The 576,716-nt window shown below is 39.6% G+C and overlaps 3 protein-coding genes across 9 annotated transcripts; all 3 read left to right on the top strand.

The window, feature by feature from the left end:
* The first annotated feature begins 114,270 nt into the window (after positions 1-114,270).
* On the top strand, positions 114,271-238,289 carry SLC4A7 (solute carrier family 4 member 7). Of its 7 annotated transcripts, none has more exons than XM_082664851.1 (26): positions 114,271-114,382; positions 156,118-156,199; positions 160,235-160,381; positions 180,379-180,517; positions 181,065-181,225; positions 183,505-183,693; positions 186,154-186,522; positions 191,428-191,543; positions 193,418-193,575; positions 195,164-195,251; positions 196,890-197,036; positions 201,451-201,557; positions 203,674-203,848; positions 207,505-207,638; positions 208,797-209,042; positions 210,891-210,996; positions 213,658-213,819; positions 214,223-214,336; positions 217,022-217,183; positions 217,330-217,581; positions 221,714-221,782; positions 223,172-223,345; positions 226,874-227,005; positions 229,137-229,234; positions 232,205-232,312; positions 234,215-238,289. In XM_082664851.1, exons 1-26 carry the CDS (start codon positions 114,335-114,337, stop codon positions 234,294-234,296), a joined length of 3,765 nt encoding a protein of 1,254 aa, XP_082520977.1. In that variant the 5' UTR covers positions 114,271-114,334; the 3' UTR covers positions 234,297-238,289. The 7 variants fall into 7 exon arrangements, with proteins under 7 accessions (XP_082520977.1, XP_082520981.1, XP_082520979.1 ...); XM_082664852.1 differs by lacking the exon at positions 114,271-114,382 and adding an exon at positions 147,979-148,135; XM_082664855.1 differs by lacking the exon at positions 186,154-186,522.
* A 17,274-nt stretch (positions 238,290-255,563) lies between these two features.
* On the top strand, positions 255,564-532,735 carry NEK10 (NIMA related kinase 10; the record flags this gene model as incomplete). The annotated part of the gene is made up of 37 exons (XM_082664201.1): positions 255,564-255,606; positions 255,943-256,066; positions 256,481-256,541; positions 270,625-270,755; positions 273,413-273,511; positions 287,287-287,371; positions 296,248-296,289; positions 297,700-297,778; positions 298,735-298,802; positions 300,424-300,503; positions 301,885-301,971; positions 304,631-304,855; positions 307,663-307,802; positions 308,443-308,504; positions 310,892-310,969; positions 313,300-313,364; positions 314,682-314,784; positions 314,877-315,005; positions 315,529-315,666; positions 319,815-319,860; positions 322,049-322,170; positions 322,314-322,416; positions 346,438-346,513; positions 399,350-399,479; positions 400,021-400,091; positions 417,980-418,193; positions 436,635-436,818; positions 436,913-436,999; positions 438,488-438,542; positions 472,235-472,272; positions 472,372-472,496; positions 486,903-487,019; positions 502,238-502,348; positions 525,756-525,864; positions 528,326-528,378; positions 528,459-528,514; positions 532,687-532,735. Exons 2-37 carry the CDS (start codon positions 255,993-255,995, stop codon positions 532,733-532,735), a joined length of 3,492 nt encoding a protein of 1,163 aa, XP_082520327.1. The 5' UTR covers positions 255,564-255,606; positions 255,943-255,992.
* LOC309828731 (metallothionein-1E-like) lies at positions 374,724-375,095 on the top strand. The gene has a single exon (XM_082664256.1). It carries the CDS (start codon positions 374,789-374,791, stop codon positions 374,999-375,001), a length of 213 nt encoding a protein of 70 aa, XP_082520382.1. The 5' UTR covers positions 374,724-374,788; the 3' UTR covers positions 375,002-375,095.
* Positions 532,736-576,716: the final 43,981 nt, after the last annotated feature.

Here is a 576,716-nt window from a genome sequence, read left to right as displayed (position 1 = left end):
TGTAAATAATACATTTAAAATTCTATTTTCCAACTTTTTGTTGCTAGCATATAGAAATTCAATTGACCTTCTATTGTAAAACGTTGATAAACTCACTTATTACTTCTACTTTTTTGTTTAATAGCTTGCTTAAGATTTTCTATGTAGACAGTCATGTTGCCTGTGAATAGAAAATTTTATTTCTTCTTTTCCAAGTCCATATCTCTAATTTTTTACTTCTTGCCTTATTTTTCTAGCTAGAACCTCCTATTCTATGTTGACTAGAAATGGTAAGAATGCACAGCCTTGCCTTGTTTCCAGTCTTAATGGGAAAACATTTACTCTTTCATCATTAAGTACATTGTTAGCTATAGGCTTTTAAAATATGCTGTTTATTAGATTTAGGAAGTTGTCCCTAATTTCTAATTTGCTGAGAGATTTTATAATAAATGGATATTTTTTTCAAATATTTTTTATGTCAACTCAACCTTGAATTCTTAGAATAAATCCCACTTTGTCATAATACATTATCATTTTTAAATACCGCTGGATTTGACTTGCTAATTTTTTGGTGATTTTTGTATATGTATTCATTAGGGTGTCAGTAATTTTCTTATAATATCTTTGTCAGATTTATTTATTTATTTTTATTTATTTATTTTTGGCTGCACTGGGTCTTCTTTGCTGTGCAAGGGCTTTCTCTAGTTGCGGTGAGCAGGGGCTATTCTTTGTTGCGATGCATGCGGGTTTCTCATTGCAGTGGCTTCCCTTGTTCTGGAGCACAGGCTGTAGTCACATGCGCTTCAGTAGTTGCAGCACGTGGGCTCAGTAGTTGTGCCTCACAGGCTCTAGAGTGCAGGCTCAGTAGTTGTGGCACACGGGCTTAGTTGCTCCACGGCATGTGGGATCTCCCTGGACCAGGGATCGAACCTGTGTCCCCTGCATTGGCAGGCGGATTCTTAACCACTGTGCCACCAGGGAAATCCTCTTTGTCAGATTTTGATATGAGTTATATTGGTCTAAAAATGAGATGGATGCGTTCACTTCTCTTCCACCTTCTAAAAGAGTTTGTATATGTTGGCATTATTTCTCCCTTCAATGTTTGATAGAATTCACCCATGGAATCATTTGGTCTTGGAGATTCTTTGTGGGAAGATTTTAAAATTTTATGTTCAATTGACAACACATATAAGGCTGTTTAAATTTTCTTTTTTCTTCTTGTTCAGTTTTGGTAAGTTGAACTTTTCAAGAACCTTGTCTATTTCCATTAAGTTATTAAATTTCTTGGCATAGGTTTTTGCTAATATTTCCTCATTATCCTTTTGATATTTGTAGGATATATAAAGATAATTCCCTCCTTCATTCCTGATATTGATCATTTTTGTTTTCTCTTACTTTTTCTCACTAGAGGCTGGCTTATCAATTGTGTTAATCTGTCCAAATAACCAACTTTAAGGTTTTACATTTTCTGGGTTGGTTTATTTCTAGCACATTGATTTCTGTTCTTTGTGCATAATCTTTATACTGAAAATTACTAAACATTGGTGAGAAAAAAATAAGAAAAATCCAATGTAGTAGATTTATAAAGAGTACCTTCATTTTTTCTTTTTCTAATGCTTAATGAATTTTTGTCTTAACTTTCTAAAATGGAAATTTAGATAATTGATTTAAAATTTTCTTCTTAATATTGGCATTTAAAGCTTTATATGTCTCCCTCTCAACACTGCTTTAGCTGCCCCCTACAAATTTTGACTTATTGTTTTTCAATTATCATTCAGTTGAAAATATTTTCTAATATCCCTTTGTGAATTTTCTTTGATTCAAAATTATTTACAAATCTCATTTAATTGACACACATTGGGGGATTTTTCTACAGACCTTGTTATTTATTTCTAGTTTAATTCTATTGCTTACAGGAGATATACACTATAATATTTCAGTCTTTTGAAATCTAGTACACTTGTTTGTTAATCCAGCATATAATCTCGCCTCATACCCCAAGTATGACCTCTGCTCAGTGAGGTGGGGTCCATCCATCCTTCTCAGACTGTGATAGGCTGTGCCTCCATCAGGACATTTGCAGGGCAGAGGTGGACAAACACAGGGCTGCCTCCTGAGACTTTCTTGTCCTCCTCAGGACTCTCAAGTCTGACATAGCATGCTGTCTGAGACCAGAAAACATCCCCTCATATGTCTGGTCCAGTTTTATGACTGTTCCTGGTGGAAGGGTTAGCACAGTTCAAGTTACTCCATCAGAGTCAGACATGGAAGTCTCTTCCTTTGTTTTTATTTACTTTGTTTCTGTCTCCTTTTCATTTCTTTCTTTTCAGGTGTTATCCATTCTCTCTACTTACTCTGTGTTACTTTTAGTTTAGTCTTTATTTATGGAATAATTTTTTGTTTTATTTCTAATTTTTTCCTTTCTCATGTCACCTTTGTTTTTAAATAGTCTTTTTCTCTAATTACCTCATATCTGAATTTTTTTCAATTCCAATTTATTCTCTTCTTTCATAGTTTCTGTTGTTTTCTTTATTTTAGCTCATGTTTTAAAAATACCTTTATTGGAGTATAATTGCTTTACAATGGTGTGTTAGTTTCTGCTTTATAACAAAGTGAATCCGCTATACACATACATATATCCCCATATCTCCTTCCTCTTGCGTCTCTCTCCCATCCTCCCTATCCCACCCCTCTAGGTGGTCACAAAGCACAAAGCTGATCTCCCTGTTCTATATGGATGCTTTCCACTAGCTATCTATTTTACATTTGGTAGTGTATATATGTCCATGCCACTCTCTCACTTCATCCCAGCTTACCCTTCCCCCTCCCCTGTCCTCAAGTCCATTCTCTACATCTGCATCTTTATTCCTGTCCTGCCCCTAGGTTCTTCAGAATCTTTTTTTTTTTTTTAAGATTCCATATATATGTGTTAGCATACGGTATTTGTTTTTCTCTTTCTGACTTACTTCACTCTGTATGACAGACTCTAGGTCCATCCACCTCACTACAAATAACTCAGTTTCACTTCTTTTTATGGCTGAGTAATATTCCATTATATATATGTACCACATCTTCTTTATCCATTCATCTGTCGATGGACACTTAGGTTGCTCCCATGTCCTGGCTGTTGTAAATAGAGCTGCAGTGAACATTGTGGTACATGACTCTTTTTGAATTATGGTTTTCTCAGGGTATGTGCCCAGTAGTGGGATGGCTGGGTCATATGGTAGTTTTATTTTTAGATTTTTAAGGAACCTCCATACTGTTCTCCATAATGGCTGTATCAATTTACATTCCCTCCAACAGTGCAAGAGGGTTCCCTTTTCTCCACACCCTCTCCAGCATTTATTGTTTCTAGATTTTTTGATGATGGCCATTCTGACTGGTGTGAGGTGATACCTCATTGTAGTTTTGATTTGCATTTCTCTAATTATTAGTGATGTTGAGCATTCTTTCATGTGTTTGTTGGCAATCTGTATATCTTCTTTGGAGAAATGTCTATAGCTCATTTTTAAATATTAGTTTTTATCTGATTTGTAGGCATGTTTTCCTGGCATGATATCTTCGTACTTAAGGACATTATTCTGCTCCTTATTCTCTTTTATCTTTAATAACTTTCTAAAAGATTCTAGCATGATTTTCTGTTTGTAAGTTTTTAAGTAAAATAAATTTTTCTTTCTGTTTAAAAAGGAAGGATGGCCAGGATAGCCTTTCTAGTTTCAGGCCTCTAGAACTCATCTGTTGTTTTTACAAAGTGATAAGAAACTCTATGTGTATGTGTGTGTGTGTGTGTCTGTGTGTATGTGTCTGTGTGCGTCCTCAAACGTTCTGAGACCACTCATGTCTGAACTGCTTCCTTCCCCCTTCTCCTCTAACATCTGGTCCTTACTTTTGCTTTTGTCTCCCCATCCTAGTTCTGCTCGGTTTGGATTCTCTGTCCAGCAGTTTCTTCTCACTGCAGGGCTTTGCCTTGGAAGGGAGATCCTGTCTGTAGTTTCAAGGGTTTTCAGGGTTCTGGTGGCTCCACCACTGCCATAACCTATTGCTTTGCCGTCTTCTTTTGGGGGGGAGGGTGTCTTTTATTTTTAGTTATTTATTTATTTAATTTTATTTTAAGTACAGTTGATGTACAATATTATACAAGTTTCAGGTGTACAACATAGTGATTCAAAAATTTTAAAGGTTATACTCCATTTATAGTCATTATAAAATATTGGCTATATTCTCTGTGCTGTATAATATATCCTTGTAGCTTATTTAATTTATACAGAGTAGTTTGTACCTCTTAATCCTCTGCACTGTCTTACCCCTCCCCGTTTTCCTCTCCTCACTGGTAACCTCTCGTTTGTTCTCTATATCTGTGAGTCTGTTTCTTTTTCTTTTTAATATTCACTGGTTTGTTTTATTTTTTATATTCCACATATAAGTGATATCATACTATATTTGTCTTTCTCTGTACTTATTACACTAAGTGTAATACCCTCCAAGTCTGTCCATGTTGTTCCAACTGGAAAATTTCATTGTTTTGTATGGCTGAGTAGTATTCCATTGTACATATATACCACATCTTCCTTATCTATTCATCTGCTGATGGACACTTAGGTTGCTTCCATATCTTGGCTATTGTAAATAATGCTGCTATGAACATTGGGGTGCATGTATCTTTTTAAATTAATATTTTCATTTTTTTCAGATATATATCCAGGAGTGGAATTGCTGGGTTGTATCATAGTTCTATTTTTAGTTTTTTGAGGAACCTCCATACTGCTTTCCTCAGAGACTGCACCAATTTACATTCCCACCACCAGAGTACTAGGGTACCCTTTTCTCCACATCCTTGCCAACATTTGTTATTTGTGTTCTTGTTGATAGGCATTTGACAGGTATGAGGTGATACTTATTGTGGTTTAAATTTGCATTTCTCTGATGATTAACAATACTGAGCATCTTTTCACATGCCTGTTGGCCATCTGTACATCTTCTTTGGAAAAATGTCTATTCAGGTCTTCTGCCCATTTTTCAATCAGGTTGTTTTGTTTTTTGCTATTGAGATTTATGAGCTGTTTATATATTTTGGATATTAACCCCTTATTCGTCATATAAGTTGCAAATATTCTCTCCCATTCAGTAGGTTGTCTTTTTGGGGTTTTGATGGTTTCCTTTGCTGTACAAAAGCTTTTAAGTCTAATTAGGTCCCATTGGTTTATTTTTGCCTTTATTCCTTTGCTTTAGGAGACAGATCCAAAGAAATATTGCTACAATTTATGTCAAAGAGTGTTCTGCCTGCCTATGTTTTCTTCTGGGAGTTCTATGGTTTTAAGTCTTACATTTAGGTCCTTAATCAATTTTGAGGTTTTTTTGCATATGGTGTGATAAATTGTTTTAATTTCATTCTCTTACATGTAGTTGTCCAGTTTTCCTGGCATTAGAGACTTTTCTCTATTGTATATTCTTGCCTCTTTTGTTGAAGATTAATTGACCATAAATTCATGGGTTTATTTCTGGGCTCTTTATTCTGTTCCATTGATATATGTGTCTGTTTTTGTGCCACTATCATATTGTTTTGATGACTGTAGCTTTTTAGTATAGTCTGAAGTCAGGAAACGTGTCTCCTCCAGTTCTGTTTTTCTTTCTCTAGATTGTTTTGGCTATTCCAGGCCTTTTGTGTTTCCATACAAATTTCAAAATTATTTGTTCTAGTCCTGTGAAAAATGCCATTGGTATTTTGATAGGAATTGCATTGAATCTGTAGATTGCCTTGGGTAGAATGGTCATTTTACAATATTAATTCTTCCAAACCATGAGCACATTAATTCTTTCCATCTGTTTGTGTTGTCTTCAACTTTTTTCATCAGTGTCTTACAGTTTTCCAAGTACAGGTCTTTTACCTCCTTAGGTAGGTTTATTCCTAGGTATTTTATTCTTTTTGATGCATTGGTAAATAGGAATGTTTCCTTAATTTCTCTTTTTGATAGTTCATTGTTGGTGTATAGAAAAGCAATAGATTTCTATATATTAATTTTGTGTACTGCAACTTTAATGAATTCATTGATGTGCTCTAGTAGTCTTCTAGTGGTATCTTTAGGATTTTCTACATATAATATCTTGTCATCTGCAAACAGTGACAGTTTTACTTCTTCCTTTCCAATTTGGATTTCTTTTAAGCACTAAATATTCCCTTTTTTTATTGGAGTATAGTTGCTTTACAATATTGTGTTAGTTTATACTGTACAGCAAAGTGAATCAGCTATATGTATACATATATCCCTTCTTTTTTCGATTTCCTTCTCATTTAAGTCACCACAGAGCACTAAGTAGTGTTCCCTGTGCTATACAGTAGGTTCTCATTAGTTACCTATTTTATACATAGTATCAGTAGTGTACATATGTCAATCCCAATCTCCCAATACATCCCACACCCCCTCCCTATCCCCCTGGGTATCTATACGTTTGTTCTCTACATCTGTGTCTCTACTTCTGCTTTGTAAACAAGATCGTCTATACCAATGTTTTCAGATTCCTCATGTGCACGTTAATATACAATATTTGTTTTTCCCTTTCTGACTTACTTCACTCTGTATGACAGTCTCTAGGTCCATCCATATCTCTACAGATGACCCAATTTCATCCCTTTTTATGGCTGAGTAATATTCCATTGTATATATGTACCACATATTCTTTACCCATTCCTCTGTTGGTGAACATTTAGGGTGCTTCCATGTCCTGGGTAATGTAAATAGTGCTGCAATGAATATTGGGGTGCATGTGTCTTTTTAAATTATTGTTTTCTCTGGGTATATGCCCAGTAGTGGGATTGGTGGGTCATATGGTAGTACTATTTTTGGTTTTTAAAGAAATCTCCATACTGCTCTCCATAGTGGCTGTATCAGCTTACATTTTCACCAGAAAAGCATGAGGGTTCCCTTTTCTCCACACCCTCTCCAGCATTTATTGTTTGTAGATTTTTTGATGATGGCCATTCTGACCAGTGTGAGGTGATACCTCGTTGTAGTTTTGATTTGCATTTCTCTAATAATTAGTGATGTTGAGCATATTTTCATGTGTTTGTTGGCCATCTGAATGTCTTTCAAGAAATGTCTATTTATGTCTTCTGCCCTTTTTTTTTTTTTTTTTTTTTTGCGGTATGCAGACCTCTTACTGTTGTGGCCTCTCCCATTGCGGAGCACAGGCTCCAGGCACACAGGCTCAGCAGCCATGGCTCACGGGCCCAGCTGCTCCGCGGCATGTGGGATCTTCCTGGACGGGGACACGAACCCGTGTCCCCTGCATCAGCAGGTGGACTCTCAACCACTGCACCAGGGAAGCCCTGCCCATTTTTTGATTGAGTTGTTTGTTTTTTTGATATTGAGCTCCATGAGCTGCTCGTATATTTTGGAGTTTAATCCTTTGTCAGTTGCTTCGTTTGCAAATATTTTCTCCCATTCTGAGGGTTGTCTTTTCATCTTGTTTATGGTTTCCTTTGCTGTGCAAAACATTTTAAGTTTAATTAGGTCCCACTTGCTTATTTTTGTTTTTACTTCCATTACTCTAGGAAGTGGGTCAAAAAGGATCTTGCTGTGATTTATATCATAGAGTGTTCTGCCTATGTTTTCCTCTAAGAGTTTTATAGTGTCTGGCTTTACATTTAGATCTTTAATCCATTTTAAGGTTTTTTGTGTGTATGGTGTTAGGGAGTGTTCTAATTTCATTCTCTTACATGAAGCTGCCCAGTTTTCCCAGCACCACTTATTGAAGAGGGTGCCTTTCTCCATTGTATATTCTGCCCTCCTTTGTCATAGATTAGGTTACCATATGTGTGTGGTTTTATCTCTGGGCTTTCTATCCTGTTTCATTGATGTATATTTCTGTTTTTGTGCCAGTACCATAGTGCCTTGATTACTGTAGCTTTGTAGTATAGTCTGAAGTCAAGGAGCCTGATTCCTCCACCTCTATTTATGTTTCTCAAGATTGTTTTGGCTATTCAAGGTCTTTTGTGTTTCCATACAAATTGTAAAGTTTTTTGTTCTAGTTCTGTGAAAAATGCCATGGGTAATTCAATAGGGATTACACTGAATCTGTAGATTGCTTTGGGTAGTATAATCATTTTCACAATATTGATTCTTCCAATCCAAGAACATGGTATATCTCTCCATCTTTTTGTGTCATCTTTGATTTCTTTCATCAGTATCTTATAGTTTTCCATGTACAGGTCTTTTGTCTCTTTAGGTAGGTTTTTTTCCTAGGTGTTTTATTCTTTTTATTGCAATGGTGAATGGTGCTGTTTCCTGAATTTCTCCTTCTGGTCTTTCATTGTTAGTGTATAGGAATGCAAGAGATTTCTGTGTATTAATTTTGTATCTTGCAATTTTACTAAATTCATTTATTAGCTCTATTAGTTTTCTGGTGGCATCCTTAGGATTTTCTTTTAATTATTTATTTTTATTTCTTAAAATTTATTTATTTATTTATTTCATTCATTGTGTCAAGTCTTAGTTACAGCAGGCGGCCTACTTAGTTGTGGCTCGCAGCCTCCTTGGTTGTGTCACTTGGGCTCTTTAGTTGTGGTATGCAAACTCTTGGTTGCAGCATGCACGTGGGATCTAGTTCCCTGACCAGGGATTGAACCCAAGCACCCTGCATTGGGGTTATGGAGTCTTAACTACTGTGCCACCAGGGAAGTCCCTAGGATTTTCTATGTATAGTATCATGTCATCTGCAGTGACAATTTTACTTCTTCTTTGCTAATTTGGATTCCTTTTATTTCTTTTTCTTCTCTGATTGCCATTACTAGGCCTTCCAAAACTATTTTGATAGTAGTGGTGAGAGTGAGCACTCTTGTCTTGTTCCTGATTTTAGAGGAAAGGCTTTCAGTTTTTCACCACTGAGAATAATGTTTGCTGTGGGTTTGTCGTATATGGCCTTTATTATGTTGAGGTAGGTTCCCTCTATGCCCACTTTCAGGAGAGTTTTTGAATTTTCTCAAAGGCTTTTTCTGCATCTATTGAGATGATCATGTGATTTTTATTCTTCAATTGGTCAATATGGTTTATCACACTGATTGATTTGTGTATACTGAAGAATTCTTCCATCCCTGGGATAAATCCCACTTGATTATGGTGTATAATCTTTTTAATATGTTGTTGAATTCGGGTTGTTAGTATTTTGTTGAGGATTTTTGAGTCTATGTTCATCAGTGTTATTGGCCTATAATTTTCTTTTTCTGTGATATCTTTGTCTGGTTTTGGTATCAGGGTGATGGCAGCCTCATAGAATGAGTTTGGAAGTGTTCCTCCCTCTGTAATTTTTTGGAAGAGTTTGAGAAGGATAGGTGTTATCTCTTCTCTAAATGATTGATGGAATTCACCTGTGAAGCCATCTGGTCCTGGACTTTTGTTTGCTGGACGGTTTTTAATCACAGTTTCAATTTCCTTACTTGCGATTTGTCTGTTCATATTTTCTGTTTCTTCCTGGTTCAGTCTTGGAGAGTTGTACTTTTCTAGGGATTTGTCCATTTCTTCCAGGTTGTCCATTTTATTGGCATATAGCTGCTTGTAGTAGTCTCTTATGATCCTTTGTATTTCTGCAGTGTCTGCTGTAACTTCTCCTTTTTCATTTCTAATTTTATTGATTTGAGTCCTCTCCCTCTTTTCTTGATGAGTCTGGCTAAAGTTTTATCAATTTTGTTTATCTTCTCAAAGAACCAGCTTTTAGTTTTATTGCTCTCTGCTATTGTTTTCTTTGTTTCTATTTCATTTATTTCTATTCTGATATTTATGATTTATTTCCTTCTACTAAGTTTGGGTTTTGTTTGTCCTTCTTTCTCTAGTTGCTTTAGGTCTAAGGTTAGGTCTTTTATTTGAGATTTTTCTTGTTTTGGAGGTAGGATTGTACTGCTATAAACTTCCCTCTTAGAGCAGCTTTTGCTGCATCCTATAGGTTTTGGGTCATCGTGCTTTCGTTGTCATTTGTCTCTAGGTATTTTTTTGATTTCCTCTTTGATTTCTTCAGTGATCTTTTGGTTATTTAGTAGCATATTGTTTAGCCTCCATGTGTTTATGCTTTTTACAGTATCTTTTTTCCTGTAATTGATTTCTAATCTCATAGCGTTATGGTAGGAAAAGATGCTTGACAGGTTTTCAATTTTCTTAAGTTTACAGAGGCTTGATTTGTGACCCAAGATGTGATCTATCCTGAAGAATGTTCCATGTGCACTTGAGAAGAAAGTGTATTCTGCTACTTTTGGATGGAATGTCCTATAAATATGAATTAAATCTACCTGGCCTATTGTGTCATTTAAGGATTGTGTTTCTTTATTTATTTTCCATTTGGATGATCTGTCCATTGGTGTAAGTGGGGTGTTAAATTCCCCTACTATTACTGTGCTACCGTCGATTTCTCCTTTCATGGTTGTTAACATTTGCCTTATGTATTAGCGTGCTCCTATGTTGGGTGCACAAAGATTTATAATTGTTATATCTTCTTCTTGGATTGATCGTTTGATCATTATGTAGTGTCCCTCCTTATCTCTTTTACCAGTCTTTATTTTAAAGTCTACTTTTTCAAATACGAGTATTGCTACTCCAGCTTTCTTTTGATTTCCATTTGCTTGGAATAGCTTTTTCCGTCCCCTCCCTTTCAGTTTGTATGTGCCCCTGGGTCTGAAGTGGGTGTCTTGTAGACAACATATATACAGGTCTTGTTTTTGTATCCATTCAGCCAGTCTGTGTCTTTTGATTGGAGCATTTAATCTATTTACACGTAAGGTAATTATTGATATGTATGTTCCTATTACCATTTTCTTAATTGTTTTGGGTTTGTTTTTATAGGTCTTTTTCTTCCTTGTGTCTCCTGCCTAGAGAAGTTCTTTTAGCATTTGTTGTAAAGCTGGTCTGGTGGTGCTGAATTCTCTTAATTTTTGCTTGTATAAAGCTTTTGATTTCTCCATCAAATCTGAATGAGAGTCTTGCTGGGTAGAGTAATCTTGTTTGTAGGTTTTTCCTTTTCATCACTTTAAATATATCCTGCCCCTTCTTTCTGGCCTGCAGTGTTTCTGGTGAAAGATGAGCTAATAACCTTATGGGGATTCCCTTGTATGTTATTTGTTGTTTTTACCTTGCTGCCTTTAATATTTTTTCTTTGTATTTAATTTTTGTTAGTTTGATTACTATGTGTCTCAGCATGTTTCTCATTGGGTTTACCCTGTATTGGACTCTCTGCACTTCCTAGACTTGATTGACTATGTCCTTTCCCATGTTAAGGAAGTTTTCGACTATAATCTCTTCAAATATTTTCTCAGACCCTTTCTCTTTTTCTTCTTCTTCTGGGACCCCTATAATTTGGATGTTGGTGCATTAAATGTTATCCCAGAGGTCTCTGGTACTGTCCTCAAGTCTTTTCATTCTTTTTTCTTTATTCTGCTCTATGGCAGTTATTTCCACCATTCTATCTTTCAGCTCACTTATGCATTCTTCTGCCTCAGTTATTCTGCTATTGATTCCTTCTAGCGTATTTTTAATTTCAGTTATTGCATTGTTCATCACTGTTTGTTTGTTCTTTAGTTCTCTAGGTCCTTGTTAAACATTTCTTGCATTTTGTCCATTCTATTTCCAAGATTTTGGATCATCTTTACTATCATTACTCTCAATTCTTTTTCAGACAGATTGTCTATTTCGTCTTCAATTATTTGATCTTGTGGGTTTTTATCTTGCTCCTTTTTCTGCAACATATTTCTCTGTCTTCACATTTTGTCTCACTTACTGTTTTTGAGGTTTCCTTTCTGCAGGCTGCAGAGTCATAGTTTCTCTTGCCTCTGGAGTCTACCCCCAGTGGGTGAGGTTGTTTCCAGTGGCTTGTGTATGTTTCCTGGTGGGAGGGACTGGTTCCTGAGTTCTGGTGGGTGGAGCTGAATCTTGTCTCTCTGATGGGCAGGGCTGTGTCAGGTGGTGTGTTTGGGGGTCTCTGTATGTTTAGTATGACTTTAGGCAGCCTGTCTGCTGATGGGTAGGTTTGTGTTCCTCTCTTGCTTATTGTTTGGCATGGGGTATTCAGCACTGTAGCCTGCAGGTAGTTAGGTGGAGCAGGGTCTTGGAGTTGAGATGCAGCCCTCTTGGAGAGCTCTTTCAATTTAATATTCCCTGGGACTGGAAATTCTCTGGCATCCCAGCATCCTGGACTCAGTGCTCCAACCCCAGAGTCTCAGACCCAACTCTTGGCCTGGGAACCAAGACCCTGCAAGCCACACGTCTTGGCAATTAAAGGAAAAAAGAAAAAAAAAGGGGGCAGGAAGCAAACAAATGAAAACAAGCAGATTAAAAAACCCAAGACAAATCTCCAAGACAAAAACAAACAACATCAACAAAAATTAGGACAAACAAACACACACACACATACAAAAAAAGCACAAAAACAAAAACAGAAAACAAAAAGCAAGAGAACAACCAGACAAACAGAAAATCCCAAAATGAAATCACACATAAAATACACGACAAATACAAAAAAAAAGGAACAAAAAAGAAAACAAGGAAAAAACACAGAAAAACAGAAAAAGTAACAAAGAGATAGAAATATTTTAAAAAACTGTATTAAAATTTTTTAACTAAATGAAAATAAAAACAAATGATAACAAAACAACAACAGAACAAAACATTAAAAAAATAGTAGTAATTATATTTTCCTGAGGTCTCAGCTGTCAATGTCCTTGCCCCCACCATGAGTTACAGCCAATGTTCACCTCCCCAGCAGGCCCTCCAAAACCTCGTTAGGTCTCTGGTCCCTCTGTGGGCACTGTGGTGGCAGATCAGACTCTGACCTGGCCCAACTTCTGCATGTACTAGTCCCCAAAGCCCACAGCTCTTAGAGCTAGACCAGTTTCATTTCTGGGAACACACATTGTCCATTCAGCTATTCCACAGATGCAACGTTTACCAAGCTGATCATGGGGATTTAATTTGTGGCTTGTGCAGCTGCACAGGAAGACTTTTGTTCCTCTTCCTTAGTCGCCTTGCCCCTGGGGCTCAGCTGTGAGGCTCACCTCTGTGTGTGGACCACCCACAGAAGTCTGCTCCCGAGGCTGCCCTGGAGGAAGTGGGTCTGCCCCAGTGAGGGCAGGGCAGAGAGGTGGCATGATTGCCTGTGTCGCGGGGGCCCTGGTGGTAACAGGTGCACAGGAAAGACAGAGGACAAGGACATTATAGATCCGACCCTAGCACCTGATGGCCAGTGTAAGAAGGTCAGCCCCGGCTGGGGCTTTTCTTAGCCCTGGTTGCAGGTGTGAAAAGGTCAGCTCTGGTTATGTGGGGATCTTTCTTGTCCTTTCCAGTGTCCAAGGTCTTCTGCCAGTGTTCAGGCAGTGTTCTGTGAGAATTCTTCCATCTGTAGATGTATTCCTGATGCACTTGTGAAGAGAGATGAACTCCACATCCTCCTACTCCTCTGCCATCTTGGTCCGCCCCTCCTAATTTGGATTTCTTTTTCTTGTCTGATTGCTGTGGCTAGGACTTCCAATACTTTGTTGAATAAAGTGGTGAGAGTGGCTTTGCCATCTTCTTGCATGCACACCCAAATTGGATCTTGCAGAACCCTTTCAGTTCTAGTGGCTATTCTGAGATTGAGCCACTATGCTTTCTGGTGAGTGCTTTTTGTTGACTTAGGGACTGTCAGAAACCCAGTTGCTTTACATTTGTTTCATCCTATACAGTTCCCACATGGATCTTGAAGCTTTGGGTAGTTTGTCCCCATCCACTCACATTTGGGGTGTGTGTGGATGCCTTGCCATGCAGTTTTATTGTAGATGTTACCTACTGGTGTTTGATTTGGTAGCCTAACTGCTCTGTCTGTTTATCTGAGAGACTTAGGAAAACTCATAACTATGCTACCTCTCCATCAACCTGGTATTTTCTGTCTCCAGCTAGATTCTGAGCAGGAACCAGGTCATATATTTCTTTCATAACCACCATGCCATTTTGCCAGTGTTAGGTAAAGAGATCATTTGATACCTGCTGACTGATGTAAGTTTATGTATTAAGTTTCCCATTGGATATGTAACAAGTTACCATAATCTTAGTGGCTCAGAAGTTTGGTCACAGCTTATCTGGGTTCTCTTTTTCAGGGTCTTTACCACCTTGCAATCTAGAGTTGGCCAGGCCTGATTGGGAAAAGGTCCATATCCAAGCTCCCTCAGGTTGTTCGCAGAATTTGTTTGCAGGACTGAGGTCCCCGTTATTCGCTGGCTGTCATCCAGGGGCTGCTCTCAGCCCCTCAGTTCCACCCACAGTACCTTGCCACATAGCCTTCCCCATGGGCCCTCTCAGATAATGGCAGCTTACTACAGCCAGCAGTAGAGAAAGTCTCTGATGCATGCTGGCAAAATTAGCCATATACATATCATAACATAATAACAGGGGTGATATTACATCAGCTTTGTCATATTCTACTGGTTAGAAGCAAGTAATATGTTTCTCTCACACTCAAGGGGAGAAAATTATGCAGGACATGAACATGGAGCCACACTAGAATCGGTCTACCACAGTTTACGTCTGCCTTGGAACCTGGTTTACCCTCTTTATTTGTTAAGACAAACAACTTTATATTCATAGACTTCCAATTGTGACTTTTTGCTCAATTCCTGGGCACATGATAAAAAATTCAAATACAATAATGAATTATCCAGTTTGAATATAAATATCTGACTTTGGGAATTTGAAAATCCTACTACAACTAGGTTATTTTAATACTCTGATTCCCTGCCCTTCTCTGTGAAATGGGATGGGTATCTCTACTACTCCCAACCACACAAAGTACAAAATGATGCTTTTTGGTATGTTTAGGGAAAAGAAGTTTTCATACATATACATCTGATGCATGTTTAACCTATTTTGTTTCATCTGTGCTTGTGTATATTTTTGGAGTTATTCGGAGAACTCATCTTCAAGAATGCAATTGTTTCAGTACTCCAATGAATCAGACTATCCATGTAACCATTTGGGGGAGAATCAAAAGACATATATATTTTGGAAAACACATTTTTTTGGTACAAATAAGGAATGAAATAGTATTCCCCATGCCAGGCCATTGTAAGACTTTAATGAACAAATTCATTGTTTGAATACAAGGTGGCATTGTTTATTATTTCTGCTTTTGTTCTAATAGATTAGGGTATCCATCACTTTCATCTCTGCCTCCTCATATGCTCATTCTGTCTTCTCTCTTCTTGATCTCATCATTTTTCCACTGAGCATGAAACAGGTAGGAAAAAGTGCCTCTCTCTGGTGAAGATACACAATCATCTTTTAGTAATGATGTTCTGTAGCTTGGAAGCATTCAGCTGTGAGAGTGAGGGCTCTTCTTATCTGCTTCACTGTAGGTGAGACAGTGAACAGTTCCTCCTTTGATGGATGACACCTAGATGCTGTTTGTTATGGCAAAGCTGTCTTCTCCTGGCAACAAGGAGGAGGTGGGGATGGGGGACTCAAGATACAACCCACAATGTATGGGTACACATTGTGCAGGACACCCTGCCCTGGTAATTCCTAATTCCCTTCCTTGTGAGAACGGCAAGAATAACAATCAGAGTTAACATTTATTGAATGATTAATACCCAGGAGTGATATGCAAAAGCAGCATAGGCATCAACCAATCAGAATGATTGCTTCTTGTAACAACATCCATTCTGACCAGCCCATGCTCTCCCCATACCAGTCAAATATCTTATCAAATAGCTATTTGGACATTTGAGGACTGCCAATGTGAACCCCACCTTACTACCTGCCGGGCACTGGACACCTCAAGGACCTTTGCTCTTTGGATCTTTTCAGCCACCCTGCGAGATGTATGCTCTTATTATTACAACTTGACATCTGGGGAGACTGAGGCTTAAAGAGACAGACTTGTCCCATGTCACACAGCTGAGGGGAAGTGGGACTGGATTCATACCCTGGTCTGCTGACCCAGGAGTCTAGGCTGTTAAGTTCTACATTCTCATAACTCTTGAGGAAGCCATGCGTTATGGCTCTTCCTGCCCTTATGAGACATGTACACTTTAGGGACATGAAGGCTGGACTTTATCATCCTGGCCTTAGTGACAAGGAAAGTTGCCCTTGGCCAATCCACAGAGGAAAGCAATGCAAACAGCTGAGTGAAGTGACAGAATTAGGAATAAGCCCTGGGGCCAGACCTCTGCCCCAGAGATCACCCTGGAGTTGATCCAAGGTCCTTGGAGGATGACGGAAGCCCAAAGTCCAGACTGAGCTTCCAGCCAAAGGGGGCATTTTTCAGATAATTGCCCTGGATCCTAACTCCACATTCCTCTAGCTGTCAAGAGAATTCTATCTGGTTGTGGCTTTTGAAGCTGGGTTTATTTAGAGCAAAGTAAACAACTGGGTTCCAGAGATGAACCACACTGATCTTACATCAGTGTCTTTTCTGATTGGTTGAATTTTTTGTTCTTCAGCCAGCAGCGACACCACATCGTCACTGTCTGTGAGCCATTTTGATGGTGACATGTTACATTCCCAGGAACCTTATTTTTCAGCTGTGACACACAGGACCATTGACACCCACGTGCCCACACACTGCCATAAGCTGTCTTCATGTTCTGTGCATTCCCAGCTGTCACCCTCACCTCTTTCCTTCAAGAACATGTGTGGGAATAAAAAGAATGAGTGTGATGTTACTAGAGGTATCCACTTGGATGAGTTCCTTAACCTCTCTGAGCCTCAGTTTCCACATTTGTAAACTGTAATTGAAATACACATGCTCTGGGTTGGGGAGGGGTTGGGGAGGGGTCTTCCAGGGTGTGGAAGAAGGAAGGCACGATTTGTCAGAGCAAATTTTTATCCCAACTTCTCCACAACATTCACATCCATAGACTAGATGACATTCTTGAGTTGTAAAGAATGAGATACTCACAATAAAATACCAAAATTTGCATTATCATTGCCATTACTATTACAAATATTACTATTATCAACAACAACAGTGATGCTATTAACAGTTGCTATGTATCAGATATTTACTACATGGCAAGCAGACTGCAAAATGAGATACATCTCATATTTCATTCATTCCTTAAAACCACCCTCTGAAATTAGACTTCATGTAGGTAGGTTTTACCATTGCTCTGGCTTAGAGGACTAGACGAGTGGGTCCCAGAGTGGAGGAACAGATCTAGGTGGTCTGCATAGAGACCCAGAGTCCTCCAGTGCCCACCAGCCAACACGAGCATCGTCTGCTGCTGCCATCAGGAAGCCATGTGGGTTCTTACTGCCTCGGAGCCTCCAGCTTCCATCCCAGTGAGAAGCATTGCCCATGCTGAGGGGCTGCACTAGTCATCCTGCCTCTGGGTGCCCAGGGAAGACATCCCATCCTCAGCAGCCAACAAAGTTGTTACTGCCTAAAATCACACAGCAGAAGTGATGTCTATCTGGCTTCAACATGTGCAGTGCTCCTGTGACATTTTCCACATGACCCGTAACACTAGTAAGCTCCCCTGATCACAACGAACACTGGAGTCAAAAGCACCAGGAAGACTGGAGAGGCATGGAGCCCTTCTGATGGGCCTGTGCATCTTCCTTGTAGCCAGGGCAGTGGTAAAACACATCCACATTAGTGTTGTTTTGAGGGATGAAGGAGTATGAGATATATGATATTAAGCACAGTCCCTGGGACATTATAAATAATAGTGATTGTTATTATTAGTAAATAATACCATACCAATAAAGTAAAGAGTGTGCAAGCATTGGTACAGGCAAGCCTTGGAGATACTGCAGGCTTGGTTCCAGACCACTGCACTAAAGTGAATATCACAATAAAGCAAGTCACACAAATATTTTTGTTTCCTGGTACATAGTTCACACCATATTATAGTCTATTAAGTGTGCAATAGCATTGTGCCTAAAAAAAACAATGCACATGCCTTAATTTAAAAGTACTTTATTATTTAAAAAAATGCTAACCATCATCTGAGCCTTCAGCGAGTCATAATCTTTTTGCAGGTGGAGGGTCTTGCCTCCATGTTGGTGGTTGCTGAAGGTTGGGGTGGCTGCAGCAATTTCTTAAAACAAAAGAACAATGAATTTGCAACTTTGATTGACCCTTCCTTTCATGAATGATCTCTTTGTAGCCTGCAAGGCTGTGTGATAGCATTTCACCCATAGTAGAATGTCTTTCAAAATTGGAGTCAATCCTCTCAAACCCTGCTAATGTTTTATAAAATAAGTTGATGTAATATTCTAAATTTTTTGTTGTCATTTCAACAATCTGCACAGCAGCTTCACTGGAGAAGCTTTCATCCAAAGAAACCACTTTCTTTGCTCACCAGTAAGAAGCAGCTCCTCATCCATCAAGTTTTATGAAGAGATACAGTAATTCAGTCCCATCTTTAGGCTCCACTTCTAATTCTAGCTCTTTTGCTGTTCCATCGCATCTGCAGTGACTTCCTCCACTGAAGTCTTGAATGCCTCAAAGTCATCCAGGAGGGTTGGAATCAACTTCTTCCAAACTCCAGTTAATGTTGATATGTTGACCTCTTCCCATGAATCATGAATGTTCTTCATGGCATCTAGAATGGTGAATACTTTCCAGAAGGTTTTCAATTGACTTTGCCCAGATCCATCAGAGAAATCACTACCTATGGCAGCTATAGCCTTACAAAATATATTTCTTAAATAATAAGACCTGAAATTTGAAATGACTCCCTGATCCATGAGCTGCAGAATGGATGTTGCATTACCAGGCCTGAAAACATCATTAATCTCTTTGTACATCTCCATCAGAGCTCTTGGGTAACTAGGTGCCTTGTCAATGAGCCGTAATATTTTGAAAGGAATATTTTTTTCTGAGCAGTAGGTCTCAACAGTGGGCTTAAGATGTTCAGTCAGCCCTGTTGTAAACAGATGTGCTGTCATCCAGGCTTTGTTGTTCCTTTTACAGAGCACAGGCAGAGTAGATTTAGCATAATTCTTAAGAGCCCTAGAATTTTGAAATGCTAAATGAGCACTGGCTTCAATTTCAAGTCACCAGCTGCATTAGCCCCTAACAAAAGTGTCAGCCTGTCCTTTGAAACTTTGAAGTAAGGCATTGACTTCTCCTCTATGAAAGTCCTAGATGGCATCTTCTTCCAATATAGGCTGTTTTGTTTACACTGAAAATCTGTTGCTTAGTGTAGCCATCTTCATGAATATCTTAGCTAGACTTTGTGGAGAAATTGCTGCAGCTTCTACATCAGCACTTGCTGCTTCACCTTACTCTTTGATGTTATGGAGATGTTCCTGTCTCTAGAAATGGCCACTGATGAACTGGCCACAGGGTGTGGATATAAACACTGGAAAAAGTAACCTGAAACAACCTGATGCAGACATGAAACATCGTATCTCACTGGCATCCGGCCAGGATATTGACAGTGTCATGTTAGATCTAAGTGTTCTTGCTTTCAAGGTCATTCTAGCCAGAATAAAACTCTTCAAATCACTAGTACCTCATGGTTTTTGTCTTGTGTTTTTAGTGTGTCTAGAGCTCTTACTAATAAGTGCCCATTTCACTCTCTTTCCATAGTTATGTTAAGTCATGCTGAGATTGAATTCCTTTGCTCATCTTTCAGCCTAAGATAAACCTCATTTTCTTACCTTAGATGTAGAGTCTTTGAGTCTTGGAGCCAAAAAAGCCCTCAAGCCCATTAATCTGGTGCTATCTCACAGAACAGTCTGCCAGGATGGAATATTCCAGATCTGCACTGTCTTGTGTGGTCACCACAAGACACAGGTGCCTACTGAGCCCTTCAAGTGTGGCTCATGTGACTGAGCAACTGAATTTTTAATATTATCTAATTTTAATGAATTCAAATTTAAATAGCCTTTTGTGGCTAGTGCTGTTTCCTGGATGATGAAGATCTACTTCAATCCCTTCATTTCACCCATGAGTCCCACCATCAGTGACCCAGACACAAGCACACACCAGTTACAGGTACAGAGAAGCACAGAAAGCACTGAGTGCTGTCTTCATCCATGTGAGCTCCTACAGCAAAGTGCCATGGACTGGGTGGCCTACAAACAATAGAAATGTGTTTCTCACAGTCTGGAAGCTGGAAGGGTCAGGTACCAGCATGGTCGAGTTCTGGCAAGAGCCTGCTTCCTGGTTCAGAGACAGTGGGCTTTTCACTGTGTCCTCACATGGAGGAAGGGGGACAGAGGTCTCTGGGGTCTCTTTTATAAGGGCACTAATCCCATTCGGGAGGGTTCCTCCCCACCTCCAAATACCATCATATTAGGGATTAGGTGTCAACAAATGAATTTGGGGGAAGGGTTGCAAACATTCAGTCAAAAGCAATTGCCAGGCTTCCCTGGTGGCACAGTGGTTGAGAGTCCACCTGCTGATGCAGGGGACACTGGTTCGTGCCCCGGTCCAGGAGGATCCCACATGCCACGGAGTGGCTGGGCCCGTGAGCCATGGGCGCTGAGCCTGCACGTCTGGAGCCTGTGCTCCACAGCAGGAGAGGCCACAACAGTGAGAGGCCTGCGTACAGCAAAAAAAAAAAAAAAAAAAGCAATTGCCAACTCTGTTTTTTCTATCATATCATGCTCGCACTCATTTGTCCCCAGGCAGAAACAGCTTGCCACATGCCCACTCAGGGTATTGGGAGGGAGGGTGGGTGGGGAGATGGGCAGATGCAAGCTGCTTTGGTTGTCTTGGTACATCAACTATGCAAACACTCTGAGGAGACAGGAAAAATATAAAACATCTTGTTTGAAATACTAAAAGTTAAGGAAAAGCAGAAGATTGTAGTGATGTGGGGCCATGTTTGCCTCATCTAAAGGTAAAGGTCACTGTTAATGAGAACTAAATAGACACTATTCTTCTCTTGCCCAAGGTTGTAAAATGTGTGGAGAAAGGAAACTGACTGCTTAGGGGACAAAGATAAAGCTGTTTTCCTTGCTCATGAGACAGGTGCCCTTTTGATTGCCTGAGTTTTGTGTGGCTTTAGGATTGTGAAGGATGGGAAATAATAAAGTGCTGCTTTCTCCATCTGGAAGCACTGTGACTTCATCTGTATGTTCTATAGCTAAATCTAGAAAGAGTGACATTACTAAATATTGGCAAGGATGTGGAGCAACTGGAACCTTCCCATGGTGCTGGGGATAGTGGAAAGATGGTACGAGCACTTGAGAAATATGTTGGAACTTTCTCAGAAAGTTAAGGCTAACACCTATTCTATGGTGTAAAATTCTTCTTCTAGATATTACCCAAAAGAAATAAAAATGTTTCCATAAAAAACCTGTATAAGCATGCTCATAGCAGCCTTATTCATAATAACTAAGTACTGCAAACAACCCAATGTCCATTAACAAGTGAATAGATAAATTGTACAATTGACTATTACTACTGAGCAATAAATATGAACATAATAACATTACACCCAGTCATGTGGATGAATCTCAACAACATTATGCTGAGAAAAAGAAGACAGACATAAAAGAGTATATATTTGTTGAGATCATTTATATGAAGACTGGAAATATGTGATGGATATCGAGAGGGGTTGACTCTGGCAGGAGAATGAGGAAACTTGCTGGGCACAGAGAATGTTCTTATCATGATGCTTGCGATGGTACGTGGATGCATACCTTTGTCAAAACTTATCAAACTGCAAACTTAATATCTATGTATTTTACTGGATGCAATTTAGACTTCAATTAAAAAATTAAAAGTAAAGTGATCTATTATAGCCATAAAAATCAACTTTTGACCTTGTTCTACTTGTTTTATTTCCCTAATGTGGTCTACTTTAAAATTAATTCATCTTGTGGACTAATCACAAACTGTCATCATTTGGACTATAAGTACATTTGATAAAACCCTGCAGAAAGGTCCATAGTTCATTTCTCTTCTGTTAAACCATTCCACTTGTCTTTTTAAATTTTAATTGTAAATGTGTTTCCTGTTTTAGTAATGGGAATAGCATTGAATTTGGGGGGATGTCTGTTGAATTCAGGTGATACCTATCTGATCAGTTAGCACTTTGAGTTACCAGAAGTGTTATTGCTCACTTTGGGGTTAAAATTTTCTGGAAGTTGTTCATTTTTCTCAAGAAAGCAGAATATTTTCCTTCTAGAGTAGTGAATTAAGAATGACCCTATTAGGCACATCGATATCCACGTTGTACATAATGGCTTCCTTTTTTTTCTTGCCCTGTTGGTTCTCAGATTCTTCGTTTAATTAAAAATGAAAAAAAAAAAAAAAGCAGTTTCAGTCTTTACCCCAAACCCAATCTTCCCAGAGCCTCAGAGACTGATCCTTTGGTTGTTTGACGTAAGCAAGTTGGCTCCATGGTGACTGATCTGGTATTTGCTGAAATTACCCAGCACGTAGTAAGCAAGGGTCAGTCATTAAGACGCATGAACCACAGGTCATCTGAGCCCTAGTCTGGTTTTCTTGTTGTTATGAGAATGGAGCCCGAGGTCACTAGAGACTAGATCCTTAAAAAGAAAGATTAGAAACTGCTCTTTTTTTTTTTTTTTTTTTTAACATCTTTATTGGGGTATAATTGCTTTACAATGGTGTGTTAGTTTCTGCTTTATAACAAAGTGAATCAGTTATACATATACATATGTTCCCATATCTCTTCCCTCTTGCGTCTCCCTCCCTCCCACCCTCCCTATCCCACCCCTCCAGGCTGTCACAAAGCACCGAGCCAATATCCCTGTGCCATGCGGCTGCTTCCCACTAGCTATCTACCTTACTACGTTTGTTAGTCTGTATATGTCCATGACTCTCTCTCGCCCCGTCACAGCTCACCCTTCCCCCTCCCCATAACCTCAAGTCCGTTCTCTAGGAGATCTGCGTCTTTATTCCTGCCTTACCCCTAGGTTCTTCATGACATTTTTTTTTCTTAAATTCCATATATATGTGTTAGCATACGGTATTTGTCTTTTTCTTTCTGACTTACTTCACTGTGTATGACAGAAACTGCTCTTTAACACAACCTTGCAGCTAGTCAGCCACCTGGGATGGGAAAATTCATGAGTAGATAAAGAGAGCTCTGCGTTTTCTCTCTTTGTCTCCCTAAAAGGAAGAGGCCATTCCAGGCTTGGGAACACTTGCCAGCTGTGCTGTAGTGATAATTCTGCTCTCCCTTCTGTGTTGATTCCCCTAACTAACTATAAGCAATATTAGGTTTGGTATTGAAATGACGAACGGCTTGATGTTTAGCAGGACATCAAATTTATTTTGTGGAAAATACTGCTGCTTTACTCTATAGCAACATTCAGGCGAGAATGGGCAGCCCAAGGAATTATTGTTCATATTTTTGGCTTTTGGCAAACCTCATTTTCCTTTTGATTCACTGTCTGCTTAACTTCTTTTGGCTTTCTGTTCTGCTGGCCTTGGGTGAGCAATTTTATTTATAACCCAGAGAAAACGAGTTTTAGGTGGGGTTCACCAGAGCCCAAGATTTATGTTAAAATACTTTATTGGGAAGAATTCCCAGGAAGAAAAAAAATAAGATAGTGGGGGGGCGCGGGGCGGGGGAGATTTGATGAGGAACAGAAGGAAACTGATCAGGAGGGCAGGTCCAAACAGCTCACCAAGGCCAGTTCCAAACCTGCGGGGGGTGGGGGGCCTGCAGAAGGGCGCTATCTCAAACAGGTGAGAGAGTTGGGGTATTTATACTTGCATGTCCGTCAACAGTAGGTAAAGGCTGTCCCAGGAGGGCACAAAGGTCCAGGCCCTCCCAGCTTTCTGCACATGAAACAAAGGGAACGCTGGTCCCCAGGACAGTCCTCTGGCAAAGAGACCCCTGTTCCAGCTGTCTGTCTAGCTGCAGGCTTCTCCTTTGGGGCCTGTAGTGGGACAAAGCCGACCCCTTCCTTCTGTATTCTATTCTTCCCTCCTTATTGCTTTCTTTTCCCTTTTCCTCCTATTCTCCTAAAAGCAACCTTCTGAATAGTGGGCTGATGAGGCTGGGTTTTGGTTTTGCTTTTTTTATTTGAAAAAATGAATATTCATTGAAGATACTTAGACCATAATTTAGTTTGATACATGCCCACCTGCAAGTCCATCCAAGGAAGAAAGAGGCTCCAGAGGAAAAAATGTAACATGATGTTACCTGCAAGAGATAGTGTGGCACAGACCCATGAGCAGCAACAAAGGGAGAATATAGTGCTTGTCTTACCTTTATGTCTTTGTGTGAGTTACACACAGACACAGACATAAACACCTCAGTTTTCATCCAAAAACATCAATATTAAACACAAATTTGAATTTTTTTAGTTTCTCCTCATTCACTGCTAGCCAACTTCCTCATTCATCCAGTTTCCACTTTGGCACTGACTCTTGATCTTTCTCTCTCTCTCTCTTTTTTTTTAAATCAGTTTTTATTGGAGCATAGTTACTTTACAATGTTGTGTTAGTTTGGTTTTGCTTTTAAACCCCTTGGCTAATTTCTCAGATTGTTCCCACTGTCCGGGTACAGTACTTTGAAGATTTTTTTTCCCAGTTTTATTTTACTCTTAAAAGAACATCAAATCAACGTTCTGTGAGGCTCCCTCAGGCTCTTTTGAGTTCCTGTCATACCAGGCAAGTCAGACAATGGTTCACTCTGTTTCCTTCCTCTTAATCTCTCTCTTTCTATCCTGCCATGACTGTATCCACTTTGGGGATCTTGAGTTTATAGTATGTTTCAGTGTATGTCTAGAACATATAGACTTCATATCAGTTAGGGTTGCTTCAAGAAATATAATAGCAACAACCACAAAACAACAATGAAGACCACAGAGGCTTAAACAAATAAGGTTCATTTGTCTTGCTGGGAAGCTTGGAAGGAAGCAGTTGGTAGAATGGCTGGATAACATCTAGGACCCAGATCTTCTTTCTTCCTTTATGCTCTGCCATCTTTAGCACATTGCCTTTCACACTCATGTTAATCATTGTACAGGGACAGGATGGCTGCTGTATTTCAAGGCATCACATCCACATTCAAAGAAGAAAGAAAATGGAGGGATCACGCTAATACCATCTGCTCCTTTTGTTGGAAAAGCAAAAGCTTTTCTATGATCTCCCCAACAGATGTTTCATGATGCCTTTTTGGCTAGAATGTGACCAAGTTGCCTCTCCAACAGAAAGGGAAGCTGAGGAGCAAATATGTCAGACAAGAAGGTGAAAAGGAGAAGGCATGAGAAAGAGTGTTGTGTTAGCCAATGAGCTGTAGTGGCCAGAGGTACCGTGGAAATACTTGAATTGGTAGAAATGTTTATATTTTCCTCCAATAGCTTTTGTGGCTTAAAATGAATAGGCTTTTCACTTGGTCAGGACAATCTTTCTCTCTCTCTCTCTCTCTCTCTCTCTCTCTCTCGCTCTCTCTCTCTCTCTCTCTCTCTCTCTATATATATATATATATAATGTATAGTATATTATGTATTATACATTAAGAAAATATATCTACAGTTTTTGCTGGAGAACTTCAGGTTATTAATTGGACATATTAGCTTTTGTCTAACATTTCACTAGGCACATGATCAATATATATTTGAAATCTGAATGAATAGCAAATAATTCTGCTGAAGAAAAATGTAAACCACATTTTTTCAGCATTGTTATACTTATTAGCAAGAAAATCACATAATATTTAGTAGCTGTTCCCAAAAGTAAGCTAGCTTTCCAATGAAGAGATTTGTCCTCACTATTATTTTTAAATTGTGAAGGAACCACATTTAAATGATAATCCTATCAAAATAATCTCACACAATTATCCTTTCAAGTGCGATATTCATTTTTAATAGTGCCATCTTTTTGTCATTTGAGATTTCCACTTCTCAGGGGTTTCCTTACACGTTCTTATCTCTGACGGATGCCTCAGGGAAGAAAAACAGCTCAGGCAGTTGGTAGAAGAATGAGGAAGGATATGGTTTTGAAAAATTGCAAAACCTACTGGAGTCCAATATCACTCATTATGTGAATTAATATAATTAAATGCAATTTAATTTGTAGTGTAATTAAAAAGGGTGTAAATGGCTCTATTCTTCCAATTCTGACATTCCACCCAGAAGCTCTTTCTTCTGACATCATCAGTCAATGATTTATGGGCTTGCTCACTTTGCCTGGCATCACCAATGAGTTTCTACAATCTGAGTGGGCTGTCTGGGGAGTGATGATTCAAAGTCCACGGCTACTGGGCTTTTCTTTATGTCTAAGGTACTAGGCCAGATTCTACTCCAGGAGGAGATAAAATGAGAAGTTGCTGGAACACTTTGCAAGAGGCATCCAGCTGCACATTGTTCTTCAACTCCTAAGGGCATCCCTGCTAAAACGATAGCTGCTTAGTTTCCAGAGTCAAAGTTACTGATAAAGCCCAAAGGCTTTCTCCCAGTACACAGTGTTTGTGTGTGTGTGTGTGTGTGTGTGTGTGTGTGTGTGTGTGTGTGTGTGTGCGGGCATGCGTGTGTGTATGAGAAAGAGAAAGAACACCTTGATTGGAATGGTGAAGGAGGCCCCATTGCCTGTTTATTCTCAAGACTTGATGGAGGTTATTGTTCTTCCTTCAAAAGCCCACCTCTGCGTAGGTAAAAGCTTTTCCTAGTAGACCATGAATCATTAACATCCTGTCCTTCTGAAGAGCTGAAAACAAGACAGCTTAATGCAAAATTCCAGGCTGTAAAGAACTGTTGTTAAGACTGAGTTTTGGTGGAAGGTGAGCACAGGCCTGGAACCATATATGTCACAGTGTATCTTTTACAACTCAACCTTAAGCTATAATATAAACTTAAAGCCTCATCAGAGCATTCTCTGTTAGTTTGGGGTTTGGTGGGACAGGAAAGAGGAAAGGTATGGAAGGAATAAAGAACAAAGAGAGAGTGCAGAAACCATTTTGGGACTTCCCCGGTGATGCAGTGGTTAAGAATCTGCCTGCCAACACAGGGGACACAGGTTTGATCCTTGGTCTGGGAAGATCCCACATGCCACAGAGCAACTAAGCCCATGAGCCACAACTACTGAGCCCATGCACCACAGCTACTGAAGACCGTGTACCCTAGAGCCCGCGTGCTGCAACTACTGAGCCCACGCTCTGCAACCACTGAAGCCCGTGTGCCTAAAGCCCATGCTCTGAAACAAGAGAAGCCACCACAATGAGAAGCCCATGCACCACAAGAAGAGTAACCCCCGCTCACTGCAACTAGAGAAAGCCTGCGTGCAGTTACGAAGACCCAACACAGCCAAAAAAGAAAATGAATTGAAGAAAGAAAATATTTTGAAAGCAATAGAAACTTGGCAATGTTGGATTTGCTCTGGGTTTTGTTTTGTTTTTTTCATTTATTGAAGCAATTTTCATACATAGTTGCATGTTCACAACAGAGAACTGGTTCCATTATACAAAATGTCCCAGTTGGAACTTTGCAAGTTCTGAATGGAAAATCATCTTTTTCAGCTTAATTCCTTCTGGCAAAATTTCATATACACAGACTGCTGTGTGCTTCTTGGAAACTGTTGATTATACCAAGCTGTAAGGGAATTGAAAGTATCTTTGGTCACTGTGTAAGCACTTTATTTCTTCCTTTTGCCATTTACCAATTCAATGCATCTGTGTTGACAGCTAAAGACTGAAGATTAAATTAGAGGAAGGTTCTTATGGCATTTTAAGATTATGTTAAACACTTGAACACTAGCAATTCTCCAAGACGGATATGGCTCCTGTGATCTTTCATCAAGATTTATGACCAGTGTTTCCGTCACTGACAGTATCAAAAAGCTACAGCGGCCAGGGAGCGTTCTCAGCCCCACAGCAAAGGGATATGATTATATTCTCCAGTGGAAGTTAAGACTTCCTGTTGCTTTTTTTCCTCTAGTGAAAACAATGGTTTCTGGTTATCCCAAGGGTATTGTGACTTCACGAAACACCACTTCATAAAACCAGCTCTGCAGTTGTTGAAGGGGACCTAGGAGAGGTGGTGAATTTCTCTTCTGGAAGATGGCTGGGAAAATAAGATTCTAGGCCAGCACCTATTACTGTCCAGGGAGAGCTTGGGCTTTATCAGAAACGATGATTGCTTGACAGAAGATTTATTTCTCCTGCTTCAGCCTGGCGTTATGCACATGGTCATTGCAAGCAGAACACTTATCAGTGTTTCCCAAGAAGGCTTTTGCTAGAGGAAATCAACCTCTCTTACTTTTATGTTATCAACAGAGAAGGAAAGAGATGAGAAAGCTAGAAGAATGGAGAGCATTTTCTTTCTCTTTCTTGCTTTTTTTCTCTTGTTGGTGTTCATTTCTTTCCTCTTCTATTTTTATTCTTCTGTTGCGTTTTTATCTTCTTTTTGTTGTCTTACTCATGTCCAATCATGTTTTCTGTCTCTTTACTTTGCTTTCTTCCCCCTCTCTTCATTCAAGAGGAAATCTTCTCTCCTGAGTGGAGGAAAGGGATAGGTTAGGGGAAGAGCATGGAGTAAAAACAGAGGCATTGGTGATGTCCTGGTCCTTCAGTTGGGCTGGTTGGCTCTACCTTCAACATACATCTAGCAACAGACCACTTGCCCCCACTGCTGCTGCCATAGTTTAATCCACCCCCGTCTCTTACCTACATTATTATGTTAGCGTTCCAACCCATCATTCTCATCCTACTTTTCCCCCTCGATGCTTAAAACATCAACCATAGGGACCCTGCTAAAAGTTAAATCACTACTGTTCTCAACCCTTCAATGGTTTCAGAATAAATCTGGGTTCCTTAGAGTGGTCCATTAACCTCCATTAACAGACTGCTTGCAACCCCTGCTGCTTCCTGCCACCCTCTTCCTTGTTCACCACACCCCAACTGATATTAAGCAGGACCCTGTGGGCCTCCTGGGAACAAAAGCCTTTCTGTGTCCCCAATTTCTTGATTACAGGATGTAGTCTTCCTTCAGTCTCCATGACCTTCCCTGAGTTCCAACTGGCAGATTCAAGCAGTTGTTAATTAGGGAAGGGAGGGGATTCAGAGACAAGGGAGGAGTGGCAGAGAAACAATAGTGCAGCCTTGGGGCAGGGTCCTGGTTCCCCATCAAGGGATACACATAACAATATCTTTGAGCTGTTTTGCAGATACTGAAACCCCCACCAGGTGGGAGAAGTTAACTATGCTGCCCACAAGCACAAGTAGACCCCAGACCAGTTGGAACCAGAAGGTTGATGGTACTGACTCCTGCTTACCTCACCACCAACCAATCAGAAGAATGTTCATGAGCTGATCACACCCTCTTTGAGCCATTACTGTAAAACTTCTCACTACTCTCTCCAAGGGGGGACACACCATTTTGAGGGCATTAGCCCACAGTGGCCCCCTTTGCCTGGCAAAGCAATAAAGCTATTCTTTCCTACTTCACCCAGAACTCTGTCTCTGAGATTTAATTTATGGGTTACAGAGGCCAGATTCGGCTTCATAACTGCTCTGTGCCCATCATCGTTCTGCCCTCAGGGCTCCACAGTCACTCACCTCTCTGCCTGGACAGCTCTTCCCCGAGAGAGAGAGGCTCCCCACCTCCCTGACTTCCTTCATGTTTCTGTTCTAATACCAACCTCTCATCAAAACTTTCCCAGAGGAATCTCTCTAAAATAGCACCCCTTTATCTCTGTCCCCTTTATTTAGCAGTTCTTACCACCTGACTTGTATAATTATTTGCTTATTAATTTCTGTTGTCTCCTTACACTAGAATGTATAATACAGGGATTAGTCTTTATCCCTAAAAGATTGTCCAGAACATTAAGCATAAATGTTTGTGGACTGAGTAAATATAAAGTTATCATACAGCATTTGGCCAACCTCCCTTTCTGTGACACTTGTGTGTTATAAGGCCAGATGTCTTCTTAAAGCCATGTAGGAATGCTGAGACCCTGACCAGAAGCCAGCTGCTTTCTTCTTGATGGCAGCTCTGTGAGCCCATGAGCCTGCCTGCTTCCTAATCCACAGCTCGTGGTCAGAAAGGGTGTGACTTGTCTTGTACTTGATTTAAGCATTTTCTAGCCAGAAGAGTGTGCACCCACCCTCCCCTAGGTCCCAGCTCCAGGAACTGTACCTGTGAGCTGCATTTTTAGCTCTTATTCATGATTCTGCCCCACCTGAGTACCTTTATGCCTGGGCAGTCTGGGGAATTGTAGGTCACCCTTGGGTTCTCGAAAACTAGTCAAAGTGGGAGAGGAAAGTCAAACCCTCTTCCGAGGTGACTTGGTGGACTAAGCCACCACCACCCAGACTCTCACAGGACCCTGGAGTATTAGAGCAGGGAAGGATTTGGAAGCCCTTGGAGTACAGTGATATTTAGTTTGTTTACAAGAGCAGTGATGTTTTTTCTTCAAACTAACTCTCCTCTGGAAGCCCAGCATGTCCAACAAACCAAACTGGACCTAAGGCAGAGGCTAGGGTCTGCTGGGCTCTATCCAGCCCCTCCCAGATGGGGTCCTGAGGAATTTTGCAAAGCCAAGAGTTTCTACAGGAAAGAGTGTGGAAACCCCAGGTGTCATCCTATGCCATTGCTTTATAGACAAACAAAGGTTCAGAGGGGTGGAGGGATTTCCCTAAGGTTGCACAGGGAGCAGTCTCCTAATTTCTAGTTTACACCTCTTCCCACCATATACACCATACTCTGCCCATACTCTACCATCTATAAAGTATCTACTATATGCCAATCATCTTACTAGGTGTTTTGCATTTATCATTTCATTTAATCCTTCCAACTACCTTTTGTGATAGATATTATTAATCTCATTTTATTGAACAGAGACTACAAAAGGGCTCCCAGGAAATAAGTAGTGGAGTGTGGATTTGAACTCAAGCCTGTCTCATTCTAAAGACTGTGTTCATTCTGTACCTCAGTTAGAATAAACAGAGAAACAAGCTAAATAAATGTAACAAATGGACCTAACCATATATAATGACCCAAAAGCCCAAACAAAAATCATTTCTTGTTCTTGTAAAATCACTGTGCAGGTGAACACGTTAGCTAGCGAACTTCACCTTGTAGTCATTTAGGGGCCAAGTGTCAGAGGCTCTGTTTTGTGTAACACAATAGCTTCCAAAGTCACTTTGGATATCATTTTCATTCCAAACAACCAGAGAGGGAAATGGCATGGACAATCACTAAATGGAAAAATGTTATAAGCTCAGTGTGGAAGTGGCATGCTTTCCTTGCACATGGCACTCACTATACACTGGCCACCTGGGGCACCTCAGTGCAAAGAGCTGGGAGCACTGGGCCGTGTAGTTCCCAGACCTGAAGGCACTGCTCTTCGAGAAGTCTACGCTAAGCCTCACCAACCAGGAGCTGGGGCACATGCAAAGTTCCGGATTCAATGTTCTTATGAATGACACAGGTTTCAAATGTCCATGGCTATGATCATAGCTGTCGTGAACATTTATTGATTTTTTTTTAATTTCCTACATTCAATCTCCCTTCTTATTTCGGAAGAATCTACCCATATGCCTATTCTTATGGGACACAGTTCCCCTCAACTTCCCTTGCCTCCAGCAGTGAGGACTCAAGCAAGATTTCACCAGTGGATCAGATGGTCCCTCTTGGCCCTTTGGATCTTCTGAGTACGATGCAAAAGCCTGGTGATGCCCGGGTTCACTTGCACCATTTCAGCAGTGCCTGTGGGTGGCCACTTTTTGTGGTTGTGTCCAGCTGTGGGCTGGCATTAAGCCAGAGAATGAGAACCTGTCAAACTGTTCCTGTGATGACTTCTGAAGTCCTTCCGTTCCTACCTGTTTTCCAAGATGTCCCTAACTAGCCACCCCAGCCCCTGCCGTTGGTCAATTCTGTGAACCACCTCCTGATAGCTTTCAAGGATATTTTCTTTTTGCTTGTTACCCAGAGCTGGTTTCTCTCTCCTGGACCCACAACCTTGATTGATACAAAGCTTTTTCAGAGTATGTTGTCTAAATCTGCCTCCACCTGGTCTGCAGCTTGGTTAATTCTGATTAGTCTGGTAACAGCTGGAAACACCATGGTTATTGACAAATCTGGACCCCTGCCTCCTTAAGAGCTGCTGGCACGAGCTGTGCTCTTTTCTTTCTTTCTTTTTTTAAAGATGGGGAGAGTCTACTAGCGACAAAGGTCCCCTGCTTCCTGTGAGAAGAAGGGGGCATGGAGTAAAGAGGCTAGCAGCCTGGCTTCTGCCTGCTCTTTCCAGCCACTGCTCTAAGCAGAATGCAGGGCATAAAACAATTTCTGAAGAATCCAGCATGGTATTTTGTGCGGCAAGATATCTGGCTGGATGAATGTGTGTTGAGGGTGTGAGAGAAAACCTGTGTGTGTGTGTGTGTGTGTGTGTGTGTGTGTGTGTGCGTGTGTGTGACAGGGAGTGTACACACACATGTGTCAGAGAAGGGAGCCAGGTAACCTGTGCCAGACTCTCCTGAGAAGGGCATGGGAGAAGGAAATGAACAACCAATTTGTTCTCCAGTGAACTTTTAAAAACTGAACATTGTGTGCTTTCTTTCAGACACCCAAATCTGTTGATTGTATTTTTCCCTGCAAGATAGGAATGAACTTTTGGGGTCAAAGAGAGGACCCCAGGCTTAGTATTTTCAGGCCATTAACTGTTAATACAAGGAAATGTGATTGCTGTGCTCTTTAAAGAGAACTTGAGCCCCTGGGGTTGTGGGCATTGCCTTTTGGTATTGATGGAATCCTGATTCAATATTGAAAATAATACTCAATATTTATTGTCAGTCTTTCCCAGGAACAGCTACCTCTGTACTCAAAATTTGTTAAGGCCCCAAAGCATACAGACCTATTTACGTCCTACCTGAATCACACTGGTTCATGGCCCTCCCCCATCTCCTGTCCTTCCTCTTGCGTGATACTCAGGTGTCTGCTCACGGTGGTCCTCTGATATTCTCAGCTCCAGCAATCCCATGGCTGCTTCAGCAATGTTTCATGGACTGAATTTTTGAATCCTCCAAATTCATATGTTGAATCCCTAAACCCAGTACCTCAGAATGTAACAATATTTGGAGAGAGGGCCTTTAAAGAGGTAATTAATTTAAAATTGGGGTCCCAATCCAATCTGACTGATGTCCTTATAAGAAGAGGACATTTGGACACATAAAGAGACACCAGGGATGCAAGTGCACAGAGAAAAGACCCTGTGAGGACACAGTGAGAAGGCGGCCATCTGTAAGCCAAGGAGAGAGGCCTCAGAATGACTTCAACCCTGCTGACAACTTGATCTTGGACTTCTAACCCCCAGAACTATGAGACAATAAATTTCTGTTAGTTTAGCCACCCAGTCTGTGGTGTTTTGTTACAACAGCCCTAGCCAGCTAATGCAGGCCTTTACTATGACCACAATTGTTGAGACTTGCATTAACCTGTGTTTCTAGTTCCTTGACATCCTGGGGATGGCACCTCCTAGGGTAGCCAATTCCTAGAGATGGTAAAGGCCTCACCTATAAGCACACATAGGCAAATCAACCTCTCCCCAGCCCATGCCCTGCTCCTTTATGGGGCTCTTACAGGGCTCTCACACTCAATACCATGGTCCCCATGCCCTAACTGCCATGGCCAGGTGCCTGACAACTAGAGACAGTCCATCGCCCCAAGACTGACTAAAACTATTTAAACTAACCACGCCTGCTTACCCTGCCTCAACTGTTCCTTCTCAAGGAAGCCCAATGAAGGCCCTTGCCTTCCTCTTCTCCCTCCCTCTGCCTCTCAACCAACCCTCATGCCTCCCCATGTGGCCCTGCATGACCTGCCATGACCCTGCTCTTGGGGCCAATGAGTAACAAACTATCTTTCCAGTGGGAATTGTCTCCTGATCTGTTGGCCTGATCATATCCAAATAGTAATAAAATCTATATTTTAAAACAAGGCTTTTTGTGAAAACCTGAGCCCCACGCAAGAGTGCTGTCCACTAGCTCCCCCATAGCTGAAAACCCTGGAGGTGGCAAAACAATGGTGGTCCTCCTTAGTAAGAACCATGAAGAATTCATACAGAAATGGGGAGAAGGACCCCAACTCTAAGACACACCCTCACCTGGCCCTGAAGCAGTACTGCTAATACCCTACAAGCTACAAATCCCCTCAAGAATCTGCACCTTCTGCTATTGCAACAGCTCCTTCCCTCCCTGGAGTCCAAATGAATCCCCAGGACCCAGCTTTGGTAGCTAACCTCAGGCTCCCCTCTCCAGCTTCAAGCACTAAACTTCCTCTTGGAATGTCCCTCCCCCTCATGCAAAGCAGCAACATGCAAATGGATTCTTGTATGTATTGCCCTTCCATGAGCAAATAAGGCTACATTTGTATTGGGGTTAGCCTGGACCTGTCCACATCCACAGCCACCTCTACTAAGAACTCAGCTAATTAAAGTTGTGCGACAGACAGCACCACGAGACACAGTGCCTGCCTCCAGGCTTGGACCACTTGTCCGGGGAGACTAACAGCTAAAGAATGGAGCTGTCTCTGTGCTATTCAGGAAACACAGGCAAATCCCCTGACAGGGTTCAGTGTGGGAGAGATGTCTTCTGACTGGAGCATCAGGATGATGTTGTGAGAGATCAGGGACTTGAGACAAAAAGTCAGCACCATTTTGATGAGGAGGTTAACCAGGAGTTAAGTCCTCTCCCTCTGGCAAAGGTCAGAAGAGTGACTGGCTTACTTAGCCTGGAAAATAAGAAAGTACAGGAAAGTGAAGAGGTTTAAGGCTGCAGAGCAGTTGGTGCCTGACTGAGGAGGCGTCACAGAGAGTACAAATGACATGGGTGACTGGGCTTTGCCCTCAAGATTAGATTTCTTGTAACAGAGATAAATAGTGAAATGTAAGAGAACATATCATTTATAAATTGACATTTAGGGGTCTTGCATATATGATATAGAGCAGGACCGACAAGCATTTTCCAAGGTTCACATAGTAAATGTCTTATGCTTTGCAGGCCATTTGTTCTCTGTCAGAACTACTCAACTCTGCCATTATATTGAGGAAGCAACCACAGACAATGCATACATGAGCGTCATGGCTGTAATTCTAAGAAAACTTTACTTACGAAAAGTTGTTAGCGAGCTAGATTTGGCCCATAGGCCTCAGTTTGCTGACCACTAGTGCAGGACACAATTTTTAAGTAGTTTGGGTCACAAAGTCAGGCGCTCTCTTCAAATCTCAGGGAAAAACTAGATTTTGAAGGATGATTACACAAGATGACATGTCCCAGGGTTCAGGAACAAATAACATCTGGAAAATTTGGACCTCACCTTAGATGCATCCTTAGATACATCTAGAAGCTAGGCCTTTCCAGCCAAATACAATGAAACCATCTTCCCCTCTGAAAATCTGAATCCTAACCCTAACACTTAACCTTGGAAAATCTATAAAGTAAGTGTAAGCAAGTGCTCTTTGCTGCAGACCTGAAAGGATTGGTGATCCATCTGTTTGTTCTCAATCCTCTATATTTTTTTAAGCTTATATTTATTGAGTGTCTGCTGTGTGCCAGGTGGTGTGCCCAGAGCTCTCTGAGGATTCTTCACCATTCACACACACACACACACACACACACACACACACACACACACACACACTCCATTCTGGGACCAGGTAGAAGAGATTGTACTAGTGTAAAAAGCTTTAGTTAATATCTCAGAGTTCCACCCTACCACTCATGCAATCCTGTGAAGTCGGCACTATTGTTGCTATTCCTATTTAACTGGGAATGAGGAGACTGAGGCTCAAAGAGGCTTGTTACTTACCCAAGATCATATAGTAAGTAAATGAGTCAATTGCAAGCTGGAATTATAACTCAGGTGACTTGACCCAAAGCCGACTGAGTATAGGCTTGGCCTTGTCCATGGCTGTGCTTGACTTCAGCAGATTACTGACCCCCTGGGGAAGACATTTAGTCATAAGGAAAAAGACCATTCCTTGTAGGGTTGTCCAGTTTCCTTTGGACAGGACCAAAAACTAGCTGACCATAACGGTCAGCACTGGGGTAGGTCCCAGGCCCTGAAATGAGTCATGGAACACACCCAGATCTCCCATCAGCAGACCAAACCCAAAAGGCAAGTAGCAATGCTGGAGCCAAAGAAGGGAACTCTGGGCCATGGTCATTTCCAGAGAAGCCAAACTGGTCTTGGGTCCAAGGGGCAAGTGTGAGGCTGGATACAGGAGATGAGACACAAGAACCAGAGCCCCAGAGATCAGAAACAAGTCAGGAGGAAGAGGAAGAGACAGGAAGAGCCAAAAACTTCAAAGTATAGACCAAGAGCAAGGCTGGGGCGTGGGGAGTTTGGATTGGATTCTGGTTACGAAGGAAGCAGCAGCACAGCTTAAAACTACAGGCTATGGACAGACAGAAATCATAGAGAATGTCATCATGGAACAGGTGATAATGGGATTTGAGCTGGTCCTTAAGGGGTTGATGGGGTTGGATTAGACCAGGGAGACCTAAGTCTATGCCTCATCAAGGAACAGCAAGCAGGTATTATAGTTACATGGAATTTAGCAGGAGGTACTGCTTTGGATCCAACTATTCCATGAGTACCCTTGATCTTTACCTCTCCATTTGTCCAAGAATGAAGCATCTCATGTTCATGTAAAGGGATTACCCTGAATCTAACCAGAGGATCTGAGCTTAAGATTCAGGGCAGGGCTTCTGCCAGTGAACACCGAGACAGTGGTATTCTTCTTACAGAACATACACCCCAGGGTTTTATGGCTATATCTTATGAACTCTTGGAGACTTTTCTCAGTTGTACAGCAGGGAATCTATCTTAAAGAACTCTTTGCTCTAGATGTATTAAAATGTGCATATTGCTCAAAATATAGAGCTGTCACTAAGATTCTGAAGCAAGTTGGACATCAATAATAGGTCAATCTGGAAACCTCTGATTCCTCAGAAAGTAAGAATTACACCAAGTGTCTTTCTTCCTTTGCAGAGGACCGTATCCGAGCTTATTATAAATTAAACAATGAATTGAGGCTTTGCTGCTGCTTTGCTGCTGCTTTGCTGCTTCTCCACCCCTCTGGACTCACCTCAGCAAAGGTTCAAGGTCACACTGGCTAAAACTAATTCTGAATTCAGGAATGAAAACTGGGAAGCTAAAGGGTGATCACATGACTGTGTAATGTTAACTTTCCGAAGAACAGACAGAGTAAGGACATGAGCTGACTTGTCAGGACAAAACATCCCTTTCAGATGAAGATCCTGGAACAAGGGTTGTGAGGAAAGACCCGCATGGGAGCAGGCAGGTGCCCTTAGACCATCCTCGAGGGTCATTGGGAAAGATTATGTTGGGGTTCAGTAAAATATAGGAAAGCAAACAGCCTTTGTGCCCCTATTCATTGTAGAAATCTTTAGTACTGTACCCAGGAAAAAAAGTCCAAGAATGATTCAGAAAATCTGCAAAGCAAATGAAGGCCATGGAGGTGCCCACAGCAAATGGGCACCCTGAGTGGATTTAAAATTCTCATCAATCCATCAGTGTGTGGCCACAGTGTTCCCCAAATCTGAGGTCCTGAGAAGCCCCAGGCCCAGCTGGGAGCACACATGAACGGCCCAGGGGCTGTGCCTGAGTCTTAAATCCACACTTAAGAGGGGAGGCAGGCTTTTCAGCTCCCCCACCCCCCCCTCCCAACCCAAAGCCACATGAGTGACTCAGGGCCTGTGCAGAGCTTGCTTCCTGATTGTCAGGGGGATGTAGTGGCACGAAGTCTGCTTTATTTCATTTTGTCTGAGGACTGAAAGACAAAAAGATTCTAGCACATGGCACTTTTTCTAAGCAGGAAAAGAGCAGATGGGGTACAGGGCTTCTACACAATTATTTTATTACTCTTGGGTTGTTGCTAATGTTTGCTCCATCTCAGAACAGAATTATGGGAAACTTTAATGTCATTAGACAGTTGTGTGCACAAGTGTATATGTGCTGAGTAAGTCTCTGACTGATGGGACGCTGTCCCAGTAGGGTTTTGATTTTGAGCTAATCCAGCCAGTTCCGAGCACAGTTATGAAGCAAAATCAGACCACCAGAATGCAAGTTTTGGGGGGGCCCTTAGAAATCATAGTTGCCAAGCCCCTCATATTACAGATGGAAAATTGAAGCCCAGGGAGGTGACCTTATTTGGAAGATCACACAGCTTGCTGATCACCAAGATGGGTCAAGAACCCAGGACTCCAGCAAGATACAGTGGAAAGAACATTAAGCTATGACCCAGCAGATCTGGGTCCTTACATCAGGTCTGCCACTCACTGGCTAGCTATGTGATCTCAGATAAGTCACTTAACCTCTCTGAGTTTGTTTCCTTATTTATAAAAATGTCTGTAGCAATTTAATACCAGTCTTTTCTCAGAGGGTGTGAAGGTGCTTTACAAAGTGCTCTACAAAAATGATTGTGTGTACATATGGGTGTGTGTGTGTGTATGTCTATACCAAAATGTAGCCTATACAGTATCATGGGAAACCCTTGGGGAGAAGAGTCCAACTTTGTTAGGATTCTTTTGCTTGTTCCACTGCAAATAATAAATCCCAACTCAAACTTGCTTAGAATGGAAGAAGGGAGGAAGAGAGGGAAGGACAGAGGGAGAGGATGAATGTAATGGAGTTACTGAGATTGGCTTATTGATCCTATAACTGAAAAGTCCAGAGACAATAGACATCAGATTCAGCTGGATCCAGGGGCTCAAGTGGTGCTGGGTGGCTCCTCCTCTCTCCTCCGTGTCTGTTCTCTTTGATGCCTCTGTTATCAGGCTCTTCACAGTGGCTCCTGGTGGATTCAGGTTCATACACCCTTACACTTCCTAGTCCCAGTGGAAAGAGGAGCTTCTTACTTTCTTTCATCTCATTGAAATATAGGCCTGACTTGTGTCCATCTTTGGACCAATAATGGCCAAAAGGAGAACACACAGTGATTGGTTGAGCCTGGATCAAGTGAGCTCCTTGGAAACCGGTGGTGGAGACATCTTCCCCTAAACAACAAAGAGTGAGGGAAGAGGAATGGCTTCCAAAAAAATGGGGTATCATTACCAGAAGGAGGAGAATGAATCCTGTACAGAGAAAAGACGATGGGAGTAGCTCAGAGTCAGGTGGGCTTAGGCTCCATCCCCTGCCTGTGGAGGCTTGGATGCACGTCTTCACTTCCCTCACTTCACTTCACTGAGAAGGAGCCTCAGTTCTCCTTCTGTGAAGTAGGGAGAATGCTCCTTTCCCCATGGGGAGCAGTGAGGGATACACAGGATACCCTGAACATGGACAGGAAAGTTAAGCAACTGCTGGGAAGAGTAATCAGCTCTTGGGGTACCAATGAGACGATGCCAGAACTGTAACAAGAAAAAGAAAACTGCCTTCTCCCCAGCCAATCAGGAAAGTACTGTATGTGGCTAGAAGCAAGAGGCTCATAAACAATCTGGTGGAGTAAGGAATGGGAACCCAAACCCCTCATCTGCCTCTGGGAGAAGGTGCAACTATTACCTACAGGGCTTGCACTTTGTTTGGGGCACTTTAGACTGTGGAAACAGAGCTGGATCCTGTGGGACAGAGGAGGGAGTGGGGTGCTGCCCACCCCCCTCCACCCCCAGCCCCCCCACCCCCGTCTTCACCCCATCACCCTCGGGAAGCCCTTGCCTCTCTCCTGCTATGTGGTTATGACATATTTTTAACACGTGGGTTGACAGGGTGTCACATTTAAAAGTAACTTTGCACATAGTCTTTAGTAGATAATTTATGTTCCTTTTTTTTTTTTTTAATTTTACTTAAGCGGCTGTGTGAGGGATGCCTAGGAACTAAAAGCCACATCACATGAGGAATAGGATGAAAGAATTGGAGATGCTTAAAAGAGAGGTAACGATGGCTGGGCAGAGGGACTGTTGTGACTCTTTCCAGGTATTTGAAGGGCTGACAAGGGGAATAGGCAGTAGATGTTCTGAGTCACTCATGGGGCTCAACCAGCAGCCCAGGAGGAATTTAGAGATGAGGAACTTTAGAATAAATGGGGAAGCACTTCTAACTCCTGGGTTTGCCAACAATGAAGTCACTTGCTCTGGAATGTGCTAAGTTTCCCGTCACTTCTCTGTGGGGGTGGGCGTGGGGGACCACCACTTGTGGCTATACCTACAGAGGCTGTCCAGGCCTCCTGTGAATATTTTCCCTGGAGGGTGTGGTAGTAAACGCTCCCCTCACCCTCAGACTTTGCTACCTTAAGTCTTATGCTCTGGCTGACTCCCACATTCCAGCATCTGCCCCACGGAGCCTGAAGGAATTTTCTGGAACTGTAGAAGGTCACCTTGTCCTCCTGTGTATGGCTGGCTTGAAGGGCTGGGGAATTATTATTATACCCCCAGGAGCAGCCCTCCACCAGTCTCTCAGCAATTGAGGTATAAATATCTCAGCCCCAGGCAGGATGATTCCCAGGACAAGTTTGCACCTTTCCCAGAGCTTCCCTGGGAGCCTGGGCTGCAGTTGCCCATAGAGATGACTTGATAATCATATACCTTCTCTTCTCCACCTCACTTCTCCCTCCCTTGTGGGTGTCCCTAGGGTCACTTGCCAAATAAACTACTTTCACTGGAAGCTTTGTTTTAGGCTATGCGCTGGGGGAGCCCAGATTAGGAGAGGGAGCTTCCAACACTGTTTGTTCATGGAGTCATTTAGCGACCAATACTAGGGGTGACTCTGGCTGGGAGGGACTCCTGGAGGAACTAAGGTGGCTACGAGGAGGCTCCCGTGGGCGGAGAGCACTGATGCACCAGGACACATTCTGTACATGAGGTGGTAAGAAACTTTATGAGATGCAGCCCCAGCAGCAGTCAGGCAATCACCCTGGGAGTCCTTTGGCATCTACTCGGTTTCTACAAGCAAAGAATATTTTTGGAACAAGAGCTCCTAGAGTCTGGGCCTCCTTGCCTTTTTTGGCCAGGCCCTGCATGGGAGTCATCCCATGCACACCCATCCGTGTTCTTAGGAAGCTCTATTTACCAGTAATTCGGTCTTTCTTTCTTATGCTGAAGCCAGGCAGGTGGGAAGCTCACAGCAGGCAAGTGGGCAGGTGTCTAGGCCCTGGACTGCTGAGGAGTAGCAGGCCGAGGCTGCTGCTTTATTTTAGAAATAGAAGGACCAAATCCCCTGATCATCCTACTCATCCTCCCCCAGTTTCAGTCCCAGCTCCTGTCAAGGTTTTGTTAGGTATGTGTTGACCCATCCCTCCCCCACCCCCCAATCCTCTGCCATCACTTTGGGACTCTTCCCTTTTCATCTTTGTTTTTTTTTTTTAAAAAACAAAACAGATATATTTCTATTGGACTACCTGATACAGAGGATAGTGTGGTATAGATGGGTAGCCTGAATGGCAAACAATACGTATATATTTTATTTGAAATAAACAAAAATGCTTACACAGCTCAATGCCTCACTTGGAAACAAACTCTTGCTTGACTGTATTACTGAGCAAAATCAAAGCTGAAACACAAACAACTTCCTTTTTTGACAGGCATTGGGAGGAAGACACTACTTCGTTTTTAAAAAACTGACCCTCCCTTAAGGCTTGGTCATAGAAATGTAAACAATGTAAATGAATCCACCTTTACCAGTTGTCCTATCATATCTATGTCACCTGTGTATTCTGAGATCACACCTATACCTGCCAATAAACCTGGGAAGTGGAACACTTCCCTCTTCTTGCTTTGAGCTACCACCACCCTTTTCTTGTGTATGTAGTTCTTCTTTGTGGACAGAAGAAAGGCTTTTTACTGACACCAAGTTTTATTTGTAAGGAGTACAAAGTTTAGTGGGAGACAAAGATATGTAAATAGACAATTAGAAAACAGGAAAAAAGTTATGTGTCCGCCAGGAAGGAAACAGATAAAGAATCTCGTGCAATCACATTATGAAAGACTTATGTAGCTATTAAAGAGTAAAGGTAGATCTACACACATAAAGACGTGGGAAAACATTGATGTCAGGTTTTTTTCAATTAATTATAAAAAAATTTTTTTTAATTAATTACAGCCATGAAAAGACATGGAGGAGCCATAAGTGTGCATTGTTAAGTAAAAGAGGCCAGCCTGAAAAGGAAACATACTGTATGATTCCAACCATGTGACATTCTGGAAAAGGTAAAAGTACAAAGACAGTGAAAAGAGCAGTGGTTGCCAGGAGCTGAGGTGGGGGAGGGGTGATAGGTAGAGCACAGGGGGTTTCAGGGAGGTGACACTATTCTGTGTGACACTGTAGTGGTGGATATGTGACATTGTGTATCTGGCAAACGCACAGAACTGGAACCGTACAACAGAGTGAACCTAATGTAAACTGTGGACTTTAGTTAATAATAATGTATTCATGTTGGCTTATTATTATAACAAATGTACCACACAGAGGAAGGAACCAAGATGTTAGTAATAGGGGAAACCGTGGGGAAGGGGAGTAAATGGGAACCCTCTCTACTATCTGCTCAATTTTCTCTAAACCTAAAACTTCTCTCAGAAATAAAGTCTATGAATTTTTTAAAATTATGAAACTATAGATATAGTGTGATTCCATTTGAATAAAAAATAATTGCATGTGTATGTGTGTATTTCCATGGTTGGACACAGCACTATGTCTAGAAAAATGAATACACAAAAAACTGTTAACAGTTTTTTCTTGCAAAGAGGATCAGTAGCAAAGAAAAGGAAAGCGTCACTTTTTTTGTGGGCCTCTCACTGCTGTGGCCTCTCCCGTTGCGGAGCACAGGCTCCGGACGTGCAGGCTCAGTGGCCATGGCTCACGGGCCCAGCCGCTCCGCAGCATGTGGAATCTTCCCGGACCGGGGCACGAACCCGTGTCCCCTGCATCGGCAGGTGGACTCTCAACCACTGAGCCACCAGGGAAGCCCGAAAGCGTCACTTTTTAATGAAATAGTTCAGATATAAAAAAGTACACTGAATGATATATTGAACACCTGATTGTGTTCTTCCCCTGCTCCCGTCAACCAACTTCTTTTTTTGTTTTCTATTTTTGTTTTATTATTATTATTACTATTATTGAAGTATAGTTGATTTACAATGTTGTGTTAATTACTGCTATACAGCAAACTGATTCAGTTATACATATATATATATTCTTTTTCATATTCTTTTCCATTGTGGTTTATCTCAGGTTATTGAATATAGTTCCCTGTGCTATACAGGAGGACCTTGTTGTTTATCCGTTCTCTATATAATAGTTTGCATCTGCTAACTCCAACCTCCCACTCCATTCTTCCCCCCAACTCCCTCGCCCTTGGCAACCACAAGTGTGTTCTCTATGTCTGTGAGTCCGTTTCTGTTCCATAGATAAGTTCATTTGTGCCATATTTTAGATTCCACATATAAGTGATATAATATGGTATTTGTCTTTCTCTTTCTGACTTACTTCACTTAGTATGATCATCTCTAGTTGCATCTACCATCAACCAGCTTCTGAATCAAAGTATGGGTGAAGGGATCCATACTTGCCACTCTAAGTACTTTTACATTTTACAGTATTAATACATAAGCATGCTTATGTATTAATACTATAATTTTTTTAAATAAAGAAAAAAGCTAGAAAAGTGATAGAACAAGGTGCTGCATGAGAACAAAGGTGAAAATAATGAATCATGCCTCGGGTTGAGGAGAGGTGAAGCTGGGCAGAATTAGAAGAAGAGGGAAAGGGGAGTTAGCAAATGCCAAAACAAAAAGCTGGGATGGGTTGAGCTTCTTTAAGGAACTGGAAGTGATTCTGAAAGATGGGGGGCAGGGAGGAGAGAATGTTCCAAGAATTAATATGGAACCTGGACTGTTTGGTTGTGGTTGGATTGTGAATGGCATTCGACAGTGTGGTAAGGAGTTTGGTCTTTATATTATCAGCAAAAAGCATGAGAAGCAGCTTTTAAGGTGGTTCAAGACATGCTGGGGTTTGTCTTGCAGGGAAGAAGCAGCAGGTGGCAAGGACAGGAGCAGGGATCATCAGGAGCCGTCAGTGGCGGCTCCTGCATCCACTTCTTAAGAAGGCATGCATTTTATGTTTTAGTCTCTAAATATTCTGTTCACTTGTATTGGAAAAATAAACCTAAACATTTTCTCCTGATATGTTGAAACAACACAGAGACATGCATAAAAGCCTGTGACGGCCCCCTTCACCCTTCCCTAGCCCAGTTAGACCCCACTGACCCTCACTGTTCTTGGATGTCAAGGTTCAGAGAAGACCACACATTCCCAGCAACCTCAAAAAGGGACATGAACTATCTTCAGGAGGTCTCAGTTAAAAGCAGATATGTTACCTGCGCTGACACTAAATTCCCAAATTCCCAGTGATAACATCCTCTTTCTTTAGAGTTGCTTGGATACATTTTATATTTCCTCCTTAATGACATGCCATTAATTTTGTGAGTTCAGAGGTGACTAACCTCTCAGCCGGTATGAATCCAATTGTCTTTTCTAGGAGACAGTCTGATTTTGCCTGTAATGACAAAGGGTCACTATTTGTGAGTATCAATATCAGAAACAGAGATGCATCTTGCTTTGAGGGGTGTTACAGATGGGTTCCTTGAAAGCACAGTCTGCGATGGAGCTTGTGTTCACGAGCATCCACACTGGGGAAGGGAAGGACATGAAGCATATTCAGGCAGAGGGACAGGTCGAACAGCCACGCTGGCCCAGTGATGGCCTCAGCCAACCCCAAAGGGAGTTCCAAAGACAGGAGAGTCCAGAGCTGCTCTGGACCGGGGCAGGAGGGCAGGGTCTTTATATCCCACATCAGTCAGTCGCTGGGTTTGGGCAGCTGGTAGGGGGTGTGATGTTGGGGGAGGCCCCTGTCTTTGGCTCAGGGGATCCCCAAAGGGGCTGCACTGAGAAGATAAGACTTTCATTCCTGAAGGGTTGGCTGAAATAAGTGTCACAATGTCCATCCCAAAGAGGGTATATCTCAGTGTTTCACTGTCTGCCATCCAAGGATGACACAGGGCCTGACCTCCTCTCTTCCCCAGCTTGAGCTTATGCAATGGCCAAGTGCCTTGCAGAACAAGCCCTCAACATTTTTAAGTTAATTTATTTAACAACTGTTTAATGAGTTTCTACCATGAGGCAGATACTGTTTTCAGTGCTAAAGTATCACAGCATCACGACAAGGAATAAGAACAATAGTGCTTACATTCTAGAGGTGGTGGATACAGATGACAGACAAAAGAACTGACTAGGAGACACAGTGTGAGAAGGTAAGAGTTACTGTGGAACAGGAAGGGAGGACAGGAGGTGTGAGTTAAGGTGGGAGCAGGGTGAGGATTTCCAGGCAGATGGAACAGCAAGTGCAAAGGCCCTGCAGTAAGGTGAGTCAGGGAGGTTTAAGAAATAGCAAGCAGGCCAGTGCGGCTGGAGGAGAATAAAAGAGGCAGAGAATAGCTGCAGGAGAGGCTCAAGAAGTGAGCAGAGAAATTGGGGAAGGACCCTGTGTCTCAAAGAGCCTTGTGGATCATTGTGAGGCCTTAGATCTTCCTCTGAATGAGACAGGCAGCTGGTGGAGGGTTCCGAGCAGAGAGGTGACATGATGTGACATATCTCAACAAGGTCACTGTTGAGAAAAGACTGTGGGAACAAGAGTGAAAGCAGGGAGGCCACCCAATAGCCCCTCGAGGGGATGGTGGCTTGGAGCAGGTGGTAGCAAGGGCGATGCTGAGCAGTGATGGGACACCACATGTTGTCAGGGCAAAGGCAGCAGCATCTGCTGAGGAATCCACCCAAGTAATGAGAAAAAGAGAGGCGTCAAGAAGAGTACAGTGTTTGGCCTGAGACAACTGGGAAGATGTTGTTTCCATTAACTAAGATGGGAGATTCAATGGTAGGGAAGGAACCAGAGCTTAGTTACAGACTTGCTACGTTTCAAAAGATATTAGAACATGCTAGGTTTCCACTGGTTGCCCAGTTTTCATTGGCTACCTGGATTCTCAGTAGAGGGACTACTTTCTTTTTTTAATTTTAATTTTTTTTATTGAATTATAGTTGATTTTCAATGTTTCAGGTGTACTGCAAAGTGATTCAGTTATACATATATGTACATATATTCTTTTTTAGATTATTTTCCATTATAGGTTATCACAAGGTACTGAATATAATTCCCTGTGCTATACAGTAGGTCCTTGTTGTTTATCTATGTTATTTATAGTAATGTGTATCTGTTAGTCCCAAATTCTAAATTTATCCCTCCCCTACCCCTCCCCTTTGGTAACCATAAGTTTGTTTTCTATGTCTGTGAGGGGTTACTTTCTGAAGTAGGATCCACGTCTGCCAAAGTATATTATTTTCATGGAATATGCATTCTTCACACCCTGTGCTTTTCCGTCAGAGCACATGGCAGTTTTCAATGATATATACATAATTCTTTGATTAATTTCTGTCTCCCCCACTCACCTGCAAGTTCTGTGAGGAGAGGGAAGTCTGTTTCACTGCCTGATCCCCAGCTTTCAGATCAGTTCCTGCCATGCTCCAACAATTATCTTGAATGAATAAATTGAAACAAATTTTTGTGGAGAAGGAAACTTCTTCCCTTTTCTTTTTTTGTAAAAGCTAACAAAATCCTCAACTAAGAGCGGCCCTACTTCTAATATTTTTAGCCACCAATCAGCCCTCCACACTTCCTCCAGAGTTATGTTTCTAAACCCAGCTCTGGTGGCAAAAAAGCATGGAATTTGGGGGTTCAAAATCTGTGTAACTTAAGCAAGTATATTAACCTTTCTAAACCTTAGGGAGTAGTAACAGTACCCTTTTCATAGGTTATTTTTAGGATTAAATAAAATAATTTATGAAAGATGCTTTGTGCAAAGTTTAGCATATAATAAGTGCTTAATAAACATTAGTTATTACTACCACTACTACTCATTATTATTATTATCATCATCATTATTATCATTATTATTTTATCCATCCAACCTCAGAAAGTTCTCATGGCTTACATCAGTGCCTACAGAATGATGTCTAAACTCTACAGCAGGCATCCAGGTCCATCATGCTTTGTCACACCTTAATTTCATTGCATTTTTGTCTTTAAAGAGCTTACGATTCATGAGGGCAAAGACAAATTCATAGATGAAAAGTTAAAAGAAAAGAAGAAAATAGATCTCAAAACAACCTCCAAGAAAGGACTAGGAATGGGGATAGAAAGAAATTCTGGGAGTTTAAAGGAGGGAAAAGATACTGGAAGGGAAGAAAACTAATATCTCCCCAGCTGAAGGGACTTCATGGAGCCTTGATGCCAAAGTACTACTTGATGCCAAAGTACTTTAGCCAAAGTACTAAAGACAAAGCTCTCAAATCCACTGTCCCAAAGCTTGTGAATCTGGGAAAACAGCTGAATTACATCTTGGCCTCCCTTGCTGAGATGATAGTCTGGTGGAAAGAACCTGGGTGGAAGTACTGTGCTCCACCACCAGCCTGGACAATAAATCTCTCCCGTGTGTGATCTCCCATTCTCTCCCATCCTCCAAGGGCTTTGGAAACCACATGTGGAGGACACTGATGCACAGGTGGAACGAACATGAATCCCTGTGTGACTATATGGGGCAGAATCCCCAGCGCCACCAACCACATTGCTCTGACAAGAACAAGAAAAAACTTTACTGAAACATGAAGGCTCTTAGTTACAGCAGCTGCCATTAACTACCCTGTCTTGTGCACAGTTAAAACCAAAGCCTGGATTCAGAAGACCTGTGTTTATATCCTAGCTCTGCCACTTAGTTACAGATGAGCCAGGGCAAGTTACTTCATCTGGGAACTGCTGTGAGAATTAAATGGAAAAAGGATTTGTAAACTGTGAATGTGCTGTAAACATTGGATATTATTAGTATTAGTCCATTCTTTCTAAATTGGCCAAATAACAGAGCCTAAGAATAGTATATAGGGATTAGTCATTCTTTCCAAACTAACAAAAAGAAGAACACAGTCTGGGATCTCATGATACTGGTATTAACTCAAGTGTTGGAAAAAGAGTTTGGGTAGATCTGTAGAAGGCTAACGATTCACTTCAGAACTCCTGGAGTTACTTTTCTGCTTTGCTGTTATGGGGTAAAATTTTTGTGAATATTTCAATATTTGCAGGTAACCACAACATTTGCATCTCTTAATAATTCAACTTTTGTTGGGGGAAGGCAACAAGAAGGAAAGAGAGGAGAATTATTTCTAGGTGGAGTTTACCAATTCTTTTCCTCAGAGTCAAATGTATTCTAAGTATTCTTTTTGACAACACGTTGGAGTTGGCTTTTATTTTTTTATTTCTCACAAATATTAACAATTATTTCTTTAACCAGACAATCCAGAAATCATATTCCAATATGGTTTACATTTTTAAGTAAATGATGGAAAGGATCAAAAGAGACTTCCAAGGCTGAGAATTATTCATCTTATAAATCCTACCACATTTCTGAACACTGGGCATGTCTGGGAATGGGTGAGCAGGCTTCCTAGTGTAAGGCTTCGGGTGTGAGGTTTGGGACCCAGGCTCAGTGAAGAATGTCTGAGGCACCAGTGGGAACCTGGGAGGCAGATCACTGATGAGATAAGGCCCTTCCCTTCTGACAGTTCCTGCTGCAGCCAGAGGAAAGGTGAAAGGAAAAGTCTGGTCATTAAAACCATCTGGGCCCTTTATTCCTGGCCCTGGACCCACCCCATTCAGAGGAGATAATTTCTTAAACTAGCCATGCTCCTTTCTTCTTCTTTATGCCTCCACTTCCTGTGTGAATGCCAGGCCCCTCTTCTCCCCATTCTTCTTAAGCTTTTCTTGTTTATTCTTACATTTTGGGGTGAAGGATAATTCTGGAAAATGAAGACACATCCTCCTCCTTTTCTGGATCTTTTCTCCCTGTAGCTGTATTCCCTTCCTTCCTTGTTGACTCTTCTTATAACCATAAGAACTGTTTTCACTTCTTACTGGATTGGGGGCATTGGAATGGGAGTCAGAAGACTGGGCTCCTGCTCATCAGCACATAGATAAAGTGAATTTATTCTCCTTGGACTCAGTATCTCAGCTGTAAAAAGAAAGGAAGGGTAAACTAGTGTGTCTCTCCATCTATTTCTCTCTCAGTTTCTGTGTAAAATCAGGTCCCTATCAACAGCTGAAGAAGAAGGTCTTCAGAATTATCTTGCTAACTTCTAAAGCTCTGCAGTTAAGCAAATGTTCCTTGTATTTGCTGGGTAAGCCATCTGGGTGAATTTCCAAAAGAAGCAAGTTGAAACACTGGAATATGAATAAATTAGGAATCAGTGGAGATGCACCTGGAGAAGTGATCTCAAGCTTCGTTAGGAGGGACATTGCCTTCTATGTTAGATTTGGAACTTTATTCTCTGGATGATGGAGAATCTTGAAAGTATGATCAGATTTGTGTTTTAGAAAGTTCATTCTGATGGTTACATGAGGGATGGTGAAGACAGAAGTCAGCGCCACCAGGTAAAACTACCACTAATTTTTCAGGCAAGAAATGGGGAGGATCTGTATTTAAAAAGTAGACTATATTTGGAAAAAATGGGAGGGGGCCAATTTGATACATTTGGGGATTTTCTGACTGAGGGAGCTGATGTGAGTGGGTGGATGATCACAGTGGACACCTATGGCTTTGTTTACCTAGAATTCTCTGTTTTTACTGAAAAAAAAATACACTTTTTCTTCCGAAAACTGCTTAACTATTTACTTCAAGGGAGATGCCATTGTTTTTCCCATAATTTTGCCCCCGTAGACTTAACTGATTGGTCCAAAAAGACACCTCACCTGTGACGATCATGGAACCTCAACCCCTGGAAGCAGGTAATGGATGCAGAGAAGGGCAACTGACTCAAGCCAAGCCAATCAGAGTTCTTGTCCAGATGTTTAACTTGGAACCAAAGCAAGCTTCAGTCAGTCCCTTTTCATGGATAGAAATTTACTAAGGACTGAATTTTGTGACCGCCCCCCACCCCCCAAATTCACATGTTGAAACCCAATCATCAGTGCGATGGTGTTTGGGGTTGAGGATCATGAATGGGATTCATACCCTTATCAGAAATGACACGAGAATGATGCTCTCTCTCCACCATGTGAAGATACGGTGAGAAGGCAGCGGTCTACAAGCCAGGACATGCATGCGTATCAGACACGAGATCTTCCAGAGTCTTGATGGTAGACTTCCCAGCTTCCAGAACTGTGAAATATTTTTCACTGTTTGTTATTTAAGTCACCCAGTCTATGGTTTGGTTTTTTTTTTTTTTTTTTTTTTTTGTGGTACACGGGCCTCCCACTGCCGTGGCCTCCCCCACTGCGGAGCACAGGCTCCGGACGCGCAGGCCCAGCAGCCACGGCCCACGGGCCCAGCAGCTCTGCGGCATGTGGGATCCTCCCGGACTGGGGCACGAACCCGTATCCCCTGCATCGGCAGGCGGACTCTCAACCACTGCGCCACCAGGGAAGCCCTATGGTATTTTTATTAAAGTTGCAAGATAAAAGATGATGGAGAGGAGTGGGAAGATGGCGGAAGAGTAAGACGCGGAGATCACCTTCCTCCCCACAGATACATCAGAAATACATCTATACATGGAACAACTCCTACATAACACCTACTGAACGCTGGCAGAAGACCTCAGACCTCCCAAAAGGCAAGAAACTCCCCACGTACCTGGGTGGGACAAAAAAAAAAAAAAAAAACAGAGACAAAATGATAGGGACGGGACCTGCACCAGTGGGAGGGAGCCGTGAAGGAAGAAAGCTTTCCACACAATAGGAAGCCCCTTCGCAAGCGGAGACTGCGGGTGGCGGAGGGGGAAAGCTTCGGAGCCACGGAAGAGAGCACAGCAACAGGGGTGGGGAGGGCAAAGCTGAGAGATTCCCGCACAGAGGATCGGTGCCGAACGGCACGCACCAGCCCGAGAGGCTTGTCTGCTCACCTGCCGGGGCGGGCGGGGCTGGGAGCTGAGGCTTGGGCTTCGGTCAGAGCGCAGGGAGAGGACTGGGGTTGGATGCGTGAACACAGCCTGCAGGGGGTTAGTGCACCACGGCTAGCCGGGAGGGAGTCCGGGGAATAGTCTGGACCTACCGAAGAGGCAACAGACTTTTTCTTCCCTCTTTGTTTCCTGGTGCACGAGGAGAGGGGATTAAGAGCGCTGCTTAAAGGACCTCCAGAGATGGCCGCGAGCTGCAGCTATCAGCGCAGACCCCAGAGACGGGCATGAGACGCTAAGGCTGCTGCCACCAAGAAGCCTGTGTGCGAGCACAGGTCATTATCCACACCCCGCTTCGGGGAGCCTGTGCAGCCCGCCACTGCCAGGGTCCCGGGATCCAGGGACAGCTTCCCCGAGAGAACGCACGGCGAGTCTCAGGCTGATGCAACGTCACGCTAGCCTCTGCTGCCGCAGGCTGGCCCTGCACTCCGTACCCCTCCCTCCCCCACGGCCTGAGTGAGCAAGAGCCCCCGACTCAGCTGCTCCTTTAACCCCGTCCTGTCTGAGCAAACAACAGATGCCCTCAGGCAACCTACAGGCAGAGGAGGGGCCAAATCCAAAGCTGAAGCCCGGGAGCTGTGCGAACAGAGAAGAGGAAGGGAAATCTCTCCCAGCAGCCTCAGGAGCAGCGGATTAAAGCTCCACTATCAACTTGATGTACCCTGCATCTATGGAACACATGAATAGACAAGGAATCATCCCAAATTGAGGAGGTGGACTTTGAGAGCAAGATTTATTATTTTTTCCCCTTTTCCTCTTTTTGTGAGTGTGTATGTGTATGCTTCTGTGTGAGATTTTGTCTATATAGCTTTGCTTTCACCATTTGTCCTAGGGTTCTATCTGTCAGTTTTTGCTTTCTTTTGTTTCACTTTAAAAAAATTTTTTTGTCTTAAAAATTATTTTTTATTTTAATAACTTTATTTTATTTTATTTTGTCCTCTTTCTTCCTTCCTTCCTTCCTTCCTTTCTTTCTTTCTTTCTTTCTTTCTTTCTTTCTTGCTTGCTTGCTTGCTTGCTTGCTTTTTCTCCCTTTTATTCTGAGCCGTGTGGATGAAAGGCTCTTCGCGCTACAGCCAGGAGTCAGTGCTGTGCCTCTGATGTGGGAGAGCCAACTTCAGGAGACTGGTCCACAAGAGATCTCCCACCACCACGTAATATCAAATGGCGAAAATATCCCAGAGATCTCCATCTCAACACCAACACCCAGCTTCACTCAACAACCAGCAAGCTACAGTGCGGGACACCCTATGCCAAACAACTAGCAAGACAGGAACACAACACCACCCATTAGCAGAGAGGCTGCCTGAAATCATAATAAGTCCACAGACACCTCAAAACACACCACCAGACATGGACCTGCCCAACAGAAACACAAGATCCAGCCTACACAGGCACTAGTCCCCTCCACCAGGAAGCCTACACAACCCACTGAACCAACTTTAGCCACTGGGGACAGACACCAAAAACAACAGAAACTACGAACATGCAGCCTGCAAAAAGGAGACTCCAAATACAGTAAGATAACCAAATTGAGAAGACAGAAAAATACACAGCAGATGAAGGAACAAGATAAAAACCCACCAGACCTAACAAATGAAGAGGAAATAGGCAGTCTACCTGAAAAAGAATTCAGAATAATTATAGTAAAGATGATCCAAAATCTTGGAAATAGAATAGACAAAATGCAAGAAACATTAAACAAGGACCTAGAAGAACTGAAGATGAAACAAGAAATGATGAACAACACAATAAATTAAAAATACTCTAGAAGGGATCAATAGCAGAATAACTCAGGCAGAAGAACAGATAATTGACATGGAAGATAAAATAATGGAAATAACTACTGCAGAGCAGAATAAAGAAAAAAGAATGAAAAGAACTGAGGACAGTCTCAGAGACTTCTGGGACAACATTAAACACAACAACATTTGAATTATAGGGGTCCCAGAAGAAGAAGAGAAAAGGAAAGGGGCGGAGAAAATATTTCAAGAGATTATAGTTGAAAACTTCCATAATATGGGAGAGGAAATAGATAGTCAAGTCCAGGAAGCACAGAGAGTCCCATACAGAATAAATCCATGGAGAAACATGCCAAGACACATATTAAACAAACTGTCAAAAATTAAATACAAAGAAAACATATTAAAAGCATCAAGGGAAAAACAACAAATAACACACAAGGGAATCCCCATAAGGTTAACAGCTGGTCTTTCAGCAGAAACTCTGCAAGCCAGAATGGAGTGGCATACATATTTAAAGTGATGAAGGAGAAAAACCTACAACCAAGATTACTCTACCCAGCAAGGATCTCATTCAGATTTGATGGAGAAATTAAAAGCTTTACAGACAAGCAAAAGCTGAGAGAGTTCAGCACCACCAAACCAGCTTTACAACAAATGCTAAAGGAACTTCTCTAGGCAAGAAACACAAGAGAAGGAAAAGACCTACAATAACAAAACCAAGACAATTAAGAAAATGGGAATAGGAACATACATATCGATAATCACCTTAAATGTAAATGGATTAAATGCTCCCACCAAAAGACACAGACTGGCTGAATGGATACAAAAACAAGACCCATATATATGCTGTCTACAAGAGACACACTTCAGACCTAGAGATACATACAGACTGAAAGTGAGGGGATGGAAAAAGATATTCCATGCAAATGGAAATGAAAAGAAAGCTGGAGTAGCAATTCTTATATCAGACAAAATAGACTTTAAAATAAACAGTGTTACATGAGACAAAGAAGGACACTACATAATGATCAAGGGATCGATCCAAGAAGAAGATATAACAATTGTAAATATTTATGCACCCAACATAGGAGCACCTCAATACATAAGGCAAATGCCAACAGCCATAAAAGGGGAAATCGACAGTAACACATTCATAGTAGGGGACTTAAACACCCCACTTTCACCAATGGACAGACCATCAAAATGAAAATCAATAAAGAAACACAAGCTTTAAGTGATACATTAAACAAGATGGACTTAAGTGATATTTATAGGACATTCCATCCAATAACAACAGAATACACATTTTTCTCAAGTGCTCATGGAACATTCTCCAGGAGAGATCATATTTTGGTTCACAAATCAAGCCTTGGTAAATTTAAGAAAATTGAAATTGTATCAAGTATCTTTTCCGACCACAATGCTATGAGACTAGATATCAATTACAGGAAACGATCTGTATAAAATACAAACACATGGAGGCTAAACAATACACTACTTAATAATGAAGTGATCATGAAGAAATCAAAGAGGAAATCAAAAAATACCTAGAAACAAATGACAATGGAGACACGACGACCCAAAACCTATGGGATGCAGCAAAGGCACTTCTAAGAGGGAAGTTTATAGCAATACAATCCTAACTTAAGAAACAGTAAACATCTCAAATAAACAACCTAACGTTGCATCTAAAGCAATTAGAGAAAGAAGAACTAAAAAAACCCAAAGTTAGCAGAAGGAAAGAAATCATAAATATCAGATCAGATATAAATGAAAAAGAAATGAAGGAAACGATAGCAAAGATCAATAAAACTAAAAGCTGGTTCTTTAAGGAGACAAACAAAATTGATAAACCATTAGCAAGTCTCATCAAGAAAAAAAGGGAGAAGACTCAAATCAATAAAATTAGAAATGAAAAAGGAGAAGTGACAACTGACACTGTAGAAATACAAAAGATCATGAGAGATTACTACAAGCAACTCTATGCCAATAAAATGGACAACCTGGAAGAAATAGACAAATTCTTAGAAATGCACAACCTGCCAAGACTGAGTCAAGAAGAAATAGAAAATATGAACAGACCAATCACAAGCACTGAAATTGAAACTGTGATTAAAAATCTTCCAACAAACAAAAGCCCAGGACCAGATGGCTTCACAGGTGAATTCTATCAAATATTTAGAGAAGAGCTAACACCTATCCTTCTCAAACTCTTCCAAAATATAGCAGAGGGAGGAGCACTCCCAAACTCATTCTATGAGGCCACCATCACCCTGATACCAAAACCAGACAAAGATGTCACAAAGAAAGAAAACTACAGGCCAATATCACTGATGAACATAGATGCAAAAATCCTCAACAAATAGTAACAAACAGAATCCAACAGCACATTCAAAGGATCATACACCATGATCAAGTGGGGTTTATTCCTGGAATGCAAGGATTCTTCAATATACGCAAATCAATCAAGGTGATACACCATATTAAATTCAAGGAAAAAAACCAAATAATCATCTCAATAGATGCAGAGAAAGCTTTTGACAAAATTCAACACCCATTTATGATAAAAACCCTGCAGAAAGTAGGCATAGAGGGAACTTTCCTCAACATAATAAAGGCCATATATGACAAACTCATGGCCAACATCATCCTCAATGGTGAAAAACTGAAGCAATATCCACTAAGAACAGGAACAAGACAAGGTTAACCATCCTCACCACTCTTATTCAACATAGTTTTGGAAGTTTTAGCCACAGCAAGCAGAGAATAAAAGGAAATAAAAGGAATCCAGATTGGAAAAGAAGAAGTAAAGCTGTCACTGCTTGCAGATGACATGATACTATACATAGAGAATCCTAAAGATGCTACCAGAAAACTACTAGAGCTAATCAATGAATTTGGTAAAGTAGCAGGATACAAAATTAATGCACAGAAATCTCTGGCATTCCTATACACTAATGATGAAAAATCTGAAAGTGAAATCAAGAAAACACTCCCATTTACCATTGCAACAAAAAGAATAAAATATCTAAGAATAAATCTACCTAAGGATTCAAAAGACCTGTATGCAGAAAATTATAAGACACTCATGAAAGAAATCAAAGATGATACAAATAGATGGAGAGATATACCATGTTCTTGGATTGGAAAAATCAACATTGTGAAAATGACTATACTACCCAAAGCAATCTACAAATTCAATGCAATCCCTATTAAACTACCACTGGCATTTTTCACAGAACTAGAACAAAAATTTTCACAATTTGTATGGAAATACAAAAGACGCTAAATAGCCGAAGCAATCTTGAGAAGGAAAAATGGAGCTGGAGGAATCAGGCTCCCGGACTTCAGACTATACTACAAAGCTACAGTAATCAAGACAGTATGATACTGGCACAAAAACAGAAATAGAGTTCAATGGAACAGGAGAGAAAGCCCAGAGATAAACCCACACACATATGGTCACCTTATCTTTGATAAAGGAGGCAGGAATGTACAGTGGAGAAAGGACAGCCTCTTCAATAAGTGGTGCTGGGAAAACTGGACAGGTTCATGTAAAAGTATGAGATTAGATCACTCCCTAACACCATACACAAAAATAAGCTCAAAATGGATTAAAGACCTAAATGTAATGCCAGAAACTATCAAACTCTTAGAGGAAAACATAGGTGGAACACTCTATGACATAAATCACAGCAAGATCCTTTTTGACCCACCTCCTAGAGAAATGGAAATAAAAACAAAAATAAACAAATGGGACCTAATGAAACTTAAAAGCTTTTGCACATCAAAGGAAACCATAAACAAGACCAAAAGACAACCCTCAGAATGGGAGAAAATATTTGCAAATGAAGCAACTGACAAAGGATTAATCTCCAAAATTTACAAGCAGCTCATGTTGCTCAATAACAACAACAAAAAAACCCAAACAACCCAATCCAAAAATGGGCAGGAGACCTAAATAGACATTTCTCCAAAGAAGGTATACAAATTGCCAACAAACACATGAAAGAATGCTCAACATCATTAATCATTAGAGAAATGCAAATCAAAACTACAATGAGATATCATCTCACACCAGTCAGAATGGCCATCATCAAAAAATCTAGAAACAATAAATGCTGGAGAGGGTGTGGAGAAAAAGGAACCCTCTTGCACTGCTAGTGAGAATGTGAATTGGTACAGCCACTATGCAGAACAGTATGGAGGTTCCTTAAAAAACTACAAATAGAACTACCATATGACCCAGCAATCCCACTACTGGGCATATACCCTGAGAAAACCATAATTCAAAAAGAGTCATGTACCAAAATGTTCATTGCACTTCTATTTTTGATAGCCAGGAGATGGAAGCAACCTAAGTGTCCATCATCGGATGAATGGATAAAGAAGATGTGGCCCATATATACAATGGAATATTACTCAGCCATAAAAAGAAACGAAATTGAGTTATTTGTAATGAGGTGGATGGACCTAGAGTATGTCATACAGAGTGAAATGAGTCAGAAAGAGAAAGACAAATACTGTATGCTTACACATATATATGGAATCTAAGAAAAAAAATGTCATGAAGAACCTAGGGAATAAAGACACCTACCTACTAGAGAATAAGATGGGAATAAAGACACAGACCCACTAGAAAATGGACTTGAGGATATGGGGAGGGGGAAGGGTAAGCTGTGACAAAGTGAGAGAGTGGCATGGACATATATACACTACCAAATGTAAAGTAGATAGCTAATGGGAAGCAGCCGCATAGCACAGGGAGATCAGCTCAGTGCTTTGTGACCACCTAGAGGGGTGGGATAGGGAGGGTGGTAGGGAGGGAGATGCAAGAGGGAAGAAATATGGGGATATATGTATAACTGATTCACTTTGTTATAAAGCAGAAACTAACACACCATTGTAAAGCAATTATACTCCAATAAAGATATTAAAAAAATATAAAAGGGTCTTGACTAATTTCGCAGTCCATTAATTGAGCTGGGAAGAAATAGAGAGAGGCAAGTCTGAGAGAGAGGAGAATGAGGTCAGTTTTGGACACTTTAGGTTGAGTTGCTTTGGACATCCACATGAAGATTTCCAGATGAAGTGTCCATGATTAAGCTGAAGATCAGAAGATAGATCACATTCTCCAAGTCATCAAAAATATATTGAAAAAGACAAGTCTAAGTCTGATGTCCTATAGTGCATCACTAGATACACCCAAGTCAACACTGATCCTTTTAGGATGACATTGTTTAAGTCAACACCTCTGTTCAGTTGAACTAGCGTTCAATTTACCATTCTCACACTGGTTCAACAATATATCATAAAGTGTTTTCCTAGGAAGCTTGATGAAATCAGGATTGAGTATCTCTCTGGCATCCCCCTAATCTATTTCAGGAGGATCACATAGACATAAGGTAAGCATGGCATTAGCCTGACATGACTTGATCTCGGTGAACATAGCTCCCAGCACTGGCTCCAAATCAATGTTGCTGTTTCTAAATATTCATAAATCAATTATCAATAACTTATTTTTTTGGCTAAATCATTTGTCATCATCTAAATCAATAGAACTAAGAAGTAGTAGGTGGGTATAATGAATCTTAAATAAATTCTTCACAAATTATAAGACATTTCTCTTTCAGATCTATTCATGGATGCTTGTGGGCCTCCCAGCAGGGAGGTCCCAGCATTCCATGAACTTAATGGTGCCTATTAATTGTCCTTGTTGTTCTGTTCAGCATGGAAGGGTGCTGCTTCAGAAATGCCAAGTTGACCCCCATAGGAAAAGTATCTTTTTCTTTATGCCACACCAGAGGCTGTGGGCGGCATGCTTGTCCTTTCGAGGCAGAGAAACCTGGGGTGCAAATATTGGTTCCAGCCCTTACATGCTGTGTGATCTTGGGAGAGTTGCTTAAACACGCTGAGCCACAATTTTCCTCATCTGGAAAATAGGAACAATGATTAATTCTTTAGTACATGTGTGAGAATTAAATGTGATAATGTGCTTACTATACTAAAATAGTTCCTTGCACATAATCAGCTTTCGATAAAGAGTAGATGTGACTGTGTTTGCTTATTTGTTTTATTTGATGATGTTGTTTGCTTCTTCCTGTTCCCATTTACCCATGCGTATCAGTGGTCTCGATTCCTTTGCATATCCTTTCTTTCTGGCTTCCTACTTGAATTATTTCTTTCATTTTGGCTGGGCATAGTTCATCTTCATGAAAAAGCTACAACACATTCCTCTACTGATAAGAGTCATCCATATGGATAGTTTGTATAATTGGTGACCTTCTTAAGCAGCTAGTCAAGAGATGCCCATGGTCATTTCTGTCCACAGACCTGGCATAGTGTTCATTTCTGGGCTGATTCTCCAGTAAGTCCAGGTCAATTAAAACCACACTGTGTAAATTACGTACACTGTACTAAATATGTTCATGTAAGAAATTACACACATGTCATTTCCTATCCCTTTATGAGGTATTCATTTCTTGCTAGTGGAGTTGGCATGACAGCAATGGCTGAGACAAAACTGCCCTGCAAAGTTCAGACAGCAGGGCCTTGCCATGTAATATGCAACATCAAAGCACAGGCAGAGAATAGGCTCAAAGATTTTGTGTCCACAAAAGCACAAGACCATTGTGGAGTAACCTCCTGAGTAGCTGTCGCATCAATCTACTCCCCCCATACCCACTACATTCCCGCAGTAACACTGTGCTCACTGCCAGCCCTGTTTCTCCTCTAATGCCAGAGAGAGTTTTCTAACTTACAAATATGATTATGTCGCTTTGCTGCGTGGGCCATTCGATGGGCTTGAACAAGGCCCCCGGTGACCCGGACATGGCGTACATACCCGGTCGTGTTTCTCACCACATACAGCCTTCTTTCTGGTCTGTGGTTCGACTGCACTAGAAAGTGGAGTTTTCAGTTTCTCCAGTGCACCACTGACATCTCTCCTCGCAAGCTTTGCCCTGATTAGAACCTCCCTCCACTTCCCCAACTTTTTTGCTTTTTGGCCTAATCTAGATATCGCTTCCTCTGGGAGTCTTTTTCTGATCTGGGTTAATTGCCCCTCTATGAATAAAGACACTGTGAATCATGGAATTTACCACATTATATGGGAATTGCCTTTTTACTTGTCTAGATCAACCTATTAAACTGTAGGGACCATGGGGAAAGATCATGTCCGATTTGCTCATCACTGTGTTGTCAGGACAACACACAGCTCAGCCCAGAGCAGGCCTTTAGTAAGTCCATGTTGAATCAGTGAATGAATGAATGAATGAATGATGACATTAGAAGGTGGCAGGAATCAGAGCTGAGATACCAATCCCAACTATATGAAATGTTTGAGACACATTTATACTAAAAAATTATTTGTTGTTTATCTGAAATTCAAATTTAACTTGGCATCTTACTTGTTAATGAAATGCCTCTTTCTGTATGTCTCAGAAATAAATGTATTAATTTCAACAAAGCCAAATCTTAGACTACTGACTACCTTAGCAGTCAATGTAGAGAATAATCATGTTGCTGGTGATGAATAAATTGCTTCTCTTTCTCTTTCTTAAACCATGGGGATTGTGTAGGGTTTTTTTTGCTTGAATTTCAGCATTTCAGTGCCCTGGCTGAATGTGGACCAATATAACATGCATTCCTTTACATACTCTATTGTTCTGAACACCATGGTTGGTTAAATTCCTAGGAAGAGCTGTGACCCTTTAAAATTGCTAAATTCTAATTCTTTTACACATTCCATTGACAGTCTAATTTGCTGACTCTTTTTGGACTCTCCCACTTTTAAATTTTACTTTCATTATTGCACAATCTGTAGTTACTGCTGTTGAGTAACTAATGAGTAATCTGATTTCCTTTTTTAATAAATACAATATATCTCTCTAATTCAGTTTCACCAAAAACTTATCAGACATCCTTTTTAAGATAGAATTTATTTTTTCAGTGAATTAATAAGGGAACAAACACTGATAAGGTTAAGGGCACAAATATTTATAACACAAACTATATCATAAAAAGATATAGGTAACAAAGAAGGGAAAAATCTGTAATATGCAATTGGTTACACAGTTTAATATATTTGTTGAGCATCTAATGGAAAATACAAAAATTACTAGATCACTAGGAATCTTTAACCTAAAATGCCATAAAGAAAATCAATTTAATTCCAAAATTATTCATTTATTAAGAACATAATTATTTATTTCCATTTAAGGTTTTAGCCTAGGAGAATTGCAAATAGAAAAATGAGTGCCTTTCAGAAAGAACAGTCTTATTTAGGGGTATGACATAATTTGGCAAGATAAAAGAAATTGACACTACATAAGAGGTACAGAAAAAATTCAGTAAGAAATAAAATGATGTGAGCGAGTTCCCTTCCAACTGGAGGACCCAGGTAAGAAAGGCTTTGTTCCTGGTTTTTACAGACATGGTGGCATCGGTCCTGGGCCTTCATGGGTAGGTAAGATTTCAAGATGGGTGAGAAGGCCCTGCCTTGCAGAAGGGTCCCTGTGGCAAAGCCCTCCTCCACAACTTTGAATTGCTTGAAAACTACATCCTCTAAAGAAGGCCCAGAACAATGATCATACAGTGGCCACAAGTCTGAGAATTTCCAAGATGGCATCATAATTGCTAATAGGGCCTCTAGAGATACTTAAGACACCAACTGAACTGAGAGCATTACTAGAGGTACGCTGAGAAAACATGGGGTGGGGAGCTCTCTGTGTCTGTGACAGTTACGTATAACTAGATTTAGGAACTAACGTGTATTTGAAGATGATGTTTCCAAATAGTGTACCTGTGACTGGATGGTGCAGTCTCTTGAAGCTCTTTCCCTAAGTTTAAATACAACCAGCCCCTCAGTCGACAGACACAAATACTCCTTAAAGAGGTGGCTGCCTTTTCTCAGCTCAGGGGCCCAAGTGCTAGCAGCCTCCATCGGGATGCTTTAGAGGAAGTTTCCATGGGTGTGCTACGGTGTGTAAGGAGACAAGTCCAGGAGAGGTTGTGGGGACTTTCGGTTCTGATTCATTTTCTAGGATCATGTAGCTCTCAGTTATCTGGGCCAAAGGGTGTGGAAGGCAACTGCAAAGCACAACCCTAAGCTTTCCCCGTAGCCTCACCTCTGTATCCCAGGATGCTCTCCCAGCAAGCTCTCCTCTCTCGCTTAGTTCTCCTGAGGTCACTGCAGCTGGAGTGTGAGTGTGAGTGGCTGGGGAGGCCAACCATGGAAACAGGAACTACAAAGCTACTTGCCCCAACCTGCATCTCCAAAATCCAGGAAGCTCCACAAACTGAGTTTTTGTAACTCATTTGGCAGCAAAATCTGACCTCACCTGAATTCATTTGAAAACAAAATCTCACCTGGACTGACATGAGGCTATTTAAAGTCTTCAGCCGCCTGGCACAGATACTCACATGCTTTATTGCAGAAATGTAATTTAGTACAGAGTGCTGTCCTGGAGTCTGTTGGGAGTGTAAATAACATACAGTACTTACACTGTACTACTTTTTTAAAAATCCAAGATAATTCTGAACTCTGACATCTGGCCCCAGGATTTTGGATAAGTCCTTGTGGTCCCACAGTACAAAGTGTACCATTGATCAGGCACAGGATAAAGAGCTGAACTCACTGTACAAAAGATAGACCTTGGTTCATTTATTTCTAAATTCTCACCCTTTAGCAAATGAAATTAATATTTTTCTAGATCAATAGGTTTCAATAAGTGATCTTGGGACCCTGGAAATTTGTAAGCTGCTTTATGGGGTCTATACTTTCATTGTTATATAGTAAAAAATATTATCTGTACTTTATAATGACAGCAAAGACATTACTGATAGCTCATTAAAACCAAGTCAATTTCTTCTTCCTACTAGTCTCCCTCTCTCTCCCTCTTTCTCTCTCTCTCTCCCCCCCAACTCCTGTGTGTGTGGAGGGGGCAAGTGAAGAAACTGGCTTCATTGATACTACCAATGTAGTACAAGGCTTTGTACTCAGGAAGTGATTAGGGAAGCATTTACCAGAGAAACAGAATCAACAGGACACAGAGAGAGAGAGAATTTATTATAAGAAATTGGTTCATGTGATTATGGAGGCTGGAAAATCCGAAGATTTTCAGGGCGAGCTGGAAAGCTGAAGACCCAGGAAAGCTGATTCAGTCTGAGTCCAAAGGCCTGAGAATCACAAGAGCCCAAGGTGCAATTCCAGGCCGGCAGCCAGTAGGATCGAGATCCACGAGGAGCTAATGTTTTAGTTTGAGTCTGAAGGCAGGAAAAACTCTCTCTTACTCAGAAGAGGATCAATGTTTCTGTTTTACTCAACTTATTGAATGAGGCCCATCCACATTAGGGAAGGAAATCTGCTTTACTCATTCTATTGATTTAAATGTTAGCTTCATCTAAAAACACCCTCACAGAAACTTATAGAAGAATGTTTGACTAAATATCTGGACACTCCATGGCCTGGTCAACTTGACGCAGAAAATTAACCATCACAGACGGAGAACACATGCTTAGAGTTTAATACTCTGTGGTCACCATCTGGAAATTTTCAATACTCTTCTTTTGAATTTATATTTTCTAATTGAAGCCCACCCAATCAACATTAAGAACTTACCAGGGTCTTGGATCCTCAATTCACCCAAAGTCCCACCTGCACCACCTTGCAGCCTCCAGGGACCAGTTCTTATCTGCCAGTTCCTGCATCCCTGCCTGGTGACAGCTGCAGCCGCGGTTCCTGCACAGGACCTGGGCCTGGGGGGAAGGACCAGGGTCAGGCACCCGGAGGGTCTGCCTTGGTTCTGCGAGTGTCCCTGTGCCTGAGGTCATGTGACATTAAATAGCAGAAACAAATGAAACAACAGCAAAAACACCAAGACACATCAAGAGAAAGACTATGGAAGAAAGGAAAAAACTGTTTTCCTGATTTTTTGAACAGAGGCCTGAATGTCCCTTTTACACAGGAACCTGCGAAGCTCACAGTTGGCGCTGGATGGGAAGACACTCCAGGAGGCCAGTAGCTGCCTCTTCGGCCTGCACAAACACAAACACATACAGGGTGTTTTTCACTGTTGTGGGGTTTTCTATTTTTGGTGGTATGGATGCGAAAGAAGGAAAAGTTCCAGAATTGGTTAATTCAATGGATATTTTTACCTTGGATTATAACTGACTTTCCTTTCCCTCCTTTCCCGTTGGCAGGCAGCGCAGTCTTGCAGATGCTGGCCAGGGGCTCCCATGACTGTCCTTCTTACTCACTTCCGCCCTGCCAACCTGGTCCAGGAAGAGTCCTCCCCTTCTCCTCCTTCATCCTCTTCTGTCACCATGACTGCCACCCCTGCTACTCTGAAGAGCTGTGGCGGAGTGGGGGAAGATGGCGGAAGAGTAAAAAGCGGAGATTGCCTTCCTCCCCACAAATACATCAGAAATACATCTACATGTGGAACAACTCCTACAGAGCACCCACTGAACGCTGGCAGAAGATCTCAGACCTCCCAAAAGGCAAGAAACTCCCCACGTACCTGGGTAGGACAAAAGAAAAAGGAATAAACAGAGACAAAAGAATAGGGACGGGACCTGCACCAGTGGGAGGGAGCAGTGAAGGAGGAAAGGTTTCCACACACTAGGAAGCCCCTTCGCGGGCGGAGACTGCGGGTGGCGGAGCAGGAAAGCTTCGAGGCAGCGGAGGATAGCGCAGCAACAGGGGTGCGGAGGGCAAAGCTGAGAGATTCCCGCACAGAGGATCGGTGCCGAACGGCACGCACCAGCCCGAGAGGCTTGTCTGCTCACCCGCTGGGTTGGGCGGGGGCTGGGAGCTGAGGCTTGGGCTTCGGTCAGAGCTCAGGGAGAGGACTGAGGTTGGCGGCGTGAACACAGCCTGCAGGGGGTTAGTGCACCAGGGCTAGCCGGGAGGGAGTCAGGGAAAAAGTCTGGACCTGCCGAAGAGGCAAGAGACTTTTTCTTCCCTATTTGTTTCCTGGTGTGCGAGGAGACAGGATTAAGAGCGCTGCTTAAAGGAATTCCAGAGACCGGCGCGAGCCGCGGCTCTCAGTGCAGACCCCAGAGACGGGCATGAGGCGCTAAGGCCGCTGCTGCCGCCACCAAGAAGCCTGTGTGCGAGCACAGATCACTATCCACACCTCCCTTCCCAGGAGGCTGTGCAGCCTGCCACTGCCAGGGTCCCGGGATCCAGGGACAACTTCCCTGGGAGAACGCACAGCGAGCCTCAGGCTGGTGCAACGTCACGCTGGCCTCTGCCGCCGCGGGCTTGCCCTGCGTCCGTACCCCTCCCTCACCCCCACCCCGGCCTGAGTGAGCCAGAGCCCCCGACTCAGCTGCTCCTTTAACCCCGTCCTGTCTGAGCAAACAACAGACGCCCTCAGGCAACCTACAGGCAGAGGCGGGGCCAAATCCAAAGCTGAAACCCCGGAACTGTGCGAACAAAGAGAAAGGGAAATTTCTCCCAGCAGCCTCAGGAGCAGCAGAATAAATCTCCACAATCAACTTGATGCACCCTGCATCGGTGGAATACATGAATAGACAACAAATCATCCCAAAATGAGGAGGTTGACTTTGAAAGCAAGATATATTATTTTTTCCCCTTTTCCTCTTTTTGTGAGTGTGTATGTGTATGCTTCTTTGTGAGATTTTGTCTATATAGCTTTGCTTTCACCATTTGTCCTAGGGTTCTGTCCGTCCATTTTTGGTTGTGTTTTTTTACTTAAAAAAATTATTTTTCTTAATAATTATTTTTTATTTAAATAACTATTTTATATTATTTTATTTTATCCCCTTTTTTCCCTTCCTTCCTTCCTTCCTTCCTTCCTTCCTTTCTTTCTTTCTTTCTTTCTTTCTTTCTTTCTTTCTACTTTTTCTCCCTTTTATTCTGAGCCATGTGGATGAAAGGCTCTTGGTGCTACAGCCAGGAGTCAGTGCTGTGCCTCTGACGTGGGAGAGCCAACTTCAGGACACTGGTCCACAAGAGATCTCCCACCTCCATGTAATATCAAATGGCGAAAATATCCCAGAGATCTCCATCTCAACACCAACACCCAGCTTCACTCAACAACCAGCAAGCTACAGTGGGGGACACCCTATGCCAAACAACTAGCAAGACAGGAACACAACACCACCCATTAGCAGAGAGGCTGCCTGAAATCATAATAAGTCCACAGACACCTCAAAACACACCACCAGATATGGACCTGCCCAACAGAAAGAAAAGATTCAGCCTCATCCACCAGAATACAGGCATTAGTCCCCTCCACCAGGAAGCCTACACAACCCAGTGAATCAACTTTAGCCACTGGGGACAGACACCAAAAACAACGGGAACTATGAACGTGCAGCCTGCAAAAAGGAGACCCCAAACACAGTAAGACAAGCAAAATGAGAAGACAGAAAAACACACAGCAGACAAAGGAACAAGATAAAAACCCACCAGACCTAACAAATGAAGAGGAAATAGGCAGTCTACCTGAAAAAGAATTCAGAATAATGATAGTAAGGATGATCCAAAATCTTGGAAATACAATAGAGAAAGTGCAAGAAACATTAAACAAGGACCTAGAAGAACTGAAGATGAAACAAGCAATAATGAACAACACAATAAATGAAATTAAAAATACTCTAGAAGGGATCAATAGCAGAATAACTGAGGCAGAAGAATGGATAAGTGACCTGGAAGATAAAATAATGGAAATAACTACTGCAGAGCAGAATAAAGAAAAAAGAATGAAAAGAACTGAGGACAGTCTCAGAGACTTCTGGGACAACATTAAACGCACCAACATTTGAATTATAGAGGTCCCAGAAGAAGAAGAGAAAAAGAAAGGGACTGAGAAAATATTTCAAGAGATTATAGTTGAAAACTTCCATAATATGGGAAAGGAAACAGTTAATCAAGTCCAGGAAGCACACAGAGTCCCATACAGGATAAATCCAAGGAGAAACATGCCAAGACACATATTAATCAAACTGTCAAAAATTAAATACAAAGAAAACATATTAAAAGCATCAAGGGAAAGACAACAAATAACACACAAGGGAATCCCCATAAGGTTAACAGCTGATCTTTCAGCAGAAACTCTGCAAGCCAGAATGGAGTGGCATACATATTTAAAGTGATGAAGGAGAAAAACCTACAACCAAGATTACTCTACCCAGCAAGCATCTCATTCAGATTTGATGGAGAAATTAAAACCTTTACAGACAAAGAAAAGCTGAGAGAGTTCAGCACCACCAAACCAGCTCTACAACAAATGCTAAAGGAACTTCTCTAGGCAAGAAACACAAGAGAAGGAAAAGACCTACAATAACAAAACCAAGACAATTAAGAAAATGGGAATAGGAACATACATATCGATAATCACCTTAAATGTAAATGGATTAAATGCTCCCACCAAAAGACACAGACTGGCTGAATGGATACAAAAACAAGACCCATATATATGCTGTCTACAAGAGACCCACATCAGACCTAGGGACACATACAGACTGAAAGTGAGGGGATGGAAAAAGATATTCCATGCAAAGAGAAATTGAAAGAAAGCTGGAGTAGCAATTCTTATATCAGACAAAATAGACTTTAAAATAAACAGTGTTACATGAGACAAAGAAGGACACTACATAATGATCAAGGGATCGATCCAAGAAGAAGATATAACAATTGTAAATATTTATGCACCCAACATAGGAGCACCTCAATACATAAGGCAAATGCCAACAGCCATAAAAGGGGAAATCGACAGTAACACATTCATAGTAGGGGACTTAAACACCCCACTTTCACCAATGGACAGACCATCAAAATGAAAATCAATAAAGAAACACAAGCTTTAAGTGATACATTAAACAAGATGCACTTAATTGATATTTATAGGACATTCCATCCAATAACAACAGAATACACATTTTTCTCAAGTGCTCATGGAACATCCTCCAGGATAGATCATATCTTGGGTCACAAATCAAGCCTTGGTAAATTTAAGAAAATTGAAATTGTATCAAGTATCTTTTCCGACCACAATGCTATGAGACTAGATATCAATTACAGGAAAAGATCTGTATAAAATACAAACACATGGAGGCTAAACAATACACTATGTAATAACGAAGTGATCACTGAAGAAATCAAAGAGGAAATCAAAAAATACCTAGAAACAAATGACAATGGAGACACGACGACCCAAAACCTACGGGATGCAGCAAAAGCAGTTCTAAGAGGGAAGTTTATAGCAATACAATCCTAACTTAAGAAACAGTAAACATCTCGAATTAACAATCTAACCTTGCATCTAAAGCAATTAGAGAAAGAAGAACAAAAAAACCCCAAAGTTAGCAGAAGGAAAGAAATCATAAATATCAGATCAGAAATAAATGAAAAAGAAATGAAGGAAGTGATAACAAAGATCAATAAAACTAAAAGCTGGTTCTTTGAGAAGATAAACAAAATTGATAAACCATTAGCCAGACTCATCAAGAAAAAAAGGGAGAAGACTCAAATCAATAGAATTAGAAATGCAAAAGGAGAAGTATCAACTGACACTGTAGAAATGCAAAAGATCATGAAAGATTACTATAAGCAACTCTATGCCAATAAAATGGACAACCTGGAAGAAATAGACAAATTCTTAGAAATGCACAACCTGCCAAGACTGAGTCAAGAAGAAATAGAAAATATAAACAGACCAATCACAAGCACTGAAATTGAAACTGTGATTAAAAATCTTCCAACAAACAAAAGCCCAGGACCAGATGGCTTCACAGGTGAATTCTATCAAACATTTAGAGAAGAGCTAACACCTATCCTTCTCAAACTCTTCCAAAATATAGCAGAGGGAGGAACACTCACAAACTCATTCTACTAGGCCACCATCACCTTGATACCAAAACCAGACAAAGATGTCTCAAAGAAAGAAAACTACAGGCCAATATCACTGATGAACATAGATGCAAAAATCCTCAACAAATAGTAGCAAACAGAATCCAACAGCACATTCAAACGATCTTACACCATGATCAAGTGGGGTTTATTCCAGGAATGCAAGGATTCTTCAATATACGCAAATCAATCAAGGAGATACACCATATTAAATTCAAGGAAAAAAACCAAATAATCATCTCAATAGATGCAGAGAAAGCTTTTGACAAAATTCAACACCCATTTATGATAAAAACCCTGCAGAAAGTAGGCATAGAGGGAACTTTCCTCAACATAATGAAGGCCATATATGACAATCCCACAGCCAACATCATCCTCAATGGTAAAAAACTGAAAGCATTTCCACTAAGATCAGGAACAAGACAAGGTTGCCCACTCTCACCACTCTTATTCAACATAGTTTTGGAAGTTTTAGCCACAGCAAGCAGAGAATGAAAGGAAATAAAAGGAATCCAAATCGGAAAAGAAGTAAAGCTGTCACTATTTGCAGGTGACATGATATTATACATAGAGAATCCTAAAGATGCTACCAGAAAACTACTAGAGCTAATCAATGAATTTGGTAAAGTAGCAGATTACAAAATTAATACACAGATATCTCTGGTATTCCTATACACTAATGATGAAAAATCTGAAAGTGAAATCAAGAAAACACTCCCATTTACCACTGCAACAAAAAGAATAAAATATCTAAGAATAAACCTACCTAAGGATTCAAAAGACCTGTATGCAGAAAATTATAAGACACTCATGAAAGAAATCAAAGATGATACAAATAGATGGAGAGATATACCATGTTCTTGGATTGGAAAAATCAACATTGTGAAAATGACTGTACTACCCAAAGCAATCTACAAATTCAATGCAATCCCTATCAAACTACCACTGGCATTTTTCACAGAACTAGAACAAAAATTTCACAATTTGTATGGAAACACAAAAGACCCCAAATAGTCAAAGCAATCTTGAGAACGAAAAACGGAGCTGGAGGAATCAGGATCCCGGACTTCAGACTATACTACAAAGCTACAGTAATCAAGACATTATGGTACTGGCACAAAAACAGAAATAGAGTTCAATGGAACACGAGAGAAAGCCCAGAGATAAACCCACGCACATATGGTCACCTTATCTTTGATAAAGGAGGCAGGAATGTACAGTGGAGAAAGGACAGCCTCTTCAATAAGTGGTGCTGGGAAAACTGGACAGGTTCATGTAAAAGTATGAGATTAGATCACTCCCTAACACCATACACAAAAATAAGCTCAAAATGGATTAAAGACCTAAATGTAATGCCAGAAACTATCAAACTCTTAGAGGAAAACATAGGTGGAACACTCTATGACATAAATCACAGCAAGATCCTTTTTGACCCACCTCCTAGAGAAATGGAAATAAAAACAAAAATAAACAAATGGGACCTAATGAAACTTAAAAGCTTTTGCACATCAAAGGAAACCATAAACAAGACCAAAAGACAACCCTCAGAATGGGAGAAAATATTTGCAAATGAAGCAACTGACAAAGGATTAATCTCCAAAATTTACAAGCAGTTCATGCTGCTCAATAACAGTAACAAAAAAATCCCAAACAACCCAATCCAAAAATGAGCAGAAGACCTAAATAGATATTTCTCCAAAGAAGATATACAGATTGCCAACAAATACACGAATGAGTGCTCAACATCATTAATCATTAGAGAAATGCAAATCAAAACTACAATGAGGGCTTCCCTGGTGGCACAGTGATTGAGAGTCCACCTGCCAATGCAGGGGACATGTGTTCTTACCCCAGTCCGGGAAGATCCCACATGCTGCGGAGCAGCTAGGCCCGTGAGCCATGGCCACTGAGCCTGCGCATCCAGAGCCTGTGCTCCGCAACAGGAGAGGCCACAACAGTGAGAGGCCCATGTACCACACACACACACACACACACAAAAACTACAATGAGATATCATCTCACACTGGTCAGAATGGCCATCATCAAAAAATCTAGAAACAATAAATGCTGGAGAGGGTGTGGAGAAAAGGGAACACTCTTGCACTGCTGGTGAGAATGTGAATTGGTACAGCCACTATGCAGAACAGTATGGAAGTTCCTTAAAAAACTACAAATAGAACTACCATATGACCCAGCAATCCCACTACTGGACATATACCCTGAGAAAACCGTAATACAAAAAGAGTCATGTACCAAAATGTTCATTGCAGCTCTATTTACAATAGCCGGGAGATGGAAGCAACCTATCCATCAAAAGATGAATGGATAAAGAAGATGTGGCACATATATACAATGGAATATTACACAGCCATAAAAAGAAATGAAATTGAGCTATTTGTAATGAGGTGAATAGACCTAGAGTCTGTCATATAGAGTGAAGTAAGTCAGAAAGAGAAAGACAAATACCGTACGCTAACACATATATATAGAATTTAAGAAAAAAAAATGTCATGAAGAACCTAGGGGTAAGACAGGAATAAAGACACAGACCTACTAGAGAATGGACTTGAGGATATGGGGAGGGGGAAGGGTAAGCTGTGACAAAACGAGAGAGTGGCATGGAGATATATACATTACGAAACGTAAAATGTATAGCTAGTGGGAAGCAGCTGCATAGCACAGGGAGATCAGCTTGGTGCTTTGTGACCACCTAGAGGGGTGGGATAAGGAGGGTGGGAGGGAGGGAGACTCAAGAGGGAAGAGATATGGGAACATATGTATATGTATAACTGATTCACTTTTTTATAAAGCAGAAACTAACACACCATTGTAAAACAATTATACTCCAATAAAGATGTTAAAAAAAAGCTGTCGTGCCTTTATCAGGTGCTGACTGTTATTGAACGTCTTCCTCACCGCCATTCAGTGGGGTACATGGAGTCACACCCCACTCTGCAGAAGGGGACACAGTGGCTCGGGATCTGAATGGGATCTGTCACCCGGAGGTGATGAGGCTGGAAGCCGCTCCTGGCTGAGCTATTTCTACAGAGCCACCACGTACGCGGTAACAGCCTCCCAACTTAAATTGCTCATCTTGTCATACTCAAAAACAAGTCCAAACCTTTTTTCTAGGACTCAGGGCCTCCGTAATACAGCTGTATCTACTTTGTAACCCTATCCCCACTTACTCCCACATTAGTCAGGTCTCTTTCAGTTGCAAGGACAGAAACCCAACGTGGCAGAAACACAAGAAGAATTGATTGCTTCCTGTAACTGGAGAGTCCAAGGTGGCACAGGAGTTTTGCTCCAGGCACAGCTGGCTCTGAGATTCAGACTCTGTCCTTAGGATCTCCTTTCTTCCCTTGTGGCTCTTCATCTTCCAAATGGGCTTAATTCTTAGGCAACCTTCTCCGTAACAGCAGCGTTGCCAGTGGCAGAGCTAAATTTACATGGTCTTCATAGCTAGCAATCACATAAAAGAGAAAAGAATCCCTTCTCTTCTTGTATCCTTATTAATCTACCCAAAGGACTCTGCTTGGCTCTGCTTGGGTCATGTGCCTGCTCCAGAGAAGTTCCACGTTCCAGCCCAGGGGCGTACAGCATCCTGATGGCTCAGGCTGAGTCCCACATCCATTCCCTTTAGGTGGCAGGCAGGGCCCTGTGATTGGCAAGAGTAGTGAAGAAGCAATTCCTGAAAGCAAGGGAAGTCAAACACACAAACTAAAATATGTCCATTAGACCTCCTATGTGAGCTGTCAGCTCTGACTGAGCACAGTATACTTTTTCCTGACTCTAGATTACTGTTCATGCTGCCATCTTCCCTCCACAACTTCAGGTTCCAGAATACTCTCTGTTTCTAATGTTTATCCTTAATTTAGGATCTGAATTAAGCCCCCTCTTCTATGAAGCCATATCCACTGTTCCTTCCCAAGGGCATCGTAACTTTCTTACTACCTGGGCTTTATTTGTTTATAGGTGCTCCCCATGCTTCAAAGATCTGGGCATGAACCAAGCGAAAGGTCAATGCAGCTTCAGCCTCCCTCTCTGATGAGGTTTAAGTTCTGTGGCCAGTTCAACCCACCTCTGTTTTGCCAGAAACAAGCTTACCTGTTGCCCGAAGCATTGAGTACGATGTTCTGTCCTTCCATCTGTCCTGCATTCCCTTGGTGGCACCAGCTTAGGGATTTGGGGTAGTGTTTTTAGCCCCACAAAATAGTATCTCATTCCTCTTTCCTTTCTGTGAGAATTTGCTGTCTGGCATGAAGACAGGAGGTTACCTCCCACTGAGCCATTCCTCTCCCTCCCGTGACCTTCTTGATGCCCTCTCCTCTGTCATCCATCTGGCACTTAGCATAGACCAGCTTGTCCTGTTGGGTATCTTTGCATATTAATATTGACCAATGATTATGATAGACTGTACCACCAAAATAATAACTAGCAATCTGTGGTAGAAAGTCCCAGGTAAACTGTGCAAATAATAATAGAGGTTTTAGTGTATTTATGGAGCCCTTAATAATTGCTCCACTCTATACTAAGCACTGGCTGGGTGGCATTTGGAAATATGGAAGACAGAGCCTCTTTCCTTAAGGCAGTGCCATCTTGCTGCAGAGACTAAACTCTTTGAAAATAATGAGAGAACAAGTTCATGCTGCACTACAAACTGTTGACTCTGAGAATGACTGAGCAGCAGGTTTACGGGACTCAAGCAACCAGTTCTGGTCAGTCCAACTTTATTTCAAAACCTGGTGCTCATTAGGAATCTACAACAGGAATGAGAACCAAGAATTCCTAACATAGGCTGCAAATATGGATGGAAACAATGATTGAGTACATAAGACAAATTTGTCAAGAACCTGAAGGACAGAAGCTTAATGAAAGTCAATTGAAGATAGGAAAAGTTCCAGGCCAGATTAATTTTGATTGTGTCAATGTATTAGTTACTACATAGCTTCAGCTATAATAACAAAGACCCAAACATAGCAGTGTCTGAAATAAAACAGACAATTCTTTTTCCTTCATGTTAACTGTCCAAATGTGAGCTGTCCAATTTTAATGTGGCAGCTGCATGGTATCACAAACTCCTATCACAAAAACTCCTTCTATGTTCCTGTTCCGTCATCCTTGGCATGCAGCTTCCATTTGGAAATCTAAGATGGCTAGTCCAGGTTCTGTCATCAAATTTGAATCACAGTAAATGGGAAGAAAAAAAGGGACTAAGAGTGAGTATGCTCATACCATTTAAAGGCATGATTCATAAGTGAAACACATCATTTCTACTAACATTCTATTGGTCAAAACTTAATCTTATGGTCTTACTTAGATGCAAGGGAGGCTGGAAAACATGGTTCTTTGTTGGGCTGCCATTTGCTTAGCTAAAACTGAAAGGGTCCTCTGACTGAAGGAATAATGGTATAACCAGTAGTAAGTAAATTAGAGCTTAAATAGAAGTGGGATGGAGAGATATATGCTTCATCTATTGATCAGTTGCTGAAACAGAAGTGCTTCTAAATTGTTAAATTTAAAAATACTTCTCTTTTGACCTTTAAGCTTCTTTATGTCTCCAGTATTTTAGTGTCCATCTTCTGTTCTTTTAATTTCATTGTTCCATCTATCTCTGAGCCTAGCATTCTTGAGGAGCTAACACACCTAACAGGATTAGGACATGGACAAAAGTTAGTTCATTTATTTAGTACATTTTTGTTCAGTGCCTACCATATGCAAAGCACTGTTCTAGGTGCTTGGACACATCAATGAACAAAACCAATACCCCACCTTGTGTAGCTCCTGTTCTGATAGGGGTGGGGAATACACAGAAAAGAAGAAACTTTGGTTTCCACAGAAACAAAGCTAATTGTATCTCTGACAAGACTACAAACTAGAAGGGTGGAGATGACATCCCCTGGTCTATAGCCTTATAAAGGTGGAATACCCTATGTGTGTGCTGTCTAGATGTTTGTTGAAAGATAAATGTAAATAAATGTAAATAAATATCTCTCTATATGTAAATAACAATGTGAATAAATATCTCTTAACAATGTAAATAAATATCTCTATAGTCCCTTGGATCAAATTTTCTTTGAGAAAAAACGTTTGGCAACCTTGACTCATTTTTTCATAATCAACTGCATCCATATATACAATAAGACTCTTTTTTTGGTGTATTAGAAACTTAAGTAGGTTAGGCAAGAAAAAGGGTGGCAGTGACAATTTTTTAAAGGATTCTGGGATGTCTTATGTCTTAAAGACAAGCTGCATGATCTTAGGGACAAATGGAACTAAAAATTCAAATGCAGCCAGTACTTTTTCTGTCTCACCTCTCTAGTTGTGAGCTCATTTTTTTCTCTGAATATTGGCTTCCTCCATGGGGTAAGGAACACTGCACGTGCAAATTTCACACCCCATGCTCTCAGACAAGAGAATATGGGATTCTTTGCCACACTCCAGTGTGAAAAACCCCAAGGCAGAACTCCAACTGGCCTGGCTTGGGTCAGGTGTCTAACCCTATATCAATAATCTATGGCTAAAGAGTTGGGGTAACAGAAAAGACATGATCCTAGGGAAAGAGATCAGATGTGTGGTTACCAGAGGTAGGGGTAGGGAAAGGAGGAACTGGATGCAGGCAGTCAAAAGGCACGAACTTCCAGTTATAAGATAATGTTGTTAAAAGAGCAAATCCTAAGTGTTCTCATCACAAGGTTTTGTTTCTGTATGAGATGATGGCTATTCACTAAATTTACTGTGGTCATCATTTCATGATGTACGTAAGCCAAACCATTATTCTGTACACCCTAAATTTATGCAATGCTGTATGTCAATTATATCTCAATAAAACTGGAAAAAATAAATACAGAAGAGCAAAGACATGCTTCCTGGGTGCCCACTTCCTGGCTATGCCAACTCAGTTTGGGCATGGAAGCCGTTTGATGGGTTGTCATAAACTATGAGAGTATCTCATCAGTCACTTATCCAAAGAATGATCCCCAAGACTGAGCAGGTTAAGAGCAGAATTATTTTGAGAAAGTGGAATGACTCCATCTGCCATTCAAATTCCAACTCCTCACTTTTTTGAGAGAATAGCAGGTTAGTTAAGCAAAAACTCACAATCAGGAGTATGTGTTAATTGGTTTTGATTTGTTTTGGAATAGGCCTCAGTGTATACATCTTTCGAGTGTATAAGCCTACAGCAAATGGGTGTTCAGGAAGCTCTGCAATATCCACAGATAATTATCTTTAAAACAAAAAACTGAGATATTAATGTAAAAAGTATTCTGCAAACATTTTATTTTAAAATGTCGGGTCCCAGGAAAACAGCTCCAAGTTTATAATCTTTGCATTACGTTTGGTGCTGATGTGCATTATAATTTTTTCTCCTCAAATGAAAATGTTTTGAAGCAAAACTTCTTCCTTCCTTTATGACTCGTCATTGATTGACATCAGAGTTAGTTTTTATTATCTTTTCCTGCCAAGGATTTGTGTAGTTTGACTAACATTGGAATGAGAGGGCAGGGCCTCTGTTTTCTGAGCTTTGTAAAGTCCTTAGTAGCGACAGTGTGTGGGCATCCAGAAATCTTTTAATTATATATACGAGAAATAGAACATAGTATCCAGCCTCCAATGACATATAAAAGGTCCAGCTTTGACTTTCACATTCAAACCAGTTGAAAAGTTGAAGCTCTTTTCACTAGTGATCCCTCTGCTTTCTTCCTGGGTCAAATCCAGGAAGATTTGAGCTGTCCACAGCTCAAAACCTGTTTCTTTGGTGATCACCTTATGTTTTTCAGCCACCTTAAGTGGCTTGATTTGTTGGTCAATATTACTGAAATAAAAACTAGCTGTTGGTGTAGCCCAAACTGTCAGATCACTGTTTTTCAAGCTGGTATAGTTGGCACTGGTCCCCGTGTGACACTGGGACTTTGTAGATCGTTCCTGCTGTAGAATTCTGGGTGGTCTTGAAGTGCTTTCCAGGAATAAATGGTGCCAAGCCCAGCATTGAGGTGAGGGACATCAGGAAGATGTCCTTTCAAAGCCAAGATGGTCTTTCAGGTTCCAGAATTGTTGGATGGCATTGGCAACCCCCCTTCTCCCACCCACACTGCCGGGTCAGTGAGGAGCAGCACACAGGGCTCCTGGGCCATACCAGCCGCCAAAGCCCCCCTGCAGCTGACAAACAGGCAGTTGTCTATTTTTACTTTGACTACACTCTGCTTCCGTTTACTGCAATCACATCCTCTAAAGACTTATGTCCCCTCCTTCTTCCTCCTTCCTCTTTCTCACCGTTATTTATAAATGCTGTATACTTGTTTATGGAGAAAAGAGCTGCGATGCAACTGCCAACTGAACTTCCAGGTGCCTTTTTTTTTATTTATTTATTGGAGTATAGTTGTTGTACAATGTTATGTTAGTTTCAGGTGCACAGCAAAGTAATTTAGTTATACATATACATATATCCATTCTTTTTCAGATTCTTTTCTCATATAGGTTATCACAGAATATTGAGTAGAGTTCCCTGTGCTATACAGTAGGTCCTTGTTGGTTACCTATCTTATACGTAGTAGTGTGTGTATGTTCATCCCAAGCTCCTGATTTATCCGTCCCTACCACGTGCCTTTTAAGCATCAGAGACATTTCTATGCGTCTCTTTTTAGTTGTTACCCCTGAATTGAGAAGACCAACAGCAGGATGGCGGTGACTCACACCCAGAACCCAGAAAACAAACACCCACTACTGACTCACATGCTGGAACCGGGGAGATTCTGAGACATTCCTTTGCTGAAAAATGCATATGTGAACAACACTCCACATTCCCGTCTACAGGAGGCCAAGCTGGCCCTTCCTGTTGAGGTGGGAGGAAGTCAAGGCTGTGTCACTGACTCCAACAGGGAGTTTACTGGGTCAGTAGAGGGAGGGCGGTCGGGACTCATATTTCTTTTCTTTTTTTCCAGATGCCCGTTGGAGAAAATCTCATGTATCCTGTGTGAGTCAGTCGTGAGTGTTTCTGCTTCTGGGTAAGGGTGCTGAGTCACCACTCTCCCTCTCCCCTGCTAGTTTTAATTGTGATTTTAATTAGCAGGCTGGTCCTCTGATCAGAGATGTGGGTTTTCATCAGGAGGAGTTTTCTGGCTATGCGGTCCTTGGTTGGCCACTTGGATCTTATAATGATAAAATATTCTTTAGTACTTTTCAAAAGTTCAAAGGGCTTTACCAAAATTTAACCCTGAGGGTTCTCAGTTTATATTTAGATTTAAAAGTGAGTGAAGATGGGGATTTTTTTGTGGCAAAGTAATCTGAGGCAACTTGAATTAAGAGCTTCTTCTTCACTCTGCTTGTGACCCTACCTGACTCCAGCTAAAGGACCTCTTTTTCTTTTCACTTCTCTGTTTCCCAAGCCAAGGCCTCTCTGAAAGGGAAGACTGGTTCAGACTTATAATTAACTCTGGTCCCTGACTCTGGGCCTGGACCCCTGTGTGTCTAGGCCTCCCCAGGTGGAGGAATCCAAATACAGCACAGGAAGTGTTACCGAGTCCAAGCTCACTCTGCTTGCCACACAACAGGCCAATAAACTGGAGATGACGTGTTGAGGCAAGGAATACGGAAAGCCTGCAGACCGAGATGGCAGACTGATGTCTCAAAATAACGCTTTTTGGGGTTTGGATGCCAGTTTCTTCTATAGAACTGGAGATGAGGAAGTAAAGTAAATAGGCCATAAGATTTGCAAATGTCCCCTGGAATGGCCAGCCTTGGGGAGGGTATGTGTTAATTTCTTCTTTCTTGCAGCCATTCACAGGTGGGCAGGGTCAGGATGTTTCCCTGAACAAAGGCACTTTGGTTTAACATTCAGGCAGAGGGGCAGGGTTCCCCTAGGCAGGCCATTATGTATAGACAGTATCCTTTCAGTGAACAAAAGCAACAGGAAGCTAAGGTTAAAGTAAAAGAAACAGATCCAACATGTAGACAGATTTGGCTCTTCCCTGCTACAGAAGGGGCATTCGGTGGAGGCCCCAGCTTGGTTTTGCTTCTGTATCTGTTCTGGGAAGGGGGACTCCCTCCAGGGCCCGAGAGTGGGCTCTTGTCTGACACTCAGAAATGAATTGTCCAAGGAGACACACGTGCTGACAAAGCAAGAGACTTAATTAGGAAAGGGTGCCTGGCTGGAGAGCAACAGGATAAGGGAAACCAGCAGAACTGCTCTGTCACGTGGCTGGCAGCCTCAGGTTTTATGGTGATGGGGTTAGTTTCCGGGTTGTCTCAGGCCTATCATTCTGACTCAGGGTCCTTCCTAGTGGCTAGCACATCACTCAGCCAAGATGGATTACAGCGAGAAGGATTCTGGGAGGTTGGTAGGACATATGGACTGGTCTCTCCTTTCTCCTTTTGGCCCCTCCTAAATTCTCCCAGTTAGTTTTCAGCGGCAGCACTATGTTCCTAATTGGGACCTCTCGTTGGGAGACAACTCATGCAAGTGGTTATCATCGTGCCTGGCCAAGGTGGGCGGTTTCGGTCAGCGATTCCCTAACATATCGCTTGCATTCTTCATTGCATTCCTGAGTCCCAGTGCACACCTGGCAGAGCACTCCTAAACTCTTTGGGGCAAGGCTAATGGTATTACCATTCATATTACTAATATAGTGCAATACTCCTATATTGATTTGTATTTAAATACAGTTGGCCCTTGAACAATACTGCACTGGTCCACTTCTACACGGATTTTTTTCACCAGTAAATACTGCAGTGCTACACAGTCCATGGTTGATTAAAACCAAGGATGCGAAACTGCAGATCTGGAAGGCCAATTGTAAACTTATACATGGATTTTTGACTGTTGGGAGGGTTAGGGCCCCTTACCTCCATGTTGTTCAAGGTCAACTGTAGTTATTGCCTACAGCTCCCATTGTTAAATATTTTGAATTTTACTCTGCTTTGTGACCTAGGAGAGTGTCTTCCTTCTTAGTTTCATACAGTGCTCAGCATAACATCCTGCTTTATATGTGAAATGCATATACTAATTGATTGGGGAGGAGAATGGAAAACTCCAGCTTCTTGTTTAGGCCATCAGAGTAGTGGAGGGCCAGCTTGGAGTTTCCCTACAAACTGTATTTGGGTGTTTCTAGAAGAAAATTTAGAACTCAAATTCTCCCATTCACTCCCTTGGGGGTTCTGAACTGAGAGAGGGCACACAGAAAATCAATGACTGGATAGGAAACAGAATGCCCTCTGGTTATAGAGAGCTGACCAAAAGGCTGATAGCCTCAGGAAGTCTCTGCTGGAGGCAAAACCCAGAGCTGAGGCCTAAGGTATCTGTTAAGGACTGAATGTTTGCATCTGCCACCCCCATAATTCGTATGTTAAAGACCTAACTCACAATTATGGGGCCTTTGGAAGATAATTAGGTTTATATGAGGTCATAAGGGGAGGGACCTTCATGATGGGATTAGTGCCCTTATAAGAGATACCAGACAGATATCTCTCTCTCTCCCGCTCCCCACTTTCTGTCTCTACCTCTCTGTCTTACCCTCTTGTTCCCCTTTCTCCCTCCCTACTTGCACAAAAAGAAGAGGTCTTGTGAGGACACAGCAGGAAGGTGGCATTCTGTAAGCCAAGAAGAGAGCTCTCACCAGAATCCAACTACATTGACACCCTCATCTCAGACTACCAACCACTAGAACTGTGAGAAAATTAATTTCTGTTGTTTAAGCCACCAGGCTATGGTATGTTTGTTATAACAGCCTGAGCTGATGAAGACAGTGTCCTACTCCCCACTCACTGGATTTTCATGAGAGACCCCAGTCCCACATGCAGAGATTTTGAAATGGAGGGGACCAGTGTGCCTGAGTCCACCCCAAGAAGGCCAGTGGCCTAGAAACAGAAAAATGGTCTATTTCCCCAGATACTAAGAATAGAGGGGAAAGGATGGAGCCTGGTCTCTGCCTTCAAGACACTGCCCATCAGTGTCTCAGGTTTTGACTAATCAGAACTCCTGTTCTGGTGAGTGAGGATGATGGAGGGAAGACAGGACCCTGTTGTGTGCCTTAGGATTACCCAGAAGACACATTCCTACAACTGTACCAAAAGAGGTGGGGTTGGGCTAGAAGTGCAGTTTGCCCCTGGCATGGTGGGGGTGTGGGAGGGAATACCCATCTTCTCTCCCCATTGGCTCTGCATCTCCCTACCTCTCCCTGGGCTCTGATGAGATTTGGGAAATGGCAGCTGCAAGCCCAGTCTCATGAACTTACCCATTAGGGCTATGCTTCTCCACCTCACTACACATTGGAATCACTTGAGGTACTTGGGAGACGATTCTGATTTAATTTAATTCTAGGATGTGGTGGGTATCAGGATTTTTTAAAGCTCCCCAAATGAATCTAGTGTGCAATCAAGGTTGAGAACAGCTCCAGATGAGCTCTGAGTGAGCACCTGACACAGATCTATCTCACTAACTTGTCTCATGATTCTGACCTGTCTCACACTCCTGTCTGGGCCAAGTGAATGGATTCACTACACATGCAGACACATAAGGTCTTTGCTCAAATTGCTTCATTGTTTTGTGTTTCAACAGACTTGCTGGACCAATAAGGATGAATTGTTCCCTTGCTGTGCCTGAGTTACTACCCAATGAAGTCCACATAATTTCAAAAGATGTGATACTGTCATACATTCTTGGACAATGTGCTCCTAGATTCCATTTTCTGGATCACTTCCTTCCTCCTGTGTGAAAGGACTACAGCAAACATCTAATTTTCCTATCTTTTTTAAAAACAAATAAATTTATTAGCTGTTTATTACAAACCAGGTACTCTGATAGATGATTTTGAGGCACAGTGTGTCATTTAATCTTTTTTTATGTTTTAATTTTTATCAAAGTTGTATACGTACCTTGTTTTAAAAGTTAAATGAAGCTTCCTATGGAAGTAGGAAGGGCACTTTTATCCCTTCCCCAGTCCCCACTCCCCAAAGGCAACCATGTTTACCCTCAGCTGTTCTAATATTATCCACTATATGTCCACATAACAGGCCTACCCTGCTATTCTTTGATTTTCCCCTTTGAGAGATAATCTGTTGATTTCCTAAAGTGAAAGATGAGGAGTTAATTCTCACTCTGCCTCTACTACACTCACAAATACTTCCTCTCTGATATCCTAATTAAGGCATAGACTTTGGTAAATTTGATCAATACTCAGTTAATTATGTAATATTACCCACAGCTGAGCCATGTAATATGCTGATTAGATTTTCTTGCTTGAATAACTTCTTGCTTTCTCTGGATTTAAGAATTATCTCACTTTTTTATTTTCTTAATTTTCTGTGTAAATTATAGTAATTTATCTTCAAACTCTCTTCCAGAAGAATACATCTGTGACTATGTTCAAGTTTATCAGGTAATCCATCAAATTCAAGGTCATCTTTCTTTTTAGAATGATTGCTGGTGGTGTCCTCTTTGTGTTGCTCCAATCTGGACTTGCTGTGCACTGGACATGAGAGCTGGTGTTTGAGGACTTCCCTCATCAGCATCTCAGGTATTACCTTCACCTCTCTCCTGGGTTGGATCTCTGGTTTCTAGAAACTCATGTACTCCTCTTTCTTGGTTTACTCCCTCAACTTATTGCAGTATGTCCTCTAGTAGCTTCTTAGCAAAGTTGTATGGGAGGAAAATCATTTGAGGCTTTGCATATTCTAGCTTCACAATTGATTGATAGTTTGCCTGAGTATAGAATTCTTGATTGGAAATAATTATCTTTCAGAATTTTGAAGACATTGGTCCATTATCTTCTAGGTTCTAGGATTCTATTGAAAAATCCACTGCCATTCTGAAAACCATCCCTTTGTATATTATGTACTTTTACATTCTGAAAGATTTTAGGATTTTTTTTGTTCTCACTATTATGAAATTTCACAACAATATGCCTTGGCAGGAAGTTTGTTTTTATTTATTGTCCTGACTCTTGTCAGGATCTCTCAGTCTGGAAATTAGTGTTCCTTAGTTCTGGGATATATTCTTGAATTATTTCTTTGACAATTTCTTCTCTATTTTCCATGTTGTCTCTTTCTGGAACTCCTATTAATTAGTTGTTGGATGTTCATGACTTATCCTCTCTTTATTATGTTTTATTTTCTATTTTCCTTCTCTGTATTTTAGTTCTACTTTCTGGGTGTTTTCCTTAATTTTATCTTTTAACTCTTCTATTGAGGTTTTCATTTCTGCTATAATATTACTATTTTTTTCAAAACCACTTTTTATTCTGTTTGTTTTCTCTCTTAAATAGCATTTCATTTGTTTCATGGATATAATATGTTCTTATCTGTCTAAGGATATTTATAGTATTAACTTGAAGTTTGATCCTTCCTGTACAGCTCTGGTTCCTCTAAGTGGCTTTTCCCCCTGTGTGTTGTTGTTTTCTGTATTCTTCATATTAGAGATTTTCCTTGAATGTTGGTATCATTAATTTTTCCACTTATGTTTAATAATGGGACTCTAAAGTTGATGGAAGCTCTGAATGTGTGTAATGACCAGCGTAGGCTCTGGGTTACAGAATCCCTGAGGTCAGTAGATTTGGATATTTTCTGTTAAGTTGGTCAGAGTTCTCCAATACAGGCTCTTTCAATCTCCTGTCCAGAGGCAGGTATAGATCTGATTGCCAATGTTCCCAGGGTAGAGGGCTGGACACGTAGGTGGAGAGCATCTTAGAATACTGTGAATTCCTTCATTTAATCTTTTTTTTTTTTTTTTTTTTTTGTCATGGATCCTCTCTGCTGAACTGTGCCTAATACTCAGATAAAGAGACCCTGCATTTTACCTTTTCCAGAGAATAAACTTCCAGACTTCTGCCAGGATGGGAGAAGGGCATCTTGCCCAAGTACATGGCGTGGGAGAGGGGATATAGGAACCCAACCACTTTTCACACATCCTTCAACCAGTCTCCTTGTATCAGCATTCTCTTCACCTCCCACTTTCAAAGGGTTTCATCAATTCTTGGACATTTTGATGAATCTTAAGCTAGCTTTCTCCACTGTTGGCTTAAGATTCAGCTTTCTTGAGTTTTCCAATTTGATTGCCACTTGACTATTTGTCTTCGTGTCTCCAAAATTCTGTTTTTTAATTTCCTTTTCTGCTCCATCATTATAATTTTACTTTTATTGATGCTGCAGTCAGATTTTAAGAGGACTGTGTTCAATCCACCATCTTTATATAGAAGTCATTAAATTCTCACTATATATTAGTGAGAATATATATATAATCTATTATATATGTATACTATACATATTAGATTCTTCACCATGTCTTGGTAAGAAGATAATCCCCATTTTACAGCTGAGAAAACAAAGGCATGACATCACCCAGTTAGTGCAAGATTCAAACCTAGATCTTCTGAGTTCAAATCCATTGTTCTTTCCATCACCCCATTCTGCTTATCTTAAACTTAAAATGTGAAGAAAAAAAAGTTGGTCATGATATTTCAGTGACACTAGAACAAAGGATGGAGTAGCAAGCTGAGTATAAAACAAAGTAGAATTAATGAAGTAACTAAAGAAATAAAACTTTGTTTTACTCTGAAGATGTAAAACTATGTATCTCTAAAGAATTTCCCTAAGTAAAATGGAATCTAGGTTACCCAGCCAAAAGAATACATGACCGAACTCCTGCCAAAACGTTGCATCCTTTAACCCCAGAGTTACTAAAGTTAAATAGTTATTTCATTCTAAGTAACATAAATCCACTTAAGTTGGCTCTCACACAGGCAACAAGAAATCATCTCATGAACACTCAAGGACAGGAAACTTCAAATCTTATGTCTAAAAATTATTAAATCTGGAAAAAGACTAAGTTAGAAAATTGGTTTGCTGGGAAATTTAAAAACATAATAATTTTAAGTTTAATGGTTATTAAATGCAAACAAAGTGTTAGGGCCATATAGGTTTGGTTTCCTGTCTAGAAGATCAACATGAAAATAATTTCCAAAATATTTTCTTTCTGTGTATGAACATCATGGAAACTTCTGTGCAGAATTTAGCATAGTTCACTTGCTTGAACCATGTTGTGTTACTAATTTACATTGCTGGATATTTTGTTGTTGTTTTTTAATTTTTAAACTTTCATCTGGAAATTACACAATTTTCTCCAAAAGAAAATTCTTAGGCATATTTCCTGGCTCTGAAATATGGTTTTGTAACCACAGAACAAATATTTCTTTACCTATTGATTTTTTTCCCCATTTCACAAGCATGTGCATTTTAAATGGCATTCTGCATGGCTCTGAATGGTACCCTCCCTTAGCAGAGTCACTGATAGAGCCGTGAGGGGCTTAGTGAATATACTAAATATGCTTTCCAAAAATAGATTCCAATTCTTATACATTTTCAGCAATGACTGTTGTTTGAATGTTTACAAGGTAACATAGATCAAATTTTGAGACTGACCATTTGGTGGTGTCTCCTGGATAGCTTCAACCCATACTGGTAAAAGTATATCTATCATTATCAATTGATATTCCATCCTTGTCTGAGAACTAAGTTAGGATTAAGTAATATTTTGAACAGCCAAATTTGTTCTGTTTCTTGATTTTGTCTATGGAAAATCCTTTCAGTTGTGTTCAGATCTGGCTTTCTTCTGAGCTTGGGATTTCTGCTTTGGTTCCAAACTGTGAATTACTCTAACCGAAGTAATGGGTTGCTTTGAGCATCATTTTTTTTAAATTGAGGTAACCCTGTTTTATAGCATTATATTGATTTCACTTGTACAACATTGTATTTCAACTTCTGAATATACTATAGTGTTGAACATCATTTTTAATTGGAGAGACAGAAATTCCAGCATAGCTCCAGATCATAAGTCTTGTTGCCAAAAATTTTCCCGAGTGACAGCAAGTGTGTATTTGTGATTTATTGGAGAGTTTGGGTGTCCCAGAATGATGAGTAGGAAAATGAACACTTTAAGGCAAATGGTGAACTGACTCAGAGAGGCTCCTCCAATCCTTTGAGGTCACTTGCCCTCTTAGGAAGGGTGTGTGTGCATGTGTACGTGTGTGTGTGTGTGTGTGTGTGTGTGTGTGTGTGTGTTTTCTGGAATTACAGAAACTATGATCACTGGCCTATCAGGTTCCATATTGAACCTCTGGTCCCAAAATGAAATGGCCAACATTTCTGTGCTCAGAACAGTTAAAGTCCCTAAACAATTTTCAAAGTCTTTTATCCGAGACATTTCTATGAGTAGGCACAGAGATTCTGAATGCATCATACAATTGGACTGAAGCCTGGAAATTTACCCCAGTGTGTTTGAACAAACCATAGCCCACAAATACCATATTTTTTATATTGGAACATTCCTTTCCTTTTTTAAAGAGACTTAGCATCTATCTTATCCCTTTTGCACATTCTTGAATAGTTGAAGTATCAGTCTCAAAAGTCTTTTCAAAATTTCACTTTTATCCTTTTACAAGACTAGGAAACAATAGATCAAGAAGGTAAATGCTGGATCCGCAATTTAAACTGTATTAAACATGTTTTTTCAGCTTATAAGAATCCTTTATCTCTCTGTCTGTCTCTCTCTCTCACACACACAAAACACATGTAAACAAGCACATGCACACATACACACAGTATATATAACATGAGTAATAATGTTATTTATGGAGTTAACAATGTCAAATGATTACAGTACAGTCTATTTATTATATACACTCACATATACAGATAATATATGAGTACACATCTTTTCTGCTTTAGTTGATCATATAGTGAGATGAACTATGTTGATATGGGAGGACAGAATCAGGTAAAATACAGTTGAATCTGATGATTTCAGATATTTTCTGAATAACTGCAATTATTCATTCACCAAACTTTTGAATATTTTCTAGATGTCCCAGACTCTGTTCTAGGCTTTTGGAATATAAAGATGAAAACCATCTGCCTTGGGCTTCCCTGGTGGCGCAGTGGTTGAGAGTCCGCCTGCCGATGCAGGGGACACGGGATCGTGCCCCGGCCCGGGAAGATCCCACATGCCGCGGAGCGGCTGGGCCCGTGAGCCATGGCCGCTGATCCTGCGCGTCCGGAGCCTGTGCTCCGCAACGGGAGAGGCCACAACAGTGAGAGGCCCACGTACCGCAAAAAAAAAAAAACATCTGCCTTGTGTAGGAGACAGAGGCACAAACATAAGTTACAGTTCATGAGACAAATATTGTAAAGAAATTTCTGAGCAATGTGCTAGGGGAGTGCTGTAGACTGAATGTTTGTGTCCCCAGAATTCATAGGTAGAAACTGAATCCCCAATGTGGTGGTGTTTTGGGGGTGGGGTGTTTGGGAAGTGATTAGGTCATGAAGACAGAGTCCTCGTGAACAGGATTAGTGCCCTCATAAAAAAGACCCCACAGAGCTCTTTTGCCCCTCCTGCCATGAGAGGACACAGCAAGAAGACAGCTATATGTGAACCAGACACTGAATCTGCCAGTGCCTTGGAGTTCCCAGCCTCTAGACTGTGAGAAATAGATTTCTGTTGTTTATAAGACACCATGCCATGGGATTCGATTATAGCAGCCCAAACTGACTAAGACAGGGAGCAAAAATTTAAGCTACTATCCTACATGATGGAGCTTTCACAGAAGGGACACATTTCACTTGAAACGTGAAGCATGAGCAAAACTAGCCTGGCTTAGAAAAGGGTCAAATGCATTCCTGGAAGAAGTGCTACATCATGCCAATGGGGGTTGAGCAGATTTTATTTATAAGATGCCCAAAATATAAATCAATTGATTTTTGTAAGTGGGATATTTTTATTTATGGAGCCATCCTTGGAGTCATCTTGGGCTCCTCCATTCTCACATATACCATATCCAAGCTGCTGGCAAATGTTATTGGCAAAATCTCTATGTTCAAAACACATCCCAAATCCCAAAGACCACTTCTCCCCATCTCCATTTCTACTAGCTATCATCTCTTGCCTGGACTACTACAAAAACATTTGAGTTGGTTGTGTTGTTTTTCTGTTGCTGTGTAACAAATTACCACAAACCATGCACATGTATTATCTCACAATTTAAAACCATGCACATTAATTATCTCACAGTTTCCATGGATCCGGAAGGAGTCTGGAAATAGCTTAACTGACCCTGCTCAGCATCTGACAGTCTGTAATCAAGATGTTGGCAGGCTGCATTCTCATCTGGAGGTTCAACTAAGGAAGGATCCACCTCCTAGTTAACTCAAATAGTTGGCAAAATTCAGTGTCTTGTGGTTATAGAACTTAGGGCTCAGCTTCTTACCAGCTCTTGGCTGGGGACTGCCTTGCCCATAGGTCCTAGAGGTCTCTGACACATGGCCCACTCCTAGGCCATAGATGGTTTGCTTCTTCAACAGAATCAAGAGAATGTCTCACATTCCAGTCTGCTAAGATGAAGTCTTATGTAATGCAACATAACCGTGACATTGAATCCCATCACCTTTGCAATATTCTGTTCTTTAGAAGTAAGTCATAGGTTCTGCCTGAATTCAGGGAGAGTACCAATACGAGGGTATAGCTTATTAGAAATCAACTTAAAGAGTGTCCACTACATTGGTCTTTCAACTTCACTCATGTCCTCCAACAGTTTATTCTCCATGCAGTAGCCAGAGTGATCCTTTAAAAATGAAAACTAACAATACCATTCTTTTGCTCACAACCCTCTACTGGCTTAGAATAAGGCCTATGAGATCATACATATATGAACACTGGCTACCTAACTTGCTTCATTTTTCACCAGTCTTTCTCCTGCTTATTTCTCTTCAGCCACATGGGAATCTTTGTTGCTCCTCAACCGTGCCAAGCACGCTTCTGCTTGAGGGTCTTTGCAGCTATTTTCTCTACCTCAAACACTACCCCAGCAGAACTTTGTGATTTGAACCCTCTCTTCATTTAGGTGTTTGTTCAAAAGTCACTTTCTCAGAGAGCACTTCTCAGAATCCTCCAATCTAAAATATCCCCTCCACTATGCATCTCTACATCTTTCCCATACCGTATTTTATTCCTAGCTCTTATCTTGCTGTGTATTTTAGAATATACTTGTTCATCTATTCATTGACTGTCTCTTCCACTAGAACTTAAGCTTCATGAGGACAGGGACCTTGTCTATCTTATTCACTGTTGTTTTCCCCGTGTCTACGTCATTGCCTAGAATTAAGTTGGCACCTAGCATCTTGTGTGTGAATGAATATTGAAAGGAGTTAAGACACAAAATAAAACTTTTCAAAATATTTTATATTGTCATTGATAATATGTTGAATTCTTCTAGCAAGTGGTGACTAAACCCTAAACTATATCATGAAATCTTTCTCATGATTTGGTTTTATTGGAATAGTGAAGAACAATCAATATCTCAAGTGAGATTTAAAGTCACCTGGGCAACCTCAGAGTGGTTGATATTTCTTAGTTGTCAAATGATCAGAATTAACATTACTAATAGTGGAGAACTGGACTTTAACACAAAAGGAGGCAATAATGGAAAAAGAAGAGATAAAGACATAAGACATGTAGAAAACAAATAGCAAAATGTAAATAGCAAAGGAAATTCTACTTTATCAGTAATTACATTAAATATAAGTGATTAAACACTCCAATTAATAGGCAAAGATTTGTAGAATGGATTTTTTAAATGATTCAAATATATGCTGTCTACAAGCAACATACTTTAGATTCAAGACAAATAGGTTAAAAGTAAAATGATAGAAAAACATATACCATTCAAACGGCAATCAAAAGAGAGCTGGACTGGCTATATTAATATCAGACCAAATAAACTTTAAGATAAAATTTTTACTAGACAAAAAAAACAACACATTTTGTAATGATAAATTGGTCAATGCATCTGGAAGATATAACAATTATAAACTTATATGTACCTGACAACAGAGCCCTCAAATTCATGAAGCAAAAATGTCAGAATTTAAGGGAGAAGTAGAAAATTCAAGAGTAATAACTGGACACACCAATACTCTACTTTAATAATGAATAGAACAGCTGGACAGAAGATTACCATGGAGAAAGAAGATTTGAACAACACTACAAACCAACCTGACATAACAAACATCTATAGAACACCCAACAAATGCTAAATACACATTCTTCTCAAGTGAACTTGGAGTATTCTTCAGAATGGACCATATATTAAGCCTTATAAAAGAAGTCTTAAAAAATTTAAAAAGATTGAAGTCATACAAAGTATGTTTTCTGACCATAAAAAAAAATGAAGTTAGAAATCAATAACAGAAGAAACTCGGGGAAATTCATAAATACTGGAAATTACATGACACACTCATAAACAACTAATGGGTCAAAGAAGAAATCACATGACCTTAGGAATACTTTTAGATGAATGAAAACAAAAGCACAACATATAGCATAACTTATGGGATACAATGAAAGCAATGCTCACTTTATAGTTCTAAATGCCTATATAAAAAGAAAAAAGCTCTCAAATCAATAACCTACCCTTTCACCTTAAGAAACTAGGGAAAGAAAGAACAAACTTAACCCAAAGCAAGCAGAAGGAAGGAAATAATGAAGATTACAGCAGAAACAAATGAAATAGGGAATAGAAGAACAATAGAGAAAATAAAAACACCCAAACTGTGGTTCTTTGAAAGCACCAAAATAATTGACAATATTTAGCTAGGTTGACAAAGAAAGGAAGAGGACTCAGAGTACTAAAACCAAGAATGAAAGAGGTGATACTATTACCAACCCAACAGAAATAAAAAGGACTATAAGGGATTATTATAAACAATTGTATACTAACAAATAAGATAACCTAGATGAAATGGACAAATATCTAGAGTGCCAGGAAAAATCAATGTGGAAAGAATAGTCCAGCAAATAGTGCTAGGTCAACTGGTATTCACATGCAAAATAATGAAGTTGGTCACCTACCTCATAACATATACAAAATTTAACCCAAAAAATGGATCAAAGACCTAAATATGTAAGAGTTAAATCTATAAAACCCTTATTAGAGTAAGCCTATGTGTATATCTTCATGACCTTGGATTAGGCAATGGTTTCTTAGATATGACACCTAAAGCATAATCCGCCAGAGAAAACATAAACTGGACTTTATAAAAATTTAAAACTTTTATGCATCAAGAAAGTGAAAAGAAACCCACCAAATGGGAGAAAATATTTGCAAATCATATATCTGATAAGGGTCTGGTATCCAGAATATATGAAGCGTATTTATAGCTCAATAATAAAATGCAGCCCAATTAAAAATTGGGCAAAGGTTTTGATTAGATAATTCTCCAAAGAAGATAAACAAATGACCAATAGGCACATGAAAGGATGCTCACCATCATTAGTCATTAGAGAAATGCAAATCAAAATCACAGTGAGAGCAATTTCTCACCCACTAGGATCACTTTAATCAAAAAGGTGGACAATAACAAGTGTTGGGAAGGTTGTGAAGAATTTGGAACACTCCAAGATTGCTGGTGTGAATAAAATGGTGATCTTTATTCTGTTAAAAATTCTTGTAATTCTTCAAAATTTTAAACACAGAGTTACCATAACGTCTGGCAATTCCATTGTAGGCATATAGTCAAGAAAATTGAAAACATATATTCACACAAAAACTTGTACAGGAACGTTCAGAACAATATTATTCATAATAGCTAAGAACTAGAAACAATTAGAATGTCCATCAACTAATAAATGGATAAAGAAAATGTGATATATCCATACAGTGAAATATTTTTCAACTATGAAAAGGAGTGAAGAATACTGCTATGACATGGATGAACCTTAAAAACATGCTAAGTAAAAGAAGGCACACACAAAAGGCCACATATGATGTGATTCCCTTTATACGAAATTTCTAGGATATGCCAATTGCTAGAGACATAAAGGAGATTTTTGGTTTCCAGAGGTTGGTAGGAGGAGGGAATGAGGACCTACTGTTAGTTTTCATGCAGTTTCTTTTAGGAGTGATGAATATTTTTGAATTAAGTAGTGGTGATGAATGTATAACCTTGTGAATTTACCAAAAACCCTGAAATATATACTTTTAAAAAGTGAATTTGATGGTATTTAAATTATATGTCAATTTTAAAAAAAGAATCTAAGAACCTAGGAAATTCATAAAGAAGGAATCATTGTGAGGAATCATTTAAGTGACTAAAGAGACATGGCTCTTCGTAGAGTCCACAGCAAGTGTGGGAAACCTCATCCTGCTGCTAGACCTACCTTGGACCTGATCTCATTCAATCTTAGCATTGCTCTGATCATAATGGCTGTGATAGGAGAGAAAACCTTTCCCCCCATTCTCTTCCCTGATGGTGGATGCTGTTCTTCACTTTTTCCAAATGTCCCCCACTCCGCTCAAGAAAGCAATCTGCTACTCCTTTTTTCCTCCATTTTTCTTTCTCATCCTTTCCCCTGCTCTTTTTTTCTCATGCTCCTCCTCTGTCATTCATGCTTTTCTTTCTCTTTTTCCATCTACTCACCTCTCTGTCTCTATTTCCCATCCTTTGTTCCCATCTATTCTTTCTTCTCATCCTCTTTGTTTCCTCTCTTAACTGGCCACAATGTGGAAATAAAACATATTTTAAAGTATTTTTGTAAGACATGTACTTTTTGGCTGTCTTTGCATAGGTAAAAAAAGAAGTGATTTTGATGTTTAATAATTCTTTAAGAAAAAACAGCTCTAAATTAATTACAAGGTTGGTTTTGCTTTGGGAGATGTAACCAGCAATTAAAAAAACCATTATCCACCCATGCTATATGACTAGTTACAAATAAATAATTGAGGTAAGATACTTTCATGAACATTATAAAGTGATTTGTAAATATGAGCAGATACTGCGGGTAAACACTGATAATATCTAGTGTGGTGGTACTCACTGACAGTTCTTAATTATCATTCAGCTGTTTTATGTGTAGACATGCCTGAGTTAACCATTTAGGCTACAAAGCAAAAGCCTCCCACACAGACAGTTTTGTTTGACGCATAAACCTGATCACATTTACCCTCAGGAATGTCCTTTTTGAATTAAAAAAACACAGTACGGGTTGCAAGCTCGCCTGTTGTGAACCCATCTTCAGAATACCGATTATTCTCTGTCGTTCATCTGGAAGAGCGAGTAAGTACAAAAAGAATACCATTAACCACCAGTTGTCATCTTCAAATAAAATTCTCATCTCTGGCTTGAATGTTGCAATGAAAGAGTCACTGTTTTCTTGTGCGAATAGGTCAAGAGAAATGCTTATTTTTTTCTTAACTGTCATTTTATGAAAAGAGCCTATCCATTTGTTGACAAAACATTAAGAAAACGAACTGGTTAAGTTTCACAGGACTTCAAGATTGAAATTCTAGTGCCCAAAGTAGCAGTGTCAGAGTGATGAGGCATCCAGATAATGATCTCAGAAACCTTCCCAAACAATGTGACTATTTCAGTAGAAGGAGGGAGGGGGGAAAAGACTGACTTAATTCTTTGGTCTGTCCCTAAGAGGCCATCTATCCTGTCTTGGAGAGACAAAGTGCTTTACTGTGAGGATCACTTTGGTGGTGTATTGGTACAACTCTTACTGAAAGATTAGAATTATTTTAAAATGTTAAGTTTTAGGCACTCTGAGGAGGGCTGAAGAACATGGACTCCCATTGACTGGTTCCAGTAGTCAGCCCACTGGCACCTTTAAGATTCCCCCAGCGTCGTTTGAGAAGCTTCGTATTCACTTGTCTTCCTTAAGCCTCACAAAGGCTCTGTGTCTGGGTCTGCTGGCTGTTCAGCAAGAATGTTTCCTCTTCTTCCTGCACACAACGCTAGACCACATTTCCCAGGCTCCCTTGCGGTTAGTTGTGGCTGTGAGTCTGAATACCAACCAATGGAACACGTGCAGAAATGATTTGTGCCATTTCTGAGCCAAGCCTTTTAAGAGATGGCTATGTCTCCTCCTCGCTCTATTTCTTCCTTTACTGACAGGATGCTGATGAAAGTGAGTCCTCAGGGAAGCGAGGGCTACATGGCACCCAGGACGCAGTACAAAGGGGCCTGAGGTGCAGGAGAGCCTCCCATCACCCAGAAACAACTTACCTGAGCAAGAAATAAACTTGTATTAGGCTTGCATATTTTATATTTTGAGGTCTATTTATTACAACTGCTAGGATGACCCTAACTAATAAGGCACTTGAGTAGCTAGCAATTAAAGGAGGCAGCGCCAATGGATGTACCTTCTTGAAACTCATGGGAAACATTTCAGAAACATAATCCTTTCACCTTTTCTTTCTTTTGTTTCTCATTTTTAGTCTACCATTGGCTCACTTTGTATTTTCATGTTTTAACTGATTAATTTGTTGGTAGTGATAGCTCTTCTATAAATCTTGTCACCTCCACCCCCACCCCCCAAACACACATCAAATAAGACTGAGTTTGGAAAAAGTCACCAGGAAAGATTTTCATAAATTCTCCAAGGATGAAAATGAGAGTGATGGGAGCTTAGTGAGTGAGAGGCTGAGTGGTGATTAATGGGAGGCCTCAGGGAGCATACAGGGGCCTTGTTTCCCCGCAATGATGGTGAGAAGACACAACGGCTCATTAAGGATGATGGTGGATTATTTTCAGGTATGTTAAGTTTTTAAATTCTCATTCAACAAAATGCACATTGTTTACATTCCATCTACCTATTCAACTGTCAAAAAGTAGATGTAGGCGTAGCATGAACAGCCTGCTGGATAGCATGAACCATCTAATTTATAGTCTTTTTTTCTTGCTTCTTGGGGATTTTGATTTTATTAAATATGGTAATGGATAGTAACTTAGGGAGCGTTCAGGTAAAGAAACTGATCCAGAGTGCCTACTCAATGAAATTGATCCGATAATTTCTGCAGTTTAAGAAATAATTTATTTTAAATTGTTTTATTTACCTGGATATAGATTAAAATGTGAACATTTTTATTAAAAACACTGTCTTCAATTTAAAATACACAATCTTTGAAGCATTGAGTTATGAGACAAGTGTATATCACATTTTATTGTAAGAAAGCTGAATGAAAAATTCTGGAAATATTTGTTGAACCCTTCTGTATATCAGGTGCTGTTACACTTGTCTCCCATGGGTCAACCAAATCTACATGCTTTATTTTTCCATACATTTTAGTAGTAGAATACACAAATATATACTAACACCTTCCAAGGTTTTGTGACACCATCTTATATATAAATCTTATATATACTAGGCAGAGTGCACAGATGATAGTAAATCTAAATGAATGAATTTTTATCCCTCTTGATCTTATTTTATTTGTGTCGTAGGTCAGGTTCCTGAGAAACAGACTCTGAGATTCTAAGAGAGTCATTCAGAAGTTTAATTTGAGGGTGCTGTCAGGAATAGTACTTGTGAAGAGTAAGGAAAGCAGAACAGGCAAAGGGAGAAGGTAAACCATGATGCAATTGCAAAAGAAGCCTCAGCTGATCCCATGAGGAGCTTAGGAACTGGGATGGTCCTTCAGAGTTGTTCCAAACTGAGACAAAGTGTCTGGGTCTTTTTGGATGCAGGCTATCCCCAGGGTGGAGCATAATCTTGGGCAAGGTAGCTTCCTTCAGCTGAGGACAATTTTGGAAAAGGAACTGAGTTGTGAGCCATCAGCTGCCAATATCCCTCAGCAGGAGGGGTGAGTTCCTTGATCCAAGAGGGATGTGTTGGGCACACAGCATCCACTGTCAGCACACTATGTGAGATTGTATCATTTTGTCATAAAAAGAGAAACGACAGGATAGAAATAAGCAAAGGGAGAAATGTGGGTAAAAAGGGAAGAGAAGGAAAATAATACATCAGTATTTTGGGAAAAAAGGAAAGTATAGTTTTCACCGAAAGTCCTCATCCAGGTCCTCTTCTTCTGTGAAGTATCAGTATTTGGGAAAAAGTATCAGTATTTGGGAAAAAGGGAAAGTAAATAAATCTAAAAATAAAAATGTGTGTGTACCAGCCACTGTGATTTCACGCACAGCACATTCCTGGGGAAGGTAGTTGCTAAAATGGCCAAGGTCACAGAATGAGAGTTTTGGAAAACACCTGTGAATCAGAGGATTGTGCCATAACCTTCAAAGCACATGAAAATGAATGGAAATGCATCCTGTTAAACTATTTCCTAACAGAGGTCATTCAGTCATAAGAACACTTTCAGAGCACTAAGAAGCAGGTTTGTTGAATATTGATGCTGTAAGTGAAAGAACTTAAATTTAGCAAATTTGAATCTTGGCTTATCTATGAATTGTCAACTTTTAATCATCCTATGGATGATTTGTTTTTGTTTTTTGGGTTTTTTTTTGCGGTACGTGGGCCTCTCAGCATTTTGGCCTCTCCCGTTGCGGAGCACAGGCTCTGGACACGCAGGCCTAGTGGCCATGGCTCACGGGCCCAGCCGCTCCGCGGCATGTGGGATCTTCCTGGACTGGGGCACGAACCAGTGTCCCCTGCATCGGCAGGTGGACTCTCAACCACTGCGCCACCAGGGAAGCCCTATGGATGATTTTTAAATGATGTCCATTTGACTTTGGAATTTCTTACAAGAATTTTGGGAGGAGCCCACTGATCATCTTGGTTTGGGTTTCCCCAGAAACGGACCTGAGACAAAAATTCAAGGGCTAGTAGTTTCCTGGGGAAACTATGTGGTTTTATTTGTTTGTTTGTTTGTTTGTTTTTTTGATCTTTCAAAAAGCTGTATTTGGCATAAGCTAATGCCACTGCTAGTGCTGCCAGTGGCCAGGCACAGACACAGAAGGTCCTGAGGAGCTGGGCAGAAAGGAGAATGTACGGGCAGAGCAGGAAATAGCCAGCTCACGTCCCTGTCCCAGGAGCCCAGAAGGATAAAGGCCGTGCAGTAAAGGGTAACATACAGTCCTCCTCTTTGGTCACACAAAGGCCCTATCATGGGCCTGGGAGGTGAGATAGCTGAGGGGTGCAGGCTCTGCCCTCGGACTCCAAGCTTTAGGCTCATCACATTGAGGTGGTAATGCAGTGAGAGGCGAGGCAAGGAGACAGAGCAGTCAGGCTGGTAATCTCTGGCTCCTAGGAGCTGCCCTTGTCCTTGTCATCCATGAGGTCATACCACTGGACTGCACCCTGGGAAAGGTCTATCTCAGCGAGGTCCAACTGCACCTTCCTCAGCAGCTCACGCTCTCTTGACATGAAGGAGGAACTAGACTTCACAGAGACATCCAGCTTTCGCCGAAAGGCCTCATCCAGGGGCAATTTCCACTCAAACTGTTCATTGAATTCAGGATTTAGGGTCCTCTTCTTCTGTGAGGACTTCCTCTTGGTGCCCCAGTTCTTGTCTGGCAGTAGCAACAGTGACACGTAGGGGTCGGGGGGATACCGTCCATTTTGTCGAAGGGCCCAGCAACTGTGAATGATGCTGACCAGCTTGCGTTCTTCACTGTAGTACCAAACAGTCAGTTTCACCTGGCCCAGAGTCCAGGCTGGAGCCTCAAGGGGACTGTCACTGTGTGTTAGGCGCTGCCGGAGCTCTGGGGCTGAGGAAGTGTTGTGAGGGAGTCCCCCCCCACCCCGAGCTCTGGTTCTTCGCTCAGAGAAGAGGAGCTGTGGCTGTAGCTGTGGCTGTGAACTTTCACCCCTGAGTGCTGGGACACCAGGATCCCTAGCTGTGCTTGCAGTAGCTTCTGCCCTGGACCATTGCTGAGCACAAACCAGTTGTCCAAGCAGAGCTGGTCAGCCATGAGGAGCTCAGAGAGAGGCAAGGATAACAAGCCCAGTGTGCCAGTCCCCTCACCCGGAACCTGCAACTCCAGGCTCTCAGAGTTTGGTTTCCTGATGAGAGAGGAGGCACTCCTGACATTTGGAAAACAGTCTTAGTTTTATGAGAAGTATTTCCCAAAGCAAGAGTAGCATAAGGGCTGGGAGGCTTGGTACCTTTTCGGAGCTGCAGGTCCTCAGCTCGCTCCAGGTAGACAGAGAGCAGGGCTGCGCCAGTTCTGCACTCTTCTCAGTCTGGATCAGACAGTTCATCTGCAGCACCGCCTCTAACTCAGCAGCAGTGGGACGGGGGGGTCAGACGCAAGTGTAGGCAGCCAGATGAGACATCCTCCAGGGTCAGCCACTCATCAGGGAAGCCATTGTTTAGGACTGTGGTGAGACTCACTTTACACCTGCCCAGAAAGTCATCCTTGTCCAGGTCCTTGTCAAAAACCTCAACCTCTAGCTCTTGGCCTGGAATTGATGTGACGATCACCTCAAAGACCTCGTTCCAATGGGGATTGAGATCTTCCTCAACAACGCGGCTCTGGAAGCTTCGTCCTCCCAGATTTAGGAAATATTAGATGGTAGCAGGTGATGATATAGGGATGGAGAATGCAGCCTATCAAAGGTAGTCAGGAGCTTAACCCTACTGTGAAAAACAAAACACACTGGAGAATTATCTTGACGGAAGGGCAAGGAAGCAGGGGTTCTAGTCACCAGGGCTTATTGTTCTCTCAACTTCAGGTCTGCTTTGTGCCCAGGGGGAGCAGTCTCCCTGGGCTTAAGGAAGTGGCCGGGAGGGACAGAGAGGCAGAAACTGACGGTTGGAAGCCTGCAAATCAAGCCTGAGGGGTGCATGCAGGGAACTGTCAAGGCAGCCTCTGCTACATTGATGGTCTGAATGTATTTTTCTTGTTATGATATTAAAGTTGGTTTCCATCCCTGAGAATGTGCCAAGTTGTGGCCAAGGGAGAGAGAGCTGGCTGTGTACCAAGAACCAGGAGGAAACCCTTGTGAGATTAGACATTTGAGCATGGGCTGGGCACAGGGCCATGGAGGGTTGACAGCAGCCTGAGCAGGCACTCACGCCATAGGAAACGTCCTGTAGATGAGAGCTCATTATGGTCACCAAAGGTGAAAGGTGGGGGAAGAGATAAATTGGGAGACTGGGATTGACATATACACACTACTATACATAGAATAGATAACCAACAAGGACCTACTGTATAGCACAGGGAACTCTGCTCAATATTCTGTGATAACTTACATGGGAAAAGAATTTGAAAATGAATGGATATATGTATATGTATACATATACATGAATCACTTTGCCATACACCTAAAACTAACACAACATTGTAAATCAACTATAGTCCAATAGAAAATAAATTTTAAAATAAATAAATGAGAGCTCACACGAGTAGTTTCCTCCAGTCGTCCATTTGGACCATAAGACTCCTGAGCTGGAGAATAATGGCAGAGTGGAAAGTTTTCAGGTGGCAGTTACCTTGGTCCTGTGCCAGGTGTATTACTCACTGCTCACAAAACTCCAGCTGGTATTTACCACCCAGCAAAAGGGGAAAGAAAAGAGAAGTTCTTCTGCTGATTTTCATGTCATAGAAGGCATGAAAGAGGAGACAATGCATTGGGGAAGAATGAGAAAATTTTTCCATGGTCTTCATTTATTTTTATCACAGGATATCAGTTATTTGTACCACTTTAGGGAAAATAAGAATCTAAAGAGTTTTGATTCTTTAACTAAATTTTGTTTATTAGCCTCATATCTAAGGAAATCACATTTAATCGGCTCACTTCCTGAAGAGCTAGTTTGATATCCTTGACTTAGATTACTGCTGTACAGTTAGGGTCAGCTTCCCCCTCTCCTCCCATGCAGAGCTGAAGGGCAATGTTGGGGCTACCAGGACATGCAGTAAAGGATGAACAAGAGACGTCCTGACCCTGCACATTCTCTTATGTCTTCACTAAGAAAATCCCCCTAAAAATTTAATCTGTTAAAAACCAGCCAGGATCATATTACCAAAGAGGAAGGTGTTTAATTCATTCATTTATCTAACAAATATTTATGTACTTTATGGAAAATGTACAGAGAGCTGAGAGGGAGGCAAAAATGAGTGGGCCATGTCTCTAGTCCTTAGGGAACTTATTGGTATTCAACACGGAAGGCATGAAAGCAATTAATTATAACCCAACACGAAGTGAAATGGTACTCTGATATCCTGTGAGAACATTAGTGGTGATAGCCCTTCTCTCATTAAGTCTTATTACCCTTTTATTTCATGCCACATTATTTAGCAGTTTTTAAAATTTCTGCCCTCAATGGTTGCCTATGGCTTTCCCAGCTCAAATGATAACCTTCTTATGGTCGGAAAGGAGACAGTAAAAGCTGTGTTTCCTGATCTTTAAGTGTGTACAAATGCCCACAGTTCTGCACATCCAACAAGCTCCTTGGACCAGCTCTGCTATCCCTTACAGCACTCGCCACACCGTTCAGCAAATCAGATTCAGATTCCAAATTACTTTTGAAACTATCAGTCACTTTTATTGCACCTGACAGGAAAGCTAGGGATTGCTAAAATACAGTAGATACTTCATGTGCTCAGAAAGTTGTAGGGCAAATTGAATGTGTTAGGATACCATCTCCCCAACATTTACCCCATGATGCTATTCTATGTGCACAGGCCTAAAGATTAAACAGAGACACATATCCCATGCTTTTTAAAGGGAACGAAATGTGTCTTCATATTTTACCTGTGGTCCATTTATGGAATTGCTGAGATAACATTCCCCCAGCGTTGTTATATTTGCTTTGCAGAGTAAGTTCTTTTGTAAGGAAGGGTGTGGAACTGAGCGCTGTTAACAGGCCCCAGAACAGCGCTCAGGTTTCAATGCTGTGTCACAATTTTAGAACAACGGGTGGCCAGAGCCTATAGCTAATCTTGTCCAGGCCTCCAAAGAAGCATGCTCAATGCAGGTTTCAGCCTGCTCTGTCTTGATACTTCTGCTCCCCACCTACCAGATTAATATTGAAGGGAATTCTACATGCCTCAATCTTCTGTATCCAAGCTCTTCCTTATACCGTGCAAGTCCCCTTTAGTTACCTAGTGCCTCCCATACCTCCCCAAACTGCCCTCTACTGCCTCTCCTTTGACCCTGACTGCTCTCTCTGCCAAATTTCCCACTCTTTGGAACTTTTCTTCTTCGCACTGCAACTTGAATGATTTTATACAACATAGGTCTGATCAAGTCATTCACTGTCTTAAATTCCTCTAAATGTCTCCCATTGCCCTCAGAAAATGTTGGAATTCCCTAACATAATGGAGAAAGCCCCCTCTTCCCACTTGCCAGCCCTGAAATGTGTATTCCTGATCTAGCCAACCTCTTCAGGTCCTGCAATGTCCCATGCTCTCCACCCCTAGTTCATCCAGGGCTATTTCCTCTGTCTACAATCTTCCTCTGGTTTTATTCCTCCTCTACTTTAGGTTTCACTGAGCAGTCTCTGTACTGGGGACTCCTTCCTTGACACCAGGACACAAGCTACCATGGTCTGCTTGTGTTTGTATCAATTCTCTTAAACGCTGCAGGATCATTTCCTCTTTTCTTATCTGCTCTCCCTGTTAAGACATAGAGGTTCCTGGACAGGCCTTGTCTTTGTCTTGTTTGCATGCTACACATGTGGCCTAGCACACAGTGGGTTCTCACTAGGGCCATCTTCAGGAGCACTTGGAAGGGAGATGAACATTTGGGGTTTAACGCTCATCAGTGCAGTCTTGAAATTCTGAATCATTTGTCTTTGGATTTAATGTTTTATAAGTGAAGTCGATGGAATGATGGAGCATGTAACAGGGGCGTGGAGCCTAGGCTCCCACCTGGTCCCACCTAGTTCCACCTGGTCCCTGGGAGGCTCCTCCACCTCCAACCCGTGATCACTGTCTCCCTCGCCCATTCCCCTCCAGCACCCCACTTTGGTGCAGGAACAATGAGGGATTGGGCAGGTTCTTGTGCTCACATGTGGAGTCCTGCACAGAGTCTGCAGCATCTGTGAGGATATGCACTCTCTTTGCAAGTACCCATGTGTCCAAGGGGACATGATGCTGAGCAGCAAATAAAAAACGAAAGGACAGGTTGAGAAGGAGACTCAGAAGAAAAAAACAAACAAACACTTTTCTTCTCCTTTTTGAACAAGGTACCCTGCATTTTTATTTTGCACTGGGCCCCACAAATTATGTAACTATCTCTGGCTCTCCATGAGTGTTCGTTGAATAGATGAATCAGAGGAATTTGATGAGCCAAATGCATGTTTCTTCAAAGCAACCACCCTGATGGATTTTCCAGTAGTTGTAATTTCCTGTAACATTTTTGGAACTTCTTTTTGAGAAGGTCACCATTTGGTCACAAATATTTTTTGAACATTTATTACACCAGGTTCTGGTGTACAGCAGTGAACTATTCAGATAAGGCTATGGAAAATCTTCATCCTTAAAATTGCTTTGGGGTGGATTTACTTCTCTAAAGAAGTCAGAAGTCTCTGAGGGGTCATATCTGGTGAATAAAGCGGGCTATAAAACTAAGTAATATCAATAATACCACTTGGGACTAAAATAAACTTTTTAACTATGGAACCATAAATTAAAAACACTGGGTTTCTTATGTGAGTAAACTGGTTCTGAAGATAATTTTCAAATATAAGTTTCAAAAACATTTTGAATTACTTTTAGTAAATGAAGGGTATCTCAAGGGGACTACCTTGAAGCATAAATTATACTTTAAATATAGAAACTCTGGAGTAAATAATTTTTGAAGAAAGCTTTTTTGGGTAATTTCTGTGTTTTTAATTTTCTTAAACATTACTTTTTCCATCTAATTCCATACACAAGAGAAATCTGCAGCTGATCAAAATGTGGTTATTAGTAATAACCTGCTTCCATGATCGCATTGTTCTTACAATGTCCATCATGATTTGTTTGCTTCTCTACTAGAGCTTCCAAATTATGATCTTGTTCATCATTTTTGGAGCCCTGTGATAACCTACTTATTCTGCAGTACATCTCCTATCTAGGCTGGTCCCTGTTAGCTGTGTTATTTTAACCTCTTAGCGCCTTAGTTTCCTCATAGGATTGTGAGGAATATTAACACATGAAAAGACTTTAGACTACTACCTGGCGAACAGTAAATGCCACATAAGAATTTCATTACAATAATTGCTATGATCTGGCCCCATGCATCCAGGCAAGGTGTAGGCAAAATTGTTCTCTAATGGGACAGACAGTAGATAATTGAGGCTTTGTGGGTCAGATGATCTCTGTCACAACTACTCAAGTCTATTGTTGTAATGCTGAAATCACCCTTAGACCATACTTTTATGAATGGGCATGACTAAGTTTTAATAAAACTTTATTTGCAGAAACAGGTGGCCGGTCAGTTGTGCCCATGGGCAATTCATCTGCTGACCATCCCTGCCCCCCACCCACAGACACACCTTTTTGACAGGTGAGTGTGAAAGCTTACCCAGGAGTCAAGAGTAAGTAGCAATGGTGACCTCAGTCCTCTGAAGTCCAGGTCACAGTAGTAACAGGCTTCTCTAGGTGTGATGGCCCATAGTGAGGGCAGAGGTGCCATCTCTGTGGACAGTGCCATGGGGGCTGGTGGAGGTAGTAGAGTAGATAGGCTACAGCTGGAGAACTCCATGTAGCTCACTCTCCAGAATTAATTCTGTCCTGACAAGTTGATTCAATGAGCATTTTATAAACATCTGCTCAGTGGCTACGTATGCAATCGTTTACTGTATTTTCATGGTAGCCTACTGTATAATTTATTTAACTATACAAGGGCCATACTTCAACCAATTAATATTCAATACTCATCTCTAATTTAATCTTTCAAAAACTAGAGAAAAATTTTTTCTATAATATTCTTTGCCTGTATAGTTCTTGGTGAGTCTAAATATTAGAAGAAAGTGGAACCCTATTCAATTGTACTGGCCCTTCACCTGCTTGGCAATCTCTTCCCCTCAGAGTGGCCTCAAAGGAGCCAGGAAGTTATGTCTTGTATTTTTTTTTCATATCAGATCAGCATGCAATATGCTTGCCTAAGTAATAAGTATTATCTAGATAGATAGGTAGATATGGACAGGATATTTGTTTTCTCTATGAATGTGATGTCTTAATGTGTCTGGCAGTCAGCGTCTCCTCTTTTGCAATACTCTTCCCGTTTTGCTCGGGTACTCTCCTTAAGGTAACAAAAGGTCACTCCCTCCCAGAGTATAACATATTCTACGTTCCATTGTGCTTTCCAGAGGCAGGGTTTTACCTACAAGCTTGAGGATGATTCAGACTTAAAGTGGTCTCTTATTAGATACAACAAAAGAAATTTTGATTCACTGATTGATTGATTCAAGAAATGTCTGCTCAGCTGCTCATCATATGTACCACACAGGTCCTTGGAGGGGCAGGAATGAATAGATACCATTTCTGCTCTCATGGAACTTGCTGTTTGCTGGTAGAGGCACATGTTAAACAGTTATCAAACAGATAAGATAGCATGTAATTAGAACTAGCAAGAACTGATAGAAAGGAAATGAAAGTTTATAATATATCTCAAATATTGCTGGTCATAGTAATCATCTAGGGCCCTTGCTAAAATAATGGATTTCTTTTGGCCCCATCACAGATATGCTGAATCATGATCTCTAGGGAACTCCATGTATTTCACAAGTAGCCCAGACAATCCTTATGAACAAGCACACTTGGAAAACGCTGGTCGAACAGAATTTAAAGCAAAGACGACTCTAACTTCCAACCAGGCTTTCATTCTAAAGAAGGCTTATTTGGCACATCTTTGAAGATTGGTTATAATAAGTGGCAGAAAACTTCCAATTCAAATTTGTGTTTGCTGATGCTGATGACCTATGGACTTGAATGCCACCTTTATGAAACCTTCATTAGGTTGCTAGGCAATGGGCTACTCTACCAGCTGGATTTAGTTTCCTAGATACAAGACTTTCTGAAACTCCTGCAGTTTTCTTTCTCTTCACTAAAAAAAAAAAAATTCTTATCCAGAAAATATGCCATTGAGAATATTTATTTAATAACTTAACAATCTTCTCCCTTCGGAACCCCCAGCATACTCAACAGACTTCATGGCAGGCTTTAGTTTAACCCATTCAGGTTTTGACTTGGCCTCAATGAGAGAAGTGGTCCCTCTTAACAGGTTATGAATATCTTTATACTGTATTTACACTGTTTAGCTTTAATGTGTTTGGCTTTTTAAAAGTGGTATTTAAGTTTGGAATATTCCTATTGTAAAACATTGTAAAATTTCCACTAGTATTTTAGACTATTTTGTATTAAAAATAATGTTTACAGCTTTTTTCTCAATTAAATATAATTTATTCATAGTAGATATTTGTAGAACCTACAAGGAATGAAATTTTAAATTTAGAAATCACCCATAATCCTACAACTCAGCAACATCTGTTAGCATTTTAGTCTATTGTTAATTTTTAATATTTTAATTAAATTTTAATATTACTTTCAATTGATCACTCATTGATAGATAGTTATAACTGGGATTATACTCTATATCAAGTTTGTATCCAGATCTTTTAACAAAACTTGATACCATGAGCATTTTTCCATTAAAGTTTAGAATGTCTTTTTGATGAGTACATTATATTCTATCATACTGGTATGCAAACATTTATTTAATAATTTTTTCATTGCTTCAGTTTTATATGGTTTTAAACTTTTCACTTTCACACATAACATCGGCATAAACCCCTTTGTATGTAAATCCATATCTGTAGCTATGACATCTTACAAGACAGTCCTAGTCATGAAATTGCTGGATTGAAGTATATGCTTTTTTTTGAGATTAATACATGCTGCCAAATTGCTTTTCAGGAATTGAAAGGATTCTATCCTTGAGTAGATGGATCCACAGGGACCAATAAACACTAGGAAATAGATGTGATTTATGGATGCACCAATTAGCCTCCATGTGTTCTGTGATCCCAGACTTGTATTCCTAACTCTGACAATATATTTTCACAAATGCATACCATTGGTAGCACATGGAAAGAGCCATATCAACTTATCTCTGCTATTGCACCAAAGTCTTGAAGAACATGTCTTACTGATGATAAGTACCAGGCTATCTTTATATACAAAGGGCAGCTAATGACTGGAACCGTGGTCTGTATCTCTGCTTATATTATAAGCACTATTGTTAATTGTTGTTTAAAGGGGTGATACAGCTAGTGAATAATAATACTAATCACTGGTGAATAATAATACTAAGATTCCTATTCGTGGGGGATATATTCTCAGTCCTCAAACGGAAACAAATTCTCAGTGCTTTTTCTTGTTAATTGTCTCTAAGAAAAGATGAAATGCTCGTGCTCATTACTTCATACCTTGTAAAATATCTTTTTCAGCTTTCTCTCCCCACTCAACTTTCAATTGTGTATAATGTCTCCATGAACCTTAGTTATGAAAAACAAGTAAAAGGAAAGCTTACCTTTTCAGTAACTTTTCAGTCCTAGTTACCCCAAGTTACAAGGACACAATTATATTTAAGAGAAGTTGTTGTGTGGGTGGGTGTGCCCAGTGATGTGTGATGAACTGCTATTCCCACCAAATGAATCAATTGGTATAAGAAAGGTACCATAATTTATTTGAATAGACTGGGGCTTGGGTTGCGTGTGTGTGTGTGTGTGTGTGTGTGTGTGTGTGTGTGTGTGTGTGTGTGTAAGACAGAGAGAGAGAGAGAGAGAGAGAGAGAGAGAAAGGGAAAAGTATGTGTCCTGTTTCACATACAAGTGCAGGTCGTACCCTATATTTGGCTTCTGGCCTCAAACAGTGAAGATTGCAGAAATCTCCAGAATGATGAGAACATTCAGAAGCACCTCAAAGGCTTATGTTCCCACTTAATCTGATTTCTTTCCACTCTCTGTTGGCAATTCCTTACCAGCCTGAGTTTAGCAAAGCTACAGAACAATGAGAGATACTCAAACTGGCCGGGTGGGGATGAACCCCTAACCATAGGTAGCTGTCTTTAAGAGAAATCTTAAGGGAGAGGGACAGTGTGGGTGTGCGACAGGAAAGGAGGCTGGAAGAAGACACGTAGAAGTGGAAGCTGCTCCTACCACAGGAGGAGAGAGTCTCCACACCAGAGTTCTAAAAAGTAGCATCCCCAGGGCTCTCTGTAGTTAAAGTAGGTACAGCACCATTCTGTCAAATATTTTCTTATGTATTATCTTATTTGGCTTTTGCAACATCTTTGAAATAAACAGAACAAGTATTACAGGTCTGCAATCCTTTATTTGAAACCCTTAAGGCCAGATATTTTAGATTTCAGAATTTATCAGAATTTAGACAAGTGATATAATGCCAGTTATGTATGTTATGAAACACCCCTAGTAGAGTCTGGGACAACATCCTGTTTTCAGACACATTAATATTTCAGTAATGAGGAATATGGGCATCTACAGTAAGGAGATAAAGACTATAAATAGCCTCATCTCAGTCTAGGTTAGGTTTTTGTAGCCAAATGAGTTATGAAAAGCCATAAGTTTTTCAGAGATTTATGAAGGTTGCAACTGAAGATAAGGAATTATGGCCTCAATTATCCCCATTTTATAGATGAGGAAACAGAAGTCCAGAGGCATTAAGTGATATATTCAATGTTAGTTTTAGATTATTTTAAAATGGGATTATTATGAATATCCCAAGATTATCTAAAACAATATAAGTACTTACTTTAACATTCACTCATGGAAAGTTTTGTTCTGAGCATTTTGATTCCTTGGCAAAAAATGTTTTTTCTATCTCTGCCTCCCTGAAGTCTATTACGTTTTTGTATTATGTTTCTCAAAATGGGACCTTGAGATTTTAGATTCCCCTTTGGTTCAGATGAGTGCTTCTCCAAAATTCATTGTAGTCTCAGTCATGGACATGGTTGAAGGGAGCACTTTCGTAAAAGGGGTAAACATTTATCGAAACTTAACTATATATAAAGAGTGGTTCTGAGAAGAAAAAAAATAAGCCACAAGGGTCTTTCAGTGCTTCCCTAGCCCAAGCACTAAGAGGAATAGTCTTTGGAAAGCAACAAAAATATAAACCACACTCAGATGTGCCTAGGTGTGACCAATATAGACTCTGACTTTGAAAGAACACTGCCTACATCAAAACATACAACACTCTTTAAAAGGAGTTTGCTGGCACATCTCGGAGTGCCAATCCTGTACTCACTTGCCGTTTGTTCCTCAACAGTAGATGACACTATTCCAATGCCTGAGCAAACTAGATGGTGACCAGTGACTATGAACTGACTCAGAAAACCTCAACATTATTGAAGAAACAATGAGCTGAGAGTCAGCTAGTCTAGTCCAGTCGGTCCCAGGCCCCTTCCTAACTTGCTATGTTATTTGGCCTTGATAGTGCTTACAATCTTTAGTTTCAGTAATTATAGTTACTTTTGAATATATGTGCATAAAAGAATTCAGAAACAGACACACAAAAGGTTTTGTATGTATTAGTAAGAAACCAAAATCGTTGAAAAGGGTCCATTGTACAGAGAGTTCCCCTACGTGACCTGCCCCCACACAGGCACAGCCTCCCCCATTATCAACATCCCCCACGAGATGGTGCATTTGTTACAACTGATGAATCTACATTGACACATCATAATCACCCAAAGTCCATAGTTTACCTTAGGGTTCACTCTTGGTGGTGTATATTCTATGGGTTTAGACAAATGTGTAATGACATGTATCCGTCATTATGGTATCATACAGAGTAAAAATACTCTGTGCTCTCCCTATTCATCCACATTCACCACTCCCCCACCAATCCCTGGCAACAAGTGATCTTTTCCTGTCTTCATAGTTTTGCCTTTTCCAGAATGTCATACAGTTGTAATCATATAGTATGTAGCCTTTTCAGATTGGCTTCTTTTACTTAGTAATATGTATTTAAGTGTTTTCAGTGTCTTTTCACAGCTTGATAGCTCATTTCTTTTTAGTGCTGAATAATATTTCATTGTATATTCAGTTTATTTTTTCTATTAACCTACTGAAAGACATCTTAATTATTTCCAAGTTTTGGCAATTATGAAGAAAGCTACTGTAAAACATTGGTTTATGTGTGTACATAAGTTTTCAGCTCCTTTGGGTAAATACCTAGAAGCACAATTGCTGAATCATATGGTTAGAGTATGTTTATTTTTGTAAGAAACCACCAAACTGTCTTCTAAAGTGGCTGTTCCATTTTGCATTCCCACCAGCAATGAATGAGAGTTCCTGTTGCTCCATATCCTTACCAGTATTTGGAGCTGTCAGTGTTATGGATTTTGGCCATTCAAACAGGCGTGCAGTGTTATCTCATGGTTGTTTTAATTTGCATTTCCCTAATAACATATGATGTTGAGCATATTTTCATATGCTTAACTGCCATCTCTATATCTTCTTTGGTAAGCTGTCTGTTAAAGTCTTTGGCCTATTTTTTAATTGGGTGTGTATTATTTTATTGTTGAGTTTTAAGAGCTCTTTACATATTTCAGATAATAGTCCATTACCAGATGTATCATTTGCAAATAATTTCTCTCTTAAAATGCTTTTTTAAGTCTTGAAGGGGAAGTGTCCCTATCAAGGAAGAGGAATGATGGTGATCGGGGTGTTACATTGTAGGTGAACTGTATGTGTACGCATAGATTTCCTGTCACATTTACCTTGATCTTAGTGATCTGTATCCTTCTCTCTCTCTCTCTCTCTGCTTAACTCTTCAAGTAATAATATGCTCCAGAGTGTCTGGGAGGATACTGGCCTAGGGATTTACTGCTTCAGTGGAGACAGGTAAGTTTCACAGACTATATACATCCAGATCAGTTTTCAGTTCCAGACATGTTTATCCTGAGGACATCAAATTTAACCTGTTCATGGACATGGATCATCTTTGGTTGTTCCTCCTGCAGCTTCTAGACCTAAGGAGTCACTATGTTCTATCAATTTTACTTCCAAACTATCTCTTATATCAGACTTACATTTTCTATTTCCTTTGTCATTGCCTTAGCCCATGCTTTGTAACCCAGGGCCATCCAATAGAAATATAATGTGAGCCACATATGTAATTTAAAATTTTCTAGTAGCCACATTTAAAAATGTCAAAAGACATAGGGGAAATTAATTTTAATGTTTATTTAACCCAACATATCTAAAATATTTTCATTTCAACATGTAATCAATATGAATAACAAGATTCCACTCTTCTTGTGTGTGTCAAATCTTTTAAGCTTGCAGCATATCTCATTTAACATGTGCCATATTTCAAGGGCTCAATAACCACCATGTTGAGCAGTGCAGTTTGCACCAATCTTGTTCTTAGCATCTCTCCTTTCCATCCTTTTATATGGTCTGTAATATATCATTTCCCTCCTTAATGCCCTCTGATGATGTGTCTGTAACTGCATGTAGCAAAAAGTCCAATTTCCTTAGTGCTGTTCACTCATTCATTCCATATTTTTTATGTACCCACCATGTGCCAGGTACTCCATGGTGTCCCCAGTGACAAGACAGGTGTGGTCTCTGCCCCTGAGAAGTGTAATGGGAATTACACTCTAATGGGAATGTAAGCTCCTCAGGGGCCTGGTGAATAAGGCTCTTCCTTTTGTATGAGCTTAAGCCCACCTTTTTCCCACCTCATGGTTTCCCAAACAGATAATCATAACGAATGTGTAATGAGTGTTTCTTGTCTGTTATGTGCTGTGCCTTATGCTCTCACGGAACACCCATGACAGTGCCACTATTACCCCAATTACAGTGTCCAGAGGGGTTCTAAAAAGAAGACTGGCAAGGTGGGTGACTTGCCTACAGACACAACCACTAGCACAAAGGGAATCAGCCCCATGCAGTTTGCCTCCAGAGAGGAGGATGCTTCGCCATTGGACTACCCTGCCTTTTCAGGTGATGCCATTGATTTTGTTGTTGCTTCTGCTTGTAATGCCCTTCTTCTCCCCATGCTTATTTGATGAAGTTATGCCTTTATCATTCATGACTCAGTTTAAATCTACTGTATCTCTGTAGCTTTTTCAGACACCTTCATATGCATCCTTTTCTCACAGTTGACAGTCCCCTGCCCCTTCTACCTCTAGCAAAAGTCATCCCACTCTCCTTCATTGAGATTCCCACGTTAGAGTGTACATATTGCATTGCTGGCATTTGTTTCTATATCAGTCTCCACTCAGAACTCCATGAGATCAGGTCTGTTTTTTTGTCTTGTTTCAGCTTATCTGTAGGCCTAGCCTGCAGAAATAAGAGGAACAATTTTTTCAACTATTTTCCTTTTGTCTTTTCCCCACTGAGGCTGCTCTGATGCTCTTGTAAACACTATTCCAAGGATTTTAGTTTTCCTTATAGAATCAGATGATTGGGAATATTTAAGTTTCAGCTAGCACCAAGAAGAGGCAATGAAGAGATAAAGAATTGTCAAAGGATCCTCTGCTAAAGGATGGTTCCAAGCTGTTCAAAATGACAGAGAAACTGCTATTTTTCTTTAAAAAATATGTTCTGGCTCATAGAGAGTTGTTGGTGGGAAGATTATTCACGCCTCAGGATGAAGATCTTGCCAAGGGGTTGTATCCAAGTCCCTGCTAGTATTACCTACTGTTCCAGAAACCCAGGAAGTGTACTGAATCTGGGATATAGCTAAATGTCATTAATTTTAGGTGCTACAAGTTCATCATGAGTGATGAATTTAGGTTCAGATTCACCTTTGGTTAGCAAATGTTTCCCTGTGCTACATTTTGGATGAGTATTTAAAATACTAAGAGAACAATTTGCCTTTCAGAACCTTTGAACATTTTATAGCCATCACCATTTGCATGAAAGCAATTTTAATACATTATCTTCTTTACTTACTGCAACCATTGCCTCGGGATGAACTCTGGCTGAATATGAATTAAGTGGGCAATTGAGAGTAATCAGTTCTATAATTCAGACCTTTACTACACTATTTCTCCAGCAGGTGGGATGAACTGAGGAGTGGAAAAAGTGCATGGCAACAGAGAGGTCACTCAAAAAATAATTGTGGATTAAATAAACCAAGGGCTTATTATTTTCTTTTCACAAGTTGGATTAAGAGAAACTCATTTTCTAGCATGGTCTCCTGAACATATATTTTTAAGCCCTTCTTGAAGTTGCCTACTTAGCTCTTTCAACTCTGGCACCAAGGGTATAGGTTCCTATTTTGCTCCTGTCACTACTTTGGCCACATCCTCAGATTTCTCCCAGCATGCTCCTAGGTCTTAAAGGAAGTTTGCCTCCCCCCTTCCCCACCTCCCAAATTCATTCAATTAACACAGGTACTGAAAGCTTACAAAGGCCAACCACTCTTCTAGGTATGCTGGGAATATAACAGGAAAATGAAACAGGCAAAAAAATTACTGTTTGCATGAAGCTTACATGGAGCAAACATTTTTTAAAAAATTAATTAATTAATTTATTTATTTTTGGCTGTGTTGGGTCTTTGTTGCTGCGTGCGGGATTTTCTCTAGCTGCGGTGAGCAGGGGCTACTCTTCGTTGCAGTGCGGCGGGCTTCTCGTTGGGTGGCTTCTCTTGTTGCAGAGCACGGGCTCTAGGCATGCGGGCCTCAGTAGTTGTGGCACTCGGGCTTAGTAGTTGTGGCTCGCAGGCTCTGGAGCACAGGCTCAGTAGTTGTGGTGCACGGGCCCAGCTGCTCCGTGGCATGTGGGATCTTCCCGGACTAGGGCTCAAACCCGTGTCCCCTGCACTGGCAGGTGGATTCTTAACCACTGTGCCACCAGGGAAGCCTGGAGCACACATTAATCTGTGTTTGATGTTAAAATTAATCGATAATTTAAAAATTAATTGATAGTCAACCTAAGAAAGAAGTGGACAATTTTATTCGAGCCAATCTGAGGGTTATAACCCAGAAGATAGTCTTTCAGAAGGCTCTGAGGACTGATCTGCCCATTAGAGGTCAAAGCACAGCTATGTAAGTTTTTGAGACAAACAGTTATATATCAAAGTATATTGACAGTTTACATAGTCCAACAAGGTGATAGTGGGTCATTGTGACCCCTTACAGGATTGAGAAAGGAATGTTATCTCCTAAGGAATTACCTTGCTGGTGCCAGGAGGATATTGCCTTTTTTTTTTTTTTTTTTTTTTTGGCTAGTAGGCATTCCTGTGTCTTCTAAGGGGATCTAATTAATGTGTAATGCAGATGCACAATACACATGAAAGGGGAGAGGGTAGTGGCTCAGATGGCAGAAAAAAGTGCATGTTAAATTTTTCTTGTCTTGCCTTTAAAATAATTTTGTTACATCAGTGTGTGTGTGTGTGTGTGTATGTGTGTGTGTGTGTGTGTGTATACAGATGATAAACATAATGAGGCATAAATATATAGAATGTTATAAAAGAATAACTGCTGTATAGAAAAATAAAGCAGAGAAAGGGAATAGAAGATGTTCTGTATACACTAATTAGTTTTTTGGTAGGGAGGCTGCATTTTAAGAGACCCCAGAACTAATTCTTCAATATAAATCATATTTACCTTGTGATGGTATGGGTAAAAGTGATTGAAGCCTTAAACAACTTTAGGAGGCTCTTTTATTTTTTTTTGATTCCAGTTCCTCTCTTTCTCCATATTCTTTCCTTTTCATTCTTGTTTCATCTTTTCATCCCTTTTCCTTGTTGCTGTACAACTTTCTTTAATGAATCATTAGAATGGTGCAATACAACACTTCCACTAACTAGGATTTAAAACCAGTTACCTCTCTGAAGCTCAGCTTCTTCATCTGTAAAATGGGGATAACAGAAAACATACTGTGGTGTTGTGAGGATTAGAGATGCAGCATGTTTGCCTTAATGTAACAGTGTCTAATTGTAGGCTTCTTTATACAGTAAGTGAATAATGGGTGCCCACCTAGAAGTAACTCTCTGGGAAATTTAGAAAAAAAGGGGACTAAGACCCAAACCAGGAAGGAGTCATCCAGCATACTTAACTATTTCTGACAAAGGGCTTTACTAATATCTATTTTGAGATGGATAGGGTAAGCGCTCCAGACTTGCTGGAATATAAAGTTTCCTTCCATAGCACTGATTTAGCTCTTCCCAGCTAATCTTTTTGTTCTCTTTTTTAAACACGCAAGACAACCTAGTAAACAATAATGCCTCTAATAAGCATGCTATGTTTCGGGTACGTTTAAGGATAGAAATTCACTTGATCCTTCAATGACCCTGTGTAGCAGGCACCGTCACCATGCGCAGTTAGAGCTGTGGATATTGGGGGGGGGGTGCCCCAGAGGGTGGACTTGGGTGTGGGTGCCGCAGTGGTGCCCGGTCAGGGGCGCAAGCACACAAGGACACCTGGCCAGGAATGCTCCCTGTTTCACTGGCCCCAAGTTGGAGTTCGTCACAACAGAACAGAGAAAAAAACCTTGCAGCACTCCTAACGACCCGTTAGTTCCTTTGGGGTTCCCGTGAGCGCCCCTGTAATGGGCAGCGACCTTCTTCCCTCCTGCCACGAGGAACGTGGTTAGGAGGTAGGCGCCATGGTGACCCCCAGCCCCCCTCGGACTAGGAAAACGAGCTACACGCTAGTCTTGGTCACTTAAGATTTTACAGAGGGGCGGGCCTCCTGAGGAGGTGGCGTGGCGCCGGGATGAGTGTGGAAACCCGAAGGCCTCCGAGTGGCTGGAACGCCCGCCTTCCTCCCACCCTCCCGCTCCACCTCTGGGCTGCCTGGCCGCCGGGCCAGGACTCGCCTGGGAGGACCCCGGCCAGCCGGGGGCGTGGCGCCAGGGGGCGGGCGTGTGGGCGGGGCCCACATGCGTCACGGCCTGGCCCCGCCCCCGGGCCTCTGCGGCGCCCTCCTCCCCGCCTCGGCCTCCCTCCAGCTCAGTGCTTGCTCCACGTTCCACGCTGCGGCCTCGAGAGCCCGCGAGAGGCAGCTTCGCGGTCTCCGCGCACGCGCCTCAGTCTCTGTCTCACGGCTTTCCCCACGCGAGCGCCTCGCTCACGAGCGCACGTTCGTTTCCCCTCGCGCGTCCGGCTCTCGGCCGCGGCGGCGGCGGCAGCGGGCGGACCGCGCCGGCTGGACGGCCGACCATGGAGGCGGACGGGGCCGGAGAGCAGATGAGACCGCTTCTCACCCGGGTAACGAGAAGGGTGCGGGCGGCGGGGCTCCTTGGCAGGCGGGCGCGGGGCGCGGCGGACAAAGGCTGGGGCGCGGCGGGCCGGCCGCAGGTCCCGGGTCGGGCCCCCCCACCGCCGGCGGCCGGCGCGCCGGGGCAGCCCCTTTGTGTGACCGCCCGGAGCTGGGGGCGGGCGGCGCGGCGCCAAGGAGGCCGGCGTGGGGGGCCGGCAGCGCGCCGCCGGCATCCCGGCTGCCGCGTCCCGGGGTCTCGGCATCCGGGGGGCCCGGCAGCCCGCGAGCTCGGCCGGTCAACAGCCGGACAGGCGCCTCCTCCTCTCCGCGGGGTTCGCCTCTCCTTGCCGGCGTTCTCCCCGTCAGGTCTCGGTTCCAGTGGCCTTGGCGCTGGACTTGAGGTCAGACCGTCGATAAACCCATCCTCTCCCCGCGAGGAGGAGCGCGGCCCCACCTGGCTAAGCCACAGGCCGTGGTGAGGAGCTGGTTAAATCTTCTCCGTCTTCCCTGTTTCCCCACCCGCCTGCCGCACGCTTTGTTCCGGGACTTCTCCGGCCGCGTGGACGAGCCGCCTGCGTTGGCGGCCAAGGCTCAGTGCCGACTCTGCCCGGCCAGCCTCCTCCTCTCCTGGCGAGAACCCGAGTGTCTTCCTGCCGCAGGCCAAGTGCAAAGTGGAAGGTGTTCTGACCCTGCGCGCTGCTCTTTACAGCAGCCTAGCAAAAGCGCGTTTTCCGCTGAAGCTGGGGGTGGCTTCAGGGTGAGATGGGAGTGGGGGTGGGCTTTCAAAAGGTCGGCATTCGCATTTGGGATGCCGGACGGGTGGCCCACGCTCAAGAAACTGACTTCCTGCTTTCATATAGGATGCATAGGTACCCACGGTTGTGATTCTTTCCTCCCTTCATAGTTCGTGACTCAAAGGGCATAGAGGTGTTAGAAATTTTCCTGCTTCTAGCTCTTACTTGGTGACCAGGAAAGGAGGGAAGGTTGCAGTGAAAAACGTCCAGTCTTTCACAACTAACAGGAAAATTGCTTTTCACATATTTTTATTAAAGAATTTCACTTATCCCCCCCCCCCACTCCCCCCGTCCTTTTAAAGGTTATTGCAAGGGCCTGGAGAGTAGCCATTCATCATTTCAACATGTTCAACTATAAATTCTCAAAACGTGGAGAAAAACTTAGTCTCCAGACAGTGAAGTCATTTAGCAGTGGTTTTTGGGAAGATCACTCATATTGATGGTAATGGAATCCTGGAAGCTCGTTTGTCCTAAGGATCTTCTGTAATTCTTTGTGTGGCCTTTGAATAAACTGTTTTAGATGTATTTCTTAGCACCTTCCCTGATACTATGTATCAGATACACTTGACTGTTCTTAAATTTATTATTTGCAAACTTTCAATTCAGAACAGTAAAGAGCCTCAGCGTTTACATAAACAAAGCTGGAGAGAAACTGATGTGTTCTCAAATATTGGCTCCTTAGCTAGCAAAGGAGGCCTCTGATAATGCCATTGCCTTCCAAATCATTCATTCATTCATTGTGATAACACTACTTAGAACCCATTCTGTAGTACCCAACAAGACAGAACCAGCTCTGCTCAAATGAGGGAGACAAATGACAAAGGGATTATCAAACACCGTTATTAATGGCATGGCAGGGGAGCACTTTGGAAGGGTATACCTCCTAAATCTTGGGAAGATAAGACTTGGCTACAGTAACCATGTACAAATTGATAATATAAATCAAATATGATAAGCTATCATACAGTCTAAAAATAGAATGAGAGAACAGGAGAACTGTTGGTTTAAGTAGTAGAGACTATTACTTGAAAACTGGGAAGAGGAACTATTTGTATTGACAAAATTAACTCTTTCCTCACTGATTTTCCAATGGTAAATGCATGTCATAAAAGTGGAAGATTACGGTATTCATCAGTCATAACTTCTCTAACACCTAGCCAACTGCTTAGCATAGTAAAAAAAAGAATAAAATTATTACTCCTAAAATTCTATCTTAGATAAGTAATTATGCAAAAATTTTTGAATAAATTGGTGGCAGTTTATATTACTCTGAAACTGGAGCCCATCTGTTTCATAAATCAGGCTCTAAGGTTTCTTCTGCTCTTAAAATTCTGTAATTTTCATTGATTATGGTTTTGAGGAAAGGCATTTATCTTATAGAAAAAAATGCAACTTTTGTTTGCTTTGTACAAAAACTCATTATCCTAGGCCTCCCTGAGAATTGATTTGAACTGTCATTCTTATTTTCTGGTATAGATTAAATCCTGTTACAACAAATAGCACTGTTTAGAAGGTTCCCAGGTTTTAGCAAATGTTCTACTTTTAAGCACTATATGATTTAACAGGATTCTGTTAATAATTGTTACATAATTTCATTCATTTTACCACTACCTATTAAGTATCTCCTAGGTGGCAGGCACTGGGGATATAAGCAGAAAAGGTAGGCAGAAACCTAACCTCACTGAGTTTATTTTGGCATGTGTAGTGAATACAGTGATAGCATTTGCATTCCTGCTAATTCCACTTGTGAGTGCCAGTTAAAACATTTTCATGAGTTAGAAATACTTTTAGAAAAGTAGTTGTTAGTAGAAATGAAAGAATTTAACAACCTGGTATGAATTCAGTGGTGATTGGCAGTAGAAGGTGTTTTGGTAGGTCTTTAAGTATGCATTCTCTTTGGGGAGCTCTCTGACTAGGTATGGTTAGCTCTAGAGATATTAAGCACCCCAGGCACATTATAAGGATTTTAGTTCCCTTTTGGCCTTATAGTTGGTACCTCTGGGCCACGATCTGTGGATATGTAATAAAGGGAACAATAGCAAATCTGTCATCAGTCCAACTGAAACTGTGGGACAGTTGAGTTGGATTGAAGAATTGGTTTATTTGGTAACTGAGCTGGGGAAGTACACAGGTTTTCTTCTAAGAGAACTTAAGATATGAAAATAGAGTGTTTTTTTACACTAAACTCCTGTTAATTGAGTAGGTTAAAATCGAAAGCCAAAGTAACCTGGTGTTGGAGGAACCTGGTATGTTATTTTAGTGGTATGTGGTGTGCTAAAACCTTGGCACTTATACTTGTCAACATCCTGTAATGGGTTTTTCTTCCTCTTTCCTTCCCTTTCTTTCTTACTGTATTTTGCTGCAAATGTGATCTTAAAGTAGATAGTATCTGCAACTCACAAAATGGGCCATTTATATCAAGGAGCATACAGGTGATTCATAGGGTTAATATTATAGATTATTCATTGTGGCTTTTGATTTATATTATAGCTTTCTCTTATTGATTAAGGATTCTTCTATAGTTACTACTTTTTTGCATACATTATTTCCAATTTTGCAATAAGCATGTATCAGTAATAAAGGTGTTTATCTATGTGAAGGTTCAGTTAGCTACCTCCCCCTCTTTTTTAGCCTCCTTTTGAACAAGAGAATTTTTGATTCCTGTACAAAGCGGGTATATTCCAAGGTTCTAACTTAAAATGAAGTTTGCCTCTGTTTTTGTTAGCAGACAACTTGATGTATTTTGTTGAGTAGTACTCATTGAATTTTACAACTTGGGGAGACTTTTAGGATTATTTGTAATTGTAGTTGACCCTTGAACAGCACAGAAGTTAGGGGTTCTGACTCTCCATGCAGTGGAAAATCCTCTGTATCTGTAGTTCCACATCCACAGATTCAACCACCTGTGGATCGTGTAGAGATGTGGTATGTGTTTGTTGAAAAAATATCCACATATAAGTGGACCTGCGTTGTTAAAGGGTCAGCTGTATAATGATAATAAACCATGAAGGGGTCTGTGGTTGGCATAGTGTTACGATGGTGTTTGGTGATGCTGCTGCTGACAGTCTTCCTGAGGGCAGAGGGCCAGCAGACTGGAGTAGTCCTGGATTCCTAAAGTACTGACTCTTTGCTTCCATGGGCTGAATGCTTTTCAGTGACTGCTGTAAGATGAGAGTGGCCAAACACTATTTCAGTGCTTGATTTAGGAAGATAATGAGATTATGCTATAGATTTGCATATTTATCTGGAGCTGATATACCAGTATAGAAAGGTTCTAGTTTGGCTATTTTAAGCATATTTTCAGATTTCCTCCAATGAGGTTATTTTTAAGTATTTTAATTTTTCTTTAGCCATAGTTTGAATTTTTTTTTTCTTTCTTTTTTTTTTTTTTTTTTGCGGTACGAGGGCCTCTCACTGTTGTGGCCTTTCCCGCTGCGGAGCACAGGCTCCGAACGCGCAGGCTCAGTGGCCATGGCTCACGGGCCCAGCCGCTCCACAGCATGTGGGATCTTCCCGTAACCAGGGCACGAAGCCGTGTCCCCTGCATCGGCAGGCGGACTCTCAACCACTGCGCCACCAGGGAAGCCCCATAGTTTGAATTTTGATAAGTTTATTTAGAGCAGTTTTTTGGGGGGGCACAGTATCACAGTGAAGGGTAAAACACAATATACCTTTCATAACAAAATAGAAAAGATGCACTAATATTTTTAATAGTCTTTCTTTTTCTTTGTAGAGAGTGTTATGTTGACTGGTATCATTTGGTTCTCATTCTTTTCGCATGTCAGGCAGTATAGTATCGCCTTCTCTCCGGATTCTAGGACTGCATTGCTTCTTTTTGTCAGATTGCTCGATTTGGAGAGCTGTTGAGTTGTATATCATCTCTCATGAGACATTTGGGAAATGGATATATCTTTGAAAATGGATTCACATGTGCAAGATGCCTGTACTCATATAGAGCATGAGAAGGGACAAGATGATACTCAAAATCTTTTTTTCTCATAATTTCCCATAACATAATTAACACTTGGTGCTTTTGTGCTTGGTGCCTGTTCTTTTATATACAGAATATTTTCAGCCTAATACTACTCTTTATTCTGGAAAAAATACTGACAATACTTACACAGAACTCCTCTCACTTTAGGAATTGATACATTCAACAACAACAAAAAAGGAATAAAGCAAATTTATGTATAGTAGACTCTTCCCATTGAGTTCATTGGAGATGTTTCTGTTAAAATAAGTCCTTAAGGAACAAATTTTTGTTGAGAATTCAAATTAGAAGTTCCCATTGTACTATACTTTGGCTACTGGGATATTATCTTGATCTAGAAAACATCTTTCCTTTTCAAAATTTTAGCACTTTTTAATATTTGCCATGGGTGGGTGGGGTTCTGGGGGGACGAAGTGTCAGGGAAGGGAGGGAAGAGGGTATTACAGGGCTGTGTTTGTCTGAATTATGACAGATGAAACTTTAGCATCAGGCTTGATGAGAGGAGCCTGGACTGGGCTTCAGCCCCTACTGGTTCTGTCTTACAAATGCTCTTCGGTATCACCCTCAAAACCAAATGTGGTGGCCCTGCATGTATCACCTTTTCAATTTAATACCTCTTCTCTCCTAATCATTATAGCATGACTATAATCATGCTTGGGGATTCTTTGATCTGCATTTAAAGCACACAGAATTTTTTTTGTTTCTCCTGGGCATCTACACAGTCATGTTCAAATTTGCTGCAGTTATATTTCTAGTAGATACTACTGTCTAATGTAAAATGTATTGCGTTTTTAAAATCCCAGATAAGATTACACATTGTATAAGATGAATTAAAGGCCAACTTTCTTAATCCTGTAAGAACCTAATTTATTTATTTAAAATAAGAGACAACTGTGTAAAAATCAGACCACAACCCCTTGTAAAAGTTCCCACAGTAATTTAATAGAATTTACTTTGCCTGATATCATTAATTGTTAAATATGATCCCTTTGAGTATGCTTTATTCACTTTGCACCAAGGAACACCTCATGGCGAATTTTCTGCTGGTTTTTCATTAGCTTTGCATGAAAAGTACTCTGAGTTCTGTCCTAGAGTTGGGTATTGATGGTGCCATAGATAATATAGCACTGTCTATTTAAAATTGCTTCTAAAATAGATATGCCCATGGGGACTGTGGAAGGGCCTCAGGGGTCCGTGAATCCCCAGAAGCTGAAAAATTTTAAGTTTATATGCATTATCTAGGAGAGGGTCAAATAGTTTTACATTCAGATCTCAAAGGGGTTTATAATTCAGAAAATAGCCAAGACCTAGTCTAAAAATTAGCTCAGTTTGGTTTTGTGCCTTCATTGAAAGTTCATAGTCTTATATTTTGCTTAACTAGATGACAGTAGTTATTATTATTATTTTTTTGGCAGTCATTGATAAGAACTTTTTTTATTAGAAAGTAATACAAAAATATAAATAAAATTATATTATTAGGTTGTATTTGGCTATAAGTTACATAACTTCAACTCCAAGTGATTTATCAAAAGGAAATTTACCATCTTGTTATCTCACATGATGAGAATACAGACTTGGTAACAATTCAGCGACTCATTGCTTTCATTAAGAACTCATATTCCATCCAGTACTCTACCGTGCCATTTAGTGGGGAGGCTTTGGTCTTAGACTGGCTCTCATGTTCACAAGGTGGCTGTAGCATTTCGATCACATTCTAAAGCAACGTTATCCAAAGACAGCAGAGACCCTCTGTTGTGCAACATTTTTTAGGAATAAGGAAACCTTTCCCAAAAGCCACTTGACAGACTTCCCCATATGTTTTACTGACCAGAATTCTGTTACATGCCCTTTTTTTTTTTAACATCTTTATTGGAGTATAATTGCTTTACAACGGTGTGTTAGTTTCTTCTGTATAACAAAGTGAATCAGCTATACGTATACATATATCCCCATGTCTCCTCCGTCTTGCATCTCCCTCCCACCCTCCCTGTCCCACCGCTCTAGGTGGACACAAGTACCGAGCTGATCTCCCTGTGCTATGCGACTGCTTCCCACTAGCTATCTATTTTACATTTGGTAGTGTATATATGTCCATGCCACTCTCTCACTTCGTAGATGACAGTAATTATTAAATTCACCCCAGTATTTGCTAAAGTTTGTTTTGCAAAATACTATACACCTGTAGAAGGTTTTGCAAAAGAACCATCCTGTAACCAAATTAAGTTCAGCAAATGTCATGTGCTATACTTTTGGGAGATTCACAGTGCACAATTAAAGGCTCTGAGAAAGACATTCAGCTTTGATGGGGAGAGAATGCAGCCATGTGGGGTAGAAATTTCTGATGGTTCTTACAAAATATGAACAATAGGTCACTGGGAATTCCCTGGCAGTCTAGTAGTTAGGGCTCTGTGCTTCCACGGCAGGGGACACAGGTTCAATCCCTGGTCTGGGAACTAAAACCCCGCATGCTACGCGGCACCCCCTCCCCGCCCTCCTGAAAAAAAGTAGGTCACTAATATGTTCTGTTATTATAGGTCTAAGAAAGCAAATCCTATGGTATTTATAATTCACTTTGTTACAGTAACAGGAGAGATTTGAAAAATGTATCACTTAAGAAGATACTTTGGAAGCAACATGATAGGGCACTGTATGAATAAATTATGGTATATCCACACCGTAGGTTGCTACAGCTATGAAAAAGGAATGAGGAAGATCTCTGTACTGATGTGGAGAGATCTCTAGGATAAATTGATTTAAAAAAATCAAGGTGTGGGTCAGAAGATACTATTTCATGCCTTTTCTCTAAGGGGAGTAATAAGAATGTATATTTGTACTTACTAGTATTTGTATAAATACCCTGGAAATATTATCAAAAAACTAATAAAAACGATTGCCATTGAGGGTATGAGGGAACAGGACTTGAGACAAGAGTGGGAACAAAACTTCAGTGTACGGTAAGTCCCCTACGTAGGAACTTTCAAAGATGTGAACATGCATGTCCAATCGTGTAAGTTAGTTCATGTGTCTGGCGTACATTGTCACATGCGTGCATCCTCTACAAGTGATTGTACTTTTGTGTACTTTACAGTACTGTAATAGAGTACAGTAGTACAGTATCTTTATTTCAAGCCCAGGATGTCTGGAAGCAAGTGTAAAAGCAGCAGTGATGTAGCTGGTACTGCTAAGAAGTGCCTGGAATTGGAGGCCCAGAGAAAGGATAGAGAGAGACAAGAGGAAGAAGTAACTGAAGAACCGAAGAGATTCACGATGCAGGAAATGGCAAGGGGATTTTCTTTATTTGAGGAGGCATTGTTAGTTTTTGAGGCACAGAACCCGAAAGTGGAACGGTACACAAAGGTTGCAGCAGCCATTCAGAAGGCAGTCCAGTGCTACCGTGTCATCTGTGGTGAAAAAAAAGAGCTACTACCCAGACATCACTGGATCGTTTTTTCAAGAGGGTAGATAGAATTGAATCCAGCAAGGAACCAGAACCTGTGCCATCAATGTCAGGCATGAGTGAAATTGCAGCTTGCCCTCCGTCTCCTATTGCTGACGATCCTTCAGCTCTACCACCTCCCACCTCCTTTCCCTCCTCCAGTCAGTAACTCTTCTTGCCTGTTCACTTGATGCCAGTCCCTGTATGCCAGCTGTTGTACTGTACCATTGTACTTTTCAAGGTACTGGACTGTAAAATTAAAAATGTTTTTATTTTTTGTGTTCGTTTGTTTTTTATAGAATATTTGTGTGAAAAGTATGATAAACTTATTACAGTACAGTACTATACAGCTGATTGTATTAGGTGGGTACCTAGGCTAACTTTGTTGGACTTACGAACAAATTGGACTTATGAATGTGCTCTCAGAACGGAACTCGTTCATATGCAGGGGACACACACTGTATACCTTTCAATATAGTTTTGATTTTTGAACCATGCAAACATATTCAGTAAAATAGGATGATTTCTTATATTGTTTTATGTCATGGGTTGACATATTTATCTAGCTATTTCATGAAAGAGAATTGTATAGCTGTCAATATAGTGTAATATATTATGAACTACGTAATTTTTCATGTTCTAAAGGTGCCATATAACAATACATGTCTATCAGTAAAATCAGATACTACAGCCTAATTATGATAATGAATGCTCGATTCCTTTGGAAATTTTAAGTTTGCATGTTATTGATGTCCTGATCCTTCTCTCCCTTTTAACTTCTTTCTATCAAGGGATTTAGATTAGTGAGGAGTCAGTGGAAGGTAGGATGTGGGAAGAGACTGAGGGTGATGCTGTTATAAATGAAAGTGCCTTAGGTGTAAGGAAGTAACTGCCTGGTTATATATATGTCTTTAAACTTTGTTTTCCTTTATGATGTTTATACTTCCCTTCGATTGAGGATCATATACATTAAAAAAATTATCCAGGTTAATTACATTTGTTGAGAGTACCGTGGCACAGTTGCAGGGGCCCCACTCGCATTGCTGTCCTGTGTCTGCTCCGGAAGGCAGCATCTGCCTTGCTGACTGGCTTCTCTGGGCTGTGCAGCATGGCATTGCTCTGGGAAGATGCCCCTGTAACTGCAGGTTCCTCCTGTTCTGTGTAATCCATGTGAAACGTCTAGCCCTACACTTTAAAAAATTAGTTACACGTAAAACTAAAGAAATGATTTCCACTTAGCCAGTTTTTAGAAGCCAGTAATTTGGAAAAGAGCGATGATCATTTTTTTCCCTCTCCTGAAGGTGTTTTTATATTTCCATTTGAGTGTAAACCTCAGTGATATTCTGAGACTACAGTACCTCAGATGAAACAGTGAAACCCCACTGAAGACTGCTAACTCTTCCTTCAATCGCAGCACTGGCGGTGAAGAATGTCATTTTTCTCACATTGATGTGCGTCACTTATCTAGGATTTTTGGTTTTAACCTTGCTGTGGCTAAGTTGGTGAAGAACTGGAAACTGACTTTTTAGAGAAAGCCTGCTTTGAGCCATGCATTTTTTTTGGCATCTTTAAATCACTTACTATTCCTGTTGCAGATGTGAACTCATAGGCAGAGAGGGTTTCTGAAATTTCCCAGGCCATACGGTTAGTAAGAGGCTAACCTGAGGTTTGAACTCATGGTTGTTGCCAGACCACTGCTTATTCCTCGTCTTCCATCTCTCATTAGTCTGGAGTAATGAGAGATCCCTGTTTGTCAGTACCTTAACATTAAGCATACTAGGTGATTTTATTGTTGTGATAGTTGAAAGCTCTATTTGCCTCAGATAACTGTGGTTTTCTTCTATATTTAAAAGCTTTATTACTATAACTTTTGTGAATTAGTTGCTAATATTACAGAAGTTAAATATTTTAATGAAATTTGCCCCTTTGCCTCCAGCTTCTCTGAGGGCTGGGATAGAACTTTTCTGGATCATTACTCAGTTCTCAACTAAGTCTGTTCTAGGTTTTCAAACATAGAAGGTATTCAGTGAATATTTGTTCAGTGAATGAATGCTAGGATAATGCCATGAACTCAGATTTGAAGTTGAATATATTTCTAGTTAATTGTTTAATCAGTAACTTAATAAATTTTATAACTTTTATTTGTGGTTAAGAGAAAGGCTTCTACTTTGCTTGATATAACTGACAGTAGAAGAGAATAGAATGTTCCTTTCCTTGGTTCTGTTGAGGGGGAATATTGAATAAATGGTTTGGATTGATCCCAAAGTAAGAGTACTTAACATTTTTTTTTAACCTGAGCTAGGATTTTAGGCAAGTGAGCATTAAGCATCATTAAAATGAAAATTTTATGACTCTTAAGATATTTTCACAAGTTTGAAATACATATCTATTGATTGTTGGAAAACAGTAGGTATTTTACTTATATATTAATACTTCTATAATAGTTTCTTCATGAAAATTAGTGACTTTCAAAATATATGATTATAGCCAATGGCAAGAAAAGGGATCTCAAATCCCAGATATGATGTCAGCTGTTATATATATTGGTTTAAAATTGTGCTGTTTTTATTAATTCTTTAGAATTATTACTTACATAATAGAACTTTTTTGTTCATCTGCTTTTAATTTTGTACCTTTGAGGTTTGTGGACCCTCTTCCTTCCTGGACTCTGCCTCCCTAACTTTGCAGTCCACGCATCACTGCCTGTGCAGGTGCTGTAAGTAACCAGTGCACTGACTCAGCATCCTTCAGTATTCTGTGCTTATTTCTGTTTTCCTTTAATTGTTCCCAGATGACCTCATAATATGTTCAGGAGGAACTTCCTTTTCGATTTTTGCATGTGCCATTAGCAGTATCCTCAGGATAAGGTTCTGTTAGGAGCCTGTTTATGTCTGGCCAACTTGTAATAACGGATTCATTCAGACTAAAATTGGCCTTCGTTTGGTCTTTCATTTTATTTTATTGAACTATTTTTATTCAGTAATAGGAAATTTACTAAATAACCACAAGCCCAAAACCTCTTTTTCAAAACAAGGTAAAATTTGGAAGTAGCTTAACTTTAGTCCCTGGTGTAACAACTACATGCTTGGGTTTCAGACACACCTGGGTTCCGTATCCCTAATCTGCCACCAGGTGGCCTTGGGCAGCTACCATCTTTGAATCTCATTTTTCTCATCTGTATAATTGATATTATAATACTTACAGGGCTTTTTCATGATTAAGGAAAGGAATATACTGTATAAAATGCTAACTGTGACCTTGGAAACTTGTTATGAATATTCATCCTGTGTTCTTATAAATTAGAGTTAGTGTACATATTGATTGAAGAAATAGGTAGAAAATAGAAAGCCTTAACTCCCCTTAAACCCTGGCATTGAGAGATTCTGATTAGCTCTGTGCGGAGGGACTATGTATTAGGAAACACTTGGTTTTCCTCCTGTGCTTCTCGTCTATGCTCATGCAACTACTACCCTTGCAGCAGTTCTGACATCAGATGTGTGCGGGTTGTTCCCACACCAAGCAGTTCTGTGACAGTGGCTGAGTGTTCTGTAATCTTACTCAGTTCTGACACTCCATCTGGAGATGGTGTCAGGTGTCATGGGCTCAGTCTCACAAGGCTGCCTGCCCCCCGCCCCCACCCCTTCAGATGCCACTTGCAAGTCCTGATGGCCCCCTGGGCATCTGAGTCATTAGCTATAAATCAGAGGTTTCCGTGACTCCCTCCTTGGAGCTGATTAATTTGGTAGAGTGGCTCACGGAACTCAGGAAAAGTTTACTTACCATTTGCCAACTTACTATAAAAGGGTGTGATAAAGGATACAGATGAACATCCAGATGAAAGAGATACACAGGGCCAGGTATATGGGAGGTGCCGTCTCTGGGAAGCCACTCTCCCACTTACTCCATGTGTTCAGGAACCCAGAAGCTCTCCGAATGCCTCACTTGTGGGATTTTTATGGAGGCTTCATCATGTAGGCATGACAGTCATTAAATCCTTCTCCAGTCCCCTCCCCTCTCTGGAGAACGGGGGCTGGGGCTGAAAGTTCCAAGCTTCTTGTCATGGCTTAGTCTTTCTGGTGACCACCCCCATCCAGGAGCCCACCCAGTCACCTCATTAGAACAAGACACTGCTGTCACCCAGGAAACTCCAAGGGATTTAGGAGCCCTGTGTCAGGAACTGGGGTCAAAGACCAAATACTAGAACAAAAGATGTTCTTAGTGCTGTATTACTTAGGAAATTACAAGGGCTTTAGGAGTTCTGTGCCAGGAACTGGGGACAGAGACCAATATATATATTTATTGGTCTCTTATCTCACAGGTTAGATAATGGGTTATTGCCTTACACCTCAGATTTAAAAGAATATAATTATATTTTGACAAAGTGTTCAGAAGTTTAAAGCATAATATAGTTATTTTTCTTTAAATAATTTTAACCATTTGACAAAACATTTAAAATGTGATATATGTCTCTCCTTTTAAAAATAGACTACGATCATTAACTAGCTTTAGGCTTGTGGGTATTTTTAATCTTATCTTGTTTTAATTATTTTCTTTTGTCATTGAATTTCTTATCTACTATAGATTTGTTATAGATAACAAATGAAATCTTGTAGTTATTAAATGGGATGGGGGAAGGGTTTTCTGCTATGTCACTGGCACAAATTTTACCACCTACTATGGATGGTCTTCTAATTCTTGGCTTGTAGATTGCTGGGGTTGCTAGATAGCTTAATACTGTCTTGATGAGATTTTACGGTATTTTCTTGTTAGGATATCAGAATTTAGTCTGCAGGGTATTACAATGCAAAAGAGTTTCACACACTGCTTGGCAGAGTAGGTATAAGATAGTTCCTAGTTATTCTGCTGAGGCATGATAATAAGAAATCATACTTTATAAAGAGTTCATAGTTTCTTCTTAAATTTAATTGTCATTTATATTATTTTTTCTGTAATCTGAAGTAACAAGAATGTATTTTATTGGATAAAGTGAATGTTCTGAGTTTTGTTTTGCATATACATACATACATACATATAAATGTATACACAGTCATTTTATATACATGATTATGTGTTTATTTGGCTAATTAAATCATTGGCTAATTAAACAACATAGAGACACTTAGGAATTTTCAGATTAACTGTAACATTGAATTTTATTGAGTTCAAATAGTCAAGTTTTCATTCTGTTTTACAAACATGTGATTTCTCATGGGAGTTTTAAAGTAAGGCAGTTTGTTTTAAGGATGGCAGTACGGACTTAATTAAGTTAACTGTACTTTTCTGAGGTTGATGTTTTCTTACCTACATTTTTCAAGCTACTTCAAATCATTTTTAAAGACAGTTTTGATAGAATAAGATATAAATAAATAAAAGTAATTTTATTGATTAGAAATCAAAACATAGTATCTTAACATAATGATCTCACAGCAAGGTATGACCTCCCCCAAATTTAGAATTCACATTGGAGGTGTGAGGAGGGGTGGGCGATAAGGTGGTAAAGGGGGATGAGGGAAAGGATTTTAGATTAAATTTCATCATTTCAGATTACAGTTGAAAATTACCAGTTGCCTGTTTTGCATAATTGCATCTACTCAGTTTTTATATGTTAACTTATTTTGCTATCATCTGCTAATTGCATTGATTTAGCAATAAATGGGTTTAAAAGGTTAAGTGCTGAATATTGAGTGGATTAGCCATGAGGGATTGTTTTACACTTGCAGTGCTGGTGCTTCTCCCCTTATGGTTGTGAACTTCAGATAGTTAGGGGCAGTCTGAGATGACAGTTTGGTGGCAGTGAATTTCAGATCATTGGGAATTGCTTCATCTCCCTGTGTCTAGAATAGGCAGAGAGAGGTATCTGATGGAGGAGTAAATCGTGTTCATTGAGAAAATTTGTGTAGAAAGCCAAAATGATAACATTTTCCAAGCAGCCTCAAGAGAATGGTCTAGATACCTTAATAAAGGAGCATTGGTAGACTAACTTTGGTTGGGCCTGTGGGTAGGGGCCAATTACTGTTTAAATGCCTTGAATCACTGTAGTGTCACAGCTTTTATCTTAGTTTGTTGTCTGAAGTAAATAAACTTGACCTGTGGTTTACAGAGTGCAGGTCTAGGGTCTTTAGTGAGAATGTTTTACTTACTGTGTGGGTTGTGAAATACAGCTTTAACTTGCTCCTCTTCACCTTGTCCTCCACTTTTCAAAGTAACCATGGAGTTAAAACCCTGACGAGCCTGTGCTTGTCCAACTTTTAAAGTACAGATCTTCCTCAACTTACGGTGGGGTTATGTTTCGATAAACCCTTCGTTAGTTCAGAATATCCTAAGTTGAAATTGCTTTTAACACACTTAACCTACAGGACAGCAGAGCTTAGCCTATCTGAGATGTGCTCAGGACACTTAACCTTAGTCTATAGCTGGGCACAGTTATCTATCTCAAAGCCTAATTTATGATAAAGCATTGAAAAATATCTCATGTAATTTATTGAATACTGTACTGAAGGTGAAAAGTGGAATGGTTGTCTGGGTACAGAATGGTTGTAAGTGTGTTGGTTTGGTTGTTTACACTCAGGATTGTGTGGCTGAGTGGGAGCTGTGGCCGCCCAGCCTCAGCAGAGAGGGTCATCCTATGTATTGCTAGCCTGGGAAAAGATCAAAATTCAAAAATGGAAGTACGGTTTCTACCAGATGTGTATTGGTTTAGTACCATGGTAAAGTGGAAAAATTGTTAAGTTGAACCATTTGAAGTTGGGGACCATCTAAAATTTAGGGCGGGTTATCCCACGTATTCATTGTCTCTGAATTGTCTCACTGTTTTCCAAACTGCAGGTTGTGACTTGTTAGTGGTTGCAGAAACAAGTAGTGGATTATCACAAGCATTAAAAAAGAAAAGAAGGGCTTCCCTGGTGGCACAGTGGTTGGGAGTCCGCCTGCCGATGCAGGGGACACGGGTTCGTGCCCCGGTCTGGGAAGATCCCACATGCCGCGGAGCGGCTGGGCCCGTGAGCCATGGCTGCTGGGCCTGCGCGTCCGGAGCCTGTGCTCCGCAGCGGGAGAGGCCACAACAGTGAGCGGCCCACGTACCGCAAAAAAAAAAAAAAAAAAAAAAAAAAGAAAAGAAACAGGAGTAGAAAATAACAATACATTGCAATAGTAAGGGCAAATATTGTTTTGTGGAACTTTTGTTTTATATATACATACGCAGACATGTAAACAGATATATGCATACTGGTTGTGATGTAAAATGTATTCCCAGGGGTTGCTATTAAAAAAAATTTTTTTAAATCCCTTTCTATAAATTAATATTTGATTGCATTCATTTAGGAATAATATTTACACTTTTTTCATTTAAAAGTTTAACATATGCAAGTAAGTATGTAGATGAGACGCTGTTACTTGACTTATAAATTAATGCTACATCAGCAGTTTTTATATTGGAGAATTGAACTTCATATTTCATTAATAGTAGCTTACTGGGTCCATGTATAATAAATGAAGTGTAATGAAAAGGAAGAACTGTCAACAGATTTCTATTCATTTTCAAACTCTCATCAACTAATTCTTTAGGCTTGTGAGCAAAAAAAAATTTATATTATTTGCAATTAGTCTGTTTAGTCTGTTTGACCCAGAAGTACCTGAAATACTGCAATATTTTTAATGAGACTATCCTTTGGAAAGGACCTATATGGAAGATGCTGTAGAGATCTTGCCTTTACTGTTGAATCAGTACTCTATTAGTACAGTTTAAGTGCTTTGAGATTTTTTTAAGAGGCAAGATGAGAAGCGTGGAATGCTTAGTGACATTGAATTAGAAGAGGCTTGAAAGAAGACAGGTATTGTTTATTGTATTGGATAATCCTTAGAGACTGAACTATAAGACTCAGTATATTTGCAGATTAAGTATCTGAAAGTGAAAAAAGCAGAGTATGTTCCTGTATGATTTAACTTTTTGTGCGTATATTCAATAATTATTATTAATATTGAATACTGAAGTAGGTCAAAAGTAAATATTGACTATCTCTTGGAGGTGGAATTTGAAGGTAGACAGATTATTATGTGTTAGTTTTCAAAATTTTTAGAGTGTGTAATATTTTTGTAAAATAATGTATTTTTAAGTATCTGAAGTTATCCCCTTATAGCCATTTCCCACACAGATCAGTCAAATGATTATCTCTAGAAGAGTTAAATTATTTTTTGGGGATTGGATAAAATGGTCAGTCATGTTTTTCGGAGACTGCCAACTGTATCATCATTTTTGGCACCATAGCAATGGCTTTTAATTGCTATGCGTTTTCAATACCTGTGTGTTTGTTTTTAATGTGAAGATGGTTGTAGTGAAAACCATTTTCACATAATTGAAGTTTAGGCTTTTGAAGAGTTTAAGTGTGTTTAGGCATGCCTCTCATCTTACCAGAAGCCCTCTAAATTACGTAGGCCATTCTAGAAATGAGTCCCTTTAAGAAGTTTTCAAGGCTAATCAATGTGTAAGTTTTTGATGACTGTTACAGAAGTTGACAATGAAACTATGATAAGAATTTATGCCCATTTCTAATTTACAGGGTCATTAACGTGATTTGGTAACCAGTATATTCCCATCATTCTTATCCTTTGAACTTTGAGGATTCTTTGTTGCTTATTCTCCCCCCACCCTTTTTTTCCCCTCTTTCCACTGTTTGCACTTTCTTTCATATCTAGTTAGAATCTGTGGCCCATATATATTTCATTTAAACACCTAAGCTGTTACCTAGTTTTTTCTTCCAGAATCTTTTTTTGAAGGGCATTCATTCGATACTTGCCAAGGCTTTTAAAAATAAAATTGTTAAGTTGATGGTTTTCCTTACTTTTCCTTTCTGTGCTCTTAACTGCATGTTTCCAGTCCCTCACCCAGACTTGCCCCACTGTGAACAGTAGTCATTACATTTCTTATTCTTTACATGGAAGCAGTCACTGCTGCCAAATGCTGCATGAGAAACTGTTTGAGACAGACATTTCATAAAGATGTACTTTATGAAAGTTCATTTACTTCGCAGGATATATATTTGTAAAGTATAAAAATTTAAAAATAGCATCAGGACTTACTTGGTGGCACAGTGGTTAAGAGTCCGCCTGCCAATGCAGGGGACACGGGTTCGAGCCCTGGTCTGGGAAGATCCCACATGCTGCGGAGCAACTAAGCCCGTGAGCCACAACTACTGAGCCTGAGTGCCACAACTAATGAAGCCTTCGCGACTAGAGCCCGTGCTCTGCCAACAAGAGAAGGCACTGCAGTGAGAAGCCTGCACACCTCAATGAAGAGTAGCCTCCGCTTGCTGCAACTAGAGAAAGCCCACGCACAGCAACAAAGACCCAACGCAGCCAAAAATAAATATTAAAAATAATAATAAATAAATTTATAAAAAAAAAAGAAAACATACTTATGGTTAAAAAAATAGCATTTGTATAGAGATATCTAATAGTATGAGTCACTTTGTAAAGTAATTGATTTTATATAATTTTCAGTTTTTATTATAAATTAGGTTGATATTTCTGATATTGCTAATAGTTTGTTTTTTAAATTTTTTTATTTATTGATAATAGTTTAACTGAATATTTACTCATGTGCTGTGAGTAGTGTTAGAACATAACCCTGTCAGTCACATGTGATAGTGTAATGTTCCTATTGTACAAATGAGGAAAATGAGTCTCAGGAAGATGAGGCCTTTGTGCACGTTCACTCAGCTGGTAAATCGAGGAATCAGAGTTCACACCCAGGCTGTCTGGCCCTCAAGCTGGTACAGTAAGTGCCCTTAATATCCATCTTAATATTGTGGAAAATGCTCACAAAGCAAACATAAAATACCTTTTGTGCTCAATCCTGTCTTTTTCTTAATATGAATGGGAATGTTTGTAGTGGATATATGTAGTGGATATAGCCTATGTCTTTCTAAAAGTTAAAAGGTAATGGTTTTCGTTGATGGTATTTAGCCAGTTTTTTCCCCTCTTCCTGCTGAGAGAACTGATTGAAAGTATGTTATTACCTTGGCATATCTGTTGAACTTTTGAGGCTTATGCTGTGTAGCCGTAGCACCCTGTATCTTTCTTCCCTGTTACCTACTAAAGTGTAGTCAGCTATTGTAAATGTTGACACCTGACTCACAGTCTTCCCGTAGGTCCCCTAGGCTGAGTCCTGTTATTGTCTTAGGTTATTTGAGAGTGCCAGTGGGGTGACCCATATCAGTTTGTTGATTTTTCTCATCTGCCAGGGCCCTTACTTCCATTCTGCAATGCTCATGGCCTTATGGCCTTAACTTCTGGAGCTCCTCCTGTATAAGTGAATTTTTTTGTGTGTGGTACGCGGGCCTCTCACTGTTGTGGCCTCTCCCGTTGCGGAGCACAGGCTCCGAACGTGCAGGCTTGGTGGCCATGGCTCACGGGCCTAGCTGCTCCGCGGCATGTGGGATCTTCCCGGACCGGGGCACGAACCCGTGTCCCCTGCATTGGCAGGCGGACTCTCAACCACTGCGCCACCAGGGAAGCCCGTGAATTCTTAAATTTAGATATTTGAGTCTAACCACAAGCTCCTTTTTTTTTTTTTTTAAAGCTTTCTTCTCTTACTCTACTAATCCCATAATTCTTATTCTTTGAACTTTGAGGCTCTTGAGTCACATACTACCCCCATCCCCCGCTTTTTTTTGGTCCACTGCCTCCACGGCCCTATCCAGTTTAGAATGCACGGCCCATATCCAGCCTCTGTCTTGTTTGAGAGAGAATACCATCATGTCTATTAGTATTAAATATGTTGGTAAATCCCTAATTCTTAATCAATCTAACTGCTGAGATTGCTCAACACAAGTGGAAAATTGTTACGCAGCCTTATAGGTTGGTACCCCTCTCCATTCAGGTTTCTCTCTGGTTCCTCAGAGATAGAAAATACTCCCCTGTCTTTCTAATTCTCTCCTATTCTCTGCAGTGGGTACATTGAACATTCCCTGCTCTCTTCAGACTGTATCCTCTCACCCCTCAATCCTAGGAAATGCTGCTACTTTCTTCACAGAGTCAGTAGAAGATGCCAGAAGGGAGCTCCCATCCACTGCTATTTCCACTTGGATAACTCAGCTGAGACTTAACATGTTTTACAACTTATCAAACCTTCCCTTCTTTCTGCATTTCTTATCTCAGTGAATGGGTACCACTCTCTGTTTGGTTACTCAGATTTGAAAATGTGAGCATTATCTATGACTTTTCTCTCCCTCTACCCAAACACCAAATCCAGTGGACTCAGCATCCTAACTGTCTCTAGTTAAGTTCTGTTTCTTTCCATATTTCCTTTGACCATCATATTTGCCATTGTCTGGAATAATGCAGCACCCTTCTAGTTGGCTTCCAGTGTTAAAGAAAAAATATTCTGTTAAGGAAAAAATTATTCAGTGACCCTTGTTAAAGAATGGTAAAGCAGACTTTTTAAGGGAGGCTGTCATGGTGGGTGTAGGGACTACTGCAGTGGGGGAGAGATATGGGACTCAACTCTTAACAAGGACAAGTGGCCATTTATATCCAAGAAGCAGGGGTAGGGGGCAGTGGGTGGAAAATTGCTAAGAGGAAACATCAGAGGGAGGCGGGTTCTTGTTAGAACAACTCAGCCGAGTTGCTGAAGTCAGGACAGGGTGATAAGATACTGATGATGAAGGATTTTCGCCAAACTGACTTAGCAAGATTCTTGCTCATGCTGGATTCTACAGGGACAGAGAGGGAAGCTGGAGATTGGCTCAGAGGATCCTAGTTAAAGTTTGGCCAAAGGAGAGAGTCTTTATTATAATTCTCTACACTGTTACCTTGCTAGAGAGACCTCCCCTGTTTAAAGCCCATTGCTCTCAGAATGAGTCTGAAACTTACCTAGGTCCTGAAAGGTCCTGCCCATTTTGTCTGCTCCATCTTTTTCTGACCATAGTCGGTGTATTTTAGTTATTTGAACACAGTAGACTTTTCTCATCTCTGGACCTGGGCATGGTGTATCCCTATTCCTAGTACAGTGCCTGGCACATAGTAGGCACTTGATAAATATCTGTTAGATGATTACGTGAATAAAGGAGCAAATGAAGAGTGTATTGTAGTAGAAGGATAGGTATAACAATCTCTGAAATATATAGATGTCCAAATGATTCAGGTAGTTTAAAAATACACTTAAAATCTTTTATTCAACTGCAGAATTAGTTGATAATGCAGGGACGACTTGGCTGTTCAGAATAGTGTATACTGTAATTTCAATTAGATGTAAATTTTGTATAAAATGAATGGAGAACCATTTGCATTGAGGAAGCCTTTGATATAAAAGTTGGTGCTCACTTTCCTTACATTCAGGTTTGCATGCAGTGTCATGGCTTATAGTTCTTGGTTGTTTCTTCATCTGTCTCTTAGACTCATGAGGAGGTGACTTAAATTAATATGAAACCATTATCACAACTGGAAAGGCAGTGAAGCATTTGTCTTCCCTCTGCTAGGAGATTTTTTTTAACCTTTCTAAATGTCAGTGCTTTCTAATTAAAACAGATAAAAGCTCTATATGACTTGCTTCCAACCTATCTAGTATAGAACATTGTATTTTGTTTTTATCACTAAGAATCTATTGCATACATAGAGTCAATACAATTCTGCATAAAGAAAATTATATCTTCAAGGAGCTTGAAATAAGTTGGGAAATGGTGGAGAATATGTAGAAAATAAATTCAGTTTTACTTAAATATAAAATCTAAAAGTAACATAGTAGGGCCAGTAAAGATGATCATGTAGTAGGATGGTACTAATAGTAAATATTTAATTGAGGGCTTATTTTGTGCCAGGAACTTTTCTCAGCACATTATATTCATTATCTTGTTTAATTTTTATCAGCTATTAGTTGAAAGTACTGTTATTATCCACATTCTACAAATGAGGACACTGAGGTCCAGTGAGGTTATAGCTTGCCTACCTAGTCAGTAGAAGAGCTAGGATTTGAATTTAGGCTATCTGGATCTAGAACCTATACTCATTAATGTTTTATCTTCAGCCAAAATAAACTAGTTGACAAATTGCATTATGTGTATATTGGTACAGTTTTCAGTAAATTTCATGGTAACAAAATTTGTGGAGATAGTTTTCTGGATTAGGTCATTAATTAAAAGCTGTTTTTCAAACATATGTAAATCAATAACTTAATGAAATTTTATGCAATGTTTCATTAATTAAACATGATTTTGCTTTCTGTGTCGTACTTTATTTCTTCCATAGACACCTATTTTAAGGTTGCTGTCTATTTTCCAAATGATGTAACCATTCCTACATCCACCTTCCATCTTCCAAAAATTCTGTGAAATCTCTGATTTGTTGTAGCTTTTTCTATTGTCTTTATCCTTGTCAGTTTATCCTTTTAAAAATTAATTTACTATCATGTTAGTAATATGGGAAGAAGAGATAAACCCAAACCCCAATCTTTGATTTCTCATGTTATCTTGATGACCTCCAAGTTGTTTTTCTTTACTCCTCTTCCTTCTGTAAGCATAGAATGAGTTACTATTGTAAGGAAGTTTTATTTTTATTCACATAAAATGTTTCTCTTGTTAGAGAACAAATATGGAACAATATTGGGAGAATATGAAATAAAATGTCTGACCATAGTGTTTGTTTGAATTGAACTGAATTACTAAAAGTGCTTAAAGTTAGATTATATTCTATTGAGCATGAGGCTAATTGCCTGTGAATGAATTTTCATTCAGATTTGGGTAATTTGAAAGGTAAATATTATCTTGACTCTTTAAAATTAATTTATTTATTTTTGGCTGCATTGGGTCTTCATTGTTACGCATGTGGGCTTTGTCTAGTTGCAGTGAGCAGGGGCTACTCTTTGTTGCAGTGCACGGGCTTCTCATTGCAGTGGCTTCTCTTGTTGCAGAGCATGGGCTCTAGGCACGCAGGCTTCGGTAGTTACGGCACGCGGACTCAGTAGTTGTGGCTCGCAGGCTCAGCAGTTATGGCGCACGGTCTTAGTTGCTCTGCAGCATATGGGATCTTCCCGGACCAGGGCTTGAACCCATGTCCCCTGCATTGGCAGGCGGATTCTTAACCACTGTGCCACCAGGGAAGTCCCTATCTTGATTCTTTAAAAGTAACTAATATCAAGGAGTAAATGGCAACAGCCATTTGTAATTGGTAAAGACCTGCCAGTTTGCTTGCATAACAATTAAATTTGGCAATATTTTAATCTTAAATTCTTAAATTACTGCTGTTTCAGAAATGACAGCTTTTATCTCAGTAAGTAAAAAACAAATGGAAGGAATTGTGTGAGTGTTCCAGGCAGGGTTCTTTTGGTTGCCCGGTGTCAGAAGTATATTTAAACTGTAGTCTTTAACTACAAGTTTAAATAAGCGTTAGATACTTGTTCTAAGTTTGTAGAGTTTTTGCTGAACAAAAACTTCAGAAAGAGGAAGGAGAACAGAAAACAGCTACCTCTAATCTTTATCTTTCTCATCTCTGATGTATGGCTTCTTTGTCAGGTACCACTTAAAGTCGCTTATTTCTTATATCTGCATCTACTTCAATCCCCCCCCCCTCTTTTTTTCTGTCAAGCTGACTGAGTCTCTAGTCTGCATCCTTCTAAGCAGGGTAGGACTATGAATTTTAATTTAGCAGATTAACCAGAAAACTGTGTTGTGGTGAAATGCACACAGGAACAAGTTACAGTGATTTTCTAGTGTAGTTAGTTGGTCTGGATGAGTCAGTGTAGAGGTGCTCTGCATTTCAAAAACCTGAGTGTTCGACCTGTAAAGTTTTAAAAGTATGCATTTAAAAAACATTTCTATCTCGCCTTTAGCTGAAAGTGTTATATTGAAACTACAGTAGGCATATTTTTTAGAATACAATTATCCACATGACATCATTTATATGTCTATACACTGAGATCAGGTAGCTTTCAGTGAAACTCTAAATGCAAGTTCAAGATGCATTTCTTAAAAAAAAAAAAGATGCATTTCTTCCTGTAGAGTTCATTTGCTAAATGTAGTTTTTATTAAAGGATAGAGGCTTTAGGTTATGTTTGCGTTCATGGTGACTTATGAGGAAGAATCTGGTAAATTTTTTTTTCTTCACAGCATTTTAAAGTGCTGGAAGTGAGTAGCAGCTCCCAGTTATCTCTAAAGCAGTGGTTCTCAAATGGGTGTGAGTGTCGGGGTGTGTTTTTACTTCTTAAGGGGCATTTGACAATTCCTGGATATATTTTGTTTATCACAACTGGGGAGAGAAGTGTTATGTGTGCTACTTGTGTGGAGTAGGTAGAGGCCAGATACTCTACTGACTATGCTGCAATGCACAGGACCACCCCACAGCAGAGAAGTATCCAGCCCGAAAGCCAACAGTGCTAGAGCTGAGCAACCCTGTCCGTAGACTCAAGGATTATAGAGCAAAAAGGTCACAAGTTTCAAAATAGAGAAGATAGAGGATTTTTTGGACTTAGAAAAATCACCCCTCACTGGTTTTGAATGTCTTAGAGGGAGTGAGAGAGGAGTTCACTTCTGCTGAAAGCTTGAGTTTAAATATATCTGAATTCACTTATTAAGCCATATTTTGACTTTGGTAATTGTGTATTAAACCAGTTTCAGTTGTATTTAAATTCTTACCAATCAGATTATTTTTTAATATCTTAGATTAATTTTCCTAGCTAATGGTAGCCCAAGATGAGACCTACAAGAACGAAAAATAATTAATATTTAGGAACACTATAACTAAATTAATATTTTCTCAATGTAAATATAAATTGAACTACATATTCTTTCTTCCTAACATTTAAATGTGGAGTATTATTAACAAAAATACAGATACACTTTGCCAAGTACACTTGTCATTTTCTGTCATGATGTGTATGTTTCTGGAAAGTTTTTGATAAAACAGACAATTTTTATCCTGTGTTAACTATACTTTATCTGTGAATTAGATTCTTCAACTGTTTAATTCTCATGAAATTACAGATATACTTCTAAGTATGTTTAAAAACAAAATTCCAAAATGCTGCGGGTATTTGAAACAGCGTTAAAAACATGACTGGAATTCTATTTCACTGTAACACGTTGAGTATTCAGTGGTAAGTATAAATGCCCATATGAAGAATTTGACTCCACTATATCCTGAATATCCTAATATATAAACGGAATATTTATTCAATAGTTTTTTACCTTCTTAGTATTTAAGTGTTTGTTGAATGAAATTAAATGTCCAGGTTTTTTAAAAAAAACTGTCAGGGAAGTTTTTTCAAACTCAGTTTCTTTGCTCTTCATCATAAACACAGCGTGAGAGAAAAAATCCACATGTCTAATGATGGCCACCAGATGGAGAGCTTATACTACACTGGTGAAGGCTAGTGATAGGTGGTGAAAACTGAATTGGTGTGAGTGGTGATATTTAGCAACGGTGAAAGGTGTGGACTGGCAGTGCTACTCTTTGAAACGTGTTTTAAAATTAGACAGGTTTCCATTTGTTTTACAGGAGCTTTTCTTCTTTTCTTGGCTGCTTGCTTCAAATATCTCTGTGGAAACCAAATTAAAACAATATCTTCACGTATTTATTATAATATTGATGCTGATTTTATTTTGTTAAAGTTTTTGCTTTTTATGGTAGTTACTAGCTGTTACTGAATTTCTAATACATTTAAAGCATTCAAAAATAATTAGGTGAATGTTTTTGTGACTGAATACTTTATATTTTACTTATAATTCCCTAAAATAAGGCAGATGAGCAAATAAAATTACATGTAATATAACTTAGGGGAAGGTATGTGGCCTAGCGGAAAGAGCTTAGGCTGTGAAGTCAGATGGACCTGGGTTGGAAAATGATCAGCCAGTTTACCTTACAGAGTTTCTTACAGTGAGAATTAAAAATAATGTTTGTAAGTGGCCTGCTGAAAAGTGCATGTCCCTGCAGGCGACGACATGATTTTAAATTCTAGCTTCTCCACGTACAGCTGTGGGGCCTTGGGAAAATTACTTAATTTTAGAGCCTAAATTTATTCTTTTATATGTTTAAGATAGTAATACCTTATCCTAGAATAGTTTTATCCTTTGTAAAACATAAAAATGTGATCATAGTAAGCATATAACTCTACAACTTGCTTGTTCCTTACCAATATATTCCTGACTGCTTGACTGGGAGCTTGTAGTTCTGTCTCATCTTTATACTTCATAATATTCCACGGTAACAAGCCATTCCCATATTTATTTACTTTCAGGTTGTTTTCTGTTTTTGCCAGTTTGAACAGTAAACATTCTTGACCGCATCTTTATGTGGAGTAGGTACCCAAAAGTGATACTGCTACACAAAGGATATTCTCAAAATTTTAAATGAATTCTTGCTAGCTTACTCTCCAGAAAGTTTTGAGCAACTTACATTCCCACTAGAAAGTATGAGAGTGTCTCTGTGTCTCCCTGCCTTTGTGAGCTTTAGATGTTAGACTTTTTTTTGTTTTTTTTGCTAATCTGATGGATAAAATTTGTTGAACCACCAGTGAGAGTATCCATCTTAATATGTGGTTATTTATTGGCCATTTGTATTTTCTCTTAATAGAATTACTTGGTTCACATTCTTTGTCCATTTTTGTATTCCTTTCACTTCCCTGTAAAATCAAGAATTTTCTTGATTACAAATATTTAATGCCATGTCTGTTATACTGTGTATATTTCCTCTTGTTCTACCTTGTCTCTTTATTGTCTTCTTTGCTTTAGACGAATGTTGGATTTTTTATTTTTTTGTAGATACTATCTATCTGTCTTTCTAGATATCTATCTATTTTATTGCAACATTGGGTCTTCATTGCTGCGGATGGGCTTTTCTCTAGTTGCGGCGAGTGGGGGCTATTCTTCGTTGCAGTGCACAGGCTTCTCATTGCACTGGCTTCTTTTGTTGTGAAGCACGGGCTCTAGGCACACGGGCTTCCGTAGTTGTGTCATGTGGGCTCAGTAGTTGTGGCTTGCAGCCTCTAGAGCGCAGGCTCAGTAGTTGTGGTGCACGGGCTTAGTTGCTCCGCAGCATGTGGGATCTGCCTGGACCAGGGCTCGAACCCGTGTCTCCTGAATTGGCAGGTGGATTCGTAAGCACTGCGCCACCAGGGAAGTCCGAATTTTTTTTTTTTAATACAGTAAAAAAATCTATATCAGTCTTTTTCTTTATGACTTCTAGGTTTCTCATCTTGCCGAAGAATACATCCCCACTCCAGCAATATAAAGTACTATTCTAAATTTTAAATACTACCCTTCAAATTATCTTTAATCCATTATAATTTATTTTTACCTGTGGTTTGATGTAGACAGCTTCATCAAATTGGAGAGCCAAGTGGTCCTTCCTGCAATATATATTTAATCTGTTTCTTCATTCTGTTTTGTCTTGAAAATATTTACTATATTGAATTGTTTCCATTTTGGTACCATACTGTTTAGCTTACCATAGTTTTTTGGTATATTGGAATATTTATTAGGCATAGTGCTCCCTTATTTTTTTCATGATTTTATTGAGAATTCTAGTTTTTATGGAAACTTCAAAATCATTTAAAAAAGATAAACATAACCCTTTGGGATTCCGATTCACTTTATAATTTCTATATTAGTATAGAAAGCTTTATTATTTTTTTCTTGGTATATTTAAAGTCTACCCACCCAGGAGAATAGAGTATCTTTAGATTATTTAGTGTCCTTCAATAAAATTTTATAGTTTTTTTAGATTAAATTTATTCCTATGTAGTTTATCATTTTGTCCTTATAGGACAAAAATCCTTATAGGATCTTTTTCTACCTCTATCTCTAGTTTGCTATCTGTAGTTTAAAGAAAAGCTATTGGTGTTTATTTATCTTGTAACTGGCTGCCATCAAATGAATCTTTTCATTTGTGCTAATTGGTGGAATCTATTGTATTTTAGGTACACAATGATATCATCTGCAAATAAAGATAATTTTGGGTTTTTAAAATTCTGTTTCTTTGTTACATTAGCTACAGCATACAAATTGATGGATTATCCTAGAGATAGTGGAGACTTATGACTCATATAAAGAGTGAACTCTTTAGTATTTTGCACTTTAATATGTTTGCTTTCGGTAACTGGTCAATAATCTCATCATTTTTAGGCAGGTTCTTTTTATTCCCATTATACTTAAGTCACAAGGAAAGGGACCTACTTGACTTTAATGTTTGAGAGGGTCTCTTTTTCTGTTGGTCCAGTCATTAATCTTGATTCTGAATCAGATAGTATTTAAGTAAACCTAATATTCCCAATTATTATTATTATTGTTATTTTTAGTTAGGACTTCAATATAATAAATTTTTAGGGGAAACAATTCAGTCCATAACAGGCAGGGAATGTAAAACAAACAAAAGCAATTATAAAAGCTCCTGGAAATATGAGAGGCTGAGCAAGAGAATGTGTTCACAACTCCAACTTGATAATAGTCTCTGTCCTCTTCCTCCACTTCCTTCTATAACATTCATTTTTAAACCCACATTTCCCTGAGAGTCTACAGTTATTACCTAAGATAATGCACTTGTCACTCAGGGCCTGCTCAGTTTAAAGGCTCATATCTCTTTTTCATTCTAGCAAATTCTCATAGTTTATTTTAGGTAATAATTTCCTTTAATCCATTTTCTGTTTACCCTTTTTAGCTCTCATACTATTTGGAAGTTGAACCTTGTGAATTGGTTGATTGTTTATCTCTCTTATCTTTAATGTTTTCCAACTCTTCTTTTTATTACACTGTTTGAGATATTTTATCTTCGAAGTCTTAGCCCTTTTATACATTGAAAATCTTATTTTTAATTTTCCAAAGTTCTTTCTTGTTCTGTTTCTTGGTGATAATGTAGTTATTTATTTTAGTTATTTTTAATTCAAGTAAAACGTACATAAACATGTACAAATAGTAAATGTGGCCAATTATCAGAAAGTAAACAAATCCATGTAACTATCACTTTAGAAAAGAAATAGTAGAACATTGCTAGCGTTCCAGAAAGACCCCCTTAAGCATCTTCCGCATCATTGCTTCCTCCCTCCTGCTGTAACACTATCCTGACTAAAAACATAAGAATAGTTTTATATGTTTGGCTTTTTTCTCTCAAGATTATGTGAGATTTATCCATGTTCTTGCCTGTAGCAGTGGTTTGTTTAGTTTCACTGTTTCATGGAATTACATTGTATGAATATACCACAATCTATTTGTATTCTTGTTTTTGGATATGTGGATCATTTCCAGTTTCATATTACTATGAATAATGCTGCTATGAACATTCTTTTACATGTCTTTTTGGTGCATGTATGTATACATTTTTGTTGGATGTGTTAGCATGGGTTTTTCCAGAAGTAGAGTCTGAGACAAGGGCTCTGCAGGTAATTTATTTGTGAAGTGAGATCAAGAAGCAAGAGTGAGGGACAGGGAATTAAAGAGATGCGAGGAAGCCTCTACGAGCATAAGTGAGAGACTGGCCATTGCAGTGAGTGGCTGGCCCTCAGTCCCGCAGGCCCTCAGAGGACCCTTGTGTACTGTGTCTCAGACCTGTCTGCCTGAAGGATGGAGGAGGCATGCAAAGCATTTATCAGCTTCCCAAACCCCACTGGTTAGGGGTGGCCACCAGGGCATTACCTCCATGTACTTCTGGGTAGTGCATGCACATGTGCCTTCAAATGCTTTTGAGCACAGGTTTTAAAATTTTAGAATTAGCTAGAGGACACAGCTTAGAAGACTTCATTATAAATATGGAGAATGTAAGTGTTATCAATCTTGATATAAAAATGAAAATCTAATTAAAACCGAGATGTGGAAGGGAGATTGTAAGTGAAAAAGGTATATGTGGGTGAAAAAAAATCTAATTTTTCTTTTTGTAGAATAAACAGATATTGTCTCAAATGGTACATTATTTAAAATTATGATGTCAACCAAGAACAATTATAAGGCAGAAACAGAAAGTAGTTATATTTGGTCAGTGGAAGTGGGATGGGAGGAATGCTTATTTGGGAACACTTCTGTAAGACTTGAATTTTTCTACTATACACAGGTTAATTTAATAAATAAAAATTAAAATGTAGTTTCCGTATACTGATGCAGAAAAAACAAGGATTTTTAAGTGGAAAAAAGTAAGTTATGTATACAACAATGAGTTGTACGTAGCTACCTTTTTTGGTAAGTGTATATGCATATATGCTTATATTTGTGTTATGAAGATGGAGAAAAGGTTGAAAATCGGGCAGAGAAACCAAGGGAACAAGTGAGACTTTTTTGATCCGTGTAAACATATTTATTGCTAAGTGAAATAAGCCAGATACAGAATGACAAATCCTGTCTGATTTCACTTATACGTGGAATCTAAAATAGTCAAAATCATGGAAACAGAGAGTAGAATGGTGGTTGCCAGGGACTAGGAGGTGGGGAAAATGAAGAGGTGATGGTCAAAGGGTACAAAGTTTCAGTTAAGCAAGATAAGTAATATGTACAGCATAGTGCCTATAGCTAACAGTACCACATTGTATACTTAACATTTTTTAAGAGTAGATCTTACAAGTTAAGTGTTCTTAACACGCACATGAACAGGCACACACACACAAATAATAATGATAATATGGGGCTGGGAGGAAACTTTGAGAGGTGACAGATATGTCTGTGGTCTTGAAGGTGGTGATGGCTTCATGAGTGTATACTTACCCCAAACTCAATCGAGTTGTATATATTAAATATGTATAGCTTTTTACATGCCAGTCATACCTCAATAGATTGGTTTAAAAGGATTAAGTATTGCTGTAAAATAAAACTGAAAAGAAATCTTTAAAGGACTAGCCAGATTAAAATTCCTGAGTTTATATTTGAGTTAATATCTTTATTTTTCAAGAAAGTAGTAGACTAAAACTGACTTTACCTTTCTATTTAACCTGTAAAACTTGATTTAAAATTGTTATTTGAATATTGGTTTAGTAGTGCCCAGGATAGTGTCATAACAGGTAACATATTGGAAAGATGGATCTTCTGTATTTTGATGAATAACATTTGTTTTGCAATTTGGGAAATTAAAAAATTGTATGCACCGAATTCCTCCTTTTCCCCTGAGGCCTGTTAAGCTTCTTCTTTTTCTCTCTCCCTCCCTTCCTTCTACCTAAGTCCCTATGCTGAGGGCTCTTGTAATCCAGTGGGCGTGAGACATGTGCCACACCAGAAGTTTAAGCTCTTAAATACCAGTGGCAAGGGCCAAGAATTTCCACAGCAGGTAAATTTCAAGAAGTCATTGTGGAAATTGGTTTTGAACCTAATTGTTTGTAGATGTTCTTTACTCCAGGATTGATGTATTGAGGATTTTAAAAATCACTGAATAACATACATTTTTATTTGTTTCTTCAGATTTATGTTCATTTGCCAAGTGTAAATCATAGAAGGGTTGAAGTTTTTAAAAATTTTTATTGTAGCTGTTGATGTCATTGGGGTCTCCAGTTCTTAGAGAAGCTTACTAAAACCAAAGCTGTACTTGAAGGCTGTGTCATGTCTTTTGCCTGGTATCTACTGTTTCATATAGATCATGGAAGATTAAAATAAAGTTTTTTTGGCTTCCCTGGTGGCGCAGTGGTTGAGAGTCCGCCTGCCAATGCGGGGGACACGGGTTTGTGCCCCGGTCCGGGAAGATCCCACGTGCCGCGGAGTGGCTAGGCCCATGAGCCATGGCCGCTGAGCCTGCGCGTCCGGAGCCTGTGCTCTGCAGGGGGAGAGGCCACAGCAGTGAGAGGCCCGCATACCACAAAAAATAAAAATAAAATAAAATAAAGTGTTTTTTTGTTTGATATATATTATTTCAATTTAAACTTCTTATTTTGTTATTTGGTGCATGTTGTCAGTAAGTTCTACAGGATTAGCTGGTAGTAAGACTTTACTTTTGGGATATAGATATTTCTATAGAAATTATCATTTGTTTGCTTTGTTTACCAGGAAGCAAGTCTGTCTATTCACAGAACATATTTCTGATTTAATTTAGATTACATTTTATTTGAATTCAGTAAACGTTTTATTTTATTCATCTGTGTTCAGTTAGAATTTTGTTTTATTCAACTATTATTGAAAATTTTTTCTTAAATTTTATTATATGTAGTTGGAGTAGAAGAAAAGTATGAATTGAGAAGGACTAGGTTTGAATCCTAAATCCACTGCCTACTAGCTCTGGGACTTTGGAGAAGTGACTTCACTTCTCTGAGCTTTAGTCAGAGCTGAGAGGAGAAAATGAAATATCTGAATGTGCTGTATAATATATATGATAATGTTTAGCATAGTTTTAGCACATAATAGGTATAATAAATATGTTTTATCATTTTTCTAGAAAACAGAATAACAAGATAATACTTTTTAATCTTCTCTCCTTCTATACACATTAAAATATTCATTGAACAAACAGCATCATAGAGAAAATGAAAAGAATATTCACCTACAATTCTTCAGTTCTATTTTTTATATATATGTATTATTATTATTATTATTTTTGTGTGTGTGTGGTACGCGAGCCTCTCACTGTTGTGGCCTCTCCCGTTGCGGAGCACAGGCTCCGGATGCGCAGGCTCAGCAGCCATGGCTCACGGGCCCAGCCGCTCCGAGGCATGTGGGATCTTCCCGGACCGGGGCACAAACCCATGTCCCCTGCACCGGCAGGTGGACTCTCAACCACTGCGCCACCAGGGAAGCCCAGTTCTGTATTTTAAACCTGAATTTTTTAATCGTTCTCAAAGTGCTATTCAGGGACCCCTGCCAGTCCCTGAAATCCTTTCAGAGGATCTGCAAGATCAAAATTACTTTCATAATAATACTGGGACACTACTTCCCTTTTTCCCCTGGGTTGAAGTTTGTGCGGATGGTGTGGGAGCAGTGCTGGGTGAGACTCAGGGAGGCACCAGGCAGCACCACCAGGCACTCTCCGTTTAAAAGCAAAACAAAACTGTTCACTGAAGAAAAGAATGTCCTTGATGAAGCAGTAAAAACTTATGATTTTGTTAAATCTGAGCCTTTGAGAACACATTGCTTTAATATTCCAAATGACAGAATAGGAAGCATGCATAGAAATACATCTGTATACTGAGGTACAGTGGGTTGTCTGGAGAAAAAGCTCTGGTGTGTTTGCTTGAATTGTGAGCTCCTCTAGCTGCTTTTTTTCTCAGGATGCCATTTTTACTTGAAAGAACGGACAAACTAACTATGGTTATTCAGACTTGACCTTCGACAGATACTTCCTCAGAAAGAAATGAAGTGAGCCTGTCACTTCAAGAAAAACAACTCATGGTACTTGCTACTAATGATAATGAGTCTAGCTTTCATAAAACAAAATTATAATTTTGAAAAACGTATCTGTTCTCAACACTTAAAACTTACGAGATTGATAATATTAACAAATGTGATTTTTAAAAATATTGTATAATGAAGTGTGAAATTTTACAAATGGATGAGAGGTCCATTCAAAGTATATGATAGACCAATGGATTTTAATGTAGCAGTATGTAAAACATTCACTTGAAATGGTTTCAGATTCCACCTTGCAACCTAACCTTTAAGAATGACTACTTGTTGGGCTTCCCTGGTGGTGGCTTCACGGGTGCCCTTCTACTTACAGAAGTAGATATGAGAATCCAATCATCTTCTCTTAAGTCAGATATTAAGAGATTTGAAAAAATGTAAAAGCTATTCTCACTAAATCTTGTTTTGTTTTTGAAAATTTTTTTAACTAAAATGTTATTTATGTTAACATGTAATGGCTTATTTTTAAAAATGAATTTAAATAAATATTTTAAAGTTTTCTTAGTTTTACTTCCAGTATCGTTAGTATAGATGGTAAACTTTATAAACAAAGGCCCTTTGAGGTCTTACGTAGTCTTTAAGGGTGGAAAGAGATCTTGAGTCCGAAGGTTAGAGGGGTGCTGCTTATTACCTTTTCCCTTTTAGCTGTTATCCATATGAATACTTAACTGGGAGTAAAATGATAATTAAAGCCACAATATGACTTATTAATCCTGTTATTAGTATATGGTTACAATAAGTTGGTATAAATATAGTAATGATAAAAAGGCAAAACTCTCTTCAGGCGAAAATATATTTGGATCTTTCCTGAATTTAAATGAAATTAAGAGCTAGATTTAACTATGTTGTTGAAAATTTATTCTCTAAAAAAAAAAATACACACACCCATTACATATATCCTTAGTGTATGCTTTCTTTTGAATTAATTGTTATAGAAAGGTTTCAGTTGAAAACTGGTTGCTACATTCTTCTTTTGGTATTTTCAGTTATAACTAAATGTGTGTATTACTTGTCAGATCTCTTATGCTCTGACCCTGCGTAAGTGGTAGTTATTAGCTTGGAAGATTAGGTAACTTAGAGGACCCTGATTGGTTGTACCATGAAAGCAACTTAGAGGGTTCATCTGTGTAAAGCACAGTGACCTAAATCAGCTATGTCCTCACTGCCCCTGGACTCTGCAAGGGACTTAATGCACTACACTATCAAAAACAAGGCATTTATATACCACTATGGAAAGATTTCGGCTGGAGAAGAAGTTACCTGTATGTACCGAGTTACGATCTTGTGTTTTATTTATGAACAAGTTTGAATCTTTCAGAGTTTAATAGTGAAGCTTGAAGAAATGTCAGGCTTACTAGCACTGGCTTAGAATAGTATCATCCTCTGTGTCCTTGGCTGTGGAAGTCATCTGCTGAAAGGAGTAAATCCTTGTGTTATATTAACAATGTCTGTAGCATTTTTATTATTCTGTAGAATTCATTTTTTGATTAGTTAGTATTACTTGAATGAGGCTTTAAGCAGTTTTATATGGCTAAGATGTTAGGAAAGAAATTACTTTGTCTTAATGGTTAAATATGTTTTGAAGCTAAACTGAAGTATTTGATAACTGAAATTACATGGTTAATAATCATAATTTATGGGAGGTGTTACTTTTGGGCTGTAGCCATATGTCTTATAATGAAGAAATTACTTTGTGATAGGGATCTTCTGATGCTGTTTTAATAATGGATTTCGTAAACCTCAGGTGTCAGAAGAGGATAATAGCCTAGGTTTATGACTTTATTGTTAAATAATCTTTTAACACTCCTTTCCCCCTAATATGCCTTTGGCATGTTAAAGTCTCATTTTTATCATTTGACCAAGACAGTACAAATTGTGAATTTTGGCTTTTCAGGCAGGATAAATGACTGTGAGAGATATTGGTAAGACCTGTTTGATACAAAACTTAGATTAGATTTTGCTGGGAATTCCTACTAGTGAATTGAATTTTGATTTTATCATGTGTTGGTGCTGGGCTTTTTTGTTTATAAACTGATTGATTAAATTCCAAACTATTGAGTACCTATCTATGTTTAAGCTTTAATTGTGTTCATAAGGAGGCCTTAAGTGTATCCAATATAAATTTTTTAGCCCAGTGTCTTGTCCTTTGGAATATACACAGCAGTCAATGAGTATTTAACCAAGGCCCAGGCCCTGCTTGATGCTGAGGAGACAGTGGTGAGCAAAATGGACATGATTCCCTTCTTCTTGGAGCTTATTGTTCAGGCTGGGAAACAGTTAAGCAGCTAGTTACATAAATATATAATTACAAGTTTTAATAAATACTATAAAGTACTGTGTATTCTCAGCTTGTATTACAGTGACCTTGGTCTCTTGTCTCCTGGATAAAGAACAAGTCTCTTAAGCTCTGTGGGGGGTGTGTGTGTGTGTCTGTGTGTGTGTGTGTAAAATGAGAAGATTGAAATGGAAAAGTAAAACCCATCCATACCTATGAGTCTGTGAGACCTCATTTATTCATCAGGAATGGAGAAGATAATTCATTTACGCCTTGATTTCTTATCATGGGGAGCCCTACCTTAGCTGTAAATTAACTGATAAGCTGGCCATTTGATTATATTACAGTTTTTTATTCACTGATGTATCCTACGTATCTGGAATGATGCTCAGCACATAGTGTACTTACACTCAGTAGATATTTGTTGAATGAATGGATGAGTCCAAACTCCTAGTCTTTATTTAAGGAAATGAGACTTTTTTTTATGGTCCATCAGATTCATACGGTCAGGGGTATTAACCAGGGAAAGAATAGGCAAATAGACCATCTTGCTGAGGGATTTCCTGGTTTTCTCTTGTCGATTTTTGGTAAAAAAAATTCAGTGGAATTCTAAAAATACCTAGCTAACGATAACCCCAACTGACCGAAATTGGGGAATTTTGACAGAATACCTGCTAGACCTTCTGCTATAAAACATCTACTGGATCTTTGTGTATGTGTGTTTTTCCTTTTGTGCAGAATGCCTGTACTTTTCTATACATTTTAGTTACTGATAAAGTTGAGGTAGTTTTTTTAAAAGCCCATTTCAGAAATAGATTTTATTATTATCCTCATTTCTGTTAATCAATTTATATATACTCGATAACCTAAAGTAAGTGATTCCTATGTGTTTTTTGGTGTGTGTGCTGAGTTAGAACTTGGAATGAATATAAGTATCTCCTCATAGCAAGAGTGCCATAAATATTTGTGATTTATAATTTCAGATAGACCCTAATGAGGCTTTCCATTTGTCCATGACTCTTGTGCTCTGTAATGAAGTTTCTGACAATAGTGTTTCACTAATAATCTTCTTTATTATTGGAATCTGTCAATTGTGAGTTTTTACACCTCACACCTCTTTGAGTTCTCTTGCTCTTATATTCTTTGACCTCTTCACTTTTTCCCTTTGTAACTTTTTCTTAGGGTGTGTATTTAAAATAAAAATTTCTGAAACTTTGTGTTCCAGTATCTGAATCTATCCAGTTCCTCCTCTGTCTGGTGACAAAGCATTTTTCCCAGGGTTTTAAATTTTTTTCTGTCGGAATCACATGATTGCCTGAGTTTAAAATTTGTGATTTTAAATTGCTTTAATTTTCCATATACCTTTTATGTCTCGTCCATCTATTTTAGAGTAATGAATCAATCAAAAAATGCCAAGTGAATTCTTTAGAAACTGAATATCATTCTTTGGCTTTTTATTTTGTGAAACAGTATTCACTGATGATTTCTCCTTTTACCTGGATTAGGAAAGGTTATTTGCTTACCCTTAAGCGTTTTGCCCATAAATTTAAAGTTTTTTTAATATTAAGTTCAACTCTTGGTAGTAGGTGGGATAAGATTGGGAATTGGCAATATTTGGAAGAAATAGATTTAGGGTTGCTTGTAATACAGTGAAAGTATATAGTAACTTTACAGTGTTTTCTTGTGAATTGGAATGTATATTTCATTTTCTGAAGGATTAAAACAATGTGAATGAAGTGAGAGTGGTCCCTATAAGGCCTCCTAAAATGGTTAAGGGCAGGAAGCAGCCTCTCTTGAAGAGCATTTTAAATATATATAGCTTAAGTCTGTAACATAACTGAGGACATGGTGTGCAGACTGGCATGCAGCAGAATCACACAGAGGTTATTGAAAATACGGGTGTTTGGGCTCCACCTAAACTACTGGTCAGCATCTCCAGCACTGGGCACAGGAAGCTGAATTTTAACAAACTCTCTAGGTGTGTCTGAATTTATAATATATCATAAAATCTGAAAATCTCTTAAAGTAATACAGTTCTAGATCCTTATGAGAGTTAGTTGCCTTCTCTTGGCATTTCATCCTAGATGCTTAGGAACGCATTTCCTATGAATAATTCTCCTATACAACCACAATACTATTTCAGGATATATTTTGAATCTTCATATCAGTTTTAATTAGGAAATTAATAGGTATTTGTTTCTGTAATTGTTAAGACTTTGCTAATTAATCTAGTTTTAAAGCTGTATGGTAGATGAGAAAGCATTTTTAGTCTCCATATTTAGATTCAGTAAAATGTGGGCCTCTTCTGTGCTTGTGCCCTTGTGCTTGGCACACTCACATGGCACCTCGCCTCACAGCTCTTTCAAGGGCAAGTAACACTTGTGGATGAGGACCAAGTAGATAGGTGACATGGCTTTCAAAAGATTTTATACTTAAGTCTACCTCTGTGTTCACATGGTTAAAATAAATCAAAGCAATATAAGAAAAACAATAAATCCAGAAGTCAGAGGTAACCAGTTATACTGTTTGCTTGTATGTTCTTTCAGTTTCAGTGTTCATTGTGTAAATTCAGATATTCCTCTTCTAGGGACTTTCTTATACAGAAAGTAGTATGCTGTACGTGTGGTTCTCTACCTTGTGTGTATTTCATTTTATAATAGGTCTTAAATATTTTTCATGTCAGTATATAGCATCTTAATTTTTTTTAGTAGCTTGGTATTCCATCAGATACATTGCCATTCCTCTTTTAAGGGCCCCTGGGGATGGTTTCCAGTCTTTTCCAGTTACAAGCTGCAGTAAATAACCTTGCACATTTGTTATGTCGTATAAAGAGAATTTAAACTTTCTTAGTGATCTTATATGGATAATTCTTAAATCTGTTGTCTTCTGTGTTGTAGAGCGGTTGTATTCTGGATAGTTACCTTATTTTATAAATAAGAAATTGAAACCAAGGCAAAATAATTTTCTTAAGATTAGAGTGAGTCAATCTTGCATTGGTATACTTGGGGTGCCTTTTTATTCTTCCATGTATTTGAGTTTTCCCAGTGCCTTGGCTTTATTTCATTTTAGGTAGGCTTTATAAGGACTGGCTTGTGTGGCTTACTCATCTGAGGTTAGGAATGAAAACATTTTGATGTCGGGGGTGGCTCTTTGCTTTTGCTATTTTTAGTTTTCCACTATATTCTTGGAGTTAAAAAATGAAGAAGAGTTTTTTCTAGATGCAGATTTAAAAATAACTGACACATTAAATCGAAACTTGAATTTATTCTTTTTAAAAATTACCAAAATTACATTTTTATTGTTAACAGAAAATTAAACACTACAGGGTTGTCTGTTTCTGCTTCCCCAGCCATCCGTGTGACACAGTGTCAGTGGTTTGATGTTTAACCTTTTAAATATTTACATGTATTTTTTACATCTATTTCAAAAAGGAACTCAAATAAAATTGTACTTTATATAGTGTCTTAACTAGATCTATATTTAGAAACATGGCTTAAAGCTTATCCTAAGGTGATAGAATTAAAAATGCAGTGTTTTTTCAGAAGTGTATTTCTACCTTGAAACGTCAATCCCTTCGTTCTGAGGGATATATTTATCCCTCAGGAAATATATATATTTTCAATATATAGCCATATGCACCTGCATATTTCGATGAATTACTTGTAATATGTTGAGATGGGCAATGTGTGTGCCTTTCTGATTCATGTTTCACAGTTGTTGAAAAGTAGATAATGTTTTTAAGGGAAGAATGCAGATACCCCCTCCCTGTTTTTTTTTTTTTTTAAACAGTGTTGTGTTGTAAATTTTCCAGACTTCAAAAATTTTAACCTTAGTTTTTTCTACAAGTTACGCATGAAAGCATTCTCATTGAAAACCCAAACAGTAACAATGAAATTATATATTCACTTGGCTTTGAGTCACTTACTCCAGGCTTCAAAGAGGGTATCTAAGGAGAGCAAGGTGAGTGGACCATGAGAAGATGAATAGATGGACATCCTCTTTTTTACATGCCCCTTTTGGCACACGTGGCAGTATTTTTCTGTGATAGATGTTTACAGGTCAAAGAGTATGTGTATTTTAAATAAATAAATATTGTGAGCTTGCCCAACTTCAGCTGTTTCATAGTGTTAGCTGATTAGTGTTAGTACATCTAAACATGTAAGTACGTCTGCATATGAATAAAAGAGGTTTTTTTGTTTGTTTGTTAAGGATGAGAGTTAAGTATATTGTTTTGCTTCCTTGGCAGTTGTTCTGTTGAAACGCAAGTTTGGAATGGGAGCAGTTAATCCCTTTTAGAATACACAGTGTGCTTCCTCTTGGATCATACAACATCTGTGTCTTTTGTTTGAGAGGCAGCTTCTTTTTTGTACCTACCTGTGCATGCTTAGTGACTAAATAGCATGACATCATTGGAGGAATGGTTTTAGAGTGTGGTATGCATAATGGATGGTAATGATTAGTTCTTCATTCTTGTACATGTGTGTGTGTTTCCTACTTTAGCCTTTCCTCAATATTAAGGGAGTGTGACTGCTGTGAGGTAGGTTACCACACATACAGCTGTCTCTTCTTTCTTAGTCTACTATATGAAAACGTATAATGGTCTACACAGCCTGTTTCCCAGTCCTTTAGATATAAAGCCTTAGCAAGTCATTTAACTTCTGAGTTTCCTGTATTAAATTGAATCCCAGTCCTTTAGAGTCATACAAGTACCTCTTGATCTCCAGATCTATTTGATTCTACAGTTTGGATATCTAGCCTTCCTTCAGAAAGTAAGTTTGGATATTGAGATCTGCATTTTCTTAATATACTGTGTCTGTTTCTGAGTTTCGGGTAGCAAATAGTGAGGGTTTGGATAGTAGGGAATATATTTGAAAATTTAATCAAATTGATTCAGTTCCTGAGTTTTAAGATATAAGAATTAAGACACTGAGAGTTTGGATAGCAAGGAATAATTGTATATGAATTTATTTTGTATGCACTGAAAAAAAAACCCTATACCCAAAAAGTAAGATATTTTAAGGTCAAGAGTTAGAGGAGACCTTAAAAGATCATTTTACCCAAACTCCTGTTTGATCCTTTCTAAAACAAACTGGCCCTCCAATTGATGCTTGGACATGGAAAGTGGTGAGAAGCTGACTGCGTTATATGTCCTTCTGGTTTATTGTTTTAAGTGGAGAGGAAGTGCTAGGCAGTGAGCAACCACAGAGACCATGGGGAAAAATGACTGTCATCTGATGGATAAAATAACTTCCTTCTAGAAAACTGATAGTGGAGTACTATAAAGTTATCAATTAAAGCATAAAGACCATGAAAGAGAACAAATTAGATTAGTTCTTTTCTTTCTTGAAAGCTGTTGGGGTTTTTTTCCTCTTCTCCTTTGGGAGGTTTGTAGTACTTTGCTTCTTTCTGAGCAGGAATATCATCCATTTCCAGTTGCCCATCTTTTGCCTGCCCTGAATGGCTGGTTAGGTCATCTACCTCTTCATCAATCCCTCGCTCCTTTCTGCTCATTTCTGTGTTTTTTTAGCCTCTTCCTGGGCCATCCTTTTCCTTCCGTTCATCTCTTGCTTTGATCCTTTGACAGAGGCATTGTGGGACAGGATTTCTCCAGTATGAGTGCCTTTCCAAATGAGGTTCCATATTCTGGGTTCCTCTGTACTACACACATGCACACTCCACAAACTGATCCATGTCACCCTTGAAGTTCAGATAGGCCTTTGTCACATCAGTCTGCTCTTCCTCAGAACCTTTGTCTATCTTTTCAGAACCTTGAGTGTCCTCCTCCAGTGTGTGTCCCAGTCCCAGGTATGGTTGAGTACAGCGGAGTCCTTATCCACTGTCCCCTGCTCGTTGTACTCTGCTCTCTCGTCTTTGTCACTTAAGACGGAACAGACTTCCCTGAGGAACTGGAAGTGGCAGGTGCTGTCCTTCTCATCACTCTTGCCCACTGAGTCTGGGTGCACCTGTAGGGCCACCTCATGGTGGCTCTGCTGGCCATGCCCGTCAGCAGTGAAGGTCTGTGAGGCTGCAGAGCCCTGCTGGGCATGAGGCCAGTGTGAGCCACAGCTCACATTAAGACCTCTGAAGGTAAGGGGCTTCGTCCATCTGTCTCAGTCAGTGACGCAGAATCTTGTACATACTAAGTTCATAATAAGTAGTTAATGAGGATTATATAATGTTCTTTTGAAAGTTAAGAAGTTGAGAAGGGAAATTTAAGCTAAAATTTTCTTTTAAAAATACTCTGTGTAGTGTTTTACAGTAAATATGGTTAGTCTTTTTGTTGAGCTGAAGAATGGAACAAAATTGTAAAGGTTGACTTCCACAACTCAAAGCTGGACTCTCCTTAGAGGTTACATTTTGGCATGGCTTTTCCTTTGTAGAGAAATAAAAAGTTCATATAACTTTGATTGTTTCTTGGTAACTTATGAGTGAAAGTGATACTACATGTTAAGTCTATGGACTTATTTTTGATCATTATATGTTTAACCATAATCCAATCCAATATCCAATGTAGCTGAGCTAATAAGTGGGGTTTTTTTTTTTTTTTTTTGGTTAAGAGTACCTAGGAGCAAAAAAAAAAAAGAAGAAGGAGGAAAGAAAAAAAGTATTCTATATTGCTATCTAAGGGTTTCCCTCATCCCCGATTTTCTTTAATTTCTGATCTGGAGGGTTGTTCCATTGAAGTGAGTATGTGTACCAGTTACCAGTAACTTCCATAGAAGACCAGTGAAAAATCTTTGTCATTTCAGTTCTTTCCATGAGATTTTTGAATGGTCTTCTGTGGATTAAAAAAAAAAAAAGCCTATAAACATACTTTTGAAAGAATACAGTTAGCTGTATTACGAATTCAGTTCTTTGAGAGGAAGGCAATCTGTTACATATTTTTGGCTGTCTCAAATAACACACCCTAGTAAGTAGGTCCTCAGTATATATTGATTTCATGAGTGAATGGGAATAATTTCTTTTTAGGGTCCCGATGAAGAAGCTGTTGTAGATCTTGGCAAAACCAGCTCAACTGTGAACACCAAGTTTGAAAAAGAAGAACTAGAAAGTAAGTTTGTTTAAAATAACTTGATTAGCAGGATAAATTACTAATGAATGTTTGTTAGTGTCCTTTACCTATTATTTGTTGAAATATTTGTTGTTGTCATTGTAGAGCATACATTTAGAAGAGTGTTCAGCACTTTTCTAAATATAGTTTAAAGAAGAATAATACAGCAAAACCCCATTTAACCACTACCCATATCTGCAAATAGAACATTCCCTGAAATATAAATATCAGAATGCTTTTCAAACTTTACTGATGGTTACCATTACTTATCTTGGAAATTGAAATGCCACAATTATAAAATGAGTTAATTCTTTAATTGTTTTTCTAACAGCCTGGGTAATTTGAATTATGAGCAAACTATAGCGTGCCAGACTAATAAGCCACAGTTATGACTGGTTGTCATCTAAATGTTCATTTTATATGTCTGTTAATCAGCCTTTTAAAGTACTTATAAAAACCTCAGCATAGAATTGTGTAGCAAATGAGTTATTTGCCAATCTGTTTTTCCTGAGCCGGAAGAAGTCCTGACAAATGGCTTTTTTGTTTCTTTCTTTTTTTTGAAATAATTTTAGATTTACAGAAGAGTTGCAAGGGTAGTACAGAGTGTCCCCTGTATACGTTTCACCCAGCTTTTTCTAATGTTAACATTTTATTTAGGTGTAAGTTTATGAAAATGAAGAAATTAACATTGATACAATACTACTAACTAAACTACAGATTTTATTCAGATTTTACTAGTTGTTCCACTGATGTTCTTTTTCTGTCCCAGGATCCCGTTGAACAGCTCAGGTTGTGATAGGACACTTAGTTGTCAGGTCTCCTTAGTCTCCTGTAATCTATGACAATTTCTAGATCTTTCCCCCTTTTTCATGACCTTGACATTTGGAAGAGTAGTGGTTAGATACTAATAGAATGTCCCAAAATGTGGGTTTGTCTAATGTCACATTGTGACATTATAATCTCATAGCCCAGATCATGGGTATGTGAGGAGCATACCACATGTGATGTGCCCCTCTCACCTGTGGACAGGTGTTATTGACATAACTTAGCCTGTTATCGACATAACTTACCCTGTTATGTTAACCCTGAACACTTGCTTAAGGTGGTGTTCGTGGCAGATGTTTTGATAGACTTATTTTGGGGTCTTTTTGAGACCTATATTTTTGAGTTAAAGTCTTCTGTGACAGCTGAATGGGGCCATTGCTTTACAAAAAGAGGTGGAAAGAGACACAAATAAGTGTTCTCCACATTTGCTTCCTGAAATGGAAAAAAAACCTTCTTTTAAAGTAACCTGTGTATCTAGTGTATTTATCAGTCGATGGTATTAGCCCTTGGTGTAATTAGCCCTTGGTATAACAGAGCCCTTGGTGCTCTGTAAAATAAGAGAAGTAACAGGAGACTAGCATTGTTAATTACATGAACTTATACATAATTCTTTTTTTTTTTTTTTTTTTTTTTGGCGGTACGCGGGCCTTTCACTCTTGTGGCCTCTCCCGTTGCGGAGCACGCGCAGGCTCAGCAACCATGGCTCATGGGCCCAGCCGCCCCGCGGAATGTGGGTCTTCCTGGACCGGGGCATGAACCCGTGTCCCCTGCATAGGTAGGTGGACTCTCAACCACTGCGCCACCAGGGAAGCCCCATAGTTCTTTTTTATCATAGTAAATTTTGGTATACTTTTTTGTATGTTACTTTTTTTCCTTTTTGGAAAACTGATACTAGCAATACTCAGAGATACTGCAGGTTTGGTTCCAGACCACTGCAATAAAGTGAATATTGCAGTAAAGTGAGTCACATGAATTTTTTTGGTTTCCTAGTGCGTATAAAGGTTATGTTCATGCTATATTGTAGTCTGTTTAAAGTGTGAATAGCATTATGTCTAAAAAACAATGTACATGCCTTAACTAAAACATACTTTATTGCTAAAAAATGGTAACCATCATCTGAGCCTTTAGCAAGTCATAATCTTTTTGCTGGTGGAGGGTCTTGCCTTGATGTTGGTGGCTGCTGACTGATGAGGGTGATAGTGGCTGAAGGTTGGGGTTGATTTCTTAAAATAAGACAACAATAAAGTTTGCCACTTTGATTGACTCCTCTTTTCATGAATGATTTCTCTGTAGCCTGCAAGGCTGTGTGATAGCATTTGACCCACAGTAGAATGTCTTTCAAAATTAGAGTCCCCTCAAACCCTGCCTTTGCCTCTGCTTTATCAACTAAATTTATGCAATATTCTAATCCTTTGTTGTCATTTCAACAATCTTCACAGCAGCTTCACCAGGAGTAGATTTCATCCAAAGAAACCACTTTCTTTGCTCATCAGTAGGAAGCAAGTTTTATCATGAGCTGGCAGCAATTCAGTCCCATCTTTAGGCTCCACTTCTAATTCTAGCTCTTTTGCTGTTTCCATCACATCTGCAGTGACTTTCTCCACTGAAGTCTTGAACCCCTCAAAGTCATCCACAAGGGCTGGAATCAACTTCTTCTAAATGCCTGTTAATGTTGATATTTTGACCTCTTGCCATGAATCATGAATGCTGTCCATGGCATCTGGGAGGGAATGGTGAATCCTTTCCAGAAGGTTTTCAATTAACTTTGCCCAGATCTATCAGAGGAGTCACTATCTATGGCAGCTATAGCCTTCAAGACCTGAAAGTTGAAATGGCTCATTGATCCATGAGCTGCAGAATGGATGTTGTGTTACCAGGCATGAAAACATCATTAATCTCTTTGTACATCTCCATCAGAGCTCTTGGGTAACTAGGTGCCTTGTCAATGAGCAGTAATACTTTGAAAGGAATCTTTTTTCTGAGCAGTAGGTCTCAACAGTGGGCTTAAAATATTGAGTAAACTCTGTTGTCAACAGATGCACTGTCATCCAGGTTTTGTATAGCCTATAATGGAAAAGAATCTGAAGCTATACACGTGAAACTAACACAATGTTGTAAATCAACTAAAGTTAAATAAAAAAGAAAGAACGAAGGAAGGAAGGAAGGAAAAAAGTATATATAGAGCACAGGCATAATAGACTCAGCATGACTCTTACGGGCCCTAGGATTTTCAGAAGGAAGGAAGGAAAGAAGGAAGGAAGGGAGGGAGGGAGGGAGGAAGGAAGGAAAGGAAGGAAGGAAGGAAAAAAAATACATATATAGAGCACAGGCAGAATAGACTGAGCATGACTCTTAAGGGCCCTAGGATTTTCAGAATGGTAAATGAACATTGGCTTCAACTTCACGTCACCAGCTGCATTAGCATGCATGTCCTTTGAAGCTAGGCGTTTGTCTTCTCCTCTAGCTATGAAAGCCCTAGATGGCATCTTCTTCCAATAGAAGGCTGTTTTGTCTACATTTTATCCAGACCAGTAAAACTTTCTCCTTATCAGCAGTAAGGCTGTTTCACTTTCTTATCATTTGTGTGTTCACTAGAGTAGCACTTTTAATTTCCTTCAAGAACTTTTCCTTTGCTTTCACTTCTTGGCTGTTTGGCACAAGGGGCCTGGCTTTATGCCAGTTTCAGCATGCCTTCCTCACTAGGCTTAATCATTTCTAGCTTCTGATTTAAGGTGAGAGATGTGCGACTCTTTCACTTGAACGGTTAGAGGCCGTTGTAAGGTTTTTAATTGGACTAATTTCAGCATTGCTGTGTCTTAGGGAATAGGGAGGCCCAAGGAGAAGGAGAGAGATGGGTGAACGGATGGTCAGGGGAGCAGTCAGAACACATACAACATGTATCGATTAAGTTCACCATCTTACATGGGCATGGTTTGTGGTGCCTCCAAACAATCACCATAGTAAATCACAGATCAATGATCATGGACCACCATAACAAATATAATAATAATGAAAAAGTTGGAACCATTGCAAGAATTACTGTCAAAACACGACACAGAGACAGGAGGTGAGCAAATGCTGTTGGAAAAATAGTGCTGATACATTGGTTCAATGCAAGGTTGCCACAAACCTTCTATTTGAAAAAAACACAGTATCTGTGATGTGCAATAAAATGAGGTCTGCCAGTAATGTTTCCAAACATTTTACCAGGTCATCGAGCTGTGTATATAGGTGTCCACGTCCCATTTAGTAAAGAGAGTCGCCGGCGTCACAGGCATCGTGGACACAAACATCACCACCGGAGAAGAAAAGACAAAGACTCAGACAGAGAAGATGGACGGGAATCTCCTTCTTACGGTAAGAGAATGGAAAGTTCTCCATTAACAGTTTAAGGTTCTTTCCTGGAAATTTTTTTTTTTTAATTAAATATTTCCTTTTTAAAATTGTATTTCTGCTATAACTCAGACACAGTATATGCATTGAGGAATACTAATTGAAGTGAGAATATTTTTTCTACAAGAAAAATGCTTAGTTTATAGGTTAAGATCTACTTAGGATGAGTGAAAAAAGTAAGGGGCTTTGGTTTCTTCATTGTATTCCAGCCTTGGAATTGTAAATGTTGAGTATTGGCACTTAAAATGCAATTTAGGAGGGTTTTTATTTCCTTTTTTCTATTATATATTTCACAATTAACATATGCAATGAACAAATATCTGGAATCCTTAGGCTCCTGGAAGAGATTGAAAAATTTTTTTTTCATTCTTAAATACATTTTTTGCCAGAAGATTTTTATCCATAAAGCTGGATTACTTGGTTATCTGTGCAGAAAAGAGTGCTTTGATTTAATAGTATTGTCTTCAGAAGGACAGAATTTTTGTTTGAAAGCAGAGCAATAAAGAAGTGCCAGTAGACAGAGGAAATGATGGGAATCTCAGAAGGCAAAAAAGGCATATGGTAGAGGAAAATGAATTATTATCTGATAATAAAGACTAGTAGTTATTTAAGTGCTCCTGAAAGCTGGAAAGGCGAGAGCCCAAAAAAATAGCTGTGTGGCTTGAGCAGGACATTGCACTCAGTTGACATGTAGGGTGTCGCTGGTTTTTTAGGACATCGTGGCCCATATGGCCATCTATGCCATAGGTCCTAGTGTGTGCATTTTCGAGGAGCCATGTGAGCTGCACCCCCTCAGGCACTTGTGTGCTGTGCTGAAGGAAAGTTCTTTTGACGAGGTAAAGAGGGAAAGAATTACTGTGTATACTACAGCTTATGTCATGATCATAAGAAAGAAGATACTGATTGCCTAGTAAAATATTAAGTGCCAATTCTTTGCTAAGTATTCCACCAAGCCCTTGACAACGTGCTTTGACTTAACCTTCTCAGCAGTTTTAAAAAATTAAAGATAGGTATTATTGTTTTCATTATATAGATGGAGAAACTTCAACTTAGGCTAAATGATGGGAATCTCTTAGCCAGTACTAAGAGATACTGATGGCCCAATAAACTATTAAGTGGTCATATAGCTAACAAAAATATGTCGCTGGTGAAGGAAAAATCAGTAATTTTAGAAAGCATTATTAGTGGACCTTGATGACATTGGTAGTTGAGAAGTATTTTGCTGTTATTTTGTGAGTGGATCAGTATGCTTCTCTATTTCATTCTGAATAAAAAGGCACACCATATTTTTTATAGGAATGTGGCTTACTAGACTGTAAGTATGTTTATATGTTCACCTGGCTAGGTGGTTTAATGTTCAAGCTGAGGTCTGAAATACGAAGTCTAAATATAGTGGTTTGAAAATAAATTTGGTGGAGAAAATATTTGTAACTTTTTCATAGAGTAATTATGCCTAGAAAAGTTTTATGCCACAGAATTGGGTTTATTTTGGTTTTAACTCCAATCTGTATCCTAGAAATTGCTATGAAGTCCCTTCTTTCTAACCCCCACTCTCCAAAAAGAGATTACACAGGTGTTTTGCTTCTGGACATGATGGAATAACAGGAATTGAATTTGCCCTCCAATTTTAAACACTTAGAAAACTGCACAAGATATATGAAACAGTAATTTTCAGACAATGGACAACAGAGAGCATAGGATGCTGAGCTCTGAGAGAGGGGAAGCAAGTGAGATGACCCCTGTGGTCCTGAGTTCATCCCTGTGAGACAGTTTCCAGGCCACAGCATGAGGAACCCAGACAGAGAGTAGCAGGCTCTCCGAGTTGAGGAGACAGTGTAGAATTTGGGGAGGCCTAGTAGGTTAGGATTTAAGATGTAGAGTGCCAGAGAGTAGAGAGCTACACACAGAGAGTGTTCTAAAGGTCTGAAGAAGGGTCCTTTTAAATCTTTGGCTGGGTACTAGTCTGGGTATGTGTGACAGGAAACTACCTGAGGCTTGATAAATAGCCACCAGAAAGCAGTATGGTAAACAATTCCTGGATTTCACACAAAGACTGAGAATAGGATGTGTTCCCACCAGTCAGAGTGGAAAGACCTTGTGACATATAGGGCATTAGATAGAGGTCTCAGAAGGGTATTGCCTTAGTAGTAGGTCTAAATTAGTTTTACACTAAAGGCTGCACTGGATCTGCTAGAAAAAAAAAAAAATTGAAAGCAGGTCTTGAAAGAATTAAACTGACTTCAGGTATCTGCATGCTGGAAGAAAGTCTGGTACTACTAAAAGAAATACAGTAAAACCTAGCACCTAACCATGAGAAATGCACAATATCTGACATCCACAAATTATTTGGAATATAATGAAGTAGGAAAATAGGCATAACCAAGAGAAAAATAAATCAATAGAAACAGATCCAGAGGGAGGAGCTTCAAGATGGCGGAAGAGTAAGACGTGGAGATCACCTTCCTACCCACAAATACATCAGAAATACATCTACATGTGGAACAACTCCTACAGAACACCTACTGAACGCTGGCAGAAGACCTCAGACCTCCCAAAAGGCAAGAAACTCCTCACATACCTGGGTAGGGCAAAAGAAAAAAACAGAGACAAAAGAATAGGGACGGGACCTGCACCTCAGGGAGGGAGCTGTGAAGGAAGAAGTTTCCACACACTAGGAAGCCCCTTCACTGGCAGAGATGGGGGTGGCGTGGGGGGGCAGGAGCTTTGGAGCCACGGAGGAGAGCACAGCAACAGGGGTGCAAAGGGCAAAGCGGAGAGATTCCCGCACGGAGGATCGGCGCCTGAGAGGCTTGTCTGCTTACCCACTGGGACGGGCGGGGGCTGGGAGCTGAGGCTCGGGCTACGGAGGTCAGATCCCAGGGAGAGGACTGGGGTTGCCTACGTGAACACAGCCTGAAGGGGGCTAGTGTGCCACAGCTAGCCAGGAGGGAGTCCAGGAAAAAGTCTGGAGCTGCTGAAGAGGCAAGAGACTTCTTCTTGCCTCTTTGTTTCCTTGTGCGCGAGGAGAGGGAATTAAGAGTGCTGCTTCAAGGAGCTCCAGAGACGGGCGCAAGCTGTGGCTATCAGCGCAGACCCCAGAGACAGGCATGAGACGCTAAGGCTGCTACTGCAGCCACAAAGAAACCTGTGTGCAAGCACAGGTCACTATCCACATCTCCCCTCCTGGGAACCTGTGCAGCCTGCCACTGCCAGGGTCCCATGATCAAGGGACAACTTCCCTGGGAGAAAACACGGCGTGCCTCAGGCTGCCGCAATGTTATGCTGGTGTCTGCCGCCGCAGGCTGGCCCCACACTCTGTACCCCTCCCTCCCCCAGGCCTAAGTCAACCAGAGCCCCCAAATCAGCTGCTCCTTTAACCCTGTCCTGTCTGAGCAAACAAAAGACGCTCTCAGGCGACCTACATGCAGAGGCGGGTCCAAATCCAAAGCTGAACCCCGGGAGCTGTGTGAACAAAGAAGAGAAAGGGAAATTTCTCCCAGCAGCCTCAGGAGCAGCGGATTAAATCTCCACAATAAACTTGATGTACCCTGCATCTGTGGAATACCTGAATAGACAACGAATCATCCCAAATTGAGGAGGTGGACTTTGGGAGCAACTATATATATATATTTTTTCCCTTTTTCTCTTTTTGTGAGTGTGTATGTGTATGCTTGTGTGTGTGATTTTGTCTGTATAGCTTTGCTTTTACCATTTGTCCTAGGGATCTGTCAGTCCATTTTATTTGTTTGTTTAGGTTTTTGGTATAGTTTTTAGCACTTGTTATCATTGGTGGATTTGTTTTTTGGTTTGGTTGCTCTCTTCTTTCCTTTTTTCTTAAAAAAATTTTTTTAATCTTTTTTATTTTAATAACTTTATTTTCTTTTACATTATTTTATTTTATCTTCGTCTTTCTTTTTTTTCCCTCCCTTTTATTCTGAGCCATAAGGATGACAGGCTCTTGGTGGTCCAGCCAGGTGTCAGGGCTGTGCCTCTGAGGTGGGAGAGCCAAGTTCAGGACACTGGTCAACAAGAGACCTCCCAGCTCCACGTAATATCAAAGGGCGAAAGTCTCCCAGAGATCTCCATCTCAACGCCAAGACCCAGCTCCACTCAACAACCAGAAAGCTACAGGACTGGACACCCTATGCCAACCAACTAGCAAAACAGGAACACAAACCCATCCATTAACAGAGAGGCTTCCTAAAATCATAATAAGGCCACAAACACCTGAAAATGCACCACCAGACATGGACCTGCCCAGCAAAAAGACAAGATCCAGCCTCATCCACCAGAATACAGGCACTAGTCCCCTCCACCAGGAAGCCGACACAACCCACTGAACCAACCTTAGCCACTGGGAACAGACACCAAAAATAATGGGAACTACGAACGTGCAGCCTGCGAAAAGGAGACCCCAAACACAGTAAGTTAAGCAAAATGAGAAGACAGAGAAACACACAGCAGATGAAGGATCAAGATAAAAACCCACCAGACCTAACAAATGAAGAGGAAATAGGCAGTATACCTGAAAAAGATTTCAGAAAAATGACAGTAAAGATGATCCAAAATCTTGGAAATAGAATGGAGAAAATACAAGAAAAGTTTAAAAAGGTCCTAGAAGAACTAAAGAGCAAACAAACAGTGATGAACAACACAATAAATGAAATTAAAAATTCTCTAGAAGGGATCAATAGCAGAATAACTGAGTCAGAAGAACAGATAAGTGACCTGGAAGATAAAATAATGGAAATAACTACTGCAGAGCAGAATAAAGAAAAAAGAATGAAAAGAATGAAGGACCGTCTCAGACACCTCTGAGACAACATTAAGCGTGCCAACATTCGAATTATAGGGGTCCCAGAAGGAGAAGAGAAAAAGAAAGGGACTGAGAAAATATTTGAAGAGATTATAGTTGAAAGGTTCCCTAAAATGGGAAATGAAATAGTTAATCAAGTCCAGGAAGCACAGAGAGTCCCATACAGCATACATCCAAGGAGAAATACACCAAGACACATATTAATCAAACTATCAAAAATTAAAGACAAAGAAAACATATTAAAAGCAGCAAGGGAAAAACAACAAATAACACACAAGGGAATCCCCATAAGGTTAATAGGTGATCTTTCAGCAGAAACTCTGCAAGCCAGAAGGGAGTGGCAGTATTTAAAGTGATGAAGGAGAAAAACCTACAACCAAGATTACTCTGCCCAGCAAGAATCTCATTCAGATTTGATGGAGAAATTAAAAGCTTTACAGACAAGAAAAAGCTGAGAGAGATCAGCACCACCAAACCAGCTTTACAACAAATGCTAAAGGAACTTCTCTAGGTAGGAAAACAAGAGAAGGAAAAGACCTACAGTAACAAACCCAAAACAATTAAAAAAAATAGTAATACGAACATACATATCAATGATTACCTTAAATGTAAATGGATTAAATGCTCCAACCAAAAGATATAGCCTGGCTGAATGGATACAAAAACAAGACCTGTATATATGCAGTCTACAAGGGACCCACTTCAGACCTAGGGACACATACAGACTGAAAGTGAGGGGATGGAAAAAGATATTCCATGCAAATGGAAATCAAAAGAAAGCTGGAGTAGCAATTCTCATATCAGACAAAATAGACTTTAACACAAACACTATTACAACAGACAAAGAAGGACACTACATAATGATCAGGGGATCAATCCAAGAAGATATAACAATTGTAAATATTTATACACCCAACATAGCATCTCAATACACAAGGCAAATACTAACAGACATAAAAGGGAAATTGACAGTAACACAATCATAGTAGGGGACTTAGCACCCCATTTTCACCAATGGACAGATCATCCAAAATGAGAATAAATAAGGAAGCACAAGCTTTAAATGATGCATTAAAGAAGATGGGCTTAAATGATAATTATAGGACATTCCATCCAGAAACAACAGAATACACATTCTTCTCAAGTGCTCATGGAACATTCTCCAGGATAGATCATATCTTCTTGGGTCACAAATGAAGACTGGGTAAATTTAAGAAAATTGAAATCATATCAAGTGTCTTTTCCAACCACAGTGCTGTGAGACTAGATATCAATTACAAGACAGAATCTGTAAAAAATACAAACACATGGAGGCTAAACAATACACTAATAACCAAGAGATCACTCTAGAAATCAAAGAGTAAATAAAAAAAATACCTAGAAACAAATGACAATGAAAACACCATGACCCAAGACCCAAAACCTATGGGATGCAGCAAAAGCAGTTTTAAGACGGAAGTTTATAGCAATACAGTCCTACCTTAAGAACAAGAAATATCTCAAATAATCAACCTAACCTTACACCTAAAGCAATTAGAGAAAGAAGAACAAAAAAACACCGAAGTTAGCAGAAAGAAAGACATCATAAAGATCTCATCAGAAATAAATGAAAAAGAAATGAAGGAAACAATAGCAAAGATCAATAAAAATAAAAGCTGGTTCTTTGAGAAGATAAACAAAATTGATAAACTATTAGCCAGATGCATCAAAAAAAAGAGAAGACTCAAATCAATAGAATTAAAAATGAGAAGAGAGAAGTAACAACTGACACTGCAGAAATACAAAGGATCATGAGAGATTACTAAAAGCAACTATATGCCAATAAAATGGACAACCTGGAAGAAATGGACAAATTCTTTTTTTTTTAATTAAAATTTTTTTTTATTTTTGGCTGTGTTGGGTCTTCATTTCTGTGCGAGGGCTTTCTCTAGTTGTGGCAAGTGGGGGCCACTCTTCATCACGATGCGTGGGCCTCTCACTATCACGGCCTCTCTTGTTGCGGACCACAGGCTCTAGACGCGGAGGCTCAGTAGTTGTGGCTCATGGGCCTAGTTGCTCTGTGGTATGTGGGATCTCCCAGACCAGGGCTCGAACACGTGTCCCCTGCATTAGCAGGCATATTCTCAACCACTGCGCCACCAAGGAAGCCCTGGACAAATTCTTAGAAATGCACAACCTTCCGAGACTGAACCAGGAAGAAATAGAAAATATGAACAGACCAATCACAAGCACTGAAATGGAAACTGTGATTAAAAATCTTCCAACAAACAAAAGCCCAGGACCAGATGGCTTCACAGGCGAAATCTATCAAACATTTAGAGAAGAACTAAAACCTATCCTTCTCAAACTCTTCCAAAATATAGCAGAGGGAGGAACATTCCCAAACTCATACGAGGCCACCATCACCCTGATACCAAAACCAAACAACGATGTCCCAAAGAAAACTACATGCCAATATCACTGATGAACATAGATGCAAAACTCCTCAACAAAATACTAGCAAACATAATCCAACAGCACATTCAAAGGATCATACAGCATGATCAAGTGAGGTTTATCTCAGGAATGCAAGAATTCTTCAATATACACAAATCAGTCAATGTGATACACCATATTAAGAAATTGAAGGAGAAAAACCATATGATCATCTCTAGATGCAGAGAAAGCTTTCGACAAAATTCAGCACCCATTTATGATAAAAACCCTGCAGAAAGTAGGCATAGAGGGAACTTTCCTCAACATAATGAAGGCCATATATGACAAACCCATAGTCAACATCGTCCTCAATGGTGAAAAACTGACACCATGTCCACTAAGAACAGGAACAAGACAAGGTTGCCCACTCTCACCACTATTATTCAACATAGTTTTGGAAGTTTTAGCCACAGCAGTCAGAGAAGAAAAAGAAATAAAAGGAATCCAAATCATAAAAGAAGAAGTAAAGTTGTCACTGTTTGCAGATGACATATTATACCTAGATAATCCTAAAGATGCTACCAGAAAACTAGTAGATCTAATCAATGAATTTTGTAAATTAGAAGGATGCAAAATTAATGCACACAAATCTCTTGCATTCCTATACACTAATGATGAAAAATCTGAAATTGAAATCAAGAAAACACTCCCATTTACCATTGCAACAAAAAGAATAAAATATCTAGGAATAAACCTACCTAAAGAGACAATGACCTGTATGCAGAAAATTTAAGACACCGATGAAAGAAATTAAATATGATACAAATAGATAGAGAGATATACCATGCTCTTGGATTGGAAGAATCAACATTGTCAAAATGAGTATAGTACCCAAAGCAATCTACAGATTCAATGCAATCCCTATCAAACTGCCACTGGTATTTTTCACAGAACTAGCACAAAAAATTTCACAATTTGTATGGAAACGCAATATTGAGAATGAAAAACGGAGTTGGAGGAATCAGGCTCCCTGACTCAGACTGTACTACAAAGCTACAGTAATCAAGACAGTATGGTACTGGCACAAAAATAGAAATATAGATCCATGGTACAGGATAGAAAGTCCAGAGATAAACCAATGCACATATGCTCACCTTATCTTTGATAAAGGAGGCCAGAATATACAATGGAGAAAGACAGCCTCTTCAATAAGTGGTGCTGGGAAAACTGGACAGCTACATGTAAAAGAATGAAATTAGAACACTCCCTAATACCATACACAAAGGTAAATTCAAAATGGTGTAAAGACCTAAATGTAATGCCAGACACTATAAAACTCTTAGAGGAAAACATAGGCAGAACACTCCATGACATAAATCACAGCAAGATCCTTTTTGACCCACCTCCTAGAGAAATGGAAATAAAAAGAAAAATAAACAAATGGGACCTAATGGAATATGAAAGCCTTTGCACAGCAAAGGAAACCATAAACAAGACTAAAAAACAATCCTCTGAATGGGAGAAAATATTTGCGAATGAAGCAACTTGCAAAGGATTAATCTTCAAAATTTACAAGCAGCTTATGCAACTCAATATCAAAAAAGCAAATAATCCAATCCAAAAATGGGCAGAAGACCTAAATAGAGATTTCTCCAAAGAAGATATACAGATTGCCAACAAACATATGAAAGAATGCTCAACATCATTAATTATTAGAAAATGCAAATCAAAACTACAGTGGGATATCTCACACTGGTCAGAATGGCCATCATCAAGAAATCTACAGAGTGCTGGAGAGGGTGTGGAGAAAAGGGAACCCTCTTGCGCTGTTGGTGGGAATGTAAATTGATACAGCTACTATGGAAAACATTATGGAGGTTCCTTAAAATCTAAAAGTAGGGGGGGAATCAAGGTGGCAGAGTAGAAGGACGTACTCTCACTCCCTCTTGGGAGAACACCAGAATCACAACTGGCTGCTGGACAATCATTGACAGGAAGACACTGGAACTCACCAAAAAAGATATCCCACATCCAAAGACAAAGGAGAAGCCACAGTGAGACGGTAGGACGGGTGCAATCACAGTAAAATCAAGTCCCATAACTGGTGGGTGGGTGACTCACAGAGTGGAGAACACTTATACCACAGAAGTCCACCCACTGGAGTGAAGGTTCTGAGCCTCATGTCAGGCTTCCCAACCTATGGGTCTGGCAACAGGAGGAGGAATTCCTAGAGAATCAGAATTTGAAGCCTAGTGGGAATTGACTGCAGGACTTTGACAGGACTGGGGGAAACAGAGACTGCACCCTTGGAGGGCACACACAAAGTACTGTGTGCATCGGGACCCAGGGGAAGGAGCAGTGACCCCAGGGGAGAGTGAACCAGACCTACTTGCTGGCGATGGAGGATCTCCTGCAGAGGCAGGGAAGGGGGGCTGTGGCTCACCGTGGGGACAAGGACACTGACAGTAGAAGTTCTGGGAAGTACTCCTTGGCATGAGCCCTCCCAGAGTCTGTCATTAGCCCCACCAAAGAGCCCAAGTAGGCTCCAGTGTTGGGTTGCCTCAGGCCAAACAATGAACAGGTGGTGAACCCAGCCCCACCCATCAAGTCAAGTGGATTAAAGTTTTACTGAGCTCCGCCCACCAGAGCAACAGTCAGCTCTACCCACCACCAGTCCCTCCCATCAATCGTTTAGCCTCATCCACCAGAGGGCAGACAGCAGAAGCAAGAACTACAATCCTGCAGCCTGTAGAACAAAAACCACATTCACAGAAAGATAGACAAGACAAAAAGGCAGAGGGCTATGTACCAGATGAAGGAACAAGATAAAACCCCAGAAAAATAACTAAATGAAGTGGAGACAGGCAGCCTTCCAGAAAAAGAATTCAGAATAATGATAGTGAAGATGATCCAGGACCTCAGAAAAGAAAGGAGGCAAAAATTGAAAAGATGCAAGAAATGTTAAACGAAGACCTAGAAGAATTAAAGAACAAACAGAGATGAACAATAAAATAACTGAAGTGAAAACTACACTAGAAGGAATCAATAGCAGAATAACTGAGGTAGAAGAACGGATAAGTGACCTGGAAGCCAAAATGCTGGAATTCACTGCTGTGGAAGAGAGTAAAGAAAAAAGAATGAAAAGAAGTGAAGACAGCCTAAGAGACCTCTGGGACAACATTAAATAAAACAACATTTGCATTATAGGGGTCCCAGAAGGAGAAGAGAGAGAGAAAGGACCAGAGAAAATATTTGAAGAGATTATAGTTGAAAACTTCCCTAACATGGGAAAGGAAATAGCCACCCAAGTCCAGGAAGCGCAGCGAGTCCCATACAGGATAAACCCAAGGAGAAACATGCTGAGACACATAATAATCATATTGGCAAAAATTAAAGACAAAGAAAAGTTATTGAAAGCAGCAAGGGAAAAACGAAAAATAACATACAAGGGAACTCCCATAAGATTAACAGATTATTTCTCAGCAGAAACTCTACAAGCCAGAAGGGAGTGGCATTATATACTTAAAGTGATGAAACAGAAGAACCTACAACCAAGATTACTCTACCCGGCAAGGATCTCATTCAGTTTCGATAGAGAAATCAAAAGCTTTACAGAGAAGCAAACCGTTAAGAGAATTCAGCACCACCAAACCAGCTCTACAACAAATGCTAAAGGAACTTCTCTAAGTGGAAACACAAGAGAGGAAAAGGACCTACAAAAACAAACCCAAAACAATTAAGAAAATGTTCACAGGAACATACATATCGATAATTACCTTAAACGTAATGGATTAAATGCTCCAACCAAAAGACACAGGCTTGCTGAATGGATACAAAAAAAAAGACCCACATATATGCTGTGTACAAGCGACCCACTTCAGAGCTAGGGACACATTCAGAATGAAAGTGAGGGGATGAAAAAAGATATTCCATGCAAATGGAAATCAGAAGAAAGCTGGAGTAGCAATACTCATATCAGATAAAATAGGCTTTAAAATAAAGAATGTTACAAGAGACAAGGAAGGACACTACATAATGATCAAGGGATCAATCCAAGAAGAAGATATAACGATTATAAATATATATGCACCCAACATAGGAGCACCTCAATACATAAGGCAACTGCTAACAGCTATAAAAGAGGAAATTGACAGTAACACAATAATAGTGGGGGACTTTAACACCTCACTTAACACCAATGGACAGATCATCCAAAATGAAAATAAATAAGGAAGCAGAAGCTTTAAATGACACAATAGACCAGATAGATTTAATTGATATTTATAGGACATTCCATCCCAAAACAGCAGATTACACTTTCTTCTCAAGTGCACACAGAACATTCTCCAGGATAGATCACATCTTGGTTCACAAATCAGTCCTCAGTAAGTTTAAGAAAATTGAAATCATATCAAGCATCTTTTCTGACCACAACGCTATGAGATTAGAAGCAAATTACGGGAAGAAAAACGTAAAAAACACAAACACGTGGAGGCTAGACAATACGTTTCTAAACAACCAAGAGAGCACTGAAGAAATAAAGAGGAAATCAAAAAATACCTAGAGACAAATGACAATGGAAACACGACGATCCAAAACCTATGGGATGCTGCGAAAGCAGTTCTAAGAGAGAAGTTTATAGGAATACAATGTTACCTCAAGAAACAAGAAAAATCTCAAGTAAACAATCTAACCTTACACCTAAAGGAACTAGAGAAAGAAGGAGAAACAAAACCCAAAGTTAGTAGAAGGAAAGAAATCACAAAGAGCAGAGCAGAAATAAATGAACTAGAAACAAAGAAAGCAATAGCAAAGATCAATAAAACTAAAGCCTGGTTCTTTGAGAAGATAAACAAAATTGATAAACCTTTAGCCAGACTCAATAAAAAAGAGGGAGAGGACTCATCAATAAAATTAGAAATGTAAAGGAGAAGTTACAACAGACACCGCAGAAATACAAAGCATCCTAAGAGACTACTACTAGCAACTCTGTGCCAAAAAAATGGACAACCTGGAAGAAATTGACAAATTCTCAGAAAGGTATAACCTTCCAAGACTGAGCCAGGAAGAAACAGAAAATATGAACAGACCAATCACAAGTAATGAAATTGAAACTGTGATTAAAAATCTTCCAAGAAACAAAAGTCCTGGACCAGACGGCTTCACAGGTGAATTCTATCAAACATTGAGAGAAGAGCTAACACCCGTCCTTGTCAAACTCTTCCACAAAATTGCAGAGGAAGGAACACTCCCAAACTCATTCTATGAGACCACCATCACCCTGATACCAAAACCAGACAAAGGTACCACTAAAAAAGAAAATTACAGACCAATATTACTGATGAGTATAGATGCAAAATCCTCAACAAAATACTAGCAAACAGAATCCAACAACACATTAAATGGATCATACAACATGATCAAGTGGGATTTATCCCAGTGATGCAAGGATTCTTCAATATACGCAAATCAGTCAATGTGATACACCATATTAACAAATTGAAGAATAAAAACCATATGATCATTTCAACAGATGTGGAAAAAGCTTTTGACAAAATTCAGCACAAATTTATGATAAAAACTCCAGAAGGTGGGCATAGAGGGAACCTGCCTCAACATACAAAGGCCATATACGACAAAGCCACAGCCAACATCCTGCTCAATGGTGAAAAACTGAAAGCATTTCCTCTAAGATCAGGAACGAGACAAGGATGTCCACTCTCACCACTATTATTCAACATAGATTTGGAAGTCCTACCCACGGCAATCAGAAAAAAAAAGAAATAAAAGGAATACAAATTGGAAAGGAAGAAGTAAAACTGTCACTGTTTTCAGATGACATGATACTATACATAGAGAATCCTAAAAATGCCTCCAGAAAACTACTAGAATCAATGAATTTGGTAAAGTTGCAGGGTCCAAAATTAATGCACAGAAATCTCTTGTATTCCTATACGCTAATGATGAAAAATCGGAAGTGTTTCCATAATTTCTCTTTCAATTTACCATTGCAACAAAAAGAATAAAACACCAGGCATTAAACCAGCTAGGGAGACAAAAGACCTGTATGCAGAAAAGTATAAGACACTGATGAAAGAAATTAAAGACGATACAAACAGTTGGAGAAACATTACCATGTTCCTGGATTGGAATAATCAATATTGTGAAAATGACTATACTACCCAAAGCCATCTACAGATTCAATGCAATCCCTATCAAATTACCAATGGCATTTTTTATAGAAGTAGAACTAAAAATCTTAAAATTTGTATGGAGACGCAAAAGTCCCTTAATAGCCAAAGCAACCTTGAAGGAAAAAAACGGAGCTGGAGGAATCAGACTCCCTGACTTTAGACTATACTACAAAGCTACAGTCATCAAGACAATATGGTACTGGCACAAAAACGAAACGTAGATCAATGGAACAAGATGCAGAGCCCAGAGATAAACCCACGCACCTATGGTCAAGTAATCTATGACAAAGGAGGCAGAGATATACAATGGAGAAAAGACAGTCTCTTCAATAAGTGGTGCTGGGAAAACTGGACAGCTACATATAAAAGAATGAAATTAGAACCCTCCCTAACAATAAAAATAAACTCAAAATGGATTCGAGACCTAAATGTAAGACCGGACACTATAAAACTCTTAGAGCAAAACATAGGAAGAACACTCTTTGACATAAATCACAGCAAGATCTTTTTTGATCCACCTCCTACAGTAATGGAAATAAAAACAAAAATAAACAAATGGGACCTCATGAAACTTCACAGCTTTTGCACAGCAAAGGAAACCATAAACAAGATGAAGAAAGAACCCTCAGAATGGGAGAAAATATTTGCAAACGAATCAATGGACAAAGGATTAATCTCCAAAATATATAAACAGCTCATGCGGCTCTATTAAAGAAACAACGCAATCAAAAAGTGGGCAGAAGACCTAAATAGATATTTCTCCAAGGAAGACATACAGATGGCCAAGAAGCACATGGAAAGCTGCTCTACATCACTAATTATTAGAGAAATGCAAATCAAAACTACAATGAGGTATCACCTCACACCAGTTAGAATGGGCATCATCAGAAAATCTACAAACAACAAATGCTGGAGAGGGTGTGGAGAAAAGGGAATCCTCTTGCACTGTCGGTGGGAGTGTAAATTGATACAGCCACTATGGAGGTTCCTTAAAAAACTAAAAATAGAATTACCATATGATGCAGCAATCTCACTACTGGGCATATACCCAGAGAAAACCATAATTCAAAAAGACACATGCACCCCAATGTTCATTGCAGCACTATTTACAATAGCCAGATCATGGAAGCAACCTAAATGCCCATCGACAGACGAATGGATAAAGAAGTTGTGGTACATATATACAATGGAATATTACTCAGCCATTAAAAGGAACGAAATTGTCATTTGTTTAGATGTGGATTAATCTAGAGGCTGTCATACAGAGTGAAGTAAGTCAGAAAGAGGAAAAAAAATACCATATGCTAACACATATATATGGAATCTTTAAAAAATGATTATTAAAAACCTTCAGGCAAGACGGGAATAAAGACACAGACCTACTAGAGAGTGGACTTGAGGATATGGGGAGGGGAAGGGTAAGCTGGGACAAAGTGAGAGAGTGGCATGGACATATATACACTACCTAACATAAAATAGATAGCTAGTGGGAAGCAGCTGCATAGCAGAGGGAGATCAGCTCAGTGCTTTGTGACCATCTAGATGGGTGGGATAGGGACGGTGGGAGGGAGGGAGACACAAGAGGGAAGAGATATGGGGACATATGTATATGTATAACTGACTCACTTTGTTATAAAGTGGAAACTAACACACCATTTTAAAGCAATTATACTCTAATAAAGATGTTAAAAAAAAAAACAGATCCAGAAATCACAAAGTTAATGGATTTTGAAAACAAGCATGTTAAAGCAATATAATAAATATGCTTTATATGTTCAAGAAGAGAGAGGCTGAAAATGTATGAAAGTCCCACATGGAACTTATACAGATGAAAAATGCAATATCTCAAATGAGTATTACGCTAGATAAGATTAACAGATGAGTTGAAATTACAGAATAAAAAAGATAAGTGACTTTTGAAGATATTGTGATAGAAACTAATAAAAATGAAACAAAAAAAGGCTGAAGACCAATAAACAGCATCAGTAATTTGTTGGACAGTATCAGGTAGTCTATCATATGTATAATTGGAGTGCCAGAAAAATTTCCAAAATTAATAAGTCTGAACTCACAGGTCCAAGGAGTTCAGCAAAACGCAAGGAGAAGAAACATGAAGAAAAACTGCACAAAGTTACATAAAAATTAAACTGCTGAAACCAAGACATAACAGTCCTAGATGTATATAACAACGGCTTCAAAATCCATGAAACAAAAACTGAAAAAATTGAAAAGAGGAAGAGAGAAATCCACAAGTATAGCTGGAGATTGCAACTCTCCTTTCTCAGTAATGGATAGAGCAAGTTATCAAAAAATCAGTAAGGATATAGAAGACCTAAATAACACACTGTAAGTCAGATTGATAGTCACATGCATAGAACATTTCACCCAACCACAGCAGAATACACATTCTTTACAATTGCATATTGAAGATTTAACCAAGATCATATTCTAGACCATAAAGCAAGTCTTAATACATTTAAAAAGACTGGAAGTGTATTCTCTGACCACAAATAGAATTAAACTAAAAAGATATTATGAAAAATGCCCAGATATTTGGAAATTAAGCACGAAGTTTCTCAGTAACCCATGGGTTAAAGATGCAGTCACATCAGAAATTAGAAAATATGTTGAACTCAAGAAAACGAAAACACGGTACAGGCAGAAAATTGAGAGAAAATCTTGCAAAGTGAGGACACAATTCTGACACGCACAGGTTTCATTTAGCATGGTACTGTGCAAAGTGAGGACTGCCTACATATTAGAATTTGTTAGATATTGCTAAAGCAGTGCTTAGAGAAAAACGTATAGCATTTAGTTTTTATACTAGAAAAGAAGGGACTTCCCTGGTGGCACAGTGGTAGATACTCCGTGCTCCCAGTGAAGGGGGCCCAGGTTCGATCCCTGGTCCAGGAACTGGACTTCACATGCATGCCGCAGGTGGGAATTCGGGAGTTCGCATGCCACAACTGAGGAGCCTACCTGTTGCAACTAAGACCCAGTGCAAACAAATAAATTTAAATAAAGAGGTTAATTTAAAAAACCCAGAACAAGAAAGACCTAATCAATGATTTAAGCTTGTAACTTAAGAAATTGAAGGAAAAAATAGAGCAAATTAAGCCTAAATAAACAAAAGAAAGGAAACAATAAAAATGAAAGCAGAAATGAATAAAATAAAAATCAGACCAGTAGTAGCAAAAATCTGTCAGACTGCAATCTGGTTCTTTGAAAAGATCAATAAAATTGAGAAATCTAAATAGCCAAACTAATCAGGTGAGGGAAAAAAAGATACAAATGACCAGCACCAGAAATTTTCAGTACAGATTCTACATATTAAAGAATAACGAGGGAATATTATGAATGATTTTATGCCAACAAAATTGATACTTCAGATTAAGTGGGGAAGTTTCTTAGGAATACATGCTGTTAAGCAGCAATGGATAACTTGGATTATCCTACATGTATAAAAGGAAATTGAATTTGTAGTCTAAAGCATTCCCACAATGGAAATTTACTCCCAAATGGCATCAAACATATAAGAAAGAAATAACACAGACTCTGCTAGAAAATTGAAGATGAGGGAACACTTTCCCATTCATATTGTGAATCTAGCATTTCCCTGATACCAAAACCTGATGAAGATGTTACAATAGAATAAAACTACACACTAATTATTTCTCATGAATATAGATTCAGAAATCCTTAACAAAATAAAAGCATATCTAATCCAGCAATACTTAAGAGGGATAATACATCATGATGGTGGTAATCTGAATAGTGGCCCCTACAGTGTCCATATTCCTACTGTCTGGAACCTGTGAATGTTAACCTTATTTGGCAAAAGTGCATCTGTAGATGTGACTAAGTTAAAGGATTTTGAGAAGTGGGGATTATGCTGGATTAATGCAGATGGGCCAGATTCATCACAAGGAGTCAGAAGGTCAGAGAGGAGACAGTACTTATAGTGATGGAATGAGGAGGCATCCAGACCTAAGGAATGTAGGCAGCCTCCAGAAGCTAGAAAAGGTAAGGAAATGGATTTTCCCCTAGAGCCTCCAGAAAGAACCAGCTCATGATTTTTTAGCCCTGTGTAAAATTCATTTTGGACTTATGGTCTCCAGAACTGTAAGAGAATAAATTTGTGTTATTTAAGCCACCACGTTTGTGGAAATTTGTAATAGCAGCAATAGGAAATTAATACGATAAACAAGTGGAAATGCAGGGTTGGTTTAAAATTTAAACATCTATCAGTGTAAATAAACATATTAATAGTATAAAGGAGAAAAACCCATATAATCATATCAATAAGACAGAAAAAGCCTTTGACAAAATTCCACCCCCCTTGTTTGCTAGGAGTTAAAACTGTCTTTAGATAAATTCTATTTATCTACATCTAACAAATTCTATTTATTTAGAAATTTTCTAAATTCTATTCTAGAATTTTATCTCCTTGCAAACTAGGAATATTAGAAAACTTCTTCAGTGTGATATAGAGCATTTAGAAATGCTGGTGAAAGACTGAATGTTTTCTCCCTATGAATTGGGAAAAGGCAAGGATGTCTTCTCTCACTGCTTCTGTACAACATGGTACTGGCACACGTAGCCAGTGTAATAAGGCAAGAAAGAAATGAAATGCATCCAGAAAGTAAATGAAGTAAAATTGTTTTTATTCACAGTTACAGAATCATATGTGTAGCAAATCCTAAGCAATCTACAAAACTACAGAACTGAGTGAGTTTAACAAGGTTACAGGATACAAAATCAGTGTACAGAAATCAACTGTATTTCTATATAGTAGCAATGAGCAATCAGAAACTGAAATAAAAAACAACACAATAGGGCTTCCCTGGCGGCGCAGTGGTTGGGAGTCCGCCTGCCGGTGCAGGGGACACGGGTTTGTGCCCCGGTCCGGGAGGATCCCACATGCCGCAGAGCGGCTGGGCCCGTGAGCCATGGCCGCTGAGCCTGCGCGTCTGGAGCCTGTGCTCCGCAGCGGGAGAGGCCACAACAGTGAGAGGCCCATGTACCTCAAAAAAAAAAAAAAAAAAAACACCACCACAATAGCACCAGAAGTATTACTTGGGGATGAATTTCACAAAAGATGTGCAAGACCTAATTGTTGAAAGGTTCAAATATTAGGAAGTTCAGTTACATTGTGTTTTTGTTTGTCCTGCATTGGTCTTAGAGTATTCCTTCATTATGAAGACCCATGTCGTGTACATACTGGACAAGTTTCAGATATCTTTTTCATACTGCCTCTTCCCGTTTTTCCTCTTTCTGGAGTTTTTCTTGTGCGACGTTTTTATTCTGTTTTCTATATCTCTTAACCTTGCGTGTTTTGTCTTATTTGTCATTGATGCATTCTGTGTAACCTCCTCCTTATTTCTGTCTTTTCCTTTAACAATTTTATTTCTAATCTTTTTTTTCCAATAAATTTATTTATTTATTTTTGGCTGTGTTGGGTCTTCGTTGCTGCACGCGGGCTTTCTCTAATTGCGGCGAGCGGAGGCTACTCTGTTGCGGTGCACAGGCTTCTCATTGCGGTGGCTTCTCTTATTGTGGAGCACAGGCTTCAATAGTTGTGGCACGCGGGCTCTAGAGCACAGGCTCAGTAGTTGTGGCGCACGGGCACAGTTGCTCCGTGGCATGTGGGATCTTCCAGGACCAGGGCTTGAACCTGTGTCCCTTGCGTTGGCAGGTGGATTCTTAACCACTGTGCCACCAAGGAAGTCCTTCTAATTTACTTTTTAACCTGTTTTAATATCCCTCTTGCAGCTATAAGTTCCTGGAGGTTTGTTTACCTAGATGTAAATTTTGTGTTTGACCTCCTCTATTATATTTGGAAGAATTTGATTTTGTTTTTAATTGATGCTTGTTGTATGCTTCAGTGTTTATTCTGGGACCCCTGGGGCTTTCAACTGTCCTGGACTAGAATGTACGCTAATTTCTCTGTTTGGGGATCCTGTACCACACAAGTAGTTTAAAACTCAGATGTCATGAGCAGCAGTGACCTGTCTACCTCCCTAACCTCAGCTGACAGACTTTTGCTTCTCCATGATAGTAGGAAAAGTTAGTTTTGAATTTTCTCATCCTGTTTTTTGAACTTGGGGATTTCTTTTTTTTACTCTTGAACTTAACTACATATTAATTAAATATTTGAAATGTTCTATATTATCTAACATTTCCATCTATTTTTGGTGAGGAAAAGGTCCTGTCTCATGCATAGTGTTTTCTTGGTTTTGGATGTTGCTTACTGTTATTTGTTTGATTTACATTGGTTTGTTAAAGATTAATGTGACTTTAACATATAATTTTTCTTTTTAATCTGTGGAGGTGATCTTTCTGTGAAATTCTTTTGTTCTAGATTGTTGGTCCTTGTTTCCTTCCAGAATTATAGTATTTTAATAATAATGAAAAGAAATTTGTTCTGATGGAATATATTTATAAGAAAAGCATTTCATTTTCAAAATTTTGAATTTACCTTTGTATTAATTGAGGAAAATTTTGAGTGTATATTTTTAAATTCTGATTTTGTCAAGACACACCATCCCAGAGAGTCCAGTTCATTCTGGGTACCGAAGATGATGATGAAGAACACATTCCCCATGATCTCTTCACGGAAATGGATGAGCTGTGCTACAGAGATGGAGAAGAGTATGAATGGAAAGAAACTGCCAGGTGATGATACTCTCTCAGTTTTTAACTGCCTTTACTTGGTTTCTTTTTGTAATGAGAATGTAAGATTGAAATTGAGACATCCAGTACTTTAAAACAATGAGTAGAGAATTTCCTTCTGTTTGGAAATTTTATCTTTATTCTCAAAATTTGTTTCCTTAAATAATTCTTAATACTATAATATAAGAAAAGGAAATATGTTACTGTAGATTTTAATGTCTTTAATTAGAGGAAACAAGTTTGAAAAATCAATGTCTTGCATATTTAAAGTTTAAAATAAGATTGGAAGCTGAAACTGAAATTCCAGAGTTTGTTTCTGTAAACTTACTACAGTGATAGCTAGAATAGAAAGAGGAACTACAAAGGTAACTTGCGCCTATCGACATTATAGACCATTAGCCTAATTTGTAAAAATGTGTTTGTAGCGAAATTTTGTTTTGGTGGTGGTGATCTTTGTTTCTGTTTAAAAGAAAAAGCTTATGTTTATCATATTAAAATAAACAAATGGAATCATTATTTGTAAAATATTGTTATACATTATACATTTCAGATGGCTGAAATTTGAAGAGGATGTTGAAGACGGTGGTGACCGGTGGAGTAAGCCTTACGTGGCGACCCTCTCTTTGCACAGTCTTTTTGAACTGAGAAGTTGCATCCTAAATGGAACAGTCATGCTGGATATGAGAGCAGGCACTCTTGATGAAATAGCAGGTGATAGCAAAGTGACTTCTTTATAGTTAATTTGTATTGAAGTTAGAGATACTTAAATAAGGAAAATAAAGTGGAATTTTAGACCATTGATTTGACAGTTACATGTTGAGCTTCCATTCTGTGCAGGGCAGTATGAGGAGTAGACATATAAATAACCCTTTTTGTCTTTGATAAGTTTGGAGTCTAAAAGATTAAATTAGAGAGATGTAACTACAGTTATCAAGAAGAAAGTGACTAGTGCCATAAGCAAGATATGGAGTCTGTTCTCTGGAAATGCAGAGGAAGGAGCTTTTTGTTTCTTTGTTTTTTGGACCAAGGTATCTGGGGAAGATACAGAGAGTACATTAACTATTCAACTTATCCATAGAATTTGAACACATGGCGATAGGGAGCAGGGTGGTGCAAGAGAAAAGAAAGTATTCTAAGGAGGAGGAAGAGAAGGAAGAAAAGTCTAGAAAGTATAGACAGCTATGAATCTCAGAAAAGTCAATTATCTGTGAGTATACAGATTTCTTGAGATATGTTAGAAAAATAAATTAGAGGTGGATTGTGACTAGCCTTGAATTACTGGGTTAAGAAATTGGATTTTATTTGGTAGGCATTTTGGCTCTCAGTGATTTTTAAGTTGGAGAATAGTATGATCTCGATGTGTGTCAGGGATATCATTCTGGCAAGAAGAGGTAGGGTGGCTTTGGATAAGAAGAGATTAGAAGCAAGGAGGTCATTTATTCTCTTGGAATGTCTAAGCAAGAAGTGATGACGATCTGATGTCTGGTAGGTAGTAGCAATGGAAACAAAGGAGAGAAAATTGAAGGATACTGTGGAGGTAGAAAGAAGGAAAAGATAGCTGTGATAAAGCTATTTGGTCATTAACTGAAGTTGCTCAAAACCAATATCAAGTTCAATAGTAATAAATTTGATAGTGTGACTACCATTATAGATTGTCCAATATAAAAACAAAAAACTATTGTATTTGATCTTCAAGAGGACCGTAAATTTATTAGAATTTCTCAGGCTAGAAATACCAGTATGTTGATATTACCAGGTTGATAGATTTGACCTTGTGCTGCAAATCTTTAAGTTATGGAAGTCCTTTCTTGTTCTATATAAATGACTGAAAAACTGAGTAGGATTAGGAATATTGAATTCAGACATATTCAATATGTCTTACTTTGGCTTTTAATGATCACGTAATACAATATAATATTTTAGTAAATGTATAATCCAGTGTTCATTTGTATGGTAGCCTGTAGTCATGGTGTTGCTGTTAAGAGTTTACCTGCTAGGTTGATCTAATTTTCTCTCAGAGGAACCTTATCATAGATTTGAAAGCCTGACTGTTTTATATCAAGTTACTGCCACTTTTAAAAAATATTTATATGTCCTTTATAAATTAAAAATAGTCCAGGACTTCCCTGGTGGCGCAGTGGTTGGGAGTCCGCCTGCCGATGCAGGGGACACGGGTTCGTGCCCCCGTCCAGGAGGATCCCTCGTGCCGCGGAGCGGCTGGGCCCGTGAGCCATGGCTGCTGAGCCTCTGCGTCCGGAGCCTGTGCTCCGCAACGGGGGAGGCCACGGCAGTGAGAGGCCCACGTACTGCAAAAAAAAAAAAAAAAAATAGTCCAGGCACCGCAGTAATGTATAAAATGTCATTGCCATCAATCTCCCCATTTCCCACACCTCCCTCACAGCCTGATATAGTCATCTTTCTAAAACTTATTACTTCATATTTTATCTATTCAGTTACTCACTGGTTTTTCTACCTGTGGATGAGTGAGAGCAGAAACTTGATCTGCTTAGTTAATTGCTATATTCCCAACACGTAATAGGTACTCAGTAAATAGTTAATGATTGAATGAATGAGTACAGATACTCATCTACAGTTTTGGGGAAAAGTATGAGGTGAAGCAAGAAAATACCTTCACTTCTTAGGAAGCCAATATTTGAATATCCATTTTAATAGAATTTATTGTATCATCAGTAAAGCACCTTCAACTATATAGGAAGGCTATTGGTGAATAACAGTAGCTTTTCAATAAATACTAGTATTTATTAAAATAAGGGTCTCTATTAATATGTTCATTTTTGTTGGATAATGTTCATATTTATCTTTATGCATCCATTATTCGATATTAGAAGAGAATGATACTTTCTAGAGCTATTTAAGAGTCTTATTTTTCTGGTAAGATTTCACTTAAGATTTATTCTGTGTTATAGTCATCCAAGTATTAGTTTATTTAATAAAAATGATTGTTATCTATGTATTTTTTCTTTGCCTAGATATGGTATTGGACAACATGATCGCCTCTGGCCAGTTGGACGAGTCCATAAGAGAGAATGTCAGAGAAGCCCTTCTGAAGAGGCACCATCATCAGAATGAGAAAAGGTTCACCAGCCGGATTCCCCTTGTTCGATCTTTTGCAGATATAGGCAAGAAACATTCTGACCCTCACTTGCTTGAAAGGAATGGTGAGATAAGTTGTGGCATTCCTTTTTTGCTAACACGTCTACACTAATGGCATTCCAGTGTGTTACAATTAGCATTCAGGAAAAGAAACATATTTTTTCTAGATAATTACATAGGCCTTTATCTTTTTAATTCTCTTTAAAATAATAATTTGTGCATTTAAAGATTTCATTTCTAAAATGTCTTTACAGCGTGACAGAATTATCTGTAGAAATTACTTAGATGAAAAAATTAAGCGTTTACTCTGTTAAAATGGGATAAGTATTGGTAATATTTAAACACTACACTATACGTAACCCTGAATTACTCTCCTTCTTGCTTTTTAGTTTCTGCTGAAGAATTCTTGTATATTTGATAAAAGAGCCATAAATTATTATCTATAAATTTAATCTTTTGAAAATTTTAAGTCTTGTGTTTGGGCCTTTAATATTAGATTTTTCCTGGAGATTTTTTTTTTTTCTCCTGAGTATACTTTACTTGCTAGGCATAAGCAAGTATTTTGGGGTTGGTCTGCTGATTTCACTGCTTTTTATTTACATAATTGGTGAAAGGTTTTTGTGCTTGTTCCTGTTTTATGCTAGGGATGATGCAGTTGATTTTTTCAAGCCATTGAGAATGGCACAGACCCACACACTGCTGCTCTCCCCTCTCATTCACAGTCTAGCATGGGTTATGTGGGACATGGGGAGAATGTGTTTTTGTAGCCATTTACCTCTGTCACTGTCTTAAGGCTGGCATGCTATCACTGGGGTTCTATTTTGGGTCTCAAAGATGCTCTGATGACAGTGACTGGAAAAATCCAGTTGCAAAGAATTGGAGCTGGTTTTGAGGGTCACTGCTGCCTCTAGTTGCTACCATTACCCAAGGCTTGTGAGAATTACAGTGAAGAGGAGTGGAGGATGGGCCACAAATCCTTCTGCTCATCTTTTCTGTCTCTGAAAAGAGTATGGCTTTTAACTGTTCTACAAGCACACAGTCACAGGTGGTAGGATATAACATGTTTAAAGTTGACAGTACTTAGTCATCGTTTGCAGCTCAGTGTAAGATAATTAAGTCCATTTTCTTCTGAGCGTTTGACCAATAAAACTCTTTAATCTATTTAAAATTGTGCCTTTCTATATTCAAGGAACCTTAAGAATGAAAGAAATCTCTTATGGACCTAAGTTCAATATGAAAGCAAGCCATCTATGTCATGTCTTTTTTTCACCTTTCCATGTATTGCATATGCTCTACTTCAGTGAAGTGAATTTGTTTGCCTAGAGAGACCATATTAAATCTTTCTTCCCCATATGCAGTGGTTCCTGATTATTCTCCAATTGTCAGTTGATTCCTTTTAATCATAAGACAACGCCTATTTTCTTTTAGATGCCATTTTAGCATGGGCATTTCATTATTTTGTTATAGTTGTAATTTAACAATTTTTTCTGCATGTAGCTTATTTTTTAACTAAATAGTGGTGGTTTATGGATTAAAAGTTCATATTTTTAATATTTCTGGGATCTCTTGAGCATGTAGCTTTGATTACTTAGATCATGTGGGGTTGTTATATTTCTCATGCTTTTCCTGAAAAAACAATGTTATTCCATTAAGCCACACTTAATTAGAATAAACAAGTTTTTGAAGTATAACTATACCTGACGTTTTGAAATACTGTAGACTTAACTTCCTCATCACTCTTGTTGGTAAGAAATACTTTATTCTTAGCTAGTTAAGTTAGAGATTGTCTATATTTGTTTTAATTTATCTGCTGCCTTAGAAATGTAAGCATATTTTAGGGCATTTATTAATATCAGATAATGAGCTCAAGAATATGTATCTTTTAAAATTGACGTTTCTCTTTTGAAAAAAAAATTCCTATAACATGTCTTATGTTTTTAAATTTTACTTGAGAGTGCTATCAGTAGGTGATGCCCTATTGGCTTAATGTTATTGATATCACCTTTAAGTTAAGAATTATTAGATACCATTAATGTGGACTTTTCTTATGAGAGAATATGTAGTGGTTCGGTGCAATGTAGATAAAATGCACTAAATATCAGTGCTGTTAAGTTTTGTTTTGGGTTTTATTTCTTAGATTATTTTTGTGTTGTACTCTGATTTGCTATTTATCATTTTTTTAAGCAGTAGCTTTCCATTGATATTATTCTTTAATTTTAAAGCCACACTATTGGATATTCTCATTACTAACAGAATATCGTCCCCGACCATCTATCATTAGCATTGTTTTTTATTTTTTGTTTTGATTTTTGGATACACCTTCAGAGAACTAATTACAGTTTAAGGCATTTTTCAGTGATTTTCTAATATTTAAAAATCTGATTGTTATACTAACCCTGATAGCATGAATTTGAAATTTTGGATCTTTTTTAAACCTTGCAGTTTATGGTGTAAATTGATATTTTGTGTCTCATTTGTCTTCTGCAGTGAACTTCATCACTTTTCATTTATTTGTTTTATCTCAGGGGAAGGCCTTTCAGCCTCCCGCCACTCTTTGCGAACAGGTCTGTCTGCCTCAAACCTTTCATTGAGAGGAGAATCACCTTTATCTCTTCTTCTCAGTCATCTTCTTCCTTCTTCGAGAGCTGGAACCCCTGCAGGCTCGAAGTGTACAACCCCAGTACCTACCCCTCAGAACAGTCCTCCTTCCAGCCCTAGGCTCAGTCGCCTGAACTCCAGAAGTTCCCAGCAGAGGCAGCTTCAGGCCCCAGAGCTACTGGTTTCACCTGCCAGTGACGATATTCCCACAGTAGTAATTCATCCGCCTGAGGAAGACTTAGAAGCACTGCGAGGCCAGGAGCAGAAGAATGAGGAAAATGTTGACATAACTTCAGGCAACTATTCAAAGTCCTCCATGTGTGGTGCTTTCTGCCTCTAGATCACTTGCACTTGGAATGCCTTTCAAGCACATAGCTTTAGCAGCATACATAGATAATGCTTATAATTTATTTTGACTTCTGCATGTTTTTTTCTTTATAGTATATTACAGAGAAGGATAGAATTATTTAAAATTTTAAAAAGACTCCAAATAAGACTACACATAATTTAATTTTTTTTTCAAAAATTTTCACTGAGATTTTACAGGTCAGTGCATTTGAATGGTTCAAAAAATGTAGACATTTTTACAAGTAATCTTTTAATTTGCCATGATTAAAAAAATGGTGGCTCTTCTTGTGCATTTCATTCCATAAGGTGAATGAACACATGTTTTACATAAAGTAAAATGAGGTGATATGCCTTTTATCTACTATTTGGTGCTTTTGTTCAAGGAATGCAGTATGTTTTAACCTTCCTAACAAAAAATAGAATTGAATGTTCTTTTTCTCATTTTGTCTCCTGGGATCATCATTATTTCAAGACTAGTTTTATAATTTGGCATAGACTTTACTTGTCCTTTATTTAATGCCATATCTATTTTTAATCCTAATTCACCTTGAAATTTTCAGGACTAGAGTTCCAATAGTTGTGGCTAGGATATATTTCTATGTGAATTAGAAAAATTATTTCTTAGTGCATAAAAGGTTTGTAACTCACTTAAGGGTTATTATATATTATTATAATTTTGGCTTTTCCTCTTATATATTAATTATATGTATATTTATACATATTTATCTTTCTACCCAATTCATATAAAGAAGTATTCTTTTTTTTTTTTTATTTTGCGGTACGCAGGCCTCTCACTGTTGTGGCCTCTCCCGCTGCACAGGCTCGGGACATGCAGGCTCAGCGGCCATGGCTCACAGGCCCAGCCGCTCTGCGGCATGTGGGATCTTCCCAGACCGGGGCACGAACCCATGTCCCCTGCATCTGCAGGCGGACTCTCAACCACTGCGCCACCAGGGAAGCCCTAAAAAAGTATTCTTTAGTGACTATGTTTTACTGACAGCTAAGCATCAACGTGACATATGAACACTAACTATAGTGGTTTTAATCACATAATTATTATCACATTTCTGCATAACACTGAATAATATGTAACGCTTCAATAGTAGCTTATAGTTAGTAGCCTGTTTGATGTGTATAAAATTTTGTGTAAGTTGGGTGGATATACCTATTTTCAGAAACTCAGGCTCAGCTCAGCTAAGTTAAATAAATTCCCCTGGATCATATATCTAGTAAGTGACAGCCCATGTCCTCTGACTAAACATCCTGTGTTCCTACCAGTATATGACCAACCAGCCTCTCCTTCTCTTTATTGGCTGTATCCAGACATACTAAATACATTTAATCAAAGCTCATTGTAGTTGCCAAAAAAAAGATGATACTTTTAGAAGTTAAAAAATAGAAGTTTTGTGGTTAAATCATTGTAACATTAATTATGATAGTACTTATAGTAACCATTGTTTCATAGGTTGTCACACACAGTGATGTGTACTTTTCAAATATCATATTTCTAATTTGTCTAACAATTTGATGAGTTCATGTTATCGCTGTTTGTAAAATGAAGAAAATTAAGACTTAGAGATGTTAAGGTTATACCGTAAATGACAAGAGCAAGGACTTGAACCCAGATCCACATACAACAAAATCTATAGTATAGAATTTAATTGTAAATTTTAATACTCTGTGGAAAAGATAGAGTATTATATAATAAGGTAACTAAACAAAAGAAAAAAATCTAGAAATAATTACTCAGAAATAACAAACATTCTTATTTTAATTAAAAAGGACTAGCAAGGTTTACTACTTTTCTTGAACAAAAATGACTTCAAAGTTACTTCCCCTTGCATTTGTTTTTACCTATATCTGTCAGTAATACTGGACAGTTCTTGTTTTACCAGTTTCAATGTTATCAGTGATAAGGGACTATAAATTTTATATGGGAAGGAAGGGATGTACAGGTTCACAATGGCTTATTAGGTCATGTTGTTAAGAGGATAAAAAGAGCAATTAACTGAAAATTGAGGGACATGATTAAATTATTTCCCCCTCTGCCATTAAGTATGCCATGAGATTTATTAGCCTTTCTGAAGAAAAGAAATTAGAACGTAGGGAAAAGAGGGAATTTCTAAGGAAAAGGGAGAGCTCATAATTACTGTTTAAGAAGACATTTATAGGAGGAATGTAATTACAATAATAGGGGCAACTCTATATTATTCCTTGCCTTAGTTACCTTTGCTGCTTAGAGCAGCTGGAAACTCTATAAGTTTTCCTGAAGTCTGATGAAGAAGGTGGCCTTGGCATCATTTTTGAGAGACTAATGTCATAGATTTTTGTGGCACGGGGTCATGATTTGTGAATATCTGTAGTAAAAAGAAAAAAAGAAAGTGGTGTTTCCCAGTAGGTATTGTTTGGAGAATAATTATGTAAAAGACGTAACTCACTTTTAGTGTTTGTAACTGTCTTCTGACTCAGTGTTTCTCACCTTCGGCACTATTGACCTTTTGGGGTGGACACTTCTTTGTGGTGGGGGATGTCTTGTGCGTTGTCGGATGTTGAGCAGCACCCTTGGCCTCCACTCACTAGCCGCCAGTACACTCCCTAGTGGTGACAACCAAAGATGTCTCTAGACGTTGCCAGATGTCTCTGGGGGGCAGAATCTTCCCCAGATGAGAACCACTGCTCCAAATACTTCTACTTTCAAACTTTTAATGACAGAAAACTGATATCTTTGATTTCTGTTTCTCTAGGTAGCTTTGCTATTTTAAGGAAAAGAATGTAAGGCACAATAATAGATTTACCAGGGTATGATTTTTAAATCCCAGTACTGATTGTATACATACTCATATTTGTTTTTTCTTTTGCTCAAAGCAAGTAAAGTCCTTCTGAGTTATTTGTGCTAATGATAGTTTTAATTTTGGGGAATTTACTCATTTAATTCTGAGCTGTAGGAATTTACTGTAGGAGCAGGGATACTTCCTTAACCTTTTGAGGAAATAGCTTTAACTTAGCTGAGAGTAGGAAGGATTGCATGGAGAAGGCGATGGTGGGATCTCTAAGGTGTGCCTGGCATGCTGACTTTAACAGGTTCAAGATGACCAGGTGAGCCCATGACTTCACGTCATCTCTTCTGGCTTTGTCAGTATTGAGTTGTATATTATTTCTTCTTCCCATTCTACTGTATCCTTGTTTTCCCCCAGTGCCTTCTCCCCATTCCACTCTTCTCCCCAAAATCTGGTGCCTGGGACTGTTCTGGGAAGCTGTGCCTATGTTTTTTTTTGGTTACACGTTTGCAGGTTGGATGCATTTAGTAGTTAGCAGTGTGTGTGTGTTGATGGTCATTGCAGTTGCTGCCAGGGCCTTAATGATACTCTTCATTTTCTTGTGTGGGAGTTGGTGGAAACCACTGAAAAATACTGGTTCACTTTTTTTTTCCACTTGGGCATGTATTTTAATAAAGGAATGGACTCTATAATGGAAGTGTAGGGACAAAGTTCAAAGAAGAGGCTAAAATGGTGATAAATTAGTTAAGTTTTAGGAAATAGTTTTTATTTCAGAATTGTTTAATACTTCTAGGGAATGAGCACATAGCTAAGGGGATTGCGCATACTTTTTACACTGAGATTTTTGGGTCAGAGTGACATCCTAGCGTAGATATTTAACATAGAAGTGGGTATTACAAAGGTCTTCTTTCACTAAGTTTAAGCAGTAAACTCAAATGACTTAAAGTTACTAGTGTATGTTGTATTCTGTAAAAATGAAAACTCCCTTAGAGGCATTGAATATATCTGATATGCTTAAAATTTTGGAACTCAATTACGAATATTAACTTTAAAGTTTATAGGATCTAACTACAAACAATTTAATTGAACTTCTGTGGGTCACTAGATTGTCTTGAGTGGCAGAGTTAAAACTAAAAGTAAAGACTGTTGTAATTGTCTAGTGCATCTTCTCCTGTGATACTCAGTGTTTTGGGTAATATTAAATCTGTATTCTTGAACTAAAAAGTCTTGGGTGTTTTAAAAAAATTGGATACATTTAATGGTAGAAATCTGTGTTAAGTACTTAAACATTTTTGAGATTTGAACTTTATGCAAAATTCGTAGTGGTAATGATTGATCATATTCTACTGGGTGTTTTTATGTTATTGTGTGAATAGTTGCTGAGTGTTACTTGAAATGAGTATACATAATGCATGAACATATATCTATCATTTGTAATACAAATAAGCTAATTTAATAGAACGTGTATCTAAAATAGTAAAAACATTACTATTATGTTTTAACATATTTCTTAGGAATAATGACAGTAGGCAGCACATAAATTTCACACAAGAGAATGAAAATTCTTGAGGAAACTGTTAAGATTAGGGATGATTATGGCAAAATTCGTGTACGTTTAGTTGACGTAGCTCTTAACATTTTCTGAGTTACATTTAGGTTTTATCAGAAATTTTATATTGTTATTGATGTAAGTGTGCTAGACATCATTAAGCTAACTTAATGATGTGGAGTTCACATGTCTATTGGATACCTTGAAAATGGATGCCCTAAGTATTTCTAGTGGTGATCAGACCCAGGTCTTCTACCTTCTACTCACTTTTTCTCTTTTTTCAAAAGGCCACCATTTTTGTAAATGCCAATTATATTATTTAAAATGTTAAAATATATAGCTTCATTATTGCTTAAAATGTTAATCTACTCTTGCTGGTATGGTACTAACACTTGGCACCTTTTTTTTTTTTTTTAACCTAGCACATTTGCTTTTAATAAACCATCACTTTCAGGATATGAGCAGATTCAGGTTACAAAGTGAATTTTCTCCTTACTAGTTTGGAATTTGTTTGTTCTTAAATACAGGTATTTTGGCCTCTCCACAGTCTGCACCTGGAAACTTGGACAATAGTAAAAGTGGAGAAATTAAAGGTAATGGAAGTGGAGGAAGCAGAGAAAATAGTACTGTTGACTTCAGCAAGGTAATTCTGTTACTAACTATACATTTTCATAGTCATTTTTACTGAGAAAATTGTAGCAATGTGGCTTTCTTAACATTGATTATAATAATTTTTTAATAACTGGTGCCTATAAACCTGCATGTGATGCTTATGATATGTTAATTTATGATCAGAAATTGTGAGAAAGGTAACAGTCTCATAGCACTTGAATAACATTATATCTTACTAGTGTTAGAAATTCTGAAAAAAGAATATATGAATAATATGGTATTTTCATCTATACCTACCCATAGATATCATGAAACTTCAGTACCTTTTGAATTACAGTCGTTTGTTCTGGAGCTACTAGAAAGATTAATTCTGGTAATGATGTTATAGCAGTAATGATTCAGCTTTTTCTCGGCTGTAATGTGATCCCAGAATTATTGTCTTATGGTGTCAGTACTTTCTGGAATGTCACTGGGAAACATTGGTGCTTCCCCATGGGTAGGTAAAGGTAAAGGCATGGATTTAAAAACAATTCACCTATCTCATCTATGATTTTGAATTGTGGTAGACGAGTATTTAAATGAAATATAGAAAGAACTTATTTCAAAAGAACAGGACAAAAAACTACAAGTTCAAATTACAATTGAATTTAAAGCATACTTTGTGAGTACTGCCCCTGAATAATTGATCCCCTGTGGCCATTGTAAATTTTTTTATTGGTATTTACTATAGGATACGATGTCAGACTTTTAAGATTCATTTTTTAAGCCTTTATCTTATGATGCAAATTCTATAAATCACATTTTGCAGAAAAGGCATTTAAATGATGATTTGCGGTATAGCTTTGCTGAGCTTTATGCTCTAAAATTATAAAAAGCTTTGCCAAAAAAAAGCCTTGCTTATGGGACATTGTACTGTTCTAAGTCGATCATATTTTTACTGGTGCACCAGTTATTTCAGATGAGTGTAAAGTGTTCAGTAACTAAATTGCAACGAATAAATTACTATAGTTTAAGTTATAGATCTCCTCTAGACATGGCAGATGCCATTTACTTTTGTTCCTCTGTCACAGTTTTCCTTTTTTTACTTGGTCTGTCCTTGTGTACACCTCCTTATCTCCTGTTGGGCAGGAGTCTGCCTCCTGGCACTGTAGTTGTGGCACACTGGGTGTGGGACTCAAGAGGCCCGCTGTAAGTGCTGGTTTTATTTTAATAGATAGCCCTGTAAGTGGTTGTTTAGTGCCTTGTGTGAAACTGCGTATAAACGAAGAAGTTGCCATACTTTGATATTATGCTCGTAACCTTTTCTTTGTAATTATACACAGACAACTGAATTTGATTATATAGCACTACCATATATGTATACCAATTATGGCTATTTTAGTTTTAAATAAACATAACTTTTCCCACTTAATGAGAATACTGGGGGATGCCCAGAGTTCTTTAAAATAAAAAGGACTTATAAAAATATATAAAATATAAAGGAACTAATTGATTTCTAAGATTAAACAATAGATAATAATTAAATGAATATTTTTAGCACTGTGTATAATTTCATGGACCACTGTTAGCTTGTGAACTATATTTTTGTCTTTAATAGTTTTTAATGAATACTGCTATATTCATTGAAAATTTTCTCTAGTTTGTATGTTTGGTAATTTAGATCTCTGAAGTAGTAAAGACTATGACAGTAAAACAGTTGGGAGTATTGTTTGGTAGATGTGTTTTGCTTGCTTTTTTTGTATTTGTCTTTTGTATTTGTGAGAATTTTGGCATTTTTACATCCTTTAGATCACCAGTTTTGATTAGCAAATAGTAGTCTTAAAAGCATCTTTTCTTTCCTATTTCCCTCTGGTCTTATTAATACCATGCACACTTTATTTTTAATTATTATTTATTTGTCACTAGGTTGATATGAATTTCATGAGAAAAATTCCTTCAGGAGCTGAGGCATCCAATGTTCTGGTGGGAGAGGTGGATTTTTTGGAAAGACCTATAATTGCGTTTGTGAGACTGGCTCCTGCAGTTCTTCTCTCAGGGCTGACCGAGGTCCCTGTTCCTACAAGGTAAAGAGAGGGTTAATTCCAATTTACATTCTCCCAGAATGTCCAAAATCTAAAAAATTTTATTCACTGAAGGAACATGTTGCTTTATGCAGCATAGCAAGCACAGGGAGATCGGCTCGGTGCTTTGGGATGACATAGAAGGGTGGGATAGGAAGGATGGGAGGGAGGCTCAAGAGGGAGGGGATATGGGGACATGTGTATGCATGTGGCTGATTCGCTTTGTTGTGCAACAGAAACTAATACGGTATTGTGAAGCAATTATGCTCCAATAAAGATCTGTTTAAAAAATTGATAAATTTAAAAGCTCAAATTATAAATTAAAAAAAATACATTGGATTTATATTTTTACAAGAAGTGCGGTATCTTGGGAGCCTTGGTTTAAAAAACAGTTCATCATTTTAGACATAGTATGTTCTGTGCAGGCACTGAAGTCAGAGAGAATGGAACTGAATCCTTGCTCTGCCACTTTTTGTGGGACGGTCAAGCCAGACTTCAGTTCTCTAAGCTTTATTTGTAAAATGAAGGTAGCAGTACCTCACAGGGTTGATTAAATGTAATAATGCCTCTGAATTAGGCAAAATGCTTTGTTCTGACCTGATCAAATCTTCTGTTCAGTATACATTATAAGTAAAAATTAAAATGGGGGTCATATCCTTACGAATTAGCAAGTTGTGTTATAAAGGGTTATCAATTTGTTAGCTACTGATTGTATAAACTTAATTACAAATGAGAATAATTAAAAATATTTTTTTCTTATTCATATAATAGTAAACAAGAAGAATTAATTGCAGCTTGATTGAAATATATGTGCCAGTTCTTAATAAGCTTTACTGAATTGCATTAACGGTATAGTATTAAGATAAATGAGAAGAATAATTTCATAGATTCACATTTAAATTCTTACGAAGCAGGAAGCTGAATACTTCCAGTTTGGATTATTGTGAATATTAATATTTTACTGTAGTGTGAACAATGATATAACTAAGTAGGACGTTAAGTAATTTTTATTTAGTCACTATAAATAAATTAAAATCAAATAATAAGAGGTTTGATGTTAAATTTGGAGTTGTAAATAAAAATGCTTTTCCTTCCAAAGGGATTAGTCCCTTATTTACCACATTAGTGTCTTTATCCAGACTGTAGTTTGAGGGATCATGGATTTCTTGTGCATACTCTTAGCTATTTTATTAAGCCAAAGTAAATACTTAAATGGGATTAGTATTCACTTTATTTACTAATTTACTTTTTTTCATCAGTACAGACCAGAAAAAATTGTTACTCAAAATTCAAAAGGATATCGAAGATGGGAACTTTTAATGTAAAACACCAATTCCTTAAGTACTTTTTTACTCTAAGGAAGATGAAAAGTAATAACTTGGTAGAAAGTTATTTATGAATGCCTTTCGTAGTTTTGTGATCTGTTTTCATCTGAATAGAGTTCCATCCTCTTTTCAGCCATTGGTGTGTGAGGACGGAAAAGAGGTCTGAGTGTTGTTTCTGTGTTTACATTTGAATGATTTCTTTATGATTCCTAGATTTATGTGTGTATGTTGTTTATGTTTAAATCTGTGTTTTCATGTTTCCTTAGGTTTTTGTTTCTGTTATTGGGTCCTGCAGGCAAGGCGCCACAGTACCACGAAATTGGAAGATCAATAGCCACTCTCATGACGGATGAGGTAATTAAAATGCCCTTTGACATGGACACTAATTAAAAAGCATATAATGCATATTATAGTTCTCCTTTCATAGTGAAGCTTAAAAAATTGTCCTTGTTTGTCTTTACTATTTTATCTCATATTCACTATTTGCCTTTTGCAAGGTCTTTAGGACCTTTCTGTCAGGGATCAGTGGATACTGTTTGGTTTCCTCCCTCCCCCCCCCCCAAGTTGAAATTATTGACCATCTTCTTGACATTTTGAAATTTTCTTCATCCTGATTTCAGGATATTGGTTCTTTGGGTTTTCCTCAGGACTTTGTGTTTTCCCCTTTTTTCTTTATAATTTCTTGCTTTTGCGGACTTCATCTTTGACCATGGCCTGTATTGATCAGGACTTTGTCTCTTTGGGAGAGAGCTTTATAGTCGGGTACTTGTTAGACATCTCTGCTTTGTGTCCCTAAGGCATCTGAAACCCCACATGTCTGAACTGACCTCCTTTCTCTGTTCTGTCTCAGTCAGTAACCAGATTTTATTGATTTTACCTTTTCTGTGTATTTTGCATTTAATCTACCATCTCCTTTCCATTTGCACCATCACTTCTCCCTCCAGCTTAGACTCTCTTACCTTCTTTTCTTTGGTGACAAAAATGGATCATATGGGCCTTTCTCTTACAGTATTTTCCTCTGTACTATCAGTAATATGCAGATTTGAATAAATCATTTCCTTGATCCAGATGTATCAATGACATCCTATTGTATATTTGTTTAAATTTAAAATCTTTACCGTTGTCTTAATAGGGTCTGCCTAATCTAGCCTCTGTACGCTTTTTTTTTGGAAATTTACATGCTATGACTGAGTAGTCACCTTTTCTCTACCACTTGCTCCGTCCACATCAGCTTCCTTTTTGTTCCTCAGATGTGCTATGCCCACTGCTGCCCCTGGACATTGCTGCTCTTCCCTTTGCCTGAGTGCTCACTCTACCACCTCCACCCCACCCTATGCATGCTTTGTCCCTCATTTCAGACAGATTTCTCCTGTAGTGTTTCCTTCTCTAAGAGACCTTCCTTGGCCACCCAGTTCTTCCCCATCAGCTTCCCTTCCTTTACCCTGCTTTATTTTTATAGGCACATTTATTATTACCTACAGTTGTGTATTTATGTAATTACCTGTTTCACTGTCTTTCCCCCTGAGTTCTTGAGTGTAGGGACTTTGCCATATCTGTGTCCATAGTGCTCAGAATTGTGCCTGCCAAATAGTAGGCACTCAGTAAATATAAATGATCAAATTAGTTATTTAAGTAAGATTGTTAGCATACCCATGATTATTCCTTTAGGATAAATGACATTAAAATGTCAATAAAAGTAAATGATGCACCTACAGTATTATTTTATTCTGTATTTATTATTTCCCAAGTAAAATATTCTCTTTTTAAAAATTGTTGTGTATTAACACATCACTGGTTTCTTTTGTTGTTTGTTACTCTTAATTCATCTGGTAATACTAATAGTGGGTTATTTTTTAAAGTTATTAGCGAGAGTGGGAACAAGAGTTAAGGTAATTATGTAGAGTTAGTTATGTTATCGAAAGTGGATTACTATGTGTAGAATTTTCTTTCAGCTTTACAATCCTTTTACTCCATATGTGTATTTTTCTTTAGATTTTTCATGATGTAGCTTATAAAGCAAAAGACAGAAATGACCTCCTATCTGGAATTGATGAATTTTTAGATCAAGTGACTGTCCTACCTCCAGGAGAGTGGGACCCTTCCATACGCATAGAGCCGCCGAAGAGCGTTCCTTCTCAGGTGAGAATCCACACAGTACTTCTTGGTTTATACATTTTTAAAACTCAAAAACTATATGAAGAACTACTCTCAAAGAAGTTGTTCCCCACTGTGTCCTGTTTGCCTTCTTACCCCTGTCCCCACCTCCTGTGGGTCACCATTTGTTTTAGTTTTTTGTTATCCTTCCAGCTTTTATTTAGTACGGGGAAATATGAACATATAGTCTTGTTCTCTCCTCTTTCTTACCAGAAGTTAACATCCTATTTGTAGTGTTCTGCACCTTGCTTTTCTCATGTAACAATATTTCCTGGGGATCTGATCATAAGAAATCATAGAAATACTCCTTCTTCCTTTCCTCACAGCTGTGTTTTATTCCAGTATGGATGCACCATAGTTTGTCCTGTTTCTGGTGCAGGTTGTTTCCAGTCTTTTGCTATTACAAACCATACCATAGTGTTCATATTGCCATTTTAGTCTTGTGCAGATGTGTCTGTCCGTAGGATGGATTCACGCGAATAAAATTGCTGGCTCACATGGGAATTTATTTATAATTTTAGCAGATATTACCAGAATCTCCTCTTCAGGTTGAACTGTTGTGGACTCATTTTGGTGATGAATGAGAATGCCTGTTTCCTTACAGCCTCAATAGCACAGTGTGTTGTCAAACTTTTGGATATTTGTCAGTCTGATAGGTATCATTATCTTACTATATCTGGTATTTTAATGTGGTTTTAATTTGCATTTCTGTAATTAGTGAAGTTGAATATTCCTGAATATTTTTTGCTCATCACCCTCCATCACTTTTTTTAACATTTAAATCATTTGTTGATCCTTTTGAATTTATCATGACGTATTATGTAGAGAATGCATGCAGTTTGTCTTTTTTCTAAATTGCAGCCTGGTTGTCCCTATTTATTAAAAAGCATTTCTCCACTTGATTGGTGATGTTCTTTATCATTTATTAAATTTCCATATGCATTCAGGTCTGTTTCTGGAATTTCTTTTCCAGTGGTCTGTCTATTCATGGACCAATTTCACACTTTAATTTCTGAGGCTTTTTGTTATATTTTAATATCTGGTAGGTCTGCATTCATTCTCAACCTCTCTCTTACTCTTGTTTTTCTGAATTTTCTTGGCCATCTTTGCATATTTATTTTTCACATGAGCTTTAAAATCAGCTTTTTACTTACAGAAATAAGATGTGATTTAAAAAAAATTGTGATGGAAATTAAATTTCCAAATGAACTGAGGGAAAGTTGACATCTTTATAATATTGAATCTATTCAAGAACATGGTACATCTTTCCCCAGTTGTTTTCCTATTTCAAGTCAGTTTTTGTGTCCTTAAAGAATATTATAAAGTTCTCCTTATCTGTGCCTTACACACTTCTTGGTGAGTGTATTCATAAGTATTTTATCTTTGTTTCTATTATAAATGAGATCTTTGTTCCATTATATCATCTGCTTGTTGCTTTATATATATATATATATATATTTATATGTATGTATATACACACACACATATATATATATTTATGAAGGCTATTGGTTATTGTATATTTCTTTTGTATCCTGCTACCTTTCTTAATGCTTTTATTGTATGTAGTAGTTTTTTAGTCATGTAATCTGCAATAAGAGATAATTTTATCCCTTATTTTGTAATTCTTATACCTCTAACAAGTTTTCTGTTAATTGTATTGATTAAAATCTCTAATAGTTTTAAGTAGTAGTTGACTTCAAAGGGCATTTCTTAATTTTTTCCTGATTGTAGTCAATATTCCTAGTGTTTCTCTCATTAAGTTACTGTCTTTAGTGCCAAAGTACACATTTTATCATGTTAAGAAAGTACCCTAATTTCTGTTTTATTGAAATTTTTAATATAAGTGAATGTTGAATTTTGTCAAAGGGCTTTTTAGCATCTCTGGAGATGATCATATAAATTTTATTTATCGGGCTTCCCTGGTGGTGCAGTGGTTGAGAGTCCGCCTGCTGATGCAGGGGACACGGGTTCATGCCCCGGTCAGGGAAGATCCCACATGCCGCCCATGAGCCGTGGCCGCTGAGCCTGTGCCCCGCAACGGGAGAGGCCACAACAGTGAGAGGCCCGCGTACCACCAAAAAAATATATATATATTTATCAGTTATCATGGTAAATCTCATTAATAGGTTCTTTAATTTGAAAGCACTCTTGCATTGTTGGAATAAGCCAACTTGGGCTTTACAGTGCCTGTACTCTTTGTCTAATGTTTTATTTAAGTTGTTTGCATCCTCTGTTTGTAAGTGATTGGTATATAGATTTTTGTGCAGTCTTCACATTTTGGTATCATCATTATTCTTGTTTCATAAAAACAAATTCGTAAGTTTTCCTTTTTCTGTGTTCTTTAAACCTTAAGTGGTTTGGAATAATTTGGTTCTGAAAGTTTGAAAGATTTCTTTATTAAAATTTTCTGAGCTTGACTCTTGTGTCGTAGACTTCAACAACTTGCTTATTTCTTCTGTGGAAATTGGTTTGTGTAAGCTTTCTCTTTTTTCTGGAGTCAGTTTTGGTAAACTGTATACCATAGAAAATTACCTATTTTCTGGTGTCGATTTTGGGAAATTATGTTTTTTGGTATATTACCCATTTCATCAAAATTTTTCATTTATTTGCAGAGGGTTGTGTTGTGCAGTCTGTCTCTCTCTTTGTACATATATTTCTTATATATATGTAAAATTTATGAAGTTGCCCTCTTGTCATATCTTTGGTTGTATATTAGCTAATAGTTTATCATATTTTTCCAGTAGAGCAGCTTTTAAAATTTATTTCAGTTCTCCTTTTTAAAAAAGTATATTGTGGAGCTTCCCTGGTGGTGCAGTGGTTGGGAGTGCGCCTGCTGATGCAGAGGACGCGGGTTCGTGCCCCGGTCTGGGAGGATCCCATATCTCGCGGAGCGGCTGGGCCCGTGAGCCATGGCCGCTAAGCCTGCGCCTCTGTGCTCCGCAGCGGGAGGGGCCGCAGCAGTGAGAGGCCTGCGTACTGCAAAAAAAAAAAAAAAAGTATATTGTGTTTTGTAACTCGATTTCTGCTTTTAGCAGCTTTATTTTATTCCTTTCACCATCCTTCAAAGATTTTTTTCACATTTCCTGAATTAAATGCTTAATACACTTATTTTTATTCTTCCAGTTTTCTTAATGTAAGTGCTTCATTTTCTTGAATGAAGCTTTTGCTGTATCCCACAGATTGTGGTATATAGTATTTTTCTTTAGATTTGTTTTCTAGGAATTCTGTAATTTTGTTTTCCCTTTCCCCTTTGAGCTATGATGTAAGTTAGTTTTAATTTTGACATTTTCTTTTTTTGACGGTATGCGGGCCTCTCACTGCTGTGGCCTCTCCCGTTGCGGAGCACAGGCTCCGGACGCGCAGGCTCAGCGGCCATGGCTCACGGGCCTAGCCGCTCCGCAGCATGTGGGGTCTTCCCAGGCCGGGGCACGAACCTGTGTCCCCTGCATCGGCAGGTGTACGCTCATCCACTGCGCCACCAGGGAAGCCCCAATTTTGGCATTTTCAAATGGTGATCTTATGATTATAGATAAGTTGTGCTGGTCTATAAATACTGAACATGTGAACCAGGGAATTTAAGTCTTTAGTTGATCCAGAGTCTTTGATCCGGGGGACCTCCTAGGATAAACACCACCCCCAACCCCGTCTTTTTCTTTCTCCTCTTCTCTCTCCCTTTCTCTTTGGTCTCCTCTCTCTCCCTCTAGCGGTCTCCCACCCACCCCAACCCAAACCCCGCCACCCACCCACCCCCCCTGCACATGCGCGCACATGCGCGCGCACACATACACACACACACACACACACTTTTTTTAGTCCAGCAACCTCTGACCTTTGGAGGTAACAAATTAAAAGCTCACTCTGGTGAGGAGGAGGAGATCTTTTATCATGAGAATAGTACTCTTGAATTTGTAATAAAACTTAATTGGAAATTGATTTTTATGAAAATTTATTTAATAACTTGTGCTACTTATGTCTTAAGGGAAGTATTTTAAAAAGGAAAAAAATAGCATTTACTCTTAATGTAAAGTGTATTTTTTCTATAGTTAACGTGAGTAAGATTTAAAAAATTCTAGTTGGAGAGATGCTTTATTGGATATTTCTGCTTCTGTTGCTGAGTAGTAATTTGAAATGGGGTGTGTGGGTGTTTTATAGTTTATCTGATATTAGAATATAAAGCAGAAGAAAACTATAAATTTGAAATATTAATAGAGACAAATTTTAGATTCTATTTCAAAGTACAGTTTCTTTAAAGTGGAAGTTTACGTTAGGAAGCATTTTTTTCTAGGAATACTGGTTAGATATATAATCAGTATGATATCTCATGTTCCCTCTAATTGAAGATGCCTTCTCAGCTTCCTTAAAACAATTCTGAAAATGTGTTTTTTGTGAAATGCAGGAAAAGAGAAAGATTCCTGTATTTCCCAATGGATCTGCCCCCAGCTCGGGTGAGACCCCTAAGGAGGCCCCACACCATGCTGGGCCTGAGCTACAGAGGACTGGACGGTGGGTACAGATACTGATACAGTGTGGGTGTCTTTTAGGGGCTAGAGATTGATTTGATGGAAAAGGCATAAGCATTCTTTTTCTTTGCAAATATTTGGAAAGTAATTTTATACAGTATTTTTTCCATATTTTAAAAAATGTATATTATTTTATAGGTATATAATGTTAAGGATAATTAATATGCACTTTAAAGTAGTTTACTAGACTATATTGGGCTCTGTATACCAGGATTTAATTTAAAATGAAAATATTATGCAGCATATGTTAAGAGTATTGTAGTTCTATAGTAGGTTAATTTAACTGCCTGTACAGAAGGTTCTTGAGGAAAGTGTGGTGTCCTATTGCCATTCTCATATGAAGTTAGAGAATTATGGGAACAGAGAGGAATTGTAACCAATGTGTCGTGTGTGTGCATAGATGTAAAACTCTTCCATGAGCAGTACATCATGAGGTAATGTAAAATTCGACAGACAAACATAATTAAACCGTAGTAATAGTCTCTGGAAACCTAGTTAGAAAAATTGTTGCAGAAGTTAATTTTTGGAATAAAGAACAGAAATGTTACCAGTGCAAACATTGTCTTAAAATATTTTGTAGAGGTAGAAAATGATATGGTATTACCATTGTGTAGAAAAAAGCATGTGGATGTTGATACTGTTTTATCCATTGGTGGTCCCTATAGAACTAAAGATCTTGAAGCTTAAATATTTGTTTAAAAATCCAGGATAGCTTATACAGGATGTCTTAATTCATTGACTAATATAGTAGTCTCTGAGTATAATAGAGTAAGACTCTGTCCCCATGCGAAAGGGGCTTATTTAAGTTATTATTACTATTACTTCTTCAGACTTAAAACTGAGGTAGGGTTAGTCACTGAGAAGTACCAAGCCATACCCCCAGTGATCTCATGTTACCCTAGAGTCTCATATAAATGATTGATTTGATGATATACTTTCATTTTCTAGATTATCATTGGCACCATTTTTATTGCAAGTTGGCACCTTTTTTTACAGTTTTCTCAGTCCCCTTGCTGTCATATTATTTATAGGATAACTTCTTCCAGGTGTCAATGTATGTTTAGGCTTTATTTCAGTATTAACTTTGGAAAAAGCTAGAATGGTAAAGCTTGAAACATCTAAAGCATTTGAAAGCATAAGATTAATTTGTTTGGTGTATTTTTCTGCAGTAAGGATTTGAATGATATTTTATGAGTCACAAAATCTTTTTAAATTACTGATTTGTCACCGGTATTTATTGAGTACCTACTATTTCCCAGGCAGTGTTCTAGACACTGGAGATAATGGCAGTGAATAAGAAAAGGTCCCTGCCCCTCACAGAGCTTATATTGTAGTGGAATGCTTTCAAGTTAGATGTATCCAAAAGTCTGATTTTAAAAAACACTGAAATGATAAGTCATTGAAATGATTTGATATGCAAATATAGATTTTAAATTTACTAACTAAAACCTCTTAGTTTTATTAATATGCACACTGGTTTGACTACATATACAGTAAATTACATACACTGAAATAGTTTTTAGGCTTTTTTTCTAGACCAGAAGTATTCATGTGTTTGAAGTACTAAAATTTTAAAACTAAAATTAGTTAATTCACTACTTGAGTGGGCCTGAGCATACTATATTCATATTAAAGGGTATTTGGGGACTTATGATTATATTATAATTGCATTCCTGGTATTTCTGACACTTGCCTTTAAGATTTATAATATAAATAATGATTAATAGCATTGCTTATGCACATTTTCATGAATGGGTTGTTAGGTTTTATTTATTTTTATTATGTATTTCCTTGCACATTTGTGTTTGATATCTATTGCATTTACTCATATAGTCATTTGCCTGTAGTCTTTTCAGTATATAGTCCATATGATACAGATGTTTGTGTCTCTTTTAACTTAGTGAGGTCTGCCTTTCCACTATCAGTGGATTAGATTAAATGAGTTTGTCTTCTATAATTTATACCATTATTTAAATAGGATATTGATTTTTGTTGACAAAACACTAGGCACCAGCAGTTTTATGTAGCCCATAGTTTTAGTTTGAACTAGCCAGAATCCTCTAGTGTACAGTTTGACGAGTTTCATCTCACCTATTTAGGCTTTTTGGTGGTTTGATACTTGACATCAAAAGGAAAGCACCTTTTTTCTTGAGTGACTTCAAGGATGCATTAAGTCTGCAGTGCCTGGCCTCGATTCTTTTCCTATACTGTGCCTGTATGTCTCCTGTAATCACTTTTGGAGGGCTGCTTGGAGAAGCTACAGAAGGCAGAATAGTGAGTACAAAGATTGGTAGTGGCCAGGCTCTTAGCTCTTCAGAGGCAAGTGTCTGTGTGCATTTGTCTCACTATTCATACTTTTATTTGAAGAGTCTACCCACAGCATGATTAACCTGTCCCAAAGCAGACTTCCCCCAAAGGTAATTGCAATGGAAAACATGGGGAAGCCATTTGAACAGGAGAAGATGCACAGTTGAGGTAAAAAAAAAAAAAAAAAAAGAAAGAAAGAAAGAAAAAAGTTTGTCATGGCTTGCTGGATGAATGGTTTTATAAATTGAGTAAAAGGCTTGTATTGTCTTTGTGGGGGGAGTGGGTGGGAGGAGACAGATCAATTGAACTGATTCTGGGTGGGTCATGGGTGGGAGAATTTATCCGTGGGGTCACTTTGTATCCTTTAAGGCATCATAGGATTAGTTAGAGCCATATGATTAACATCAACTAATCCACCCTGGCAGGTCCCCTGGGCTAGACTGTTTGGAAGAAGAGAGCATAATTCTGGACAAATGATGGATTTTTGAAGTGGTGTTTAATTTTGCTGTTATTAAATTTGTGTGAATGTTGCCAAAGTGTTAATTGGAAAGTATAACTGAAAACTGCATCTATATTTTGATATGACTAGAATGAAAGTTTTTATGTTTTTTGTTCTTAGTGATACTGTATTGGGGCTGTGGGGGCCTGATATTGGAACAGCATCTAGTGCTTCGTGAAATTTGGAAAGACTTTTTTGTTGCTGTTTATATACATTTTAATGGTGTTTAAATGAGACAGTTTGTGATTCCTAAGTATATTTTGTTTAATGATATTTACTGTTTAGAGAAAATTTATTTTTTACAGATAAAAGGTTAAAAACCAACCAATTCTAAGTAGTAATAATTGTTCAATTAAAGTATTTCATAAGCTGAACATGAGATAAACCTGACAACTGAAATTTCCTTTCAACTCAATTTATTTTTGATTATTTAGATTCTTTTATATTATTCTTTTATATTATTATAGCAAAATAGATATTTTTAGTAAGTTTCTTTATGTGCTGTCACAAGTTGTACATGTAACTCTGCTGGTCCCTGAGGAAGTGTGTCGTGTCTGTTACCATCATGGAAATACTGTTTCTTTCCTCTTGGACTGTCACTCACTGCCTGCCCGTCTCATCCTGCTGTTTAATACCCTGTGCATGTGATAGAGCTTTAGGCACTAGAGGAACATAGACAAGGGTAAGACATGGGCATGTGTCATCTATCCTCAGGGTCCTAACCTAGGAGAAAAAGATAGGATAGTATATATGTAGTTACTATGTCGTGGTGTTCTGTGCCACACGTGAGTGAGGTAAAGGAAGAGCTGTAGGAGTTGTAATAATTTAGAATAGAGAAATCAGAAATATTATGGAGGGAAGTGATATGGAGATGATGCGTTTATTTTCAGATGCCTTATGGGAACTTCAGGTAGAAATGGAGACATTAGGAGGTGCAGTTCCAGAATTTATAGAGTGGTAAGAAAGAAATATGAAAATTGGGAAACTGAAAATAAATGAGGTTAACAATGTAAAGGGAGAGAAGGAGAGGAAAAAAGTGTGGGAAGTTATCCCCATTTATGAAATGGAGGAAGGATGAGAATGAGGAGAACAATGGCCCAGAGAATTAGACACAGGCACAATCAGAGCTCTGAAAGAGGAGTCAGGATGATGTAATTTTGTAAAAACCAAAATAGAGGTGTAGAGAAGGAGGAAGATCAGCAGGGATTGTTCAGTGCTATACAGTGGAGAGGCGTATGGGGGAGATTAGGGGAGGGCTTCTGGTGGGTAAAATGGAAGCTTTTGAATGTGGGTTAGTTAGGGCAGTATAGGGAGGGCTGTGATTTCTTTAGGGAAAGACAGGTTTTAGTTTGGGAATGAACATAGAAACAGTTTAAAAATTGGGAAAAAGTAGGTCTGGGTAAAAGAACCTAGTAAATGTGGCAATGAGGGGTTTGGGGAATGGTGAAAGGAAGGTCTTCACCTGGAAGTTTCTGCTCTTTCAACACAACATTGAGGAGGGAAAGTAATTTTGCGCCCAACTGCCTTCCCCACCCCATTAGCATTTCTTTATTTGCCATTTCCTTGTTTCTCTGCTCAATTTTTTGCTTTCTATTTCTAGATGTTGTTTAGACATTTTTTCCTTTGATTTGAACTCTAAATTCATTCCTAAATATACATATTATAATTGAACTAAAGATTTTATAATAGCTTAGTAGTGTCTTCCAGGACAATCTCTTGTTTGTCTGTGGGCAAGAAAACAAATTTATATCATACAATTCATAAATATATTATTAATATGAACACTTATTCATTTTGCTGAAAGTCTAGTTTGTATGTGGGTTTGATCCTATTTTTATACTAATAATTGAGTGTTACTTTTACTATATACTATTCTTATGTTGTGATTTTGATTTTGGAACATGCTCTTATTACTGATGATGATAATTGCTACCATTTATTGAGTGCATTCCATATGCCAGACAGTGTGCTTGCTAGTGTTTTCAGAAACACTGCTTCTTTAAGTTCTCCTGGCTATCATCACCCACATTTAAAAATGAGAAAAGTTGGGCTGGACAAGTCTGAGATACGGCCATGGTTTAGCACCTGGTGGGAAGCAGTCTTCTACTTCAGATCTGGTTCTGAAGCCCTGCTCTCTGCCTGCTGCTGGGTTGCCTCTCAAGTTCCAGGAGGCTTGTTTCTCACAAGTGTCTTGTCTTTGCTTTACCGATGATGGGCTTTTCCTTTCTTAATTGTATATCCCAGTTGACCTTGATGTTTGTGAATGGTAAACCGTTTTCTTTCTGACCCCTCCCCTCTGTCGAGTGTCATAGCCTATATGCCTTAGCAACTGATAACCTAATCAGTTAGGATGTAATGTTGGTAGTGAAACAAAATTGGCCTACTAGCTTTGATTTAAGGTTTCTATGAGTCTTTCATTTTATCATTTTTACCAAACTTTAATAATAATATTTCCTCATGTATGGTTTCTAGGAGTTTTTTAAGGAGATTTTTCATCTATTATTTATGTTAAGCATTTCATGTTTTATATATGTTGGTTAAGCCCATCATATTAGATTAATTTCTTTAAAATGTATGGGAAATTGCACTTTAGAAGCAAGTTTGAGAATGATAGTTTCAAATTTGAGCATGCTAATTTCTTGTTCATCTACTTGAAGGAGTCTTTTTTTTTGTAGCACACCACATCGAGCATTTAGTATGTTTTTTATTTTCTTAAATGAACTATTTCAGACATGCAAAAATATTCAAAATAATGTATACATCTTTATACTCACCATAGGCTTAAGAAGTAAAACATGTATAGATAGGGTTGGAGCCTCTGTGTCCATCTTCCATTTACCCCTTTTTCCTTACCTCCTGTAGTACTGAGTTTTAAATTAGGGTTGATTATAAAAGTTCACCTTTAATATGCTAAAACAAAACAATTTTTCTATGTATTTAAAATATATTTGTAATTTTCCATATTTAAAATTTAAATTTGAGATTTAAAGTTGCATTTGCTTTATTTTTTTAACCACTTGATTAATATTTTTATTTTCCAGGTATCTTATATATGTGTATTATAGTAGGTTAGAGATATATTTATGATGTATTACCTTTATTCGTTTCTTTTTTCCTTAAACAGAGTGCAATAGAGTCTCTTTTTGGAGCATCATTAACTGGGATTGCCTATTCGTTGTTTGCTGGGCAACCTCTAACAATATTGGGGAGCACAGGTCCAGTTTTAGTGTTTGAAAAAATTTTATTTAAATTCTGCAGGTATGTAATAGTTACCTACTTGTCACATTTGTTTATGTATGTTTATAATTATATATTATTGTTACTAACTTTAGTTAAAAGTACATTGTATATTTAATAGCTGAAAAAGAGGATCTGATGAGTATACATATTTTCAATATTTTGGGGCTACTGTGTGGTCAACCCTACTCTGGCTCCTACTCTCATCCCCAGTCACCTTGAATTTAAACTCAGTGGATTTGAGTGCTGATAAGAAAATCACTTGAGGGACAATAAAAGTCCTTTGTGTTAGCAAATTTCAACCTAGTAAGAAGGTAGTTAATCTGAATTATTTATTATACGGTATGTTGGTCTTCTAAAGGAAGTTTAGAAAGCAGTGGATCTCGAAGGCTCACGCTGACTTTACCCAGCAAGCCTGTGTCACAGAGGGAGCTGCAGCTCACAGTGTGGGGTTAGTGCAGATTACTGGAGCTGGTAGCCTCGGAATTTGACATGGCAGTACTATTCCTTTTGTGAGATAAATGCAGTTGAATATTTTAGTCTGAAACAACTTGATGCTGTTAAATGTTTGATTCACTAATTTCTCTTGTTTGGATTCTTTTGCCACTGGACAAGCTGATTCTGATTCTGATCTGGCACAGTACACACATAAATAGAGAATGTAGTGGCCTCAAGTGTTTTAGACTCACTGGTAGTAATTTCTTATTTGAAATTGAATTGGAAAATGAAGTCACTGTGGTGATACTGGTGGTAGAGGAGCTGGTGGTGGTGGGGCTGGGGCGTGGCTGCCGTGTTGACGCTGGAGCATCTGGGTCTTCAGAGAGAGCGACATACATCCACTTGTTCTACAGGCTGCTTATCTGTCATTTACTCCTCATAACTGATTTCTAAAGTGAGGTCTTTGTTTTTAAAATATTTATTGCCTAGTAGATTTTCACTGTAAACCTTTTGTATAAGTAAAATATAATCATTAAGTCTACTAATAAGAAGCTAGTCTTCAGTTGAAGCAGAAAAACACATAGAGCTTTCTTTAGTCATTATTTTGTTATTCTGTAATGTGTTCTCTTTTAGAAATCTTAAGTTTTTATACTGTTCTTATTGTTTGTTATGAAAATTTTAAGTACCAGTACTGTTTGGCATGTATATGTTGATCATGTCCACATTTTTCTTTCTAAACAGAGATTATCACCTTTCCTATCTGTCTTTGAGAACCAGTATAGGTCTGTGGACTTCTTTCTTGTGCATTGTTTTGGTTGCGACAGATGCAAGCAGCCTTGTGTGTTACATCACCCGGTTCACTGAGGAGGCTTTCGCAGCTCTCATTTGCATCATATTCATCTATGAGGCTTTGGAGAAGCTCTTCCATTTAGGAGAAATATATGCATTTAATATGCACAACAATTTAGATGAACTGACCAGCTACTCGTAAGTGTTTCTGTTTCCCCTAATAGTAAATGTATTTTTGCAGAGGTGTCTGAGCAAAAGAAAATGGACTTTTTGCAATGTGATGCTCACTGTATATCTAGCTATAACTACCCAACTAGCAATACGGAGGTTGACTTGTTTGTTACAGATGAGATCTTACCAAAGCACACAGTGGATGTAAACGCGGTTGTACAAATTCAGTCATTTTTATTCACTGAAACAATTTGTCCAAGTGTGTGTATTTTTGGTTTTATGTGTAAATTGGATTGACCAATTTAAATTCAGTTGTTTGGCAACTAACCACCATATATTTATATATTCTTCATGTTTTGCATTTTCATTAACGTTTTTGAAACTTGATCATTTTTATTGGAAGTTATTTTAAAGTGTAATTTCAGTGCAGTGTTGTATGTTGTTTAGTGGATTATTTTCTTTGTGATAAGAAAAGCATGAAATGAAAATATTTTAGGACTCTAGAATAAAATAGGATTTGAGAAGTAATTATAATAGTTACAAAGGGTTGGCAAACTTGTTTAAACTTGAAAAAGGTTATTAAAATTAGACATACCGAGGTAGATGCCTGTATTTGCTGTCTTGAGCACAGTTGGTATGAGCATGAGCCTGCATTTGATTAACTTTCCTGGAGGAACGTGGTTACCAAAAGCCTTCCTTCCTCCTGCCCCCCTCGGCCCCAGTCCCTCACTTCACACCCCTCCTCCTCTCGCTGTCCTCACACACTCTCGACTTTGATGCACAGAGGAGGGAGGGATGTGAAACTTCCTATAAGACATTGACCTATTTGAAAATATTAGTGACACTTTGATGCCAAATCTATTTTGTGTCATTTTCTTTGTTCTTAAACTAGTTAATTTTTTAAATGTTATTTGTTGTCTTCTCTCTTTCCCTGCTACTTTGATCTTTAAAAAGCATGGTTTTTATAGCTAGTGCCAACCAGTTAGAGCACTGTTTCCTACCTGTGAACATCATTTGTTCAGCTAACATTCTGTGACCAGGCACTGTGTTAGGAATGTTGAGTAATATATTCATGTCAGTGTTCGCCATTCATATCGTAGCCCCTTTTGTGTATGAAGAAACTGAGGCTCGTGGAGGTTAAAACTTGACTTGGGTCAAACAGCTAGTAAATGATAGAGCCTCAGTTGAATCCAAAGTCTAGCCACCTGCCTTTTCTCAAACAGCTCATAATCCAATTGAGAATATTCTTGTTTCTTTTCATTTTTTAAATCCATATTTAGAGATTTCTTTGCTTATGTATGTGTTTCTAGCTTTTTCAGGCAGGTGAGATAGTTCTGGATATGAACTGAACTCTCTGATTGCTTTGACTCTCCTAGTCCTGTCCTGAAAAACTATGTTTTACCTATTACTTTAAGGATGGATCTTAAGATGAGTAAAGGATGAGCATGAGCAGGTAGGGCTAGAATTAGTAGGAGTATAACTTATACTGGTTCCCAGTGCATGTTGTGTGTGTGTAGATGGGAAGGCGGCAGCGGCTCCTGTGGAGGTAAGTGGTAAGATTTAGTGGAGGCTGACCGTGTTAAACATGGTGGTGTCTTCTCAGATTTTTAAAGAAAATAGTACTGCCCCAAGGGATATATCTAACCAGTTTCATTAAGTAAACATTTTATTGGTATTTCTATTAGCTTTGTTATATTTATATAAGCCAAACTTTATTCCATTCCATTGTTTCTGATATTTTCACTTTTTAGTCTCCATGCTTTGCAACATGGAAAAAAGTTAAGAAGTTAAAAGCTACTCCATTGTGTGACTGATTTAATAAAATGTAAACATGAAATGCAGAATGGTTAAAACTACCCAATTCTGATTTCTCAGATGTGTATGTGTTGAGCCTTCTAACCCTGGCAATGAAACTCTGAAGGTGTGGGAGGAAAGGAATGTAACGGCACACAACATTCCCTGGGGGAACCTCACTGTCTCTGTGAGTATATGTGAAGTGAAGGCTGGTGCAAACAGTAACCTTGTTATTTAGCTTTTCCTTAGTAAACCTAAATTTCCTTCTTGATTGATGGATATCATATGTTTTCAGAATATAGAGTTGTGTTGACCAAATAGAAGTTACCACATTTTTATTTATCATGTACTGAAGTGTATAGGTTGAAAAGAATGAAGCTGGTAGGAAGGGAGATCAAGATGGACTATATTTGGCTTCCAAGATATTAATTATTAAAAAGATTTGAATAATCTTCTGGTTTCTAATTCCTCTTGGATTCATAAGTTCATAGGCCTGTGGTTGCTGGTCCTCAGGTCGACAGTTCCAGCAGCTCTTACCCACTTGCGCCTTCTGTTGATCAGTCCATCTGCTCCGGCAACTGCTTATTTAGAAGATGAGGAATGCTCGTACTGAACCTGTTTACCTTGTAGAGACTAGTATGACTTCAGCACTGAAGGAAAGGAAAGGAAAGGAAAAAGGACAGAAACATATAATGAGCACCTACTGGGTACTGAGCACTGTTACATACATATTTTTGTATTCTGTTGGGAAATGTTGTCCTAGCCCTAGAAATATCTGTTTTGGACACTTCCCAGGTTGGGATTTAGAAATAAAGATGTCCAGTGATGCTGGCAATATCAATTAAAACCAAGATCCCTTGAGCTTCTCTGGTGCTTTTTATATCATGTAAGCAATTGTAGGTCATTCTTTTCTCTCTAAGGGTGATAGCTCCTAAATATGTAACTGGAGGGATTTCATCTGAAATTTTATCCCATTGATAATTTACATCTGTACTGTCCGGTACAGTAGTCACTGCCATATGTGTCTATTTAACTGTACGTTCAATAAAATTAATTAAAAGTTCAGTTTCTTGGCTTCACTAGCCATGTTCCAAGTGCTCAGTCCTGTCGAGTGACTGACTGCTGGCTGGCTGTACAGGACGGTGCAGATACCTGACATCTTATCATCACAGACAGTTCTGGGGACAGTGCTGATGTAAAGCACTGTGTGTCAGTAATCAGCTTAGAATAATACTTTACTGTTTTATATTAGAATAATATTTTATTAACTCTGTCTATTTTGTTGTGAAAGAGGTAGAGTTAATAGAGGTGCCTATATGAAAGTGATTTGTTAAAAAAGCTCATTTCATGATGAATAGGATGTCTTAATATTTTAGATTATGTATATGGTCTTTTCAGTGTATTTTCTTGATATCCATCAGGGCCATGTTAGGTTTTTTTGTGTAGCTATAGCTTTTATTTCTATGATCCATGTTGTAAATTGTAGGATTACTAATCTTAGCACGTAGAAATTGAGAATAATGGAAACTTTGTTTTTCTTTCAGTAAACCTGAGTTGTATTTTATTTTTGCGGTATGCGGGCCTCTCACTGTTGTGGCCTCTCCCGTTGCGGAGCACAGGCTCCGGGCGCGCAGGCTCAGCGGCCATGGCTGAGCCTAGCCATGGCCGCTGGGCCTAGCCGCTCCGCGGCATGTGGGATCTTCCCAGACCGGCAGGCGGACTCTCAACCACTGCGCCACCAGGGAAGCCCTGAGCTGTATTTTTAAAATGAGTCTCATTAGAATCTAAGTAAGGAAAAAAGGACTTCAGTTGCATGTGCCTTTGTTAATCTCTGGTTGCCTTTCAGTTATTTTTCCCCCCAGAGGAAAATCAAGTCAATATATTTCTATAATTGTATTGTATTATGTTATATTATTGACTATATTATTGATTTTATTAATGGAAATATTTCAGTGGTCACTTTACTGCTCACAGTCCCATGCATTAATCTCACCATCAGAAAAGTCAGAAAGGGGCTTCCCTGGTGGCACAGTGGTTGAGAATCTGCCTGCCAATGCAGGGGACACGGGTTCGAGCCCTGGTCTGGGAAGATCCCACATGCCGCGGAGCAACTAGGCCCGTGAGCCACAACTGCTGAGCCTGCGCATCTGGAGGCCGCGATAGTGGGAGGCCCGCGCACCGCGATGAAGGGTGGCCCCCACTTGCCGCAACTAGAGAAAGCCCTCGCACAGAAACAAAGACCCAACACAGCCAAAACTAACTAAATAAATAAAAGCTGAGCTGATGTCCTTCTTCACTAAAAGAAAAAGAAAGAAAAGTCAGAAAAGCCAAGCACAGTTTTTATTATTGATTCGAATTTAATAGTTTAACCATCTCTTATTCAGCATTCTAAAGGCAGAGTCGTAATTTTCTATAGCTTTTGTTGTAAGCAACTTGTTCAGAGGTAAAGGAAAGACAGTGAAATTGTTGAACAAGAATGCAAACAAATATTTGGGAATTAATAAAAGGCTTATATTGAGATATATGAGCCTTTCACTAAAGGAAATAAGGAGTTGAAAGAAAGGAGTGGAGTGTATGATGTGAATAACTTGACAAAAATACAGTATTTCATTTCAGTGACTTAAGATGCAGATTTGTCAAACCATGACCTCTCTGAACTCAGGATATGTTTTAAAATTGATTGTGTGTTAATGTTGACTTGATAGTGTTTTTTCTAAGTGAAACATAAAATAATGGTGTGCCTTATGATCAGTAGCATCTTAGAGTCAAAGAAGTTCTTAGTAATTTATTGGCTGTCTGAGAATCCCCTTCAATCCCTTCCTTTTTCTGTTTTTTCCCCTTTTTTCAGGAATGTAAAATCTTTCATGGTACATTTGTAGGATCAGCTTGTAGTCTCCATGGACCTTATATTCCAGATGTGCTCTTTTGGTGTGTCATCTTATTTTTCACAACATTTTTTCTGTCTTCATTCCTCAAGCAGTTTAAGACCAAGCGCTATTTTCCTACCAAGGTAATTGGGGTTTAATTTTGGAGTTCTTGTAATAGTCATGTTTTTAGTTTTCATTTCCTTGGTTTGGTTTATTTCAAAACAATAAGATATTGTTTGAAGTTAGTACTTTATGTCATATAGCTATAAAGAAATTATTCATAGTGAAAAGTGTATATTCCATGTCTGAGCTAACAGTAGGAAGACAATGCTATCATGAGAGATGATAGGTTAGTTGTCAAATGTGTTTCTTATCTTTTGCAAAAAATATTAGTTATAAATGTATTTCACTGATACATTGTCACTAATTAAAAAAAACCTCATTCACACTTTCTAGTGGCATATTTTAGTCTGTGAAAGATATGAATTATTTAGAAAGGACACATAGTATTTTTGTGTTTATACTAACGAAACCCCTTTAACATAGGTGCGATCGACAATCAGTGACTTTGCTGTATTTCTCACCATAGTAATAATGGTTGCAATTGACTACCTTGTAGGAGTTCCATCTCCTAAACTTCATGTTCCTGAAAAATTCGAGGTAATGATTAAAACACTTGGCTATTTGTTACTTGGGAATACCAAAGTACTTTAAAGTGAGATACCGCCTCCTAAGTAGTTATTTCTAAAATATGCATAGTCTCTCTGAAGAGCTGATGCTTTGAAAGCAAAAATTATATATATGCCTCACATATATAAAAAAATGAAAGGATGAACAGAGACAAGTGAACATATTTAGGAAATAAGCAAGAAGGTATCAAAGCTGGCCCATCAGGTAGAGTGAATGAAAATATTCATGGTGAGGAGTTGGGAGTCATTTAAAATTTTTGACCCTTCTCTCATAGCTGGAGTTCACAATATACTTTCCAGGTGAAAGAAACATTCTTTATTCCTTTATAAAGGAGTAACTCAAACTTGAATTTATAAGAGTGGCAAGGGGATCCTCATTAAAATTTTTAGAAGGGTGGTATATCTGACAGTAATTGGAAAGCTTTGTGTAACACTTCCCAGCAGAATCAAGAGAGAATCAATTTTTTTTTCCACAAGAAAAATGATACTTAACCTGAGCATCCATGAACTCTTTGGTTTCATTAGCAAACTACAGTTCTTTTGTATACAGTATATCATGTGCATAACACAGCATTTGATAATTATTTTCCTTTCTAAGTTAGAGGTGGTAGCTTTTGAATACTTTCTGGAAATTTTTAATAGTCAAATATTTGTGTCACTGCTTATATTTACATTTAACTAATTATATGACTTCTTCTATAAGCAGAAGATTTAAAGGGGATTAGGAATAAGGAATATAACGAAGATAAATTTAGTCTGTTCTCTCTCTCTGGAATTGAAAAATAACATTATTTTAAAAACCAGGGTGCTCAAAAGTAGAGGTGGAAAATGATCCAGCAAAATTGTATGAATCTATTTATATTTTTATCTAAAAATAAGAAAAATTAAGCTTTATAATATTTATTGTATGAATTTTACTATAAGGATAATTATAAGTAACATAATACATAAATGAGTATAGCATCATTGGGTATATATTTTTTTGCTGCTAAGAGTATATAATTTTTTTTTTTTTTTTTTTTGCGGTACGTGGGCCTCTCACTGCTGTGGCCTCCCCCGTTGCGGAGCACAGGCTCCGGACGCGCAGGCTCAGTGGCCATGGTTCACGGGCCCAGCCGCTCCGCGGCATGCGGGATCCTCCCGGACCAGGGCACGAACCCGCATCCCCTGCATCGGCAGGCGGACTCTCAGCCACTGCCCCACCAGGGAAGCCCCAAGAGTATATAATTTAAAAAGTTTTGGAGACCTTTGTTTAAAAGCATAGATATTGAGCTACTAAAGATTTTAGGCCATTAAGAGGTGACTATATCAAAGTCATTCTGTTTTTACCAAGTCTTACAAATAGACAAAACTATAAATTATATTAATGTAATTTCCTGTAATCCTGGTCCCATTTCCTTATTCTGGTTCCAAATATATCCTTGTTATTCATTTATCTAGCTTTCAAGTAGCAAACTGATTTCAAGGGGTTTAAAATACACTTGGGGAAACAAGTTAAGAAACAGTTAAGAATATATGCATTGTATACATAAAACATATTTATTCATGTGCAGTATTGAATATGAAGCAGTATAATGTATATCAGTTTGGGAAAATTATAATATCTGTATTCAAAAACAGTAAATTTCCCTTTTGTGTTGACAGATGTTTTCATGTAGAAAAAACAGGCTTAATATGACATCTAAGTAATAGAAGCATTTAAATTTCAATATATCCAATATCCTCCAAGAATGCTAAACTCTTATGATCTCTAAAAATGTTTTATTATAAAAAAATTTTATGTTAACAGCATTGAAATAGATTTTTAAAGTGCCAGATTTTTGTCAGCCAATGCTTTGGAAAAATAGTGTAGCGAGGCCCAGTTCTACTTTAGTACTGACCCTGACAAGATCACTAGTCTGTAGGATCTCCAAAGCAGTTTAGATTAGGAGTTGATCTAGTAGGTAGATTGATTTCACTTTATATGAAGTAGATAGGGATGTGTTGAAAGGACACTCTACTTCACTTATCTATTCCTGCATAACAAACCTCCCAAAACATCATACCTTTAAACGACAACACTTTTTTTGTTCATAAATGTGCGACAGTTGGGACTAGGCTTAACTGGGTAGTGCTCTGGTCTCCTGGTTTGAGATCTTATACGTGGCTGCAGTCTTTATTGCCTTGATGGGAGCATGTCTGGGTGCTCAGTTCAGACGGCTGAAGAAGCTGGGTAATTGCCTCCCACCCCGTCTCATCACATTGTGTCTCATCACATTGTGTCTCATCCTCAAGAAAGCTTATCCAGGCTTACTCAGAGCTTAATCTCAGGGTTCCAGAAGGGTTAGAGAAGAAGCAGCAGGGTCCCTTGAGATCAGGACTCAGAAATCACAGGGTTACTTTGGCCTTATTCCCAGGTTCAAGGGGAGGAAATAGACTCCCCTTCTAGGTGGAAAGAGTGGCTGAGTCACGGGGACAAGAGACCTGCCTCTAGGGATGAGAATTCCTATGGCTGTCTCTGCAAATAATTCACAATATATCCCAATATTTAATCCAGTCCTTTCCGATCCCTTGGCATTTGTTGGGGTAGACACAGTCTGTGCTGTGGAAATTTTGTGCAGTAGGAGAAGGAAGCTTTTTTTTCTTTCCTTCTTTTAATCCTTAAATGTTTTAACAGCCTACTGATACAAATCGGGGCTGGATCATAAGCCCTTTGGGAGAAAATCCTTGGTGGACCTTATTAATAGCTGCTATTCCAGCTCTGCTTTGTACCATTCTCATCTTTATGGATCAACAAATTACAGCTGTAATCATAAACAGAAAGGAGCACAAGTTGAAGGTAATTTTAAAATTTTCTCCCAAGAATTGTTTCTTTGAGTTGGAGATGGTGAAAATTAATTTCTTCTCTCTTTATAAGTAGTATAGAGTTTTAACCTAAAAGAACAATATAGGCTTACAAATATTCATGTTTGTTTCACTTTTCAGAAAGGAGCTGGCTATCACCTTGACTTGCTCGTGGTTGGTGTTATGTTGGGAGTTTGCTCTGTCATGGGACTTCCATGGTTTGTGGCTGCAACAGTGTTGTCAATAAGTCATGTCAACAGCCTAAAAGTTGAATCTGAATGTTCTGCTCCAGGGGAACAACCCAAGTTTTTGGGAATTCGTGAACAGCGGGTTACAGGGCTAATGATTTTTATTCTAATGGGCCTGTCTGTGTTCATGACTTCAGTACTAAAGGTAAAAAATCTCTTTATTGCAATGTTTTAAAATCTTTCTTTATCATAAAATTTATACTTGGTTGTATGAAAATGAAACATTAAAATATCTAAAATTAGTTTCATTTCCTAGAATTTACTTGGAAAATAATATTTTGGAATGGTGGTTAGTGTAGTAGGCATCAGTGTTAGATTGTATCCTTTTAAAAAATAATGTAGTTTAAACAAACAAAAAATAATAATGTAAAAGGGTAGTATTAAAGACTATAGAGTTTAGGAAGGAGTTAATCCATGGCTTAGTTATGATCTAAAAGAAGAATATACCAGAGGATTTTATAAGCATATTAGAGGAAATAATATTGAAAGATAGATGAAACAGTTATTTGACCACAATGTAAAAAATAATATTGCTATTAATTGAATTAATACATTCTTCCTGACAAAGAACGTATTAATGAAATGAATGTATTAAATGAAATATGAGTAGTAACACTCGTTAGGAAAACAAAACGAGCTAATACTATAAATGAAGCATGTAAGAAATTATACTTTATGATAAACCTCTTTTAGTCACATCTGATCTTTACTGTACACATTCTACCTAATCTAGTGATTTAATAAAAAACAATAGCCATAGCAAACGTAGCTAAGTATCTAATCTTAAATCTTCTATTCATCATGGAAGAGCTCAACTCCATTTTTTTTGGTGTTTCAGTTATGTTTGTTGTAAAGAAAATAAGTAAAAAGTTGTAAACTATTTATAAATTAGGGTACAAACGTGGAGTGTGTATGTGTGTGTGTGTTACATATTAACTAAAAGAATTGTAGTTAATACTAGAATTCTTTGGCCTCCTTTCATGGAGCCAATTAATTGACCAAATATTTGTTGAGTACTTTCTGTGCTATTAAGTACTGAGGCAACAATAATAAATAGGACACTTTATTGTCTACTTTGAAAAACTTGGCAATCTACTTGGTGAAACAGATAGGCAAATGGGCAATTACTGCATAGTGGTGAGTATATTGTTAGAGGTGCTTGGGACAAGAGGAGAAATATGTAGTGCAGTCTTATGGGGATGCTGCGTCTCCTGATGAAGGTTGCCCTTTACATTTTTTAAGTAGTTCTAAAAATTTTTAAGTATTAACTGCTTATAGGCAGAAAAATTCAAGTAGAATATCAAGAAAGCTCTAAAATAAAAAGTTAGTCTATTTTCTCTCACTTTCCAAAAGCAACTCTCCAGAGGTAAACTTTTTACTCCTTTGTTTTTTAAGTTATTTTGTTAGTTAACACCATTATAGATTTATATACTTTTATAATTTTATTTTTCACCTTATTATCTTTAGACTGAATCTCTTTGCCTAAGACAGTGATTCTTAAAGTCTAGTTCAAGGACCTCTGGGAGTCCCTGACACTCTGTCCGGGGTCTGCAGGAGCCTCCCTTTCCCATTTATGCGACTGTGTTGAGGCCGGGTTGTCTTCATAGACTTTGGCCAGAACGATGTATTGTAGCAGATTTAATGCAGGTGCAGATATGAGAGTGTAGTCGTCTTCTGTTAAGCCACCCGTTAAAGAGATTTACAGAAATACAGAACAGCGCTGCCCTTCTCACCTAATCTTATGTTCTTTGGAAATTATAGTTTTCCAGTAAAAATATGTTTTTTATATTAACTTGTAATAGGTTTATTATTATTTCGAAGTGAGTTTAAAAATAACTATTGGGACATCCCTGCTGGCGCAGTGGTTAAGAATCTGCCTGCCAATGCAGAGGACACGGGTTTGATTCCTGTTCTGGGAAGATCCCACATACTGTGGAGCAACTAAGCCCGTGCGCCACAACTACTGAGTCCGCGTACGCCACAGCTACTGAAGCCCATGTGCCTAGAGCCCGTACTCTGCAACAAGAGAAGCCACTGCAATGAGAAGCCTGTGCACTGCAACACAGAGTAGTCCCTGCCCTCTGCAACTAGAGAAAGCCCGTGTGTAGCAACCCAACACAGCCAAAAATAAAATTAAAAAACTATTTAAAATTTTTCTTTTAATTTCTAATATGGTGAATATCTATTTCCCACATACCTATATACCTATTTATATATCTATACCTATGTCTCTCTCTCCCTCTCTCTCTCTCTCTCTCTCTCTCTCTTTCTCTCTCTCTCTCTTTCTCTCTCTCTCTCTCTCTCTCTCTCTCTCTCTCTCTCTCTATATATATATATATATATATATTCCACGTAAGAGTATTTGGGGGGAGGGTCCTCAGTACTTTTTAGGAGTATAAAGGGGTCCTGAGACCAAAAACTTGAGAGCCTCTGACCTAAGTTTATGTCTTTCATGAGGATTTACCCCAAACATCCCATTCTCCCTTTCATCAGTTGTTTTTGGTTGGCTGTGTTTTTAGTTTTATTATTATTGTAAAGGTTACCAACATTTACACTCTGTGCTTTTTCTGTAAGTTAAATTATAGCAATGTAAGCCCTCTGGGAACACGTAATCAGTATTATGATGAAATAAATATTCGCTGAGGACTAGGCGGTGTGATCAGCCTGCGTGGAGGCAGAAATAACCCTTATTTCCCCAGACTCCTGCGGTTTCAGAATAATAGTCCAAGCCGCAAGACCTGAGAAGTTTTCTTAATATTTGTTGACTTCTCTTACTTAAAAAAAAGTACATATACAGGTTCCACTTTTTCTTGTATTTCTTTTCTGTATCTCTAAAGGAATTCCTTGAGTAATTTTTTCATGTCTGGTACCATAATTAGTAAACTTTCAGAGTTCTTGCATGTTTCAAAATTACCCTCTATGATTGATAGATGGATATTCATTTCAAGTTTCAAATTTATTTTTCTTTGAGTCTTAAAGTTTTGTTGCCTAGAGATCAGTGGTTCTAGTAAGAGGTCTGATATCTATTTGGTTTTTGTGTCTTCAGAAGCATCTTCTTCCTTTCTAGAAGCTACCAAAATATCCTTTTTACTCTTAGAGTTTGGAAATTTCACTAGGATATTTAGGTAAATAGAAACTTTTAATTTACCTTGCTTCTCTCTCTGTGGGTCATTTTACTCTAGAAACTTATGCCTTTAACTGTGGGAGTGTTCTTCAGTTGTTTATTTCCTTTTCTTTATTTTCTCTTAGATATTTCTTCACTTTCAATTAGACAGATACTAGACTTTCCAGATATGTTGTTACATTCCTCTTCTCTACTCTCTCTCACTGTTAAAATTTCCTCTATTTTCTTTATCATTTTATTGATCTCTTTAGTCTTATCAAAATCGTTGTTACAAAATTCTTTTAAATTATTTTGATAATTGTATCTTTAATTTCTGGGAGTTTTTTTTTTTCATTCTGGTTATTCATTTCTCTTAGCATTCTGAAGTTGCTTTATGGATTAAATATTTTCTTGAGATTCCCTGAGGATACTGATTAGATTTTTGATATGTTTTCTTTTCTCCCACGGTCCTTAGTTAAGGACATACGAGGTTGTTTACTAGAGAATGAGTGTGATTCTCCTCTGGCTGTTAGGTCTTTTTTCCTTATAGGTCTCTCCCTTGGGTGAGTGCTGATTGTGGTGTTTGAATCAATGAATGGGGCCTGTTGCTGGCTTTCCTGTGGGATGTCTGGGCATGGACTAGGTAGGCAGTTTGGGATCCCCCTAACTGCCAAAGTAACAAGGACATTCTTTTTCAGGCTGGTGTTTGTTTATTATACGTATTGTAAATGATATTGTATAGCAGTCACTGTAGGGGTAGTGATAGTAATAATAATGGCTAACCCTTTTTGAGTGATTGATATGTACCATGTGCTTTTCTGAATATTTTATGAATTTGAAGTTTTTTAATCTTCAAGGCAATCTGATACAGAAACTAAAATAGAGAGATTAAGGCTCAAGAAGAGGTAAACTGGGTTTTTAGGCCAAGTAGTCTGATTGTAGTACTTCTGCTCTTAACCACGGAACACAGCCCCTTCTTAGGAGGGAACAGGTAGATGGTAAATGATTCTTCAAGGAGGTTATTGTTTACTAGCATTTTTCTTTGTTATAGAAAAGTCTCATCACTGAAAGATCTTTTAACTCTATCTCATAGGCACTGACTATGTTTTTATGTATTTTTTATGTGAAATTGTTCTGGTAACATGGGTTCTAATTGTGGTCATTTTACTTACAGTTTATTCCAATGCCTGTTCTGTATGGTGTTTTCCTTTATATGGGAGTTTCCTCATTAAAAGGAATCCAGGCAAGTCTTAAGCATTTAATAACTTTGTAAAAAAAACTTAAACATTTTATATTTGCAATGATTGTTTTTCTGATGGTAGTGATTTATTCTCTGATATTTTGGGGGCTGGTTAACTAGTGACTTCAAATCCACATTTTCCAAGTAATTATTGCTTACTGAACATTTTTTCCCCCTGAGAGTGAGATCATGAACTGTTATGTCCTTACCTATTTTTAATTGAAGCTAATGAAAGGTAACTATCAATGAAGACTAGTATAGTAAAAGGGAGGATCAAAAGGATTGGAATGGGGGAAAAGGGGCTATTTCTGACATGTTAGAACAGTAATTTCAGTTGCTTAAAAAGAAAATGTAGATATTAGTCTTCTATAACCATGGTAATACCTGCCATTTGTATGATGCAGTACAGTTTATAGAGCCTAGTATACAGATGATTTTCTGTGATCCTCAAAACAACTTTGGGATATGAAAGGAAGAAGTACTAATTTTGTAAATCATGAAACAGAAATAGACTTACTGAAGGTTTTTAACTAAGTAAGCAGTGGAGCCAAGGCTAGAATCTAGTGTTTTCACTACTCTGTTTTGTCTTATTTGTAGTATTTCTTGGGAAACAAGCTGATAGAATGAATTAGGATTTGTGTGAATCCAGCCTTAGTGTAGAACGTGTAGCTGCTCAGGCAGGGTTGGCACCACTCACCCAGTCCCGGCCATGGGCAGCGTGTGGTCCCGAGCTGCCGGCTTCCGACTGCCGGGTATCTCAGACGCACCAGCATTTTTTTTTTCAACACAGTCCAGTATCTACTCTCCAGTGGTCAAGAGGTGATCTCATTAACTCAGCTGATTGTTTTACAACAATTTTGTGAGTTTTGTAGGGCTGATCTTATTCCCGGTTTATAAATGAGGAAATTAAAACTCAAAAGGACCAAGGGATTGGCTCATAGTTTCCTTTTCAGTGGGTGAAAAATTAGTAATTGTTACCTCAGGTTATTTTCATAAAATTGGTAATGTTAGACTTAGAAAGTACCTTGGGAGATTGTTACTCTTTTATTTTACATATTAGAAAACAAGGTCAGAGAGATTAAATGACTTGTACATTTGGTTATAGCAGATAAATTTATCAAAATATTTGAATTCCCCAATTTAAAACATTTTGACTTGAGTTTTCTGATTAATGAATTACATTTGTTTAAGTGGTTGCCTTGATTTTTTTTTTTTCTCCTTGGATCAAGATGTTGTAAACTGAAACATTCTCCTGTGTTATCACGGCATATCAGGGAAGTTAGAGTTTAAATCACAAAACCCTAAAGCAGAATACAATTTCTTTTCCTAAGTAACAGAAATGATATTTTTGTTGAAAACTTTTTCTTGTTTTGCTTTCCATTCGATATCCAGTTTTTTGACCGTATAAAATTATTTGGAATGCCTGCTAAGCACCAGCCCGACCTGATTTACCTCCGCTACGTGCCCCTCTGGAAGGTCCACGTCTTCACAGTCGTCCAGCTCACCTGTCTGATCCTCTTGTGGGTGATAAAAGCTTCGGCTGCTGCAGTAGTTTTTCCCATGATGGTAAGTTTTTTTTTTTTTTCAGACTTTATCACTAATTAATAACATTTTTATGTGTTTTGGTAGTACTTATCTTACTAATATTTATAATTGACTTTGAGTAAAGGATTTTAAGCACCTTAGGTGTTTTGAAATGTGAATTAGCCCTTTCTAGCTGTGAAACCAATAGTTTTCAAAATTGAATTTGCTTGTCATTTTCTAATTTTGGTTTGTTTTTGATTTTTAGTCCTTGGGTATAGAACACTGTTCCGTATTTTTAAACAATTTCAGAGTTTAGGACGTTTATGAAGCAAATATGGTAGCCTAACTTAAAAAGCAGAGCAACCAGAGCAACATGGTTCTTTAATAGGCTATTTCAATACATCTTTTTCAGAAATTAATAGATCTAGAAGTCAAAAAGTAATAAAGATTATAGATGATATTAATAATTCATTACATTATCATATACTTTAATAATTATTCATAATTTAATCATTAAATTATCACATTTCAAAATTGCATTTTGCAAATAGGGAATATGCATCCTTTTGTAAATATTATGCAAAAGTTGGTTTATGTACATGGCCAAAAAGAAAATCTTTAAAAATTAAAAAGTTGTGAAAATTATACAGTTAATATTCCCTGATCACAAATAAATTAAATTATAAATGAATAGTGAAAAGTCACTAAAAAATATTCAAAATTATATACCATGTTCTTTGTTTTGCATACTTAGTATTATAAAAATGTCACTTCCAAGTATGAAGCCTACTAGTTTTATTGCATGTGTGTTTGTGTGTGTGGGGGGGTTGGTATCAGTGTGAACTAGGTAATTTTAAAGTTTATAGAGAAAAATAGATACCAGAGCCACAACAACATGGATGGTAGAAATATTCTGTATCTTACTGGGGTTGCTTTACAAGAGTACATGTATTTTTCAGAAGCATTAAACTCTACACCTGATATTTTTTTATTTACTATATGTAAATTGTATATTAATGAAAAGATAAAGATATAATAAATACCAGAGAATGACAAAACAAAGATAATTATAATTCAGAATTCCTAGCTGGGTGCGGGAGTGAGGGGCTTGACTGTTCCTGTGCTAATACCATGGTGTTTTTTTTTTTTTTAAAGGGAATTCCTTTATTTTTATTTATTTATTTGTTTGTTTGTTTATTTATTTATGGCTGTGTTGGGTCTTCATTTCTGTGCGAGGGCTTTCTCTAGTTGCGGCAAGTGGGAGCCACTCTTCATCGCAGTGCTCGGGCCTCTCACTATTGCGGCCTCTCTTGTTGCGGAGCACAGGCTCCAGACGCGCAGGCTCAGTAGTTGGCTCATGGGCCTAGCTGCTCCGCGGCATGTGGGACCTTCCCAGACCAGGGCTCGAACCCGTGTCCCCTGCATTGGCAGGCAGATTCTCAACCACTGCGCCACCAGGGAAGCCCACCATAGTGTTTTGATAACTGAATATTTACAAATTGCTGTCAAGTCAGCATAGCTAATACAGTATGAAGTTGGCATAGGAATTGACAAATAGATCAGAAAAACAGACTAATGAGTCCAGAAATTTGTAAGGATATATGAGAATTTACCACCTGAATAACATAAGCGGATTATTTCATTAAAGGTGTTAATTCATTTAAATGGGAAAATTTAGTATATAGTATTAGAAGATTTGACTGAATACTGGGAGCTAAATAAAGTTGCTATCTTACCATATTCAGAAAGAAATAATAAATCAATTCAGGATTTAAATGTTAAAATGAATTGGAGTAGAAAATCTTGAAGATTATTTGTATAATCCAGTGATTGAAGGTAATTTTTCAAAGAAGGTAGAGAAATCCAACAGTAAAAGAAAGATGATATGTTTGACCACATGATAATTGTTTTGTTTGTCCTTATTAAAATCAGATAGTGAACTGGGAGAAAATATTTGTAACATATAAGACAGGTAAAGTGTTTCTGTCCAAACTACACAGAACTTTTAGGAATTCATGAACAGAAGTCAATTGAAACCCTCCTCAGTGTTGGTGGGAATGTAAATTGGTTCAGCCACTATGGAGAATAGTATGGAGGTTCCTCAGAAAACTAAAAATAGAGCTGCTACTGTATGATCCAGCAGTCCCACCCCTGGGCATGTATCCAGAGAAAACCATAATTCGAAAAATACATGCACCCCAGTATTTATTGCAGCACAATATAATAGCCAAGACATGGAAGCAACCTAAATGTCCATCAACAGATGAATGGATAAAGATGATGTGGTATTTATATATACAATGGAATGTCACTCAGCCATAAAAAAGAATGAAATAATGCCATTTGTAGCAACATGGTTGGACCTAGAGATTATCATACTAAGTGAAGTAAGTCAGATAGAGAAAGTCAAATATCATATGATATCACTTATATATGGAATCTAAAAAAAAAAGATACAAAGGAACTTCTTTACAAAACAGAAACAGACTCACAGACATAGAAAACAAACATACGGTTACCAAAGGGGAAAGGTGGTGGGGAGGGACATATTAGGAGTTTGGGATTAACATATACACACTACTATTGTACATATAAAAGGTAATCCACAAGGACCTATTGTATAGCACAGGGAACTCTACTCAATATTCTGTAATAACCTCTATGGGAGAAGAATCTGAAAAAGAATATAGGTACATGTATATGTATAACTGCATCACTTTGCTGTACACCTGAAACTAACACAACATTGTGAATCAACTATACTCCAATATAAAGTAAGAATTTTTTTAAATTAAGTAAAAAACAAAAACAGAAGAGGAAATCCAAATGTCCAGTGAACATTTGAAAACATCTTCAACCTTAGCAGCAGTTAAAGGAAAGCAAATTAAAGAATAACGTGTCTTTTTCACTAATATAATTTGAAAGTTAAAACCTAATGCTGTTCTCTAAAATGGGTTCTCTAATGCATTGCTGAAGAGACTTTTAAAAATTATATCTACTTAAATAATGTACATAATGTAAAGTAATCATAAAAATTAATAATCATGTTTGTGAAGACACTCATCATGGTTAATCTGCTTTATAGTTTTATGCAGAGTTCAAGGGATTTATATAGGAAAAGGCTAAAAATCTCATTTCCTTTATGTCTTTGAGCAGAAAGTTGAAAAAGATAAATAGGTGACTCAGTTTCTTTGAAATAAGATGGTGTATGGGGCTTCCCTGGTGGCGCAGTGGTTGAGAGTCCGCCTGCCGATGCAGGGGACACGGGTTCGTGCCCCGGTCCGGGAAGATCCCACATGCCGCGGAGCGGCTGGGCCGGTGAGCCGTGGCCGCTGAGCCTGCGCGTCCAGAGCCTGTGCTCCGCAACGGGAGAGGCCACAACAGTGAGAGGCCCACGTAAAAACAAAAACAAACAAACAAACAAAAAAATAAGATGGTGTATGAAGTCATTTTAAAATAAAATATGTGAAGTACTTTTCAATTTACGATTTAATAAATACTTTTTCTCCAAGTGATATAATTTGCATATTTTTAGATGTTACTTAATATTCTCTCCATCACTTTTTAAAGGTTCTTGCGTTAGTCTTTGTACGCAAACTCATGGATCTGTGTTTCACAAAGAGAGAGCTTAGTTGGCTTGATGATCTCATGCCAGAAAGTAAGAAAAAGAAGGAAGATGACAAAAAGAAAAAAGAGAAAGAGGTAAAAAAAGAATTTTAAATATACACTGTTCACTTCTTTTTTAATATTTTGTACCAAGTAGCAAGCACTATTATAGTCACTTTGATGGAATCAACTCCTTTAGTCCTCCTAAGAACCTTATTATTATAAAGTGTAGGTACTTTTATTATCCCCACTTTACAAATGAGGAAACAGAGAGAGAGAGAGAGGTTAGTAGGTAGTTTGTCCTAAACACAGGCTCTTACCCATTTTACCAACTTGCCTTTATGTACATTTATGTTAAATGTACATAAGTACATTTTAGGATACATTTTAATTTTAACAGCATTTTAATAATCTGGCATATATTGGGTTGGCCAAAAAGCTTGTTTGGGTTTTTCGGTAACATCTTATGGAAATGAACTTTTTGGCCAACCCAGTGTAAGGACAAAAAGGACTTTAAGTAAATATCTTTTTACAGAAAGTATAGTAAAACTTGAGTCTTTATATTCAATATTATGTACCCTTAGTTGATTTGTATACTGAGATTTACATAAATACTCTTTTCTGAATTTGATTTTTTTTAAGTAACCAGCTCAATATTATAACCTAGTAAGAAGGACAAATAAAACACTTGAGTATGTAGCATAGGTGATTTTGTTGATTTTAGTGCCTCACTTAATTTTCCCATTCAGAATATTGTTTGAAAATCAAAGATAAGAAGATACACATTTTTTAAAGTTGTGGTCCTATTTAAATAGATCTCAGAATTGCTGGGGTTTTTTTCTAATTTTTGAGGGAAATCAGCATAATTTATAACTTATTGCATAGTATTTATGGAAAAGCATTTATTAAAGTTTTGCAGACAAATGCGTTTAGGGCTTGTTGGCATTTTTTCATGGTTTCGATTGATTTTTCAGTGCTGATTTATGGCAAAATTACTGGTTGTGTATTTACTTTTCAACAAAAATTTTGACTTTTTAATTAGGACACTAATTAAAACATTTGAATTGAGTCTCCAAAATTTTTAAGAGCTTTGTTTCCTTCAAAGCTATATATGTATGTAAATGTTTATGAACTTGATGATTTTTCAAATAGGGTATAATCTATTTATAAAATACTTAGGTAAAATTGCTTGCTTATTCCTGTATCAGGGAGAATAAGGTTATTTGCATATCACAAAACAAAAGTAAACCTGGCTTAAACACAAGAGCTTATTTTCTCCTATAAAAGGAATCTTGAAAGTAAGTGATCTGGTGTGATGGCTCCACAAAGTTATCAGGAACTCTGCTGCTTTTCTCCCAGCTCGGCATAGACTTTTCATCCTCAGAATCCCCTGATGGGTCAGAAGGGCTGCTGAGTTTGAGCTATCATGTCAGCATCAGAGACAGCAGGAGGTAGACCGTGGATATCTCCACCCTGCCCTCCAGAAATGGCATCCAGGAATTTCCACTGGCACCACACTGAGTTGCAAGGAGTGCTGGGAAATTTAGTTTAGGTTTTATTTTTTTATCTTTTATTATTTTTGTTAAAACTGGGTGCATCGCCACCCCCAAGTAGTGGGATTTCTATCAGTAAGACAGAGGAGAGAATGCTCTTTCTGTCTTTCCTGTACTGACCACCCCTCCCCATCATAATTGTGTCATGATTTTGGCTGTTTCATAGCTAAGGTGTTCTCAACCTGGGGTGACTTTCTGATGGTCAAAAAGGGGCTGCTACTGGCATCTAGTGGCCTGCTGAACATCCTGCATACACAGGGCTGCCTCCCAGACAATTGTTTGGCTCTAAATGTCAGTATTGCTGAGATTGAGAAACCCTGCCTTATCCCAGTGAGGTTTTGCTTATATTATAATGAGAGTTATGAGGTTTCACAAAATTTTGTCGCTCATTGTATGCCTGTGTCATAGTTGATAATAAAATTTATGTAGCTAAATTGATATTTAAACAGTATCAGTGACTAACTTACAGCGGTGAAAGTTACAACCTCTTAAAATTAATCTTTACAAGTGGTTTTCAGCTTGTGCTACAAGTATGTGTTCATGGTAAAATTTTCAGTCATGGCAGATTAAATAATGTCAGTTTGGTTTTCTGATTCTTTAAGATATTAATATATTAATTGGTCCTCCTGGAAATATTCTGGGAAAAGTAATCTCTTCATGTATGTGCTTTAAAGGAAGCTGAGAGAATGCTTCAAGCTGGTGAAGATACTGTGCATCTTCCATTTGAAGGGGGAAGCCTCTTGCAGATTCCAGTTAAGGCGCTAAAATACAGGTGAGATGCAGCTTCATCCTTTAAAATGTGCTTCATTTACATGTCAGATGCATGAATAAGCCATGCAATGTTTCTTTAAAGTCGTGTTACCTGTTTTTTAAAAGATGACAAACACTGCATCTGACATGTGGGCTAAAGGAGGGCTTCCTGTAGGTGGAAAAGAAAGTCACTGGCTCATCCCCCTTCTCACTTGTAGGAAGGAGTGAAGGAGACCTTGGCATCCATGCCAAGCAGAGATTGTCTTGTCGTTCATCACTCCTTCTGTTTCAGTGAAGTTTAAAATCAGTCTTAGAATATTCCCATTCTCTCAGTAGTACAGCTTTTTTTTTTCTGCCTTTCATTATGACTGGGGTTGGTGTATGCTGGAAAATAAACATTTTTAATCCATTTTTTGATAACCTGTGACAATGTGACTATGTTTAGAGGCCCTAGAACTCTCCTGTGGTTTCCAAAGGTGTGATTTGAGCATTGGCAGTGACGGGTCATACTAGGGAAAAATTAAGTTTCATATATAGTTTATCATGTATGATTTTGGCGATTTATATTTGAATCTAAGAACTAAGTACAGAGGTTGGGAGATGTAAGCTTTTTTGTAGATTAAAAACCTCTATTATTTATGTACACCTGATTCTTCTACACATTTATTCTATTTATGACTGGCCATTTATAGAAGAAAAGTCAGTTTTAGAATATATATAGGTTCCTTCCTTGACCAGTTAATGGAAAATGTTTGTTGATATTTAATTATCTTGCTTCAACCTTTTTTCATTTTTAACTTATGTTTATAGTTTTTATAAGGGTGCATTTGGACTTGTACATGTTGATTAGTTTTGATAAATGAATTCACAAGTAATTTTTCTCTTTTGTCATTGGTATTAACTTGTATCATTGGTATTATTCTTTGTCACCTTTCATGATTTTCCCTCAAATTTGTATATACCTAAAATTAAATGCCAGGTATAGACATTTTGATATATCCAAATAGAGTGCTCTGCTTCTCTAGATTCTGTAAATGTTTGTTAAATGAATTAATGTATTGACTTTGTTGCTAAAAAGTGTATAGGAACTGCCGTGATAGTTACTGGTGACTCACCAGTTTGCTGAGATTGTTTGCCACTTAATTTCTGCAGGTCCTGCATTATCTCTTTCTCACTGTGATTACACATGGATCTTGACAAGTTTAAATGGAGTCCATGCTTACACTGTCAAATATTTAACAAAAAGAATGAGTATATGTATATTTACTTTTGTCTTTTAAATGATGACGTGAACCATGATTAATGTCATTTGGATTAAAACTTGAACATCCAGAATGCCAGGAACTGACTGACCTGTTTATTTGCCAGAATTTTAAATCTTAAGTAGCTTTGAATTACTTGCCATGAAAATGGAGTGAGATAACATGAAAGCATCTGGAAACCATAAAGTCCTATAAAATATGAAAATAATTTATTTAATGTAGACAAAATTTTTCCCATCTAGTTTCATTTTGGGGAAAAACAAAATGTATACTTTCTTCAAAAAAGGTCTCAATTTCTACTAACGGGAAAGTTCTTAGAGAAGATCATTTAGAAGCTAGAAAGTGCTTCAAGAACTTCTCTCTTCAGTTACTTGAAGTTGGCAACTGAGCAAAAAAACGTTTTCTTGGGGTAGACAGGGTTTCAAGTTGGATGGCTCTGCCATGGTGAATTTGGGTGTCCAAATTTGTGCACTTTTAAAAACTTCACTTAGTGAAGCAGCCATTCCTAGAGAGTCTCCAGTGGCCGCTTCACTCTTTACTGCAGTCTTACATCATAAACGACGTGAGATTTAAAGTGTGAACAGGTGACTGCTCTTTAGTCATTTATAACCTGGCTGCCAGCACATTGTTAATTTAACATCTCATTTGACATTTGTATTTGTCGCTTGTTTGCATGAAATGTTTTCCTTTTGGTGAACAAAAAGGACTAGCAAATATATTCCTGTTAACTTCCTAGTACTTTCATGTCCAAACTGACAACCTTGAGCCCAAAATTATTATGGATATCTTCATTATTGGATTTGGGGTCTTGAGGTAATTTTTGCAATATTTCACAGAGACATGGAATGGTTACATTTGTTTCTTATAATGAAAGGACAGTATTTGGATTTTGATAAATTTTATATAGTAACACCTTCATACTAAAAATATTACTGATATGGTAATACCAGCTAAAAGCAGTACTTATAAACCTTTTTTGTGTGTTATCTGTTGAAGTATTTTAATTTCTAATTTTAAAGTGTCCCATTTCCCAGAATTCTTTTTAATGATTTTTAAAAGCTATGAAAAAGGGCTTCCCTGGTGGCGCAGTGGTTGAGAGTCCGCCTGCCGATGCAGGGGACACAGGTTCGTGCCCCGGTCCAAGAAGATCCCACATGCCGCGGAGCGGCTGGGCCCATGAGCCATGGCCACTGAGCCTGCGTGTCCGGAGCCTGTGCTCCACAACTGGAGAGGCCACAACAGTGAGAGGCCCACGTACCACAAAAAATAAATAAATAAAAGCTATGAAAAAAAATTTTTTAAATCCTAATTGTAATTTTTCTTTACATACTTTGGATAGTTGTTTGCTGCAGTTGAAATTTGTGCAGATTATAAAAGTTTTCTAACTGACTTGAGGCTGTATCACTTTTTATATTTATAAGCACATTAATATATTCCTTTATGTTATTTCAATAGTATACTTATAGCCAAGATAATCACCTTTGGGCATCATTGCCAATTTAATTAGTCTCATTGCTAGTTTTGATTATAAAGAAAGATGCAATTCCCCTTTAGACCTTTATAATAGAACTCCAAAATACTGCTATCTTGCTAGATCTTGGTTTAAGTGCATGACAAAGAATTTTCTCAATTTTAAGTTGATGAAAGCAAATATGATATAGATAATAGGAATGACTATTAATGCTTTTGCAAGTACTGAATACTAACCAGAAAGTGTATTTGTTCTTCAGTGTTGATCCCTCAGTTGTTAACATATCAGATGAAATGGCCAAAACTGCACAGTGGAAGGCACTGTCCATGAATACTGAGAATGCCAAAGTAACCAGATCTAACACGAGGTAGCTGTAATGATTTATGCATTTTCTAACTATAGCCAACTTTCAGTTTACTTATGGGTAGCTATTCAGGAAAACCATTGTCTTAACAAAACCAACCTTTTTTTCTTCCTCTTATTCTTCCTTCTTCCTTTCATCTATCCATCATTTCATGTATACTGGAAGCAGATATAGGTGCTGATTGTTCTTTTTTAAATTTATAGTTGCCTATTTCAAAAAAGAATTGTTTTGTAATAAAAATGAATATATACATAAGGAATAAATATATAAAAGATCAGAAGCCATATAAAGAAAGATAATTACTAGGGATTGAATACTAAAATAGAATACTACCTCAATCATGCTTTCTGATGGTCCAAAAAAAGAAGGCTTTCTTTTGTTTTGCTTTGTTTCAGCCTACTATTTCTTCTGGCGAGGTAAACATTTTCCTAGAAGATATTTGTAAGAAATTTAATCCATGGGAGTAAAGGCCATTCAGTTTTATAATGGACCATGTATTACACAACTGTTTCATAACCCCTTGCTTATATTTCTTGTTATGTAATAACCCTTTTTTCTTTCTTTCCCACTCACTTCAAGACCTAAACCTCAGGAATTCTGGCTTGATAATCATTAGTACATTGATCCCTTAGGTCTCTGGAGAAATTAGGTATTATCCTGTAGAGTACTCAGTCATTCATAGTCAACAAATTTTTTTTTTTGGTGTTCACTTTGTGCCAGATGCTGTGTTGGGTGTCAGTATATTCTGCTTGGGTGTCAAAAATTAAAACTTTTCCAGACAAGCAATCACATAGCTATTTCTGCTTCGTTATTGTCTTTCTGGCAACTGTCTTGATAATGATTGATTAAGTTTTTCTCCCAGGATATCTTTCTCTACCTGCTTTTAGAACCTTGCTCCTACTTAATCTCAGTTATCAACTCTTTTGGCTTTTCTCTCATCATTTCTTGAGTTTTAATTCTCTAATGTAGACTGTTTACTTCACTTCTATCTTTGATCTCAAAAGTTTTTAAGTTAAACTTTTTGTCATTTTGGATTATTTCATGCAGCCAGAATTTCACTAGATACTCTTTTTACTCTTAGTAACTTTTCGCACCTTGTCAGCACCCCTGGCCCAGAATGTTAGTATAGTTAGGATAAATAGAAAGACCTTAGAGTAGTAGTATTTTGTCTTTTATACTTCTGCCTTTCATTCAGGTTGCCCCTCAATTCAAAATCACATGGGAAGAAAGGGAATGTTTTGTTACATTGTTGAACAGAAAAATGTTTGGGTTATCTTCCTTCAGTTTTGTCTGGAGAAGGCAGCAAACCATAGCGTGTTTCTATCTTTTGCAAAATTTTCAAAGCCCAGATATTCATGTTACAATTAAATCAAATCAGTTAATCAGTTAAATCCATATACATGGAATCATTGTATTTGATATTAACTTGAAAATGTAGAATTGTATTTTGATCTTGTATTTATGAACCAAATTTGGGGAGATAAGATTTGTTACATTTTGCAGGAAATTATTTGATGCTTATTTATATTGACAAAGATTAATTTTTAATGAATCTGTCAGTAAAATAAAAGTCAAATGCTACAACTGTTCATATATAAAGTAAAACTATTGTCAAGCACAGTCATCTTACACTGACCAATTTTAAGGAGCTCCTCTTCAGTTGTAAGAAAAATGTGAAATTTAGTGGCAAAAATATCTTTAAAAAACTAAGACTTTTTAATATTTGCCTTTCCAGTTAAGTTTACTGATATGAAAAGAAAGCAGTAAGATAGAAATAGCAAGTTGTATGTTTATGGTATTAATAGTTGTCTCAAAAGGCTCTTATGGATATTTACTGTTGGCCATGTTTGAATGTAATATTTAGCCATTTCAAAATTATTTATTCTCATTCTTTGTTTTAAATAGCCCTGAAAAACCTGTAAGTGTGAAAATAAGTTTTGAAGATGAACCAACAAAGAAATACATGGATGCTGAAACTTCATTATAGAATTGAACCAAGAGGAATTATTTATAGATATATATACATATATATGTATGTATATATAATATTTCATGTCACTATATATAACAATATTGTATGTCATGCCATTTATGCATGACTATGGGGTTTTTTGAAGTAGTGTCTGAAGTTTGTTAGGAGCACCATGGAGACTGTGTATATAATGAAATGGTCTCTTAGAAGTGAGGTACATGATTCTTACTAGTCAAATATTTATTTTTCTGTTGGAAAATTTTTTTCTGTTCTGAAATAGAAAAATGTGGGGAAATGCATTCAATCTACTTTTCTTTAAATCTGTTTGTTCATCAGTGGCAGTCCATACCAACCTTCAGTGATACGTATTTAAATTTTTTCATTGAGTTGCTAGAAATGTTCCCATATTACTTCCTTTCTGCTAATGCTTTGTGGGAAGAACAGGGCGTCTCTGCCAGTGCTGGGGCACAGATGGGGCCGTATCCTGGCTGCTGTGTGTGTGTTGCATTACATGCATGTCCATCATGTTTCACAGGTGATGGGAACTTTTTCACTATAAAGTTAGAACAGTGGAAACTTTCTAGATAAGAACTATAATTTTGACCTTTATGTTTTTGAAATTTATTTTAAACTTTAAAACCTCCGCATCTAGGTCTCCATTCTAATAAACAAGTATAATTGCAGGTGATTTTATAATTTAACTCCCATACCACTCATTAGTTTTTGAATTTTAAAAGCTATAAAATACCAATTTATGATAGTTAAATTTTGTTGCCTTTGTAGAAATTTTTTTCTGAATCCTAGTAGTCTATTAGAGCCCCAAATGCCCACTCTTCTCTGCCTTTGCTGTCCTTTACTTAAAATGTGGTTTAGTTTGTATCAGGTTCAAGTTCTTGATTATTTTTCTATTATAAGTAGTATGATTAAATAATCAGGAGTCAGAATTCTCTTAAGTGGGTTTAAGATCAGTATTACTTTATTACGAATTACCTTTCATTTTCCGTTTACGTTGTTCTTTCTGTTGTATAGGTAATATTTAATAGATTTCATTTTAAAATATTTTATTTATTTTAATTGATATGATGCTTAAATATTATATAAACATTTGAAAAGGTAACATATAGAGTAAATTGTTAATATAAATAGTTGGTGCTCACTTGCATTTATGGTTTATTATCTGAGAGCAGTTGATAGATTTTACATCTTTGATATAAAGCACTGCCATATTTGTATTTTAAAAGAAATTTAGACTATTATGTATAGCTCAGATTGATGACATTCTTCCTAGTTTGTGTTTGTATGTTTTATTTAGATTTTGCTTTTCTAAGCTGTCTTTTTAACTTCTAGCAAATCTTTTTAGTCATCTTTTATATACTTTTACCTCCATATGAAATAAATAAATGTTGTTCTTGTTAAGCCTGTAGGACTGGATGAATGGGGTTGTGAAACTGATTTGGCAAGAGGATGATTTCTAAAAACCAAATGAGTATTGAGAAGCCACTGAAATATCGAAAATAATAACATGAATGTTAGGATGAAAATTTTAATGGAATTCCGATGCTTCCTTTAATCATTTTTAATTAAAGTACAAAAGTAAGAAGAATTGATCTTATAAATCATGAGCAATGCCAAAAGCTGATATTTTAGCAATTCTAGCAATCCATTCTAAACTACTTAACTAATAAAATTTCCACATCTAAGACCATGTGATCCAATTCTAGTTAAAATAATGGATTCAACTTCTGCCTCATATGGGAGGTTGGAAATGTAGCTGATTTTCTTTAGAAAATGTAGCTGGCACCATTTGGTACTGCCTAAAGAAGAGAGATGCTGTCAGCACTTGATGAGAGAGTATTACCCACGGTGCTTGTTACTGTTTATGAGCTTCCATTGAAGTGATTCCTTTTTATTCATAGCAGCAGAATCATTTCCAAAGACCCCAGTATTTGCTGCTATGATTTTGTATCTCCCCGATGAACCTGAACAAGAGGATTTCCTTACACCATTCCCTAGTGTCTGGATGTCACAGGGTTAACAAATGTGCTTTTTTACGGGAAGTAATTTTAAAATTTGAACTGAAATCTACCTGGGATCATAGTGTTTATGTGATTTTATTTATGAATACTGGTTGTCCAGTGCCAGAAAAACCATGACGTGCAAAATGCTTTGCACTCAGTGTTTTTACTATGTTTCTAATTGTTAGTAGTTTCTACTTTCTTTTGACTACTTGACTTACAAAATGATCTGATTGACTACTTCATTGAAAAGCAAAGGTAACTCATGTTTAATAGCTTGTTTATGTGGTTATGATATTTTTCCACTATTTTTGAAAAATAACAATCATGGATAGCATTCTTTGAAAAACAGTGAAAAATGTAATTTACTACATATATTGCTTTTTAAATGTTGCCTTAAACAGGTATAGATGAGCAGTAGTAATTGCTATGTACTGATTTACCTCAAGGTGAAAAAGAATTAAACCTGTGCATATTCCATTTATAAAATAAATTCATATAAACAGCCCTGCACTTTTTCAGATGCCTTGGTTTCCAGGATGGAGCTCAGTGCTACTGAGTACCCTGGCCGCAGGGCCACCTCAGGATATTCTTTCCTCCACCTATTTTATTTATTTATAGACATCTGTTTACAAGGACTGTAATACATCCTCATGTTGACCATCTGAAATTCACTTTCACTTGAATGCTATTTCACTCTAAAATTGCCGCTTTTGAGAAGACAATGAACTAAAAACTTCCTTATGATAAAAGGATGATGCGATATATTCTCTAATGATATTAGATATACGAAGTGAGGCACACGATCTTTCTAATGGGTGTTGTATATGTGAGTATGCTTGTGTGAATGATGTTGTCAATCATAAATCTCTCAAGTTGTTTAAAAAAGCTGTGGCATATCATTGTTCATATTTGCCAAGCATATAAAATGTGTAGGACAGAATTTTTTATGTGCTAACGCATGTATTTATAAAGCAGATTTCTTTACCACTCAAAATTACTTTCGTTTTCTCCATCTAAAAAAAAGTTTCTTCCATATACCTAAAGTTTATGTATATATATAATAGCTTTATAACTTTTACCTTTTGCAAAAGCAGGTTCAAAATTCTGTAAAAAGGAAAATGGTTTCCGAAACAGAGGTATGACACCAGAGCTTGCTGTTTTTAAAGGACTGTATCATGTATATAAGTTCTGTAAATGTGCTCAACAGTGTAACATGTGAATCCTGTTTTAAAGTGCTCAGATTTCGGATGTGTAAGCCATTAATATAACATTGTAATTCAAAAACGTTTAAATTAAATAATTTAATGTTTTAAATTTATTTATGTAGATCACATCATTGTTATCATATGCAGTAGAACTATGTGAACTGTCTTGGTTTAGTCCAACAATTATTTTTTTAGAAAGTAAACTTAAAGAGTTTAAGGACATCCAAAATTTAAAATAGTGTTCATACTTCAAAATTTGGCAATTTTAATGTAAAGTTGGTTCTTTTCTAACTTTTCAAAAAGTAATTTGAGTGTCGATAATAGGAAAACATAGTTGGAAATGGAATTGTCTAAAGATCATTTTTAAAAATTTAAGTAGCATATATTGACTTCTACATTTGTCTTAGAGTACTTGTTAACAGTTGTTTTTTTAATCAGAATTTTGTGCGTTGATGATTCTTGTGTTGTGGCTTTTCTTTTGTTACTTTCATATTAAGAGCTTTTTTTTTTGTAGGGGGGTTCTCTTCCAATGTTTACTACATTTAAATAAATAGAAATTGAATTTTATTGTTCATTTATACAGTATTTGATAGCTTGGTATAATAACAGTACAGTTCTAATTTTTATGACTTTTATAATTATACAATGATAATATTTTCTTTTATAATAAAATCCAAAGTAAACATTTAAAATGTAGAAGTGATATTTTTCATCTATATGAAGTACAAGTATCTACCAAGTCTATAATGTGAATAATCCTGCCTTTCAAATCTGTTTCATAATATTAGAAGAAAACTATTTTTGGAGATGTTATTGAAGTTGAAAGATCAATAAAAGTCTACTGAATCAGTTGTTGAATATTGTCTTTATTTTGATATTAGAAGAGCTGCATGTCTTTCTCATGAGAACCTGATAGGGGATGGAGAAAAATAAGTGATTTTTATTTCCTGCCTCCTAATTTTCCTAAGCAGAAGACAGAAAAGAGGAAACAGTGAGAAAAGAAGACGAAACAAAATAGTGTGTGTTTCACAATGATTTTTTGATAGTTAAGAAATACTGAAATTAAAGCCCTTTAAGATAGGCTGATCCATTATTTTCCCTATTTTAAAACACATCTGTTTAGAATAGAATTTTGCAATGGGATATGTAATAAACACACATCACATTACATGATATGTAATGAGCATGTTAATACTGAACTTTCATAGACTCAAGGCTTTTCTGTTTTTAATGGCTAATTTCATTATGAAATTTTTTTAGTAATAGCTAATGACAGGCGTTGGTTTGTTTTCCATTAGGCACGTATGTAACAATTTCCTCCTGTGTTTTCTGCACTGTAAAGTTTCTGATATCCCACAATGAATTTGTCAATTTACTATTCCCATCAACAGAACTTTGAGATTTTTGTGGGGGTTGGGGGCGGGGAGAAGAAGGGAAATAGGGAGTTTCTCACTAGTTTTTGTTTGATCTTGCTGCTTAAGGTATATCTGATCTCTCCACTATCAGTTCAGTGACCTTTATCTCACTACCTCTATGCTTTTAATGAAAACATTCCTATTGTTTGGAAAACCTTCCTTTCTGTTTCTCTGCTATTCTTGCAAAGCTCAATTTAAGTTCTGCATTTTCTACAAATTGTGCTCTGCCTTGTGCTGTGTTCTGTAAGATCATTCTCCTGCCTCCACACAAGAGTGTGTCTGGGGCTTCCCTGGTGGCACAGTGGTTGAGAGTCCGCCTGCCGATGCATGGGACACGGGTTTGTGCCCCGGTCCTGGAAGATCCCACATGCCGCGAAGCGGCTGGGCCCGTGAGCCATGGCCGCTGAGCCTGCGCGTCTGGAGCCTATGCTCCACAACGGGAGAGGCCACAACCGTGAGAGGCCTGCGTACCGCAAAAAAAAAAAAAAAAAGCCCTCTTTTTGTTTGTTTTTTTGTCCTAGACCAGTGATCTAGGAGTATTTTAGAAATTTGGTGAATTATTTTTTCTTCTTGTTGATTCTGAATATTTATTTTAATACCTATTTAAGTTAATTTTATTCGTTCCTTATAGTTACACGTTACACTCTTTTACTTCCGAAGTATGTAATTTACATTATCTGTGGATTCACCTCAGGATAGTAAAAAGGGTATTCAAAAATACCAGAAGGGGATGTTAGGTCTTACAGATTTGGACCCTACCACATCAGCCATGAGCTTGATGCAGGCGTGACCCCTCTGGGGTCGTGTATATTTCTCACAGAGTACAGTGTGGGCCCTGGGTGGGTGTGGTGCTCCTCTCCTGGAGAGCCCGGTGTGTCCCATGCTTCATAATCATCTCTGCAATTTTCAGTTACATTCAGGGAAGGCCAAAACATTGGTTTAAGATTTTATTTTATTTTTATTTTATTTCATTTTTTACATCTTTATTGGAGTATAATTGCTTTACAATGGTGTGTTAGTTTCTGCTTTATAACAAAGTGAATCAGTTATACATATACATATGTTCCCATATCTCTTCCCTTTTGCGTCTCCCTCCCTCCCACACTCCCTATCCCACCCCTCCAGGCGGTCACAAAGCACCGAGCTGATCTCCCTGTGCTATGCGGCTGCTTCCCACTAGCTATATGTACCTTACGTTTGGTAGTGTATATATGTCCATGAAGAACCTAGGGGTAAGACAGGAATAAAGACACAGACCTACTAGAGAATGGACTTGAGGATATGGGGAGGGGGAAGGGTAAGCTGTGACAAAGCAAGATTTTATTTTAAAAGAGGAAAAGAAAGGTGGGAAGCACATTCAATATTCTGATGAAGAAAAGTTCAGAGGAGTAATTTTGTCTCCTGCATAATGTTTAAAATGTCTGTAGAGAATACTTTTTCTACTCAGCATCAGTCTGCCTTCCCCCTCAATTTTTTGTGTTTTGATTGGTAACATTATTTCTACTGGTTTTATGTTTTCTGAAGTATAATTAGTTCTGCTCCATTCACCTGAGTTTGACTTTCATCTCACCTTTCTGTATTTCCAAAATGGTACCTTACTGTTTTCGTTTTAAATATGTATTTTCAAGTACTCAGACCTAAGTGTTGTTATTCCATTAGGCCTACTTTTCATTATTATTCAAAGCAGAGAAACATCACGGAAGCATTCACTGTATTCATTTTAAATCAGGTTTTGGGAGATTGAATCACCACACTAATTGACATTCCTGTGGGCACTTGGAGCAACATTAAGATGGGATTGAGTAGGTCCTAGATTAAATTGTCCGGGGGACAGACAGCATGGTGGTTAAGACTGGGCTCTGGATTGAAATTCTAGGTTCTCCCCTGCCTCCATCACTTACCAGCTCTGCCCTGTTGGGCCTCCATGTTACAACTCTAAACTAGGATGAAAAATAACCAGATGGGGGCTTCCTTGGTGGCGCAGTGGATAAGACTCTGCCTGCCAATGCAGGGGACACGGGTTTAAGCCCTGGTCCAGGAAGATCCCACCTGCTGCAGAGCAACCAAGCCCGCGAGCCACAACGACTGAGCCTGTGTGCCTCAACTACTGAAACCCTCACGCCCAGAGCCCGTGCTCTGCAACAAGAGAAGCCACCACAATGAGAAGCCCGTGCACTGCAACGAAGAGTAGCCCCCGCTCGCTGCAACTAGAGAAAGCCCGGATACAGCAACGAAGACCCAACGCAGCCAAAAATAAATAAATAAAAAATAAGCAGATGATGTGAAGAGTAGGTGAAATAACGAGGAAAGAGTTTGGAACAGTCCCTGGCACAAAATAAACGCTCAATATTTTTCATTTTTTGAAGCTTCACAATGTAAAGAGTATTTTTTTAAAAAAAGCTTTAATAAAATTAAAATTTTTTCAATAAAAAGAAGCTTCAGAATTTCACAAAAGGTGAAGAGCCTTGCCCAGTGCCACAAAACGAACTAGTGACAGGTGTCCCACACAGCTCACTCGTACTTTCACGCCAGAGTCGCTGAAACTGTCTCCACGTTACACGAAAGCTATTCAGCAGGTACCGTTGATCTTTTTCAAACTAAGTATCTGCTTTGGAAGATAACTGATTTTTAGTCCATAACAATTCTTGAAATTAAACACCCCAAAATGAAGCTGCTTTCTCTCCTACCCATTTTATTTCAAACGCTGAAGGTTGGCACACCGAGTCCAGAAAAACCGACAGCGTTTAGGAAACCCTGGGTGGCAGGCAGCCCGAGGTCGGGGTGAGGAGGCTACCGCCGCCAACAGGCCCTCAAGCCCCACCCGACAGCGCGCGCTGCGGCCCGGCCCTGCGCGTCTCCGGTTGCTACGGCAACCCGAGGCCGGCGTCCCCGTCGCCACGGCGTTCGGCGGGCCGCAGCATGGCTACCTCTGATTGGCTGGGGCGCCCTGCCGGTGGAAGAAGAGGTGTCGGCATTGGCTGAGGACGCTCCGGTTTCATGGCCGGAAGGAGGATTGGATTGATGCACCAACGGTGCTGCTGGCAGCAGTGCCCCCGAGGTGGAGGGGACCAGGCGCGGGCTAGGGGAGAGGAGGACGGGCCCCCGATCCAGAGCAGCGTGACAGTAAGTAGCAGAGACGATGAGAAGGGCGATTTCGAGCTTGGCCTGAAGGAGGGGCCCTCCCTTGGGCGCGGTGAGTGGGGCCGGAGCGGGCGTTCCTCTGCCGGCGCGCGGTTTCAGGCAGGGTCTCCAGGGAGATGTCCGCAGGTGCTTGTGGAGCAGCCCGAGGCCTCGGAGTGAGCTCCCCTCGGCAGGAGGCAGGGCAGAGAGTGCGGGCTGTCGGGCGTGCGGGAGTCACTGTGAGCCTGTCTCATAGCAGACGGGTTGGTGTTAGCGAATGGATGGTGGGAAAGTGCCATCAACCATGCGTGATGGTCCTTTCAGTTCCATAAGGACTTATTCTGGTTACAGGAAGCCTGAGTGTGTCTCTTCCAATCTGCTCCTACACTCCGGAGGCTCCTTCATAAAACCCTTTATGGGCGTCGCTTCTCTGCCTTCCCCTTATGTTATGATGCTGCTCTGACAGCCCCTCTGCTTCTCTGCTCAACGTGAGTGAGCCTGTTCAGTTCCAGGCCTTCAGGTGCCTTCAGGCACCACATGTCAGCTGATTACTTGAAAACCTCCACCTCCAGCCTAGGCTGCTCCACTAAGCACCAGACCCCAAAACCCAACCGCGAGTTAACTCCACACGTGCACAACCCTAAACACCATCTTCCCCATTCCCACAGAGTGCTTCGCCCTTGGATTCCCTGTCTTGGGCACCAAGATACAAAAACCACATCTGGACAATATCTTTGACACTTACTGCCGCTTCTGCATTTCTACCGGTTATCAAGGCTATACCTTCTTAATAGCTGTCAAATCAATTCCCACATTACTAAATCCCTTCTCACTACATTAGAATTTCCACCAGTTTCTTGGTTAAATTCAACACCCATCCACCTTTCCTGATGGCAGTTTGGCCCTATCTAATCCATTTTTCTGTCTATTGTTAGACTGATCTTTCCAAAAAACATATAAGGGTATTTCACTTCCTGCCAAGACTCCCTGTCATCCCCATCCACACTTCTTAGTTAGGCCGTCCATCAGCAGTTCCATCTTTGTTCCCAGACCATGCCACATTCTCTCCTGTGTGTGCTGATGTCCCCTGTTGCTCACACTGCCTTCAATGGACTCCACTTTTGCACCTTCCCCAACCCTGCTCTCACTCCCCAGTCATTCTCTGAATGTTGCCTAATTGCTTTTCTGCTTCCTCATCTAGACTCTCTGAGCGCAGAGGCCAGGTTTGTCTTCCTCACCATTTGTTGTGTCTATCATAGCACCCTGCAAGTAGCAGGGGCTCAACAAATACTGGTTAAATGAATGATTCTCTAAAACAAGAAGTTACTGTTTTTCATAGCATCCAGTAAAGCTTTCACTTATAAAAGATGAATGTTGAACTTCCAGGTTTTACTTTAATTTCAAGATCCTTGGTTTGGAAACTATTTCAATTCACAGTCTGTATTTCATGCCATAATCATTTTAATGGTAGCTGTTGTTATATGGCATAAGTTTAACATGGGAAAGAGAGAGAGTACAGTGCAGTTTGCAAGAGATAGGCTTTGAGTCAGACATGCGTGGGTTTGAATCCTGGCTCCAACATTTTAGCTCTGTGGCCACTTATCTGTGGCTTCGTTATCTGTACAATGGGCTAATAATAACCCCCACCTCATAGGATTATATTAAAGACTAAATGTGTATAACCCATATCAAGTGCACAGTGCCTTATACTTAATAAATTTTCGCATGTCTAAAAACTGGAAACATTCACATGGATGTTTGTAGCAGCTTAATTCACAATTGCCAATACCTGCAAACAACCAAGATGTCCTTCAGTGGGTGAATGGATAAATTAGCTGTGGTACATCCAGACAATGGAATTGCTGAAAAGAAGTTAACTATCAAGCCATGAAAAGACATGGGGGAAAGTTAAGTGCATATTACTAAGAAAAGAAGCCAGTTTGAAAAGGCTATATACTGTATGATTCCAACTACATGACATTCGGGAAAGAGTAAAACTTTGGAGACAGTGAAAAGATCAGTGGTTGTCAGGGGTTAGCTGAGGGTGGGGGAGATATGAATAGGCAGAGCACAAGGATTTTTAGGACAGTGAAAATACTCTGTGTGACACTATAATGATGGATACATGTCATTATATGTTTGTCTAAACCTACAAAATGTACAACACCAAGAGTGAACCCTAAGGTAACCTATGGACATTGAGTGATTATGATGTGTCAATGTAGGTTCATTCTTTTATTTATTTATTTATTTATTTATGGCTGTGTTGGGTCGTTGTTTCTGTGCGAGGGCTTTCTATAGTTGTGGCGAGCAGGGGCCACTCTTCATCACGGTGCACAGGCCTCTCACTGTCACGGCCTCTCTTGTTGCGGAGCACAGGTTCCAGGCGCGTAGGCTCAGTAGTTGTGGCTCACGGGCTTAGTTGCTCCGCAGCATGTGGGATCTTCCCAGACCAGGGCTCGAACCCGTGTCCCCTGCATTGGCAGGCAGATTCTCAACCACTGCGCCACCAAGGAAGTCCCTGTAGGTTCATTCTTGGTAATAAATGTACCATTCTGGTAAGGAGGGAGGCTCTGCAGGTGTAGGGGTAGGGGGTATATGGGAAATCTCTGTACCTTCCTCTCAAATTTGTTGTAAACTTAAAACTGCCCTAAAAAATAGTCTTAAAAAAGAAGTAAAAGAAACACTGAAAGTTGGAATTGTGAAATTTCCATGGTCAGCTCACAAAAGGTAAAAATCAATCTTTTAATTCAGTCAAGTACAATTTCTAGGACATCATCCTCCTACCCAGTCACACTATACTACTTGATCACAAACTTTGTTCTGATACAGGTAAGAGACTCATTCAGTGACAACTTATTGACCATCTGATGGATCCAGGGCGCTCTGCCAGATAAAGGCGAGGCAAAAGAAAGTGTAACCAGTAAAGTCTCAAGTAAGTGAAAGAAGGGCCTGGAATGTCACTAGGCCTGTCTCAGCTGGTCAGACTTTGAGGTCAGAGTCAGAGTGGGCTGAGTGGAGCCCTTGGAGAGGTGGAGAGGAGGTAGAAGTTTACTGGGCATCCAGAAGGGAGCATAACCAAGTCCCTGTGCCCTCAGAGCCCAGGATCCCAGGGGTGGTAGCCCAGAGTCCATAGAATTCAGACTCATGCTAGGTGCATGGGTTCAAATTCCAGCTCTGCCACTGCTGGACACAGGGCGTCTGCCAAGTTGCTTCATCTCGGCACTTCAATTTCCTTACATATACAGTGGAGTTGTTGTGAGTATTACATGAATCAGTAGAGACAAATTTCCTAGAACTATGGTAGGTACATAGGAAGTACCAGGTACATGTTAGCTGTTTCTATTATGTTTTACCTGGGGGAGAGAAATAAGTTAAGAGATAACAATAAAGAGGATGGGGGTGGGGGGATAGAAAGTGTCACCTTGGGAACAGGTTATGTGGCTTGGATTTGGAAATGAGTCTTACATTTTTGAGACTTGGTCTTCCACAGGAAAGTGAACTCTATGTGTACTCATATATCCGCCTGACATGTGTGATTAAAAAAAAACATGAAAACGAGCAATGAATAAAATAGATGGTTTTTCGTTTGGTAAAATGATTGCTCATTCATATCTAGAAGTCAAACTTCCCTTCATCTCAGCTGAAATCTGCAACTGTCATTAATAAAGGTCATGCACTCACATCCATGGGGGTGGCTCAACTCAGAGCTTATTCAGTCTTGTATTAGGAATAGTTATAGTTGACAGGGAGTCTAGCTTCACAACCCTCAAGAGAGTCAAAGTGACAAAATCACAATCAAATGGCACATATCTAGAAGAGAGACTAAAAAACCCTCCTACAAAAATTGAAATAAAAACAAGAGACAGAATGGATAAAGCACAGCAGCCATTGATCCTGGGCCAGCAGGAAAAAGTTACCCAGTATATAGTGTATTTTGCATAAATGACAGGGAACTTTTAATTAATTTGAGAAAAGTGTGTCTGAAGTAATATTTTGTTACTAAGGTGATAAACATTTACCTAGAAAATTCACTTAGGCAGATAGAGAGCTGGATAAAGGCCACCAATAAGTGAAAGTATAGCGTTCAATTAACAGGGAAGGCCCTGCCTGGCTTTAAATTCCTGCTCTGCCACCAGAGGTTTAAAGCTCTTTGACTTGGACAAATTACTTAACCTCTATGGGCCTCAGTTCTGTCATCTGTGAAATGGGGACAGTAAAGGTAGTTGCCTTATAGCTTTGTTAGGAGAATTATATTAGTTAACGTATGAAAGCAATTAGAATGGTGCTGGCACAGGGTAAGCCCCATGTAAACATTTGCTTTTATTATTGTTGTTACTATTGCCAGATATGAGATCTTAGCCAAGTTACTGAAGCTCAGCACCTCAGTTCCTTCATCTGTGAGTTGGAGATACAACACAACCATCTCCTAGGGTTGTTTTAGGATTAAACAAATACATGAAAGTGCTTATAATTATAAACCCGAAATAACATCAGGTGTAACAAATTAAAATGAAGACTATTTGTGACATTAAAAATAAAACTTTTTTTTCATTTTATGTCTAGTATTTGTCATCAGTGAACCAAAGTCAGTGAATATAAGCAAATGACTTAAAATAAGCATGACTGAAGTAATAGTAATATTACCAATGATAGTGTTTACAACAGCTGTCATAATAACAACTTAGCTAGCTACAGACAGTTTTTTGTTTTGTTGGTGCCACACCACGTGGCATGTGGGAATCTTAGTTCCCCAACCAGGGATCAAACCTGGGCCCTAACCACTGGACCACCAGGGAATTCCCCTGGACAGTTTTAAAGGAGTTTCACTTTATTTTATTTAGTTCCACCTACCATCTTATAATGGGGATATAATTATGTCTATTTTTTGGTAAATGAGGAAACTAATAATCAGAGAGGCCCGGGGACTTTTTGAGGTCACTCAGCAGGCATGTAGAAACCAGGTCTACTCCATCACTGCTGCTCCTTTCACCTGCATCCCAGCCGTGTAACAGGAAGACTTCATAGTCCAAAGCCTGTTAGCTCTCATCAGTGGAGACCACAGCATTCATATAATGTGTGTGTGTGTGTGTGTGTGTGTGTGTGTGTGTGTGCTACACTTGACATAAATGTGAATACTCATTCCTGTAGGAAATGTTATTGTCCTATCGTGTATACTTGAGGTAGCCCATATTTAACACAAATATCTTATTTACCTTGTGGCTTCCCTGTGTTTATAAAGAGATTTTTGTCAAACCAACATTCTGTAATAACTAGATGCTGGTCAGCTGGGGCAAATGTAGCATTTGCTGATAGTTTTTTTCATAATCTTTATTCTCCATCTATAAACAATGATCCTCCAGTTATAGCTGGAGCTTCCCAACCACATTTCTCTTGGGATTTGTTTATTCATTCATTCATTCATCAATCATTTATTGAATACTTCTTTTGTTATAAACTAGCAATGCTGTGCTGGATGTTGGGGATGAGCAAACTGGCTGTCATCCACATCCCTGACTAGTTTATAATAAGCTAGAGGAGACAGATGCATAGTTATTGAATTATTGCCTGAACCTGCCCCTTTATTAAGAGCTTCAAGGCAGGGAGGTCAGTGAAAATTTCCTTAAAGAATGAATACTTGAGTTGAGATGGATGAGCCTTCCAGGGCTTTCTGCACTAATCTGGCACTTGAGTCTAGGAATAAAGGTCGCAGGAGTGCAGGAAAAGCAGGCCTGGGGCAGGGACACACGGCCCAGGTCTGAGTGGAGCTGTTGCGGGCAGAGGCTTCATCTCACAGGGCACCTCAAATCCTCCTTACATTTGTTTTTATGCCGAGAGAAATGGGAAGCCCATGAAGGCTCAATTGGTTAGATTTATACCATAAAAAGGGTGCTTTTGATGCTGTGTGGAGAACAGACTTCTTGTTGGGAGGAGAGAGAAACTGGAAGTTGGGAGTCCATTTAGGAAGTGGTTCCTGTAGTTCAGGTGGGCAATGATGAGGACGAGGGTGTTGGCAGTGAGGATGGAGAGAAGTGGCCAGACAGGGACTGTACTGAATAGAAAAATAGTGAGCTAATGAGTAAGGGCCTTAGGAAGAGGAAGTGTCATTTTTCCAAGGTTCATGCCCAAGGGCTCTTCTTGAGTTGAGATTATTTGAGGATCTTCTGTTCTATGAGCTGGCCGTAGCCTTGGAGGCCACCATCAACCCCAGCCCAGCTCATCTGCTCCCTGTCTCCCCAAACCACTCTCAAGATCTGGCCTCCCTCCCTTTGTGCATCCCCTGGAGTATTCTTCCCCTGCCCCGGCCATTCTCCTAGACCTGCTTCACAGCTGTCACATGTGCCTTTTCATGGCTCTTTCTTCAGCCCACAGTGGTCTCTCTTTCCCTTAAATTCATTCAATTTATAATCTCCTTGGGAAACTAATTTTCTCTGCTTTTTGACATTTCTAGTGTTCTTATTTAATCCCTTGTATTAGGCCGAACCATAAGAAATTGTTCTTTTTTTTTAAAGGCCCAATATCAGCAGTTTCATGTTGTTTAACCTACATATTTCTCATTTCCCACACTTGCTGAGTTATGGATGGATGTTTTTGCAGCATCCAGTAGTGTCTTGTGCATAGTCAGCACACGATAAATTAAAAATGCACTTAAATGTTATTAGATGAAACAAAAGTTATTCAGTGCCACCAATTATTAGGAACATCAGTGTGTTTACCCAGTGTTCTCTTTACTCTTTGAGGGTCTAGGGGATTGGGCTGAATCCATACTCACTTATTATCATGTCTTATTTCCATGATGGCTAACTTTGGGGAGAAGGCAATTTTTTTTTACCATGTCTTATTCAGTGCAGTATCCTCAGTGCCTAGCATATATGAGGAAATCAAAAATTGTTTCTTGAAGGAATGAATAAATATTGTCACCTTTCTCTGTCTCACAGAAACAGAGAATTGAATGTAATCTTACTATGTTTGGAGGTCAATGAATAAAGAGAAATTTGGTGTGCTACTTTATTTATTTTCATTGACTGGTTAGTATAAATTCTTTCTTCATACCATCTGGACCTTTTTTCCCCTTTACAATATCACTACTTAATACATGGGTCTTAGGTTCATTCTACCCTTTGTCACGAATAGACTTGGGTAAGCAGCCACACAAGGCATGAGCACAGACTATCACAAATATTGTGCAGTGGCAGTTGAGGGGGCCCCCAGGAAATCCATTCCTATCTGCAGGCATTACCCTTTATCACAAAAGATATGAGTTAAAATGGGAATACATCTTGAAAATAGGAAAATGATAATGGTGCCTATTGTCATATATTCTAGTTAACTTTGGAACAGCACTCTCAGTCCACCTTGGGTTACTATTCACCAGAAGAAGATGAAGGCAAACTCCTAAGGGAGTATCTAACCTGTAGTAGGTGCTCAATAAATATTCAGGGGAATGAGTGGGAGACAGTCAGAATACTCTTATCATGTTTTATTCTTTTACCCCCAAGTGCTTGTTTAACTAGAAAATAGAAGGTTGTTTAAAGAATAAAGTGTGCATAAGGAAGGTGTCAAGTCTGCTGACTCGGGAGCAAGGACATGACAGTACTTGCCTTTGGCTGATGCCACTTTTGCCAATGGCAGTTCTGTAGCAAATGCATCTTTGTTTGGCACCATACGATGGTATTAAAATACAACACCTACCTAGTTCTCATGAGTGAACCAGGATGAATGGATGTGTATTTGTAAGCACGCCAGGGTCCAGTTGCATTTAACCAATACACTTAAACACATTTTCCTTATTTCTGGTTGCTCTATGTGAATTATATCTTATTTAAAATTATATCTTATTTTAACCACTTTTTTCAAATTTTAAAGGAATTTTAAGGAAATATGTCTACATTAAAGGAATTGGAGTAATGATTTTTCATTTTGCATTTCCATCTATTTGTGGGGCTGAAAGTTCTGTAAGTTTTTAATACCTACCTGAGCACAGACAGACTGCATCTTGACATCTAACATGGAGGTTAGCTGTCATTCAGCCAAGGAAAGAAGGACTCCCTGTTGTTGGTACAAGAAGTTCTAACTTCCGTGGTAGGGTTCATGACACTTTATTTTAGTGCCTTTTCAAAAATAATAAAGCTGATGTAGCAAAGTGGTAATTAACCTTAGTCATGCCAAACTCTTACTGCTATTATGTTCTAAGTGCTGGTTTTATTTTTTTTAACCATTAGTAAAGGTAGTAAATAAAATGGAATAGTTACAAAGATGCAACCTAAGTGATTAGAAGGAAAAACATGTATCTGTGGGATATGAAGCTATTTCCCAAAATGAATCAAATGATTTTTCTGTTTTGTCTTTAGAAAAGATGAGGCCATTTAAGGATCTCTCGAATAGCTAAGGCAATTGTGGTATGAAAAGGAATTTCTGGGCAGGGAATCTGAAAACCGTATCATAAATACTCGCCATGTTATTTAGTTAGTGGGTTTATATTGCACAATTTAGATTAATTACAATCAATTAATTTTACCATGGCATGGATAATCTCTCTGTCATACGTGTTTACCCTGCAATTACTGAGTGAGGTGTGTGTCTCTGGGGACTTTCTTTTATTATTAACCCAAATTTCAGGTGACATCAGGAGAATGAATTACTTTCGAGAGTTTCTTTTTTAAAATGGGTTTAAAAATTCAACAATGAGTCAGAACTGTGATTATGCCTGTACTTGACTAGGGCTGTAAACACCAAACTATTTGACTATCTGATCTGAGATAGTATTTGGGTTCCATGACTGAGAGGTACAGAGGAAAGATACTGAATGTTTCTGTCCTTAAAGTAATATGCACTTGTATTTTATATGTAATCTTTCACTTCTATACCCATTCCATTTTAAGAAAAAATACTAAATTTCACATTTTCCATTTAGAATCAAAGGAAAATCTCCATATGAATATAAGTGAATACAAGTGTTTATGTAGCAAGTATCATAATCTCTGGCCTCATCTCATCTGTAAAATAAATGTTAGAAAATGAGTGGTTTTCTATTTTTATTTTTAGCAGTGGAACCTTGTTTTCAAATGAAACTGTACAGAGACCCCCAGGGAAATAGGACATAGTGCATTCAGCCACTCTTACCCTCCCCTGGTTGTCCTGGAATTGACAATGACTGGGTTAGTCCTTTCAGGCACTCCACGTAGGGCAGTGATTCTCAGAGGATCATCTAGGGTCACTGTGAAAACAATATTGTTATTTGAAAGGAGAACCCTCAGGTACCTAGGCCAGTGCTATTGAGGTAATCTTCAGACTAGTGTTACTGGTCCATGAGGGAGAGATACAAAATTGAGAGCAAGCATTGAGAAATGTTTATAGCAATTTGACATTGCTGTGCTATCCAAGCACATGATCAGTGATGGGCTTATTTTTCTGGATACGATATGGACTAAAAGTGTTGATCCATAATAGATTGGAAAAAAAAACTTTATGGATAATTTGAGAAGCACTGTTCATGAATATTTTCTTATTTAGGACTCCAATTTTCCTCCTAAAGATTGAATAAGTTAGATCATTCCTGAGTGTGTTCAATATTATTATAGCATTACAAATACTTATCAGTTGATTTGATTTATAAGGAAGCTTTATGAAAGATCTTTGAACTAAAGGAATAATGACATTGGTTTTTAAAAATCTTTTATTCATCCATTCATTAATTTTTTTCAATAAATATTTATTGTTTGCCTACCATGTGTCTGGTGAATACAGGAGACCCAATCCTGCTTTATGGGGTCATCAGGCAATTGCCATACTTTTTGCACAGGTTTGCAGCGTGGGGAGTACAGGCTTCCCTGGGCTCTGAGGAGGAGCACCAGACTTGGTTGGGGGCGGGGGGGTGGTGGGTGGTCAAGGGAGGTTCTAATCCCAAAATTAGTAATTGTTAAAAAGCAAATAATTCACAAACTTTGGTAAAAATACCTGAGCCACTCCTTACTGATTGTGACACAAATATTTTTTGAGTCCATACGCTGTGCTTACCCTGTGCCACTTGCTGTTCTGTGTGTGAGGATAAAGCAGACACAGTCCCTGCCCACATGGGGCTTATTATCAAGTGCATGGAGACCAGTGAATGGCTAGGAGTTCTCCTGATGTTGATGAGCCCCACAAGGAAATAAAACAGGGTAGAGTGGTGAGTGTGAGCATGTGATGGTGAATGGGTCGCAGAGTAGTTCTCAGCAAGGAGGTGACATCTGAGTTGAGGCTGAGTGACCTGAAGGAGCTGAGCTGCAGTGGGCTGAGGGTGAGGGAGATGATGGAAGAGCTCAGAGAAGTCAGGGTCAAAGCAAGAGGGAACTGCCTTCGACTCTGCTCTGTGTGCATCTGCAGCCAGGCCCTTGCAGCCCCATCACCCACGCTCATCCTTGGGGGATGTGGGCATCCACAGAGCCCCCATCCCTAAGGCCTGTTTGTGTGCCCCAGGTATTGGCTTCAAAGTTCTTTTGCTTCTAATAGCCAGCTCCTGGGTCTCTTTTTGGGAGGACTGCTCAAGCTACTGGAGGCTCTTTGCCCCCAGTCAGCAGTGCCTGTGTCACAGAACCAAACTCAGGTCTGCTTGTCCACTCACAGTAAAGCCAATCTACTGACACCCAGCTGTGGCGAAGGAAAGTGCAGTCTATCGCAGGGGCCAGCAAGGAGTCCAGGCAGCTAGTGCTCAAAAAGCCTAAACTCCCCAATGTGTTTCAGCAAAACATTTTTAAAGGCCAGGTGAGGGAGGGGAGTCCCAGGGTATATGATCCACTCATGCACAATTGTCTGGTTGGTTGATGGTGAGGTTACAGGGTATTAACATTATCAATCCTTAGATGCCAATAGGTGCTTACGATCATCAACTAGTTAATTTCTTCCTTTTGATGGTGGTTTTAGCATCTGTAAAACAAGTCAGGAAATGTGCATCAGATACTACTTCGGAGAGGAGCTACAGCAGAGGATGGGGGAGGGGTCTGCCCCAGGAAGGCCCCATAGGATCCTGCTCCCTTACACCTGAGGGGCTAGGACCTCCCTCAGGGCCCTTTACCAACCACTCCTTCCCTCAGGTTTGGACACTGGCTCTGAGGCAAACTCTACCTGCACGGCTCTTGCCCTCACTTGCCCTCTGAGGAACACTTCCTCAGAAAGTTGTTTGCTTCTAGGAAATGACTTAAGAGATGAACTGTCCTCCCTGCCACCCACCAGTTTTGAAGTATAGCCTTTGGTATAGTGTTATCATTTTTGTTAATTAAAGATGGGATTAAATTAAATATTTTATAGTATTCCCAAGTTCTTGAAGTTTTTTTGTTTTTGGAACAGCTTCCATTTTAACAGCCATCAAGTGGAAAGGATTTTGTTTTTTATCCTAAAGGCAATTGCCTATTTCTTCTGATTCTGGTGAATTTGTTTACTGTTCAATTAAGTGAAACATTTCCAGAGAGTTATCTCTTTTCACTCTTCCAGCTCACAGAGTAGAAGCTAATCTTAAACTGATAAAACTATTAGAGGATTATTTCCTGTTCACACACTGGGTCAATAAAATTACAGAGATTAAACAAGGGAATAAGACAGAGTGTTTAGCAGGGTTTGATTGTGGGAGATATCATCTAGCATCAGAAGCCTGTGAGCTTTTCCACACATTTTCATGTACTAATCACTGTGACTTTCACGTCCCTGTTTCTAAAATGGTCTGGAGCTATGGTTTGAGCAGAATTTGAAGCTGACAGGCCAGTGTGTCTATGTGGAATTTTCCCTCTGTTCTTCAGAGAAAAGTAAAGTTAGATTATATTTATTTTGACTGGATTTCCATTTATTTTAGAACTTTTGGGGCATTTTAATATCTATATATGAAAAGCACTTGGATCTCTTGCTTTTGAAAAATTATGTACAGATCATCCATTCTTCCTCTTTTCCTCCCTACTCCTCCCTTTGTTCCTTCCTTTTTTCTTTCTTTCTTTTAAACAGATGCTAAATCATCTCTCTATCTGAATATCTCACAAAACATAGTTTAAAGTTCCTAAGTGGGTTTTTCTTTGCTTGTAGTAGAATCCTATATCTGGGATATCCTCTTTTATCTTTAGTAGTTTTCTGTCTGAGATTGGACATAGTAAGCGTTCAATAAATATTTCTTGAAGGAATGAAGCCATGGTGCTAGGTCCTGGGCACAATCCTAAAATATTGATATTGTGCTTTTCTTGGTGTGCATCTGTGATGAGAGCCTTGCTTTTCAGCTTTTAGTTCCAGCTCAACTATTTGTCACAAGTATGACAACAATATTGGGAAAATAATTTTTAAATCCTTAGATAAACTGTGTTTGTTCATTTCACAAAATTAAATGTCACTAGATTCTGTTGCAGTAAAATACCCATTGGCACATTCCTTTTGCCTGTGAATACCTCTGAAACACTTGGATTTTGACCATCAATTTCATAATACATTGAGGCATGGAATTATAGGACAATAATGCATGATTTTTCATGCCTGAAAAACACTCTGAAGTCAAGCAGTAGCATTGAAGCGCAACTGGAAAATTTTACATCCAGTCAAGAATTAAACCAATAGTACATTTAATTTTGTATTTGCTAGGTAATTGAAAGTATGAGTATCTTCAACTTTCTTTTTGTTTCTATTCTAAAACAATTTAGTCAGAAATTGATTAAGGAAAGGGTAAACAAATAAATTGTTTCCATTAGTGAACTCATAATAACCTTTTGAGTAGGAGTGGGAAATAGTATTAAAATTTATCCTAGGAAGGGTGACCAACCATAATGACTACAAAGCCTAATTCAGAAGAGTGAGATGCCTATTGGGTTGTGTTCCCAGGCTGGCAGCCTCACTGTCTGGATTGTTAAAACACAAAATTCAACTGAGTACATTTTGAAGATCTTATTGGCTTTATTCAGTGAGTCATGAATGGGCAGCATTCAATCTAGCAGATAGAAAGGAGCTCTGAGGAACTGTACAAATGAAAGACTTTTATAGGCAGAAGAGTGCAGGAACGAGGAAGTTATTCTTCATTAGGAGTTAGTCAAAAAACGGATTGGTTATTGCAAGGTTACTTTTCCTAAAGAGGATAGAGGGTTTTATCAGGCAGCTTGCCTAACTAGTGCTGATCAGGAGATTCCTGATTGGCTAGTTTAAGTTCCCATTTCTGGGAGAGACAAAACTGTAATTAAGTTAAGTTTGGTGACCCAGAGATTAGCATAAACAACTCCATTGTCTAAAACAATGCGCCCATTGTCTTATTTTTAACAGGATGTTTGAGTGAGTCCAGGGGCTGTGCAAGACTGACCCAATTCTTGCAGAAGAGGTTATGACTAGAGTTGACTCACATGGGGATTCAGCTTAAAAACTTTAGGAATTCTGGAAACCCAAGGACATTTTGTGTGTTGCCCTTGACACTGTAATGCTTATTTGCAAGTGGGTGGAGCTTTCTCTGGGATTTTTAGGGGCATGACCACGATGAGAGAGGAACTCCCTGAAGTAGCAGCGTACTCTACTGTTAAGGAAACTTGCCGAGAAAGACAAGTAAGATGGCATAAAATTGTCAGTTGGACTTCAGGTATTTGCTTATGCATATTTTGGAAACCCCAAATTGGGGCACTTTTCCTGACAAGCAGAACAATACTTGTTGGGGTAATGGGTCAGAATATTTGAAATCAAGAATGACTCAGAAAATATAGGCTAAAGTACTACTATAATTATAAGCTATGCCCTAAATGTATCCAAAGGCCTTTGAATGATAAATAGTAAATGTTATTCATATTAGCATTTATATTGCTATATTACAAATAAATGTTAGTTTGTGCATATTTAAATAAATGTTATAAGTGAATTTTGCCTGCATTAATTGAGAATATGTTGGAGCACATAACCCAACTAAAGTTTTTCCTTCTAGTTTACTTTGAAAGGAATGTGATGTTAGTTCTGGGGCATTGATGTTTTACAATGCCTGATCAAGACAAAAAAGTGAAGACCACAGAAAAATCAACCGATAAAAAACAACAAGGAATCATCACCAGGTAACTCCCTTCTGAGTCTTTGCTAATTATTATCTCAGGCAGTGGCCAGCAACCAGATTTAATGGCTTTTTGAGAAATAGAGTAGATCCTTGACAACTGCTGCTCTGGGGTACAGTGTTTACTGAAATGTTTGTGCATTTCTAGAGTTCTACAGAAACATTTAGCATGTATATGTTTCAGTCTATAAAAGCAGGCCTCCAAGTAGCAGTGTTCTATGTTACTAGTGGGTAACATGACTAGTTCACCTGGAGTCTTCTGTTGGTTGACACTGTGTTATTCTTTTTTTTTTTTTTAACATCTTTATTGGAGTATAATTGCTTTACAATGTCATGTTAGTTTCTGCTGTATAACAAAGTGAATCAGCTATATGTATACACATATCCCCATATCCCCTTGTGTTATTCTTTCTCCTAGGGACTATTCAGATCTTAAAAGACTTCTGTGCCTTTTGAACGTTCAGTCAAGCAAACAACAGGTAGTGTTTTCAAAGAATGTGCGTCTATTAACGACAGAGAAATCACATGTTTCCCAAGGGATCCATTTAACATCATGTGAACGATAAGTCTATTTTTCTTTGTTCTTTCTTATGTTTTGTCTTTCTTCTAGCTGTTTCTTTCATACCTGTCAGGTTCAGGATGCAAGACTCTGTATCCACAGCCTTTTCATTCTTTTGCTCTCATGCCTGGGGCCCGCTTTATCCTCTGTTCAGTGCCATGTGTCCTAATCAGCAAAAGCATTTCAGTATAGAAACAGAGCTCTCTTCATTTGAATGCCCAATGTTTGAAACCGCAGAGCTCTAGGGAAGTTGATTTCTCCAAAACACTGTTCATCACCTTTCCCTTCGTCTCTGCTTCCCCACTTCTGAGGCTGCCGACTTGCTACAGCACCACTTTTGATGCTTGCTGCAAATTATATCTCACCAAAAACAGGGGAAAGGAAGGAGTGAGTTTTGGCTATTTTTACAATAGAATTTTTTTTTTTAATAGACAGAGAAAGAATGGTACTGCTGCTTGAATTTATCTCTAAATGTTTCTTTTTGGTTTAGCTTCTGTCAGACTTTAGAGAGTCAGGAGATTAGAGGCTATCCATGGAGGTTTAGGGAATAACACAGAAATGCTAATAATAATGAAGACAGCTTATTTAGCACAGTAAATTAGTAAATGGCAGGGATGGGATTTGAACCCTGGGAGCCAGACTCCAAAGTCAACTGTGGTATACTTGTTAAGTAAATTTGTTTATGAGCTCATGTGGTAATACAGCCCTACTGGCTTTTGTTATATCCACTAAACCTACCAGAGAACTACAGCACTTACAACTTTTTTTTTATTGAAGTATAGTTGATTTACAATATTATATTAGTTTCAGTGGTACAACATAACGATTAAATCTTTTTAAGATTATACTCCATTTATAGTTATTGTAAAATATTGACTATGTTCCCTGTGCTGTACAATATATCCTTGTAGCTTATTTATTTTATACATAGTAGTTTGTACCTCTTAATCCCCTACCCCTATATCACCCCTCCTCACTTCCCTTTCCCCTCTGGTAACCACTAGTTTATTCTCTGTGAGTCTGTTTCTGTTTTGTTTGTTTGTTAAACAAACGAATATACATTCGTTTGTTTATTTTTAAGATTCCGCATATAAGTGATAACATACAGGATTTGTCTTTCTCTGATTTATTTCACTAAGGTTAATAATTTCTAGGTCCAACCATATTGTTGCAAATGGCAATATTTCATTCTCTTTTATAGCTGAGTGAATTCCATTGTGTGTGTGTGTGTGTGTGTGTGTGTGTGTGTGATATATACGTGTGATATGTATATCATCTACATAAATCTGTTGATGGGCATTTAGGTTGCTTCCATATTATGGCTATTGTAAATAATACTGCTATGAACATTAGGGTGCACGTAACTTTTCAAATTAGTGTTTTTGTTTTCCTTGGATATATACCCAGGAGTGGAATTACTGGATCATATGGTAGTTCTATCTTTAGTTTTTTGAGGAACCTCCATACTGTTTTCCATAGTGGCTGCACCTGTTTACATTCGCACCAGCAGTGTTCCCTTTTCTCCACATCCTTGCCAACATTTGTTACATGTTGTCTTTGTGATGAGAGCCATTCTGATGGGTGTGAGGTGATATCTCATTGTGGTTTTGATTTGCATTTCCCTGATGATTAGCAAGGTTGAGCATCTTTTCATGTCCCTGTTGTCCATCTGTATGTCTTCTTTGCAAAAATGTCTATTCAGGTCTTCTGCCCATTTTTTAATCAGATTGTTTGTTTTTTTGATATTGAGTTGTATTAGCTATTTATATATTTTAGGTATTAACCCCTTACTGGTCATCATCATTTGTGAATATTTTCTCCCATTCAGTAGGTTGTCTTTTCATTATGTTGATGGTTTCTTTGCTATACAAAAGCTTTTAAGTTTAATTATATCCCATTTGTTTAGTTTTGCTTTTGTTTCCTTTGCTTTAGGAGACAGAACCAAAAAAATATTGCTACAGGTTATGTCAAGGAATGTTTTCTTCCAGGAGTTTTATGGTTTCCAGTCTTACATTTGGGTCTTTGATCCATTTTGAGTTTGTTTTTGTATATAGTGTGAGAAAATGTTCTAATTTCATTCTTTTACATGTACCTGTTCAGTTTTCCCAGCACCACTTATTGAAGAGACTGTCTTTTCCCCATTGTATATTCTTGCCTCCTTTGTCATAGATTAATTGACCATAAGTTTGTGGGTTCTTTTCTGGGCTCTTGATCTATGTGTCTTTTTTGGTGCCAATACCATACTGTTTTGATCACTTGTAGCTTTGTAGTACAGTTTGAAGTCAAGGAGTTTGATCCCTCCAGCTTTGTTCTTTTTTCTCAAGATTGCTTTGGCTATCCAGGGTCTTTTGTAGTTCCATAAAAATTTTAGGATTATTTGTCCTAGCTCTGTGAAAAATATCATAGGTGTTTTGATAGGGATTCCACTAACTCTGTAGATTGCTTGGGTAGTATGGACATTTTAATGATATTAATTCTTACAATCCACAAACACAGGATATCGTTCCATTTCTTTGGTGTCTTCAATTTCCTTCATCAGTGTCATATAGTTGTTGTTTTTTTTTAACATCTTTATTAGAGTATAATTGCTTTACAATGGTGTGTCAGTCTCTGCTCCATAACAAAGTGAATCAGCCATACACATACATATGTCCCCACATCTCCCCCCTCCCGCATCTCCCCCACTCCCACCCTCCCCATCCCACCCCTCCAGGTGGTCACAAAGCACCGAGCTGATCTCCCTGTGCTATGCGGCTGCTTCCCACCAGCTATCTATTTTACGTTTGGTAGTGTAAATATGTCCATGCCACTCTCTCACTTTGTCCCAACTTACCCTTCCCCCTCCTCGTGTCAATGTCATATAGTTTTTAGAGTATAAGTCTTTTACCTCCTCAGTTAAGTTTATTTCTATGTATTTTATTCTTTTGGATGCAATTATAAATGGGATTGTTTTCTTGCTTTCTCTTTCTGATAGTTCATTATTAGTGTATGGAAAAGCAACATTTTTTGTATATTAATCTTGTATCTTGCAGCTTTACTGAATTCATTTATTAGTTCTAATAGTTTTTGGTTGGAGACTATAGGGTTTTATGTATATAGTATCATGTTATCTGAAACTACTGACAGTTTTACTTCTTCCCTTCCAATTGGGATGCCTTTTATTTCTTTTTCTTGTTTGATTGCTGTGGCTAGAACTTCTAATACTGTGTTAAATGCATGTGAGGAGAGTGGACATCTTTGTCTTTTTTGTGATTTTAGAGGAAAAGCTTTCAGCTTTTCACCATTGAGTATGATGTTAGGTGTGGGTTTGTCATATATGATCCTTATTATGTTGAGATGTGTTCCCTATACCAACTTTGATGAGAGTTTTTATCATGAATGGATGTTGAATTTTGTCAGATGCTTTTTCTGAGTCTATTGAGGTGATCATGTGATTTTTATCCTTCCTTTTGTTAATGGTGTGTATCACATTAGTTTATTTGTATATATCCTTGTGACCCTGGAATAAATCCCAGTTGATCATGGTGTATGACCCTTTTATGTATTATTGAATTTGGTTTGCTAGTGTTTTGTTGAGAATTTTTGCATTTATGTTCATCAGAAATATTGGCCTGTAAGTTCTTTTTTTGTAGTGTCTCTGTCTGGTTTTGGAATCAGAATAATGATGGCCTTGTAAAATGAATTTGGGAGTGTTCCCTCCTCTTCAATCTTTGGTAGTAGATTGAAAAGGATAGGCATTAGCTCTTCTTCGAAAGTTTGGTAGAATTCCCTCGTGAACCTGTTTGGTCCTGGACTTTTGTTGGCAGAGAATTGTTTAAACTTCTAATTCAGTTTCACTACTAGTGTTCTGTATGTTCAGGTTGTCAATTTCCTCCTCATTGGTCTTAGAAGATTGTATATTTCTAGAAATATATCCATTTCTTCTAGGTCTTCCAGTTTGTTTGCATATAACTGTTTGAAGTATTCTCTTTAGATTTTTTGTATCTCTTTGATATTGGTTGTTATTTCTCCTCTTTCACTTCTTATTTTGTTTATTTGAATCCTCTCTCTTTTTTTCTTGATGAGTCTGGCTAAAGGCTTATCAATTTTATCTTTTCAAAAAAAAAAGCAGCATTGGATTCATTGATGTTTTGTATTGTTTTTTGGTCACTATTTTATTTATTTTCTCTCTGATCTTTATTATTTCCTTCCTTCTGCTGACTTTGGGCCTTGTTTCTTCTTCTTTTTCTGATTCCTATAGATGAATGGTTAGGTAGTTTATCTGAGTTTTTCTTGTTTCTTGATATAGGCCTGTATCACTATAAACTTCCCTCTTCAAACTGCTTTTGCTGTATCCTATATAGATTTTGGAAAATTGTGTTTTTATTTTCATTTGTCTCAAGGTATTTTCTAATTTCCTCTGATTTTTTTTTTTTTTTTTTTTTGCAGTATGTGGGCCTCTCACTGTTGTGGCCTCTGCCGTTGCGGAGCACAGGCTCCGGACACGCAGACTCAGCGGCCATGGCTCATGGGCCTAGCTGCTCCACGGCATGTGGGATCTTCCCGGACCGAGGCACGAACCCACGTCCCCTGCATTGGCAGGTGGACTCTCAACCACTGCGCCACCAGGGAAGCCCTGATTTTTTTTTTTTAAGTGACCCAGTGACTTTTTTAGTAACATGTTGTTTACTCTCCAGTGTTCATTTTTCTATTTTTCTTCCTGTAATTGATATCTAGTTTCAAACCATTGTGGTTAGAAAAAATGCTTGATATAATTTCTGTCCTCTTCAATTCATTGAGACTTGTTTTGTGGCTGAGCATGTGATCTATCCTGGAGAATGTCCCATGTGTAGTTGAAAATAACATATATTCTACTGTTTTTGGATGAAATGTCCTTTATATATCTATTAAGTCCAACTGATCTAATGTGTGATTAAGACCACTGTTTCCTTATTGATTTTCTCTCTGGATGATCTGTCCATTGATGTAAGTGGGGTGTTAAAGTCCCCACTGTACAGTAATACAGTCCCTTACTGTTACTGTATTATTGTTAACTTCTCCTTTTATGTCTGTTAGTATTTGCTTTATATATTTATGTGCATCTATAATAGGTGCATGTGTGTTAACGAATTTTTATCCATTTCTTGTATTGATCCCTTTATCATAATGCTCTTCTTTGTCTTTTGTTGTAGACTTCGTTTTAAAGTCTACTCTGTCTGATGTTAGTGTTGCTACACCAGCTTTCTTGTCATTTCAATTTTCATGAAATATTTTTTTCCATCCCTTCACTTTCAGTCTGTTGGTGTCTGTAGCTCTGAAGTGCATTTCTTCATTAAGCAGCATATAGATGGGTCTTGTTTTTTTATCCTGTCAGTCACCGTATGTCTTTTGGTTGGGGCACTTAGTCCATTGACTTTTAAAGTGATTATTGATAGGTGTGTACTTATTGCCATTTTGTTCATTGTTTGCTGGTTGTTTTGGTAGTTCTTCTCTGTTCTTCTTTTTGTTTCTTTCCCTATGGTTTGATGATTTTCTTTAGTAGTATATTTATGTTACTTTCTCTCTTGTTTTTGTGTACCTATTGTAGGTTTTTGATTTGTGGTTACCATGGGGTTTATATATATGTTGACTTATAACTATATCTACTTGTTTTAAACTGATAATTATTTAAGTTGAAACATATTCTAAAAGATCTACATTTTTTACTCCCCTCCCTCATGTTATGTCTTTTTGATGTCATCTTCATGTTTATCCCTTAACAGTTTGTTGTAGTTATAGTTGATTATACAACTTTTTTCAAATCTTTCTACTAGCTTATTTAAGTGGTTGATCCACAGCCTATACCATATATTTGCCTTTACTAGTGGAATTTTTTTCTTTCCTCTAAATTCTTACTTCTTGTTGTAGCCTTTTCTTTGCCAGTTAAAGAATACCCTTTAACGCTTCTTGTAGGGTCATTTTAGTACTGATGAACTCTGTTAATTTTTGCTTGTCTGAAAAGCTCTTTATCTCTCCTTCAATCATGAATAATAACCTTGCTGGGTAGAGTATCCTAGGTTTTAGATTTTTCTACTTTCAGCTCTTTAAATATATCTGCCACTCCCTCCTGGCCTGCAAAGTTTCTGCAGAAAAATCAGCTGATAGCATTATGGGAGTTCCCTTGTATGTGACTGTATTTTTCTCTTGCTGCCTTTTGAATTCTCTCTTTCTCTTGAACTTTTGTCATTTTAATTACGATATGCGATTTAATACGATTTAAATATGATACCCTTGGTGTGGGTCTCTTTGGGTTCATCTTGTTTGGGACCCTCTGTGCTTCTCATACCTGAATATCTGTTCTTTCTAAAGGTTTGGGAAGTTTTCAGCCAGAATTTTATCAAATACATTTTTGACCCCTGTCTCTCGCTCTTCTCCTTCTGGAATCTCTATAATGAGCATGTTAGTATGCTTGATGTTTGTCCTAGAGGTCCCTTATTCAGTTGTCACTTTTTAAATTTGCTTTACTTTTTGCTGTTCTGATTGAGTGGTTTCTATCTTCCAGATCACTTATACATTCCTGTGTATTGTCTAGTCTGCGGTTTATTACTTGTATTGTGTTTTTCATTTCAGGTATTGTAGTCTTCAGCTTTGACTGGTTCTGTTTTATATTTTCTAGGTTTTTTGTTAAAATACTCACTGTGTTCATCTATTCTTTACCCACGTTCAGTTAGCATTCTCATTAATAATGCTTTGAACTCTTTACCTGGTAAAAATTATTTATCTCTGTTTCATTAGTTGTGTTTTTTTCAGGTTTTTTTTTTCTTCTTCTTTCATTTGGAACAAATTCCTCTGTCTTCTTATTTTGCTTAACTTTCTCTGTCTCTGTGCAATTACATGAAACAGGTACCTAATCTGGTCTTGAAGTCATGTCCTTGTGTGGGAGCATACCTATGCAGTCTGTGTGTGCCCAGTGGCTTTGGTGGGAGAGCTGGATCTGACGTGAGCCCGAGGTCATGTCTTCCCCCAGAGTGTGCTGGCAGCTCTCACTATGGTTGGAGGTGGGGCTGGAGACAGAGGGGATAGAGCCAGAGCCAGGTGTGAGCCAGGGCTTCTCCTGTACTTAGTGGCCATCACTGCTCTATCAGGGGCAAGGTGGGGCCCGAGTTGCTGGAGCAGAAGCCCTGAGGGTTGGGTCTAAGTTAGACCCACCGCCTCTGTGAAAGCCAGTAAAGGCCACCCTCACTCTGTTTGGATGCTGTGCTGGGTCCAAGCTGGCTCTGTCCCCCTCCAAGTGTGAACCCTCCTCAGCTCTGGCGGCCTTCACTCTAGTGGGGGACTGTGCTGGATCTAGAGGGGCCAGAGCAGGCATGCAGCATGGGCTGGGGTGTGCGCTGGGGTGGTCGTGGGAAACCAACCAGAGCCACAGGCAGTTTCAGTCTGCTTCCTCTGCCTTGTTCCCATGAGTAATCAAGCGTGTGAATGCTCTTCATGGGCAGAGTCTTTGTTTCTTACAGCCCTCCTGTAAGTCCCACTGGTTTTCAAATCAGCTAAGGGGACTCATCTTTCCAGTGTCGGCCCCCAGGTCTGGGGTTCCCAATATGTGGTTCGAACCCCTCACTCCCTAGGGAGGATCTCTGAACCCGTGATATTATCCTCCTCTTCTGTGTCTCCTCCCAGGGGCACAGGTTGACCCCATCACTTCTCCTCCAGTTGAGGCACAGAGAAGTTAAATGGCTTTCTCGAGATCATACAGCCAACTAATGGTAGGTACAGATCTAACCAAATACTCCATCTTTGCAATGTGTGCCTCTAACCACTGAGATATCTTTTAAATGACTTGGGAAGTTAAATTCAAAAAATAGCTGGATAAGCATTGATTTGAAGAAAACATGGCCTTAAAATATTTTTCTCCTCTTCCTTCTTCTCTGTTTTTAAGCCTATAACCCCAGAAACTCTTTTCTTCTCATCTGTCTATTTCAGCATCACTTACTCTTTGTCCATCTCCACACGGCTAAAACAGTCTTCCTGGCCCACTGCTCACTGATAGTCATGAGTGGGTGCCACACATCAAGTTCACTGTTTCTTAGTAAAGGAAGCACAGTGACTCAGCATACAGATTTGGTTGTATCAATAGTTTCCATTCTTTCTCACTGTACATCCTAAGATGTAACCGGAATGTCAAGTATTTCTACTTTTTGCTTTTTCTCAAATTTGTCCTTCTCCCAAGTTTCTTTTCTATAAAATCTTACCTATTTCCAGGGCTAAGATCTAATGATAGCACCTCCATAAAAAAGCTTTCCTTTATCTTCCATTCCAGAAGTGATCCCTTTCTTCCCAAAGTACCTTCTTTCAACATTATAGCATTATTTTTTTCTGTGCTTTGGAAAGACTTGTCTACATTTCTAATTTCCTGAGAGATTATACGTTTCCAGCTTTGACTTTTGCTTCCGGTTCACCGTATCCTCTATTCGGTGAGCTCTTGATCAGTTTTCACCAAATTGAATTGTAACTTAAAAATTAGATGACCTCATGGATACGTATAACCACCTGGCTAGTGTAAAAGAGACACCAGTGGTGGGTTTGGGCTCTGCTTGTCCAGTTTTGAAGTCCATGATCACTGGATCTGTTGTGCCTTCTCTCAACACCACTCCCTTGCTAACACCTGACAGACTTAAAGTAAATTTAAGAGTTTTGCCACCTTTAACCAATTTTAGAATTTGCATTCTGTTGTCTGACAAGTTCACGTGGCATATCTTTTTGTAAAATATTTCATACGTTCAAAAATGCATTTTTGTAATGCTTGAATTATTCAGAAAGTGCATAGTTCTAAGAAAAAAATGAAAATAACTGCTCATTTATATAAATGTCTTGAGGGTAACAAAATTCATTCTTAATTCTGTTTATAAAACTTTCATGCATTTATGATTTTGAAATAATAAATGTTATTCTAAACACCCTATTCTCCTTTCTGTAAAATAATGCGGAGACATTTATAGGAGAAGAAAGATATTGGAGAGGATAAATCAAGAATTTGTTTATATCTTGATTGCTCCAGAAAGAGAGTAAGGTGGCTTATGAAGATATGTAAAGTACTCAGATTATCATAAAAGAAAAGCAAGGTTTGGGAACAAAGTAGACTCAGAGTCCAGAGGAAATGACCATCAAAATATGCAAGTTGGCCACACATTAGGCTCTAAGATCTTTAGCAGTCAGTTTGAAAAGGGAAGCCTGGGGATTAAGGCCCACTCACCTGAATTTCTGTTCTAACAAGACCTGACCTGTCACTTGCAAATGAACCAAGATGGCTAATTAAGCAGTTGCAGAGGGAAGTGTACTTTGTGGGTTTGGGCAGAGAATTACAAGAACTGGATGTCCTTCATCTGAATTTCTAATGAGCCAAGCCCTTCCTCATTGTTGCGTCTGTTCCCCTGTTCTACTTTCGCTCTCTTCCCGTTTGCTCTGTGAGCCTCTGCGTACCTTGCTTCACCATCTTAGAGACTGCTGTTCTGAGGACAGTTCTGTTGTCACAGAAGTGGGGACAGAGACACACTGAGGCAGAGGAGCCCTTTCATCGTAAGCAGGGTAAGAATAATCATAATCCAGTAAAACCAAATACTTCAAGAAAAAGAATTGCCCCAGGGTTGTTGAAGCAAAGTAAAGTCATAAAGTTGGTTGGAGGTTTCACCAGAGATTTTCACAAGTCTTGAAATAATTTGCCTTGAGCTGGAATTAAATTTTTTTCCTACATTTAAAACCATAGGGAGCTGAGAAATTGGTTTGCAATTAGGAAAAAAAACAGATGAAAGAAAGATAGAAAAATAATTCATTACAGGCCCATTACTTGCCTTGAAATAAAAGAGGTCTTGATAGATGCTGTGGAAAGAAAAAGTCTAAGGCACTGTTGTGCTCTGAGACACCAGGACTAGGAACGGCAGTTATGGTTTCCACGGCCAGTGGACACTTGAATCCTGTAGGAGAGGCATGGGCAGTGGCTGGGCAGATTCTGAGGAGGATGAGGAGGCCACTTTTAGCTCAAGTCACAGGAAAGGACATGGTTCTTGGAAAATGGTCTTGCTGTCCTCTGGTGGAATTGATGGGAAAGGCATTCTGGGTGAAACGAGTAAAATAATCAGATATCTGAAGGAAAGAAAATAACACACACTGAAGCAAAATGGTGACTAGACATTTCTGTTGAAAGTAGTGATAAATAAAGCTGTAAGAAACTGTGCAATGTCTGAAGGCCTATCTACAAATTTTGTATCTATCACATAAGCAACAGAGAAGGTTGAAATTTCCAGACAGAAGTGACATGATCAAATTTTTAGGAAGGTCCTTCACTTGAATCTCTAGTCTCTTTCCTTTCCACTCATGCTACTCAAGCTGCTCAGGGACCTGCCACTTTCTAGAGCATATGTAGTTTTTCTCTGCCTTCCAGCCTGTGCAAAAATCTGCCTGGAATACTCTGGAATATTCCAGGCATCCTGGTCCAGGACCCACCCTATCTCTCTTTTACTTTCTACCACAACAAACCCTTGTTCACTCATTTTGCTGTGTGTTCTAGTGCTAGATGACCCCCGACCCCCCATTGGGCTGTAAACTTTTTGAGAAGGAAGAGGCTGTGGCTGTCCTGCTCACTATATACCCAGTGTCTCACACATCTGGCAAGAGATGTGTCTGCAACACACACACTGAGCGAATGAACTTGTCTGGAGATGAATCAGTTTAGCAAAGAGACTGGGGATGAAGTGAACTTCCCATTCCACAGTAGGTAAAGTAGGTATCCCATTCCCATTGGATCTGTGAGAGGTGCTAAGAACAGAAAGACAGACAGATGTGATGCTGCCCTCAGGGTGGCCAAATTCAGGGGGAAAGGCTGATGTGTTGTGCAGACGTAGTATGGGATTGTGATAAGTGCTGTAAGAGAGATTGGCACAGTAATGCCACTGGGGAGGCAGTGACTGGCTCCACCAGGGAGGCTGGGGCAGGTGATCTCCAGGAGCTGTGTGTGCTGAGCCCTGAAAAGTGGTCAGCAGCTGTGTCCGCAGCATGCTCCTGGGCAGGAATGGATGCATGCTTACACTGCATGCTTTCTGGGATGGGTGACCAGTTTAATGCACCTACAACTTGAGGAGTTGTTTTTATTCACCCCAATTTTTTGTTTATTTATTTTATGTGGACTTATAGTCAAATCTAACATTGTAAAAGGAGATGACGCTGGGCTGAAAGACAGGGAAAGAACACAGGGGGACAGATTTTCATCTCAGCCTGAAGGAAAACTTGGGCAAGAGTAGGACTCTGAAAAGCAAGTGGGCTGACTCAAGATAGTGTTTCTCATCATTGGTGATACATCAGAGATGCTGGAGGATTGAGAGTGTTGGAGAGGAAGGGCGATTGCCTGGATTTGAATCCCAGCTGTGCCCCTTGTGAACTATGGGCCCTAAGTAACTTAGCCCTCTGTGCCTTAGTCCTCTCATCATAAAATGATATTTACTTCATACGGTCGTTATGAGGATTAAATAGATTTAAACCTGCAAAACACTTAGAACAGTGCCTGGCATGTGGTAACTACCACACAAGTGTTATCTGTGTTGATGGTGATGATGATAATCATGATGGTGATCATCATCATTATGATGATTATTATGGTGGTGATGATGGTGATGATGATTGGAGGCTGAATCCTATGCCTTTCGAGGAAGTTTTCAAATCTGAGAGTCTATAAGTCTGTCATTTGTAGGAAGGGACACACTTTTAAATTATCTATATGAATTTGTGTTATGCTACATTTATGATGCTGAAAATTCAGATTTTGAGTTGCCCAAAATAACCCATCGGAGGTAGTGTATCTTAACAGAACTAATGGCTTAACATGACAGAAGTCTGTAAGGGGCTGCTCACCTGGCCTTTCCACTCTGGATACCCCGACTGTGGCTATTTCAGATGGTGAGATTTCACTGGACCTACTTATGTGGTAGATAAAGGATTCACAAAGAGCCTAAGGGACTGGGGAGCCAAGAGAAAAGGCTGTAAGCTTTGAACTGGGTTTCAAACTCACGTTACTTTTATCTGAAGAAGGCTGGTTGCTTATAGATTCTCCTGTTAAGTTCCTGGTCTTTGCAACTATAGATGTCAAGTCTTTCTCATCCACTGCGTGTGCATGAGTGGATTCCCAACACCAGCTGCCCGTGCTGCTGCCGAAGGGAATGGCTGCAAGCTGCTGCCGCTTTCTGCCCTCTCCCTGGAGTGCACTGGGCTTGTTCTCTCTGTGCTGGCTACCTTCTCTTTGGCAGTCACTATTCTGGCAGTTGTGGTGACGGCAAGGGGGTTTGAGAGCCCTTGGGCCTGGAAAACCTATTTCTTGTTTTCTGCGTCATTCCACGTCCTGAGTAACACAGGACAGTCTGCTCATTGCTGTGACTTCATGCCTAGCATCATTTGGGTTATCACATCTAATCATCTAATTTGGAAGGTCAAATCTCATTTATTTAGCAAATTCATCTGCAATGAGAATAATTTGGGGGATTAAAAGAGTATAAAGCACTGAGAACTATGCCTGGCACATAGCAAGTGCTTTATAAATTCTAAGTCATTTAGTTTTCATAATAACTTTGAACTACATAGAATTATTATGATTTTCATTGTAATGATGTGGAAACTGATGTACAGAGAGATTAAGTAACTTTCAAGATCATGCAGTTGTCTAAGAGTAGATTTCAACCCAGGGCATCTGGCCTAGAGTTCGTTCTCTTAACCACTGAGCATTGTGCCTCAAGTGCCTGTGGCCTGTTGTCTTGTGGTGACCCACTGAACTGAGATAGAAATGTAGTTTTACAGGATATAAGATTTATTATTAATATTTTGAGAATTCAACTATGGGTGGCATATGATGAAGAAAGGTTTGCTTCCTATTAAAGAACGCCCTTATTAGAAGGTATCTATCAGCTGACTGCCTTGTGGGAAGTCCAGCATATTCTCTTTAGATGAGGAAACCATGTCTTTATGCAGACTTCTATCAAATGCTTTGATGAAATAGGACAATAAGCATAGCATATTGTAGCATTATTTGATAATTATAATATATAGGACAGAATGATTTACTGAAAATAAAAGTTTATTTTGTTATACTATGCTTTCCGTACCTCATCTGTAAAATCTTAGCTAATTATAGAACATTCCTCATTTGTACTTTGGAAAGAATAGGGTATTTGTTTGCACTTTGTTCAGCTTTGCTGTGGTACAAGAAACAATTCTCAGGGTTATCCCAATTATAGGTAAATGTTGGTAAGTGACACTACTTGAATACTGATAACATCACAGTTTACTATATAAATAATTACCAGTTAATATTGTAAATGGGGGCATGCTCAAATTGTTTTAGTTAATATAAATTTTTCCTTTTCTTATGGTTAATTCTAAAATATATTTTCATGACTTTTATAAACATGATTGAGGAATCAGGATATTCAGACTGATTAAAAGTGATAGTATCTCTTTACCTTTACAACTCTTCCAGTTGGCAAGCAGTGTACGTGACGGGTAAGGATGAAGAATGAGTGAAGATGACTCACTCTCAGTTTGGGGCTCCACTCTAGGCCAGAGAGTTTCTAGCTGTATCTGTCAGCTCTCTGTTCTGATTGCATGTTTGAATCGCCCAAGAAGCTGCAAAAGCGCCTAATGCCCAGGCCTCCCCCAGGTCTGGATCCCCAGGACTGTGTAAGGTACTATGGATACAACATTGAACAGCGATAGGAAAGCTCCTGCTTGTGTCGAGCTGACAGTATAACCAAGGAGACTGAAAATACATAAATAACTGTAAGATATCAGGTGGTGTTACAAGCTATGAAGAAAAAGCAGCATAAGATAGAGTAAATGTTTAAGTCAAGGATGTCTAAATCTTGGAAAACTCCTACATTTGACATAGCTAACTTGTTAATTGTTGGCTCGGGGAAACACTCATTCCCTTCACTGTTGCCTCTGCTTTTGTGACTGTCTTTATCCTGTGCTGAATTGTCATCCTCAAGTCCTCTGTGCCTTTATTTCTGTAGCTTCCAGCCATTAACTTCGATAGTGCCAGAAGCAGCATGACAAAGTCTGAGCCTGCCATCAGGGTGGGTAGACATGGAGCTCGAGGTCAGTGGCACGAGTCCACAGAAGCCATTGAACTTGAAAATTTTAGGTAAGAAATCCAGTATGTCCCTTACCTTCAGCAGCCTGGGCCGCTAATTAGCCCAAAGATTTATTTAAGTTTGTCACAGGAGCTAAAATTTAAAACCCATTTTAAAATTTACCATGGGGATTCTTAGTTTAATAATTTTAGTTAGTGCTTAACCTGTTCCCATAAGTACTGTGTGAATAGCAGGCTGAATGGCTGCAGGTGAAAGTGACATGGGAGTTTCAGGATACCTTCTTGACATACATTTAGTGTTTGCTCCATGAAGAAATGGCTCAGGCTGTTGACCTGATGAGGCTGATAACAAGCTTTGTCTTTAGCTTTTGGCTGATGCATATCTTGCCAGCTGTGAGGAGGCATAAAGAAGCACCTGCTGTGAGCAGATGTGATGGCTGAAGGCTGTGGTTGTCAAGGCCATGAGGCTTTCAGTTGAAGCATCACCCTCCCCTTTCACGTTGAAAGTGTCAGCCCCTGTTTTGCTCTCCTGTTGCCATGGAGACCTCTTAGAAGCTGCACATTGTTGTGGGCCACCCTCCTTCCAGGAGCTGGTTCTCCCTATTTTACAGTTTGTTAAGGTCATTTGGCACTAAGTGTCATGTAAATAATGAATGACATGAAATATCAATATATATATTCTATGGCCATTATCAAAAAATCTACAAACAATAAATGGTGGAGAGGGTGTGGAGAAAAGGGAACCCTCTTGCACTGTTGGGGGGAATGTAAATTGATACAGCCGCTATGGAGAACAGTATGGAGGTTCCTTAAAAAACTAAAAATAGAACTACCATGCGACCCAGCAATCCCACTACTGGGCATATACCCTGAGAAAACCATAATTCAAAAAGAGTCATGTACCAAAATGTTCATTGCAGCTCTATTTACAATAGCCAGGACATGGAAGCAACCTAAGTGTCCATCAACAGATGAATAGATAAAGAAGATGTGGCACATATATACAATGGAATATTACTCAGCCATAAAAAGAAATGAAATTGAGTTATTTGTTGTGAGGCGGATGGACCTAGAGTCTGTCATACAGAGTGAAGTAAGTCAGAAAGAGAAAAACAAATACCGTATATGCTAACACATATATATGGAATCTAAAAAAAAAAAATGGTCATGAAACCTAGGGGCAAGATGGGAATAAAGACGCAGACCTACTAGAGAATGGACTTGAGGATATGGGGAGGGGGAAGGGGAAGCTGGGACAAAGTGAGAGAGTGGCATGGACATATATACACTACCAAACGTAAAATAGATAGCTAGTGGGAAGCAGCCGCAGAGCACAGGGAGATCAGCTCGGTGCTTTGTGACCACCTAGAGGGGTGGGATAGGGAGCATGGGAGGGAAGGAGACGAAAGAGGGAAGAGATATGGGGACATATGTATATGTATAACTGATTCGCTTTGTTATAAAGCAGAAACTAACACACCATTGTAAAGCAATTATAATCCAATAAAGATGTTAAAAAATTAAAAAATATATATATAAATAAATATTCTAGAATGATAATTTATTTATTTGGCCTAGGTTTTGTTTCTCTGTTATTTTATGACAATGACTTTAATAGTCCACAAACATCACATGATGTTACATGAGTTAATATTTTTAAAATACATGTTTAGTGAGGAACACAAAATTCTTTAAAAATTGTTACATATTCAGTCTGCCCATGTCCATGTACTAAGAAATGACAGCCCTGGCTAACTTAGGGACACACAGTCAGTCCCATGACACCTGAAAGACTGTGAAGGCAGAACAGAACAAATGGCAATAATAAGGATACAAAACCTGCCTCTGAGGTGGTGCATCCATGTAATTCCAGCGTATTTCTCCTAGATCTTAAAATTGGTCTATTTTCTTTTTCTTTTTAATTTATCTGTATTTGTTACAACTTTTAAAGCAGAATGTGACTTGAGCACTACGTCTCCATTCACAAAACTTGCTCCGAGTCACTTTTCAAACAGGTTTACAACATGCCTAGATAGGCTTAAATTGGTCTATTTTAATGGGCACAAAAATATTGTATTGTATATTCCATAGTGATATGACCCTTTTGTGCATTACCTCTTATCCTTTCCCAGTTTTAAAGTGGAATGCTTTGGGATATTTTTAACCTCTCTGATGGCTGTAATATCAGGAAAGAAAAAACTGAAGCTAGAATATCTCACAACTTTGTTGTACACACACCCACACCCACAATCCACAACCACAGTTGAAGTGGTGTTGACCACAAGGAAATATGCATGGCGTCCAGTTGTGTTAACAACTAGAGCGGCCACGAGCCATTGTGGGTAGTAAAGTAAAGGGAGGGATTCTTGTCTGCCTGTTTCATGGCTGTCTAGATCATGTGCCCAATCATTCTTTCTCTCCATATGCCCTTTTCTTCCCTCACACAAGTTTTAGCTCTTAAATGTTTATAGGGAATAATTTAGTTAATGTGGTAAAATGAAATATATATGCTATAATCTTTATTATTAACTTTATAATTGAATTTCTACTTCCTGTTTTAACAACTGATACTTGCTTTGGTGATATATTGAATCCCAAAAATCCCTCAGTATCTTCATGCATACAGGTGATCTTTCTCTGCATTGGTAATTTTGAGGCAGCCTAAATAATTTTTACTATAAAATGCTTTTCTGTTTGTTTCATCTCAGTATAAACTACAAGAATGAGAGAAATTTCAGCACACATCCCCAGCATAAACTATTTCAGGAGATTTTTACAGCCTTGGTGAAAAATAGACTCATATGCAGGTAAGATTGTCCCAGGAAAGAAAAAGACATTTGCCCAAGAATGGCATATTTTATATATCTTATTTCTAGCATATGGTTTGAAGCAGTTTACAAGACTGAACATAGCATGCTCAAAAGGCAAAACAGAGCAAAGACCATTTCGAACGAGGTGAATGAATAGGCATTGCAGATGACCTCATTTAGATCACTCTGGTTAGGCCTGAATTTAGCTGAATTTTATGATAGACAGGCAAAATGAGATTTTCTCTCTGTTCTGGGTTGCTTGCAGTGAGAGCTAGGCTGCTGCCAGACTTTGGGAGCAGACTTTGTTGGGAGAAGGAGGTTCCCAGCATCCTTCATGGGCGGACATGGCCTTATACTCTTCCCGGGAGGCCCAGACTCTTTCTGCACAAGCACTGGCTGAAAAGTCCATGAAGAACCTTGAATCTTCTCCATCACTTTGGGACTTGATTGAGATAATCTGAATTCTGTTCCAGTGAGATGGGAAAAATTATGCTTATTCTGGAAAATAGGAAATATCTTAATAATTTAATGCCTGGCCGAAATAAAACTCTGACTTGGTCCAGTGCTGTAGGTGACTGTAAGTAGAAAAGCATCCCTAAATACAATCTAAGTGGTGGTCTAATGATTTGATCTTTTGGATGGGTTATTTAGTATTGCATATTTATGTACTGGACAGTGACTGCCAACTACATTGGCTTAGTTTAAAACAATCCAAGGTTGGGACTGCATCTGCCATGCCTTTTTACTTGGTTTAAGCAGAAGATTATTAGACTTGCTCAGATGATACAAGAAGCCTAGAATCTTTACCAAGGTTATGTAATTTGGTCACAGCTCAGCTCTTGACAATATACTCAAAGACTGTTAAAAGATTAATGACCTTTGCAAAGGACCTGAAGTTGTCCTAGACTGTTTCTTCTTGAGCTTGATGAGAGTAGAGCAATGGTTAGTAGCAGAGTAATTATGCCTGAAATGGTATTGGAAAATGAAGTTCTTTAATTTGTTTTGAAGACAGCTATCATAGACTCCTCAGTGGATGTCCAGTAGGCCATTTGTCAGGTTGGTACTTTGGGTGAAGGCAGAAGATTTCCTATATTAAGGATGTAGAGACCTTACTGTGTCTCTGCACTGAAGGCACTGGGTGCAGGAATTGTTAGGGAAAACAGCTGGGTAAGGGTTGGCATCCAGCCGTTGAAAGAGATCTTAACAATTCTGAAGTCAAGAGATCTCTTGTCAGGACCTTTTCAGATTCTTAGTGATTAATGAGGCATCTTAGATTGGATGGAGTTACAGGCTTGCAACATGATCAGTCCCTGGAAATCTTTAAACCAGGAAGCGATGATTATAAATGTCTTTGCTTTCATAGTAGGAGAAGGAATTTAGCAATGTTGAACATTAAGAGCATCATTTTATGTCATCCTTTCACTGCTGAGAGGTTGTTTTGTTCAGTTCTATTCTAAAAGCAGGGTTGGGTAAAAGATGGATTAAGTACAAAGGTCTTCCATTGTTTCTCACCCCAGATAACCTCGTTTGTTTGGTCAGAACTACCTTTTTTTGTTTCTTTACCCTCTAGCTTTAGACTAACAGAAGAATTACATCTCAGGGCCTTTCCTGGTATGGCTTCCTATCCCCTTTCTTTGTGAGCATCAGATTTGATGTTGCCTGGAAGGCTTGGATTCAATTCAATAAACAAATTATTGATCATCACTATGTGCAAGGAAGAGAGGGAGCACGTGGTGGAGAAGGAAGAGGGGGTGAAAATACAAAGATGAGTAGGACATGTGGTCCCTTTCTTCCTAGGGACTCACTCTGATCAGCCAGTTACCCAGCATCTCAATACAAAGAAAATGTAATAAATATAAACTGTATTAATACAAACAAGGGATGGATGAGATTGCAGGGGTGGGGGTGTGGTCTTTGGTCCAATTCTGGTTATAGATAAGGTTGGCATATTCTGGATGTTATGCTGTTCAAGTTTACCCTGAGAATATGGCTGACTGGGAATTTATTCTCGTCTACTTATGCCCAATTGACATTCTTCTTGTTGTCCCTCTTCTATTTCACTTTCCCCAACTGCAGTCTCCCCTAGACCACACTTCTGGATACCCCCTTTTCCGGGTTTTTTCCCTAAGGTTGACCTGTGATTGAGCCTTTGTTCTCAGAAATAAAATTACCAAGCAGCATCTGAAATGAGACAAGAATTGTTAACCCAGAGTCAGATAAGGCAAGATCGCACAGTAGATCTCAAAGGGCAAGCACTGAACCTGAGGTTACTCTGGGTTACACATGGCAATGAATCTTGATGAGTGGCAGGGTATGGAAATGAATTTTCATCTTCTAACTTTTCTTTCTGCCCTAAGATCATTTGTCCACAGTAGAGTCTGCCATTAGAAAATACACCCACTTCTTTTTCATCTCATTTGCCTGTGCAGGAAAGCACAAAGGGTTATGAGATTATGTAGGGAAGTAAAAATTGTTACAAAGCTGACACATTTCCCAGTTAACTGTCTACTATACAGTCGGCCTCTACTCCAGTATCTCTTTTGTGTAACTGTTCCTCTGAGGCCCCTGTCGGTCCATTCCCTGCTGATTGCCAGCTGATTTGAAGATTCTGTAATATAATACAAATAAAACATAATCTAATTTGTGAAACAAACTAGGGAATCTGGCTAAAGATGTAGAATTCCATGAAGTTACTGAAAGTGATGGTGCTGAACTGGTGGGATCTGACAGATGAGGCCCTGCCAGAATCAGATGGCTTGACAATTGTAGAAGTTACAAGGCAGGTGACAGGATGGAACTTCAGAAAAGCATGTTTTGAATAGCAAAGAATAGGAGAGGGCATTAGGAAAAATTGGTGGATCTTTCTAATATATTTGCAGAAATGAACCTCTTTTATGCTGCAAAAGTGAAAAGTAAATTCGAGGAAATTGGATCATGTTATATGACTTTGTCAGAAAACATATGCCAAAAAGTGTCAGCAGAACCCATTCTTGCTTTGTTCTAGTCATTAGGGCAGAGTTGCATTATAAGTTAAATTTTGTTAAATGTAAGATAAAATATACCTAAGTTTTATAGGTTTTTTTTGTTTGTTTTTGGATTTTTTTGCGGTACACGGGCCTCTCACTGTTGTGGCCTCTCCTGTTGTGGAGCACAGGCTCTGGATGTGCAGGCTCAGCAGCCATGGCTCACGGGCCTAGCCGCTCCACAGCATGTGGGATCTTCCTGGACCGGGGCACGAACCCGTGTCCCCTGCATCGGCAGGTGGACTCTCAACCACTGCGCCACCAGGGAAGCCCCCCTTATTGCTTTTAATCATTTTTCTTTGTCTTTAATTTTTGTCAATTTGATTACTCTCTGTCTGTGTCTCAGCATGATTCTCCTTGGGTTTATGCTACCTGGGATTCTCTGCGCTTCCTGGACTTGGGTGGCTATTTCCCATGTTAGGGAAGTTTTCGACTATAATCTCTTCAAATATTTTCTCAGGTCCTTCCTCTCTCTCTTCTCCTTCTGGGACCCCTATAATGCAAATGTTGTTGCATTTAATGTTGTCCCAGAGGACTCTTAGGCTGTCTTCATTTCTTTTCATTCTTTTTTCTTTATTCTGTTCCACAGCAGTGAATTCCACCATTCTGTCTTCCAGGTCACTTATTCGTTCTTCTGCCTCAGTTATTCTGCTATTGATTCCTTCTACTGTATTTTTCATTTCAGTCATTGTATTGTTCATCTCTGTTTGTTTGTTCTTTAATTCTTCTAGGTGTTTGTTCTTTAATTCTTCTAGGTGTTTGTTAAACATTTCTTGCATCTTCTTGATCTTTGCCTCCATTCTTTTTCCGAGGTCCTGGATCATCTTCAGTTTCATTATTCTGAATTCTTTTTCTGGAAGGTTATCTATCTCCACTTCATTTCATTGTTTTTCTGGAGTTTTATCTTGTTCCTTCATCTGCTACATAGTCCTCTGCCTTTTCATTTTGTCTGTCTTTCTGTGAATGTGGTTTTCATTCCACAGGCTGCAGGATTATAGTTTTTCTTGCTTCTGCTCTCTGCCCTCTGGTGGATGAGGCTATCTAAGAGGCTTGTGGAAGCTTCCTGATGGGAGGGACTGGTGGTGAGTACAGCTGGGTGTTGCTCTGGCGGGCAGAGCTCAGTAAAACTTTAATCCACTTGTCTGCTGTTGTATGGGGCTGAGTTCCCTCCCTATTGGTTGTTTGGCCTGAAGCAACCCATCACTGGAGGCTACAGGGACTTTGGTGGGGCTAATGGTGGACTCTGGGAGGGCTCATGCCAAGGAGTGCTTCCCAAAACTTCTGCTGCCAGTGTCCTTGTCCCCACATTGAGGCACAACCACCCCCCACCTCTGCAGGAGACCCTCCAACACTAGCAGGTAGGTCTGGTTCAGTCTCCTATGGGGTCACTCCTCCTTCCCCCTGGGTCCTGATGTGCACACTACTTTGTGTGTGCCCTCCAAGAGTGGAATTTCTGTTTCCTCTGGTCCTATCGAAGTCCTGCAATCAAATCTGGCCAGCTTTCAAAGTCTGATTCTCTGGGAATTCCTCCTCCCGTTTCCAGACCCCGAGGTTGGGAAGCCTGAAGTGGAGCTCAGAACCTTCACTCCACTGGGTAGGCTTCTGTGGTATAATTGTTCTCCAGTTTGTGAGTCACCCACCCAGTGGTTATGGGATATGATTTTATTGTGATTATGCCCCTCCTACCACCTCACTGGGGCTTCTCCTTTGTCTTTGGATGTGGGGTATCTTTTTTGGTGAGTTCCAGTGTCTTCCTGTTGATGATTGTTCAGCAGTTACTTGTGATTCTGGTGCTCTTGCAAGAGGGAGTTAGCGCACGTCCTTCTACTCTGCCATCTTGAACAAATTTCCTCAACTGTATGTGCTTTTATGCAGAGTAGAATCCTTTAGAATCTTGTCTTTTTGTCTCCCTTTTGTTCTAAGTTTCACAATGTTAAATGTAGAAAGGAAGAAAATAAGCTTGTAGGCCTCAAGCTGATTCCTAACTTGGAGGAAATATCTAGCTCTTACATGTTAATTTCTCCTAAAATGTTATTTAGAGTTTATCCCAAACTTAAATTGCGTATACACACACACTATATGTATATATGCACACACAAAAGCGTCATCCAATTAGAGCTGGAATGGACCCTGAAGACAAAATCCATTCCACCTCATTTGAGAGATCCAGTAGCTGAGGGGCTGAAGCACAACCTTGACTAGTACTGTGTTCTCCTCTGCCTTGCAGATTCTCTGGTTCTTTATTAGCCAAAGTATTGGGTTTGCCAAAAAGTGCCTTTGGTTTTTAAGAAAAAATAAAAGACACATTTTTCATTTTCACCAAGAACTTTATTGAACAATGTATTCACGCTTTTGTTCCACTGGCCAGTTTTCAGGCAACTTCATAATTCCATCTTCCCAAAACTTTTTATCTTTTTGAACAAAGAACTGTTCCAAGTGCCTTTTACAGCCTTCCAGGGAATTGAAATTTTTTTCCATTAACAGAATTTTGTAAAGACTAAAATAAATGGAAATCTGTAGGTGCAATGTCCTGTGAATATGACGGTTGAATCAGAACTTCCCAGCCAAGCTGTAACAGTTTTTGCCAAGTCATCAAAGAAATATGTGGCCTTGCGTTATCCTGATGGAAGATTGTGCATTTTCTGTTGACTAATTCTGGATGCTTTTCATTGAGTGCTGCTTTCAATTGACTGCTTTCAATTGGGAGCAGTACTTGTTGGAATTGATTGATTGGTTTTCTGGAAGGAGCTCATAATAGAGGACTCCCTTCCAATCCCACCATACACACAACATCACTTTCTTTGGATGAAGACCAGCCTTTGGTGTGGTTGGTGGTGGTTCATTTTGCTTGCCCCACGATCTCTTCCATTCCACATTATTGTACAGTATCCACTTTTCATCACCCATCACAATTTGTTTAAAAAACGGAATTTTTTCATTACTTCTAAGTAGGGAATCGCATGTGGAAATACAGTCAAGAAGGTTTTTTTTGCTTAACTTATGGGGAACCCAAACATCAAAGTGATGAACATAACCAAGCTGGTGCAAATGATTTTCAACACTTAATTTGGATATTTTGAGTATCTCCCATGTGGTAAAATGTTGATTGTTCTCATTTAATATCTCAATTTGATTGCTATCAACTTCAACTGGTCTACTCAGCCGTGGAGCATCGTCCAACAACAAATCGGCAGCACGAAACTTCGCAAACCACTTTTGACACGTCCGATCAGTCACAGCACCTTCTGTATACACTGCACAAATCTTCTTTTGCGTTTCAGTTGTGTTTTTACCTTTCTTGAAATAATAAAGCATAATATGCCGAAAATGTTGCTTTTTTTCTTCCATCTTCAATATTAAAATGGCTACACAAAAATTCACCAATTTTGATGTCTTTTTTCAAATGCATGCTGATATGACAACTGTCACATACAATCTAACAAAATTGTTTCGAATGAAGTTGAAGAAAACTAAGTGCTACTAGAGCCATCTTACGGAAAAAACTGAACAAACCTTTTGGCCAACCCAATATGTTTAAAATTGGTTTTCAGATTTGCCCCACAGAAAAGTGTCACTTGAGTAATTATGTTCTCTTTTCCACTATTGCTTCTTGTGAAACTCATTCACTTGGATGTCTAACAGGTATGAAATTAAAATGTTCCCACCTTCCCAGGAAATGACTGCTTGTTGGCCATACATAAGCACCAGAACCTGTTTTAAACCTGACCAAATCAGTAAGTGACAGCTTCCCATCAGTACATGAGCTTCTGAGAGCCAGGGAGTAAGCTGGAACACATTCCAGGAATCCCCTTTCCATGGCTAAAATCAATCAGTCCCCCAAAACCCCCACTTATGAAAGTCCACCCGTTCCTGAACTCCTCTATCAGCTTTGCTTTGAGAGACTAAAGTACAGCTCTCTCCTGCTATAAATTAGTCTTTTCTTTCATGTATTGATTGGTGGACTTCTTTGGGCATCTCAAAGCTAACATGCCAAAAATGGGACTTTTGATTTTTCTTACTCAACTTGCCTTCCTCTCAACTTTAGTCTTTCCCAGCTATTAACCTAGTCCTAGCTGCCACTGTCTCTTGCTTGGACCATTGCAGTGGGCTAACTGGGCTCCTGGCTTTGACCCTTGACTCCCTATGGTATGGTGTTCCTAACAGCACATCCAAAAGGGTCTTTTCAGAATTTCTGTCACATAATGTCAGTCCTCTGCTTAAAGCCTTCCCGTGACTCTCCAGAATAAAAAGTCCAAAATCCCTATTCCTATTCTACAAAAGACCTACAGAACTGGCTCCTACCACCTCTGTAACTTCAGCTCCCATTACGCTGTCTTTGCTCAGTTTGTTCCAGCCCCCAAGGGCTTCCTTGCGCAAACTAGTGCACTCCTGCTCAGGAGCTAGATACTTAACTCTTCCGCTGTTCTGACCTTGACTCACTCCTCAGTTCACTCAGATGCTAACCGTATCAGAAAACCCTTCTCTGACTCTCCTAAAATAGCATTCTCAGGACTCCCTAAACCCTTAACTTTAGGGTTGTTTTTCTCTGGTCACCACCTAATGTGCAGTTTTGTTTGTTTGTGTGTGTTATTGGTCTTCTTTCTCTAAATGGTAACCTCTGTGAATACAAGGGCATGGTTTTGTCCAGGCTATAGTCCTGGGCATGTAACAGTGCCTGGCTCCCAGGAGGTGATCAGCAAATATCTGAAAGCATTCAATCTCTGAAACTTTCACCAGCCATGGAGAAGAAACAACTAGAACAGTCCTTTCTACTCAATATCTGTCTGACTTTTGGGACCAACATGATGAATTGGATGGACCTCTGACTTGGTGTCTCTTCTGGGACAGGTTTAATGGATGACACTACCCATTAAGAATAGTGGAACAAGTCAGTAAATATTCCTTGAATACTCATTTATAATTCATTTCTTCACGTTTTCTTATTCCTTTTAAGTTTTACATGTCTATTTTGATGTGAATTTTGCTTTTACAACTATCCAAAAAAATAGGGCTCTGTCATATGAATTTGAGGTAATATTTATACTGAAACAGGTTTGAATTTCTCCACTTTTAAATTTTTAGTGAAAGGTGGTAGTTTTTTGGTGGTGGTTGTTTTGTGCGTTAATGAAAAGGGCAATCTAAATAACACCTCCTCTGAAGATGCTGCTTTTTCTGGGTGAGAGCCAGCTGAGGTTGTGACCTCTGGCATTTGCATCAGCCCCTGGATGGAGTTTACCCCAGACCGTGTGACTCTCAGTGCTCAGTCCTGCAGCTTTGTGACTCTCACATCGCATACTGGTTTCTTCGACTGAATGGGAAGGTGAAACCCCAACTACCCTTTCTCTTTTCAAATGCTATGTCTCTGGTGGTACCATTTTTCCTTCTCTTTTTTTATACTGATAGCAGAAAATGACATCTGATGCCAAAAGCGATGTGGCAGGTGGTTGTGGACAAAGGCCGTGGGGCCTGGTCATACTGCCATGTGGTAATAGTCCTGTGAAAGCAGTGGCAAAAGTTCAGTCACAAGAGGGGATAAATATTTGCCTGGTCATGAATCTGCTGCTGTGCAGCTACTCTATTGGAACACAGCCTCCAGGGAAACACTGTCTTTGCCGACAGACAAGGTTTTCAGAGCTACCTCAGGAGACCCCTCACCACTGTGCAGAACATGCCTGCCCCCGCAGTAGATGTATCTAAGAGCCCCTTTCTGTGCCGGGTGGAGGTGGGGGATGCGGGAGCCCTGGCCTGGGAGTCAGGGCCCAGCTCTGCTACCTATGCGCACTCTTGGACAAGTCACCTGGCTCCTCCTCAGTCAAACAAAGGCAGCCATCTTTAGAGTCTGTCATTATTATTCTCTGTAATCCTCTGCTTACACTAGACTCAGTGCGTTTCCTAGTCCCCCGACTCTTGGCAAACAGAGCTCTATATCACCTTACAGAACATGCCATTCCCCATGAACAGCAGAGCTCCAGTCAGTGAGCCAGGTCCTTGGGTGAGGGGGGAGGTTGAGGGCTGGAAGCCATGGAGGGAACAACTGCTCCTCAGAGGTCAGCGCTCAGAGGGGAGGCCCTGCAGGACCCAGACACCAGGAATTCTATTTACATTTACAATAGGCCAGAATCACATAGAAATATTAATAACTTTGGGCCACAGTTCTAAATTGTAGAACAAAAAAATGCCATTTGCTTGGAACAGAACTTTGAGACTTTTCTGGAACTCTTCATTTGTTTGCACTCCTTTTATGGTAAAAACAAAACAAAAACCATTCTGGAATTCCTTTTCTTTTCTTTTTTTTTTTAGAGGTGAGAAGAAACAGAACAAAAAAACCTTTTCATATTTAATGTGAAAAAACATTTGAAAGGCCATGGACTTTCCTTATGAAGATTGTATATTCTTAAGAGGAAAAATTTCAGTACACACATATTTGTAGTGTGAGTCATCTCTCAGTATGTCCCATGGCTTCTCCTCTTAAATAATGAAGAACAGCCAGCATTAAACCTCGGGAGGTTACCAGCAGCTGTTGCAACTGGATCATTATTCCTGTTAGATCTTTGGGATGTAGTGTCTGCACTGCACTGCAGGCTACACTCTATCTTTAGATGACCCCAGCACCTGGAAGGGAAACTAGTCATGCGCCATCCCTCTACTTATGAGATTAAAGGTATTCTCTCTCTAATAGGAGCCTCAGAATAACCACATCCTTACAAGTGTTCCCAGAGGTGACTGTTTTAAATTCAAAAGGTACTTCAAATTTGCATTATTTTTCCCAGTACAAGGAACTTAGGATGAAATATAGTGCAGCTTCCCACTGTGGCCTTGGATAATTCTGCCTGGCTGCAGGCCTTAGATGGGTTGAGTCCTGCCTTTATTTTCAGAAGAAACTGAACTTTGCCTCCGTAGCAGAGGTGTCACTGTCGTGGTGCCCTGGCTATAGGAGGGCTGTGATGTTGCTGGTGGCTGTGGCAGGCAGCTCTTGCCAGGAGCCTTGGTGATGGCAGGAGGAGTGACTCCCAGCCAGTGATGTTCTTGGGACATCTTGCTCAACCTCTATTTGCAGAGCCAGGCCTCTGCTGGGGGCTCTAATTTATAAGAAGCAGTCAAACATCCTTGGGAATATAAGGCTACGGGAAAAACATATTTCCAACTTCCTTCCCATGAGCTAAGTTAGTAGATGGAAGAAACAGTGAGTGGCTTGGGGCGGAGTGTAAGGGGGCTGGGCTGGGGGTGAAACCTCCAGTGGCAGGAACCACAGATGTTTGGCTTGCCTTCTGGGAGGGTGTGTCTCGTGCACTCAGGTCTGAGATGGGCAGGTTTGGGACAGAGTTGAATTTCTCAGGATTGTGGAAGAGTCAAAACTGAATTTCCCACCAAATGTCAAGGATCAATATTGGACAAGCCATGCAAGGGTTGGCTTGGGACTGCAGCTCAAGTAAATGCTTCACTTGACTGAGGGGCAGATCTTTAAAGTATCCTAACTTTGCTGGATGTACAACCAGCTCAGCTGTGGAGGTGCGAGAGGGTGGGAGAAACTATGTGGATTCTAGTCCAAAGTAGCTTCCATTATCTTTCTCTGTTTTTCTTGGCTATGTATGAAATAGCAGACACATTTTGTTTTAGGTTTTTGTTAACATTTGCACCCAGTGCCACTGTTGGACTAGTTTGGAGGGCAGTGTAAGACGTGTCACCTGGCAGGGACTAACTTCCACAGGTGATGCAGGCAGGTCCAGTGCTCGGCAGTGCTCAGACCCCCTTCCTCACCTCAGGAGTCCAGGCTGTGCTGTGTTGGTGGCTTCTGCACCTTGACATACACTTTGGTTAGAACAACTGCATGTGACTGGCCTCATGTCATGTCGGAGGACATCTATATAGTTGTATGGGAGGTTCCAGTGTTAAAAAGTCACAGAAGTCTGCTTCATGGGAAGCACCAAAGGCACAGGTTCCAAGCCCAGCCCAGCCATGTTATGAGAGGGTCAGTGTGTCTGAGAGAGCATGGGTGGGGGCAGTGGAGAACGGGGGGAATGAGGTCTGAGAGGCAGTGGGGAGGCCGGGTCCTGTAGGGCCTCAGGGGCCGTGAGGACTGAGTGAGAGGAGAACTGTTGGAGGAGGGCAGGGGAGGGTGTTTGTCTCCTTGGCAGATGTGTGAAGATTGAAGTTGGGGACAAAGATGGAAGCAAGAAAGCCAGATGGGAGGCTTTTGCAATGGTTCAAGCAAAAGATGATGGCGGCTTGAACCAGGGTCATAGAAGACGAGGGAGTGAGAAGTTGATCTCGGAGAGACAGCGGTGAGTGGTCTTGAAGCAGGATCCTATTTCCCTGCCTAGGAATTGGAGCTGCATAGCCTGGATGAAAACCAGGAATCCTAGCTGCTAGTCCAGCAGGGGCTGGAGGCTAGAAGCAAAGTTCCCCTGGCTCTTGCCCCTGTTTGAAAGCAAGAATGAATCAAGGAGGCAAAAACAGGTACAAAGTTTATTATTAGAGACACAGCACAACATGTGGAGAACACATAGAGAAACAGTGTATTTAGACAGAAGCAAAACAGGAGTACACACCTGGAGGGAAAGGGTGTGGGCATCCTCCTGAATGAGGAGTGCAATAAAGAGGCGATTAAATCATTTATATGGGGCGGTTCTTCTGGGTCTTCCTTCTGCTCTGGCCAGTTATCTCGCTTCTTTCCCCACACCTGACCTGTCCTACTGCCCTGCCCGATATGTGTGCACATCTTTTTGCCAAGATGGATTCCAGTGCAGAGGCTAACGGAGGTTTGACAGCACCTGTTATGGGATGATGTCGCCCCTTTTTGACCCCAAAGGAGCCTTCCTGTGCATGTGCAGTCAGGGAGGTTTCCTTGACTTCAGTAGTGATAGATGTGGTCGTTTTATCTCTTTACTCCCCCTCAGAGCTCAGCTCCTGTCACTAGCTCTGTCCTTGGAGTGTCCAGGGAAAACAAAGCTCCAATTTATTCTGCTTGACGAACTCCAGTGGCTCAGCCCAGGGGCCCATCTACCTCCTACCTCAAAGTGGTGGGAATGGGGAGATATTTTAAAGGTAGAGCAGACAAGATGTGCTGAGGGATTAGATGAAAGATGTGAGGGAAGTAGAGGAGGTGAGAAAACACCCAGGGTTTCGGTCTGATCAACTGGAGGCCTGGAGGGGTGAGGCGTGTTTGTGGCGGGGGGTGGGGGGGGCGGCGGGGCATGAATTCGGTTTCAGACGTGCTGTCAGCTGAGACTCAGGAAGCCGTGGGTCCCGGCCTCAGCCTGGGCTCTGTTCCTACAGGTTCTTGGGCAGAAGCATCCTTACATAGTGCCATGAAAGGCCCTTCGCAGTGTTCACGCTCTGCAGCCTGAGTGGCAACACTGGAGCAGCCTGAAAATTTTTCCCAGTTTGAATTTTTTTTACTACTAACTCTAACTGGCACAGAGAAGCTGAGCAGTGAAGTAGAAGCTGCTCACAGAGGCACAGCAGCTGGGACGGGTGCTGGGTGTGCCGATGACCCCACCCCAGAGTTACGGGGGTGCTGCGCCGACCACTCTGCTTCCTCGAGCTGGAACCCACTGAGCGAGCTGTGCCTGCAGTGAGCCCCAGCCGTGCTGGTGGCCCCTGTGACTCGGGCTTCAGTCGAGGACTGGGTGGCAGCGTCCATGTGAGCGGCTGGGCCCTGGCACCCCGCTCTGGAGTTTTGAGTCCACTTTGCCCGCAGGCCCGGAGAGCAGCAGTGCCTGAGAACTTGCTCCCTAGTCCCTGCTGCAGCACCCTCCACACACACTGTGACAGCCGTTTTGGGAGCAGGAAAACCAGGGTGCTTGCCTCCGTGGGGGTGGGGGGTCCTTGGAGGTGAGGCTGGCACAGAAGGGCCCTTGCCCACTTGGCTTCCCCACTCCTCACCCCTGCTCTCCACTCCAGGTGGACTCCCCGAGAGCATGTCCTCAATCACTCACATGCACACCAATCTTCATGGAAGAGTCTGCTTCCAGGAAGACTGATCTAAGGTGTAAGAAAATACTTCATCACAATGTTTCCCACAGGGAGCGCTGAAGTGCCCTGGGAGCTGCAGAGAACCCCCAGGGGTGTTGTGGGATATTTTTAAATTTCAAGGAAAACAGCAATGATACACAACATCTGTCAGACACAGTGCAAACTACTCAGGTAGTTACAGTTTCCACATTAGATTGTACTGCCTTCCCTTAGATGATGGCTTACTTTTCTGTAGCTGGGTTTTCAGTGGTTACTGTGACAAAAAGCAAGTGCCCTGGGAAAGTCAGGTGGAAGAGGGAATGGAGGTAATGGTGTTAGATCTGATTCCAAGGCTGGAGAAGTTGTTTAGTGTCCACAGGTGCACACACCCCATCAGTAAGTAAATGTGATTAAGAATAAAATAAAAAGACTTTTTTTTTAGTGTCTGTGTATTATTTTTTCAAATGGATACTAAGTTATCAGGGTATCAAGTCTTTTAAAGTTGAACCCTTTAGCTATTTCTTTTGGTCAGGGGCTGCCGTGAGTCAGTAAGGTCCCTGTGAACCAAATAATTTTGGGGACCTCTACTTTGTAGTGACAATGACAGTTTCTATGTGTTTTGCATTAAAATGTGTCAAGTGTTCAAGAATCAAATAACAGTCCCTATTGCAGACTGTTTGAGATAAACTAATGCTCTTCCTTTAGACGTTTTTTATTCTTCTTGCATTGTTCATAAACTGTCACGTTGGCCTTTAAACATGAACAAACATGTTCTCTCTTGTTTTCTTCTTTCAGAGAGTGGGTTGATCGAGCCCCATCTCTTCATTTTCTGAGAGTATTAATTTGTCTGAGACTTCTAGTGAGGGATCCACGTTATCAGGTTGGTTGCAAAAAATAAAAATATTTTTTACTTGTTTGAAGATGAAAAAAAACCTGGTGGGCTTTTCTTTGAAGCAGAGCATGGTAACTTTTTTTTTTCCTCTCTCACAACTCAGTAGTTTCCAAATTTGGGAAGTATCTCACCTGCTATTTAAAATGATAGGAGAGAAGTGATTTAATGGGGACAAAAACACCTGTAAATTTCTACTCTATTACACATGGGATGAAGTGGATTGAACTTCGGGTCTATGCTTGCATTATCTCCTGGCATTTTAAACGATAGTCAGTTTGGAGAGGTGTACACTTGGCCACACCTTCGAGCATGCTTATGCCAAGAAGCTCAGTAGGTCAAAGTCAGCAGCGACAAGTGGGGGCTTCCTCAGGGGGCTCCAGGGGCAGTGAGTGGGAAAGGCAGGGCCTGCAGCTTTGGTAGCTGCTCCAGAGCCATGCTTGTCCCAGAGTCCAGCCTCAGACCCTGAGTTAGAGGTGAGCAAGGGGCCTCCCACTTGTCTCAGAGGAGGTGCCTGCAGGCAGGAATCTCACCTCCTCTCACTAGTTAGTTAAATGTGCGGCCGTAGTTTAGTGCCTCTTAAACTTTAAAGTGCAGAGGAATCACCTGGGGATCTTGTAAATGCGGATGTGGATTCTGTAGTTGTACCCTGAGACCCACGATTCTGCTGAGGCCACTGGTTCATGGCCCACATTTTGATTAGCAAGAACTTAGTGCTTTAGCAGTGAGGCTCTAAAGAAAGGCTTACCTAACACTTCACCTGGATCATGAAAGTTGTTCCGTCTAGTCTCAGCTGCTAAGATAGCTGCTTTTATAAAGCAGAAGTTCCTAAACTTTCTGTGCATCAGGAACACTTGGAAGACTTAAAGATTGCTGGCACCCACCCCCACAGTTTCTGATTCAGTAAGTTTGGGGAGGGCCTGGAAATCTGCATTTCTAACAACTTTTCCCAGGTGATGCTGATGCTGCTGGTCAGGGGACCACAGTTTGAGAACACAGGCAGAACCACTGCCCAACCAATTTGGAGAAGCCTCCAAATTGCTTATGAACCATTACTGTTTCTTCTTGCCAGTGTTAAATATCTCAAGAGCATTCTTACTATCCTTATTATTCATACATGCTTCAGTCATTTTCACAGATTGTTTTTTTTCCTAAGAAGTATCTCCTTTTATGCCCTGTCCTGATAAGCTACGGGGATGCTCAGACCACTCTGAAGCTCTTTTATTTTGGATTCAGTTTTATTGATGAATTATTATTTGAGTCAGAATAATAATAATTTCATTACCCCAATAACCATCTTTTCCAAACTTGGCATTTAAAAAAAAAAAAAGCGTTCTGGTACTAGCCAGCTACAGAGCCTGCTCTGATTTGAGTCTCCTGGGATTCATGATGGCTTCAATCTTTTCTTTAGAAGAGTCACTCCCTTCCTCATTCCGTATTCTAAGCTGTCTTTGTGCTGTTCTAGTTTAGCCAACCACAGTCATTTGAATCTTACATACTTCAAATGGCTTTCTGTCCTGGTTGCTCACAGTTTTCTGGGAATTTTCCTTTTCTCCTGTGAGAAAAGCTGTGTGGGTCACGCATGGTGAGGGTGGGCCATGTGCTTCACTTTGCCTGGGTCACCCCCAGGAGCTCCTTGTCCACAAGTCATTATTAATAGCCCCCTGTACACCCCACAGGCCTCAGCTTGGGTAAGAACACTGTGTATATAATATTAATATAACTATTCATGGAAGAGGGTGGATTTTTAGCAGAAGGTCTAGTTTTTTGACTTATAGAAGTTAGCAAAATATTTGCCTTTGACATGTTTGCTCAGAGAATTGATGGCCCTTGTGTCATACTCTGCTGATCTTCATCTAAAGTATTGCCTTTCTTGGGCTTCCCTGGTGGCGCAGTGGTTGAGAGTCTGCCTGCTGATGCAGGGGACACAGGTTCGTGCCCCGGTCCGGGAAGATCCCACATGCCGCGGAGCGGCTGGGCCTGTGAGCCATGGCCGCTGAGCCTGTGCGTCCGGAGCCTGTGCTCTGCAACGGGAGAGGTCACAACAGTGAGAGGCCTGCGTACTGCAAAATAAAAATAAAGTATTGCCTTTCTTAATCTAGTTCTTGATGGGCTGGAACAAGGTTGACTGGATTGCCCTCTAAAGGGAAGAATCCCATGACCTCTTTGCTTATGGGATTTTATGACCAAAACACGTATGAAGCCAAACCTCCCATTGATTTCCAGTCTTTCCATAGAAGGGGGTGCTCCCTGAATCTCTCCTCCTGGCACTCTGTCCACAAAGAGGAGCAGTTGTTTAACATCTTGAGTTGCCAAGAATTTTTGGCTGAAGTCACGTAGTAATGCTGGGGTTTACTACAACTTGTGCCAACAAATGTCAGCACGCCTCTGCCCTCTCGAGGCCTTCCCTTCCTCTCTTGGTGAGTCAGTACTGCAGGATCCACAGTGGCTGTTCCAGACCATCTCCACTTCTCATACCCAGACCCCTCCTACCCCTGTCATTCTTATCAGATTACAGCATTACCTGTTTTATAGGCGAAACTGAAGCCATCCCAGTAGGAGTGTTCATATTTTCTTTGTTGCTTGAAATATTCGGATTATCATGCACCTTTGCGTCCCTTCTTATTTCTGAAGAAAACCCTCCTCCTTGCCAAGGTTCAGCCTTCCATCTGTTTTCTTTGTTACAGTGTCAGTGGCTCCCTTTCTGTTTTCTTTTATCATAAAATGCCCTTTTCTTGACCTGCTATCCCCTTAAGCCTTCATCTCACCTTCATCACTGCATTCATTGAAAGGTCAGACTATAGGTCTTGAACTCACTCCCTTTCTTTTACAACTGGTGTGTTGTAGAAATTTTCATTGAATATTATGTACAAGGTTCTCTCTGGAAGTCATTTAAGAAGATCATGGTGGGCCATGATCCAGTCGTCATTTCTTGACCCAGAGGCTCCAGTATATGCTTAATGGAGGTTCCAGCAAGAAAAGAGTGGAAGGGATGAAAGAGAAGCCATTTTTAAAGATAAATTTCTTAGTTTTCCATAATTAAAGGGCGACATATGTTTGGAGATTTCAAGTGTAGTTGGAGTCCCAAGCAGGATAAAGGTAAAAGTCCACCTGGACTCCTTACAGTAAGCTGTCATAACACATTGCTTATCAAGGATAAAGGGAAAATTCTTTTTTTGTTAAATTTATTTATTTATTTATGGCCGTGTTGGGTCTTTGTTGCTGCTCACGGGCTTTCTCTAGTTGCGGTGACCGGGGGCTACTCTTTGTTGCCATGCTCAGGCTTCTCATTGCAGTGGCTTCTCTTATTGCGGAGCAAGGGCTCTAGGTGTGCGGGCTTCAGTAGTTGTGGCACGTGGGCTCAGTATTTGTGGCTCGCGGGCTCTAGAGCGCAGGCTCAGTAGTTGTGACGCATGGGCTTAGTTGCTACAGGGCATGTGGGATCTTCCCAGACCAGGGCTTGAACCCATGTCCCCTGCATTGGCAGGCGGATTCTTAACCACTGCGCCACCAGGGAAGTCCTAAGAAAAATTCTTAAAAGCCCCTAAGCTACATTTACATCAGCTACAACAATAAAAGGAGAGTGGAGCTGTGTGGCCTTCTCCCCGCTGCCCTTGCACCCCAAGCCTTTCTTTAGCAACCCATACCCTTTGCCACATTTTCTGTTTGCCTTCACTGATCCTGAGAACCTCTAGCTCTTACTCATCATTTTTTCTTTTTCTTTTTTCTGTATTATTTACCTGCTCCTTTTTTAAATTCTGCCTTTCTAAATGTTAACCTTCCCCAAAGTTATTTTCTTTGTCATCTTCTCCCCTGTCTTCCAAGCTCTTGGCTTCAACTATCATTTTGTTGTTGTTGTTCTTTGCTCACAAGCACATATCTCCAGCCTCAGACTTTTCCATTCATTTAAGTCCCAAATTTCCAGGTATATGTTGGGCAGCGATCCTGATGACACAGTAGCACAGTGATTCTCAAGTGTGATCTGGGGACCGTCATCGGTCCCTGAAACTCTTCCAGGGGTCCCACAAGGTCAAAACTATCTTAAAAGTGATGCTACAGTGTTATTTGCCTTTTCACTCTCACTCTCTTACAAGTGTGCAGTGGAGCTTTGTAAAGGCTACAGGATGTGTAATGACGGAACATATGCTTGTGTACTCTTGTGTTTTAAAAATTCCTCACTTTTAATGTCTAATATGATATATATAAATAGATAGAACCCACATAAACAGAAGCTCTTTGGGATTCTCAGTAATTTCTAAGTGTGTAAAGGCATACAGATGCCAAAGAGTTAGAGAGCCTGATATGCACAGGACCCTCAGTAACTGCACAGGGTCCTCTTCGTCCCCCCTCTCCTCCAACCTGCAGAATCAGCTCCTGATTCTGTTAATGGCACCACCTTTCCTCCAGACTCCAAGGCAGGAAACTTTTCCTCACCCCCTACGAGACTTTTAGAAGAGTAGTTACTAATACACCTGGAAAGATAAGTAAAGGCCAGGGCATAGGGGGGCCTTCAACTGAGACGGAGGGATGAGAGGTGTGGAACCCTGACAGCAGAGGCATGGGTGGTGGGTCAGGGCGCAGCACTCAGAGCTCACTGCTCTGCTGGCCGAGAGGCCCAGGGGAGTGTGTCTAAGGGCCCCAATGCTCTGGGCCGCAGTGACATCGTGCTGGACTGACAACAGCCAGATTGGTGTTGCAGGGTGCTCCATCGTTCTATATAGTTTTTATCAGTATTATGTTATTGTATCAATTTTTTAAAAAGAGAAAAATTCTGGGAATGGGTAGAGCAAGGACATTTGTTCACATGTGGCTCATTGAACTGAAGTTCAGATTGATGGGGACTTTCTCCAGGCCATTAGTTTCAGAAGTCCAGAGCCCAGTCCCATGAGTCTCCAGCCCATGCCGGGGAGGAGGGCTGAGGTGGGGAAGGGCATTCAGTCCTGTTTGCTTTTCAGATCAGTAACCAGGAATGCTGAGCCCAGGGGTGTGCGTGCCTCGTGGTCTTCTCTCCCATAGACGCTGGCAGGTCAGAGCAGGCGTGTCCCCGCAGCGCTCCAGTCTCTGTCGGGGCCTCGGGGAAAGTGTTTGTTTAACAAATGGAGCGTAACTGCTTGAGTGCATTTTCCCCTTATTGTACTTTATAGCAGCGCTTCTCTCATGGTGCTCCACAGGACTTGGTCAGTATTCTGTGAAAAGAAATGTGCTCTGCCCGGTGATATGTAGGAAAGCTGCACACGGGTTCTCCCACTAGAGACTTACAGTGCACGGCAGCATATCAAAGCTCGGAGGAGTTTTTAATTTTACTGAGGAGTTTTAGTCTACGATAAGATAATTTGTTACATTCTGTTTAACCTACCATTTGATCATGAATTTTTTTTTTTTAAGAATACCTAGTACCACCCACTGCACAGAATAAAATGATTATTCCCAGGAGAGAGTTTGGGAAACATGGGCTTAGTTCCATATTGTTAACATTGATTGTTGGATAGATATATTTTTGTCAAGGTAAACATTTAAAGATGACCATGACCAATCATTTAACCATTATTCTCTCCCTGGTGTCTTCTCCCTCCCAAGCTTCAAATTTAAATTTCCTTTATGTCAGCGATGCCAGATTTCAGTCTTCTGCCCTGGCCTCATTTTTCCCCGGGCTGTTGTTCTTTTGTCACTTGGATACACCACCAGCAACTCAGCATGTCCAGACTCAGTCTCCTTGTCTACCCAGCCTATTCTCCCCTTCCCGGGTTCATCGTGTCCTTGCCCCCAGTCACCCTGGCTCGCAGACAGAGATGCCTCCTGCACTCGCTTCCTGCCCTCGGCCCTTTCACGCCCAGTTGGTCACACCACTGCCAAGACAGCCCACCTGTCCACTCCCTTCTTGCAACCCACAGGGCTTCCCTCCATGCCCCTGCCTCTCCAGTTCATTCTAAGACTAGAGGGACGATGTGCTCACGGCTGATTCTGATTGGCCCTTGTTCGCACCTTTTCATCAGGCCCGAATGGCAAGGTTCAAATTCAGGCTCATGTCCACGTCTGAATGGACATGTCCAGTTTATCTCACCCTATTTTTCTAACATTATTCCCAAAGATTCCCTTCATGGTGTTAGGGAGGTGCTTTTCACAGTAATAGAACATCTTGATGTTCTTTCTACGCAACTTCTATGCACCTTTGAGCCTCTTTGTTCTCTTTGCTTGGAATCCCCTTTATTTCCTCCTCTCCCCCCATGTCTTCTCAGCACATCTATCCATCCTTCTAAGCCCATTCAGAGGCTACCACCCTTACAAAGTTTTCCTTAGTCCTCTCAGCAGGCTATTATATGTCCCTCCTCTGCAACATCACAGCACCTCATGTATAACTTTCTTATAACACTTACCAATTCTATCTTCAATTCCAGTTATTTGTACATCTGCCTTATGCTTGCTTGCAGCTCAGTGAAGTCAGCCTCTGTCATCTATATATTTGTGTCCCCTTCAGAGCCTAACCCAGGGATCTTACCTAACAGGAATGAAAAAAAAAATATTTGCTGAAAAAATATGTGTCTTTTTATGGCTAATTTTCCATTGTATATATGTGCCACATCTTCTTTATCCATTCATCTTTTGATGGACACTTAGGTTGCTTCCATGTCCTGGCTATTGTAAATAGAGCTGCAATGAACATTTTGGTACATGACTCTTTTTGAATTATGGTTTTCTCAGGGTATATGCCCAGTAGTGGGATTGCTGGGTCATATGGTAGTTCTATTTTTAGTTTTTTAAGGAACCTCCATACTGTTCTCCATAGTGGCTGTATCACTTTACATTCCCACCAACAGTGTAAGAGGGTTCCCTTTTCTCCACACCATCTTCAGCATTTATTGTTTGTGGATTTTTTGATGATGGCCATTCTGACCGGTGTGAGGTGATATCTCATTGTAGTTTTGATTTGCATTTCTCTAACGATTAATGATGTTGAGCATTCTTTCATGTGTTTGTTGGCAATCTGTATACCTTCTTTAGAGAAATGTCTATTTAGGTCTCCTGCCCATGTTTGGATTGGGTTGTTTAAAACGAAATTGAGATATTTGTAGTGAGGTGGATGGACCTAGAGTCTGTCATACAGAGTGAAGTAAGTGAGAAAGAGAGAAACAAATACCATATGTTAACACATATATATGGAATCTAAGAAAAAATAAAGTCATGAAGAACCTAGGGGTAAGACAGGAATAAAGACACAGACCTACTAGAGAATGGACTTGAGGATATGGGGAGGGGGAAGGGTAAGCTGTGACAAAGTGAGAGAGTGGCATGGACACATATACACTACCAAACGCAAAATAGATAGCTAGTGGGAAGCAGCCGCATAGCACAGGGAGATCAGCTCGGTGCTTTGTGACCGCCTGGAGGGGTGGGATAGGGTTGGTGGGAGGGAGGGAGATGCAAGAGGGAAGAGATATGGGAAAATATGTATATATATATGTATAACTGATTCACTTTGTTATAAAGCAGAAACTAACACACCATTGTAAAGCAATTATACTCCAATAAAGATGTTAAAAAAATATATAAGTGGTTTTAAAATGTTATTTTTATATGTATAAAATTTCCACCATAATTAGCGATAATGTATACAATATTCTTACGTTCTTTAATTATAGGTCTTCTAAAGTGAATAGCAATCATGGGAATTCAAATTAATAGGTGGTCATAGAACGATTTTTAATAGCGTTATAAATGTACCTTTATTCTTAATTTAAACAAGGGTATGTCGCTTCCAAATTCCCTTCACACAGAATAAGGAAACCTTGACCCAGGAGGCCTTGAGCCCCTGAGCCTTTCCTCAGCTGCCCACTCAGCTTCCGGGTAGAACGAGATCGCGCCCTCACAGTCACGTACTCATTGCCCTGAACTTTCCAGAGTTGGAATGTTGGCTAATGTTTGTATTTCAAATAACTTCCTTGTGTGCATAGAAAGTGAGGAGAGAGGTGTCAATACAGTTACACAGATTAGGGCCACCTGAAACCCATTAACCCCAAGATAAATGTCAGTGTGGGTAACCTGAGAGCATCAACTGTTAGGAGAGCTCCAAACCAGTTCCTTTCACAACTCCAGCCTCCCAGCACTCTCTCTCTTAATAAGCACTTTTCAGAAGTTTCATGCAGTGCCTTGTTATTGGGAATTGATTTTAAAGACCTATATCCGAGGACATTTTGCAATGATTATCCTTACATTAGTTTAGGATAAGCCACATCATTTTAAGGAGAAGCCCTGTCGTCTAGTCTACTAGAGCAATGCTGCTCAGATTTTATTGGGCGTGTGAATTTCCCAGGGATCTTGTTGAAATTCATAGTGTCATTCAGCAGGTCTGGGGGGAGTAGGAGATTCTGCATTTCTAATCAGCTCCAGATGGTGTTTTTGCTGCTGGTCCATGGGCCACACTAGGCAGAGGCCTAGAGGAAGGTCCTGGGATTCAGTGATGCTGGATTCTTATCCAGGCTCTGTCACTTAGGCAAATGGTTTACCATTCTGGGTCTTAGTTTTCCTACTCTGTAATATGAGGGTGTTGAAGGGAATGATATCTAACAGCTTTTTCCAGCTCTAACATTTTATGATGACATGAGAGGAAGTAAAAAGAATTAGGAGTCAGGCTGCAGTTCTGAGCATACTTACATTCTCTTAATCTCAACCCAACTTTCATTCATATTTATTAATAACTTATCTTAAATATAGTATGACTGGAAAACATTAAAGTTTTCCATATTTATGTTAGAATGTGGGTCTTCAAAGAATAATTAAAACTCATAACTTAATAAATAGATTGCATGTAAAATACATTCCCCCCACCACTCTCATCTTTCATGTGTGTTCTGTTGTTTTTATTTTATCAGGAAATACTCCATAGCTTGGGTGGGATTGAAAACCTAGCTCAGGTAAGATTCCTTTTGTGGTGGCTGGTTTTGCCTTTCTCTTTTAGGCAGAGATTACACAGGTGTGTGACAGAAGATGTCTTTCTTACCTTAGCTGCATGCCAAGGAGAGGAGCAGGCAGGGTTGTGAGTGTGAGCATGAGGCAGGATACACACAGAGCAGGGAGGGACTCGTGACATTTTCTCTTGGCTAATTGGGCTCACTTTACCCAGCCTGTTGAAACTAGAAAGTTCTATCAATATAAAAGGTCACCTGTCTTTAGTTAGTAAAGAAAATAAATAGGTGTTGTCTGGCAGGCCCCAGGCTTCAGCATTACACACACCAAATGGTGGGAGAAAATACTGGTTATGAAGATGTTCATAACTTTTCCACACAAAAAAGAATTGCTGTGCTCACTAAAATATTAAAAATAAATGACAATGTGAGGAATGATCTTGACTTCATTTATTTTTCTGCTTTGGTAACTACTGAGGCAAAGTAAGGAGGTGAATATATATGCTGAGACAGTCCAATGTTTGGGCTTACTAATACAATCAAACAAAATTTCCAGGCATGGAAACAGTTGAAACAGCCCATTCTCCTGAAATCTATACCATGTATGGAAAGAATAATTTTCATAATAAACCCGTGGCCCTACAAACTCATCCTGAGTTATTAATGGATGATTAATTTTAATGAAAATTTAATATTAAATCTATTTTATTATTTTTTTATTGGGAAATTGATAAAACATATCTTGTTTTTATTTTTAAGAAAATTTTTAATTGGCTAGAGGTTTAGCTCATTTAATGAAATAATCTTTAATAAAATTATATTGTAAAGGATCTTTTTATCCATTCTACTTTCATTAAAATGTCAGAAATTTATGTGTGTTTCTCTGAACTTATTACAATCAGTCATCCACAGTGAGGGATTATTAGACTACCCCATACATTTCATTCTGATTATTGCTATCTGCTTGTATGCTGGTTAGATATAATTTAGGATGTTATAAAACATAAGGTCGATAAAATATATGCAGTGTGTTATTAAAATTCTGCTGAAAAGTTACATTGAAGAATTAAAATTCTATGTACTATATTATTGCATCTTACTTGTATCTTTTATTTGGAGGCTAAATTGCAACACAAATTTATCCAGTTAGGAGTCATCTTGGGACTTTTGAGAGTTTAAACAATCTTTCCAGGTCCCTCCCTCCACTTTGGGGTGTTCCACAGAAGCCAAGAACCCAGAAACCCACTCCCTTCTGCCCTTGAGTGAAGCAGGCCCAGGGGCACCAAGTATTGTTTGGTGAGCCTGTTGTGCCACCTACAGCTCATTTTCAGAAGTGCACAACCTTTCCCCTCACCTGCTGTGTGCTTGAGCGTCCTCCCCTCTGATTCGCCTGTCGGTCTCCCCCTCCCCCCGCCGCAGTACATGGAGATCGTGGCCCACGGGTACCTCGGCTCCGGGGAGGCGCAGCACAGCGTGGACAAGCTGGTCAACATGACGTGTAAGCGCGGTCCCGGGACGCAGCTGGCCTTCCGGGCATAGCATTTGCAGCAGGGAAGGGGGGACGCTTTGAATACTCACGGGGGTCCCCACACAGCTATGAGCTTGAGAGTCCATGCCAGCTGTTATGCTCAGTGGCAAAATGTACCCAGAGGGGAGATTTTTAAATCACAGTTCTTACCTTGAAAAACCCGATTTCATGTTTTAAAAGATTTTCATTGAGCACAAGCTTAGTTTATTTAGTGCAAGAGAGATTTCCTTCCATAAAAACAAATTTTGGTAAAAATATTTTTTGCCTCCTTCGATTTCTATTAAAATGTCAGAGACTATTCATTTTTCATCTATAAGATTGGGGTAATAACAATACCCACTTACAAAGCTTCTCTTTTTGGAAGCTCTTCCCAGCCCACCTTCCGTGCTCCCTGGATTTGATGAGTGCACACTCCTGCTCTCGTGAGAGTGAGCCCACTTTCTTTGTGTGCACAGGACAGGACCTTAATTCTCAATTCCAGGGAGAGAGGAATCTGTGGTGAGCCTCAGGGACCAGGAAGATTCTGTGAGGCCAGCCGTTCCCCTCCACTGAGGAACCTTGCTAAGTCCATCACATGAAATCTTTATGGGGACTATCTTTGAAGAATAGGTTTCACTATGAACTTGTAATGATATTAAGGAACTCATTCAACTTTAAGTGGAAGGGAAGGTTTAATTTTCTTGCTATCTCCAAATTTTATTATTATAATAGTAATATATAATAAATACTAGTTGAGCTTGAAACGTGATTCTTGAAGTAAAAAAAATCAACCCTGTCCCTCCTCCCTCCATTGTCCTTTTTGTGTGGCCTGTGTTCCCATTTGTCCTTCCTTTGCTTGCCCATCAGTACTTGAGACCTGAGGCTCTATGAGCACTGACCCCCTTTAAGCTTCAAATCCCTCATTGAGATATTCCATTCCTTTATAGATATTTTTCAAAAACTTGCTGCTGTCAAAGACCAAAGAGAGTGGGTCACCACAAGCAGAGCCCACAAGGTGAGTGGTCCCAGAAGGAGTTCCTGCTTCAGCTTCATATGGTGGTGGTTCACATGCTAGAGTCCAGAGCCCTTGTGGTCAAGCCATGTGTAATTATAATTCTCAAGCCTGCTAACCTAGCCTAAAATTGCCAATCTCTGCTAACCTGCCTAAGGAGTAAATATAGAAACAGCAAATAAAGGTTTTCTGAAACTTTTTCCTTTGTTCTATGTCATTTAATTCTTTATTGCTTAATCAACTAAGTTTATTGCTTAATTTAAATGTTGCTTGTAAAACCTTGACTATATATAAACTGACCCTAGGTGTGTGTTTACAAATAAATAAATAAATACATATATGTGTATGTATACATATAAATACATTCCATTTGACACATGAGGTTATATTAGTTTGAACCATGTGAAATTACCCTGGTGTGTAGGTCAATTTCATATGGTTTAACTTCATAATAAGATGGTTTAGTATTATAAGCCTATGGGTCAAATACATATTTCAAGATGAATGAATGCAGGTTTAATCAAAACAGACTACATTTATATTTACAGCAAAACTATTTAGCTGGTAGCTGCCTAGAGCCAGGTTTCAATAATTTGTTGAGTTTTTATATCCCAGGAAGCCACTTTCCAGCATATATTAGAGCAAAGTTGCCTAAAATGTGTTAACACATGCTGCTCATTGTATGGGGGGGGGTGATTCTTAGTGATAATACAGGTCAACATTTTTTATTTCAATAGCTATATATTTCACTGATATCACTTAGAATTTGAAGAACATATTTGAGTAGCATTAAGGTGTTAAGGGTGGACATGACAAAAATTGTGAAATGATATATCAGTGACTGCATTTTGAGAAATATTATGTTAGAAGACAGAAAGCAAAAAGTGAGAAAAGAAAAAGAGGAAGGGATCTGAGAAACAAAGATAATAATAGCTCCATAGAAAATGCATAAGATCATAAAGGGGAAAAACCCACATAATAGAAACCCAAAATCAGCCTAGTAGTTGTTATACAGGTCTGAATAACAGGTCTGAGCTGTTATACAGCTCTGGTCTGAAGTATGTTTGGGTGTGTGCTTTGGGGGACCCTGAGTTCTAAAAATTTAGAGGGAAAATATGTAAATTTGTAGTAATGGGAATCCCGAGAAGGTGACTGATAAGATATAGATGACTCCCAACTCAGTGATGTTACTCAGAAATTTGAGAGGCAAATGGATTGTCTGGTAGTGTTAGCATATCTTGCTTAGTTTGGGAAAAAATGACAGTCTTCAACATTTTGTTGAAAAAGTACTTTCATAATTTGGAAAGTGCCTGCCACAATGCCAATGCCCAACTCAGAATGAGTGCTCAGTGACTGGTCGCTACCAGAAGACAGAGAGCAGACAGCGTGGGCACTTGGAAGTAGAGGGCCATGTATCGTGGTCCCTTTGCTTCCTGTCCTGGGCAAGCAATGCTTACAAGGAGCTCGTCTGAAGAGGGGGTGGATGCCTGCCCCTTAAGAACTGGGGATTGTGAATGTTTAACAAATTTTGAGGTTAAGCCTCTATGATCTTCAGAAGGAAACATACTGTTCAAGAAGCTTGTAGTACTTACATAATTAAACCTTATTTTACTTCATTTTTCAGACATTAGTAAATTTACTCAGTGCCCGAGATACTAACGTTCTGTTGGGTGCCCTTCTGGCTGTGGCTAGTTTAGCTGAAAGGTGAGTGTATTTTAATAAGTTCTGCTGCTTTAGCAACTCAGATGGAAGAAATGCAAAATAGATCAGTTTCTCTATTTATTTTGTCATCTACTTAGTTAAAATTTGTGAAAAATAAACATGAAGTACCATAACTATACTGAAAAGGATCCGGGATAGAAAAGCATCATTTTAGAATTTAAGTTGGAGCAGCAAAGCAGTTTAAAATTTTCTTTTTTTTTTCCCTGACTAGAAATATTTACCTAGTTTTTTCATCTAACCCTCAGTTACTTCTACTTTCAAAATTACACAATATGTCTTGGAAGTTGAATCTCTCTGACTTGTTTTCTTCATTCTCTCCCCTATTTATATTTTAACATTTTCAAATATTTTTGCCCTTTAAAAAATTCTAGATAACCCCTACAGATGTTATGATTATTTTAAATTAAAAAGCTTTAAATATGTTTTTATACCAGTAAGTGGATCACTGCTTTTTTGTTTTTTGGGTTTTTTTCCAACTTAATTGAGGACTAATTGACAAATATAATTTTATGTATTTGAAGTGTACAACATAATGATTTGATACACATATACACTGTGGAATGATTACCAAGATCAAGATAATTAATACATCCATCACCTCTCATAGTTAACTCTTTTTTTTGGTTTTGTGACGAGAACATGTAAGATCTCTCAGCAACTTTCAAGTGCACAACCCCATATTATTAACTGTAGTTGCTGTGCTGCACATTGGATCCTTAGTGCTCATTCTTCTTATAACTGAAAGTTTGTACCCTTTAACCTACATCTCCCTGTTTCCCCCTACTTCCAGCCCCTAGTAAACACCCTCCATTCTATTCTGTTTCTATGTAGTCGGTTTTGTTTGTTTATTTTAGATTCCACATATAAGTGATACCGTATGGTAGTTGCCCTTCTCTGTTTGGCTTATTTCATTTAACAGATTGTTCTCTAGGTTCATCCATATTGTCACAAATGACAGGACTTTTTATGGCTGAACAATATTCAATTATAACTATATATAAATATTCAATTATATATATAAATATGTATATCACATTTTCTTTAACCACTTCATCTATCAAAGGATATATAAGGTCATTTCTATATCTTGGCTACTGTGAGTAACGCTGATCATTGCTTTTTTGTGAACAGCATATGATTCCCTTTCTCCAAAGGAAATCATGTTATCATCATACTGTTATTAAACAAATTTAAATTTATGACATATAATACTTATTGAATGTTGGAGTTTAATGTAGCCCTGCCCCATAGAGCTACATTGCATTTTGTTTCTCCTCCTGGGATAATATGAGGGCTAAGATATTAAATACATGGATATGGTAAAATACATTTTTCATAGTTACTAATACTTTTCAATTTGTAGTCCAGAATGTAGGGAGAAAATAAGTGAACTCAACATTGTAGAAAATCTGCTGATGATTTTACATGAATATGACTTGCTTTCCAAAAGGTAGGACTGCTAACAGGGGAAAATGACAGTGTCTGACATTTAATGAAAATGATTATTATTATTTTACTTATGTTATTTACATTGTTAACTGAATATCATGCGTCAACTTGGCATTTATCTTCTATTTAAGTTTATATAAAGTAACCAATAGCAAAGAGATATATCGATTTGTCTCTGGTCCTGCTTTACTTCTAGAACTGGTCATAGATTTGAAATATATAAATCTCATGATTACATCTTTAATATTTTTTTATTACATTTATTTACATCCTGTCTCCTTAAGGAAAGAAACTCTGAGGTGGCTCTACTTTCAGTAATTTCAGATTGTGTGTTGAATAAGTGATTAGATTCCTAAAATCTATTTTACTTAAGGCAAGTAAAATACATTAAGATAGCTACTGACTTATTTCATGACCAAAACAGAATCTAGAGTAAAATGAACTCATTTTCACTTGAACTACCTATTGCCCTAAAAACTTACTGTATCCAGATATTTATTAGGTTACCTGCATCATATGATATTTAGTCAAGTAAGTCATAATTTTCTAAAGAGGCAAATAGTTAACAGAAATCCCAAGCAATAAAACACTGACATTTAACTCATAGTAAATCCCTTGAATTCTTCATCTAAGCCAATTTAACCCTCTTTTACAAACTATACTTAGACTTGGTTGTCTGAATTGATTCACCCAATAGCCTCTGCACAGGTGTTGGAAAACCAAAGATGAATAAGATATGGTTGCATGGTGTAGGAGAGGGGCAGACACACAAATCATCAGTTTCACCACAACATTGTAGGTGGTGTGGTCAGTGGATGCACAGGATAGATACCCTGAGGGCATGGAGCAGCACCTCCAATCAGAGCGAGGGGTCATGCCAAGTCTCCTAAAAGAAGGAGCAGTTGTCTAGGCAGAGGAAGAGAGCAAGTGAAAACAGAATATGCTCCCACCTGGAGGCCTGCAGTGCTGTGTGAGAGAGGAGCGTGCATGGGTGGGCGCAGCTACAGCAGAGTGCAGGAGGGAGGGTGCCAGAAAACTAGTTAGATAAGTTGGCTTATAAGTTAGATAATAAGTTAGATAAGTTAGAAATAGAGCTAATTTTGATAAGTTAGAAATAGAGCTAATTTTGGCCAGGCCTTCTACATGCCAGGCCCTGCTCTAAGCCTTTTGTGTTTTAACTTGTTTGATCTACAATTCTCTTTCTATATTTTATAGATGAGATACCTTTAGCGAGGTCATGATGGGCTCTTTGTGCCTAGTAGTGTGGTTTTTATCATGAACATGGAGACTCACAGATTTTAATCATGATCAGATTGATTTTGTGGGGACAGTTATTCTGATTGCAGTGTGTGGAGTGTGGAATTTAGCCACACAATGAGATCCACTTAGAACAAGGAGGGTATTTTTGGTGTAGAAAGTTTGAGAAGGTGAAGAGTACTGTCTACCAAAGAACATATGTCAGAGCATAAAAGTTTGGGAGGGAGAGGAGCCATGGAAAATTAGCTCAGGGAAAGGAATTGTGAAGCAGGATGAGAATGGAAATATTGGCGAGCAGAGTGACAGAGAAGCTTATATCTTGAGCATAATCGAGGCTCAAAAGGATGGAGGGGCAGTGGGTTTAGCTAGCTGCAGGACTCACAGAAGAATTAACCCCAGTGCTTGCCCAGGAAACAGGGGGCACCAAAGGCTCTCCACTGGTTGGAGAAGAAGGGAGTGTCTTGGAGGATTCCCAGTCTTTGGCTTGGAAATTGAAAAGACTGTGGTGTCCTGAGTCCAGATCAGGGACATAAATGGAAGGGCTGATTTGGGGAGGAGGATAATGACTGAGTTTAGAAACAGTGGGGTTAGTGCCTGTGGAACAGTTAAGTGACTGCTGGAACCTCTATAGGTTTGGAGTGATGCCTGGGCTGAGATCACAGTGCCAGGGTAGAGGGAGTGTTTGAAGCCATAGGAATAAATAACACCATCCAGGAAGAGTGTTCAGAGTGTGAGCCTGGAGGATTCAGGACAGCTCTATGAAACGTCTATAATCATAATGTTTCAGAGCTTAGTTGAACCTTATGTCTTATGCCATCATTATCTTTATTTTACTCTCCAGATATTCACTGAGCACTTTGCATTTAATTTCCCTGGATCATAGTGTTTTTGCCATCAGGTATTAATGTCTTATTTTTGCAATCTAGTAAGTTTCTGAAGACTAGGATAAAACTTTTATATTTCTTTTGTCTTGAGCATAATTCAGGTCCCATTGTATGTACTTGATGCCTGTTTGCTCGTTAGTAGGTTTTTAGCCAGACTAATGGGGATACCATGAGGATATGACTTAGAAAGTGGTCCAGAAACTATGACCTGCAGGCTAAATTTGGCTCCCTGCCTGTTTTTGTGAATAAAGATTTATTGGCACACAGCCATGCCCATTGGTTTTCATGTGTTGTCTGTGGCTGCTTTTGCACATGTTGGCATGGCTGGGTACTCATGACAGAGACTGTATGGCCCATAGAGCTGCAAACACTTGGCTGTGATCCAGCCCTCTACAGAGAACATGAGCTGACTGTGACATAGAGCCTGTTAGCGCGACCGTCCGTGCCTGTCGGCAGCTCCGTGTGAATCAAGTCAAGCCACCACTGAGCTGAGTCTCCCCTCCCGCCCATCCCTCGCAGGCTCTCGGCCGAGCTGCTGCGCCTGCTCTGTGCCGAGCGCCAGGTGAGAGAGCAGGTGAAGCTCTACGAGGGTGTCCCCATCCTCCTCAGCTTGCTGCACTCAGACCACCTACAGCTGCTGTGGAGCGTCGTCTGGATCCTGGTTCAGATTTGTGAGGACCCTGAGATCAGTGTGGAAATTCGCATTTGGGGAGGCATCAAACAGCTTCTTCATATTTTACGAGGGTGAGTCAGAGTAGGCTTTGGCCTGCTTCACTCTGGCTGATGAAGGCTGGGGTCTCAGCTGTTCGAGGGCAGGGTGGGCATGTGCTCAGCTGGCTCCCTCCCATTCTTTGGTCATTCATGTTCTACAGAGTCATTTTTACTTGTTGCAAACAGGCTCTAAATCAATGTCAGGAGCGTTCATCTTTTCAGCTCCTTGGGAGCCCTGACATATTTTTTGAATCACCAGCCTGCATTAAAGTAACGGATGTATGATCCTTAGTTAAAATAGGGGGAAGTACGGTTATTCAAATGATTCCATGTTACTGACCCTGGGCCAGTTGCTCCTCTTTTCTCTCTAATCTCCGTGGCAGTGCTCTGAGGTGGATTAAGACCTTGTTGTCTCTCTTTTAAAAGTAGAATCTGGGGCTTCCCTGGTGGCGCAGTGGTTGAGAGTCCGCCTGCTGATGCAGGGGACACGGGTTCGTGGCCCGGTCCGGGAAGATTCCGCATGCTGCGGAGCGGCTGGGCCTGTGAGCCATGGCCGCTGAGCCTGTGCTCCACAACGGGAGAGGCCACAACAGTGAGAGGCCCACGTACCGCAAAAAAAAAAAAACAAAAAAAAGAATCTGGTGGTATTCAAAGCCATAAATCTGGGGAAGGAATGGCTTGTTAAAATAGTTTCAAACTGAAATTCTCTTGAATTATGTTGCAAAAACTATAACAATAACAAAAAATAGTAGATATGGTATTGTATTACAAGTATTGAAGTATTGAATAACAATATTACTGGTACCACCAATGGGAAGGATCTATTACCTAAAATTATTATAGAGCATAATTCATCCCCCTAGGTGCTGAATCAAAGTTGAAAAGGATTATATCTGCCTGGAAAAAGATCACAGTTATCTGTAGTATGTAAATAAAGTTCATTCTAATAAAAGCAGAGTAACATCAATTTTAATATGACTTGTTATCAAATCAATATTATTCAGACTTTGTGCTTATTGTGCCTGATAACTTGATATTGTGGAGCTATGTGTCATCAGCTCCATTCTCTGAAGGAACTTTCCAAAGCATAAGAACAGACTAGAGATATGAACCGTGACTTTGTTAACAATTTCTGTCATTACCAAAACCGAGGAAATAATGTGTAGACTGTTAACAATCTACTTGCTTTTATGAATATCACATAAAAATCTCAAGTACTTTAAAGTATAAACTATAAATCTTTCGTTAGTATTGTGGCATAATGAGCTAGCCCCACAGTCAAAGTAATTATGATTGCAAAGGTTTTTTTCCACTTGAGTTTATAGGATGATGGTGGTGGTTATTTTTGTCCATCATACGTATTACAGTGGCTGTGGGTAGCCCTCGTGGAGAGCAGCTATTTTCTTGATGATAAAATTAAATTATATAATAGTTAAGCAATACTTCAAGGACAAAACCTGCCTTTTGACAACATAGAACTGAGTTTAATATAAGGTACTAGTTTTCCCCTTTTGGAGGAACCATTCTTGATAGAAAAGAGTTCTTTCACATCTAAAGAGTAATTTTCCCAGTCCACTTCTATGGTACAATGTTAGAAATGTCTTCCCTGGGAAGAAGATGTATGTCAATACTTACTCTATGTTAAATATGGCTCAGTGCTCTGGGAGAATTTATTACACCAGCTGTGTAAACAATATCCTTTCAGAGATGGGCTGCCTGGAGCTGGTACAAGGGGTGAGGTTGCCAGGTTGTCTGCTGGCTTGAGTATGAACAGCCTCTGTTGTCAAGGTGGTTTATAGGAAATCTGTTCACGCCCATTCACCTGCAGTCCCAAACTCAAAGGCAGTTACTAAAAGGTTACATACTCTTGATCAGATAGAGTGATCCCTAAAATTCAAGTTTTAACATAATTAAAGATCATTGACTGCAGCTATTCCATTACCTTCCCTATGCTCCCCGAAAGAAGGGCAGAGGGCCCAGATGACACAGGAGGGAGGCCAGGGAGACTCCATCCACTTTACGTTTGGGTATATAGAAATCTACATAGAGCTGCTGCCATAAAAATAAATGCATGAAAAAACATGGCAACCATGTAAAACAGAAGGGAACAAAGCAGATAAAGACAGACGAATGATCTATTGTGGAAGATGTTGCACTAAGTAAACAGAAAAACAAATGCTTTATTTTATCAAAGACATTAAACAGAACATGAAGTTTATGAAATGAGATTAAAGATGAGATGATAGGATAGTAAAAAGGAGAATAGAATGATTGTGAAGCTGGGAAAGAAGATGAGGACTGAACAACATGCAGAGACTGAGTACCAGAAAGAATGTGGAGTTAGTGAAAGGAAGGGCGTGCTTGAAAACTTACACACGATGCAGAGGAGGAAGACAAGGGAATAAGAACAACATAAAATGAAGGATATGGCCTGCAGAAGATGGGTTCTCAACACGTGGATAATTGATATCCCTAAGGTAGAGAACAAAACAAAAGGAAATTTTGGAAAGCCTCAATCATCTAATAGAAGAGAACTTTCCTAAAATAAAAGAAGATTGGAATTTAATGGAAAAAGACAAAACTCAGAATGATGAAGACTGAGATGTATTCAAGTAAATGGCAGAAGAATAGAGTTCAAAACAAAGGCAGCCATGTGAAAAATAGAGAGATGACTCCTACCTCACACTTCACACAAAAATCATGTCTGAGTGGATTGGAAGGTCACACAGGAAAAAACTTTATGACCTGGGGAGGCAAAGATTTATAAAACGGGAATCAGAAAGCACTGACCATGAACTACCATTGATAAATTGGTCTGTGCATTAACTTTTCTTTTTCAGGGACAGAAATTTTGTTTCTGATCGTTCCTCCATTGGAAGCCTGTCTAGTGCCAATGCGGCAGGCCAAATCCAGCAGCTTCATTTGTCAGAAGATTTCAGCCCTCAGGAAATACAAGAAAATACTTTCTCTCTTCAAGCAGGTATTTATATCATATTATTATGTTTCATTATTTGATACTGTTTAACCTTGTATTATTCTATTATAAAATTATAATGATAATATCAATTAGGCCCAATTTATAACTTAAAAAATGTGAAGTTAAATTCATGTGGATGCCTGAAACTTCTTGGTACCAGTGTTGGACTTGCAGGTTAAAGACACCCCAAACTTTCCTCTGCTTGCCAAGTTCTGTGGCCTAACCTGTTAGCCCTCTAAAGTAGTTCATACTCGGATTATAAGGGTTAATTTGGATAATATATTTAAAGTACGCACTATTTACCTGACCATTGTCCATGTACATTGAGCACGTGCTCCACACAGGGCACATGTTGGGTATGGGGCTGACGGTGCCTGCCCCCCCACTCCATGCACAGCGGGGTGCATTAGGGGTGCCCCACAGGCTGCCATGGGGTGTGCATGCATGGGAGCTACACGAAGAGGAGAGGTACCAGCAAGCACAACTCAGGTGCCTTTCTCCCAGAGACGTGCCAGAAGGAAAATTAGTGTTTTTTGAGGAATGGCTCTGCCAACAAAATTCTCTGAGGCAGGGAGTGAGATTGCTGATGTGCAAGTGCCGCCATGGCCACGACAGACACGGCATTTGGTGGTTTTCGTTGCAGCCTGCTGTGCGGCCCTCACGGAACTGGTGCTCGACGACACCAACGCCCACCAGGTGGTTCAGGTGAGAGGGCAGGGTGCCAGGACCTGTCACGATGGAGGGAGCCCACCTCAGGTGACACCTGTATCCTGGAACATGGCTTAAAAATATTGTAATATGTCTTATTTAACATGTAGAATTCCATTTTATATTCTTGTCCTTCCTCTTTTAACTCAGCTTAAAAAGAACTGCCATGTAGGTAACTGATGGTGTTTATTCCCAATATTACGTGCAGTCTATTTCATTTTCTTTATCTTTTTTTTTAAAGCTATTCTGAATTGTTTTTTGTTTTTACATCTTTATTGGAGTATAATTGCTTTACAATGGTGTGTTAGTTTCTGCTTTATAACAAAGTGAATCAGTTATACATATACATATGTTCCCATATCTCCTCCCTCTTGCGTCTCCCTCCCTCCCATCCTCCCTATCCCATCCATCCAGGTGGTCACAAAACACCGAGCTGATCTCCCTGTGCTATGCGGCTGCTTCCCACTAGCTATCTGTTTTACATTTGGTAGTGTATATATGTCCATGCCACTCTCTCGCTTTGTCACAGTTTACCCTTCCCCCTCGCCATATCCTCAAGTCCCTTCTCTAGTAGATCTGTGTCTTTATTCCCATCTTACCCCTAGGTTCTTCATGACATTTTTTTTTCTTATATTCCATATATATGTGTTAGCATACTGTATTTGTCTTTCTCTTTCTGACTTACTTCACTCTGTATGACAGACTCTATGTCCATCCACCTCACTACAAATAACTCAATTTCGTTTCTTTTTATGGTTGAGTAATATTCCATTGCATATATCTGCCACATCTTCTTTATCCATTCATCCGATGATGGACACTTATGTTGTTTCCATCTCCTGGCTATTGTAAATAGAGCTGCAACGAACATTTTGGTACATGACTCTTTTTGAATTATGTTTTTCTCAGGGTATATGCCCAGTAGTGGGATTGACACATGAAAGAATGCTCAACATCATTAATCATTAGAGAAATGCAAATCAAAACTACAATGAGATATCATCTCACATCGGTCAGAATGGCAATCATCAAAATATCTAGAAACAACAAATGCTGGAGAGGGTGCAGAGAAAAGGGAACACTCTTGCACTGCTGGTGGGAATGTGAATTGGTACAGCCACTATGGAGGTTCCTTAAAAAACTACAAATAGAACTACCATATGACCCAGTATTCTAAATTGTTTTAATTTAATTGTTTTAATTCCTATGGGGCATAGGACACCATGAGTTAAGGATAGCAGTCACTTTAAGAGGACATGAAGTTATTCAGCTAGAGGTGATTAAAACACACCAAACAAAATATTTATTGCCAGGAAACTGATTTCACAGAGCACACAAAGCATAATTCATTAACCAATTCACTACATATACAGTCATATGTGTGTGTGTGTGTGTGTGTGTGAATACACACATTTGTATACAACCCTTGTATGTGTTTCTGTTATAAAAGTTATTTCCTGCTTGTTGAATTTTACAGAGAAAAGTTTTTTTTGTTCAGTACATCAACTTAAAAATACATAAATTCATAAAGTTAGTAACGGATCATGTCAGCAGTGATCAGAGTCCCTGGGGAAGCTCAGCAGGTCAGGGTGGCTGCTGAGGCAGGGGGAGGCTCAGTCCTGTTATCATTGCTTGCTGTCTTGGCCTCTGGAAAAATATTTAGCCTAAGTTTTGACTTTGTCATGTATAAAACAAGGAAATTACAGACTAATTCACAGAACAGCTATGAAGACTAAATGTAATAAGGCAGGTAAAGCTCTTCACAGTTATAATATAAATGCCCACATAGAGTAGAGTTCAGTAAATTATGTATTTAATAGATAATAAAAAATGTAGCAATAAGGTAATACTTTTTGTTCATTCCCCCATGTCTGTATTTATATTAGAATAAGGCTAGAAAGATGTTAACCGTTTATACAAATAACTTTCATTTTTAAAAATCTATGATTTTTCTCTTATTTTTCTATCTTCTTTTCTATACTAGTTTATCTACATGTATTGTTTAACAAAACAATAAAGGGAGAAATATTTCATAATTAGATATTTAAAATGCAAAATATAAAGACATTTGGATCCCTTTACTCTGACCCCTTTTTTTGCCCCCTACTTTTTGTTTTTAAAGTATTTAAATCACTTTTAATTGATATACTTTGTTATTTATAATCTTTAACGATAGTTGAGATTTTATGATGTGGTTATAGTCTTTGATGTTTAAAAGTATTACACTGACATTTTTAGTATTGTCCTGTAATATTTACTCCTGATTCCAAAATTATACTAACATTCTTCTTTAATATTTTAAAATTGTTCCTTCCTTCTTTATGCTGTGTATCTCCATAGCATTGTTGCTGGTCACTGATAACATGGCATCTTTATTCTTCCAGGAAAATGGTATATATACAATAGCAAAATTAATTTTACGAAATAAACAAAAGAATGCAGCAAAAACTAATCTATTACAGGTAATAAACATATCCATTATTCTTTAATATCAAGTTACTGGAATCTGGGGAAATTTTGGTAATATAATCTATGAATTTTAGAATTTTTAGGTTAGCACTGGTCCCCTGTACTGACCGAGAGGGAAGAATATCTGGTGAGGGAGGCTGACATGGAAACAAATGCTGTTAAAACAATGTAGAGGGGCTTCCCTGGTGGCACAGTGGTTGAGAGTCTGCCTGCTGATGCAGGGGACACGGGTTCATGCGCCGGTCCGGGAAGATCCCACATGCCGCGCAGCGGCTGGGCCCGTGAGCCATGGCCGCTGAGCCTGCGCGTCCGGAGCCTGTGCTCCGCAAAGGGAGAGGCCACGGCAGTGAGAGGCCCACATACGGCAAAAAAAAAAAAAAAAAAAAAAAAAAAAAAAAAAACCAAAAAACAATGTAGAAGGCTTAACAGTAGTTTCTCTGTAGGGATTTAGGTGATTTTATTTAGACATTTCTTTGCTTATCTGTAAGTTCTATGTTTTAAAAACATTGCTTGTGTATCAAAATAATACTACGGGGAAAATTATGTGCCATCTTTAAGCACGGACCACAGTCAGTAGCATTTCACCTTTACAAAGGCAAACCTGTAAAATGGATCTTGATGGATGAGCTGGTGCTGGTCAGGTGAGTAAAGGGATAGAAGTGGGCACCCATGATATCTGCTCCAGGGCGGACGGGCATCCGCACAGAGAGAAGAGCGTGGACAAAGGACAGGAGCCTGGCAGCTTAGAGTGTGCTTAGGCTGCTCAGTGGGGTGGGTGTGGGGTGTGGGGCAGAGGGAGTACCTTAGGACAACGGTCCCCAACCTTTCTGGCACCAGAGACTGGTTTTGTGGAAGACACGTTTTCCATGGATGGGAGCGGGGGTGGGGGCAGAATTCAGGCAGTAATGGGAGCGATGGGGAGCGATGGGGAGTGGCAGATGAAGCTTTGCTCGCTCACTTGCTGCTCACCTCCTGCTGTGCGGTCCAGTTCCTAACAGGCCACGGACCAGTACCGGTCCATGGTCCAGGTGTTGGGGACCCCTACCTTAGGAGATGAGGCCTGGAAGGTAAGAAAGGGCCACATTATGCAGGGTCCTATGTGCTTTTTTGAGGAGTGGACACCAGGGGGCAAGTGTCCCCAAAGACATTGGCATGATAAAATCAATTTAAAGTAAGCCTTTGCAGTAGCTGCAGCTTATCTTTTTTTCAAGTCGTTAGAACAGGAAGTAAAAAACAACATTTGCCTTCAATCTGATTTAAGAGCTTTCAGCCAGAATGATGGTCAAACCTAGCAGAGAATTTTTGGTGGTATCTGTGGGCTGGCAGGCAGAGATTTTGGAGAGCTACCACTGAGAACACACAGGCGTGGGACTTACTTCTCTAGTACAGCACTGATGCATGACACTGTGCTGGACCATGGTAAAGTACACTCCCTCCTGCACATGTATTCTGTTAAGCCAGTAGAGGCTTTTAAAGAATATGTATGGAAATTCTTTCAAGGCACATGCATGTTCCTCACTTCTCACAGTCTCCACTGCTTTCTCACCAGTCTCCTTCGTGTGGTCTTGTTATCTGCCTGGCTTCTCCAGACAGTTTTGTTTGTGACCCTTCTATATTCAGATCACTAATTTCATGAAATGATTCCAGATTCGAATTCAGCAGACCCTGGTCACCCCAGTGGTGGGCTATTGTACAGGTACAGCTGCAAGCCTGGGGCTCTCTCTTTTTTCTCAGCACTGCAAAATGTCCAGTGTTTATTTTTCTTTGTTAAAGTCTCACAGGCCTCTTTCTGAGTGTTCTCAGGAGTTACTGTAGATGGTTCTATCTGGGGAATGCTTTAGACCTTACTCAAGAGACCAATTTGTCAAGTTTGAGTCCAGTGTGCCTGTGGCTATTTTTATGTCATTATTTCTAGTGTTTATTTTCTCAGAGAAACTATATAAATATTGAGGCATACATAGCAGGCTAGAAAGAAAATAAACCTTGAGCTCCTGGAAATCTTGGGACATTTGGTTTTCTCGGCGTAGGAGTTTTATTTCTTGTCTCTCTGCTCCTTCTGTACTTTCTAGAAAGGAACTAATGACAGGCACTGAGTGAAACAAGGCCCAGATCCCTAGCCTTCCACAACGCAAATACTTTTTAAACATGAGAACTGGCCCAGGTGTTGATGTTGTCTGTTTTCAGTTACAAGCTGTGGCTACCACAGAGACCAGCCACACTCACCAAAAAGCCACGTTAATGTTCACTTCATGATCATGCTATCCTGAAAATGTTTTACTTTGTTCAGCTACCATTTGAGAATCATATATCCTTTTATTTCCAGTGTTATGCTTTCAGAGCCTTGAGGTTTCTCTTCAGTATGGAAAGAAACAGACCACTCTTTAAAAGGTATGAGCTTAGAGAAATTTAAGTGATCAGTGATCATTAGAGTCAACTGTTTTCATGTACCTGATTTAGATGCAAACAGTAAGAGAATAAAGAGTCAGTATGCAAAACATGTGCCTTCAGATTTCTTAAAATCCACAGATAATACTGAGCAGCCCTAGTGATATCTTAACTCTGAAAATTCACAAAATGATGAGGAAAGCACATGAATCACATCAACACAACTCTTTTAATTACATGTAACTGCTATGGTTTTTAGTTTTTCTTTTTTAAGACATTAACATTTTTAATGGATGAAATAAAAATATGTGCTTGTTTTTGCCCATTCAGAAATGTCCAAAGTTGATCTAGTCATTTCCTTTTAATCAATAGAAAAGAAAGTATTTGTCTGGATGTCCTTAACAGTATAGGAACCCATTTGAAGGGGAGGAGGCTGGATGTTCCTGGATCAGAAGGTTGTGTGGTGAGCATGACAGAAAAACCACCACCTTGGGAAGCAGACCATGGTTACCTACAGGTGTGGTCTGCGTGCCATAGAGGTGGCAGGTTAGCCAAATCGTAGACCCAAGTTCTTACTAGAATTTTATTGATAAGGCAAAATGGAAATAAAATCTTGAGTTAATATAACATCTTTTGTTTGGAAGAATGGGGCATTTTATGTTTTTATTTTATTTCTATATAACAGTTGAATTTAGGGGAAGAAAAGGAAGTATTCGTTATTCATTATAACCTTTCATTTCAAGGCCCTAAATCATCCACATCAGTGGACTTAAAGATTTTAATAAACCTAAACCCTTGAAACCAGTAGCTTGGAAATGATGCATAAATCTCTTCATTTTTTAAATTCACCTGTATTTTAATTTTATTTTCATGAGGACTAAATCAAATTGTATTTGTGAAAGTGCTCTGTGCTCAATAAACACCCAATAAACATTCATTTCTAGTATATTTAATACTACACCCCCAAATGTCTTACAAATAAGATTTTTGTAAAATCTGTATCATATCTTATTGTAGCAAAAAACATATAACATGACATCTACCCTCTTAAATTTTTGTGTGCAGTACAGTGTTCTTAACTATAAGCACAGTGTCATACAGTAGATCTCTGGAACTTTCCTTTCCAGTTGTTTTTCCTTACCTCTTAAGAACTGTGTCTCTAGTTTATTTTCATGAGATAAGTTGGTGAGTAGTATTCCCCCATTTGTTGGCAGTGTATTTAATGTAATTAACCTATAAGTGAGCCAGGTCCAAAAGGGAAGGAATGGGCCAGAGTTTCCAACTCCTATAGGAAGTATGTGTGTGTATTTTTCTCTGTAGACTTTTCCCCACCGACTTGTTTGAGATCTTCATTGACATAGGACATTATGTTCGTGATATCAGTGCTTATGAAGAATTAGTATCAAAGTTGAATTTATTAGTGGTAAGTCTTGAGCTTTAAATATTTTGTCAGGCTGCTATGCAGTTAGGATGCATTTATCATAGCAACCCATTTCCTTTTCATTTTTTGGTTAGGAGGATGAACTGAAGCAAATTGCTGAAAATATTGAAAGCATTAATCAGAATAAAGCTCCTTCGAAATATATAGGCAACTATGCAGTTTTGGATCATCTTGGAAGTGGAGCTTTTGGCTGTGTTTACAAGGTGACCTTGCCCTTGAACAACATTTCCAATGTTCCCAAACAAACTGCATGTCTCCCTGCACACCCACACACAAGTGAATTGGAGCCCTTGTCAGTGAACAAATAGATATAAAAATTAGAATGGTTGTTTCTGTACAACAGATAGCTGCACTGATGTTGTCTTACCTTAGCTCTCAGCTCTATAAATTGGTCACTGACCTTTGAAGACAAAAGCTGTCACTATCTCTCATACAAATAGTCAAAATGGTTTGTCCCAATGCATGACACATTCTCCAAGTTCACACCAGTGTTTCTGTATTTACCAAGTAAAATCCTATGAAATATTGCAGACTGATCCAGGATATACCAATTTTTTTGAGGTGAGCTTAGTGTAAATACAAATTTACTTTTTAAAGATATATGACTTATTTAGATGATTTGGCTTAATCATGTGACCTTATTAATCTAATCACTTTCTTCCCCTCTCTACTCCCAAACCATTCTTTTTTTTTTTTTTTTTTTTTTTTTTGTCTCCTTTATTTTAGGTTAGAAAGCATAGTGGTCAAAATCTTTTAGCAATGAAAGAAGTCAATTTACATAACCCAGCATTTGGAAAGGATAAAAAAGATCGAGACAGCAGTGTAAGGAATATTGTTTCTGAATTAACCATAATTAAAGAGCAGGTAAATGCTTTTGTTTATGAAGACGGTTTCCTTAAATAAATGTCATCAAAAAAAGTAGAATTCATGTGCTGTCCTTGTCCATGCTGTGTAAGAACTGGTTCTGTTTAATATAATTGGCATTGAGGTGATATCAATCACCAGGTTTTCTCCTAAGGCTTGACATTGAACCATAGACATAACTATATCAGGGCCAGGGATGCAGAACAATTGAGTTCACAGCACAGAGAGTATTATATATGAGAAAGCATATTCGTTTCCTTCTTATTATATTGTAGAATATTTGGTTACTTTGTTACATGCATAAGAATATGACTAAGACTTCCCTGACTTTTGTCAAATGGAACCAAGTTGTTAACGTTCCTCAGATATGGCTTATGTAATCTAAAATGTGAATTTTCAAGATGGGTTATTATTTATTGACATGAGCAAAACATTCTAACATAATGTTCACAACTCATGTATCATTATGAAGGTTTGTTTCAGGAAAAAGAATAAACGTGTCAGAGAGAAATGGGAATTCTTTTTGTGATCAAAGAACACATTGGTTTTTTTTCAACTTTCTTTATTTATACATTCATTATGAATACTGTTTGTCTGTAACTCCTGGGGAGACCTATCAGTTCATGGCTCTTTGTTTTCAAATAGTTAAATTTGCATAGCATCTGTGCTAGGACATAACCATAAATATGAAGATCTTTATTCATTGAAATCTCTAGTTCCACTCCAATTTATAATTTACAGTAAATATCATTAATAGGTTGTTTTATAGTTGACTTTTATGTACAAAGAGATTAGATTTTGAAAAGTTAGTGTTTGCTCATATTCCAACACTCTAGCCTTGGGTGGTGTGCTGTTTCATAGCACAAGGCTAGAGCATGGCTTTTGCCCTAGGCTGGTCTAATATCTTCATTTGAACCCAAATCTGGATGTAGTCCTGGCCAGTGAGCTAGGTCTAGAATATGGTTCTATTGCTTACCTAGTTCCATATTGTTTAAAATCTGCTGGCCATTTGCTAGTTGATGAGGTAGACTATTGGTTTTAGTATATTTTCTAAGAAAAGAAAGTGTCAGGGTGGGGCCATATAAGAGACCTCTGCTTGAACTTTGAGGGAGCTCAAAATTGTAGAACTGTGCTTGCACCACGGGCTTAAACCAATGAAAGGACAGTAAATTGAGGTCAAAAAGGAGGAGGTAATGGCAGACAGAAGTGAGAGAAATGGGACTAGAAAGAGAGAGTGTATTTGTTAATATTAAGATTAAGCTGCAGTAACAAAGAAGCCCCAAAGTGCATGGGCTTGAAGGAGAGGTCTCACCGTGCAATGGGTTTTGTCTTCCTGTGAGTCCAGGGTGTGGTGCTCTGCTCCATGAGGTCACACAGGGATGCCCACTCTTCCTCTCCCATTGCACCTGCCAAGGCACATTTATATCTGCTGGTGCACCCGGCGTTTTGGGTTCAGACACAGGATTCCCCTCACACTCCACTGGGGAGAACTCAGGGATGAGCCCCTTGAGGCTGTGAGAGAGACTGAGAGGTGTGATCTGTGATGGGGAAGCACATCCTGCTACAAGTCAATGGAGTGGAGGAGTGTGAGAGCAGATTTTTGGTGGACAACCAGTAGACTCTCCTTCAAAAGAAGGCAAGAAGAAAGGCCAGAAAGAGATGCAAGCCATTTATGATGTACCAGTGACTATTCTGAGATAAAACAAATTTCAGTTTACTTAGAAACTCAAATTGTAAATAAACAACCACAAAAATTTAGTATTCTTGTAGAAAATTATTATGTTATTAGATGTTATGTTATTATTATGTTATTAGAAGATGTGGCACATATATACAATGGAATATTACTCAGCCATAAAAAGAAATGAAATTGAGCTATTTGTAATGAGGTGGATAGACCTAGAGTCTGTCATACAGAGTGAAGTAAGTCAGAAAGAGAAAGACAAATACCGTATGCTAACACATATATATGGAATTTAAGAAAAAAAAATGTCATGAAGAACCTAGGGGTAAGACAGGAATAAAGACACAGACCTACTAGAGAATGGACTTGAGGATACGGGGAGGGGGAAGGGTAAGCTGTGACAAAGCGAGAGAGTGGCATGGACATATATACACTACCAAATGTAAGGTAGATAGCTAGTGGGAAGCAGCCGCATAGCACAGGGAGATCAGCTTGGTGCTTTGTGACCGCCTGGAGGGGTGGGATAGGGAGGGTGGGAGGGAGGGAGATGCAAGAGGGAAGAGATATGGGAAAATATGTATATGTATATGTATAACTGATTCACTTTGTTATAAAGCAGAAACTAACACACCATTGTAAAGCAATTATACTCCAATAAAAATGTAAAAAAAAAAAAAAACACACTACAAAATAACACATTGCTCAAAGAAAAAGTCTCATATAAATTGGAAATTTTTTTGAACTAAATGAAAATACAACTTATAAAAATCTGTGGGCTGCAATGAAAGCACTGTTTAGAAAGATACATATACATATAAATATATATATATATAAAATATTAAATGTATGTATTAAAAGACAGAAATATCTAAACTCCTTATTCTAAGTTTCCATATTAAAGAAAAAAGAGCAATTCAAGCCTTAAACAAGCAGAAGAAATAAAAGTAAAACAGAAATTAATGAAATAAAAAACAAGAATTCCATATAAAAAATCAACAATATTAAAAGTTTATTCTTTAAAAGACCAGTAAAGTTGATAAATATCTAGCCAGACTAATCTTGGAAAAAAAAGAAAGACAGACACAGATTACCAATATCAGAAATGAAAGAGGGGTCATCCTTACTGATCACATGAGCATTAAAAGGGTAAAAAAAAAAAAAAAATACTGCATAAAACTCTATAGCCACAGATTTGACCATGTAGGAGAAAAGGATCAATTTCTTAAAACACACAAACTACCAGAACTCATGCAAGGAGAAATAAGATAATCTGAATAGGAATACATCTATTAAAGAAATTCCATCAAAAAAAATAGAATTTCCATGTTACATTCTGAGGTAAACTATGCCAAAGAGAAATTGTTGCTCTCTTTGGTGCCTGGACACTTTTTGTTGAGGTATAATTGACATATGACTGCATATTAGTTTCAGGTGTACAACATGATGATTCAGTATTTGTATGTATTGTGACATGATCACCATAGTAAATCCAGTTAACATCTACCACATGTAGTTACACATTTTTTCCTTGTGATAAGAACTTTTAGATGGCAAGGAAGACCTTATTCAGGACCACTGCAATAGAAGTCCAACTATTAGAGTAGAGGAGAGAGATTGAATTCCACTCTGAACACAACAGGGATGGCTGGGGATTTACAACCAAAAGGCAGGGCTAGGGGGGTCAAAGGATGGAAAGTTACTAAGAGGAATTTGGTTAGTTATCAGGTTGGGGGAAGAAAAACTTGATTAGGTAACAAAGATGGGGGGATGAGGAACTTGATTGGATATCCAGAGGGCAGAGATGCTCACTAAACTGGCTTAGCAGGATTCTTGCTGAAACCAGGCAGGCCAAGGAGGAGGCCTGGTCCAGAGGAGGACTCTGAGGAGCCTGACCTAATTTTGTTCAAGGATGGAGTCCTTGGCAATTATTATTGTTATTTTAATGGAGTTAATAACTCCTAGGTTATTTCAGTTTCAAACTAATAATTTTGGAGAGCATAGAAAGACACCAGTCGTGTAAATAGACACAGTGTATATAAACATTTAAGTGGCAGGGGGAGGTTAAGAGCATAGGTATATGTTCAAAATTAATTGTTTCATTTCAGTTTTCTCCTTTATGCAGTCTGTGTGTGATGTTGGAACAGGAAGTGTTAAATTAATTCTTAAGATAGCTTCCAGTTCTACAGTCCTCTAATTTAGTTAAATTAGGTGATAAAGCACAATCAGTTTTCAATTCTATTTGGTAAGGCTATATGGGAGATTGCTATTTTCAGAACAGTTTTGTGAGCAGCAAATAAAAAGAATCCTGAAAAATTAGATGATATCTTGAAATGCTTTGTTTTATAAATAAATATAAATATGATGATTTCTTTGTTGTTTTCAAGTATGAAATCCAACTAAATTGTCTGTGAAAACAAGTTTATATTTTGAAGTAGTATAATGTTTGTTATTTATTTTCTTATAGCTTTATCATCCCAATGTTGTACGCTATTACAAAACATTTCTGGAAAGTAAGTGTGAGTTTCCATGATATTTCTAATAATGTATCTATGTTACTTACATATTTTTATTTTAGAATGTTACAAAATAAGCTTAGTCGACTATTTTCTCTACCTTTTTTGTTGTCTGTATGACCTTGGATGGCATTTCTTGATCAGTGAGACACTGATAATCAATGATCAAAAGATACTTATAAAATTCTTAGATCCCTATATGTAAGACTGCATGAACAAACCAAAATAATAATTATTGCTATTTTCATATACAAAAAGCCCATAGTAGGATCAGGAGAAAAGAAAACTAAAGGTTGGTAGCTTCTTTAAGAAAGAATGACATTTTTTTGTCATCTTTTAGAAAAAATGACATTTTCCACCCGCCAAATAAATTGGATCTAGATTTTTTGAGATTTCTTTTTCTTCAAGTTCAGGTAATTGCCACAAGGTGGCGATGGAGCCCTGACTGATTCTGCGTCATCATTGGGATGATGGAATATGGAATCAAATCTTGAGGTGAAACCAAACTCAGTCACTTGTTTTAAAAAAAATAGGACATTTGACTGAAGTAATATACATATTAATAGACCTTATATGCTTCACCTGTGAAATTTCAAAATAAATCTTTAAAGGGGCTTCCTTGCTGCCTCTTTATCAGTGCTATTGTTATGCAAACCTGTTGTGTACTTTGCCATGTTATGATTTTACCCATCTCCCTTCCTCTGGTTGACTCAGAGGAACTCAGTGCTGAAACTCCTCAGTACATCCTGCCCCCTTGGCCATTTGTTCTTGATATGAGAATAATTTCCCATAATTTAGTGCATATCCCATCATAAAGAGATCTAGACTAGCTTCTGACTTGTACTGAAGTGACATAACTTGTCTTAATTTAAAAACAAAATAACCTGACTTCTCCCAAAAAGAATTGGCAGTGGCTTAAAAATACATAAGATAGGGCTTCCCTCGTGGCGCAGTGGTTGAGAGTCCGCCTGCCGATGCAGGGGACACGGGTTCGTGCCCCAATCCGGGAAGATCCCACATGCCGCGGAGCGGCTGGGCCCGTGGGCCATGGCCGCTGAGCCTGCGCATCCGGAGCCTGTGCTCCGCAACGGGAGAGGCCACAACAGTGAGAGGCCCGCATACCGAAAAAAAAAAAAAAAAGCATAAGATAAAATAGATTAAGAAATCATGATAAAAGGAAATAAAAGGTGAGAAAATTAATGTTAGGGGCAAGATTAGTACATACAGTAAATATTTCTTGGGATTATGAAGAATTGGAAACAATATAAATGTCAATCTTTAGGAGAATGATTAAATAAATTATGATACATCTGTATTGTGGAATACTATGTAACCAACAGAAAGAATGGCGTGGGTCTGTGTGTACTGACGAACATATAAGAATGTTGAATGAAAAAGGTATAAGTTGCAGAATATGCATGGTGTGGCTTCATTTCTGTAAATGTTGTATATATACATATTTTACATACATCCAAAACATTACAAAAGATACATATCACATACTGTTGTTAATAGTTACATATTGACTTTGGAGGAGAAAGTAGAATTTACTTCTGTTTCTTGGCATCCAAAGCAGAGACAAACCCAGTCAGTTATGTGAGGTTCCTGGGATCCATGAGCTGAAATCTGGAGGAGGCCAGCTTTCTCAGCTCTTGAGCTGGCATCACAGAAATTTCCATCATGGGTGGTATATCCAGTGGGGTCATTGCTAAACCACGGTATGATTTCATTGTAAAATACTGTAAGGTAAATCTACGAGACTGAAGAACAGTGCAGTTTAATGTCTGAATGTCTGGCTTGATTTAAAGGTAAATTTTAGACCATTGAGAGGAAAGCTGGGTTTACCTGTTCTTCAGGGAATCCTCCATGATTTGGGATCATTTACTTGCTCTCTTTGGTGCCTCTCAACCCTTCCACATCCTGGTGTACATAGAAAATGATAAAGTTTGCCAGCGTAAACTTATGCTAGGAGGTTGCCTGTAGCTGAAAGAGACTGTTGCTGGGCTCCGATTGTCCCCAAGACCCCCTCGCCCCCAGCCCCTCCAGAGCTGATTGGGTCCATGTCTCTAACTCTTTTGTGTTGTGCCCTGAACACCCATTGGGAAACTTGGATTCTAATTCATAAGTTTTTTCAAAATGTCTATATTGAATTTATTTCTATTACCTTTTCTTGTTTTTTATATAGATGATAGGTTGTATATAGTTATGGAGCTTATAGAAGGGGCCCCTCTTGGAGAACATTTCAGTTCTTTGAAGGAAAAACAACATCATTTTGCTGAAGAGAGACTATGGAAAATATTTATACAGGTATCTTTTATCTTCATTAACTTTTTCTATGAAACAGTAAACTTCTGAGCTGATTTCCTAGAATTGTGTGTAGTGATCATGAGTGGCTGTCTTATCTGTATATATAGGGGAAATAACATTTGTTTGTTCTTTGCTGTTTGAAGCTGTGCCTAGCTCTTCGGTACTTACACAAGGAGAAGAGGATCATCCATAGAGACCTGACGCCAAACAACATTATGTTGGGGGATAAGGACAGAGTAACAGTTAGTAAGTATAAAAATCTGAAAATTTTCAACTTGAGAGTCCCTGAATATTATTCTAGGGCAGAGTTGTTCGATAGAACTTTCTGCACTGAATGGCGTGTTCTCTGTCTGCACTGTCTGGTATGGCAGCCACTGGCCACATGTGGCTATCAGGCACTTGAAACGTGTCTGATAGCCTATGTGCCTGAGGATATGAATTTTAAATTATATCAAATTTTATTTAATTTAAATATCCCTATGTGACTAGTGGATACTGTATTGGACAGTGACTAGTGTAGTTCTTGATGACTGAGTTGTATTTTGCCTATATGAGAGAATAAAATACTCTTAGGTTGCTTGGGCATTTAATTCCTAAATCAATGGTTTCTAGGTTTTTTTCCTTTCTGTAGAACACTTCTTCATCAACAAAGCCTTTTAGAACCATCACATGAGCACATTGTTGGACTATTTTAATATAGTCTGTGACATATGGGTAACAAATGTACATATCAAGGGCTGTAAAAAATCCAGCCTTTTGTATACTTCAACATTTTCACTTTTTATCACAATATTTTCAACTGTAGCAGGTAAGTTGTCTAATTCTTAATCATAAGTTAAAATGAACTTTTTAGCTTAGAGCGATATATTAGCTTTCTCCTGCCCTCTTCACTCACGAACACTTAAGTTACTCCCATGGACTATTAATCGTTTGCCAACTGTAAGTAGGGAGACATCTCTAAATCAGTGGTCTGCAAATATTTGTGATCATGAAATTCCATTAGTAAATTCTTTTGATAATACACTCCAGTATATCAATATGTATGCTTATTTATGAATTCTGTACACATATCACTGTATAATTATTCTATAGTACATACAGTCAACAGAAATAAACTATAAAGGGGTACATTAAAATTCAAAATAGGGGTGTTGATATTTTTCACCCCACCCCCACCCACCAGTGGATTGCCTTAGGCACCCAGCTTTGGAGGCCACTGCCCTAAATTTTATTGATGTGAAAGACATTTGACAACATTTTAAAGCTGAGTCTCTTAGTTTTGGAAGAATCTGATTCCTCATGAAGGCAATTCCAAATGTACACATTTACCCATAACCACATGCTCAGTAACAACGATTAGATTCACTGTCCAGATTTTTTAGAGTAGAACATGTTATATCAGTTTAAAAAATAAAGAATATCCTAAAACAGAAGTTTTATTGATAACCTTCAATGCAAAGTTACTTGGAAATATTTCAAGCCAGTGCTTTGTGAAATGTGAGATGAGACCAAATAATTGTGACTCTTCATCTCAGATACACATTTGCTTAATCATTAGAAGTTAATCATAATTTTGTTCATCATAAGCTTTTTACTTTTTATAAATTACACTTCTGTTTCCTTAATACTATTTATATGCTTGTAGATATTTTAATTTATAAGTTAATAAGGATTATTATAAATTGTGTATTTGAATTTCATAGCAAACAGTATATATAATTTTAAATAGTATTAAATAGATTTGTTTAATAGTTTAATAGATCTGTTTAATCCTTCTAAGATGACTATTCAGGTCATATTTTCTGAGTAATAGCCAACCCCACATTCCATTTTCTTACTAAGATTAGCTGCAGTCATTTCCTTTGGTTACATTTAAATACATTGAGATTAATCTTTTATTGTAGTAGCCTGATTTATTTTCTTTCTAAACTTATTTTAAGTAATTTTTATATTTATTTTCTTTAACCAGTAGCACACATAAAAATGGTTTACAAAATAAAATAGTGCTAAAAATCTTATAAAGAAAAGCCTACCTCTTTGCAACCCCCAGTTCCATTTCCCTAAAACAATCACTTTTCAGTCTTTTTAGCTCTTTCTTCTGGTATCTGGCTTTCCATTGTGATAGTTGAAGATTCAATTTTCTTATTTTTTCTTTGTCCCCATCTGCCACCCTGCAATACACTTATAGCACAATTTGGGGTTAAATCAGCATTCAGTATTTACATTATTACTACTGTGTAATTATTGTTCAATGTTGATTACCTCTCCTTCCTTATAGACCTTTTGTTTTTTCTAGAGTTAATAATTGCCTTCCTGTTTATTTTCCTAGTTTTCTGTGTACCTTTTATTTCTTCTTCACAAATCTTCTAAAAAGATTATAAAAGCCCTCTCTGTACTATTTCCACATGGTCAAACATGACAGTTACTCTCAGTTTTTTTTTTCCTGGACACCCGTTTCCTACACCTCTTTGCTGTAATGTAGACGGGGTTTGACTTTAGGTCTGCTGCACAGCCATTGTCCTGGAACTTTCATGCTCCTTTTTTTTTTTTTTTTAATTTGGCCACACTGTGTGGCTTGTGGAATCTCAGTTCCCTGACCAGGGATTGAACCTGGGCTACCGCAGTGAAAGCACCAAATCCTAACCACTAGACCACCAGGGAATTCCCATGCTCCTTTTCTGATCAAAGTCTCTATTTCCTACATCCTGTCTCTTTCTCTTTCTTTTCTAACTCCCCTATTTTGCCAAAGTGTATCTTCTAGTACTTTCCGAGGAAAAAGTGCTTTGGAAGTTATAATTTTTACTTTAAAAAATTTTCTTATTTAGAAATTTTTGAGGTATAAGTGACATATAACATTATATTATTTTCAGGTGAACAGCATAATGATTTGATATTTGTATACACTGGAGCCTACAAGCAGTTGGGTGGAGCTGGGTCTTGGTATCTAGATGGAGACCTCCAGGAGAGCTCATGTTAATTAATATTCCCTGAGGCCTGGAATTCTCTGGTGCTCCAGTGTCCTGGACTCCCACCCCAGAGGCTCAGGCCTGACCCATGGCCAGGGAACCAAGACCCCACAGGGCAAGTGGCACAGCAAAAAAAAAAAAAAAAAGGAGGGCTTCCCTGGTGGCGCAGTGGTTGAGAGTACGCCTGCTGATGCAAGGGACACGGGTTTGTGCCCCAGTCCGGGAAGATCCCACATGCCGCAGAGCGGCTGGGCCCGTGAGCTATGGCCGCTGAGCTTGCGCGTCTGGAGCCTGTGGTCCGCAACGGGAGAGGCCACAACAGTGAGAGGCCCGCGTACCGCAAAAAAAAAAAAAGAAGAAGGAAAAAAAAAGGAAAAGAAGACAGACAAACAAAACACAAGACAAATGATAAAAACAAAGAGGAAAAAAAAGAGAAAACTAAAATCAAGAAAACAAACAAAACAACCCCAAAGTGAAAACGAACAATAAAAACAAAACTAACAAAAACAAAAAGCAAAACAAAAGCAGAAAGCAAACTAAAAAAAAAAAGCAAAGAAAATGTAAAACACACAAAAATGATCAAAAATGTTTATATCTAAAAACAAAACAAAAACAAGAAAAAACACAAAATAACAAAAAGTAAAGTAAAAGTAGAAAAATAAAAAATATATTAAAAAATGTTTATAAAGAAAAGAAAAAATAAATAAAAACAATAACAACAACAGAACAAAACAAAAAATAACAGTAATAATAATACTTTCCTGGGGCCTCAGCTGTTAGTGTCCTTGCCCCCACCATGAGCCACAGCCAACCCCACCTCCCCAGGAGGCCTTCCAATACCTCTAGGTAGGTCTCTGGACCCGCTATGGGCACTGTGGGGCCAGCTCAGCCTCTGACTTGGCCCGACTCCTATGTGTACTTGCCCCCAAAGTCCACAGCTGCTAGAGCTAGACTGGTCTCAGTTGTGGGAGCACTCGTTGTCCCTTAGATATTCCATAGACACAGGGTTTACCAAGCTGATCATGAGGATTTAATCCACAGCTTGTGCAGCTGCACAGAGAGATTTCCATTCCTCTTCCTTATTCGCACCGCCCCTGGGGCTCAGCTTTGGTTTTGGCCTCACCTCTGCATGTGGGCTGCCCTCAGGCATCTGTTCCCTGCCCAGGCAAGAGAGAATGAAAGCAGCAGCTGATTGGAGCACACTTGCTCACTCAGGCCAGGGAGGAATAGGGCTGCCACAACTGGAGTGTGTGAGAAGTGCCTCCATTGTTTTTTTTGGGGGGGTTGTTTGTTTGGTTTTTACCGTCCACATATAAGTGAGATTATGCAGTATGTCTTTGACTTATTTCACGTAGTATAATGCCTTCAGGGTCCATCCATGTTACTGCAAGTGGCAAGATTTCATTCTTTTTTATGGCTGAATCATATATGTAGGTATGTATGTGTATACATGTATATATATGTATGTGTATAATGCATATATACATATGAGTAAATATATGTAGATATAGATACATATATACACATACATTTTCTTTATTCACTCATTTATGATAGCTCTTAGGTTGCTTCCATATCTTGGCTATTTTAAGTAATGCTGCAATTAACTCTTTTCAAATTAATATTTTTGTTTTCTTTGGATAAATACCCAGAAGTGGAATTGCTAGATCTATGATAGTTTTATTGTTAATATTTTTAGGAACCTCCATAGGTTTTCCAAGGTGGTTGCACGAATTTACATTCCTACCAACAGTGCACAAGGGTTCCCTTTCCTTCACATCCTCACCAATGCTTGTTTTTTTTTTTTTTTTTTTTGCCTTTTTGATGATAGCCATTCTAACAGGTGTGAAGTGATATATCTCATGTGGTTGTGATTCGTATTTCCTTGATGATTAGGAATATTGAACATCTTATCATGTACCTGTTGGCCATCATATGTCTTCTTTGGGAAAATATCTATTCAGATCTGCCCATTTTTCAATCAGACTGTTTTTGGGATTTTTTTGTTTTTGCTACAGAGTTGTATGAGTTCTTTATATATTTTCAGCATTGACCCTGTATTGGATGTGATTTGCAAATCTTTTCTCCCATTCAGTAGCTTGCCTTTTTATTTTGTTAATGGTTTTCTTTCCTGTGCAGAAGGTTTTTAGTTTGATGAAGTCCCACTTGTGTATTTTTGCTTTAGTTGCTTTGCTTTGGGTGTCAATTCTAAAAATCATTGCCAAGATCAATGTCAAGGAGCCTATGTTTTCTTCTAGGAGTTTTATGGTTTTGGGTCTTACATTCAAGTCTTTAATCCATTTTGACTTAACTTTTGTGTATGGTATAAGATAGCAGTCCAGTTTCATTCTTTTGCATGTGGCTGTCCAGTTTTCCCAACACCACTGGAAGTTTTAATTTTTAGATGCTTATATGTCACAAAATATTTTTGAGGGACCCTCATATTTGGTTGTTAGTTTGGCTAGGTGTAATATTCTCAGAAGAACATGATTATCCTTCCAAATTTTGAAGGCATTACTCCAGTCTTCTAGTATCCCATTTTGCTGTTAGAAAATCCAATGGTATTCTAATTCCTGTTGCTTGATACATGAGTTGTTTTATGTCTCTGGAAACTTTTAGGATGCTCACTTTATCCACTGCTTTGGGTGGGTCTCTTTTCATTCAGTGTGTCTGAAACTAGGTCTGCTCTTCAATCTGGAGACTTAAAACTTCACTCCTGGGAAATTTTCCCGCACTGTTTTTTCACTACTTTTCTTCCATCTGCTTTCTGTGTTTCCTCTTCTAGAATTCCTATTATTCTTAGATGTTGTATATTCTAAATACATAAGTCCCTTACGTACGAACCTTCAAGTTGTGAACTTTCAAAGATGTGAACGTGCATTCCACCAATGTCAGGTGTGAGTAAAATTGCAGCTTGCCCTCCATCTCTTATTGCTGATGACCCTTCAGCTCTACCATCTCCCACCTCCTCTCCCTCCTCCAGTCAGTATCTCTTCTTGCCTGGTCACTTGGTGCCAGCCCCTATATGCCAGCTGTTGTACTGCACTTTTCAAGGTACTGTACTGTAAGATTAAAAATGTTTCCTTTATTTTTTGTGTTTGTTTTTTATGTATTATTTGTGTGAAAAGTATTATAAACCTATTACAGTACAGTACTATATAGTCAATTGTGTTAGTTGGGTACCTAGGCTAACTTTGTTGGACTTACGAACAAATTGGACTTATGAATGCACTTCAGAACAGGACTCATTTGTATGTCGGGGACTTGCTGTAGTCTAATTTTTAAAATAATTGTTCTCTTAGTTTTCAGCTCTTTGTACTTTATAGTTATTTCTATAACTTTATTTTTTAGTGATTATATTGAATATTTAATTTTGATTAATATATTTTTAATCCCCTCAAATTTCATCTTGTTCCTTATTCCATTTTCATGGAATCTTGATTTTATTCTCTCTCAGTATAATATAGACTTTTCTCTTCCACACCCTGAATTGTTTCTGTATCTTTTGGATCCATCTTTGGTTTTTTTTTTCCCTGGTTCATGTGCTCTCTATTTCCTGTTGGAGATTTTCCTCAAATGTCTGTTGATCTAAGCTGGCCCTTAATACTTATGAGAAACATATTAAAAAGGCTGTGTGTTCCAGTTAAGGGTGTCATCTGGTGGACTTTAGAGCACAGTGAAAAATTTCCTTAGGAGACCCCCAATGTCATTGCTTAAACTTTTTCCAGATAATGCACTCCCAATATCTTGCCTGAGATGATGTTCTTCTGTCTGCTGTCATTCTGGGAGCAGTGTGGATGAAGAGGTCTCAGGGAGCAACGTTCAGTTGATAGATTTTCACTGAATGCCCATGAGTTCAGCCTCACTCTGCTTGGTGCTTTTCTGGTTCAGCTTCTTTGCAAAATGTCTATTTTTCTTCTAGTGACAAAGAGAACTCAATTTACTGGTAGCACCATGTGTGAGTATGGGACAGGACCTGGGGACTTGATTTTAATTCCTGGGGACTTGATTTGTACTTCACTTCTGCCTTGGGCAGCACCCTTTTGGCCTTTCTATTCTCAGGCACATGGGTTAGGACGCCTGCTGTGTACCATCCTTCCTCTACTTCCCATCTTCCAAAAATTCATTGGAATATATCATCCTCTGTTGTCACATCTCATTGTCCCTGTGGGTATCTTTTCAAGGAAAATTCCTTTCCCTTCACTTTAGCAAGGTTTTGAGAGCTAGAAGAGATAAACACATAAGTCAGTCCATCCTTTAACCCAAAATGGGCAGGCTAGTTACATTATTAAGTCCACACATTGAACTTAACAAAATACCCCACTTCCCTTGTTTACTCTATAACTTTAATAAATATACTTATACTTTACTCACACTCAAATTGTAAAGGATTCCCTAGAAAAAGTTACTTTGTTTTACAAAAATAATAAAACCTTAATTTTTTTTCTTTGTCCTGCCCCTCATTGCAAGTCTGCCTAACCTTATTCTTATTACTATTTATTAGGCTTATACTTAAGTGTTATTAATTTAAAAATTATTTTCAATTTTTTAGACTTTTTAGCTTTAAGTGAGGCAATATTTTTCTAGTTTCAAATAAAGAAGCAGTGATAAATCTCAGAACAGAATTTTATCCTAGTTCAGTTTCTCTCCACTAAAGTAATTATTTGCAGGACATGAATGGGCTGCCATTATTTTCAATGAGTATAAAATGATTTTATGACTATGAAGATAATCCATAGAGAACTGACATCACTATTTAAAAATATTTAAAATAAAATATAGTGATGAAATATGTTTTTCAGTGTTTATCACTATTGATATAAATATGGACATTAGAGACTCTTGTTTCTAAGAAGGGTTATCGTTAAATTAAAATCTTACGGCATTAATTTGAAACCAAATGTATAAAATTCCCATAATTTGAGAGGTTTAAATAAAGTTGCAATTCATAAAGCCTATAAAAATAGGCCATGGTACACACGTGAAAGCATATCTCAAAAGAGGGACAACTGTGTCGTATTTTATTTTTCTCTTTTCTTTTGCTAGGTTTATTTACTCCCAGAAAAGAAGCACAGAATTACCAAGTGATGTTTAAGATGCATGAGACAAAATATATTGAAAATATGACCAGAAAAAAGAGTTGTAGAAAAACTAAAATTGCCTTCTCCTCTTTTTTCTCAATGTAGGTGAATGAGATGATTTAAGATTGAGCTTGGTTTGCAATTATTTATATAGCAAGTGGAGTTTGCCTTCATGAGGCAGAAGAAAGTAATAACATATTTGGGTATGTGTAGTTTTACAAATGGTATCTAATTTAATGTCTAAATATGTTTACATTTAAAAGATTGGATTTTTCAATGATTTGGGCCATGAAACATGCCCAGATCTCGCCCCTGAGTATATTTACAGACTTGGAGGCCACACAAGGGAGCAGACCCTGACTCAGGGGCACACCAGGTGAAGCACAAAGTTGGCCCTAAATGCTGCCAGCTGCCTGCTGCCAAGTAGGAGAGAATCTGCTGAAAGGGAACTTGCCTCTGAACCCACCATTTCACATTTCTTGGCTTTTCAAATACACATTTTAATGTAAAACCTGCATGCCCCCTTTTCTTCCCTGCTCCCAAATATAAAAGGAAGAAAAAGGAAAAAACAAAACTCATTAAGCTATAGGTAATAGATTTCAGACATGGGCTTTGGCGCATGACTCAGGAGGTCACATGTTCATCCTGCAACCAAACAGGCCGTGCATATTTCTAGATGTTTCTCCAATGACATGTGGCTGTTGCTACTGGTAATAACAAGGGCATACTCAAGTCAATGGAACATTTATCAAAGGCTCAAATGCTCATCAAATGCCATTGTATGCTAGACATGTGGGGGTGGGTAGAAGATGAAAGCCATGGTCTCTGTCCCCTGAGTCTTATGGGAAGGACTTTCAGTTCTTCACTCAGCAATTATTTTCTGAGCTGCCGTATCCTGTGGCGAACAAGGCAAGCATTCCAGACATGATCACTATCTTCATGGAGCTTATAGTTGTATTACCGGATGATAAAGCCTAGAGTATTGTCTATGCAAAATATATTAGGATGGGACATGTTATGCTGTAGTAATAAGTAATGTGAAAGTCTCAGCAGCTTAAAACAGTGGCAAACTACAGCCTGTGGGACAAATCCAGCTGTGGCCTGTCTTCTTACATCCTGTGAGTTAAGAGGGTTTTACATTTTTAAATGGTGTTAAAAGGAAGAATATATGGCAGTTACCATATATGGCCCCAACAGCTTAAATATTTATCATCTGCCCCATTATAGAAAAACTCTGTCCACCATGGCTTAAAACAGCAAGGTCTCTGTCTTGTTCATAATACATGAGCATTGTAGGTCAGTAAGGGAGCTGTGCTCAGAGATCAGGCTGGCTGAAGACCTCCATACCTGCTTCCACATCAGAGGTAGGGAAGAGAGAGCATGGCAAACCATACCTCAGCTCTCAAAGCTCTGCCCTAAAGTTTCAGATATTACTTCTGCTCAGAATTCATTGGTCAAAGCCAGCCAAGTTCACCAGGGTGAGGATATGTTCCTCCCCCAGAAAGAATGTGGGTGAGCAGTTATATAGTCTTCCACAACTATCACGCACAGGAGAAAATGTGACTAATTCCGCCTGGGGGAGCCTTCTGGTGAGGAGCTGGGCAGGACAGGTAACAGCGTTTCAGGTAGGGGTACAGCAAATGCAAAGGATTAGAGACCCAAATCTGTACAGCGTGCCGAGGGGCTAGCAAGATGCTCAGTAGAGGCTTTGGTGGGTGAGAGCTGGGACTCTGACATCTGTTCAGAGATTTAGCTTCAAGATTTCAGACTGAAAACTATGTGATCAGATTTGGGATGGAGAGATCATTGTGATGGCAGGTGAGGGGGCACCGTGGAGAACAACTGGAGACAGATCCCCAGTATAGGAGGTGGATCGGTTTGGATATATTTGGGTGCAAAAAGCCAGGATGCCAATGGTTTAATAACACGAGGACACGTAGTTATCTCATAACAAAGGAAGTGGAGGTGAGATGTGCCAGGACTGGTTCAGCAGCTCAAGGAGGTCAGCTACAATCTAGGTTTTTCTGTTCTTTCTCTCCATTTTCTTCAGCAGATTGGCCAGAGCTCCAGGCATTATTACCAAATCCAAAGACAGGAATCAGGGTGGCAGTTAGGGTGAAAAATCAGATTCTTCTTTTTGAATAGCTACTCCTTTTATCATAGAAGAAAATCTTTTACAGGGGTCTTTCACAGGGATTCCTGTTAGACTTATTACATTATTTTGGCCAAAGCGAACTCATGCAACCACCCCTGACTGTAAGGGAGACTCTCTAGGTGAGCTCCCCGGCTGTACAGCTGGAGATGGGAAAGGGAGGTGGGGGTGGTCAATGGCTTTTGGAGAGCTAGTCTGTGGTATTTGCCGCTAAAGCTCTTGCAATTTTCCGTAAAGACGTGTAAGTTTTACCCATGGCAGCAGAAGAAAAGGATATGGCAGAAGGATTATACTCAGCAGTTATTTGGGACCCAGAGTTAAAAAGGTTGCTAGCCCGTTAATGAGGTGTGACAACAGTTGAGAAAGAGTCTGAGTTTATGAAGATTGTGACACCATTGACAGAGAATTAGGTGAGGAAATTTAACGTGTGAGATTTCTAACATGCTAAGTTAGAAATGCGATTATAGCCTTTTCCTGGTTAAAATTCTTCAAGTAGCTCCCCATGACATTTAAGATAGAGTTTAGATTCCCTAGGGCACCCAAGGCCCTTTCCTCCTGATCTCTCCTTGCCTTTTGCTCTGGACTCATGTGACAGATTTCTGTTTCCTGAATAGACCAGTCTGTGGTTGTATTGCTCTGTGGCTTCCAAAGTGTTACTCTCTCTGTCCAGAATGCCCTGCTGCTACTCACTTCTAATGCCACTCCTCCAGGTGGCATCTTTGATGTCCACATCCAATAGGTTCCGAGTCTGGGCTCCCTTAGTACACTGGCCTGGCCTCGCTCATTGCACATAAGACATTGGTTTATTGCCAATCCCTCCTTGAGTTAAGGGAAACCAATTTCCTTGACTTTGTTCCTCTCAAAGCATTTAATAAATATTTGTTGAATAAATAGTTAGAAGAATGAATGAACAAGTGAATGAATGAATTTTGAGATCTTGATATGATAGCCAAGATCGCCTAAGCAGAGTGCTTTAATGCAAGAGGAATTGGGGATTAAGGTGGAAAGCAGGTCCATAAATGGGGAAAGATACAAGCAGTTCCCACTATCATCTCAGCAAACAGTGTAACCCAAAGTTATCTAAAGGAAAGATTTTACTTTCTGAATGCCACCAAAATTTGAGAAATCAAATTAGACCTGTCTTGATATTGAAGAATCCCTGGCATTTTAAATGTTTCTAAAGGATTAGAGGATTTTAATTATTGTTGGTTGACTCAACTGTAGCTGAGAAATCTGTGTCATTAGAGGAAAAATGAATTAGTTAGGTCTCTTGACCTAACTTCTTGTTTTGAGCCTGTTCTGTGGTTTATTTCCTATTAATCAGATTTAGTGTCTATACGAGTTTGAGCTGACACAGAACTTGAGTGCTCTCAAAGGTCTACAGAATATTGAGTCACTTGTATTGCATACCCTCATAGCATCTGTTGTTGGAAGGGTAGCCACAGAATTTCTGGAATTTCTCTCATGTCGCCCTCATGTTACTAAAAAACAAGAATGTTTTCTGTCAAGTCCACCACAGTTTCCTTATATTGCCATGAAGAAGTATTGAAGCAAATTCAGTCAAATCCAACTTCTAAAAAAATTTTAAGATTATTGATTTTATGACCATTAGTGGGTCATTCTGCAGTTCTGAGATTTGAATAGCAGTTGCATTGAGGAAAAGATGAGAATAGTAATCGGGAGAAAGTCACAGCAGGGTGAGTTCCTAACGCTGGTGGTTAGTCTCTTCTGGTGAGACAATAGGCTGGGAGAGAGAATATGGAGGCACCAAATCTTTACCACTTTAGGAAAAACTTAGAAATAAAGACTTTCCAATGTTGGGTTAATCAGAAGTTTTGGATTTATATGTCCATATAAAAACACTAAAGATGAAAGATAATAAAGTAGAGATTATTTTAGTGTGTGTTTTCATATGGGCATATTGGGATATAATTTAGTTCTTTGAGAAAATGTTTAATATAAGAAGTAGAATCTGATGTGCTCTGGACACATTATTTTTATTCTGGGAGATTTCCCGAAGTGTGTTCTCTGAAGCAGCATTGAGAGTAGGTGGGAGTGTCTGTTTTTACAGAGACTAATTCAGCAATGTATGGTACTACACATCTGATTTTCTGATCAGTCTGCCCACCCTCCTAAGTGTAATGAAGGCATTGGAGCCTTTTAGATTCTTGAATCATGCCACAAACAGTGGCAGGCCATATACATTTGTTCTCTTTATCTATGTGTTTGTTATCATTTGTTTTGTTTGTTTTGATTTTTAGATTCCATATATAAGTACAATCCTATGGTATTTGTCTTTGTCTGACTTACTTCACTAAGCATAATGCCCTCTAAGGCTGAGTAATATTCCACTGTGTGTGTGTGTGTGTATTTATATATATTTATATATATATATATATATATATATATATATATATATATCACACCGTCTTTATCCATTCATCTCTTGATGAGCACTTAGGTTGCTTTCATATCTTGGCTATTGTAAACAATGCTTCAGTGAACATAAGGGTGCGTATATATTTTTGAGTTAGTGTTTTTGTTTTCTTTGGGTAATATTCAGAAGTGAAATTGCTGGATTGTATCATAGTTCTATTCTTAATTTTTTGAGGAACCTCCATACTGTTTCCATAGTGGCAGTACTAATTTACAATCCTATCAATAGTACACAAGGGTTCCCTTTTCTCTACATCCAACATTTGTTATTTGTGGTCTTTTTGATAATAGCCATTCTGACAGGTATGAGGTGATATCTTACTGTGTTTTGGGTTAGCATTTCCCGGATGATTAGTGATGTTGAGCATTTTTTCATGTGTCTGTTGGCCAGCTGTATGTCTTCTTTGGAAAAATGTCTGTTCAGGTCCTCTGCCCATTTTCTAATCAGTTTTCTTTTTTATGTTGAGTTGTATGGCTGTTTATATATTTATATGTCATTTGCAAATATCTTCTCCCATTCAGTGGGCAGCCTTTTCATTTTCTTGGTATCTCCTATAGCTGTGCAAAAGATTTTTAGTTTGATGTAGTTCAATTTGTTTATCTTTGCTTTTTTATTTCCCTTGTTTGAGGAGACATATAAAAAAAATCCTAAGACCAATTTCAATGCCAAACAATGCCTGTTTTCTCCGAGGAAATCTATGGTTTCATTTAAGTCTTTAATCCATCTTGAATTTATTTTTTTGCATGGTGTGAGAAAGTAGTCCAGTTTGATTCTTTTGCATGTAGCTGTTCAGCTTTCCCAACACCATTTATTGAAGAGGCTGTCTTTGCCCCATTTTATAATCTTACCTTTGTCATAGATTAATTCACCACATAAGCATGAGTTTATTTGTGGGCTCTCTATTCTGTTTCATTCACTTATGTGTTTGTTTTTGTGTCAGTACCATACTGTTTTGATAGCTGTAGTTTTGTAGGATAGTTTGAAATCAGGGAGCATGATACCTCCAGCTTTGTCCTTTTTTTCTCAAGATGCCTTGGCTATTCAGGGTCTAATTTCCATAGAAATTAGAATTATTTGTTCTAGTTCTGTGAAAAATGGCTTTGGTATTTTGACAGGGATTGGATTGACTCTGTAGATGTCCTTGGGTAATATGGTCATTTTAGCAATATTAATTCTTCCAGTACATGAGCATGGTGTATCTTTCCATTTGTTTGTGTCGTCTTCAATTTTCTTCATCAGTGTATTATAGTTTTCTGAGTACAAGTCTTTTAGGTCTTTGGTTAGGTGTATTCCTATGTATTTTATTCTTTTTTGATGCAATTGTAAATGGAATTGTTTTCTTAATTTCTGTTTCTGATAGTTTGTTGTTAATGTAAAGCATGCAATGGACTTCTGTATATTAATTTTGTATTCTGCCACTTTACTCAATTCATTTATTAGTTCTAATAGTTTTGGTAGCATCTTTAGGATTTTGTATATATAGTATCATGTCACCTGCAAACAGTGAGTTTTACTTCTTCCTTTCCAATTTGGCTTCCTTTTATTTCTTTTTCTTGTCTGATTGATATAGCTAGGAGTTCCAATGCTATGTTGAATAAAAGTGGCAAGAGTGGGCATCCTGTCTTGTTCCTGATCTTAGAGGAAATTCTTTCAACTTTTCATCATTGAGTAAATGATGAAAGTAAATAAAGGTCATATATGGTCTTTATTATGTTGAGGTATGTTCCCTCTGTACCCACTTTGTTGAGAGTTGTTATCATAAGTGGATGTTGAATTTTGTCAGAAGCTTTTTCTGTGTCTATTAAGATGATCATATGATTTTTATTTTTCAGTTTGTTAATGTGGTGTATGATATTGATTGATTTGTGGATGTTGAACCATCCTTGCATCCCTGGGATAAATCCCACTTGATCATAGTGTATGATCCTTTTAACGTATTGTTCACTTCAGTTTGTTAATGTTTTGTTGAAAATTTTTGCATCTATATTTATCAGTGATACTGACCTGTAAATTGTGTGTGTGTGTGATGTATTTGTCTGATTTTGGTATCAGGTTGATTCCGGCCTTATAGAATGAGTTCAGAAGTATTTTTTTCCTCTTTAATTTTTTGGAATAATTTGGAAAGGATAGGTGTTAATTCTTCTTTAAATATTTTATAGAATTCACCTGTGAAGCTGTCTGGTCCTGGAATTTGGTTTGTTCAGAGTTTTTTTTATTATTATTATTACTGATTCAATTTCCTTACTGGTAATTGGCCTGTTCATATTTTCTATTTCTTGTTTAGTCTTGGGAGATTGTATGTTTCTAGAAATTTATCCATTTCTTTTAGGTTACCCATATTATTGACATGTAATTGTTCATTGTTATCTCTTATGGTTCTTTTATTTCTGTGGTGTCAGGTGTAACTTCTCTTTCATTTCTGATTTTATTTATTTGGGCGCTCTCCCTTTTTTCTTGATGAGTCTGTCTAAAGGTTTATCGATTTTGTTTATCTTTTTAAAGAACCAACTCTTTATTTCATTGATTTTTTTGTATTGTGTATTTAGTCTCTATTTCACTTATTTCCACTCTGATCTGTAATATTTTTTTCATTCTACTAACTTTGGGTTTTACTTGTTGTTTTTTTTCCTAGTGCTTTTAGGTGTAAGATTAGATTTTGTTTTAGGGTTTTTCTTATTTTCTGAGACAGACTTGTATTGCTTTTAGAACTGCGTTTGCTGTATCTCATAGATTTTGGATTGTTGTGTTTCCATTTTCATTTGTCTCAAGGGTTTTTTTTTTTTTTCTCTTTGATATTTTTCACTGACCCATTAGATGTTTAGTAGCATATTGTTTGGACTCCACGTGTTTGTGTTTTTTACAGTTTTTTTTTTTTCTTTTTTAGTAGTTGATGTCTAGTCTCATACCATTGTGGTCAGAAAAGATGCATTATGTGATTTCAATCTTCTTAAATTTATTGAGATGTGGTTTGTGGGCTAGCACGTGATCTATCCTGGAGAATATTCCATGTGCACTTGAAAAGAATGTGTATTCTGCTTTTTTTGGTTGGAATGTTTTGTATATATCTATTAATATACAGATTAATATATCTAATCTATACCAGATTGCTGGTATAATGTGTCATTAAGACCTTACTGATTTTATGTATGGATGATCTGTCCACTGATGTAAGTGGGGTGTTAAAGTCCCCCATTATTATTGTGTTACTGTCAATTTCTACCTTTATGTCTGCTAATATATGCTTTATATATTTAGGTGCTCCTATGTTGGGTATGTATATACGTATGTATACATAAGTATATATTCTCTTGTTGAATTGATCCTTTTCTCATTATGTAATGTCCTTCTTTGTCTCTTGTTACAAATCTTTGTTTTAAAGTCTATTTTGTCTAATATCAATATTGCTTCCTCTGCTTTTTTTTTTCATTTCCACTTGCATGGAATATCTTTTTATATCCCCTCACTTTCAGTCTGTGTGTGTCTTTAGGTCTGAAGTGAGTCTGTTATAGGCAGCATATACGTGAGTCTTGTTTTTGTTTCCATTCAGCCATTCTATGTCTTTTGATTGGAGCATTTATTCCATTTACATTTAAAGTAATTATGGATAGGTATGTTCTTATTGCCATTTTGTTAACTATTTTCTGAATTTTAGGGAATTCCATTTTAGACTTGATTAGACTTTCACTTGTTGAATTAGAAATAATATTGTAAATATCAGCTGTACTTCATTTGGAGGAAGGTCAGAGGGAAGTTTTGGGGGTAGGGATTAGAAATCTGCATGATCTACAGAGGCAGATGTGCCAGTGGGACAGGGATTTTCTGAGGAAAACTTTCTGAGCATCTTTCTGGGAAACACTTCTCATCCCCCTGTGCAGCCCTACACTGACAGGATGTTACTGATAATTCCATTGCTATGAAAGTTGAAGGTTACCTCTGCATTTACTGAAGCAGAAGGAAAAGGCAGAATAGTGGATGCAGTGGGGTTGCAAGGTGGACATCTTTCTTCTGGTTTCTTGTATAGTTATGCTCAAGCAGAATCTTCTGTCATTGCCAAGTATTATGGGGATCTTAACTTATCACTTCCTAAAATTGTCAGAGTCACTCCTTGTTTTTATTTTGCTCAGGGAAGACATTTTAAAATGACACAAATTTTAGCTATGCTTTGAAGGATAGGAGAAAGTGCCCATAACTACATCTCTTGATTATTTACTATGAGATAAAAGTTATACATCCTTTATCTCATCCAATACTCTCAAGCACATTCCCATCTTTACAGATAATGAAGAAGTTTAGAGAGGTTAGGAAAGTTGCTTAAATCACCCAAGTAATTGGTTGACAGAGCCAGGGATGAACCATGTCTGCTTCTAGAGTTCATCTTTTAACCGAGTCTCTTTATAGTATTCCCTTAGGGAAGCCATTTCAGGCAAAGAAAAAGGCAGGCTTAAGGGCACCCAGGTGCTCATAATCAAGTGTGGTACAAGGGTGAGGCCAATACTTTGTTGGAGTGGACATTTAGATTGGCTGATAATGAGAGAGGTCAGTCATCTGAGCATGGCCTGCAGAGTCCTTTATCCCTGATTCTCTACCCTCTGGCAAGCCTGGCTTTTTCTCAGTTCCTCAATGGACCATGCTCCCTTGATCACAGGACCTTTGTATATGTAGCTTCCTCAGCATGGAAGTCTCTTCTCCTCTTTCTTTTCTTACCTAGTTAACACCTGCCCTCCTTCATATATTCATTCAACCATTTTATCACAGAAGCTTTTCCTGATCAGCTGTGTCCCTTACATTACCCTCTCATAATATCATATATCTACCTGTTCTTTAATGATCTTATCCTAACTGTAAATTTACATTTATATGTATGATTCTTGGTTTAATGTGTATCTCTGCCGTTGGTCCTAAGGGTTGTGTCAATATGGATGGTTTCTTACCTAGTTAACACCTGTCCTCCTTCATATATTCATTCAACCACCATTTTATCACAGAAGCTTTTCCTGATCAGCTGTGTCCCTTACATTACCCTCTCATAATATCATATATCTACCTGTTCTTTAATGATCTTATCCTAACTGTAAATTTACATTTATATGTGTGATTCTTGGTTTAATGTGTATCTCTGCCACTGGTCCTAAGGGTTGTGTCAATACGGATGGTTTCTGATGTGGTTACCATCTTATCTTTAGTACCTAGCCCGTTACCTGGAACATAGTATATACTTAGTGGATATTTGTTGGACAAATAAGTGAATCAGTGAGTACATGTACCATCTTGAAGGCCAGATAGGGCAGCTGGAAACTTTATAAAGAATAGTAATCAGGAGACCTTCTGATACTTAATGGGGACCTACTGTGATGAAGGCAGGGGTTGGTAGATTTTCCCACTGTTAAATACTTTGTAGAATGGATTATAAGGAAAAGCTTTCTGATGAGGTACACCTGAGTTATTGCAGGAATAGAGAGGGCCTGGGCTACTGGCATATTTAAACTGTGATCACAGAAACAATTGGAAATTCAGATATAAGACCTGGTGAGTGAGTAAGTATAGGAGCAAGAGAGACGTGTCAGAGACTTCAAGCCTAGGCAGTGGGGAAGATGTGATGTTATCTGCGGTTTGGGATATCCCAGATGGGGTGTGAAGAGGCAGGTGCTTCATAGGGCTAGGGGTGAATCCCCAGACAAAGACTAGGGCTTTCTGTCTTGGCTGTGAACTTGGGAGCTTCTGACAGACATGTGATGGATGAAAGCTCATGTGGAGAAGAATGGGAACACTTTATATCTGTGCAGTATTTCCAAATGCTTCTCATCTATTGTCATAGTTTTATTTGAGAAACCCCTGCAAGAAGTAAGTTTATAGGCCATTTTTTTGAGAACACAGAGTAGTGAGTGATGTAACCAATGTTGCACAGATAGTAAACAACAGAGCAAGAATCTAGGGTCTCAACCACACATCTTTTCCATCTGAAAGTTGACAGCTTCAGGCTGTAGCATAAAGATTCTACTGTAGAATCTTTATGCTACATTTTATGCTAACATTTTTGGTATCATTTGTTCTACCAAAGGAGAGGGTTTTTACCCTTTTTAATATGTGCTATATATAAAATGTTTTCTGTTGTCATTTTTAAATTTCTATTTTAGCACATGAATGCTGTTATGACCACACTTTCTGAAATAAAACCTTTTCCTCCACTCCAAATATGGTCACAGATGTGGAAAGAGTAATAAAAACATTAATGCTGCTACCAGAATTTTCTAAATAGCCAAACAATATTAGATTTTTTCCTCTTTAAGAGTACTTCTTGACCATCGGTGATTTTGCAGACAGCTGTCCAAGTTTCTGCCATTGTCTCAATTAACTGGAGTGAGTAGAGTCATTGTGAGTGCCACCCCTTGGTTTTTTGCCTTTCAAAATCAGTGGCATTTTTATAGAAACAGGATAATTTCTATGTAGCATTAGAACTAAAAGTCAAAGTATTATTTTAGATAGTAAGTTGGTCAAAGTTTATGTATGCCAAAATTATAGTGAGCTCCCCAAAATATTGAAACACTATGCTATTTCTACCAGTTTTCTCCATTGCACTATAGAGAAATGGAAAAGTTATAGCAAGCCATCTAGCTTTTGCATAGTTCTTAAAAACACCTGTAGAGCTTAGCCCTCTCATTTGTCAGTAGTACTACTGTATCGAGAGGACAGATAGATAAATATACTCAGACATATGCATATATGTCTATATATGTATCGAAAGATACATCTCCATCTGTCTACAGTGATAAACCACACAAAATCTTTGCTCTCATGAATCTTGCATTCTGGTTAGGAATTACAGACCCCAATACGTAAATGAATATTACGTAAATAAAAACAAAGAAAGTAATTTCAGATTGAAAGATAGTAAGAATTAAATAAATATAATAGGAGAGTATTGAGGAAAGGGATGAGTTTTTTTTGTTTTTGTTTTTGTTTTTGTTTTGCGGTACGGGTGCCTCTCACTGCTGCGGCCTGCCCCACTGCGGAGCACAGGCCCCAGATGCGCAGGCCCAGCGGCGACGGCCCACGGGCCCAGCCACTCCGCGGCACGCGGGATCCTCCCCGACCGGGGCACGAACCCGCGCCCCCTGTATCGCCAGGCAGACTCCCAACCACTGTGCCACCAGAGAAGCCCAGGGATGAGTTTTTGATAGTATGGTCAAGAAAGACCATTCTGAAAACCCAGATCATGTATGGCCTTTTAGGCCTGGTAGTTTGGTCTTTATTCTTAGTATCTATCAGAAGCCTTTAAAGAATTTTAACCTTTAGGTAGTGATATCTGCTTTAGGTCTTTCAAAGATCATTGTGACTCTGGTATGGAGAATTATGTTTTGGAGGGTAGTGATGGCTGTGGGGAGTCTGCTTAGAAAGTATAGTTCAGTAGCCTGGATGAGAGTTCGTGGTGTCCTGGACTAGGTGATAATGGTTGTATTAATTATCCATTATTGTGTAACCAATTACCACAAAGCTTAGTGGCTTAAGACAACAAACATTTATTTTCTCACCATTTCAAGGAGCAGGAATCCAGCAGCAGCTTAGCTGGATGATTCTGGCTCAAGGTCTCTCATGAGACTTCAGTCAAGCTGTCAGCCAGGGCTGCATCATCTGAAGCCTTGACTTGGCCTGGGTGTCCACTTCCAAGAAGGCTCACTCACATGATGGGCAATTAGTTCTGGCTTTTGTCTGGAACTTGGCCTCTCATTCACCAGGACCCCTCTTCTCTATGTGGCCTCTTCAGCAGAATAGCCTGGACTAGGCAAATATTTCTTAACTATAACATCAAGGGACTTCCCTCGTGGTCCAGTGGTTAAGTCTCCGTGCTCCCAATGCAGGCGGCCCAGGTTCTATCCCTTGTCGGGGAACTAAGATCCCACATACTGCAACTAAGCCTGCATGCTCTAGAGCCCACACACCACAACTAGAAAGCCCACACGCTGCAACTAGGGAGGCCCACTTGCCAAAAGAAGACCCAGCACAGCCAGAGTAAAATAAATAAATGAAAATAAACTATAACATAAAAACCATAATATATATATATAAATTAATTCATTGAACTTCGTTAATGTTTAAAATTTCTGTTCTATGAAAGTTATTACTAAGAGGATGAAAAAACAAGTTGAAGACAAGGAGAAAATATTTGTAGATCATCTATCTGACAAAGAATTAGTATCAATAATACAAATAATAAGAAAGCTCAGTAATAAGAAAACAAACAACCCCATGACAAAATGGGCCAAACTTTGAACAAGCACTTCATTAAAGAAGATACACAGATGGCAAATAAATACATAAAAAATGTTCAGCACCATTAGTCATTAGGGAAATGCAAATGAAAGCTATACTGAGCTATCACTACATACTAGTTAAAATGGCTAATTAAAAAACCCCTGATAACTTAAAATGCTGGTGAGGAGGCAGAAGCAACTAGAACTCTCATACATTTCTGGTGAGAACACAATGGAAAATATTTTGGCTTGGTAGTTTTTTATGAAATTAAACATATACTTATCATAGGATCCAGTAATCCCACTCCAAGGAATCTATCAAAGAGAAATAAAAAATTATCTTCGCACAAAAATTTGTATGCAATTATTGCACTTACTTGGATGTGTAGTACAATCTTGAATAGGAACGGTAAGAGTGGACATCCTTGCCTTTTTCTCTTTGTATCCTTGAGTTTATACTACCTTGTCTTAATTACTATAGACTTGTAATAATTCTTAATATACTATAGAAAACTTCGTCCTCTTTTATATTAAACTCCATGGCTCCTCTTGGCAGTTTCTATTTCTATATGAATTTTATACTCAATTTGTGAAGTTCTGCCCAAAATATGAAGACATATGATTGGAATTACATAAATTAGTTTAGGAAGAATGAAATCTATATAATATTGAAAATCCCAATCCATGAATTTGGACTTTCTCTCCATTAATTTTAATCTTCTTTAATGACTCTGTAACAAAATTTTATAATTTTCCCTGCATAGGTCTTTCATGTCCTTTGTCATATTATTCCTAGATATTTGTTCCTATGATGGTATTGTAATTAGTATGTTTTCTTTCTTTCTTTTTTTTTGAAAGGAAAGAGAAAATAATGTTTTCTGATTTATTTGAAAAATTCAGTTATCAAGGCACATTAAAAATGTTCTTATATGACAATCTCTTCAAAATATCTATCAATATATTAACAAGATGGCTATATCTTTTTTTAATTTTTCTTCTTTGCTTTAATTGAGATATAATTGACCTACAACATTGTATTAGTTTCAGCTGTGCAACTTAATGATTCGATATTTGTTATATACTGTGAAATGGTCACCATAAGTCAAGATAACATCCAGCCTTGTTTTTTTGATCTTAAGGGAAAGACATTCAATCTTTTAACATTAACTAGAAAGTTAGCTGTAGGTTTTTCATAGATGCCCTTTATCAGGTTAAGGAAATGCCTGTCTATTTTCCACTATGCTAAAAGGAATAGATACTGAATTTTCTCAAATTATTCTCATACAACTATTGAGATGTTTGTATGATTTCCTTCTCTAATGTTCTGATCTGGTGAACTATATTGATTAATTTTTAAATGTTGGATCAGCATTGTATTTTTGGCATAAACCCCACTTGGTTATTATGTGTTATCCTTTTTAATATATCCCTAGATTGGATTTACTTATTTTTTGTATCTATTCTCATGGGGAATACTGTTCTGTGCTTTTCTTTTCTTGTAATGTCTTTGTATGGACTTGTTCAGGGTAATGTTGACTTCATAAAATGAGTTAGGAAGTGTTCTCTCCTCTTCTGTTTTCTGGTAGAGTTTATGCATAACTGATATTTATCCCTTAAGTGTTTGGTTGAATTTGTAAATAAAATGGTTTGGGACTGATTTTTCTTTGTTGGCAGTATTGTATTCTGTTTTGATAAGAATTTGGGGCTTTAGAATTGAGCAACATCAAATTCATGTCTAACTCTGTTCATTTCTCCCTGAGAAACCCTGAGCAAGGCACTAATTCTCTTTGAGCCTCAGTTTCTTCATATATAAAATGGGTGGTTGTGAAGATTAAATAGCGATATACATCAGTTGATTATCACTATGCTATACTACACTTGCATATGTTAACTTATTCAGATTTTAATATTATAGCGCTACTATCTATATTATTACAATCACTATTTTACAGATAAGAAAACTATTGCAAAGAGAGATTAAATAACTTGCCCAGGGTTACTCAGGTAGCACATAATGAAGCCAGGATTTGAACTGAGCCTGTTTGGTTCCAGAGTCCTTGCCTTTAAGCACTAACAGGCACTAACTATAATAATTCCTATTGCACTGTGAGTATTAAAACAGACAATATATGTAAGCAGCTAAATTTGTGCTAGTTCAAGGTTGTTGTTTTGTAAATGGATATTATTATTAATAACATGAATTAATATTACTTTGAAGTCAAAGGTAGTCCAGAATATTTTCAACCTGTCAAAGACACTTTAGAATAGATAATCAAATACTTTTTATTAAAATTCATTACTGTGAAATTCCATACATATTTAGTACACTTAAAAAGTGATATTGTGAACATCAAACTATTAGGAATAGCAACTTGAATTTTTGCCCTGGTTCAACACTGTCTTTTTGTTTAATTCTAGTAATTAAACCTCTTGAAATGTTTGTAAATCCATACAATGATAATAGGAATAATATCTGTTTCTACCACTTTGATCTAAGTTATTGAGTGGCTTAAAAAATAGAAGTATGTGAAGGTGCTTTGAAAAATATAGCTAATGCTAATATTAAATATAAATATTTAGTGTTCTAGTTTAAAAATTAGAATCCATTGTATTAATATAATTATATTATTATATAAGTATTTTGAGATGATTGTGAACATTATTATTTACTATGACTTTGTACAAATAGATACCATCCATTTCAGGTTTTCAGACCTTCATGGTGATTATTTAGGCTTACCATATTTGTTTATTTTTTTAGCCGGATGAGGTGATGACTGCCATATGCCAAAACATTAGATTCATTTTATTTATTTGAAAATTATAAAGGGTAATCTAAAAAAGTAGAATCACGGGGCTTCCCTGGTGGCGCAGTGGTTGAGAGTCCACCTGCCGATGCAGGGGACACGGGTTCATTCCCTGGTCCGGGAAGATCCCACATGCCGCGGAGCGGCTGGGCCCGTGAGCCATGGCCGCTGGGCCTGCGCGTCCGGAGCCTGTGCTCCGCAACGGGAGAGGCCACAACAGTGAAAGGCCCGCGTACAGAAAAAAAAAAAAAAGTAGAATCACAAGTTCAATAAGTACTTTGTCCTATCTTCCAGTCAGAAAGACTCTTTTAATATTTTTTAATGAAACCTCATTATGTCAATATATATAGCATAATGACCTAATGTATGTACACCATTAATGAAGGCTGGGAGTGGTTCAGAAGATTGGCGCATGGGGCATTTTGACAGGGAAAACAAGAAAAGCTTTCTCTTGTGAATTGTAATAGCTTTTTTCTTTGTTTTGTTTTGTTTTGTTTTTGCAGAATGTTAAAAGCTAAGGAACAATGCTAATTCTGGGAAAATATAATCAAATTGTTTTGTTTCTTGAATTGTAGCTGACTTTGGCCTGGCAAAGCAAAAACAAGAAAGCAGCAAACTTACATCTGTTGTAGGAACAATTCTGTATTCCTGGTAAGGACAATTATTTTATGGCTCTCTAACACCTTTTTTTAACTGGTTTGGGCTTTCATTTCTTTTCTTGGCTTGCAAAGGAAAGATATTTACATATTTAATAAGTTTTCCTCAATTACCCAGGTAATACACATGTATAGAATCGTACCATTATGTGTTTAAAATAACAAACTATCTTTCCTTTAAGGTAACTCTGCCCCTCAATTACTTGTAATTGAAGTGATCTTTAGCACACAGTAGGTGTACAGAGTTGTTGAATGAATCTGTGAATGAATTAGTAGACTTGTTACGCAATATGACACTTGGAACATTTTATTGCATCTATTTTATATATGATTCTTTTACTCTCTTTCCATCTATAGACATTCAAGGTCAAGGAAAGGGTTTTTATGTCCTAATACCTGTCCCAGCATCTGGCAAATAATAGGTGCTGAATAAATTTTATTATGTGAATGAATAAATGATGATATATATACTTACACATATATTTACAAAGTTGGTGCTTCTTGGGTAAATGAGCATTATTTTGATGAATTGAGACTTTTTTAGCATGCTTTTTAGGGTTCCTTTGCAATCCATTAATTATCATGAAGTGAGAATCTTCTTTTGCTGATCACATATCATTTGTCTGAATCTGTTGAAATTAGCAAACAGATATGGTAGTCCGTAGATGCAGCAGATTTCAGGGAAATATTCTGAAATTTCATTTGTCGGGTCAAGCAATCAAGACGCTTCCATCTTCTTTTTTTAATCTGGTCTATTATGCAGCAGAGTCCTGGGGGTAGGATTCAGAATGAATCTTCTCCAAGGAGGGTGGAATTTGGAAATAACAGCCCCAGTTTACAAAGTGCTTTCATACAAGAATGTGCAACATAGTGTTTTTAAGGGGTGAATTTATTTTGCTAGAAATTTCTTACATCTTTGTTTTTGAAACTAGCTTCATGGGAAGATGTAGAGATTGGTGGCCAGGCTAATATTGTACCTTGAAAACTGATAGTTTATCTGGGCACTTAATCTCTTAATAATAAGGATATGACTCACCCATTACTTGTTGCTGGAATAATAGTTTTCATTTGTTCTACTTTGTATTCTTTTTCAAAAATAATAAAAGCTTAATCATAAAAGTGTTAAATAATCATATATTCCTGAACAGATTTGATTGTCAATCAAAATTACAGAACAAATAAAATACAAACTAAAAATAAGCACATTTATTCCCAAGACTGTGAATTCAGTTTAGAATTGCTATTATGATAATTTTGTGTGTGTGTTGAGGTGGGGGGCAGGAAATCTATAGAGTATGTAAGAAGAAATCTAAAACATGACAACTATTTTGTTTTATTAGCCCAAAGATGGATTCATATTTTCTTTTAATTTTTAAATTAACTACAGAGTTAGGAAAGCTGAACCTCCTAATACAGTTAAGGTATTATTTCACTTAGGAATATCAAAAATGTATGACCATTCATCTTTCTATCAAGCTCTTTGTTCTTTTAAATTGCTTTAAAATATTTATTTCTACTCCCTTATCCCACCTTTCCTCTCTCCTGGTTGTTAGAAATGCCCCTTGTATTTTATAATACAAGGTTTTACAATAAACTTAGGCTCACAAACCAGAGTTAAAAGAACTCTGTTCTAAATTACATTCCATTACTTTCTTACTTTGGGATTTTCCAAAAGACAAGAATCCAAGTGAAATAGTTTATTTAGTAGGTGGTTCCATGAAATAGTGGTGGGGGGTCGGGGCGGGGGAGGAAATGAGACAGAGAAGGGAAAGCAGCCAGTACAGGAAACATTAATAATCAGATCCAGGCTTCCCTGGTGGCGCAGTGGTTGAGAATCCGCCTGCCAATGCAGGGGACACAGGTTCGATCCCTGGTCCTGGAAGATCCCACATGCCACGGAGCAACTAAGCCCATGCACCACAACTACTGAGCCTGTGCTCTAGACCCCGTGAGCCACAACTACTGAGCCTGCATGCTGCAACTACTGAAGTCTGCGTGCCTAGAGCCTGGTGCTCCACAGTAAGAGACCAACACAATGAGAAGCCTTCGCACCACAACTAAGAGTAACCCCCACTCACCTCAACTATAGAAAGCCCACACGCAGCAATGAAGACCCAACACAGCCATAAATAAATAAATTTATTTTTAAAAAATCAGATCCATAGATTATTATCTGGGATACATTGTACGAGATGTTTCAGAGTTGTCCTATATGCCAAATTAAAGGTAGGGGTTTTGGGGTTTTTTTCTTTTCTCAGCCACAAGTGACGAAGGGCTACTCCATGGGTGACCTTCAGTCACTCCTGGCCTCCTGGGGTGGCTGGGAGGAAGCCCCCAGGCAGAGAGTCATGGGACCTTGTTCACTGCATGATGTCAAGGACATGCACTGGAAATGTCAGCTGTATAATCTCTCAAATTCTAATTATTCCAAATTTAAGATGTTTCCTAATATATTGTTTGACATGTCCAATTACTTTTGAATATTTTTATATCCTTCCCTTTGGGTTTTCTCTGAGTTTGTGAATTGAACAAAAGTAAAACAAATATCTTTCACAGTCTCTACCCTGAGTCTCATACCTTCATGCCTTTTCTTGAATTGTCCCTTCATCTATTTCCAGGGTATTTCTCTCCACATTCTGTAATCTTTGTGTAATTCTTATGAGCTCCTCTGAGCCAATTCATGTGGACCTGGGATGCCTGCCCCAGCTCTCCACGTTCCCCAGAGTTTGATGTTCCCATATCATTTTGCTCTTTGCTTTTGCCTTTGCTTCCTCAGGTATTAACTTATTTAATAGCAGAAAGTTCTTTATCAACTTTTGCAGGAAGTGCCTGGGAGCATTCTCTTTTTTTTAATATTTGTTATTTATTTATTTGGTTGCACTGGGTCTTAGTTGCAACCGGTGGGCTCCTTGGTTGTGGCTTGTGGGCTCCTTAGTTGCAGCCAGCAGTCTCCTTAGTTGCAGCTGGCAGGCTCCTTAGTTGCAGCACATGGGCTCCTTAGTTGTGGCAGGTGGGATCCTCCTGGTGGATACCTCCACCCAGACTTCACTATTCTTAGCTGCTCCCTGCATGTTCCCTGTGGCCACAGGGCTTTTGCACATGCTGCTCTCTCTGCCTGGAATACTGCTTTTCCCACTTGTCATCTGGTTAACTCTTCTCACCCTTCACCTCTCAGCTAGAATGTAGCCTCCTCAGGCAAACCCCCCAAAACAGGGCAGGATGCCCCTGGCCTACACACACCATGCACTTGTCCTTCACAAGGTGGAATTTTATATTTATTTTGTGATAGGCCACTATCCCCAGCACTGAGCCCGAGTGTGGTTTATAGGCTCACGAGAAATATTTACTATATGAGTGATCCAGTACTTGTATGACTATGAACAGTACCCGAAATAATGGTAATAAAATAAAGGAAATTTCTCCCTCACACTGTAACAAACCTTCCACCCCGTCAGCTGCCCCTTCAGCTGTGCCTTCAGATTTCCAATGTGCGCCCACCGGGTGCTCCTCCTCCAGAGCTGCAGCTCACCTCCTTTCTTCCTTCTGCTCTCTGTTAAATGTTCCCTTCTGTAGAGAGGTTTTCCTGATCATCTGCCCCAAATAGCAACCTCCTTCAGACTCCATCCCTTTATTTTTTCATAGCATTTGTCTCTCTCTGGCATTATGTTGTATTTTGATTAGTGTATCATGTGTCTCCCACTAAAACACAGACTCCACAACAGTAGAGCTGTTAACTGTTTTGTTCACTGTTGTTTCCCTGCTCCTCTAGGAGCAGACTGACAGAATACTAATAAATATTTTGAATTATTAAAGTGAAAATAAGTTATTCTGGTTTTGTCTTAAAATGTCTTTTTTGAACTTTATTGAAGAGTAATTGGGAAAAATTGACAAATATAATTGTATATATTTAGAGTGTATAACACGATTTGATATACATTTGTGAAATGATTACCAAGATCAGTATAATTAACAAATCCATCACCTCACATAATTAACGCTTTTTTGTTGTTGTTCTGAGAATACTAAGATTTACTCTCGGGACTTTTAAGTACACAGTAGCATGTTATTAACTATAGTCACCATGCCATACATTAGATCTTCAGAACTCATTCTTCTCATAACTGAAAATTTGTACCATTTGATCTATATCACCCCATTTCTCCCTCCCCCCAGCCGGTGGCAACTACCATTCTACTCTCTCTGTTTATACGAAATCAACTTTTTTTTTTTACTTTGTCTGGCTTATTTCAACTAGAATAATGTCCTCTAGGTTCAACCATGGTGTTGCAAATTACAAGATTTCCTTCTTTTTAATGGTTGAAAAATATAAATATTCCATTGTACATAATGTGTACCACATTCTGTGCTTTAATGTGATTAAAAATCCATGTGCATTTTTATCAAGCTCTAAGGCACTAACATATTTTTTAATTGAAGTATAGTTGATTTCCAATATTGTTAGTTTCAGGTGTGCAGCAAAGTGATTCATATTTTTTTAGATTATAATCCATTATACGTTATTACAAGATCATTGGTATAATTCTCTGTGCAGTACAGCATATCCTTGTTGATTATCTATTTTATATACAGTAGTTTGTTAATGCAGTACCCCCACTTCCTCACTTCCTCTCCTCTTTGGTAACCATAAGTTTGTTTTCTATGTCTGTTGAGTCTGTTTTTCTGTTTTGCTATCCACTTATTTGTATTAGTTTTTAGATTCCACATATAAATGATATCATACATGACATGTCTTTCTCTAACTTATTTCACTAAGCATAATAATCTCTAGCTTCATCCACGTTGCTGCAAATGACAGAATTTTATTCTTTTTTTATGGCTTAGTAGAATTCTGTTGTATATATATATATAGATAGATATATAGATATATATGTATATATATATCTCTATATATATATATACACCACATCTTCCTTTTTTATTTAAAAAGTTATTGATGTAATATTGGTTTATAACATAAGTATCATGTGTAAAACATTATATTTCCTTTTTTTTTTTTATTGCGGTACATGGGCCTCTCACTGTCGTGGCCTCTCCCATTGCGGAGCACAGGCTCCAGATGCGCAGGCTCAGCTGCCATGGCTCACGGGCCTAGCCGCTCTGCGGCATGTGGGATCTTCCCGGACCAGGGCACGAACTCGTGTCCCCTGCATTGGCAGGTGGACTCTCAACCACTGCGCCACCAGGAAAGCCCCATTATATTTCTTTTTCAGTATACAGTGCAGTGTGTTCACCACCAAAAGTTTAGTTTCTATCTGTCACCATACAACTGACCCACTTTGCCCATTTCACACCCCCCTCCCACCCCTTCCCATCTGGTAATCACTACTCTGTTCTCAGTATCTCCAGGTTTGTTTGTTTTGGTTATTTATTTTGTTTTGTTTTCTTGGTTTTTTTTATATTCCATATGTGAGTGAAATCATACTGTATTTGTCTTTCTCCATCTGACTTACTTAATTTAGCATAAGATGTTCAAGGTCCATCCATGTTGTTGCAAATGGCAAGATTGCGTTGTTTTATGGCTGAGTAGTATTTCATTGTATATATATATATATATATATATATATATATATATATATATATATACACCACATCTTCTCTATCCATCATCTGTTGATGGGCACTTAGGTTGTTTCCATATCTTGGATACTGTAAATCATGAACATAGAGGTGAATATAAATTTTCACATTACTGTTTTCATATTCTTTGAATAAATACCCAGAAGTGGAATACCTGGATCATATGGTAGTTCTATTAATTTTTTGAGGAATCTTCCTACTGTTTTCCATAACGGCTGCAGCAATTTAAAATTCTCTAATTTTATTAATTATACCAGCTACATACTTTCTCTCATAATTCTTTTTTTTCTTTTTTCTTTTTTTTTTTTTTTTTTTTGTGGTACGCAGGCCTCTCACTGTTGTGGCCTCTCCCGTTGCGGAGCACAGGCTCCGGATGCACAGGTTCAGCAGCCATGGCTCACGGGCCCAGCTGCTCTGAGGCATGTGGGTTCTTCCTGGACTGGGGCACAAACCCACGTCCCCTGCATCGGCAGGTGGACTGTCAACCACTGCGCCACCAGGGAAGCCCTCATAATTCTTTTTTTAAAGTGAAGTCTAGTTGATTTACAATGTTGTGCCAATTTCTGCTGTATAACAAAGTGACTCAGTTATAGAAATATATGCAGTTTTTTAATATTCTTTTCCATTATGGTTTATCCTAGGAGATTGGATATAGTTTCCTGTGCTGTACAGTAGGACCATATTGTTTATCCATTCTATATATAATAGTTTGCATCTACCAATCCCAAACTCCTAGTCCACGCCTCTCCCTCCCACCCAACCCTTGGAAGCCACAAATCTGTTCTCTATCTCTATGAATTCCTGCTTTGTAGGTAGGTTCATTTGTGCCATATTTTAGATTCCACATGTAAGTGATATCATATGGTATTTGTCTTTCTCTTTCTAACTTACTTCACTTAGTATGATAAACTCTAGTCGCATCCATGTTGCTGCAAATGGCAGTATTTTGTTCTTTTTAATGGCTGAGTAATATTCCATTGTATATGTGTACCACATCTTCTTTATCCATTCATCTGTCAATGGACATTTAGGTTGTTTCCATGTTTTGGCTGTTGTGAATAGTGCTGCCATGAACACAGGGGTGTATGTATCTTTTTGAATTATAGTTTTGTCCGGGTATATGCCCAGGACTGGGATTGCTGGATCATATGGTAATTGTATTTTTAGTTTTCTGAGACAGCTCCATACTGTTCTCCATAGTGGCTGCACCAATTTACATTCCCACCAACAGTGTAGGAGGGTTCCCCTTTCTCCACACCCTCTCCAGCATTTACTGTTTGGAGACTTTTTTGATGATAGCCATTCTGACCAGTGTGAGGTGATACCTCACTGTAGTTCTGATTTGCATTTCTCTAATAATTAGTGGTATTGAGCATCCTTTCATGTGCCTACTGGCCATCTGTATGTCTTCTTTAGAGAAATGTCGATTAAGGTCTTCTACACATTATTTCATTGGGTTGTTTGTTTTTTTGTTGTTGAGTTGTATGAGCTGATTGTATATTTTGGAGATTAAGCCCTTCTCAGTCGCATCATTTGCAAATATTTTCTCCCATTCTGTAGGTTTCTTCATTTTTCTTTTTTATGGTTTCCTTTGCTGTGCAAAACCTTGTAAGTTTGACTAGGTCCCATTTATTTATTTTTGGTTTTATTTCTATTGTCTTGGGAGACTGACCTAAGAAAACACTGCTGTAACTTATGTCAGAGAACGTTTTGCCTGTGCTCTCTTCTAGAAGTTTTATGGTATTATGTCTTATGTTTGAGTCACTAAGCCATTTTAAGTTTACTTTTGTGCATGGTGTGAGAGTGTATTCTAAATTCATTGATTTACATGCAGCTAACTTTCCCAGCACTACTTGCTGAAGAACTTCTTCCCATTTTATATTCTTGCCTCCTTTGTCAAAGATTAATTGACCATGTGGATTTATTTCTGGGCTCTCTATTCTGTTCCATTGATCCTTATGTCTATTTTTGTACCAATACCACACTGTTTTGATTACTGTAGTTTTGTAGTATTGTCTGAAGTCTGGGAGAGTTATGCCTCCTGCTTTGTTTTTTTTCCTCAGCATTGCTTTGGCAATTCTGGATCTTTTATGGTTCCATATAAATTTTTGGATTATTTGTTCTAGTTCTGTGAAAAGTATCATGGGTAATTTGATAAGGATCATATAAAATCTGCAGAATGCTTTGGGTAGTCTTGTTCCTGATCTTAGTGGAAATGCTTTCAGTTTTCCACCATTGAGGACAATGTTGGCTGTGGGTTTGTCATATATGTCCTTTATTATGTTGAGGAAAGTTCCCTCTGTGCCTACTTTCTGCAGAGTTTTGATCATAAATGGGTGTTGAACTTTGTCGAAAGCTTTCTCTGCATCTATTGAGATGATCATATGGTTTTTCTCCTTCAATTTGTTAATATGGTGTATCACGTTGATTGATTTGCATATATTGAAGAATCCTTGCATTCCTGGAGTAAACCCCACTTGATCATGGTGTATGATCCATTTAATGTGCTGTTGGATTCTGTTTGCTAGTATTTTGTTGAGCATTTTTGCATCTATGTTCATCAGTGATATTGGCCTGTAGTTTTCTTTCTTTGTGACATCCTTGTCTGGTTTTGGTATCAGGGTGATGGTGACCTTGTAGAATGAGTTTGGGAGTGTTCCTCCCTCTGCTATATTTTGGAAGAGTTTGAGAAGGATAGGTGTTAGCTCTTCTCTAACTGTTTGATAGAATTCGCCTGTGAAACCATCTGGTCCTGGGCTTTTGTTTGTTGGAAGATTTTTAATCACAGTTTCAATTTCAGTGCTTGTGATTGGTCTGTTCATATTTTCTATTTCTTCCTGATTCAGTCTTGGCAGGCTGTGCCTTTCTAAGAATTTGTCCATTTCTTCCAGGTTGTGCATTTTATTGGCAGAGAGTTGCTTGTAGTTATCTCTCATGATCTTTTCTCAGTTGTTACTTCCCCTTTTTCATTTCTAATTCTATTGATTTGAGTCTTCTCCTTTTTTTTTTTTGATGAGTCTGGCTAATGGTTTATAAATTTTGTTTATCTTCTCAAAGAACCAGCTTTTAGTTTTATTGATCTTTGCTATCGTTTCCTTCATCTCTTTTTCATTTATTTCTGATCTGATTTTTATGATTTCTTTCCTTCTGCTAGCTTTGGGGTTTTTTTGTTCTTCTTTCTCTAATTGCTTTAGGTGCAAGGTTATGTTGTTTATTCGAGATGTTTCCTGTTTCTTAAGGTAGGATTTTATTGCTATAAACTTCCCTCTTAGAACTGCTTTTGCTGCATCCCATAGATTTTGAGTCGTTGTGTCTCCATTGTCATTTGTTTCTAGGTATTTTTGATTTCCTCTTTGATTTCTTCAGTGATCACTTCATTGTTAAGTAGTGTATTGTTTAGCCTCCATGTGTTTGTATTTTGTACAGATCTTTTCCTGTAATTGATATCTAGTCTCATAGCGTTGTGGTCAGAAAAGATACTTGATACAATTTCAATTTTCTTAAGTTTACCAAGGGTTGATTTGTGACCCAAGATATGATCTATCTTGGAGAATGTTCCATGAGCACTTGAGAAAAATGTGTATTCTGTTGTTTTTGGATGGAATGTCCTATAAATATCAATTAAGTCCATCTTGTTTAATGTATCTTTTAAAGCTTGGTTTTCCTTATTTATTTTCATTTTGGATGATCTGTCAATGGGTGAAAGTGGGGTGTTAAAGTCCCCTACTATGAATGTGTTACTGTCTATTTCCCCTTTTATGGCTGTTAGTGTTTGCCTTATGTATTGAGGTGCTCCTATGTTGGGTGCATAAATATTTACTATTGTTATATCTTCTTCTTGGATCGATCCCTTGATCATTATGTAGTGTCCTTCTTTGTCTCTTCTAATAGTCTTTATTTTAAACTCTATTTTGTCTGATATGAGAATTGCTACTCCAGCTTTCTTTTGGTTTCATTTTCATGAAATACCTTTTTTCATCCCCTTACTTTCAGTCTATATGTGTCTCTAGGTCTGAAGTGGGTCTCTTGTAGACAGCAAATATATGGGTCTTGTTTTTGTATCCATTCAGCCAATCTGTGTCTTTTGGTGGGAGCATTTAGTCCATTTACATTTAAGGTAATTATCAATATGTATGTTCCTATTCCCATTTTCTTAATTGTTTTGGGTTTGTTGTTGTAGGTCTTTTCCTTCTCTTGTGTTTCTTACCTAGAGAAGTTACTTTAGCAATTGTTGAAAAGCTGGTTTGGTGGTGCTGAACTCTCTCAGCTTTTGCTTGTCGGTAAAGGTTTTAATTTCTCCATCAAATCTGAATGAGATCCTTGCTGGGTAGAGTAATCTTGGTTGCAGGTTTTTCTCCTTCATCACTTTAAATATGTCCTGCCAGTCCCTTCTGGCTTGCAGAGTTTCTGCTGAAAGATCAGCTGTTAACCTTATGGGGATTCCCTTGTGTGTTATTTGTTGTTTTTCCCTTGCTGCTTTTAATATGTTTTCTTTGTATTTAATTTTTGACAGTTTGATTAATATGTGTCTTGGCATATTTCTCCTTGGATTTATCCTGTATGGGACTCTCTGTGCTTCCTGGACTTGAAAACTATTTCCTTCCCATATTAGGGAAGTTTTCAACTATAATCTCTTCAAATATTTTCTCAGTCCCTTTCTTTTTCTCTTCATCTTCTGGAACCCCTATAATTCGAATGTTGGTGCATTTAATGTTGTCCCAGAGGTCTCTGAGACTGTCCTCAGTTCTTTTCATTCTTTTTTCTTTATTCTGCTCTGCAGTAGTTATTTCCACTATTTTATCTTCCAGGTCACTTATCCGTTCTTCTGCCTCAGTTATTCTGCTATTGATCCCATCTGGAGTATTTTTCATTTCATTTATTGTGTTGTTCATCATTGTTTGTTTCATCTTTAGTTCTTCTAGGTCTTTTTTAAATGTTTCTTGCATTTTGTCTATTCTATTTCCAAGATTTTGGATCATCTTTACTATCATTATTCTGAATTCTTTTTCAGGTAGACTGCCTATTTCCTCTTCATTTGTTAGGTCTGGTGGGTTTTTATCTTGCTCCTTCATCTGCTGTGTGTGTTTCTGTCTTCTAATTTTGCTTATCTTACTGTGTTTGGGGTCTCCTTTTTGCAGGCTGCAGGTTCGTAGTTCCCATTGTTTTTGGTGTCTGTCCCCAGTGGCTAAGGTTGCTTCAGTGGGTTGTGTAGGCTTCCTGGTGGAGGGGTCTAGTGCCTGTGTTCTGGTGGATGAGGCTGGATCTTGTCTTTCTGGTGGGCAGGTCCACGTCTTGTGGTGTGTTTTGGGGTGTCTGTGGACTTATTATGATTTGGGGCAGCCTCTCTGCTAATGGGTGGGGTTGTGTTCCTGTCTTGCTAGTTGTTTGGCATAGGACGTCCAGCACTGTAGCTTGCTGGTCGTTGAGTGAAGCTGGGTGCTGGTGTTGATATGGAGATCTCTGGGAGATTTTCGCCGTTTGATATTATGTGCAGCTGGGAGGCCTCTTGTGGACCAGTGTCCTGAAGTTGGCTCTCCCACCTCAGAGGCACAGCACTAACTCCTGGCTGCAGCACCAAGAGCCTTTCATCCACACAGCTCAGAAGAAAAGGGAGAAAAAGTAGAAAGAAAGAATTAGTAGAAGTAGAAAGAAAGGAGGGAGGGAGGGATGGAGGGAGCAAGGAAGGAAGGAGGGAAGGAAGGAAAAAAAGAAAGAAAGAAGATAAAGTAAAATAAAATAAAGTAAGACAAAATATAATAAAGTTATTAAAATAAAAAAATAATTATTAAGAGGAAAAAAACTCAAAAAACAAAAAAACAGATGGGTAGAACCCTGGAACAAATGGTGGAAGCAAAGGTATACAGACAAAATCTCACACAGAAGCATACACATACACACTCACAAAAAGAGGAAAAGAGGAAAAAATCATAAATCTTGCTCTCAAAGTCCACCTCCTCAATTTGGGATGATTCGTTGTCTAAAGGAGGGAAGGAAGGAAAGAAAGAATGAAGATAAAGTAAAATAAAATACGGTTATTAAAATAAAAAGTAATTATTAAGAAAAAGAAAAGACAGACGGATAGAACCCTCGGACAAATGGTGGAGGCAAAGGTATACAGACAAAATCTCACACAGAAGCATACACATACACACAAAAAAAGGAAAAGGGGAAAGAATAATAAATCTTGCTCTCAAAGTCCACCTCCTTAATTTGGGATGATTCGTTGTCTATTCATGTATTCCACAGATGCAGGGTACATCAAGTTGATTGTGGATCTTTAATCTGCTGCTTCTGCGGCTGCTGGGAGAGATTTCCCTTTCTCTTCTTTGTTCTCACATCTCACAGGGGCTCAGCTTTGGATTTGGCCCCGCCTGTGCGTGTAGGTCGCCGGAGGGCGTCTGTTCTTTGCTCACACAGGACGGGGTTAAAGGAGCCGCTGATTCGGAGGCTCTGGCTCACTCAGGCTGGGGGTAGAGAGGGTCACGGAGTGCAGGGCGAGCCTGCGGCGGCAGAGGCTGGCGTACCGTTGCACCAGCCTGTGGCGCGCTGTGCGTTCTCCCGGGGGAGTTGTCCCTGGATCCCGGGACTCTGGCAGTGGCGGGCTGCACAGGCTCCCCAGAAGGGGGTTGTGGATAGTGACCTGTGTTCACACACAGGCTTCTTGGTGGCGGCAGCAGCAGCCTTAGCATCTCATGTCTGTCTCTGGGGTCCGCGCTTTTAGCCGCGGCTCGCGCCCGTCTCTGGAGCTCTTTTAAGCAGCGTTCTTAATCCCGTCTCCTCACGCACCAGGAAATAAAGAGGGAAGAAAAAGTCTCTTGCCTCTTCAGCAGGTCCAGACTTTTCCCCAGACTCCCTCCCGGCCAGCCGTGGTGCACTAACCCACTGCAGGCTGTGTTCACGCCACCAACCCCAGTCCTCTCCCTGGGATCTGACCGAAGCCCGAGCCTCAGCTCACAGCCCCGCCCGCCCCGGCGGGTGAGCAGACAAGCCTCTTGGGCTGGTGAGTGCCGGTCGACACCGATCCTCTGTGCGGGAATCTCTCTGCTTTGCCCTCCGCACACCTGTTGCTGTGCTCTCCTCCATGGCTGCGAAGCTCCCCCACTCTGCCACCCGCAGTCTCTGCCCGCGAAGGGGCTTCCTAGTGTGTGGACACTTTTCCTCCTTCACAGCTCCCTCCCGCTGGTGCAGAACCCGTCCCTATCCTTTTGTCTCGTTTATTCTTTTTTCTTTTGCCCTACCCAGGTACGTGGGGGGTTTCTTGCCTTTTGGGAGGTCTGAGGTCTTCTGCCAGCGTTCAGTAGGTGTTCTGTTGGAGTTGTTCCACGTGTAGACCTTGGCGCAATTTTAAAAGGTGTTTTTTTTAAAAATTCCCTTTCTAATTCATTGTTAGTGTAAAGAAATGCAACCAATTTCTGAATGTTACTCTTGTGTCCTGCTACTTTGCTGAATTCATTTATTAGATCTAGTAGTTTTTGTATGGAGTCCTTAGGGTTTTCTATATATAGTATCCTGTCATCTGCATATAGTGACAACTTTACCTCTTCCCTTCCAATTTGGATACCTTTTATTTCTTTTTCTTGTATGATTGCTGTGACCAGGACTTCCAATACTATGTTGGATAGAAGTAGTGAGAGTGGGCATCCTTGTCTTGTTCCAGATTTTAGAAGGAAGGCTTTCAGCTTTTCACCATTAAGTATTATATTGGCTGTGGGTTTGTCATAAATAGCTTTTACTATGTTGAGATATGTCCCCTGTATACCCACTTTGGTAAGTGTTTTTGTCATAAATGGATGTTGAATTTTGTCAAATACTTTTTCTGCATCTATTGAGATAATCATGTGGTTTTTTCCTTTTCTTTTGTTAATGTGGTGTATTACACTGATTGATTTGCATACATTGAACCATCCTTGTGAACTTGGGATGAATCCCACTTGGGCATGGTGTATGATCTTCTTTATGTGTTGTTGGATTCAGTTTGCTAATATCTTATTGAGAATTTTTGCATCTATATTCATCAAAGATGTTGGCCTGTAATTTTCTTTCTTGGTGGTGTCTTTGTTTGGTTTTGGTATCAGGGTGATGGTGGATTCATAGAATGTGTTTGGGAGTGTTCCCTCCTCTTCAATCTTTCTCAAGATTTTGAGAAGAATTGGTGTAAGTTCTTCTTTGTATGTTTGGAAGAATTCACCTGTGAAGCCATCTGGTCCTGAAGTTTTGTTTTGTAGGGAGTTTTTAAATTACAGATTCTTTTTCACTTCTAGTGATTGGTCTGTTCAAATTATCTGTTTCTCCTTGATTCAGTTTTGGTGGGCTATGTTTTTAGAAATTTGTCCATTTCTTCTAGGTTGTCAAATTTGTTGGCATATAGTTGTTCATAGCAATCTCTTAGGGTTTTTTGCATTTCTGTGGTATCAATTGAGATTTCTCCTTTTTCCCTTCTTTTTTTGTTTATTTGGGTTCTCTCTCTTTTCTTCTCGGTGAGTGTGGCCAGAGGTTTGTCAATTTTGTTTACCATTTCAAATAACCAGCTCTTGGTTTTATTGATCTTCTCTATTTTTTAAACTCTATTTTATTTATTTTCTCCCTGATCTTTATTATTTCCTTCCTAATACTGACTTTTTGTTGTTGTTGTTCCTTTTCTAATTCTTTTAGGTGGTAGGTTAGGTTTTTTATTTGAGATTTTTCTTGTTTTTAAGGAAAGTCATATTGCTATGAACTTCCCTCTAAGAACTGCTTTTGCTGCATTCCGTAGATTTTGTGTGGTTGTGTTTTCATTGTCATTTGTCTCAAGGTATTTTTAAATTTCCTTTTTGATTTCCTTGTTGACTCATTGGTGTTTTAGAAGCATGTTGTTTAGTCTCCATGTAATCATTTTTTTCTCTCATTTCTTTTCCCATGGTAGATTTCTAGTTTCATGCCCTTGTACATACTGCAGCTTCTTTATCCAATCACTGTTGATGGACACTTGGATTGTTTCCATGTCTTCACTATTGTAAATAATGCTGCTATGAACATTGGGGTACATGTATTTTTTCAAATTAGTGTTCTCATTTTTTTCCAGATATATAACCAGATATGAAATTGCTGGATCATATGATAGTTCTATTTTCAGTTTTTTAAGGATCCTCCATACTGTCTTCACAGTGGCTGCACCAATTTACTCCCACCAATAGTATAGGAGGGCTCCTCTTTCTCCATACCCTCGCCAGCATTTATTATTGTAGACGTTTTGATGATGACCATTCAGACTGGGGTGAGGTGGTACCTCATGCAGCTTTGATTTTCATTTCTCTAATAATTAGCAGTGTTGAATGTCTTTTCATGGGCCTGTTAACTATCTGTATGTCTTCATTGGAAAACTGTCTATTTTAGACTTCTGCCCATTTTTGTTTGGGTTGTTTGTGTTTTGATATTGAGTTGTATGAGCTGTTTGTATATTTTGGTTATTAACCCTTTGTTGGTTGCATTATTTGCAAATATTTTCTCCCATTCTGTAGGTTGTCTTTTAACTTCATTGATGGTTTCCTAGCACCAACATATTTTTGAACCGTTCTGACTTTTGCCTCAATGAAGCCTCGAGTGAAAATGTTTTTAGTTTGAAACAGTTAGTACATACTTGGTGCTAGGGTCTGTTCTATTTTATTTTTTTCCCATTTATTTGCTGTATCTTTATATCTTCCATAGTTACTAGAACAGTGAATAATGAGTTCAAGTAAGATGTTATCATTTAAAAAAAATAAAATGTGGAATGGTTATAAATTACTGAGACAAGTATTCTTCTGTGACTGATATATTGGCCCTGAGGGAAATTGCTAAAGAGGAATTTTCAAGAATAAGAGCATAATTGGAAAAAGAATGTAATATTGACAGGCAGGTTGGTAGGGTCATTATTAAAAGCACAGGCTCTGGAATAATACTGGGTTTAAGTCCTGGGTCTGCTGTTGAGGGTTAAAAGTTATTGGACTTCTCTGTGCCTCAGTTTCCTCATCTGTAATCTGGGGATATTAATAGTGCCCACCTTCTAGGATTATTGTGAGATTAAAAGTGGTGATGCATGTTGAGTGCTTGTAACAGTGCCTGGCTGGCATATGGTAAGCACTCACTAGACAATAGTGATTGTTTGCTGTTAGTCTGAAATGTGAAAGGATAGTGCTCATTTGAATATATAGATTGTATTGTGCCTAATAATCAGATTAATTTCTTAATAGTCACAGTAGAGAAGAATTACTTATGCTGTGTATACATATAGCTCCTTCTCCCTCTCCATCTCTATATTTGCTCCCTGTGAGGCTGCCTTGGTACTAGTAGGGACTAGGATTTTTCTACCTGCCAGGCCCAAGCAGCTGAGGAGTGTGAAAGGGAAAAAAGTGCTAAGCATGCAAAGGCAGGGAATGAGAGGAACAGAGCTTTCCATAATCATGCCTTGATGGGTGGGATGTGAGAATACTTTCGCTTGTAATTGCTTCTGTTTATGGCTTCTCTGTCCAGTGGGGTAAGATTTACCTGAATAATAGCACCCTTCCCTGCACTCAATAACTGCCCCTCCCCCACCGAATTGTTTTATTACAGTATCTGCTTTGGAGGGAATTTTGAGTGAACAAAGGATTTAATTGCACAAATTGAACTCTAAATACATCTATTTAAAATTTATTTTTTATCAAAATATAGTTGATTTACAATGTTGTTGTTAGTTTCAGGTATACAGCAAAGTGATTCAGTTATATATACATATATTCTTTTTCAGATTTTTTTCCATATAGGTTATTAAAAAATATTGAGTATAGTTCCCTGTGTTATACAATAGGTCCTTATTGTTTACCTATTTTAGTGTGTATATGTTACTCCCAAATTCCTAATTTATCACTTCCCTGCTTTCCCCTTTGGTAACCATAAGTTTGTTTTCTATGTCTGTGAGTCTGTTTCTTTTTTGTAAATAAATTCATTTGTATCATTTTTTTAGATTCCACATATGAGTGCTATCATATGATACTTGTTTTTCTCTGTCTGACTTCATTAGTATGATAATCTCTATGTCCATCCATGTTGCTGCAAATGGCATTATTTCATTCTTTTTATGGCTGAGTAATATTGCATTATATCTATATCTTTATATATATCTATATATATTTATATATCACATCTTTATGCATTCCTCTGTTGATGGGCACTTTGGTTGCTTCCATGTCTTGGCTATTGTAAATAGTACTGCAATGAATATTGAGGTGCATGTATCTTTTTGAATTATGGTTTTCTCTTGGATATATGCCCAGAAGTAGGATTGCAGAATCATATGGTAGCTCTATGTTTAGTTTTTTAAGGAACCTCCATACTGTTCTCCATAGTGACTGCACCAATTTACATTCCCATCAACAGTGTAGGAGGGTTCTCTTTTCTCCACACCCTCTCCAGCATTTATTATTTGTAGACTTTTTCATCATGGCCATTCCAACTGGTGTGAAGTGATATCTCATGGTAGTTTTGATTTGCATTTCTCTAATAATTAGCAATATTGAGGATTTTTTCATGTGACTTTTGGCTATCCATATGTCTTCTTTGGAGAAATGTCTATCTAGATTCTGCCCATTTTTTGATCAAGCTGTGTGTTTTGTTGATATTGAGTTATATTAGCTCTTTATATATTTTGGATATTAAGCCCTTATCAGATGCATTGTTTACAAACATATTCTCCCATTCAGTAGGTTAACTTTTCAATTTGTTGATTATTTTCTTCACTGTGCTAAAGCTTTTAAGTTTAATTAGGTCCATTTGTTTATTTTTGCTATTGTTCCCTTGCCTGAGGTGACAGATCCAGAAAGATATTGCTGAGACTTATGTCAGAGAGGGCACTGGCTATGTTTTCTTCTAGGAGTTTTATGGTTTCTGGTCTTACATTTAGATCTTTAATCCATTTTCAGTTTACTTTTGTATATAGTGTGAGAAAATGTTCTAATTTTATTCTTTCACATGTAACTGTTTTCCCAACACCACTTATTGAAGAGCCTGTCTTTTCCCCATTGTATATTCTTGTCTCCTTTTTCATAGGTTAATTGGCCATATGTGCATTGTTTCATTTCTGGGCTCTCTATTCTGTTCCATCGGTCTATGTATCTGTTTTGTGCCAGTATCATAGTGGGTTTTTTGTTTTGTTTTTGTTTTTGTTTTTGCAGTACACGGGCCTCTCACTGTTGTGGCCTCTCCCGTTGTGGAGCACAGGCTCCGGACGCACAGGCTCAGTGGCCATGGCTCACGGGCCCAGCCGCTCCGCGGCATGTGAGATCCTCCCAGACTGGGGCACGAACCCATGTCCTCTGCATCAGCAGATGGACTGTCAACCACTGTGCCATCAGGGAAGCCCCATAGTGTTTTGATTACTGTAGCTTTGTAGTATAGTCTGAGGTCAGCAAGTGTGATACCTCCAGCTTTGTTCTTTTTTTTCAAGATTGCTTTGGCTCTTTGGGGTCTTTTGTGGTTCCATACAAATTTTAGCATTATTTGTTCTAGTTCTGTGAAAAATGTCATTGGTATTTTGATAGTTACTGCATTAAATCTGTAGATTGCCTTGAGTAGAATGAACATTTAAAATTTTTTAATCCTTCCAGTCCATGAACATGTGATATCTTTCCATTTATTTATTCAATTCCTTAATCAGTGTCTTATAGTTTTCAGAGTATGGGTCTTTCACCTCCTTGGTTAAGTTTATTTGTAGGTATTTTATTCTATTTGATGCGATTTTAAGTGACATTATTTGCTTGCTTTCTCTTTATGATAGTTCATTATTAGTGTTTAGAAAAGCAACAGATTTCTGTATATTAATCTTGTATCTTGCAACTTCAGTGAATTCATTTATTAGCTCTTATAGTTTTCTGGTGGAGACTTCAGGGTTTTCTATACATGTCATCTGAAAATAGTGACAGTTTTACTTCTTCCCTTCCAATTTGGATTCCTTTTATTTCTTTTTCTTGTCTAATTGCTGTAGCTAGGATATCCAATATTATGTTAAATAGAAATGGTGAGAGTGGGCATATTTGTCTTGAAATAGAAATGGTGAGAGTGGGCATACTTGTCTTGTTTTAGTTTTTCACCATTGTGCATGATGTTAGCTGTGGGTTTGTAACAAATGGCTTTTTTGTTGTGGTATGTTCCCTCTATATCAACTTTTTTGAGAGTTTTTATCATGAATGGGTGTTGAATTTTGTCCAATGCTTTTCTGCATCTATTGAGATGAGCATGTGATTTTTACCCTTCTTTTTGTTATTGTGGTGTATCACATTGATTGATTTGTGGATATTGAACCATCATAGCATCCCTGCTATAAATCCCACTGGATCACAGTGAATTATCCTTTTTATATATTGTTGAATTTGGTTTGCTAACATTTTGTTGAGGATTATTGCACCTTTATTAATCAGAGATATTGGGTTGTAATTTTCTTTTTTCTGTAATGTCTGTCTTGTTTTGGTATCAGGATAATCGTAGCCTTGTAGAATGAATTTGGGAGTATTTCCTCCTCTTAAGTTTTTTTGGATACTTTGAGAAGGATAGGTATTAACTCTTCTTTATATGCTTGGTAGAATTTCCCTGAGCTGTTTGGTCTTGGACTTCCGTTTGCTGGGCATTTTGTTGTTGTTCCAAATTTAGTTTCACTACTAGTGATTGGTCTTGTTCAGATTGTCTGTTTCTTTCTGATTCAGTCTTGGCATGTGTATTTTTCTAGAAATTTGTCCATTTCTTCTAGATTGTCCAATTTGTTGGCATATAACCGTTTGTAGTATTCTCTTATGATTTTTTTGTATCGCTATGGTATTGGTTATTTCTCCTCTTTCATTTCTTATTCTGCTTATTTGGGTCCTTGCAATTTTGTTCTTAATAAGCATTGCTAAAGGCTTACCAATTTTGTTTTCCTGTTAAAAAAAACTAACCCTTGGTTTCATAGATTTATTCTTTTTTTTTTTCTCAATTTTATTTATTCCCACTCTGATCTTTTTATGATCTCCTTCCTCTGCTGACTTTGGGCTTAGTTTGTTCTTCTTTTTCTAAGGTTAAGATGTTTATTTGAGAGATTTTTCTTGTTTCTCGAGGTAGGCCTGTATCATTATAAACTTTCCTCTGAGAACTTCTTTTGCTTTTTCCCATAGATTTTGGAAAGTTGTGCTTTTATTTTCATTTGTTTCAAGGTATTTTCTGATTTTGTCTTTGAATTCTTCATTGACCCATTAGTTTTTTTCATAGCATGTTGTTTAGTCTCCCCATGTTTGTTTTCCCCCTTTTTTTCCTGTAATTGCTTTCTAGTTTCATGCCATTGTGGTTGGAAAAGATGCTTGATATAATTTGTATCCTCTTAAATTTCTTGAGACTTGTTTTGTAGCCTAGAATGTGACCTATCCTGGAGAAAATATTATGTGCACTTGAAAAGAATGTGTATTTTGCCTTTTTTAGATGCAATGTCCTGTAATGTCTATTAAATCCAACTGGTCTAATGTGTTATTTAAGGCCAGTGTTTCCTTATTGATTTTCTGTTCAGAAAATCTGTCCATTGATGTAAGTGGGGTGTTAAAGTCCCTTAATATTATTGTATTACTGTCAGTTTATCCTTTTATATCCGTTAATACTTGCTTTAATTATTTAGGTGCTCCGTACTAGATGCGTATATGTTTACGAATGTTCTATCTCTTCTTGTATCAATCCTTTATCGTTATATAATGTGCTTCTTTGTTTTTTATTATAGACTTTGTTTTAAAGTCTATATTGTCAGATATGAGTATTGCTACCACAGTTTTCCTTTTGTTTCACATGGAATATCTTTTTCCATCCCCTCACTTTCAGTCTGTGTGTGTCTTTAGCTATGAAGTGAGTCTCTTGTAGGCAGCATATAGATGGGTCTTTTTTTTTTTCTATCCAATCAGCCACTCTATGTATTTGGTTTGGGGCATTTAGTCCAAGTGATTATTGATAGGTATGTACTTATTGCCATTTTGTTATTTGTTTTCTGGGGGGTTTTTTTGTAGTTCTTCTCTGTTCTTTTCATTTTCTTTTAGTCTCTTACCTTATGCTTTGATGACCCTCATTAGTGTTAAGTTTGTATTCCTCTCTAGTGTTTGTATATCTATTATAGGTTTGATTTGTGGTTACTATGCAGGTCATATATGTTGACCTGTATCTACTTGTTTTAAATTGATAGTCATTTAAATTCAAATAGATTCTCTAAAAGCTCTACATTTTTTACTCCCTTCCCCAAGCCTTGTGTTTTTGGTGTCATGTTTTGTTTTGTTTTGTTTGCAGTACGCGGGCCTCTCACTGTTGTGGCCTCTCCCGTTGCGGAGCACAGGCTCCGGACATGCAGGCTCAGTGGCCATGGCTCACGGGCCCAGCCACTCCGCGGCATGTGGGATCTTCCTGGACCGGGGCATGAACCCGTGTCCCCTGCATCAGCAGGTGGACTCTCAACCACTGCGCCACCAGGGAAGCCCCAGGTGTCATATTTTAAATCATCGTGGCTATCCCTAAATATTTATGTAGTTATAGTTGATTTTACAATTTTTGTGTTTTAATCTTTTAACCTATTAATCTTATTTAATGGTTGACCCACAGCCTTTACCAGAAGGATTTTCCCCTTCCTATAATTTCTTCCTTCTTGTAGTAACCTTTTCTTTTTCACTGAAAGAAGACCCTTTAACACTTCTTGAAAGATTGGTTTGGTAATGATGAACTCCTTTAGTTTTTATTTGTCTGAGAAGCCCTTTATCTCTTCTTCAATTGTGAATGACAGCCTTGCTGGGTAGAGTATCCTAAGTGGTAGGTTTTTTTTTCCCTTTCAGTCCTTTGAATATATCATACCACTCCCTTCTGGCCTGCAATGTTTCTGCAGAAAGATCAGCTGAAAGCCTTATGGGAGTTCCCTGTAACTGTTTTGACTATTTGTTTTTCTCTTGCTGCTTTTAGAATCCTCTCTTTAACTTTTGCCATTTTAATTATGATAGGTCTTGGTGGGAGTCTCATTGTGTTCTTCTTGCTTGGGACCCTCTGTGCTTCCTATACCTGAATATCTGTTTCCTTCTTTGGTGTCAGGAAATTTTTGAGTCATGATTTCATCAAATACATTTTGTACCCCTTTCTCTCTCTCTTCTCCTTCTGGGACCCATATTATATGAATGTTAGTATGCATGATGTTGACCTAGAGGTCCCTTAAACTAGCCTCATTTTTTTTAAATTGTTTTTTTTTTTTTTTGGTGTTCTGATTGGGTAATTTCCATTATTCTATCTCCCAGATCACTAATATGCTCTTCTGTATCACCTCATCTGCTGTTAATTCCCTCTACTGTACTTTTCATACCAGTTATTGTATTCTTCAGTTCTTTTTTTTTAATATTTTCTAGTTCTTTATTAAAATTCTCACTGTGTTCTTGTATTCTTTTTTTCCCCAAGTTCAGTTAGCATTTTCATTACTATTGCTTTGAACTCTTTATCAGGTAAATTATTTACCTCTGTTTCATTAAGCTTTTCTTTTCAGGGTTTTTTCTTGTTATTTCTTTTGAAATGTATTCTTCTCTGTCTTCTCATTTTGTTTGACTTCCTCTGTCTCTGTAAAATTAGGTGAAACAGTTACCTACTCTGATCTTGAAAGTGTGTCCTTGTGTCCCTATGAAGTCTGTGTGTGCCCAGTGGCTTTGGTGGGAGAGCTGGGTCTGACATTAGCATAGGCCACGTCTTCTCCCAGTGTGCGCTGGCAGCTACCACCTTGGTGGGAGGTAGGGGCAGAGTTGGAGGGGCTAGAGCCAGAGCCAGGTGCAAGCTGGGGCTTCTCCTCTGCTCAGTGGCCATCACCACCCTGTCAAGGGTGCGGTCAGAGCCACAGGGGCTGGAACAGAAGCCCTGAGGAAGTTGGGTTTCTTCCAGGTGTGCTGGCAGTCTCAGCCTTGGTTTGGGATATAGATTCAGGGCCTGAGGGCTTAAGGCTGTACTTCTTTTCTGATTTCACTTTATCCCTGATGTGCTTGCTTGGCTAGAGGCTGGGTTGTGGCTGGAGGGGTTGGTATCACACTACTGAGCTGAGTTTGCTCCCTCCCAAGAGTGCACAGGGACACATGTGCTGGCAATGGCTGCCTACGCCCTGGTCAGAGGCAGGGTTTGGATCCAAGCCAGCTCTGTTCCTTCCAAGTGTGCACACTCTCGTAGTTAGTGGCACCCTCTGCTTTAGTGGGAAGCAGTGCTGGAGCAAGAGGGGCTAGAGCAGGAGCCAGGTGAGGGGTGGGTGGGGGGTGTGATGCAGCAGTCCTGGCTAGCTGGTCAGAGCCCCTGGCAGTTTTCAATGTGCTGCCTCCACACTTTGACTGGGAGCAAGCAAGTCTGTGTGCTCTTCAACAGCAGAGGCCCAGTTTCTTACAGCCCTTTGGTAAGCCCCACTGGGTTTCAAACCAGCTAAGGGGCTTGTCTTCCAGTGTTGTATCCCAGGGCTGGGCTGTCCAATGTGGGGCCGGAATCCCTCGCTCCCCAGGGAGGATCCCTGAGCCTGTGATGTCCCCTCCTCTCCTGTGTCCCTGCTAAGGGTGAAGGTCCCGACCACATCATTCTCCCTTCCTACCGGACTCCGTGTGGATCTTTCTTTACAGCCTTGGTTGCAGAAGAGCTGTTCTGCTCTTCCCCAGGTTGATTTCAGCAAGAGTTGTTGTTTGGATGTGTTCATGAGTGGAGGTGAGCCCAGCATGCTCCTAACCTGCCACCTTGATCATCACACCTCCCATGATCCATTTGTTTAATTGCCCACACTCCTCACTGTATTTATATTTAATTTGTTTCCATTATAGGCCTCTTAATAGCATCCATAAAGCATTAGGATTAGAGGAACCTGAAAAAGACCATTTAATTTGTTTTCCTTTCTTGAAGCCAAGACCTAATAAATGCTTATTTGGTTTATTTTTCACCATCTTCATGACAGGTTAAGGGGAAAACATCTTTTAGAAAAGTGATTTATAAATTCTTTTCATTTTGTGCCTATAAAAATTTCTTTACCAAGAAAGACAAAAAACCAAAAGTGTTCCTATGTCAAATGAAGTCCTTCTCTTATAACTTGACATTTGTTTTGGATTTTAGTGGCCATGCAAAGCAGCTGGTCACTACTTACCATTTAATAATTTTTCACATACTGAAAAATTCTTTAAGTCTTTTTTTCTAAATTTATTTCCTATTTATTCATAGTTCTAACAATTTAAATCAGACTTATAGATATTCCACAAAAGAATCTTCTCATTCCAAACCTTCCATGTCTTAGGAAAGTTGCATGAATTAATCTGATAAGGAGGAATCCCAATTTCTTTTTTAAAGTGCAATTTCAATGTAGCATTTTTGACTCAAATATATATTTTTACTTCAGGACTGATGGAGCAAATTAAAATTCTAAATGCCCCCAAAATATTTTCCAATCTTTCTTCTCTTCCCATTCTCCTTCCCCATGATCACCCTCACTACAGATCCTGGAGTTCCATACACAGTTGGGCTTCAGGCAATTTGGAAAGAATTTGATCAAAAGTAAATTGGTTGTGGTGATAATATAATCAAAATAAAGAAATTACTATGAATAATTATTTTTCATCACTGATTTTTAAAATTTATTGCTAATTTTCAGGAATTTTTACATTGTTTTTGGACATATAAACATTCTAACCTATTTAAAATATTTTCCTTTTATTCCCTGTGTATTTGGTATTTTATTTAATTCATTTTCAGTTATTGTGGTTATTGTACAGTTGAAATGTGACGCTGGTTGGGTTGTTTAGGTAAATATTTGTAAGTGATAGTATAGTAATGTGTTTGTTGACCTAGGAGCCGATCTACAATATATTGTTAACTGAAAAGTTAGATTACCAATTATATATATATAATATATATATAACATATATAATCTATTTAAAACAGAATTATCTAAAAATATTGTCAAATCTGGCAGGCTTTCTATTGTTTCTTTATTACAAAAGCAGTGTATTCTGTTGACCTGAAATAACTAGATTGCCAGATATTTCTCCAACCAAGATGAGTTTATTCTGGATCAGCAGAGAATTGCAGCTTTGGGGTCTACAACCATGGTGAGCTACATGCAAGTCCCTGCACACTGGGGGAAGGAGAACACTTTTACAGAGAGGAAGAGGAATTCAGGAGGGCTGTAGTAAACAGAGTCCATAGCTTTTCATGAACTGAGTCCTTGCTGGGAAAGAAGAGTCTTTCTTCTTGTTGGTCTCAGCTATCTTTGCAGGGCACCAGAGCCACCACTCTGGTCTCTCAACTCTATTTAATTGAGGTTTCTATATATCAGTTTTCATATTTTTCCCTTTTGTTCAAGACCTTTCTCTGAAAGTATCACTGATCAGGAGTCAGGTTTTCTAGTTTCAGCAGCTTTTTTGTCCCTCCAAGTCAGGAAAGACCTTTCCTGGGTGTGGTTTCTCACATCAGAAGGAAAGTACACAGATTGGAAACCTACTGAGGTCACACTCAAGTAACAAGGAATGGTGGGAGGGAGAACTCTCAGGCACTTTTTATCTAAAGCCCATATGTTATCAAGACCAAGGACACTGGAGATCACATGATTGTGTTATGTCATCATCAAACATTTGGTGACAAACTTCCAACAGACCTGGTCCAGCTATCTTGCAAAAGCTGTGTCGTCAGATGTCATCTGCTCCAATTCTGGGAAATCTTTACTTTCAGGTCACCAGGTGATGTGCAGTTTCAGTCAGGGTTTGGTGTTTTCTTTGGGTGTGTCATGAGAATCCAAAGAGAGTCTTCCTTGGAGTTTTGTGGCACAAGGGTTGGTTAACAGTATTTCATGGGGCCTTTTCAGCAAGAGTGAAGAGCATTTATTCTGGAGGTGTCTATTTCAATAGACAAAATCTCCAGGTTGCAATGTGTGATGCTTAAAGTCTTTGTCTCTTGAGAGCACACTGAGAAAAGATTGCTCTACCTAAAACATGGTTGTTTTTTGTTTTTTGGGGTTTTTTTTGCGGTACACAGGCCTCTCACTGTTGTGGCCTCTCCCGTTGTGGAGCACAGGATCTGGACGCGCAGGTTCAGTGGCCATGGCTCACGGGGCCAGCCACTCTGCGGCATGTGGGATCTTCCCGGACCAGAGCATGAACCCATGTCCCCTGCATCGGCAGGCAGACCCTCAACCACTGTACCACCAGGGAAGCCCAACATGGTTTTTTTTTTGGTTTTTGTTTTTGGTTATTTTTAATAGAAGCAATTAGGGCTTTGCAATGTTGGAGCACCTCTCCTTTTATCAGTTGTGGGTCAAAAGAAGCAGGAGCCTAGTGCATTGGGTGTCCTGTGACCATCTCAAAGGGTAAGAGTTTGAGTTCCAAAAGGGTGGATCTGAGATTTAGAACGACCAACATGGATGCTGTTGGCCAAGGTGTATGGAGGGCCTCTAAAAATTTTGCCAGTTGAGTCCTATAATGCCATTATTGCATTCAACTAAACCAGAAGATTGAGGATGGTAATCACAGTGAAAGTGCTATAAGACAAGCCAAAGAGTACAGATGTGCTGAAGCACCTGGCCAGTAAAATGGGTTTCTTGATCCCTATGAAGTTTGAGAGAAGTTCCCCAGGTAGGGATATTCTTTTACAAAAGGACTTTAGCCACAGAGGAGGTGGTAGCCTGTCTGCAAGGGAAGGCTTCAGTTCAGTGTGAAAACATACAGACCAACACTAAAACATATTTACATCCATGAAACAGAGGAAGTTGTATGAAATCCATTTGCCAGAACTTGAATGGTCCATTAGGCAATTTAAAATGTCTGGGAGCAGTATGAACAGTTTCTCTGGGTTGTATTTTAGGTGGGACAAGTGAGGCAGGCACCTTTTGTAGCCTCATTTATGTTTCCCCACCAGTATTGATTCATGAAGGCTGTCATTTTGTCAGTAGGCCAGTGGTTGAATGCATGCACAGTGGTGAGGAGTGAGAATTTTAGAGCCTTAGGTGGGACTGGGTTGTTATTTGGTTCAAACCAGAGGTTTCTCTTTTATCAAACCAAAAATTGTTGAATTTCCAACAATTTCCAATTGTTGTTTTTCCTTTCCTGAGGCCAGTTGTTGGGCTTCTCTAGCCAGTTTTTCTAAACTATCATTTGGGGAAATATCCCTTTGGACCGTGACAGAGGTTTGGCTACTGTTGGTCCCTTTAAGGGCAGCATTCCTTGTGGAAATGTCAGCAAGGTTATTTCCCCTGGTTTCCAGAGAGTCAAGTTTAGAATGCCCTGGAATCTAAGTGGCCGGTAGCAGTATTACATTTAATAATTCCTGAACATAGGGGCCAGTTTAAATTTCATTTCCTCTGGAAGTAAGGAAGACACATTTCTTCCACATTATTTCAAAATCATGAGCTACTCTGAAAGCATATCAGTATAAATATTGGCAGTTTTGTCCTAGGCTAAAGTACAAGCCCATGTAAGAGTACAATTCATCCTGTTGGGTTGAAGTAGCCATAGGTAAAGATGCTGACTCAACAACATTAAAATAAGTTGTAATAGCATCCTCAGCAGAGTATTTGCCATTGTTACCTTTTAAATAAGAACCACCAGTGAACCATGAAAAGTCACCTTTACCCAAGGATTTTCTGTAGGTCATTTCAAGGAGTCAGGAAGTGGTCCATCAGCGTTAAACAGTCATAAGGGAATTAATCAGTGATGGAGGGATGAAAAGTAGCCAGGTTAAGGTTATTACAACGTAAAAGAATTATGTGAGGGACAGGTAACAAAAATACTTCATAGGAGGTGAGGTGGCTTGATGAGAAGTGTTGGGCATGATGAGAATTCCGAAGGGATTCTGCTGCATGAGGTACAAAAATGGTTAAAGGGTATACTATAATTTTCTCAGTAGCCTTCACCAAAAGAGCAGTAGCTATAATGGCTCTAAAGCAAGGCGGGTATCCCTGTGCCACAGGGTCCAGTTGCTGACTATAATATACTATGGGTTGATGGTGGTCCCCGTGTTTTTGGGTCAGTACTGCAAGGGCATTACCTTCCTTTTCATATACAAAAGGAAAAGGGGAATTTGATAATTGGGATGCCCAAGAGCAGGCGGGTTCATCAAACTCTCTTTTAAGGCCTTGAAAGCTATGTCATCCGGTTCTTCCCATAAAATTGAGTTCGGGTTGTTATTGTTGAGAGGTTTGGCCGTAAGAGAGAAATTTGGAATCCAGTTTTGGCGATCACCAACTAGCCTGAGAAAACCTCTAAGTTGGTGCTTAGTTTTGGGTTTGGGGAAACTTAGGACAGCATGAAGTCTATCTGGATCTGGGTGTAACCCCTGTTCTAAGCTGCCCTAAAAGTGGAACCTGGGTTTGGCAAACTGCAATGTTTTTTTGGTGACCTTATGTCCCCTTAAGGCTAAAAGCTGTAACAAGTGAATGCTGTCTTCCTGTGAGGAGGCTTGAGAAGGAAAGCAAAGAAGCAAGTCATCTACATACTGCAACAAAGTAGAAATTCTAGGGAATTTTATATCATTCAGATCAGCCTTCAGGATTTGTGAGAAATAAAAAGGATTCAGCAAAATCCTGAGGCACTACTGCCCGGGTGAATTATTTTCTTCCTAAGTGAAGGCAAAAGGGTATTGGCCACGCCCCCTCGACGTCCTTGCCATACTTCGTGCCGCAGTCTCCGGACCCCAGCCTCCGCTTCCTCTCGCCATGGATCCCAACTGCTCCTGCACCGCGGGTGGATCCTGCACGTGTGCCGGCTCCTGCAAATGCAAAGAGTGCAAATGCACCTCCTGCAAGAAGAGCTGCTGCTCCTGCTGCCCTCCGGGCTGTGCCAAGTGTGCCCAGGGCTGCATCTGCAAAGGGGCCTCGGAAAAGCTGCTGTGCCTGATGTCGCGGAGAGCCTGCCCCGGGTGTAAATAGAGCAACCAGGACAAACCTACATTCCTCTTTTTTTTTTTTTTGTCCTATAAAATATAAGAATGATAATAAAAGTGGCTGGTTTTAAAAAAAAAAAGGGTATTGGCCAGCTTCATCATCTAGTATACTAAAGAATGTACTGCATAAATCAATTTCAGTAAAGAACTGACTTCCAGTTGGAATGGATGTTAGTAATGTACCAGGATTAGGAGCAACAGGGTACCCAGAGATAACAATGTTGTGTATTGCTCAGAGGTGTTACTGACCAGGGTTCTTGGCCTCCTTAATCCATAGAAATTGATAAAAGGCCAGATGAGAAGTTCAGATAAGCTTTATTGGGACTCATGCTGCAGCAGGAGGGAGCAAAAACAAGTAACAGGGTCCCTTGCTCGCTCCCTAAGCTGGGGGGGGGGGGAAGGGGCGAGCTGGTCCCTTAAATGGGGTGAGCCTAGCGGGAGATACATGGGTCAGACTGGAGGGCTGGCTTAGGTGGTCTGCCCCCCCACTTGGTGGTGCTGTGTGCAGGGATCATGCAGAGGACCTGCTTTTGATCGTGACACCTCAGAAGTGGCAGTTGGGTTTTTGGTCTTTTTGTATCTTGTTGTTCATAATTTGTACCAACTGCACATGTAAGCAGTTATTTTTAATCCCTTAGAGTTTCTTTGTATTGTTTTGCTCAAGGAGACTAGGAGACCTTTGCCCAGGTGTAAGCACTACAGCAAAGGGTCCCAGGTCCCAGGTCCCACCCTATTTCAGAGGTCCTGGACAAACCTCCACCCTCAGCCCTTAAGTTTTCTTACCAGTAAAATAGCTATGTTATAGGGACAACGGATAATGAGGCTTTGAGCCTTGTAATTTTCTATTACGGGTTTTATGCCTTGAAGTGCTTCTTTATTTATAGGATATTGATTAATTATTGGAAGAAGTTTTGAGGGATCTGGTTTTTGTTTTCTTTTGTTTTGTTTTGTTTTGTTTTGTTTTGTTTGCGGTATGCGGGCCTCTCACTGTTGCGGCCCCTCCCGCTGCGGAGCACAGGCTCCAGACGCGCAGGCTCTGCGGCCATGGCTCATGGGCCCAGCCGCTCCGAGCCATGTGGAATCTTCCCGGACCGGGGCACGAACCCGCGTCCCCTGCATCGGCAGGCGGACTCTCAACCACTGCGCCACCAGGGAAGCCCCTGTTGTTGTTCTTTTTTAAACATCTTTATTGGAGTATAATTGCCTTACAGTGTTGTGTTAGTTTCTGCTGTATAACAAATTGAATCTGCTATATGCATACATATATCCGCATATCCCCTCCCTCTTGCATCTCCCTCCCACCCTCCTTATCCCACCCATCTAGGTGGTCGCAAAGCATGGAGCTGATCTCCCTGTGCCATGCAGCTGCTTCCCACTAGCTAGCTATTTTACATTTGGTCGTGTATATATGTCCATTCCACTCTCTCACTTCGTCCAAGCTTACCCTTCCCACTCCCCGTGTCCTCAATTCCATTCTCTATGTCTGCATCTTTATTCCTGTCCTGCACCTAAGTTTATCAGAACCATTTTTTTTTTAGATTCCATATATACATGTTAGCATACACTACTGCTTTTTCCCTTTCTGACTTATTTCACTATGTATGACAGACTCTAGGTCCATCCACCTCACTACAAATAACTCAATTTCATTTCTTTTTATGGCTGAGTAATATTCCATTGTATATATGTGCCACATCTTCTTTATCCATTCATCTATTGATGGACACACTTAGGTTGTTTCCGTCTCTGGGCTATTGTAAATAGTGCTGAATGAAAATTGTGGTACATGACTCTTTTTGAATTATGGTTTTCTCAGTGTATATGCCCAGTAGTAGGATTGCTGGGTCATATGGTTGATCTATTTTCAGTTTTTTAAGGAACCTACATACTGTTCTCCATAGTGGCTGTACCAAATAACGTTCCAACCAACAGTGCAAGAGGGTTCCCTTTTCTCCACAACCTCTCCAGCATTTATTGTTTGTAGATTTTTTGATGATGGCCATTCTGACTGGTGTAGGTGATACCTCATTGTAGTTTTGATTTGCATTTCTCTAATGATGAGTGATGTTGAGGATCTTTTCATTTGTTTGTTGGCAATCTGTGTATCTTTTTGGAGAACTGTCTATTTAAGTCTTCTGCCCATTTTTGGATTGGGTTTTTTTTTTTTTTTTTTTTTGATATTGAGCTGCATGAGCAGCTTGTAAATTTTGGAGATTAATCCTTTGTCAGTTGTTACATTTGCAAATATTTTCTCCCATTCTGAGGGTTGTCTTTTTGTCTTGTTTATTGTTTCCTTTGCTGTGTAAAAGCTTTTAAGTTTCATTAGGTCCCATTTGTTTATTTTTGGTTTTATTTCCATTTCTTTAGGAGGTGGGTCAAAAAGGATCTTGCTGTGATTTATGTCATACAGTGTTTTGCCTATGTTTTCCTCTAAGAGTTTTATAGTGTCTGTCCTTACATTTAGGTCTTTAATCCATTTTGAGTTTATTTTTGTGTATGGTGTTAGGAAGTGTTCTAATTTCATTCTTTTACATGTAGCTCTCCAGTTTTCCCAGCACCACTTACTGAAGAGGATGTCTTTTCTCCATTGTATACTCTTGCCTCCCTTATCAAAGATAAGGTGACAGTATGTGCGGGGGTTTATCTCTGGGCTTTCTATCCTGTTCCATTGATCTATATTTCTATTTTTGTGCCACTACCATACTGTCTTGATTACTGTAGCTTTGTAGTATAGTCTGAAGTCAGGGAGCCTGATTCCTCCAGCTCTGTTTTCCTTTCTCAAGATTGTTTTGGCTATTCGGGGTCTTTTGTGTTTCCATACAAATTGTGAAATTTTTTGTTCTAGTTCTGAGTAAAATTCCATTGGTATTTTGACAGGGATTTCTTTGAATCTGTAGATTGCTTTGGGTAGTAGAGACATTTTCACAATGTTGATTCTTCTAATCCAAGAACATGGTATATCTCTCCATCTATTTGTATCATCTTTGATTTCTTTCATCAGTGTCTTATAATTTTCTGCATACGGGTCTTTTGTCTCCTTAGGTAGGTTTATTCCTAGATATTTTATTCTTTTTGTTGCAATGGTAAATGGGAGTGTTTTCTTGATTTCACTTTCAGATTTTTCATCATTAGTATATAGGAATGCCAGAGATTTCTGTGCATTGATTTTGTATTCTGCTACTTTACCAAATTCATTGATTAGCTCTAGTAGTTTTCTGGTAGCATCTTTAGGATTCTCTATGTATAGTGTCATGTCATCTGCAAACAGTGACAGCTTTACTTCTTCTTTTCCGATTTGGATTCCTTTTATTTCCTTTTCTTCTCTGATTGCTGTGGCTAAAACGTCCATAACTATGTTGAATAAGAGTGGTGAGAGTGGGCAACCTTGTCTTGTTCCTGATCTTTGTGGAAATGCTTTCAGTTTTTCACCATTGAGGATGATGTTTGCTGTGGGCTTGTCATATATGGCCTTTATTATGTTGAGGAAAGTTCCCTCTATGCCTACTTTATGCAGGGTTTTTATCATAAATGGGTGTTGAATTTTGTCAAAAGCTTTCTCTGCATCTATTGAGATGATCATATGGTTTTTCTCCTTCAATTTGTTAATATGGTGTATCACATTGATAGATTTGCGTATATTGAAGAATCCTTGCATTCCTGGAGTAAACCCCACTTGATCATGGTGTATGATCCTTTTAATGTGCTGTTGGATTCTGTCTGCTAGCATTTTGTTGAGGATTTTTGCATCTATGTTCATCAGTGATATTGGCCTGTAGTTTTCTTTCTTTGTGACATCCTTGTCTGGTTTTGGTATCAAGGTGATGGTGGCCTCATAGAAGGAATTTGGGAGCGTTCCTCCCTCTGCTATATTTTGGAAGAGTTTGAGAAGGATAGGTGTTACCTCTTCTCTAAATGTTTGATAGAATTCGCCTGTGAAGCCATCTGGTCCTGGGCTTTTGTTTGTTGGAAGATTTTTAATTACAGTTTCAATTTCAGTGCTTGTGATTGGTCTGTTCATATTTTCTATTTCTTCCTGATTCAGTCTTGGCAGGTTGTGCACTTCTAAGAATTTGTCCATTTCTTCCAGATTGTCCATTTTATTGGCTTAGAGTTGCTTGTAGTAATATCTCATGATCTTTTTTATTTCTGCAGTGTCAGTTGTTACTTCTCCTTTTTCATTTCTAATTCTATTGATTTGAGTCTTCTCCCTGTTTTTCTTGATGAGTCTGGCTAGTGGTTTATCAATTTTGTTTATCTTCTCAAAGAACCAGCTTTTAGTTTTATTGATCTTTGCTATTGTTTCCTTCATTTCTTTTTCATTTGTTTCTGATCTGATTTTTATGATTTCTTTCCTTCTGCTAGCTTTGGGGTTTTTTTGTTCTTCTTTCTCTAATTGCTTGAGGTGCAAGGTTAGGTTGTTTATTTGAGATGTTTCCTGCTTCTTAATGTGGGTTTGTATTGCTATAAACTTCCCCCTTAGAACTGCTTTTGCTGCATCCCATGGGTTTTGGGTCGTTGTGTCTCCATTGTCATTTGTTTCTAGGTATTTTTGATTTCCTCTTTGATTTCTTCAGTGATCACTTCATTGTTAAGTAGTGTATTGTTTAGCCTCCATGTGTTTGTATTTTTTACAGATCTTTTCCTGTAATTGATATCTAGTCTCATGGCGTTGTGGTCAGAAAAGATACTTGATACAATTTCAATTTTCTTAAATTTACCAAGGCTTGATTTGTGACCCAAGATATGATCTATCCTGGAGAATGTTCCATGAGGACTTGAGAAAAATGTGTATTCTGTTGTTCTTGGATGGAATGTCCTATAAATATCAATTAAGTCCATCTTGTCTAATGTATCATTTAAAGCTTGTGTTTCCTTATTTATTTTCATTTGGCTGATCTCTCCATTGGTGAAAATGGGGTGTTAAAGTCCCCTACTATGAATGTGTTACTGTCGATTTCCCCTTTTATGGTTGTTAGTATTTGCCTTATGTATTGAGGTGCTCCTATGTTGGGTGCATAAATATTTACAATTGTTATATCTTCTTCTTGGATCGATCCTTTGATCATTATGTAATGTCCTTGTCTCTTTTAATAGTCCTTATTTTAAAGTCTATTTTGTCTGATATGAGAATTGCTACTCCAGCTTTCTTTTGGTTTCCACTTGCATGGAATATCTTTTTCCATCCCCTTACTTGCAGTCTGTATGTGTCCCTAGGTCTGAAGTGGGTCTCTTGTAGACAGCATATATAAGGGTCTTGTTTTTGTATCCATTCAGCCAATCTGTATCTTTTGGTGGGAGCATTTAGTCCATTTACATTTAAGGTAATTATCTATATGTATGTTCCTATTCCCATTTTCTAAATTGTTTTGGGTTCGTTATTATAGGTCTTTTCCTTCTCTTGTGTTTCTTGCCTAGAGAAGTTCCTTTAGCATTTGTTGTAGAGCTGGTTTGGTCGTGCTGAACTCTCTCAGCTTTTGCTTGTCGGTAAAGGTTTTAATTTCTCCATCAAATCTGAATGAGATCCTTGCTGGGTAGAGTAGTCTTGGTTGCAGGTTTTTCTCCTTCATCACTTTCAGTATGTCCTGCCACTCCCTCTGGCTTGTAGGGTTTCTGCTGAGAGATCAGCTGTTAACCTTATGGGGATTCCCTTGTGTGTTATTTGTTGTTTTTCCCTTGCTGCTTTTAATATGCTTTCTTTGTATTTAATTTTTGACAGTTTGATTAATATGTGTCTTGGCGTATTTCTCCTTGGATTTATCCTGTATGGGACTCTCTGTGCTTCCTGGACTTGATTAACTATTTCTTTTCCCATATTAGGGAACTTTTCAACTGTAATCTCTTCAAATATTTTCTCAGTCCCTTTCTTTTTCTCTTCTTCTTCTGGAACCCCTATAATTTGAATGTTGGTGCGTTTAATGTTGTCCCAGAGGTCTCTGAGACTGTCCTCAGTTCTTTTCATTCTTTTTTCTTTATTCTGCTCTGCAGTAGTTATTTCCACTATTTTATCTTCCAGGTCACTTATCCGTTCTTCTGCCTCAGTTATTCTGCTATTGATCCCATCTAGAGTACTTTTAATTTCATTTATTGTGTTGTTCATCATTGCTTGTTTCATCTTTATTTCTTCTAGGTCCTTGTTAACTGTTTCTTGCATTTTGTCCATTCTATTTCCAAGATTTCGGATCATCCTTACTATCATTATTCTGAATTCTTTTTCAGGTAGACTGCCTATTTCCTCTTCATTTGTTAGGTCTGGTGCATTTTTATCTTGCTCCTTTATCTGCTGTGTGTTTTTCTGTCTTCTCATTTTGCTTATCTTACTGTGTTTGGGGTCTCCTTTTTGCAGGCTGCAGGTTCGTAGTTCCCGCTGTTTTTGACGTTTGTCTCCAGTGGCTAAGGTTGGTTCAGTGGGTTGTGTAGGCTTCCTGGTGGAGGGGACTAGTGCCCGTGTTGTGGTGGATGAGGCTGGATCTTGTCTCTCTAGTGGGCAGGTTCACGTCTGGTGGTGTGTTTTGGGGTGTCTGTGGCCTTATTATGATTTTAGGCAGCCTCTCTGCTAATGGGTGGGGTTGTGTTCCTGTTTTGCTAGTTGTTTGGCGTAGGTTGTCCAGCACTGTGGCTTGCTGGTCATTGAGTGAAGCTGGGTGCTGGTGTTAAGATGGAGGTCTCTGGGAGATTTTCGCCGTTTGATATTATATGGAGCTGGGAGGTCTCTTGTTGACCAGTGTCCTGAAGTTGGCTCTCCTACCTCAGAGGCAGAGCCCTGACTCCTGGCTGGAGTACCAAGAGACTTTCATCCACACGGCTCAGAATAAAAGGGAGAAAAAGTAGAGAGAATTAGTAGAAGTATGAGGAAAGAATGTAGGAAAGGAGGGAAGGAAGGAAGAAAGAAAGAAAGAAAGAAGCAAAGAAGGAAAGAAGACAAGAAAGAAAGGAAGGAGGGAGGGAGGGAGGAAGGAAGGAGGGAAAGAAGGAAAAAAGACAGAAAGAAGGAAGATACAGTAAAAATAAAATAAGGTATAATAAAGTTATTGAATTAAAAAATACTTATTTAGAAAAAAAAAAAGGACGGATAGAACCTTAGGACAAATTTTGGAAGCAAAGCTATACAGACAAAATCTTACACAGAAGCATACACATACACCCTCACAAAAAGAGGTAAAGGGGGAAAAATCATAAATCTTGCTCTCAGAGACCACCTCCTCAATTTGGGATGATTCGTTGTCTAAAGGAGGGAAGGAAGGAAGGAAAGAAAGAAAGAGAGAAAGAACGAAGGTAAAGTATAATAAAGTTATTAAAATTAAAATTAATTATTAAGAAAAAAAATTTTTTTAAAAACCATGGACAAATAGAACCCTAGGACAAATGGTGGAAGCAAGACTATACAGACAAGATCTCTCACAGAAGCATACACATACACATTCACAAAAAGAGGAAAAGGGAAAAAAATCATAGATCTTGCTCCTAAAGTCCACCTCCTTAATTTGGGTTGATTGGTTGTCTATTCAGGTATTCCACAGATGCAGGGTATATCAAGTTGATTGTGGAGCTTTAATCCGCTGCTTCTGAGGCTGCTGGGAGAGATTTCTCTTTCTCTTCTTTGTTCTCACATCTCACAGGGGCTCAGCTTTGGATTTGGCCCTGCCTCTGCATGTAGGTCGCTGGAGGGCGTCTGTTTTTTGCTCAGACAGGACGGGGTTAAAGGAGCCGCTGATTCGGGGGCTCTGGCGCACTCAGGCCGGGGGGGAGGGAGGGGCACTGCGTGCGGGGCGGGCCTGCGGCGGCAGAGGCCTGCGTGACTTTGTACCAGCCTGAGGCCCGCCGTGCGTTCTCCCGGGGAAGTTGTCCGTGGATCCCGGGAACCTGGCAGTGGCGGGCTGCACAGGCTCCGCGGAAGAGGGGTGCGGAGAGTGACCTGTGCTCGCACACAGGCCCCTTGGTGGTGGCAGCAGCAGCCTTAGCATCTCCCGCCCGTCTTTGGGGTCCGTGCTTTTAGCCGCGGCTCGCGCCCGTTTCTGGGGTCCGCGCTTTTGGCCGCGGCTTGCGCCCGTCTCTGTAGTTCCTTTAAGCAGCGCTCTTAAATCCCTCTCCTCGCGCACCAGGAAACAAAGAGGGAAGAAAAAGTCTCTTGCCTCTTCGGCAGGTGCAGACTTTTCCCCGGACTCCCTCCTGGCTAGCCGTGGGGCACTAACCCCTTCAGGCTATGTTCAAGCCACCAACCACAGTCCTCTCCCTGCGCTCCGTCCGAAACCGAAACCGAGCCTCAGCTCGCAGCCCCGCCCACCCCGGCGGGTGAGCAGACAAGCTTCTCGGGCTGGTGAGTGCCGGTCCGCACCGATCCTCTGTGCGGGAATCTCCCCGCTTTGCCCTCCGCACCCCGTTGCTGTGCACTCCTCCGCGGCCCCGAAGCTCCCCTCTCCGCCTCCCGCAGTCTCCGCCCACGAAGGGGCTTCCTAGTGTGTGGACACTTTTCCTCCTTCACAGCTCCCTCCCACTGGTGCAGGTGCCGTCCCTATTCTTTTGTCTCTGTTTTTTCTTTTTTTCTTTTGCCCTACCCGGGTACATGGGGAGTTTCTTGCCTTTTGGGAAGTCTGAGGTCTTCTGCCAGCCTTCAGTAGGTGTTCTGTAGGAGTTGTTCCACGTGTAGATGTATTTCTGGTGTATCTGTGGGGAGGAAGGTGATATCCGCGTCTTACTCTTCTGCCATCTTCAAGGTTCCCCCCATTTATTTAGTCTTGAAGGTTTTTACCTTACTCCTTCATCTGTAACAAATTTATTTTTCATTTCTTTTTTTTTCTTTTTTTTTTGGATGGGTGGTGCTGTATTCCTGTCTTACTGGTTGTTTGGCCTGAGGCATCCAGCAGTGGAGTTTGCAGACAGTTTGATAGAGCTGGGTCTTGGTGCTGAGATGAGGACCTCCAGGAGGCCTCACTCTGATTGATATTCCCTGAGGTCTGAGGTTCTCTCTTTCTCCAGTGGTTTGGACTTGGAGCTCCCACCACAGGAGCTCGGGCCCAACCTCTGGCCTGGGAACCAAGATTCCACAAGCTTTGTGGCACAGTGAAAAAAAAAAAAGGAAGAAAGAAAGAAGAAAAGGAGAAGTACAATATCAAAGAATAAAAAACAAAATAAAATTAGAAAGATAAAAAATATATTAGGAAAAATAAAACTCTAATTGAAACAAATGCAACATGTTAAGATAAAACCAAACAGAAAAAAGGAAAAAAAAAGTGTGTGGGGGGGAACAATCCAAAAGGAGAGATCACTAACAAAATATAAAGAATAAAGTAAAATTAGAAAAAAGATTTATTAGGAAAAATAAAAATATAAAAGAATCAACAACAATGAATCAAGAAGGCAAAACAGAACCCCAATCTAAAGGAGGAAAAAAGAAAAGAAAAGAAAAGAAAAGCCCTGACTATGGGGGCAGAATTTAGGCAGGGGGTGGAACTTAGGCAGGGGCGTGGGTTTGGGTGGGCTGGGGCAACGTTCAAGCATGGGGCAGGGCCTCTAGTTAAGACCTCTGCAGAAGGGGAGAGGCAGCAAGTCGAAAGGTGGGCCTCTGGAGTGTGGGGGTTCCGGAGTTTGGAGGTGGGGCCCTGAGTGAGGCTATGTGGATTGGGTTTAGGCCCAGCTTGTTGGAGGGGGGTCTCCGAATGTAGGGGTAGGGCCCTGAGTAGGGGTGCAGGAGCGGCGCTTGGGTTCTGCACTCTAGGAGGGGGGCTCCAAGGGCAGAGGATTAGGCCCAGTAGTCCAACAGGCCCCAGTGCCTAAGTGGACAGGGAAAGCACTGGCCCTATTCCCTTCTGTTCCTTCACACCCCTCCCCCACTGTCTCCCCCAGGGTCTCCCCCATTACAGCTGGATCCCTAACCGTGGGTGGGTCCCACTGGGTGTAGGAACTCCTGCCCTCCCCCAGCCACCCCTCAGGACTGCGGGTCCTGGAGGTCCGACCTTTACTTTTGCTCCCCCTTCCCGCCCTCCCACTCCCTCAGGATCTGCACGGATGGAGGGGACCTCGCTGAACAGAGGATCAAGCCCAGGACCTCAACAGGTTCCTGGGGGGCCAAGTGGGCAGGGGAAATCTGACCACACTCCCTTTTGATCCTCTGCCCTCAAATGGTTCCCCAATTTCCCCGTTTGGGCATGGGATACCTTCCCCTCCCCCAGCCACCCCTCAGGGGCACCAATCTCGTCCTGCCTCCACTTCTCCTCCCCCTTCACTCCCCCCATGCCCCACGTCCTACCCGGTCACTGGGGGTTCCTCCCATCCCCTTAGGTGTCCGTCGTCCCCCACCGGTGCCTGGTAGGTGCCCTAGTTCGAGGGATCTGTTTGAATGTTGATGGGAGGTGCACTGAGAATTTTGCCAACATCAGTTTGAGATTTTGCCTGTAAGGAAGGTGGTAGCTGATTTAGTAGAGACAAATGATCAGTATTTCCAGAATCTGCTCTAGTACCATCAGAGATGGAACAAATAAAAGATGTAGAGGGGTAATTTAATTCATCTGGAGAATTACTTTGATGACTACTGTCAATTTATAGAACTATTTCCCCCTTTTAGGAGAAAGAAATTCCAGCATGTTACTTCTCTAAGAATTCTAGGCCTAATAAATGTGTAGGAGTAGAGGAACTAAGGAGAAAAGGGTGTGTATCTTTCAAAGGGCCTAAACAAAAGGGAATAGGTTCAGAGACAGGAACCTTTTGAGGTTCATTATGAGTTAGGAAAGACAGGGCCAGGCCCAAGGACAGCCTCCCCATGCTAGGCATTAGGCAGAAGGCAAAGCCACCTCCTTATTTTGCACTTAATGAGGCATGGAGGAATGGCATCTAGAACAGCAACTTTGTAGTATCTGAGCAAGAAACTTTAACCATGAAAACCATGGAGCACGTGCAATCAAAATGCACATGTTGCTGATTACCCTGTACGACCTTCCACGTGTGGTGCTCGATTAGTAAGGGGTGGTTTAAGGGAAAACAGCTCTTGTATGGTGGCTTCAGGAGACAAATGTGCAGGAATGCCTAATGCCTACACATGAGGAGGCTGTCCTTGGGCCCAGCCCTGTCCTTCCTGCTTCAATTAGAGATCCCACTATTTGAAGTGTTTTAGTACTCCAAGGCAGGGGCTGCTTCATAGTAGTGGGGTTGAGCACCAAGAGTGTGGCTCTAGTGTCAGCCTGAGAGATTCATCCCCAATCTGGAAAAATGTTTCCCCAATCTGGAAAAATGTTTCCCCAATCTGGAAAAATGTTTCTCCAAGTCAATTAAGGAGGAGGATTGGGAAGAGGCCCTGTAGTTCCTCATAGCCCCATCACTGAGAATTGGGAAGATGATGGAAAGACTGGTTAGAGGGCTGAAGGCACCTAAAGTGTAAATTTGTAACAATCATTTTTCCAATGTCCTGGCTCTTTGTGATAGTAGCAAAAACTAGAAGGGTTTTGGTTTCATTTAGGAGCCTTCAGTTGCTAGAGTGGAAGAGTAAGAATTTTGGTGACCTTCCTTGGAGGTGACCCATTTGAGTACAAGAGAGCTGGTTTGCCATTAACTAAATCTGGAGTGGACATAGTTTCCCATTCCATCCTGGTCCTTTTTACTAAAAGGGAAAAGTCCCTGTTCAGCCCATTAATAAACATAGATTTAAAAGCTACTAGGGTAGAATCATCATCTGAAGGAAGACCAGAATTTTCTTTAGAAACAGTCTGAAGTTTATTGTAATAGTCATGAACAGGTTCATTAGATTTTTGTGTTCAAGCCTGAATTTTGTTCTGATCAACAGGCTTTGGAAAAGCCCTAGAAATTGCTTATTGAAGTCACCTAGCAATTGCCTGAGCATGATCATATAATAAGTTAGGGGGCTAGGCTCCCAGTTGTAATTCTAGAGACCTTTCAGGACTTTCCCAATTAGCAATTTTCATCCAATACTGGGCCTGGCCTTTACCAACAAGCACATGAACTAGGTGATATAAGTCAGAGAAACCAGGTTGATAAATCTGAATGACTATATTAAATCCCTCAGCAAATCTGTATAGATCTTTAGTTACTTTGGGAAAAATCCTTGACTATGGCTCTCAGCTTCAGTCAAGGGAATATAAGAAATTAAAAGTTTAGCCTCTGGATTCTCAGAAGGCTTGATATTAAAGGAACCATTTCTGTTAACTTCAGAGGAAAAATGAGAGGGGAGAGTTTCAGAGAAAAGGGAAGTTTGGTGAGAGAATTAGTATTGTTGCCGAAACCTGGCTTCTGTTCACCAGTGCCAAATAGAGATGCTGAGACAGAGTTTGGAGAAGTAGAAAAGAGTGTCTTTATTGCTTTGCCAGGCAAAGGAAGCCATAGCAGGCTAACACCCTCAAGACTGTGCCCCTCTTCCTGGGAAATAGGAAGGGGTCTTATAGTTTCAGGGTGGAAAATAGGGCTGTAGATAAGGATCGGGGCTGATGAATTCTTGCATTTTTCTTTCCTCGTGGAGACACTGAGATCATCAGAGCCGGCGTCAGGTGGTTCTGGTGGTCCTTGAGGTTATTGTTCCATGACCTTCTTTCTAGAATGAAGAATGCTCACAAAGGAAAGGAGTGTTAGGGACTGTTGTCTTGGAGAAGTAAACACCAGGTGCACAGTACAACTTTAACTGGAAGGCAGTCATTTTCAGAGTGCAATTAAACAAGAAAGAGAGGGGGGAAAAACAGAAAGAATAAGGGCTGAACAAGGGCTAACAACCTGGGGGGCGTCTCATCTAGTTTCTGCTACAGCAGTGTTGGGGGACTGATGGCCTAGGGGAGGCATGTGCAGCATAGAACGAAGAGAGACAAGATGTTATCAGAGGGAGACAAAGAAGCTGAGGGAGAGGAAACTGAAACTTTGGGAGCCATTTTATCTTTTTATCATTTGTTTGCCTTAGTTAATCTTAAAGTCTTATTTTACCAAGAGGCAATTTGAGACTCTTGATAACATTGGGAAGCCTCAAAATACCAGTTAAAATCAGCATTTCACTTAGTTCTAGAAATTTTTGAGCTACTGTAGTCCAATCTGGATTTAAGGAAATTTGATTTGAAGATTTCAAAAATTCCCCATAATGGCCATTGATGTTCTAAATTGCCTTTGGTCAGGTCAGTCCATTTAGTTAGAAATGCACATGAGAAAGGGCCATGGTTTTTAAACATAAAATTCGCCAGAGTCCCTATGGGGGAGACATCTTCAAAATACTTAGATAACTGGAATCCCATTTCTTAGAGGTTTTTCCTCTAGAGTAAAGAACAATTTTCAAATAGCTTAAACAGTTTACAGCACAAGTAGTATAATCTAAACAGCTTGCAAGCTAATCCCACCTGGTCCTAAGGAGGAGACAGCATGGTCCTGGAGGAGCCTGACTGAGGCTTTTATTTTAGGCAGTCTCCACAGGCATCCAAAGGAATAGGCTGAAGGCTGAAAAACCCAGCACCGTTTCAGAGAAACAACCCCTGTTCCCAAAGGAATAGGTTGAACATCTCGGCCTGTTTCAGTGAAATAGCCTAATCTCAAAATCAGACCCAAATGCCAAACAAGTACTCACATACAGAACAGGGCCTTGACCAGAAAGATGAAACCTTTAAAGAGATCCTAAATAAAGCCTGGAGAGCTTCAAATGCAAAGAAGGCCTGAGCTTGGATCCAGGAGAAAGATGTACTTTCAACCTCCAAGGTTGGTGAGAAAGGCAGTGAGTGACAGTGGGCTCAATTGAGGGTACCACAGCTGTTTGCTCACCAGCCTCACAGCTGTCAGGTGTCTTCTCTGATCCCTATATGGGCCACCAAAATGTTTACCTGAAACAAAAAGACTTAGTTTTTTTGCCAGCGAAGATGGGTTTATTTGGGATCAGCAGAGAATTGCTGTTCGAGGTCTGCAGACATAGCAAGCCACATGCAGGTCTCTACACGAAAAGGGAAGGAGAACACTTCATGGTGTTGCCGACCTCTCAGCTTCTGTGCACCAATGCTGAACAGAAATATGGAGACAGAGATTTTAGAGGATAAGAGATGGCTTTATTCCTTTGCCAGGCAAAGGGGGAAACACATCAGGCTAGTGCTTCAAGAACTGTGCCCGCTTCCCTGGGGAATTGGAGAGGATTTTATAGGTGAGGTTCGCAGTCTGGGGTATATGATAAGGATCAAAGTAGTGAAGGTCTTGCATTTTTCTTCTTCTTGCATTATTTCAAAACAGTCATAGCTGGCGTCAGGCAGCCTAGTAATTGGGTCCATTTATCTCTGGTTTATCGGCCTGCGACTTTCTGAAAAGCTACAGGGGTGATTTGTTACAAGGGAGTGCAGAGAATGTAAACACCAGGAGCAGGATGTAATTTACATAGAGTTAGGGAGTGATAGGTTAGCTTTGTGAAGTACAAATCTATTTACAGACACTACAGATTAGTAACAGTTAAAATAAAACTATGAGTGATTAACTCTTTCAGGCTTGCTCCTTCTCTAGCCTGTTCACTGTTCCCTTTATTTTCTTTGTTCTCAGGAGAGGGAAAAAAACCTCACCTCTATTTTTATTGCAACAATAGGGAGGAAAAGGAAGTCAGGAGACTGCAGGAAACAAAGAGTCCAGGGCTTGTCATTGGCTGAATCCTGGCCAGGAAAGGAGTCTTTCTTCTTCCTGTTGGGCTCTGCTGTCATCAGAGGGTGTGAGAACACCCACTTTGGTCTCCTGACTCTATTTATATTAGATTTCTGTTTATTAATTTTTACGATTCTCATTGCTGAAAATAAAGAAAAAATTCCATTAAGAACACTCATAATCCTACTAATCCTGAGGTGGGGAACAAACTCACAGAAGACAACTTGGCATCCCAATGTCAAATCCTTTCTTATGAAAACCATACACACACACACACACACACACACACACACACACACACACACTCACTGATGTTAACGAATGCTTTCCTGTACCTTCAGTTTTAATATCTGAATTACATTTTATTGTCTGGATAAATCATAATTTATTCAACCAGCCCTTTTTTTTTTTTAAGACATTCAAATTCCAGCTTCTCCCTAATTCATATAACACAGGGCATATATAATCGGCTAAAAATTAACTTGAAATAAGAAAGCAAAAGAATTTTTAATGGCAAAATAATTATCAATATATGGAAAATCCAATGACTGGGAATATTCATTGGTGATCAATTTCTCATTTTCTAAAGAAATTTTCATTTTCACCAGATTTTTTTCTTGACCACTAAATTAAAAATAGCTAGTTAGAAGTTCCTATGCCTTTATATATATCTGTGTCAGAGTTTGAACTAGGTCAGTCTTAACTTGAATGCTTTTTGTCTAGGTCGTTTCTGACCAAATTGTTGGCCACTGGCAAAGTAGTCACGCATATGGCACTTCCCCAATTAACAAGGCCTCTTCTCATATCTGTTCATATACAGTTAACAAAAGATGTGTATGCTCTTGTCATATGAGTAAAATTGTTTCCTTAGTTAATGCTATCACCTACCTAGTGATATATATTTTCAAGTTTTGTACTGTTGACTGAAAAAAATACACAACCTAAAAGTTGAGAAGTATGTTTTGCTTGGTGCACAAAACTGAGGACTTCAGCCTGGAAGACAGCCTCTCAGATAGGTCTGAGCGACTGCTCCCAAGAGGTAAGGGAGGAGCCAGGATATATAGGGGTTTTTGCAAAATAGTCGGAACATCAAAGATTACTGTTAATAAAAGGAAACCAGACATCTCAAGTTAAGGAATTTAGTGCTTATCTAGGTATGGGAAGAACAAGAGTCTGAACTTACTGAAATCATTCCTTTAATATACACCTTAGCTATCTGGGGCCAGTGTCCTGTTCTTTCCCAGTCTGGGTCCCCTCAGGGATCACCCTAGGGGTCAGTGGTAGTGGCTTAATGGCCTCAGCATCCTTTGTTTGCTGATATGGCAGGCAACATTTTTTATTCACAGTACTAATGAATGAATGGCAAATAATCTGTGTTTTGATGGAATCCAGTGTTTATAACAACCCCCCTCTGCTGCCACATAGATGGGGAATAGCAGAGCAAGCCTGGCGGAGGACATGGGTAGTTGAAGGGGCATCAGGAGATTAGTGAAATGAGAACTCAGTGTGTGCAGAGGCTTCTGTGGAGAGGGTGTTTGACCAAGTAAGGTTTGGATTAATGGCAAGAGGGAGGAGTTTGAACTTCACCTTTACACTAGAGACTCTGCTCCCTACTTCAGAAGAGAACTTCCACAGGCTTTGCTTCCATGTCCTCCCAGCTGCCTGCCCCATGCCCCTGAATGGCCTGCACTCCTGCAGTCCTAGTGGAGACCATTTTCTCCAGACAAGCCCTCTCAATTCTGCATCATTAATTCCTCTGCCTCTAGTGACTCATTCCTACCAATTGACTAGCATACTGACATTTTTTTCCCATCTTAAAAAACAAAAACTCATATTTTTCCCTTTCTCTTCCAGCCACTGACCCACTTTTCTCTGTTCTTTCAAAACAAAACTCTCTGAAAGAGAGGTATATAGTAGGTGCTCAGTAAATAATTTTTCAATGAATGAACAAATGAAAACACTTTTAAGGGAGTAAGGCTTTTGTGATAATCCAGGTGTAAGCCGATTTAAGCCTGCTGTTAACGAGAATAAAAAAGAAAGGGGATGTGGGGGAAGGAAGTATATTGAAAATCTCCATAACTTCCTCTCAATTTTGTTGTAAACCTAAAAGTGCTCTAAAAAAATAAGTCTTTAAAAAAGAGGAGGTAGTATATAAACTTCGAAGGAAAAATTAAAATCTTTGATGACATGTTATATACAGTTGATTCTTGAACAACACAAATTTGAACTATGAGAGTTTTTCCAGAGACATGAGTTTTTCACTAGTTTTTTTCACTTCACTACTGGAGTTTTTACTCCAGTACTACACGACATGGTTGGTTGAACCTGAGTGTGCGGAACTGCGGGTACTGAGGACCAGCTATAAATTAAATATGGATTTTCAACAGCATGGAGGGGCGTACTGATCTTGGAGAGACAGCAATGAGCAGTCCTGAAGAGACATCTTAGTTCTCTGCCCAGGAATTGAACCTGGGTAGCCTGAATGAAAACCAGGAATCCTAGCTGCTAGTTCACCAGGGGCTAGTGGCTAGAGGCAAAATTCTCCTGGCTCTTACCCCCATTGAAAGCAAGAATGTTTCAATGAGGCAAAAACTGTAAAAACAGGTACAAAGTTTATTATTAGAGGCACAGCACAAGGTATGCGAGAGCACGCAAAGAAACAGTTTATTTTACTTAAGTCAGAAGCTAGGCAGAAATACACACCCAGAGAGAAGGGGTGTGGGAGTCCTCTCTAATGAGGAGGAGCACAGTAAAGAGGTGATTTAAATCCTGTATATAGGACAGTCCTTCTGGGTCTTTGTTTACCTTTGGCTAATTATCTTGTTTCTTTTTCCACCCTCCCCAAGATGCATGTGCAACTTTCTGTTGAGATGGATCCCACCACAGAGGCCTGTGGGTGTATGTCCACACTTATTATGGCGTGGCACCCCCTCCCTTTTTGACACCCAAGGAGCCTTCCTTTGCATGTGCAGACAGGAAGTGTTCCTTGACCTCAGGAGTGGTCATCTTATCTCTTTACTTCAGCAGAGCTCAGCTTCTGCCACTAGCTTTGTCCTTGGAGTGTCTGGGTGAGAACAAAGCTTCAATTTTACTCCACTTGACAGACACCAGTTGTCTGACCCAGGGGCCCATCTATCTCCTACCTCAGTACCCCTAAACCCTGCATTGTTCAAGGGTCAACTGTATATGTAACATAGGAGAAGAAATAGCCTGTAATTTTAGCATTCTATGTTTGATAATAAGATTAATTGGTGGCACAATGGATGGATATACTTGATAGAAGTGATTTGTTTTCTTGCTTCAAATATTTTCATTTTCAATTTATCATATACCTTTTCTTCTAAGAATAAAAACCCTATCATCTTAATATTACAGATACTTGTTGACCAGGTAATCTTTTATTTCTCATTAGACTCCTCTTGATTTTGGCAATTTCTCAGATTTTTCTTGTTTTTAATGACCTTGGAAGTTTTGAGAATTATTGGTTAAGAATTTCATAGAATTTCCTCAATTGGGATTTGTCTGATATTTTTCTAATAATTAGACTGGAATATGTTTGGGGAGGAAGATCACAGGTGTAAATTGCCATTCTCTTTTCATGGGTACATACTATCAATATGACTTAACACTGTTGATGTTAATCTTGATCAGCTGGCTGGAGATAGTGTTTATCAGGTCTCTCTACTGTAAAGTTACTCTTTTTTTTTTCTTTCTATAGGGTACTTTTTGAAAGAAAGTCACTACATGCACCCCAAACTTAAGGAGTAGGGAATTATGCTTCATTTCCTTAAGGTGGAGTCTCCACATAAATTATTTGTCATTTTTCAAGAGATTTGTCTATTGCCTCCTGTTTTTTATTTATTTGGTTTTTTAAAATTTATATCAGTATGGACTCATGGATAATTATTTTATACCCTGGGTTATAATCTAATAAAACTTTCAGTGAGCTGAATTGTGTCCCCCTCCCAAATTCATACGTTAACACCCTAAACCCCAATGTGATGTTATTTGGAGATTGTTGCCTTTGGGAAGTTAAGTAGATTTAGATGAGGTCACGAAGGTGGGGGCCTCATGATGGGATTAGTGGTCTTATAAGAAGAGACATCAGAAACTCTGCTCAATCTCTCTCTCTCTCTTTCTCTGCCATGTGAGGACACAGCAACCACCTGTAGGCCAGGAAGAAGGCCCTCATTGGAGAACAGAATTAGCCAGCACCTTGCTCTTGGATTTCCCAGATTCCTGAATTGTGAGAAATAAATTCCTGTTTATTTCTATTTAAGCCACCCCGTTATTGGTATTTTATTATGGCAGCCCAAGCTGACTAATACAATACTTTATTTTGTTGTTCAAACTTTTCTACATTTGGCCATTGGGAGCTGGTTGACTTGTCTTCCATACCCCTCTGGCATACCCCCATCATTGTGCTTTTTTTTTCTTTAGACTAACTTTCTGGAACTAGAAGATGCTCCAGGTTCATTTAGTATATTTCTTGCCCCAGTCCTATTATCAGTCATTTCTCCAATGATCCTGATTCTTTTAATTGGAGAATGGTGTTAAAAACCAAGATCCCTGGTGGCACAGTGGTTGAGAGTCCACCTGCCAATGCAGGGGACGCGGGTTTGTGCCCCGGTCCAGGAAGATTCCCACATGCCGTGGAGCGGCTAGGCCCGTGAGCCATGGCCACTGAGCCTGCGCATCCAGAGCCTGTGCTCCGCAACAGGAGAGGCCACAACAGTGAGAGGCCTGTGTACCACAAAAAAAAAAAACAAAAAACCAAGATCTGGTGCTAAGTGTGCTCATTGCTACTAGGAGGTCATCAATTCTAGGCCTTTTCATCTGACAGAATGAAAGGATATATATGTGCACAGGATATATATGTGCAAGGATATATATGTGCATAGTAACCTGTGTATATTCACATAACTATAAATATTTTCATATGTAACCATCTATATTAATATTAAGCTAAACATGGGTTTATACTGTTGTCTCCAACTCTAATCTGTTACCTCCTTGTAGAGTACCCCTACTCCTTTCCTTGCTTATCTGTAACCTTTCTTCCATTCCCAATAGTGAGAAACCTGGCTTCTGCCATCTGCCACTCATTTACTTAATTGTTGAATTCTAGTATACATGTATAGCAGTATCAAAATTGTTAATCTTTACCCCTATGAGAAACAACTTTATTAACTAGAGTATAGTCCTCATCTTTTGCCTGTCATCTTACTGCCTCTAAAATATGGAATGCATCACAGATTTGCACGTCATCCTTGTGCCGAGGTCATGCTAATTTTCACATGTCATTCTAATTTTAGTATATGTGCTGACAAAATGAGCACAATAATCAAACTTTTAACAAAGATGACAACATGACCACTGTAGGAAAGAAGAATATACTGTCTACACTCAGAACCTTTTAACATATCATTTCATTTCATTTACTTTGTAAATGTACTTTGTTGCATTTAAAGGAAAGAAGTTGCCCTCCCAACTTACATAAATCATCATAGTATTGAATTATTTGTGAAATAGCAAAATGTTCATATTTTAAACTGTTTTGAAAAACATCTAGATTCAATACTTTCCTTGTTTACTTCAATAATGAGTAAATAAGAATCTTTGGCAATTAGCAACCTAATTGTTCACATCAGTGAGGGACTACTAATGGAATTTAAAAATCTAAACAGTTTGTCTTTTTAAAAAATTATATTAAGCATCCTTCCTTCCTCATCGTTTTTCCACATTGCTTTCATTATCAGTTTGTAAATTTATGCCTTTTTAAAACAGAGGTAGTATTTAGATAAACTTTCCTCCAGCCCCCTCTCAAAGGCTGCTGATTATGAGCTATGTTGACTTATTTATTAAAATATAGTAATAAGTAATGAATGTCCTTGCCATCTACCTAACTATACTATCCCTGGCTTCACTTAAAATTTTTTCCAGCTTTATTGAGGTATTATTGGCAATTAAAAATTGTATATGTTTGAGGTTTACAATGTGATGTTTTGATATTTGTATACATTGTGAAATGATTATACAACCAAGCTAATTAATATATCTATTACTTCAAAAGATTCAATTATCACATTACTTGTGATGTACTTTCTTAGCAAATTTCAAGTATACAGTACATTATTATTAAATATAGTCACCATGTACGTTAGGTCAGCAATAATAAAAATGATAATATTTTAATTGAAGTACAACTTATAATGGCTGTAAGTTTTTACACATTTAATTGCATATGTTTAACCTTTACCAGAAAAACCCTTATTTTTATTAAATATCGTAAATTATGCTTTACTTTACCATTAAAAGATTTTAGATGACCAAATCACATAGGAATATCCAGTTTTTAAAATACAGAGGAATATTTCTGATTGGGAAAGAGAAAACCAATTTTATTTTATTTATTTATCTTTTGCGGTACGTGGGCCTTTCACTGTTGTGGCCTCTCCCGTTGCAGAGCACAGGCTCCAAACACACAGGCTCAACGGCCATGGCTCACGGGCCCAGCCGCTCCGCGGCATGTGGGATCTTCCCGGACCGGAGAACGAACCTGTGTCCCCTGCATCGGCAGGCGGACTCTCAACCACTGCGCCACCAGGAAAGCCCGAGAAAACCCATTTTAAAGTGTGTGTGTGTGTGTGTGTGTGTGTGTGTGTGTGTGTACTATTTAACTTCTTTCTCTTAAGTGAGCATTGCTAGCTGTAACTCTGTATTTCTTTAAATGTGGTTGGGCTCACCTTAAGTGGAGAAATTGGAAATTATTACAAGACAGTGAATTATTTTACAGTGGTTTTCTAAACAATAATCACCAAAATAAGTAGTGATTGAGTCATTACTTTAGCCATATTTCCCAAAAGCTGGGTTCTTTTTAAAGATGAAAAACACATGAATAGTTTTTCTTCATAGAACCTGTTGCCATAAAAAAAAACCACAGCCTGGGTAGCTTAAACAACAGAAATTTATTTGAAGGCTGAAATCCAAGATCAAGATGTTGGCAGGTTTGGTTTCCTCTGAGGCCTCTCCTTGGCTCGCAAATGCCAGCCCCGCCTTCTTCCTGCCTCTTCCCGTGGTTGTTCCTTGCACACTCCTGGTGTCTCTTCCTCTTCTAATACAGACACCAGTCATACTGGATTAGGGCCACCCCAATGGCAGCTCTGATCAGCTCATGCAGGCCTTATCTGTATATACGGTTACATTCTGAGGTACTGGGGGTTGGGACTCAACACATGAATTTTGGGGGGACACACATAACATAACAGAACATTTTGTGTGACTTTTGGAAATCAGGCTCTGTCTTGTGTTTGCCATTGCTTTTAATTGTAATTATTAAACTCTTTTATCTTAGAGAATATTTGAAGTTGGACCCCAGAAGCAAAGTGATAGTTGGCAACTGTGTTGTCTTTTATTGCCCTTTCTTGTTCTCTTCCAGAGAAGTGATTCTCTTTTTCAGGGAGGCATGGACAGCTTTGAGAATCTGATGAAAGCTGTCATGTCAGTTAACTTTGACTAAGGACCTCAAAACTTAGTGGTTACAATAACCTTTTTATTCTTCTTCTTCTCAATATACTGTGCGCTGGCTGGATTGAGCTGGGATTGCTTATCTGTGTTGTCTGGGCTCACCTGTGCATTGTGGTCACCTGGTTTTCAAAGGCTTCACTGATGGATGTGGTGGTAGAGTGGCTGTGGGTAGGGGTGCTGGAGGTAACTGAGCCATGTGATGCTCATCTTCCAGCAGGCAAGCCTGGGCTCAATCACCTGCTTGTGATTGTAGGGTTTTCAAGAGCAGGAAGAGAGAGCAAGCCACAAAGAGTAAGTGCTTTTCCATTCTCTCCTTGCATCACTTTTCCTGATGTCTTCTTGGCCAAAGCAAGTTATATGGTTAAGCCCAGATTCAAGGGGTACAAAATAGAGTCCATCTTTTATTGGGAGGAGTGGCACAGCCATATTGCAAAGGGGCATGCCTGTGGGGATGAAAGGAGTGTGTGGTCTCTAGTGAGATGAAGGAAGAGATGGAATGATGAGAAAAATAAACTAAGTAAATTCTACTCTTACAAGAGTTTTCCTCTACACTGAGTAGTTATCTTTTGAGGAAAAATGAAGGCTGTCCTCCAGAGAAGTACAGACACTGGCTGTTGAGAGTGAAAGCACACAGGAAACAGGAAATGGAAAAGAGATCTGAGGGGTTGATGGGTGGAGCACTCACAGCACCTGCTTCCTGAGCTTTTGGAAATATGAAATCTTCTGAGTTCTCAGTAGATTAAAACATGAGCCATTTGTGTGGAGCCAAGGACATTTTTTTGTTGAAGACATTTTTTTCCTTTTATGGCATTTTTTAATGTGAGCAGTTGATCGAGTGACAACAGGGGACACTTTTATACACTTAGGACCAGTAGAGCCCTGGAAATCACCCCGGATTCCCCCATTGCCATATTATTGAACTCAAAGACAGTACCTATGGAAATGCTTAACTGAGAGATCTTGAAATCTCACTTCTTCTGTAAATACATAATGTAAATCTTAAACCAGGAATCATTTTCCATAATCTCACAAGAATTGCAACTCCTTGGTTATTCTTAACAGCCAATACTTGCTCTGTACTGATACCAATTTATGACTTTCTTTATATCTTAGTCCACTGCCCAAGTTAACCATTAATTCCTACTCCATTAATTTAGAGGGTTGAGCACAGTCCTAAATACATACTTTAGAACTGAATCATCAAACTACTTAATTTAGGGTGTGTATGTGTGCTGAGTGCTTTTAACACTTTGCTGAGTTTCAGTCTACAAATATGAGAGAGGAAACTTCTATCAGTTCAAAATATCCAAGGGAACTACCCACCCCTCCACATTAAAAAAAATGTCAAGCCCATAAACCCTCACAGCTTAACTTCATTTAAAGGCTGACAGCATCCTTATTCAGACTAGATATGAAATTTCAGAAGAGATGAACATGATGTAAGTTGTCATTTTCTGCAACACATTTAAATATGGTCTTGCTTCCTACTTTATAAGCTAGCATTGAATAGCAAAGGGATGGTGCTATGTCAGTCAATTTTGCTCATAATAATGCTGCATAACAAATCACCATGAAATCTCAGTGGCATTCAACAATAAGCATTTATTGTCAGACTCACAGGTCTGTGGGTCTCCTGGGCTGGGTCTCCTTCAGGCTGCAGGTTTATGTGTGCAGATCTGCTCCATGTGTCTTGTGCTGGGCCTAGGCTGGGCTATCCTAGCTACCTGGGATACGATGTTCTTTTGGACAGAAGCTCCTGTAGGGACAAATGGAAGCACTCAACACCTGTTAAGACTGAGGCCCTGATCTGTTGCACTGCCACTTCCACATTCCACTGGCCAACACAACAAAAGCAAAGGCAGGAGTGGGTAGCAAACACTGCCCACCAAGAAGAAGGAGTGGGGTATTCAAAACCTCCAGAATAGAGAGAACTGGGGCCAGTCATTCCGTCTACCACAGAGGGGTAGTTGTTTCTGGAAGTAAAAGGACATTTAATAGGAGTTGTTTATTGACATTTATTGCTTAAATTAGAATTGCTTCGTTGTGCTTCTTGATTCACCTGAGTCTGAGAGAATTCAAAGATACATCTTAATATGTTTACTTGAAATGATGATCGAGTTTCCATTTTTTTCTTATATCTCCAACTATAGCTTGAAAATTGAACTTTTTTCTGTACTGACTTCTCCCTTTTTCATTGTGCATTAACATCCTTATTTTAATTCAGCCCTGAGGTGCTGAAGAGTGAGCCGTATGGGGAGAAGGCTGATGTCTGGGCAGCAGGCTGCATCCTTTATCAGATGGCGACTCTGAATCCTCCCTTCTACAGCACAAACATGCTCTCCCTGGCCACAAAAGTAAGCAACCTTGGAAGACAAAAGGGTCTCATGTTGCCAAAAACACCATTCCTTTTCTTCTTAAGTAGAACCTTTGTGATTTTAATAAAACTGTCACTTAAAAGCAGTCATTGTTTTATTAACCACATGATCCAGTTTATTTTTCCTCCTTTCTACATCATGTGCTATGGCACATTTCCCCTTATAATTGTCTTCCATTTATCATAGAAAATTATAAAAATAAATATATCAAACTGCTTTTGGTCTTTTTTCTTAATTGTGGTTTGAACTGCCCTCAATCTATCATATTGTATTATCCTGCACATCATTTATTATGAATCTGAGGTTAACTTTAACTCAGCTTGAAGAATACAGTTCTATGCTCAAGAACAGTTTAATTAATGCTAATTTTTAATTTGCTGGGATATTTTTGTTTCTGATGAAAATATGTGCATGAAATTATGATGCTTGTTAAGTAACTCTTGTGTCGTGGCCAAGTATCACCGCTCAAAGGTACCTGTGGCTCCTTTACTTCCATCATTCTAGTCTGTTTATTTTGCAGATAGTGGAGGCAGTATATGAACCAGTACCAGAAGGCATCTATTCTGAAAAGGTGACCACTATCATCAGCAGGTAATTAGTCTCATAACTTCAAACCTATAGGGATTATCAAGAAATACCTCATATCTATGCAAATTCACTATGTAAATATTAAGAGGAAGAGGAAGGGCTCTCAAATAATCCAAAGCTAGAAAAATATTTGTGCATCACCAGTCATAGGGACCATTTGGAAGCCAACCAAGTGTCCAAGAGGAAGTAGTACATTCACTTGAAATATTATGCAACCATTAGATTGATTATTCAGAAGGCTTTATATCAACCTGTAAAGTAAGTATGATCTGCTAAATAGACATTTCTCCAAAGAAGGTATATAGATGGTCAAGAGGCACATGAAAAGATGGTCAACATCACTAATTATTAGAGAAATGCAAATCAAAACTATGAGGTAATCACCTCACACCGGTTAGAATGGCCATCATCAAAAAATCTACAAACCATAAATGCTGGAACGGGTGTGGAGAAAAGGAAACCTCATACACTGTTGGTGGGAATGTAAATTGATACAGCCACTATGGAGAACAGTATGGAAGTTCCTTAAAAAACTAAAAATAGAACTACCATATGATCCAGCAATCCCACTCCTGGGTATATATCCAGAGAAAACCATAATTTGAAAGTGTACATGCACCCCAATATTCACTGCAGCACTATTTACAATAGCCAGCACATGGAAGCAACCTAAATGTCCATTGACAGAGGAATGGATAAAGATGTGGTACATATATACTATGGAATATTACTCAGCCATAAAAAAAAGGAAATAATGCCATTTGCAGCAACATGGATGGACCTAGAGATTGTCATAATGAGTGAAGTAAGTCAGACAGAGAAAGACAAATATCATATGATAGCGCTTATATGTGCAATCTAAAAAAAATGGTACACATGAACCTGTTTACAAAACAGAAATTGAGTCACAGATGTAGAAAACAAACTTATGGTTACCAAGGGGGAAAGGGAGGGGCGATAAATTGGGAGATTGGGATTGACATATACACACTACTATATTTAAAAGATAATAAATAAAAACCTATTGTATAGCATAGGGAACTCTATTCAGTGCTCTGTAATGACCTATATGGGAATGAAGTCTGGAGGAGAGTGGATATAGGTACATGTATGGTTGATTCACTTTGCTGCATAGCAGAAACTAATGCAACATTGTAAATCAACTATATGCCAATAAAAAATTAATTAAAAAATTTTTAATTAAAAAATGAAAACAAAAAAACAAGTATGATCTGAAACTAAGTAAAACAAACAAAATGTACAGGTACTTATAACTATGAAAAAAACATAAAATGTGCATGAATATGGAAAAGACTAGACAAGAACATATGAAACTGAAAAAGGCCATGTTAGATGATAAAATTGCAAGCATTTTTTCCTTTTTATTTTTAAGAAATATTTTAATTTTTCAAAGAAACTCAGAAAGAAGTGCTCCATATATCCATATAGTAGGAGTTTAATGAAAGTCCTTATCCCTATAGTCTCAAAGTTCTGCCCCCACAGGGCTTGTCCCAGCTCATCCCTAACCCTTCCCCTCCCACTTTCCCTCTGCTCCCTCCACTCCAACCACAGGGAGCTCCTCGCTACTGCTCTTCCCTTTTCCTGGCACTCTCTTCCCTCTGATACACACAGTGGCACAGGCCCTTACTTCCTCTGGTTTCTGAGGAAACTGGGTCTCTGAAAAATCAGGGCACCTGCCCTGATGCCCCCACAACCTCTCCAGACTCTCTTGTCCCCTTGACCAAGTTCACAGCATCCACCACCCCTAACACATTATACATGTGCATGCAGACTTGTTCTTTTATTGTCTCTCTTCCCCACCAGAATGAAAACTCCAAAAGAATGGGGACTTTTTCAGTTTAGTTTATAGCTATTCAGTGCCCAGAGCAATGCCTAGTACAAAGTAGACCCTTAACAATTTACTGGTTATATGAATAAATGACTCATTTACCTGGCTGATCGTTATTTCTGGACCATTTTACGACCTTAAATTGGCCCAAGATTACTACTCTGCCCCATCAAGCTGAGTCAAATCCTTATTGTGATAATAGAAATCCTAGGGTCACCCCAGATGGAAACTTTATCTATCCCCTTGCCCAATTCCTTTAAATCTCAATTCTGTATCTATCCTAGCTCTTGGCACCACCTCTGATGCAATGTAATAAGCGTATTTTCATGGCTATGCCCCTTTCCCTTTTATTTTCTCCTTCCAGCCCATTGTTTAGCATTAATAGATACTCCTCACGTTTGTGGGATTATATCTTGAATCTTACCTTGCTCAGCCCAATGCTGCCCTACAATATTAAGTGCCTCAGGCCCAGCTGGGGCTGAATTTCACTAACTGTGGACTCTGAGCAGACTATTTGACTATTCTTTCAGCAGCTCTGTTTCCTCATCTGGTAAAATGGGGATCGTAATAGTACCAACCTCATCAAGCTGATATGATGATTATAACATGCAGATCACTTAGCATAGAGCTTTGGCAAATGGTAAATCTTGAGCAATGTTGGCAGTTATTATTATAAATATTGTGGGAAATGAGCTGAAACCCCTTTCTAAATCATCTAAATTCCGCATTACACTAGATCCACCCTACTGCTAATGAATCCATACAAATGTATTTAAACTGCTCATCTCCTGTTATCTGCTATTTGTTTTCTGGAAACTGCCTTAAAAATTCAAGAAGTCTCCAGAGAGGTCAAGACAAGAATACCAGAGTTACTCATTTAATTTCTCCTTTTCTTAGGTATTTGAGTGCCATGAAAAATAGGAGAGGGTAGTGCAGAGAAAAAGTACAGAGACATTATTCTGATTTTGTGGCGTTGGGCAAACAGGACCATAATTTGCTTATGACAGGCTTCCTGGCTATTGGTGTCCACACCTCTTGGAGCTAGGAGGTTAGTGGAAAAGTCAGACATCAGCACTATCATGAAAAGGTTAAGAACATCAATAGGTTCTAGAATTGAGTGGATTCTAATCCCCACTCTTCCACTTACCTTAACCTTCCCAAGACCCGCTTTCCTCATCTGTGATATATAGGTAGCAATAGTAACTACTCATGGCTTGCTTTGAAGCCTAAATAAGATCATGCTTGTGATGGTCTTAGCACAGTTCCCAGTATGTAGTGAGCCCTCAATTAATTTAGGTATTGTTATTAATAATGTTATTATTTATGGAATGAAGTATATAAAAATTATGATAAATTTGATGAAGGATGGTAAAAGGGGCAACGAGAGATTACAGAAGGACTTGGTCTAGTTTCTGAAGAAAGGACATGTAATCTGAGACCTGAACTTCACTACTTCTCAAATAGTAAACAGAGTGGAAAAAGCATTTCATAGACCCACATCTCTGAAGGCTTTCCTGAGCAAAAGAGCTTGTTAATTTGAAGAACTGAAAAAAGTTGGACATGCAGCATGTCAAGTAAGGGAGAGAATAGACAGCAAATGGACCTGGGAGGCTGACAGGACCCAGGTTGACAGGTTCTACAGGCCACACTGAGGGTTTTGAATTTTTATCTCCAGTATTGAGGAGAGGACTGAAGGGTTATTAACAGATTGAGACATAGTGAAAATTTCTTTAGCAGAGATCATTCTGGCTGATCTCCAGGGAATAGACTGAAGGGAATGAGAGTGGGAAGGAGAACCAGGTTCAGCTGTCCACTGAGAGATGATGGAGGCTTTGACTAGAGTGGTGGTGTTGATGGAAAGAAGTGGGTTGTTCCCACTGTGGGCTGGAATTTGAGTCAACAAGTTTTGGAGTACAATCGTAAGATGTTTAAAAAATACTTCAGTTAACTGGGAAAATGGAATGGCATCGAGAATATGAAAACAATTGGATTTATTATGTGGAACCTCAGCAAATGGAGCCAAGACCATGGAATGGAAGTTCTGGGGGGGGGGGCCAAGGTGAGCTCGCCATTAGGAAGTGTGTGTCAGAATTAGAGCTATCCACAGTGGAGCAGGCTGCTGATGGATGGTGAGTTCCCTGTCACCAGAGTGTTTAAGAGGATGAATGAACACTATTAGGGGACTCCAGATGAAATGTTCTGAGTACACTTTTAATTCAAAATACTAAGGTGCCATAATTAGTAGGAAATGACAATTTAATTTTAAAGCTGACTACAAATTAAGATTGCAGTATGCAGCCTATAACAGATGTAGTTTTCATTTAAAGTTATGCAGGACAGTGGGTTCACATTGTGAAGTTTTATCTTTAGAAAATTTGACATAAAACCAAAATCAGTTGTGAGTTGCATGCAATTACATACTTGAATTGCTTTGGATTTTCAGTCTTTAAAAATTAAGTTTCAGGGACTTCCCTGGTGGTGCAGTGGTTGAGAATCTGCTTGCCAATGCAGGGGACACGGGTTCAAGACCTGGTCTGGGAATATCCCACATGCCTCGGAGCAACTAAGCCCGTGCGCCACAACTATCGAGCCTGCGCTCTAGACCCTGCAAGCCACAACTACTGAGTCCACGTGCCACAACTACTGAAGCCCACATGCCTAGAGCCTGAGCTCTGCAACAAGAGAAGCCACCGCAATGAGAAGCCTGCGCACCGCAATGAAGGGTAGCCCTTGCTCGCCGCAACTAGAGAAATCCCGCGCGAAGCAATGAAGACCCAACAACGAAGACCCAATGCAGCCAAAAATAAATAAATAAATAAATAATTTAAAAAATTAAGTTTCAAAAGAACTAGGGAACAAATACAATTTCCTGTTTTCTTACCTTAGCAGACTTTTAAATTGGGAGAATAACTTAGTAACCCTGAAGAGTTTGAGGCAGAAAATAAATATATTTTACTGCTCTGCTCAGTACCAGCATTACTATTTTTACCTTCCAGTACACTGTTAAGAGAATGTTATCTATTTACTTTTTAAAGTAAGAACTTGCTTTAAAGTAAAGGAAGGACATTTCCTTTTATGCACACAATATTCCCATTGCCTAAGTTTTCTCTGTCTGTGCTTGGTTGCATAAGCTGTCTGGCACTTTGTTTCAGAGGCAGTCATAAGGACTAAAGAAGTTAGTTTTGGCTAGTTCTAAGGACAAGTGGATCTTTGCATTTTCCATCCTATCTTCAACTCTTTGTTTCTTTTCTTTTTTTTTAAGATTTAATTTTATTTAATTTTGGCTGCGTTGGGTCTTCGTTGCTGCGCGCGGGCTTTCTCTAGTTGTGGTGAGCAGGTAGGGCTATTCTTCTTTGTGGTGCATGAGCTTCTCCTTGTGGTGGCTTCTCTTGCTGTGGAGCATGGGCCTTAGGCACGCAGGCTCAGTAGTTGTGGCACAAGGGCTTAGTTGCTCCGCAACATGTGGGATATTCCCAGACCAGGGATCAAACCTGTGTCCTGTGCATTGGCATTCAGATTCTTAACCACTGCACCACTGGGGAAGTCCCACCTCTTTGTTTCTTAAAACATGAAATGAAGACAGTTGAACATTGTATCCCTTTACTTCTTTCATCTGGTTTCTCAGAGTAGAGTGGGGACGAAGTGGGTAGCATGAGTGGAATATCCCAGATTTTTTTCTAAAACGTGATTTTATGCTTATTTGATTAGAGAATCATTAAAGCATTCAGTTGCTCTTAAGAATTTCTCTGAAATATCCAAGCAGGGAGGCATTTCACAGCAATGAGGTTAAACTGGAACTTCTGGTAGGAGATATTCCTAAGATTCCAAAAGTGTATACCGAAATATTTTAGGTTATAGACAGGTAAATTCTTAGATGTTAGGCTTAGTTCATTTGTTCATTCATTTGTTCATTCATTCATTTGCTGAGTACCCATCAGGACCCAGATTCCATTTTACATGCAGAGGAGATCATGGTGAAGGAGACACAGGTCCCTCCGCTCAACAAGTTTGCAGTTTCCAGTGGTGAAACAGACCATTATGATACAATGGTTACAGTAGTTTTACGTATTGAAATATAGACAGTGCAATGAGAACATGTAAAAGGGGGACAGTGAGTCTGTCTAAGGGTGTCCAAGAAGTCTTCCTAATGGAGACTTGGAAAAGAGTGGTAAGCACATAAGGGATGTGGTTTGGGAAAGAGTAGATACAATCAGCAAAAACCAAATTCAAGCAGAGTGAATAAAATAACCAAGAAATGGGGCATAGGTGAGCCATGGGCTGTTTGGGAAAGAACAAGTAGGAGCATTTGGTGTGTTGCTGTGAGGGGAAGAGGGGGTGAGGCTGTGGAGGGAGGTAAGGGCTAGTTTAGGAGGAGCTTGTATCACATGCAGGGAGTTTTAATTTTGTCCTTTTGGGCCATGAGGGGATATTGAGGAATTCTGAGCAGAGGAGTGATGTCATCAGTTTTGGAATATTTTTCTGGTAGCAGTTTACAATATGGATCAGAGGTGGACAAGAGATGTGCGTGTCATTTAGGAGACTGTTTCAGTGGTCCAAGCAAGTGATGATGAAATAGGCCAATAGCCATGGGATTAGAGGGGAATGATACGGATTTTAGAAATATTTAGGAGGTAGAAGCCACAGGCTTTGGTGTTGGTTGAATGAGGGAGGAGGTGGAAGAGAAAGAAAATTGTGGGTTTTCTTTTTAATTTATTGAGCACTTTACAGGGATGGCTTCATTTAATCACCATACCAGCTTGATGTAGTAGATACTATGATTATCCCATTTTACAGATTATAGTCCCAGGCTATCTGGGATTTAGAAGCTAAACCTTACCCAAGATCAGAGTTAATAAAGGGCGAGCCAGGATTTAACCCCCAACAATCAGACCCAGAGCCTGCAGGCCTAATTATGATGCTAAACTGCATCTCCCAGGTGGTTCCTTTTCTGATGATGGCAAACATAGGAAGGGGAGTAGCTTTGGGAGAGGAGGAGATGACTAAATGCCAGAACAGAGGCCATTCTGGATTCCATTTACCATAATATATAACTGTATAATTTGTAAAACTAGCTTACATTGCTTTATTATTTAAAAAAATAAAAAGCTCAGCTGATAATTCAACTGACAGTACCTTGAATCAATTTAAATATCTGCAGACTAAGAATTTAGAACTTAGAATTCAGACTAAGACTTTAGAATATCTGCACTAATGAAAAGGGTTTTTGTAGTCATAATCAACACTTGGTCAACTGAGCATTTTTATCTGCTTTAATCCCTTTTGCTAATTAAGTGAACGTGAGGAACCAGATTTAATTAAAAGTGAAGTTGAACACTTAGCTTCTTTTGTGATTATAAGTGAAAGTAAGAAACTTGAATACAGTATTCAAGGTCATGAAATTCTTAATAATTTTATCTTTGAATTTGTGTTTTAGAAGTGAAGTCTGATGGGACAAGGAGCATGTGTGTTGGGGGCTTGGACCCTAGTGTACATGTGGTCCCTCCAGCTCCCTGGCTTAAGTTCTCAGCCACCTGATTCCAGCCCTCTGGGCCTCTGCCTGGCCTCCAGCTCCACCTTCCTGTCCCTGTCCCATTGCTGCTGCCCTCTACCTGGTATGGTGATTGGGTGTGTCAGCAAAGGAGGACTGTGTTCCACCTTTATGCTTCACCTCCCATAGGATATGGAGGCAGGCAAGGAGATGGTCAGGGTAGAGTAGGTGCCCTGTTGTATCTGGGGTAGGGCAAAGAAGAGGCCATCCCTGACCAGGCTGGTGGCACCCTGGCTTGTTTGGAGGGTGATTCAGTGGGGGCCTCTTGCTGGCCTCTAATCCAGGTACCAATTGCATCCTGCTGTCATGGAGGTTGCAATATCTTGGGGGGTTTCTTATCTACCATCAACTGGGATGCTGGACTATGGGAAGGGGAGATTGACTTCCTCACTCCCTGCTGGGGCCTCACAATTATGTGGGACACCCCCCAAATTATGTAGTTGGCCCTGTCTCCTCAATCTCTTGCCTTATTTTGTATATAATAAATGCATAGACTGAACTTTGTTAAGTAAGAATTCAGCAAATATGTCTGTCATAACCATAGTGCAAGCCCCCTTTGTTAGAACTTGAAAAAAAATAGCATAAAGATAAAGCAGGAAATGATAATGACTTAAAATTTGATTAAGACGTGCATATTATACTCATGGTTATTAAAGTCAAGAAAGGAGAGAGAGATCAAAGTCGCAGATTAGGAGGACGCTGGGCTCACCTCCCCTCAACCAAACAACAGCTCTTGTTGAAATCAACCTGGGGACAAGCAGAACAGCTCTTCTGCAACCAAGGCTGTAAAGAAAGATCCACACGGAGTCCAGTAGGAAGGGAGAATGATGTGGTCGGGACCTTCACCCTTAGCAGGGACACAGGAGAAGAGGGGACATCACAGGCTCAGGGATCCTCCCTGGGGAGTGAGGGATTCCAGCCACACATTGGACACACCAGCCCTGGGATACAACACTGGGAAGACAAGCCCCTTAGCTGGTTTGAAACCCAGTGGGGCTTACCGAAGGGCTGTAAGAAACTGGGCCTCTGCTCTTGAAGAGCACACAGACTTGCTTGCTCCCAGTCAAAGTGTGGAGGCAGTACATTGAAAACTGCCAGGGGCTCTGACCAGCTAGCCAGGGCTACTGCATCACACCCCCCGCCCACCCCTCACCTGGCTCCTGCTGTAGCCCCTCTTGCTCCAGCACTGCTCTCCACTAAGGCAGAGTGTGCCACTAACTACAAGAGTTTGCACACTTGGAGGGAACAGAGCTGGCTTGGATCCCAGCCCTGCCTCTGACCAGGGCATAGGCAGCCATTGCCAGCACATGTGTCCCTGTGCACTCTTGGGAGGGAGCAAACTCAGCTCAGTAGTGTGATACCAACCCCTCCAGCCACAACCCAGCCTCTAGCCAAGCAAGCACATCAGGGATAAAGTGAAATCAGAAAAGAAGTACAGCCTTAAGCCCTCAGGCCCTGAATCTATACCCCAAACCAAGGCTGAGACTGCCATCACACCTGGAAGAAACCCAAATTCTTCAGGGCTCCTGCTCCAGCCCCTGTGGTTCTGACCGCACCATTGACAGGGTGGTGATGGCCACTGACTGAGCAGAGGAGAAGCCCTAGCTTGCACCTGGCTCTGGACAAGAAGCCCTAGCTTGCACCTTCTCTGCACAAGAAGCCTGTGTGCAAGCACAGGTCACTATCCACACCTCCCCTCCCAGGAAACTGTGCAGCCTGCCACTGCCAGGGTCCTGTGATCCAGGGACAACTTCCCCAGGAGAACGCATGGTGTGCCTCAGGCTGTTGCAACATCATGCTGGCCTCTGCTGCCACAGGTTCGCCCTCCATTTCGTACCCATCCCTACCCCCTGGCCTGAGTGAGCCAGAGCCCCATAATCAGCTGCTACTTTAAACCCGTTCTGTGTGGTGGGAACAGACACGCTCAGGCAACTTATATGCAGAGGCAGGGTCAAATCCAAAGCCGAACCCCAAGAGCTGTGTGAACAAAGAAGAGAAAGGGAAATTTCTCCCAGCAGCCTCAGGAGCAGTGGAATAAATCTCCACAGCCAACTTGATATACTCTGCATCACTGGAATACGTGAATAGACAAGAAATAATCCCAGATTTGAGGTGGTGGACTTTAAGAGCAATTGTAGACTTGGGGTTTGCTTTCTGTATATAATTTCTTTCTGGTTTTATGTTTATCTTAGTTTAGTATTTAGAGTTTATTATCATGGGTAGATATGTTTACTGACTTAGTGGCTCTCTTCCTTTATGTTTTCTTTTTTTAAAATTTATATATATATAGATTTTTTTTCCTTTTTCTCTTTTTGTGAGTGTGTATGTGTATGCTTCTTTGTGTGATTTTGTCTGTATAGCTTTGCTTTTACCATTTGTCCTAGGGTTCTGTCTGTCCATTTTTTTTTTCTTTTTTAGTATAGTTTTTCATGCTTGTTATCATTGGTGGATTTGTTTTTTGCTTTGGTTGCTCTCCTCTTTCTTTCTTTCTTTCTTTTCTTTTTTTATTACTTTTTATTTTTTTAATTATTAATATTTTTTTAATTTTTTATTTTAATAACTGTATTTTATTTATTTTTCTTTCTTTCTTTCCTTTTTCTCCCATTTCTTCTGAGCCGTGTGGCTGACAGGATCTTATTGCTCCGGCCGGGTGTCAGGCCTGTGCCTCTGAGGTGGGAGAGCTGAGTTCAGGACATTGGTCCACCAGAGGCTTCCCAGCTCCACATAATATCAAACAGTGAAAGCTCTCCCAAAGATCTCCATGTAAATGCTAAGACCCAGCTTCACTCAAGAATCCACAAGCTACAGTGCTGGACACCCTATGCCAAACAACTAGCAAGAAGGGAACACATCCCCACCCATTAGCAGAGAGGCTGCCTAAAATCATAATAAAGTCACAGGAACCCCAAAACACACCACTGGACGTGGTCCTGCCCACCAGAAAGACAAGATCCAGCCTCATGCACCAGAATACAGGCACCAGTCCCCTTCAACAGGAAGCCTATACAACCCACTGAACCAAACTTAGCCACTGGGAGCAGACAGCAAAAACAACAGGAATTACAAACGTACAGCCTGTGAAAAGGAGATCCCAAACACAGTAAGAAAAGCAAAATGAGAAGACAGAGAAACACACAGCAGATGAAGGAGCAAGGTAAAAACCCACCAGACCAAACAAATGAAGAGGAAATAGGCAGTCTACTTGAAAAAGAATTCAGGGTAATGATGGTAAAGATGATCTAAAATCTTGGAAGTACAATGGAGAAAATACAGGAAACATTTAACAATGACCTAGAAGAACTAAAGAGCAAACAAACAATGATGAAGAACACAATAAATAAATTAAATTTTTTTAGAAGGAATGAGTAGCAGAATAACTGAGGCAGAAGAACGAATAAGTGACATGCAAGATAAAATAGTGGAAATAAGTACTGCAGAGCAGAATAAAGAAAAAAGAATGAAAAGATTTGAGGATAGTCTTAGAGATCTCTGGCACAACATTAAATGTACCAACATTCAAATTATAGGGGTCCCAGAAGAAGAAGAGAAAAAGAAAGGGACTGAGAAAATATTTGAAGAGATTATAGTTGAACACTTCCCTAATATGGGAAAGGAAATGTCAAGTCCAAGAAGTGCAGGGAATCCCATACAGAATAAATCCAAGGAGAAACATGCCAAGACACTTATTAATCAAACTATCAAGAATTAAATACAAAGAAAAAATATTAAAAGCAACAAGGGAAAAACAACAAATAACATACAAGGGGATCCCCATAAGGTTAACAGCTGATCTTTCAGCAGAAACTCTGCAAGCCAGAAGGGACTGGCAAGACATATTTAAAGTGAAGAAAGGGAAAAACCTACAACAAAGATTACTCTACCCAGCAAGCATCTCATGCAGTTTTAATGGAGAAATTAACACCTTTACAGACAAACAAAAGCTGACAGAATTCAGCACCACGAAACCAGCTTTACAACTTTAGCTTTACAAATGCTAAGGGAACTTCTCTAGGTGGGAAACACAAGAGGAGGAAGAGGCCTACAATAACAAACACAAAGCAATTAAGAAAATGGTAATAGGAACATACATATTGAAAACTACATAAATGTAAATGTATTAAATGCTCCAACCAAAAGACATAGACTGGCTGAATGCATACAAAAAGAAGACCCATATACATGCTGTCTACAAGAGACCCACTTCAGACTTAGGGACACATACAGACTGAAAGTGAGGGGATGGAAAAAGATATTCCATGCAAATGGAAATCAAAAGAAAGCTGGAGTAACAATACTCATATCAGACAAAATAGATTTTAAAATAAAGACTATTAGAAGAGACAAAGAAGGATACTACATAGTGATCAAGAGATCAATCCAAGAAGAAGATATAGCAATTATAAATATATATGCCCCCACATCGGAGCACCTCAATACATAAGGCAAATGCTAACAATCATAAAACGGGAAACCGACAGAAACACAATCATAGTAGGGGACTTTAACACCCCATTTTCACCAATGGACAGATCATCCAAAATGAAAATAAATAAGAAGCTTTAAAGCTTTAAATGATACATTACACAAGATGCACTTAATTGATGTTTATAGGACATTCCATCCAAAAATAACACAATACACTTTCTTCTCAAGTGCTCAAGGAATGTTCTCCAAGATAGATCATATCTTGGGTCACAGATCAAGCCTTTGTAAATTTAAGAAAATTGAAATTGTGTCAAGTATCTATTCCAACCACAACGCTATGAGACTAGATACAAATTACAGGAAAAAAATCTATAAAATACAAACAGATGGAGGCTAAACCATACACTACTAAATAACCAATAAATTACTGAAGAAATCAAAGAGGAAATTGAGAGATACCTAGAAACAAATGACAATGAAAACCTGATGACCCAAAACCTATGGGATGCAGCAAAAGCAGTTATAAGAGGGAAGTTTATAGCAATATGATCCTACTCCAGAAACAAGAAACCTCTCAAGTAAACAACCAAACCTTACACCTAAAGCAACAAGAAGAACAGAAAAACCCTAAAGTTAGCAGAAGGAAAGAAATAGACATCAGATCAGAAATAAATGGAAAATAAATGAAGGAAATGATAGCAAAGATCAATAAAACTAAAAGCTGGTTCTTTGAGAAGATAAACAAAATTGATAAACCATTAGCCAGTCTCATCAAGAAAAAACCAGAGAAAACTCAAATCAATAGAATTAGAAATGAAAAAGGAGAAGTAACAAATGACACTGCAGAAATAAAAAAGATCATGAGATATTACTACAAGCAACTCTAAGCCAATAAAATGGACAATCTGGAAGAAATGGACAAATTCTTAGAAGTGCACAACCTGCCAAGACTGAATCAGGAAGAAATAGAAAATATGAACAGACCAATCACAAGCACTGAAATTGAAACTGTGATTAAAAATCTTCCAACAAACAAAAGCCCAGGACCAGATGGCTTCACAGGCGAATTCTATCAGACATTTAGAGAAGAGCTAATACCTATCCTTCTCAAACTCTTCCAAAATATAGCAGAGGGAGGAACACTCCCAAACTCATTCTACGAGGCCACCATCACCCTGATACCAAAACCAGACAAAGATGTCACAAAGAAAGAAAATTACAGACCAATATCACTGATGAACGTAGATGCAGAAATCCTCAACAAAATACTAGAAAACAGTATCCAACTGCACATTAACAGGAGCATACACCATGATCAAGTGGAGTTTATCCCAGGAATGCAACTATTCTTCAATATATGCAAATCAATCAATGTGGTAAGCCATATTAATAAATTGAAGGATAAAAACCATATTATCATCTCAATAGATGCAGTAAAGCTCTTGACAAAATTCAACACCCATTTATGATAAAAACCCTCCAGAGAGCAGGCATAGAGGGAACTTACCTCAACATAATAAAGGCCATATATGACAAACCCACAGACAACATCTTTCTCAATGGTGAATAACTGAAACCATTTCCTCTAAGATCAGGAAGAAGACAAGGTTGTCCACTCTCACCACTATTATTCAACATATTTTTGGACGTTTTAGCCACAGCAATCAGAGAAGAAAAAGAAATAAAAGGAATCCAAATCAAAAAGAAGTAAAGCTGTCACTGTTTGCAGATGACATGATACTATATAGAGAGAATCCTAAAGATGCTACCAGAAAACTACTAGAGCTAATCAATGAATTTGGTAAAGTAGCAGGATACAAAATTAATGCACAGAAATCTTTTGCATTCCTATTCACTAATGATGAAAAATCTGAAAGAGAAGTTAAGGAAGCACTCCCATTTACCACTGCAACAAAAATAATAAAATACCTAGGGATAAACCTACCTTCAGAGACAAAAGTCCTGTATGCAGAAAACTATAAGACACTGATGGAAGAAATTAAAGATGATACAAATAGATGGAGAGATATACCATGTTCTTGGATTGGAAGAATCAATATTGTGAAAATGACTATACTACCCAAAGCAATCTATGGATTCAATGCAGTCCCTATCAAATTACCAATGGCATTTTTCACAGAACTAGAACAAAAAATTTCACAATTTCTATGGAAATACAAAAGACCCCGAATAGCCAAAGCAGTCTTGAGAAAGAAAGATGGAGCTGGAGGATTCAGGCTCCCGGACTTCAGACTATACTATAAAGCTACAGTAATCAAGACATTATGGTACTGACAAAAAAAAACAGAAATATAGATCAATGGAACAGGATAGAAAGCCCAGAGATAAACCCCCACAATATGTTCACCTTATCTTTGATAAAGGAGGCAAGAGTATACAATGGAGAAAAGACAGCCTCTTCAATAAGTGGTGCTGGGAAAACTGGACAGCTACATGTAAAATAATGAAATTAGAACATTTCCTAACACCATACAGAAAAATAAACTCAAAATGGATTAAAAACCTTAATGTCAGGCCAGACACTTTAAAACTCGTAGAGAAAAGCATAGGCAGAACAGTCTATGACGTAAATCACAGCAAGATCTTCTTTGACCCACCTCCTAGAGAAATGGAAATAAAAACAAAAATAAACAAATGGGACCTAATGAAACTTAAAAGCTTTTGCACAGCAAAGGAAACAATAAACAAGACAAAAAGACAACCCTCAGAATGGGAGAAAATATTTGCAAATGAAGCAACTGACAGGGTTTAATCTCCAAAATATACAAGCAGCTCATGCAGTTCAATATCAAAAAACAAACAACCCAATCCAAAAATGGGCAAAAGTCCTGAATAGACATTTCTCCAAAGAAGATATACAGATTGCCAACAAACACATGAAATAATGCTCAACATCACTAATCATTAGAGAAATGCAAATCAAAACTACAATGATGTTTCACCTCACACCAGTCTGAATGGCCATAATCAAAAAATCTACAAATAATAAATGCTGGAGAGGGTGTGGAGAAAAGGGAACCGTCTTGCACTGTTGGTGGGAATGTAAATTGATACAGCCAGTATGGAGAACAGTATGGAGGTTCCTTAAAAAACTGAAAATAGAACTACCATATGACCCAGCAATCCCGCTACTGGGCACATACCCTGAAAAAACCATAGTTCAAAAAGTGTCATGTGCCACAATGTTCATTGCAGCTCTATTTACAATAGCCAGGACATGGAAGCAACCTAAGTTGCTTCCATCAACAGATGAATGGATAAAGAAGATGTGGTACATATATACAATGGAATATTACTCAGCCATAAAAAGAAACGAAATTGAGTTATTTTTAATGAGGTGGATGGACCTAGAGTATGTCATACAGAGCGGAGTAAGTTAGAAAGAGAAGAACAAATACCATATACTAACACATATGTATGGAATCTAAAAGAAAAATGGTTTTGAAGAACCTAGGCACAGGACAGGAATAAAGACACAGATGTAAAGAATGGACTTGAGGACACAGGGAAGGGGAAGTGTAAGCTGGGATGAAGTGAGAGAGTGACATGGACATAGATACCCTACCAAATGTAAAATAGATAGCTACTGGGAAGCAGCCATATGGCACAGGGATTTCAGCTCGGTTCTTTGTGACCACCTAGAGGGGTGGGTTATGGAGGGTGGTGGGAAGGAGATGCAAGAGGGAGGAGATATGGGGATATAAGTATATATATATATGTAAAGCTGATTCACTTTGTTATAAAGCAGAAACTAACACACCATTGTAAGGCAATTATACTCCAATAAAGAAAAAGAGAATAAAAAGAAAAAAAATAAAATAAAGGCAGCAAGAGAAAAACAGTCAGTTACAGGGAACTTCCATAAGGCTTTCAGCTGATTTTTCTGCAGAAACATTGCAGGCCACAGGGAGTGGTATGATATATTTAACGTACTGAAAAGAAAAAGCAAAACAAAAACAAAAACCCTAGCCCTACCACCTAGGATACCAGCAGGGTTATCATTAGATTGTCTCTAAAATCAGGTACAAGGATGCCCACTCTCACCATTTCTACCATTTCTAGGTAACATAGTACTGGAATTCCTAGGCACAGCAGTCAGACAAGAAAAAGAAATAAAAGGCATCCAAATTGGAAGGGAAAAATTAAAATTGTCACTATTTGCAGATGACATGATACTATATATATAAAACCCTAAGTTCTCCACCAAAAAACTATTAGAACTACTAAGTGATTCAGTAAATCAGGATACAACATTATTATATGGAAATCTGTTGATTTTTAAACAACATATAATAATGAATTCTCAGAAAGAGAATGTAAGAAAATAATGCCATTTATGGTTGCTTCACAAAGAATAAAATACATAGGAATTATCTCAGCCATATAAAAGAATGAAATTTTGCCATTTGCAACTACATGGATGGACTTAGAGGGTATCATGCTAATTGAACTAAGTCAGACAGAGAAAGAAAAATACTGTATCTTATCACATATATTAATCTAAAAAGTAAAACAAATGAATGAATATAACAAAATAGGACAGACTCATAGATACAGTGAACAAACCAGTGGGTAGAGGGGTTGGGGGAGAGGCAAGATAAGGGAAGGGGATTAAGAGGTACACTACTAGATATGAAATAGATATAAGGATATATTGTACAGCACAGGGACTATAGCCAATATTTTATAATAACTTTAAATGGAATACAATCTATAAAAATATTCAATCACTATGTTGTATACCTGAAACTACTCTAACATTGTAAATCATCTACAATTTAGAATAAAGGAAAAATAAATAAATGCAAAGAAAACTCAAGGACAAATAATTAGAAAAATAACAAGTTAGAGTGTTATTTTCACTTCTGTTATTAATAGTAATTGTGAGTAATAATTCTTGAGTCTTGCCTGGAGACATTAGTATAGTTGAAAGTTGTATTAACTTTGGGTTGCTAAATCAAATACAAGATGTGAAAATTAGATATTTTAGTCAAAGTCTAAATAAGTTAAATTTTATTGAGAAGTACACATAACTTCATTGAAATTAGAGCTTTTGAATTAAAAAGATAGACAAATATTGTAGTGAGGACCAGAATGTTTTAAATTATGCTAACCAGTGATCTTGATAATTGGTTACACAAGCATCTAGAATAGCCTTCTCTTAGTGTTTAGCTGTGACAGAAACAATGCTCCCTTTAGCAGGCTGATTGATATTTCCTACTGCCAAAATTCGAGAATTTTTTTTTTTTTTTTTGCGGTACGCAGGCCTCTCACTGTTGTGGCCTCTCCCGTAGCGGAGCACAGGCTCAGCGGCCATGGCTCACGGGCCTAGCCACTCCGCGGCATGTGAGATCTTCCCGGACTGGGGCACGAACCCATGTCCCCTGCATCGGCAGGTGGACTCTCAACCACTGCGCCACCAGGGAAGCCCCGAGAAAATTTTTAGCATGTGATTTGTCAAATTATCTACTGTTAAAAATTATGAAGCACACCTTAAACCTCTAAGTAACTGGGTTGAATTTTATTTTTATGACATCATGCTTTATAAGACTCTCACTAATCAAAGTTGTTGACATTGCCCCTATACAGCTGGAAAAGGCCAAAATGTTGTTATCTGCCCACCCCCCAAGAATCCTGCCTTCCTTTTGGTGCATCAGATGTGATCATCAGGGCCTATATTATTGGGATCATTCTTTGTTTAACTGGCCAATGAGTTGGAGTGGTTTTAGAAAATAACCACTTACACAAGAAGACGCAGACCCCACCTGCCCATCCTGAGACTGGGAGCAGCTTCCTGTGCAGCCTGTAACCCTTGCCCACCAGCCTAGCTGCAAAGAGAACAGTGCTGCTCCCTCTCCTCCCCAAACTTTCCAAATGCCTTTTGAGAGGTCTTTGATGCAAAGCTATGCTTGATGTCCACCTTGCCCGGGTTCTCTTGGGTGCAAACATCATGGGGGACACACAGCAGAATTTAAACTTGGCCCTTCTCACCCCGTGGCCTGGTCCCGATTTTGACTAGAGGGCTGTAATTAGGTTATCTTCCCTTAGATGCCTCACTCCTGATGCAGAAACCCGCCCAGATATTGTAGAAGTCAGCTCCATGATATCAGATGTCATGATGAAGTATGTAGATAATTTATCCGCATCCCAGCTGACCTTGGAGAAGAAGCTGGAACGGGAACGGAGACACACACAGAGGTATTTTATGGAAGCCAACCGGAACACAGTCATGTGTCAGCACGAGCCGGCTCTTCTCTCTCAAGTAAGTGGAAATCTTTCAGTCTCTTCAGGATGCATTCTGATGGACTCTCTGAGGCTGTTCTTGCTTGTGTTGAGGAAAATTCATCTTAAGTTAGAAAAATATTAATTGCTACATGTGATATTTACTACTATAGAGATACATATTTGCACCCATTTTGATCTTATAGAAAATTAAGTCAATATAATTGACGTTCCAAAGAACTAACCCATAATTTGTTGTAAATTACAAAACCAGAGGTATCAAAAAGATACCTTAGAAATTCTTTAAGTTTGTAATATGATCTTTGTATAAGTAGCAGTGACCACTTATATTCAATTTATTCAGCAATCTTGGAAATATAGATGAAAATATTGTGTCAGTTTAAAGAAGGAAATAATATTTACCTTAAAATTTTTTTCTTATTAGTCTGTGTAATTGATTTCATTACTGTTTTTGGTGGTAATAATTTTGCCATGGTACAAATCAGAATATGTACTTTTATTTTTCATGACATTAACCTTTAAATTATTTTGATATTTAAGTTTATTTCTGAGTATACTTGAAAAAGGGATGCCAAAGCCACAGACTTCCGCAAGTGCATGTGATGGTGCCTGTGACGCCCTTGTTTTATTTTCTCTCTGCCTTTGTTGTATCATGACCCATGACTTATCCTTTACTCACGCTCTGGGTTCCCTGAAAGCAGGGATTTAGTAAGGGGCGCTTCAACACATAAATGTTCTTTTTTAACCCTCCTGAGGATGGGCCCAGCACAACAGGGTTACAAAGCCCATCCTTGATCAGGATACCTGGTCACTAAATTCCTTTCCAGGATCTGCCTCAGCTGGGAAAATTATATAAGAATTAGTCTCCCCCGCACACCGCGATGAAGAGTGGCCCCTGCTCGCTGCAACTAGAGAAAACCCTCACACAGAAACGAAGACCCAACACGGCCAAAAATAAATAAATAAATTAATTAATTAAAAAAAAAAGAATTAGTCTCCAAGAAGAGCCAGTTTTGATTTCTGGAATAACAGCATTTCCAGCAACCTTTTCTTTTTTTTAGAAGGAAAGCAATACTATTTGGTGGTTTATCTTGCCATGCTTGGAATCCGGAAGTTAAAGATTCAATCAATATAATTTTGGTGGGTTTTTTTAAATTTTATTTCATTTTTTATGTTTTTATTACAGTCATACCTTTTATTTCACTTTTCATGTTTTTTTAATTGAGGTATAGTTGATTTACAATATTATATTACTTTCAGGTATATAACATAGTGGTTCATAATTTTTCCATTTATACTCCATTCAAAGTTTTTATAAAATAGTAACTATATTCCTAGTGCTGTACATAGCATCCTTGTATCTTATTTATTTTATACCTAGTAGTTTGTGTCTCCTAATTCCCTACCCTTATCTTGCCCCTCCTCCTTCCATCTCCCCACTGGAAACCACTAGTTTGTTCTCTATATATGTGAGTCTATTTGTTTTATTATATTCATTTGTTTGTTTTATTTTTTTGAGATTCCACATACAAATGATATCATACAGTATTTGTTTCTCTCTGTCTGACTTATTTCACTAAGCATAATACCCTCCAGGTCCATCCATTTGGTTGCAAACAGCAAAATTTCATTCTTTTTTTATGGCTGAGTGGTATTCTACTGCATATATATGTACCACATCTTCTTTATAGTATTCTGCTTATGTTTTCTTCTAGGAGTTTTATTGATTCCAGTCTTACATTTAGGTCTTTAATCCATTTTGAAGTTATTTTCCTATATGCTGTGAGAAAATGTTTTAATTTCATTCTTTTACATGTAGCTGTCCAGTATTCCTAGCACCACTTATTGAAGAGACTGTCTTTTCCCCATTGTATATTCTTGACTTCTTTGTCATAGATTAATAGACCAGAAGTGCATGGGTTTATTCCAGGCTCTCTATTCTAACCCATTGATCTATGTATCCGTTTTTGTGCCAGTACCATACTGTATTGATGACTGTAGCTTTCTAATATAGTCTGAAGGGAGCATGATACCTCCAGCTCTGAGGCTTTTCTCAAGATTGCTTTGGCTATTTAAGATCTTTTGTGTTTCCATACACACTTTAGAATTCTTTTTCTACTTCTATGAAAAATACCACTGATATTTTGATAGGGATTGCATTGAATCTGTACATTGCCTTAGGTAGTATGATCATTTTTACAATGTTAATTCTTCCAATCCATGGACACAGTATCACTTGTCATCTTTTTTGTCCTCTTCAGTTTTTTTCTTCAGTGTCTTAGCGTTTTCCAATGCTTTAATGTCTTAAAGTTGTCCAGTTTTCCAACTCCAATTAAGGAGTTTTAACCTCCTTAATTAGGTATTTTTTTTTTTGATGAATGGTAAATGGGATTGTTTTCCTAACTTCTCTTTCTGATAGTTTGTTCTTAATTGTAGAAACGTAACAGATTTCTGTATATTAATTTTGTATCCTGAAACATTACTGAATTCATTGATGAGTTATAGTAGTTTTTGGTGCTGCCTTTAAGATTTTCTATGTTTAGAACCACGTCATCTGCAAATAGTGACAATTTTACTTCTTTCTTTTCAATTTGGATTCCATTTGCTTCTTTTTCTTGTCTGATTGCTATGGCTAGGACTTCCAATATTATGTTGAAAAAAAGTGGCAAGAATGGGCATCCTTGTCTTCTTCCTGATCTTAGAGGAAATGCTTTTAGCTCTTCACTTTTTAGTAGGCTGTTAGCTGTGGGTTTATCATATATGGGCTTTATTATGATGAGGTATGTTCCTTCTATACCCAGTTTGTGGAGAGTTTTTAATTGTAAGTGGATGTTGAATTTTGTCAAAACCTTTTTCTGCATCTATTAAGATGATCATATGATTTTTATTCTTCAATTTCTTTTTTTTTAAGTAGAGTTGATTTACAGTGTTGTGATAGTTTCTGGTGTACAGCAGGGTGATTCAGTTTTTGTATATATATGTTATTCTTTATCAGATTCTATTCCATTATAGGTTATTACAAGATATTGAATATAGTTCCCTGTTCCATAGAGTAGGTCCTGGTTGTTTTTCTACTTTATATATAATAGTGTGTATTTGTTAATCCCAAACTCCTAACTTATCACTCCTCCTTTCCCCTTTGGTAACCATAAGTTTGTTTTCTGTGTCTGTGAGTTAGTTTCTGTTTTGTAAATAAGTTCATTTGTGTCTTTTTTTTAGATTCCACATATAAGTGATATCATGTGATATTTGTCTTTCTCTGACTTCACTTAGTATGATAATCTATAGGCTCATTCACGTTGCTGCAAATTACATTATTTTATTCTTTTTTATGTCTGGGTAATATTTCATGGTATACATATATACCATATCTTCTTTGTCCATTCATCTAGTGATGGACATTTAGGTTGCTTCCATGTCTTGGCTATTGTAAATAGTGCTGCTATGAACATTGGGGTGCATGTATCTTTTCAAATTAGAGTTTTCTTCGGATATATGCCCAGGAGTGGGATTGCTGGATCATATGGCAACTCTATTTTTAGTATTTTGAGGAACATCCATACTATTCTCTATAGTAGCTGCACAAATTTACATTCCTACCAACAGTGTAGGAGAATTCCCTTTTCTCCACACCTTCTCCAGCACTTATTATTTATAGACTTTTTGATGATGACCATTCAGACTGGTGTGAAGTGATATCTCATTGTAGTTTTGATTTGCATTTCTCTAATAATTAGCAATATTGAACATCTTCTCATGTGCCTTTTGTCCATCTCTATGCCGTTTTTGGAGAAATGTCAATTTAGGTCTTCTGTCCTTTTTTGATTGGTTTTTTTGTTTTTTGGATATTGAGTTGTATGAGCTGTTTGTATATTTTGGAGATTATTCCCTTGTCAGTCGCATCACTTGCAAATATTTTCCCAGTCTGTAGGTTGTCTTATTGTTTTGTTTCCTTTGATTAGGTCTCATTTGTTTATTTTTGCTTTTATTTCTTTTGCCTTAGGAGACAGATCCAAAAAAATATTGCTACAATTTATGTCAAAGAGTATTCTGCCTATGTTCTCTTCTGGGAGTTTTATGGTGTCATGTCTTATAATTAATCCTTTAAGCCATTTTGAGTTTATTTTTGTGTATGGTTTGAGGATGTGTTCTAAGTTCATTTATTTACATGCAGCTATTCAGCTTTCCCACCACCACTTCATGAAGAGACTGTCTTTTCTCCATTGTATTTTCTTGCCTCCTTTGTCAAAGATTAATTGACCATAGGTGTGTGGGTTTATTTCTGAGCTCTCTCTTCTATTGCAGTGATCTATATGTCTCTTTTTGTGCCAATACCATGCAGTTTTGATTGCTGTAGCTTTGTAGCATTGTCTGAAGTCTGTGAGGTTATGCCTCTAGCTCTCTTCTTTTTTCCTCAGGATTACTTTGGCAATTCTGGGTCTTTTTGTGGTTCCACATAAATTTTAGGATTATTTGTTCTAGTTCATTGAAAGATGTCATGGGTAATTTGATAGAGATTGTATTAAACCTGTAGATTGCTTTGGATAGTATGGCCATTTTATTAATATTAATTCTTTCATTCCAGGATCATGGGATATCTTTCTATTTCTTCTAATCATCTTCAATTTCCTTTAAAAATATTTTATAGTTTTTGGGATATAAGTCTTTCACCTCCTTGGTCAGGTTTATGCCTAAGTACTATTTTGTTTGTTTGGTGCAATTTTAAAGGGGATTTTTTTTTAACTTTCTTCTTCTGATATTTCATTGTTAGTGAAAAGAAATGCAACCAATTTCTGTATGTTAATCTTGTATCCTGCTACCTTGCTGAACTCATTGATCAGTTCTAGTAATTTTTGTATGGAGTCTTTAGGGTTTTCTATATGTGTATATGCATCATATCATCTGCATATAATGACAATTTCACCTCTTCCCTTCCAATTTGGATACCTTTAATTTCCTTGTCTTGTCTGACTGCTGTGGCTCAGAAATTTGATACTATATTGAATAGAAATCATGAGAGTGGGTATCCTTGTCTTGTTCCTTGAATCTAGTGGGAAGGCTTTCAACTTTTCACCACTGAGTATTATGTTGGCTGTATTTTTGTCATAAATAGCTTTTATTATTCTGAATTATGCTCTATACCCACTTTGGTGAGAGTATTTTTTATGAAAGGATGTTGAATTTTATCAGATGCTTTTTCTGCATCTATTGAAATGATCATGTGGTTTTTGTCTTTTCTTCTGTTGATAATGGTGTATCACATTGATTGATTTACATATGTGGAACCATCCTTGTGACCCTGGGATGAATCCAGCTTGATCATAGTATATGAAAAAGGATTTTTATATGTTGTTGGATTTGGTTTACTAATATTTTGTTGAGGACTTTTGCATCTATATCCATCAAAGATATTGGCCTATAATTTTCTTTTTGGTAGTGTCTTTGGTTTTAGTGTCAGGGTTATGGTGGCTTCATAGAATGACTGCAGGAGTGTTCCCTTCTTTTCAGTCTTTTGGAAGAGGTTGAGAAGGATTGGTATATATTCTTCTTTGTATGTTTATAGAATTCCCCAGTGGAGCCATCTGGTCCTGGACTTTTGTTTGCAGGGAGGTTTGGGTTTTTTTAAATTATTATTACAGATTCTATTTCACTTCTAGTGATTGGTCTGTTCAATTATCTATTTCCTTTTGATTCAGTTTTGGCAGGCTGTATGTTTCTAGAAACTTTTCCATTTCTTCTAGGTTGTCCAATTTGTTAACATATAATTGTTCATAGTATTCTCTTTTATTTTTTGGGTATTTCTACAGTATTGGTTGTTATTTCTCTTCTTTCATTTTCTTATTTTCTTTCTTTGGGTCCTCTCTCTTTCCTTCTTGGTGAGTTCCTCACTTTGTTAATGTGGTGTTTCACAGTGATTGATTTGTGGATTTGAACCATTCTTGCATCCCTGAGATAAATCCCACTTGATGAAGATGTATGATCCTTTTAATGTATTGTTGAATATGGTTTACTAATATTTTCTTGAGAATTTTGCATTTATGTACATCAGTGATATTAGTCAGTAGTCTTTTTTATTATATCTTGGTCTGGCTTTGGTATAGTGTGATATTGGCCTTTTAGAATGTGTTCAGAAGTGTTTCTCTCTCTGAAACTTTTTGGAATAGTTTGTGAAGGATAGGTGCTAACTCTTTTCTAAATGTTTGGTAGAGTTAACCTGTGAAGGACCTGGTCCTGGACTTTAGTTTGTTGGATTTTTTATTACTATTTTAATTTCATTACTGGTAATTTGTCTGTTCATGTTTTCTATTTTTTCCGGGTTCAGTCTTGGGAGGTTCTACATTTCTTGGAATTTGTCCATTACTTCTTGTTTGTCCATTTTATTGGCATACAATCATTTATAGAACTCTCTTATGATTCTTTGTATTTCTGTGGTGTTTGTAACCTCTCATTTTTCATTTCTGATTATATTGATTTGAACCCTCTGTCTTTTTCTCATTTTTTTCATAGTGAATCTGGCTAAAGGTTTATCAATTTTGTTTATATTTTCAAGACAATTGCTCTTAGATTCACTGATCTTTTTTTTCTTGTATTGTCGTGGGGTGTTTTTTTTTTTTTTTTTTTGATCTTTATTTCATTTATTTCTCCTCTAATCTTTATGTTTTCTTTCCTTCTGCTAACTTTGGGTTTTCTTCATTCTTCTTTTTCAAATTCCGTTAGGTGTAAGGTTAAGTTGGGTTTTTTGTTGGTTTTTTTGGGGGAGGGTTTTTTGTTAGGTTTTGGTTTTGGGTGTTTTTTTTTTTCAATTTTTTCTTGTTTCCTAAGGTAGGCTTGTATTGCTATAAATTTCAATCTTTGAAATGCTTTTGCTGCATCCCATAGATTTTGGACTGTTGTGTTTCATTTTTGTTTGTCTACAAGTATTTTTTGATTTCCTCTTTGATTTCTTCAGTAATCCATTTGTTGTTTAGTAGCATATTTTTTAACCTTCATGTGTTTGTGTATTTTGCAGTTTTTTTCTTGTAGTTGATTCTAGTCTCATAACATTACGGTCAGAAAATACGCTTGATATGATTTCATTTTTCTTAAATTTACTGAGACTTATTTTGTCACCTAACATGTGATCTATCCTGGAGAATGTTCCATGAATACTTGAAAGGAATGTGTATTCTTCTGCTTTTCGATGGAGTGTTTTATGTATATCTATTAAGTCTATTTGGTCTAGTGTGTCATTTAAGACCAATGTTTCCTTATTGATTTTCTGTCTGGATGATCTCTCCATTGATGTAAGTTGAGTGTTAAAGTCCTCTGCTATTATTGTGCTACTGTCAATCTCTCTAATTATGTTTGTTAATATTTGCTCTATGTATTTAGGTATTTATGTTGGGTGCTTATATATTTTAAATTGTTATATCTTTTTCTTGGCCCTCGATCATTGTAAAATTCTTCAGTCTTTTTACAGTCTTTGTTTTAAAGGCTATTTTGTCTAATTATTGCTACTCCAGCTTTCTTTTAATTTACACTTGCATGGAATACCTTTTCCATCCCCTCACTTTCAGTCTGTGTGTGCCTTTTGATTTGAAATGAGTGTCTTGTAGGAAGCATATATGTGGATCTTGCTTTTTTACCCATTCAGCCACTCTGTGTCTTTTGATTAGAGCATTTAGTTCATGTACATTTAAAGTAATTATTGATAGGTATGTACTTATTGCCATTTTGTCAATTGTTTTGTGGTTGTTGTTGTAGTTATTTTTGTGTTCTTCTTTTGTTCTCTTCACCTGTGGCTTGAGGACTATCTTTAGTGTTATGTTGGGATTTTTTTCTTTTTTTTTGTGTGTCTATCATAGATTTTTGTTTTGTTATTACCATGAGGTTTATATATAGCTATATGCACATATATAAACACACAGATATACATTTTTAAATTTTAAGTTGCTGATCTCAATTTAAATTGCAGAAGGACTTCCGGGAAGATGGCAGAAGAGTAAGACGCGGAGATCACCTTCCTACCCACAGATACACCAGAAATACATCTACACGTGGAACAACTCCTACAGAACACCTACTGAACGCTTGCAGAAGACCTCAGACCTCCCAAAAGGCAAGAAATCCCCCACGTACCTGGGTAGGGCAAAAGAAAAAAGAATAAACAGAGACAAAAGGATAGGGATGCGACCTGCACCAGTGGGAGGGAGCTGTGAAGGAGGAAAGGTTTCCACACACTAGGAAGCCCCTTCGCAGGCAGAGACTGCGGGTGGCGGTTGGGGTGGGTTAGCAGCCGCAGAGGAGAGCACAGCAACAGGGGTGCAGAGGGCAAAGTGGAGATATTCCGGCACAGAGGAAGGGCCGACTGGTACTCACCAGTCCAAGAGGCTTCTCTGCTCCCCCAACGGGGTGGGCGGGGCTGGGAGCTGAGGCTCGGGCTTCGGTCGGAGTGCAGGGAGAGGACTGGGGTTGGTGGCGTGAACACAGCCTGCAGGGGGTTAGTGCGCCACAGCTAGCTGGGAGGGAGTCCAGGGAAAAGTCTGGACCTGCTGAAGAGGCAAGAGACATTTTCTTCCCTCTTTGTTTCCTGCTGTGTGAGGAGAGGGGATTAAGAGCACTGCTTAAAGGAGCTCCAGAGACGGGTGTGAGCCGCAGCTAAAAGTGCAGACCCCAGAGACAGACATGAGATGCTAAGGCTGCTGCTGCCGCCACCAAGAAGCCTGTGTGCGAGCACAGGTCACTATCCACACCCCCTTCCGGGGAGCCTGTGCAGCCCACCACTGCCAGCGTCCCGTGATCCAGGGACAACTCCCCCGGGAGAACGCACAGCGCGCCTCAGGCTGGTGCAACATCACGCTGGCCTCTGCTGCTGCAGGCTCGCCCTGCACTCCATGACCCTCCCTCCCCCCGGCCTGAGTGAGCCAGAGCCCCCGAATCAACGGCTCCTTTAACCCCGTCCTGTCTGAGCAAAGAACAGACGCCCTCCGGCGACCTACACGCAGAGGTGGGGCCAAATCCAAAGCTGAGCCCCCAGGAGCTGTGAGAACAAAGAAGAGAAAGGGAAATCTCTCCCAGCAGCCTCAGCAGCAGCGGATTAAAGCTCCACAATCAACTTAATGTACCCTGCATCTGTGGAATACATTAATAGACAACGAATCAATCCAAATTAAGGAGGTGGACTTTGAGGGCAAGATTTATTATTTTTCCATCTTTTCCTCATTTTGTGAGTGTGTATGTCTATGCTTCTGTGTGAGATTTTGTCTGTATAGCTTTGCTTCCACCATTTGTCCGAGGGTTCTATCCACCCGTTTTTTTTTTTAGTTTTTTTCTTAAAAATTATTTTTTATTTTAATAACTTTATTTTACTTTATCTCCAATTCTTCTTACCTTCCTTCCCTCCTTTAGACAACAATTATCCCAAATTGAAGTAGTGGACTTTGAGAGCAATATTTATGATTTTTTTCCCCTTTTCCTCTTTTTCTGAATGTATATGTGTATGCTTCTGCGTGACATTTTTTCTGTATAGCTTTGCTTCCACCATTTGTCCCAGGGTTCTATCTATCCATTTTTTGGGTTTTTTTCCTCTAAATAATTTTTTTTATTTTAATAACTTTATATATTTTAATCTTACTTTATTTTATTTTACTTTATATGCTTTATTTCTTTTTTTCCTTCCTTCCCTCCTTTCTTCCTTCCTTCTTCTCTCCCTCCCTCCCTCCCTGACCCTTTTCTTTCTTTCTTCCTTTCTTTCTTTCTTTCTTTCTTTCTTTCTTTCTTTCTTTCTTTCTTTCTACTTCTACTAATTCTTTCTTTCTAATTTTTCTCCCTTTTCTTCTGAGCCGTGTGGATGAAAGGCTCTTGGTGCTGCAGCCAGGAGTTACTGCTGTTCCTCTGAGGTGGGAGAGCCAACTTCAGGACACTGGTCCACAAGAGACTTCCCAGCTGCACATAATATCAAATGGCAAAAATCTCCCAGAGATCTCCATCTCAACACCAGCACCCAGCTTCACTCAACGACCAGCAAGCTACTGTGCTGGACACCCTATGCCCAACAAATAGCAAGACAGGTGCACAACCCCACCCATTAGCAGAGAGGCTGCCCAAAATCATAATAAGTCCACAGACACTCCAAAACACACCACTGGACGTGGACCTGCTCACCAGAAAGAGAAGATCCAGCCTCATCCACCAGAACACAGGCACTAGTCCCCTCCACCAGGAAGCCTACACAACCCACTGAACCAACCTTAGCCACTGGGGACAGACACCAAAAACAATGGGAACTACGAACCTGCAGCCTGCAAAAAGGAGACCCCAAACACAGTAAGATAAGCAAAATTAGAAGACAGAAAAACAACAGCAGATGAAGAAACAAGATAAAAACCCACCAGACCTAACAAATGAAGAGGAAATAGGCAGCCTACCTGAAAAAGAATTCAGAATAATGATAATAAAGATGATCCAAAATCTTGGAAATAGAATAGACAAAATGCAAGAAACATTTAACAAGGACCTAGAAGAACTAAAGATGAAACAAGCAATGATGAGCAACACAATAAATGAAATGAAAAATACTCTACATGGTATCAATAGCAGAATAACTGACTCGGAAGAATGGATAAGTGACGTGGAAGATAAAATAGTGGAAATAACTACTGCAGAGCAGAATAAAGAAAAAAAGAATGAAAAGAACTGAGGACAGACTAAGAGACCTCTGGGACAACATTAAATGCACCAACATTCATATTATAGGGGTTCCAGAAGATGAAGAGAAAAAGAAAGGGACTGAGAAAATATTTGAAGAGATTATAGTTGAAAAGTTCCCTAATATGGGAAAGGAAATAGTTAATCAAGTCCAGGAAGCACAGAGAGTCCCATACAGGATAAATCCAAGGAGAAACATGCCAAGACACATTAATCAAACTGTCAAAAATAAAATACAAAGAAAACATATTAAAAGCAGCAAGGGAAAAACAACAAATAACACACAGGGGAATCCCCATAAGGTTAACAGCTGATCTTTCAGCAGAAACTCTGCAAGCCAGAAGGGACTGGCAGGACATATTGAAAGTGTTGAAGGAGAAAAACCTGCAACCAAGATTACTCTACCCAGCAAGGAACTCATTCAGATTTGATGAAGAAATTCAAAGCTTTACAGACAAGCAAAAGCTGAGAGAGTTCAGCACCACCAAACCAGCTCTACAACAACTGCTAAAGGAACTTCTCTAGGCAAGAAACACAACAGAAAGAAAAGACCTGCAATAACGAACCCAAAACAATTAAGAAAATGGGAATAGGAACATATATATTGATAATTACCTTAAATGTAAATGGACTAAATGCTCCCACCAAAAGATATAGATTGGCTGAATGGATACAAAAACAAGACCCATATATATGCTGTCTAAAAGAGAACCACTTCAGACCTAGAAACACATACAGACTGAAAGTAAGGGGATGGAAAAAGGTATTCCATGCAAATGGAAATCAAAAGAAAGCTGGAGTAGCAGTTTTCATATCAGACAAAATAAACTTTAAAATAAAGACTATAAGAAGAGAAAAAGAAGGACACTACATAATGGTCAAGGGATCGATCCAAGATGAAGATATAACAATTGTAAATATTTATGCACGCAACATAGGAGCACCTCAATACATAAGGCAAATACTAACAGCCATAAAAGGGGAAATCGACAGTAACACATTCATAGTAGGGGACTTTAACACCCCACTTTCACCCATGGACAGATCATCCAAAATGAAAATAAATAAGGAAACACAAGCTTTAAATGATACATTAGACAAGATGGACTTAATTGATATTTATAGGAAATTCCATCCAAGAACAACAGAATACACATTTTTCTCTAGTGCTCATAGAACATTCTCCAGGATAGATCATATCTTGGGTCACAACTCAACCCTTGGTAAATTTAAGAAAATTGAAATTGTATCAAGTATCTTTTCTGACCACAACGCTATGAGACTAGATATCAATTACAGGGAAAGATCTGTACAAAATACAAACACATGGAGGCTAAACAATACACTACTTAATAACGAAGTGATCACTGAAGAAATCAAAGAGGAAATCAAAAAATACCTAGAAACAAATGGCAATGGAGACACGACGACCCAAAATCTATGGGATGCAGCAAAAGCAGTTCTAAGAGGGAAGTTTACAGCAATACAATCCTACCTTAAGAAACAGGAAGCATCTCGAGTAAATAACCTAACCTTGCACCACAAGCAGTTAGAGAAAGAAGAACAAAAAAACCCCAACGTTTGCAGAAGGAAAGAAACCATAAAAATTAGATCAGAAATAAATGAAAACGAAATGAAGGAAACGATAGCAAAGATAAATAAAACTAAAAGCTGGTTCTTTGAGAAGATAAACACAATTGATAAACCATTAGCCAGTCTCATCAAGAAAAAACCAGAGAAAACTCAAATCAATAGAATTAGAAATGAAAAAGGAGAAGTAACAAATGACACTGCACAAATACAAAAGATGATAAGAGATTACTACAAGCAACTCTATGCCAATAAAATGGACAACCTGGAAGAAATGGACAAATTCTTAGAAATGCACAACATGCCAAGACTGAATCAGGAAGAAATAGAAAATATGAACAGACCAATCACAAGCACTGAAATTGAAACTGTGATTAAAAATCTTCCAACAAACAAAAGCCCGGGACCAGATGGCTTCACAGGCGAATTCTATCAGACATTTAGAGAAGAGGTAACACCTATCCTTCTCAAACTCTTCCAAAATATAGCAGAGGGAGGAACACTCCCAAACTCATTCTACAAGGCCACCATCATCCTGATACCAAAACCAGAAAAGGATGTCACAAAGAAAGAAAACTACAGGCCAATATCACTGATGAACATAGATGTAAAAATGCTCAACAAAATGCTAGCAAACAGAATCCAACAGCACATTAAACGGATCATACACCATGATCAAGTGGGGTTTATTCCAGGAATGCAACTATTCTTCAATATATGCAAATCAATCAACGTGATACACCATATTAACAAATTGAAGGAGAAAAACCATATGATCATCTCAATAGATGCAGAGAAAGCTTTGGACAAAATTCAACAGGCATTTATGATAAAAACCCTGTATAAAGTAAACATAGAGGGAACTTTCCTCAACATAATAAAGGCCATATATGAGAAACCCACTGCCAACATCATCCTCAATGGTGAAGAAATGAAAGTATTTCCACTAAGATCAGGAAAAAGACAAGGTTGCCCACTCTTACCACTCTTATTCAACATAGTTTTTGAAGTTTTAGCCACAGCAATCAGAGAAGAAAAGGAAATAAAAGGAATCCAAATCAGAAAAGAAGAAGTAAAGCTGTCACTATTTGCAGATGACATGATACTATACATAGAGAACCCTAAAGATGCTAAAAGAAAACTACTAGAGCTAATCAATGAATTTGGTAAAGTAGCAGGATAAAAAATTAATGCACAGAAATCTCTGGCATTCCTCTACACTAATGATGAAAAATCTGAAAGTGAAATCAAGAAAACACTCTCATTTACCATTGCAACAAAAAGAATAAAATATCTAGGAATAAACCTACCTAATGAGACAAAAGACCTGTATGCAGAAAATTATAAGACACTGATGAAGGAAATTAAATATGATACAAATAGATGGAGAGATATACCATGTTCTTGGATTGGAAAAATCAACATTGTGAAAATGACTATACTACCCAAAGCAATCTACAGATTCAATGCAATCCCTATCAAACTCCCACTGGCATTTTTCACAGAACTAGAACAAAAAATTTCACAATTTGTATGGAAACACAAAAGACCCCGAATAGCCAAAGCCATCTTGCGAAAGAAAAGTGGAGCTGGAGGAATCAGGCTCCCTGCCTTCAGACTATACTACAAAGCTACAGTAATCAAGACAGTATGGTACTGGCACAAAAACAGAAATATAGATCAATGGAACAGGATAGAAAACCCAGAGATAAACCCTCACACGTATGGTCACCTTGTCTTTGATAAAGGAGGCAGGAATGTACAGTGGAGAAAGGACAGCCTCTTCAGTAAGTGGTGCTGGGAAAACTGGACAGCTACATGTAAAAGTATGAGATTAGATCACTCCCTAGCACCATACACAAAAATTAGCTCAAGATGGATTAAAGACCTAAATGTAAGGTCAGAAACTATCAAACTCTTAGAGGAAAACATAGCAGGACACTCTATGACATAAATCACAGCAACGTCCTTTGACCCACCTCCTAGAGAAATGGAAATAAAAACAAAAATAAACAAATGGGACCTAATGAAGCTTCAAAGCTTTTGCACAGCAAAGGATACCATAAACAAGACCAAAAGACAACCCTCAGAATGGGAGAAAATATTTGCAAATGAAGCAACTGACAAAGTATTAATCTCCAAAATTTATAAGCAGCTCATGCAGCTTAATAACAAAAAAACAAACAACCCAATCCAAAAATGGGCAGAAGACCTAAATAGACATTTCTCCAAAGAAGATATACAGACTGCCAACAAACACATGAAAGAATGCTCAACATCACTCATCATGAGAGAAATGCAAATCAAAACTACAATGAGATATCATCTCACACCAGTCAGAATGGCCATCATCAAAAAATCTACAAATAATAAATGCTGGAGAGGGAGTGGAGAAAAGGGAACCCTCTTGCACTGTTGGTGGGAATGTCAATTGATACAGCCACTGTGGAGAACAGTATGGAGGTTCCTTAAAAAACTACAAATAGAACTACCGTATGACCCAGCAATCCCACTACTGGGCATATACCCTGAGAAAACCATAATTCACAAAGAGTCATGTACCAAAATGTTCATTGCAGATCTATTTACAATAACCCAGAGTTGGAAACAACCTAAGTGTCCATCATCAGATGAATGGATAAAGAAGATGTGGCACATATATACAATGGAATATTACTCAGCCATAAAAAGAAACAAAATTGAGCCACTTGTAATGAGGTGGATAGACCTAGAGTCTGTCATACAGAGTGAAGTAAGTCAGAAAGAGAGAGACAAATACCGTATGCTAACACATATATATGGAATTTAAGAAAAAAATGTCATGAAGAACCTAGGGGTAAGACAGGAATAAAGACACAGACCTACTAGAGAATGGACTTGAGGATATGGGGAGGGGGAAGTGTAAGCTGTGACAAAGCAAGAGAGAGGCATGGACATATATACACTACCAAACGTAAGGTAGATAGCTAGTGGGAAGCAGCCGCATAGCACAGGGAGATCAGCTCGGTGCTTTGTGACCTCCTGGAGGGGGATAAGGGAGGGTGGGAGGGAGGGAGACGCAAGCGGCAAGAGATATAGGAACATATGTATATATATAACTGATTCATTTTGTTGTAAAGCAAAAACTAACACACCATTGTAAAGCAATTATACTCCAATAAAGATGTTAGAAAAAGGAAAAAATAAATAATAAATTGCATTTTAACAATCCTGCAATCTAAGTTCTCTCCCATCATGATTTCTGTTTTTGACATCATATTTTACATCGTTTTTGTTTTGTGTACCCCTTAATTACTTGTTGCTGACTAAATGCTTTTACTGCTTTTGTCTTTTAACCTTCCTACTATCTTCGTACATGTATATTTACCTTTACCAGTGAGACTTTTCCTTTCGTAATTTTTCTGTTTTTAGTTGGGCCTTTTTCACTTGGAGAAGTACCTTTAACATTTCTTGTAAAGCTGGTTTGGTGGTGCTGAACTCTTTGAGCTTTTGCTTGTCTGTAAAACTCTTCATCTCCATCAAATCTGAATGAGAGCCTTGCCAAGTAGAATATTCTTGGTTGTAAGTTTTTCCCTTTCATTATTTTAACTATATCATGCCACTCCCTTCTGGCCTGCAGTTTCTGCTGAAAAGTCAACTGATAGTTTTATGAGAGTTCCATTGTATGTAACTTCTTGCTATTTTTTTTGCTGCTTTTAATATTCTTTCTTTATCTCTAATTTTTGCCATTTTAATTACAATTGACTTGTTGTGGTCCTCTTTGGGGTGATCCTGTTTGGGACTCTCTGTGCTTCCTGAACCTGGATACCTATTTCCTTTCCCAGGTTCAGGGAGTTCTTCAAATATATTCTCTGCCTCTTTCTCTCTCTTCTTCTTCTGGTACCCCTATACCCTATAATGTGAATGTTAGCATGTTTGACATTGTCTCAAATGTCTCATAACCTATCCTCATTCCTCTTTTTCTTTTTTCTCTCCAGCTTCAGTGATTTCCACTACTCTGTCTTCCAGCTCACTGATCTCTTCCTCTGTATCATCCAATCTACTGTTGATTCCTTTTAGTGTTTTCTTCATGTCAGTTATTGTATTCTTCATCTCTGTTTGGTTCTTCTTTATATTTTCTAACTCTTTGTTAAAACTTCTGACTTCTCACTCTGTTCGTCCAATCTTTTCCTCACTTCTTTGATCATCTTTATCATCAATCATTACCTTGAACTCTTTATTGGGTAGATTGCCTCTCTCTACTTCACTTAGTTCTTCTTCTGGGGTTTTATCATGTTTCTTCTTTGGGAACATATTCCTCTGTCACCTCATTTTGTCTAGTTTTCTGTTTTTATTTCTGTGTATTTGGTAGGTTTCTTAAATTTCCTGACTTTAGAGAAGTAGTCTTTTGTAGGAAACATCCTATGCATCCTGTCAGTACACTCCCCTCTGTCAGCAGAGCTATGTGCTCTAGGGTTGCCCCCTATGTGGGCTGCATGGGTCTTCTTTTGTGGCAGGTTGACCACTGTGAGTGCTCTGGTAGGTGTGGCTGGCCCCTGGTCTAGTTGGTTGCCTGTCAGCTGCTGGTTGTTGGGGCCGGGTCATGACACAGCTGACTGCTGAGCCACTGGTGGTGACATAGCTAATGATGGCCCACTGGTGGTGGAGCTGTGGGTCCTGGGGTGGGTGTTGTGGAGCCTGTGTTCCCATGTCTAGTGTTGGCCTGCTTTGGGGCTGATTTCTGACACAGCTGGCTGTGGGTTCTGAGGTTTCTCAAAGCTGTTGCTGGTCCACTGGTGAGTGGGGCTGGATTCCAGGGTAGCTGGCTTAGGGGCTGAAGATTTATCAGAACTGGTTTTGGTCTATTGGTGGGCAGGGCCCAGGTCCAGGAAGTCCTAGGGCTGATGTAGGCTTGCTGATGGGTTGGCTGGCTCCTGACAAGGCAGGCTGAAAGTTTGCAGTGGTCATGGTACTGGTATCTGCCCACTAGTTTGTGGGACCAGATCACAGGGTAACTAGCTGGAAGACCTGAGGGTCCCTGGTCTAGTGCTTGTGCATTGGTGTATGGGGCTGGTTTCTGGGCCCTCTGGTGGACAGGGTCTTTTTCCATGGCAGCTGTGGGCTCAGGGGGTCTTATGGAAACTGGTCTGCTGATGAGTGGAGCTATATCTTCTCCTGACTATCTGCTTGATCTGAGGCTTCCCAGCACTTGCTCCTACAGGCTGGTGGGCAGGGCTGGGGACAGTCCTAGTGCTGATAAGCTGGAGGGAGGACTCCACAATGGCACTTGCAGCAACAGTGTCCACATGGTAGAACGAGCTCCCCAAAGTGGCCACCGTCAATGTCCATGTCCCCAGGGGAGCTCCACATGCCTCCTTCTCCTCTGGAAGACTCTCCAAGATCAGCAGGTGGGTATGACCCAGGCTCCTTTCAAGTAATTTCTTATTCCCTAGGTGCTGGAGTGTGTGAACTTTTGTGTGTGTCATATAATAGTGGAGTCTCTGTGTCCTCCTGTCTTCTGGCTCTCCTGAAAGTAAACCCAGCTGGCCTTCAAAAACAAATGTTCTGGGGTCTCGTCTTCCTGGTGCAGGACCCCTGGGATGGGGAGCCTGATGTGGGGCTCAGACCCATTTCTCTTTGGTGAGAACCTCTGCAATTGTAATTATCTTCCCGTTTGAGGGTCACCCACCCAGAGGTATGGGTCTTGACTTACCGTGTCCCTGTCCCTCCTACCTGTCTCGTTGTGGTTCCTTCTTTATATTTTTAGTTGTAGAAGATATTTTCTGTTAGATTCCAGTCTTTTTCTTCAATAGTTGCTCTGTAAATACTTGCTGTTTTGGTGTGTCCATAGGAGAAGGTGAGCTTAAGGTCTTTCTACTCCTCCATCTTGGCCACCTACCTCCAGAATTATTCTACATTTCTATTCCTTAGTGCTACATTTTCTTTTGTCAGATTGCACAGACCTTTGTTACTCAGCATCTTGCCACATCCATTCTTTTTTGTCCAGTGGTAGCTTGCAGACCCACTTTTTGTAGTTATGGACTGAATGAATTCTATAGCATATGTATAGGTGGAACTAAGGATGCCACTTCAGCACAAATATTTGTAATAATACTTTAGTCATTTTAATATATATTCTAATGAGTTTTAAGTCCTGCAGAAGAAAGGAAAGAAGTGGGTATTACCAACTGAATTTCTCTTTCAGGAATCCTTTGAGAAGGCAAGCTTGAGTAGAAGCAGCAGTGGAGCAGGAAGCCTGAAAAGTGAGCTTTCAGAAAGCACAGGCCTGCCGCCTGAGGGCTTCCAGGCCCCCTGTGATAAGGATGAAGACCGAGCCTGTGCTGGAATCTTGTCAGATGATAACTTCAACTTGGAAAATATTGAGAAAGGTATTTCTAGTGAAAGGGTTACAACAAGAATGAACTCTTGACTTCTTTCTGTTTCAAGGTTCATTTTCTCTTTATTTTTTTTATTAATGTGCAGATATATATTCAGAGTTCGATGATGAATTGGACACTTTGGATAACTCAAGCAACTCCAGTTCAAGCCCTTTGAAGGAATCTACATTCAGTAAGCTTTCTTTTTACCAGTTTGTGGGATTTCAGCAGGTAGAGGTCTGGGAATCATACTTGGGAGTCAAGTAGATGTCATCACACTTACATAAATGAGTAGTTTGTTTCTCAGGTGTAATGCTAATTAGGACAGGTGTGTTTGTCACTCTTACAGAGCCCAAAGGCCAACGGGCACTGTGGTTTTCCATTGCCTCCAGTCAAATGAACAGTTTCATTATTTCTTCCAGCAAATGCAGGTTCTAACTGGGGAGTGGAGATAACTTATTTGGAGACAGACTAAATAACCACAGGAGTAATGGAAGTGACCTTTCATGAGTCTGTTGATTAGAGGTCAGAAACCTGGAGAAGAAATTAGTCTTGGTGTAGACTAAGTTTTGTACAATTTTATTTACATTAATATAAAGGGATATATTTTCCTTAAAACACTAAAGTAAAATAAATGTTTTAATTGTTTAGAATTATAAAAAGAAGCTATGTAAATTCAGTAAATATGTTCATCTTTACTCTTAATTTGAAACAGTAAAAAAAAAATCAGACTGGGGTATGAGAAAGTAAAGATATATTTAGATAAAATTTAAAGAATCTTCCTCACAGAAAGATAGGATTCAATTCCCTGAACAAATCTGAAACTGAAATAAAAGATCAGTTAAAATAGAAAATGGAGAGAAAAAAATAACTCTTTAAAAAGAGTAAATTGATGGAATATTAAATAAGATAGGTAGAAATACTCTGAAATAAATTAAGTCTAAATAATCCCCTCTCATCAATGACTATACTGTGAAAATTTCATAATAAATGGTTTAAAATAGTGTCCCTAAGGATCAGAGTAGAACTCTAAGGATTTTGCTTCATTCTTTGTCCCTTTCGAAAATTAATTGGTCCATAAAAATGGAGAATAGATGTTCCAGATTTTCTGGGGCAACCCCAAATTCCAACACTCTGTTCTGTTTTCCCTATAAATTCCTGCCTGATAAATAAAATGTCTTGATTTGCAATTGGGAAAACATGAATATTATGCAGTAAAAATATTTGTGCATTTAAACATATGTAAGAAATTCTAGAAGCAATTAATTACTAACTGAGATGAATTTTTAGATGATGGGATATTATGTATCCCCAGTAACAAGGGTGGGGAGGGTCAGTGGGGAAGTGATAAAGGAAAGTTGGACCCTTACACTTTCATGTGGTTACTTCTAGCTTTCTTGGTAAGGGATTTAGGATGATTATGACACAGATATTTTATGAACTTTTTAGCTACTAACAATGGAGTTTCTTTGTTTAGCACCTTTTCTTTGAGAAAAGACCTTCAAACAAACCTGTCAAGTAAATAGTAATATGCAATATTATATTTTGCTGATGCTATAATAAATGAAGACAGTCTTTACAGTAGGTACAATTGGTTAGATTTTTTTTAAACAAACAAATGAGTGAATAAATAAAAGATCTGCCACAGGAAAATGTTGTTATTTTTATTTTATTGTTTCAGTGACTTTAAAGAGAAGTTTTAGTGCTTCAGGAGGAGAAAGACAATCCCAAAAAAGGTATGTAGACATTGAGCTCCTAGAAATATTTTTAGACTCTGCAGAGCTGAGCTTTTGGTGGCTAAATTGATGCCTGATAACAGAAGTTATGTGGGCATGTGGTACCAGAGGCTATTGGAGCCCACCCTTCCAGAACTGATTGTACTTTACCAAGGAGTGTACTGAGAAGAGCACTAAGCTTGGGCCTGGGTTTTAGTCTGGCTTTGTGATCCTCAGCCACTCAGTTAGTCTCTCTGAGCTCAAGGGTGGCCCAGGGAGGTAGGGCTTCATGAAATCATCTGGAGGTGTGGCTCCTTATACCTTGTTTTTCTACACCCCTGGGGTATAGGTCTTATGCTCATTGCAAACGTGGCAAATGTGGATCACATCACACCCACATCCAGCCAGCAGGAAGTGGGATGGGAAGTAGAGACATGCCCTTCATTTTATGGATATGACCCAGATGTTGTGTTCTTCCCTCCTGCTCACAGATCAGTGGCCACATCTAGCTGCAAGGGAGAATGAATATGTTTGGAGGATTCTGTTTTAAAAGAAGGAACTGTTATTTTGGAATGACTAGCAGTTTCTGCAATAGTTGTCTCTTGGGCTAAGAACTAAAATGAAACTCTTTGATTTGGCCTTTTGCAAATCCCTGGTAACCTTCATAAGAGCTGTTCAATGGCCTTGGGTGAGGCTGGTGGTGGGAAGCCTGATCATGGTGGTTTTAGAAGTTACAGAGGCAGAGATGGAGAGCAATTGAAGAAAGGAGTGGGCTGACAGTGAGCTGGTAGGGAATGTTTGATGGAAAAGGGCCTTCTAGGATCAGGATGACTGTGGGGTGTGTGGACTGAGAAAAAGCAGCTGATGGAGAGGAGAGATTGAAGATGGTTCCCAGTCTCAGAGCAGCTTGGAGCTAGAGAGCAGGCCTGAAGGGATAGCCATCAACTGTGTCTGAAGAAAGAGAGGCAAAGATAAAATTAAGCTAGAGAGGCAGAGGAGAGGGATATTAGGGAATATTATACTTGGTGTTTTTGATTTTGGACACACAAAGCATTGAGCGGTAGCTTGCAGTGAGCAGCGGCTGGAAGCAAGACCTTAGTTCCCTGACTGGGAATCGAACCCTAGTCACCTGGGTGGAAACCAGGAATCTTAACCGCTAGACCACAGGGACAGCAGCTAGAGTCTAAATCCCCAGTCCTTGTCTGCCTTGTAAGGAGGAATCTGACAAGGAGACAGTTGGTATAGAAGAAAGTAAAGTGTTTACTAGAAAAGCAGAGTAGATGCGGAAAGACACACTGGTGAACTCAGCAAGAGAGTTGCAGAAGTCCCGCCTTTGGGAAGTTTAAATCCTTTATAAGGGGGCAGTCTTCTGGGCCTTTGTCTTCTTGGCCAATCGACTTGCTTTGACCCCATGGCTAATTTATCTCAGGACCCTCCCCTCCGTATGCACACACACCTCAGTCAAGATGGATTGCATCACAAGGGTGTCTGGGAGGGAAAACAGCAAGACATTATGGTCTGGCCTCCCCTGCCTTTTTGACCCCATGGAGCCTTCCTGCATACCTGTAGTGCTTTCCTTCTTCCAAGGATGGGAAATGTGTGACTTCTTGATCTTCTAACAGAGTTTAGCCCCTCTTTCTTCCTGCCATAAAATTGTCCAATGTCTAGTTATTTACCCTATTCCTGTTGTTGTTCCGTTTTTTTTTTTTTTACCTTTATTGGAGTATAACTGCTTTACAATGGTGTGTTAGTTTCTGCTTTATAACAAAGTGAATCAGTTATACATATACATATGTTCCCAGATCTCCTCCCTCCTGCATCTCCCTCCCTATCCCACCCCTCCAGGTGGTCAAAAAGCACCGAGCTGATATCCCTGTGCTATGCAGCTGCCTCCCACTAGCTATCTTACGCTTGGTAGTGTATATATGTCCATGCCACTCTAACGCCTCATCACAGCTTACCCTTCCAGCTCCCCAAACCCTCAAGTCCATTCTCTAGTAGGTCTGTGTCTTTATTCCCGTCTTACCCCTAGGTTCTTCATGAAATTTTTTTTCTTAAATTTAATATATATGTGTTAGCATACGTTACCTTTCTCTCTCTTTCTCACTTACTTCACTCTGTATGACAGACTCCAGGTCCATCCACCTCATTACAAATAGCTCAATTTCGTTTTGTTTTATGGCTGAGTAATAATCCATTGTATATATGTGCCACATCTTCTTTATCCATTCATCTGATGATGGACACTTAGGTTGTTTCCATCTCTGGGCTATTGTAAATAGAGCTGCAATGAACATTTTGGTACATGACTCCTTTTGAATTATGGTTTTCTCAGGGTATTGCTGGGTCATATAGTAGTTCTATTTGTAGTTCTTTAAGAAACCTCCATACTGTTCTCCATAGTGGCTGTTCCAATTCACATTCCCACCAGCAGTGTAAGAGTGTTCCCTTTTCTCCACACCCTCTCCAGCATTTATTATTTGTAGACTTTTTGATGATGGCCATTCTGACTGGTGTGAGATGATATCTCATTGTAGTTTTGATTTGCATTTCTCTAATGATTAATGATGTTGAGCATTCTTTCATGTGTTTGTTGGCAGTCTGTATATCTTCTTTGGAGAAATGTCTATTTAGGTCTTCTGCCCATTTTTGAATTGGGTTGTTTCTTTACTTGTTATTGAGCCGCATGAACTGCTTATAAATTTTAGAGATTAATCCTTTGTCAGTTGCTTCATAGGCAAATATTTTCTCCCATTCTGAGGGTTGTCTTTTGGTCTTGTTTATGGTATCCTTTGCTGTGCAAAAGCTTTGAAGCTTCATTAGGTCCCATTTGTTTATTTTTGTTTTTATTTCCATTTCTCTAGGAGGTGGGTCAAAAAGGACGTTGCTGTGATTTATGTCATAGAGTGTCCTGCCTATGTTTTCCTCTAAGAGTTTGATAGTTTCTGGCCTTACATTTAGGTCTTTAATCCATCTTGAGCTTATTTTTGTGTATGGTGTTAGGGAGTGATCTAATCTCATACTTTTATATGTAGCTGTCCAGTTTTCCCGGCACCACTTATTGAAGAGGCTGTCCTATCTCCACTGTACATACTCCCTCCTTTACCAAAGATAAGGTGATCATACATGCGTGGGTTTATCTCTGGGCTTTCTATCCTGTTCCATTGATCTATCTTTCTGTTTTTGTGCCAGTACCATACTGTCTTGATTACTGTAGCTTTGTAGTATAGTCTGAAGTCAGGGAACCAGATTCCTCCATCTCCATTTTTCGTTCTCAAGATTGCTTTGGCTACTCGGGGTCTTTTGTGTTTCCATACAAATTGTGAAATTTTTTGTTCTAGTTCTGTGAAAAATGCCAGTGGGAGTTTGATAGGGATTGCATTGAATCTGTAGATTGCTTTGGGTAGTAGAGTCATTTTCACAATGTTGATTCTTCCAATCCAAGAACATGGTATATCTCTCCATCTATTTGTATCATCTTTAATTTCTTTCATCAGTGTCTTATAATTTTCTGCATACAGGTCTTTTGTCTCCTTAGGTAGGTTTATTCCTAGATATTTTATTCTTTTTGTTGCAATGGTAAATGGGAGTGTTTTCTTGATTTATTTTTCATATTTTTTATCATTAGTGTAAAGGAATGCCAGAGATTTCTGTACATTAATTTTGTATCCTGCTACTTTACCAAATTCATTGTTTAGCTCTAGTAGTTTTCTGTTAGCACCTTTCGGATTCTCTATGTATAGTATCATGTCATCTGCAAATAGTGACAGCTTTACTTCTTCTTTTCTGATTTAGATTCCTTTTATTTCCTTTTCTTCTCTGATTGCTGTGGCTAAAACTTCCAAAACTATGTTGAATAAGAGTGGTGAGAGTGGGCAACCTTGTCTTGTTCCTGATCTTAGTGGAAATGCTTTCAGTTTTTCACCATTGAAGATGATGTTGGCTGTGGGTTTCTCATTAATGGCCTTTATTATGTTGAGGAAAGTTCCCGCTATGCCTACTTTCTGCAGGGTTTTTATCATAAATTCGTGTTGAATTTTGTCAAAAGCTTTCTCTGCATCTATTGAGATGATCATATGGTTTTTCTACTTCAATTTGTTAACATGGTGTATCACGTTGATTGATTTGCATATATTGAAGAATAGTTGCATTCCTGGAATAAACCCCACTTGATCATAGTGTATGATCCTTTTAATGAGTTGTTGGATTCTGTTTGCTAGTATTTTGTTGAGGATTTTTGCACCTATGTTCATCAGTGATATTGGCCTGTAGTTTTCCTTCTTTGTGACATCTTTGTCTGCTTTTGGTATCAGGGTGATGGTGGCCTTGTAGAATGAGTTTGGGAGTGTTCCTCCCTCTGCTATATTTTGAAAGAGTTTGAGGAAGATAGGTGTTAGCTCTTCTCTAAATGTTTGATAGAATTCGTCTGTGAAGCCATCTGATCCTGAGCTTTTGTTTGTTGGAAGATTTTTAATCACAGTTTCAATTTCAGTGCTTGTGGTTGTTCTGTTCATATTTTCTATTTCTTCCTGATTCAGTCTTGGCACATTGTGCATTTCTAAGAATTTGTCCATTTCTTCCAGGTTGTCCATTTTATTGGCATAGTGTTGCTTGCAGTAATCTCCCATTATCCTTTGTATTTCTGCAGTGTCAGTTGTTACTTATCCTTTTTCATTTCTAATTCTATTGATTTGAGTCTTCTCCCTTTTTTTCTTGATGAGTCTGGCTAATGGTTTATCAATTTTGTTTATCTTCTCAAAGAACCAGCTTTTAGTTTTATTGATATTTGCTATCATTTCCTTCATTTCTTTTTCATTTATTTCTGATCTGATCATTATGATTTCTTCTTTCTGCTAACTTTGGGGTTTTTTGTTCTTCTTCTCTAATTGCTTTAGCTGTAAGGTTGTGTTGTTTATTTGAGATGTTTCCTGTTTCTTAAAGTAGGATTTTATTGCTATAAACTTCCCTCTTAGAACTGCTTTTGCTGCATCCCATAGGTTTTGTGTTGTTGTGTTTTCATTGTCATTTGTTTCTAGGTATTTTCTGATTTCCTCTTTGATTTCTTCAGTGATCACTTCGTTATTAAGTAGTGTATTGTTTAGCCTCCATGTGCCTGTATTTTTAACAGATTGTTTCCTGTAATTGATATCTAGTCTCATAGCGTTACAGTTGGAAAAGATACTTGATATGATTTCAAATTTTTTATATTTACCAAGGCTTGATTTGTGATCCAATATATGATCTATCCTGGAGAATGTTCCATGAGCACTTGAGAAGGATGTGTGTTCTGTTGTTTTTAGATGGAATGTCCTATGAATATCAGTTATGTCCATCTTGTGTAATGTGTCATGTAAATCTTGTGTTTCCTATTTATTTTCATTTTGGATGTTCTGTCCATTGGTGAAAGTGGGGGGTTAAAGTCCCCTACTATGATTGTGTTACTGTCGATTTCCCCATTTATGACAGTTAGTATTTGCCTTATGTATTGTGGTGCTCCTATGTTAGGTGCATAAATATTTACAATTGTTATATCTTCTTCTTGGATTGATCCCTTGATCATTATGTAGTGTCCTTCTTTGTCTCTTCTAATAGTCTTTATTTTAAAGTCTATTTTATCTTATATGAGAATTGCTACTCCAGCTTTCTTTAGATTTCTATTTGCATGGAATATCTTTTTCCATCCCCTCACTTTCAGTCTGTATGTGTCCCTAGGTCTGAAGTGGGTCTCTTGTAGACAGCATATATATATATTTTTGTATCCATTCAGCCAGTCTATGTGTATTGGTGGAGCATTTAATCCATTTACATTTAAGGTCACTATCAATATGTATGTTTCTATTCCCATTTTCTTAATTGTTTTGGGTTTGTAATTGTAGGTCTTTTCCTTCTCTTTTGTTTCCTGCCTAGAGAAGTTCCTTTAGCATTTGTTGAAAAGCTGGTTTGGTGGTGTTGAATTCTGTTAGCTTTTGCTTGTCTGTAAAGATTTTAATTTCTCCATCAAATCTGAATGAGATCCTTGCTGGGTAGAGTAATCTTGGTTGTAGGTTTTTCTCCTTCATCACTTTAAATATGACCTGCCAGTCCCTTTTGGCTTGCAGAGTTTCTGCTGAAAGATCAGCTGTTAACCTTATGGGGATTCCCTTGTGTGTTATTTGTTGTTTTTCCCTTGCTGCTTTTAATGTGTTTTCTTTGTATTTAATTTTTAACAGTTTGATCAATATGTGTCTTGGCATGTTTCTCCTTGGATTTATTCTGTATGGGACTCTCTCTGCTTTCTGGACTTGATTAACTATTTCCTTTCCCATATTAGGGAAGTTTTCAACTATAACCTCTTCAAATATGTTCTCAGTCCCTTTCTTTTTCTCTTCTTCTTCTGGAACCCCTATAATTTGAATGTTGGTGCATTTAATGTTGTCCCAGAGGTCTCTGAGACTGTCCTCAGTTCTTTTCATTCTTTTTTCTTTATTCTGCTCTGCAGTACTTATTTCCACTATTTTATCTTCCGGGTCACATCTGTTCTTCTGCCTCAGTTATTCTGCTCTTGATACCTTCTAGAGAATCTTTCATTTCATTTATTGTGTTCTTCATCATTGTTTGTTTGCTCTTTAGTTCTTCTAGGTCATTGTTAAATGTTTCCTGTATTTTCTCCATTATATTTCCAAGATTTTAGATCATCTTTACCATCATCACTCTGAATTCTTTTTCAGGTAGACTGCCTATTTCCTCTTCATTTGTTAGGTCCTGTTGGTTTTTACCTTGCTCCTTCATCTGCTGGGTGTTTTTCTGTCATCTCATTTTGCTTAACTTACTGTGTTTGGGGTGTCCTTTTCACAGGCTGCAGATTCATAGTTCCCGTTGTTTTTGGTGTCTGTCCCCAGTGGCTGGGTTTGGTTCAGTGGGTTGTGTAGGCTTCCTGGTGGAAGGGACTAGTGCCTGTGTTCTGGTGGATGAGGCTGGATCTTGTATTTCTGTTGGGCAGATCCATGTCTTGTGGTGTGTTTTGGGGTGTCTTATTATGATTATGGACTTATTATGATTTTAGGCCGCCACTCTGCTAATGGATGGGGTTGTGTTCCTGTCTTGCTAGTTGTTTGGCATAGGGTGTCCAGCACTGTAGCTTCCTGGTCATTGAGTGAGGCTGAGTCTTGGCATTCTGATGGAGACCTCTGGGAGATTTTCACCATTTGATATTACGTGGAACTGCAAGGTCTCTTGTGGGCCAGTGTCCTGAAGTTGGTTTTCCCACCTCAGAGGCACAGCCCTGATGCCTAGCTGGAGCACCAAGAGCCTTTCATCCACACAGCTCAGAATAAAAGGGAGAAAAAATAGAAAGAAAGAAAAAAAGAAGATAAAATAATATAAAATAAAGTTATTAAAATAAAAATTTAAAAATACTTATTAAGAAAAAGATTTTAAAGGTAAAACAAAACAAAAAAAACCCTGACGGACTGAACCCTAGGACAACTGGTAAAAGCAAAGCTATACAGACAAAGTCACACACAGAAGCTTACACATACACACTCACAAAAAGAGAAAAAGGGGAAAAAATATTTCTCTTTGCTCCCAAAGTCCACCTCCTCATATTGGGATGATTCATTGTCTATACAGGTATTCCACAGATGCAGGGTACATCAAGTTGATTGTGGAGATTTAATCCGCTGTTCCTGAGGCTGCTGGGAGTATTTTTCCTTTCTCTTCTTTGTTCACACAGCTCCCAGGGTTCAGCTTTTTTTGGACCCACCTCTTTCTGTAGGTCGCCTGAGGACATCTATTCTTCACTCAGACAGGACGGGGTTAAAGGAGCAGCTGATTCGGGGGCTCTGGCTCCCTCAGGCCTGGGCAAGGGAAGGGTACGGAGTGTGGTGCAAGCCTGCGGTTGCAGAGGCCATCATGATGTTGCAACAGCCTGAGGTGCGCTGTGTGTTCTCCCGGGGAAGTTGTCCCTGGATCACGGGACCCTGGCAGTGGTGGGCTGCACAGGCTCCCAGGAGGGGAGGTGTGGATAGTGACCTGTGTTTGCACACAGGCTTCTTGGTGGCAGCAGCAGCAGCCTTAGCATCCCATGCCCATCTCTGCGGTTCGCACTGATAACCGTAGCTCTTGCCCGTTTCTGGAGCTCCTTTAAGTGGTTCTCTTAATCCCCTCTCCTCAAGCACCAGGAAACAAATAGGGAAGAAAAAGTCTTTTGCCTCTTCAGCAGGTCCAGACATTTTCCTGGACTCCCTCCTGGCTAGCTGTGGTGCACTAATCCCTTCAGGCTGCGTTCACGCAGCCAACCCCAGTCCTCTCCCTGGGATCCAACCTCCAAAGCCCTAACGGCAGCTCCCAGCCCCCACCCGCCCCGGCTGGTGAGCAGACAAGCCTCTCGGGCTGGTGAGTGCTGGTCGGCACCATTCCTCTATGTGGGAATCTCTCTGCTTTGCCCTCTGCTCCCCTGTTGCTGTGCTCTCGTCCGTGGCTCTGAAGCTCCCCGCCTCTGCCACCCGCAGTATTTGCCCTTGAAGGGGCTTCTTAGTGTGTGGAAACCTTTCCTACTCCACAGCTCCCTCCCAGTGGTGCAGGTCCCATTCCTATTCTTTTGTCTCTGATTTTTCTTTTTTCTTTTTCCCTACCCAGGTATGTGGGGAGTTTCTTGCCTTTTGGGAGGTCTGAGGTCTTCTGCCAGCGTTCAGTAGGTATTCTATAGGAGCTGTTCCACATGTAGATATATTTCTGATGTATTTGTGGAGGGAAGGTGATCTCCACGTCTTACTCTTCTGCCATCTTGAAGCTCCTCCAATCCATTGAAATTTAAAGTAATTATTGATAAGTATATACTTTTAGTCATTTTAAATCTTGTTTTCCATTTGATTTTGTAGTTCTTCTTTGATCATTTCTTCTTTTTGTTTTTCCTTTTGTGGTTTGATGGTTTCCTTTTTTATTATGCTTGAGTTCCTTTCTTTTTGATTTTTGCGAATCTATTATATGTTTTTGATTAGTTGTTACCCTGGTTTTCAAGTATGTTGACCTATAACTATATCTACCTGCTTTAAACTGATAGTCATATAAGTTCAAACACATCAAATCTTCTAAAAGATCTACACTTTTTACTCTCCTCCCCTATGTTTTATATTTTGATGTCCTATTTTACATCTTCATGTTTATCCTTTTTCTGTTAATTATAGTTATAATCACTTCTATGAAACTTTTTTGATTGTTTTTTAATCTATGTGCTGGCTCATTTAAGTAATTTTCAATCATTTTGTATATTTGCCTTCCCTATTGTGAGTTTCCCTTTCCTATAGATTCTTGTTCCTCTTCCTTTAGAGAAGACCCTTCAACATTTCTTTTTTAAAAAATCATTTATTGGGCTTCCCTGTTGGCGCAGTGGTTGAGAGTCCACCTGCTGACGCAGGGGACACGGGTTTGTGCCCCAGTCCGAGAAGACCCCGGCTGTGAGCCATATCCGCTGAGCCTGTGCGTCCAGAACCTGTGCTCCACAACGGGAGAGGCCACAACAGTGAGAGGCCCGAGTACCACAAAAAAAAACAAAAAAAATTTATTTATTTAGGCTGAGCTGGGTCTTAGTTGCAGCACACAGGATCTTCCTTGAAGCATGTGGGATCTTTAGTTGCAGCATGCGGGATCTTTTAGTTGTGGAATGTGGACTCTTAGTTGCAGCGTGCGGACTTCTTAGTTGAGGCATGCAGACTTCTTAGTTGTAGCATGCAGACTCTTAGTTGTGGCATGCGGACTCTTAGTTGTGGCAGGCATGCAGGATCTAGTTTTCTAACCAGGGATCGAACCTGGTCCCCCTGCATTGGGAGCGTGCTGTCTTACCTACTGGACCACCAGGGATTTTAGGATAGGTTTACTATTGCTGTTCTTTTAGGTTTTGCTTGTCTAAGAAGATCTTTATTTCTCCTTCTATTTTAAATGATAATCTTACTGGATAGAGTATTCTAGGTTACAGGTTTTTCCCTTTCAGCACTTTTAATATATCATGCCACGCTATTCAGGCCTGGAAGTTTTCTGCAGAGAATCAGCTGATAGCCTTAGGGGATTCTCTTGTATATGACTATTGTTCTCTTGCTGCCTTTAGAATACTCTTTATCTTTAACTTTTGCCATTTTAATTATTATATGTCTTGGTGTCGGTCTGTTTGGGTTCATCTTGTTTGGGACCCTCTGTGCTTCCTGTACCTAAATATCTGTTTCCTTCTTCAGGTTTAGGAAGTTTTCAGCCATAATTTCTCAAATACCTTTTGGCTCCTCTTCTCTCTCTGCTCTCCTATAATGTGAATGTTGGAATGCTTAATGTTATATCAGAGATCTCTTAAATTGCATTCATTTTTTAATGAATTTATTTATTTTATTTATATTTATTTTTGGCTGTGTTGGGTCTTTGTTGCTGTGCACAGGCTTCCTCTAGTTGTCGTGAGCGGGGGCTACTCTTCGTTGTGGTGCACAGGCTTCTCATTGCAGTGGCTTCTCTGGTTGAGGCGCACGGGCTCTAAATGCACAGGCTTCAGTAGTTGTGGCTCGTGGGCTCTAGAGTGCAGGCTCAGTAGTTGTGATGCAAGTGCTTAGTTGCTCCACGGCATGTGGGATCTTCCAGGGCCAGGGCTCAAACCCATGTCCCCTGCATTGGCAGGCAGATTCTTGCCCACTGTGCCACCAGGAAAGCCCTGCATTCATTTTATAAATTTGTTTTTCTTTCTACTCTCTGATTCAGTGATTTCCATTATTCTATCTTCCAGGTCATATATGCATTCTCTGTATCACCTAGTCTGATACTCATTTCTTCTAGTGTGTTTTTTATTTCAGCTATTGAGTTATTTATTTCAGATTGGGTCTTTTTTATATTTTAATGTTCAGTGTTGAGATCAGTTCTTTTTCTTTATTCAGTTAATTTTTTTATTAACTGTGTTTTAAATTCTTTCTGGTAAATTGTTTATTTCTGTTTCATTATTTTTTCAGGGGTTTTCTTTTGCTTTTCCAATTGAGAGTAGTTCCTCTTTTATTTAGCTTAGCTTTTCTCTGCCTCTATGGATTTAGGTGAAACAGTTATCTGTTGCAGTCTTTAAATGGCTGTTTTTATGTGGGAGCATCCCTTTGCAGACTGTGTGTGCCTGCCTTTGATGGGAGAGCTGGATTTGATGTGGATGTGCTGGTAGCTATCACCTTGGTAGGGGGTGGTGCTGGAGATGGAGGGGCTGGAGATGGCAACAGATCTGAGGCAGGACTTGCTCTCTGCTGAGTAGCCATCACTGCCCTGTCAGGGGTGTGGTCTGCTTTCAAATTGCCAGAGCAGAAGCCCTTACAGTCGACCTCAAGCTGGCTCTATTCCCTTTAAGTGTGTTTTTTTTCCCTCTTCCCTGCACCAGGACCTTTGCCCCAGTGAAGTGGGGTGCTGAAACAAGTGTGGTCTGTACATTGACAGAGGTCTAATTCACTGCCTGTATAGCATCTGCAGCTACACTCAGATGCAGACTCAGGTTCAAGCCCCTTTTTTCTCTCATGGCCAATCACTTCCCCCTGCCTCTGCCACCACCCAACCCCCCGACATTTGTGGAGCCACTCCACTGGGCTAGCAGAGATTTATATGGACTCTTGGTGTGTGTCGGAGGTTAGCTGTGGTAGAGCAGCCCCCATCAGACTCTAGGAAACTTCTGGGATGCTGCTTGAGCAAGCACCAGTAATAGCCACTGCTGCCACTCCTGTGCTCCACCCTGGGACCAGGTTGCCTACGTGTCTCAAGGTCAAGTCTTTTTTCTGGTCCTGGCCACCCTAGATCCAGTGCCATGCTGTTTTGTGGAGTAAGTGAGGCCAGAGCATGCGCTCCTCAGGAGCTTACCAGCACCTGCTTCTCCCAGCTCTTCTAATTTTTGCACTGGACCTCCACCAGCAAACAAGACTTGTTTCCTCTGTGTAGAAATCCCAGGGCTGACATACCCAGTGTGTGGCTAAACCCACTCACTCCACAGGGTGGTTGCCCACCTATGCAATCTCCTTTTCCTCTGAGTCCCCTCCCAGGGGCACAGGTCCTGGCTCAATCATTTCTCCTCCCTTCCTATGTGATTTGTGTGTATATTTGGTTGTAGCAGACTCCATCTGCCAGTTTCTATTTAATTTGCAGTGGGAATTGTTCCACATGTAGATGTATTTTTGACGTGTTCATGGGAGGAGGTGAGCTCTGCCATCTTGATCACACATTTTTTTAACATCTTTATTGGAGTATAATTGCTGTACAATGGTGTGTTAGTTTCTGCTTTATAACAAAGTGAATCACTTATACATATACATATGTTCCCATATCACTTCCCTCTTGCGTCTCCCTCCCTCCCACCCTCCCTATCCCACCCTCTAGGTGGTCACAAAGCACCTAGATGATATCCCTATGCTATTCAGCTGCTTCCCACTAGCTATCTATTTTACATTTGGTAGTGTATATATGTCCATGCCACTCTCTCGCCTTGTCACAACTTACCCTTCCCCCTCCCCACATCCTCAAGTCCATTCTCTAGTAGGTCTGTGTCTTTATTCCTGTCTTACCCCTAGGTGCTTCATGACATTTTTTCCCTTAAATTCCATATATATGTGTTAGAATACGGTATTTGTCTTTCTCTTTCTGACTTACTTCACTCTGTATGACAGACTCTAGGTCCATCCACCTCATTACAAATAGCTCAATTTCATTTCTTTTCATGGCTGAGTAATATACCATTGTATATATGTGCCACATTTTCTTTATCCATTCATCCAATGATGGACACTTAGGTTGTTTCCATCTCTGGGCTATTGTAAACAGAGCTGCAATGGACATTTTGGTACATGACTCTTTTTCAATTATGGTTTTCTCAGGGTACATGCCCAGTAGTGGGATTGCTGGGTCATATGGTGGTACTATTTGTAGTTTTTTAAGGAACCTCCATACTGTTCTCCATAGTGGCTGTACCAAGTCACATTCCCACCAGCAATGCAAGAGTGTTCCCTTGTCTCCACACCCTCTCCAGCATTTATTGTTTCCAGATTTTTTGATGATGGCCATTCTGACTGGTGTGAGATGATATCTCGTTGTAGTTTTGATTTGCATTTCTCTAATGATTAATGATGTTGAGCATTCTTTCATGTGTTGTTGGCAGTCTGTATACCTTCTTTGGAGAAATGTCTATTTAGGTCTTCTGCCCACTTTTGGATTGGGTTGTTTGTTTTTTTGTTATTGAGCTGCATGTGCTGCTTATAAATTTATGAGATTAATCCTTTGTCAGTTGCTTCATAGGCAAATATTTTCTCCCATTCTGAGGGTTGTCTTTTGGTCTTGTTTATGGTTTCCTTTGCTGTGCAAGAGCTTTGAAGTTTCATTAGGTCCCAATTGTTTATTTTTGTTTTTATTTCCATTTCTTTAGGAGGTGGGTCAAAAAGGACCTTGCTGTGATTTATGTCATAGAGTGTCCTGCCTATGTTTTCCTCTAAGAGTTTGATAGTTTCTGGCATTACATTTAGGTCTTTACTCCATTTTGAGCTTACTTTTGTGTATGGTGTTAGGGAGTGATCTAATCTCATACTTTTATATGTAGCTGTCCAGTTTTCCCAGCACCACTTATGGAAAGGCTGACCTTTCTCCACTGTACATTCCTGCCTCCTTTATCAAAGGTAAGGTGACCATATGTGCATGGGTTTATCTCTGGGCTTTCTATCCTGTTCCATTGATCTATCTTTCTGTTTCTGTGCCAGTACCATACTGTCTTGATTACTGTAGCTTTGTAGTATAGTCTGAAGTCAGGGAGCCTGATTCCTCCATCTCCATTTTTCGTTCTCAAGATTTCTTTGGCTATTCAGGGTCTTTTGTGTTTCCATACAAATTGTGAAATTTTTTGTTCTAGTTCTGTGAAAAATGCCATTGGTAGTTTGATAGGGACTGCATTGAATCTGTAGATTGCTTTGGGTAGTAGAGTCATTTTCACAATGTTGATTCTTCCTAATCACAGTTTCAATTTCAGTGCTTGTGGTTGGTCTGTTCATATTTTCTATTTCTTCCTGATTCAGTGTTGGCAGGTTGTGCATTTCTAAGAATTTGTCCATTTCTTCCAGTTTGTCCATTTTATTGGCATAGAGTTGCTTGTAGTAATCACTCATGATCTTTTGTATTTCTGCGGTGTCACTTGTTACTTCTCCCTTTTCATTTCTAATTCTATTGATTTGAATCTTCTCCCTTTTTTTCTTGATGAGTCTGGCTAATGGTTTATCATTTCCTTCATTTCTTTTTCATTTATTGCTGATCTGATCTTTATGATTTCTTTCCTTCTGCTAACTTTGGGGTTTTTTTGTTCTTCTTTCTCTAATTGCTTTCGGTGCAAGATTAGGTTGTTTATTCGAGATGCTTCCTGTTTCTTAAGGTAGGATTGTATTGCTATAAACTTCCCTCTTAGAACTGCTTTTGCTGCATCCCATAGGTTTTGGGTCGTCGTGTCTCCATTGTCATTTGTTTCTAGGTATTTTTTGATTTCCTCTTTGATTTCTTCAGGGATCACTTCGTTATTAAGTAGTGTATTGTTTAGCCTCCATGTGTTTGTATTTTGTACAGATCTTTTCCTATAATTGATATCTAGTCTCATAGTGTTGTGGTCGGAAAAGATACTTGATACAGTTTCAATTTTCTTACATTTACCAAGGGTTGATTTTGACCGAAGATATGATCTATCCTGGAGAATGTTCCATCAGCACCTTAGGATAATGTGTATTCTGTTGTTTTTGGATGGAATTTCCTATAAATATCAATTAAGTCCATCTTGTTTAATGTATAATTTAAAGCTTGTATTTCCTTATTTAATTTCATTTTGGATGATCTATCCATTGGTGAAAGTGGGGTATTAAAGTCCCCTACTATGAATGTGTTACTGTTGATTTCCCCTTTTATGGCTGTTAGTATTTGCCTTATGTATTGAGGTGCTTCTATGTTGGGTACATAAATACTTACAACTGTTATATCTTCTTCTTGTATCGATCCCTTGATCATTATGTAGTGTCCTTCTTTGTCTCTTCTAATAGTCTTTATTTTAAATTCTATTTTGTCTGAAATTAGAATTGCTACTCCAGCTTTCTTTTGGTCTCCATTTGCATGGAGTATCTTTTTCCGTGCCCTTACTTTCAGTCTGTTGTGTCTCTAGGTCTGTAGTGGGTCTCTTGTAGACAGCAAATATATGGGTCTTGTTTTTGTATCCATTCAGCCAGTCTGTGTCTTTTGGTGGGAGCATTTAGTCCATTTACATTTAAGGTCATTATCGATATGTATGTTCCTATTCCCATTTTCTTAATTATTTTAGGTTTGTTATTGTAGGTCTTTTACTTCTCTTGTGTTTCTTGACTAGAGAAGTTCCTTTGGCATTTATTGTAAAGCTGGTTTGGTGGTGCTGAACTCTCTCAGCTTTTGCTTGTCTGTAAAGATTTTAATTTCTCCATCAAATCTGAATGAGATCCTTGTTGGGTAGAGTAATCTTGGTTGCTCTTATTTCTCCTTCATCACTTTAAATATGTCCTGCCAGTCCATTCTGGTTTGCAGAGTTTCTGCTGAAAGATCAGCTGTTAATCTTATTGGGATTCCCTTGTGTATTATTTGTTGTTTTTCCCTTGCTGCTTTTAATATGTTTTCTTTGTATTTAATTTTTGACAGTTTGATTAATATGTGTCTTGGCATGTTTCTCTTTGGATTTATCCTCTATGGGACTCTCTGGGCTTCCTGGACTTGATTAACTATTTCCTTTCCCATATTAGGGAATTTTTCAACTATAATCTCTTCAAATATGTTCTCAGTCCCTTTCTTTTTCTCTTCTTCTGTGACCCCTATAATTCGAATGTTGGTGCATTTAATGTTGTCCCAGAGGTCTCTGAGACTGTCCTCAGTTCTTTTCATTCTTTTTTCTTTATTGTGCTCTGCAGTATTTACTTCCACTACTTTATCTTCCAGGTCACTTATCCATTCTTCTGCCTCAGTTATTCTGCTATTGATCCCATCTAGAGTATTTTTAATTTCAATTATTGTGTTGTTCATCATTGCTTGTTTCATCTTTAGTTCTTCTAGGTCCTTGTTAAATGTTTCTTGCATTTTGTCTATTCTATTTCCAAGATTTTGGATCATCTTTACTGTCATTATTCTGAATTCTTTTTAAGGTAGACTTCCTATTTCTTCTTCATTTGTTAGGTCTGGTGGGTTTTTATCTTGCTCCTTCATCTGCTGTGTGTTTTTCTGTCTTCTCATTTTGCTTATCTTACTGTTTGGGGTCTCCTTTTTGCAGGCTGCATGTTCGTAGTTCCCATTGTTTTTGCTGCCTGTCTCCAGTGGCTAAAATGGTTCAGTGGGTTGTGTAGGCTTCCTGGTGGAGGGGAGTAGTGCCCGTATTCTGGTGGATTAGGCTGGATCTTGTCTTTCTGGTTGGCAGTCCACTCCTGGTGGTATGTTTTGGGGTGTCTGTGGACTTATTATGATTTTAGGCAGCCTCCTTGCTAATGGTGGGGTTGTGTTCTTGTCTTACTAGTTGTTTGGCATAGCGTACCAGCACTGTAGCTTGCTGGCTGATGAGTGAAGATGGGTGCTGGTGTTGAGATAGAGATCTCTGGGAGATTTTTGCCATTTGATATTATGTGGTGCTGGGAGGTATCTTGTGGACAAGTGTCCTGAAATTGGCTCTCCCACCTCAAAGGCACAGCACTGACTCCTGGCTGCAGCACCAGGAGCCTTTCATCCACATGGCTTAGAATTAAAGGGAGAAAAAGTAGAAAGAAAGAAAGAAAGAAAGAAAGAAAGAAAGAAAGAAAGAAAGAAAGAAAGAAAGAAAGAAAGAGAGAAAGAAAGAAAGAAAGGGAAGGAAGGAAGGAAAGAAAGAAGCAAGGCAGGGAGGAAGGAAGGAAGGAAGGTGGCAGGGAAGGAAAGAAAGAAAGAAGATAAAATAAAATAAAATAAGATAAAATAAAGTTATTAAAATAAGAAATAATTATTAAGAAAAACAAACAAACAAACAAAAAATGGATGGATAGAACCCTAGGACAAATGGTTGAAGCAAAGCTATACAAACAAAATCACACACATAAGCATACACATACACAATCACAAAAATAGGAAAAGGGGAAAAAATAATAAATCTTGCTCTCAAAGTCCACCTCCGCAATTTGGGGTGATTCCTTGTCTATTCAGGTATTCCACAGATGCAGTGTACATCAAGTTGATTGTGGAGCTTTAATCCGCTGCTGCTGAGGCTGCTGGGAGAGATTTCCCTTTCTCTTCTTTTTCTCACAGCTCCCAGGGCTCTGCTTTGCATTTGGCCCTGCCTCTGTGTGTAGGTCACTGGAGGGCGTCTGTTCTTCGCTCAGACAGAACGGGGTTAAAGGAGCCGCTGAGTCGGGGGCTCTTGCTCACTCAGGCTGCGAGAAAGGGACGGGTACAGAGTGTGGGGCAAGTCTGCGGTGGCAGAGACCGGCATGACGTTGCACCAGCCTGAGGTGTGCCGTGCGTTCTCCCAGGGAAGTTGTCCCTGGATCCCGGGACCCTGGCAACGGCGGGCTGCACAGTCTCCCCGGAAGGAGGGTGTGGATAGTGACCTGTGCTCACACACAGGTTTCTTGGTGGTGGCAGCAGCAGCCTTAGCATCTCATGCCCGTCCCTGGTGTCCGTGCTTTTAGCCGCAGCTCGCGCCACTCTCTGGAGCTCCTTTAAGCAGCACTCTTAATCCCTTCTCCTCGTGCACCAGGAAACAAAGAGGGAAGAAAACGTCTCTTGCCTCTTTAGCAGGTCCAGACTTTTCCCCGGACTCCCTCCCGGCTAGCCATGGTGCACTAACCCCCTGAAGTCTGTGTTCACGCCGCCAACCCCAGTCCTCTCCCGCCATCTGACCAAAGTCTGAGCCTCAGCTCCCAGTCCCGCCCACCCCGGCGTGTGAGCAGACAAGCCTCTCGGGCTGGTGAGTGCCGGTCAGCACCAATCCTCTGTGTGGGAATCTCTCCGCTTTGCCCTCTGCACCCCTTTGCTGTGCTCCCCTCTGCAGCTCTGAACGTTTCCCCCTCCGCCACCTACAGTCTCTGCCCGTGAAGGGGCTTCTTAATGTGTGGAAACCTTTCCTCCTTCACAGCTCCCTCCCACTGGTGCAGGTTCCATCCCTATCCTTTTTTCTCTGTTTATTCTTTTTTCTTTTGCCCTACCCAGGTACGTGGGGACTTTCTTGCCTTTTGGGAGGTCTGAGGTCTTCTGCCAGCATTCAGTAGGTGTTCTGTAGGAGTTTTTCCATGTGTAGATGTTTTTCTGTTGTATCTGTGGGGAGGAAGGTGATCTCCCCATCTTACTCTTCCACCATCTTCCCCTTGTCCCCCGATCACACATTTTTTAATACGTAAAAATGTTTGAAATTTTGGATTTTCAGGACCACTGGAATGGTCATCTAGTTAACTCAGCATGTTCATGGTCACCAGCTATCAAGATCACCCACAAACTTATGAATAAAATACTTCCACAAGCTACATTTTTATTCGTTTTTTTTTCTGGAAGAAGAAGGATTTATTACTTGCAGCAAGTAAGGAGGACACTAGGGATGTTTCCCAAAGCAGTGTCTCACTGAACAGCAAAATTGGGGATATTTCATATAGGGGGTCAGAAAAAGTCAACATCATCATTCCTTATGTTCCAGTTGATCTACTGGTTGAACACTTCAAGCCAGTCTTTACCATTGAAACAAAACTGGAAGTCTTTCCAACTGATATATCCTCTTTGCTACTGTTACTTGCCTGATAACAATGATGTGTCTCTGCTGCATTCTTTTGTTCCCTTAAGATCATTAATTACTGAGACCTGTTCAAGGACAAGCATTGTGGCCAGGCTTAGATCACAAAATGTCTTAGGCCAAAAATGGATTCTTTTCTGTCAAGAAAGCCATGCCTAGTTCTCTTTCTCTGAGAAGCCCCTACCCTATCTGCTTACAAAATCCCCCTTTGAGATATTTCACTCATCAATCTTGAGGGTACAGGGCTGAAGGCACGTCTTCTGTAATTGCTTCCTATGGAGAATGTGCATTGTAGTCTCCATAGTTAGACGAGTGAAACTCTCTCTTGCTTCTAGAGCTAAATAAATTTGGGGATCCATCGAAGTAGTGCATGAACCTCACTTAGACAGCATTATTCTAACAGGTGTAGGAGAGGCACAGCAGGAGAGACAATTAACAATGACCTTGCAACCTCAGTAGCAGAGACTCGCACCAAGAGCCCCCCAAACCAAATTATTTTTCTGATATTTTCCCTAATCTGGGAAGGGGATTATTCACAGAGGTTTGATTTTTCATATATGTATAGGGTGAGTCATATTAGAAGACTCTTCAGGTATAAAAAAACAGCATTCAATATATATTATACCATAAGTGCCTCCTTGCTAGGCTGTTAAAATATCAAGAACCACTTCATACGGCCACCTTTTTCATCATAGAAACTTCTACGTTCAGCAGATTGACAGCCTGATTATTATCGTTTTAATTCTTGCTGAGTAAATTTCATTAAGGCCTCCTGTGAGTGGTGAGGTCCTCTATTTTTGAGTTCTAAATGCATTTCCCTCCTTAATGGCCAAAGTAAATGTATGATGCATGTTTGATAGGCCACAAAACAGGCCTCTCTAGTCAGTAAAGTTTAAGTTAAACCATGTATAAGCCAGAATGACTTCCCCATACCTCAGAATGAAAATTTTTCCATCACTTCCCCTTTTGATTACAAATCTTTCAATAAACCAAAATATTTGTCCTTTGGTGCCAGGGTGGTTTCTGCCAACCTTGGGTGCATGATGTCCCTTGGTGCTGGGCCTCCTTTTTGTTAATACGTAGATATTTGCTTTGTTATCCACATTGGGGGGAAACTAATCAGATATCATGAACAAGCTCAGAGGGATGCTAATGGAGAAACATAGGGCCTCATCCCAAGTCGTGGGGCATCTGATCTTCTTCTAAAAACAGATTGCTGTGATAAGCTTCAGAAGCAAACTTAGGGGACTTCCCTGTGGTCTAGGGGTAAAGAATCCTGCTTCCAATGCAGGGGACTTGGGTTCGATCCCTGGTTGGGGAACTAAGATCCTGCATGCCATGGGACAACTAAGCCCACAGGCCACAATTACTGAGCCCGCGTACCTCAACTAGAGAGCCCGCATGCTGCAAACTGCAAAGCCCATGTGCACTGGAGCCCATGCACCACAACTAGAGAGTGAATACCTGCACACCACAACTAGAGAGAAGCCCGTGCACCACAATGAATATCCTGCGCACTGAAACAAAAGATGCCATATGCTACAACAAAGATCCCACATGCTGCAACTAAGACCTGGAGCAGCCAAAAATAATAAATAAATAACTTAATTAATTTAAAAAATAATATTAAAAAGAAACAGAATATATTTTTAATAATTCATTTAAACTTTACAATTGTGTAGCATAATGACAAGAAGCTATCTGGGAGTTGAGTCTTAGACAGTAAATACAAACCTCAGTTAACAAAACTAGAATTTAATATCCACTGAGACATCATCTTTTTCTCTCTAAAATTACCCTCATTTTTACCAAATATAGCCAAATTAAGATTAATTTGTTTGCAAATTAAGTCTTATTTCAGTAAACTTTGCCTAATTACTTACATAAGGAGTCTCAGACTGAACTTTAAAAATAAAAAAATCTTCTCAGGGCCAGGAAAGCCATGCCAAGGGCTTGTCACAGACTTTGCCTTGCAGATTTGGGTGAATTCTTCCCTTTTTGAGGGTCCAAAAATATCACCAGTAAGTAGGTGACCTTCCTTGTTTACTGGATAAAGCTACTGGGAACCTATAAGTTACCAATTTCTGGGGGGATCAGGTAGAGAGAGAAGATAAATGTTTCAATTCCACTTACAGAAGTGTAATTTACCAAATTGCTGTAAGTCATAACTAGCTTGAGAGAAAGGGTTTCCTTATATCTGGAAAACACAGATTAAAACCAGTAATAATTCTGACAAAAACCGAAAAAATTAGAACCATATTTACCAGTTCACTCAGTCATATGTAACTAATCCCTTTTGTTAACAGTTTTATGATGCTATCAGGGTTTCCATTAGGATTCTTTAATTTATTTACCCATTTCAGCAGTAGGATCTGAAAGTTATCAAAAACCTGTACTTGTCAAAAAATGTCTTTTCTATGAATCATCTTGAAATGAAGTATTTTTGTAAAAACACCAGAATAAAGTAAGTGTCTATGAATGACAAAAGACTTAAAAAGCATGGTTAAACACCTGACCATAATGCAACTGACAAAGAAACTTGGCTCTAACTATAATTATGACTGATAACATTACACCAGGACATATTCACATTTTAGGAACTTTATATAATTTCTATGATATTTATATTAATGACATTTACCCATAGGGTATAACTTTGGAAAGCTTATCACTCTGTGATAATTACTTTCCTTGTAATTTGACATATACCAAATAATCCTAATTAGTTTAATATTTTTCTCTGAGATGCCTTAGGGGCCCTCTGAAGAATCTTAAAGTTAGCTGGAGGTCAAAAGAACTTTAATTAGAATTTGACACTGGGAAGTTTGTCAAAAATATCAAAAAGTTTCAAAAGACTTGGTCAAATAGAATCGTTGGTCACTGTGAAACAATACTTATTCATTTTACCAAAGTGACAAAAGATTCCAAAAGCAAACACAGATACTTAAAGGCAAAGAAACTTACACAATCTGTTATCAAATGTAGCATTCCAAGAAAACTTATTTCTCTTTACACAGAGAGACACAAAATCCAGTCCTGCACCAGCCTACTCTTAATAACAAAATTCATTTACCTAAATAAATTTAATCCAATCTTGGAAAATCCTGACCATGTACAAAACTCTTTTTCCAGTGTTCCTTTTCAAGTAAACCTTCTACAGCTTTCTGTATCTATATTATTTTGTCCCTTACTTTCTTTTCTATTCAGAAATAACCAGCTATAGAATAAAACTACCCTTTTACTTTCCTAACAAAATGCAGTTCCATTCCTCATACCTTCCTTTACTAAAACACACGTCTATTTAACTGGCATACTGAAATGTTTCCCTTATTATTTTAATAGATTTAATTACATATATTATAATTTTAACCCTTAAAAACCTTAATCTCTAGCAAAAGCAAAGAAGCAAGTAATTGTGAACTGTTTGTCAAACAGCATTTCCTAATTGGAAAATTTATGAATATATTCTATAACCTCTAGAATCATACATTTTCTCATAGCAGAATTCCTTTTTTTTTAACATCTTTATTGGAGTATAATTGCTTTACAATGTTGTATTAGTTTCTGCTGTATAACAAACTGAATCAGTTATATGTATATTTATATCCCCATATCCCCTCCCTCTTGTGCCTCCTTCCCACCCTCCCTATCCAACCCCTCTAGGTGGTCACAAAGCACCAAGCTGATCTCCCTGTGCTATGCAGCTGCTTCCCACTAGCTATCTATTTTACATTTGGTAGTGTTTATATGTCAATGCTACTCTCCCACTTCGTCCCAGCTTACCTTTCCCCCCCACCCCGTGTCCTCAAGTCCATTCTCTACATCTGTGTAATTATTCCTGTCCTGCCCCTAGGTTCATCAGACCCATTTTTTTAATTCCATATATATGTGTGTTAGCATATGGTATTTAAATGTTTTTCCTTTTCTGACTTACTTCACTCTGTATGACAAACTCTACACCCATCCACCTGACTATAAATAACTCAATTTTGTTTCTCTTTATGGCTGAGTAATATTCCTTTGTATATATGTGCCACATCTTCTTTATCCATTCATCTGTCAGTGGACTCTTAGGTTGCTTCCATGTCCTGGCTATTGTAAATAGAGCTGCAATGAACATTGTGGTACATGACTCTTTGAATTATGGTTTTCTCAGGGAATATGCCCAGTAGTGGGATTGCTGGGTCGTATGGTAGTTCTATTTTTAGTTTTTTAAGGAACCTCCATACTGTTCTCTATAGTGGCTGTATCAATTTACATGCCCACCAACAATGCAACAGGGTTCCCTTTTCTCCACACCCTATACAGCATTTACTGTTTGTAGATTTTTTTGATGATGGCTGTTCTGACTGCTGTGGGGTGATACCTCATTGGGGTTTTTACTTGCATTTCTCTAATGATTAGTGATGTTGAGCATCCTTTCATGTGTTTGTTGGCAATCTGTATATCTTCTTTGGAGAAATGCCTATTTAGGTCTTCTGACCATTTTTTGATTGGGTTCTTTGTTTTTTTTATAGTGACCTGCATTAGCTGCTTGTATATTTTCGAGATTATTCCTTTGTCAGTTGCTTTGTTGGAAATATTTCTCCCATTCTGAGTGTTGTCTTTTAGTCTTTTTTATGGTTTCCTTTACTGTGCAAAACTTTTACATTTCATTAAGTCCCGTTTGCTTATTTTTATTTCCATTTCTCTAGGAGGTGAGTCAAAAAGGATCTTTCTGTGATTTATGTCATAGAGTGTTCTGCCTATGTTTTCCTCTTAAGAGTTTTATTCTGTCTCTCCTTACCTTTAGATCTTTAATCCCTCTTGAGTTTATTTTTGTGTATGGTGTAAGGAAGTGCTCTAATTTTATTCTTTAACATGTAGCTGTCCAGTTTTCCCAGCACCACTTATTGAAGAGGCTGTCTTTTTTCCATTGTATATTCTTGCCTCCTTTATCAAAGATAAGATGACCATAGGTGCGAGGGTTTATCTCTGGGCTGTCTATCCTGTTCTATTGATCTATATTTCTGTTTTTGTGCCAATACCATACTGTCTTGCATACAGTAGCTTTGTAGTATAGTCTGAAGTCAGGGAGCTTAATTCTTCCAGCTCCAGTTTTCTTTCTGAAAATTGTTTTGACTCTTAGAGGTCTTTTGTGTTTCCATACAAATTGTGAAATTATTTTTTCTAGTTTTGTGAAAAATGCCATTGGTAGTTTGATAGGGATTGCATTGAATCTATAGATTGTTTGGGTAGTATAGTCATTTTCGCAATGTTGATTCTTCCAATCCAAGAACATGGTATATCTCTCCATCTGTTTCTATCATCTTTAATTTCTTCCATCAGTGTCATATAGTTTTATGCATGCAAGTCTTTTGTTTCCTTAGGTAAGTTTATTCCTAGATATTTTATTCTTTTTGTTGCAATGATAAATGGGAGTGTTTCCTTAATTTCTCTTTCATATTTTTCATCATTAGTGTATAAGAATGCAAGAGATTTCTCTGCATTAAGTTTGTATCCTGCTACTTTACCAAATTCATTGATTAGCTCTAGTACTTTTCTGGTAGCATCTTTCGGATTCTCCATGTATAGTATCATGTCGTCTGCAAACAGTGAAAGCTTTACTTCTTCTTTTTGATTTAGATTCCTTTTCTTTCTTTTTATTCTCTGATTGCTGTGGCTAAAACTTCCAAAACTATGTTGAGTAATAATGGTGAGAGTGGGCAACCTTGTCCTGTTCCTGATCTTAGAGGAAATGGTTTCAGTTTTTCACTATTGAGAATGATGCTGGCTGTGGGTTTGTCATTTATGGCCTTTATTATGTTGAAGTAGGTTCCCTCTATGCCCACTTTCTGGAAAATTTTTATCATAAATAGGTGTTGAATTTTGTCACAAGCTTTTTCTGCATCTGTTGAGATGATCATATGCTTTTTTATCCTTCAATTTGATAATATGGTGTATCACATTGTTTGTTTTGCACATATGAAGAATCCTTGCATTCCTGGGATAAACCCCACTTGATCATGGTGTATGATCCTTTTAATGTGCTGCTGGATTGTGTTTGCTAGTATTTTGTTGTGGATTTTTGCACCTATGTTCATCAGTGATATTGGCCTGTAGTTTTCTTTTTTTGTGACATCTTTGTCCGGTTTTGGTATCAGGGTGATGGTGGCCTCGTAGAATGAGTTTGGGAGTATTCCTCTATACTCCCAAATACTGCTATATTCTGGAAGAGTTTGAGAAGGATAGGTGTTAGCTCTTCTCTAAATATTTGATAGAATTCACCTGTGAAGCCATCTGGTCCTGGGCTTTTGTTTGTTGGAAGATTTTTAATCACAGTTTCAATTTCAGTGCTTGTGGTTGGTCTGTTCATATTTTCTATTTCTTCCTGGTTCAGTTGGAAGATTGTACTTTTCTAAGAATTTGTCCATTTCTTCCAGGTTGTCCATTTTATTGGCATATAGTTGCTTGTAGTAGTCTCTCATGATCCTTTGTATTTGTGCAGTGTCAGTTGTTACTTCTCCTTTTTCATTTCTAATTCTGTTGATCTGAGTCTTCTCCCCCCTCTTTTTGATGAGTGTCACTAAAGGTTTATCAATTTTGTTTATCTTCTCAAAGAACCAGCTTTATTGATCTTTGCTGTTGTTTCCTTCATTTCTTTTTCATTTATTTCTGATCTAATCTTTATGATTTCTTTCCTTCTGCTCCCCCTGGGTCTTTTTTCCTTCTTTCTCTAATTACTGTAGGTGTAAGTTTAGGTTGTTTGAGATGTTTCTTGTTTCTTGAAGTAGGATCGTATTGCTATAAACTTCTCTCTTACAACTGCTTTGGCTGCATCCTATAGGTTTTGGGTTGTCGTATTTTCATTGCCATTTGTTTCTAGGTATTTTTGATTTCCTCTTTGATTTCTTCAGCTATCTCTTGGTTACTTAGTAGTGTACTGTTTAGCCTCCATGTGTTTGTATTTTTTATAGTTTTTTTTCCTGCAATTGATATCTAGTCTCATTGCATTGTGGTCAGAAAACATGCTTGGTATGATTTCAATTTTCTTAACTTTACCAAGGTCTTTGATTTGTGACCCAAGATATTATCTATCCTGCAGAGTGTTCCATGTGCACTTGAGAAGTGTATTCTGTTGTTTTTGGATGGAGTGTCCTATAAATATCAATTAAGTCCATCTGATCTAATGTGTCATTTAAAGCTTGTGTTTCCTTATTTATTTTCATTTTGGATGATCTGTCCATTGGTAAATGTGGGGTGTTAAATTCCCCTACTATGGTTGTGTTACTGTCAATTTCCCCTCTTATGGCTGTTAGCATTTTTCTTATGTATTGAGGTGTTCTTATGTTGGGTACATAAATATTTACAATTGTTATATCTTCCTCTTGGATTGATCCCTTGATCATTATGTACTGTCATTCTTTGTCTCTTGTAATACTCTTTATTTTAAAGTCACTTTGTCTGATATGAGTATTGCTACTTCCCCTTTCTTTTGATTTCCATTTGCATGGAATATCTTTTTCCATCCCTTCACTTTCAGTCTATATGTGTCCCTAGCTCTGAAGTGGGTCTCTCGTAGACAGCATATATACGGGTCTGGTTTCTATACCCATTCAGCCAGTCTGTGTCTTTTGGGCAGAGCATTAAATCCATTCACATTTAAGGTAATTTTTGATATGTATGTTCCTATTTAGCTGTGTTCAGTTTTTTTGTAGGTCTTTTCCCTCTGTTGTGTTTTCTGCCTAGAGAAGTTACTTTAACATTTGTTGTTATGCTGAATTCTCTCAACCTTTGCTTGTTTGTAAAGGTTTTAATTTCTCCAACGAATCTGAATGAGATCCTTGCTCGTGGAGTAATCTTGGTTGTAAGTTTTTCCCTCTAATCACTTTAAATATGTCCTGCCACCCCCTTCTGGCTTGCAGAGTTTTTGCAAAGATCAGCTTTGATCTTTCTGCAAAGATCCTTCAGAGTTTTTGAAATATCAACTGTTACCCTTATGGGGATTCCCTTGTATGTTATTTGTTGCTTTTCCCTTGTGCTTTTAATATTTTTTCTTTGCATTTAATTGTTGATAATTTCATTAATATGTGTCTTGGTATGTTTCTCCTTGGATTTATCCTGTGCTTCCTGGACTTGATTGACTATTTCCTTTCCCATGTTAAGGAAGTTTTCGACTCTAATCTCTTCAAATATTTTCTCAGACACTTTCTTTTTCTCTTCTTCCTGTGGGACCCCTATAATCCAAATATTGGTCCATTTAATGTTGTCTCAGAGGTCTCTGAGACTGTCCTCAATTCTTTTCATTCTTTTTTCTTTATTCTGCTCTGCAGCAGTTATTTCCACTATTCTATCTTCCAGGTCACTTATCTGTTTCTCTGCCTCAGTTATTCTGCTATTGATTCCTTCTAGAGTGTTTTTAATTTCATTTATTGTGCTGTTCCTCATTGTTTGTTTGCTCTTTAGTTCTTCTAGGTCCTTGTTAAACGTTTCTTGTATTTTCTCCATTCTATTTCCAAGATTTTGGATCATCTTTACTATCATTACTCTGAATTCTTTTTCAGGTAGACTGCCTATTCCTTCTTCATTTTTTTGGTTTGGTGGCTTTTTACCTTGCTCCTTATCTGCTGCATATTTCTCTGTCTTCTCATTTTGTTTAACTTACTGTGTTTGGGGTTTCCTTTTCACAGGCTGCAGTTCGTAGCTCCCGTTAATTTGGGTGTCTGCCCACAGTGGGTGAGGCTGGTTCAGTGGCTTGTGTAGGCTTCCTGGTGGAGGGGACTGGTACCTGTGGGTGAGGCTGGATCTTGTCCTTCTGGTGGGAAGGGCCACGTCTGGTAGTGTGTTTTGGGGTGTCTGTGAACTTAATATGACTTTAGGCTGCCTCTCTGCTGATGGGTGGGGTTGTGTTCCTGTCTTGCTCATTGTTTGGCATGGGGCATCCAGCACTGGAGATTGCTGGTCATTGGGTGGAGCTGGGTCTTTGTGTTGAGATGGACATCTCTGGGAGAGCTCTCACCAAGTGATATTACATAGGTCTGGGAGGTCTCTGGTGGTCCAATGTCCTGGACTTGGCTGTCTCACCTTGGAGGCTCAGGCCCAACAGCTGGCTGGAGCACCGAGACCCTGCCAGCCACACGGCTCAGAAGAAAAGGAAGAAAAAAAAAACCTGAACAGATAGAACCCCAAGCCAAATGGTAAAAGCAAAACTAAACAGACAAAATCACTCAAAGAAACAAACACACACACTCATAAAAAGAAAACAATCAAACAACATCAAAAAACGAACAGAGAGAACCCTAGGACAAATGGTAAAACAAACCAAAACAGAAAACATCACACAAAGAACCATACACACACACACTCAGAAGAAGAGAAAAAAGGAGAAAAAAAATAATAATAAAAAATATTTTTTAAAAAAGGAAGAGAGCAACCAAACCACTAAACAAATCCACCAATGATAGCAAGCACTAAAAACTAAACTAAGATAAAAAAAAATCAGATGCATAATGCAAACCCCAAGTTTACAGTTGCTCCCAACGTCCACCACCTCAATTTTGGAAACATTCATTGTCTATTCCAGTATTCCACAGATGCAGTGTTTATCAAGTTGATTGTGGGGATTTAATCCACTGCTCCTGAGGCTGCATGGAAAAATTTCCCTTTATCTTCTTTGTTCACACAGCTCCTGGGGTTCAGCTTTAGTTTTGACCCCACCTCTGCATTTAGGCCACCCTCAGACATCTGTTCCTGACAGGAGGGTGTTAAAGCAGTGGCTGATTAGGGCTCTTTTGCTCATTCAGGCCAGGGAGAGGGAGGGGTGCTGTAGTCATAATTGGAATGCAGGGCAAGCCTGTGGTGGCAGAGGCCAGCATGACATTGCAACAGCCTGAGGCATGCCATGGGTTCTCCTGGGGAAATTGTCCCTGGATCACGGGGCCCTGGCAGTGATATGCTGCACAGGCTCTGGGGGTGTTGGGAGTGTGTGTAGTGACCTGCATTTGCACACAGGATTCTTGGTGGCAGCAGTGACAGCAGTAGCGATCAATACATGTCTCTGGGGTCTGAGCTGAGAGCTACAGCTCATGCCCACCTCTGGAGTTCACTTATGCAGTGCTTTGTCATCTATGGGCACACAGAGTAGGAATCCCCTCACCTTGCGCATCCCAAAACAATGGTCTCTTGCATCTCCAGCAGGTCCAGACTTTTTCCCGGACTCCCTCCAGGCTAGCTTTGGTGCACTAACCCCCTTCACGCTGTCTTCACGCAGCCAACCCCCGTGGTCTGACTTGTGGTCTGACTGCCAAAGCCCGAGCTTCAGCTCTCAGGCCCCACTCACCCCGGTGGGTGAGCAGACAAACATCTCAGGCTAATGAGTGCTGGTCGGCAGTGATCCTCTGTGTGGGAATCTCTCCACTTTGCTGTCTGCACCCCTGTTGCTGCACTCTCCTCTGTGGTGTGGCTCCAAATCTTCCCCACTGCCCACCCCTCGTCCCCACCAGTGAATGGGCTTCCTAGTGTGTGGGAACGTTTTTTCTTTCACAGCTCCCTCTCAGAGGCACAGGTCCCATCCCTATTCTTTTGTCTCTGTTTTTTCTTTTCTCTTTTGCCCTACCCAGGTATGTGGGGATTTTCTTGCCTTTAGGGAAGTCTAAGGTCTTCTGCCAGCGTTCAGTAGGTGTTCTGTAGGAGTTGTTCCATGTGTACGTGTATTTTTGATGTATTTGTGGGGAAGAAGGTGATCTCCACGTCTTATTCCTCTGCCATCTTGAAGGTCTTCTCATAGCAGAATTTCTTGCCTCAATGTGCTACATGTCTTTAAGAAACCCAAACATCTTTAGTTTCCCCTCATAAGAAGACAAAAGTAGATAAACTTAGACCTGTTTAGCAAGTAGTGTTCCAGTGTTTTATTTTATTTGAAATAACCTGGATGGTCAATAATTCCTATCATTTAATTTAATATAGTAAAACTAAATTTTCAAGTTGCCAAAATCAGGAGAGACTATTTTAGATAAACATTCCCAAAACGCAATTTTTTTAAGTTCAACTAAAGAAACCTCTTATCTCATGTACCTTTAATTTATTTAAGATTTCATTATACCAAGTTCTTTTCCTTGCTGACAAATTTGACTCTCAGTATAATGAAAGTATTATTCTTAATACTGATGACTCTAAAGACATGTCTATATTAATTAAACGAACAAACAAGCTTGTTTTTGCTCATTAAGGATTAGTCCTAGATCACATGACCCTGAAATTTATTTTGGCCAGTTTTCTTTATATTTAGAAATATTTAACTTGTAAGCACTTACTTTTTTTTAGGCCAATTAAATACAGCTCATCTACAAGTTACTTTTTATATAAAGACAGATGGAACCAGAGATCTCCTAGCCCCATTTTAAACTTAGTTATGAACCAGGTATTATAATATAAAACACACTGGTTTATAATGGTTGGAATAAGTTAAAAAATTTTTTTAAGTTCTCTTTCCCCTTCTCCCTCTCAGTCTCAGTAATTACAGGTGGTCTAGATAAGTGTTTCTGAGAGCCCTCATAGAACATTTACATCTCAAGGTGAGACTGATTTGGAGTCTTAAAGATCTATTTACCTGTCCCCAGGTGACTCAGCTCGAGTCTCAGATGACCCAGTTTGAGTTCTTGACAACTCAATGACAAGGACCCAAAGATTCTGAGCTACTTGTGGGTCCTCAGATCTCCTGGGGAACCAAAACTGAATTTCCTGAGCTTAGCCTAGAACCATATTTCTTAGGGGTTCTTGTCTCTGAGAGAGGCTTCCGGAGACCAATGGTGGGGAATGACAGGGAGGGGTGGACCCGAAAAAGACATATACACAGATCCAAGCTAACTGATCAAGATGAGAGACAGATTAACACTAAAGACATGCTCTTGGCCTCCTGATTATATCCTGAAGGTGAGAGTGCTTCAGGGATTGTGACTATGGATGATTTACATGTTCCTGGTTGCACGGACGCATGCTTCAGGTCAGCAGGGAAACTAGAGCCACTCTGCCCTGATCCATGACCAACTTATACTTTCATGGGACTCTCCAAGTGGTGAGCACACTGATGGGTCTTCAATGCTTGACCTGTGCCCACAATTGTGGCAGAGACTCACAAGAGCAGTTGGACAAACAAAACCACATAAAACCAAGATCCTTCCAAATTCACTGATGAAGACTTGAAACAAACCAATGACAGAAATTTAAACTAAAGACACAAGAAACAAAGAGGTGATCTTCCTGTGCGGTGGCCTCCAGAGGACTTTGTCCAGCCCAACTCCTCACTCACTTAGCTCTCTACTAGAACAGAGTTTGTCCAGCTCCTCACTCACCTGGCATTTCTGGCCAGGTAAAGCCAGTGACCCTGTGTTGGGCATCCCCAGGACACTACCCTGACCCATGAAAGGCATCCCAATCAAGGATATTTGGGAGGGTTTGTCTTTCCAGATGAGTGCTCCCAGATCAGATGCTTGGCTGTTTTCAGATCTCAGACTTATTCCAGTAGGGCTCATTGACTCAGAGGTCAAGGGCAAGGGCTAAATCACTCTGTTCTTTTGGCTGGCCACCTGTTGGCCTTGAGTCAGAGAGTCCTCTGGCTGGATTTGTTACCAAATTGGTCACCTGGAGCCACACCAGTGTCCTAGTTCAGGCCGAGACCCCTAGCCCCCCAAGACCCCAGGGAGGTTCTTTGTGGCTCAGATTCGCACAGCCAATAACAAAACCAGTGCTGAGACTGGAATAGCACAAGCTTTATTCAATGGCCAAAGAATGGCACAAATCAACTTCTTTGTCTCACAATCCCTTAGACTCTTCGAGCAACATGGGGGTGTCTCACAGTCCCTCAGACTCTGACCTGACCTCTAAGACTGGAGAAGAGAGGAATGTCTTGCAATCCCTTGGACTCTCAGAGCCAACCTGGCCAGACCAGATTTACTGTGCAGTTCTTGAGTCATTTCTTCTCCCCCGTTGAGATGGGGACAGAACCCTGAAGCTGATTTGTGGGATAAACATCTCTCACCTCTCCAAAGGGACTCTCCAGATCAAGAAGTCCAGAGCAGCTTCTGAGCCCATTCAGCAAGTTGAGGTGCATAGACCTGAAAAATCAGGCACCAAGAGGGATTTCCCTATGCCCTTCCCCTTAGATCCCCCAGCAACATAGACAAATTCACCCGGGTGAACGGCTGCAGCCCACTGCGTTGCCTCTTGGGAGCTGGAGTAACACAAAGGGGTTAGGTGAGAGGTCCCATCAGAGTCATCAAAATTTGTCACCTGCAAACCGTGTTCTCCTTTTAGTGGGTGTCAAGTCAAAAGACACAACCAAGACAAAGATCAGGAGAAGGAAGTATTTATTACTTGCAGCAAGTAAGGAGATCACTGGGGATCTTTCCAAAGCCGTGTCTCCTCAACGTTTAAGGTAGTGGGGTCCATGAAGTATTGTGCAACTGTGTGGCATGTCTGTAAGCCTCAGTCATAATGTTTATGAAGACAATGACTAACATCTTCTACAGAAGCATCTGGAATGCAATGTCACGTACGGGGGCCACTGGCAACATGTGACTCGAGCCGTTGAACTGTAGCTAGTTTGACTGAGGAACTGAATTTTAAATTTCATTTAAATATTAATGTGTAGTTTGCATTGTATTTCTGTTGGACAGTGCTGGACTTGTCCAGAAGGCTAAGGGGCAGGGCTATGCACTTGCCCTTCCTGATATATAGCCTTCATGCCAGGATATGAGTTGCTCCTCAGCCCAGTGCTGAAGCTTCTGCCACACGCATATGGGCACTGCTGAGATTATGCCCCTCTTTGAAAATTTGAGAGAAGGGGGCATCCCTTTTCTTTATTTAAACGTGCCACCTTATTCCAGGTGTTGGGAGAATGTATTACCTATGCAAAGCTGGCGAGTTTCATTTAATTTTCAAGGCTCTGGAAATATGGGCTGGGAATGAGACACAAAATGTAAATAGAATCAAGAGAGGGCTGGTTTGGTAGGGGATTAGAAGGATGGGAATGGATAGGGAAGGAACTCACAGTTGGATGCACAGATTTTGGTATTATTATAGTAATCGAGTGGTGGGTAGCTGAGTGCCAAATTTGTTATGCTTCATAACTTAGGTATGTGTTTCATGTATGTATTAAAACTTCTGTGATTAAAATGAAAGGGTTGGGGTAAGAAAATTATCAATCATGTTTATTTGTATTTGAGTCCCTATGTTCATTCCAACTCAATATACACACATGTGCCATATGTGAACATGTTTGATGTACTTTTGTTGCATTGTATTAAATTTAAGTATGGTTCTTATCATTTGTCAGGGCACAGATGTTTCTTATTTCATTTTAAAAACTATTAAGAAATTGACTTTAGATTACACTAGAAAAAACAAGCTTGAAGGTTATTTATGGCTGTCCTTAGTAGGGTCGAATGACCCTTCCACTAGGTGGAAGCCATGGAGGCCAACTTGCAAAATGTTCAGGAAATCCAGAATTTTAGGGTAGGGCAAACAAGTAATGTTAATAGCACTGAGAACTTAAGGAAAAATATAGTCCTCTTAAATGCAAAAATCATCTCATTTCATAGGAAGAGTTATAGTTTCTTCTTTAAGACAGCAGGAGTAAAGCATGGAAAATACTACATAAAAAATTTTAAATGGTTTTTCTTTTTAATACAAAATAAGTATTTTGATTTTAAAAGTAACAAAATCATTCAAGGTACTGTACTAAGATTTAGGCTCGTAATTATTCTTAGAGCTTATAAACAACTGTGATAGGACAAGCTTCTTCCATTTGGTCATAGAATGTCAGTTCTGCTCTGGGTTCACATATGTCTATTTTCTCTCTTTATTAAACTCTTGAGGGCGTCTTGAGGAAAAATAAACCTATATTTTCCTATGTAAACCATAGCGGGGTATAAGCTTTCAGTAAATGTTAGTCAAATCCAAGTTGAATAACTCCTTCTAATTCTGTTTTCAGAGACTTCACTGGTGGAATAGGATCAAGACCAAGGCCAGGTAATTTAGTGTTGGCAGCAATAACATCATACACGCCTCCCTGAAATTCAGTGCAATTCATATTACAGTTTCATATATTTCCCCCTTTTATTTCTCCAGCTTTGCTGCCTCTTTACCTGCTTCTGAAAGTGCCACCCCTCATGCTCAGGGCCCAGGTTAAGGAGCTAGAGGCCGAGTTAGTGATGGGGTGGCAGTCCCATAGCCTTCCCGCTGTGATAACCTTAGTACAGTAACTAGTAACTTTAGTACAGTAACTTTAGTACAGTAACTTTAGTTACTTTAGTACAGTAACTTTAGTTAACTTTAGTTACAGGTAACTTTAGTACAGTCAGGTACTAAAGGTAACTTTAGTATAGTCAGCCAGAGAATCTTGTTTTATTTGTCCATCATTATTAGCTTGGCATGTTAACAGTATCAAAATGCTGTCTGTATTCACTTATTTGATGAAATATATAGGCTGTTTTACTAAAATTTGTATTTTTGCTTGGTAGGAATGTTAGCCAGTTGAATTTTGATGCTTACAGTGCATACCTACTAACAAAAAATAGTAACCTTGTTTTACATACATATTTCTATAAGCGCTACACCTATATGATATGAGTAAGCATATCTTTTATTCTATCTCCGTTACTCTGACACAGATAATTTTAGTTATTTGTATTTGATTAAAGCAGTGTTATATCACATTATTTCTCTAATAATGTAAAAATTATGGATTCTTAAAACATAAAAGTTTATAGTAATTGTTTGAGAAAAAAGAGTGTATTCCTTAATATTTCTAATTTCTATTAAAGAGGACCAAAGTTCAACAGTAATAGTAAAGTTTTTAACTAAACCTGGACAATTCAGGAAAAAAACTTAGTGACTGTGCTTTTAACATATGTGTATGACTCGAGTATAAAGTTCTATTTTACTACTTTGGTTAATTTGGAATTATTGCTTAATGTTATTTTCACTTTGGCTTCCTTAATTCACATTCTTTTGTAGAGTTAATAGGTATAGTGAACAAAGGAGATGTGAATTGATTTACTGTAATATTAGTCCATGTCTCCACATTTATTAAATTTGCTTTGGAAGAGTTATTGACAGTTTGGGGCCAATCTGTCACGATCAGCATAGATGCAAAAAACAGATAGCTTTGTTATTAACATATCTAAAGCTGTCATGCTGACCATGCTCTACTCCTGCTATTTTGGCATAAGGTAAGTTCATAACATAATCATGAAGTTAAAATAATTGTCATTGATTGATTTTATAATAGTGATAGCAGAATACATACATATGTAAGCAATTTGCAGTTCAGTTGTGATTCATAATAAGAATTATTTTTCCTAAAGGGTATGTTGAGTTAGCTAGTTTAAGACTTGACTTTATGTCAGCAAAATTGATCAGATCTCTGGATGTTTAAACAAACTATTTAGCACAGTTAACATGTAATATATTATATTTCTTAGACCTACAGTTTGTTATACTATCTACTTTTTAAAAATTTACTGATTCATATATTTTAAATTTAAAACAGAATGTACTATAGCATTTTAAGTGTTGTCAGTGAATGCTAAAGTTTACCTATAAAGGAGTGATTAGTTTCAACTAATCTTGTAGAACACAGTAATGCATATGAGGAAATTTGGGTTACTACTTACAAGTTATTCCACTTTCCAGTAAAACAAAAAAAAATTTTTCTTCATCTTAATGCAAAATGGTTTTTCTGCATATTATAAAAGTCATACTTTTTAAAATGTTGCGGGTAAAATTGGACTATTGGTTGCTTTATCAAATCATAAACAACTGGTACCAGCCCCATCCACTTAGATCACCTTCTCTGCAAATCAGTATTCTTTCCATTATGTATAACAAATAGCTATAGTCCTGTATTGCCTAAGTGCTCTGGAAAAAAATTGTCAGAGATGAGAGAATTTTGTCAAAACCTGGGTATGCTCCCAGGACTATATCTAGTATGTGAACATCATTTTCCATGTGCTATGGCAGAACAAAGGGTGAGAACTATTATTTTAGAGTGCTAAGTGGCTGTATTAGAATATGATCTTGCCTATATTGTACTCCTAAAATGTGAACTTCTAGGTTCATATTGTGGTCATACAGCAGTATTTGATGTACCTCCAAACTCCTATAAAACAAATAACCATGAAGCTGTTTCAAGTTAACACTATTAAAAATCCTCTTGTTCTGTCTTTTAATACTAACTAGATTGTATAAATTATTTGATAAGATATTCTTTAGGTTAAATAACAGACTAGTTCTCTGACAACAGAGTTGAAAATTTAGGAATTTCTATACTGAATGGATGAAAGTATTAACAGTAATTAACATGGAATCAATGAATGAATAAACACTTTTTACACATATTAATTATTTTAGCTCTATTTCCCTAACCTTTGTCACTTATAGATTACCATGGCACAAATTTGGCTGTATCTGAGTACCATCTATATTACTATTTTCCAAATATCGATTTCTTTAATTTGACTTACTTTCTCAACTTAAAGTTATCTAAAGGGAAGTTTATATTTTTGTTACAAATGGGAAACCAGAATAGCGTCACTTGCCATAATAGGTGACAATTATAAAAAATAAATGCAAATCTAAGCAAAACAACATTATTAAATTCTAGTAGATACTGTTACCTGCTTATCCTGAGGTCTGTTTTCTTTGTTATGAAGGAACATTAGCTCATATCTCAAAGATGGTGATGACATACTTGTTCCATACTGAAACTTAACCCTTGATATAATCAGTAGAAATAAAAGAAAACTGGAAAAGGAATACCTTTTATACCTGATCTACTTACTATGTAACGTTATGCTGTTTAAGTGCCTCTAGCTGCAGGAAACTCAGTTATGTCCAAAAGTTCTCGGGATGAATAATTTTTTAAATTGAGGTATAGTTGGTTTACAATATTATTTTAGCTTCAGGTGTACAACATTGATTCTCTATTTTCATAGATTATACTCCACTTAAAGTTATAAAATATTGGCTCTATTTCCTGTGCTGTACATTACATCCTTGTATCTTATTTATTTTATATGTAATAGTTTGTACCTCTTAAACCCCTTCCCCTAATTTGCTCCTCCTCCTCTCCCCGCTGGTAACCACTAGTTTATTCTCTGTATCTGTAAGTCTATTTCTGTTTTGTTCTATTCATTTGTATGCTTTATTTTTTAGATTCCACAGGTAACTGAAAAATACACTGTATTTGTCCTTCTCTGTATGACTTATTTCATTAAGCATAATATTCTCTAGGTCCATCCACATTGCTGAAAATGTCAGAATTTCATTCATTTTTATGGCTGAGTAATATGCCATTGTATATATACACCACATCTTCTTTATCCATTCATCTGTTAGTGGGCAGTTGAGTTGCTTTCACATCTTGGCAATTGTAAATAATGCTATAATGAACATTGGGATGCATACATCTTTTTGAATCAGTGTTTTTGTTTTCTTCAGATATATAATCAGAAGTGGGATTGCTGGATCATATGGTAGTTCTATTTTTAATTTTTGTGGAAACTCCATGCTGTTTCCCATAGTGGCTGAACCAATTTACACTCCCACCACCAGTGTGCTAGGGTATTTATGTGTTGTCTTTTTGATGATAGCCATTCTGACAGTTGTGAGATGATCTCTCATGGTGGTTTTGATTTGCATTTCCCTGATTAGCAAGGTTGAGCATATTTTCATGTGCCTGTTGGCCAGCTGTGTGTCTTCTATGGAGAAATGTCTATTCAGGTGCTCTGTCCATTTTTAATTTTTTTATATTGAATTGTATGTGTTCTTTATTTTGGATAGTCACCCCTTACCAGACATATCATTTGCAAATATCTTCTCCCATTCAGTAGTCTGTCTTTTCCTTTTGTCTATTGTTTGATTCACTGTGCAAAAGCTTTTAACTTTCATTAGGTCTGATTTGTTTATTTTTGCATTTGTTTGCCTTGTCTGAGTAGACATATTTAAAAAATATTGCTAAGACCTATGTCAAAGAGTGTACTGCCTATGTTTTCTTCTAGTTTTATGGTTTCTAGTCTTACATTTAAGTCTTTAATCTCCATTTTGAGTTTATTTTTGTATATGTTATGAGGAAATGTTCTAATCTCATTGTTTTACATGTAGCTATCCAGTTTTCCCAGCATCATTTGTTGAAGAGATTGTCTTTTCCCCATTATATGTTCTTGCCTCCTTTGTCATAGATTAGGTGACCACATGTGTGTGGGTTTATTTCTGGGCTCTCTACTCAGCTATGTGTCTGTTTTTGTGCCAGTACCATACTGTTTCTGACTACCGTAGTTTTGTAGTATAGTCTGAAGTCAGGGAGCATGATACCTTCAGCTTCGTTCTTTTTTCTCAATATTGTTTTGACTCTTCAGGATCTTTTGTGGTTCTATATATTTTAAAATTATTTGTTCTAGTTCCATGAAAAATGTCATTGGTATTTGATAGGTATTGCATTAAATCTATACATTGCATTTGGTAGTATGGACATTTTAACAATATTATTTCTTCCAATCCATGAGTGCAGGATACTTTTCCATTTTTTTGTATCATCTTCAGTTTCTTTCATCAATGTCTTCTAGCTTTTTGATTATAGGTCTTTCAATTTCTTGGTTAAATTTATTCTGAGATATTTTATTCTTTTTGGTGTGATTATAAATGAGGTTGTTTTCTTAATTTCTCTTTATGATAGTTCATTGTTAGTGTACAGGAAGCAACAGATTTCTGTATATTAATTTTGTGTCAGTTCTTTAAAAATAATTTATTGGTTCTGTTGTCTATAGAGTCAAATTAATCAAACAATTGGATATTTTGAATTGGAAAAATGTCTAGGGTCTTTTATGTATATAAAAGAAATAGTCCTTCCCTGTTGAGATAGGGGAAATGATGTTGTATATTTGTGAAAATTAAATCATACCAAAACATATGATGAGAAACTTATTCTTTGTCAAGTTAATAATAGGGTACATTTTAATGTTATGGATGCTATTTGTGTAGGTCAAATGTAAATTTTGGGGAGTGTCAGTCAAACCCAAATTTAAAATGCAAATGTAATGTCAACTAAGACTATGGCCAACTTTGACTGGATTAACACTGATGTTTCTCCCTCCTTTGCTGGGTTTTTCATTTTTCAGCAGCTAACACCCAGGCACTGAACTAATAGATGGGAATTATTATGCTCTGCATTTTGAATAGAAATTTTCTCTTCATGATTTCCAGGCTCTTAATTATCATACTAGATGACTGAGAATCTATTTTTATACTTGTCTTTTGTTCATAAAGATTACATCTATGTAAAGTAGTCAATGTTTCATCCAAATATTCCAGAGAGCACAGCTATATTCTAGTTGTCCTTATTATGAGCAACTTTCAGTAGCTTGCTTTCAAGTTAGTTATTAACATAGAATACTTAATACTAGATATCACAATTGCCAAGGTGATTTTTTGTAAATGCCTTCTCTAATTTTATTGTATAGCAATTCTTTTAGCATGTGAAATGTGCTTACCAGACTTTAATCAAAACTCTTATAATACTAGTCTACACTATGCAATTTGACATATAATTATATATTTTTCTATATTGTTTGTTGGGATTTGGGTATGTTAGTTATATTTTGCAACCATATTATAAGCATCTTTAGTAAAGTTTGCATATATCTTGAGTATTTCCTCTGAGATCAGGCCCCTGAAAACTACTTACTTTGTAACTGATGCAGACCTACCACTGTTTAAACCCTTGTTTATTCTTGCTATTGAGAGCAACTGAATAAGTAATCTTGTGATTACTTAAAGACTAGGGGGAAAATGATATTTTAATGTTAGACTTCAGATTGGGGAAGAGGTGGGAGATAACACATTTTCTCTATCAGTGATGAATTGCGTCCTAGGTCTTCATGCCAGGCAGGCACTGGGGGAGTGTGGACCAGTTGTAGATTTTTACATATTCTTTGGAGGACAATGTCTTTTCAAAAAGGTACTCAATCTCACAAATTTATTGATGGTCCCAATCCAAGCCCAAGTGCAGACTGCAAATTAGCTGTTAACACAGCCCACAACCCTGCCCCGGGGGTTTCTGCACTGGGAAAAGGCTAAATGAAAGGAGGAGAAGAAAGCTACACCAACCTCTGGTAGGAGTAAAGGGAGGTCTATGTGGCTTGGGTGATGATTGTAGCTTAGTGTACAAATAATTGAGTCAATGTAGAAAAGTAGGGCTTTCAAATTCCAAATTGCCATTATTAATGATTACTGAGATTCAAAAAGTGGTTTCAGGACTTCCTTGGTGCTGCAGTGGTTAAGAATCCACCTGCCAATGCAGGGGACATGGGTTCAAACCCTAGTCCAGGAAGATCCCACATGCTGCGGAGCAACTAAGCCCATTGACCACAACTACTGAGCCTTGCTCTAGACCCTGTGAGCCACAACTATTGAGCCTGTGCTCTAGAGCCCATGAGCCACAACTACTGAGCCTGCATGCTGCAACTACTGAAGCCTGTGTGCCTAGAGCCCATGCTCCACAACAAGAGAAGCCACTGCAGTGAGAAGCCCGCCCACTGCAACAAAGAGTAGCCCCCGTTCGCCACAACCAGAGAAAGCCTGTGCGCAGCAGCTAAGACCCAACACAGCCAAAAATAATAATATTTATTTATTTATTATTTTAAAAAAGTTGTTTCAGAGTGCTTACAACTACCCTTTGAATTGTTGTCATACAGTAATTTGAGTATTGCAAATGGTGACTGGTGAGTAAATAGTAATGAGAAACAGGCAAGAGGCCTCTTCTGGTTGGACCACCTTCCTGCCCTCCAATACAGCTGAGATCTCATTCATTGTTAACTGACATTCCTCACTGTGGATTCCATAGATTATTTGGGATGTTTTAGATGACATGTTAATTAAAATTTTTAAACTTATTTATTTATAAGTTTCTTATTTATCTATAAGAAGCTACTTATTGTTTCTTACCACATTGGAGTCAAAAAGCACAATTTTTTTTTAATTTATTTATTTTTTATTTATTTTTGGCTGTGTTCGGTCTTTGTTGCTGTGCATGGGCTGTCTCTAGTTGCGGCAAGCGGGAGCTACTCTTCATTGCAGCGCGCAGGCTTCTCATTGTGGTGGCTTCTGTTGCTGTGGAACACAGGCTCTAGGCACGTGGGCTTCAGTAGTTTTGACATGTGGGCTCAGTAGTTGTGGCTCACGGGCTCTAGAGTACAGGCTCAGTAGCTGTGGCACAAGGGCTTAGTTGCTCCATGGCATATGGGATCTTCCCAGACCAGGGCTCAAACCTGTGTCCCCTGCATTGGCAGGCAGATTCTCAACCACCATGCCATGAGGGAAGCCAAAAAGCACAATTCTTAAAGTTATTTTTTAGCAATAATCCTAGTTTTATTTAAATTCCCTTAATGATGGGACCAGATGGAGGACAGAATAGCCTGTTCAAGAGCATTTGGAGACAGGGATTTTTATAGTTGTATAAGTATATTTTTATAGTTGTGGAAGTATATATATATATATATATATATATAGTAAAATAAGTATATATATAGTAAAGAAAAGCTGAAGCAACATTGCTAAATTAAGCATAAGATTGGCAAATTTTCTGTGGGGAAATAAAGGCATATCATTTTTGTGATTAACGTCTTGATTGGCCTATAAAGTCATACCAACATGTCAATTTCTATAGGTTAACCACTAACTCTACAGGCCTGTAACTGCCTTCACCTTTATCGGTGTAGATTAAGAGTATTAGATTAGAATCAAGTAAAGCTATTAGAAAATGTCGTAACATGATATCAGAGAATCAAGCAATGATTATTTTGTCTGTTTTCCATGATTGAGATAAATTTTTCTTGTCCAGGTAATTGAATGAGAAGAGGGTTCCTATCTTTTCTTTCTGTTCCTTTTAGTTTGATTGGTTAGCTTTTGCATACATAGTGCTGAACAGAGTGTATTTTCACAGCACAATATTTTCTTCTTGAGAATTCTGACCTTCAATAGAGTTGACTTTCAGAGAAAAAAAGGTTCCCTCTAGTAAGAATAAAAGGGGCCAATATGACTTGGTTAGTGATTGTAGCATAGTATAAGAACAACTAAGTCAATGGATAAGGGCCAAGCTATATGGACTAGGCCAAATGCATGTTATTTTTAGGCCACAAATTCAGGGGAAAAAAAGTCTAACTTTCTATTTTCCCAAAACTGAACTTAATTTTTATATTAAGCCCCTATTCCACATCTCAGAAAACATAATCAATTAGCCTAAAGGCAAATTTCAATGTGTTGGTGATTTCTTTATCATATCAGGCTTAAAGTCAGACAAACAGAATTGCAGTCCTCTTCTTCTTCTTCCCTGAGTGGTACTTTTGTTCCAAGGATTCAGTTGGCATCATTGTACTGAGGCTTTGAGACTGCCTGTGCTGGTATCTGCTCTGAGTACTGAGTCGGGGTCACCCTTCCACGTTGCTGTCCTGAGAAGTGGGCACAGCCCTCCCTGACTTCCAGCTCCCAGTACACGTTCCCATTTCTGTCTGTGTCCCCTTGACATGAAGGCAGGACTTCTGTGGGGCAAGCTCTTTGCTCTGTCAGCTCACTTTCTCAGGGGTCTGGGAAGGTTAGCCTACTCTTCCACACTCTCTGGGTTTGGAGACTTGGGGGCTGAGCCTCTGACACCCTAGGAAGCTGTCTCTCCTGCCCCATTCCATCCAAGGTCATACGGTGCAGGGAACATCTGCATGGCTAGGACCTCTCAGAGCTCGCTGTGGGAACTGTGCCCCCAGCCTTTCCACTCTTGAATCCCCAAATGTAGAGACTTCTATCAAACATCTCTGCCCTCCTTACTGCCCCCACCAAAGACTTTGCCCAAGTGAGCTGGAATTTGAATCTCTTCTGAGACCTTTCCTTCTCGTATGTCTTCGTCCTTCCTCCTCAAAGAAGCTTTATCTTATCCAGGAGGGCAGGAAGAAGAGTTTGTTCAGCTACAGGTCCTGTGAATCTCTCTGCCTTTTGCTTAGACTAATGCTTTTAAAGTCCAGGAACGTATGCTCTCTGTTCCCTGGTTCCTCTCTACCTCCCCATCTTGGGGCAGTGCTTGCCTCACTCTGCTTCTTGATAACAGGAGGTTCATGAGGTCAAAAGTAAGTGTGGGAAATAATACAACAGTGAATTCTTCACACAGCATCTTGCCATGTGTATTATGTAGTCATTTTAAGGGGATTGGCAACTTTAAATATCCTGAGATTATATATTTTGAAAAAAATAAAGACAGAGAGAATTTGGAATAGAATGAAACTCTAATCCTCACACACACACAAATTAAGCCTGAACAAGATGTGAGATGCATTATGTAAAGGTGATTCAGCCAGCATTCAAGAGTGAAGGACCTCAAAGTGGCCTTGCTTCTTTGGCATTTAAACAGCTTGTTTCTGAAGCTGGAATGAAAGGGAGTGGAAGGAACCTGGTCACCCGGGGTGAAAGGTGCTGAGGCTTTATTGCAGCTTCCTGTCATCTTGTCGGAAGTTCTACCAGGGGCTGGACTGTGGGGGGACTAGACCCAGAACCTTGAGTCTCTTCCTAATAATTTCTACCTGATTGTGGAACCATCTATTGGTCTGTGTTGGGAAAGATTCCATGCCCACACCTCCTGGTCATCATCTTCTCTCTCACTTCCCTCTCTCCCACGGAGGGAGTCATTTAACAACTCAGGTCCAAGCTTCGGCCTCTCCTCGGCTCCTGCTCCCCACAGACAGTCACCATGTGCTGCTCCATGCCGGGCCTGACTTAGGCCCTAGGCCTCTTCTCATGAGATCACCTTTCCTGAAATCACCATCTGCTGTGGTCCCTGGCTCCCTCTGCAGATGTACCCAGTACTATACCTTTTCATGGTACTGCACACAGGGAAAACTGAACACACTGCCGTTCTCCAGATGTGGCACTCATTTAGCTGACTCCTGTCCTTTGCTGAAACTGTTTTTCTACTCAGAAGCTGCCACTCAAATATACCCTCCCTCACACCAAATCCATGTCCTGTGCCTACTGAAAGCCTATTCATTCTTCATGGTCTTCTCAGATGAAATGTTTGTATCAGTTCTCTGTCCTTCAACCGTGGCCCTCTAAATGGACCTCCCATGAACCCCTTGTGAATACAACGTTCTTTGTCTAATTTTACTGCCTTCTATGCTGCTGGGCACAGAGGTTCATTGCTGAGAATTTGCAGATTTAAGCTACAATTCAGTTACTTTATTTCCTTTTCACAAAAGTAGAGGAAAGAGACCAGAGCAAATCTGTTCACTGTACTTAAATTTAAAAGGTTGTCTTTCAACAGGGCAGTTGGTCCCATATGGAGAAGCCATGTATGTTTTAGCCCCCTTTATAAAAGGAAACTTTTTTTTTACTTTTTCAGGGAGCTCCTGCTCAATACTTTCTCTTCTCCCGTTGTTCAAAAATTCCTGATTCTTAGCAGAAAGAATTCAGAAAAATAGTAGGTTGATACTATATCATGGTCAATTGGGGGAACATGAATAATCCATCTTTTGTTCAATTTGTAGTAATTAACAGTTTCAGAGTTTGTGTTGTGAATTGTGGTTTCAATAGACTGGATATATGATGTAAATCAAGTCTCAAAGAACGAGTAATGGGCAACTAACTTGGCTATTGTAATGTGCCATGAGATAATAAAGCAGATATAGTGCACTGCACAGGCTACAAAGACATAATACTTCCAGTTTATTCCTTGTACCTGCTTTCCAAAAATATTTGATCCATTAAATGTTCACAGGTATAGTCAGAACATGTTAAAAGTAGCAACTCCTTTTAAGAAAAAACTGGTATTTCAGGTGTGGGAAGGAGCATCTATATTATGTTATATTGTCCATAATTTCATGGTCTCCCAGTGACAAGTTAGGAGACTAAGTCAGTGTAGAGTTTAGGGCCCACCTTGTTGCATGTCCCAGTTCTTCAGTCTTGGTTGGACAATCTCGTTAATTTCAGTCATCTATAAAATGGGGATAGAAACAACTACCATTCAGAATAGTTGTGAGGATCACATGAGACTAAATGTGTAAAACCCTTGCCAACACCTCCTCCAGGTCCTCCTACCCACCACCACAGAGGGGAAACGTAGCTGTTTAATGTCATGCTAACTACACAGTAAGCTAGCAAATATAAATTTTTTTACATCCTAAGTAAATTGCCTCTCATAATGAATTTTGTAGTTTCCTTCTAAGTTTTAAAACACTAATTAAGTTCACTATTTTAATAAAAACTGTAAAATGAATATAAAGTATTCCAATGTAAACTTTGATTTTATTTAAATTTTAATGAGACCAAATGCTTTCTATCTTTCACAGTAGGAACCATATAGATATGAATCATGGGCATACTATATATGACTGACGTTGGAATATGATCAGCTTCTATCATGGCTTTTTTTTTTTTTTTTTTTGCCATGCTCCCCAACTTGCAGGATCTTAGTTTTCCAACCAAGGATCCAACCCAGGCCCTTGGCAGTGAGAGCATAGATTCCTAACTACTTGTCCACCCTTTAAATTGAAAAGAAGTAACAAATTAGGTGAAAATACTTTTAACATGTAAAATACAATAAAAGGATTAGTAGTCAGACAATGTAAAGAGCACTTACAAATCAATAAGAAAAAAAAGCTTGGGACACAAACAGAAAATCACCAAAGAAGTACAATAACCTCGTCAGCATTCAGATAAACAAAAAATAAAACAAAATCAGCTTGGCAAAATTGAAAAGTTTGATTATAATGTTGATCACGATATAGAAAAATGGATTCTCTTCTGATCAGAGTGCAAATTGATTCAGCCACTTTAAAATGTATTTGTTAAAATAGGAAATATATGTATCAAAGGGCCCAGCTATTTAATTTCTCCTTATTTACCCTAAAGACCTCTTGTACTATGCACAGTGAGGCACGCACATATATACCCACTGCAGCATCATTTATAATCATGAGAAATTGAAAAAAAAACTAAGTTCCCATCAAGACAGAAGTGACTAAGAAACTATAATGCATGCAGGACATGTAGTACTGTTCAATAGTGGTCATAAAGAATAAGCTATAACTGGGTGTGTTGATAAAAAAGAATCTCCATGACAGACTGAGAATAAACTTTGTAAAACAGTCTTATAATGTGTCACCATTTATTTAAAAAGAGGGAAATAAAGCATGAGATAATACTATAGATTTTCTACAATAGTAGCTTTCAAAGTCTTTTTGGAAGTAAGTCTTTTTGGAAATGACACTTAGTAAGACACACATTTTATATCTCAACTGGGTGGATCCTTACTACATACAATGCACTTTGAAATTTTTATATCCTATTCTATTTCATTTCATGCCATTCCATTCCATTTTTCAAAAGGCTGGTCATGACTCATTAAACAGATTTAGGACTCAACTGCAGTTTGAAAAATATTGTTCTGAAGATACACACTGAAGTACGTAAATAGAAAAGTAACTGGAAGGCAACACACCAAGCTGATATCAGAGGTTTCTTCTGGGGAGGTGGCTGATGGGTGGTGGTTCCAGGGACCCTCGAAGTCTCTTCTGTGATACTTAGGTTGTTTTACATTTCTTTGCTTGTTTTATGATGGGCATGTGTAATTACACATTTTAGGATTTATTTTTTAGCGAGTAAGCAACCAAAACTATTTTCAAAACTCAAGGACTTACCTTATGGTCAAAGGTCTTAAGGAAAATAATTTTAAGCAATTTTGTATATTGAGTAATTCAGAAGGCACACATTCTAGCTAACTGTCTCTGTTTTTATATCTAGCCACAGATAAATACATTCTTGTGGCAAGGTAGACATCCCACTCAAAATGTCATCACAAATCTAAGAACTCTCTGCCATGCTGTGAGATTTTAACTCATTACCTATGAATGAAAGTCCATATACCAAAAACATAAAGTAATCAACATAAGTGTGATCAAAAGCCATCCAGTTTCAGAAAATACAAAGTTAGTCTTCCTATAGCAACATCAACTTGGCCACATTAGTTTTGGATATCAGTCCAGACAAACAAACAATTACATTTTAAGAATTATTTCTGCAAAGAAGCACCATTGTAGAAAATATGACATATATACTCTTGGCCATCTCTTCAGGCTGGAGCAGATACTTCCAGCTCTCTGTTTTCTATTTCAGAGCTACCTTAATTCTTTCTGATTTACCTTCACATTTTTACCCTAAGGGTAATTTACTAAACCTCATCTTAATGGCAAGTAATTGTTGCTTAAAAGGAGTTAGACACAGTTCCAAGAGGAGGTAGATCCTTTAAATTGCAAACATTTAAACAGGGTATTAAATGAAGATGAACTAGAGCTAGATGATTTCTTGTGTGAATTTCTCAACAAACTCCGTAAAGATACCCATAAGGAAAATAATATTTCTTTCAATGTTATATTTATTTTCTTTTTTGTGATTTGTGTCCTAAACATACATTTTGGTATGCTAATAATAAAACAAGTTGGATCTTTTAATGGCCACATTAAATTTTCTCTATAAATGTTTTGAAAACAAGTTTTTATGGTAAAATATGCAAACTTTCTCAGAAAGCATTTATATAAGAATCATTTTTCAAAATCTTAGCTGTTGCTAAAGCAATTATTGTATTCACATTTAATTTCATGTGCTCAAAGTTGTCTGGAGGTAAGAAAAGAAGGACTTTGGAAATTTTCTTTAAAAGAGAAATTGGCAAGAAAAACGTTATTTCAGAAAGTATGCTACATGTTATTGGGAGGAAGGGAAAGAGCAGGAATGTGGGAGAGAGAATAATATACATCCACATATCTGAAGTCTCTCTTCCATTTTCTCTAGTGTGGATCTGAGGGTGAGAAGAGGCAGAGGGGACCTTGTGGCTAATACAGGGGTCAAGGCCATTCCTTTAAATAGCTTTACATTCCTCAAAGTTAAGAATGGGCCACTTGTGGCTATGACATGTGAATCTGGGAAAGCAGCTTATATGCAGTTTGATACAAAGCTAGCCTAGAACTGTGAAAGTGATGTGGCTCTGTGATGAGAATTCAGGATAAATTATAGATGTGTCTTATTTAGACCTGAAGAGAAATCTCAGTGAAAATTATAATTTGTAATAATCAAGGGTTGGAAAGTAACATAATTTTCAAACCCTTGATTATTACAAATTATGTGTTTTTTGTTTGCTCTTTAAGATTGCCTATTCACTATTTGCATTTTAGTAGTTTTAATAAAATTAGTTTTATTTGCTACTGAGGGCAAATGAATTTAAAATTTTTAAGTGTGATAATCTCTTAACTGCACGTATCTGAAGCCCAGCTCTTCAATGGCCACAGTATCCAAGACACCACTGACACCTTGTGGCAGCCTGGTGTAATTGCAGGCAAAATTTCCAAGTGATAAACAGTCTTTAAGATGTTACAAATGATAACATTATTGTGTTACTTAGAGGTCTAAGAAGTAGAAGGAAAGAATTGTGCATCCCATATCATAAAATATTGAAGTGTAACAAGGTCTCTACATATTTTCTAATTGGTAGGATGAGAGTATTTTTTTTTAGAATTTTACCCCATTTTCCACTTTATACCACTTGTGAAGGGGAAAAGGGTCTTGATTAACTGCAGAATTTGTCATCCACAGCATCTGCAGGAATTGCTGTGTCCCAGAGGAAAGTACGTCAGATCAGTGATCCTATTCAGCAGATCTTAATCCAGCTGCACAAAATCATCTACATCACTCAGGTCAGTGTGCTAGCTTTTTATTTCCTTTTTATCTTAAGTACAAGTTTGGTGCTAATATTGGTAAGGAACTACTTTGAGAAACTTTCAGTTCGAGTGATGCTTGTTCTTATTCTCTCCAACTACATATATTTGGGAACACTTTAGTTTAGCAGCAGAGCTGGGAAGGTCATAGGTTAAAAGAAGCAGATAAGTCAGGTTTTCCCTGTGACTCCTAACCTGCTCTTTTACTGCTAGTGCCCAACCAAAAACAAACTTCAACACAAATGGCCCTTTAATATGGGGGTGAAAGTGGGGACAGAGCTGGGCTACAGGAAAGAAAGGAAAGTAGTTCCCTAATCCTGACGAGGCTGGGATAAAACCAAGACCTCTCAAAAAACTGAAAACACAAAATTCAGGATTTTAAAAACTTTTTCTAAATCTCAGTGACCCTTAGGCATTGGGGAAGTAATCACTGGTTACAAATTATTTACAGAAATCTTTCTAACGATAAGGAAGTTGAATGGTCATTTACCAAAGTTAGGTACTGTTAATAAGAAAACAAATTTTGTAGATAAATAAGTGTAGATATTTGGACAAGAAAGTAACTATTATTTTGAAGTTTAAGACTGTATGTCTTAATATGTAGTTCATTCATCTGTTCATTTTTTCATTTAACATTTAATTACTAGATGCCTACTATGTACCAGCCACTATTCTAGGCACTTCAGACTTATCAATGAGCAAAACATATAAACATTCCCTCACCCTAAGATTCAGAGACCCAGTCTGATGATTCTGTCAGTTGCCAATTGTGGCAATTCCAATTAAATATTCAGGTACTAGAGAGAAATATCACCAGGGCAGTGGAACAACTGGGCCCATTATAAGTCTAACTTGGGCTAATATGCCTCCCCCCTCAAAGAAGCAAACAAGCAAAAAAAAACCCATTTTGATTAGTGTACCACGGTGGCATTATAAGACTCTAGGAAATAGAGTCAGTTTATGACTGGTGTCCAGTATTCCCTGAAAGCCTGTGTATTTCCTTCTTCTCTGTGAGCAGTCACCCTAATAGATAGCTGCAGGGCTCTCTGGAGAAGGGTTGGAGGAAATTTTATTTATTTTATATTTATTTTATAAATTTTATTTATTGCATAGGTATAGCAATGTTTCAGGGCCCTTCCTCAAGGAGCCCCAGCTTTCCCACTAATTAAGGGGCATTTGGCCTTTGAATTGACCAACATCTAGAAACTATGTGAGAGGTGATGACTCTCAATTGAGGGCAACAGTAACTCAAATCACATTTTTGAGTTACTAGAGTGTCTTTTCTGTTATATGGATTAAGGAATACTCTAGTAGGATGACCACATGTTTCTTTCCCAAGAGCACCCCGATCAATTAACTACCATCAGAGATCTCTGTGGGCCAGGCATTCTCATTAACAGTAAACATCCCTGCCACCCTTTATGGTAAATGCTCCCAACTTGTCAATGGTGGTCAGGGGCTGCCTCTTGGCCTCTGCTCCTCTGGGATCACATCATCCGCACTGGAACCTTGTACTTTCAGTGTCATATCTGGCCTACAAAGGAGAGCAACTGTAAGGTCTTCAAGGATGCTCGTTCTCCCCTCTCCAATGTGTTTCTCACTGCTTTAGTGAAAGTGAAGCCTAACCTGGCCTCTGTACCCTGACACTGAATTAAATCTTGGACACAGAGTTTTGGGTGAAGTAGAAAAGAATAGCTTTATTGCTTTGCCAGGCAAAGGGGGCAACAGCAGGCTAATGCCGTCAAAACTCTGTGTCCCTACCTGGAGTGGGTAGTGAGGAGTTTTATGGGAATGGTTCAAAGAGGGCATCATTAGCTCGTGGACATTCTTCTGATTGGTTGGTGGCGAGGTAACTGGGAGTCAGCATCATCAACCTTCTGGTTCCAACCGGTCTGCGGTCTACGTGCTTGTGGGCAGCATACAGTTAACTTCTCCCACCTGGTGGGTGTTTCAGTATCTGCAAAACAGCTCAAAGATATTGTGTGTATCCCTTAATGGGGAGCCAGGACCCTTCCCCAAGGCTGAACTATTGTTCCTCTTGACTGCTCCTCCCTTGTCTCCGCATCCCCTCCCTTCCCTAATTAGCGACTGCTTAAATCTGCCAGTTGAAACTCAGGGAAGGTCATGGAGGCTGAATGAAACCTATTTCCTATAATCAAAGAAATGGGGGGCACAGAAAGCCTTTTGTTCCCAGGAGCCCCACAGGGTCCTGTGTGGTATCAAAAGAAATGGCTTCTGAGTGTTCTTGCTAAATGAAATTGGGAAGTGAGTGTGCAGGTCACCCATGGTAAATCTATCCCAGCATTCCTATCTCTCCAAGCCTTTGAATTTCCTCCTCCACAAGCAAGAGAAGCTCTGGCATTTTATCCTCATTAAATGTAGGCCACCATTGAGTCCAGGTTTTAGTATACCTCCAGCTGCATGAACTAATATACTAAATCTAGACTCTCTAGTAAGCACACACATTTGAATGAATTCAGCTTGATATAGTGCTATATTTCATCCTTCTTGGCCTGACACCCTTAGAATCCACTCCTGCACATGTTCTCTGGGTTGCTGCTGATATGGAATAGCAAAATCTTTTGATGCAATTCTTTTGATGAAGAGCAGATAGGGAAATGTACAAGTTCCCCTGGATCATATTGAGATATGACCCTTGTTGCTGACTTAAAGCTCACTGTTGTGGGTCTTAAGAGGAATGAGTATCCCTTCTTAAGATATTACCCCTCATCTGTCCTAGGTGAGGTTAGTATAGAGTTTTGAAGCAAAAGAAATCTTATCTTCTCAGATGCAGAGTTTCAAGCTACTTCCACTGGCAATGATGGCTCAGAGTGAGTTGAGTTTCAAGACTGTCAGTTTTATCTGGGTCCAACAACATGTCCCTACTTGGAGTTTTAGTATCCTAATCTTTTTTTCTAACTTTTGCATGAGAAACTTGGTGAAATGTACATTCAGCTGACATTGTAATTCAGCAACCTGATCAATTAGATTTGTGTTTGATTATCAGCCATACCAGTGCTGTGGTAGCAAGAAATACATTCTATTATGGCTGACATGGAATCTTTCTGGCTCTTAGACTATGAATTGAGCTGAAAGTTAAAGGACCCAGGTTTGTCATTGTCTCTCTGTAAGTGCCCCAGTGCATCTAAAGGACCCACCCACCCCACCATCCTCGTGGTCTTCATACTGCCTGACAGTCAAGTGTAGCAGCCACTCAAGCTTCCAGGGTACTCGCTTCAGTTGGCTCTTCATCCAGGTGACAACTGACTAACTGTGAGGCCACTGCATGCCATGGATTACTATCATCCTCTGTCCTATTGGCAAACAACCCAACAGTGGGCTCGGTTCCAAGGATACAGTCAAATCAATTTCCAAATGCCATCTCTATGGCTTCTCCTGGACATTCCTGGAACCAAATCTGTTTCAGTGAGGGTCTATTCAGGGGACAGAAACCAAACTGATTTCAACAGGGAAGGTTTCACATAAAGAATTGTTTAAGGGCTTCCCTGGTGGCACAGTGGTTGGGAGTCTGCCTGCCGACGCAGGGGACACGGGTTCATGTCCTGGTCTGGGAGGGTCCCACGTGCTGCAGAGTGGCTGGGCCCGTGAGCCATGGCCACTAAGCCTGCGTGCCCGGAGCCTGTGCTCCACAACGGGAGAGGCCACAACAATGAGAGGCCCGAGTACCGCAAAAAAAAAAAAAAAGAATTGTTTAAGAATTACTACTAATAATAGGGTATTATCTACTGAGGAGGGGAAGAGAAATCTAAAGACTATAAGAAGAGCAGATAGGGAAGTCACTACTTATAGGACTGAGGCAGAGCACCCAAGAAAGTAATAAAATAGAAGAGGACACCCTCATCCTGGGCTGAGGTCCAGACCTCACTGGAAAGCCAGAGAAATGTCCTGAGGTACTGTGCTGTAGACTTGCTGGAAATCAGCATGTAAGAGTGGTGTGCTGGGAATTGCCCACTAGGAACTGCCCTCTCTGGGACCAGGGGAGGCTGCCCACTGGTAGGTGCTGCTCCATGGAACTCTCTGGAAAGCTGCCTGCAGGTTGGTGGCACTGAATCTGGCTGGGGGTGAGCACAGCTGGGGGTCCCCATTCCTACTGACCATTCACTGCTGCCAAACTAAGGCAAGGCAGGAGCATCACTGGAACCAGAAAGACAGGCTCCATCCTCCACTAGTGCCCTCTCAGAGAGAGCTGAACATCCAGCCAGCTGACAAGGGATATATGTTCCAGTGTCACAAGCAGGGCAATGAAGGTGGATTTGGAGCTGAGAGTAAACAAACTTACAGCTGGCACAGTTAGCCTGGGGGCTCAACAAGGGACTACCTTATTTGGGACCTGCCCACCTCTAACTTCTCACTGTTTCCCCTTTGACTTCTGCCCAGCCTGGAGAGTAGCCTGGCTCTTATCTATCATATTTGGGTTATTTTTGGGGGTTTAAAAAATTTTTAACCAAATCTGATATTCTTTTCAGTTACCCTGAGGGCCAGCCTTTTGAAGGCTCAAGAGTCTAAAACTGATTATCCTTTTCTCCATTTTCTTCTGTCAACCTTTCCTTTAGGCAATCCTGCAGAACTGTCTACCTGATTAAATGAAAGTGGGTGAAGGGGCATAAGAACATAGGATGGGGGAGAAAATTGGTTAATAAGTCAAAATGTAATCTTCCATATCTCTATCAAGTAAAGATATTCAAAAATACATTTCCATTTAAATACTGATACAGATACATGGAGAAGAATTCTTAACTTCAGTGCTATGGAAATAACTTCAAATAGCTTGTTGGTTACCTTAATGATTCACTACTAAATTGAAAGAAAATATCCTTTGAAATTTAAATATAATTTCCTTATGCGTGTCCTGCTAATTTTTATATTAAAAAACTTTTGAAATGGATGTATTTTGTTTCTTTATTGGAGTTCAAAGTATTATAAAGCAAGAATGAAACTATTATAAACACCTTATTATTATGTTCTTACACTGCCAGCATAACAAATGATTTCATACTTTTGGCAAGATGGAATTCCTTGCTACAAGTTAAGATATAACCACGGTGGTTGTAAAAATGTATTTCCAGAATACTTTAAAGTTTATGACATTGCTCATAGTAAGGAATGATTCCTCTTTGGGGAACCTTAAATTACAGTGCTAAGCAAAGTCACTGCCTTTCAAATAAAGGAGATAAATACAAGTCGAAACATTACTCTCACATATTTACCAAAGCTTAAAGACCAAGGTCAATTTTTTCTGTTCCGTAATTGCAAAGGAAAACTTCTGAAAGTAAAACTGAATGGACAAACAAACAAAAAAACCCTTCTTGTTCACATATTTATTTACTAAATTCCTGCAGACTTAAGCTGTGGTAGCACCCTGAATTGCAGAGCCAGATCCCTTCTGACAACCAACAAGTGACTTTAAATGGGAAACTGCTTACTTTTGGCTGGTTGTGGCCTTATCCAGTTTCCATGGAGACAGATATGTGGAAAATATCTAAAAGCAACTATTTTAAAAGACAGGATGTTAGCATCCTAACTCTGCCTTCAGTGAGTTGACATCTGTTTTCATCAAAAATAAGACGGGGTCTTCTGGAGAAGATCGTGGAAGAGTAAGACATGGAGATCACTTTCCTCCCAACAGATACATCAGAAATACATCTACACGTGGACCTGCTCCTATAGAACCCCCACTGATTGCTGGCAGAAGACCTCAGACCTCCCAAAAGGCAAGAAATTCCCCCACATACCTGGATAGGGCAAAAGAAAAAAGAAAAAAAGGAGACAAAAGAATAGGGACTGGACCTGCACCAGTGGGAGGGAGCTGTGAAGGAGGAAAGGTTTCCACACACTAGAAGCCCCTTCACGGGCAGAGACTGCGGGTGGCGGAGTGGGGAAGCTTCAGAGCCATGGAGGAGAGCGCAGCAACAGTGGTGAGGAGGGCAAAGCGGGGAGATTGCCGCACAGAGAATCGGTGCCGACCAGCACTCACCAGCCCGAGAGGCTTCTCTGTTCACCCACGGGGATGGGCGGAGCTGGGAGCTGAGGCTCAGACTTTGGTCTGATGCCGGGAGAGTCCTGGCAGTGGGAACACAGCCTGAAGGGGTTAGTGCACCATGGCTAGCCTGGAGGGAGTCTGGGAGAAGTCTGGAGCTGCCGAAGAGACAAGAGACATTTTCTTGCCTCTTTGTTTCCTGGTGCACGAGGAGAGGGGATTAAGAGCACTGCTTAAAGGAGCTCCAGAGACAGGCGCAAGCCGCGGCTATCAGCACAGATCCCAGGAACGGGCATGAGACACAGGCTGCTGCTGCCGCCACCAAGAAGTCTGTGTGCGAGCACAGTTCACTATCTGCACCTCCTCTCTGGGGAGCCTGTGCAGCCCACCACTGCCAGGGTCCTGTGATCCAGGGACAAGTTCCCCGGGAGAACACACAGTGCACACCTCAGGCTGGTGCAAGGTCATGCCGGGCTCTGCCGCCACAGGCTCACCCTACATCTGTACCCCACCCTCCCACCAGCCTGAGTGAGTCAGAACCACCGAATCAGAGGCTCCTTTAACCCCATCCTGTCTGAGCGAAGAACAGATGCCCTCAGGTGGGCTACACGCAGACACAGGGCCAAATCCAAAGCTGAAACACGGGAGCTCTGTGAACAAAGAAGAGAAAGGGAAATTTCTCCCAGCAGCCTCAGAAGCAGCAGATTAAAGCTCCACAATCAACTTGACGTACCCTGCATCTGTGGAATACCTGAATAGACAACAAACGAATCATCCCAAATTGAGGAGGTTGACTTTGGGAGCAAGATATATTATTTTCTCCCCTTTTCCACTTTTTGTGAGTGTGTATGTGTATGCTACTGTGTGAGATTTTGTCTGTATAGCTTTGCTTTCACCATTTGTCCTACGGTTCTGACTGTCTGGGTTTTTTTTCTTTTTTTTTTTTTTTACTTAAAAATATTTGTTTTCTTAATAATTATTTTTATTTTTGTAACTATTTTATTTTATCTTACTTTATTTTATTTTATCCTCTTTCTTTCTTTCTTTCCTTCTATTTTTCCTCCCTTTTATTCTGAGCCATGTGGACAGGCTCTTGGTGCTCCAGCCAGGCATCAGGGCTGTGCCTCTGAGGTGGGAGAGCCAACTTCAGGACACTGGTTCACAAGAGACCTCCATGCTCCAAGTAATATCAAATGACAAAAATCTCCCAGGTATCTCCATCTCAACACCAAGACCCAGCTTCACTCAACGACCAGCAAGCTACAGTGCGGCACACCCTATGCCAAACAACTAGCAAGACAGGAACAAAACCCCAACCATTAGCAGAGAGGCTGCCTAAAATCATAATAAGGCCACAGACACGCCAAAACACACCACCAGACATGGACCTGCCCACCAGAGAGACAAGATCCAGCCTCATCCACCAGCGCACAGGCACAGGTCCCTCAACCAGGAGACCTACACAACCCACTGAACCAACCTTAGCCACTGGGGACAGACACCAAAAGCAACGGGAACTACGAACCTGCAGCCTGCAAAAAGGAGAACCCAAACACAGTAACAGAAGCAAAATGAGAAGACAGAAAAACACACAGAAGATGAAGGAGCAAGGTAAAAACCAACGAGACCTAACAAATGAAGAGGAAACAGGCAGTCTACCTAAACAAGAATTCAGAATAATGATAGTAAAGATGATCCAAAATCTTGGAAATAGAATAGACAAAATGCAAGAAACATTTAACAAGGACCTAGAAGAGCTAAAGAGGAAACAAGCAATGATCAACAACACAATAAATGAAATTTAAAATAATCTAGATGGGATTAATAGCAGAATAACTGAGGCAGAAGAAAGGATAAGTGACCTGGAAGATAAAATAGTGGAAATAACTACTGTAGAGCAGAGTAAAGAAAAAAGAATGAAAAGAACGGAGGACAGTCTCAGAGACCTCTGGGACAACATCAAATGCACCAACATTCGAATTATAGGGGTCCCAGAAGAAGAAGAGAAAAAGAAAGGGACTGAGAAATTATTTGAAGAGATTATAGTTGAAAACTTCCCTAATATGGGAAAGGAAATAGTTAAACAAGTACAGGAAGCACAGAGATTCCCATACAGGGTAAATCCAATGAGAAACATGCCAAGACACATATTAATCAAACTATCAAAAATTAAATACAAAGAAAACATATTGAAAGCAGCAAGGGAAAAATATCAAATAACACACAAGGGAATCCCCATAAGGTTAACAGCTGATCTTTCAGCAGAAACTCTGCAAGCCAGAAGGGAGTGACAGGACATATTTAAAGTGATGAAGGAGAAAAACCTACAACAAAGATTACTCTACCCAGCAAGGATCTCATTCAGATTTATTATTATTATTATTATTATTTTTGCAGTACACGGGCCTCGCACTGTTGTGGCCTCTCCCGTTGTGGAGCACAGACTCCAAACGTGCATGCTAAGCAGCCATGGCTCATGGGCCCAGCTGCTCCACAGAGTGTGGGACCTTCCCGGACCGGGGCACAAACCTGTGTCCCCTGCATTGGCAGGCGGACGCTCAACCACTGTGCCACCAGGGAAGCCCCTCTCATTCAGATTTGATGGAGAAGTTAAAACCTTTACAGACAAGCAAAAGCTGAGAGAGTTCACCACCACCAAACCAGCTTTACAACAAATGCTAAAGGAACTTCTCTAGGCAAGAAAACAAGAGAAGGAAAAGACCTACAATAACAAACCCAAAACAATGAAGAAAATGGGAATAGGAACATACATATCGATAATTACCTTAAATGTAAATGCTCCCACCAAAAGACACAGACTGGCTGAATGCATACAAAAAGAATACCCATATATATGCTGTCTACAAGAGACCTACTTCAGACCTAAGGACACATACAAACTGAAAGTGAGGGGATGGAAAAAGATGTTCCATGAATACGGAAATCAGAAGAAAGCTGGAGTGGCAATTCTCATATCAGACAAAATAGACTTTAAAATAAAGACTCTTACAAGAGACAAAGAAGGACACTACATAATGATGAAGGGATCTATCCAAGAAGAGCATAACAATTGTAAATATTTATGCACCCAACATAGGAGCACCTCAATACATAAGGCAAATACTAACAGCCATAAAAGGGGAAATCGACAGTAACACATTCATAGTAGGGGACTTTAACACCCCACTTTCACCAATGGACAGATCATCCAAAATGAAAATAAATAAGGAAACACAAGCTTTAAATGATACATTAAACAAGATGGACTTAATTGATATTTATAGGACATTTCATCCAAAAACAACAGAATAAACATTTTCCAAAGGTGCTCATGGAACATTCTCCAAGATAGATCATATATTGGGTTAAAAATGTAGCCTTGGTAAATTTAAGAAAATTGAAATCATATCAAGTATCTTTTCTGACCACAACGCTATCAGACTAGATATCAATTACAGGAAAAGATCTGTAAAAAATACAAACACATGGAGGCTAAACAATACACTACTTAATAACGAAGTGATCACTCAAGAAATCAAAGAGGAAATCAAAAAATACCTAGAAACAAATGACAATGGAGACATGATGACACAATACACATGGGATGCAGCAAAAGCAGTTCTAAGAGGGAAGTTTATAGCAATACAATCCTACCTTAAGAAACAGGAAACATCTCAAATAAACAACCTAACCTTGCATCTAAAGCAATTAGAGAAAGAAGAACAAAAAAACCCCAAAGTTAGCAGAAGGAAAGAAATCATAAAAATCAGATCAGAAATAAATGAAAAAGAAATGAAGGAAATGATAACAAAGACCAATAAAACTAAAGCTGGTTCTTTGAGAAGATAAACAAAATTGATAAACCATTAGCCGGACTCATCAAGAAAAATAGGGAGAATACTCGAATCAATAGAATATGAAATGAAAATGGAGAAGTAAGAACTGACACTGCAGAAATAAAAAGATGATGAGAGATTACTACAAGAAACCTTATGCCAATAAAATGGACAACCTGGAAGAAATGAACAAATTCTTCAAAATACACAACCTGCCGAGACTGAACCAGGAAGAAATAGAAAATATGAACAGACCAATCACAAGCACTGAAATTGAAACTGTGATTAAAAACCTTCCAACAAACAAAAGCCCAGGACCAGATGGCTTCACAGGCGAATTCTATCAAACATTTGGAGAAGAGGTAACACCTATCCTTCTCAAACTCTTCCAAAATACAGCAGAGGGAGGAACACTCCCAAACTCATTCTACAAGGCCACCATCACCCTGAAACTAACACCAGAAAAGAAGTCACAAAGAAAGAAAACTACAGGCCAATATCACAGATGAACCTAGTTGCAAAATTCCTCAACAAAATACTAGCAAACAGCATCCAACAGCACATTAAAAGGATCATACACCAAGATCAAGTGGGGTTTATGCCAAGAATGGAAGGATTCTTCAATATACGGAAATCAATCAACGTGATACACCATATTAACAAATCAAGGAGGAAAACCATAAGATCCTCTCAATAGATGCAGAGAAAGCTTTTGACAAAATTCAACACCCATTTATAATAAAAAAAAAAACCCTGCAGAAAGTCGGCATAGAGGGAGCTTTCCTCTACATAATAAAGGCCATATATGACAAACTCACAGCCAATATCATCCTCAATGGTGAAAAACTGAAAGCATTTCCACTAAGATCAGGAACAAGACAAGGTTACCCACTCTCACCACTTTTATTCAACATAGTTTTGCAAGTTCTAGTCACATCAATCAGAGAAGAAAAAGAAATAAAAGGAATCCAAATTGGAAAAGAAGAAGTAAAACTGTCACTGTTTGCAGATGCCATGATACTATACATAGAGAATCCTAAAGATGTTACTAGAAAACTACTAGAGCTAAACAATGAATTCGGTAAAGTAGCTGGATACAAAATTAATGCACAGAAATCTCTCACATTCGTATACACTAATGATGAAAAATCTGAAAGTAAAATTAAGAAAACACTGCCATTTACTATTGCAACAAAAAGAATAAAATATCTAGGAATAAACCTACCTAAGGAGACAAAAGACCTGTATGCAGAAAATTATAAGACACTGTTGAAAGAAATTAGAGATGATACAAATAGATGGAGAGATATACCATGTTCTTGGATTGGAAGAATCAACATTGTGAAGATGACTCTACTACCCAAAGCAATCTACAGATTCAATGCAATCCCTATCAAACTACCACTGGCATTTTTCACAGAACTAGAAGAAAAGATTTCAAAATTTGGCCTTCCCTGGTGGTGCAGTGGTTGAGAGTCCGCCTGCTGATGCAGGGGACATGGGTTCATGCCCCGGTCTGGGAGAATCCCACATGCCACAGAGTGACTGGGCTTGTGAGCCATGGCTGCTGGGCCTGTGCATCCGGAGCCTGTGCTCCACAATGGGAAAGGCCACAAGAGTGAGAGGCCCACGTACTGCAAAAATATATATATATATATATTTCACAATTTGTATGGAAACCCAAAAGACCCCAAATAGCCAAAGCAATCTTGAGAACGAAAAATGGGGCTGGAGGAATCAGACTCCCTGACTTCAGACTATACTACAAAGCTACAGTAATCAAGACAGTATGGTACTGGCACAAGAACAGAAATATAGATCAATGGAACAGGATAGAATGCCCAGAGATAAACTCACGCACATGTGGTCACCTTATCTTTGATAAAGGAGGCAAGAATATACAGTGGAGAAAAGGCAGCCTCTTCAATAAGTGGTGCTGAGAAAACTGTACAGGTACAAGTAAAAGTATGAAATTAGAACACTCCCTAACACCATACACAAAAATAAACTCAAAATGTATTGAAGAACTAAATGTAAGGCCAGACACTATAAAACTCTTAGAGGAAAACCTAGGTGGCACATTCTATGACATAAATCACAGCAAGATCCTTTTTGACCCACCTCCTAGAGAAATGGAAATAAAAACAAAAATAAACAATTGGGACCTAATGAAACTTAAAAGCTTTTGCACAGTGAAGGAAACCATAAACAAGACCAAAAGACAACCCTCAGAATGGGAGAAAATATTTTCAAATGAAGCAACTGACAAAGGATTAAACTCATAAATTTATAAGCAACTCATGCAGCTCAATAACAAAAAAAACAAACAACCCAATCCAAAAATAGGCAGAAGACCTAAATAGACATTTCTCCAAAGAAGATATACAGATTGCCAACAAAGACATGAAAGAATGCTCAACGTCATCAATCATTAGAGAAATGCAAATCAAAACTGCAATGAGATATCATCTCTCACCAGTCAGAATGGCCATCATCAAAAAATCTAGAAACAATAAATGCTGGAGAGAGTGTGGAGAAAAGGGAACCCTCTTGCACTGTTGGTGGGAATGTAAGTTGATACAGCCACTATGGAGAACAGTGTGGAGGTTTCTTTAAAAACTACAAATAGAACTACCATATGACCCAGGAATCCCACTACTGGTCATATACCCTGAGAAAACCATAATTCAAAACGAGTCATGTACCAAAATGTTCATTGCAGCTCTATTTACAATAGCCGGGATATGGAAGCAACCTAAATGTCCATCGACAGATGAATTGATAAAGAAGATGTGGCACATATATACATTGGAATATTACTCAGCCATATAAAGTAACGAAATTGAGTTATTTGTGGTGAGGTGGATGGACCTAGAGTCTGTCTTACAGAGCGAAGTATGTCAGAAAGAGGAAAACAAATATCATATGCTAACACATATGTATGGAATCTAAGAAAAAGAAAAAGAGGTCATGAAGAACCTAGGGGTAAGACGGGAATAAAGACACAGACCTACTAAAGCATGGACTTTAGGATATGGGGAGGGGGAGGGGGAGGCTGTGATGAGGTGAGAGAGTGGCATGGACATATATACACTACCAAGCGTAAAGTGGATAGCTAGTGGGAAGCAGCCCTGTAGCACAGGGAGATCAGCTAGGTGGTTTGTGACCACCTAGAGGGGTGGGATAGGGAAGGTGGGAGGGAGGGAGAGGTAGGAGGGAAGCTATATGAGAACATGTGTATATGTATAACTGATTCACTTTGTTATAAAGCAGAAACTAACACACTATTGTAAAGCAATTATACTCCAATAAAGATATTAAAATAAATAAATAAATAAGATGGGAATCTTCAGACCCTAAGCTGAGAATGAAATCAGTGGTTCATTTCCATTGCTGGAAACCAAAATCGATCTTTGAGCATACAAGGTGACTAAAGTACACACATTATCTTTTAGTAGGAGTCTTTATGTGTTATTGCTTAGGTAGAACCTGTGCAGGCAACTAAGGTTTGGATTTAACTCTATAGTTAAGATTTGATTGTTATGTTAAATAAATGCTTTAAAAATCCGCATATACCAATCTCCTCTTAAATAGTAATATGTCAAAATAACTTTTTTCGATAGAAAATATATTGTTTGAGTCACTATCAAAGGGGGCCCTGTGGGCTACTGATGGTCTGCCAATCTATTTTTGGAGATACTAGTTCTTTAGAAAGAATCCATATATTGTGTTTGAGAAAACCTACAATATAAATGTATAAGATTTCTCTTTTTTTCTGCTGTTATTTTATTTGGTATGATAAAAACAAACAAAAACCATCCTTTTAGACTTGTGACATTGAAGGAATCATTACCTTCTCTAGAATCAGTTTCTTCATCAGTAAAATTCAGGTAGCTTATGGGACTATTGTGATAAAGGAAATAAAGTATGTGAAATGTTTATAAAGTGCTATACTAGTGTAATGCTAGTGGTGATGGTATTTGCTCTCGAACAATAGTTGTGCTGGTAGACTCACTACCTCAGAAAGTATCTTGGGTGTTATATAAGGTCTGATTTCCTCACCTATAGGATAGTACCTGCTTTATAAGTTTATTGTCGAGAAAAAAGTGAGCTAATGCACATGAAAGAGTAACCATAGTGCCTGGCACATACAAGTCATAGGTATTAGTAATTTTATTCTTAGTATTATAATTTTTATATATATAAATATCATCTGCAGTTTTAAATTATGTGTGAGTCATCATTCTGTGCAAAATTTTTAATTCTTCCATGAAAACTTTAAAGATAGGGTGCTGTCGCTTGTGATAATTATTCTGATAAGATACAGTAGCTTTCTAATACTGCCCTGTATATGAATCTTAAGTTGACTGAATATTAACTTATGCAAGAAAGTTTTTGTGAGGATTAATTCAAACCATCAGGAGTAGTAAAAGCAATTCTAAGTTAACTAGAGGCTTATCAAGTTATATGAAGAGCAAGGTTTTAAGAGTATCTGAATTAATGTTATAGTGATGGCTGCCACAACCAGGGTAGGTCACTTTTGAAGGATGCATTGGTGCTGTAGCAGACAGTGAGGTATGTCAGAAAGGGCTGCTACCTTTCCCCTTGACAGGTAGAATCATGCTGGGCATCAACTAGAAGGTCCTGGGCCAACACTGCCCTTTGGTGTTTGACGTAGGGAGTGGCAACTTCTGGGGGGTAACAGTAGGGAATTATCAAGACCAAAAATCTGTCTTGAGGAACTTTCCCTTACCTTCTCCACTCAAACCTGTGGCTTCCTACTATTTACTTATTAAATCTAACTCATCCTGCTGAGCCCTAATGTATACAAATTCATTTCTCTCTCTTCTTGATAAGTTTGGCCCCTCCAATCTGATCTCTCTCCAGCTGTATATTCAGAAGCAGGCCTCTGACTCTGTACTAATGCAGATATGTGCTTCCTGGTCCAAAGTGTCAGATCCTTCAGGACAAGGACCATAATGAGAGTGTTCAGCATGGTTCTGGGCATGATACAAGCACTTAAGCATTCATAGAATGCATCTTTCCTTGTAAGTCTGTTGTTTACAAAATTCAATTTATACACGCAACTAATATATAATTTAGTCATTCTATGAAAAAATAATATAAATAAAATGAAAGAACAGTAACATAATTAGAAGTAGCCTTTTGAAAGAGAACAGAGTAATGTGTTTCTTCTGGATTGTAGAATGAAAAATTGTAACGTTCAGTCATGCTATTTGGAGTAAAATTTAAATTCTTATTTAGTCCTGTTGAGTGAATATTGCTACCCTCACAAATTCTTCCTGGGAGTCAGCTATACATAGTTAACAATGTGCTTATAATGATTTTCTCATTTTATGCAGCTTCCTCCAGCTTTGCACCACAATTTGAAAAGAAGGGTTATAGAGAGATTCAAGAAATCCCTCTTCAGCCAGCAGAGTAACCCTTGTAATTTGAAATCTGAAATTAAAAAGGTATAGTATTCTATATATAGGAATTCTTCTTTGACTAACAAAAAAACATCATGAGAATTAAATTTTATACCTCCTCTGCTTGTATCCTCTATTTAAAGCTCTGCCCTCTACTAAAGGATATTATCAATGTTTGTCTTAGTCCATTTGGGCTGCTATAGTAAAAATACCATAAAGTGTGGAGTTTATAAACAGCAAGAATTTATTGTTTATGGTTCTGGAAGCTGGCAGTTCAAGATCGGGGTACCAACATGGTCGGGTCTGGTAAGGACCCTCTTCCAGGTTGCAGACTGCCAACTTCTTGCTGTATCCCTACATGGCAGAGGAGGCAAGGGAGCTCTTCCAGGCCTCTTTTATAAGGGTACTTTTTATAAGAACATTTATATAAGGGCTTTATCGTTATGGCCTAATTACCTCCCAAAGGTCCCACCTTGGAGGTTAGTTTCAATATACAAATTTTGGGGGACACAAACATTGAGACCATAGCACTGCTTAAGATACTAAGTCGAGGATATGTTTTTACCTCTAATTTTCTCACATTTATTTCTGAAGCCATTGTTCTAAGAAGACTAATAGAAAGTTCTTTCAGTATTATTGCATGTTTTCCTAAGAAGAAATGTTATTAAATATATTTAATTTAAATAAATATATATGTCCTTTTTAGAGAATTCTATTCCAACGTTTGTTAGAATATTCTTCAATGAGCCCCTAATTTGAGATTTGCAACTCTGAAAAAGTCAGTTAACCATCTGAGGCCATGATTTTTATCACCTATGAGGGTGGAACGAACAATTTCTAAGGTTCTTTTCATCTTCAACATTCTATGGTCTCCTAGACTTTGGGTGCTGGTAAATAGTTCTATTCTTACATAAGGAAACTAAATCACAAAGAGATTAAATCAACCAGACAGAAAGAAAATTGTTTATTTCTGGTTAACACAACTTGGCAATAGGAAATCCGTTTGACCTGGTCAGTAGCCATTTTGAGGTGGTCACAGGCTCCCATTCTCCTGTCCCAGAAAGACACAAGACCCAAACAGCTTGGGCCCAGTTGTGTAAAGATGCTTGATCCCACTCCAATTTTGTGTATTTTTTAAAAGCTTCAGCATATACTTAAACTTTGGCACAAGCATGCTGCCAATGAACTTTTTCTTTAAGGTTTCTTTTTCTTTTACTGTATCCAATCTGTAGTATAAATTAACTCATAATTTGGGCAATGTTGGAAGACAGAGGGAACCAAAAGTGCCCACTGAACTGAGAAGGTATCTTGAGACAGAAAATCGAGGCAGGCAGCTCCATGTAATCAATGGACCAGTTTATTACAGGATAAGTTACAGGGTGGGATCTGGATCTGGTGGACAATGACCCAGAAGCATTCACAGCTGCACTCCACACCTCTGAGAGGGGACATTGGGACAGTTTTATAGTTAACCAAGGAGTTGGGGGGCCGCTCGGAAATAGGACGTGCCTTCCTAAGTCAAGTTTTATGAATGGGTAACTGGGCGCTGGGAATACGTCAGCAAAGGTCTTCATCATTGTTTAGGGACTAACAGAGCATGGAGGCCACCTGGTCCTAATGATTATTAAACAATGTCTCTTAACTACAAAGCTCCTAATGACAGAGAGGTGATTTATTGTGTGGTACAGTCCTGGATAGGGTCAGCGGGAGGACAGGAGGAGCTGTATGGGCCCAAGGTAGCATCAGTTATGCTAACGGTCATATACGTTCTTTGATAAGAAATGCAAACAGTATGTTTTTGCTTTTTTGCCTTACATCAGTGGTGTCTGCACATACACAAACAGGAGATGGGGAAAAAAACGCATAGCTGCAGGTAAACAAAACATAAACCCTACCTCATCTGAGATTAGAGATTTTATGGGTTGTCTTGGCAAATAAGGCCGTGAAACAAAGCTAGGGGAGATCAAAACAGAAGTGGAAGAGACTTCAGATATTTATTGTAGAATATTCACATATTGCATCATGAATACCAATAAATAGATTTTAAAGACAGAAGCTCAAGTCTCCCATGAAAACGTTACATATTGATAAGTTTTATATTCTTATTAAAATGATATTCAGAATAATCCAGTTTGTACACACATTTATTTTAACAGAAATCCTAGCTTTATGAGAGGAAGGAGCCTGCTGCAAACTGAGACGTGAAGGGGGCTGCGACCTGTCCCTGCTCCGTGTTTCCAGCAGTGCCTGTCCTTAGCGCAAATCATCATCTCTTTTGTGACTTAGGTTTTCAGTTTGGCCTCCTTCCTTGGTGTCTTTCTTTTCCTCCTTTTGTTTAGCTGTGCCACCCATTCCCAACCTTGTGTTCTTCCTCTGCTGTGGTGGCATCTCTCACAGGAGCATCTCATCTCTGTTCTTAGTCTGGGGCATATGGGGACCGAAGGGGCCATAGATTCATCCTCCTTTCAACTGGGTTAAGATGCAGATTAAATTATCCTATGAAGAATGCTATGGTCTCCTCATCTGATATTATAAGCCTGTGGTGGTTCTTATGCTTATGAAGTGTACCCTATAATCGGGGGCAGGCCTCGCCTCCTATGAGCTAAAGAAATTGGAAGCCTGGGATATTAACCAGCTCCTCCATTAACACTTTTCTTAATTTTCCTTGTGCAGAATTAATCTCCCCCTCTATGCTTCAATCACTTTTTCACTCATATCTTTGTGTTTTAAATAGCTTTTTATTCAAAAGATATTTAGTTCACATGTCTGTTTACTTAAGGGTAGTGAGTTTATCTTGTTCATCTTTGATTCCCCAGAGTTGTACACCATGCCTGGTAGATGCTTAATGAATAATTGTTGAATATAGAATAAATTCTAGATTGATAGACATATTCTATATAACATATCCTATATTGGTTCTATTCTTTATTGATATATAAATATTGATAAATATATTTATATATTTCTCCATGAACAAAAAGAAGCCCTACTGTTCCCAGTCTAAACCTAAATGAGAAAAGTTTGTGACCTGTTTTTCCCCCTTTCTGGTGTAATTTTTTGTTAGTGACAATTTTTTTCAGAAATGGCTTTTTCATCCCCTGTACAATCATAGAGGAGTAGCCCGTTAGCCTTTGAATGACACGGTCACCCCACACTATGGCCGTGGAAGAAGTGGTGACAGCATATAAAGTGCATGTGATTTCCACCCTCCCCTCTGAAGCTTCTCCTAAAATCTGGGGACTCCATGTCTGCAGTTTGAAGGAGTCATTATGGGATGATTGCAACTTACTTATGAGTGGCCTGAGGCACAGCAGGATGGACAGAAGGGTCAAAACATGGAAGAGCCCTTTTCCAAGAAGTGAGCCTCTTTATTTATGACTCACCTGAGGTGTCTTCAGTCCAGGCTGCTCAACCTTGGCTAGAATTGCAGGGTGAACAAAGCATCTTTGCAATTGTATAGGTGTCTTTGAGAACTAGGGTTTTCAGCATGGGAGAAAGAAGAAACAGAAACAAAGTAGAAAATACTAATTCAAATTAGAAGTATCAATATGAATCAGTACGAATTCATGATAGATCTTATCTTTAAAAAAGACACATATTTCCTAAATTTCACTAAAATGATATAGAAACGAAGCAAGCAGCAGTGAGCTCCCTTTGCACCCATGGCTTTGGAAGTATAGCCCATTACAGCTCTTGAGCAGGAACTGAACGAGACTAGGCTGGAATATCTTGACATAACAGAATACATGGCGAGGATGCTGTCAAGGACTACTGAGAGCGTGTCAAAAGGACTCAGGAACCAACAAAGAGACTCTCACAGACTATCTATTGGATAATTAAAGCATCAATAAGAATAATAACCAAAATTGATTGAAAGCATTAACTAATGTTTAAATCCGAGAGTTCACAATAGTAAAAAAAGAAAGAGAAAAAATCTCTCATTGGTTACCCTTTGGAAGATTTCATTATTTTGAAAATTGTTTACAAAAGGAAAGAATCAAACATTTATTCTGCCTTTCTCTTATGAATTCTATCTTAGGGTAACTAAATTGATGAGGGGAAGTTTCTCATTAAAGAAATACTTCAGCTAATAAGTACTGAAGGAATAAAAAATATTGTCATTTTGCAGCCCCTGAATGAAATAATGGATCTGACATGATCACTACTGGCTGCTGACATCACACAAAGAGGAACAAGCGGACAGTACATGCCTCCTGATGGATGTGCACAGCACATCTGTGAAATGTACATGCTAAACACTTGAATCTGCATCTGATCAGCCTCTAAGATTTAAGCATAAGAAAATAGTGAGTGTAAATATTTCTGTTAACAAAGTGACCTATAAAGTCTAATAAAAACTAATAGAAAGGAGCTGTAGGTTAGAAAAAATGAAAAATAAGGCAATATTTTATGTCTTAGCATGTTATGTAATTCAGTCAAAGAGGGCAAGAACAATCTAAAGAAAAAAAAGATCAGAGGACTGATGAGTGAAGTGTGATAAAACATGTTGAAACATTTCTCATTTCTGACACCTAATTTCATTTATTTTGGCTTAATTTCCTTCAGAGTTCTATCTCAGTTGATTAGGTTCCAAATCATTTATGTAGTTGTTCTACAGCAAAAATAGCCTTATTTTATGATATGGAAAAGAAGATAAAATTTGGGGAATTTAATGAGGATTAAATTTGTAGTTTCTCCTACAAATTTTATTTTCTCTATTTAGTTTTTGCCTAAAAAGTACTATATACTCAATTGACAAATAAAGTGATAAAATTGTTCAGTATTTGCTCAAAATTAGTGGTTTTTTGGGGAGAGAGGTAGTATATAGTGATATAATATTTTCTCTAATATTTACGTGACTTGTTTAGTTCAAAAGTGCATACAATTATTTGCTCCTTAGAACTGTAGATGTTTATTCAGAGCAGAAGAGCCCTTTTTTAAAAATTTATTTTTTATTGAAGTATAGTTGATTTACAATGTTTTGTTAGTTTCTGGTGTACAGCAAAGTGATTCATTTATACATATATATGTATAAAGAATATATATATATTCTTTTCTCATATTCTTTTCCATTATGGTTTATGATAGGATACTGAATACAGTCCTCTATCCTCTAGAGTAGGATCTTGTTGTTCCTCCATTCTATATGTATAGAATGTTTGCATCTGCTAATTCCAGACTCCCAATCCATCCCTCCCCTCCCCTCTCCTCCTTGGCAACCACAAATCTGTTCTCTGTGTGTGTGAATCTGTTTATATCATATTTTTGATTCCACATATAAGTGATATCATATGGATTTGTCTTTCTGAATTAGTTCACTTAAATGAAAATCTCTAGGTCCATCCATGTTGCTTCAAATGGCATTATTTCATTCTTATTTTATAGCTGAATAGTATTCCATTGTATATATACACCACGTGTTCTTTATCCATTCATCTGTTGATGCACACTTAGGTTGCTTCCATGTCTTGGCTATTGTAAATAGTGCTGCTATAAATATTGGGGAACATGTATCTTTTCAAATTATAGTTTTCTCTGGATGTATGCCCAGGGGAGGGGTTGCTGGATCATATGACAACTCTATTTTTAGTTTTTTGAGGAACCTCCATACTGTTTTCCATAGTGGCTGCACCAATTTACATTTCCCACCAACAGTGTAGGAGGGTTCCCCTTTCTCCACACCCTCTCCAGCATTTATTGTTTGTAGATTTTTTGATGATGGCCATTCTGACCCATGTGAGGTGGTACCTCATTGTAGTTTTGATTTGCATTTCTCTAATAAGTCGTGATGTTGAGCATCTTTTCATATGCCTCATGGCCATCTGTATATCTTCTTTGGAGAAATGTCAATTTAGGTCTTCTGCCATTTTTTGATTGGGTTTTTTTGTTACTGAGTTTTATGAGCTATTTGTATATTTTGGAAATTAATCCCTTGTCGGTAGCATTGTTTGCAAATATTTTCTCCCAGTCCATAGGTTGTCAGTCCGTAGGTTGTTTATGGTTTCCTTTGCTGTGCAAAAGCTTATATGTTTAATTAGGCCCTATTTGTTTATTTTTACTTTTATTTCTATCGTCTTAAGAGACTGACCTAGGAAAACGTTGGTATGATTTATGTCAGAGAATGTTTTGCCTATGTTCTCTTCTAGGAGTTTTACGGTGTCATGTCTTATATTTAAGTCTTTAAACCATTTTGAGTTTGTTTTTGTGTATGGTGTGAGGGTGTGTTCTAACTTCATTGATTTACATGTGGCTGTCCAGGTTTCCCAACACCACTTGCCTAAGACTGTCTTTTTTCCATTTTATATTCTTACTTCCTTTGTTGAAGATTAATTGACTGTAGGTATGTGGGTTTATTTCTGGGCTCTATATTTTGTTCCATTGATCCATATGTCTGTTTTTGTGCCAGTACTGTGCTGTTTTGATTGCTGTAGGCTTGTAGTATTGTCTGAAGTCTGGGAGGGTTATGTCTCCTACTTTGTTCTTTTTCCTCGGGATTGCTTTGGCAATTCTGGGTCTTTTATGATTCCATATAAATTTTAGGATTATTTGTTCTAGTTCTGTGAAAAATGTCATGGGTAATTCGATAGGGATTGCATTAAATCTGTAGATTGTTTTGGGTATGGCCATTTTAACGATATTAATTCTTCCAATCCAAGAGCATGGGATATTTTTCCATTTCTTTGAATCACTTTCAGTTTCCTTTATTAATGTTTTATAGTTCTCAGTGTACAAACCTCTCACCTCCTTGGTCAGGTTTATTCCTAGTTTTTTTGTTGTTGAGATTTTAAAAGGGATTTTTTTTTTTTTACTTTCCCTTTCTGATATTTCATTGTTAGTGTAAAGAAATGCAACAGATTTCTGTATGTTAATCTTGTATCCTGCTACCTTGCTGAATTCATTTACCAGTTCTAGAAGATTTTGTGTGGAGTCTTTAGGGTTTTATATAAACAGCATCATATCATCTGAATATAATGACAATTTTACCTCTCCCCTTCCAATCTGGATACCTTTTATTTCTTTTTCTTGTCTGACTGCTGTGACTCGAACTTCCAATACTGTGTTGAAGAGAAATGATGAGAGATTTTAACAGGAAGGCTTTCAGCTTTTCATCAGAGTATTATATTCGCTGTGGATTTGTCATAAATAGCTATTATGATGTTGAGATACGGTCACTCTATACCCACTTTGGTGAGAGTTTTCAACATCATTCAACATCATGAATGAATGTTGAGTTTTATCAAATGCTTTCTCTGCATCTATTGAGATGACCATGTGGTTTTTGTCTTTTCTTTTGTTGATGTGGTGTATCACACTGATTGATTTGCATGTGTTGAGCCATCCTTATGACCCTGGGATGAAACCCACTTAGTCATGGTGTATGAACTTTTTTATGTGTTGTTGGATTCAGTTTGCCAATATTTTGTTAAGAATTTTTGCATCTATATTCTTCAAAGATATTGGCCTGTAATTTTCTTTTTCAGTAGTTTCTTTATCTGGTTTTGGTATCAGGGTGATGGTGGCTTCAAAGAATGACTTTGGGAGTGTTCCCTCCTCTTCAGTCTTTTGGAAGAGTTTGAAAAGGATCAGTATAACTTCTTTGTATGTTCAGTAGAATTCCTCAGTGAAGCCTGAACTTTTGTTTGCAGGGAGTTGGTGTGTTTTTTTGTGTGTTTTTTACATTTTCTATTTCACCTCTAGTGATTGGTCTCATTATCTATTTCTTTTTCATTCAGTTTTGGTGGGCTGTATGTTTCTAGAAACTTGTCCATTTCTTCTAGGTTGTCCAATTTGTTGACATATTGTTGTTCATAGTATTCTCTTATTTTTTTTTCTATTTCTGTGGTATCGGTTGTTATTTCTCACTTTCATTTCTTACTTTATTTTGGTCCTCTCCCTTTTCTTCTTGGTGGGCCTGGCCAGAGGTTTGTTGATTTTGTTTACCCTTTTAAATAATCAGCTATTTTACTGTATTTTTCTACTCTTTTTAAGTCTCTATTTATTCCCTCTCTGATCATTATTATTTCCTTCCTTCTGCTAACTTTAGGTTTTGTTTGTTCTTCTTTTTCTAATTCTTTTAGGTAGTAGGTTAGGTTGTTTATTTGAGATTTTTCTTGTTTTTTGAGGAAGGCCTATATGGCTATGAACTTCCCTCTAAGGACTGCTTTTGCTGTATCCCATAGATTTTGTATGGTTGTGTTTTCATTGTCATTTGTCTCAAGGTATTTTTAAATTTCTTCTTTGATTTGATCTTTGACCCTTTGGTTTTTTAGTAGCATCTTGTTTATTCTACATGTAATCATTTTTTCTCATTTCTCTTTTTGTGCTTGATTTCTAGTTCCATGCCATTGTGGTCAGAAAAGATGCTTGAAATAATTTCTATCCTCTTAAATTTGTTGAGTCTTGTTTTGTGACCTAGTATGTGGTCAATCCTAGAGAATGTTTCTTTATCTTTCTTTATGGCCTTTGCTTTAAAGTCTATTTTGTCTGATATGAGTATTGCTACCCCCACTTTCTTGTCATTTCCATTTGCATGAAATATCTTTTACCATCCCCTCATTTTCAATCTATGTGTGTCCTTTGCCCTAAAGTGGGTCTCTTGTAGGCTCTTGTGTTTTTTTAATCAAATCTGCCACTCTATGTCTTTTGATTGCAGCATTTAGGCAATTGACATTTAAGGTAATTATTGATAGGTATGCATTTATTTCCATTTTACACCTTGTTTTCCAGGTGATTTTGTATTTCTTCTTTGTTCCTTTTCTTTTCTTTCTTTCTTTTTTTTTGTAGTTTGATGGTTTTCTTTTGTATTTGCTTGAGTTCCTTTCTTACTGGTTTTTGGTGAATCTATTGTGTGTTTTTCATTTGTGGTCACCCTGTTTTTCAAGTATGCTAACCCATTCCTATATCTACTTGCTTTAGACTGGTAAAGACTCAAACACATTCTTTAAAAAATGTACATTTTTCTTATTCTCCCCCTCCACATTTTATGATTTTGTTATCCTCTTTTACACCTTCATGTTTATCCTTTTGCTGTTCATTGTAGTTATCATCGCTTTCACACACACAAAAAAATTTTTAACATCTTTATTGGAGTATAATTGCTTTACAATGGTGTGTTAGTTTCTGTTTTATAACAAAGTGAATCAGTTATACATATACATATGTCCCCATATCTCTTCCCTCTTGCGCCTCCCTCCCTCCCACCCTCCCTATCCCACCCCTCTAGGTGGTCACAAAGCACCGAGCTGATCTCCCTGTGTTATGTGGCTGCTTTCCACTAGCTATCTATTTTACGTTTGGTAGTGTATATATGTCCATGCCCCTCTCTCACTTTTTCCCAGCTTACCCTTCCCCTTCCCCATATCCTCAGGTCCATTCTCTAGTAGGTCTGCATCTTTATTTCCATCTTGTCCCTAGGTTCTTCATGACATTTTTTTTTTTTTAGATTCCATATATATGTGTTAACAAAAAAGAGTCTTGTACCAAAATGTTCATTGCAGCTCTATTTACAATAGCCAGGACATGGAAGCAACCTAAGTGTCCATCGACAGATAAATGGATAAAGAAGATGTGGCACATATATACAACGGAATATTACTCAGCCATAAAAAGAAACGAAATTGAGTTATTTGTAGTGAGGTGGATGGACCTAGAATCTGTCATACAGAGTGAAGTAAGTCAGAAAGAGAAAAACAAATACCATATGCTAACACAAAAATTTTTTGATGTTTTAAAAAATCTGTGTACTGGCTTATTTAAATGATTTACTTTCCAATTGTGATTTTTCTCTTTCCTATTGATTCTTGCTTCTTTTGTATTTAGAGAAGAATTTTCAATATTTCTTTTAGGATAGGTTTAGTATCACTGTATTCTCTAAGTTTTTGCTTGTCTGAGAAATTCTTTATCCCTCCTTTTATTCTAAATGATAATCTGTCTGGGTAGAGTATACTAGGTTGCAGGTATTTCCTTTTCAAGACTTTGAATATATCTTGCCACTCCTAGCCTGCAACATCTGTAGAGAAATCAGCTGATAGCCTTATGGGGGTTCCCTTGTAATGAATTCTTTGTTTTTCTCTTGGTGCCTTTAAAATCCTCTATTTAACTTTTGCCATTTTAGTTATAATATGTCTTGGTGTAGGTCTGTTTGGGTTCATCTTGTTTGGGATCCTCTGCACTTCCTATACCTGGATGTCCATTTCCTTCTTTAGGTTTGGGAAGTTTTCAGCCATGATTCTTCAAATATATTTTCTATCCCCTTTTTTCTTTCCTCTCCTTCTGGGATCCCTATTATGTGTAGATTGGCATGCTTCATATTATCCCATAGGTCTTGTATATTGCTTTCATTTTGTTTTCATTTGTCTTTCTTTCTGCTTTCAGATTTGGTGATTTCCATTATTCTATCTTCCAGATCACTTATTTGTTCTTCTGTTATTCAATTTTCAATTTATTGCCTTTAGCTCAGTTTTCATCTCAGCAAATGAGTTTTATATTTTTTCTTGGTTCCTCTTTATAGTTTCTGGTTCCTTTTTATAGTAATCTGCATTTCTATTGATAGACTTTCTTAATCCCTTCAATATTTTTATTACCTCCATTTTGAACTCAGAGTCTATTAGACTGAAGAAGTCTGTTTCATTGTTTGTACTTTCAGGTGAATTCTCTTGATCTTTTAATTGGGAGTGATTTCTCTGTTTCTTCATTTTACTTGTATTTCTCTGACTCTATGAGTTTAGGAGAAAGAGTTATCTACTGTGGTCTTGGAGAGCTGTTTTTATGTGGGAGAGTTCCTGTGTAGCCTGCGTGGGTTTAATATTTTTGGTGCAAGTGCTGCTTTTAGTATGGATGCCTGCTGGGTCTTTCCCCAGTGTGTACTGGCTGTTATCCCTTTGATAGTGGGTGTGACTGGTGTTTTGATGACCAGAGTCTGCACTAGATATGAGTGGACCCTCCTCTTTGCTCTGTGGTTGTCACAATCCTGTCAGGGACAGGGTCTACTTTCTAGTGTTTGGAGTAGAAGCCCCCATATCCGTTTCTGACTGCAGCATGAGGTAGGCAAGATTGAAGCCCTCACACTAGGAGAGGAGCCACTGAGTATTCTTCAGCAGGAGCTGTCCACCCAGGAGTGTGCTCAGTGGTGTTGCCTGTCACCTGTTGTGTGAGCTCACAAAGTATACTGTTGCTGGCACTGCCCTTGGCCCTGCCTTAACTGTGGGAATGCAATTGGTCCCAGTGTCCCTCAGGCACTGTGTTCACAAAGTCACCAGTGCAGATCCATAGGCACCAATCCACTGAAGTCAGGTACCAAGACCACAGTAGTCATGCACTTGAACCCACTGTAGGAGATATGGAAGCAGCCCAGACTCTGGCCCTGCCTCCTTGTGCACGTACCTGCAAAGCCGACAGCTGCTAATGCTGGACTTGCCCCAGCCACGGGAGCACCCGTTGTCCACTTGGATGTCCTGCAGGCACTGAGTTTACAAAGCTGGTGGCAGTGGCATAAATCTGCAGATGGCACAGCCACAGGGAGAGGGCTCAGATTTCAGCCCTGCTTCCTAAGTTGCACAACTCCTGGGGATGAACTCTGATTTCAGCCTCACCTCTGAATGTGGGCAGCCTGTTGGTGCTTGTGTGCTCCCAGAAGTCATAGAGGTGGCACTGAACCAGCTGTGATCATGCTGAGAAAGAGGCTGCTATGATGGTCCCTGTCCCTCCCTTCCTGCACCTGTTAACACTTCACTTCTATGGCAGACCTGGTCTCCTTCCTCCACATACCCCTGGTTGTGGCCCAAAGCATGGTCCTGCCCCTTTAGGCTGTCCCTGCACATCCAGCCCCAGTCCTCTCCCTGTGTCTGTGTTCCGAATCCCGAGATTCAGCACCCAGCCCCTGCCCACAGCAGCAGATGCACGTCTCAGGCTAGGGAGTGCAGGGAGGAGGTGCAGACCCTCTGTGCTGGTCTCTTGCTGTTCTGCCTGTCTCAAGCCAGCTGATACTCTCTCTTCTGAGCTTCTGGATCTCCCTTTCTGTCCTGAGTGATCTCCCCACTGGTGAAGGGGTTTCCCAGGGTGAGGGAACCTTTCCTCTTTCACAGCTCCCTCCCAGGGGTGCTGGTCCTGTCTCACTTCCTTTATTTTTTTTCTTTTGTCCTACTTGGTTATGTGGTGATCTCTCTTGCAATTTTGGCTGTCTGAGACCTTCTGTCAGCATTCAGTAGGTATTGTGTGAGAGTTGTTCTACATATAGATGTATTTTTGACGTATTTGTGGGAGGAGGTGAGATCCGCTTCCTATTCCACCATCTCGATTGGAGTCCCCAGAAGAGCCCTTTTATGTCAGTTCAGAAGGAATTTTCTTACACATTCTTCCAAACAGAACATACATGCCAAAGATGGGAGGTACACCTCTTAGCTCATGAGCCAAGAGAGGGCCCCACAGTGCCGGTCTGGGACTGCTGAGCCACCTCACAGCTTCAGCCAGCCTGAGAGGCCACTGCTTTGAAAGATTCTGTTGTATCACACATATTTCCACCTACTGGGTGAACATTTACTTTGTCATCTGGTATGTCCAGAATTGAACTCACCACCTGCTTCCTTCCTTTGTCCACATCGAATATCATTGGAAGCATCCATTATCATTCTGCTCAGTCTTTAAACCTTGTGGTCACTTTCAACTGTTCCACTTTATCTCTTGCATCTCCTAAGTCATTAACACCTGGGGAATATTCATAGTGTAGGTGGTTTTGGTTGGCCTTTGATGTTATAGCCCTGGGTTCTACCACTTACTAGCTATGCTCCTTGAGCAAATTACTTTACTTCTCAGATTCCTCATCTGTAAAATGGGGGTAATGCCTACCTTACAAAGTAGTTGTAAGAACAAAATAGAATGTCAAATGTATCTAGAATGTAGTAAGTACTCAATCAATGGCATAGGTGCTATCATTGTTATTAAGTGGGAATATTTGGTCTTCCATAGCTATTCCTTCCTTTTGGTTTCCACCTAGTCCAAGCTCTTAGCACCCCTCTCTTGCACTAGTGTCACACTTCTTGCTGATCTACTTGTTCTCCAATTCATTTTGCCAGACTTTTTCCAGTGTTCCTAAACACTTATGTCCAGTTTCATGCCTCACCATCTAACTCCAAGTCCCACTGCCTAGGCCTCCGTTATTTGCAGGAGCCTCCTCATGATCTGCCTATGTTCACCCTGAAGTCCCAGCCCCATCCAAATTGTTACATATATTGCTTCCAGAGTGATCTCTTCAAAACAGAAATCTGATCATGTCTCACACACACACACACACACACACACACACACACACACCACAGAACATTGTCCAGGGGGCTCTTAGTATAAAATGCCAAAATCCCCGCCAATGGTGTTCACAGTCCTGTTTGGTCCAAGCCCTGCCTCTCTCTCCACCCTCACCTCATACCACTCTTGCCCTTTGCTGTCTCCACACTGACTACAGTGCCCATCTACCATGCTGCTTCCTCCCAAGTCTGCACATGCTCTTTCCTCTGCCTATAATGTTCTTCCCACTCCATCATTTACTCACTCTGACCCTTTATTTTGGCTCTCAGCATAAGCATCATTTTCTCAGGAAAGCCTTCCCTAAGTTAAATCTGTCTGTTACCTCTTAGAACCACAGGCCTTGCCTTCAACGCTTTCAGCATATTTACAATTTTGCAAATATACAAGTGGATATTTCACAGACATAATTCTCCCTAATTAGGCAGTAAGCTCCAAGAATACAATATTTAGCTACCATTGATTGTTTTCATTGTTTGGATCTGTGCATGGCACACAATAGTTGATTTTAAAAATACTCCCAGGGAGCTGCAGTTCAAGTTGGTGGAGTAGAAGGATGTGCTCTCACTCCCTCTTGAGAGAGCACTGAAATCACAACTAAGTACTGAACAGTCATTGACAGGAAGACACTGGAACTCACCAAAAAAGATATGCCTCATCCAAAGACAAAGGAGAAGCCACAGTGAGATGGTAGGAGGGGCACAATCATAATAAAATCAAATCCCATAACTGCTGGGTGGGTGACTCACAAACTGGAGAACACTTATACCACAGAAATCCACCCACTGGAGTGAAGGTTCTGAGGCCCACGTCAGGCTTCCCAACCTGGGAACTCTGCAATGGGAGGAAGAATTCCTAGAGAATCAGAATTTGAAGCCTAGTGGGATTTGATTGCAGGACTTCAACAGGATTGGGGGAAAGAGAGACTCCACCTTTGGAGGGCACAAACAAAGTAGTGTGCACATTGGGACCCAGGGGAAGGGGCAGTGACCCCATAGGAGACTGAACAGACCTACCTGCTAGTGTTGGAGGGCCTCCTGCAGAAGCAGGAGGTGGCTGTGTCTCACTGTGAAAACAAGGACAATGGTGGCAGAAGTTCTGGGAAGTACTCCTTGGCGTGAACCCTCCCAGAGTCTGCCATTAGCCCCACCAAAGAGCCCAGGAAGGCTCCAGTGTTGGGTCACCTCAGGCCAAACAACTAACAGGGAGGGAACCCAGCCCCACCCATCAGCAGAGAAGCATCCGCTTCTCAGTAAAGTTTTACTGAGCTCTGTCCACCAGAGCAACAGCCAGCTCTACCCACCACCAGTCCCTCCCTCAGGAAACTTGCTGAAGCCTCTAAGATAGCCTCATCCACCAGAGGCAGAGAGCAGAAGCAAGAAGAACTACAATCCTGCAGCCTGTAGAACAAAAACCACATTCACAGAAAGAGAGACACGATGAAAAGGCAGAAGGTTATGTACCAGATGCAGGAACAAGGTAAAACCCCAGAAAAACAACTAAATGAAGTGGAGATAGGCAACCTTCCAGAAAAAAAATTCAGAATAATGATAGTGAAGATGATCCAGGACCTCGGAAAAAGAATGGAGGCAAAGATCGAGAAGATGCAAGAAATGTTTGACAATGACCGAGAAGAATTAAAGAACAAACAAACAGATAGCTGGTGGGAAGCAGCCGTGTGGTGCAGGGGGATCGGCTCGGTGCTTTGTGACCGCCTGGAGGGGTGGGATGGGGAGGGTGGGGGGGAGGGAAACGCAGGCAGGAGGAGATGTGGGGATGTGTGTGTATATATGGCTGATTCATTTTGTTGTGAAGCTGAAACTGGCATACCATTGTAGAGCAATTGTACTCCAATAAAGATGTTTAAAAAAAATAAAAAATTAAAAAAATTAAAAAATAAATTAAAAAAAACAAACAGAGATGAACAATACAATAACTGAAATGAAAACTACACTAGAAGGAATCAATAGCAGAATAACTGAGGCAGAAGAATGGATAAGTGACCTGGAAGACAGAATGATGGAATTCACTGCTGCAGAACAGAATAAATGAAAAAAGAATGAAAAGAAATGAAGACAGCCTAAGAGACCTCTGGGACAACATTAAATGCAACAACATTTGCATTATATGGGTTCCAGAAGGAGAAGAGAGAGAGAAAGGACCCGAGGAAATCTTTGAAGAGATTATAGCCAAAAACTTCCCTAACATGGGTAAAGAAATAGCCACCCAAGTCCAGGGAGTGAAGAGAGTCCCATACAGGATAAACCAAGGGAGAAACACACTGAGACACATAGTAATCAAATTGGAAAAAATTAAAGACACAGAAAAATTATTGAAAGCAGCAAGGGAAAAATGACAAATAACATAAAAGGGAACTCCCATAAGGTTAACAGCTGATTTCTCAGCAGAAACTCTACAAGCCAGAAGGGAGTGGCATGACATTTTAAAGTGATGAAAAGGAAGAACATACAACTAAGATTACTCTACCTGTCAAGGATCTCATTCAGATTCAATGGAGAAAACAAAAGCTTTACAGACAAGCAAAAGCTAAGAGAATTCAGCACCACCAAACCAGCTCTACAACAAATGCTAAAGGAAATTCTCTAAGTGAGAAACACAGAGAAGAAAAGGACCTACAAAAACAAACCCAAACCAATGAACAAAATGGTAATAGGGGGCTTCTCTGGTGGTGCAGTGGTTGAGAGTCCACCTGCTGATGCAGGGGACACAGGTTTGTGCCCTGGTCCAGGAAGATCCCACATGCCGTGGAGCGGCTGGGCCCATGAGCCATGGCCACTGAGCCTGCGCGTCTGGAGCCTGTGCTCCACAACGGGAGAGGCCACAAGAGTGAGAGGCCCGTGTACTGCAAAACAAACAAAAAATGGTAATAGGAACATACATATAGATAATTACCTTAAATGTGAACAGATTACAGGCTCCAACGAAAAGACACAGGCTCGCTGAATGGGTACAAAAACAAGACCCATATATATGCTGTCTACAGGAGACCCACTTCAGACATAGGGATACATACAGACTGAAAGTGAGGGGGTGGAAAAAGATATTTCATGCAAATGGAAAACAAAAGAAAGCAGGAGTAGCAATACTCATATCAGATAAAATAGACTTTTAAATAATGAATGTTACAAGAGACAAGGAAGGACACTACATAATGATCAAGGGATCACTCCAAGAAGATATACCAATTATAAATATATATGAACCCAACAGTGGAGCACCTCAATACATAAGGCAACTGCTAACAGCTATAAAAGAGGAAATCGATAGTAACACAGTAATTGCGGTGTACTTTAACACCTCACTTACACCAATGCACAGATCATCCAAACAGAAAATTAATAAGGAAACACAAGCTTCCCTGGTGGTGCAGTGGTTGAGAGACCACCTGCCGATGCAGGGGATGCAGGTTCGTGCCCTGGTCCAGGAAGATCCCACATGCCATGGAGTGGCTGGGCCTGTGAGCCATGGCCGCTGAGCCTGTGCATCCAGAGCCTGTGCTCTGCAATGGGAGAGACCACAACAGTGAGAGGCCCGTGTACCACAAAAAAATAAAAATAAAAAAATAAGGAAACACAAGCTTTAAATTACACAATAGACCAGATAGATTTAATTGATATTTATAGGACATTCCATTAAAAAACAGATTACACTTTTTCCTCAAGTGCGCGTGGAACATTCTCCAGGATAGATCACACCTTGGGTCACAAATCAAGCCTCAGTAAATTTAAGAAAATTAAAATCATGTCAAGCATCTTTTCTGATGACAACACTAAGATTAGAAATCAACTACAGGGAAAAAAATGTAAAAAATACAAACACGTGGAGGCTAAACAACATGTTACTAAATAACCAAGAGATCACTGAAGATATCAAAGAGGAAATCAAAACATACCTAGAGAAAAATGGCAACAAAAACACAATGATCCAAAACCAATGGGATGCAGCAAAAGCAGTTCTAAGAGGGAAGTTTATAGCAATACAAGCCTACCTTAAGAAACAACAAATATCTCAAATAAACAACCTAACTTTACACCTAAAGGAACTAGAGAAAGAACAAACAAAACCCAAACTTAGTAGAAGGAAAGAGATCATAAAGAACAGAGCAGAAATAGAAATCAACAAAACTAAAAGCTGATTCTTTGAGAAGATAAACAAAATTGATAAACCATTAGCCAGACTCATCAAGAAAAAGAGGGAGAGGCCTCAAATCAATAAAATTAGAAATGAAAAAGGAGAAGTTACAACAGACACTGCAGAAATACAAAGCATCCTAAGAAACAACTACAAGCAATTCTATGCCAATAAAATGGACAACCTGGAAGAAATGGACAAATTCTTAGGGAGGTATAACCTTCCAAGACTGAGCCAGGAAGAAACAGAAAATATGAACAGACCAATCACAAGTAATGAAATTGAAACTGTGATTAAAAATCTTCCAACAAACAAAAGTCCAGCGCCAGGCTTCACAGGTGAATTATATCAAGCATTTAGAGAAGAACTAACACCCATCCTTCTCAAACTCTTCCAAAAATTGCAGACGAAGGAACACTCCCAAACTCATTCTATGAGGCCACCATCACCCTGATACCACAACCAGACAAAGATACTACAAAAAAAGAAAATTACAGACCAATATCACTAATGAATATAGATGCAAAAATCCTCAACAATATACTAGCAAACAGAATCCAACAACACATTAAAAGGATCACACACCTTGATCAAGTGGGATTTATCCCAGGGATGTAAGGATTCTTCAATATACACAAATCAATGTGATACGCCATATTAACAAATTGAAGAAGAAAAACGATATGATCATCTCAATAGATGCAGAAAAAGCCTTTGACAAAATTCAGCACCCATTTATGATAAAAACTCTCGGAAAGTGGGCATAGAGGGAACCTACCTCAACATAATAAAGTCCATGTACGACAAATCCACAGCAAACATCATTCTCAATGGTGAAAAACTGAAAGCATCTCCTCTAAGAGCAGGAACAAGACAAGGATGTCCACTCTCACCACTATTATTCAACATAGGTTTGGAAGTCCTAGCCATGACAATCAGAGAAGAAAAAGAAATGAAAGGAATCCAAATTGGAAAAGAAGTAAAGCTGTCACTGTTTGCAGATGACATGATACTACACATAGAGAATCCTAAAGATGCCACCAGAAAACTACTAGAGCTAATCAGTGAATTTGGTAAAGTTGCAGGGTACAAAATTAATGTACAGAAATCTCTTGCATTCCTACACACTAATGATGAAAAATCTGACAGAGAAATTAAGGAAACATTCCCATTTACCATTGCAACAAAAAGAATAAAATGCCTAGGAATAAACCTACCTAGGGAGACAAAAGACCTGTATGCAGAAAACTATAAGACACTGCTGAAAGAAATTAAAGATAATACCAACAGATGGGGAGATATACCACGTTCTTGGATTGGAAGAATCAACATTGCGAAAATGACTCTACCACCCAAGACATATTACAGATTCAATGCAATCCCTGTCAAAATACCAATGGCCTTTTTCACAAAACTAGAACAAAAAAGTTCACAATTTGTGTGGAATCACAAAACACCCTGAACAGCCAAAACAATTTTCAGAAAGAAAAATGGAGCTGGAAGAATCAGGCTCCCTGACTTCAGAGTATACTACAAAGCTACAGTAAACAAGACAGTATGGTATTGGCACAAAAACAGAAATATAGATCAATGGAACAGGATAGACAGCCCAGAGATAAACCCTCGCACCTATGGTCACCTTATCTTTGTTAAAGGAGGCAAGAATATACAATGGAGAAAAGACAGCCTCTTCAATAAGTGGTGCTGGGAAAACTGGGAAGCTACATGTAAAAGAATGAAATTAGAACACTCTCTAACACCATACACAAAAATAAACTCAAAATGGATTAGAGACCTAAATGTAAGACCGGACACTATAAAACTCTTAGAGGAAAACATAGGAAGAACACGCTTTGACATAAATCAGAGCAAGATCTTTTTTGATCCACCTTGTAGAGTAATGGAGATAAAAACAAAAATAAACAAATGGGACCTAATGAAACTAAAAAGCTTTTGCAAAGCAAAGGAAACTACAAACAAGATGAAAAGACAACCCTCAGAATGGGAGAAAATATTTGCAAATGAATCAACTGACAAAGGATTAATCTCCAAAATATATAAACAGCTCATGCAGCTCGATATTAAAGAAACAGACAACCCAATCCAAAAATGGGCAGAAGACCTAAATAGACATTTCTCCAAAGAAGACATACAGATGCCAAAAGGCACATGAAAAGCTGCTCAACATCACTAATTATTAGAGAAATGCAAATCAAAACTACAATGAGGTATCACCTCACACCAGTTAGAATGGGCATCATCAGAAAATCTACAAACAACAAATGCTGGAGAGGGTGTAGAGAAAAGGGAACCTTCTTGCACTGTTGGTGGGAATGTATATTGATACAGCCACTATGGAGAACAGTATGGAAGTTCCTTAAGAAACTAAAAATAGAACTACCATATGACACAGCAATCCCACTACTGGGCATATACCCAGAGAAAACTATAATTCAAAAAGATACATACACCCCAATGTTCATTGCAGCACTATTTACAATAGCCAGGACATGGAAGCAACCTAAATTCCCATCAACAGACGGATGGATAAAGAAGATGTGGTACATATATACAATGGAATATTCCTCAGCCATAAAAAGGAATGAAACTGAGTCATTTGTAGAGACGTGGATGGATCTAGAGACTGTCATACAGAGTGAAGTAAGTCAGAAAGAGAAAAACAAATATCGTATGTTAATGCATATATGTGGAACCTAGAAAAACAGTACAGATGAACTGGTTTACAGGGCAGAAATTGAGACACAGATGTAAAGAAGAAAAGTATGGACACCAAGGGGGGAACATGAGGGGGGGGGTGTTTTGTGATGAATTGGGACATTGGGATTGACATATATACACTAATATGTATAAAATGGATAACTAAAAAGAACCTGCTGTTTTTTTAAAAAAGAATACTCCCTGGGAACTTCCCTGGTGGTCCAGTGGTTAAGACTCTGTGCTTCCAATGCAGGAGCCATGGGTTTGATCCCTGGTCAGGGAGCTAAGATCCCACATGCCGTGTAGTGTGGCTAAAAAATATTTAAATTTTTTAAAATTTTAAGTTAAAGAATGTTTTTGAATAAAAAATACTCCCTGAATTAATGAACAACACTTGTGTTCCTCTCTTCAACCTAAATCCCCAAGCCTCTATAACATGGACTAATGTCATAGCCCTTTATCACTTTGCCATTAATATGCAATACCCAGACTGTGCCCTCAAGTTCCTCTCACCTGGAATGTTGACTTGACTTCCTTGCATCCCACCCAATTCCAGCCTTTGAGTTTCAGCTCTAGTGTTTCTTCTACAGAGCTTCTGAAAACCATGCTGGTCTTCATGAAGCATCCTTTTTTGTGTAAGTTTAGATCTCACCGTCTCATTTCACACTTCATTATTTAATGCATTGCCCTCTTGTTTTATATACATTAGACTATTTTTCCAGTCAATTTGCAAGTCTCATGGAGGCCAGATCATTTCTGTGTCCTCCATGGTGCCCAGCATGGTGCTAATAAGCTAGGCAGATCATCAGTGTATGTGGATTGAAAGGTTTACATTTCTGATTTACAAAACCTGCTCAGGTCACATAGTAAGGGGCAAAAAAGATTTGCTGAAAGAATATAGTATACATCAAAAAACTGAACTGCAAAACAAAGTTCTGGAAATTTCCTAGGATAAAAATAAATGTATCTGGGTCTCAAACACAAGACTAAAGATTTTAGTCCTTGGCTTCTTCCATGGTCCCATCCCTCTGAGAATTCACAGTTCTTAGGCTAGAAGACTGCTAGTGTGACACAAGCTCTGGAAACATCAAACACTCCTCTCTTCAAGGTTTGAATCAATGAAAAGTACTTGTCCTGTCATCTTAAAATGACTCTTTTGACCTCTCCATGTAACAATTCACATATGGTACTGTGCATCTTCCTGTCTGTGAAATCTTTAGGATTCCAAGGTGTTCACTTAATAATTAAGTTGACTTAAATAAGCTTTCTAAGAAATAATTGGGATGAACATTTCAGGCAGCCAAATTACTCCTATGCTCAACCATATGAAAAAAAAAATCCATCTGAAGTCACTTGGAAGGTAATACCAGGAAATCATTTTCAGCATTACAAGACATATTAAGAAGTTCAGTTGGAATAATCTACTACCTTAGATATTAGAACTACAGAATGCTTAAGGCTATCTGCATTGCCTCCTAATAGAACTGATGAGAAAGTTATTAAGTGAATAAAATCTTCCTGCATTACACTATTACAGTCTTACAATCTTGTCATTTTACAGATGGGTTATTAATTTTATCAGTTGTCACTAAAGTAAGGAAAATAAATTTTCAAGAATATAAAAGGATTATTCATATCTTTTTTCTAATGTGTAGCATTCATTGGCAATATGAAGACTGGAAAACTCAAAAATGATTTTTATTTATAGTATCCAAAGCATATTGATGGAATAATTATCAATTGCTAATATAAAATGTTTATATTAATGTATAAAATGCATAATGTATACAGTGAAGTACATATACAGCTCCATGAACTTTTACATATATATTCACCCATGTGACCACCACCCACATCGATATATAGAACACTTCCAGCCCAGAAGAAGGCTCCTGCCTGCCTTTTCCTGGTCAAACTACTACCTGTTACAATGTAATCATTGTCCTGATCTCTGTCACCATTGGTTAGCTTTTCTCGGTTGTGAAAATATGTGTAAATGAAGTTATACATTGTGTATCCTTTTGTGTCTGGCTTCTTTTGCTCAACACTCATCCATCTTGCTGTGTATATCCATAGTGTGTTCTTTTTCATGTTTGGCAAAATTCCATTGGATAAGCACACCACAATATATTTATCTATCCTGTGGGCATTTGGGGGTTTTCCAGTTTTTCATTATTACGAATAAATGTGCTACAAACATTCTTGTACATGTCTTTTCATGAACAGAAGTACTCATTTCTCTTGTGTGTGTATATCCAAGAGTGGGATTGTTGGCTTAAAGGGTGGGCATGTTTGTGAACTGCCAAACAATTTGCTCAAATGATTGAACCATGATATGTTTTAATTCATGAATAGAGTTTGTGAATCCAAGGTAACTACTATCGAATAGTCTAAATTGTGCCTTTTGTTTCTGGTTTATTAATATGTATCGACATTTTAAAAGTATATTGTTTTACACAGGCGCAAAAACTTGGCCAGCTCAAGTGTTAGTTGGAATTAAAGGTGAAAGGATTTTGAAAGTTTCATTTAAAAAATTCATCATTATAGAACGGCATTAAACAATTGGAACTTTAATAAGTTCTGACATTTTGTGAATTACTCTTTCCTTTACAGTGTTGGGAATTAATGTTTGGAGATTAAAATTAATTAATAGTAATTTAGGGGCTTCCCTGGTGGCGCAGTGGTTGCGAGTCCGCCTGCCGATGCAGGGGACACGGGTTTGTGCCCCGGTCCGGGAAGATCCCACATGCCATGGAGTGGCTGGGCCCATGAGCCATGGCCACTGAGCCTGCACATCCAGAGCCTGTGCTCCGCAACAGGAGAGGTCACAACAGTGAGAGGCCCGCGTACCGACAAAAAAAAAAAAAGTAATTTAGAAAAATGTATTAAGAAATGTGTTTGCCTTGGTCAAACAAGAATGATCTGGGCTAAAACTTATGTTTTGTTGAATGATTGGAGTTCATTCCTCCTACGCCTGACAAAAATAACATTTTGATATCTCAGGCCCATGCCATTATTTTTCTATCCAGTTTTATTTTGTTCTCATAAAGCTATATAGTATTTTTTTTATTTTCATGTGACCAGGAATTATCTACTTGCTTTCACTGTAATTTGCCTGCATCTAATTTATCATTTTTTTTTAAAGGAAGAAGATTGGTCTTTATCTGTATACAAGGGATTGACAACAGAAGAGCACTAATTTTTCTGGGCAGAGACGCACACAGAGGTCTCATGTCATTTGATTCTGAATGCAAAATAAGATGCAGTTTTGCTTTTTCTGTTTCAGTTATCTCAGGGATCTCCAGAACCAATTGAGCCCAACTTTTTCACAGCAGATTACCATTTATTGCATCATTCATCAGGTCAAAACAACCTATCCCCAAATAACCCAACAGGTAATGGTCTTCAACACAGGAAATCTGGCTTTCACAAAGAAATAGATTGTTTGTATCAACAGCTATCCTTAAAAGATTATCTTCAATTTAAAATGAAAATAGAGTTTATTTTGATTATCTGTGGTGACAGTTGGAAGGACATACAGTAGGAATTTAGAAATTCCCTGAGATTTATTTTACACACTTGTGACACCTTCCTTGATCATTTATTAATACCATAAGCAAACAGAATCTGTGTGGGTAAATTGTATTTCCTTTTACTTCTTCTTATCTGGTGATGGGAAATCAAATGCTCAAAAACATCCAGGGGGATAAAAAGTAGAAATGAAGAGCTTGAATAAAACAGAAAATTTGACACTTACCTGAAGAATCCACATCAGACATATTTAATTTTTTTTCTTTTTTGAAAAAATTTCTCATAGGGAGGCAATATAACATAGGGATTAAAGGTATGTATTCTGTAAACCAGGATGCCTAGATTCAAATCTCAGCTCAACCTCTTAGTAGCTGACCTTGAGCAAATTATTTGTCCTCACTGAACCCCAGTTTTCTTGCCTGTAAAATGGGAACAAAAATGGTAACCATCTTAGGATTATAGCAATGATCAGTGTAAATATATAAAAAGTACTTAGCCAGTAGTAGGGACTCAGCATAATGTAATTTTTCTTGTGATATTTTTGACCTCAGAAGAGATCTTCAAGCTACTCTGAGGTTACAGAATTCCTAAATAATTTTGGAATCCCTGTAAACTATAGTTATATCTCTCAGTGGGGCAGACAGATGTGAAACTTTTACTGTTAAATGAAAACTTGCCATCTACTCAGACAAAAAAAAAAGCCTAATCCTGTTGTGCTTTTGAAGTTGCCTAATTTAGGCAAATCACTTCATGTACTAATTATCAAACTTTCCCTAAGTCTTGGACTCCTAGGATACAGCTAAACTGGGTAGACAGAACTGCATTTAAAATCATCCCTGAGAAATCTGTAAGATCGAGATAAACTGTTATCTAAAGTCATTTGCTTTTATTTATTTTTAATTGAACTATAGTTGATTTATAATATTGTGTTAGTTTCAGGTGTACAGAAAAGTGATCCAGATATATATATATTCTTTTTCAGATTCTTTTCCTTTTCCTTTATAGGTTATTAAAAATATTAAATATAGTTCCCAGTGCTATACAGTAAATCATTATTGTTTATATATTTTATATATAGTAGAGTGCATCTGTTAATCCCATATGCCTAATTTATCCCTCCCCTCCCCTTTCCCCTTTGGTAACCATAGGTTTGTTTTCTATGTCTGTGAGTCTGTTTCTGTTTTGTAAATAAGTTCATTTGTATTATTTTTTAGATTCCACAGATAAGTGATATCATATAATATTTGTCTTTCTGACTTACTTCACTTAGTACGATGTGGTATATATATATATATATATCATTGAATATTAGCCATAAAAAAGAATAAAATCTTGCCATATGCAGCAACATGTATGGATCTAGAGATTATCATACTAAGTGAAGTAAAGTCATTTGCATCCCCCTGGGCAGGTAGGTCAGTCACAGGCCAGACTTCTTACCACAGCAGCCCTGCTGAGTGAAGAACTCTGGTGGAAGTCTCTCAGCAGCCTGAGAGGGAGTTGACAGGCTCTTCCAGAAGCTGGATGCTCCTACCCAGAGCAGACCAGGTGTGTCCCTAGTCATGGCAGCCTGGACAGAAGCAAAGACAGCAGAACCAGGGAGCACTTCGGGCAACACCTTTAAGCTGGGCTTGAAAAACAAGCTGCCAGCACTCACATCCTTGTGCGTCCTCTTAACCTTCAACCCATTCTCTTTTCTCTCTCCTAAGTAAGTGGCAGGGGAGCTCCTGGGCCTCCATGTGATAAGTGTTGATTGACCTGAGTGGAAACTGGTCAACATTGCTTTGGGTGGTGCTGGGATTTGTTAATGTGCTGGTATATCATACTCAGACCAAACCTCAAAAGAATTACTGTCTTCTGATTTTAAATGTATTTTATTCCCTCCTGGCAGCCATAGCCAAGGGTCAGACCTTTGTTGTCCTCCTCTGGCTATTTCTGCCTTCCTCTAAGAATTTGGTTTTTTTCTAGCACATATCTACTCTTTTTGCCTTGTGGATTAGGAATAGTTTCTTAATCTTTTCTTTGCCTATCAGGAGGTTTGTGTTTAGAACCACTCCTCACCTATCCTTACACACACACACACACACACACACACACACACCTAACTTAATTGGCCAATTTATACCATGAGCAATGCACATAAATCTTGTGTATTATTTTGTGATGGCCACCCCAAAAGCCAAGATAATTTGGAATGTGTTTGTAAGTACTCATCTTCATCACTAAGAAACTGACCTCTTTTCACTGCATGTGAATCATAATTGCCAATAAAATCTAAGAAAACATGAACCAAATGTCAGGCTTTTCATAATTTATCTATTTCAGGTCTACCCTCCAGCTTTGATTTGGAGCAGGGGATAACGTATGAACAGATGCAGGTGAGGTTTTTGTGGTGCCTCTGAATGATTTTATTTTGTTGCTTTTAATTCAATACTAACCTGATATTTTTTAACTTTAGATTGTGATTGAAGAAGTCCTAGAGGAAAGTGGTTATTACAATTTTACTTCTAACAGGTGAGATCTAGAAATGTGAAAATTCAATTTAGAGCATTGGATATTAGATCTAATTTCTCTATCCTTGATTCTAGAGGTTTTCTCCGACCTTGTATTTTAAACACTTTTGTAAAATGTCTTGGCTTAGACTTGATACAACTGTGAGTAGAATGTATGTTGACCATATTTTATATGGATGCAGCTGCTGTATTCTTGGTTGAAAAAGAAAGGGTGATCGCTTAGTAGTAATTTACTCCTACATAATGAAATGGAAAATTATTTCTACATTTTTTTTTAAATTAAGCATGTTTGTCCCATATTGGAAGAGCCGAAACTCAAATGTCCATGACTAAAATCTAGCAATTATTTGTATAGAATGCAAGGGGGAAAGTGCAACTAAACAAAGAATCACTTCTGGTGAATTTAAGATATGTTTGTGGGAAAGCGATTTGTTGTTATGTGTTCCCATTTGCTTACCCTAAATAAGAAATTGCAGTTTACTGGGGCTGTGTTATCTTCTAAAATAATCATTATTGGTGATCTAAAAATATACTCTATTTTATATCAATTTCATTCAGTTATGGATTCCTGCAATTTTACTGTTGGGCACAGTTTAGGGCACAAAGATTTGAGTACAATTAGTTTGAGAGGCAATCCCAAGAAACTCTGGTAAGGGATTGAAGAAATAATTCAATAAAGATTTCATTTTCAAGTAAGTTACTATTGTGGTGGTTGGAGCTTGATCCCATTGTGGAAATCTGAGAGCCAGTGGAGAACATGTACCTCAATTCTCCCACTTATGGACTGAGGGAGCTGGGATGGTATTTATCTCTAATTTCCATTAGTCATCGTTTGAGGCCTTTTTCCCCAGAGGACGTTAGTTCCCTGGCATTTCTGGACTTCTGTAAGGGTGGACAAAGCAGATTCTAGAGACCAGAGATATCCTCAGGAAAAGAAACGCAGGTGCTGGCCGTAAGGAATCAGGCCAGCATGCTTTGAAGTGCTTTGAAAGAGGGGATATGGGCGCTGACAGTGTCTGCTATACATGAGCTGTCTCTTGACTTTTCCAAGGAGCCCTCTCATAACAGAAGCATCAAATTGACCATGAGTAACCACTTACACATCCTATATGGCCAAAGTTGCCTTAGGAGACATAGTCCAGTGGAGTTTGTTTTCCCTAAGTGGCCTTTTCTACCTGGAGGAATAACCTTCCTGTCTAGCTAATGAAGCTATCTGTTGACCACTATTTAAAGTATTCTAGAAGTCTTCCCCAAAGATAACTGTTAGCCATGGAAAGAGAAAGAGGTCTCAAGAACATTCTATTAAGGTCATTATATTGAAATTAGAATCTTTTTTGAGGTTAGGTTAGCCTTTTTTTTCCCTGTTTCAATGAGTTGTTCTTATGAATCACGGATAAGATTATTCAGTTGCTTGCTCTTTTGGCTTGATAATATATTTCCAAAATACTATCTTCGTACATTTAGTCCTGTTGTGATTTGTAACCACAGAGAAATGATGAGTAATTCTCATTTTCCAAAGGTATATTGTTAATAGAAATAACCATCTCCATTATAACTCTTCTCCCCCCATCCCTGGAGGGATTCTGAATTTTCATTTTTTTCCTCTTGATCTGAGTACATCCAGCCTTCCATGGATAGGATGAATGTCTCTGTTCTTGACTCTCAGCAACTTATTATTTCAAGTGCCGTTGGCTTGTAGTGGGGCAAAAGTCATGCTTATCATTTTTTTAATCACATTTTCTCAGAGACTCAGGATCATGGGCAATGGATGTCTTCAAATTTTTGCAGAAAATCAGCTAAATATAATGAAAAAACAGGGGTGTAAGGAACTTCGGGAAACTCTTATAAGAGCTCTTATTTTTCCTTTTTTAGAAATAGTAATTCCAGTCTTATTTTGAAATTTATGGTTATCCTTTTCAATTCTACGGTTATTAAGTTTTTAAAAAATTAAACATTACTTCTACTTTCAAAGACATATTCCTGTATTAAAAGAAATTGCAGATTTTCTTCTTATGGTAAATAGACAATAAGAGGCCTAATGACAAAGGTGAAAATTTATTTACAGTTATATTCAGAATTGTGAATATAATATGAAGATGTGATTTAAACGATCAAGTTAAAGTAATATATGATGGAAATGACATCAAATTTTCTTAAAATGTTCCAAATAAAAATGAATCATCCATTTAAAAATCCATATAACCAGGGGCTTCTCTGGTGGCGCAGTGGTTGGGAGTCCTCCTGCCGATGCAGGGGACGCGGGTTCGTGCCCCAGTCTGGGAAGATCCCACATGCTGCAAAGCGGCTGGACCCATGAGCCATGGCCACTGAGCCTGTGCGTCCGGAGCCTGTGCTCCACAATGGGAGAGGCCACAACAGTGAGAGGACCGTGTACAGCAAAAAAAAAAAAAAATCCATATAACCATGATACTCCCTTTTCAACTCCTAATAGCAGTGATAGCATATATAATTGGGGGAGACAGTTTTCACGGTTTACCAGTGAAAATAACCTTTGGTTATGCTTAAAGCCATTACTTGTTTACCGATGTTCCCAATTAGTTTCCAAGAAGTAAGTCAGGCTCCACATAGAAGTACCTAATACTTCACAAACTGAAAGTGTACATAATTCCAAATATGAATCAGATCAGCTGTGACAGTCATGATTTTTCCGTACTCAAAGGATAGAGGATGCTAAATATCACAGGACGTGTAGAGGTAATTAGAATCTGTACTTAGAATCAGTAGAGTGTATTTTCCCAAATAGGTTTTGTAAATAGCCAATATTATCAAAGATGATAATAGATGTTATATGAAAAATAAAGTTCCATGACCAAATATATTTGGGAAACCCTGAATGTACATTTTTCCATTTTGGGAGAATGTTGACACACATGACTATATTGAAAACTTTGAGATATACTTTAGGAAAGAAGTCTGTTGACCTTGTTTACCCAGTGATTTTTCATCTTTTACTTGGAACACAAGTTGAGAAAACCTTCCCTAGCAATGTGGTTTGAAATAAGAAACATTGTTTTAACTCCTCCACCAGTATCTAGTCAGATCTTCTATTGTTCTCATAATCATCATCATCATCTTAATTGTCATCACAGCCATCATTGCAAAATATTATTAAATGATCTTGATTAATAACCATGCAAAGGGAATTACATACATAAGTCCTGTATTCCTCAAGCTTACAGCTTAAGACTGTCAGTTCAAACCTATACACACATCTACAAAGCATCCAGACAGCAGCTAAAGCATTAAGCCAAGACATGGAACATTTCAGCTTAGATCATAGGGTTTATGTTTAGTTAGGGTTAGAGAGATGCTATTCTCAAATGGAAAGTCTCAGGATAAGGCCATTATCTAGCTATTAGCTGTCTTTGGGGAAGATACCTAGAACTGTTATAAGTAATGGTGAGACTGCTTAGGTAGTTGGTAGGAAGAATGTCTCAGGCACAACATACTGCATTAGTTAAAGAAAGTGATAACAAAAATAGAAACAGCAGCAAGGAGCCCTAACCTAAATGAGGGATTTGGGAAGGGGAAGTAGAACTGAGTTGAAATTGCAAGGAAAATGAAACAAGGTCAAAATAAACTGGGCCAGCCCCAGGTGGGCTCTATTTGTGGTCATTTGCAGGGATGTATGATCACCTATATTTTGCACACATTAATATTTAGCTTCCTTACCAGAAGGATACAGCCTGGCGTGCCTTCATTTTATCACTGTTCTAGTGAGAGTGAAACTGTTGAGTTTTGTGAGTGAATAGATGACCAGCATACCATTCTTTTATACTTAGGGGCACATATTAATATTTTACTTTGTAACAATGAAATATGTGTTGAGAGAAAAAGAAATCTACATTGAATCAACTTGCATTGCTTTAAAATAGGCATTTAATGTACAGGTTACTTTGGATGGGTATTAATTTTTCCACTGTAGGATTATTAGTTCCTATTACATTTATAATTTGAGAAAGAAAATGCTAGCACTGAACTTCAGCAAAAGTCAACTTTCTAAAAATCTCCCCATTCCATCATGTTTAGAATCACCTTTTTATTCATTGTGATTTATTTATTTATATACCTGAGCTACTGCTTTTGGAACTGAATATGTGAACTAAAATATTTGAGACTGTAGAGAACTTCTTCCACTTTTGAATCTTCTAGGTATCACTCCTATCCATGGGGGACCAAGAATCACCCAACCAAAAGATGAAAGTGCTGCATTTTGAATGGACTTGGTTTTCCCAGTGAAGATCAAGTTCTGGACTTCAACCACTACTGGCAAGATGCCCAAAGATTGGGTGCTGCTAAAAGAGCGTGGAAGAGAAAAGACCAACATACCGTGGTGCCTGCAGGACCTCTTTCTGGAGGTCCAGTGCTAAGAGGCTTCATCCTTAGGACACATGTATACAGGATGACAGTGTGCTTCTGGGAGAAAATGCTGCAAAATTCGTCTGTGAGAAGAAAACCCACTCCTTGCAGAACTTTCCTCCAAGTTAAAAAAAAAATACTTGTCATATTTTTCAAAGGAATCTACTTAGAATTGCTGAAACTATGTTTAAACGCATCTATGTATAAAAGATAGTTTTAGATAAAGAAAATTATAGAACTCAGAACAGTAATATATTGGGTGATTCACTGTATCCCTCAATGTTTTTAATCTTAAAAGAAATTCAGAATATGTGATCAAATTATTTTGTAGTTTTATTTGTTTGTTTTAATGAAAGGATTGGTTTTCTCTTAACCAGTTGGGTACTAGTGGTCTTGAACAGTATTTGTAACCTTGCACAGCCTCTGGGAATAACAGTCAAATTGTCATATTTAAGCTAAGAATGTATTGATGTATAGTTTGTGTATATGTATATATGCATAGGGGGAGGAGGAAGGTTTTGATTAGGCTAATGTTTTGCTGCTAATCAAACTCATAGTGTTTTTAGGGCACTTTGAAGAGTCATAGAGTCTATGAAAGAGATGCAATATTCCATATTCCAAGTCCCGCCTAACTGAAATTACCAACATTGCTTTTAAATTTTTTATTGCTTGAGAATTTGAAATGAAAATAAGTTATATAATAAAATATAAATGTCTTCTTTATTCATTGAAACGTCTCTAGAAAAGAGAACTCAGAGCACCAAAACAGTGTCCCATTCCTGTGTGGGGATAATTTATGGTGAAAATTCTCTAGGTTCTTATTGGGCTAAAATCTCTTCAACTGGCTTCTTATAACTGGTATAATGTCAAGAAATTATTGCCAAATCAAACTGCACTTCTAACTACTTAAGAAGATTTTAAATCTATATAATTAGTAATCTGAAAGCTGAAATTATGCTTTTTATTTACTTCTCACTACGTTCTATCTTATTTACATTGATATATTTTTAGTATGATCAAATAAAATTTAGTACAGTGGTTGAAACACAATAATCTTTTCTATAGTATGGAAAAATCTCTTAATGTGAATCCATACTATTTTTACAGTTAGTATGTTTAGTACTTAAACTATATCCTATTCTCTTTAACCCATTCCTTTGAAAATTACCAGTGATCCTTGTCTTTAAGCCAAATTAATAATTACAAACACACTGTAATTTAAAGTAATAGATGAGAATACAGCAATGAAAATTTTCAGTTTTAGCTTTCAACCAAATTCATCCACATGTGAAATTTACATGTGAAGTCAAAAGGCTATGATATTGTTGATTTAAACCAGGAAAAATTCTATTTCTATTCCAGCTTAACTTGAACCTACATGATTATATTTTATCTCTTTTCATGTATGGAATGGGCACATGTCTTTATTGTACAGGGGGCACAGGCCTAGAGGGGCACAAATTTTCATTGTGATAGAAACCAGTATTTAGAAACAAACCAAGCTATAGGGTGAAAGTTTGAACTATAAAGTTCTTCTCAAATGGTGTAGAAAAGCATAGTATTCAGAGGTCACACCTTGGTAAGAAAAGAGAAATTGCTTATTTGAAGGTGTTTTTAAATGCATAAAATTTTTTTAACATCTTTATTGGCGTATAATTGCTTTACAATGGTGTGTTAGTTTCTGCTTTATAACAAAGTGAATCAGTTATACATATACATATGTTCCCATATCTCTTCCCTCTTGTGTCTCCCTCCCTCCCACCCTTCCTATCCCACCCCTCTAGGTGGTCACAAAGCACCGAGCTGATCTCCCTGTGCTATAATGCATAAAATTTTAAATGCATGCCTTATTGACCAGAAAGGGAGCAAAATGTTTCCAACTAACTTCTAGACCATACAAATGGCAGGTATTATGCTAGAAGTTAGTAAGAATTAACAAAAATAAGCAAACGAATGTCTTTTTCAACAGCAGCTTTAGGCCCATCAACAGCTCTAAGCTGATAGATGCATTCTTTTGCCAAAATGATATATTCTTAAACTACGACAGTCACTGAATCAGCATTCTCCCAGTGCAAGACCAAGACTTTAAGGGAAGGTTAGGCACTGGTAAGGGAAGCGTTTTGTGCAGGGGGTCACATCCCAGCAAGGAGGTTAACAAGGAGCCCCTTCCCTTCACAGTAAAACAATGATCATTTTGTTTTGACTATCTAAACTGTCTTCTAGTACAAAGTTGTTACTTGAACTTAGTAGGCCTCATTCTTTTCCTGATTGCATTTCAATTTTTTCTCTTTATTTTATATAATTTTTAAATTCTTTGTTGTGCAATGAAATCTGTGTGATTTCATCTAATTCTAAGTCGCTGAATATTTGTATGGGACAGATTATGAATCAGCCTTCTCAGATCATTTTTGATACACAAAATACTTGTTGATTTTGTTTTGACTTCCCTGGTGGTGCAGTGGTTAAGAATCCTCCTGCCAATGCAGGAGCACGGGTTCCATCCCTGGTCCGGGAAGATCCCACATGCCCAGAGCAACTAAGCCCATGCGCCACAACTACTGAGCCTGCGCTCCTAAAGCCCATGCTCCGCAACAAGAGAAGCCACTGCAATGAGACGCCCGCACATCACAACGAAGAGTAGCCCCTGCTCACCGCAACTAGAGAAAGCCTACGTGCAGCAATGAAGGCCCAATGCAGCCAAAATTTAAAAAACTAAATTTAAAAAGTTAAAAATTAAATTTAAAAAAATATTGTTAAAAAAAACTCTATCTGAATATGTGTACTTGAAATTGTCATTTCCTTTTTTTTTTTTTTTTTTTTTTTGCGGTACACGGACCTCTCACTGTTGTGCACTGTTGTGGCCTCTCCCGTTGTGGAGCACAGGCTCTGGACGCGCAGGCTCAGCGGCCATGGCTCACGGGCCCAGCTGCTCTGCGGCATGTGGGATCTTCCCGGACTGGGGCACGAACCTGTGTCCCCTGCATCGGCAGGCAGACTCTCAACCACTGTGCCACCAGGGAAGCCCCCTGTCATTTCCTTTTTAAAAGCAGAATATTTCATTCTCAGGGAAGTGACTGCAGCAGGCATATGTGCTTACTGTTTGTTAACTTTATCTTCTTCCAGACATGTGATATTTAATTACAGATCTTCAGAGAATAGTGACATGTACACTAGACCCTGAGCTCATAGATGCATTTCAGAAACTTTCTGGGAAAACAAACACTACTGAGTTTTGTGTGGACATCTATGCGGTTCTGGGTGATATGTGTACATCTATTTTGGCATTCTAAAGCAGAACTTAATTAAGAAACATTGTTATGAAGTTTACCCAAATGATGGAACTGAATTGGAGTTAAGGTCTTCCTAGAGATACCATCTATGACTTATTAAATACTATGAATTTTGATGTTCAAAAACTAACATAGGACTTGTTGATTATGTGCAATCCCAGCAATATCATCAATTAATCACCATTTGTATTTAAGATGTGTGAAGGTGACAATATTGCTTAGTGAATTCCATCAGTATTAATATGTATAGAATCCACATCCTTTTGATATGCTGAATTGAAAAATATATTTATTGCTACTTCTCTCTTTTGTTGGGAATGGTGAGGAGCCATGTACATTAAATATGCTGGTTTCCTTTAGAAATGGCTTCAGCTTCTGTCTGAAGGCAGGAAAAACTTTTTAAACCTACTTTTATTGTTTTTCCCTTGACTTTATTTATGGTGTATATTCATGAGCACAGAAATCAACTGGAGATACAATGCACAGGCATCAGAACTGACACAGTTTCTCAGCACATTAGAGATACAGCTATGAAGGACTCCCAAGCAAGGGAACCTCAACGCTTCTGTGTCAACCTGGACTCTTTGGATGAAATTCCATCCAAACATGAAATTCTTCATGTTTGACAACTAAATGAGATAACAAGTTATTTTACATATACCTTTATGGTATTTTTCAGATTGTATCCTTTGATGGAAATTTACAGTTTTGGATAGGTTATTTTTCCAATTGAAATGTGCTGCTATCAGTGTGCTCAACCCTTGAATGCTGTTTTCCATACTGATAGGAAGACACAAATGTCTCAGGGGAACAACTTTGTGATAAAGAAATTCTTATATGTGTCATTACGGTTAAATTGTATATTATAAATATTACTGTTATGGTTGATTACAATCCTGCTGTGATGTTTTGAAATTTGAAAAATGGACAGGAAAGATTTTATGACTTCGACAGGGTGACTGATGGATATTGCAATTTTTCATGCTCTCTGGGACTATGGGTGATAGTTGTTTTTAAAAATGAAGATCACATGTCCTAAAATCATAGCAGCATTCGTGGTATGTGAGGTGTGCTAGATTTTTTTGCTACACATATATAGCAATTAACTATTAATATAAAAGTTTTTAAATACAGTCTATTGCTTTATGTTAGAAGTAAATGAACTCTATTCTCAATTGAAAACTGAATATTATTCCTCTAAATGTGACAAGCTTCCTTTTTTCATTCTGTAGTATGAAACTTTGCACTGTACCCAGGAACTGCACTTAGAGGTAGCAAAATTGTATTACAGCAAATATGTGATTCTTCAAGTAAACATGTGGAAGTAGCCTATCTTGTTTCTCCTAAACAAGATTGGAAGTTTTGTCTTTACAGAAAGTTACTGTCATTTTGATAGGTTATCAACAAGTCTGAATAGGTGCTTGGAATTGACCTAGTGAACTCACAAATGAAAAATTAGCTGAAGTTTTTGCAAATGTGATGAACTGTTTCCAAAAAAAAACAAGTAGAAAGAGGATTGGACTAGAAATAACAAACCAAGAGGAACAAATGTTTTAAGGCCTTAGCACCTTTAAGCCAGACTGAAAGGATCTCATAAAATATTCCTAACCCATGATTTAGTTCTACATTTCAAGCACCAGTTGAGTCAGGGTTCTGAAAAAGAATTATAAGTCTTATAAATGGCATTACATTTTAGTTTTCCTTGCCCTCCATGTCCTCTGTGTTTACCTCACGAATTTTGAAAGAAATGGAGCTGGTTCAGGGATACCTCATGTCCAGAAGGAATAGATGAACTGTTTGGATGAGCCCAACATTAGCACTGAGAGAAATGAATAAATGCAAGCACTCAGAAGTGAAATCCTAACTTGCCAAAGAGGAAAGATGAACCTTTCAAGGAGGTGGGATGATCCCCAGGTAAAAACTGCTTTGAGAAGTCAGAGGGCAGGTAGAAGGCCAGTGGTTCCCCAGTGCCTGGCATCACCCAGCAGGCTGGTCACCAGGTGGTGAGCAGTTGGCAAGGGGCCAGGGAGCTCCAAAACTTGAATGATTCCTGTTGTGGGTGTCTTCTGGAGGTAACTGATCACACCTCTCCCCAGTGTGCATTGGACTGTTACCTCAGCACTGTCTCAGGTAAGCAGACCACCCAGCGTAGTAGCAGATGGCCCCCAGTAACTTGTCCTTAGGAGAGGGTCCCTGTGAAGCATTCTAAAGAAACAGCTTTATCTGCTAGTAAGTGAACATGGTTCTCCCCTGGGGACCATGTTTTCTTCCCCATCTTTCATCCATGTTCTCAGGCCCATTTCCTCTGACAGTGCAATAATATTACAAGAAATCTATATGGAACTTAAATAGATAAATGCAAGCAGACTTGCATGTGGTTATACTTAGCTAAATTAGGAAAGAAATACTTCAAGGTACTTCAGTTGTTTGCAAGTAAGCCAGTTGATAAACAAGTTGTGGAAAGATTCCATCTTTTCACTCTTCTAAAATGGAAAACAAAAATCACTTAAAAGCTTACCTATGTCTACAAAAATTGTTGTTGAGATTTTGATAGGAATTGTAACCTTGTACTAATTTTAGGAATTCACATCTTTACCACGTAGTTTTCTAATTCATGAATTCAGTATGTCTCTTTGTTTATTGAGATTTCCTTTGATTTCTTTCATCAGATTTGTGTAGTTTCAAGATGCATGCTTTGTTAGACTTACCCCTATTTCAGTTTCTTTTGAATGGTTGTAAGTTTGAATGGTTAAAAATTATTTCTAAAAATTTTAGTATCAAGAAAATCACTTAAAAGAAAAATCTTTTGATTGCATTTTGTCTATTGACATTTAGTGGATCAAAACTGAGTTATAATGCTTCCTGTATTCTCTTTTTCCCACTGGTGAGTTTGTGAGGATCAAAAAGAAGTGCAACCCCTAATCTCACGTTGCACAGAGCTTCTAGTTTCTGGACAGCTCTGGGTCTGAGACGAAGGCCTGTGCCCACAGGATGGGAGAGTACTTCCAGTTTGCTCTGAGCCTCAAAGAGAGCATCTTTTTCTTACCAGCCCCATCCCCAGACCTCTCTTCTTTCTCCACACGCCCTCTCACCATTCCTGCCAGAGGAACAGGCTGTCACCAGGTTTCCTGCAGGGAAAGAGAATGCTTGAGGCTCTATGAAGATCTGTGACATGGAGGGACAGTGGGCAGGGGACTCTGTCCTCCTGTGTGAGCACTGAGGCTCCAAGGTGAGATTGGAGGCCTTGGAAGAGAAGAAAAATGGGACTGTTCTGTAAAAGATGTATATAAAAGATGCAAGCACCCTTTATCTTTGCTGTCACTTAAACTCTGTAAAATGCTAAAGAAAATTTAAAATGTATTTTCAACCTTATTGGAAAAGAATTTCTCTTCTATCAAGAGTTTATAACAAGTGGTCATATTTTTCTCTCAGCAGCTCCCTCAGTCTCTGCTTTTATGCTTTTAAGTGTTTTAAGTGTCTTTTTTTAAAAAAGTTCCAAGCAGGCAATCACATATGTGTCCAAGCTCAAATATGTCCTGAAGCAATGGAAAGCATAGCAATTATCTGTTGTTACAAATGTTACAATCAGGCACCTTAAACTTAGTGACTTAAACTGACAAGAATTTATTCTCTAGTCAGTGGGTCAGCTGGGTGATGTTCTGCTGTTCTGAGCAGGGCTCCCTCATGTGTCTATGATCAGCTGGCTGGTTGTCAGAGTCTGGCTGGTATAGGATGGACCCAGAGAGGACAGGGTAGCCCTCTTCCATGTGTCCCTCACATCCCTCCAGTAACCTAGCAGATGTATTGTTTTTGTGCTGGTAGCAAGAGTTAAAGAATGTCGAAATGCAAGACACCTTTGTCAAGCCTCTGCTTACATCAAGTTTTCCCCATTCCACTGGCTAAATCAGATCACACGTTCAAACCCAACGTTAGTGTGGGCAGGTGTATCAGGTTTTTATTGCTGTATAACAAATTGCTATACACTTAGCAGTTGGAAAGTACACACTTTTTCTTTTTCTCTCACAATTTCTGGAGATCAGAAATTTGAGCACACCTCAAGTGATTTCTCTCATAACCTGGAATCAAAGTGTGGGCCATGGTCTGGGGTCTCATCAGAGCCTTAGGATCCTCTTCCAAGCTCATGCAATTTTGGACAAACTTGAGTTCCTTGTATTTGTAGGGCAAGGTCTCAGTAATTGAATGCTGCCTCTAGTCCCCTGCCTGATGACCCTTTCTATAGACAAGACAGTTCACATCAAGGCAGCTTGCTTCTTCAAGGCCAGTAGGAAAGTCAGTCTCCCTCTCTCTGTCTGTATCTATCTCTCTCTTTCTCATAAGACAGTTTTATAATATAACCAAGTCAAGGGAGTGAAAGTCCATCACCTTTACCATATTCTAGTTGTTATAAGCAAGTCACAGGTGTAGCCTACACACAAGGGGAGGGGATTATACAATAGAATGAATGATTGGGGTCACCTTAGGATGTCTGTCACAGAGAGAAATACCAAAGCCACAGATACAGGTAGACCTGAAAAACTGGGGTCATGAAATATGAAACATCACAATATCAAAATACCTGGAGAAGAAAGAATTGTGTGAGGTAGTCTCATGAAAATAACCTCAGACTACAGGACCTGAATTCTTAGAACATTTTCAGTCTCTGTCCCAAGATTCAGTTAGATGCCTTCAACAGGCTATTTGAAAAACAGATCTAATCCAGAAAATAGGCAAACCAACCTCAGTCACTGACATGAGAAGGAGAAACAGAAATTCTACTTCTTCCAGAAGCCAGAGGGGCTTTCAGTAGCATCACAGTTAACATCCCCCACCTACTTCTACCTTGATGCAGTGTGCTTGATTTAATCCTTTTTCAAATGGGAACAAATTGATTGTTCTCAGTAATTATGTTTTTATAGCAGAGAACAGGAATTAAATAAGTGAATTATAGAATATAGCTCTATATAGCTACAAATTGCAATCTTAAAAAAATACCTCATAAGCAATGAATACAGGAAAATGTCACCCAAAGTTAAAGATTATTCCTCTCTTCTCAAGATTAAGTGTATATAATTTTATACTCATTTCACTCTTCATATGAAACTGCCCTTATAACACCGATTTAATTTGCTGTCATACTATAGAGACTAAATGTCATGAATTAATTGTGTACATACACTGTTTTTGTCTCTTGAACCATGCAGACATTTTAACCATTTTTGGTATGTGCAAAACGTTGTTTATATAACTCAGAAAATTTGTTGCAATTTTCCTAATGAACATATAGGTATAAATATTGTGAATTGCTCAGGAAACAAATTACTTAAAGTCTAAATTTATTTTCACATGGAACAAGAAGTAAAGTTGATTAAGGATTTGGGCCCTTGGCTCACATAGACTTGGGTTTGAATGCCAGCTCCATGATTTTCTACTTGGATGACTTCAGACCAAGGACTTAACATTTCTAAGGTTTAGCTTCCACATCTATATAATGGAGATAATAGTAGATTCCGCTTTAAAAGGTTACAGAATCTAGACTTGATGCAAGAGCTAAGCACTACAATAGGAGTAAGCCACTCAGTACTGTATCAGCCAGACTCCACCCAGGCCCCACAGACCCAGGGCCCTCGGACTATTTCTGTGTGTGTGGCCTCCTGATGCACTTTCTCTCCTGACAACCTGCATGTCTGAGGAACTGTCCTTAGGGGGAACTTGCTAGAACCCATTTTGCCTGCTGGCAATGGTAACAACTGGTACAGGGAAGCAAGTCCTCCAGCACCCTCACCTCTGACTGAGACAGCTCTGAGGGTACTCTTCGCTCTTTCACAGTTCCCTGCACCACGGAGTCAAAGCCAGCCTCCACAGCACTGTGCCTGCCTCCCATCCTGCCCCTGTCTCACCTCTCCTCTCACAGTTTCCCTGGTAACACCTACTGATGAATGTGTCCCACATCTCAGGACACGCTTCTGGGAAAGCCCCCATAAGGCACTGGCAGAATATAAGAGGCCAAATTAATATTAGCTTAAATTTTTGGTGACAAAGAATGTGGATTGACAATCACTTAATGGTACACATGCCCAAGGAAATGATTCATTGATTGATGTCACTGTGGGGTGTCCTGGTATAGCATCCCCATTAAGCAGAAATTAAACTGGGCATAATGATCTGATGGTTGGGACCACACTCCCTGCTTCCTGTAGCTGTCAGTGGGATAACAGAAATCAGCAGCAAAAACAAAGGATAAACTAACAGTCCACAGCACCTCCCTAGCCTCCTAAAGTAACTTGGAGACATTCCTTCCTGCCCCTGGGTAACCAGCTGCCTCTCTCTGTGATTTATTGTTATACTTTAGATAAAGTCAGGTCAGAATTCCAAGAACAGGAGAGGAAATCGCAGCAAGCAGGGAGAACCCTTAGGGAGGAAATTGTCTTCCCCTGCCTTCATTCACCACACAAACAGAATAACTTCCTCCTCGGGAAGACCTCCCTGCTGTCTAGAACAGATAGAGTCTGCTGACTGTTATTTGGTCTGTAAGAGACATGGGCTGCTATTCTCCCACGTCCTCACTAGTTTTCCTTTGAGAATACTTGTTTCTTTCAAACAACCTCAACCAAAGTAATGAACATTACTTTGCTAATTTATTCTTAAAATGCTTTTGAATTATGCTTATTAATCCTACCATGAACCTTTTAGATGATCTTATCTTCTGCTTTTTCAAAAAATGAATTCTCATGACAGATATATATGTTTTAGCACGAAATACATAACAAATGACTACTAAATCTCTTCAAATTGTCAACTGAAAAAAAGTGCACAATGTGAGAGTTGTGAATTAACCTTTACTTGGGGCAAAATGAGGACTATAGTCCAGAGACAGCATTTCAGATAGTGCTCAGAAACTTCTCCAAAGCAGTAGGAGGGAAGGTCAGTATACATGTGATTTTGGTGAAGGGGGTGGGGTACATGCCATCAAGCACATATTTATGCAGAAGGTTTCTGCTAGTCTTGTGAAGGTTACTGCTAGCCATGAGGAGCAGACATCACCAGAAGGATTTTAGTGCTTTACTAGATATGAGAAGATACAAGAATTGGGCTCATAAAATCTTCTCCTGAAAATATCTGTCAGAAGACCTGTTCTGTCAGTTTTTCCCAGAACACAGAGTGCCTCCTTCCTGATCTCTACCCTAAACTCCATTCAGAGGGTGTTGAAAGTCAGCAGCTGCAGCAGTTCATTATTTGATCCTTGTAGATGTAGATGGCAAAGATGGCAAGTGCAAATTTTTAGTTGGCAAAATGCTTACCAGCATTGTTATGGAACCAAACTTAAGTCCGCTCACCAATATATTGACACTGGGAAAGTGCAGCATTTATTGCAGTGTGCCAAGCAAGGAGTCCAGGTAGCTAGTGCTCAAAACATCCAAACTCCCCAATGGGTTTCAGCAAAGCATTTTTAAAGGCCAGGTGAAGGAGAGGGGTCACAGTGTGTGTGATCAGCTTGTGCACGATTCTCTGATTGGTTGATGGTGAGGTAACAGGGCATTAACATTGTCACAGGGCTTAACATTATCAATCCTTAGGCTCCAGTAGGTCTGGGGGCTATGTGCTCATGGTCATCAAGTAGTTAACATTTTCCATTTGGTGGGGGTTTTCACATCTGTAAGACAACTCAGGAAATGTGCATCAGATACTATGGTTTAGGTACTTCAGAGAGGAGCTAAAGCAGAAGATACAGGTGAGCAGTCTGCCCCAGGAAGTCCCCACAGGGTCCTGCTCAGTTACAACCTCTCTGGTAAGTTACACATTAAGAACATTGGAAAATTTTCTATGACTACTTTCAGAGATTGTCATGTTCCCTTTTGTTCCTGTGTCACCTGCCTGGTTGGGCCTCATCATCAATAACACCATTAACGTTTTGACAACAGGTGCTCCAGTTTGGAAAGTGTATTCCAAAGTCAGTGGTGCAGAAATGCAGGGAGTGGTAGTGAAGTACTTGTTCAAAATCTGCTTGCTCCCTGGGCACCTATGTGAGGAGGAAAATCACTCACTTGTGGCCATGCTCTTAAAGCATTCAGTAGGAAAGGTAGGAAGTAGACTCCCTACACTTGCCCTCCTCCCAGCACAGCACACACACACACACACACACACACACACACACACACACACACACCACTCTTCTGGGAAAGTGGACAGAAGCTTCCCAGTCCTTTACCTATTGGTTAACGTTTCCATGGGTCAATTGAGGGAACACCAAGCTTTATGTTGTCTACAACAATGCATATCAAAACTACAATGAGGTATTATCTCACACTGGTCAGAATGGCCATCATCTGACCAGTTATTGTCTACAAACAATAAATGCTGGAGAGGATGTGGAGAAAAGGCAACCCTGCTACACTGTTGGTGGGAATGTAAATTGGTACAGCCACTACAGAGAAGAGTATGGAGGGTCCTTAAAAAACTAAAGATAGAACTACCATATGATCCAGCAATCCCACTACTGGGCATATATCCAGAGAAAAACATAATTCCAAAAGATACATGCACCCCAATGTTCATTGCAGCACTATTTACAATATCCAAGACATGGAAGCAACATAAATGTCCATCAACAGAGGAATGGATAAAGAACATGTGGTGTATATATACAATGGACTATTAGCCATAAAAAAGAGTGAAATAATGCCACTGGCAGCAACATGGATCGATCACTCATATGTGGAATCGAATTTAAAAAAATGAACTTATTTACAAAACAGAAACAGACTCACAGATTTCAAAAACAAACTTACGGTTACCAAATGGGAAGCATAGTGGGGAAGGATAAATTAGGATTTGGGGATTAACATATGCACACTACTATACAGTAAGTCCCCTACATACGAACTTTCAAGCTGTGAACTTTCAAAAGTGCAAAGTGCATTCCATCAATGTCAGGCATGAGTGAAATTGCAGTTTGCCCTCCATCTCTTTGCTGATGATCCTTCAGCTCTACCATCTCCCACCTCCTCTCCCTCCTCCAGTCAGTAACTCTTCTTGCCTGTTCACTTTATGTCAGCCCCTGTATGCCAGCTGTTACTGTACTTCTCAAGGTACTGTATTGTAAGATTAAATTTTTTCTTCTTTTGTGTGTTTGTTTTTCATGTATTATTTGTGTAAAAAATATTATAAACCTATTACAGTACAGTGCTATATAGCCAGTTGTGTTAGTTGGGTACCTAGGCTAACTTCTTTGGACTTACAAATAAATTGGACTTATGAACATGCTCTGAGAACAGAACTCGTTCTTATGTAGGGGACTTAATGTATATAAAAGAGATAACCAACAAGGACCCTGTATAGCACAGGGAATGCTATTCCCTGTTGACGGTGTTTTGGAATGAATCACAACGTACATCACTTCCAACATGAACTTGCCTTCAGAGAACAGTGTTGGAAAACCTTTCTGCTCCTGGCTTGGTAAAAAGGTCATGAGAAGACAAAGAGTCACTATTTGTTTCATACGACCTAAACAAGAATGTTCTTCTGTTCTTATTTAGGTACTTGTTTTTAATGGAAGATTCCAAGTGGCTTATGCAAACACTAGTTTCATAAGGCTGTGAAATAAAACCCCACCTGATTCAGCTACATGAACTGAGTCCTAAGAGTAAAAGGGCACACAGTGCCTACAAAAACTTTATACCAACTAATGAGTAAACATACCTTGACTGAAAGGGAACACAGCCTTTCTCTGAAGGCTAAAAGACTCTCATCACACCTTGGTCAGTTTGAACACAGGACTTCAGGCAGCTTTCCATGAAACCCTAGAAAAGTCGTTTAACAGGTTTCCACACATTTCACTCTCGAGTCAGAAAACATGGTCTACAATCCCAAGGCAAAATGCACAGGTTTCATAAAAGTTGCTTTCCCAGGCTTGTAACAAACATCAATAGTTCCTGCATGAGAGACGTGGCTCATCCATAGTGCAATGGCAGCCTTTCTTAATCACGTTTACAAAAAGAGCTCATTGTAGTTGTTGCACAATTTCTCTACATAGAAAAATTGTCTTTGTGATGACAAGTGAGTTTCCTGGAAGGAAATTGGATGTTGCCGTTCCTGGGTAAGTGCTCCTACTTCGGTTGTCCTCAGGGAAGGGGAGAACCACAAGGGGCCTCTGGCCTTAAGTTAATGTTCAGATTTTCTCATGAACGAGGTAGGCATGCGACAGACCCCATGCAGCCTTAGTCCCTGGGTTTCTCGAACCATAGGAAGCATATCAGGTTCTCTCCTGAGTCGTGGGTCTGCACTAGGATTCGAAACGGACTAAAAGGGCCTCCTGTGTCTTCAGGGAGTTGTGAGCAATGCACCACGGGCAGCAGCTACATGCCGAGTCATGGGCAGTGAAGGGCTGCGTCAGAGAAACACCTAGGTTGGGATAGCTTAGAAACAGCCAGCTATCAGCGTTCTGTTCATTCCTTCATGCAAAATGTGTCTTCTTTTCTGCCGAGCCCAGAGCACACAAAACTTACAGTGATTCGACCCCACCTTCAGGGAACTCGCACGGGATGGAATTTACCCCAGGCGGCCACTGGACTTTCAGTGTAGCCTGAAAATTTTCAGGCTCTCCCTTGAAAGCCAGGTATTATGGAGATACATTGTACAAACCGGCCTCACTAACCCATGACTTGCTAATCCCTTTTCCACAATCACGACCCCCCTGTATCACAAAGCTTACTCACTGAAGGGTCTAGTTGGTCAGCTGAACATCCAGTAGGGAGTCAGAAACTGCAGCATAAAACGCTGTGCCCTCGCCTTGGAAACTGAAGCATGACGGGAAGTTTATTTCGCACACTGAAATGTCGACACGCGGCCTCAAGGTTACCTGATGAACAGTGTAGTGGCCTATCTTTTCTCCATTGCCGAATTGCCTTTGTGAGGACACGTTACTCCCCCTCCCCAAACCCGTGAGGCCAACGTGCATTTCAGTCCCTGCAAGGTGCTCATCCCTCAGCAACCGTCGGTGAGTAAGCCAAACATATAGGAGGACTGGCCCCAAGCTAAGGTACTGTTTTGTTCGTCACACAGATAGACAGGCAACGGGTTCCAGGCAGCGTTTGTCAAAGCGGTGCTTTAAGTGTAGGAAGCATTTCTGGTGTCTTAGGACAAACAGGTCTGCGCTGGGATCCAACATGTACACGAGGGACCGCCCGTCGCTTCTAGGAGCTGAGAGCAGTGTTCGGCTGAGGACAACCATATGCCGAAAGAAGGGCAGCAAAGATCTTCTTTTGCTAAACATCTAGCATGTGGTAAGTGAAACAACTCAAGTATCTCCCTTCTAACGCACCTTGGGAGTACAAACTAGAGAGAGACACGTCAGGGTGAATGCTCTGTGTGGTCCTTTTTGAAAGTAAGGCTGCGAGTGAAACTTTATTTTCCTCACCGGCATTTACAGAGCCGCAGGCTCAATTCTCCCCAAGAAACACCGTTGCTGCACAGCTTCTCTTCGTAACACAATTGCCATCGTGATGATGTGAGTTTCTAGGCAAGAAACTTGGAGGTTGCCATCCCTTGGTAGGTGGTCATCCTTCAGTAGTCTTCAGGGAATGGGCCCACCACATGGGGCCTCTAGCCTCAAGCTAACGTCCAGGTGTTCTCATGACAGACTTAGGGAAGCAACAGGTTGCATAGAGCCTTAGTCCCTGTGGTTCGTGAACTCTAGGAAGCATATCAGCTCTCTTTTGGACTCACTTGTCAGCGCTAGGTTCCGAAACGTACTGAGAAAGGACTGCCTGTGTCTCCGTGGAGCCTTGAGCCATCTACCGTCGGGAACGGCTAGATGCCGACTGATGGGCAGTGAAGGGCTTCGTTGTTTAGACACCTGGATTGCGATAGCTTGAGAGCAACCCAGTTATCAACGTTCCATGCCTTCCTTCATGCAAAGGGTGTCTGCGCTCTGGAGGAACCGTGAGCTGCAGTAGAAAATACAATTAGCCTACCACTGCTCCTGGGAGCTGTTCCACGACGTCCGTCTACCTCAAGCGGCAACTACACTTTAAGTCCGGCTTCAAAACCTACAGGGTTTTCCCGAACTGGTAGATAGTCTAGAGAAGTACGGTCACCTAGGCCTAACTAAAGCCCTCGCCTTGATATCCTTAGACCACAGTCAGGACTCCCAGCGTGGCAATGGTTACTAGGGTCACGAGCCACTGTGTCCACGGGATGTACAAGAGAGAGTCCGATGCGACTTGTTAATACGCTGCTTTGTCCTGCTGGAAATTGAGGCTTCCTGGGAAAGTTGATTTTCCTCATTGCAAAGTAGAGAGTTTGCGGCCCCAGGATTACCTGGTAAACACTGTTGTTGCCCATCGTCTCTTTGCTGCACAGTCGTCTTTGGGAGGACTAGGTATCTTCCACGAAAGAACACTTGGCTTTCAATTCCTGCCACGTCCTCATCCCTCCAAAATTGTTCGTGAGTACGCCCACAACCCTGGACGACTCGCCTCAGGCCAACGTTCTACTTCTCTCGTCACAGACATAGGCGGGCCGCAGGCTCACGGCAGCCTTTGTCAAAGCGGTGCTTTAAATCTAGGAAGCGTTTCTGGCGTCTTAGGACACGGGGGTCTGCACTAGGATCCAAGATGTAAACGACGGACTGCCGTCCTTTCTGGGCCTTGAGAGCGAAGCTCAGTTGAGGGCAACTATAGGCCGAAAGAAGGGCTGTGAAGGGCGTCTTTGGTTCAACTGCTAGGATGCGGCACGTTGAAACGACTGTAGTATCTCCGTGCTATGCGCACCTTGGACGTGCCATGGAGAGACGGAAACAACAGGGTGAATGCTCTGCGGTCCATTTTGAAACTAAGGCTTGAAGGGAAACTTTATTTTCCTCATTGGGATTTAGAGAGCTGCGGGCTCAGTTCTCCCTGGGAAACAGTGTTGTTGCACAGTTGCCTTTGTGATGACAAGTGAATTTCCTGGAAGGAAATTGGATGTTGCCGTTCCTCGGTAAGTGCTCCTACTTTGGTTGTCCTCAGGGAAGGGGAGAAGCACACGGGGCCTCTGGCCTTAAGCTACTGTTCAGGTTTTCTCATGAACGAGGTAGGCATGCAACAGACCCCATGCAGCCTTAGTCCCTGGGTTTCTTGAACCCTAGGAAGCATATCAGGTCTCTCTTGAGTCGCCGGTCTGCAATAGGTTCCGAAACGGATAAAAGGGCCTCCTGTGTCTTCAGGGAGTTGTGAGCAACGCACCGCTGGCAGCAGCTAGATGCCGAGTCATGGGCAGTGAAGGGCTTCGTCAGAGAAACACCTAGGTTGGGGTAGCTTAGAAACAGCCAGCTATCAGCGTTCTGTTCGTTCCTTCATGCAAAACGTGTCTGCATTTCCGCCGAACCCAGAGCACACAAAACGTACAGTGATTCGACCCCGCCTTCAGGGAACTCGCACGTGATGCAATTAACCCCAGGCGGCCACTGGACATTCAGTGTAGCCTGAAAATTTTCAGGCTCTCCCTTGAAAGCCAGGTATTCTGGAGATACATTGTACAAACCGGCCTCACTAACCCATGACTTGCTCATCCTTTCACCACAATCACGACCCCGTGTATCACAAAGTTTACTCACTAAAGGGTGTAGTTGGTCAGCTGAACGTCCAGTACGGAGTCAGAAACTGCAGCATAAGACGCTGTGCCCTCGACTTGGAAACTGAAGCGTGATGGGAAGTTTATTTACCACACTGGAATGATGACACGCGGCCTCAAGGTTAACTGATGAACAGTGTAGTGGCCTATCTTTTCTTCATTGCAGAATTGCGTTTGTGAGGACAAGTGATTTCCCCCCCCAACCCCGTGAGGCATACGTGGCCTTTCACTCCCTGCTAGGTGCTCATCCCTCAGCAATCGTCGGTGAGTAAGCCAAACATATAGGAGGACTGGCCCCAAGCTAAGGTACTGTTTTGTTCGTCACACAGATAGGCAGGCAACAGGTTCCAGGCAGCATTTGTCAAAGCGGTGCTTTAAGTGTAGGAAGCATTTCTGGTGTCTTAGGACAAACAGGTCTGCACTGGGATCCAAGATGTACACGATGCACCGCCCGTCGCTTCTAGGAGCTGAGAGAAGTGTTCGGCTGAGGACAACCATATGCCGAAAGAAGGGCAGCAAAGATCTTCTTTTGCTAAACATCTAGCATGTGGTAAGTGAAACAACTCAAGTATCTCCCTTCTAACGCACCTTGGGAGTACAAACTAGAGAGAGACACGGCAGGGTGAATGCTCTGTGTGGTCCTTTTTGAAAGTAAGGCTGCGAGTGAAACTTTATTTTCCTCACCGGCATTTACAGAGCCGCAGGCTCAATTCTCCCCAAGAAACACCGTTGCTGCACAGCTTCTCTTCGTAACACAATTGCCATCGTGATGATGTGAGTTTCTAGGCAAGAAACTTGGAGGTTGCCATCCCTTGGTAGGTGGTCATCCTTCAGTAGTCTTCAGGGAATGGGCCCACCACATGGGGCCTCTAGCCTCAAGCTAACGTCCAGGTGTTCTCATGACAGACTTAGGGAAGCAACAGGTTGCATAGAGCCTTAGTCCCTGTGGTTCGTGAACTCTAGGAAGCATATCAGCTCTCTTTTGGACTCACTTGTCAGCGCTAGGTTCCGAAACGTACTGAGAAAGGACTGCCTGTGTCTCCGTGGAGCCTTGAGCCATCTACCGTCGGGAACGGCTAGATGCCGACTGATGGGCAGTGAAGGGCTTCGTTGTTTAGACACCTGGATTGCGATAGCTTGAGAGCAACCTAGTTATCAACGTTCCATGCCTTCCTTCATGCAAAGGGTGTCTGCGCTCTGGAGGAACCGTGAGCTGCAGTAGAAAATACAATTAGCCTACCACTGCTCCTGGGAGCTGTTCCACGACGTCCGTCTACCTCAAGCGGCAACTACACTTTAAGTCCGGCTTCAAAACCTACAGGGTTTTCCCGAACTGGTAGATAGTCTAGAGAAGTACTGTCACCTAGGCCTAACTAAAGCCCTCGCCTTGATATCCTTACACCACAGTCAGGACTCCCAGCGTGGCAATGGTTACTAGGGTCACGAGCCACTGTGTCCACGGGATGTACAAGAGAGAGTCCGATGCGACTTGTTAATACGCTGCTTTGTCCTGCTGGAAATTGAGGCTTCCTGGGAAAGTTGATTTTCCTCATTGCAAAGTAGAGAGTTTGCGGCCCCAGGATTACCTGGTAAACACTGTTGTTGCCCATCGTCTCTTTGCTGCACAGTCGTCTTTGGGAGGACTAGGTATCTTCCACGAAAGAACACTTGGCTTTCAATTCCTGCCACGTCCTCATCCCTCCAAAATTGTTCGTGAGTACGCCCACAACCCTGGACGACTCGCCTCAGGCCAACGTTCTACTTCTCTCGTCACAGACATAGGCGGGCCGCAGGCTCACGGCAGCCTTTGTCAAAGCGGTGCTTTAAATCTAGGAAGCGTTTCTGGCGTCTTAGGACACGGGGGTCTGCACTAGGATCCAAGATGTAAACGACCGACTGCCCGTCCTTTCTGGGCCTTGTGAGCGAAGCTCAGTTGAGGGCAACTATAGGCCGAAAGAAGGGCTGTGAAGGGCGTCTTTGGTTCAAATGCTAGGATGCGGCACGTTGAAACGACTGTAGTATCTCCGTGCTATGCGCACCTTGGACGTGCCATGGAGAGACGGAAACAACAGGGTGCATGCTCTGCGGTCCATTTTGAAACTAAGGCTTGAAGGGAAACTTTATTTTCCTCATTGGGATTTAGAGAGCTGCGGGCTCAGTTCTCCCTGGGAAACAGTGTTGTTGCACAGTTGCCTTTGTGATGACAAGTGAATTTCCTGGAAGGAAATTGGATGTTGCCGTTCCTCGGTAAGTGCTCCTACTTTGGTTGTCCTCAGGGAAGGGGAGAAGCACACGGGGCCTCTGGCCTTAAGCTACTGTTCAGGTTTTCTCATGAACGAGGTAGGCATGCAACAGACCACAAGCAGCCTTAGTCCCTGGGTTTCTTGAACCCTAGGAAGCATATCTGGTCTCTCTTGAGTGGCCGGTCTGCAATAGGTTCCGAAACGGATAAAAGGGCCTCCTGTGTCTTCAGGGAGCTGTGAGCAACGCACCGCTGGCAGCGGCTAGATGCCGAGTCATGGGCAGTGAAGGGCTTCGTCAGAGAAACACCTAGGTTGGGGTAGCTTAGAAACAGCCAGCTATCAGCGTTCTGTTCGTTCCTTCATGCAAAACGTGTCTGCATTTCCGCCGAACCCAGAGCACACAAAACGTACAGTGATTCGACCCCGCCTTCAGGGAACTCGCACGTGATGCAATTAACCCCAGGCGGCCACTGGACATTCAGTGTAGCCTGAAAATTTTCAGGCTCTCCCTTGAAAGCCAGGTATTCTGGAGATACATTGTACAAACTGGCCTCACTAACCCATGACTTGCTCATCCTTTCACCACAATCACGACCCCGTGTATCACAAAGTTTACTCACTAAAGGGTGTAGTTGGTCAGCTGAACGTCCAGTAGGGAGTCAGAAACTGCAGCGTAAGACGCTGTGCCCTCGACTTGGAAACTGAAGCGTGATGGGAAGTTTATTTACCACACTGGAATGACGACACGCGGCCTCAAGGTTAACTGATGAACAGTGTAGTGGCGTATCTTTTCTTCATTGCAGAATTGCGTTTGTGAGGACAAGTGATTTCCCCCCCCAACCCCGTGAGGCATACGTGGCCTTTCACTCCCTGCTAGGTGCTCATCCCTCAGCAATCGTCGGTGAGTAAGCCAAACATATAGGAGGACTGGCCCCAAGCTAAGGTACTGTTTTGTTCGTCACACAGATAGGCAGGCAACAGGTTCCAGGCAGCATTTGTCAAAGCGGTGCTTTAAGTGTAGGAAGCATTTCTGGTGTCTTAGGACAAACAGGTCTGCACTGGGATCCAAGATGTACACGATGGACCGCCCGTCGCTTCTAGGAGCTGAGAGAAGTGTTCGGCTGAGGAAAACCATATGCCGAAAGAAGGGCAGCAAAGATCTTCTTTTGCTAAACATCTAGCATGTGGTAAGTGAAACAACTCAAGTATCTCCCTTCTAACGCACCTTGGGAGTACAAACTAGAGAGAGACACAGCAGGGTGAATGCTCTGTGTGGTCCTTTTTGAAAGTAAGGCTGCGAGTGAAACTTTATTTTCCTCACCGGCATTTACAGAGCCGCAGGCTCAATTCTCCCCAAGAAACACCGTTGCTGCACAGCTTCTCTTCGTAACACAATTGCCATCGTGATGATGTGAGTTTCTAGGCAAGAAACTTGGAGGTTGCCATCCCTTGGTAGGTGGTCATCCTTCAGTAGTCTTCAGGGAATGGGCCCACCACATGGGGCCTCTAGCCTCAAGCTAACGTCCAGGTGTTCTCATGACAGACTTAGGGAAGCAACAGGTTGCATAGAGCCTTAGTCCCTGTGGTTCGTGAACTCTAGGAAGCATATCAGCTCTCTTTTGGACTCACTTGTCAGCGCTAGGTTCCGAAACGTACTGAGAAAGGACTGCCTGTGTCTCCGTGGAGCCTTGAGCCATCTACCGTCGGGAACGGCTAGATGCCGACTGATGGGCAGTGAAGGGCTTCGTTGTTTAGACACCTGGATTGCGATAGCTTGAAAGCAACCCAGTTATCAACGTTCCATGCCTTCCTTCATGCAAAGGGTGTCTGCGCTCTGGAGGAACCGTGAGCTGCAGTAGAAAATACAATTAGCCCACCACTGCTCCTGGGAGCTGTTCCACGACGTCCGTCTACCTCAAGTGGCAACTACACTTTAAGTCCGGCTTCAAAACCTACAGGGTTTTCCCGAACTGGTAGATAGTGTAGAGAAGTACCGTCACCTAGGCCTAACTAAAGCCCTCGCCTTGATATCCTTACACCACAGTCAGGACTCCCAGCGTGGCAATGGTTACTAGGGTCACGAGCCACTGTGTCCACGGGATGTACAAGAGAGAGTCCGATGCGACTTGTTAATACGCTGCTTTGTCCTGCTGGAAATTGAGGCTTCCTGGGAAAGTTGATTTTCCTCATTGCAAAGTAGAGAGTTTGCGGCCCCAGGATTACCTGGTAAACACTGTTGTTGCCCATCGTCTCTTTGCTGCACAGTCGTCTTTGGGAGGACTAGGTATCTTCCACGAAAGAACACTTGGCTTTCAATTCCTGCCACGTCCTCATCCCTCCAAAATTGTTCGTGAGTACGCCCACAACCCTGGACGACTCGCCTCAGGCCAACGTTCTACTTCTCTCGTCACAGACATAGGCGGGCCGCAGGCTCACGGCAGCCTTTGTCAAAGCGGTGCTTTAAATCTAGGAAGCGTTTCTGGCGTCTTAGGACACGGGGGTCTGCACTAGGATCCAAGATGTAAACGACGGACTGCCGTCCTTTCTGGGCCTTGAGAGCGAAGCTCAGTTGAGGGCAACTATAGGCCGAAAGAAGGGCTGTGAAGGGCGTCTTTGGTTCAACTGCTAGGATGCGGCACGTTGAAACGACTGTAGTATCTCCGTGCTATGCGCACCTTGGACGTGCCATGGAGAGACGGAAACAACAGGGTGAATGCTCTGCGGTCCATTTTGAAACTAAGGCTTGAAGGGAAACTTTATTTTCCTCATTGGGATTTAGAGAGCTGCGGGCTCAGTTCTCCCTGGGAAACAGTGTTGTTGCACAGTTGCCTTTGTGATGACAAGTGAATTTCCTGGAAGGAAATTGGATGTTGCCGTTCCTCGGTAAGTGCTCCTACTTTGGTTGTCCTCAGGGAAGGGGAGAAGCACACGGGGCCTCTGGCCTTAAGCTACTGTTCAGGTTTTCTCATGAACGAGGTAGGCATGCAACAGACCCCATGCAGCCTTAGTCCCTGGGTTTCTTGAACCCTAGGAAGCATATCAGGTCTCTCTTGAGTCGCCGGTCTGCAATAGGTTCCGAAACGGATAAAAGGGCCTCCTGTGTCTTCAGGGAGTTGTGAGCAACGCACCGCTGGCAGCAGCTAGATGCCGAGTCATGGGCAGTGAAGGGCTTCGTCAGAGAAACACCTAGGTTGGGGTAGCTTAGAAACAGCCAGCTATCAGCGTTCTGTTTGTTCCTTCATGCAAAACGTGTCTGCATTTCCGCCGAACCCAGAGCACACAAAACGTACAGTGATTCGACCCCGCCTTCAGGGAACTCGCACGTGATGCAATTAACCCCAGGCGGCCACTGGACATTCAGTGTAGCCTGAAAATTTTCAGGCTCTCCCTTGAAAGCCAGGTATTCTGGAGATACATTGTACAAACCGGCCTCACTAACCCATGACTTGCTCATCCTTTCACCACAATCACGACCCCGTGTATCACAAAGTTTACTCACTAAAGGGTGTAGTTGGTCAGCTGAACGTCCAGTACGGAGTCAGAAACTGCAGCATAAGACGCTGTGCCCTCGACTTGGAAACTGAAGCGTGATGGGAAGTTTATTTACCACACTGGAATGATGACACGCGGCCTCAAGGTTAACTGATGAACAGTGTAGTGGCCTATCTTTTCTTCATTGCAGAATTGCGTTTGTGAGGACAAGTGATTTCCCCCCCCAACCCCGTGAGGCATACGTGGCCTTTCACTCCCTGCTAGGTGCTCATCCCTCAGCAATCGTCGGTGAGTAAGCCAAACATATAGGAGGACTGGCCCCAAGCTAAGGTACTGTTTTGTTCGTCACACAGATAGGCAGGCAACAGGTTCCAGGCAGCATTTGTCAAAGCGGTGCTTTAAGTGTAGGAAGCATTTCTGGTGTCTTAGGACAAACAGGTCTGCACTGGGATCCAAGATGTACACGATGCACCGCCCGTCGCTTCTAGGAGCTGAGAGAAGTGTTCGGCTGAGGACAACCATATGCCGAAAGAAGGGCAGCAAAGATCTTCTTTTGCTAAACATCTAGCATGTGGTAAGTGAAACAACTCAAGTATCTCCCTTCTAACGCACCTTGGGAGTACAAACTAGAGAGAGACATGGCAGGGTGAATGCTCTGTGTGGTCCTTTTTGAAAGTAAGGCTGCGAGTGAAACTTTATTTTCCTCACCGGCATTTACAGAGCCGCAGGCTCAATTCTCCCCAAGAAACACCGTTGCTGCACAGCTTCTCTTCATAACACAATTGCCATCGTGATGATGTGAGTTTCTAGGCAAGAAACTTGGAGGTTGCCATCCCTTGGTAGGTGGTCATCCTTCAGTAGTCTTCAGGGAATGGGCCCACCACATGGGGCCTCTAGCCTCAAGCTAACGTCCAGGTGTTCTCATGACAGACTTAGGGAAGCAACAGGTTGCATAGAGCCTTAGTCCCTGTGGTTCGTGAACTCTAGGAAGCATATCAGCTCTCTTTTGGACTCACTTGTCAGCGCTAGGTTCCGAAACGTACTGAGAAAGGACTGCCTGTGTCTCCGTGGAGCCTTGAGCCATCTACCGTCGGGAACGGCTAGATGCCGACTGATGGGCAGTGAAGGGCTTCGTTGTTTAGACACCTGGATTGCGATAGCTTGAGAGCAACCTAGTTATCAACGTTCCATGCCTTCCTTCATGCAAAGGGTGTCTGCGCTCTGGAGGAACCGTGAGCTGCAGTAGAAAATACAATTAGCCTACCACTGCTCCTGGGAGCTGTTCCACGACGTCCGTCTACCTCAAGCGGCAACTACACTTTAAGTCCGGCTTCAAAACCTACAGGGTTTTCCCGAACTGGTAGATAGTCTAGAGAAGTACTGTCACCTAGGCCTAACTAAAGCCCTCGCCTTGATATCCTTACACCACAGTCAGGACTCCCAGCGTGGCAATGGTTACTAGGGTCACGAGCCACTGTGTCCACGGGATGTACAAGAGAGAGTCCGATGCGACTTGTTAATACGCTGCTTTGTCCTGCTGGAAATTGAGGCTTCCTGGGAAAGTTGATTTTCCTCATTGCAAAGTAGAGAGTTTGCGGCCCCAGGATTACCTGGTAAACACTGTTGTTGCCCATCGTCTCTTTGCTGCACAGTCGTCTTTGGGAGGACTAGGTATCTTCCACGAAAGAACACTTGGCTTTCAATTCCTGCCACGTCCTCATCCCTCCAAAATTGTTCGTGAGTACGCCCACAACCCTGGACGACTCGCCTCAGGCCAACGTTCTACTTCTCTCGTCACAGACATAGGCGGGCCGCAGGCTCACGGCAGCCTTTGTCAAAGCGGTGCTTTAAATCTAGGAAGCGTTTCTGGCGTCTTAGGACACGGGGGTCTGCACTAGGATCCAAAATGTAAACGACCGACTGCCCGTCCTTTCTGGGCCTTGTGAGCGAAGCTCAGTTGAGGGCAACTATAGGCCGAAAGAAGGGCTGTGAAGGGCGTCTTTGGTTCAAATGCTAGGATGCGGCACGTTGAAACGACTGTAGTATCTCCGTGCTATGCGCACCTTGGACGTGCCATGGAGAGACGGAAACAACAGGGTGAATGCTCTGCGGTCCATTTTGAAACTAAGGCTTGAAGGGAAACTTTATTTTCCTCATTGGGATTTAGAGAGCTGCGGGCTCAGTTCTCCCTGGGAAACAGTGTTGTTGCACAGTTGCCTTTGTGATGACAAGTGAATTTCCTGGAAGGAAATTGGATGTTGCCGTTCCTCGGTAAGTGCTCCTACTTTGGTTGTCCTCAGGGAAGGGGAGAAGCACACGGGGCCTCTGGCCTTAAGCTACTGTTCAGGTTTTCTCATGAACGAGGTAGGCATGCAACAGACCACAAGCAGCCTTAGTCCCTGGGTTTCTTGAACCCTAGGAAGCATATCTGGTCTCTCTTGAGTGGCCGGTCTGCAATAGGTTCCGAAACGGATAAAAGGGCCTCCTGTGTCTTCAGGGAGCTGTGAGCAACGCACCGCTGGCAGCGGCTAGATGCCGAGTCATGGGCAGTGAAGGGCTTCGTCAGAGAAACACCTAGGTTGGGGTAGCTTAGAAACAGCCAGCTATCAGCGTTCTGTTCGTTCCTTCATGCAAAACGTGTCTGCATTTCCGCCGAACCCAGAGCACACAAAACGTACAGTGATTCGACCCCGCCTTCAGGGAACTCGCACGTGATGCAATTAACCCCAGGCGGCCACTGGACATTCAGTGTAGCCTGAAAATTTTCAGGCTCTCCCTTGAAAGCCAGGTATTCTGGAGATACATTGTACAAACTGGCCTCACTAACCCATGACTTGCTCATCCTTTCACCACAATCACGACCCCGTGTATCACAAAGTTTACTCACTAAAGGGTGTAGTTGGTCAGCTGAACGTCCAGTAGGGAGTCAGAAACTGCAGCGTAAGACGCTGTGCCCTCGACTTGGAAACTGAAGCGTGATGGGAAGTTTATTTACCACACTGGAATGACGACACGCGGCCTCAAGGTTAACTGATGAACAGTGTAGTGGCCTATCTTTTCTTCATTGCAGAATTGCGTTTGTGAGGACAAGTGATTTCCCCCCCCAACCCCGTGAGGCATACGTGGCCTTTCACTCCCTGCTAGGTGCTCATCCCTCAGCAATCGTCGGTGAGTAAGCCAAACATATAGGAGGACTGGCCCCAAGCTAAGGTACTGTTTTGTTCGTCACACAGATAGGCAGGCAACAGGTTCCAGGCAGCATTTGTCAAAGCGGTGCTTTAAGTGTAGGAAGCATTTCTGGTGTCTTAGGACAAACAGGTCTGCACTGGGATCCAAGATGTACACGATGGACCGCCCGTCGCTTCTAGGAGCTGAGAGAAGTGTTCGGCTGAGGACAACCATATGCCGAAAGAAGGGCAGCAAAGATCTTCTTTTGCTAAACATCTAGCATGTGGTAAGTGAAACAACTCAAGTATCTCCCTTCTAACGCACCTTGGGAGTACAAACTAGAGAGAGACACGGCAGGGTGAATGCTCTGTGTGGTCCTTTTTGAAAGTAAGGCTGCGAGTGAAACTTTATTTTCCTCACCGGCATTTACAGAGCCGCAGGCTCAATTCTCCCCAAGAAACACCGTTGCTGCACAGCTTCTCTTCGTAACACAATTGCCATCGTGATGATGTGAGTTTCTAGGCAAGAAACTTGGAGGTTGCCATCCCTTGGTAGGTGGTCATCCTTCAGTAGTCTTCAGGGAATGGGCCCACCACATGGGGCCTCTAGCCTCAAGCTAACGTCCAGGTGTTCTCATGACAGACTTAGGGAAGCAACAGGTTGCATAGAGCCTTAGTCCCTGTGGTTCGTGAACTCTAGGAAGCATATCAGCTCTCTTTTGGACTCACTTGTCAGCGCTAGGTTCCGAAACGTACTGAGAAAGGACTGCCTGTGTCTCCGTGGAGCCTTGAGCCATCTACCGTCGGGAACGGCTAGATGCCGACTGATGGGCAGTGAAGGGCTTCGTTGTTTAGACACCTGGATTGAGATAGCTTGAGAGCAACCTAGTTATCAACGTTCCATGCCTTCCTTCATGCAAAGGGTGTCTGCGCTCTGGAGGAACCGTGAGCTGCAGTAGAAAATACAATTAGCCTACCACTGCTCCTGGGAGCTGTTCCACGACGTCCGTCTACCTCAAGCGGCAACTACACTTTAAGTCCGGCTTCAAAACCTACAGGGTTTTCCCGAACTGGTAGATAGTCTAGAGAAGTACTGTCACCTAGGCCTAACTAAAGCCCTCGCCTTGATATCCTTACACCACAGTCAGGACTCCCAGCGTGGCAATGGTTACTAGGGTCACGAGCCACTGTGTCCACGGGATGTACAAGAGAGAGTCCGATGCGACTTGTTAATACGCTGCTTTGTCCTGCTGGAAATTGAGGCTTCCTGGGAAAGTTGATTTTCCTCATTGCAAAGTAGAGAGTTTGCGGCCCCAGGATTACCTGGTAAACACTGTTGTTGCCCATCGTCTCTTTGCTGCACAGTCGTCTTTGGGAGGACTAGGTATCTTCCACGAAAGAACACTTGGCTTTCAATTCCTGCCACGTCCTCATCCCTCCAAAATTGTTCGTGAGTACGCCCACAACCCTGGACGACTCGCCTCAGGCCAACGTTCTACTTCTCTCGTCACAGACATAGGCGGGCCGCAGGCTCACGGCAGCCTTTGTCAAAGCGGTGCTTTAAATCTAGGAAGCGTTTCTGGCGTCTTAGGACACGGGGGTCTGCACTAGGATCCAAGATGTAAACGACCGACTGCCCGTCCTTTCTGGGCCTTGTGAGCGAAGCTCAGTTGAGGGCAACTATAGGCCGAAAGAAGGGCTGTGAAGGGCGTCTTTGGTTCAAATGCTAGGATGCGGCACGTTGAAACGACTGTAGTATCTCCGTGCTATGCGCACCTTGGACGTGCCATGGAGAGACGGAAACAACAGGGTGAATGCTCTGCGGTCCATTTTGAAACTAAGGCTTGAAGGGAAACTTTATTTTCCTCATTGGGATTTAGAGAGCTGCGGGCTCAGTTCTCCCTGGGAAACAGTGTTGTTGCACAGTTGCCTTTGTGATGACAAGTGAATTTCCTGGAAGGAAATTGGATGTTGCCGTTCCTCGGTAAGTGCTCCTACTTTGGTTGTCCTCAGGGAAGGGGAGAAGCACACGGGGCCTCTGGCCTTAAGCTACTGTTCAGGTTTTCTCATGAACGAGGTAGGCATGCAACAGACCACAAGCAGCCTTAGTCCCTGGGTTTCTTGAACCCTAGGAAGCATATCAGGTCTCTATTGAGTCGCCGGTCTGCAATAGGTTCCGAAACGGATAAAAGGGCCTCCTGTGTCTTCAGGGAGCTGTGAGCAACGCACCGCTGGCAGCAGCTAGATGCCGAGTCATGGGCAGTGAAGGGCTTCCTCAGAGAAACACCTAGGTTGGGGTAGCTTAGAAACAGCCAGCTATCAGCATTCTGTTCGTTCCTTCATGCAAAAAGTGTCTGCATTTCCGCCGAACCCAGAGCACACAAAATGTACAGTGATTCGACCCCGCCTTCAGGGAACTCGCACGTGATGCAATTAACCCCAGGCGGCCACTGGACATTCAGTGTAGCCTGAAAATTTTCAGGCTCTCCCTTGAAAGCCAGGTATTCTGGAGATACATTGTACAAACCGGCCTCACTAACCCATGACTTGCTCATCCTTTCACCACAATCACGACCCCGTGTATCACAAAGTTTACTCACTAAAGGGTGTAGTTGGTCAGCTGAACGTCCAGTAGGGAGTCAGAAACTGCAGCATAAGACGCTGTGCCCTCGACTTGGAAACTGAAGCGTGATGGGAAGTTTATTTACCACACTGGAATGACGACACGCGGCCTCAAGGTTAACTGATGAACAGTGTAGTGGCCTATCTTTTCTTCATTGCAGAATTGCGTTTGTGAGGACAAGTGATTTCCCCCCCCAACCCCGTGAGGCATACGTGGCCTTTCACTCCCTGCTAGGTGCTCATCCCTCAGCAATCGTCGGTGAGTAAGCCAAACATATAGGAGGACTGGCCCCAAGCTAAGGTACTGTTTTGTTCGTCACACAGATAGGCAGGCAACAGGTTCCAGGCAGCATTTGTCAAAGCGGTGCTTTAAGTGTAGGAAGCATTTCTGGTGTCTTAGGACAAACAGGTCTGCACTGGGATCCAAGATGTACACGATGGACCGCCCGTCGCTTCTAGGAGCTGAGAGAAGTGTTCGGCTGAGGACAACCATATGCCGAAAGAAGGGCAGCAAAGATCTTCTTTTGCTAAACATCTAGCATGTGGTAAGTGAAACAACTCAAGTATCTCCCTTCTAACGCACCTTGGGAGTACAAACTAGAGAGAGACACGGCAGGGCGAATGCTCTGTGTGGTCCTTTTTGAAAGTAAGGCTGCGAGTGAAACTTTATTTTCCTCACCGGCATTTACAGAGCCGCAGGCTCAATTCTCCCCAAGAAACACCGTTGCTGCACAGCTTCTCTTCGTAACACAATTGCCATCGTGATGATGTGAGTTTCTAGGCAAGAAACTTGGAGGTTGCCATCCCTTGGTAGGTGGTCATCCTTCAGTAGTCTTCAGGGAATGGGCCCACCACATGGGGCCTCTAGCCTCAAGCTAACGTCCAGGTGTTCTCATGACAGACTTAGGGAAGCAACAGGTTGCATAGAGCCTTAGTCCCTGTGGTTCGTGAACTCTAGGAAGCATATCAGCTCTCTTTTGGACTCACTTGTCAGCGCTAGGTTCCGAAACGTACTGAGAAAGGACTGCCTGTGTCTCCGTGGAGCCTTGAGCCATCTACCGTCGGGAACGGCTAGATGCCGACTGATGGGCAGTGAAGGGCTTCGTTGTTTAGACACCTGGATTGCGATAGCTTGAGAGCAACCCAGTTATCAACGTTCCATGCCTTCCTTCATGCAAAGGGTGTCTGCGCTCTGGAGGAACCGTGAGCTGCAGTAGAAAATACAATTAGCCTACCACTGCTCCTGGGAGCTGTTCCACGACGTCCGTCTACCTCAAGCGGCAACTACACTTTAAGTCCGGCTTCAAAACCTACAGGGTTTTCCCGAACTGGTAGATAGTCTAGAGAAGTACCGTCACCTAGGCCTAACTAAAGCCCTCGCCTTGATATCCTTACACCACAGTCAGGACTCCCAGCGTGGCAATGGTTACTAGGGTCACGAGCCACTGTGTCCACGGGATGTACAAGAGAGAGTCCGATGCGACTTGTTAATACGCTGCTTTGTCCTGCTGGAAATTGAGGCTTCCTGGGAAAGTTGATTTTCCTCATTGCAAAGTAGAGAGTTTGCGGCCCCAGGATTACCTGGTAAACACTGTTGTTGCCCATCGTCTCTTTGCTGCACAGTCGTCTTTGGGAGGACTAGGTATCTTCCACGAAAGAACACTTGGCTTTCAATTCCTGCCACGTCCTCATCCCTCCAAAATTGTTCGTGAGTACGCCCACAACCCTGGATGACTCGCCTCAGGCCAACGTTCTACTTCTCTCGTCACAGACATAGGCGGGCCGCAGGCTCACGGCAGCCTTTGTCAAAGCGGTGCTTTAAATCTAGGAAGCGTTTCTGGCGTCTTAGGACACGGGGGTCTGCACTAGGATCCAAGATGTAAACGACGGACTGCCCGTCCTTCCTGGGCCTTGTGAGCGAAGCTCAGTTGAGGGCAACTATAGGCCGAAAGAAGGGCTGTGAAGGGCGTCTTTGGTTCAACTGCTAGGATGCGGCACGTTGAAACGACTGTAGTATCTCCGTGCTATGCGCACCTTGGACGTGCCATGGAGAGACGGAAACAACAGGGTGAATGCTCTGCGGTCCATTTTGAAACTAAGGCTTGAAGGGAAACTTTATTTTCCTCATTGGGATTTAGAGAGCTGCGGGCTCAGTTCTCCCTGGGAAACAGTGTTGTTGCACAGTTGCCTTTGTGATGACAAGTGAATTTCCTGGAAGGAAATTGGATGTTGCCGTTCCTCGGTAAGTGCTCCTACTTTGGTTGTCCTCAGGGAAGGGGAGAAGCACACGGGGCCTCTGGCCTTAAGCTACTGTTCAGGTTTTCTCATGAACGAGGTAGGCATGCAACAGACCACAAGCAGCCTTAGTCCCTGGGTTTCTTGAACCCTAGGAAGCATATCTGGTCTCTCTTGAGTCGCCGGTCTGCAATAGGTTCCGAAACGGATAAAAGGGCCTCCTGTGTCTTCAGGGAGCTGTGAGCAACGCACCGCTGGCAGCAGCTAGATGCCGAGTCATGGGCAGTGAAGGGCTTCGTCAGAGAAACACCTAGGTTGGGGTAGCTTAGAAACAGCCAGCTATCAGCGTTCTGTTCGTTCCTTCATGCAAAACGTGTCTGCATTTCCGCCGAACCCAGAGCACACAAAACGTACAGTGATTCGACCCCGCCTTCAGGGAACTCGCACGTGATGCAATTAACCCCAGGCGGCCACTGGACATTCAGTGTAGCCTGAAAATTTTCAGGCTCTCCCTTGAAAGCCAGGTATTCTGGAGATACATTGTACAAACCGGCCTCACTAACCCATGACTTGCTCATCCTTTCACCACAATCACGACCCCGTGTATCACAAAGTTTACTCACTAAAGGGTGTAGTTGGTCAGCTGAACGTCCAGTAGGGAGTCAGAAACTGCAGCATAAGACGCTGTGCCCTCGACTTGGAAACTGAAGCGTGATGGGAAGTTTATTTACCACACTGGAATGACGACACGCGGCCTCAAGGTTAACTGATGAACAGTGTAGTGGCCTATCTTTTCTTCATTGCAGAATTGCGTTTGTGAGGACAAGTGATTTCCCCCCCCCAACCCCGTGAGGCATACGTGGCCTTTCACTCCCTGCTAGGTGCTCATCCCTCAGCAATCGTCGGTGAGTAAGCCAAACATATAGGAGGACTGGCCCCAAGCTAAGGTACTGTTTTGTTCGTCACACAGATAGGCAGGCAACAGGTTCCAGGCAGCATTTGTCAAAGCGGTGCTTTAAGTGTAGGAAGCATTTCTGGTGTCTTAGGACAAACAGGTCTGCACTGGGATCCAAGATGTACACGATGGACCGCCCGTCGCTTCTAGGAGCTGAGAGAAGTGTTCGGCTGAGGACAACCATATGCCGAAAGAAGGGCAGCAAAGATCTTCTTTTGCTAAACATCTAGCATGTGGTAAGTGAAACAACTCAAGTATCTCCCTTCTAACGCACCTTGGGAGTACAAACTAGAGAGAGACACGGCAGGGTGAATGCTCTGTGTGGTCCTTTTTGAAAGTAAGGCTGCGAGTGAAACTTTATTTTCCTCACCGGCATTTACAGAGCCGCAGGCTCAATTCTCCCCAAGAAACACCGTTGCTGCACAGCTTCTCTTCGTAACACAATTGCCATCGTGATGATGTGAGTTTCTAGGCAAGAAACTTGGAGGTTGCCATCCCTTGGTAGGTGGTCATCCTTCAGTAGTCTTCAGGGAATGGGCCCACCACATGGGGCCTCTAGCCTCAAGCTAACGTCCAGGTGTTCTCATGACAGACTTAGGGAAGCAACAGGTTGCATAGAGCCTTAGTCCCTGTGGTTCGTGAACTCTAGGAAGCATATCAGCTCTCTTTTGGACTCACTTGTCAGCGCTAGGTTCCGAAACGTACTGAGAAAGGACTGCCTGTGTCTCCGTGGAGCCTTGAGCCATCTACCGTCGGGAACGGCTAGATGCCGACTGATGGGCAGTGAAGGGCTTCGTTGTTTAGACACCTGGATTGCGATAGCTTGAGAGCAACCTAGTTATCAACGTTCCATGCCTTCCTTCATGCAAAGGGTGTCTGCGCTCTGGAGGAACCGTGAGCTGCAGTAGAAAATACAATTAGCCTACCACTGCTCCTGGGAGCTGTTCCACGACGTCCGTCTACCTCAAGCGGCAACTACACTTTAAGTCCGGCTTCAAAACCTACAGGGTTTTCCCGAACTGGTAGATAGTCTAGAGAAGTACTGTCACCTAGGCCTAACTAAAGCCCTCGCCTTGATATCCTTACACCACAGTCAGGACTCCCAGCGTGGCAATGGTTACTAGGGTCACGAGCCACTGTGTCCACGGGATGTACAAGAGAGAGTCCGATGCGACTTGTTAATACGCTGCTTTGTCCTGCTGGAAATTGAGGCTTCCTGGGAAAGTTGATTTTCCTCATTGCAAAGTAGAGAGTTTGCGGCCCCAGGATTACCTGGTAAACACTGTTGTTGCCCATCGTCTCTTTGCTGCACAGTCGTCTTTGGGAGGACTAGGTATCTTCCACGAAAGAACACTTGGCTTTCAATTCCTGCCACGTCCTCATCCCTCCAAAATTGTTCGTGAGTACGCCCACAACCCTGGACGACTCGCCTCAGGCCAACGTTCTACTTCTCTCGTCACAGACATAGGCGGGCCGCAGGCTCACGGCAGCCTTTGTCAAAGCGGTGCTTTAAATCTAGGATGCGTTTCTGGCGTCTTAGGACACGGGGGTCTGCACTAGGATCCAAGATGTAAACGACCGACTGCCCGTCCTTTCTGGGCCTTGTGAGCGAAGCTCAGTTGAGGGCAACTATAGGCCGAAAGAAGGGCTGTGAAGGGCGTCTTTGGTTCAAATGCTAGGATGCGGCACGTTGAAACGACTGTAGTATCTCCGTGCTATGCGCACCTTGGACGTGCCATGGAGAGACGGAAACAACAGGGTGAATGCTCTGCGGTCCATTTTGAAACTAAGGCTTGAAGGGAAACTTTATTTTCCTCATTGGGATTTAGAGAGCTGCGGGCTCAGTTCTCCCTGGGAAACAGTGTTGTTGCACAGTTGCCTTTGTGATGACAAGTGAATTTCCTGGAAGGAAATTGGATGTTGCCGTTCCTCGGTAAGTGCTCCTACTTTGGTTGTCCTCAGGGAAGGGGAGAAGCACACGGGGCCTCTGGCCTTAAGCTACTGTTCAGGTTTTCTCATGAACGAGGTAGGCATGCAACAGACCACAAGCAGCCTTAGTCCCTGGGTTTCTTGAACCCTAGGAAGCATATCAGGTCTCTATTGAGTCGCCGGTCTGCAATAGGTTCCGAAACGGATAAAAGGGCCTCCTGTGTCTTCAGGGAGCTGTGAGCAACGCACCGCTGGCAGCAGCTAGATGCCGAGTCATGGGCAGTGAAGGGCTTCCTCAGAGAAACACCTAGGTTGGGGTAGCTTAGAAACAGCCAGCTATCAGCATTCTGTTCGTTCCTTCATGCAAAAAGTGTCTGCATTTCCGCCGAACCCAGAGCACACAAAATGTACAGTGATTCGACCCCGCCTTCAGGGAACTCGCACGTGATGCAATTAACCCCAGGCGGCCACTGGACATTCAGTGTAGCCTGAAAATTTTCAGGCTCTCCCTTGAAAGCCAGGTATTCTGGAGATACATTGTACAAACCGGCCTCACTAACCCATGACTTGCTCATCCTTTCACCACAATCACGACCCCGTGTATCACAAAGTTTACTCACTAAAGGGTGTAGTTGGTCAGCTGAACGTCCAGTAGGGAGTCAGAAACTGCAGCATAAGACGCTGTGCCCTCGACTTGGAAACTGAAGCGTGATGGGAAGTTTATTTACCACACTGGAATGACGACACGCGGCCTCAAGGTTAACTGATGAACAGTGTAGTGGCCTATCTTTTCTTCATTGCAGAATTGCGTTTGTGAGGACAAGTGATTTCCCCCCCCAACCCCGTGAGGCATACGTGGCCTTTCACTCCCTGCTAGGTGCTCATCCCTCAGCAATCGTCGGTGAGTAAGCCAAACATATAGGAGGACTGGCCCCAAGCTAAGGTACTGTTTTGTTCGTCACACAGATAGGCAGGCAACAGGTTCCAGGCAGCATTTGTCAAAGCGGTGCTTTAAGTGTAGGAAGCATTTCTGGTGTCTTAGGACAAACAGGTCTGCACTGGGATCCAAGATGTACACGATGGACCGCCCGTCGCTTCTAGGAGCTGAGAGAAGTGTTCGGCTGAGGACAACCATATGCCGAAAGAAGGGCAGCAAAGATCTTCTTTTGCTAAACATCTAGCATGTGGTAAGTGAAACAACTCAAGTATCTCCCTTCTAACGCACCTTGGGAGTACAAACTAGAGAGAGACACGGCAGGGCGAATGCTCTGTGTGGTCCTTTTTGAAAGTAAGGCTGCGAGTGAAACTTTATTTTCCTCACCGGCATTTACAGAGCCGCAGGCTCAATTCTCCCCAAGAAACACCGTTGCTGCACAGCTTCTCTTCGTAACACAATTGCCATCGTGATGATGTGAGTTTCTAGGCAAGAAACTTGGAGGTTGCCATCCCTTGGTAGGTGGTCATCCTTCAGTAGTCTTCAGGGAATGGGCCCACCACATGGGGCCTCTAGCCTCAAGCTAACGTCCAGGTGTTCTCATGACAGACTTAGGGAAGCAACAGGTTGCATAGAGCCTTAGTCCCTGTGGTTCGTGAACTCTAGGAAGCATATCAGCTCTCTTTTGGACTCACTTGTCAGCGCTAGGTTCCGAAACGTACTGAGAAAGGACTGCCTGTGTCTCCGTGGAGCCTTGAGCCATCTACCGTCGGGAACGGCTAGATGCCGACTGATGGGCAGTGAAGGGCTTCGTTGTTTAGACACCTGGATTGCGATAGCTTGAGAGCAACCCAGTTATCAACGTTCCATGCCTTCCTTCATGCAAAGGGTGTCTGCGCTCTGGAGGAACCGTGAGCTGCAGTAGAAAATACAATTAGCCTACCACTGCTCCTGGGAGCTGTTCCACGACGTCCGTCTACCTCAAGCGGCAACTACACTTTAAGTCCGGCTTCAAAACCTACAGGGTTTTCCCGAACTGGTAGATAGTCTAGAGAAGTACCGTCACCTAGGCCTAACTAAAGCCCTCGCCTTGATATCCTTACACCACAGTCAGGACTCCCAGCGTGGCAATGGTTACTAGGGTCACGAGCCACTGTGTCCACGGGATGTACAAGAGAGAGTCCGATGCGACTTGTTAATACGCTGCTTTGTCCTGCTGGAAATTGAGGCTTCCTGGGAAAGTTGATTTTCCTCATTGCAAAGTAGAGAGTTTGCGGCCCCAGGATTACCTGGTAAACACTGTTGTTGCCCATCGTCTCTTTGCTGCACAGTCGTCTTTGGGAGGACTAGGTATCTTCCACGAAAGAACACTTGGCTTTCAATTCCTGCCACGTCCTCATCCCTCCAAAATTGTTCGTGAGTACGCCCACAACCCTGGATGACTCGCCTCAGGCCAACGTTCTACTTCTCTCGTCACAGACATAGGCGGGCCGCAGGCTCACGGCAGCCTTTGTCAAAGCGGTGCTTTAAATCTAGGAAGCGTTTCTGGCGTCTTAGGACACGGGGGTCTGCACTAGGATCCAAGATGTAAACGACGGACTGCCCGTCCTTCCTGGGCCTTGTGAGCGAAGCTCAGTTGAGGGCAACTATAGGCCGAAAGAAGGGCTGTGAAGGGCGTCTTTGGTTCAACTGCTAGGATGCGGCACGTTGAAACGACTGTAGTATCTCCGTGCTATGCGCACCTTGGACGTGCCATGGAGAGACGGAAACAACAGGGTGAATGCTCTGCGGTCCATTTTGAAACTAAGGCTTGAAGGGAAACTTTATTTTCCTCATTGGGATTTAGAGAGCTGCGGGCTCAGTTCTCCCTGGGAAACAGTGTTGTTGCACAGTTGCCTTTGTGATGACAAGTGAATTTCCTGGAAGGAAATTGGATGTTGCCGTTCCTCGGTAAGTGCTCCTACTTTGGTTGTCCTCAGGGAAGGGGAGAAGCACACGGGGCCTCTGGCCTTAAGCTACTGTTCAGGTTTTCTCATGAACGAGGTAGGCATGCAACAGACCACAAGCAGCCTTAGTCCCTGGGTTTCTTGAACCCTAGGAAGCATATCTGGTCTCTCTTGAGTCGCCGGTCTGCAATAGGTTCCGAAACGGATAAAAGGGCCTCCTGTGTCTTCAGGGAGCTGTGAGCAACGCACCGCTGGCAGCAGCTAGATGCCGAGTCATGGGCAGTGAAGGGCTTCGTCAGAGAAACACCTAGGTTGGGGTAGCTTAGAAACAGCCAGCTATCAGCGTTCTGTTCGTTCCTTCATGCAAAACGTGTCTGCATTTCCGCCGAACCCAGAGCACACAAAACGTACAGTGATTCGACCCCGCCTTCAGGGAACTCGCACGTGATGCAATTAACCCCAGGCGGCCACTGGACATTCAGTGTAGCCTGAAAATTTTCAGGCTCTCCCTTGAAAGCCAGGTATTCTGGAGATACATTGTACAAACCGGCCTCACTAACCCATGACTTGCTCATCCTTTCACCACAATCACGACCCCGTGTATCACAAAGTTTACTCACTAAAGGGTGTAGTTGGTCAGCTGAACGTCCAGTAGGGAGTCAGAAACTGCAGCATAAGACGCTGTGCCCTCGACTTGGAAACTGAAGCGTGATGGGAAGTTTATTTACCACACTGGAATGACGACACGCGGCCTCAAGGTTAACTGATGAACAGTGTAGTGGCCTATCTTTTCTTCATTGCAGAATTGCGTTTGTGAGGACAAGTGATTTCCCCCCCCCAACCCCGTGAGGCATACGTGGCCTTTCACTCCCTGCTAGGTGCTCATCCCTCAGCAATCGTCGGTGAGTAAGCCAAACATATAGGAGGACTGGCCCCAAGCTAAGGTACTGTTTTGTTCGTCACACAGATAGGCAGGCAACAGGTTCCAGGCAGCATTTGTCAAAGCGGTGCTTTAAGTGTAGGAAGCATTTCTGGTGTCTTAGGACAAACAGGTCTGCACTGGGATCCAAGATGTACACGATGGACCGCCCGTCGCTTCTAGGAGCTGAGAGAAGTGTTCGGCTGAGGACAACCATATGCCGAAAGAAGGGCAGCAAAGATCTTCTTTTGCTAAACATCTAGCATGTGGTAAGTGAAACAACTCAAGTATCTCCCTTCTAACGCACCTTGGGAGTACAAACTAGAGAGAGACACGGCAGGGTGAATGCTCTGTGTGGTCCTTTTTGAAAGTAAGGCTGCGAGTGAAACTTTATTTTCCTCACCGGCATTTACAGAGCCGCAGGCTCAATTCTCCCCAAGAAACACCGTTGCTGCACAGCTTCTCTTCGTAACACAATTGCCATCGTGATGATGTGAGTTTCTAGGCAAGAAACTTGGAGGTTGCCATCCCTTGGTAGGTGGTCATCCTTCAGTAGTCTTCAGGGAATGGGCCCACCACATGGGGCCTCTAGCCTCAAGCTAACGTCCAGGTGTTCTCATGACAGACTTAGGGAAGCAACAGGTTGCATAGAGCCTTAGTCCCTGTGGTTCGTGAACTCTAGGAAGCATATCAGCTCTCTTTTGGACTCACTTGTCAGCGCTAGGTTCCGAAACGTACTGAGAAAGGACTGCCTGTGTCTCCGTGGAGCCTTGAGCCATCTACCGTCGGGAACGGCTAGATGCCGACTGATGGGCAGTGAAGGGCTTCGTTGTTTAGACACCTGGATTGCGATAGCTTGAGAGCAACCTAGTTATCAACGTTCCATGCCTTCCTTCATGCAAAGGGTGTCTGCGCTCTGGAGGAACCGTGAGCTGCAGTAGAAAATACAATTAGCCTACCACTGCTCCTGGGAGCTGTTCCACGACGTCCGTCTACCTCAAGCGGCAACTACACTTTAAGTCCGGCTTCAAAACCTACAGGGTTTTCCCGAACTGGTAGATAGTCTAGAGAAGTACTGTCACCTAGGCCTAACTAAAGCCCTCGCCTTGATATCCTTACACCACAGTCAGGACTCCCAGCGTGGCAATGGTTACTAGGGTCACGAGCCACTGTGTCCACGGGATGTACAAGAGAGAGTCCGATGCGACTTGTTAATACGCTGCTTTGTCCTGCTGGAAATTGAGGCTTCCTGGGAAAGTTGATTTTCCTCATTGCAAAGTAGAGAGTTTGCGGCCCCAGGATTACCTGGTAAACACTGTTGTTGCCCATCGTCTCTTTGCTGCACAGTCGTCTTTGGGAGGACTAGGTATCTTCCACGAAAGAACACTTGGCTTTCAATTCCTGCCACGTCCTCATCCCTCCAAAATTGTTCGTGAGTACGCCCACAACCCTGGACGACTCGCCTCAGGCCAACGTTCTACTTCTCTCGTCACAGACATAGGCGGGCCGCAGGCTCACGGCAGCCTTTGTCAAAGCGGTGCTTTAAATCTAGGATGCGTTTCTGGCGTCTTAGGACACGGGGGTCTGCACTAGGATCCAAGATGTAAACGACCGACTGCCCGTCCTTTCTGGGCCTTGTGAGCGAAGCTCAGTTGAGGGCAACTATAGGCCGAAAGAAGGGCTGTGAAGGGCGTCTTTGGTTCAACTGCTAGGATGCGGCACGTTGAAACGACTGTAGTATCTCCGTGCTATGCGCACCTTGGACGTGCCATGGAGAGACGGAAACAACAGGGTGAATGCTCTGCGGTCCATTTTGAAACTAAGGCTTGAAGGGAAACTTTATTTTCCTCATTGGGATTTAGAGAGCTGCGGGCTCAGTTCTCCCTGGGAAACAGTGTTGTTGCACAGTTGCCTTTGTGATGACAAGTGAATTTCCTGGAAGGAAATTGGATGTTGCCGTTCCTCGGTAAGTGCTCCTACTTTGGTTGTCCTCAGGGAAGGGGAGAAGCACACGGGGCCTCTGGCCTTAAGCTACTGTTCAGGTTTTCTCATGAACGAGGTAGGCATGCAACAGACCACAAGCAGCCTTAGTCCCTGGGTTTCTTGAACCCTAGGAAGCATATCAGGTCTCTATTGAGTCGCCGGTCTGCAATAGGTTCCGAAACGGATAAAAGGGCCTCCTGTGTCTTCAGGGAGCTGTGAGCAACGCACCGCTGGCAGCAGCTAGATGCCGAGTCATGGGCAGTGAAGGGCTTCCTCAGAGAAACACCTAGGTTGGGGTAGCTTAGAAACAGCCAGCTATCAGCATTCTGTTCGTTCCTTCATGCAAAAAGTGTCTGCATTTCCGCCGAACCCAGAGCACACAAAATGTACAGTGATTCGACCCCGCCTTCAGGGAACTCGCACGTGATGCAATTAACCCCAGGCGGCCACTGGACATTCAGTGTAGCCTGAAAATTTTCAGGCTCTCCCTTGAAAGCCAGGTATTCTGGAGATACATTGTACAAACCGGCCTCACTAACCCATGACTTGCTCATCCTTTCACCACAATCACGACCCCGTGTATCACAAAGTTTACTCACTAAAGGGTGTAGTTGGTCAGCTGAACGTCCAGTAGGGAGTCAGAAACTGCAGCATAAGACGCTGTGCCCTCGACTTGGAAACTGAAGCGTGATGGGAAGTTTATTTACCACACTGGAATGACGACACGCGGCCTCAAGGTTAACTGATGAACAGTGTAGTGGCCTATCTTTTCTTCATTGCAGAATTGCGTTTGTGAGGACAAGTGATTTCCCCCCCCCAACCCCGTGAGGCATACGTGGCCTTTCACTCCCTGCTAGGTGCTCATCCCTCAGCAATCGTCGGTGAGTAAGCCAAACATATAGGAGGACTGGCCCCAAGCTAAGGTACTGTTTTGTTCGTCACACAGATAGGCAGGCAACAGGTTCCAGGCAGCATTTGTCAAAGCGGTGCTTTAAGTGTAGGAAGCATTTCTGGTGTCTTAGGACAAACAGGTCTGCACTGGGATCCAAGATGTACACGATGGACCGCCCGTCGCTTCTAGGAGCTGAGAGAAGTGTTCGGCTGAGGACAACCATATGCCGAAAGAAGGGCAGCAAAGATCTTCTTTTGCTAAACATCTAGCATGTGGTAAGTGAAACAACTCAAGTATCTCCCTTCTAACGCACCTTGGGAGTACAAACTAGAGAGAGACACGGCAGGGTGAATGCTCTGTGTGGTCCTTTTTGAAAGTAAGGCTGCGAGTGAAACTTTATTTTCCTCACCGGCATTTACAGAGCCGCAGGCTCAATTCTCCCCAAGAAACACCGTTGCTGCACAGCTTCTCTTCGTAACACAATTGCCATCGTGATGATGTGAGTTTCTAGGCAAGAAACTTGGAGGTTGCCATCCCTTGGTAGGTGGTCATCCTTCAGTAGTCTTCAGGGAATGGGCCCACCACATGGGGCCTCTAGCCTCAAGCTAACGTCCAGGTGTTCTCATGACAGACTTAGGGAAGCAACAGGTTGCATAGAGCCTTAGTCCCTGTGGTTCGTGAACTCTAGGAAGCATATCAGCTCTCTTTTGGACTCACTTGTCAGCGCTAGGTTCCGAAACGTACTGAGAAAGGACTGCCTGTGTCTCCGTGGAGCCTTGAGCCATCTACCGTCGGGAACGGCTAGATGCCGACTGATGGGCAGTGAAGGGCTTCGTTGTTTAGACACCTGGATTGCGATAGCTTGAGAGCAACCTAGTTATCAACGTTCCATGCCTTCCTTCATGCAAAGGGTGTCTGCGCTCTGGAGGAACCGTGAGCTGCAGTAGAAAATACAATTAGCCTACCACTGCTCCTGGGAGCTGTTCCACGACGTCCGTCTACCTCAAGCGGCAACTACACTTTAAGTCCGGCTTCAAAACCTACAGGGTTTTCCCGAACTGGTAGATAGTCTAGAGAAGTACTGTCACCTAGGCCTAACTAAAGCCCTCGCCTTGATATCCTTACACCACAGTCAGGACTCCCAGCGTGGCAATGGTTACTAGGGTCACGAGCCACTGTGTCCACGGGATGTACAAGAGAGAGTCCGATGCGACTTGTTAATACGCTGCTTTGTCCTGCTGGAAATTGAGGCTTCCTGGGAAAGTTGATTTTCCTCATTGCAAAGTAGAGAGTTTGCGGCCCCAGGATTACCTGGTAAACACTGTTGTTGCCCATCGTCTCTTTGCTGCACAGTCGTCTTTGGGAGGACTAGGTATCTTCCACGAAAGAACACTTGGCTTTCAATTCCTGCCACGTCCTCATCCCTCCAAAATTGTTCGTGAGTACGCCCACAACCCTGGACGACTCGCCTCAGGCCAACGTTCTACTTCTCTCGTCACAGACATAGGCGGGCCGCAGGCTCACGGCAGCCTTTGTCAAAGCGGTGCTTTAAATCTAGGATGCGTTTCTGGCGTCTTAGGACACGGGGGTCTGCACTAGGATCCAAGATGTAAACGACCGACTGCCCGTCCTTTCTGGGCCTTGTGAGCGAAGCTCAGTTGAGGGCAACTATAGGCCGAAAGAAGGGCTGTGAAGGGCGTCTTTGGTTCAAATGCTAGGATGCGGCACGTTGAAACGACTGTAGTATCTCCGTGCTATGCGCACCTTGGACGTGCCATGGAGAGACGGAAACAACAGGGTGAATGCTCTGCGGTCCATTTTGAAACTAAGGCTTGAAGGGAAACTTTATTTTCCTCATTGGGATTTAGAGAGCTGCGGGCTCAGTTCTCCCTGGGAAACAGTGTTGTTGCACAGTTGCCTTTGTGATGACAAGTGAATTTCCTGGAAGGAAATTGGATGTTGCCGTTCCTCGGTAAGTGCTCCTACTTTGGTTGTCCTCAGGGAAGGGGAGAAGCACACGGGGCCTCTGGCCTTAAGCTACTGTTCAGGTTTTCTCATGAACGAGGTAGGCATGCAACAGACCACAAGCAGCCTTAGTCCCTGGGTTTCTTGAACCCTAGGAAGCATATCAGGTCTCTATTGAGTCGCCGGTCTGCAATAGGTTCCGAAACGGATAAAAGGGCCTCCTGTGTCTTCAGGGAGCTGTGAGCAACGCACCGCTGGCAGCAGCTAGATGCCGAGTCATGGGCAGTGAAGGGCTTCCTCAGAGAAACACCTAGGTTGGGGTAGCTTAGAAACAGCCAGCTATCAGCATTCTGTTCGTTCCTTCATGCAAAAAGTGTCTGCATTTCCGCCGAACCCAGAGCACACAAAATGTACAGTGATTCGACCCCGCCTTCAGGGAACTCGCACGTGATGCAATTAACCCCAGGCGGCCACTGGACATTCAGTGTAGCCTGAAAATTTTCAGGCTCTCCCTTGAAAGCCAGGTATTCTGGAGATACATTGTACAAACCGGCCTCACTAACCCATGACTTGCTCATCCTTTCACCACAATCACGACCCCGTGTATCACAAAGTTTACTCACTAAAGGGTGTAGTTGGTCAGCTGAACGTCCAGTAGGGAGTCAGAAACTGCAGCATAAGACGCTGTGCCCTCGACTTGGAAACTGAAGCGTGATGGGAAGTTTATTTACCACACTGGAATGACGACACGCGGCCTCAAGGTTAACTGATGAACAGTGTAGTGGCCTATCTTTTCTTCATTGCAGAATTGCGTTTGTGAGGACAAGTGATTTCCCCCCCCAACCCCGTGAGGCATACGTGGCCTTTCACTCCCTGCTAGGTGCTCATCCCTCAGCAATCGTCGGTGAGTAAGCCAAACATATAGGAGGACTGGCCCCAAGCTAAGGTACTGTTTTGTTCGTCACACAGATAGGCAGGCAACAGGTTCCAGGCAGCATTTGTCAAAGCGGTGCTTTAAGTGTAGGAAGCATTTCTGGTGTCTTAGGACAAACAGGTCTGCACTGGGATCCAAGATGTACACGATGGACCGCCCGTCGCTTCTAGGAGCTGAGAGAAGTGTTCGGCTGAGGACAACCATATGCCGAAAGAAGGGCAGCAAAGATCTTCTTTTGCTAAACATCTAGCATGTGGTAAGTGAAACAACTCAAGTATCTCCCTTCTAACGCACCTTGGGAGTACAAACTAGAGAGAGACACGGCAGGGCGAATGCTCTGTGTGGTCCTTTTTGAAAGTAAGGCTGCGAGTGAAACTTTATTTTCCTCACCGGCATTTACAGAGCCGCAGGCTCAATTCTCCCCAAGAAACACCGTTGCTGCACAGCTTCTCTTCGTAACACAATTGCCATCGTGATGATGTGAGTTTCTAGGCAAGAAACTTGGAGGTTGCCATCCCTTGGTAGGTGGTCATCCTTCAGTAGTCTTCAGGGAATGGGCCCACCACATGGGGCCTCTAGCCTCAAGCTAACGTCCAGGTGTTCTCATGACAGACTTAGGGAAGCAACAGGTTGCATAGAGCCTTAGTCCCTGTGGTTCGTGAACTCTAGGAAGCATATCAGCTCTCTTTTGGACTCACTTGTCAGCGCT

The sequence above is a fragment of the Grampus griseus genome (genome assembly GCF_964374135.1).
Source record: "Grampus griseus genome assembly, chromosome: 10".
Taxonomy (NCBI): Eukaryota; Metazoa; Chordata; class Mammalia; order Artiodactyla; family Delphinidae; genus Grampus; species Grampus griseus.
The sequence above is the reverse complement of the archived record's forward strand: the minus strand, read 5'-3'. Positions and strand labels throughout refer to the sequence as shown.

Bases quoted from the DNA above. Each gene is read 5' to 3' on its own strand.
- SLC4A7 (XM_082664851.1), top strand. From the start codon at position 114,335: ATGGAGGCGGACGGGGCCGGAGAGCAGATGAGACCGCTTCTCACCCGG. The intron at 191,544-193,417 runs GTAATTCTGTTA...ATTTGTCACTAG, and splicing joins GTACTGTTGACTTCAGCAAG to GTTGATATGAATTTCATGAG. The intron at 213,820-214,222 runs GTAATTGGGGTT...CCTTTAACATAG, and splicing joins AGCGCTATTTTCCTACCAAG to GTGCGATCGACAATCAGTGA.
- LOC309828731 (XM_082664256.1), top strand. From the start codon at position 374,789: ATGGATCCCAACTGCTCCTGCACCGCGGGTGGATCCTGCACGTGTGCC.